Consider the following 435,992-nt stretch of genomic DNA (forward strand, 5'->3'; position numbering starts at 1 on the left):
ACCTCATGGATACGGTACCAGGCGATGCAACCTGTTGTGCTGGTACCGAGGTTTGTACCGCCTGGTGGTGAGATTTAGGTTCTGGAGCTAAAATCGGCATCGAAGTCGATGAGGTGGTAAGAACCGGTACCGACAAAGTGGATGCCGATAAAAGAGGGCGTTCCACCATCGGTACCGGTGGCTCCGACCGGACCGGAACTGGAAGGTTCTGGGGTATAAGAGCAGGAAGTAGCTGTTGGAGTTGCTCTCTCAGCTGTACCTGCAGAACGGTGGCAATACGCTCGTCCAGCGAAGGCACCGGTACCGCTTTTTTCTTCTGCGGTACCTTGGGTGCTGCTCGACACTCCGACGAAGAACCCGATGTCGAGGGGCTAACTTCAATCGGAGCGGAGCACTTCCGTGGGCGCCTCGAGGTCGGCAGGATTGGACTCACTGCAGTGGAGACCGGAGGACGCTCCAGCGGGGAAGGCTTCTTAGCCGGCTTACCTGCTGGATGCGACGCCGGCGCGGTATCGCGCGGTGTCGATGAAGTCGGTGCCGATTGAGATGGAACCGATGTCGGTGCCGGTACGGTGGAATCGGACATCTCGGCACTGAAGAGTAACCGCTGTTGGATTTGGCGGTTTTTAAGTGTTCTCTTTTTCAAAGTTGCACAGCTGGTGCAAGTGGACGTTTGATGGTCGGGACCAAGACACTGCAGACACCAGTTATGCGGGTCTGTCAGTGAGATTGGCCTAGCGCACCGCTGGCACTTTTTAAACCCGGGCTGAGGGGGCATGAAAGTAAAGACAGCCTCTGCCAAATCGAAGGCCGAGGCTTCGATTGTGGCAACAGGCCCCGCCGGGGCGAAACGAAAAATGAAAAGAAAACAACTAAAGTTAGTTTATTTATTTTTTTTTTTTAAAGAAAAACAAAAGAAATAAAGAAACCTTTATTTCAACAAAGGTTTACGCGAGCGGGAAGATTGAAAAAATTTCTTCAACGGCCGTTGAGGAAACGCGTCTTCTTAGCTCCGCGGAAACTAAGAAACTGGGGACCGCGCGCCTCTGTCGGGCGGGAAGGCACTCGCGCGTGTGCGGTGCGGTCTACTAGAACTTTCCAAGTTCTTAGAGTGCAATCACTCTAAAATTGTCCGTACCGGGGCTCCGTCGGTGCCGTCACCCATCAGTCAAGAATATTCTGCCTGCTTGTCCTGGGATAATGTAGAATACATTCAGCTATGAATACATGTTGGTAAATAGAGCCCTAAATCTTGTACTGTAGAAACATTAAGATTAAAGATGTACCTTTTCAATTTCAAGAGGCTTGTCTGCAGGAATAAGAGATGCCTCATCTCCTTGGCTGGTTTCTTTAAAAGCTTTCATGAAGCTGGTGCTGGTTTTTCACTTCATGGTGTGCTTGCTCTTCAACCACAGTATTCTCAATATTCCAAGTTTCAGCAATTATAGAAGTTGGACTTATGTTGGTGGCAAATGTGAAATGCAAAATTAATGAAAGTATTGCTGTAAATTACTCATGCAAACCAACTGAAACTACATTTGCAAGTTAAATTTTCTGCTTTAAAATGCATGAAATTTACGGTAATAAGAAATAATTTCCATGTGTTTATTTTGGCACCTAATTATCACCTTTCAAATTCATCAAAGCGGGGTTACAACTCAAACAAGAGTGAAGAATCAAATGTCAAAATCACAGATAGGGCAGAAGAAACCAGAAAAAAAGAAAGAAAGTCATTGAAGGGAGAGCCAAACAGAAAAATATAAGTGCATGATTCAAATAGAAGGCACAAATCCCACAGTTCCAAACACCTAGCCAAAGGCCTGTAGATACAGGTAGGTCTTCAGTTCAGCTTGAAATTTGAGATAGGAAGATTCAAAGCAGAGAGAGAAAAAGGGAGCAAGTTACAAAAAAAAGGTGCAATACAGGAAAAGACAAACTGTACTTGACTCTAGGGCCCTGATTCTGTATAGGACGCCCAGGAGAGGTGTCCTATACAGAATCGGTCCTACACTAAACCCTGATTCTGTAACCGGCGTCCATGGTACAGCGCCGGTTAGAGAATCGGGTTAAATTAGACGCGGCCGCTATACTTATGGCAGCAAGGGATCTCCATCACCTAAGGTTGCAGGCCCATGACCTCACTCCTTTCCCAAGGAACTTGAATGTTACCTGGCTCCTTAGTGGCTGGAGGAACTTAAATGTCATCTGGCTCATTAGTGGCTGGAGACCAACTTGCCCTCATTACATTTCCAGGTATACTTATTTATACTCACTGTTAAGACGGATATAGACCTTCAAAAACCTATTGGTCAGATGGAAAAAAAATAGTTTCAACTTCTCCACCTGCTTGCTATAGAACAACTCTTACTGCTTTTAGCCATTATGGCTGTCATTTTAGAAGCACAATTTGGGTTTTAAACATGGATATTCTTCCCCATGCATGACCAAACTCCTAAAAGTAGTGCTACCCAATTCAGGAAAAAAAATTTCAATTCTATTCGATTTAGCCTATTGAATTGGTTTCTCGATTCGATTTTCCTGCCCAAATGAATGTTTTTTTCAAACATCCTGGTGGGTTTATTTTATAGCCTCTTCACCCCCTTTGCCTTCTCCTAACTACACTGGCGCTGTGGTGTAAACAAAATAAACAAACAAAAAAGACCTTACCTCTCTCTGTTAAATTCTAGCTCATGTTTGCGGTCTAACACCAGCTCTGGCAGGATACACGTTTCAAATCTGACATATTGTAATCACAAAACAGAAAATAAAATTAGTTTTTCTACCTTTTGCTGTCTGATCATTATTCAAATCTTGTTGGTCCCAGGCTCTGGTTGTCTTCCGATAACTTGCTTGCCAGGGTCTCCTTCTTTTTTCTTTCTCCCTGCTAACCATCCATCTGCCATCTCTGTCCTCCCCCGGAGGTCTGGCATCTTTCTTTTTTTTCGTCTCCATCCACAGACCCACCTTTTCTTAACTACCCTTTCATCCAGGATCTCTCTCTGCTTCCCCACTACCCCAGGGTCCACCATCTCTCCCTTTCTTTTCCCAACTACCCTCCTATCCAGTCTCTCTATCCCCCCTCCACACCATCCCTTGTGTCCAACTTCTCTCCCTTTCTGTTCCTTCCCTCCCTAAATCCCATTGTCCATCATCTCTCTCCCTCTCATTATTTCCCATAAATCCCATTATTTCTTCCCCCCAAATTCTGGCATATGCACGTCTCTTTGAAACCCCCCCCCTTCCCTCCCTCCATGTACTTCTACACCAGGGCCCCCTCCCCTGAAGGTCTGTCCCCCCTAAGGCCTGCACTCCACTCCTGAAGGCCTGTCCCCGCCTTGAAGGCCTGCCCTACTTTGAAGGCTTGTCCCCCCCCTTAAGGCCTATGCCACCATCCCTGGCCTGTCCCCCCTTTGAAGGTCTGTCCCCCCCCTTAAAGGCCTGCCCCCCCTTGAAGGCCTGTCCCCCCCTTAAAGGCCTGCCCCCCCTTGAAGGCCTGTCCCCCCTTGAAGGCCTGTCCCCCCCCCCTTGAAGGCCTATCTCCCTGAAGGCCTGCCCCACCCCGGACAGCGCACCCCCCCTCCCCGGGAAGGACTCCGTATTCCCCCTGGCCTCCCCGCACTGTTTACCTTATAGGTGAAGCCTGCAGAGCAGATCGCGGTACTAGCGTCTTTGCAAACTGCTTTGAGCTGTTTCCTCTGCTGCAGTCCAGCCCCTCCTCTGACGTCAGAGGCAAAATCGCAACGGAGGAAACAGCCTTGAAGCAGTTTGCAAAGACGCTAGTACCGCAATCTGCTCTGCAGGCTTCACCTATAAGGTAAACGGTGGGGGGAGGCCAGGGGAGAAGCGGGAGGCCAGGGGGAAAGCCTGACGCCAGGATGGGAAATTGGATGCCAGGGGAGGAAGCCGACAGAAGCACTTCCCGACTGACCCTCCCTCCTCACCCTCTAAAGCAGGTGCAGCAGCGGTCGGCCAGCAAGAGCGGCGCTGCCGCTCCTGCTTTAGGGGGCGAGGGGGAGGGTCCGAATCAGGAAGCTGATTTTTTGGTATTTTAAATCGATTCGAATCGATTCACCCGAAGTGAATCGGTGAACTGATTCGAATCGTGAATTGGGCAGCACTACCTAAAACCTCTAAACTGCAGTTGTAGAATAGGCCAGAGAAAAATATGTATGTGGCATTAATGTTGAAAACGGCCAAAGGCAGGTTGGGGTGTTTTGGAGGCATGTGTTGGGACAGCGCAATGTTCCCATTAAGGGCAGGATTAATTCGTCGAGGGCCCATAGGAACACAAGTACACTGGGCCCCCTGCCCCGCCCCACGCACAATGCCCCTCCCCCATGTATTTTCTTCTTTATTTCCACTTTATTTATTTTATTTTAAAATTCAAAACAAACAAAGATTACCACACCGGTGCCAGTATACAGTTTTTCTTCTATGCAACCTCCAAACATCACTGAACAAAACTCCCCTTCCTTCCTAGAGGAAGAGATCTTCAGCTGGCAGGACTTTGGGAAGCCCACCAATTTATATTTTGCATTTGGGTAGGAGGTATGGAGTATAGCGGGAAGAAAATTTAGTGCCTATCATTTTATTGGACTAATACATTTCTTTCTTAGCTTTCAGAGGTTAAAACCTCTTTCTTTAGATCAGTAAACTATACTGCTGTTACAGTATCCTTGTCTTGACCTGAGGACAGGAGTTATGGTCTCTGAATTTGTAAAAAATGTATTAAAATTAGTTCAATAAACAGTATCTTATTTCCATTTTCTATTAATAAACGATTATCAACACAGCTACAATAATACCTTATCCTAAAGCAAAAATAAATAAATAAAATAGAAATTTTTTTTCTACCTTTGTTGTCTGGTTTCTGTTTTCCTCATCTTCTCATCATTCTCTTCCTTCCTTCCATCCACTGTCTGCCCCTTCCAGAAAATGTTTGTCTCCCTCTGCCATCTCTGCTCCTACCCCCTCCCCCCTTGGTCTGGCATCCATTACCTTCCCTCTGTTCCTCTCATAGTCTGGCATCTCTCTCCTTCCCCCCCCCCCCCCCCCCCCGTGGTTTTTAGCATCTCTTTTCTCATTTCCTTCACTCAGATGTGATATCTCTGTGTCCTTCCCCGTTCTTTGGCATCTCTCTCCTCTGTCTTCCCTTTTCTTCTCTATTTTCTGCCTCTGTCTAAATTAAATTTTCTTACTATTCAGCCCTCAGTTTCCCTCTTTTCACTGTCTACTCACAGCTTGCCACCCTTTTCTTTCACCCCTCCACTATCTCATTAACTCTATCTTCTTCCCCCCATCCAGCATGTAGGAAAGCATAAGCAGTTGTGAGGAGGTGAGGGGTGGGCACAAGTTCTCCCCACTTCCATCATTTGCCCTGCTCCCTTCTCCCCTCTTCCATCATCTGTCCTGCCCTGCCCCTTTCTTCCCACATCCATCATCTATCCTGCTCCCTTCGGTCTCCCTTCTCCCCACATCCATCATCTGCCCTGCTCTGCCTTGCCCCCTTCTATCTCTCCCTCCACCCCAGGCCCATCTCACCACTCACCTTTCACTCCTATTTTTTATTTTAGAATGGCAACGCCCCCTCCAAGCATAGATCGGCAACACGCCCCCCAACCCCCATCGACAGAAAGTAATACAAATGAGCAACGTGGGTAAGGTAAGAGGAACTGTAATTTTGCAAGCGGTGCTGCTTGCCCAAAGCTTCCCTCTGACGCGCCCAGGAGGAAACAGGAAGCTGCATCAGAGGGAAGCTTTGGGCAAGCAGCACCACTTGCAAACTTAGTTCCCCTTGCCTTTCTTACCTGCGTTGTTCGTTTGTATTACTTTCCGTCGATGGGGGGGGCCGCGTTGCCGATTGGGGAGGACCATGTTGCCGATCAGAGGGGGCCTCCTTCATTGGGCCCCTCTGACCATTTCGGGCCCTAGGCACATGCCTACTGGGCCTATTGGTTAATCCGGCCCTGTTCTCATCTATTAGCAATTCAGGATAGCACATCAATGTGCAAGGAATGCTAGAAAAATATTGTAAATGGGGAATAAGTGCTGCCACAGCATGTCTTTGCTGACTGGAGGAGAGCTGATATGAGAGGCTGTGAGCTTGAATGCAGTCTTTGTCTACCCAGATCTGTCCTTCTTTAACCTGTGGCCCTAGCTCTCTGGATCCCATGTCTCAATCTGCCTTTCCCCACAAACCTCTCAGCTGCCACCTTTTCCTACACACACTTGAAAGCCCTCTCCACACCCATCCCTGACCTGCCCCAATTGAGTCCCTCTGTGTCTGCCCGGCCACCTCACAGTCCCTAGCCCCAAATGAAGTGTGTGTCTCTGCCTGTATATGTATGCAATTGAGGATGTAACTGTGAGTAGTGACCTACTGTCTGTCAGGTTCTCTGTTGCAGCACTGTGTCAGTTTGGATGGTGATGGTAAGTATGGAACACTCTGGATTTTGGTTGTGGGAATTATTAATCGTGAGCAACCAGAACATGTGGGCTGTGTGTGTATGTGTGTAGTGGGGGAACAAGCTACATCCTTACCACAGGATCTGTAGGCTTAAGATAGAACATAAGAATTGCCGCTGCTGGGTCAGACCAGTGGTCCATCATGCCCAGCAGTCCACTCATACGGCGGCCCTCTGGTCCAAGACCAGCACCAGCAAACCTATTGAACTCACCACATCATCATAAGGCATATGGGGACAGACTTAAAGATCTCAATCTGTATACTTTGGAGAAAAGGCAGGAGGGGAGATATGATAGAGACGTTTAAATACCTAAGTAATGAGTCGAGTCTCTCATTTGAAAGGAAGCTCTGCAATGATGGCATAGGATGAAGTTAAGAGGCTCCGGCATAATCAAAGGAAATACTTTTTTTTACAGAAAGGGTGGTAGATGCATGGAACAGTCTCCCAGAAGAGGTGGTGGAGACAGAGACTGTGTCTGAATTAGAGAGCTGCACGGGAACGGGGACAACGGGGATCCCGCGGGTTCCCCCTTCGGATCACGGGGATCTCGTGGGGACACCCCCTAGGGTCGCGGGGATCCCGTGGGGACGCCTCCGAGGGTCGTGGGGTTCCTGCGGGGCTGGATGTATTCAGCCGCGAGGCTCATATCCCTACCTGCCCTGCCGCACATAGCCGAACGGAAGTCTTCCTGATGTCAGCGCTGACGTCAGAGGGAGGGCTTAAGCAAAGCCCTCCCTCCCTCCGACGTCAGCGCTGACATCATGAAGACTTCTGTTCGGCTGTGTGCTGCGGCAGGGCAGGCAGGGAAAAGGCAGTGGTACAAGGCGGGGGGCGATCCGCCCCGGGTGCAGCACAGCCAGCCAGATCCCCTGACCGACCGACAACAGGCCCGGTCCATCAAACCTCCCTGCCCTGTAGCCGCGAATTTAAATTATTTTCTTACATCAGCTTCAATACTGCAGCTGCTGTAAGAAGGTAATTTAGATTCGCGGCTAAAGGGCAGGGAGTTTTGTTGGACCGGGCCTGTTCTGTTGTCAGTCGGGCCTGTTCTGTTGTCAGTCGGGCGCCACAAAGGGGCAGGGAGGGAGAAAGGGAGGAAAGGTGGAGTGGAGAGGAAAAGGCGCTTAAGGTAAAACTGAGGGGGGAGAAGGACACTGAAAGCACTGGGGAAGACAAAGGGGTGGAGAAGAATGCTGAAAGGACATGGGGAAGATGGGGAGGGGGAGAAGGACGCTGAAAGGACATGGGGATGGAAAAGGACGCTGAAAGCACTGGGGAAGACAAAGGGGTGGAGAAGAACGCTGAAAGGACATGGGGAAGATGGGGAGGAGGAGAAGGACGCTGAAAGGACATGGGGAAGACAAAGGGGTGGAGAAGGACACTGAAAGCACATGGGGAAAACAAAGGGGTGGAGAAGGACGCTGAAAGCACATGGGGAAGACAAAGGGGTGGAGAAGGACGCTGAAAGCACATGGGAAAGACGGGGGGGAGAAGGACGCTGAAAGGACATGGGGAAGACGGGGGAGAAGGACGCTGAAAGGACATGGGGAAGACAGAGGGGGGAGAAGGACACTGAAAGCACATGGGGAAGACGATGGGGGAGAAGGACGCTGAAAGGAAATGGGGAAGAGAGAGTGGGGAGAAGACGCTGGCAGGGAAGAAGACAGAGATGCCAGACTATGGGGGGAGCGGAGGGAAGAAGATGGATGCCAGACCAATTTGGAAGGGGGAGAAAGGGAGACACAGTAACAGAGCAAATGGAAGACGCAGAGAGAAGAGAGACAGTGGATGAAAGGAATTGAATGAGAACATGAGGAAAGCAGAAACCAGGCAACAAAGGTAGGAAAAAAAATTATATATATATATTTTTTTGCTTTAGGATAAAGTAGTATATTAGTTGTGTTGATAAAAATTTATAAACATTAGAGGCTCTGGTAGAAACCCGTTTACAAAGTATGTATTCTTCCCAATTAATATTTCCAAATTAATAAAGTTTTTTTGCTTATTTGTAAACGGGCTTCTACCAGAGCCTTTAATTCAGTAGCATAATTAAATGAATTAACTATTTCTGTAGTTTATAGGGACGGGTGGGGACAGAGGGGATTCCTCACGGGGACGGGTGGGGACGGAGGGATTCCTCACGGGGACGGGTGGGGACAGGGGGATTCCTCACGGGGACGGAGGGATTCCTTGCGGGGACGGGTGGGATTCCTCACGGGGACGGGTGGGACTTTGGCGGGGACGGGTGGGATTTCTGTCCCCGCACAACTCTCTAGTCTGAATTCAAAAGGGCCTGGGATAGGCATGTGGGATCTCTCGGAGAAAGAGATAATGGTTACTGCGGATGGGCAGACTACATGGGCCATTTGGCCTTTATCTGCCATCATATTTCTCTGTTTCTATAATCTATGCCCATGTACTTCAAATACATCTCTGCACTAGCCTCTCTCACCACTAGCAGTTTCCAGATTGTTCTGACCTCAGCCAGTCAACTACCTCCCAGATTTGTGTTCATTTTATGCATCTCAACTGAGGAGGGTGCTTTTTTATACTTAACCCCCAATGACAATCTTTATTCTGGAATAGAGTCCCAATAAAGTTCTCTTCCTCAGGAAAAACAATTAAGAGCTGTGACACTCTTAAATCTAGTTCCGCACCAAATCCAGAATCTGAAGTAGTACTGGCTTAAAAAAAAGTAATATAAAAGAAACAGATGAGATGCCCTCTCTTCTGTAACACACCTCCAACATGGTAGATTTCAAGAATGAAGTGGCCTTGGAAGATGGCCAAGGATTTTCACAGGACAACTAGATTGTCCCATATTTAATATGAATACAAAATAGCTGAGGGCAAAACTAATTTCAAGTAGATTTTAATACCAGACCTCAAACACCCAAGGCACTACTCTTAATTATTTTCGTGCCCTTACTGGAGTGATGTTTTCATCATTGGTCTTGGCAAAGTGACGTATGCAAAAAGATTCATTTAAAATCTGCATATAGTGCTGTAGAAACAAGGCACTTAACTTTCTACCCGACGGCTGCCCAACCGTTTCTCTTTTGGTTTCTTCAGGGGCTATGCCTCCTCAAATGTGAACACCAAATTCTAAAAGAGAACCAAAAAACCGCTTGATACAAATTTTATATAAAAGTGACAATCCTAACAAACCTAACCCAATATTATAACTCTCAAGTACTTATTGTACATTATTAAGTATTCTTGGTGATTTTAATAATTTTGAGAGTTTTCATACGATCACCATTTTGCAGCCTTTTGTTAAGAGTGATGTCATTCTATTTTCTGATTGGCTAATGTGGGAGCGTTCTTTTTATAATCTGATGCCATTTTGAAAACTTTAGGGCATCTTACAGGCTGAGTGCCCTGCTGAGAGCAGTGTTGTCTGTGGTCTACAGCTAACAATTTTTCACAGTGAATAAGCTCTTTTTTAGCAGGCAGGAAAATCGTTTGGAGTACTTGAATCTGTCTGGAACTAGTAGTACAGTTTTCTTGAAAAAAGTTCCAATGTAGTTTATTTTGCTTTCAAGCTTAGACTGTTAAGCAAGTTAGTAATTTTAAAGTTTTTTTAATCACCTGAAATGGTGTATTAGTTATATTCACGTGCTCATGATGATTTTTTATTATATGTTCTAAGAGACTGTCTGGTAATTTTGTTGTGTGCTGAAGTCCTTTAATTAGACTAGCTGCTTATACATCAGCTTTTTCGAAGTAGTTTCAGCTGCCCATCAATTGAGAATGCATCTTATTTATAAAAACTTTTTAGGGTTAAATAATGAATTAATCAATTATTAAGTAGAAATTCAGGATCATTTAGTGTTATGGGTTTTAAATGTAGTTATCAAATTAAATAATAATTAATGAAGAACTTTTGGGACCTAATGATTTAGAATAATATTAATTAATTATAAATTAATTATTCATAAGATAATTTAATTTATGGTTAGAACTTTTTAAAAAAACATCTTTATATTTATTATCAATTAAGTACTTGAGAGTTATAATATTGGGTTAGGTTTGTTAGCATTGCCACTTTTTTATAAAAAAATTGTATCAAGTGGTTTTTTCGTTCTCTTTTAGAATTTGGTGTTCACATTTGACGAAGCATAGCCCCTGACGAAACCAAATGTGAAACGGTTGGGCAGCTGTCGGGCAGAAAGTTAAGTGCATTTCCTCTACAGCACTATATAATTTATATAGAGCCTGTTTAAAATACAGATTTTGAATGAATCTTTTTGCACACGTCACTTTGTCAAGACCAATGATGAAAACACCACCCCAGTAAGGGCATGAAAATAGTTAAGAGTAGTGCCTTGGGTTTTTGAGGTCTGGCATTAAAATCTACTTGAAATTAGTTTTGTCCTCAGCTATTTTGTATTCGTTTAAACATATTGGACATTTTTGATTTTTCCTTATCTATTTGATTTGCCTATATTTAATATGGCCACTTGCTCTCTCCTATACAGTATCATTGATTTCATCAGTTAGGGCCTCTTTTATCAAGCTGCACAGCAAAAGCCCTTTAAATCCCTGAGTTTTGATGCATTTACTGCCTAGGCCCGCACTATTCAGCTTGATAAAAAGAGGATCTTAATGAAAGTATCAGTATCTGGACATCCTACTTCTTTAAGCAGTGCTAAAATATTTTGGATTATTAGTTTATCTCACAATAAAAACATACCATTATTCTTCCTGCAGTCTGTGGAACAATAAGCAAAGGACAGTACAAAACATCTTCACATAGTTGCTTTGATTGAGTCCTGTGGATAGGAGTTCAAAGGAATAGCAGAGAGGCCTCCCACCTCGAGCTCAGAAACATTTGTATAAACTTTCCTGATATAACTGGTGGACAAAATCTTCAGTTTGATGAAAGGGAACAGCAACTTGTAGTGTGTGCCTGGACAATTGCCAATAAAGTCATGTAAAACCTTATGTAATGCAAATAGAGGAGTGCAGATTTATTGAGAGGTGAATAGTTTGTATTCCATGTTCATATATATTCTTGTATAATAATTTGCACAGGTAAATCTGTTTAATTAAAAAAAAAAATGCTGCCACTTATTGTAATGTACTTTTGTGTCACTTAAACAGCACAAAAGCTGAAAATTAAGAAATAGGAAACTTAACTATGGAGCTTTTAATGAACTACTGTATTCTTTTAATATACAGTAAATGTTACTAGTTCAATATTTCGGATCTGCCTATGGTACTGCTATCTGAGATGGCTTCTGCTTATTAGGGATTAGAAAGGCTTTTCGGGAGTGATTCCTGAATCTCATGCAATTGCGACACCTACTGGTTGATTCAAAGGCATGCATATACTAAATGGGAACAGTAGGGAAGGGAATGTGAATTTAACTCATGCCTTTTTTAATTTTAGTTTGGAGATAGTTACATCCAGGATAGAGAATGACATGGGGATGGGTACCCTTGTTTTTCCATGGGGCGGGGATGGGGACAGAGCCAAACTCTGTCCCTATGTCATTCTCTAAAAACTTGAGACTAGTATCAATATGTTAAAACTTAATACATCTTTACACAATTGGCAACTGAGTTCAATGATAAAAAAATTAAAAAACTGGGGGTCACGTGATACTGGAGACCTAAACGGACGTGCCTCTTTGCAGCTCCGGGTCACACTGTTTTGAAAAACTTTTTTGAACCCCCAAAATTATAGTCGTGACCGCTTGTTTTTACCTCCTTTGGTGGCTTAAGGTGAGGAGCATCGGCTCATGGGTTTGCCTAAGCAATATTTCCTGCTATGTCTGCAAAACCGCAGCAGGGAGCTAAAGAAAAGCCCAAAGCGCCGGATTACAAAATGGTGGAGCAGCACAAGGTACCTTTGTTCACCTTACAAGAGGTGGCGGTTCAAGAGCTCACACGGTTCTTAACTCTAGTTATGGAGGACAAATTAACAAAAATCCAATCTTTATGGAGGAAATGAGGGAGAGTCTGGATTCTCAAACAAACCGTTTGCAGCGAGTAGATCGCATAGCCCAACAGGAGGAGCATACAGATAATTTTGAGGAGCGCATAAGAACTCTTGAATCCTCCAACAAAATGTTAAAGAAGCGTGCCGAAGATCAAGAAAACAGGGGACAATGGAACAACTTACAATTCATTGGGATCCCTGCTTTTGTCTGGGATGTGGACCTTCGTGTGCGGCTTGAGAGCTGGCTCCCCACTGTTGTCAACATCCAGGTGGTGCATATTTAAAGGGCGCACCAGGTGGGGCATCGGAGGGAGGATGAGCTTCCTCAACCATGCTGTTAAGGAATGGATCTTTTTGTATCGTAAGGGGAAGGAAATTCTGTTTGATGGACATAAAACTTATTTTCCAAGATTTCTCGCTACAGGTTTCCTATCAACAGCATGCCATGGCAGCGTTCTGTAACAAACTTTTCAAAAGAAATATACACATAGCACTGTTATACCTTGCACGTATTCAAGTTTTCTATAACAACAAGGTCTCCTACCTGGATACTCCACTAGCCTTGGAGCAATTCATTAAAAAAAAACTCCCTCCTGTGCTTGAAACTAATCGGGCGGTTGAGTGACCTTTCTGGGTCATTGCTTTTTGGCTCAATTTTTCTCACTGTGGAAAATTGGACTTTCAGCGTTGCTACATTTTGGGGAGCTCTGCTAGTTTGAGCATTGGTTTTGCTTTGATATCTGCAGTGCACAGGATGTCTTGATCTGGCACGCACTGATCCTGTTTATATTGTTTTATTTTCTGCTCTATTATTCTTTGGCACCAGGTTTCTGACTGCTAGCCACTAGATCTTGTGAGTCTTCAATTCTCGATGGTGGCTGCTATGCTTATGGTAGGCATACATGGTTCATGCTTTGTATTGGGGATACCCGTGCAGCTAACATCTCTATTTCTCAGACTGGTTTTGGCTCTCTGCTGGATGTACTTCTGCAGGGCTCTCTGTTCATTTATGTTCAGCTCTGATAATTATTCTGCACTGAAAATCACTATCTCTATACTGTTACTGTATGTTCGCTGTTATGGCGTAGTTCCCAAGGGTTTCTTATATCTAAATACTTACTTGTTTTCCTTTTGGATATGGGGGTGGCCTGGAGATGATGTATCTAAGCTATTGTACTAAGACAGGGTAGAGCAGGGGTGTCCAACCTGTGGCCCAAGGGCCGCATGCAGCCCCGTGAAGTATTTTGTGTGGCTCCAGTCAAGGGCGATGCAGTGTTTTCCTCTGCTGTCCCTGGGTGTTTACCGTCTTGCCAGCTCCCTCCTCTGTCTTGCTACACCATTTGCATGGCCCCAGAAACATTTTTTTTGGCCAATGTGGCCCAGGGAAGCCAAAAGGTTGGACACACCTGGGGTAGACTGTATAGTTTGGGGGGGGGGGGGGTGAGGTGGGGGTAGTAGGGTTGGAAGGGGTGGGTTGGATGATTGTGGGGTCTGCATGAAGGGTTGGATTGAGTGTGCTGTGACTGGGATTGTGCTATTTGGGTGTAGGATGTATGTGTGGATTCGGTGGCTGACAGGTGGGCTGTTTTGCTCTGCAGTCTGCAGGAAGGGGAATCTGGCTGGCACATCCCTTCTTTCTTGGTTTTTCTTGTATTTCCATATACTATAGATTCTAATTTCTCCATCTATCCCCATGGCTAATTTGAATGTACTATCTTTAAATGTTGATGGCATCCACTCCCCTATAAAGAGAACTAAAAATCTAGCTTATTTGAAAAAAAAAAACCCAACAAAAAACAGCAGAGTGATATAGTGTTTCTTCAAGAAACTTACTTGACTGCCACAGAACATCCTAACAATAGGAGGGATTGGATGGGACAGGTGAGTTTTGCAGCTTATTCTCCCAGAAAGAGAAGGGTAGCCATTCTGATCCATAAAAACATTCCTTTTTGTATTTATAAAGAAATAAAAGATCCTGAGGGTAAATATCTTTTTTTGATAGGGGAAATCTCCAAATATTTACTCTCATAATTTCTTCTCCTCTTTGGTGGGGATCTTAGCGCCCTATTCATCACACATGCTGATTCTTGGGGGCGATTTCAATATTGTTGCTAACCCTTTAATGGACAGAAAGCCCGCTAAATCACCAGCTAACGGACACTATGACAGAGGTATTCAGTTCTTACTACAAGAACTGGGGTTGTTAGATAGGTGGCGCACGCTCCATCTGGACGACCTCGATTTTTCTTTCTACTCACACCACACATTTACACCAGAATTGATTACATACTTATTTCTGAGGCTTTGTTCCCAAAACTGACATGCACTACCATGGCGGCCCCTCTCGTGTCTGACAACGCTCTTTTGGGTGCAACTTTGCAATTTACTCAAATTTCAGAGGGTAGAGTTTGGAGGATGTCTCCTCAATTGTACTTGAAGTAATTATGCAATATTTATATCTCCTCAATTGTACTTTGACACCAATTTCTACAGGTATCTGGGGCAGAAATGGGAGGAATTCTCCCAAACCAATAAGTGCTGAGGACAGGGGCCCGGTTGCATATTAGAAAGCGGCAAAGGCAGTCATGAGGGGACATGTGTTAGCGTACTCTGTGGCTGCCAAAAAGATATGCGAAAAGGCATTGACTAAAGAATTGGCATTGACTAAAGAATTACGCCTGTGGACGATTCACATCTCCAACTTAACCCAATCTCTGAAAGATAGGATTAGCGCAGTTAAGCTATAGATCAATACTATCCTGAATCAGCGTGCAGCCCAGAATATCTATTTTTACAAATATAAACTTCATGTCTGGGTGAACAAGACGGGTTGTATGCCGAGGAGTAGTGGCTCGTGGCCAGCAGGGGGTGCTGGTTATGGGACGATAATGGGAATGGATGTCAGGACATGATAAGTGCAGTATTTTTTGTGGACGTTTTTCTACAAAAGCGCCAGTTTTTCGTATGATTCTGGGTAATTCTAGTTAGATAATTCTGTGTTAGTTAAGGACCGCGCCCAAATAGAAACGTATGAAAAACGGGTGAATAAAAATTTAAATATAATGTAGCTAAGGCCAGAGAAAAACACAAGGATTAATATAAGGGAAAGCATAATAATATCTGTTTATGTACTTTGCTGTTGAGCCAAATCATGGTGGAAATCATGATTACATGGAATCCATTTTGGGTTTGTACTATATCTGTCCTGTCTTTGGACACCATCTTGTTCTGTCTTCTTTGTCCTCTCTGAGTTTTCCCGCTCCCAGCCTCGTGGTATTAATTAATACCATATGTGCTGTAGACTGGCTAGGAAGACAACGTGTCCTAAACTAAGAGATAAAATGCATTAAGTATGAATGGACGAGTTATGAATGGAATGCTTGGGCCCAAGCAAGTGCTGGAGTGATTTGTGTGACTGGAGTGATTTATGTATGACTGTGTTGAATAAAAGCATAGGGTTTGAAAAACATATTTATATATTTTTGCAGCCTAAAAAAAAATCCTACAGCAGCATCTGGAAGTAATTAGATTCAGTCTCAAATATAGGAAGGGGGGCATTGGAAGCCCACGCCTAGCACTGTGTCAGTGTAACATGAAGCTGTCCATTCAGGGAGAGGGAGGGGGACCTACCCCCCTCCTCCTCCAGACTAAGGTTTCTGTGTAAGGCCATGCAATTTGAATCTGTCAGCTTAGGAAGAGAGTTTTTCCTTAAGGGCTGAGAATTTCTCAGCACCATGTTAATAATTGTAGATTCTCTTGAATACGTTATGATGTTAATTCAGAAATCAAATGTACTGTTCTAAACTTTTAAACATGGAAACATTTTCCTTTGTCTAAACTTTTAAGACCACCTCTTTGGTGAAATGTTATTGGTTATCAAACTTGATGATGTCAGAATGAGCCAACAGTATATAATAGAAAATCCGGAGCTAGTAAGATCGAGACCAGCATAAGAAGGCCAGCATTTGGCCACTATGACGATCTCCCATTAGCGCAACCGTAAGCAATTATGCTGACGCTTTTGAGCTCATAATGGAAAAATAGAAACAATAATTCAATAAATCTTGGTTATAATTTTAAAAACCTTGCGCTGGTTTCATTGTTCATTGTATTATTATTTTCAAACCTGAAGCTTTCACAAAGGCGTCGATGTCTCTTGCTCAATGCTCGCTAATTTAATACACCGCCCCAAAGGTCAAACATGTTACCACTCACATTAAGCACAGGTGAGGGATTGTTACATACACAACAGGCCATTACAGAACAATTTGTTCAGTTCTATCAGAACCTATATGCTGAGTAACCTTTTGATGACAGGCCTAGAATGATTTTTCAAAACTTAACGCTAGTTGCGGTGTCTGAAACACAGAGGTGGATGCTCAATCAACCGATTAGCGGTGAGGAACTACAGATTGCTATTCGCAAACTTAAGTTAGCCAAAACCCCTGGACCGGTTGGGTTCGGTCCAGAATTCTATACGCTTCTTCCCCCGACTGCACTACATTACTTGCAGGCTTTATTTATGGGTTTGCGGATGGTGACTTTACCTGGGAATAAGCACAAGACCCATGTTATCACCTTACTGAAACCTGGTCAACCCATGGATCATGTGGGTTTACAGACCAATATCCCTCCTGAACCAGGACATTAAGCTTTTAGCGGGGATTTTGGCCCATCTTAATATTCTTCTCCCTGGGTTGATACACGAAGACCAGGTGGGGTTTGTTCCCGGAAGACACGCTTCTATAAATTTACTAAAAGTTCTTACGGTTTTGCAGATGCTGTATACAGCTTCGGATAGAGCATTAATCACCAGCTTAGATGTTGAGAAAGCTTTCGTCATGATATCCTGTAAGCACTTATTTTGGGCCAATATGGCATTTCAGGGGATTTTGTTGCTTGGGAGTCTGCATTGTACCAGAGCCCTGCTTTGCAGCTGCTGGTAAATGGGAGCCTCTCTGAGCCATTTCCCTTGGGTTGAGGCACGCACCAAGGATGTCCTTCTCTCCCTTGGTTATATGTATATGCCAGGATTCACATGTGTAGGGTTTGGGTATTGGTGATCATGAGTTTCGAATTAGCATGTTTGCAGACAATATGCTTTTATATGTGCGGCATGCTGACATACATCTTCCTTACTTGATGTCTATAATTACCTCTTATGGATTGTTCTCTGGGTTAAAAATTGAAGCCCTTTTGTTACATTACTCATCCCTGGATCCTTGGTACGAAAGATTGGGTGTAGGTATTGCTCCTGGGAAATTAAAATATCTAGGCATCATTTTGCATCCCAACCCAGAAAAGCTTTAGGAGGCAAATATATTGGCAGCCATTGGCCGGGTTATATCCCTTTGTCATAGATGGCATTCCCTGATGGGGAGGGTGGCGTTGGTGAAAAGGGTCCCATTTCCAAAACTTTTATATCCTCTCCAGACCTTACCATTGTGGATCAGTAGGGCAGATGAGCGTCATTTTAATTTTATCATTCGCACATTTATTTGTAATGCCAAGAAGGCTCGTATCAGTTTCCAGAAACTAACTAGGGTTAAAGCCCAGGGGGGATTGAGCCTGCCAGACATATGTATCTACAATGCTGCTTCTGTGTTTCGCTGGATTCATGAACATTTGACATCACACAGGTGTTGCTCTCCATCCGGCCTATTGGCTACATGGTGTTCACCTGTCTTTCACATCATTCATACATGGTGTCCAGGGAACTACTACACCATTGAGATACCCCACATTGGTATTTCTGACCTCGTTTAAAAGAGACTGGGGTTGGTGGAGAGGACTTCAACAGAAATTGCTATATACTTCTCCCTTCCTGTCCTTGATCTGTAATCCTTGTTTTGAGCCTGGAATTTTAGGTTTGCCTGGGTTGAAGGGCTGGGATGAACATGATGTCATGCTTGGAGACTTGCTGCAATTTGGGAGCAGACATTTCCTGTCCTTTTCCCAGGTATGTACACAATGGCAGCTTCCTACGACCCCAGTTCTAACTCTACTTACAAATTAAACATTACTATATGTCTTTGATCTACAAACATACTACCAATTGGGAATATAGTCCCCTGGATAAGGAGACTCGTTACTCCCCCCCCCCCAACACTTAAATAACATCTCTACGTGGTATGGAAGGGGCAGGGATTTCCAGGGAGAGAAGTGTCTTCAGAATATTGCGCGAGATTGGTCATAGGAATTGGGTTTAGAAGTTTCCCTTCACGATATGCACCTATTCTTTCAAAATGTTTATCTATTTCTTAAAGCTGTAAAGTTACAGGAAACCCAATTCAAACTGTTACATAGAGCTTATCTAACCAGAGCTAAGGGATGTGTTATGGGACTGTGGCCTGATAAAGCACAGTTACTTACCGTAACAGGTGTTATCCAGGGACAGCAGGCAGATATTCTTGACTGATGGGTGACGGCACCGACGGAGCCCCGGTACGGACAATTTTAGAGTGATTGCACTCTAAGAACTTGGAAAGTTCTGGTAGGCCGCACCGCGCACGCGCGAGTGCCTTCCCGCCCGACAGAGGTGCGCGGTCCCCAGTTAGGATAAGCCAGCTAAGAAGCCAACCCGGGGAGGTGGGAGGGACGCAAGAATATCTGCCTGCTGTCCCTTGATAACACCTGTTACGGTAAGTAACTGTGCTTTATCCCAGGACAAGCAGGCAGCATATTCTTGACTGATGGGTGACCTCCAAGCTAACAAAAAGAGGGATGGAGGGAAGGTTGGCCATTAGGAAAACAAATTTTGCAAAACAGATTGGCCGAAGTGTCCATCCCGTCTGGAGAAAGCATCCAGACAATAATGAGATGTAAAAGTATGAACTGAGGACCAAGTAGCAGCCTTGCAGATTTCCTCAATAGGAGTGGAACGGAGGAAAGCTACAGATGCTGCCATCGCTCGGACTCTATGGGCCGTGACAGAACCTTCCAGTGTCAGTCCGGTCTGAGCATAACAGAAGGAAATGCACGCTGCCAGCCAATTAGACAACATACGTTTAGAAACAGGACGTCCCAAGTTATTCGGATCAAAGGACAGAAGAGTTGGGGAACTGATCTGTGGGGTTTAGTACGCTCTAGATAGTAAGCTAGAGCCCTCTTACAATCCAAAGTATGTAGAGCCTGTTCCCCAGAATGAGAATGAGGTTTCGGAAAGAAGACAGGCAGAACAATGGATTGGTTGAGATGGAATTCAGAGACAACCTTAGGGAGAAACTTTGGATGTGTACGCAGAACCACCTTGTCATGATGAAAGACCGTAAAAGGTGGATCTGCAACTAGTGCATGTAGCTCACTGACCCTCCTGGCAGAGGTAAGGGCAATAAGGAAAAGTACCTTCCAAGTGAGAAACTTGAAAGGAGAGGTAGCCAAAAGTTCAAAAGGAGGCTTCATTAAGGCGGAAAGAACCACATTGAGATCCCAGATAACAGGAGGGGCTTTAAGAGGTGGTTTCACATTGAAAAGACCCCGCATGAACTTGGATACCAGGGGATGAGCTGAGAGGAGTTTTCCATGGACTGGCTCATGAAAAGCCGCAATAGCACTGAGGTGGACTCTGATTGAAGTGGACTTGAGGCCAGAGTCGGACAAAGAAAGAAGATAATCCAACAAGGTCTCCACTGCAAGAGAAGTGGGATTATGATGATGGAGAAGACACCAGGAAGAAAAACGTGTCCACTTCTGACGGTAACATTGCAGAGTGGCCGGTTTTCTGGAGGCATCCAGAATTGAACGAACAGGCTGAGACAAAAACGTATCATGAGAAGTCAGCCCGAGAGATACCAAGCTGTCAGGTGCAGAGACTGGAGGTTGGGATGTAGAAGGGTCTCCTTAGTTATGGGAGATTTCAACTACCCAGGGATAGACTGGAGCCATGGAGTTTCCAATTGTTCAAAGGAATTGGAGTTCCTAGAGGCTGTAGGGGACTGTTACTTGGAACAGCTCGTCAAAGAACCAACGAGAGGGGCAGCTATTCTGGATTTAATCCTTAATGGGCTGAGAGGACCTGCCCAAGAAGTGGAAGTAGCGGGACCTTTAGGGAACAGTGACCACAACACGATCCAATTCAAAGTGGAACTAAGTATGCCAAAGGGGAAGAGAACCACTGTAACAACGTTCAACTTCAAGAAAGGGAACTATGATGCCATGAGACACATGGTAAAGAGAAAACTCAAGAACAGCACCAGAAAGGCACTGACGGTGGACCAAGCCTGGACCCTTTTTAAGGACACAGTGAACGAGGCGCAAAGCCGATATATACCCAGATTTAGAAAAGGGGGCAGAAAGAATCAAGCAAAGGACCCAGCATGGTTAACAAGAGAAGTTAAGAATGTGGTAGGAGATAAGAAAAAATCCTTCAGGACATGGAAAAAGGATAAAACTGAGGAAAATTGGAAAAAAGCACAGGAAGCACCAAAAAGAATGCCACCGCGTAGTCAGAACAGCAAAGAGAGAATATGAAGAGAAACTTGCAAAAGAGGCACGGAACTTTAAACCTTTCTTTCGATATGTGAAAGGGAAACAGCCGGCGAGGGAGGAAGTGGGACCCCTGGATGGGGGATAGGAAAGGAGTGGTAAAGGAGGAAAAGGAAGTGGCGGACAGATTAAACACGTTCTTCTCGTCGGTCTTCACAAAAGAGGACACATCCAATGTTCCGGAACCGGAAAAATTCTTCAAGGGGGACCAAGAGAAAATATTATCGTGCATGGAGGTAAGCCTCGAAGACGTACTCAAACAGATAGATAGGCTAAAAACTGACAAATCGCCAGGCCCGGACGGAATTCACCCAAGAATACTAAGAGAACTTAGAAACGAAATAGCGGAGTTACTGCAACAGATTTGTAACCTATCCTGAAAACAGGGGTAATACCGGAAGACTGGAGGATAGCAAATGTTACACCTATCTTCAAGAAAGGAACCAGAGGCGACCCGGGGAATTATAGACCGGTCAGCTTGACCTCAGTTCTGGGGAAGATGGCCGAATCATTGATCAAGAACAGTATCAGTGAGCACATAGAAAAAAATAAGCTGATGAGAACAAGCCAGCATGGTTTCTGTACTGGAAGATCCTGCCAAACGAACCTACTGCACTTCTTCGAGGGGATAAGCGGACATTTGGACAAAGGTGACCCCATAGATATAGTATACCTAGACTTCCAGAAAGCCTTCGACAAGGTACCTCATGAGCGCCTTCTAAGGAAACTGTGGAACCACGGGGTGGAAGGGGACATACACAGATGGATCAAAAACTGGTTGGCAAACAGGAAACAGAGGGTAGGAGTAAAGGGACACTATTCTGACTGGAAAGGGGTCACAAGTGGCGTCCCACAAGGGTCAGTGCTGGGACCGCTGCTATTCAATATATTTATTAATGACTTGGAAACAGGGACAAAGTGTGAAGTTATAAAATTTGCGGATGACACAAAACTCTCCGGTAAGGTTAGATCTGTAGAGGAATGTAAAAAACTCCAAAGGGATCTGGACAAACTGAGTGAGTGGGCAGATAAATGGCAGATGAGTTTTAATGTGGAGAAATGTAAAGTTATGCACATAGGGAAAGGGAACCTGATGTACAACTACATGATGGGGGGGATGACATTGGGAAAAGGCAACCTAGAAAAGGACTGGGGGTTTTGGTGGATAAAACAATGAAACCGGCAGCACAATGCGCAGCGGCCTCAAAAAAGGCGAACAGAATGTTGGGCATTATCAAAAAGGTATCACTACCAGAACCAAGGAAGTTATCCTCCCACTGTACAGGGCAATGGTGCGACCGCATCTGGAGTACTGCGTCCAGTACTGGTCGCCGTACCTAAAGAAAGATATGGCGATACTCGAGAGGGTCCAGAGAAGAGCGACAAAAATGATAAAGGGCATGGAAAACCTCTCGTATGCTGAGAGGCTGGAGAAGTTGGGGCTCTTTTCCCTAGAAAGAGGAGACTTAGAGGGGATATGATAGAAACTTATAAGATCATGAAGGGTATAGTGAAGGTAGAGAGAGACAGATTTTTCAGACTGGCGGGGGCAACAAGAACTAGAGGACACTCAAAAAAATTGAAGGGAGATAGTTTTAGAACAAATGCTAGGAAGTTCTTCTTTACCCAGAGGGTGGTGGACACCTGGAATGCGCTTCCAGGGGGGTGGTTGAGCAGAGTACGGTTTTGGTTTCAAAAAGGGATTGGACGAATTCCTGAGGGGTAAGGGAATCCAGGGGTACAATTAGAGGGTTACTATACAAGACAAAATGCTCTTGGGTAATAGATCACTACAGGTCATGACCTGGGGGGCCGCCGCGGGAGCGGACTGCTGGGCATGATGGACCTATGGTCTGACTCGGCAGAGGCCATGCTTATGTGCTTATGATGCTGTGTAAGCAGAGAAGGATACAGTGGAAGAAGAAAAGGTTCCCTGGAACTGAGTTGAAGTAGAAGGGAGAACCAATGCTGCCTGGGCCACCTCGGAGCAATCAGAATCATGGTGGCTCGTTCCCTCTTGAGCTTGAACAAGGTTCTCAACATGAGAGGCAGAGGAGGGAAAGCATACAGGAACAGATTTGACCAGTCCGAGGAGAAACGCATCCGCTGCCAGACGGTGAGGAGAGTAGAGTCTGGAGCAGAATAGGGGCAGCTGGTGATTGTGAGGAGCTGCAAAGAGGTCTATCTGAGGAGTGCCCCATTGAGCGAAGATGGATTGTAGAGTGAAAGGATCGATTGTCCACATCGTGAGGCTGGAAAATTCTGCTGAGCTTGTCCGCTAAGGAATTCTTTTTTCTCCCTGAATGTAAATAGCTTTCAGGAATAGATGGTGATTTATGCCCAAGTCCAGATCTTCTGGGCTTCCTGGCACAAGAGGCGAGAGCCGTTCCACCCTGCTTGTTGATGTAGTACATCGCAACTTGATTGTCTGTGCACAGCAGAAGAACTTGAGGGAAGAGAAGATGTTGGAAAGCCTTGAGGGCATAAAACATCGGCTCTGAGTTCCAGGAAATTGATGTGTGATGCTTCTTTTCCTGGGCTGTCCAAAGGCCTTGAGTTTGAACTCGTTCAAATGAGCTCCCATGCATAGGGGAGGCATCGGTGTGATGAGACCTCTGGATAGATTTGAGGATACCAACACCATTGTAGAGACTGACGAAGAGATGATGGCACAGATATGTGTCGTGAGCAAGGATCCGTCGCTTGGGACCACTGAGTAGCAAGGGTCCCTTGAGGAGTGCGCAGGTGAAGACGTGCGAGGGGTGTGACATGGACTGTGGATGCCATGTGACCCCAGAGAATCATCAATTTGCTTGGCAGAGATGGAACACTGTGGAAGCACCTGCTGACATAGAGATTGAAGAGTCTGAAGACGGTTGGATGCAGGAATGCTCTCATGAGGATTGTGTCCAGTATCGCTCCAATGAATTGAAGTCTCTGAGTGGGGATGAGATGAGATTTGGGTAGATTGATCTCGAACCCCAGTATTTGCAGAAACAGGATGGTTTGGTGGTGGCCAGAGTACTGCTTGAGCGGAAGTGGCCTTGATTAACCAGTCGTCCAGGTAAGGAAATACCTGAAGGTGGTGAGAGCGTAGAAATGCAGGCCACCACAATGAGACATTTGGTGAACACCCTTGGAGAGGAAGCAAGACCGAAGGGTAGCACCTTGTATTGTAATGACAATGATTGATCATGAAGCGGAGATACCGACTGGAGGTCATATTGACCGGTATGTGAGTGTATGCCTCTTTGAGATCGAGGGAGCACAGCCAGTCGTCTTGATTGAGAAGAGGATAAAGAGTGGCTAGAGAAAGCATCTGAATTTTCCTTTACCAAACATTTGTTGAGATCGCGAAGATCCAGGATTGGTCTGAGATCTCCCGTTTTTTGGGGGACTAGAAAATAACGGGAGTAGAATCCCTGCCCCTGTTGATCTAGAGGAACTTCCTCTATAGCGTTCAGAAGGAGGAGGGATTGAACTTCTTGAATAAGGAGGGGCAGATTGAGGACTGTGCAAAGCAGACTCTTTTGGCAGGTTTTGGGTCGGAAGGGTCTGAAAGATGAGAGAGTAGCCGTGGCGGATGATGTTGAGGACCCACTGGTCCGAAGTAATAACTTCCCACCGGCTGAGGAACAGAGAAAGACGACCTCCTATAGGTTGAGGCAGGTGAGCAGATATGGGAATACTGGCTATACTTTGGAGAATTAAGTCAAAAGGGCTGTGTCTTCTGCTGTGGAGGTGGCTTCACAGGTTGTTGCTGTTGTTGTTGTCTGGGAGGCTGACGTTGCTGTTGCTGTTGACGCCTGGGTTGCTGAGAAGCTGTTGGTAATGGGCGAGCTGTGAAGCGGCGTTGATAGGGCCGATTGCTGCCTGAAAGGGTCTTGTTGGAGGAGGCTTTTTCTTATTTTTAAGCAGGGTATCCCAGCGTGTCTCATGGGCAGAGAGCTTTTGAGTGGTCGAGATCCATGGATTCCCCAAAGAGCTCATCCCCTAGGCACGGGGCATTGGCTAACCGATCTTGATGGTTAACATCAAGTTCGGATACCCGAAGCCAGGCCAGGCGACGCATTGCCACAGACATTGCTGTCGCTCTGGAGGTAAGTTCGTAAAGTGTCGTAAATGGACCTTACCATGAACTTACGAAGTTGAAACAGAGAAGACATGCAATGATGAAAAGATTGTTGTTTACGCTGAGGAAGGTACTTCTCAAATGAATGCCATGGTGGTAAGGAGATGTTTAAGATAGAATGAAAAATGAAAAGCATATTACCAGCTCTGTTAGCCAACATTTGCATTTTGGTAGAGCCTCTTACCAAATTTATCCATGGCTTTACCCTCTCTGCCAGGAGGTACAGAAGCATATACACTAGCTCCTGAAGATTTTTTAAGCGTAGATTCCACAAGTAGAGACTCGTGTGGAAGCTGAGGCTTGTCGAATCCAGGAATGGGAATTACTTTGTATAAAGAATCTAATTTACGTGGAGCACCTGGAATCGTTAAGGGAGTCTCTAGATTCTTGTAGAAAGTCTCCCTCAAGATGTCATGAAGAGGGAGCTTCAAAAATTCCTTTGGGGGCCTGGTCAAAGTCAAGGGCGTCTAAAAAGGCTTTAGACCTTTTAGACTCAGCCTCCAAAGGAATAGACAGAGAGTCACACATGTCTTTCAAAAAAGAAGAGAAAGATGTAGTGTCATGCCTAGAGGATGGGTCAGGTACAGCAGAGTCATCCTCATCTGAGGAACACTCACCCTCAGAGAGAAAGGGTTCCTCTGAATCTCCCAACAGATCAGGGTCCCTGACATGGGAAGTACGGTCCCGAGACTCAGGGATAGATGGTTCAAAGTGTCGAGATTTGCGCACCGACTTACCCGACCTCATCGATATGGAACCAGGGGATGTAATCGGTGGCACCGGTGCCGAAGTCTGTACCGACTGATGTTGAGCTCTCAGCTCCGGTGCAAGGACTGGCATCGATACCGATGAGGCCGAGTGAAGCGGTACCTAAACAGTGGATGTAGACAGTACAGGCTGTTCCACTGTCGGTACGGCGGCTCAGTGCGGATCCGGCACCGGAAGGTTCGGTGCCAAGATAGCTGGAAGGAGATGTTGTAATTGCTCCTTGAGCTGCACCTGGAGGATGGCCGCAATGCGATCATCCAGGGATGGCACCGGTACCGCCTTTTTCTTTCGCGGTACCTGCGGTGCCGCTCGACGTCCCGGAGATGAGGAGCCCGATGTCGAGGGACTCAACTCAATAGGGGCGGAGCGCTTCCGCTGGCGCCTCACAGTCGGCAGGATTGGGCTCGCTGCACTCGAGACCGGAGGACGCTCCAGCGGGGAAGGCTTCTTAGCCGGCTTACCTGAGTGCTGGGACGCCGGTGCGGTGTCGCGCGGTGTCAAAGAGGAAGGTGCCGACTGAGCAGGTGCCGAAGCCGGTGTCGATGGAATAGGGTCAGACATCTCGGCACCGAACAGTAATCGCTGTTGTATCTGGCGATTTTTTAGAGTACGTTTTTTTAACGTGGCACAGCGGGTGCAGGTGGAAGCCTGATGCTCAGGACCCAAACACTGTAGGCACCAGTTGTGTGGGTCCGTGAGAGATATAGGCCGAGCACACCGTTGGCACTTTTTAAACCCTGGCTGAGGGGGCATGAAAGTAAAAATGGCTTCAGCCAAATCGAAGGCCGAGGCCTCGATGGTGGCAGAAGGCCCCGCCGGGGAAAAACCAAAAATGAAGAAAAAAATACAAGTTGTTTTTTTTTTTTTTTTACAAAAATGAAATAAAAGAAAAAAGGCAATAGAGCCAAAAAGGTTTACGCGAGCGGGAAGGCAAGTAGAAAAAATTTCAACAGCCGTTGAAAAACGAGTCTTCTTAGCTCCGCGGAAACTAAGAAACTGGGGACCGCGCGCCTCTGTCGGGCGGGAAGGCACTCGCGCGTGCGCGGTGCGGCCTACCAGAACTTTCCAAGTTCTTAGAGTGCAATCACTCTAAAATTGTCCGTACCGGGGCTCCTTCGGTGCCGTCACCCATCAGTCAAGAATATGCTGTCTGCTTGTCCTGGGATAATACATGTATCAAACGTCATCTACTTGCAGGGACTTTCCTTCCTTCATTTTTTGAGTGCTTGGTGCTTTCTTTATGGGACCCAGTACGTCGCTGTTTAGACAACACATTACAATGTACTTTAGCCTGGAACCCCTCAGCATTGTTGTTGGTGGATGTGCAAGATCTGTCTCAGCAGGGCCTTCCTGTGTCATCTTAGAAATTTGTACTCCATGCCATCATGTTGGGAAAGAAGCTCATCTTACAACACTGGGTATCTACTAAGACACCATCCTTTCAAATATGGACAGTTTGAGTTTGTATAGGTTTGTGCCACTCGCAAATGGAAGATTAGATTAGTTTGCATGAGACCTTAGGCACAATTTTAGCTACAAACTTACTCCACTAAGCCCAAGGAGTTGTGGAAAGACTTTTGTACACTGTGGGAGAGGTTTTTGTTGTCACATAGTGGGCCATAGCTTGAGCTTTCTGACTCTGTCATGTACAATGTTTCCCATATGCAGTTGCAAGTGCTGTGTGTTTCAGAGGGAAGGGGACTGGGTGGGTATGAGTAGGGTAGTGAGCGTGTGGGGGTGTTTGATGTTTTCAGGGTTGTTTGTAGCAAGGGATGTATTTTCATACCCTTCGTCACAAATTAGGCAATTGTATACTACTCTGTGACCATGTTTCTTGTTTGATCTCTGCTGCATTGTTTCGTGTTCTTGCTGCAGTGTTTTGGTGTCCTGCTTGATATATTTTGTGGTTTTCTTCTTGACTCAAACATGATTACATAAAACAATAAAAAAAAAAAACAACTGCAGAAGCTGTTTTTGGATTTAAATGAGCTACTGTTAAATGACATAATTTGTGTCTTGTCTGCCTTTGATGTGGTAACATGAGTCTTGTCTGCTGATTAGACTCCTACCATCCGCAGTGTCCTTCCATTATGTGCCCAGCTGCTGAAACATCTTACTGTTACTGCAACAGATTCATCTCATTGCAGGCATCAAAGAACATTTTCAACATTTAATAGACACTACACAATTTAGGTTCTCTTCGACCCTCATGTCTGAAAGACAATCCAGTTATAAAAAACATGCACCTGAATATTTGGGTAGATTGTACCAAAACTAGATTGAAATGTAAGGCTCTACTTGCGATTTATAAACAGTTGTATAGAATATTGTCCCTTTTTATACTTTAAATAAAAAAAAAAGATTGAAATATAAAATCATAAGTGAAGCTTGTGCAAATGAGGACAGAGCTCGCAGGGGCAGGATAGAGCCTGCAGGGATGGGACTTAGACTGTAAACCCTGCAAGGACAAGAAAATACCTGCAGTACCTGAATTAGAGAATGCCACTGGGACAAAGTTTGTATTGAGGAAATAGAAGGTTAAGTGTCTAAGATTACAAAGAACTGTATCTCTTAGACTATTAATTAGTCCTGTTATATGTGGGTGAAATGTATAATGGATATAGAGAGATTAAAACAACTGGAAAAATCTCTGGGTAGCTGTGAGGCTAACTAGGGGATATTTTGCTTGGGTCAGAAGCCTAAGATTAAGAACTAGAGTACAGCAGGGAATAGAAAATATAACCTTATGAGCTGGCCGCATTATTCTCAGATATTCAATGCTGAGCCAAGATCTGGCACCAGCACTGGGTTTATGCAGATGGCTATCATGTGAGTAAGTGCAATATCAGCACTTAACTGCATAAGCGACACCACATAAAGATAGGACTGACTTTTATGCAGTCCGATTTGACCACTAAACTTAAGCGGTTAGGGATGGATTCCATAAATGGCACCTAAGTTCACCTACATTGTAGGCGCCACTCTGCATGGTTGTCAATCAACCGCACAGCACCTTTTATAGAATCACACCCAGCAGCGCCTAAGCAGACTTAGGCATCAACAGGCATCCTTGAGGTAGGCACCAGTATATTAGGCCAGGTTTTACCTGACCTAATTTAGCAGCACCTATCTTTGATGCTTAAGTAAACCATGCCTATTCTCTACCCATAGCCATGTCTACTTTTCAGTTAGGTTTAGGTAAGCACCTTGACTTACATGTCTTAAGAGTTCTGTGCAGAACTCTTAATTGATAATTTAACTTTTTTTAATTAACTTGTTTTAATTGGTGTAGTCAATTACCATGCCAATTTTAAAAAATGCTGCGCACAGATTCCAAAGTTAGATGTCACTAGGCATTCTTGATTAGGGAACCTAGCCATGCCAACTGCATAAGGACCAACTGCACTCTCAGGCTGCTCACAAAATAACCAAATTCTGGCCAATTAAATCATTTTGAATATCAACCCCTATATTTTTAATCTTTGAGAATTGCTTCACTGCTAGTGTGGCCTTGAGAGTTACAGAAATTGAGAATCACTTATATATTTAAACCATCTAGAGCACACTCATCATAGATTTAAATATTCATAGACTAACATAGTAAATGGCAAAAGAAATAGATCATACGACATCAAATTTGCCAGCAATTCAGTCACTTGAATTGATATGAACTGAACAGGCTACTTTCCCCATGCTTGTGTCACTGGTGTTGTGTACCTGCTGTACAGTGCTATGTTTCAATTGGAAGGAAAAGGAAATACTACTCATGCACCAGAAGAATTGTAGGAGTCAATATTCAGCTGGCAGTAGTGAGCTTTTGCTGACTGTCACTGGCATTATTACCAGATAGTCAATGTTGGGCCATGTCTTGGATTCAGCATTGAACATCTAATTTGTGGAGTCAGCTAATGCATAGTGTGTTAAGTCGATATTCATAACTTAAGTGCCTATGGGACTGTGATTTATATGGTCCTGTTTATGTGGTTACCTTGGCCAGTTAAGTGCTGAAAATTGGCACGTAACCAGCCAAGTCGACTCCACCCTTGGAATGTCCCTAAAATAGCTGACTTTCACTTAGACACTAATGCCTGAATTCTGCAAAGTGCATCCCAATTTTAGGCAGCTGTAGGCGTCCTACAGTTGTCTAATCAGCCAATCAGGACCACATTTTTAAAAAAAATGCTCCCCAGGCAGGCCACCTCTATTGAAGGCATCTCCAGGAGCCTAGGGAGGCCCACAAGACTGCCTAAGCTCACCTAAGGGCCTTAGGAAAACTTAGGCGGCTCTACGCGTCTCCCTAGTAGAGGGAGAGACGCTTACAATGTAGGCCAGCAAAATGCTGTCCTACATTGTAAGTAGACGCGGCCGCTATGCGTATCGCGGCCAGGGATCTCCCTGCCATGATAAGCATAGTGGCTGCCTGTCTCCCCCCCAGATTGCCAGCAGGAGGGTGCCCAACCCCTCCTACCAGAAGGCCGCCCACCCAACACCCCTGGTTGCTGGCAGGAGGGTGCCCCTGCCTCCAGACCCCCCCACGCTAATGCCCCCCACTCTAACACTGCCCCCCAATTAACCTCTAAATTGTTGGCCGGCCGGGTCTTGCTCCTGTCCAGCCCGCCTCGTCAAAATGAGGCGGGCCCATCCCTTCTATTAACCACCACCCTCTGGCGTCTGTCCGTCAACCAGTTTCTAATCCAGTTCACCACTTTAGGTCCTAACTACAGCCCATCAAGTTTGTTCAAGAGCCTCCTATGAGGAACCGTATCAAAGGCTTTGCTAAAATCTAAGTAAATTTCATCTAGCATATGTCCACAATCCAGTTCTCTGGTTACCCAATCCAAAAATTCAATCAGGTTCGTTTGACACGATTTACCTTTTGATTCTAGGAAGTTCACTACCCTTTCTTTCAGCAACACTTCCCATTATTTTTCCAACAACTGAAGTGAGGCTTACCGGCCTGTAGTTTCCCGCTTCATCTCTGTGACTTTTGTGAATCCGCTTTTCTTCAATCTCCATGAATCACTCCCTTCTTCAGAGATTTGTTGAACAAGTCTTTAATAGGACCCGCCAGAACCTCTCTGAGCTCCCTCAGTATCCTGGGATGGATCCAGTCCAGACCCATCACTTTGCCTACCTTTAGTTTTTCAAGTTGTTCATAAACACTTTTTTCCGTGAAAGGCACAGAATCTACTCCATTTTCCCGTGTAACTTTGCCAGAGAACCTTGGTCCTTCTCCAGGATGTTCTTCCATGAACACAGAGCAGAAATATTTGTTTAGCACATTTGCTTTTTCCTCATCACTCTCCACATATCACTTCCTAGCATCTTTTAGTTTAGCAATTCCATTTTTAGTCTTCCTCCTTTCACTGATATCTGAAAAAATTTGTCTCCCTTTTTTACATTTTTAGCCATTTGCTCTTCCGCCTGCGCTTTCGCCAGATATATCTACCTCTTGGCTTCTTTTAGTTTCACCCGGTAGTCCTTTCTGCACTCCTCTTCTTGGGGTTTTTTTTTTTTATACTTAATGAACTCTTTTGCCTTTATTTTCTTCACCACTAGTTTGGAGAACCATTTATTTATTTTCTTCGCATAAAGTTCCGTAGCCATTTTTATCACTCCTTTCAGCTTAGACCACTGTTTTTCCACTTCTGTTATGTCCTCCCATCCTAACAGCTTTTTCTTCAGGTGCTCTCACATTTTATTAAAGCCTGTATATTTGAAATCTAGCACTTTTAGTATTGTGCATCCGCCCTCCACTTTAGCTGTTATATCAAACCAATCTGTTTGATGATCGCTATTTCCCAAGTGAGCACCCACTCGTACATTAGATATACTCTCCCCATTTGTGATGACCAGATCCAATATTGCTTTTTCCTTTGTGGGTTCCATCACCATTTGTCTGAGCAACTTTCCAGTCCACATCCGGCAGGTTGAAATCTCCCAACAGAAGCATCTCCTTTTTCTTTCCAAACTTTTGCAAATCCACAATCAGATCTTTATCAATTTGCTGCAACTGAGTCGGAGGTCTATAAGGACTACACTCATGTAGACGGAAGTTCCATCTTCTCTTTTCAGAGCAATCGATATCGCTTCTTCCTCTCCTCAGGTCCCTTGCATTTCAGTTGCTTGGATATTGATCTTTACATAGAGAGCTACTCCTCCACCTTTTTGACCATCTCTTTCCTTTCTAAAAAGATTATATCCTGGTATGTTTGCATCCCATCCATGGGATTCACAGAACCATGTCTCTGGGATAGCAACAATATCCAGGTCTGCCTCTAACATCAGGACTTGCAGATCATGAACTTTGTTGCTTATACTGCGAGTATTTGTAGTCATTGCTTTCCAGCTATTTTTCAGTGGTAATCTCCTTTTTTGTAGTTTTTTTGTTTTGTTTCACTTCCCAATGCTAAGAAGTGAGTTGCTAATATTGTTTGTGTTGCAATCTTTACTACCATCACATCCTGTCTTTTCTGGGGGTGGTCTCTATAATTGTCCTTCATACATATGCCACCCCTAACTTCTAGTTTAAATGCCTAGAAACATATTGTCTAAATTTCTCCGCAAGGATTATTTTTCCTGTGTAGTAATATGTAGCCCATCAGTACAATATAGCTTCTTGTCCTTCTATATATTTTGCCATCCTATGTACCTAAAGCCTTCTTGATGACACCAGGCTTTGAGCCACCTATTGAAGTCCTCTGTGTTTTTAACTCTTTGCTATCCCTTTCCATATGCAGGCAATACTTATGAAAAAGCTCATCTTTACAAAAGGTTTCAAGCCCTCACCAAGCTTCCGAAAGGCTTTCTGAGCTGCAAGTGTGGTGTTGTTGACCTGGTAATTTGGTCCCAGATGGATAACACCAGCTTTAGACTTCTTAGTTTCTTCCTTATTTATAGACAGTATTTGTTGGGTCCCCAGCAATCGCTTCTTTGTTGATCGGCCAGCGGTATTTGTTGGGTCCCCAGCAGTCGCTTCTTTCTTGATCATCCAGCCCAGTCGGTGTTCCTGATTTTGGTTAGTGAATCACTTCCTTCCTATTTTACATGCTGTTTCCCCTCATTTGCATGCGCGAATCGGAGATTAGAGAATTGGGTTGGAGGAAAAACAGGTTGGTACACAATCGGTGGGCTTGGTGAATCTAGCCCTTAGTCCCTGGAGGATTCCATATGCTAGGTGTTCAATCCCAGCCTATAGTCCAGGTATTGCAGGAATTCACATTTTTTCAGAACACATGGTGAACTCTCCCTAGTGGTAAAATCAGTTGTCTCAAAGCCAAGCACATACCTGTAAATCTAGGTCAAAGGGGGTACACAGGGGAGAATCCCCATCAACAGAAGTCACCCAAGATGGCTGCTAGATAGGCTAACAGAGTGAAACGCTCTTGTGGGTTTACTCTTACAAATTAGGTAATATCGCAAGCAATGCCAAAAGCTATATGGAAAAAATGCTGAAGAGGTGCTTCGGGCCCGTCGTCTTCGGTAATATAGATGAACTTGTGAGATGTACACAGGGCATATCGGCATCTTCAGCTACTTCCCCGCTGGAGACGCTGCAGAGAAGCAAGATGTAAGTGATCTCCCAGAGGCTGGAAATGTTAAGTCCCGACGTGAAAGCACCTCCCCCACAACCTCAAACCACCATTTACCCGTGAATGGAAGTGCTTCCGGGAGGCAGAATGCATTCTTCTCTGGAGGCTAGAGAGATCGTATTGGAGAACGAGAGTTCCGGCTCCCAGCTCTTACAAGGGAGCCTGAACATGGACAATGCGGACTGGATAACATCGGGAACTAGACCTTCCCAGAGGGGAGACAGGGAGAAATGTCAATTGGTGAGCAAAGAGTTTTGAACTTACAATTTCCTTCATGATGCCTACAAATGCCTTCATGATCTGATTGCTAATTTGGGAAAGACTATAAATCCTCAGTTCCAACAGATAGAAGGGAAATTAAAGGAATATTACATTGGTATTAATAAATTAAAACAAGAGATTGGTGACTAAGTCTTCAATAGGAAAATTGCAACAAGAAACAGAAACATCAAAATAAATACAAGAGATGCTAATCAAGGACAATATAAATCTAAGAATAAAACTTGAATCATTTCAGAATTTCTCTAGAAATAACAATCTGATTGATTAATTTCCCTAGGATTACCACGGTAAGCCCTAGGGAGATGTGGAAACATTACCTTTTGGAAATTTTGGAGATTCCTAAGGCTTCATTACCTCCATTCATACAAGCCTATTATCTTCCAACTAAGACACAGAATAATCAACAAGAAATAAATCAGGAACCTATGAATTTATCAACATTATTAGAAACTTCTGATAGGAAAGTAGCTGTTCCAGGTACTTTACTGTTGACTGTAGTTTTTACTCCTGATAAATCTTGGCAATTAAGAAAGAATGTTCTATAAAAATAAGCAAAAAGAATTTTTAGGCTGTAAGATACAAATGTTCCCAGACTAAGCATGGGATACACAAAAGCGTAGAAGAGAATTTGTGTTATTAAAATCTGGTGTCTTAGCTTTAGGGACTACCTTTTTTGTTCGCCATCCATGTACGTGTAGAATTCATTACAATACACAGAAATTTGTTCTCTTCAAGCCTTTCCAACTGACGACATTTCTGTCCCTATCTTGTCTCGAGAAGGAAGATGCCCGCGCTGGCCAAAAACTACCACCTGCTTAAAAGGAGGCGGTAGCAGCTAGCGCGTCTGGGGGTTTAGCGCGCACTATTACGCGCCTTTGTAAAAGGAACCCTTTGTCTAGAATAACTCCGAGCAATTTTATTTTTGATTCCATTTTTACCAGGCAAGATTTAATAAAGATTTGTCCATTTATCATTTCATTGTTCCTGATCGGGAAGAGTATACCATAGGATTTATTGATGTTGAGGAAAGTTTATTTATGCGGAGCCAGTCACTGATTTTGTCAAGTTTGGTGTTTATTTCTTGTATTTCGCAAATATTTGAAGGATCAACAGGGTAAAGAAGTTGGATGTTGTCTGCGTAAACAAAGATAGTAAAGCCAATGGACTGAGCTAGATTGAGAAGAGGGGCAAGAAAAATATTGAATAGTAAAGGAGAAAGAATAGAGCCTTGAGGAGCGCCGAAAGTTTGAGTAGTAGGAGATGAGATTTTCTCTTTCAAGTGGACTTTGAAATTACAGTCTTTGAAGTAGGAAGTAAACCATGAGAAAGCAGAACCTTTAATACCGCAGTTCTTAAGACGATCAATAAAGGAGGTGATGGTCGATAGTGTCGAAGGCAGCTGACAAGTCTAGAAGATAAGAAGGATGGATTTTTGGTGATTATGGAAGTAGTGTATAGTAGAGGTGAGACCAAGTAGAGATAATTCTGTGGAGTAGTTGGAGCAGAAGCCGGTTTGGTATGGGTGAAGCGCATTGGTTTTGTCGAGGAATGTTAAATGATTTCTTATTGTTTCGTAAAGATTGATGGATATATTTTTATTTTTTATATCCTGAATCTGCTTTCTGTACAAGTTTAATCTTGAATATATCATTGAAAAAAAACTTATAAATAAATAAATAAAAACCCACAAGTCACAAACTGGTATGCTCTGCAAAATATCAACTAATAATAAACAGGTACAAAGGCAACTCAGAAAAACACATTGATGAACAATGTAGAACTAACCTGCTGTGTGCAACGAGCACCCCAAGAGTGAGCCTTTGGCAATGTGTATACTCACAGAAAACTCCCCACAGGATCCAGCAATTGGCTGGACAATCTTTATACAATAAAGGAAATTGAACATCGACTAGTCACCTTTGTTGTTTGTTTTCTGGACAATCTTTACGCCTATAAGAATAACAGAGACAGAAAGAAGCAGGCTATTCTAAACCACTGAGTGTATACAGAGAGGGTGGGTCCGAGGTTCCGCCACATTCACTTGGTAAAACCAGGTAAAAGTATGAAGAGGACCAAGAGCTGACCTGCAAATTTCATCAGGATAAATTGTGCAAGATACCGAGGAGGATCGATTCTGGCGGTTTGGGTTGACCTTGAAAAAGCTAATTGGCGAAACATGTTGGGTCCAATCTTCCTAAACCGAAAGAAATTACTATGCTAAGCATGAAATGAAACAAAGCTAAGTTTTGGAATTTATTTATATATTTATGAAAATTAGGATTGAATGAAAAGAATAATTTATATGGAATGAAAATAAATATTAAGCATTAAGCACTTTAAATAAGGGAGCGGTAGCAATAGCACAATGCACTTTTAAGAATCATAAATGATAGTGAAGAGTCGAAGATGAAGTACCACGTAAAGCTTGCCGCGATGAAAGTTTGTTGATGCGGTGGAGTGGAGGGGCTGAGGCTCGTAAATTCTTTTTCAAAAAATTGTTGTTTCAACAATATAAAAAGTAGAATAAATGCTCAGTTGTTGATGGAATAAGACGTATATACTGTGGTCTGAGCATAAGAGCAATATTTATCATAGTGTATGAGGAAAGTAGGTTTAAAATATGCAATATCATCTCAGTAACAACTATACAAAAATAGACAAATATACCCCCTTCCCTTTTACTAAAACGCAATAGTGGTTTTTAGCACAGGGAGTTGCGCTGAATGCCTCGCGCTGCTCCCATTGCTCATAGGCTCCCTGTGCTAAAAACTGTAATCGCGGTTTAGTAAAAGGGGGCCATAATGCAAAATATAGACAGCAGATACAAATTCAGACACATTTTGATCATTAAATTTAAAAGAAAATCATTTTTCCTACCTTTGCTGTCTGGTGATTTCACGAGTCTCTGGTTGCGCTTCCTTCTTTTAACTATAAATCCAATATTTCTTTCTTTCTGCCTCCTGCATGCTTCCTCTCCTCGACCTTATTCCATTCCCCAACCAACCTCCAGACCTCCATTCCCTAACCAACCTCCAGACCTCATTCCATTCCCCAACCAACATCTCTCTCTGTCCCTCCATGAGTCCAACTTTTTCTTCCTCTCTCCTTTCTGTCTTTCTTTCTCTTCCTGCCCTCTTTCTCTCTCCCTGCCAACCAGAGCCACTATAGACACCAGGCCAGAAAGTGTCTCTTATCCAGCAGATGACCTGACCTATCAGAGGCCACGGGGTGGGGGTGGGGGGAATCATACAGGACCTCGTGAGCCAGCCAGGGCCAAACCAATACATCTGACCCTAGCTTCCACGCTACTTGTCGACTGAAAAGGCACCTGGCCTTCGAGATCTCTGCCGAAGCCAACAAGATGCCCCGGCTCTTGTAAGAGCAGATGAAATGGCTCCTGTGAGAGTAACCAGGCTCTTGAAACCAGGAAATGTCAGCTGAGGAAGACTGCCAAAACCGTGGCAACTCTGGCCCAATGAGCTGCCGAGAAAGGCCAAATAAGTGATTCCTCCCAGTGGAATGCCGCTGATCTATCTTGAGAGAGAGAGAGCACTAGAACTCTCTCACGATGTACATATGACACTGCCTTGGTTTTACTGGATTTTCAAACTAAGTGATTTGTTGTATATTCTCTTTATGAACAGAGCTAATCCCGTCAGCTGTCTTGGTTTTGTATTTTTGCATTTATGTATGTATTTTAGCTTATTGATTTTTAGCTTATCTTTTGCTTAGATTTTGCATATATACATGTTTTAATGCAACCTTGATGATATGAATGAAATTTATAATTAATAAAGTGCATAAGGTATTTATTATTGTTCTGCATTACACTATTTTTGACTTGTTATTCATAAGAATATTTTCCTCTTAGGGGATTCTTTATTATGATTGAAACTTAGTTGCCAAGCCTTTGACCAATGCTCCAGTAGGAGTAGGTCTTGCGTCTTACTGTCGGGCATTGAGCTTTTGTTGGGCACTGTGCTTTTGTCTATAGTGCTTTTGCCTACTATGTTGCATAGTTTGGCGTCATCGGCGAATAATGTAATTTTACCCTGAAGCCCCTTAGCCAAGTCTCCTACGAAGATATTAAATAGGATCGGACCAAGACCAAGCCCTGTGGCACTCCGCTAATCACCTCCATCATATCGGAGAGGGTACCGTTTTTCCACTACCCTCTGAAGTCTACCTCTAAGCCAGTCCTTAACCCATGCAGTTAAATGTTTCGCCTAATCCCATCAAACTCATCTGCAGCAGTTGGGTTTTAGGATAGTAAAAGCCGATTCAAAATAGCCAAGCAATTGTTAGTGAATCAATCACTTGGCTATTTTTTTTTTTTACAAATCTGCATGGGTGGATCGGATCGGAGATTGATCAGGCAGCAGTTTAGTGAATCAGGTCGGGGAACGATCGCAAAACTAGTAAAACTGATTTTACGATCGTTGGTACAGGATCGGAAGGTTTAGTGAATCTAGCCCATAATATCTGAAAAGGAGTTTACGCTCCCATATGCGGAAAAAAAGAAAAACACAACAAAAAATTATAACAAATATAATAAAATGAAAAATTATGAAGAAAAAATGGAATGGAAAGGCAACTGAAGGGGAAAAATTTACCGCAAAAAGGAGTGTTTGAAAAAACACAGCTTCTTCGCTCCACATAAAATGAAGAATTGAAAAAGCTTGTGAGCTGACACCACAGAATGGACAGTGCTAAACTTTTAAAGCGACAGTACTCTTTGGTAAATATCTGTACCGAACTATGGCTTCCATTTGCGAGAATATCTGCCTGCTTGTCCTCTTGGAAATATTTTTCAGTCAACGAATAGTTAAGTTCTGGAACTCATTACCAGAAGATTTGGATAAAGCAGTTAGCTTATCTGGGATGGCTTGGACAAATTCCTGAAACAAAAGGCCACAAATTGTTAGAATGGAATCTTTCTGCATCTTGGGATTCTACCAGGTACTTATGACCTGGCTTGGCCACTGTTGGAAAATAGAATACTGGACATTTTCTACCTTTGGTCTGATCCAGTATGTCAAGTCTTATGTTCTTATGGAAATTTTCCACCATGTAAATAGATAAAAGTATATACACGTGTAATTTTATCCTCCTTATTTTAGGGAAGTGTTTGTCAAAGAAGGGCAAAACAAGAATAGTTTGTATCTTTTTAACCATATGTGTTTTTAACAGAAAAAACAGAGGCACAAGTTTCTGCAGGAACTTTTTCATTCAAAAATATTTGACAGGGAAAATAATAGTTCAATTTGAGAACTGGTGTAAAGTACACAGGTCTTGAGTACCTGAATGTAAACCACTTAGGCTATAAGTGGTATATAAATACTAAAAATAAAATACATATCCACAGACACTGATTTTAGACTTTCCCTCAGAGATAAGGCCATCATAATTCTGTAGCTCATAGTATTCCTGCTTTCCAGAGAACACTAGAAGAATTATGCTGTATAATGATATCATCTGTAGTAAACTGCAGGTTATCTCCATATTGAACCTGCCATAACTTTACTTATAAAATTCTTGGAGAGCAAGGTGCCCTAATGAAAGATTAGTTTTTTTTAACCTCTGCTAATCTTCCTTCTTGTAAATCTCCTCTGGAGGCTGAACTAGAGGGTTCTTGTATGTCTGATAGCTTCTGCTGCAGGGCAACTAAAAGATGATCCCTCCCTTTGGGCTACCTGCCCGGGAGCTTCCTGTCCTGCTCAGTTAGTAGAAAAGCCATGTAGATCTATGACAACAGAAAACAGAAGAAAAGAAACAGGGCGCGGGAACTCCCGCTACCAGTCAATTCTGTTCAAGAAATTATTATACTAAAAACTATGGCCAAAAAAGGCCAACTGGAATCAAACTGATTGAAGGACTTGTGGCTCAATACCTCACCAACTACCTATTTGACCATAATATACTTCACTCCTCTCAATCAGGATTTAGATCTCACCACAGCACGGAAACACTACTAGCAACACTACTAGACATAGCCCGACAACACCTCAGTAAAGGACACAGGATCCTAATTATCCAACTAGATCTTTCCGCCGCCTTCGATCTAGTCGATCACACCATATTACTCCAGATACTTGATGCAATCGGGATCTCAGGGGTGGTTTACAATTGGTTCCAAGGATTCCTTAAAACAAGAACGTACAGAGTTAAGACAAACAACACGAAATCTAACCCATGGTCAAATCCATGCGGAGTCCCGCAGGGGTCACCACTATCGCCCATTCTATTCAATCTCTTCATCTCCTCCCTCGGCACCACTTTAGACAACCTAAATGTAACATCATTCAGCTACGCAGATGACATAACTATTCTCCTCCCCTTTGAAATCCAAGACCACACCTCAACAGGACACCTGGAAATAATTCTGGAAGAAGTAGAAAAATGGATGACAAACCACAAACTGAAACTAAACTCGGACAAAACCAAATTCCTAATGCTTGAAACGGACAAAAACCCATCCATAACAGACCTAGAAATTAAAGCAACCAAATACCCAATCCAGACCTCACTCAGAATCTTGGGAGTGCTGATAGACAGATGCTGCACTATGCAGACCCAAATCAACAAAACTACCCAAAAAGCATTCTTCACAATGCGCAACTTAAGAAAAATAAGGAAATTCTTTGACAAAGAACACTACAGGATAATTGTACAATCCCTGGTACTAGGTCTCGTGGACTACTGCAATATCCTTTATCTACCATGCCCCACAAACATGATCAAAAAACTTCAAACTGTTCAGAACACAGCCCTTAGACTAATTTACTCACTTGGAAAATTTGACCACATCACCAATGCCTACCTAGACTCACACTGGCTACCGATTCGAGCCAGAATTCAATTCAAACTATACTGTCTACTCTTCAAAGTAATTAACGGTACTGCACCCACCTACCTAAATGACCGCCTAAACCGTAACCTTCCAACCAGAACAAGAAGAACACTGACATCATTCACATACCCACCACTCAAGGGTACTCACCGCAAAAAGCTTTATGATAGCCTCCTGGCAACACATGCTGCAAAACTCGAACCTTCCATCACCAGATTGTTAACCACAACATCAGACCTCAAGACATTCCGTAAAGAAATCAAAACACTGCTGTTCAAAAAGCATATACAATCTACCTAACCTCCCTCACCCCATCCCCTAAGAAACCAAAACACTGCCGTCCAAAACATCTTCCGATGTTATTAAGTCTTTACTATCATTCTGTTATTAAGTCTCTATCCTCAAACTGTATTCTCTATTGTCATGTACCATCCTGGAAATGTCCAGTTCTCTTCTTATGTAATCCGCTTTGAACCGCAAGGTACAAGCGGAATAAAAATCACTAATGTAATGTAATGTAAACACATAATGTGAACATTATAAACTGCAAAACCCAGGAAATTCCTGGAATGGAGACACAGCCTGAAGATCAGAAGGGGTATCCCCGGGAACCCCTCCAACCTTTAAACCTTACAAAGGGGAATATGCATGTAATTCTTAGTGAGGCTGGTCAAAGACAGAAATTCAGCTTACCAGTTACTGAAGAGGCAATGTGCGAATCAGAGAAAACAGATGGGTGGGAGTTCAGCCTCTAGAGGAGATTTACAAGAAGGAAGATTAGCAGAGGTAAGAAACCTAATCTTTCATTCTTGTATAATCTCTCTGGAGGCTGAACTAGAGGGACATAACAAAGCAGTCCCAAATCTCAGGGGGGGGCCCGATGAGCCCACCGCGAGAACAAAAACGTCAAAGGCCATATCACCCTTAGCCGTCACATCAAGCCAATAAAACCTAGAAAGGTATGAAGGGAAGCCCACATGGCCGCCCAACAAATCTCAGGCGAGACCGCATGAGATTCAGCCTACGAGGAAGCCATTCCTCTGGTAGAGTGAGCCTTCACCCCAAGGGGAGGCTTCTTCCCTGACGCCACATAGGTCGTGGAAATGGCCATACATATCCAACACGAAATGGTAGTCTTGGAAGCAGGCCGACCCCGATGCGTGAGGCCCGCCATGTCAAGCAGATGGTCCGACAGACGGAAATCATTAGTGGCCTCAAGGTATCGCAAAAGGAGATACCGCACATCCAGAGACCGCAAAACACGGTCCTGAGACTTGGAACCCGAAGGAACAAAGGCTGGCAAATGAACTTCCTGGTTGACGTGGAAAGTGGAAACCACTTTCGAAAGAAAAGAAGGCACAGTCCTCAAAATCACCGCAGACTCTGTGATGCGAAGAAAAGGATCTCTGCATGACAAAGCCTGAAGCTCTGACACTTACCGTGCCAATGTGACTGCCTCCAGGAAGACGGTCTTAATGGTAAGATCTATCAGAGAGATCCCATCCAGGGGTTCATAGGGTGGATGAGTCAGAGAGAATAGGACCAAATTCAGGTTCCAGGATGGGCAAGGCAGGTGCAAGGGAGGTCTCAGCCTCCCAGCCCCCCTCAGGAACCGGACAACATCCGGGTGAGAAGCCAGAGAACCCTGGAACGAAGAGGGACCTAAACAGAAGAAACCCACAATCTGAACACACAGAGAAGAGATCGCCAGACACTTCCCTGAGGCCATCCTGCAGGAAGTCCAGAACATGAGCCACCAATGGTACAAATGGGTCCACATGAATCCCTGCACATCAAGCCTGAAAACACCTCCAGGCTTTCACGTAGGCCGATACCGTCGATTTCCGTTTGCTCTGCAGGAGCGTGGTGATAACCACCATTCAAGCCTGGCCGCTCGCACTCCTGTCGCAGTGGAATCAAAAAGACGCTTCATGATAAAATCCAGTCTTCGGTCCTGGACATCCTTCAAGACAACCCCTCCATCTGAGGGCAAGGAGGTACGTTTAGTGACCTGAGCCACCACCGAATCCACTGTCAACGAGACTAGGTGCTTGGAAAATTCTGAAGCCATGGGATACAATTTAGCCATGGCCCTAGCGCACTTTAAGTGACCCTCCGGGGCCTCCCAAACCTCCAAGAGCATTTCCGTCAAATCTGCGTGATCCGGAAATGCAGCAGAAAGCGGGGGCTTAGAACTCATGATGGACCACTCTGCCTGAACCACCGAGTCTGAATCAAGTTTCAATGTCTGCAGGAATTCAGATATAAGATCAGGAAGGTGACTGGACTTTAGAAGCCTGAGCACCATCTGATCCTCTCCCAGATCATAAGAAGTGCCTCTGCTGGGTCAGACCCGAGGTCCATTGTGCCCAGCAGTCCATTCACGCAGTGGCCCAACAGGTCCAGGACCTGTGCAGTAATCCTCTATCTATACCCTTCTATCCCCTTTTACTTCAGAAAAATGTCCAATCCCTTCTTGAACCCCCAATACCGTACTCTGTCTTATCACGCCCTCTGGAAGTGCATTCCAGGTGTCCACCACACGTTGGGTGAAGAAAAATTTCCTAGCATTTGTTTTGAATATGTCCCCTTTCAACTTTTCCGAATGCCCTTTCGTTCTTGTAGTTTTCGAAAGTTTGAAGAATCTGTCCCTCTCCACTTTCTCTATGCCCTTCATGATCTTGTAAGTCTCTATCATATCCCTTCTGAGTCTCCTCTTCTCCAGGGAAAAGAGACCCAGTTTCTCCAATCTCTCAGCGTATGAAAGGTTTTCCATCCCTTTTATCAGACGTGTCGCTCTCCTCTGAACCTTCTCGAGCATCACCATATCCTTCTTAATGTACGGCGACCAATAGTGGATGCAGTACTCCAGATGTGGAGGCACCATCGCCCGATACAACGGCAGGATAACTTCTTTTGTTCTAGTTGTAATACCCCTCTTGATTATACCTAGCATTCTGTTCGCTCTCTTAGCGGCCGCTGCACACTGTGCCGTCAGCTTCATTGTCTTGTCCACCATTACCCCCCAAGTCAAAGGGACTATGAGAGGCTTCTTGGATAAAGGGACTGAGGGGACACTTTTGGGCAAAGGGACCGAGTGGGAACTCTTGGGCAAAGGGGCTGAGAGGGACTTTTTGTACAAAGGGACTGAGGAGACACTTTTGGACAAAGGGACCGAGTGGGAACTCTTGGACAAAGGGGCTGAGAGGGACTTTTTGGACAAAGGGACTGGGAGGGAACTTTTAAACAAAAGGGCTGAGTGGAAATCTTCAGAAAAAAGGCCCACAGATGCAATGCAGGGGCCCAGTGCACAAACGAGCCTAACAGGCATGGTTGAAAGAGAACAATGGGAGCAAGAGGACCATCCAAAAAAGGAGATACTGGATGGGGGCAAAACGGACACGCCACGGGAGGTGGATGACCGAGTAAAGGCAAGCCAGGTGGGAGCGCCGAGCCATGGAAAGAAAACAGCAGGGCGGGCGACAAATCAGGACCTATATTGCCTCTACACAAATGCGAGGAGCCTCAGGGCCAAAATGGGAGAGCTGGAAATTATAGCCAGTCAAAAAGCCCTAGACATAATTGGAATCACAGAAACGTGGTGGGCTGAGGATAATAAATGGGATGTGGTCATACCAGGGTACAAACTTTACAGGAGAGACAGGACACACAAGAAGGGTGGAGGAATAGCGCTATACATAAAAGACTCCATACCCTCAACCAAAATGGAAACAGCAGTAAGGTCAGAAGGCTTGGAATCAATATGGGTTAAGCTACCAGGAGGATCTGGAGCAGACATCAAATTGGGTCTATACTATCGTCCGCCTGGCCAATCGGAAGAAATCGACCGGGACCTGGAGACGGAACTGCGGCAGGTATGCAAAAATGGAAGTGTGGTGGTGATGGGAGACTTCAACTACCCTGGGATAGACTGGAGTATCGGGCACTCAAGTTGCGAGAGAGAGACCAAATTCCTGGAAGCCACGAGGGACTGCTTCCTGGAACAGCTGGTCATGGAACCTACACGAGGAGAAGCTACTCTTGATCTAATCTTCAGTGGACTGGGGGGACCTGCAAAGGAAGTAGCGGTATTAGACCCACTGGGAAACAGCGATCACAACATGATCCAGTGCAGACTAGAACTGGGATCATCCAGGGTGAAAAGAACCACAACAACAGCGCTCAACTTCAGAAAAGGGAATTATGATGCAATGAGGAAAATGGTGGGGAAGAAACTCAACGGCAGCACAAGGAAGGTAGAGTCCGTAGAAAGCGCCTGGACCCTGCTCAAGCGTACGGTGCACGAAGCACAGAACCTGTACGTCCCCAGGTTCAGAAAAGAGTGCAAGAAAAATCGAATAAAGAACCCAGCATGGATAACGGCAGCTGTAAAAAAGGCGATCAGTAACAAGAAAGCATCGTTCAAAAAATGGAAACAGGATCAAACGCAGGCCAACCAAAAGGAACACAAGGAAAGCCAGAAGGAGTGCCACCGAGTGGTTAGGAGAGCAAAGAGGGAATATGAAGAGAGACTAGCGGGAGAGGCAAAAAATTTCAAATCATTCTTCAGGTACGTAAAGGGGAAGCAACCAGCGAGGGAGGAAGTGGGGCCCTTGGATGATGGGGATAGAAAGGGAGTAATGAGGGAGGAAAAAGAAATAGCTGACAAGTTAAATGACTTCTTTACGTCGGTCTTCACGAGGGAGGACACATCCAACATTCCGGAACCAGAGGAAATAGAAAATGGAGATCAAGATAACAAGCTGGTCAAATTAGAGGTGAGCCAGGAGGATGTCCTCAGGCAGATAGACAAGCTAAAGAGCGACAAGTCGCCAGGTCCGGATAGCATTCACCCAAGGGTGCTCAAGGAATTAAGAAATGAAATAGCAGAGACACTTCAGCAAATATGCAACCTATCCCTAAAAACTGGAGAGATCCCGGAGGACTGGAAAATAGCTAATGTCACGCCCATCTTCAAGAAGGGTTCGAGGGGCGACCCGGGAAACTATAGGCCGGTAAGCCTCACATCGGTCCCGGGAAAGATGATGGAGGCACTGATTAAGGACAGCATCTGTGACCATATCGAAAAAAATGGACAGCTAAGGTCGAGCCAGCATGGGTTCTGCAAGGGTAGGTCGTGCCTCACAAACTTGTTGTACTTCTTTGAGGGGGTAAACAACCAGGTGGACAAAGGAGAACCCATAGACATAATTTACCTAGACTTCCAGAAAGCCTTCGATAAGGTACCACATGAGCGGTTGCTCAGGAAGCTATGGAACCATGGGGTGCACGGGGAGGTCCACCGATGGATCAAAAACTGGCTGGCAGACAGGAAGCAGAGGGTTGGTGTAAAGGGCCATTACTCGGACTGGCAAGGGGTCACGAGCGGGGTTCCTCAAGGATCGGTGCTGGGACCGCTCCTGTTTAACATATTCATTGACGACCTGGAGGAGGGAACAAAATGCGAGGTCATCAAATTTGCAGATGACACCAAACTATTCAGCAAGGTTGAAACCACGGTTGACTGCGAGAATCTCCAAAGGGATCTTACGACATTGGAAGAATGGGCGAAAAAGTGGCAAATGAGCTTCAATGTAGGGAAATGCAAGGTCATGCATATAGGGAGAAGGAACCCGATGTTCACTTACAAAATGGGGGGATCAATGCTAGGGGTCAGTAATCTGGAAAGAGACTTGGGAGTGATGGTAGACACGACATTGAAGGCGTCGGCACAATGCGCCACAGCCTCGAGGAAAGCAAACCAAATGTTAGGTATCATTAAGAAGGGTATCTCGACCAGAACGAAGGAAGTCATCCTGCCACTGTACCGGGCTATGGTGCGCCCGCATCTGGAATACTGTGTACAGTACTGGTCACCGTACCTCAAAAGGGACATGGCAATGCTTGAGGGAGTCCAGAGAAGAGCAACTAAACTGATTAAGGGTATGGAAAACCTTACATACACTGACAGACTGAAGAAGCTGGGGTTGTTCTCCCTGGAAAAGCGGAGACTCAGAGGAGATATGATAGAGACCTTCAAGATCCTGAGGGGCATCGAAAAGGTTGACAAAGACAGATTTTTCAATTTGAAAGAAACCACAAGAACAAGGGGTCACTCGATGAAATTGAAGGGGGACAGGTTTAAAACAAACGCAAGGAAGTACTTTTTCACACAGAGGGTGGTGGACACATGGAACACCCTTCCGGAGGCCGTGATAGGAAATAGCACAGTACAGGGTTTCAAGGAAGACCTGGATAGGTTCCTGGAAGACAAAGGGATTGAGGGGTACAGATAAGACCAGTGGAAGGTTTAGAGATAACTGTAGAGGTAGGCAATAAAATTAGTCAGGGACCGCTGACCAGGCAATATGCCTGATGGGCCGCCGCGTGAGCGGACCGCTGGGCTGGATGGACCTCTGGTCTGCCCCGGCGGAGGCGACTACTTATGTACTTATGTACTTATGTACTTAAGTCCTTTTCTTGGGTACTCTCACTCAATAACATTCCTCCCATAGTATTCGGGTTTCTGCTTCCTACATGCAATACTTTACATTTCTCTACATTGAACGTCATCTGCCATCTCGTCGCCCACTCCCCTAGTTTGTTCAGGTCCCTTTGTAATTCTTATTATCGTGGGAAACCCCGTGATCCGCCAGGCTAGCTATGTCAGTGGAGACCGCCGAAGAGCCGTGCGACAGCAACAGCATAGAAATTGATGCAGGCAATACAGGAAGTTGCTGTTGCCATTCAGGTGGACCAACAAGGGAGCAGACTGACATGCTGGAATCCAAAGGCTGCATAGACTGTCGCACCGGAGTCTGAAGGGGAGACACAGGCACAGCCCACTTTCGTAGCCTGATACATCCTATCCACGTATGCTGGAGGAAAATAGTCCCTGGCGGCCAGGGCCGATCTGCAGGACTCAGATTTGGAATGTTTTGAAGACTTATGAGACTTTTCCCCCAGAACTGCGCTTGTGTTTCACTGAAGCGCCCTTCTTGCTCCCAAATTGGTGTCCCAGATGCTGAAATCGCGTCTCCGGTGGAAACGGACTGAAGCAGAGCCTCCCTGGAGGATAGTACAGCAGCCGTGCATGGTTCATGCCCCTCCCGAGCTTCAGCATATGTGAGACATGGCTGCAAATCCATCCGGTATCCGCCACATTTATGTCATGAATCCATGCCATCCTGTCCTGAGGTGGCCATCTGTGAAGTTTGGAGCAAAAACAAAGCTTCTAAGTCCAAATAATATAGTTTTAAAAAGTTTAAAGAAAATCTAAGATGGCCGCTGCAGGTGCCGATTTTGACTAAAAAATGCCCATTAAAAACACAGGAAAATGTGAAAAATGGCAATTTTAGGATTTTACAGGTGGGGGGACGGGGGACACCAGAGCATGCAGGGAAACTCCCCAAACCCCAATTTGAGTACCCCCTAAAATCGGCAAACTCTGTGACTCACAGACACCACAGAGATATGTGCTGCAATGAAAGTTTATGGCAGCCTGCAATACACAGTACAAGCAAGGAGATCAGTACCTCAAGAGCTGATTAAACTGGATTTTTCAGGTCTTCTGACCGCCTCACCTTCCCTGTCACCTCAGATCATGACCATCAGGACCCCTCAGGGAAATCAGGGAAGACACGCAGCGCAGTTCTGATCCCAGCGTACCTCCTCGGAACCACAGCAGCCTGCGCTCTACCCCTTTGCAGACAAACCAGGGGAAAGATGACTCCCGATCCTAGAGACCTGATCCAATCTGCAGGCTGTCCAGAGGGCTTACTGCAGTTTCAGGCTTATAGAGCACCCTCCAGAAGCAGACAAAAATTAAAATGTTTGCAATCTCCCGCCGAAGGATCACTCACACAGAGTTGATCTGCAGCACGTGGGTAAACCCGTGAAAAAAAAAAATCAAAAAAGACTAGGAATTGAAAACAAATCATGAGCAGAATCAACTAATTTCAACCATACAGAGAAGCTGCAGGATCATACTGAGCAGAACCTGAAGTTCCCAGGCAGGTAGCTCAAAGGGGAGGTATCATCTTTTAGTTGCCCTGTAGCAGAAGCTATCAGACATACAAGAACCCTCTAGTTCAGCCTCCAGAGGGATTGTACAAGAACAAAGGCTGTTGTGTATACAAACTACCTTACACAGGACCTAGGACTATTTTCTTATACATCTGTCATGTAAGTTCAAGATTAGTGCACCAATCTCTACTATCAACCCAATGAGAATAACTAAAAGTATTAAATCCAGCATAAGACCACTCTATTAAAAAATACCACACAAAAAAGCAAAATGTCTAATATGCTTAGAAATGACTGAACAACTGAAATTTTTTTTTAGGTAGCTAATTTTCGATGATGACCAAATGAAAGCTAAAATGGTTTTCATTCCTGGATGTACAGCTTAAGGAACAGTGATGAATAAAAGGTATATTGGAACTGAGTAGTGAAATATATATGCATGAATGGTCATAGGGAGAATGTTTCCATAGTTTGTCTCATCAACCAACAGAATTACCCAACAACGGTTACTACTAGCTGAGGGTAAATATGTATAGAACTGAACAACTATCAAATCAAATTGACTTTCTATATTAAAAAATATTAATGAACGCAAAAATAAAATTGAAACAATAACATAAATTAAAAAATGCTACTCAAAATTATAACACAATTAAGACACAAAAGTTAGTTTTGCTATAATTTTCTTTTAAACCCAACTCATCTCCTAGTAAGACTATGCTCTACATACAGCGTGTAGGTTTACAGAGCAATGGTGACACAAAAGGAAAATGAAGACAATACCAGCCAGCATCAGACATTCATATACATATAGTCAGCATGTACTGCATAAACAACAAACCAAATCCATAATGGAGGGAGACACAAACCCAGCACAGGAGGCAGCACACTCAATGTGGTCTAGTGATGAAACACAAACACCTGGCAGGTTTGGTCCTGTTGGTAGACAATGTACAACTTAAGTCCTTGTACTACAAGGAAGGAATGGAGTCAAACCAAGTGCCAGGGAGGTATTCATTTGTACAACTCAATCTCTGTACTGTTGGGAACAATGGCAAATATAAAAACAAAGAAAACTCTTTAGTTTAAACAGTCAGTAGTCAGACATTTAGAAAAAGTAAAAACAAGTCAGCTTTAAAAAATGATTTACTAAAACACATTTTGTCAAGTGTTGCCATTACCCAAGAATATCAACAGCCTCTCGTTCCTCTCGAGCAAAAGCAGGAATGGTGTTTATAACAATAACCTTCAAACGCTAGCATTGTGTTTCCCAGAGATGAGCACCATTGAAGGCAGTCCTGAAAACTTAAGCTTGGATACAACCATATTCCATTCTTTCACTTAATGTGTACTCCTTCAGTATAAATTCATGAGATGTTAACTGAAACTGCTCCTTTTCCAACCTTCCCTAGAGCATAAAGGCAATAAACCTATAGGAATGATGACTCCTTTCTAATACTTTCTAGTTCCAATAGAAATCCCATAAAACAAAGTCATTACATTTTTTTTCTCATGTCTACTCACACGTAGGGAACATGTGCATTCATGAGAAGATACTGAAGGAAGGCAGAAATGGGATGTCATACTCCAGATGTTCATGCTGGAATAAACATATGTAGGAGGAGATGGAAAGGGAACAAGCTGTCCTGTTCTACAATGTCAGAACCATCATACTTCCTGTCCACCATTTCCTATGCATAGTTCGACATGAACAGCTAAAATGTGGCATCAGTCAGTTTAACCCTGCTTCAATGTCCACGCTTGTACATACTTTAAGGTCACAACTGACCTACAATAGTCCTCTATCACAGCCCTCTCCCAGCTACTCGGAGTATATATAGGAATTCCTATTCCTTTTATCAACTGTTTTCATTCCACAACAAAACTGTAAATTTATCATGAGACCCACATCTAGGAAGTAACTGAATAGCCTCAGTGAAGACAGCCACCATTGACTGTGGCGAGAGCATCCGAGGCTAACTCAATTTTTAAATATGCAAGCATTTTATGAACTAACCTTGCCCTCTCAGGAAACGTGGTGCTACTGCTGCGGCTCTGGTTGTTGCCTTTATCTAACATCAATCCAGAGGCTTTTCAAGCTCCTTTTCTGTCACTGTAAAGCTAAAACTCAAATTTTACACATATTCTGAATAGTGTTAGCTGCCAATCACTAGGTGTAGTTACCAGAGTGACTTAATTGTGCCAAAAATGACCACTTCTGAATTTCCAAGCTGCAACCCATAGCACACAGAGACCATATTTTTCATTTTTCTGCTAGCACACTCCTTTCTGGGTCATTTGTACTGCTACAACCCTAAGTGCCTATTCAAAGAGCCACATTCATGCTCAGTCTCATGTTTGTATACTGCACATCATGTCACATGCTTAAAAAAATACTCCATTTAAAATACTGGCTTCCTATGTTAACAGGACACTTTTGCACATATGAGTTTAGAAACTGCAGCTCTGATGTAATCCAGGGATACTGAAGAAGCTGGTCATTAAAGGGATTTTCTCCACAGAGGTACTCATATGTGGGAATGAAAATTGCTAGAACGGGTGCACTGGCTGAAGAATGCCTTCTCTTTGAAAAGTTCTCAGATGTTCATTTTAAAAGGTCCAACCAAAACAGAGCTACTGCTAGCTGATTTCCTTAAGGTCCTCCAATGGTAGCTGAAAGTTTGATGGAAATGGGAGAGAGGCTTGGCCAGAGAGGTTTGCCGTATGTACTTGTTTCCTGGTACAGTTTATACATATGTAGTCCTCATTTTCCGCCATTTCTGCAGACACCCCAACACAAATTTGATGAAACCATTCGTCACACCCGCCATCACACTGCACCCAGTCCACCTACAACAAACAAAAAGCAAAATCTTTACTGAAGATCTCTGCAAGAGAGAAACAAAGAATAGTAAGAACAAAAGATCATTACAGTACTTCAAAAACAAGCATCACAGTTGGATTACCAGAAAATACAAAGATAAAAGTAACTGGACATATTTCATATTTATTTTGAACAAGTTTGTTGGCATGGTTAAATCTTTAACGTTTTATTCCGAAACGGCCTCAATGCTTTCCTTCGAGTCCCTTAAAGTATTTGGGATTTCACATGTCATTGGTGCTGCTGAAATCTACACAATGAAGATCAAAGTGGAAAAATGTGAGGCATTTGACACATAGACAACTAATTTATCTCCTGGTACTGGTCTAGGAGATCAAGAGTTTACAACTTTTATAACTGTGGCATCAACCAAGCCAATGGGTGAAGTCCTCCTGCTCCTATAGATTGGTACAACCTTGAATGGGTCAAAGGAAACAAGGTATTCATGTATATGGTAAGTCGAGAGATGGGAGAAGCAAGACTGAGGCAGAGGAGGAACAAAAACCCCCCCCAAAAAACTCCATCTCCCTCTCCCAAATGAAATGAATATAAATACAAAATTGCTGAAAAGGAATTTGTTTGCTTGACTCCTGCTGGCTTACACTTAACTTTTCTAAATACTCATCCTGTCTCTTGTGGGGAATCTTCTGAGAAAATCCACTAAAGGAACATATTCTTTCTCAAACAAATAAATTCAAAGTAGCAATAGTGGTTGGCTTGGAACTTCACAAGCCCCTTATAATTCTCTCCCCCTTAAACCCAATGTGATTCATCATAGGGCTTCATACGGAAGGAGAATGGTACACTTGAATTTCAATTATGATATGAGCAAGCAAGGAAGTATGAAACTCCTCTATTGGCTGCCTGAGCTTTAAGAAGCAAATCAATAACTACTTGAATTTTTTTATAGGTTTGTGTAGCCTGACCTTTTAACACTTGAGTTTTCTACTATTACAAAATAAATACAAGAAAACATGATAGCACACAAGAAAACAGATGACATAAAGAGACCCAATGTAAGGATCAGTGCTCCCTCTAAGGATTGGCCAAGTGCATGCAAATTTTTTTTTTCAAATGAGCAACAAATTTTAAAAAATTTTCTTCAAGTGAGCAACAAGTTCTAAAAGCCAACAGTTTTCCAGATTTCATTTGTGTGAGCAATCTTGTAGAAACTGTGAATGACACTCTTAAAATGTATGAGTGTTCACGTGTTCCGCTTCAAGGGAACATAGATAAGGATACGAGCATCCTAGCAGATGCAAAGTTTGAACATTTGTAGGAATCCACTCTTTATCAAGCTATTTTTGTCATCTTCCTCACCAATTCTGTACCACTGTGGGTAGATGAACATACAAGAAGCCTCATCCTGAATAGGAACTCAACATAGGAAATGACCATTTTTGCTAGTAGTTTACAAAAGGATGTGCTGAATGTGGAGCTTGTTGTAAAATAGGTGTAAGAGATGTTGACAAATATATATGTCCTTGCTGGCATGTCCAATGGGTGCAGCTATTTTAGAAAAGCCACATACAGAAAGCATGGCATTACTAAAAGGCTTTGTATAAATGCTGGCATGTATGTGCGTATGTATTGATTTTACAACATAAGTGTGCTTTCATAAGTATTTACACATGTGCTGCATTAAAAAAAAAAAAACAACAACCCTGAACATACAAGGCTAGTTAAGGACAGGAATGAAAAATCCTCTTATGAGTTTCTGAGACAGTGGTAGTCAGATGTTAGTGCAATTATTCCGTGAATTATTGGTGAAGACTTTTGGTCCACTCCAAACAATTACATAGCTGGCATTAGTGCAGGCCTTGCAGAAGGTGCAAAAAATGGCCTGGAAATTTCTTAAAAGTGCACTTGTTCTCATTTTAAAATGGAAAATATATAAGCTGTTCAACCCATCCAAACTTCCCCCACTTGAAATCTTTGGATTTTGGCCATCTACATTTCTAAATGGCATCTTTCTGAAATCACCATTTACTCATGCATGCAATCTGCACACATAAATACCACTATTTATGTTAAAATCTTTTTATTGAGTTTTTCAGCACACCGTCCACTGCTGTTACAGGTGCCACCATGAGCACCTCGAGATGGGTCTTCACCCACTGAAACAACATTTGAGCTTCCAGACAGAGATGCACTCTTGGTGACCCCTTGCCAAATGACAAAGGCCACAGACATTGCACTGTCTGAGAAAACACACACCGCTTTTCCCTGTAGCATGCTTCTGAATGTCTGGGATCCATTTGGTGTCAGAGGTTATGCAGGAGGGTGTGGATATAAGTCGGTCGAGGCTGTGACCTTTTTTGTGTGTTGGACCCAATAGCTTGATAATTATTTGGTTGTCTTCTAGCAGTTTTTTAGGTTATAGGCATTATTGTTACTGGTAGACTCAAGAGGCATGTTGACATCTCTGAGTATGAGAAGTTCATTGTATTGGCAAGGCAAGGCTCGATATAATTTCTATCAGCTTCATTGTAGTGTTTGGTTTGGAGTTTGGGGTCAGTATACCAGTAGAATGCCAATGCTGTTTGTGGTGAATTGGGCTTGTTTTCAAGCTTGCATCTTATGTATTCAAGAACATAAGCAGTGCCTCTACTGGGTCAGACCCGAGGTCCATCGTGCCCAGCAGTCCCCTCACGCGGCGGCCCAACAGGTCCAGGACCTGTGCAGTAGCCCTCTATCTATACCCCTCTATCCCTTTTTCCAGCAGGAAATTGTCCAATCCTTTCTTGAACTCCAGTACCGTGCTCTGTCCTATTACATCTTCTGGAAGCGCATGCCAGGTGTCCACCACACGCTGGGTAAAGAAAAACTTCCTAGCATTCGTTCTGAATCTGTCTCCTTCCAACTTTTCCGAATGCCCTCTTGTTCTTTTATGTTTTGAAAGTTTGAAGAATCTGTCCCTCTCTACTCTCTCTATGCCCTTCATGATCTTGTAGGTCTCTATCATGTCTCCTCTGAGTCTCCGCTTTTCCAGGGAGAAGAGCCCCAGTCTCTCCAATCTTTCAGTGTATGAAAGGTTTTCCATGCCCTTAATCATTCGTGTCGCTCTCCTCTGGACCCTCTCAAGTATTGCCATATCCTTCTTAAGGTACGGTGACCAATACTGAACACAGTACTCCAAATGCGGGCGCACCATTGCCCGATACAACGGCAGTATGACTTCTCTCGTTCTGGTCGTAATACTCTTCTTAATAATACCCAAGATCAGGGAGGGAGGTGGAGTCTGTCAGGGTAATATTGAAGGTGTTCTTGTAGACCAGGGGTGTCAAAGTCTCTCTCGAGGGCCGCAATCCAGTCGGGGTTTCAGGATTTCCCCAATGAATATGCATGAGATCTATTTGCATGCATTGCTTTCATTGTATGTTAACAGATCTCAAGCATATTCATTGAGGAAATTCTGAAAACCCAACTGGACTGTGGCCCTCGAGGAGGGACTTTGACACCCCTGTTGTAGACTATAGCTATGCCACCTTCTCACCTGTCTCTCCTGAAAATTTGAATGTTGTTGTACCCTGTTGGACAGAGGTGGGGTAGTTCCGGATCATTTCGTTCTTTAAGCCAGGTTTGGTGGAGAAGGCTAGCCCCAGGTCATTGGTCGAGATGAATTCATTCAGAAGAAATAATTTATTTACTATAGATCTTGATTTGACATATATGCAGGGAACCAGTGAGAAGGCTTTTCCTTTCTTTAACCAATTTGTGCTTGGTATATATCTTAGATTAGTATGATTCTTTTTAACTGGTTTTTGTTCGTAGTACGTTTGAGCCTGAGAATGGGGTTCGGGCGAGGTGTACAGCTGTCCTCCATAGTGGTGGATGGGTTTTGGGGCCTGGGCCTTTGTTGGGTGGTGTGCCATGGGGTACCGGGTCTGATAGTGGGAGATGTGGACTGAATGTCTATGAGGTTAATGAGGCATAGAAGAGATAGGATTTGAGTAAGGGTTTCATTGTGAATGTTTGGTTCAGGAGGTTACTGAGATTTTGACGGTGGTGGTTGGGTTTAGTGAGGTTTGTATTCCTGGGGTTAGGCTAGAATGTGGTAGCACTTCTAAGGGGGAGGAGGATGAGAATAGTCCGGTTTGTTTTGATGAGTGTGGAGAGGTAAGGTAGGTTTTGGGTAGTTACCTATTCTGTGGCTGCAGTGTTTCAATGAGATCCGCTTTACCTGGCATAGACGGTCAGTTTTTGTTGGTGGAATTCTTTGCTGATGAAGTCGATGGGTTGGCTTTCCTGATGGTGCAGATGAAGTTTCTCTGGGCCCCTTAACCTGACATGGATGGTTACGGTAAGTAACTGTGCTTTATCCCAGGACAAGCAGGCATGATATTCTCACATGTGGGTGACCTCCAAGCCAACCAAAAAAGGGCAGGTGGGAGGATGGCAATTTAGGAAAACAGGTTACGTAACACCGACTGGCCAAACCGGCCGTCGCTTCTGGACAAAGTGTCTAGACAGTAGTGGGAGGTGAACGTATGAACCGAAGACCAAGTGGCAGCTTTACATATGTCCTCCACAGGAGTAGACCGGAGGAAAGCAACAGAAGTTGCCATAGCCCTGACCTTATGCCCTGTGACTCGACCATGGAGCGTGAGACCAGCCTGAGCGTAGCAAAAAGAAATACAAGCAGCTAGCCAATTGGACAAGGTGCGCTTGGAAATAGGATGTCCCAGCCTATTAGGATCAAAGGACAAAAATAATTGAGGAACCTTCCGATAAGACTTGGTACGTTGGAGATAAAAAGCCAACGCCCTCTTACAGTCCAGCGTGTGAAGTGCCGCCTCACCAGGATGGGAGTGGGGCTTCGGAAAGAACACCGGAAGGACAATAGACTGATTGAGGTGGAAATCAGACACAACCTTAGGTAGAAATTTGGGATGGGTGCGAAGAACCACCTTGTCATGATGGAACACAGTAAAGGGCGGGTCCGCAACCAAAGCCTGAAGCTCACTAATTCGACGAGCAGACGTGAGCGCAAGTAAAAATATCACTTTCCAAGTTAGAAACTTAGGAAGAGACTTGTCAATTGGCTCAAAGGGAGGTTTCATCAGCTGAGCCAAGACCACATTCAGATCCCAAACTACAGGAGGAGGTTTCAGAGGAGGATTAACATTAACTAAACCCTTCATGAAACGAACCACCAGAGGATGAAGAGAGAGAGAACGACCCTCTAGATGCCGATGGAAAGCAGCAATAGCACTAAGATGCACCCGGATGGAAGTTGTCTTCAGCCCAGACTTGGACAAATGCAGCAAATATTCCAGAACCGAGGACACCGGAACCAAAGTCGGGTCCAGATGGTGCGAGGCACACCAGGATGAAAATCTGGTCCACTTCTGGGAATAACAAAGCGAGTCGAGGCCTTGCGCGAGGCTTCCAACACCTCCCTGACCGCCGAAGTCAGGGGGAAAGGAACCAAGCCGTCAGATGTAATGACTGAAGATTGGGATGCAACAGCGAACCCCGACTCTGAGACAGCAGAGAGGGAAAAACTGGCAGAAGTAGAGGCTCCCTGGCACCGAGTTGAAGGAGCAGGGAAAACCAGTGCTGACGAGGCCAACGTAGCGCTATGAGAATCATAGTGGCTCTTGATGACTTGAGATGAACCAACGTCCTCAAAATCAGAGGAAAGGGAGGAAACGCATAAAGGAATCTCTCTCCCCAGTCGAGAAGGAAGGCATCTGCCTCGAGACGGTCCTGGGAGTAAATCCGGGAAAAATAGAGGGGCAGTTTGCGAGTCTCCGGGGAAGCAAAGAGATCCACCTGAGGGGTCCCCAAGCGGTCGAAGACCTCGCATAGGACTCGGGAGTTTAGCGACCACTCGTGCGGTTGGAGAAGACGACTGAGTTTGTCTGCGAGACAATTCTCTTCTCCTTGGATGTAAACCGCACGTAGGAAGATGTTCTGGGATACCGCCCATTCCCAAAGGCGCAGGGCTTCCTGGCACAAGGCCCAAGAACCCGTTCCCCCTTGTTTGTTTACATAATACATTGCCACCTGGTTGTCCGTGCGTACGAGGACTACCTGGTCGTGGAGCAGGTGGCAGAACGCTCGAGCCGCCAGAAAAATGGCACGAAGCTCCAACACATTGATGTGACAAAGACGGTCCTCCGCCGACCATAGACCCTGGGTCCGCAGACCGTCGAGATGGGCCCCCCACGCGTACTCCGAGGAATCCGTGGTCAGGACCTTGCGATGCGGCGGAACGAGAAAGAGCAAACCCCCTGAAAGATTGGAAGAGTTTGTCCACCAACGGAGCGAGCGTCTCAAAGAGGGAGTCACCCTTATCGGGCAAGAGAGTGGATCGCACTCCTGACGCCATTGGGAGGCCAAGGTCCACTGAGGAAGCCTCAGGTGCAATCGGGCGAACGGAGTGACATGGACCGTCGACGCCATGTGGCCCAGGAGCACCAACATGCGATGAGCAGAAACTGCGGGCATCAGCGAAACCTGGCGACTCAATCAAAGCAGTGCCTGCATCCGAGGAGGAGGAAGGAAGGAACGGAGGCGAACCGTGTCCAGCACGGCTCCGATAAACTGAAGGGATTGAGTCGGGCTCATCTGAGACTTGGGAAAGTTCACCTCGAACCCCAGACGTTGAAGGAAGATGATAGTCTGTCGGGTCGCTGAGATAACCCCCTCCCTGGTGGGGGCCTTGATCAGCCAATCGTACAGGTAGGGAAAGACCTGCAGCCCCTGAAATCTCAGGGCAGCCGCAACCACCACCATACACTTCATGAAGACTCGAGGGGACGAAGCCAGACCAAATGGGAGGACCCGATATTGAAGGTGCAAATCCCCCACCTGGAACCGTAAATACTTGCGGAAAGCGGGATGCACCGGAACATGAGTGTAGGCTTCCTTCAAGTCTAGGGAGCACATCCAATCCCCTTCCTCCAACAGAGGGTATAAAATCGGAAGTGACAACATCCGGAACTTCTCCCGGACCAGGAATTTGTTGAGCTTCCGGAGGTCCAAAATGGGGCGTAAGTCCCCTGTCTTCTTTGGGACCAAAAAGTAACGGGAGTAAAACCCCGTTCCCCGTTGTTCTGGGGGCACTGGTTCCACCGCCCGTAAGCTCAACAAGGCCCTGGCCTCCAGAAGGAGAAGGGGAAGTTGGCTGCGGTTGCACGGACACATTCCGGGGGGATGGTCCGGCGGCGTGGCTGAGAAATTCAGCGAGTAGCCCTCGGAGATGATCCGGAGCACCCATGCGTCGGATGTTATCTCTGTCCAAGCCACAGAAAAGGACCTGAGACGGCCTCCGATTGGGAGGGGGTCCCTTGATATTGCGGAGGGGGCCCGCCCCCATCCGCATAGCCCGTTAAAAGGACGGGGCCGGCTTGGACGCTCCTTGCGCCGGAGGTTTCGGCTGTCCCCCTCTACCCTGTTGGGGAGGGCGCCGGGCCGGAGGTCTAGAAAATGCAGGAGTAGACTTCTGCGGGTATCTCCTCGGGGGCGTCCGGAAAGATTTTTGCGGCGGGGCACGAGGTTTAGCACGGACCAAGGAGGCTAAGGAGTGCTCCTGTTCCGACAAACGTTTGGTCGCCGCCTCCAAGGATTCATCAAATAATTCTGAACCCACGCATGGTAAATTGGCCAGGCGTTCCTGTAGGTTAGGATCCATATCGAGGGTACGGAGCCAGGCCAGCCGGCGCATAGCCACCGCAAAGGCCGACACCCTCGAAGCAAGCTCAAACGCGTCGTACACAGCGTGGAACAGGTACAGCCGCAATTGAGACAAGTTGGTCATGAATGTGGCAAACCCCTCTCGATGGGAAGCAGGCATGACCTCCCGATACTGAGGTAAGTCCTTCACCATGCTACGCAAATAGGATGAAAACGTAAATGCGTAGTTGAGGACCCTGATGGCCATGAGGGAATTAGAATAGAGGCGACGACCAAACTTGTCCAGGGTCCTCCCCTCCCTTCCAGGCGGGACCGCCGCCGAGACTCTGGAGGGTTGAGTCTTTTTAAGTGCCGACTCCACAATCAACGACTGGTGTGAGAGTTGAGGCTTATCGAACCCTTTAGACGGAATGGTCCGGTATTTGGACTCCATCTTCGACGGCACCGCAGTGATTGTAAGAGGGGAGTCCAAGTTCTTAAGGAAGGTTTGATGCAGGACCTTATTCAGGGGAAGGCGAGGAGTTTCCCTCGGGAGAGTAGGAAGGTCCTGCTCCTCTACGAACTCTTTGGTATATTGCGAACCCGCCATTAAGTCAAGCCCCAAGGCTTGTGCCATATCCTGCACGAACCTGGAGAAGGAGGATGTTCTGGCGGGCGGCGAGGGGGTTCGATATCTCCCCGCCGAACAGAAGGGGGAAGCCTCGCGGGAATACTGCGGTTCCCTGCCAGACCCCGATCCCCAAGAGGCCACATCGAGCGACCTCGAAGGGGTCGGGGAACGCCTGCGCCCCGAAGAGCCCTTGGGGGAAACCCCGGGGGTCCGAGGCACCGAGGCACGCCCCCTCCGTCTCGGGGAGGAGTCTCTCGAACCCCCTCTCGCGGGGGAACGAAGCAGGCTTGGGTTGTCGAGGCGGAGCTCCGAGACACGTAAGGTCTCGCCCTCGAGCGGTGAAGAGTGACCACGTCTCCGAGGAGAACCCCGAGAACGTTTGGGTTTCCTTGGACGACGCCTCGCCCGGGGCCGGCCCGAGGGCGAGGAGCCCCGGGAAGACCTCAAAGAAGAGGACGAGGATATCCTCCTGACCCGACGCACCTTGTCCCGAGGCCTAACGCTCTTCTCAGGCTGGGCCTCTGAGGTCGAAATCGAGGGCAAGGTCGGGGTTGAGGTCGGGGCCGGCCCGGCACCCGAAGTCGAGGGCACCGAGACCGAGGCCGCCGAGGCCTGGGCCATCGAGACCGGCGCAGTCAAAGCCGAAGCCTGCTGCAGCTGCTCGATGGCTCCTGACAGCTCCGAGGTAATCAACGCTCGGAGCAAGTCTTGAAAGGCCGGGATCCCCATCATGGCCGGTAGGTCCGAGGCCGGGGGGTGCTCCCTGGAGGGCGACCTCGGTCTCGAGTATTCCCTCGGGGCACTAGATTTGCCAACCCTGGGCTGGGCCGAGGATGATCCACCCGCTGTCGAGGAGCCCGAGGATGGCTTCTTCGCCGAACCTGGGGCTGAGGAGGGAAGCGGGGACTTACCCGAGGTAGGCTTAGTCAGAGCAGCAGGCTTTGATGAAGTCGAGGGACGCGGCTGGGGCGAGGATCCCGAGGTCGAGGCCGAAGCCGAGGCTGACGTCGAGGCCTTCCCCGCCGCGGAGTCGACCGCGAAAAGCTCCGCCATCCTGGCTCGGCGTCGGCGGAGCGCTCTGGCCTGAAAAGTAGAGCACCTGTCGCAAGAGTCTGTCGGATGCTCAGGGCCTAAACAGAGCAAGCACCACCGGTGAGGATCGGTAATAGAAAGTAACCGATCACACCTGGTGCACTTCTTAAAACCCGTCAAGGGACGGGACATGAAAACCGACAAGGCCGGAACGAGCACGGCCAGCGGCCGCGGCTCACGGGGGCCCCCGGAGCCGAACCGAGAAAAAAAAAAACAAAGTCGGAGAAGATTTTTTTTTTTTTTTTAAAACAAGACGACTAAAAAAGAAAGTAAAGCACAGCGACCGAGCAAAATTCACCCAGACGCGGTGACAGAAGGCAAGCTATCAGAGCTCAATTTCCACAGGGCTTCTGGCTCCGCAGAAAAAACTGAACTGAGGACCACGAGGTGGGGATGCGCCCTCTAGTGGGCAAGAAGGCATGCACATGCGTGGTGCAGTGTAGCAAACTTGAAACTTCAATCAAGTTTGCTTGAAAAGCTGTCCGCGCTGGGGCTCCGTAGATGACGTCACCCACATGTGAGAATATCATGCCTGCTTGTCCTGGGATAATGAAGTATGTATTGGACCATGTACCAGAAGAATTATGGAAGATATATGGAAAAGCGAAAACTGTAGATTCTGTTCAAATTGAAATGTTAAAAGAAGGTATAGGACCGAAAATAGCACAATATCCATTGAAGCCAGCAGCTGTAGCAGGAAGTATTCCTATAATTGAACAATTAGTAAAAGAAGGGATTCTAGAAGAATGTTCATCTGCCTGGAATACTCCTTTGTTTCCCATACAGAAATCAGATGACTCATACAGAATAGTGCATGATTTGAGGGGTTTGAATAAATTAATTCAGTCTGAGTATCCTGTAGTTGCAAATCCTGTAACAATCCTGAATGAGGTCCCTTTAGGATCTTATTTGACTGTCATTGATTTGAAAAATGCATTCTATACTATTCCACTACATCCAAAGTCACGTCCTTATACAGCCTTTACCTTTGATGGTAAGCGCTATTGTTGGGCACGTCTCCCTCAGGGGCTTTCAGAGAGTCCTTCTGTGTTTTCAAGGATATTAATGCATGATTTGCAAATTTTTAAAGAACGGCTTCCACCAGAAATACATTTGATTTCTTATGTAGATGATTTGTTATTGTCTGCGCCTACTGTGGAAGATAATGTGAAATATACTATTGAACTGTTGAATTTTCTGTGTGAATATGGTTATGTGGTTAATAAGGAGAAATTACAAATAGCAGAAGAAGAGGTTACCTTTTTAGGGTATCGTGTAGGCAAGTCAGTACGAGCCTTAACTAAAGATTTAGTGCAGGAAATAGAAAAAACACTCTTGCCACAGACAGTGAAGGAATTACGAGGATTCTTAGGACTCCTTAATTATTGTAGACAATGGATACTGTGTTTAAGTACTAGGACACTTCCTTTGAGGGCTAAATTGAAAGGAAATGTTCAGAGCAGAGACAGAATTCAATTAGATTCAGCACTGGTGGTGCTTATACAGGAGTTAAAACAAGCAATTAGAGATGCTCCACAGTTTGTTTTACCTTTGATTGGGACAGAAGTGCAAGTACATTTACATATTGGAAATCCTGGATGGGGTGCAGTTTTACAACAAAATGACAATTTTTGTGGATATTTATCTGGAAGTTTTACATCTGTGGAAATGGGTTTTTCTCAGTGTGAAAAAGGTATAGTGGCAGCTGCAACATTGGTAGGAAAACTTATGGATTTGTTACCATACAGTCATATCACAGTACATACTTCCCATGATATTTTGAATATTTTAAAATTGCCAGAAGTAGTGTTTACTAGTCAGCGTATAGGGAAGTATTTGGCTCTGCTTACCACTGGTTTAGTGGATGTGCCACCAAAATTAGAGGATAAAGATCCAGCACAAGTGTTTTATGCTTTTTTAGGAATACAAGACAGTACTGAGCACGAGTGTTCAGTTCTAATTCCACAGCAACAAATGTTATTAAAATATGATAAACCCCTAGGTGAGGGATATATTTGTTTTATAGATGGTTCCAGTGCTACAAACAGAGCAGCATTTGCTATCACAACGTATGATAGGGATGCTGACAGCACTGAGTGGAAAACTTACTGTTTACCATCAGATCAATATTCAGCCCAGACTGCAGAATTAGCAGCATTAGTCCAGGTGTTACAGGACAATATAGGAAGGAAAATTACTTTTATTCAGATTCTGCATATGCTTTAGGAGTAGCAAAATTGCATTTAACGACATGGAAAAAGAGAGGATTCATAGACTCTGGAGGTCATCCAGTTCAACATTTACCTTTGATAGAGAGATTGGATAGATTATTGCAGCAATACCCAGACAAAATATTGGCATTATGTAAAATTAAGGCCCATGATAAGAAAGATGAATCGTGGGAGCAATATATGCATAATCAGACAGATCTAGCAGCAAAATGGGCTGTAGAGCAACAGGGCATAATGCTAGTGCAGACTAGAGCTAGGAGCAAGATTACAAAGGAACAAGAAGAGCAAAGACGACTGCTCCTAGATGGCGTAACAGAGGAAGAGATTCAACAATGGACAAATTTACAATGTCAGTGTATAGAAGGTATCTGGTATAATTCGTCAGGTGTACAGGTACCTCTGGTGATAATGATCCAACAAATGCACAATGCCTTACATGAAAGTGCAGCTACTTTGATTAGTCAATTGTCACAGCAAATTTGGCATCCTCATTTAGACAAAATAGTAAGACAGACTGTATTACGTTGTGCTGTATGTGTAAAAACTAATCCTAGAGGTACTTGTATAGCACCAGGCACTCTACCTATCCCGCAGGGACCTTTTCAGAAGTGGCATGTGGATTTTACAGACATGATAACACCTTGTAAAGGTAAGAGGTATCTGTTACTTTGTGTTTGTCCTTTTTCGGGCTGGATTGAAGCCTACCCCTGTAAAAAAGAAACAGCGGGAGAAGTGGCAAAGGTATTCTTAAATGAAATTATTCCAAGACATGGAATTCCTTATGAGATAGCCACAGATAATGCCAGCCACTTTAAAAATGCATTATTACAAGAATTGGCAAATTCACTATTGATTAAGCACAAATTCATAACAGTTTACCATCCTCAATCGAATAGTTTTGTTGAAAAATCGAATGATTTAATAAAAACTGCATTGCGAAAAATTATGCCATTGGAGTCTAAAGACTGGCTAAAATATTTGCCTGCAGCACTCTATGTAGTGCGTAATAGGCATATGCCTAGATTTGCTTTGACTCCTTTCCAAATTGCCACTGGAAGAAAGATGCCCCTTGCTTTTGTGAAACCGGGAAATTGTACTAATGATACTTTATTTTCTGATTATGTTGTAGCATTACAGACAGCTATAGCAGAGATTCAATCGCGACGAACTCCAAGTAGTGGGGATCAAGCACTTCCAGTTTACAGATTCCATCAGGATCAGTGGGTGTATAAGAGGTTACATACAAGAAATATATGGACTCAGCCATACTTTTATGGACCTTTTCAAGTGGAAGTGGTGTTCCCTTATGCAGTGAAATTAAAAGGGTATACACCGTTAGTACACGTGAAAGACATTACACCAGCACCCATTGCTAATACCTGATTACCTGAGCATATCTATTGTTCCTGCAAGGAAATCAAGGACTAGAGACACTATTAGTAGTTCATCTCATTGCTATTATTATATTTACATATTTTCAATATTGTTTATTTTTAGTTATTCTAATTAGGTATTAATTTTAGCTATGTTACTTATTTGGTGTTCTCCATTACTATTCTTTACTTTTTTCCACCACACTTTTGCAGAATGGAATCTTTTCTTACCTATAGTAGGTCAGGGAAATTCCTATGAACAAATGAAATTTCGTGTAGCTAGGTATGCTAATGTAAGCAATTGCTGGGTTTGTGCCCAGCTTCCACAACACTCTAGTGGGTTACCTTTTCGACCTTTTGCATGGAATGTTTCTGATCTTTGTTATTATTCTCTTTATCTTATGCCACGTAATGGCTTAGTTGCACCACAGTTTAGTCATGAGGGAAATTGTTCCTCTATGGTTCAATATTCTCTTCTTCAAACATTTACTCGTTATGCTTTTAGTTTTGACCCAAATAAACCACCAGCCCCAGTTTTAGTTAGACCCATGCGAGGATTTCTTTGTTACCATTCTAAAAGGACAGATAAAACCACCTGGTATGCTGGAAAGAGTTCATGTCAATATTATGTTTCTTCAGATGGTCCAAATATTTCTCTTTCACTGGGAAATATTACTGTTTCTACCTATTTTACTGACAGGCAACAATTTGCCTGGCTTACAGGTGTTAGTAATTATTTGTTACCCTCTTATGCTGACTGCTGGTGGATTTGTGGCCCATATGCATACAGATGGCTTCACGAAGGTTGGTATGGGACCTGCTATATCGGGTTCCTATTACCCCCTGTGAGAATCATATCTGAATTGCCTCCTACCCGACCAAAAAGAAATACTCCTCTCATTTCTGAAGGGGAAAGATTTGCTATGATCCTTTTACCTAGTTATGGAGTAGGTAAATTAATCCAAATTATAAAAAAATTATCCACCCTTATTGAAACTATGGGTAATGAAACAACAGCAGTTACTCAATCTCTATCACTAGAGCTCAGACAAACACGCATTGTAGCTCTTCAAAATAGGATTGCACTCGACTATCTCCTAGCAGCCCAGGGGGGTACATGTGCCATCATTGGACAAGAATGTTGTACTTATATTCCTGACTCCTTCTCTGACCAGCAAGCACATATCACATCTCTAGACAAGGCATTACAGAATTGGGAACAATTTAAGGTAGAGGATAAGGGTTGGTTTGATTGGCTAACTGCATGGATGCCTAATATATCATGGGTTAAAGGCCTATTGGGTGTTTTAATAAGCCTGGCTTTTGTGTTTCTGATTGTGTGTTGTAGTTTATCCTGTATAATTGGCATTGGAAAAACATGTTTGCAGAAAGTGACTCCCAATCTTACGCTGATCCAGAGAACAAGTCATGCCCAAAGCAACCTCAGAACAGAGCAAGGAAAGGCCACTAAAGCTCCAGATGTGGGTCCTGGTGTGGTACCTCACTCCACGACCCAAGGGGGGGCTATGGACCTTGTCCTATGCCTTAAGTAGTTCTGAGTAGGGCCAGCTTAGTTTACCTGGGCAGGTACGAGTGAGCAAACATGAAATAAAAAAATTCAGCTATTACACTTTCTCACATTGCACCAGGATTTACTAGCTAGAAAAGAAAAACTGTTGACAGATAAGGCCTGATCCAAGAGCAAGTGAGAATGTGGATTAGTAGCTATAAATTAATAAATGAAAATTGGATAATCTGGAATAAAATGATCAGAAATACAAAAAGTTTAAAAACAGGGACTTTAAGTTACCATATGGATTTGATATATGTCATGTGCTTGACGGATATAGGGAGGCAAGCTAAGACATTTTTGTGATTGATGACTACCATATCAAATGTACTCCAGATGGGAAGCTTAAGTTTCTTATAGAGTTTCTTTGTGTTAGAGTGACCAGCCTGAACTAGGCCAATCCTCAGGGAAATGTAGGCAGACAGGAGTTGGCTTTTGACCTGGTATCCACATACCAGGGGGCCCTAGGTTTGCCATGACTTGAGTTTGCTAAGGACAAATCTAAACCACATGTGTATCATGGTATGAATTGATCCAAAATTAAGTATCAGAAAGTTAGGAAAAATTACATAATATAAATTTTCTTAGGTAGCTATAGGAATATATGTTAACAACCAATATAGATTAGATTAGGAATATATGTTATTTTGATTTTCATATATCTGAAATCCTGAAGAGATCCTGATAAGGCAACAGATGGTGTTTGACCTCTGACCTTGAGCAACTTTTTTATACTTCGTAGAATCTTGGTGGGAGGGGTACCTGCTCTTTCCATCTTTTCTTTGTGCAGTCTTTGTGAGACAGAGATCTCAGAATAGAAAAGAACACTGACATTTACAGGAAAGAATGTAGAATCTGAGGAGTTTTGTAAGTATATTATAATATTGGTCTATATTCTTTTTATAAAATATGTAAGCTTAATGTGAGAATGTAACTTTTTTAGATATAAGAATGTAATTTGTGGCACGCCTATATGAAGCTAGCCTTATATGGGAATAAATAATGTGAACCAATTAGACTGCAGATGGATTGTAACGAAGGAATGTCGTCATTTAGGATATATATGGACGTGTAACTGGTAAAACGTTGGAATTTTTATGAGCAAGGCCAGCTTTTGGCTTCTGTAATAATTCTCTGATGCAAATGATACTCAATTGATTTGCTAATCAATTAATTGAGTACTCTTATGATCTAATATTGATATCTAATAAAAATTAAGATTTTGGATTTTAGTAAAATATTTTGCATCATTAATTTTTTTTCATTTTCATTTTACAACCCTAGAAGAGCTATAAGTACGCATGTGTGCAATTATCCTGATCAACACAAAGACATAAGAAGCAATCCCTGTTTGACAGAGCTTACAGTCTATTCAAGACAAACAGGACAAATAAGACTATGGAGTTTCATTTATTATAGGAATGTTTAAAACCACATGGGTATTTTGTTAAATTGATAAGTGGATTACTTAATGAACAGGATTTAAGTTCAAAGTTGTGCTATGAAGCACGTCAGCAAGTAAATATTGTTGAACGTTACTTGAGACAATTATAAAACTGTCAGTTTGCTAGAGTAATATGAGTGCCAAGTGTTGCCTTACAAGAACCTACTCAAGTAACTTAGCTTTCTAGGCTGGCTGAGAATAGCAGTATCAAAGAGGCAGCTTTAGCAGCCTCTAGGGGGAGGGAGTCTCAGTCATAATACAACAGTGATATCCACCTATGAGGAAATATAATAAAGAGGGAACAAATCCCCAGCTAGCTGGTCATAAAAGTTTTTACAGCTCTGGATCCCCAGCCTTGTTCCAAATAAGCTGGAAGGAAAACGACCAGGCACACATCTCTCTCCCATCCAAATTTTTAAAAAAGAAGGAAATTCTAAAAAATTTAGAGAGTAATTTCAAATACCAACAACCTAAGAAATGCCGCTGCTGGGTCAGACCAGTGGTCCATCCTGCCCAGCAGTCCGGACCACTGGTCTGACCCAGCAGCGGCATTTCTTAGGTTGTTGGTATTTGAAATTACTCTCTAATGCTTTAAAAGCTCAGTACATTTCTCCTACTTTCCCTGATACAAATTAAGATGGAGTACTGTTTTATGCTCTAATCGAAGTATAACTAGGAAGTATGTAATTTTTGAGTACTGTTGATTATTTTTTTTAGCTGGGAGCCTGGGAAAATTAGTTAAGGAATAATCTCCTGTCTCTTAACTGTTCTTTTGTTGAAATACTGACATTCTTCTCCAGTTTTATTGAAATCTGCTTCTATGGATTTTGATTCATTAAGCGGACAAGCAAATTTAATAAAACAAAAACCTGAATTCTCTTTTTCTAAGAAAAACCAGAACCTGAATTCTCTTTTCCTAAGAATCAAGAGCATAAAAAAAACCCACAACCACAAGCGACTCCAGTTACCAATGATGCGTATTCCTCACGAGAACTGAGGCAGCCATTCAGAAGTGGCGTGTGCCCACGCAGCAGCGCGCTTGAATGTCGCTGACCCCGACATACCAGTAATCAGCAGGCAGCCATCCAGGGAAGCACCAGACCAATTAGGAAGTGTTGCAGGCTTAATGCACTTGTGTGCCACGGACCTCGACATTATCAGCAGGCAGCCGTCCACCACAATTTAAAAGTACAGCCGAGAGTGCGTGGTATATTCGTTTCATAAAATGCACCCTCATTTCCACCCACTTTTTTGGGGGGAAAAAAGTGTGTATTATGGAGCAAAAAATACATTTGTATCCAAAGTGTGAAATGGAAACCAAGCACAAGCCTTTAGCCCTATATGTTTAGGGCGGAGGGGAGGGCAGTATATCAGAGTTGCTCAGGACTCTACAGACTTCTTTAAAATCAATGCCTGAAAGCCAGAAGGATGTCTGGATATTTTTCAGAATTTAAACTTCTACCTGCAGCTTTACAATCATTCCCCTTCAAGAATGAGCCAGCCTTGCCTGCTCCTAGTGGCATAAACTGAGGACTGGATACAGTCAGTGGGGATGGGTGCACAGGAAGGCCTATCTAGTCACAAGAAGGGAGAGGATGAGCTAGGCAAAATTTCTATGCTGTGAAAGTGAAGCTAAAACAGCTTTGCAAAAGGACTGCATGAACATTACCATGATGAAGTGCAGTGCTAGCTGGAGGAAGTGTGGGAATGCTCACTGAGTAATCATAGAAACATGATGGCAGATAAACGCCAAATGGCCCATCCAGTGTGCCCATCTGCAGTAACCATTATCTCTTTTTCTCTCTGAGAGATCTCACGTGCCTATCTCAGGCTCTTTTGAATTCAGACACAGTCTCTTATCTCCACCACCTCTTCCAGGAGACTGTTCCATGCATCTACCACCCTTTCTGTAAAAAAGTATTTCCTTAGATTACTCTGGAGCCTATCACCTCTTAACTTCATCCTATGCTCTATCATTGCAGAGTTTCCTTTCAAATAAGAGACTAGACTCATGCGCATTTACATTACGTAGATATTTAAACATCTCTATCATATCTCCCCTGTCCCGCCTTTCCTCACAAGTATATAGATTGAGATCTTTAAGTCTGTCCCCATGCGCCTTATGATGAAGACCACATACCATTTTAGTAGCCTTCCTCTGGACTGACTCCATCCTTTTTATATCTTTTTGAAGGTGCGGCCTCCAGAATTGTACACAATATTCTAAATGAGGTCTCACCAAAGTCTTATACAGGGGCATCAATACCTCCTTTTTCCTACTAGCCATACTTCTCCCTTTGCAACCTAGCATCCTTCTAGCTTCCGCCGTCACCTTTTCAACCTGTTTGGCCACCTTAAGATCATCACATACAATCACACTCAAGTCCTGCTCATAAGCTATTCACTCCCTAATCTGAACCGTTCCCTCAGGTTTTTGCAGCCCAGATGCATGACCTTGCATTTCTTAGCATTAAATTTTAGCTGCCAAATTTCAGATCATTCTTCAAGCTAAGCCAGGTCTTTCTTCATGTTATTCACACCATCCGGCATGTCTACTTTATTGCAGATTTTGGTATCATCTGCAAAGAGACAAATCTTACCCGACAACCCTTCAGCAATATCGTTTATAAAAATGTTAAAAAGAACAGGCTCAAGAACAGAACCTTGAGGCACACCACTGGTAACTCCCATTTCCTCAGAGCGATCTCCATTGTTCACTACCGTCTGTTCACCTTCCCACCAGTTCTTGACCCAGCATGTCACTTTAGGACCCATCTCGAGGACACTCAGTTTATTTATTAGACATCTGTGTGGAACATTGTCAAAGGCTTTGCTAAAATCTAAATACACCACATCTAGCGAACATCCTCTATCCAATTCTCTGGTCAGCCAGTCAAAGAAATTGATCAGATTTGTCTGACAGATCTACCTCTACTGAATCCCTGTTGCCTCGGGTCCTGTAATCCACAGATTTCCAGAAACTTGACCATTTTCTGTTTTAAAAGTGTTTCTATTAATTTGCTTACCACAGAAGTCAGACCTACCGGCCTGTAATTCCCTACTTCTTCCTTACTTCCACTTTTATGGAAAGGGACCACATTCCACCTTTTGCCAATCTTCCGGTATCACTCCTGACTCTAGAGACTCGGAGCTACCAGAACTTCCCTAAGTTCCTTCAGCACCCTAGGATGTACACCATCTGGCCCCATTGCTTTGTCTACCTTTATTTTAGCTAGCTCCTCACAAACACAACCCTCTGAAAATTGATCAGGCTCTAGTACTCCTCCATACCTATTCACATTTGTCTTCTGCAGTCCCACTCCCGGAGCTTCAGCTGTGACTGTTAAGCAATTTGGCCTTTTCTTTATCAGCTTCTACATATTCCTCCCTTTCACCTTTGAGTCTCATAATGCCACTTTTGCACTTATTCCTATCACTAATATATCTAGAAAATGTCTTGTCTCCTCGTTTTACCATGTCAGCTACTTTTTCTTCCATTTGCATCTTTGCTTTCCTGACTACAAGATCAGCTTCTCTTAACTTTTCCAGATATTTTTGCCTGTCTTCCTCTTTCTGTGATCTTTAGTTTATGAAAGCTAACCTCTTATTCCTTACCTTCTCAGCTACTACTTTTGAGAACCAAAGTGGCCTTTTTTTCCTCTTAGTTTTACTTGCTTGCCTCACAAAAAAGGTTTGTTGCCCTTATAATCACTCCTTTCAGTTTTGCCCACCACATTTTCACTCCTTCCAGACATTCCCATCCAGACAATAATTCCTTGACGTAAACCCCCATCCGAACAAAGTTAGTTTTCTAAAAGTCTAGAACCTTTGCTTTTGAATGAGCCCTCTCTATACCCATCTTAATATTAAACCATACCATGCAATGATCACTGGATGCCAGATGATCATCCACTGTAACATCAGAAACACTTTCTCCATTTGTAAGCACTAAATCCAGTATGACCCCATCGTGTGTGGGTTCCATTACCAACTGCTGGAACAGTTCTCCTTGCAGAGAATCCAGAATCTCCCTATTTCTAGACGACCCCGTAATAGGGATACCCCAATCAACATCCGGCATGTTAAAATCACCTATTAGCAAGACTTCCCTTTTTTTAGATATATTCTGAATGTCTACTATTAAATCTCTATCTACTTCTTCTGTCTGTGAAGGTGGTCTGTATATCACACCAATGTAAATATATTCACCATTCCCTTTTTCCAAATTGATCTACGGTGCCTCTTCCTTGCCCTGCAGATCTTGCAATTGTGTGGTTTTAATATGTTCTTTAACATATAAAGCTGCTACTCCTCCTTTTCTTCTTACCCTGTCTTTCCTGAACAGATTATAGCCCAGTATAACTACATCTTAGCCATGGTTCTCTGTGAACGATGTCTCTGTGATTGCCACTATATCCAACTCCTCTTCTTCCATCACAGCTTCTAGATCCAAAATCTTGTTTCCCATACTTCGTGCATTAGTATATACTGCTTTCCAGACATTGCCCCCTTTTCCCATCCGTGTAGGGCTTATACTCATCCAGGAGCTTTGATCACCCTGCCCCATCATTTCTACATTAGTCAGCCTGCTGGCAAAGACACTTCTTTCCTACTTTGATAGATGCACACCATCCCTGCTCAGCAGCCCTTGGGAGATCATTCCATGGTCTAGGAAGCCAAAACACTCTTGACAACACCATCCACGTAGCCAAGCAATCATCTCCAGGATGCGAGCTTCTCTGCCCTGGCCTTTACCCTCAATAGGGAGGATGGACGAGAATACCACCTGCGCACCTGACTGCTTCACCTTCTCTCCCAAAGCCACAAAGTCACTTTTGACACGTTCGCAGGGGTACCTGGCAGTATCGTTATTGCCAATGTGGATGAGCAGCATCGGACAGTAGTCATCAGGCTTGATGAGTCTCGGCAAGCTCTCCGTAATATCTTGGATTTTGGCTCCAGGCAGACAGCATACCTCTCGTGACATCATGTCTAGTCTGCAGATGGATGCTTCTGTACCCTTCAGAAGGGAATCGCCAACTTACACCTCCTAGTGGTTACGGATCCAGTACTTTTTGGGATTTCAAGCTCTGGTCGTTCCTCTCCTTGGGTTGATCTCATCTCCTCCACTTCTAACACAGCACACTGGTTCTTCAGTTCAAGAGCGGGGGTAGGTACGGTACCAATCTTGCAGTGTTCCATAATCTGAGTCCAGTTGTCTTCCCTAAGCACAGGCTCTTCTTCCCCACTACTGGAAATCTTTGACACCTCATGAACCATTTCATCGATGTACATCTCATTCTCATGGATGCTTCTCAATGTTGCCACCTCCTCTCTCAGTTCTTTTACTTTCTTCATGAGGGATTCAAGCTGAAGACAGCTTGTACATGGAACTACTCCCTCTGCCTGTGTAACATTTTCTGTCTGCACAGAGACAGAAGTTGTAACCTGAGCAGTAGCTTTGGTGATACGATGTTTCCCAGCCATTCTTTGGTGCAGAACTTACACCTAGAAGAAAAAAAAAAAAGAAAAGGGCAGAAAAATCCTACCAAATTAATGCCCTGTTCCAGAGGCAGACAGTAGTTCACAGGTTGCTACAAGTAAAGAAATGAGCTAGGGGTGGGCCTGCCAGAAACTATCTTTAATGCTGATCCTCTACAACCTCTCTCTTAGAACTAGGCTTACTGAGGGTTAGTCACTAGGCCAGCATTCCTCCCCTCAAGGGTCACCTTTGGAGTCTGATCTCTTAAGAAAGTCCTCATGAGCAACAGATAGCAGCACAACTCAGAGGAGGATGTGCTCACATCTAAATAGTAACAATGAACGATGAGCTCTGAAAAGTTCTCAGCCCAACCAACAAAGTTGGGGCAGTCTCCATCGAGGGCTATACACTTAGTCCTGCTTTGTCCAACTTTGTTGGTTGGTATGACACTGATCCCATCCAAGAAAGCTTCCCGTTGAAACTTTGTTCTGGAGAAGTTCACCAGTAAGAATACACACACGTGTACACGTAAGTTTTCAGTTGGGAAAAGCATCTTAATACTACCTCCACTCTGTTTACATGTTTTCAGAATTACCATATCAAGAAAAAAAATATCAATCATTCTGCATTGTTTCTTTCATTTGTGAAGATCTTTAGACACAAACAAGCTCAGGGTTCTCATGCAGGTCCTTGAGACACACCTGGCCCATCAGGTTTTCAGGATATCCACAATGATTATGCATCAAATAAATTTGCATGCAATACCTCCACTGTATGCAAATCTATCTCATGCATATTTACCTTGATTATCCTTAAAACCTGACTGTATATGTCCAAAAGATTGAGTTGAAAACCCTTGTTCTAGATTTATACCACAGAAATCTAAAAGTCTCACCCTCTGGTCTTCAATCTTGCTTTTTGTAGCTGCAACCCTTAGCATCTTTTGATTTGCACTGATTCTCATCCCACTGCTCTAACCATAAATGTCTCTCTACTCAAATGATATGTTTGAGACTGTTCCATGCTTGCTTACAACCTGCTATTTCCGCCATAACCAAAACTAGACCCAGCTGTATACCCCAAGCAGCTTCTGAAGAGATCACAGCGGGGGAGTGAAGGGGCAGCAAAGCATAAACAGGACTACTGGGATTTGGAAGTCCATGGTAGAGACCCACAAATGTGTTTGGCTTGAGTCCAATATAGTATTATCTGAACCTGCCTTTGTATATGATCACCTTAGGAGAGCTCTCCAGAAGTTAGAAATAAATTTTGGGTTGCTAGATTTAAGGAAGCAGGAGAATAGAAAATCATGGTCTGTGTCTGTATATGGCTGTTTGGTTGAGGATGGGCTGGGGAGGGCTTCGATGGCTGGGGTGGTGTAGATGGGCTGGAGTGAGCTTTGATGGAGACTTCAATAGTTGGAACCTAAGCAGAGTACCGGGCAGAGCTTTGGATTCTTGAGGGAGGGCTTCGATGGCTGGGATGGTGCAGATGGGCTGGAGTGAGCTTCGATGGAGACTTCAGTAGTTGGACCCTAAGCACAGTACCGGGCAGAACTTTGGTTTCTTGCCCAGAAATAGCCAAGAAAAAAAAAAAATTAAATTGAATCAGGTTGGGCAGATTGGATGGACCATTCAGGTCTTTATCTGCCATCATCTACTATGTTATTATGTATGTATGAGTTTGATACCATATGACCTATGAAAAAGGTAAAAGAAAATTACAGACCATTTCTGGAGACATGACGAGAAAATACAAAATGTCTAGTTGCTGTCATTCAGAAATTTCAGAATAGGTTCTACCAGTAGCAGTACTCTACAGGAGATTTGGACTCATGTTTGAAGCCTGGCTCCTGCCCAAACAGTGTTTGCAGCCTCTTTGTGAAGGGAATATCTACTTTAGCACAGCAGCAACATCCAATAATCATAGTGGGAAAATGAATTATCACATTCCAGAAGGAGTCATGGTGGCTCACTATTGCATTAGTTGTGCTAGATGGGAGAAGGATAAAGAATGAGGAAATCCAGCATTCAATAAAAGACAGTTCCAAATGAAAAGAGGCAAGATGATCAACTGTTGGTACTATTAATCATTAGTATCCTATTAATCTCTTAGTTTACATAGTTTAGCACACAGAACTACTTAGGGAGTTTAGTCAGTTTTATTCTTTGGACTTACCTTGTCTTTACAAGGTCGCTGACAGTTCTGGGCAGCGCACACTGCATTCTCATCATCAGACTCTTCTGCCCCTGACCAATCATATTTGGACGGGATATCGAGTACTTTCTTCTCTCTCTTCTTCTCGGTGCTCTCTCTTGCCAGTTCTGCTTTTGCAGCTGCAGCCGCTGCCTTCTCCTTCTTCTTCTTCTTTTCCTCCTCTTTGGCTAGTTTCTTGGCAAGTTTGTTGAGCTCTTTTGTTTTGTCCACATTCAGCTTCAGTTTCTTCTTTTTGGGTTTGTCTAGCTTCTTCAGCTCCTTAGATTTTTGCTTTCCTTCTCCAAACAGATGCTCTGCTTTTTCGAGCTTCCGCTTCCGTTTCTTCTCAGAAGAGTCCTTTGTTTTAATTTTCAATGGCTTTTCCTCCAAACTATCATCCTTCATGAACAGAATTAGAACAGTGTTACAAAAAATGCATGTATTTCTACAAACTAATTACACTGGAATGTCCCCTCCATATGTTTGCCTCCCAGCAGCAAATACAAAACTCCCCCACCCTCATGACAACATAACCTCTAGCAAGGTAACAGCTACAGTACGTTTGGACAATTCCTTCTGAAATTGAATTGCCCTATCAAGAGGGAACAGTTGCCTTCAAAGTGGGATAAACAAATTAACTTTTCAAACTAGGAGGAGGGGATTCCTGTAAATAAAAGCTGAGGCTCATTGGCCATTGTGTTAAGAAAAGTTTTGAAGGCATCTACATGGAACCTCAATTCATCAGAAAAGAATAATCACTTACTTATAAGCTTTATTCTTTAAATAAGTTTTAAAAACACTTAGGACTCCTTTTACTAAGGTGCGCTAGGGTTTTTAGCGCACGCGCTAGCTGAAAAATTACCGCCTGCTTAAAAGGAGGTGGTAGTGGCTAGCGTGCTTTTGTAAAAGGAGCCCTTAGTTTACAAATTTTGCATACTGTACAGCAGCTCCATCTAATATGTAGTCATCTAACATAACTCTGTCCTCTAAATTTCCAGAACACGATCTACTACTGATCACCACCACTTCAATGAAGATAATGCAACAACATTCCCTTGCAGGGGTGTCCAACGTTTTGGCTTCCCTGGGCCGCATTGGCCGAAAAAAATGTTTCTGGGGCCCCATAAACGCTGCAGCAAGACAAAGGAGGGAGTTGGCAAGATGGTAAACACCTGGGGACAGCAGAGAAAAACAGCATTGCCCTCAACTGGGGCTGCACAAAATACTTCACAGAGCCGCAGGTTGGACACCCATGCCTTATGGCAAGAACTGTCCATGGGTGTGCACTAGAGCTGCCCAATTCAGGGAAAATTTTTCAATTCGATTTGGCCTATTGAATTGATTTTTCAATTTGATTTCAATGACACAGCTTTTTAAGTTTAAAGCTGAATCAATTTTTATTGTAAATAAGCCAGATTAATACAGATCAATTCTGCACAGTCAATGCTAACCGAAATCCATGTCCTTTTCATATACACAGAACACAGATATACCCTTGCTCAGTATGGAATAAGTAATCACAAACTAAAGAGAGAAATATGTAGACAAAAGTTAAACTAAACAGCCAAGATGCATAAAATGCAACACCACAGAAACAGTAACATATGACCCCTAGTAATGTGCAATATATAAAGACAGCAGTTATAAATTTGAAAAACCTGACAAACAACAATCATCACTTTACAAATTAACAAACAAAAATAAAACAAAAATGTAAAATAAGAGAATACCATTTTATTGGACTAATTCATTTTTAAATTAGCTTTCATAAGCCAAAACCTCATTCTTCAGGTCAGAGTATACTGCTGTTACAGTATCCTGTTCTGACCTGGTTAGTAAAAAATGTATTAAAATAAGTCTAATAAAAAGCCATCGCCGACAAACTGAACACCACACTCCATACACAAATTGGTCTCTCTCTTTCTTTCTTTCAAGGTTTGATAAGTATTTTGTATATAGTTTATTATAGTAATTGCATCCGTAGTAGAACGTAAGCAGAACATTCACAACTGAAGCCACATGCAGATGAGAAAGACTGATGGGAGGAGCTAAGCTAACCTGTGAAGTACACTAGAGGTGCACTGAAAAAGCTGTAATGGATCTCTTCTGCAGGGGTAAAGGGAAATACTATTTTACATTTCTATAGCGCTAAAAGGCATATAAAGCACTGTACATTTAACTCATTTATTTGTACCAGTCTGGAGGGATGCTATAGAAATGTGTGTTCCCAGTTTAAGAGAAATCCTACCTAGCAGTGGCCAGGGCCTATGAATGTTCACTGGTTTACAAGCCCCATGCTGGGATACTATTTGGTAAGGTCAACATGGAAATCCAGAGAGAAGTAAAATGACTTTTCTGTGGTCCTATTTGGAGTCTTGAAACATAACTTAAGAACCACTTCTGCATACATAATAAGTAATGACATACCTCCATAACATGTAAAAATCTATCCTCAGATGGCGGGTGAGTGGCTTGTAAAATCCGCCAGATGTGCTGAGTCTCATCTAAAGAGACCTCTAACAAATCCCCAGCCATCATGAGCTGCTCCAGCTGAGCCTTAGCTCCAGGAGACAGCTCAAGTACAGGAGGCTCCAGACTGCGAGGAACCAATGGTGTCTTTCGGGGTTGCTTCCTGGGGGTTCCCGAACCTTTAGAGCAGAAACAGAACAAAGGCTTTTCAAGAAAACTTATAAGCATACTCACATCAACATTATACAAACTTTCAACCAAATTTACAGTAAAATGAATGAAGAACAAATGCTCTTCAGTACTCAATGATGGAAACAGAAGGAACAACCCACTACAACAGTACCGCACAATGATACATAGATTCATGGTATTCATTGAAAAGTTAACTGAATGAAAATATGGTTTGGTTCTGTCAACATATGTACACTGTATTATATTTTTAGACACATACTTTTTTTTGTTTATTGTTAAGTAGAGAATGACACAGGGACAAATTTGTCCCCGTCTCAACTCATTTTCCCATCCTGTCCCAGTGAGTATTTTCCTGTCCCTGCCCCATTCCTGCAAGCTCTATCCTCATCTGCACAAGCCTCAAACATTTTAAAATCTTAAATGTTCAAGGTTTATGCGGTTAAGATAGAGCTTACAGGAATGGAGCCAGGAAAGGGACAACGACAAAACTTGTGGGGACGGGATGAGGACAAACTTGTCCCCTTGTCATTCTCTAAATGTAACGTATAGATAAATTAATTTTAATCTTCTGCTTTGTGCACAAAAAGCGTTTCTAAGCCATCTTAATGGCTTTTTAACCCGTTTCAACTCTAGTCTAGAAAGTGCTAATGTAGCAGTTAAAGCCTTCCATCCAGAAGCATAATTTGCCTATCACTGAGTAACTGAAATGAAGGTCCAAGCATAGTTCTGCCATCTATTTTGACCATCTGCTAGGTTTATTGGTTAGAATTCACCATGTTATGTATTTTAATCTATAACAAAAACTTAAGAATGATCCTTTCATGAACTGCCATCATTAGACCAAGAATGATTGCAGATAAAGATTATATTGCCTATCAATACTACTCTCTACTATTCCTTTCTCTCCCTTTGAGATCCTTTGAGATCTTAGTATCTGAACAGGACAGTTTATTACATGAAGTTAAACACAGTAACACTGAATGATCGTCACAAGAGATTAAGTTCCATTCCCTATGAGTACTTTTCAGACCTCTACACCGTTTGAGAAAGTGCTTTTAATGTTTTCTCTTTGTCTCTGTGTAGAGGCTCGTTTTATTCTGTTTGAATTGCCCATTTTAAATTACCTTACGATTGCTTTTACACTTATTATTATGATTACTATTTTTATTTTTTACTCGCTTTTACTGTTTATGATTGGAGCAGATCTTGGTTTTGTTTTTTTAGCCACGCCCCCATGCTGTCCTGCTGTTCCATTTTCCCTTCAGCGCATGTGCAGCCTTTTGGCACCTCGCAGGTTTAGAACGCCTCTTTTGATAGACCAGGTGACGTAATCAAGCACCAACTACCCTATGCTTTTGTACTTTCACCCATAGACTATTGCAATACACTACTACTGGGCCTGCCTACCAAAACTCTCTCTTGCCTCCAAAGGGTGCAAAATGCTGTAATCTACCTCCTGAAAAACCTAGACATCCACGACCACGTTACCCCCGCATTAGCTTCCATGCACTGGCTGCCCATTCAAGGCCCTGGTCCTCACTTTCAAAACCTTCCATGAAACAATTCCGCACTACATGAAAACTAAACTACAAATCTACGTCCCAAAACGACCACTGAGGTCCCAAGGAGAAAGACGACTAACCATATCTCCCGGTCACTCCCTCAAAACTGAAACAGCCTGCAAACGCACCTATTCACATTTCATACCCAGACTACGGCACACCATCCAACCCCATCTGTTAGAACACTAGATGGACTTTGGAGCTTCAGGAAGGCCGTGAAAACCTTTCTCTTCACAAACCCAGCATCTTAAGGACATGCACCCAGAAATGCCATTCAGAGTCAACGCACTTAATCTCACCAGATGCTACTTAGTGTATATGTTTTATTGTCATGTCTATATTATAAATTATGTAATCTCTGTCCCGTCTCAATTATATTGTGGATGTACTTTGTAACCCGTTCTGGGCTCCTTTGGGAGGACGGGCTAAATAATTGAATAAATAAATAAATAAAACCTCTAACTCATTGCTTTACCCTCTTGACTCTTTTCATTTTCGGAAATGCCTGCACGGTAGGCACGCATGTTTTTCTTTAGTTTTTCAATCATGCTTTTGCTTTGATTATGATTTTTATGTGGGCTTTTATTGTAAAGGTTTTGCACTGTTTTTACCCTGCAGTGATCGAGAAGGATAGAGAATTTTTTGCGCACGGTGAGACTATTTTTTCCCCTTCTTGATATGCTTAGTTTTTTTATTTCCACCAATTTGGCCATCACTATCTGCGTACTTCTCCTGTTTTGCGGTCAATTTCTTGAAAGTGGTAATTTGGTTTTAGGCTGGTCACTTTGGTTCATGGTCCCCGGTGTATGTCCATCTCTCCATCCGTAGATCTGTGTCTTCCATGCACATCCTCTTCCCTCATCTTGGCGTTGGCTTGCACTGGACTCGTTTTGTTGTGGGTCCTCTCCACTGCTTCCAGATCCTGCTGCTGTGTTGTCCTTCTAGCAGTCCTCACTCTCTGTAGATGTGTCCCGGCTATTCCATTGTTGCTGGTGATTTTCTATTGTCTCCCGGTATGTCTTATAGGATTCAAGACAAAAGTTAGACAAGTTCCTGCTGAACAAGAACGTGCGCTAGTAGGGCTAGTCTCAGTTAGGGTGCTGGTCTTTGACCAGAGGGCCGCCGCATGAGCGGACTGCTGGGCTTGATGGACCACTTTCTGACCCAGCAGTGGCAATTCTTATGTTCTTTTTTTTTTTTTTACTTTATTTATTTATTCAATTTTATCAATACAAACAAGCAATATGTTACTTGTATTTCAGATTAACAGAAGTTATTAAAAAGAAAACTTATAAACCAATTCCACTTAAATCAGTGTTTTGGTTATTCATTTATACTTCCAATATATTTAGTCCACAAACTTTGAAGGGAGATTTTTAGAAAATAAATTAACAATAGAAACAGTCTTTATCCAACCTAGAAAGCGGCAATTATCTGCGGTGCTATAGCCATTCATGGCAGGTTATACATTCTAAGCCATAGGCACTACTTGCTCTTTGGATTCTATAAATCCTACTAGTTGTTTAGGTTCAAAAAACAAGTAATTCTTGTTCTGATAAGACACAAAACATTTTACAGGAAATTTCAACAAAAAATTTGCCCCCAAGGCAAGGACTCTTGGCCTTAATGCCAAGAATTCTTTCCTACGCCTCTGGGATCTTAAAGACATATCAGGAAATACTCGAACATTAGAACCTAAAAACTGATCATTAATATGACGAAAATACAAACGCAATATATATTCTCTATCACTTTCCAAAGCGAGAGTTATTAACAGGGTTTTCCTTTCCGTTATAACCTCCAAGGAGTTTTCCAGAAAAGTTGTTAAGTTCATATTTTCATTGTTAGTCCCTTGAATCTCATTAGGAGTGGAAACTTCCACAGGTCTCTTAATTTGAAAGTAATTAGCTCTAACAATAGGTGGCAAACTTTCAATAGGAATAAGCAAAATTTCCTTAAAATACTTTCTTGCCATCTCCATTGGTGAAATTAAGGGACATTTTGGAAAATTTAGGAGTCTCAAGTTGTTTTTCCTTAATTGGTTCTCGAAACTTTCCATTTTTCTAGCAATAAATGTTCTTTCTTTTACTAATTCCAAGTCCAATGTTTCCATTCCACAAATTCTTGACTCCTGTTTTTCTATTTTCTCACTTAAATCTTTAAGGGCCAAACCCTGTTGCTCCACTTTAGAGTGGATAGTCCCATAGTCAGTATTTAAAGTGGAAAAAGACATTTTGAGGTTAGCGTCCATAACTGAAATGGCCTGCCATAAAGCCTCCATATCTATTACCTTAGGCTTCTCCAACACCCCAAAAGTGATCTTACTTCCTCCCGAAGCTCCTCTCTCCTCTCCTGCAGTGTGGGTAAGCTGTCGGTGTACTACAGCTTCTTCTTCGGCTCCAGATGTACTTGGAGCTACCAGCCCTCCTTCACTGAGGATCAAAGACTCCTCCCGGGTCCATGATGCATCAGGAACTCCCGAAACTGCATTGCTTCCGGGTTGTGGGGGTGGCTGCCTCTGTTCCGGGCTTAACATCGCCGGCTGAGTTCGCCCGACGAATTCGGGCTCGCCCCTGAAGTAGCCACCGCAGATTCGCCCGAGCGGGCCAAGGCTTCCTCGATTGTGGACTGCACCAGACGCGGTGCCGCTACCGCCGCTGGAGGGTTGCCGCAAAGGGTTCCTTTTCTCTTACCCATATTAAGATAAGAGAACTGCTAATTCAAAAGAAAAAGCAACGCCGGACGAGAACAAGAGAGGGAGCCTCGCTCTCAGGCGTCCGCTCTCGTCGCCATCTTTGAATCTCTCCGCAATTCTTATGTTCTTATGCCTCCTCTATGAACCTCTCCAGCTCTCGGACCTCTTCTTCAATGGTTTCCTCAGTCTTGATGTTCTCTGCATCCTTGTCCTCCTCCTCCACTGCTCGAAGTGCCTCCAGTTCCAGTATTCTGCCCTCCAGGATTCTGACTTGTTTCTTCAGGCTCTCTAGTTCTCTGCATCGTATGTATGCGTAAGACCAACTCCCAGAGGGGAGGTAGTCATACATATGGCAGATGGTGCAAAACACTGGGTAGCTCAACTTCCTGCTTCTGTCTGCTGCTTCCATTGTTGTCCTTCGTGCCTTGCTGTGGATGTCCTTTGCGTCTGCTGTGGCTGTCCTCTGTGACTGCTGTGTGTCCTCTGGGCCTGCTGTGTCCTCTGGGCCTGCTGTGTCCTCTGTGTCTGCCCGGCTGTGTGTCCTCTGGGCCTGATGTGTCCGTCCGGCTGTGTGTCCTCTGGGTCTGCTGTGTTTTGTGTCTGCCTGGCTTTGTGTCCTCTGGGCCTGCTGTGTCCTCTGTGTCTGTCCGGCTGTGTGTCCTCAGCGCCTGCTGTGGTCTCCTTCAGCAGTGACTCTTCCCTTCTCAAGGCCCTTCGCAAAGGTGCTCTCGCTTAGGCAAGCGCCTTTAATGCTCACCGAACGGCTGGGCACTACTGATCCCTCCCCTTTTAAGGGGGAGTTCCGGTTCTGCTCTTTGGTGACATCGGAGGGATGGGCGGAGCTATCTCTCGCCACTGCCCCCGTCTCCTGCCTTCTCCCCTCCGCTTCTCTCCGGTTCTGATCTCTGCCTCCCGAGTGATCGCCTCCCGACTCTTCTTCAGCTGCCTTGCTCCTGACTCTCCTTCAGTTGCCCTGCTCTCCTAGGCAGTGATCACCATTGGACCCTCCCCTTTTAAGGGGGAGCTCCAGTTCTGCTCTTTGGTGACGTCGGAGGGGTGGGCGGAGCTATCTCTCGCCGCTGCCCTTCACTGTCTCCTGCCTTCTCCCCTCCACTTTCTCTCCGGTTCTGATCTCGGCCTCCCAACTTTCCTAGGCAGTTATCGCCTCCCGACTCTCCTTCAGCTGCCCTGCTCTCCTAGGTTCTAAAGTATGCATCAATATTCAGTAACATATACTCTGCAGGTTTCATAGTTTATTAAAAATTTGATAAAACGCTTAACATAACATTTCAAAGCGTTGTACAGTTAAAAAAAAAAATAAACAAAGGACAAAAACAGACTTACTGGGGGGGGGGGAGGGTAGAACATAAAGAATAGAAGGGGAAAAATTACAATTCTTAAAAAAATTAAAACGAAAGAAAAAAAACCCCAAAGGGAAAGGATTGGGAAATGTTTAAAAATTTATAAAAGATGAAGATAAATTAAGAGGGTGTGGGATACATCATTCATATGCATCTTTAAAAAGAAAGAAAGCTGCTCTTGAATTTAGCCAAAATTTGTTCTGCTCTTAAATGTAATGGAAGTGAGTTCCAAATAGAAAGTGCTGTTACTGAAAAAATGTAAGCACGGCGAGTGCCAATTATTTTTAGTGAGGGAACATTAAAGGTATATTGGGATGAGGACCTTAAAGTTCTTGGGGGATCATATGGGATAAGAATTCTGTCAATGAATGCTGAAGCATTGGTCTGTCGAGTCTTAAAAGTAAGAAGGGCGATTTTATAAATGATCCGATGTTGAATGGGCAACCAGTGAGCATTCTTCAGAAAAGGGGTGACATGATCAAATTTTTCTGAGTTAGTGATAATTTTTATTGCTGTGTTTTGGATAAGTTGGAGACATCTGATGTCTTTTTGGTATAAACCTTTATATATTACATTACATTAGAGATTTTTTATTCCGCATAGGTGTATACTGTAAATCCAATGGATTGGCAGAACGTTAACAGTGGAGCGAGATAAATGTTGAAAAGCAGAGGGGATAGTATGGAGCCCTGAGGAATTCCATGTTCAGTATGAAACGATTTAGAATTAGAGCCATTGAAGTGAATAGTAGAGAATCTGTTAGAGAAATATGATTTAAACCGTTCAAGAACCTGGTTGGCAATGCCAATAGAAGCTAACTTTGAAGTAGAAGCTGATAGTCAATAGTGTTGAATGCCGCTGCAAGATTCAGAGAAATGCCGCTGCAAGATTCAGAGAAATGAGAAGTACAGATTTGTGATGATCTAAGTAATAGTGGATAGTAGTGGTTAGTCCTGGGAGGGAGTATTCAGTAGAATGATTTCTGCGGAAACCGGTTTGATTAGGATGTAGAACTTAGGTTCTGTGTACAAAGTCAGAAAGTTGATTGAAAACAATTTTTTCTATTAATTTCGCTAAAAATGGCAAATTAGCAATTGAGAGGTAATATGCACAATCTTTGGTATTTTGTTTTGGGTTTTTGATAACTGGATGAAGGATGGAGTGTTTCCAGTGTGTAGGCAAACTGGCTGTAGTGTATAATTTGTAGAATGTAGGAGCCAAAGACAAAGAAGTGCCGTTTTAAGAGGAATGGAGGAATAGGTTCTAAAGCAGATCCTTTAATATTTATGGAATTAATGAGACATTGAATGCCCTTTAAAGATGTAGGAAGAAATTGGAACAAGTAGAAGTTAGAGAGTAACTGTTATCTACTTCAGTAGACCTGAAAATGGATTTACCAGTTGTGAATGAGTTGAGAATTTTTGATTTGATAGTATCCTTGATTAACGTAATTTTCAACTGGAAGAAGTCACATAGACTTTACACAGAGAGAGATTCCATCTTGGAGATGACCGGTTTATGTTTAAACTGAGTTAAACTTTTAAGTATTGTAAAAAGTGCTGATGAATTTTTTGCTTTAGTAATTTGTTTGGTGCAGTATTTTTTCTTTTCGGCATTAATAGTTTGGCGGTAAAACTGCAACTGTCATCTTGAGGCTGGGACATTAGATCATCTTTTATTCTATTGTCCATATATATTATTATGTTGGAAATCAATTTGGCCTCAAATAAATAGAATGATGGACAATCCAGTAGCCTTGACTTATGATACTATTTTATTTGGTACAATAATGAGAGCAAAAAGTCAAATTTCGTCACATAATAATAAACTTTTATTCATATTAACTGGAGTAGCAATTCAACAAATAACATGTAACTGGAAAAATTATGACAGATTAAGTTATAACTTTTGGTGGAATTCGGTATGCCATATATATAAAATGGAGCGCACAATAGCAACACAGAAAGGTTATTTTGGTAAATTTCTGAAGATTTGGAGACCATTAGCAGATTTTTGTAATGATTAATAACATTTTTCCATAATAAGAGATTTGTTAAGTGGGGATGTGGGTGGGTATTATTTTATTTACCTTACAATATGTATGAATTAATTAATGCATTTTGAAGTATTAGGTTAGAGTTTCTGAAATAGGAAGGGAGGGCTTGGGGGGGGTTATTTTATTTATATTTGTCATACATATTAAATGATTTACATATTATCTAAAACATTATAAAAATATGAATATAAATATGATATATTGTACTTAAAGTATTCATGAAGGAAAATCAAGTGTGTGTTTATAAGATTATATGTATTTTTCTGATACACTTGTTGTAATATGAAAAAATGAATAAAGAAATTTAAAAAAACAACCCTGCAAATGTTCTTTAAATTTTATCCAAATTAATTTGAGTAGGGTTTGAGCGCCATCTACGTTCCAATGAGCACATTTGTCGTTTTAGAAGAAGCAATGAGGAATTAAACCAGGGGTTAAGCAGTTTCTTGGGAGATATAGTATGAGTAGTTATAGGGGCTAATTTGTCTAAAAGAGAGAAACAAGCATTGTTCCAAATTTGTAATTGTTCGTTTGGGGTTGCTATAGAGAAATCTTTATTTTCTATAGAAAATAATGTAGAAGTTAAAGATTCGTTAAGATTGCGATAATCTCTAGAGGCAACGGTTAAAGCTACTGGGGGGATTTACTGGGGGAGAGTAATGAACAAGATGTAAATATGAAACTATGGTCAGACAAAGGCACTTGGTACACATCAGGCTTAGAAAAATGTAAATTCTGGTGAACAGGAACAAAAATCATATCTAAAGTATGGCCCTTTGAATGGGTTGGGCTGGAAATTAGTGAAGTGAAATTAAGGTCATGTAGATGGGTCAGAAAATCAGAGATTAAAGTGTCGCTTGTATCATCAAAATGAATACTGAAGTCTCCTAATATCAGTGGGAATTGTGAGGCTGTAGAAAAAGTAGGAGATGGGAAATAACGTGGGTAATCATGGTCTGGTTGACCGGAGGGATATAAAATAACAATAGATCAATATCTGGATTTGTGCTGATTTTGATTTGTATGTATTCAAGGAAACATTTTGCTGAGGCACTATTGACAGTTCCTGAGCGCGCAGATTTATAAAACATTGCTAGGCCACCCCCCCCCCCCTTCTTGCCTGAACGATGATTAAAGCAGTAGTTGTAACCTGGGGGACTGGCATAGGCTAAATAGGCCTCATCTCCCTTAGTCAACCAGATTTCAACTAGGCAGAGAAGGTCAAGAGAGTGAGTGGTCAGGAGATCTTTAACGACATGGTGTTTGGTACGAAGTGACCTGACATTAATGAGACCCAAGTTTAAAGTTTTGCGAATATGATCGGAAGATGAAGTAGCCGATGATTGTGAGGGACTAAGAGGGATTTTAATTAGGTTGGTAATGTTTATAATTGATGGGTTACATGCAGTGTTCCCGCTAAGCTGCGTTGGCCTGCGCTCGCGCACAAAATATTACATCGCAGCGCAAAGTTTCTCTTCACAGCGCACACACGCGTCGGTAAGGTAAGGGGACGCATTGGGGGGATTGCACTTCCCCACAATTGCCATGCTTCGGTTCCTCTTCTTCCTTCCTTCCTCCCCCCCCCCCCCCCGCGGGACCCTGCGGCACCATCAACTCTTACTCCCTCTAATGTCGGCCCTGCAGCTCCAGACTTCCTCGCACCTTCTCCCCTCCCCCTTTGGATCGCTATTATTTTAAATGTTATAGCCGCGGAGCTGTATCCATCAGTGGAGATGTCTAACCTCGGCCTGCCCCGGAACTCTTACTGCAACAGTGACTTCCTGTTCCTGCCTAGACGGGCGGCTGCTGCAGTAAGAGTTCCGGGGCAGGCCGAGGTTAGACATCTCCACTGATGGATACAGCTCCGCGGCTATAACATTTAAAATAATAGCGATCCAAAGGGGGAGGGGAGAAGGTGCGAGGAAGTCTGGAGCTGCAGGGCCGACATTAGAGGGAGTAAGAGTTGATGGTGCCGCAGGGACCCGCGGGGGGGGGGGGGGAGGAAGGAAGGAAGAAGAGGAACCGAAGCATGGCAATAGTGGGGAAGTGCAGAGCTGCAGGGAAGAGTGTTGCGGTACCCAGCTGGAGGGAGAAGGAAGATGAGGGAGGGAATTAAAGGAGATGCCAGGGCTTGGAGCATAGGAGGAAGGTATGCCAGTCTAAGGGAAAAGGAAGGGGGAGATGTGAGAGCATGGAGGGGGAGCGAAAGATGGAAGAAAAGGAAAGGAGAGAGATGCCAGAGAATCAGGGAAGGGGAGATACCAGACTATGAGGAGAGGTGTGGGAGAGGGAAGGCGAGGAGAGAGATGCCAGACCAATGGGGTGAAAGGAGAGATGGAAGGGGGAGGCATACAGTTTCTGGAAGGGGCATAGAAGGAGAGAAGATGCCATATAGGGGAAGAGAGACGGCAGACAGTGGATGGAAGGAAGAGAGTTACAAGAAGATGAGGAAAGGAGAAACCACAGAAGACAAAGGTAGAAAAAAATTTCTATTTATTTATTGCTTTAGGAGACATGTGTCACTGTTTCTGTGAAGCATTGTATGCAGAGTCCAGCTTCTTGCTGGTTCAATTTAACCTTTGTCTATGTATTTTTATTTTATCCCCCCTTTTACAAAACTGTGAAGCGTTTTTAGCACCAGCCTTGGTGGTAGCAGCTTTGATGCTCAGAATTTTATGAGCATCAGAGCTGTTACCTCCGTAGCTAAAATCCACACTACAGTTTTGTAAAAGAGGGAGGGGTTAGTTTGTGATTACATATTCCTTACTAGGCGAAGGTGTTTTCTGTGTTCTGTGTGTTCGAAAGACATGGTTTTCTGTTAGGATTGACGGTGTAGGATTGATCTGTGCTGGTCTGGCTTGTTTAGTTTTACAATGGGTGTATTGATGTACTGCTCACTGCAATATGTAAGATGCTGCCTTTTCCTAGGTACTCATGTGTGACGTGTGGTTTGTTACTAAAAATCATGTTTTTCTTACAGATGGGGGGGGGGTGCCAAAAAATGATGGGCCCCGGATGTTACATATGCTAGGTACGCCACTGTATGTAAAGATACCAGAAAGCTGGCGTAGCAAAAACTTCTAAGTTTTGAGTATTTAACCCTCCCACAATCTCACGGGCACTCGTTTCAAGTTTATTGAGATTTTGATTTAAACGCAATATCAAATATTTTCAATGCGTATAACAAAAATAAATTTGGGGAAATAAATAAAACCATTTGAACCAGTGTTCCCGCTAAGCTGCGCTGGCGTGCGCTGGCGCAAAAAATATTACATCGCAGCGCACACGTTTCTCGTCACAGCGCACGATCGGAAGAGGCGTACGGCAGATGGCAGGGCGGCGAGAGGAGAATCGGGCGAGTTGGCTCATAACTTGCTGGCGCCCGATATTTTTGGCTCACGGTGAAAAAAGTTTGCTCACAACACCCGCCCGCTTAGAGGGAACACTGGTTACATGTAACGGAGGGTCGATGACCCCAATGAACCGGTATCTGTGAGGAACTGTTTTCCATGATATAGTGACTTTGGGTAACGGAGTAAGAGAAGCCAAAAAGTGAAAGGGTAGAGTTGGTGTTTGATGAGATTTTTTGAGGAGAACCTCACATGGGTGGGTGCTCACATGGGAACAGTCTGGGCAGAGTATAGATGGTGCACATTTCTACACACTTCTGTAATCTGTGGGTTTTTTTGGGTTGTTTTTTTTACAATCTAGGCATTAAACATTCACACCAACTCTATGTCTGGTGTTAAGTGCTCATGCCAAAAACACAGGCACAGGACCAGTTACACTGTATGCCATAAAGAAAAGTAGGCATTTACTTTTCTTTAGGCTCCAAACAGGAACCCCATCATAGACTTACTCTCCACATGTTGATTAATGAGCACTCAAATGTTCTTCACTCCTAAAGCCGGTAAAAAACTGATATCACTCACATTATCAAGAGACAGACACACACACACACACTACCTTGAGCACAGCTCTTGGAAGCAGATGAATATGCATGTTCTGCACAGAATGAAGGAGCACTCCACATGTGCGTCACTACCTCCTCAGACTTTATAGGGATCTCCTCATCACAGAACAGATTGGGCTCCAAGCTGCTAGAGGATTTTACACTGGCATTATCCTACATAGTTCAACAAAGAAAAACAAAACAAAACATAGGCCTACCATATGATATTCATAAATACAATACTAGACAGTGCATTAATTCCATACTCGAAGCACAGTTTTTTAGAACTCAAACTGAGTATCAAAAGTATGCTGCTCAAACTATAAGAGGTGCAGGACATTTTAAATCCTACTGCCCAATGCTGTTAACAAATCGTTCAGAATGCCTTTTATGAAAGGGGTAGAGGTAGGGATTGGGACTTGTATACCAAATTTTTTTAGTTTTACAATCACCCTTAAAACGGTTTATATACAGGTGCTTCAAGCATTTTCCCTATCTGTCCCGGTGGGCTCACAGTCTATCTAATGTACCTGGGGCAGTGGAGCTTCCCTCTGATTCGAACTACCTGGATGGAAACAGGAAGCTGCGTCAGAGGGGAAGCTTTGGGCTGAGCACCGCGTTGCCGATCTTATGTGCTGTTGATGCCCTGGGAAGAGGAGGCCCGTTGCCGAACTTGAGTGCCGTCGCAGGAGAGGGGGAGGCCTGTTGCCAATCTTGAATTGAGTTGCTTGGGGAGGGAGGGAAGGCCGATGCTGCCCATCTCCATTGCAGTCCAGACGCTGATGGCCCCAATCTCATCTCGCCGGCCCTGTGCGGACCGGCAGGAATTTTCTGTGGGACTGGCGGTTGAAGAACAGTGGTCTAGAACACAGGTGCCCAAAGGTCAATCGTGACTGACCAGTAGATCGCGAAGGCAACGCAAGTCGATCGTGGAGCCCATCTCGAGCTCCATGATAGACTCGCGTTGCCTTTGTGATCTACCAGGCCGATCAGCCTTCCTCTCCCCAATGTCAATTCTAAAGTCGGAGAGGAAGTTCCGGGCCAGCCAGAGGAATGCTGGTAGGCTCAACGCTTCTGCTTTGGGAAGCAGGGAGATCTTGGGGCGGCGGTGGCTGCGGGGCCTGTTCCCCGATGGCAGCAGCAGTGGCTTGGGGGATAGCAGGGAGGGAGAAAGAAAGGGGTGCAGGGAGAGAGAGAGAAAGAAAGAAAGATAGGGGCAGGGAGAGAGAGAGAGAAAGAAAGAAAGATAGGGGCAGGGAGAGAGAGAGAGAGAGAAAGAAAGGGGCAGGGAGAGAGAGAGAGAAAGAAAGAAAGGGGCAGGGAGAGAGAGAGAGAAAGAAAGAAAGGGGCAGGGAGAGAGAGAGAGAAAGAAAGAAAGGGGCAGGGAGAGAGAAAGAAAGAAAGGGGCAGGGGGAGAGAAAGAAAGAAAGGGGCAGGGAGAGAGAAAGAAGGGAAACAGAAAGGGGGGACAGGGAGACAGAAAAAAAGAAAGGGGAGCAGGGAGACAGAAAGAAAGAAGGGAAACAGAAAGGAAGAAAAGGGGGACAGGGAAACCAAGAAAGGGGGCATGGAGAGAGAAAGAAAGAAAGAAGGCGGGCAGGGAGAAATAAAGAAAGGGGAGGGGGCAGGGAGAGAGGAAAAAGTTGGGGGAGGGAATGAGGTCTGGAGGAGAGGAAGCATACAGTAGGCTGAAAGAAGGGAAGAAATATTGGATGCACAGTCAGAAGAAGAAAGTGCAACCAGAGACTCATGAAATCACAAGACAACAAAGGTAGGAGAAACGATTTTATTTTCAATTTAGTGATCAAAATGTGTCCGTTTTGAGAATTTATACCTGCTGTCTATATTTTGCACTATGGCCCCCTTTTACTAAACCGCAATAGTAGTTTTTAGCGCATGAAGCCTATGAGTGTCGAGACCAGGGCGGGGCATTCAGTGCAGCTCCCTGCGCTAAAAACCACTATTGTGGTTTAGTAAAAAGGTAGGGGGTATATTTGTCTATTTTTGTATAGTTGTTACTGAGGTGACATTACATAGAGTCATCTGCCTTAACCTCTTTGAAAAACTCCCGGAATATAAATAATTAACATTTTCTCTGCGTACAGTGTGCTTTGTGTTTTAAAAATTTTTTTTATTGTTGTTAGATCATTTTGACTTGGTCATTTTAAAAGTCGCTCGCAAGTCCAAAAAGTGTGGGCACCCCTGGTCTAGAATGTCTCACCTATTGCATTGGAAACTGCCTTTCTGTGGTACAAGCAAAGCGGTTTACAATTATTATATGCAGGTACTTTCTCTATCCCTAAGGGGCTCATAGATTAATCTAAGTATTGTAGCTGAGGCAACAGAGTAATAAGTGACTTGCCTAGAGTAGGACCTGAATCCAGTTCCCCAGGTTCTCAGCCCACTCCTCCAACTCCACTTATATTATAGTATATTTAAAGGTAAATATTTATATACAGAACATATTTCTGTTTAAAAATTTTCTCCTTTTAGTGATATAAACAGATTACAGTCTTCCCAGGAATCATTTCAATACAGCCGACACACTTCATTAATTAGAATAGGATAACATTTAGAACCAACAGGATCCTCAAACTCTAAAATACTATGCAAAACTAGCACTCTGCTGCACAGGGAAGATAATTTTCAAAGACAATACAAGGTGAGAGAAAGGTTTTACCCAAGGAAATATCTCATTACAAAATTGCCCACCTAAAAAACAAAGTTTTTAACAGGTGTTATCCGGGGACAGCAAGCAGTTATTCTCACAGATGGTTAATGTCATCCATATAGTAGGTACTTGTACTGTCACTTAAGCTTTAGCAAGCTTTGAGACTACTTGCACCACACATATGCGAGTGCCTTCCCACCTGACACCGGCTCACGAGGTCGTCAGTTCTATACTTATGTGAAAAAGCCAACTAGAGGAAGTGGGTGGGATGTGAGAATACCTGCCTGCTGTCACCAGTAACTGTGCTTTATCCTTGCAAAAGCAGGCAGCATATTCTCACAGATTAGACTCCCTAGCTTAGCTAAAAGGGATGGAGGGAGAGTTGGAAAAACAAATGTTTAGTGCCATGCCTCAAAATCAGATATACTGTCCGATACAAGTTGGCAGAGAGTAAGGGAAGGAAAATAGATAGAGGACTAATTAGAGGTTTACAACTGTCCTTGGCAAGAATGCAAGATAAGGACTCAACAAAACCAATGTGTATGGAGGCTGTGAAATAGAAGTCAACCTCAGAGCGGTAGGTGAATCCCAGGATAGGAGAGGGAGTCGCTTAAAACATCTAGGAAGAAACAATAGATTGGATACTGGAAAGAGGCACTTGTTGAAGTCATTTGTGTCCCAGGTCAACACAGATGGGAAAAGAAAGGGAAAAATGGCAAAGCAATGAAAATGTGGTTCCCGTTGATAGAATAATGTTGTAGGAAGAAATGGGAAATAAAACGTAGGAAGGAGAGAAACTAACTATGGATAGGGATATACAAAGATGGATAGGCAAATGGCTGGAGAACAGAAAACAGAGTGGGCACAAATGGGAAGTTCTCCAACTGGGAGAAAATGACTAGTGGTGTACCCCAGGGCTCGGTACTTGGGCCAATCTTATTTAATTTTTATATCAATGACCTAGAAGGAACATCCAGTGAGATCATCAAGTTTGCAGATGACACAAAGCTATGCCGGGCAATCAGATCGCAGAAGGATAGCGAGGAACTCCAGAGTGACTTGTGTCAGTTAGAGAAATGGGCGGAGAAATGGCAGATGAAGTTTAATGTGGAGAAATGCAAAGTAATGCATTTAGGCAGTAAGAATAAGGAATACGAGTATAGAATGTCAGGTGCAACTCTGGGTAAGAGCGAACAAGAAAAGGACCTGGGTGTACTGATTGATAGGACCCTGAAACCGTCAGTACAATGTGCGGTGGCGGCAAATAAAGCAAATGTTGGGCATGATAAAGAAGGGAATCACGAGTAGATCGGAGAGCTTTATAGAGCAATGGTCAGACCCCACATGGAATACTGCGTCCAACATTGGTCTCCCAACCTAAAGAAGGATATAAAACTGCTGGAGAGGGTGCTTAGACGAGCAATGAAACTAGTAAAAGGGATAGAGAAACTGGAATACGAGGATCGACTTAAGAGACTGGGATTGTTCTCCCTTGAGAAAAGGAGACTGCGAGGGATATGATCGAGACCTTCAAAATACTGAAAGGAATCGACAAAATAGAGCAGAAAAAATTATTTACATTGTCCAATTTGACACGGACAAGAGGACACGGAATGAAGCTAAGGGGGGACAAGTTCAGGACAAATATCAGGAAGTTCTGCTTCACGCAGAGAGTGGTTGACACCTGGAATGTTCTCCCAGAGGAGGTTATTGCAGAATCGACTGTCCTAGGATTCAAAAACAAACTAGATGCACATCTCCTTACGAGAGGCATAGAAGGAGATGGATGACTAAAAATTACGCCAGTTGTACCCCTGGCAGGGCATCCGCGTGTGTTGATTGCCGGACTTGATGGACTGAAGGTCTGATCTGGAGATGGCGCTTCTTATGTTCTTATGAGAATGTGAAATAAGTTGGAAAGGAAGAGTGACTGATTGGGGGTCAGCAGTACTCCCCCTGAGGGCTTTCTGAGAGCTCTGGTATGTCTTGTAAAGTGAACAGAGCCAATGCTCAAGGTTTATCGAGTTTAAGAGTGCAAGGAAAGAAGAGGAGAAGTAGTATTTCTCAAGATATCTGCTGGAAAAAATAGGACCAACAAAAGCTGGAGCAATTGGAAGTTACTAAAGAAATAGTAAACAGGAGATAGAAGTCACTGAATGCTTCCGTTAATGAAGGAAAAAAAAAAAAACTGAAAGAGGAATATGTGAATTTATATGATGTATCCAATCTTAGGCCTTACTGATATACTGAGTACTGAGCTCAGAATCCAGAGGATTGCACAAGAGAAATAGGACCTTTGCCTGGTTTAGCAAAAAAAATGGTAGAAAAGGCACAAAAGAGAGAGCAATCATGAATTTAGATACGATTGGTGTAAAAATAGAGCAAGAGGAAACTGTACATGATGGAAAATAACTCTGGATCTAGAGAGGCTAAGAATTCTCCCGGGGTCACTGCCATTATGACAGATTGAACCGTCTCCATTTGAAAGCACGAAACTTTGATCACTGCATTTACTTGAGTAAGGTCCAGAATGGGCCTCCAATCAATGGAGCCTTTCTTTCACAAGATAAAGTATATGAAGTATCTCCCTGAGCCTGAGTCTGAGTCTTCAGGTGGCACATGCTCTATAGTCTGAACGTCTAGTAATCTTCTTATAGTGGCTTATACTTTGACCGTCTTTCCCGGGAGTCCACAAACCAATCTGTTAGAGACAGGGCAAATTCCAGCTTGTAACCGGAATGAATGATGTCCAGAACCTAGTGGTTGGACAAAATCTGAACCCATGCCTGCACAAATGGTGAGAGTCTGCCCCCTATATGAAGAGGGGCCTCCCTCGGCCTGGCGTCATTGCGACTCCTTGGCAGATAGAGCTGCATGGGAAGCAGAGGCCTGGTTCGACCTGCATCCGGAAAATTTCTGCCTGCAGTCCTAGGAAATTTTCTGCAACATGGACCTGGAATATTGCAGAGAGTACCTGGAGTCACAAAAATTAGAGTGCCCTGAGCCTTTAGAGGTTCTGGGTCTACTATGAGGCAGGGGTCTTGGGGCGACGATCTGCCACACAGTTCATGAAATCATCCAGGTCTTTACCAAATAAAAGCTGCCCCTTAAAAGGGAGTCTGGCAGAAGTAGCTTTAGAGGTGGAATCGCCAGCCCACTGTCTAATTTATAGCATTCTACGAGCAGAAATTGAATAACATGATGTTTTCCCCAGGATTCGAAAGATGTCATGCAAAGCGTCAGTTACAGAATCCACACCAGATAAAAGAAGCAGAGAAGGAGGTTCATCTACCTCACTTTCCAGAGTGAACAGTCTAGACAAATAAGCGCGTGTGACAAAGGACACCACTGAGGCAGCTTCGACTCCCAAAGCTACCGAGAACTACATTCACTTGGCAGTTCTGCATGTTCCTGAGCACCATGCTGCCTTCACTCGGAAGGGAAGTGAGCTTAGTAACCCGTGCAACCAAGAAATCCACTTTTAACTCATGCAGAGACTCCGAAACACGATCTGGTAAGGCAGCAGACTTAAATAAATGCAGAACCATGGAATCATCCCTGGGTTTCACATCTAGACAAAACTAACTAGCTAAATGTCAAAAACTGGTGAATTTAGGATTTCTCAGGAGGGGGAAGGAAGAGGAACATGTAGAAACCCTCAAAAATCTGTTTTTCAGACCTACCACCCCTGATTCACCTCATAGGCTGTAACAGCCTTACTCACTGTGACCTCTGCCGACAATGTGTTTCAGCTTGCCTCAGCTCTTTACAGTAGCTGGAAAGGAGAAGAATCACTGCCTCATGCTGAAAATGCTTCTTCTACGTTGATCTTCTGACTGCCAGTCAGATACGTTGTCTGACGGCACCTCCAACCCTGCAGACTGATGGATGTGCTACCAGAAGGGGGAGGCAAACATTGCAGCCGGCAACCTGTGAGACACCGCTGAGCCTCCTACAGATGCCTAACAGTCTGCACGCAAACCCCTGCTAAGCAGTAGGTGAGGGACAGCAAGTGGGGACGGCCCCAAGCTCCAAAAAGACTTGTGTAGGCTGGCTTTTAGGTAGCACTAGGGATCAGCCTGTAAGCTACAGATTGCTTATACCAAGTTGAACGCTCCAAGCACTGAAAATACCAAATAAAAGTTGAAAAACACCGAATAAAATAAGAAGGGAAAGTAGAACAGCAACTCTCCTTCCAAAAATTACAGGTGGCAGCACAGCTCCCAGTGAGGTAGGAGGATCACTGAAAAATTCCGGAGTGGATTTCTTCTGCATATGGCTCATGGCCATGGGAAGACAACTCCTGACAGCCTCCTTGCGGGGTTCCCCAGGGCTCTCCACTTTCCCCAATTTTGTTCAATCTCTATATGACTACTTTGAGTATAAGTTGTCAGCTTGGGAAACGCTCTTTACCTATGTGGATGATATCTTTATATTGATTGAGATTGATTTAAATATTACCAATTTAGCTTTTAAAATAAACCATTGTATTTCCAAACTTCAAGCTTGGGCTATGTCTGTCCAGATGAAGCTAAATGCAGCCAAAACTAAACTTTTGTGGTTAGGCCCTTTACTGGATTATCTCCCTTCCCACTATACTTTTGGACTCTGGAGCCTCCTTACAAATTGAGTTCTTCTCCAAGATTTTGGGAATACTTTTTGATTCTTCCTTACCTTTAAGGATCAGATAAATTCTCTGGTTAAGAAATGTTTTTTTAACTTCGAATACTGAGGAAGGTTAGATCTCTTTTTCATCAACGTCACTTTTCTGTTCTGGTCCAAACAATTGTACTTTCTCAGCTAGATTATTGTAATGCTATTTTATCTTGGCATCACAAAGATCTGTCTTCAAAGACTACAACTGATTCAGAATACCGCTGCGAAGTTGATTTATGGAAAAAGCAAACTCGAACATGTGACTCCCTTGCTTTTGAGCTTTCACTGGCTCCCAGTTTATCTCAGAATTCAGTTTAAATGTATATGTATTATTTTTAAAATTTTACATGGTTTTTTATTCCTCTTGTTCCTCTTCTATGGAACGTTTATAGATTTTCATATGCGAGAGGTACTCAACAATTTGACCTTTCCCTCCTTTCCAAAAAAGGAATTAAAGGATTCAAGAATTTCAGCCTCCCTTTGGCTTTTAAATTCTCCCAATCATGGAGTGATCTTCTTTTGATTTTGAGGTGTCTTAGTTCCTTCCAATCTTTTTGTAAATCTTTGAAAACTTTTCTATTTGCTAAACACTTTGAAAACTAATTTCCATATATTTTAGTATTTTATTTTATTTTTTTATTAATTTATTGTCAACCGTGTTGAGCTTTCCATGGTTGAAGAGCCGGTATATAAGGCTAAGTTTTATTTTAGTTTAGTAATGATGCACCTATTGCACTGGGAATTAGTTTAATGTGTCATGTAAATTATTGATGTTGGATGATTCACTCATATGATGTTTCAACAAGATATACATCTGAACAGTTCTACAGTTCAAGGACTATGCTATATAGTAAGTCATTTTGGAATAGTCTGAGATGTATAAGGGTACAGGATTCCCTATCATACAGGTGATTGGCTCTTTGGTACTTACATTTCACTCTTCTCCTTAAACAGTAATGTGCAGGAGAATATTTTTCCCAAAAATGGAGGAGAGAGCATGCCACTGGACTTCCTGTCCCCTTAAGCAATTTAAATGAAACATGAAGCCATGTAGGGTGCAGAGATCAGCTACAAAAAGGGGAGTACTGCTGCCTATTAATATTTTCTGATGGACATATGGGATTATACATAGGCATTATTAGCACAGTGCAATTGGTGCAAATCTTAGTCATGTACAATTCTGAGGTCCCACTGTTATAACCTAAGAAAAAAAAAAGGCTGGTATTTATGAGTGATATGAATGATATATAAAAGGAATATTAAATGATTCCATGTTGTTTCTCCTACACAGTGGGTCTCTGAGTGTTCAAATTGAGGCAGCTTACATTTGAGAGCTATAGATTAACACTTTACAAAATTATGTTGGGGTGTGTATAGTAATATTGTAAAATTAAAGTGGTACATACAATATTTAGTTACGTTGGGTCCAAAGGCTGTATTTATATGTTTCCTAGCTGTTTAAATGCACTAGTCTCAAACTTTAACGCTATAAGTGTGATTTATTTCTAAAGCTCAGCGAGTATTAAGCTTCATAGAAAGTTCAAATACCTTTATGTCATAGCCATACGTTTCCCTAATATCTTCATCTGAATCAGTTTCCTCATCATCATAGTCCAAAGGTGGTCTTGGGGATGATGTTAAGCTGCTCATCACACGGCTAAAGGCAGACTGTTGGAAACTAGGTAAGTGACCCTAAGATTAAAAACACCAGAAGAGATGATAAACATTTAACAATTACATCAATGGGATAAACTTGCCCATACAGGAAAAACTAGGACATAAAATCACTAGTTTTACTTAATATCATTCATTTTAGCTGTGTAATTTTTTTATATTATTTTACAATGCTATTGAAGTCTTATTTGTTATATCCTTTTGGGCTCATAATCAAAACAAAACAACTTCTAAAAAGTGGCCTAAATGGGTACTTGGACGATCAAAAAGCCTGATCGTCAAAACAGTCATAAGTGCCAAAAAAGGGGCCTCTGACCTGATCGCTGCAGCTCAGCGGCTCCAGCAACCTGCCTATCATCTACTGCAACTATCACTGCAGGAGAGATGGCTCAATCTCTCCTGCCGCAATGGTGATCGCCCAACCCCCCCGAACCGTGGCACTTCGAGGTGAGCATCGCAGCAGGGCATCTCCCCTGCCGGAGATCCTCACCCCAAAGTGCCACGGTTCGGGGAGGCGGGCGATCGCTATCATGGCAGGAGAGATGAGCCATCTCTCCTGCAGCGATCCACCCCTCCCCCCGTGACTCGATCCGGGCAGGAGGGAGCCCAAGCCCTCCTGGCCCGGCGACGGACGACACCCCCACCCTGACAGCGATCGGGCCAGGAGGGAGCCCAAGACCTCCTGGCCCGGCGAAACCCACTACCCCGCACTAAGATATGAGGTGGGCGATTGCTATCGTGGCAGGAGAGATGAGCCATCCCTCCCCCGTGACTCGACCTGGGCAGGAGGGAGCCCAAGCCCTCCTGGTCCGGCGAAAACGACTACCACCCACCCCCACTAAGAAATGGGCAAGAGGGATCCCAGGTCCTCTAGCCCTCAGCTCCCCCCCCCACGATCACCCCCTCTGAACCCCTGATCGGCCCCCCACCTTCCGATCCCGCAACCCCCTGCCAACCTCTCTACCCCCATTACTTCAAAACCAGTTGGACGGATGGATGGGTTCCAAGCCCGTCCGTCCCACAGGCCCACCTGTCGAATGGTGGGCCTTAGAGCCTGATTGGCCCAGGCATCTCAAACCCCGCCCACAGGTGGGGCCTGAGGTGACTGGGCCAACCGGAACTGGCCCATTAGCCTTAGACCCCCTCCTGTGGGCGGGGCCTTAAGCACATGGGATGGGTTGGGCTGGGCTCCTTCCTGGCCTTGATTGCTGTTGGGGGTGAGGATGCCGGCTGTTGCCAGGTCAGGAGGGCTTGGGCTCCCTCCTGGCCTGATCGCTATTGGGGTGGGGGTGTTGGCCTTCGCTGGGCCAGGAGGGCTTGGGTTGCTCCTGGCCTAATTGCTGTCGGGGTGGCGGTGTCGGCCTTTGCTGGGCCAGGAGGGCTTGGGCTCCTTTCTGGCCCAATCGTTGCTGGGGTGGGAGGGATTCTGTAACCGGTGTTCTTTTTGACAGACACCGGTTACAGAATCCAGCTTTTAGGCGAAGGTCTGGCCCCTCCTTTGCCTAAAAGCCCTTGTTTTGGGCATCTGGGACTTAGGCTTTTTTTAGGTTGATTATATAGTGTAGTGTTTAGATGTAGTGGTGGTCTGGGCATTTAAACAGCTGAACGTAGAGGCAGGCCATTATCAAAAAAAACCTCCTTTTGGACATTTTTTTTTTTTTTGATAATGAACATTTTCCCTGCTTCTACTTTCAACGTTTAGGGCCTTAAGCCAAAAGGGGACTTAGACTTTTTTTTTTATTATGCCCCTTTTTGTGTTTATATTTACTTAAATACGTTTTCATATACAGTGGAACCTCGGTTTGCAAGTAACACCATTTGCGAGTGTTCAGCAAACTTTCGTCTCGCAAACTGAGCACCGCCCCGATAAATGAGCACTTACACTGCAGGAAGCGCCGCTTCAGAGGGATTCCTCTTCCATCTGCCAGCCAGCCTTCCACACCGGGTGCCTTCCGCATGTTGGAGAGCCTCTATCTGAGCCTACGCAACCGAGTGCCGTCCCACCTGCACGTTGCGTATAATCATGCATGTCAATCATTGACGTTGTGCGTGATCATAAGCAACGTGCAGATGGCACGGCACTTGGCTGCGTAGGCTCAGATAGAGGCTCTCCAACATGCGGAAGGCACCCGGTGTGGAAGGCTGGCCGGTAGAGGAATCCCCCTGAAGCGGCACTGGGGTTCTCCAGCGGCTGGCAGACGGAGGAGACGGTGCTGCAGCACCTGGCAGGTAGACACCCCTGGGCCACACTTCGCCACCTTTTAATTGTCAGCATTGCCATTATATCCTATGGGGACATGTGCTTTGATATACGAGTACTTTGGATATGAGCATGCTTCTGGAACGAATTATGCTCGTAAACCAAGGTACCACTGTATACTTAATATCAATTATTTATGCTAATGTTTTTATTATAAGTTAAAGCTTTATTGTACTGTGTTGTATTTGATAGAACTCCAACACAGGCATTGTCAGCTAATAAAGATTCTTGTTTTGAACTTGTGGTCACACCAACCTTTTTGGTCTTTCAACCATCAAATAAGCCATTCAACAATATGAATGAACAGCTTAAGACAGCTGAGAGAGGGGTACAGAGAAATCCAAGTCAAAGTATTTCATCATCTTTAGTTTATTAAACTAAGCATCTTTGCAGGATGTAAAAACTAAAAATTTGCATATCTGCTCTGCAACGACTTCATGGAAAAAAAGATCTTCAGCTTATTCCTTCATCATCATTCAGAAGATCTCCCTTCCCCATATACACATAGAAGCACACTCACAAAGCAAGTAGAACAGATGCAGAATTTCACACACCTGTAAGTCTGGATTAGCTGCTGCTTTCTGTAGTTCAGCACTGATGATTTTCTCAGTTTTCTCTCTAGCTGCCTGCTCAACCATCCGCTGGCTCAATACAGACAGCTTGGCCAAAGCAGAAGACAGTTCATCTGTAGCCAGTGCTTGCCGTGCCCGATCTTGCCAACTCATTGCACGCTCTGTCAGACACTGCAGTGCTTCTCCTTCTGGTAATCTCACAGGCAACTTCTGCAATGACACTAGTAAAGACAAGATGGTCTCCAGTCGGGGTCTTCTAGAACGCATACATAGAGAACACAAGAACTTTACTTCTTTGGATTGCCAAGTGGAACCCTTTTTTTGAGAGCTGGTTTTAGGCAAAGGCACACAAGTGCTGTGGAACCAGTCTTTGCAAAGTTCACATTGTAACATGAATCCACTGGCTGTTTTGCGACATATACAGAATTTGACCTCTTCAATGCGGTCCACAATAGCCATTTTGGCCAGATTGGCAGCTCTAAGAGAATGCATTGCTTCAATTTCCTTGTGCTCTAGGTCCTTAAACATTGCCACCTGCATAAGAATAGAAAAACAGAGAGATTTTAACTTTGCTCTGTGAAGTAGTAAGTTTGCATATATGCAGGAAATTGTCCATCAGAATGAATATCAAAGAAAATTCAATAATTTTCTTCTCTCAGTCAGAAACATAAATTACAAACTCATGTAATTCTTTATGTCTGTACTCTTTTAGGTTCATTGGTGTGTGTTTATATGTATCTATATACATGTGTTTCAGTTTGTGAATGTATAGGTGTGTGTTTTAATATTGCCCTTTGTTGCAGGGAAGGGGGGTGTGGGGTGGTAATTGGTAGTAAAGGATTATGGATATAACATACTGTCTTTCTGTGGGTACAGTCAAAATGGTTAACATATACTGCATAGAATTTTACAGCCATGTGGTATATAAACTGATTATTATTATTATTATATGCAGGTACTTCTTCTGTCCTTAGTGGACTCACAATATAAGTTATGTACCTGGGGCAATGATGGGTTAAGTGACTTGCCCAGGGTAACAAGGAAGTGCAGCTGGAATCAACCCAGTTCCTCAGATTCTCAGCCCACTGCACTCCAGATGAGGTGTCAGTTTGGCAGATTATGGTTGAGAACAGGGGAGATGTAGTTTCAAAAGGAGTGACTACCTAACTGCTATGCTTCTCTGCATGTAAGTTGTGTGCTACAGAAGCTGGAACTGCTTCCACAGAAATGCAGTGGGCAATTTTTTTTTTTGGAGGGGGGGGGAGGAAGGGGGAAATTATTCCTGTGGAACACAATGCCCTCCCTCCCCCAGTCTAATCTGGCCCGTTTTCAAACTCAGGCTAAAATGAGGTGTTATTTTAACCACTAACTCATGCTAACAGTAGTCCATGTTGATTACTGCACCCCATAATGTTTCTTTTCACCTGGTTCCATTTAACTTTCAGAGTGTTATTTTACATTCCTTGACCCATATGTATAATTATATTCTTTTAAACAGAAATTGGAAAAAAACAGTAGGCATGTTATTCAAAAAGGTTTATCAGTTCCTGCCTAGTTAAATACCACTAATCTGGCTAGCTACCGATATTCAGCGGCATTTAACCAGCTGTTTCCAAACTGGCTAAGTTAAGGGCAGTCTGGGGGCTAGTTTGGGCAGATCTATGACTTAGCAAGTTAATAGGAATATTCAGTCTGCTAACTAGCTAAGTATGCAGAAAATGTTAGGACAATAAATAAAGTTGTCCTTACTTTATTCACCAAGTTAAATGGCTACTCAATATCAGCCAGTGCCCAGTTAATTTCCAGGTGATCGCAGATACCTGGATAAATGTTGGAAGCCAGACATGTCCCAGCACCGAGTATCCAGGGTTAGTCCAGCTTGCAGCTCTGAGCAGTTTACAAGCCGCTTACTGTCATGGGCTGAATATCAGGCCCAGTATTTTTGTAGAGTCTCCTGTCATGAGACTTACTGCACTAATCTAATGTTTATATTCTGGGTCATCTCCCAGTGGAGCTCAACTCGGTTCACATATAATTAAGACTAGAGTACAGTGCTCCCCAGGTCATTCGCAGTCGGCGATTTGCGGTCCCAGTCATTTGCGGTATTTTCCGACTATGAATGACTTGGGCAGGAGAGGGCAGCCGGAGAGCCGGGGAGTGAAGGAAATCACTCGCAGTATGCTCTGACCGCCTCTTCCTGCACTAAAGTCAGGCCTCACCAATCAGGAGCTGCGTGTCAAAGCAGCTCCTGATTGGTGAAGCCAGACTTTAGTGCAGGAAGAGGCGGTCGGAGCATACTGTGAGCGATTTCCTTCACCCGCCGGCTGCTCTCTCCTGCCTCTCCAGCTGCCCTCTCCTGTCTCCCCCACTGAAAACCGTATTCGCGGTTTTTCAAGATTTGCAGGGGTTCCTGGAACAGAACCCCCGCGAATATTGGGGGAGTACTGTACATAGCAGAAAACAAAGGAAAAGGAAGAACTAATTAAAAACTAAAGTACATAAGAAAAGCATAAGAAAAATAACTATAATATCATTTCGTTGAGGCTGTAGTTAAACCATTTAAAAATTGCAAGAACAACAAAGTTTTCAAGAATTTACAAAATAATTGCAGCTGTCCTAAAAGCCTAATGGAGTCAGGAAGTTCATTTCAGATATCTACAAACTTGAAAACAAAAGATCGACTGAGCTTCCCAGCAGATTTAATTCCCTTAAAGGAAGGGAAGGCTAATTTATATCTTTGTGTGTTTCTCAAATGGCAAAGTCTAAGGGCATTCCAACATAAGGGGAAAAAAGGATCAAATATTCCATAGAGAAGCTTGAAGATTATGCATGCACATTTAAACTGGATCCTAAAGCTAACTAGGAGCCAGTGAAGCATTATCAACAAAGGGGAAACATGATCATACTTTCGTTTCCCAAAAATGAGCTTAGCTGCAATATTCTGTATTAACTGAAGTCGTTTTAGACTGCTCTGCTTAATGCCTATATAAACTGAGTTACAATAATCTAGCTGAGAAAGCACAGTGGATTGTACCAATACTGAGAAATGTTCTTGATGGAATAGTGATCTGACCTTCATCAACATGCGCAGACTAAATAAAACCTTTTTTGTCAAGGAATTTATCTGTTCATGAAATGTAAGTGATGAGTCCAAGATGACACCCAGGACTCTAGATGAAAAATCTATATGCAATGCGATATCTACTTAAGAACATAAGAATTGCCACTGCTGGGTCAGACCAGTGGTCCATCATGCCCAGCAGTCCGTTCACGCTGCGGCCCTCTGGTCAAAGACCAGCACCCTGAGACTAGCCCTACCAGCGCACGTTCTTGTTCAGCAGGAACTTGTCTAACTTTGTCTTGAATCCTTGGAGGGCGTTTTCCCCTATGACAGACTCCAGAAGAGCGTTACAATTTTCCACCACTCTCTGGGTGAAGAAGAACTTCCTCACGTTTGTACGGAATCTATCCCTTTTCAACTTCAGAGAGTGCCCTCTTGTTCTCCCTACCTTGGAGAGGGTGAACAACCTGTCCTTATCTACTAAGTCTATCCCCTTCAGTACCTTGAATATTTCGATCATGTCCCCTCTCAATCTCCTCTGTTCGAGAGAGAAGAGGCCCAGTTTCTCTAATCTTTTGCTGTACAGCAGCTCCTCCAGCCCCTTAACCATCTTAGTCGCTCTTCTCTGGACCCTTTCGAGTAGCACAGTGTCCTTCTTCATGTACGGCGACCAGTGCTGGATGCAGTACTCCAGGTGAGGGCGTACCATGGCCCGGTACAGCGGCATGATAACTTTCTTTGATCTGTTCGTGATCCCCTTCTTTATCATTCCTAGCATTCTGTTTGCCCTTTTTGCTGCCGCCGCACATTGTGTGGACGGCTTCATCGACTTGTCGATCAGAGCTCCCAAATCCCTTTCCTGGGACCGCCCCGGACATCCTGTATTTGTGCATGAGATTTTTGTTTCCTGCATGCATCACTTTACACTTATCCACGTTGAACCTCATCTGCCATGTCGATGCCCATTCCTCGAGCCTGATTATGTCACGTTGCAGATCTTTGCAATCCCCCTGCGTCTTTACTACTCTGAATAACTTCGTATCGTCTGCAAATTTAATCACCTCGCTCGTCGTACCTATGTCCAGATCGTTTATAAAGATGTTAAAGAGCACAGGTCCAAGCACCAAGCCCTGTTAATGTAACGGAGGAAGGGAGGTTTTCTAATTTTGGCCCAATCTAAAGCAATTTGGTTTTGGCAGCATTCAGCTTCATTTGAATGCACAAAACCCACAGTTGAAGTTTAGAAATGCAGCAGTCTATACTAGGGACCATGTTGTTAAGATCAGGATCAACTTCTAATAAAATGAAAATATCGTCTGCATAGGTATATATAGTCTCTGCTGATGAAAGGCAAAAATTTTTACATTACACATATATACATTAAATAAGATTGGCGACAGCGGAGAGCCCTGTGGCACCCCACAGCTGGATTTCCAAGTGGAGGAAGTCTCACCCTCCAAATATACCTCATAAGATCGCAATGAGAGGAATTTACTAAACCAAATCAGTACAACTAAGGAGCTTTTCAAATAAATAATTCTACAACGTACTTCCATCTAGCTATTGATCATGCCAACCATCATATTCTTACTCTTAGAATATTGCTGGAACACAACCAATACTCAAAGCAGAAAAAAGCAAGGACATCTCACTGAAAAATATATCAAAAACAGATACAGCAAATCTGCAATTCTGCTTTGTATGGATCATCACCCCTGATGCAGCTTTAGGCGAAACGGGAAGCCCCAGTTGAGTATTTATTACAGGAAAATTCTTCAAAGGTAAGTGAAAGTGGGGTGTTTTTTTGTTTTCTTAAAGTCTATTTTTCAGTGGAATGTCTTTGCTTTTTTCTACTCTGAATACTGGCTGTGTGCCAGCAATATTCTAAGAGTAAGTGGAGTTTTTTAATGACCAATGATAGAGGTGTGGTAAACCCCTATATACTGGTGGAATCATTTGTGATTCTCTACTGTATGAACTGTTAGGTAATCTTACACGGTACACTCACTGAAGAATAAATATAGAAGTCATTTGGATTGTATTTTGGTGTTTGAGTGCTTCTAGCTTACAATTATAGGTAGAACCTTAGTCTCTCCCAGACTTTTGACTAGCTTCTCCAACTCCTCACCAAACAGGAGAGAACCCTTAAAAGGAAACTTGCTAAGCTTGACTTTGGAGGCTGCATTCACCAACCATCCTCTGAGCCACAGCGAGCGTCTAGTTCAGTGGTTCCCAAACCTGTCCTGGGGGACCCCCAGCCAGTCAGGTTTTCAAGATATCCCTAATGAATATGCATGAGAGAGATTTGCATACCTGTCACTTCCATTATATACAAATCTCTCTCATGCATATTCATTAGGGATATCTTGAAAACCTGACTGGCTGGGGGTCCCCCAGGACAGGTTTGGGAACCACTGGTCTAGTTGATACCACTAGAACCATGGATTTAGAGGAAGTATGAAGGAGATCATAAAGAGCATCCAATAAGAAAGAGGAACTCATCTCTATCTTGGCTGCCTCCCAATCTACCAAACTCCAATCACCAGAGTCCCTATCCAGAATCCACTGGAAATAGGCCCTAGCCAACAAACCACCAGAAATGGCTGTCTGCATTGCTAGAGCTGCCACATCAAAACTCTGCTTTAGTAACGTCCCTATCCGACAATTCTAGGGAACCCCGAGGACTGAGCCACCATCCACCGGAACTGTGTATTTTGGAGACCGCTGACACCACCGTGTCAGTCATGAGAGGTTTCAACAGTTCCCTGTCATAATCCAGGATAGAGAAGAGCCTTAGACCAAGCTAGATGAAACGGGCATCAAGAGACTTCCATTGAGCCTGAATGATGTCCCAAATGTCTTGATGAATGGGAAAAGAGAACACAAACTTTATAATGCCCTTCAAAAGCAGGTCAGCTGAACGTGGCTTTTCTTTTCTTGTTTTTGGATGCTCTGACTGTCTCAGAAGAATACTGGAGCAGGAGATTCCTGAGGAAGCCAGTTGGCGAAACAGGGATGACCCTGTTGAATCTCTGCTTTACCTCTGTTTGACAAATGCAGTAGCGATTTGAGACGCCGTGGGAAACAACTTGTGAATGATCAACAGAGGATGTTTTGGAGCCAGAGCAAGCTAAGTGCTTTGTTTCATACTTTTTGTGCTTGGCTTTGAGGACGATCAGTGTACATTGTGTTGCTCTGTGCACCTGCATTGTTGGAGATTTTAACAAAGGACATTTTGAATTATTTTCACATTGGAAGATTTTTTGGCCAATGAAGCCTATCTGAGGCCTTTTTACTCTCAACTTTTTAAGTAATGTAATGTAATGTAATGTAATTTATTTCTTATATACCGCTACATCCGTTAGGTTCTAAGCGGTTTACAGAAAATATACATTAAGATTAGAAATAAGAAAGGTACTTGAAAAATTCCCTTACTGTCCCGAAGGCTCACAATCTAACTAAAGTACCTGGAGGGTAATAGAGAAGTGAAAAGTAGAGTTAGAGGAAAAATAAAAATAAAATAAACATTTTAACAAGACAGCATTGATCTAAATACTTTGGAAGGTAGAAGAGAGGAGAGAAAGGAATAGAAGCATGATGAAGTGATGAAGTGGAGCAAGTAAGTTTAGGAGGAGCGATTGATGTTTCCAGAAAGGGCTTCTTCAGGGAAGAGACTTGGCCGACAGTCCCAGGATGCCTATGTCTCCTCCCCTGAGATGTTCTCCCATCCATGCATTCCCTCCCAGACACACTGCCCGTGCCCCAGCCGCTCCAAGGAGGCTGCCCCAGATGAGGCCCACGGTGAATGCAGGATTCTCTCCTCTGCGGGAAAGCCGCCTGGAGCCAACAGTCGATCTTCTTAGCGGATTGCAGGGGGGGAAGAGTTAACACTCTTAGTAGTATCGGGTCTGTGTGCTCTCGGTGGTTGTGGCTGGTCTCGTTGCTGCTTAGGTGTAAAAGCAGTTGATCTCCACTGCTGCTGATATTTAAAAGCAGGCAGATTGATCTCTCCAATGGACTGCAGGGGGAGGAGTTCACACTCCTGGCAGGATCGGGTCTGTGGGCTCTTGGTGGTTGTGGTAGGTCTCGCTGCTGCTTGTATGTAAAAGCAGTTGTTTTTCTACTGCTGCTGATATTTAAAGCAGGTAGATTGATCTCTTAAACGGGATATAGGGGGAGGAGCTCACATGCCTGGCTGGATCGAAGTCTTGAAGAAAGCTGTGTATGGGTTCTGGGTAGGTTTGAAGAAGTATCATAATGTTTGATTAGTCTCCTGAGTTGTATGTGGATAAGCTAGTGGAGTATTTTGATTTCAATTACCCCAACACTGACTGGTTAAATGTTACATCAGGGAGTGCTAGGGAGGCAAAATTCCTAGACCTCATAAATGACTGCTTCTTGGAGCAACTGGTCCAGCAACCGACAAGAGGTAGAGTTATTTTAGATTTGGTCATTAGTGGAATACAAGGCATAGTACAGGAGTTAACAGTGTTGGTTCCGCTGGGAAACAGTGATCATAATGTGATCAAATTTGATCTGATACCAGGAATGACATTGCAAAAGAAATCTACCGTAGAGGCATTTAATTTTCAAAAGGGCAACTGTAAGTAAAATGGTTAAAAAGAAACTAAAAGGATCAGTTGCAAAGGTTAGGACTATAAACTAGGTATGGATGTTATTTAAAAATACTATCATGAGGGTGCTCAATGATAGATAGATGCCCATATCTCCCCTAACCTACCATAGTTTTCTTTCTTTTAACTTTCTTTTTATTATCTTTACTTTATTACATAGTTTTCTTTATTCTCGCTATTATTTACCATATTTTTCGCTCCATAAGACATGGATTGGCCACCGTGAGAACAGGCTACTGGGTTTGATAGACCACTGGTCTTACCCACTAAGGCTATTCTTATGGTTCTTCTTGGTCCCCATGAAGGGCCGTACAAAGGGCCCGATGGCAGAGCTGGCCCACCTATCAGGTAGCCCTTTAAAGGACTGATTGGAGGCCTGAAGCTGGTGGGCGAGGCCTTCCTTGCTGCCACATGGGAAATCAGCTACGGTGGGGAGAGGAGGGACGATTCTCCGGCTCCTTTCCTCCTATTCTTGCTGGGGGCTCGAGTGCGCTGGTGCCCTGGGAGAGTTCTTTCAAATTTTTTTAAAGGGCTAAAGGGAGGGGCAGGGCATTCCTTGCTGTGAAATGGGAGATCAGCTCTGGTGGGGAAAGGAGGGATGTTTCCCCGGCTCCCTTCCTCTCCCCCCTCCCTCCCTTGTTAAAGACTTAGCTTAATGAGAGATTGGGGTGTTTGGTTGTTTGTTTGTTTTTTAATAGTTGTGCTGGGCAGTAGTACATTAAAATTTGGAGTATGTATACACATTCTTCTCGTGGTATGTACATGTGATATCCACTATCACATTTTTAATGATTTTATCCACAAATTGTTTTAACAGTATTTTCTTATCCTTTAAGATTCACATGGAGCGCACTTTTCAGAATGTTTATATTTATCTGTGTATCACATATTGTCTGTTTGAATATTTTTTTAAAGTTTGATTATACAAGATCACTTGTCGAGTCCATAAGATAAATGTCTGTATGCGCTCATTGTACACATTTTTATGTGGATACCATACATTTTATATGAGGCTTGTGAAATGTTTCATATTGTTTGGAACTGTGCACGTTTTTAACTTTAATTATGTTACCTCTAATGCAACCCGTGAAAGGAGGTAGCGTGGTCCACATTGGATATTTTACACAAATGACTTCTTGGATAGTTTTACATTTTGGTTCTATTTTATTGGATTTATATCTGCTACTGTTTGTGTATACTCATCACCTGCCATGCCAACTCTTACCACAGATGCTGTATCCTTAGTCTCTTCTACTCCTTCCTCCATCTCACTCAAGGTATCCAGGTCAAGATCTTTTTCAATCAACTCCTTAACCTTTTTTCGTTTATTTTTACTGCTCCCATAAATGCCTATATCATTCCGAGGGCTCAGCACCTAAAAGCAAAACACAAACATGGTGAAGATGAAAAGTCATAATTTACAAGAGCATGTCATCATTGTTTATATATAACAGGTGCCAAAAAACAAACAACAAGACTGACCAATAATTCTTGAAGTTTAGCATAACATTTTTAAAACTACAGTGTGGGGACAGTAAAAAATTAATAGAGCTTTTCAATTTCTTAAACATGCTTTAAACAGCATTACCAAGAAAAGCAAAATGCTAATATTGCTGGTCCCCAAACACCTAACTGTACACAAAATTTGTGTATCTAGATCTAGCTATCGCTAAGCTTTCTAAGGAGCTGACTAGATATGCACACAGATTGCAACAAGTATAAACATTTAGTATGATCTCATAATCCTCTATTTTCTGTTTAAGAGGCTTAAAACTGCATGTTTTTAAAAAACTTATTTAGCTGATAAAGCAAAAAGAATGGTCATAACAAGAAATAGTAAAATATCCTTTTGTGCTATCAGAAATGCATTGAGGCTACATCAAAGTCATCTAGAATGTCATACTTTCTTTTTCAATACCTAGAACTTGACTTTTACTAGCATTTCTTTTCAACAACTTTTCAACAGCCACACACTGACATATGGACCTTGTAGATTCATAAGAGTGTGGCGCAGTGGTTAGAGCTACAGCCTCAGCACCCTGGGGTTGTGGGTTCAAACACATGGGCAAGTCACTTAATCTTCAACTCCTATAACTATCTCACTTATATTCAAGCAATGATTTACTTGTGCCACAATTTCATTGAAAGTTTCATGCACATCACATTTTCAATACCATTGAACATTCTACCTACAAGCTAAGTAGTTTTGACTTTTCTGACACCATTTTGAAACATTTACTGTGTCTGCTGTAGGTAGGAGGGGGGTCAAGAGCCGAGGAAGATCTTTTCCCTTTCTAGTGCAGTAATTGACATTATTACGCACAGGGTTCTGAGGCTCTCCCCTCATTCAGATGTGATATGCATGAAACTTTCAATGAAATTGTGGCATAAGTAAATCGTTGCTTGAATATAAGTGAGAAAGTTATAGGAGTTGGATTTGATTTTCTTTCTCATTCCTGTATAGAAGATTTTTTTTTTTTTTCAAGTCACTTAATCTCCCCATTGCCAAGGTGCATTAGATAGATTATGAGCCTGCAGGACAGACAGGGAAAAATGCTTGAGTACCTGAATAAATTTATGTAAACCGTTCTGAGCTCTCCTGAGAGAGCGGTATAGAAAATTGAATAAGGAAGTAAAGCTACAAAGTTACACCTTGCAGATCACTGCTATTTAACAACAGAAGAAAGACTAAAAGGAACTGAAAGGAGAGCAAAGCATGGGGGCTAGAGGGAAAATAAACATTTTAAAAAATTTATATCACGTCAAATGACATTACCTGTAGCAGAGTATAGCTTGAGTTCTTCTTTAGGAAGGTCCTTTCTGTGCGTTCTCTCCAGGACCGAGCTGCTGCTACTTGGGATTCTACCTGTGGTAGAGCGTCAAGGCGCACAGGGATAGGACGGCCTTTCACTAATAAGCTTTCCAACTGTTCCAGGTAAGCATAGTTGCTGCCATTCTATTAATGATAGTACAGCATTGGTATCACCATGACAACTTTCTCAAGTCCACCATGTACTTATATACAAGTGGTATATCAAATATAATACAAAATACATTGCCATGTTTACATTTTACAAGACCAGACCTCAACTGTATACACTAATGCAGGGCTGCCCAAGTCCGGTCCTTGAGATCTACTGGCAGGCCAGATTTTCAGAATATCCACAATGAATATGCATGAGAGAGATTTGCCTGCACTGCCTTCTTGGTATGCAAATCTCTCTCTCTTGCATATTCATTGTGGATATCCTGAAAACCCGGGCTGCCAGTAGATCTCAAGGACTGGACTTGGGCAGCCCTGCACTAATGGTAAGTTGAGCCTCAAAGCTCTGTCCTTGGTTTTTATATAACATATATAACATGCCTGTCTGTAGCTAGATCAATCACTTAACAATGCTAATATCAAATCTAATGGGACATATATTCTAAGCAAAGGAGGTATGAAAGTACATAAATAAAACCCTAATTTAGAATGCAGTTTAATATTTCAAAAAATGTAGAAAAGAGGCCCAGGAACTATGGCAGCAAATGCATTCTTGTCTCCATTTTAAATACAGTGAAGGAAAAAGCATAGGGACAGCAGGCAGATATTCTCACGTATGGGTGACGTCATCCACGGAGCCCCAATGCGGACAGCTGCAAAAGCGCTTTTGCTTTAAGAACTTTAGAAAGTTCATTATTGACCGCACCGCACATGAGCGAGTGCCTTCCCACCAGATGCAGGGTGTGAGTCTCCTCAGTTCAGATAGCCAGCTAAGAAGCCAACCAGGGGAGATGAGTGGTAAGAATATCTGCCTGCTGTCCCTGGATAACACCCGTAACTGTGCTTTATCCCAGAACAAGCAGGCAGCATATTCTCACTTATGGGTGACCTCTATGCTAACAAGAATGGGATGGTGGGAGTGTTGGCGTTTAGGAAAATAAATTCTGTAATACTGCTTGGCCAAAGTGGCCATCCCGTCTGGAATAGGATTACAGACTGTAATGAGAAGTGAAGGTATGAACAGAGGACCAAGTAGCAGCTTTGCATATTTCCTCAATGGGAGCAGATCTAAGGAAAGCTACTGAAGCTGCCATAGCTCTAACTTTGTAGGCTGTGACTCGACCCTCCAGTTGCAGCCCAGCCTGAGCATAACAAAACAAGATGCAAGCAGCCAACCAGTTGGAAATTGTCCTCTTGGAAACTGGATGCCCTAACTTGTTTGTGTCAAAGGAGAGAAAAAATTGTGGCGAACAGCCATGTGATTTAGTTCTTTGCAAATAGTAGGCTAATGCTCCTTTGCAGTTCAGAGTATGAAGAGCTGTTTCTCCAGGATAAGAATGAGGCTTGGGAAAAAACATTGGGAACACAATGGATTGATTGAGATGAAATTCTGTAACAACTTTGGGTAAGAATTTTGGATGAGTGTGGCGTACCATCTTATCATGATGTAATACTGTAAATGGTGGGTCCGCTACCAAAGATTGTAGCTCACTGCCTCTGCAAGCAGACGTGAGAGAGATGAGGAAGAATATCTACCAAGTAAGACATTTAAGATGAGCCGTAGACATTGGTTTAAATGGAGGTTTCATTAATTCAGCAAGAATGACATTGAGATCCCAAACCACTGGAGGTGGTTTGACATTGAAAAAGTACTTTCATAACTCTGGAAACCACAGCATGAGCAGAGAGAGATTTTCCATCTAACGGTTGATGAAAAACAGTAATTGCACTGATATGGCCTCAATGGAGGTGGATTTGAGGCCAGATTGAGATAAATGAAATATATAATCCAGAACTGAAGATAAGGAGGTAGACTGAGGCTCCTGGTGATGAAGATCGCACCAAGCAGAAAACCTAGTCCATTTCTGAGTGGCATAGCGGCAGACTTCAGAGAGTGATGGTGAACGGTACTCCCTCAAAATCGTCAAAGGTGACCAGCGGAGTGCCACAGGGTTCGGTCTTGGGCCCGCTGCTATTTAACATCTTTGGGCTTAGGGCAGAATCTTCAATCTCTCCCTTAGTACGCGCTCTTCAATCTCTCCCTTAGTACGGGTAACGTCCCGTTGGACTGGAAGACGGCTAACGTCATTCCACTCCACAAGAAAGGCTCCAAGATGGAGACAGCAAACTACAGACTGGTGAGTCTCACATCACTAGTGTGCAAACTAATGGAAACTCTAATCAAACGCCAATTGGATACAATCCTGAACGAGGAGAATCTACGGGATCCCCGTCAACATGGATTTACTAAGGGGAGGTCCTGCCAATCCAACCTGATCAGCTTCTTTGACTGGATGACAAGGAAGCTGGATGTTGGGGAGTCCCTGGACATCGTATACCTGGACTTCAGTAAAGCATTCGATAGCGTACCACACCGCAGGTTGCTGAGCAAGATGAGTTCTATAGGATTGGGCGACACATTGACGAAATGGGTTGGGAACTGGCTTGGAGGTAGGTTTCAGAGGTTAGTGGTGAACGACACCCCCTCCGAAATGACGGAGGTAATCAGTGGAGTGCCGCAGGGCTCGGTCCTGGGCCCGATCCTATTCAACATCTTTATAAGAGACTTGGCAGAAGGGCTGCGAGGTAAAATAACATTATTCGCCGATAACGCCAAACTAAGCAATGTAGTGGGCAAAAGCCCAACAGACATAAATTCAATGTCCGACAACATGATGCACGACCTACTCCTACTGGAGCGCTGGTCTAGGTCCTGGCAACTCAGCTTCAATGCCAAAAAATGCAAAGTCATGCACCTGGGCAGCCAAAATCCATGCAAGACTTGCACCCTTAATGGCGAGATCCTAACAAGAACTGAAGCAGAACAAGACTTAGGGGTGATCGTCAGTGAGAACATGAAGACTGCCAATCAAGTGGAGCAAGCTTCATCCAAGGCAAGGCAAATCATAAGTTGCATACGCAGGAATTTCGTCAGACATAAGCCTAAAGTCATTATGCCATTGTATAGATCCATGGTGAGGCCCTACCTGGAATACTGTGTGCAATTCTGGAGGCCGCATTACTGTAAGGATGTGCTGAGACTGGAGTCGGTCCAGAGAATGGCCACCCGGATGGTCTCGGGACTCAAGGATCTCCTGTACGAGGAACGGCTGGATAAGTTGCAGCTGTACTCACTCGAGGAACGCAGAGAGAGGGTTGACATGATCGAGACATTCAAGTATTTCACGGGCCGCATCAAGGTGGAAGAAGATATCTTCTTTTTCAAGGGTCCCGCGGCAACAAGGGGACATCCGTGGAAAATCAGGGGCGGGAAACTGCACGGGGACACCAGGAAATTCTTTTTCACTGAAAGGGTGGTTGATCGCTGGAATAGTCTTCCACTTCAGGTTATTGAGGCCAGCAGCGTGCCTGATTTTAAGGCCAAATGGGATAGACACGTGGGATCTATTCACAGAGAAAGGTAGGGGAGGGTCATTGGGGTGGGCAGACTAGATGGGCCATGGCCCTTATCTGCCGTCTATTTCTATGTTTATTTGCTCATGATGCTAAACTGTGCAACATTGTGGGCAGAGCAACAGAACCTAATGGCGCAACCAGGCCCAACACTATGGAGCAGGACCTGCTTTTGTTGGAACAATGGTCCAGTACTTGGCAACTAAACTTTAATGCCAAAAAATGTAAAGTGATGCATCTTGAGAGCGGAAACCCAAGCAGAACATACACCTTAAACGGTGTGAACTTAGCGAGAACCACTACAGAAAGGGACTTGGGAGTACTCATCATGGAAAATATGAAAGCTGCCAATCAGGTGGAGAAAGCTTCAGCAAAGGCAAGACAAATGCTGGGTTGCATCAAAAGGAGCTTTATCAGCCGAAAGCCTGAAGTCATTCTACCGTTGTACAGATCCATGGTGAGACCTCACCTGGAGTACTGTGTCCAGTTTTAGAGGCCACATTATCAAAAGGATGTGAAGAGAATGGAGTCGGTCCAGAGAATGGCCACTAGGATGGTCTCAGGACTTAAAGACATCCCATATGAGGAACGTCTGACCAAACTACGCTTATATTCTCTCGAGGAGCGTAGAAAAAAGGGGGACATGATAGAAACATTCAAATACATCACGGGTCGAATTGAGGTGGAGGAAGAAATATTTTTTCTTGCAGGTCCCACGGTGACAAGAGGGCATCCGCTAAAACTCAAGGGGGGAAGATTCCATAGTGACACCAGGAAATACTTCTTCACCGAATGGGTGATTGATCGATGGAATAAACTTCCACGCCAGGTGGTCGAGGCCTGTAGTGTAGCTGACTTCAAAAGATGATGGGACAAACAGGTGGGAGTGCTGCAAGGTTATGCATGACAGAGGAGTACACCAGGGAGGGAGGGTTCTTGTGTGGGCAGACTTGTTGGCCCTCTTCTGCCGTCATACTCTATGTTTCTATGTTTAACATTGTCTTGTGGTGGGTTTTCTGGAAGCATCCAAAATATCTGACAGATTGTGAAAACTGACGGGTTGAAGTTATGCCAAAAGGAACCAGGCTGTTAAATGTAGAGACTGTAAGTTGGGATGAAGAAGACCGTGACTCTTAAAAAGGTTTGCCGTCTAGCGCAAACAGCGCAGAACAAATAGCAGGGTGCAGTAGGCCATCCTGGGATGGATAATTTTTGTTTGATACATGCAAGTATAAATAAAGACATCTATTTTTCATTTGATTCAGGGTTACTTAGTTAGCAATGCATTTGTGGTAGATAGAGCCAACGCCCAATTAAGAGCATATGAAACGTTAGGTGCAAAGATATAAAAATTTGAATATGGATTGCAGCCAAGGCCAGAAAAACACTAGGGATTAATAGTAAGAATAATATGCTGTTTATGTAAATTGTTGGTTAAACTGGACTTAGGGAAACTAAATATATAAAACATTTGGAGAGGTATTACAATTATAAGTGTACTTTGTTTATCTCCTTTCTTTGTTCAGTCTTCTTTCTTTTGTTCTTCCTTTCTTTGTCTAAGTTTTGCACCTAAAACCCTTGTGGCTTAATTAATAACATATGACTTCTGGTCTGGCTATCTCAGAGGATATTTGATTTCACATTCCTGAACTGACTGGCTTGGTAGAGAGGGAAGCCTAAATCTATTAAATGTACTCTAAGAATTATTGAATATGAATGAAATATGAGAGAGTGTGTTCCCTGGATCCAAGAGTGAATGAAATGTGTGATAGAATGTTTGTAATTAGTTTAAAATTAGAGAATGACATGGTGACTGTTACCCGCTGAAACGGTGGGGGGGAAAGAAAGTGCTCACTGTGGGTATGGGGACAAGGCCATCTACCGCCCCGTGGAACAGTGAATGGCCTTGTCTCCGTAGTTTAAGGAAGGAACACGTGCAGTCACCTACTTCCTCCTTCCTACCTACCTGCTGCATCTATCTAAGTTGTGCAAGCCTGAAGTCGCGTGTCTGTGGGCAGAAGCTTCTCCTCTGATGCAACCGGATCGGGGAGAAGACGCTGAGGGAAATGGGGAAGGGAGAGCGGGGATAAGACGCTGAAGGGAAATTTGGAAGAGAGAGTGGGGAGAAGACGATGAAGGGAAATGTGGAAGAGAGAAAGTGGGGAGAATACGCTGGAAGGGAAGAAGACAGAGATGCCAGACTATGGGGGGAGCGGAGGGAAGAAGATGGATGCCAGACCAATTGGAGGGTGTGAAGGGAGAGATGGAAGGGAGAGGCACAGTAATACAGCAAATGGAAGACGCAGAGAGAAGGCAGATAGTGGATGGAAGGAATTGAATGAGGAGAAGATGAGGAAAGCAGAAACCAGACAACAAAGGTTAAAAAAAAAATTATATTTCTTTTCTTTTTTTGCTTTAGGATAAAGTAGTATATTAGCTGTGTTGATAAAAATTTATAAACAAAGCCCTGCCAGCTGAACATCTTTTCATCAGCCAAAACTCTGATTTATAAGGAAGGAATAAGCTAAATATTGCAGTACTAAGGCTTGTATGAATATTTACATTACATTACATTAGTGATTTCTATTCCGCTTGTGCCTTGCGGATCTAAGCGGATTACAGGTTAGAAGACTGGACATTTCCAGGAGCGTTATAGTACATAGAATCAAGGATGTATCATGTTACAATTGTTAGTCTGGTCATTTCCAGGAGAATTACAAAGCAAAGAGTACTGTGATGAATAGAAATAATACAATCGGGATACAGTAGTGAGTTGTACAATGTTGAGGTGTTGCTGTGGTGGTGGTGGTGTTCATGAGAGTATTTTCTAGTGCTATAGTGAGGTTAAGATGATGGGAAGTGTTTTTTGAAGAGATGAGTTTTGATTTCTTTTCGGAATACTGACAGTAGTTGTGGGGACGGGGCGGGGACAGTGGTCGCAGGGACGGGGACATATTGTTTTCCCCGTGTCATTCTCTATTTAAAATCTTTATATTTATAAGATTCAAAAACTTGGGAAATTCCCAAGGAACTGGATTTTCCAGACATATGGAGTTTGACTTATTTGACCTTTAGGTGTACCATGGAAACTATCTATGGAATGTGAAAGGGAGGGAGTCTCCCTGCCCAAAAGTTTAAGTATTGTAACTTTCCTTAATTTTATAATACTGAATTAGATTTTAGGAAGGATGATCCTTCTTTCCTTTACACAATAATTAAGATTCTAGTAAAATAAAGCAGGGATACAAGAAATGTCTTTAGATTAAAGTATCTGAAATCTTAGGTCATTTTCTAATCTAAACACAGCAAGACAAGAAGGGGGGCTTGCTTTGAGGGCTTGGTGTCTGTTTGAAGCTGTCAGCTTTTCCAGCATGAGTAAAACTTGGTCAAACAGAGCTAATGATTCATTTTTTAAGGTGATAAATGGTTAAAAAGGGTACAATTATTGTTTACCTACAATAAATAAGTTTTGTATTGCTTTAGTAAAATTTAAACTTAAGTGGTGTTAAGGAGTTCTTTAAAAAATATATACATTATAATCTGATTTTATATACATTGCTGTAAACAAATGTATAATTCTGTAAAACTTTTCTTTAAGCTTGTTATCTATAAAAGCCAAAATGAATTCCTTTGTTCAAATAAGTCCAACCTTTTGTAGCGACGTGATGATGATGTATTACTGGTCATTGCGAGAGTACAAAAGCAAGCTCCATCTTTGATGTCGATGGGGGGGAAGGGGGAGGCTTGTGGGCCGTCCAAGTGCAGTTGCTGCACATGCCTGACCCGTCCGTGCATGAAGTTGCAGAGGATGGATGTGTGAAGCGTGTTGTATGGCAGCGGCAGGGTGGGGGAAGGAGCATGTCTGGTGGCAGGGAGGAATCAGCAGCAGTGGCTTCAGTGGGGGAGGGGGACAGGCAGGAACAGATTCCGGGTGGCAGTCAGCCTGCATACGCAACAAGTGGCCCTCGTACCCTCTAGGGTATGCGTACCGCAGGTTGAGAAACACTGCTTTAGTGGGAGATATGATAGAGACGTTTAAATACCTACGTGGCATAAATGCACGAGTCGAGTCTCTTTCAGTTGAAAGGAAGCACTAGAATGAAAGGGCATAGGTTGAAGTTAAGAGGTGATAGGCTCCAGAGTAATCTAAGGAAACACATTTTTACAAAAAGGGTGGCAGATGTGTGGAACAGTCTCCCGGAAGAAGTGGTGGAGACCGAGACTGTGTCTGAATTCAAAAAGGCATGGGACAGGCATGTGGGATCTCTCAGAGAGAGAAAGAGATAATGGTTACAGTGGATGGGCAGACTAGATGGGCCATTTGGCCTTTATCTCCCATCATGTTTCTATATAATAAAGCAAAACACATATTTGTCCCCTTTCATCAAGCATTTTAGTGCGAGCTGGTGCAATAAAAAGAAAAAGATTTGGTTAAATAAATAAAAATAAATGTCCTAAAAGAGAAGTCCATAGACCATTATTGAGATAGCTTGGAGAAATCCACTGCTTAATTCCTAGGATAAGCAGCATAAAATCTGTTTTACTACTTAGGATCTAGCTAGGTCAGTGGTCAGCAACTGTGGCTCGCAAGCCGCATGCGGCTCTTTAGCCACTTGAGTGCAGCTCGCGGCTCTGCTAGCTGGAGCAGGGGTGCCCAACCTGCTTCCCTTCATCGTAAAGAGGATGCTGAAGCGCCAGGCCGACCAACCTTCCCCAATCGCTGCCTGGCTGGCCCGGCACTTCCTCTCCGACATTATAATTGATGTAGGGTGGGGAAGGTTGGTCAGCCCAGCGCTTCAGCGTCCTCTTTACAGGGAAGGGAAGCAGGGAGAGCTCAGAACTTGGCGATGGCCTGTTCCTTATGGCAGCGATGGCTTGCGGGAGGGCAGGGAAAAAGAAAGAAAGAAAGGGGAGGCAGGGAGACAGAAAGAAAGAAGGGAGACAGACAGAAAGGGGGCACGGAGAAAGAGAGAGAAAGATGGACATACAGAAAGGGGGCATGGAGAGAGAAAGAAAGAAGGACTGGAAAAGTGTCACCAGTGGAGTGCCGCAGGGTTCGGTGCTTGGACCTGTGCTCTTCAACATATTTATAAACGATCTGGAAATTGGTACGAGTGAGGTGATTAAATTTGCAGACGATACTAAGTTATTCAGAGTAGTGAAGACGCAGGAGGATTGCGAAGATCTGCAATATGACATAAACACGCTTGAGAAATGAGCCGTGGCATGGCAAATGAGGTTCAACGTGGATAAGTATAAGGTGATGCATGTCGGTAACAAAAATCTTATATACGATTACAGGATGTCCGGAGTGGTACTTGGATAGACCCCCCAGGAAAGAGACTTGGGAGTGCTGATCAACAGGTCAATGAAGCCATCCGCGCTATGTGCGGTGGCGGCAAAAAGGACGAATAGGATGCTAGGAATGATCGGAAAGAAGGGGATCACGAACAGATCGGAGAAGGTTATAATGCCGCTGTACCGGGCCATGGTACACCCTCATCTGGAATACTTTGTCCAGTACTAATCGCTGTACATGAAGAAGGACAAGGCACTACTTGAAAGGGTCCAGAGAAGAGCGACTAAAAAGGTTAAGGGGCTGGAGGAGTTGCCGTACAGCGAGAGATTAGAGAAACTGGGCCTCTTCTCCCTCGAAAAGAGGAGACTGAGAGGGGACATGATCGAAACATTCAAGATACTGAAGCGAATAGACTTAGTAGATACAGACAGGTTGTTCACCCTCTCTGAAGTTAAAAGGGGATACATTCCGTACAAACGTAAGGAAGTTCTTCACCCAGAGAGTGGTGGAAGACTGGAATGCTCTTCCGGAGGCTGTTATAGGGGAAAAACCCCTCCAGGGATTCAAGACAAAGTTAGACAAGTTCCTGCTGAACCGGAACGTATGCAGGTAGGGATGGTCTCAGTTAGGGCACTGGTCTTTGACCTAGGGGCTGCCGTGGGAGTGGACTGCTGGGCACGATGGACCACTGGTCTGACCCAGCAGTGGCAATTCTTATGTAAGGGGGCAGGGAGAAAGAAAGAAAAAATTGGGGGAGGGAATGAGATCTGGAGGAGAGGAAGCATACAGGAGGCTGAAAGAAGGGAAAAAATATTGGATGCATAGTCAGAAGAATAAAGTGCAACCTGAGACTCATGAAATTACCAGACAACAAAGGTAGGAAAAATGATTTTATTTTCAATTTAGTGATCAAAATGTGTCCGTTTTGAGAATTTATATCTGCACTATGTCCCCCTTTTATTAAACTGCAATAGTGGTTTTTAGCACAGGGAGCCTATAAGTGTCGAGAGCAGCGCAGCTCCTTGTGCTAAAAAAATGCTATCACGGTTTAGTAAAAAGGGAGGGGGTATATTTGTCTATTTTTCTATAGTTGTTACTGAGGTGACATTGCATAAAGTCATCTGCCTTGACCTCTTTGAAAACCTGTGGAATATAAATAATAATTAACATTTTCTCTGCGTACAGTGTGCTTTGTGTTTTTAAAAATTTTATTGTTTCTAGATCATTTTGACTTGTGGACACCCCTGAGCTAGAGAATGACATGTCACCGATCGGGCATCTTCCTCCCTCCCCCTTACCTTTGTGGCGATTTTCTTTTCTTTTTCTTGTCTTCCAGCTGCCCGAGCCGGCTTTCATCAAGTCGTGTGTGGCTGCCGAAACTTCTCTGATGCAACCAGAAACAGGAAGTTGCATCAGAGGAGAAGTTTCGGCAGCCACATGCGACTTGATGAAAGCCAGCTCGGGCAGCTGGAAGACAAAAAAATAAAGAAAAGAAAATCGCCACAAAGGTAAGGAGGAGGGAGGGGAGCTGCTGAAAGACATCTAGTAATCCTTGCAGGCTTGACTGTGCAGGGAATTATTTTTGTAAAATCATGTTTTGTTATGTGACTGGCATTATTTAGACTTTAATTTCTATGAATGAATAGAATGAAAATGATATAAAATTGCTTGCTTGATTTTATGCGTGTGCGCTGAAGGAACTGGAGAGAGAGAGAGTGGACGGAGGACGCTGAAGGGAAATGAGCAAGAGAAGTGGAGAATGGGGAGAAGATGCTGAAAGGAAATGGGGAAGAGATTGGAGAGAAGACACTGATTTATAAATTGACAATTGTACAGCATATTGTTTCTTTTTATACTTTAATAAGTTCAGTATATAACTATTCGATGCTTGTGTGGATGGGATCAGATGGTTTATGGGGATGGGGACCGAGCTCACGGGGATGGGATGGCGACAAATTTTTTTTCCTGTGTCATTCTCTAGGCTCTGCCACAAATCGATTTTGACTACTTGCGGGCGAGCGGGGTGTCATTAAATGCATGTTTTGTCATATTTTTATTTTAATGTAAAAAATATTTTTTGTCAATAAATAAGATTATCATCTTGAAAAGAAATTTGGCTCTCAAAAGAAATCTTAATCGTTGTACTGCTGATCTTTGGCTCTTTTGAATAATGAGTTTGCCTACCACTGAGCTAGGTACTTGGAACATGGGTTGGCCACTGTCCCAGTATGGCAATTCTTATGTTTTTATGATGCTCATAGGAACTGAATGAGCATCAGAGAATTTCCTGTGGCAGCAGCACTACCATAGCTTGATAAAAGGAGGGCCAAAATAACTGACATCTACAGTTATTAAAAAAAACCAACAACCCAAAAAACGAAACAAAACTCAGGGGACTATCTAACAAAAGCTGTGCTAAATAAACATTTTTACAGGCTTGCAAAATAAAGAGATATACTGTAAATAAAAATAATCACCTCAAGGCATCTAGAAATCTCTCTCTATGTAATATTAAATATTTAAATGAAAACAAGAAAAAGGTATGTTCATATCGGTGGCATACCAAGGGTAGGGCGGGGGGCGGACTGCCCCGGGTGCACACCCTAGGGGGGTGCACAGCTGGCTAAACATAAGAACATAAGAAGTTGCCTCCGCTGGGGCAGACCAGAGGTCCATCCTGCCCAGTGGTCCGCTCTCGCGGCGGCCCATCAGGCCTAATTGCCTGAACAGTGCCCCTGACTAATTTTGTAACTGCCTCTAATCCTATCCCTAATACCTACCTCTACTTCTATCTGTACCCCTCAATCCCTTTGTCCTCCAGGTACCTGTCCAGACCCTCTTTGAAACCCTGTAGCGTGCTCCTGCTTATCACATCCTCCGGTAGCGCATTCCATGTATCTACAACCCTCTGAGTGAAGAAGAACTTCCTGGCGTTTGTTCTAAACCTTTCCCCTTTCAATTTCTCTGAGTGTCCCCTTGTACTTGTGGTTCCCCGTAATTTGAAAAATCTGTCCCTGTCTACTCTTTCTATGCCCTTCATGATCTTGAAGGTTTCTATCATGTCTCCTCTAAGTCTCCGCTTTTCCAGGGAGAAAAGCCCCAGCTTCTTCAGTCTGTCACTATATGAGAGGTCTTCCATACCCTTTATTAGCTTAGTTGCTCTTCTCTGGACTCTCTCAAGTACCGCCATGTCCTTCTTGAGGTACGGCGACCAGTACTGGACACAGTACTCCAGGTGTGGGCGCACCATTGCAGGATGACTTCCTTCGTCCTGGACGTGATACCCTTCTTAATGATGCCCAACATTTTGTTTGCCTTCCTTGAGGCTGTGGCGCACTGCGCCGACGCCTTCAATGATGTGTCTACCATCACTCCCAGGTCTCTTTCAAGGTTACTCACCCCTAGCGGTGATCCCCCCATTTTGTAAGTGAACATCGGGTTCTTTTTCCCTACATGCATGGCCTTGCATTTCCCTATGTTGAAGTTCATTTGCCACTTTTTGGCCCACTCTTCCAGCGCTGTCAGATCTTTTTGGAGATTTTTGCAGTCCTCCTTGCTTTCAACCCTGCTGTATAATTTGGTGTCATCCGCAAATTTAATAACCTCACATTTTGTTCCTGTTTCCAGGACGTTAATGAATATATTGAACAGGAGCGGTCCAAGCACTGACCCCTGCGGAACTCCGCTCGTGACCCATTGCCAGTCTGAGTAATGGCCCTTTATTCCAACCCTCTGTTTCCTGTCCGCCAGCAAGTTTTTGATCCATCGGTGGACCTCCCCTTGCACCCCGTGGTTCCATAGCTTCCTTAGTAGTCTTTCATGTGGTACTTTGTCGAAGGCTTTTTGGAAGTCAAGGTAAATGATGTCTATAGATTCCCCTTTATCCACCTGGCTGTTTACCCCCTCAAAGAAGTATAATAAGTTAGTGAGGCATGACCTGCCCTTGCAGAAGCCATGCTGGCTCGGCTTTAGCTGCCCAGTGTTTTCGATGTGCTCCCAGATGCAGTCTTTAATCAGCGCTTCCATCATCTTTCCCGGGACCGAGGTAAAACTCACCGGCCTGTAGTTTCCTGGGTCTCCCCTTGAGCCTTTCTTGAAGATGGGCGTGACATTTGCTATTTTCCAGTCTTCCGGAATCTCTCCAGTTTTTAAGGATAGGTTGCATATTTGTCTAAGTGGCTCAGCTATTTCATTCCTTAGTTCCTTGAGTACCCTTGGGTGAATGCCGTCCGGACCTGGCGATTTGTCGCTCTTTAGCCTGTCTATCTGCCTGAGGACATCCACTTTGCTTACCTCTAGTTGGACCAGATTTTCATCCTGATCTCCTTTTACGATCTCCTCGGGTTCCGGAATGTTGGTTGCGTCCTCCCTCGTGAAGACTGAAGTGAAGAACTCATTTAGCCTGTCAGCTATCTCCTTCTCCTCTTTTACCATTCCCTTTCTGTCTCCATCATCCAAGAGTCCCACTTCCTCCCTTGCTGGTTGCTTCCCCTTGACGTACCTGAAGAATGATTTGAAGTTTGTTGCTTCCCCCGCCAGTCTTTCTTCATAATCTCTTTTTGCTTTCCTAACCACTCGGTGACACTCCTTTTGGTGCTTTTTGTGCTCCTTTTGGTTGTCCTCTGATTTGTCCTTTTTCCATTTTTTGAATGAGGCCTTCTTGTCCCTTATCGCCCTTTTCACTGCATTTGTTATCCACACTGGGTTTTTTGTTCTATTTTTTTTGCACCCTTTCCTGAACTTGGGGGTGCACAGGTTTTGTGCTTCGTGCACCGTGCCCTTGAGTAAGGTCCAGGCTTTTTCTACGGACTCCATCTTCCTTGCGGTGTCGTTGAGTTTCTTTCCCACCATTTTTCTCATGGCATCATAATTCCCTTTTTTGAAGTTCAGTGCTGTCGTTGTAGTTCTTTTCACCTTTGATGATCCAATTTCTAGCTTGTACTGGATCGTGTTGTGATCGCTGTTTCCTAGTGGGGCTAGTACCACCACCTCTTTAGCGGGTCCCCCATGTCCGGTGAAGATTAGGTCAAGAGTGGCATCTCCCCGCGTTGGTTCCGTGACGAGTTGTTCCATGAAACAGTCCCTCGTGACCTCCAGAAATTTGGTCTCCATCATGCTGTTTGAGTGCCCTATACTCCAGGCTATTCCTGGGTAGTTGAAGTCCCCCATCACCACCACACTTCCGCTTTTGCATACCTGCCTCAGTTCAGCCTCCAGATCCTGGTCGATTTCTTCCGTTTGTCCCGGTGGGCGATAGTACAGAACCAATTTTATGTCTGCTCCAGTTCCTTCGGATAGCTTAACCCATAGTGATTCCAAGTCATCCGCCCTTGCTATTGTTTCCATCCTGGTTGAATGTATGGAATCCTTTATATATAGCGCTATTCCTCCACCTTTTTTGTGTGGCCTATCTCTCCTGTAGAGTTTGAACTCCAACGTGTCCAAAATGCAGCTATCCGCCTCCTACACAACCTCAACTACCATGATTCCGTCTCCCCAGCACTCCGCGCTGAACACTGGCTCCCAATTAGCCAGCGCTGTGCTTTCAAGGCCCTAGCAGTAGCCCACAAGAGAATTTATGCCACCACCCCCTCTTACATAAAATCCAAGCTTCCCATCTACACCCCCACTCGCACCCTCCGCTCAAAATCGGAAATACGCCTATGCATTCCCCCTGGAAGGTCCCTCCTCTCAGAAACTGCCCGCAAACGATCCTACAGCCACATCTCTGGAATCAACTCCCCCCTCAACTCAGGCAACAGAACTCTTTATTGACATTCCGTAAAATGGTAAAGACCCTCCTCTTCAACTAAAGGTCTCCCTCTGTCTACACTCCCCCTTAAACTCCACCTCTCTCTTCTCTCCCCTGTTTAACTTCTCCCTAAATTTCAGTATAGTCCTCTCTTAGTCTGTACTCTGATAAATTGTCTGTACTCTGAGAAATTGTTTGTACTCTGAGAAATACTGCACAGTCTTGTATGTCCAAGCATTTAAACCTATTGTACATCTTATTTGTCTAATTACTTCCATTGTGTATGTTTACTTGTAGACCGTTCTGAGCTACTGGGAGGACGGGATATAAATCTAAATAAATAAATAAATAAAGCCACATCCCATTTATTGTCCTCAGCCCACCAAGTTTCTGTGACTCCGATTATGTCAAGGCCCTTTTTGTTGGCTAAGACTTCCAACTCTCCCATTTTAGCCCTTAGGCTCCTAGCATTTGTGTATAGGCAATGTAGGTCCAGAACCTCCCGCACTGCTCTACAACAGGACCTTACCTCAGCGCGGCTGTCGTTCTTATTCCGGAGTAGAGTCGGCAGCCACCCTGAAGTGCAGGAAGGTCTTGCGATGACTGCGTCTGCCGGCTTTGCTCAGGAAGACGTAAGCAACGTCGGACGGGGTTGGCCAGCAGCCGCAGTCATCGCGGGACCTTGCCGCAACTCCCTGCGTCTGCCAGTCCACCCTCTCCGACGTCACTTATGTCTTCCAGAGCAGAGGAAGCAGACACAGGCATCGTGGGACCTTGCTGGTTTGGAGGGAGAGAGAAAGGAGCATAGAAGGGTGGTGGAGGGAGAGAAAAGGGGCAAGGTGGTATGGAAGGGTGGTAGAGGGAGAGAAAGGGGGCAGATGCTGATGGAATTGGTGTGCAGGGAAAGGGGAGAGAGACATAAGGGGAAATGATACTGGATGGAATTGGGTTGGAGGGAAAGAAAGGGGACAAAGGCTGATGGAAGTGGGGGGAAGGGAGAGGAGAGAGTGAAATGCCAGACCATATGGGTGTGGGAGAGGGAAGGGAAAAAGAGGAGAAAGATGCCAGACCATTGGAGGAGGGAAGGGAGAGATGGAAGGGGGAGACATACAGTTTCTGGAAGGGGCATAGAAGGAGAGAAGATGCCATATATAAGGGGCAGAAAGAGGGTAGACAGTGCATGAAATGAAGAGAATGACAAGAAGATGAGGAAAGCAGAAACCAGAGAAGACAAGGTAGAAAAAAATTATATTTATTTTTTTTTGCTTTAGGGTAGATGCATTGCTGTTTCTGTGGTGTTGCATTGTATGCAGAGTCCAGCTTCTTGGTGCTTCAGTTTAACCTTTGTCTACATATTTCTATTTTATCCCCCCTTTTACAAAACCGTAGAGTATTTTTTAGTGCTGGCCGTGGTGGTAACAGCTCCAACACTCAGCATTCTATGAGCGTCTGAGCTATTACCACCGTGGCTAAAAAAATCACTGCAGTTTTGTAAAATGGGGAGGGGATAGTTTGTGATTATATATTCCATACTAAGCGAATGTGTGTTCTGTGTGTTCGAAAGACATGGTTCTCTGTTAGGATTGACTGTGCAGGATTGATCTGTACTAATCTGGCTTGTTTAGTTATACAATGGATGTATTGATGTTGTACTGCTCACTGTAAGATGCTGCCTTTTCCTAGGTAACTCTTGTGTGACATGTGGATTGTTACTAAAAATCATGCTTTTCATGCAGATGGGGGTGTCAAAAAATGATGGGCCCTGGGTATACCATATGCTAGGTACGCCACTGGTTCGTATTTACATCCACTATGAGGGCAATTTTATAACAGGGTGCATATAACAGGGTGCCTAGATTAAGAGGCCATGTAGGCACTTCTATCTCTTTATAAAGTACAAACTTAAAGTGGCAGAAATCACAATTTGAATGCAGACACAGTTATTTACACCTATATGTAGATTGGCATATTTTATAAATTAATGCAAATTCTACCCAAACTTTGCCCCCAGAAACACCTACCTGGGGGCGGGTCTAGGGGTCCGGATTTTCCAGAAGGAAAATCTGGTAACCCTACCCTATATCATCCATATGAGACAGCTATTTATATTTTATAAAATAATTGCACTCCAAAAAAACAAAACCCCCAACAACTTGTAATCCTTTTAAGCAGTTTCAACAACAACAAAAAATGTATTACACTTCCCCCTCCTCATTAATGGTTTCTGCACTCGCGATTTCACATAATCGCAATTTTTTTCTGGGGAGGGGGAAAAACCCATATTTTTTTACCTCCCTGCCACCTTCCCGGCCTTACCTGGTGGTCTAGCGGGCTTTCGGGGCAGGAGCGATCTTCCTACGCTACTGCCCCGTGCAGATCGCCGTGAGGAAATGGCTGTAGGGAGTTCCCGTCGTAGTCTCGAGAGACTACGGGAACTCACAGCAGCCATTTCCTCATGGTGATCTGCACAGGGCAGGAGCATAGGAAGATCGCTCCTGCCCTGAAAGCCCTCTAGACCACCAGGTAAGGCCGGGTAGGCGGCAGGGAGGTGGGGGTGGGTCAGAGCCGGATAATCGCGGTTTTTCGCCATTCGCGGTCAGGCTCTGCCCGTATCCCCCGCGAATAACGAGGGAGAAGTGTATATGAAAACAGCACTCATGGATCAAGAGTGCATTCAATGCAGGCCTCATTAAATCCTCCAATGTGAATGTTTCCTCATAGGCTTCCTTAAGATACATGTTCATTATGGCCTTATATTCACAGCAAAAAATATCACGAGAAATCCGGTAAACATGAAAAACCTTTCTATGTTGAAATGCTGAATTGTGCTTAAAGTTGAAAAGAGACCAAACTGGAGTCACGCTCCAACATAAAATCTCTCCTTTTTCAATCATAGTACTTCCCCAAAATTTTTTATCTTAAAAATACCGTGCTTTCTTCAACAAATTTTCACAAAACGCATATCAACTTATCTGTTTAGGTCGTGTCAATCTGTTAATGGGTTCTGAAGCATTTTGTCAGAGCTACTTCAGAAAACCCAAAAAACAGGGACTTCTCAGCATGTTGGTCTCACTCTATGTATTCAGTTAGTTATTTTAAAGTTGAGAGATTTTATGTTGGGGGAGGGGGCGACAACAGTTTGGTTTCAACTTTTTCTGAACACAATTCAGTGTTTCAACATAGAAACGTTTTTATGTTTTACCAGGTTTCTCCTGATATTTTGCTTTGCTTTCCTTTTCCCAGTAATTTATGTAACATTTATTTGTTCCATTTGTGTTTCCTTATATTCACAGCTTCATCAACTATAACTTATTTTGTACAATCCATTTTGTTCCGAACATCCATACATTACTTTCCCCCTCCCCCCCAGCTCCAGCTGTAGGTCCCAAATGAACTCCATTTGGAAGCAAATTCCAAATAAACGGATCAAAGTGAGGCATGGTATGCCTATTGTAAAATTTGCATTACACAATATTATTACAGTGGTACCTTGGATTACGAGCATAATCCGTTCCAGGAGCATGCTCGTAATCCAAAATGCTCGTTTATCAAAGCGTTTTTCTCCATAGGAAATAATGGAAACTCGCTTTGATAGGTTCCCATCCCCCACCCCGAGGCCAGCAGAGCTGCTCCCCCCCCCCCACGAGAACTGGCATTGCTTCCCCCGAAGGCCCCCCCGTGAACCGGCACACTCCCCCCCACGATCCGCACCCCCCCCGCCTCCATCGGGCACCCGCCTGCCACGACCTGAGGTCCCCCCAACCCACCCGAACCCTCTTCTTACTTTGCTGTTGCCTCCGCAGCGGCACCAGCACCAGCATGTCCTGTGCGTGGTGCCGGTGCCTGAAGATCTGCTTCCTGTGCTGGGCCTTGAGAGTTCACGTTTGATGTGAGAGTTCACGTTCGACGTGAACTCTCAGGCCTTGAGCATGCGCACATGCTCAAGGCCCAGCACAGGAAGCAGATCTTCAGGCACCGGCACCACGCACAGGACATGCTGGTGCCGGTGCCGCTGTGGAGGCTACAGCAAAGTAAGAAGAGGGTTCGAGTGGATTGGGGGGACCTCAGGTCGCGGTGGGGGGGTGCCCGATGGCGGCGGGGGGCTGCCGGATCGCGGGGGGGGGGGGGGAGGGTGCCAGTTCGCAAGGGGGAGGGGGGCGCTCATAAATCAAAGCGCGCTCGGTTTCCTAGGCGCCGATTTTGCGAATGTTTTGCTCATCTTGCAAAACACTCGCAAACCGGTGCACTCGTAAACCGAGGTACCACTGTACTACTATTAATTATCTCTAGAGCGCTACCAGATGTACGCAGTGCTATACAGTCAAGAATGAGACAAGTCCCTGCTCAAAAGAGCTTACAATATAAGCAGAGAAGATAAAAAGGATGTCAGGGTGGGAGATACAGTTAGGGGTATGGTTAATTTTCTGGTTAGGGTGGGGAGTAGTGCTGCCTGATTCAGGAAAAAAATTGATTCGATTCAGCCTATTGAATCGATTTCTCGATTCAATTTTCCTGCCAAAGTGAATGTTTTTTTTCAAATATCCTGGTGGGTTTATTTTATAGCCTCTTCACTCCCTTTATAGTCTCTTCACCCACTTTGCCCTCTCCTACCCACACTGGCGCTGTGGTGTAAACAAAATAAACAAACAAAAAAGACTTTTCCTCTCTCTGTTAAATTCTAGCTCATGTTCGCTGTCTAACACCAGCTCTGGCAGGATACATATTTCAAATCTGACATATTGTAATCACAAAACAGAAAATAAAATGATTTTTTCTACCTTTTGTTGACTGGTCATTATTCAAATCATGTTGATCCCAGACTCTAGTTGTCTTCTGATAACTCGCTTGCCAGGGTCGTCTACCCATTTGTCATTTCCTTCTTTCTCTGTGCTAACCATCCATCTTCCATCTCTGTCCTCCCCCTTCCCTCCCCCGGAGGTCTGGCATCTTTCCTTTTTTTCATCTCCATCCCCGCAGCGATGAACCCTACCATCCCCAGATCTACCATCTCTCCTTTACTCAACTACCCTTTCATCCAGCATCTCTCCCTCCTTCCCCACCACCCCAGGGTCTACAAGTTCTCCCTTTCTCTTCCTAACTACCCTCCTATCTAATATCTCTATCCCCCCTCCACACCATCCCTTGTGTCCAACTTCCCTCTCTCCAGCCCATGGTCCACCATATCATTCCCTCTCCTGTGTTTGACAGAGGGGCTGGACCAAGGGGGGGGGGGGTCTTGAAGTTCCAGCAGCCATGCTGACAATGGTGCCAGCAAGGGCAGGAGCAAGTGAGGATCACTCCTGCCTCCACTGCACCACTAATGCTTTAAAGGGGTGAGTGGTCTGGGTAGGGAACCTCAGGCGGGAGCTGCTCCAGAGTTTCAGTTTCAGTCAAAAACAAATATATATTTATAAAAACTGAAGAAGGACTAAATCAAGATGTCAGGTTAGTTTCAGCGCCAAAACCAAAATTCAATTGGCCTTTAATTCTGGGTCACTTAGATGCATGCATTGTACCAGCTGAACAAAAGCCCTGGTTAACCCACCTCCTAAGGTTGGCTCTGCGTGAGAACCTTTTCTCCTAGAAAAAAAAAAAAAAAAAAAAGCACTGCTCATTTAGAACTGGTCCATTCACAAAGGATAATAAAGACAACCACTAGGAGAGGAAGCAAAAATAACCTTGAATGAACTCCTTTATGCTTTACAAAAACAAAACAAAACAAAAAAACACAAGAGATTAAAAAGGAGGTGGGGAGGAAGCCACCACCCAGCCAGGTGCTGCAAACAAACTACAAAATAAAGCGCAGATGAAAGTTCAAGAATAAAAATTCCCAAGATTAATTAGGACCAGGAAAGGCAAAGCCCCCCTTACCCCTCTTCCTACCTGCTCTAGTTTATTTTAGTCATGGATTTTTTTTTTTTGAGCTGGAGAACAGACCATGTCACTCACTGCTACTCTTGCAGCCGCCAAATGTCAATAGGCAGAAAGCAACAAGGGAGATGAGCACGTGCGGCCCTCATAGGGTCAGAAGGGTGTGTGTGTCCGTATTCCCCATAGACAGGCAGGCCCTTCTCCCCTCTGCCCCCTTCAGCTTCATGCCCCTTAGAGGTGATCCGCTTTTGTTTATTTGGTTTTCTTTTGCTGTCACCGAGTTCCCAGGAAAGGTGGGGAAGGGTTAGGTATAGAGCTGCCATCAGGTCTGGTCTCAGCTGGAATACAGGCCAGTGCAGGAGAGAGAAAGAGCTTGGTTAGCTCAGGGGGAAGGGAGGTATAACAGAGCTCGTTAGGCAGCTTCCCGCCTCAGGGGAGTGAGAAAAGCAGAGGCTGCAAGGCACAGGAAGGGTTAACCCCAGGGACGTACGGAGGTGTGTGCAGACACAGAGAGCCATGGACCTCGGAGGAAGGACGAGCAGCAGTAGATTAAAGCATGCCAGGGATCGCCCTCTGAGATGCAGCCATTGTGCTCATACAGGAGGCAGACAGAAAGAAATGTCCACTAATAGCTCTACCTTTAGTTAGTGGTGGGAAAGAATTTATCAAGCGTCCTTGGCCAGTCCGTATATGCACACTTTGTAGAGATGCTGCGTCAATCTAATTTGGAAGTCGAAACGGGCCATAGTTTGCCCAGGCTGAGTTTTTTTTTTTTTTTAAAAAAGCAAATCGATTCACCCAAATTGAATGGGTGAATCAATTCAAATTGAAAATCGGGCAGCACTAGTGGGAAGTATGGTTATCGATTGAAGGCTATATCAAAATATGGGTTTTCAGTCTACTTTTAAATAAGGGAAGGGAAGGGGCATGATGGACAAACTTAGGTAGTTTATTCCAGGCATAAGGGGCAGCTAGATGAAAGGAATGGAATCTAGAACTGGCAGTGGAGGAGAAGGGTACAGATAAAAGCAGCTTATATGGAAATAGCCTGAGTACCAACCTATCAGTGCAAATAACAGTGTAAAACCTAATCTGCATTTACTCATTCATATAAGCATTACTCCTTTGCTATAATATGTATCATTTGACCCTGGATAGTTGAAAGGACCAAAATTCATGAATATTCTAGCTATACCAAAGGGAAAATCCATAAAAACTCCTTACCTGAATCGCCTCCACCTTAGCAGTCCAATCTCTGGCTCGTTGCAGAGCATCCTTCACAGCTAATATATTAGGCAAATAGGCAGGAATGTTCTTGGATTCATTCACTATACTCTCAAGGCTAGCCATACTGTGCCGTGGCCTTAGAAAGTAAAAACACAGTTCATTCACCTTACCTATACATTCAAGGAGATCTTATCAATTAGAACACTCACCTATATCAACCAAAACTGCATAAAGACGACTAATGTTGGCAAAACCTGGTATTTATAGCAAAGAACTGTGAAAACACAAAGTCTAGCTCCTTAAACTCATTCCCTTCCATACATACTGCCTTGGCTGTTTTTCTTAAAATTCTTTCCTAGCCCTTCAATCAACACAAAAGTTCAAAAAAATTCTAACTTCACAGCCAGTTGCACCTTGGTCCTGATCTGTAGTCACTGAGAGCAATGCATTAATTCCAATTCCTCTGTATTCCTGAATGATTACAGTCGACTTCACCTAAGTGCACGTCGATTAAGCGCATGCTTCGGTTATCCGCACCCTACCACCACGGTCCTATTTTTTTTTTACATTAATGTCAATGGATGTAAACTTCGGATATTTGCAAGTCAGATAAGCACACAATCCGCTTATGCGCACTGATGTCATAGGTCCAACCTCTATTCTTACATGTTATGTTCACTCCAGTTAAATGCAATCACGTTCTGACTGGGAGGAAAGTCAGTAGGCATCCGTCCACTGGCAGAACAGATTGGCCACAATGGTTAGTCACACAGTAACTTAAGTGCTGGGACAGCTGGGAAAGTGAGTGCTCCGTTTCCACTAAAGCTGTAGGGCATAGCTTTCCTGTACTTTAGGCTCCAGCAGCCCATGCACCATATTTAAACTGAGCCGGCTTAACTACAGCCTCCCCCTTCCCTACCCCCCACTCCTATTAAGTACATACTCCGTTTAAGCGCACGTGGCGATCTGGTCGGAAGGGCGTGCACTTAAGCGGAGTTTACTGTAAATATCAGCTCTATGCAAAAATCAAAATTGCACTATTTTGCATATATTTGAAATAAGGGCCGAAAGATCTCTAAAAGCAAATCTATTTAACACTTTCTATTAATTCCTCATATTAAAATGAAAACTGAGGAAGTTTGTTATTTATTTATTGGGCTTTATTAACCGCCTTTATGAAGAGATTTACTTAAGGTGATGTTAGACTTGCTCTCCTACTCATCCTAACAGGAAGGTTTCCAGCCTTTCACACACAGAGAACCAAAATTTGCAATGGAGAAATTCAGTCTTACCTGCTAATTTTCATTCCTTCAGTCCTTCCAAACCATCTCAGACTCATGGGTTTGCCTTCTTCCATCAGCATATGGAGACTTGAGAACCACTACACTAATGATATATCTATTCTTCCACACTATGAAATAAGGCTAGATTCTACACAGTAATCTTATTTTTCAGTATTTGCCTCCCACTATGTGAAACAATTTGCCTCTTCTACGCAGGCAAAAATAACCTTTTCAGAAATTTAAATCCAAATGAAAAACTTTTTTTAATAATCATCAGCCCTTCTCCTAACGACCATTAATGTTCTCGTCTTTCACTGGAATAGTTATAATGTAGGTTAAAAAAATGAGAGGCTATGATCAACAAGTGCACAGCACAAACCAAAAGATAAGCAGATCACACAACAAAAGAAAATAGCAAACACTGCCCAACATGGCCATATTTCACCCTTAAGGCTTCATCAAGGGTAGAGGGAAGCAGAAAAAATACCAGTCCCTCCAGAGGTAACAAATACAGATAAATTGCCACCAAAGAAATGGCTTCTAGGGCGGAGCTTAGCTAAAATGGCGGTTTGATGACTGCACAGGGAAGCCGATGTAGCCTTTTTGAAGAAATTCCCTATTTCATCTATGTTGAAAATAAAATCTAAAGTCAGGGTTTTCCCAGAGGAACCTTTACCTCCTTTGTGCAACGTGGCCCACAAGCGCAGCAACTGGAGGAAGCTTCGACGTGGGAGCTCTCCCTAAAGTGTACCAGCTTGTCTCCGGAGGAGCGGAGTCCTCCGGCTCGTCCCACAGCGGTGGGAGCAGCAGGAGTGGTGGAGGTGCTGCTGATCCTTGGCCCGACTCGGGATGCTCTCTTGTCGGCCCAGCAGGATAGGGGATCTGGCCCTGAGAGGAAGCAGGAGAGCGCTTTGTCAGCAGTGCAGCCGGATTGGAGATTAGAGCAAGTACAAGCATTTTTGACGATTTCTACTGCAAATGCAAGTACTATTGCTTTATCAGAGAGTGCCCAAATTGAGTTTTTGCCCTTACGGAAGCCTGAAGTCTTCAACATGAAGTCAATTAGGGAGGCTATATCTAGTCTTCAAATCTCTCTGGGAATCCAGATACAGCAACTTTCCCAACGTTGGACTACTGTACTTTCAGAAAGTTTGGAATCCGCTACTATAATAAAACCCTTAGCGTGCAAGCGCACTTCAAACTCCGTGTTCCGTGCCTCCATGGTACCGTGCTCTTGTTGAAGAACACTGCGCTAGACCGTGCAGCCTTGGAGCTTGTGCTAGGCCAGCCCGCCTCGCATTAGCAAAGTAGGGCGGTCTAGCAAATGCCCCACGGCTGCTTAATGAAACCGCGGCTGCTGCCGCTGTTGGTCCAGCCTCAGGCTGGGGAAACCCTGCTAGTCCCTGTCTGTGCGCCTGGCAGCGGTGCCTAGAGGCCTGGACATTTTCCATTCTTCGAGGCGCAGGCTGGCTGGGGTGTGGGAGGGGAGAAGCCATTGCACATGAGAACCGATAGAGAAACCGCTACACAGCGAGTGGTAGACGTTTGGAATACTCTCCCGGAGGAGGTAGTGACGGAAACCTCCATTATGGGATTCAAGTGCAAGTTGGATGCACACCTCCTTGCAAATCACATTGAGGGATACGGGAAAATAAGGTTTTCATCAGGGAACACCTAGGTCTTAAACAGGGAACACCTGGATTGGCTTCTGCGTGTGCGGGTCACCAGACTAGATGGACCAAAGGTCTGATTCGGTGAAGGCATTTCTTATGTTCTTATTAACTGTGATACGTACAACTAGTCTGTTTCATGTTTAAATTATCTTTTGTATATTTGCATATATATATATATTTGCATATTTATAATAATTATTTGTATACTTTGTATATTTATTTTGAAAAATAAAAATTTGAGAAAAAAAAAAAGTTGTTTGTACAAGGATGCCTTTGAGACCTAATCGTGTCCTCTGTCTTAGGTTCGGAGAATTTTTTATTTTTTTTTAAATCTCTTAATTTTCTTTTTAATTTTTATTAATACTTTTAAAATTTTTACCCTCCCTTTGTACTTACCTTTCATGTTTCCTTTACTATGCTTATTGTAGTTCTCCCTACTTCCCTTATGTATCAGTTCATAATGTTCATGTGTTTGTTGTAGTTAATAACCAAGACCTTGTTTTTAATTGTAAATCGCTTTGAATTCATGATATTGAAACTTGAACTTGATAAACCAATGCCTAGTAGAACATAAGCTGTTCCTGAATCCAATCCCCTCCACGCACACCAATGATACAAAATCACCCTATACAAAGAACCAGATCACATCACCAGGAGTTATTTGTGATGAAAAATTAACACACTGTACATTCATCTGAAAAATAATCAGAAGTTCATTTTACTACCAAAGTAAATCCATTCAATAAAGTGTTTCCTAGACTGAGAAAAAACTATATAACTGACCTCTTCTCCTTCTCAACCAACAAACATAAGAGAAGCTCACACCCGAAGTTCGTCTCCCCACCGGTTAAATGTAAATTTAAAAGACACCATCAACATCTTCTCTCTTATCAAGCACCATTATGGGGCAAAGACCTGGAAAAATTACTTAGGCATAAAACAACTATGGTGAATTTAGGAAACACCTAAAAACATATCTGTTCTTGAATTACCTAGGTAGCTGATCCGTACAATCTCTCCCACAATAACTGCTCTCATATACTGTTAGTCACTAATCTCCAACTATGTAAGTTCTACTCAATTGTAGAATTCTTTTTAATCATTGTAAACCGCATAGAACTTCATGGTCCTGCGGTATATAAACTGCTATTATTATTATTAAAAAAACAATCAACCTGCTTTTGCACTACCTAGAAATAAGTAGAATTGGACACAGCAACTTCTCACCTATGGGTTGCTCCAAACACCAACCAAAGTGCCTACAGATAATTCAAAATATGGCAGACTATTATACAACGCTAAGGGCTCCTTTTACTAAGCTGCGCTAGCGGTTTTAGCGCGCGTTAGACATTAACGCCACCACTGAGCTGGCATTAGTTCTAGCCACGTAGCACGGGGTTAGCGCACGCTAATTTTCTGCGTGCGCTAAAAACACTATCGCAGCTTAGTAAAAGAGGGGGTAAAACTCAAGATCATGCCACACATCTTCTGAGGCAGCAATATTGGCTACCAATTTATTCAGATTAAAATCCCAATGTTGGGTCAATGAGTATTTCACACAGGCATACCAACCTACCCTCACACCTCTCTCCTACCCTATCCACCATCTAGAGAAGTGTTTCTCAACCTGTGGTACGCGTACCCCAGGGGATACACTGGCCTGTTGGGGCTACGCGGACTAGCTGCCGCCCGGGATCTCTCCATGCCCCCCTCTGAAGCCACCGCCGATTCCTCCCTACCACCCCACCCCCACCCCCGTTACCACCCAATATGCTCCATCCAATCATCCCCCACCGCCGCAACTCCGGGAAAGGAAGGGCCAGGCACATGTAGCGATTGCAAGCTGCCAGCCCACAAGCCTTTCCTTGATGTCAATTCTGATGTTGGAGAGAAGGTTCTGAGCCAGCTAAGCAGCGACTGGCTGGCCCAGAACTTTCTCTCCAACATCAGAATTGACATCGGGGGGAAGGCTTGTGGGCTGGCGGCATGCAATGACACAAGGGAGGGAAGAAGGGAGCACCAACTCAGGACATAGGAGGGAGGGAGGGAATAGAAAGGGACAATTGTTCAGCCTGAGTGTGTGAGAGGGAAAGAGATGATGCACATGGGGAAAGGAATAGGAAAATTGAGCATAGTGATGGAGGGAGATATGTTGCATGGTGTTGGAGAAGGGTGATAGGAGAAATAGGCATGGGGCTAGTGGGTAGTGGTGAAAAATGCTGCACATGATCTGGGGGATGAGAGAGGAAGAAAAGTTGGACTCATGGAGGGACAGAGAGATGTTGGTTGGGGAATGGAATGAGGTCTGGAGGAGAGGAAGTATGCAGGAGAATTTTATATAGAGATTGTAGCTACTTGCATTTCCTGCTATCAAGCAGAGACTCAGACTAAACTTTACGTTCTTTTTTCTTTACTTTCAGATTATCTAAGAGCCAGAGAATTCTCCAAATCCAGTCTGATAGAAAGGCAGTGTAGCAGGTCCAAAATCTGCTTGTGAAGCTTTAGTCTGTGTTGCTCTGGAAGATAAACCTGACCCAAGGCAGTGTCTAACAAAACTCCCATGTACTCAAGGCGCTGGATCGGCTTCAGTTGACTTCTTGAAATTGACTATCCATCCCAAGTCCTGGAGGAAATGGATCACTCTCAAAACTACCTGCTCCCCTTCCTCCCTTGATGGGACTCTGATTAACCAATCATCCAAATATGGGTGCACTTGGATCCCTGCCTTGAGGAGATGCGCTGCTACCACCACCCTGACCCTTGGTAAAGGTATGAGGTGCCATTGCTCGGTCGAAGGGGAGTGTACAGAACTGGAAATACAGCTCCTTAACATGAAACCATAAGTACCTCCTGTGGGCCTGAAAAATGGCAATGTGAAGATAGGCTTCCATCAAATCAAGGGAGGCACGAAATTCCCCCAGCGCCACTGCCTGCTATGACCAACCGCAAGGTCCCCATGCGGAAGTGCAGCACTTACAGAACTTTTGGTGCAGCATTGACCAACTTGAGGTCCAGAATTGGCCGCCAGTCATCTGAGCCTTTCTTTGGCACTTTAAAGAATATGGAATATCTGCCCAAGCCTGATTCTTCATTCAGGACTGGCTCTATGGCACGAAGATCCAGCAGCCTTTACACCGCTGCCCGGACTTCTAAGGGCTCTGTCTGACCAGCCAAACAGAGAATCTATAAAAAGGACCAGAAGGGAGGCACATAACTCGATTTTGTAACCTTCCCCAACAGTCTGTACCAATCGGAGCCCAGACCAACCAACAGGCCAACAGCTTGCCCAATATCTGTGGAAGGTGGGGCTTGGCCCCTGTCCTGGCATCATTGTGCTTTCTTAAGAGGCTGGAGAGTGACAAAAGCCAGAGGCTTGTTGTCTTCTGCCCCTGCTGAATCTCTGCTGTGCCCCCTGAAAGGACCTCTGCATTGCTTAGCCTCCCGCAAAAGGACAGAATCTTCAAGATTCCCACATCCCAGATCCTGAGCCGTCCAGGGTCTGTTGTCCTGCAAGGCTTTAGGGTGGCAGTCTGTGACATTGGCCATCATGTCATCCAGATCCTTGACAAATAGCATCTGCCCCTGAAAGGGAAGCCTGCCAAGTATGACTTCACAGCCTGAATCTCTTCCCCACTATCTGATCCAGAGAATCTACAGGGTGGAGATAGCATAGGCTGACACCTTGCTCATTACACGGATATCGTACAGAACATCCCACTATATAATTCACTCCATATAGGAGCATTTGGAGGACCTCATCTTCCTCCTTGGCTGGGTCTCCAGACAGTCGGGTGTTGTCGCCTTAATCTCTAGGACCAAAGCTTCAAATTGTCTCTTAAGGACTACATCCAATTTATGGTCTTGAGTATCCTTTAATATGATACCTCCTTCACTAGGCAAGGAAGTTTGTTTGGTAATCTGTGCCACCAACAAAATCACCTTTGGCTGAACAACTGCTGGAAATCTGCAGTCATAGGGCAAAGCTTGGACATAGTTTTAGCCACTTGCAGGGACACCTCTTGCAACTCCCAATGGTCCGTGACCAGTTTTGTGATGTTCGGACGTAAGAGAAAGAACACAGTTGAAGTAACTGAGCCACTTATAATTGAGTTCTCCAGGTGAGGTAGAAATAATGCCTGAGAGCACAGAGGCTTCAAACAGTTGGCGCACCAGGGGTTCCCCCACCGGCCCAGGGCCACTACCACTTCTGGACCACTGTTCTCGTGCAAAGAACTAGACTCTGACACAGAAACTGCATCCTGGGACAATAATGCCATGGAATCGGACTGTCCATCCTCCCAGTCTGTCAGACTGAACATCCTGGGTTCAGCTCAGTGTCGGAGTGCATATGCTGAAGGGAGATCCCCTGCGCCACCGCCTCTGTCACACTTAACACAGATGCTGTGAATCCTCTGCAGTTCAGAGATTCTGCATAAGGCTCACAAAATCCAGAGTGAAGCCTTGTACTGGAGGTCTCATGGACCCCAGCAGGGAACTCCTGCAGGTCTTCCTGGGCTCTGTAACAACCACGCATATGCGCTTAGCCAATGCACCCTCTGAAGGCTCTGGAAAGGGTATTTTTCCTTGGGATCACAACTCCTATGTGGTCTCAGAAGAGGCTGAGCTCAAGGCTCCCGCCCCTCCCACGCACACTCCACTGTACACGGGACATGGATCTAGCACAAACTTGGCATGATACAGGGGTAGGAAGACCTGAGGGTCCAACCTTATTCATTATAAGTAAAATTGAGGAGTTTTGAGGTAGATGGAAGCTTTAGAAAAAAAAGATTGCTTAAAATCAAAGATGGCCACCACCAGCAAAATCATGGCAAAAATGGTCTATGGGAACTCCCCTGAAGGACAAAAAATGCAGGGAAAGGGTTTTAGAGATTGAAGCCTTGCCTCTGGCTGCAGAAACCTTCAAAATTAACATTTGGATACCCCCTCCTCCCTGATTTTCCCCATAGGTTTTAATAGCCTTACTGTGCCATATGGCTGCCCGCGTCAGCTTAGGAATGCAGGTGGAACATGTGGGGAAGAACTCTGCCTCCCAGATTCACAGGACAAATTTTGTCTTCAGACTGCCAGTTGGACCAATGGCAGACTAAGCCTCAACACCTGGAAAACCTCACACTGCATAGGGGGCGAGGACCATGCAGCAGCCCACTATTAATTGTGGCCAAGCCCGGAAGGAGCCAAATATCCTGTGCTCAAGCTCTTGATAAAACAGGGATGTGAGCAGCTACGCAGGGGACAGCCCCTGAGCTCTAAAAAATGCAAAAGCAGGTTAGAAGCTAGATGTCCCCAAGAGCTGATCCTGCGCTTTCTCCCAGGCAGAGGTCCCAACAAGTGAGAACTCTGAGCACCGAGCCTCCAACCAAACACTGAGAAAAAAATACCCCCAAATAATAAAACAGCAGAGCAGAAATACTTCTAAGCAACTTGCTTGCAGAAAAAAAACTGATGGAGCAGAAGCAGTTGCCTGGGAAGGATGCAGAGTTCAAAGATGATTTGACACTATTCTGCAAGCAATTTGTATTCAAGCATAACTAGATCTAATTGCCCTGCCTTTTCATAGCCTCATATTTAACATCACTGTAAATGTACCACCGCTTTAACATGGAACATCGCTGTATACGTACAGTCTCTTCTTTAGTATATGCCTTTTTATTACTGCTATTTATGTAACATCTTTGTAAATGTAATAACACTGTAATATGTATCATCGCTGTAAATGTACAGTCTCTTCTATTGTTAACCGCATTGAACTTCCATGGTATTGCGGGATACAAGAATAAAGTTATTATTATTATTATTATTATTAGACACATTGCACTAGAATGTACTTTGGCTCACTAAACTCCTTTTTGTGCCGTCTGCTTCCTTCAGCCACAATGCATGGCTCAGCACAGAAAGACCCACTTCTTCCTCCACAGATATGGGTATCCCACCAAAATTGAGTCCTTCATACTTGCAGGCAATTTTCTAGACTGAGGGCAATGTTCTGCTTCTTGAGCTATGACTACCAGCTACTGGTCATGGAGGCCACAGGAGCAACGTCAGGATGCTGCCATACATACCCACAATACCAGACACTGTCGGAAGGCAGCAAACCCAAGCATCTGGTGTGGTCTGAAGGGAAGTTTTATTTCTGTCAACATATCTGTACAAAGCTTAGTTGCAGTCTGGCAACTAGACCACCAGAATAAGAACAAGCCAGGTTTCAAATCCCACTTCATCCACAGACACTTCCTGTGATCTTTGGCAAGTCACTCCACTCTTCACAGCCTCAAGACCTTATTTCTTATACATGTTAATGCAGACATATGTTAATGCAACTTAATGCATGTAATGGGGCCTGTTTCTAAGTACATAACTCACATTTTCAAACTTTAGGAAACCTTCTAGAGACAGTGAAATACCAACTGTACCTGAATGTAATACACCTTCAGTTCAAATTAATATATTCCTAAGTCTCAAATTCTTATACATTTTTCAAAGCCATTTTCCAACCCTGCTGTTAAAAGGCAAGGTATACAAAGGCACTCACCTTGCTTGCAGACAGACTTTGGCTTTCTCTTCCCACCTTTCGGAGACAGTAAGAAGCTCTTGTAGCTCTGCCATGGCCTTCTCTACAGCATGATGTGGTGCCAAACCCACACCAGAATCGATCAGCTTCTTCATCACATCCAGGGTAACCTTCTGTGGATCCGAGAGTGTGAGCCGGACCTCATCCAGCCAACGGGCTTGCAACAACTCTTGTTTAAGCCGAGGCAGCTCAGGAAGCTCTACATAAAGGCCACTTCCCATGTCAATCAGAGCCTGTAATTTGGAAGAGTCTGGTATTTCATCCATCATAGCTTCCTGTGCACGTTCATGAAACTCTTCCACATCATCCAGCAAGTTCTGAAATTCAAATAATTTTGCATGATTATCCAGCAGGTAAAAATAAAATTATAAATTTGATAGCATCACCTTTATACTAAAGTTAAAGGAAAAAGGCTCCAAAATTATCAATGTTACAAGTAGCCAAATTAATTTCCAAAAGTACAGCACAATGATGCTAAAAGGGTTAAATCATTTCTCAACAAGAATTATCATAAAAGGTAATCAAAGTGTACTCCCAGAAGTTGTACTGAGACATAACACTAGAATTCTATAACAAATATTTTCTGCTAGCAATCATCCCCCCATACACACAGTGGAGCCTACTTCTGTGGCACCATTTTTCCCTCTACACACACAGTCTACCATCAAATGTATTCAGCTCTCCCAAGGCAATTTTGTCATGAAGTGCTGTAAAAATGAGTATGGAGACCCACATGTGCACACTCAAAGAGCCCAGAAGTTCTACTCTCCAATACTTTCCACCTTTTCTTATAACTGTACTGTCCCACTGGAGAAGCTGCTGCTAGCCCCTCCAATGTATTTTAACGATCTCACACTGACAACCCAATTGCTGTAGTTTGTTGGATTGTCACACTTGCCATTTTTGTTGATTGGATGGTCTACATACTGGCAATTGAGTCATAACGAAACATGGTGTCACTTGGTGTCAAATATGACTTCTCTATTTTCCCTGACAATGCAATCTTAATACTAAGGTCAATGATCCCTGAGGGTGGGCACCCTCACCCTCCCTCCTAATTTTGCTTGTAGATTGCCAACAGCTTTATTTACAGATCATGTCATTTTGACCATGTCATCTAATGGGCGTGGCTTGGAGCGTGCACAACATGGCAGCTTAACCGCATCGCTCCTCACACCCAGGCAACAAACTCGAGAAAACTAACTGTTTTACTTTGCTCACCCGAGCTAAAAATAATAAAATATAACTAAGGAAATGGCTGCGACGAGACAGGGGAAGCCTGAAAAGCCGTGTACATCGGCGAAGAGGTCAAAGATCACCCCCGTGTCACCGTCGAGTGTGCCGATCCCACTGGAAGCTGAGGAATTAACTGAAACATCGGATATCATGGCTGAACTATTTAAAATTAAACTTATGTTGACAGATAACGCCTGCAAACTTTCAGAGGTCAAGGAAGAACTGCTTAGTCTGAAACAGGAATTTCAAACTGACAGGCAGAGAATATCTGTAATAGAAGAAAAAATCGGGCAGTTGGAAACTTTCACACAAAAGTGTGAAGAAGAAAAAAAAGATGTAACTGCTTTAAAAAATCAACTGATAGATATGGAGAACCGAGGGAAAAGAAAGAACATTAGAATACTAGGTATGGCTGAAAATCTTTAAGGGGGAGACCCTGTACAGTTTCTGGAAAATCTTTTACCTAAACTGCTTCAACTAAATTCTAAATGGCCGTTAGAAATAGAACGTGCCCACAGAATTCCCACAAGAAAATCAGCAAACCAGACTGCTCCTAGACCTTTAATCTTCAAAGTATTAAGATACCAACAAGCCTTGGAAATATTGAAAGTTGCAAAAGCAAATAAAAACCTAAATTATAAAGGATCTAAATTAATCTTGGTTCCAGATTTCGCCAAATACACTGCAAATATAAGGAAACAATTTCTTACATTCAGACAGCAACTAAAAGAAAAAGGCTACATATATGGACTATATTATCCATCTACAATGAGAGTGTCCACTGGGAATAAATCCATTTATTTTCAAGACCCAGCAAAACTAAAAGAATTTTTGACACAAGATGAACCAATGTTAACATAAAAAACTGATTAAAAGACAACTTTCAACTAAAGAAGAAAGAGAAAATACAAGATAACATTAAAAATAAGAAGATGGATAAAAGAAGAAAAAGACAATGATTTTCAAGATCCTGGAAAACTGAAAAATAAAAGAGAAGATTCATCTGAAGATAAGAGATAAAAATACAAGATATAAAAAAAATGGTTAAAAAGAAAGAAGACAACAATGATTATTAACAAAATGAATTATTTTTAAAAATGTTTGAAAATCTTTGATTTAACAATTTTTAAAATATTTTGGATGTTATGAATTAAATTATTTATAAATTTTATTCCATCCAATTTTAAAACATTGATAAATTTTAATTAAGCTATTATTAATATACTGGATATTATTATATATATTATATTAATAATAGACATCAATTTATTTATAGAATTATTGTTTCTATATTTATTACTGCTAATATTAATTGAGGGGAAAAATTGATTAACTAAGTAGGAAATCACTATAATATAGACATTAAGTATAGAATCTTAAAGATATATTTTATATATTATCTATTTATATTACTATGAATGATGATATTTAAAAAAAAAATGTTTAATAATGATTTTATTTTAATTCTGAATTAATAACAAATATATTTAATTATTTATATGAATATTTAATATATATGAATTAGAACTGTAGACAAATATTGTATTATTGAAGGATTAATATAATAGTTATATTTAATGATTTCAAAATATTATATGATTTATTCATAATTGATATGAATTATAATATATAATGGGATTATTAATGAAGGGAAAATGAATAATAGGGTGGGTAAAGAAACATAGAATATATTGAATTAGAACTTAATTTTTAAAATAATTTTTGAATGATTAGTTGCCTGGGGGAGGGTATATAGGTTTTGCATGTCCAATGTGTGTTCCAAGTCAAACATTGATAGTGGGAGGGTGGGGTGGGAAAATAAAGGGAGGGAATGGGGATCAATATACATTAATTGTGCTAAGATCTAATCATGTTTATTATTATAGAATATTGCTTAAAATTTTAATTATAAATAGATGGATATAAAAATTTATTCTATGAACGTCAATGGTTTAAATCATCCTATTAAGAAGAAAAAAATATTATCATTCCTTAAAAATCAAAATGCGGACATCTACTTCATTCAAGAGACCCATCTTTCGGAAATTGAATCTAAAAAATTATCTGGGGGCTGGATTTCTAAATGTTTATTTGCACCGGCTTTAAAGAAAAAAGCTGGAGTGGCTATATTGATAAACAAAAAATGTAATGCAAATTTCAAATTAATAAATTATGACCCCTTAGGTAGATGGGTGCATATCAAAATGGATCTGGGAAATACTACCATGGATTTATTCAATTTATATGCTCCTAATACGAATCAAATGGAGTTTTTCAAACAAATTCAACAATTACTTTTACCACTGGCTACATCTAATTTAATAGTAGCAGGGGATTTCAATGCTGTAATGGATCCAATTTTGGATAAAAAACCAAGTAGAATTATGAAATCATTAGGCTTAGATAATTTGACTCAATCTTGTAATTTAGTAGATATATGGCGTATTCTTCATTTTAATGATCAAGAATTTTCTTTTTGTTCTCAGGTCCACAAATCCTTTTCACGAATTGATTATATATTTGTTTCCAATAACTTAGCGCAGCGTGTATTAAAAGCAGTAATAGATCCTATTATAATTTCGGATCATGCTGGTGTGTGGATTAATCTTCAAAATAATGATATTGAACATTTCAATTCAATTTGGAGATTTGATAATAAATTTTTAGCAGATTCAAATTTTCTGGAAGAATTTAAATTAAAAATACAAGAATTTTTTCAAATTAATGATTCGGATAATATTAATGCTGAAATCTTATGGGATGCTTTTAAAGCAACAATGAGAGGGAATATTATTTCATATTCAGCATATATTAACAAACAACATAAAAAACAGTTTCTTGAATTAGGAAAACAAATTAAAGTATTAGAAAATAAATTAATTGAAAAATGGGAAAATAATACATTACAAGATTTATTAAAACTAAAAGTTAAATATAATGAGATTTCTTCTCAATTTGTGAGGAAAGATTTATTTAATAGACAAGTTCAATTTTACGGAAATTCAAATAAAGCTGGGAAATTATTGGCAAATTTTCTTAAAGCAAAAAAAAGAAAATCCAAGATTATTGCAATAAAAGATATACAAGGTAATACACACACTAATAATAAAGACATTTTAATACAATTTCTTGATTTTTATAAAGATTTATATTCTTCTGAATCTTATGAAAATAAAGAAAGAGATGGACTAAGTTTTTTAAATTCATTTATTGGACCAAATGTTCCAGATCATATAAAAAGAAGTTTAGAAGAACCTATATCTTTAAAAGAAATAGAATCAGCATTGAAGTCTCTTAGAGCTGGATCCGCTCCGGGTGGTGATGGTTATACGGTTGAATTTTATAAATCATTTCAAAACATTATTTTACCATATCTATTAAAGTTATATCAGTATCAAATGAATAATGGGAATATATCAGGTACAATGGCTGATTCACTAATTATTGTCTTACCAAAACCAAACAAAGATCCTACTTTGGTTTCAAACTACAGGCCTATTTCCTTACTAAATGTAGATGGTAAATTAATTTCTAAAGTACTAGCAATAAGATTGGCTAAAGCTCTTCCTTTCATTATTGATGTACATCAAACAGGATTTATTGCAAAAAGACATTCATCACACAACACTAGATTAGCATTTCATTCTTTAAACCTAGCAAAAACTATGAATGATCCAACTTTTATGCTATCTTTAGATGCAGAAAAAGCATTTGATAGAGTAGAATGGAAATTTATGTATCAAGCTCTAGAATGGTTTGGAATAGGACCCGATTTTATTAAAATGATTCAGACTTTGTATAGCTCTCCTGGTGCAAGATTATATATAAATAACAATTTATCAGATAGATTTAACTTGCAAAGGGGAGTTAGACAAGGATGTCCTTTGTCCCCATTACTGTTTGATATTGTTTTAGAACCCTTGTTAATTGCAATTAATCAAACTAAGGAGATAAAAGGAATCCCATTTTCTTACTGGGAATATAAACTTTCTGCATATGCAGATGATATCTTATTATATTTAAGAGAACCGGGGAATACTATTCCAAATTTACTTAATCTTCTAGAGGAATTTGGAAAATTTTCTGGATATAAAATTAATTGGAGTAAATCAGAAATTCTTCCTATTAATGTTCATTGCACCAAAGGATTATTTGATTCATATTCATTTATTTGGAAAGAGGAAGGAATAAAATATTTAGGAATTATGATCAAAAATACAATAGATGATACAGTCAAAGAAAATGAAAAACTTTTATTGAAAAAAATTACAGAAATGTGTGAACAATGGAATCCTTTACATCTTTCATGGTGGGGAAGAGTTCAAACAATTAAAATGATGATATTGCCTGTGGTTTGTTATCAAATGAGTATGATACCAATATTTTTTCAGGGGTCCTTTTATAAAAAATTAAATAATATTATTACAAAATTTGTTTGGTTTGGGAAAAGACCCAGAATAGCTTTAGTATCTTTACAAAGACCAATTGTGGAGGGAGGGGTAAATTTTCCAAATTTTTATAGGTACCATAGACAGATGCTGCACAATGCAACCGCAAATAAATAAAACAATTCAAAAATCATTCGCAATCATGAGAAACCTGAGACAAGTCCGAAAATTCTTTGAAAGAACACAATTCCAACTTATAGTACAATCCCTAATACTAGGTATATTGGACTACTGTAACATACTCTTCCTTCCATGTCCTGCAACTACGATAAGACAACTCCAAACAATCCAAAATACAGCTTTGAGACTCATCTACTCATTGAAAAAACATGACCACATCACTGAAGCCTTCATCAACTCACACTGGCTCCCAATCCAAGAAAGAATCCATTTCAAATTCTACTGCATATTATTTAAAACCCTACACGGAGACAGCCCATCATACCTGAACAATCGCCTCATCCAAGCACCCAGTACCAGACACAGAAAAACGCACTCCCCATTCATACCCCCCCCAATCAAAGAAGTAAAAAGAACAAAACTACACGACGGCCTCCTAGCCACTCAAGCCGCAAGACTGGACAACCAGATCTCCAACCTTCTGATGACCACCCCAGACTATAGGACATTCAGAAAAGAAATAAAAACCACACTTTTCAAGAAATTCCTGAAACAGCAATAACAACACGACCTCTAAATGCTCTTAAGATCTACAACTTACCTCTCTAGCTAATCATTGTAATTCTGTCTTTTTTAAATTAACCTTTTGTAATCCGCCTTGAACCGCAAGGTAATGGCGGAATAGAAATCCCTAATGTAATGTAATGTAATGTACCATCAAGCCTATATTCTAAGACAGGGTATGTATTGGATCCTCCCAGATCTCATGGAGAATGTACCAGATTGGCTATATTTAGAATGGCGGCTCCTGTTCCCATTACATTTAGATCATTTAATTAGTATAACAATGCCTAGAAGATATAAAGATAACAGAATTTTATTAGATACTTGGAAAACATTAAGATATATAAATAACCTATCAACAAATCCAATTTCTAAATCACTAAATCAGTCTATTTGGGTAAACTCCAGGATCAAGATTGGCGGATTTAAAATCGTCTGGAAACAATGGATAAGTGCAGGTATACGAACATTAAATGATGTCATTTCAGAAGGTTCACTGCTTAGTTTTTCACAATTGCAAAATAAATTTGGCTTAAATAAATCACAATATTTTAAATGGATGCAATTGAAGCAGGCCATTCAGGCAGGGTTCCCTGAATGGAAAAATCTTAATACTCAATATAGTCTACAAGTTCTATGTTTCCAGGCGGATTTCTTGGGACACCAAGCCGCAAAATGGTACAAATTAATATATGGATTTTTAAGTAAAAAAAAGAAAAATGGACTTAGGGATATTTGGAGTATTGAGATTGGACAGACAATTTCTGTTTCTCAATGGCCACGATTTTGGTCCTGGAGATTAAGATCTACAAAGTCAGCATCTATGAATCAAACATGGATGTTTTTATTACATAGAGTGTTATGGACCCCTACGCGCCTGCAAAAGATAGATAGCACTAGATCCAATAGATGCTGGCATTGTAAAACAGAAATAGGGACGTTAGATCACTTAATTTTTTTTTGTCCCTGTGTAAATGCCTTTTGGAATTTAATTTGGCCCCAAATTAATAAGTTATTAGAAAATCATGTAGGACTCTCATATGACACCATACTATTTGGCACTGCAATGAGAACTCAGAGTCCGATCTCAGCAAATAATAATAAGCTGCTATTAATATTGACAGGAGTCGCCATGCAACAAATAACTCAAAACTGGAAGGACTACACCAAATTAAATTATACATTCTGGTGGAACTCTGTCTGTCATATCTATAAAATGGAAAAAGTAATAGCATTACAACATGGGAATCTTCATAATTTCATGAAAATTTGGCAACCATTGACAAATTATTCTACTGATTAGATTTCTTAGCACATTTATAATAGGTATATAGGAATGGGGAGGGACTTATATAATTTTTGGATTTACTATTTATGATATGATATATAGAATGTAATTACAAATGTTATGAAATAATTAATTATATTATATGTGAATTAATTGATGTAAGAATATAAAATTAATAAATAAATTATCACAATAATGATTATATTAGAATGGGGAGGGGAAGGGAATGTATATTATATGGTTTTAAGTATTGAAAAAATGGGAGGGATATATGTTATCTGATAATTGAATTATTTGTAATCACAATTTTTCATGCATTATTTGAAGTTTATATGTACAATTAAAATATTGTAAGAATGAAAAATTTATAAATAAAATATTAAAAAAAAAAAAAAAAAAAAAGACCATGTCATCTTGACCTGACATTGTGGCTTTCTTGTGGCTCAAGCATTTCTTGGAATGTCCTAGAATAGAACATCCACCATTTGTCACAGTCAGCAGATGTTTGCCAGTTGTAGTCACAGATTTGCCTTCTGATGGCTTCCCAGTGTCCATGGGCACAGGATTTTCTCAAGGTCTTGGGGTTGACGATGGCCTCCCTGGACGTGGTTCAGTGGACTCAGGCTCACATGCGGCCGTTTCAGTATGCTTTCCTTCAGTGGTTGTTGTCTCAGTTGCGTAATCTGGACTCTCCCGTTCCTCTTTGGGGGTTGGTTTGTCACCTCCTCCGGGTGAGCGAAGTCTGGATCAGCCCCAGTGGACAGTGCTTCTCACAGATGCCAGTCTCCTCGGATGGGGAGCACAGTGTCTCGGTCGCTCGGCTCGGCTCAGGGCATTTGGTCTCCAGAGAAGGTGGAGACTTGTGTCAATCATCGGGGGAAACCAGGAATCATCTGTGGCACAGGAGATGGCTCTGCTCATGGCCTGGGCAGAGACTCATCTGGACATCTCGGCTTCCTACATAGTGGGAGTGGAGAATGTCTAGGCGGACTTCCTCAGCCATCACGTGCTGGATCCTGGCGAGTGGTGTCTCGGTCCTGCAGCCTTTGAGTTGATTGTGCAGGCTTGGGGTTGAACGGTCATGGACCTGATGGTACGAGTGTCAATGCCAAAGTGCCATGGCTCTTCAGTAGGCGCAGGGATGTTCAGGCCGAGGGGATGGATGCCATAGTGCAGCCTTGGCCATTGGAGAGGCCTCCTATATGCGTTTCCTCTGTGGCCGATGGTGGGCAGAGTCCTTCACATTGCTCGGCACCCCAGTCACATGATCCTGGTGGCTTTGTACTGGCCCAGGTGCCCGTGGTATGTAGATCTGTTATCTGAATAACCTTTCTGACCTAGGTGCTCCCTTTCAAGAGCCAAGGCAAAAGACAAAAGGGACCCAGATCGAACATTTGAATGGGACCTTAAGTCAGGTCGGGTGAGAGGGACAGTGAAAGAGGATCTGCCACGAGATGACTATAATACTTTGTCTATGTATCTTAGGGTTACCAGAAAAGGGAGGACAGATTCAGACATCCAGGTTTTACTTCCATTACTTTCAATGGAAATAAAACCCAGATATTTATCAAATCCAGATGTCTCCATCTGTCCTTCTTATTTTCATTGCTTTCAATGGAAGTAAAACCTGGATATCCCAATCCATCCTCTTTTCTCTGGAGCCATATGGTAACCCTAATGTATCTTATAGACTGTAACTAAGTTTATATAATTTTTGATTACGCTTACTGCTTTGAGCATAGATAACTAAAATGGAGATGAATTGGAAGGCTGAAAAAGTATGAGCCCAACAGCTCTAATTGTACAAAGAGAAAAAAATGAAGTAGGACTCACCTTGACCTGTCGAGCCTGACTGATTACACAGGGCAGGCTAAACAGCTGCTGGACAAATGCCTTCAGCTCCTCCATGGTTAGCTTTGTACGTGTCCTCCCACTCTCACTACTCTGCCTGCTGTAAAAAAATTTGAAAAAATACAAAAATTTCATGTTTAAATTTGGGACAGTCAAGTTGCCAGTTACCTATAAATAATTATTTATGTGTATAATATTGCTTATTTCCCCATTCATATAACTATTGCTCATTTGTAAATTAAAGTGACTTTTTCAAGGACCAATTTAAAAAATCTAAAATATCCAGTGATGGAACTAGTTTCATTACTTTCTGTTTAATCTTTCTTCTTGACAATCTCAAGAACTTTTTTCATATTTATATTCTGAGGAAGAATCAGGAATAAGACCTGCATGAAAATGTAGGCAAAGGAAGAAATAGGAATAAGACCTGAATGAAAATGTAGGTGAAGACCCCTGAGACCCCAAAAAATAAAGTTATACTTCTAAGAGAGATATTGTGCTTATGAATTCAAGCCTCTGGACAATCATATTTCTGCCTGTCAGCAGGAGATAATATGCTCTATGAGAGATTTACCTTTGCTCTAGTAACTAGCAGAGATCACTGTGACGTCATTGGATAAACTCAAGCAACAGTACAGGATAAAATGTCCTACCAAAGAATTATCAGAACTATTGACAGAACAACAATCAAGCTCAGGACAGAGAAGGCCTACTCTAAGAAATTATGGACCTTAGTATTAAGAATGCAGTGTCAGGGAAATAGAAAGGTCAGTTTTGACACTAGGTGACGTCATGTTTCAATATGGCTCCATGATAAGTGTATAGACCATATAGCCAATAGAAATAATGCATGTGACAAACCAATGGAAAGTGAGTATGTAATCTGTAACTAGGTGGTACCCTAGGCTACTGAACTAAAGAATATAAGTAGCATACTGGCTGATATAACTTTGGGATGGATTCATAACAGTAGCAGGAAGTTCTATATGTAACCCATTGGCCCAATGTGCTGTACTTTGTTGTTTCATAAAAAGAAAGATGTCTTTTGTTTATTGCTAATAAACCTATTTTATAACAGCAATTGGGTTGTCACGAGATCATTTTGTTTATGATAAGGTCCGCAGACTCCCTTATCAATTCATATCACAGAAAGGAAGTATATCAGTTCCATAACCCTTACATATGAAGAATAAACCCAGATAGATATGTTGCCACTAGTTACTATGTTGCCAACTAACCCCCTCTTCTATTAAACTGCGCTAACAGTTTATAGCGCAGAGGGCCGCGCTGAATAGCCCGCGCTTCTCCTGATGCTCATAGGAACTCAATGAGCATTGGGAGCAGCGCGGGCCATTCAGCGCGACTCACCGAGCTAAAAACTGCTAGTGCAATTTAATAGAAGAAGGCCTAAAAGTAACTAGTGGTTTTTCTAAAGCAATTTATTATACTGTCAAAAGCAGCATCAGGGTGGATATGATTTAAATCACAAGTTGGAGACTTGATTTAAATCATGCCTGTGACATTATGAATGGATTAATGGAATTCATTTACCAAAAAAAATGTAAACATTGCATGAATATATAGCCTCATGCTACATAATTAAAACTAATCCTTATTTCATGATGAATAACTTTTGGACTATAATGTATCTTAAACAGAAAACTATCTATACATAAATTTTTCAATTTAAATTTTAAAAATATGATTTAAATTAAAAAATCAATTTTTTAATCATTGATTTTTATCCACCCTGAGTAGCATATAACATGTCCATCAGCAGAAAACATATGCAAATGAAAATACAGTGTGACAAAGTATAAAACAAAAGCGTCCCTTAAAAAGAAACAAGAGCCTTCTGTGGAATTGTAATCATTGTAATACACTATCAAAACACACCACCACGCTTCAAGCGGACGAAAGAAAAAGCTTCAGTTCACAGTCAGTCTATTTATAATGTGACTCTACTTGAAAATCCATCACAGGCATAACAAATTTTCGTCACTTTGTGCTATGAGGAAAAAAGTATTAGATTCTATGCGTTGTTTAACAGGGTTTAAATTAATTGGGCCAACGATTGTTTCATGGTGTAGCACCACTTCTTCAGGGCCATTTAAACCTGCCACATCGAACCTGCAACAAATGATTTTTTTACAAGCAAGCAGAGGGAGAGTACATTTCTATATAAGTACCATATATACTTGAACATAAGTTGAGACCCCCCTTTTCCCCAAAAAAAGGAGGAAAAATGGTTGACTCGAATTTAAGTCGGGCGGCTCTGCACCCAGCTCCCTTTCTGCCAGGCACTGCACCCAGCATCCTTCCCTCCCTCCCCTGTCAGGCATTGCACCCAGACCCCTTTCCTTCTTTCCCTCCCTTCCCTGTCAGACTCTGCACCAAGCACCCTTCCTTCCCTTCCCCATCAGATTCTGCACCCTCCTTCCCAGGCTCTACACCCTGCCACCCTCATACCTCAACTGCCGATCGCCGGTGGAGGTACAGCGGGCAGGAGCAAACTTTCAAAATTCCTGCCCCGCTGTTAACTGGCTGCTGTGTCTTTGCCCGCTGAGAAGCACAAGCAGATACGTGATTTGGCGCTGCTGCTCAGTGCTGAGTGACTTCCTTAATGGCTCCTGCGAATTCTCGTGAGAATTTGCGGGAACCATTAAGGAAACCGCTCAGCACTGAGCAGCGGTGCCAAATCGCACGCCTCTCGTGCTTCTCAGCGGCCGAAGACTCACGGCAGCCAGCTAACAGTGGGGCAGGAACTTGGAAAGTTTGCTCCTGCCCGCTGTACCTCCACCGGCGATCAGCAGTTGAGGTATGAGGCTAGAACACCCCTGGTCTACAAGGTGGTTTTTTTTAAAAAGTCAACTACCGTATATACTCAAATATAAACCGGGATTTTTGAGCCCAAAAATGGAGGTGCTGGTTTATATTCAGGGCAGCGCCCCCTCCCAGAATTATTGCAGGCCGCTGCCAGGATCTGCATCCTGCCCTCCCTGCCAATCCCTGATGGTCCAGAGGTGTAGCGGGCAGGAGCAAGCTTACCGCTGCTAACCCGGTCGGTGGTGTCTGCCACGAGATCCAGTTTCTTCAGCTGCTGAGCGGTAAAGAGAAGGAGCGCACTTTGGTGCTCCTGCTCAGCGCTGAGTAGCTTCTTGACTGTATGCAAAGTTTGACAAGGGAGGGAGGGCAGGAAGGGGGCTGGGTGAAGAGCCTGACAGGGGTTGGGAGGGAAGAGGACTGGGTGCAGTGCCTGGGAGGGAGGGTAGGAAGGGGGCTGGGTGAAGAACCTGACAGGGGTTGGGAGGGAAGAGGGCTGGGTGCAGTGCCTGACAGGGAGGGAGTGAGGGAAGAGCATATGAATTGCTGCTGCTGGGTCAGATCAGTGGTCCATCGTGCCCAGCAGTCCGCTCACGCGGCAGCCCTTTGGTCAAAGATCAGGGTCCTGAGACTAGCTTTACCTGCCTAAATTCTGGTTCAGCAGGAATTTGTCTAACTTTATCTTGAATCTCTGGAGGGCTAGGTGCCGTGCCTGACAGGGGAGGTAGGGAAGGAAGAGGGCTGGGTGCAGTGCCTAACAAGGTAGGGCACTTGAATATTAAGCCGCCAGACTTATATTTGGATCGACTTATATTCGAGCATACAATATACAGTACATAGTAAAATAAGAAACTAGGTTAGGATAGTGGCTCAGTGAAAGCACTGTGCCACACAGAAAGCCCTGATGTGACTCCCAGGTCCACTTGCTTCTGTGTATTCTGTGACAGGGTGGAAGGGAAGGGTGTAATGGGGAGTGTGTGGCGCAGTGGTTAAAGCTATAGCCTCAGCACCCTGGGGTTGTGGGTTCAAACCCACGCTGCCCCTTGTGACCCTGGGCAAGTCACTTAATCCCCCCATTGCCCCAGGTACATTAGGTAGATTGTGAACCCGCCGGGACAGACAGGGAAAAATGCTTGAGTACCTGAATAAATTCATGTAAACCGTTCTAAACTCCCCTGGGAGAACGGTATAGAAAAATTGAATAAATAAAAAAATTATTACTTAAATGAGGTATCTGCACTGGATTCAAGGACCATAACTGTATGGCCCCAACTGAAGGACTGTCATTGCAATAGAATAGGTATAGGGTGGACTAGAACATAAACCACTGGTCTGGCTACATATTCTTATCTAGTCTAATATGCTATTTCCAATAGTAGCCAATCTAAGTCACAAGTACCTGGCAGAAACCAAAACAGTAGCAACATTCCATGTTACTTATCCTAGGACAAGCAGTGGCTTCCCCTATGTCTGCCTCAATAGCAGACATAGGGGAACATGTTCACATTAACGGCTGTTACCACATCATCTGACAATGCGTTCCAGAACTTAATTACTGAGTGAACAAATATTTCCTGCTGTTGATTTTACAAGTATCTCCATATAACTTCACTGAGGGTTCCCTAGTCTGTCATTTTTGGCAGAGTAAAAAACCCCAAACAAACCAAACAATGATTCACTTGTACCCTTTCTACACCACTCAGCATTTTGTAGACCTCAATCATATCTCCCCTCAGCCATCTCATTTTCAAGCTGAAGAGCACTAACCTCTACGTTTTCCTCATAAGAGAGCAGTTCCATGCCCTTTATCATCTTGGTGACTCTTTTTGAACCTTTTCTAATTCCATACTACACAAACCAAATAAGCATAGAAGCCCAAGACACACACAAAAAAAACCTATTCCAATTACTAAAAGAACTCACAGATAGCAAACCCTACCTAGCCAAAAACGACAACACTCCCCCCTTCAGCCACCCTTTTAGCTGAATACTTAAAAAATAAAATTACAACTGGCAGGACAAAGTTCGCAGGAACCCCAACCCACCTAGAAGAGATCACAATGCTCCCCCACAGAAAAAGAATCAGTTGCAGCAGATAAAACCTGGTCCCACTTCTCCATTATACAATGGTCTGACCTTAACAAACTCTATAAAAAATACAGCCACGCAGCTTGCGACCTCAACCAATGACTTCCATACCTATTAAAAACCTCCAGCCTAAAATTCCGCACTCTCCTCATGCAATGGATACAAACCATGCTCACAGATGGCCTTTTCCCACAAGACCTCTCCGAAATCATAGTCACCCCGATCTTAAAAGACCCAAAAGGAGCAACAGATCAACCATCCAACTACAGACCCATAGCCTTAATTCCACTATATGTCAAGGTAATGAAAGGCCTCGTAGCTAAACTCCTCACCAACTACCTAGAAAACCACAATTTGCTCCACCCTAGAGCCTGGATTCAGAACCAACTTCAGCACTGAGACACTACTAGGCTCCCTTCTGAACACAGCTAGACAACACCTCAGCACAGGCAAAAAAATGCTGATTATTCAACTAGATCTCACCGCAGCATTTGACCTGGTAGACCATGACATCCTGCTACAAATACTAGATACAATAGGAATCACAAGCAAAGTACACACATGGTTTCAAGGATTCCTACAACCCAGGACCTACAGAGTAAAGACAAACAAAGAAAAATCAGAACCATGGTCCAACCCCTGTGGCGTACCCCAAGGATCGCCATTACCCCCAACACTCTTCAATCTCTACATTGCATCCCTCGGCACCTGCCTACACAAAATAGGTTTAACCTTCTATAGCTATGCAGATGACATCACCATTCTCCTTCCTTTTGATCAGCCAATGTCCACCATGACAGACACACTGCACAGAACTCTAGAAACAGTGGCAACTTGGATGAAAGACCACAAACTAAAACTGAACACAGACAATAATTCATACTTCTCAAAAAAACATAAAACCCCAACCATAGCAAACCTAGTAATAAATTCAATCACATACCCAATTCAACCCACTCTAAAACTTCTGGGAATGACGATAGACAGATGCTGCACCATGCAACCACAAATCAACAAAACAATACAGAAATCATTCACAGTCATGAGAAACCTAAGGCAAGTTCGAAAATTCTTCGACAGAAAACAATTCCAGCTCATGGTCCAGTCCCTAGTCCTAGGTCTCCTTGACTACTGCAACATCCTATATCTCCCCTGCCCCACAACAATGATAAAACAACTGCAAACAGTACAAAACACAGCCCTGAGACTAATCTATTCACTAAGAAAACATGACCACATCATCAAGGCATATCTCGACTCACACTGGCTCCCAATTCAAGCAAGAATACTATTTAAATTCTACTGTCTATTATTTAAATCCATAAATAGTGACAACCCAGCCTACTTGAACAACTACCTAATCCAAACTACTACAACCAGACACAGGAGAACCCAGACACCATTCACATACCCTCCAATCAGAGACATCAAACGGAAAAAACGGTACGATGGAATTCTAGCCACACGGACAGCAAAACTAGACCACTTACTGGTGAAGATGCACTACCCACAGGTTCAGGACTCATGTCAGTGTTCTCCCTAGAGCCTTTTAGCCGGGCGCTCCGCCCAGCTGTCATCTAAGTCACAAATCCTGCTACTCCCGCTGAAACATTTAAAAAAAAACAAACAACAAACCTTCTCAACGGTTTGGGGATTTCCCGGGCTGACTCGGCACAGCCTAAAGAGTCGTCAGAAGTTCAATGTTTGACGCCTCAGCCTGACTTTTTTAATATTGCAGAGCAGTGCACAGACGGTGTACTGTGGCTTCGATCCCACAGCTGACTCCGATTCCACAGCTGACTCCTTACACGTGGGCACTTTCAGCGCGCAGGCCACCACACCATTGCACTCATCGGCGGGCCACTGCACGCATCGGAGACCCCAGAGGACAGATAGGCTTACGTGAGCCACTTTCACTTAAGCAACTGGTGTAGAACGTGTGCGGGCGGCGTGAGATTTTGTAGCGTGTGTGCGCCAACGGGGAGCTTTTGTGTGGGGGAAATTCTGAGTATCCTGAATAACTCCGCCTGGTATGAGGAACGTAGAGCCATGGAGTTTCTGGCCTCGGTGGGTCGCTATTTTTGCATGGGCACGCTGCTAAGCCAGCATAGTGTGCAGTCTCGCCTATACAGAGCTCCGAGGGCACGAGCCTAAGGCGGGAGATAGGGATGTGAGGAGGGAAGCTTACAACTTGCTGCTTTTACTTGTTTCTTCGCTGCCGGGTCCTGCCTACTTTCTGTTTCCGCGAAGGCAGGACCCGGCAGCGAAGAAACAAGTAAAAGCAGCAAGTTGTAAGCTTCCCTCCTCACTTCTCTATCTCCCGCCTTAGCCTGTAAAGAATTGTGAATGCTGCGCTGCGGGGGGGGGGGGGGGGAGGAGGAGGAGGAGAAATGCTGCACTCAGTGCACTGTGGCCAATTGGAGGGGGGAGAGAAAGAGAAATGATGCTGCTGGCTCTGCAGGGGGGAAAGAAATGCTGGCACTACGGGGGAGGGGGGAAGAAATGCTGCAGTGTGGCCAAGTGGAGGGGGGAGAGAAATGCTGCTGCAGCAGCACCCAATGGAGGGAAGAGAGGGAAAGAGGGAGGGATGGAGAAGGAAGACCAGGGAAGGGAGAGGAGAAGAAAGAGAGATTCCAAGACCATGGGAGGGAAAGGAAAGGAGGTACCAGACCATGGAGGGAAGGGAGAGATGTCAGGGCATATAAGGGGGAGGGGGGAAGAAACAGATGCCAGACCAGGGAGAAGGATGGAAGGAGAGGAGAGAGATGTCAGGGCATGGAGGGAGGGAAGGGAAACTAAGGAGACAAATGCCAGACCACAGGGAAAGGAAGGAAAGGAGGTGTCAGAGAAAAGAGAGAGATGTCAGGGCATGGGGGGAGGGAAGGGAATGAGATAGAGATGCCAGACCATGGGGTGGAGTGGGAAGTAAGGAAAGGAGAAGAGATACACCAGAGCATAGTGGAGGGGGTGGAGACAGAAAAATGGAGATGGGGTGAAGCTGAAATGAATCATGTACAAAGGAGAAAGGGCACAGGATATACAGTTTATTGAAGGACATAAAAAGAGGGAACATGCCGTATGGAAGAGAGAGAGGGTGGACAATAGATGGAAGGGGTGGGTAGAGAGAGGGCAGAGGCTGGGTGGAAGAGGCAAAGAGAGAGGGCAGATAGATGTTGCATGGAAGGGATAAAGGACAAATGCTGTATAGAAAGAAGATGAAGCAGAAACGACAAAAGGTAAAAAAATTTTTTTGTTGCTTTACGTATTGATAAAAGTTTATAAGTAGGAAATGGAAATAAAGCAATTTTTATGGGGACTAAGCCCCCTTTCCTCAGGTCAGGACAGGACACCATAATAACAGTATACTGTACTGTCTTGAAGAAAGATTTGGCCTCTGAAAGCTAATTGAAAAATGGATTAGTCCAATAAAATGGTATTTTCTTATTTCTCATTATTTGTTTTACTTCTATTTGTTAATTTGTAAAGTGGTGATTATGTATCAGGTTTTTTTTTTCAAATTTACATCTACTGTCTATATTTTGCACAGTATTAGGGGACATGTGTCACTGTTTCTATGGTGTTGCATTGTATGCAGAGTCTGATTTCTTGGCGTTTTCAGTTTAACTTTTGTCTACATATTTCTATTTTTAGTTTGTGATTATTCCATATTGGGCGAGTGTGTTTCTGTGTTCTTTGTGTATGAAAAGGACATGGTTTTCTGTTAGCATTGACTGTATAAAATCAATTGCCTGTGCATGATTAGACTTATTTAGATTTACAATTCGTGTGGTGTTCTAGTGCTCACTGCAGCAAAGATGCTGCCTTTTCCTAGGTGTACCCTTGTTGTGTGACTCATGGATTATTACTAAAAATAACTTTTTTTATATAGAGGAGGGGGCTGTTAAAAAATAATCAGCACTGGCTGTCATATATACTAGGTACGCCACTGGATTTAATGAGCCTATTCTAACCACCAAATTTCCCTGTCCCGCCCCACCCAGCTACTTTATCATGCCACCCATGGAGAGAGATGTGGTGGGGGCAGTTGGGAAGAGAAAGGGAGAGAAGTTGGATCTGGGGATGGAAGGGAGGTAGGGAGAAATTTTAGGCCTGTGGATGGAAGGCAGAGAGATGCAGCATCTCTCTTTTTTTCCCCTCCATTTCATTGTTCAGCATCAAAGGGGGAGGGAAGAAAAACAGAAAAGAGAGGGAGCAAAATGTTGGACCATGGGGATAAAGGAGGAGAGATGGACCCATGGGAGGGCAGGAGGGATGAGATCTGGGATAAGAAAGGGGATGGAAAGAAAGGGACAGGGAGTTATAGCCTGACCAGTGGGGAGAGGGATGGGATTCTGAAAGTGGTGAGCCATGTGGATGAGGTCAAAATGGAGATGACAAGATGAGAGAGAGCAGTGAGTGATAGAAATGTGATAATGGGGAGTAGAAAGAAAGAACATAAGAAATGCCTCCGCTGGGTCAGACCTGAGGTCCATCGCGCCCAGCAGTCCGCTCACGCGGCGGCCCATCAGGTCCAGGACCTGTGCAGTAATCTTTTATCTATACCCCTCTATCCCCTTTTCCAGCAGGAAATTGTCCAATCCTTTCTTAAACCCCAGTACCGTTCGCTGCCCTATAACGTCCTCTGGAAGCGCATTCCAGGTGTCCACCACACGTTGGGTAAAGAAGAACTTCCTAGCATTCGTTTTGAATCTGTCCCCTTTCAACTTTTCCGAATGCCCTCTTGTTTTTTTATGTTCTGAAAGTTTGAAGAATCTGTCCCTCTCTACTCTCTCTATGCCCTTCATGATCTTGTAAGTCTCTATCATATCCCCTCTAAGTCTTCTCTTCTCCAGGGAAAAGAGACCCAGTTTCTCCAATCTCTCAGCGTATGAAAGGCTTTCCATCCCCTTAATCAGTCGTGTCGCTCTCCTCTGAACTCTCTCGAGTAACACCATATCCTTCTTAAGATATGGTGACCAATACTGGATGCAGTACTCAAGATGCGGACGCACCATTGCCCGGTACAGCGGCAGGATAACTTCTTTCGTTCTTGTTGTAATACCCTTCTTGATTATCCCCAGCATTTTATTCGCTCTCTTGGCGGCCGCTGCGCACTGTGCCGTCGGCTTCATTGTCATGTCCACCATTACCCCCAAGTCCCTTTCTTGGGTACTCTCATTCAATAACATCCCTCCCATCGTATAGCTGTGCCTCGGGTTTCTGATTCCCACATGCAATACTTTACATTTCTCAACATTGAACTTCATCTGCCATCTCTCTGCCCATTCTCCCAATTTGTCCAAGTCCCTTTGCAATTTTTCACAGTGCTCCTTTGTCCGAGCTCCACTAAATAGTTTGGTGTCGTCCGCAAAATTTATTATCTCACTCTTTGTTCCTGTTTCTAGATCATTTATGAATATATTAAATAGCAGCGGCCCGAGCACTGAGCCCTGCGGAACACCACTCGTGACCTTCCTCCAGTCTGAGTAGTGTCCCTTCACCCCTACCCTCTGTTTCCTACCCGCTAACCAGTTTCTGATCCATCTATGCACGTCTCCGTCCACCCCATGGTTCTTCAGTTTCCGGAGTAGATGTTCGTGAGGCACCTTGTCAAAGGCTTTCTGGAAATCTAGGTATATGATGTCTATGGGGTCTCCTTTGTCCATCTGTTTGTTAATTCCCTCGAAGAAGTGCAATAAGTTGGTCAGACACGATCTCCCCCTGCAGAAACCATGTTGGCTGGTTATCAGAAGTTCGTGTTTTTCAAAATGTTCATCAATTTTTCCTTTTATTAGTGCTTCCGCCATTTTCCCCGGAACAGAGGTCAGACTCACCGGTCTGTAGTTTCCCGGGTCTCCTCTTGATCCCTTTTTAAAGATGGGCGTAACGTTGGCTATCTTCCAATCCTCTGGAATCACACCTGTTTTCAGAGATAGGTTGCAAATTTGCTGTAGTAGTTCCGCTATTTCCTCCTTTAGTTCCTTCAGCACCCTTGGATGGATTCCATCCGGACCCGGGGATTTGTCAGTTTTTAGTTTTTCTATCTGTCTGCGCACATCATCAAGGCTCACTTCTATGGATGTTAACTTTTGTGCTTGATTTCCATTGAAGAATTGCTCAGGTTCCGGTATGTTGGTTGTGTCTTCGTTTGTGAATACAGATGAAAAGAACATGTTAAGTCTTTCTGCGACCTCTTTCTCTTCCTTCACCGCTCCCTTCCTGTCTCCGTCATCCAGTGGTCCCACCTCCTCCCTAGCCGGCTGTTTCCCTTTAACATATCTAAAGAACGGTTTGAAATTTCGTGCTTCCCTGGCTAGTCTCTCTTCATACTCTCTTTTAGCTTTTCGAACCACACGGTGACATTCTTTTTGATACTTCCTGTGCTCTCTCCAGTTTACCTCAGTTTTGTCCCTTTTCCATTTTCTGAATGAATTTTTCTTATTGCTTATCGCTTCCTTCACTATTTTAGTTATCCACGCCGGGTCTTTTATTCGACTCTTGTTGCACCCTTTTCTGAATCTGGGGATATATAGATTTTGTGCCTCGCTCACCGTGTCCTTGAAAAAGGACCAGGCATGTTCTACCGTCTGCCATTTTTGGGAAGTGTTCCTAAGTTTCTTCTTTACCATTCCCCTCATTGCTTCGTAGTTACCCTTCCTGAAGTTAAAAGTTGTCGCTATGGTTCTCTTTCCTTTCAGTATTCCTACTTCCATCTTGAACTTGATCATATTATGATCGCTGTTTCCCAACGGTCCCACTACTTCCACTTCCTTTGCAGGTCCCCTTAGCCCATTTAGGATTAGATCCAGAGTGGCATTTCCTCTTGTCGGTTCTCTAACAAGCTGTTCCATGAAGCAATCTTGTACAGCCTTCAGAAATTCTGTCTCCCTAGCGCATTTGAGCTTCCGAGACTCCAGTCTATCCCAGGGTAGTTGAAGTCTCCCATAATAACCGTGTTACCGCCTTTGCATTCTCGCTTCATCTCGGCTTCCATTTCTTCATCGAAATAGGAGGCTGGGAAAGGAGTGAGATGGGAAATGGGAGAGCTAGGGACTGAGAGAAGATGGAGAATTGAGAGGTAGCTGATAATTTAAAATGAAGAAAGACGAGAAAGAAGGCAAGATTTGCATGGATAGAGGCAGAAAAGAAAAAGTTAAGAAAGCGGAAAAGAAAAAATCAATACGTTGGAGACAGGCATAAGAAGGAAATGGAACGAGAGAAGAGGAGAAAATAATAGACAGCAGACACTGGAAAGAGAATTAGTTGAAGATAGACAAAAAGCAGAAAGAAAAACTAGGACCAAGAGGATGGAAAAAAAAATATCCAGACAACAAGGTAGAAAAAATTGTTTTATTTTGAATTTATTAACTGGTATATGTTAGCTTTGGGATATGTGCATCACAATTATTTTTATATTCAGTGGAGTAGTCATACTGTACAGCTGATTTGGGGGAAGGACTGGAGCCCAAAATTAGTAGATGGGCACCAAAGTTTCTCCCCGCCTGAGTACAATTTACAAATACTAGAGCTATTGGGGATCCCCAAGCCCTGCCACCTGAAGACATCTTCCTCCAGTCTGACAACCCAAAATCTCCAAGCTTTGCAGCCAATGGCAATATCCTCAAGCTGCCACTGCTTTCAAGCATGCATGAAAGCCAAGGTGGGAGGGGAAGGCAGCAGCTCTGCAATATTGCTGCCACCTGCAGAACTTGGGGGAGGAGGAGGTGGCCGTCAGTTGGTGAGGTTTGAGGATCCCTACTAGCTACAGCAGGGGAGATGTTCATTTTGAGGGAGCCTAAGCTCAAAGTGGGAGGCCCAAAAAAGCAATAATATTTACCCTAACTGAACTATCCTCCACGTGCATCGATGACAGCTGATGCAGCATCCCCGCTCTGATGAGGCTCACCGTAGCTGTAATAGAAGTGAATGGGAAAACCAGGAGTGCGCATCCCTGCTCATCAGAGTGGAGATGCGGAAGCCTGTGGCTGCTTCCACTGTCAGCGGTGTACGTGGAGGATCACTCAGTCAGGGTAAGTATTACTGCTTTTTGGGGTTCCTCTCCACAGTGTTCCTTTAATGAAGGTTTATTATTAGATACGTACATCTTCTATATTAGTGATTGCAAATTTGGGACCTGCTCGGCCTTTATTTGTGCGGCCCCAGAAAATTTTTTTTCGTCCAATGCGGCCCAGGGAAGCCAAAAGGTTGGACACCCCTGCCCTACTCCTTCACTGTGAGCAGGGAGGGGTAATTTGCATAGCACCATATTTGCACCACCAAATTTCCCCCATCCTGCTCCACCCGGCTACTTTTTCATGCCACCCGGCTGGAAAAAATTTCTAGGGAGAACACTGCATGTGCTTTTTGCACTAGAAATCCCCTTACCTATGTTTCTGTTTTTTATTCAGAAGCAGCTGAGCCACTGATGCACAAGTTTCTGCCTCTTTTACTGCATCCCTGAGTCTACGGTACAGATCATTTTCTGGAAACTTTCTGTCTTCTGCATCCTCCAACATCACTTTCAGCTCAATCACATCTGCAACAAAATTGCATGAAAATTAAAAGACGACGGCATAGCCACACACAATTATGAATAAACACATCACTGCACCACTATTCAGACACAAAAGGGATGTATATGTACAAGGATAATGTGAAATGTGTGCTGGAAATTACTTTTTATAACTTCTGTAAAAGTCCTGCTGAGTTTGGACTTTCTGACCAAACACAGCAGATGACCCTTCCTTTTATTTCATTTTGTTCAAGATTTAAAGATTATAACTTTCAAACTTACTAGAATAAAGAAAAGTACAGTAGGCATTGCTTTTTCAAACAAAATCTTAGCAGGTCGTACAGAAAAAGTACAGAATTCCCAGAAAACATGGAGCATTCAATTTTCAAAAGTCATTATATATCTTGGTAAACAGACTGAAAATTTCAAATTCCATCTACTGGCAAGAGTAAGTTGGAACAGAAAGCAATGTTACTTACCGTAACAGTTGTTATCCAGGGACAGCAGGCAGCTATTCTCACTAGTGGGTGATGTCATCAGACAGAGCCCCGGTACGGACGTCTCACAAGCACGTGTTGCTTGTAGAAACTTAAAGTTTCTAGATGCCCGCACCGCGCATGCGCCGGTGCCTTCCTACCCGGAGATCCGGGCGTGTCTCCTCAGTTCAGGTAGCTAGCCTGAGAAGCCAACCCAGGGGAGGTGGGTGGGACGTGAGAATAGCTGCCTGCTGTCCCTGGATAACAACTGTTACGGTAAGTAACATTGCTTTATCCCAGGACAAGCAGGCAGGTATTCTCACTAGTGGGTGACCTCCAAGCTAACCTCAGTGGGATGGAGGGGGAGTTGGCGACTTAAGAGAATAAATTTTTCAATACTGTTTGGCCAAACTGTCCATCCCGTCTGGAGAGAGTATCCAGACAATAATGTGAGGTGAATGTGTGAACCGAGGACCAGGTGGCAGCCTTACAAATTTCCTCGATTGGTGTTGATCTGAGGAATGCTACTGAGGCTGCCATTGCTCTGACCTTATGGGCTGTGACCTTACAAGGAAGTGATAATCCAGCCTGGGCATAGCAGAAAGAGATACAAGCCGCCATCCAATTAGAGATGGTGCGCTTCGATACGGGTCTTCCCAACTTGTTAGGGTCGAAGGAGACAAAAAGTTGAGGGGTGGTTCTGAGTGGCTTGGTGCGATCCAGGTAGAAAGCCAAGGCACGTTTACAGTCTAGAGTGTGAAGGGCCGATTCTCCGTGGTGAGAATGGGGCTTAGGGAAGAATACTGGAAGTACAATGGATTGGTTGAGATGGAATTCGGAAACCACCTTAGGCAGGAATTTCGGGTGAGTGCGTAGGACCACCTTGTCATGATGGAATACTGTGAATGGTGGATCCGCCATCAGTGCCTGGAGTTCGCTGACTCTGCGAGCGGACGTAAGGGCTACAAGAAAAAGCACTTTCCAGGTGAGGTACTTAAGAGGGGCCCTGTTGAGTGGTTCAAACGGGGGCTTCATGAGATGGGAAAGGACTACATTGAGGTCCCAAACTACTGGGGGTGGTTTGAGAGGAGGGTTAACATGGAAGAGTCCTTTCATAAATCTGGCGACCACTGGATGGGCCAAGAGGGGTTTCCCTTGTAGGGGCTGGTGGAACGCCGCAATAGCGCTCAGGTGGACTCGTATGGATGTGGACTTGAGCCCAGATTGAGATAGGTGTAGGAGATAGTCCAGCACGGAGGATAAGGAAGCTCGCTGAGGTTCCTTTGACTTAGAAACACACCATGAGGAGAATCTGGTCCATTTCTGGGAGTAGCATTGTCGAGTGGCGGGCTTCCTGGAAGCTTCCAAGACCTCCCTCACTTCTTGTGAGAATTGGTGAGGGGTTACGTTGAGAGGAACCAAGCTGTCAGGTGGAGAGACTGCAGGTTGGGATTAAGTAGTGATCCTTGATGTTGAGTAAGCAGTGAAGGAAACACTGGAAGTGGTACTGGTTCCCTGCTGCTGAGTTGGAGTAGGAGGGAGAACCAAGGTTGTCTGGGCCACCGAGGAGCTATTAGAATCATGGTGGCCCGTTCGAGTTTCAGCTTGACCAGAGTCTTCTGGATCAGCGGGAATGGTGGGAACGCATATAGAAATCGTTTCCCCCAGTTCAGTAGAAAAGCATCTGCCTCGAGGCGATGAGGAGTGTAGATCCTGGAGCAAAACTGAGGCAGTTTGGAGTTGTGGGGAGCCGCAAAGAGGTCTATCTGAGGCGTCCCCCATTGCTTGAAGATTTGGTGAAGGGGGCTGGAATGGAGAGTCCATTCGTGCGGTTGTAGCAGACGGCTTAGTTTGTCTGCTAAGACGTTGTTCTCCCCCTGGATGTATACTGCTCTGAGTAGGGCGTTGTGGCGCACCGCCCAGTCCCAGACTCGTAGAGCTTCCTGGCAAAGGAGGGCCGAGCCCGTGCCTCCTTGCTTGTTGATATAATACATGGCGGCCTGATTGTCTGTGCGAATGAGGATTACCATGTCGTGAAGTAGATGTTGGAAAGCTTGGAGCGCATTGAAGATGGCTCTGAGTTCCAGTAGATTGATTTGGTGTAGTCTTTCCGCACTGGTCCAGAATCCTTGGGTGCGGAGACCATCCAGGTGGGCCCCCCATGCATAATTCGACGAATCGGTTGTGAGAACTTTCTGATGGGGGGGAGAGTGCATCAGCAAACCTCTGGATAGATTCGAAGAGGTCATCCACCAAAGTAGAGACTGCCGAAGAGCAGGTGTGACTGAGATGTGTTTGGATAGTGGATCGGACGTCTGATTCCACTGTGATGCCAGGGTCCACTGGGGGATCCTGAGGTGGAGTCTGGCAAAGGGTGTCACGTGTACTGTGGAGGCCATATGGCCCAGGAGCACCATCAGTTGTCTCGCCGGTAGAGTTTGGCGAGTAGACACCGCCTGGCAGAGATGAAGAAGGGACTCCATGTGTTGCAGGGGCAGGAATGCTCGGAGTCGGGTGGTGTCCAGGACCGCTCCGATGAAGGGGAGGGACTGGGAGGGTTGTAGATGGGACTTGGAGAAGTTGATCTCGAAGCCCAAATTTTGGAGGAAGTAGGTTGTAGCCAAGGCCGCCGAAGTGACCTCTGGGGCTGACGGGGCCTTGATGAGCCAGTCGTCGAGGTATGGGAACACCTGTAGACTCCTGTCCCGGAGTGCTGCGGCCACTACCACCAGGCACTTTGTGAAGACTCTGGGGGACGAAGATAGGCCGAATGGTAGCACTCGGTACTGTAGGTGCAGATTTCCCACCCGAAATCTGAGGAACTTTCGGGAGGCCGGGTGAATGGGGATGTGAGTGTAGGCCTCCTTGAGATCCAGGGAGCATAACCAGTCGTTCTGCTCGAGGGGGGGGTATAGAGAAGCCAGAGTCAGCATGCGAAACTTCTCTTTGACCAGAAACTTGTTGAGGGCCCGAAGGTCTAAAATGGGTCGCAGGTCGCCCGTTTTCTTCGGGACGAGGAAGTACCGGGAGTAAAACCCTCGGTTCAATTGGTCTAACGGGACCGGCTCGACAGCCCGAAGCTGAAGTAAGGTTTGGACTTCCTGAAGAAGAAGGGCGGTCTGCGTCGAGCTTGAAGGATACTCTCTTGGAGGATGGTCCGGGGGGACCCGGTGGAATTGAAGAGAGTATCCTTCTCTTATGATGGTGAGGACCCATAGGTCCGTGGTTATGGCCTCCCATCGATGGTAAAAAAGATGGAGGCGGCCCCCTATGGGAGAGGCCGAGGTTATGCTCCCGGGAGGGGCGTCAAAAGGGCTGGGGAGCCTTAGGTGCAGCCGGTGGCTGAGGGTTTTGCTGAGACTTTTGGGGAGGTTGTCTCTTTGCAGGCTGTCTCGCAGCAGGCGTTTGTCTGGGCATGTAACGCCGCTGGTAAATCAGGGGTGGCCTGGAAGGTCGAGACTGTTGAGGTTTGGGTTTGGGCCGCAGGATGGATTGAAAAGATTTTTCATGATCCGACAGCTTCTTGGTAACAGTTTCGATAGACTCATCGAACAGGTCAGCTCCAGCACATGGTACGTTGGCGAGTCTGTCCTGGAGGTTGGGGTCCATATCGATTGTACGGAGCCATGCCAGGCGACGCATAGCTACCGCGCTTGCGGCGGCGCGTGCCGAGAGTTCGAATGCATCGAAGGAGGATTGCATCAGCTGGAGGCGTAATTGGGAGAGGGAGGCTACCACTTCCTCGAACTCGAATCGAGCTTGGTTGTCTATGAACGGAGTAAACTTGCGGAGCACCGGCAAGAAGAACTCCAGATAGGAAGAGAAAAAGAAATTGTAGTTTAGCACCCGTGACGCCATCATGGAATTTTGGTAGAATTTTCTACCAAATTTGTCCATCGTTCTCCCCTCTCGGCCCGGCGGTACAGAGGCGTAGACCTGGGAGGGATGAGAGCGTTTAAGAGAGGACTCGACCAGTAGGGATTGGTGGGAGAGTTGAGGGCCCTCAAACCCTTTATGGTGCACGATGCGGTATCGAGCATCGAGTTTGCTGGGGATCGCCGGTATGGAATACGGTGTTTCGAAGCATTGCATGAAGGTCTGGTCCAGTAATTTGTGCAAGGGGAGCCGAAGCGACTCCGTTGGAGGGTTAGGTAAATGCATGGTGTCCAGATACTCTTTGGAGTATCGGGAGCCCGTGTCAAGGGTCACATCCAGATCATCCGCCATTTGTCGGAGGAATGATGAGAAGGACAATTGTTCCGCCAGCGTCGGTCTGTGGGACGGGCTGGAGGAGGAGGAGGCCTCCAGGTCCATGGACATCGGGGAGTGGCAAGGAGAATCGGGCACCAATGTCTCCTCGTACTCCGGGCCCCCCGGAGGGGACACCTCTGATGAGGAGTATCCCCTACGTTGCAGTTTTTTCTGCGGTGACACTTCCGAATGGCGTGAGGAGTGCCAGGATGAGTGTCTCGATCGGTGCCCGTCTCGGTGGCGAGACGGGGATCGGGATCGTCTGTGCATCGCATGGTCTCCCGAGGCCCCCAAGTGGATAGGGCTGGAAGCGGTGGATCGCAACTGGGTTTGCGATGCGGGTTCTTGCGATGCTACCCAAGTCTGGTAAGGAGTACGGAAGAACTCTTCCTGACTATGCCCAGGGCTTCGAGTATCGATCGGAGGTCTGGTCCCATGTTGGCGCGGAGGCGTAATGGGTTCTAATGGCGGCATATCGGTAAGCGAGGCTTGCCGCGTGGGCATCGCCGCCCTCCCCCGTTCGTCCTCGTCGGTTGTCGAGGTCGAACGGTGTGGGGGAGGGGGAGGGGGCGGACCGCCCCTTTGGACCGGTACCGGGAGGTCACCCTGTATGGCAGCGATGAGCCCGGGGCCGATGGTCTGCATGAGCTCAACGAATTGAGCTTCCAGCACGGACCGTAGCGAAGCCGATAAGGAGGGATCCGCCCCGAAAGGGGGTCCTCCTGCACGGACATCGCGCTCCTTCGAGGCCGAGTGCTTCTGCTTAGTAGCTTTCGGCACTTTGATGACCATTGGTGGCACTGTGGAAGGAAGAGGTACCTGAACCGAGGAGACCGGGGCAGGCACCGACGTCGAGCTCGTGGATGGTGTCGGGTTGAGCGATGCCGGTTTCACCACACTCGATGCAGGAGGGGTCGATACCGGTTTCGCCCGAACCGGAGAGGTATCAGATGAAGTGGAGGCTGAGGGATCCTTAGCTGCATCCATCTTGAACATCGATTCCCACAATAGGCAACGCCGCTTGAATGAGCGTGCCATGTGGTCAGGGCCCAAACACTGCAAACAGCGCCAGTGAGGGTCCGTGAGTGAAATCGCGCGTTGGCACTTGCTGCACTTTTTAAACCCGGTGATTGGCCGGGACATAGGCCGGAAAATCTCCGCAGCGAGGTCGAAGCCAGTGGGCCTGAGCCACGTGGCCGGTCCGTTCGACCCGCCGGAGGAAATAATCTTTTTTTTTTTTTTTTTTTTTTAACTGAAAAAGAAAAGTACTGTTAACTGTAATTAAAAGAAAGCGAAAACGCGGACAAGGAAGGCAATTTTAACTGAATTCAGCTAGCGCATGATGAAGTTGAACTTCTCAGCTCCGCGGAAAAGAAAGAACTGAGGAGACACGCCCGGATCTCCGGGTAGGAAGGCACCGGCGCATGCGCGGTGCGGGCATCTAGAAACTTTAAGTTTCTACAAGCAACACGTGCTTGTGAGACGTCCGTACCGGGGCTCTGTCTGATGACATCACCCACTAGTGAGAATACCTGCCTGCTTGTCCTGGGATAATATAAGGTCTCTGCTTATGCAGATGATATACTGCTTCATTCAAGAAACCCTGAATCAATCATTCCATGCTTGCTTGAATTAACATAAGATTAATTGGAATAAATCTGAAGTTCTTCCACTTAATGTACATTGTACAAAAGGTTTGACTCATTTCCCTTTATCTGGAAGGAAGGTGGAATAAAATACTTAGGAATTTGGATAAAAAATACACTGGAAGACACAATGATAGTAAATGAAAAAGCTTTATTACAAAAAGGTAACAGAAATGTGTGAGCAATGGAATCCTTTACATTTGTCTTGGAAGGGGAGAGTCCAAACGATTAAAATGATGATATTGCCTGTGGTTTGTTACCAAATGGGTATGATACCAGTTTTTTTTTTCAGGGGTCCTTTTATAAAAGGTTAAACAGAATTTTTACAAAATTTGTTTGGCTTGGTAAAATTCCTAAAATTGCTTTAGTGTCTTTGCTAAAGTTAATTAGAGAAGGAGGGGTAAATTTACCAATTTTTATAGGTATCATCAAGCCTATATTTTGCGCCAAGGTATGTATTAGGTCCTCCCAGAGCCCACTGAAAATATTCCAGATTGGTTATGGTTGGAATGGCGACTCATTTTTCCTCTGCGATTAAACCATGTTCTTAGTATCAAAATGCCTAGGATATATAAATAAAACTGGAATAGATTAAATTACAGTTTTGGGTGGAATTCACTGTGTTATATGTATAAGATGGAAAGAATGTTAGCATTGCAGAAAGGAAATTTTAATAAATTTCAATTCATTTTTCCCCAGCTGATATAATTGTTCAGGGGTGGGGGGGAGGGAGGAAGTTTAATTATAGATTGATGGATTAGATCAGGGGTGCCCACACTTTTTGGGCTTGCGAGCTACTTTTAAAATGACCAAGTCAAAATGATCTACCAACAATAAAAATGCTAAACATATATATATTTATTTATATATATATATATATATATATATATATATATATATATATATATATATATACACATACACACACCAAGTGTACTTTGTATTTATGTTCAAATATTTTTTTATTATACAGCCCCCCTCCCCCGAAGGCCTGACCCCCCCTGAAGGTCTGCACATTCCCCCTCAAAGGTTGACTCCCCCCCTGAAGGCCTGCACTACCCCTTGAAGGACTGCACTCCCCCCCCCAAGGCCTACCCTCCCCACATCCATTTACCTAATTCCAGCAGGGAGCAGTCTGCAGAGAGGATCGCTGGTACTTTAGCGATCCTTGCAGGTTGCCATAGGCCTCAGGAGCTGTCTTCCCTCTGCCCCAAGCCTGTCTCTGACTTAGAGGAGGGGCAGGACCACGGCAGAGGAAAGACAGCTCCTGAGGCCTATAGCAACCTGTAAGAATTGCTAAAGTACCACCTGCCGTCTCCCATTCGTCCCCTTTGGAGATCCCCACAGGAATAAGGAAGTTAAATTAATAGAATACTTAGGCACAGAAAAACAAAGAACTACTTCCAAGAACTGCCCCATAAGAACTGCCTGTCACAATGCTCATTAGTGGAACTGAATAAAAGACAAGTACAATGGATTTAGAAGGGGTCCGATCCGCCCGGGTGCACGGCTTGGAGGGGTGCACAGCCGGCCAGGTCCGGGTCATCCTGCCTTTCTTTTCCCCCGGTCCGCGCTCGGAACTTGTGCCTGCCTGGTCCCGCGCCGACGCTCGAATGGTGCCGTCAACTCCCGCGATAACCAACAGCACCATTTGGGCGGCGGGTGCGAGCCCCGTGCGCAGACCGGTGGAAAGGAAGGGCAGGAGGACCTGGACGGCTGTGCATCCCTCCAAGCCGTGCACCCGGGGCGGGGGCGGACCGCCCCACCTCGGTACGCCACTGATTGGGAGGCCGATTTTGGGGTTTTTTAAATTGTATATCGGGCAGCATTAGGCCTCGCTCTTACCTCAATCATTACAGGCGCTTCTATTTCTTGTGATGCGCTGAGCTCCGTCCCCCACCGACCTTCACCCCGCCCTTCCAGCACTCTGATTGGCCAGTGTTCTTTAAGAGGCGGGCCAGTCAGGAGGGGAAAAAAAGAGAAGGGAAGAAGGGAACCTGCTGTGCAATCGACTGGGGTCGTCTGAGCGAACGACCTGTCGATCGCGATCGACGCGTTGGGCACCCCTGGATTAGATTAATAAAGAACTATATATATATATATATATATATATATATGTAATTACATGTGTAAGAATAGGGTTGGGAGGGAGGGATTTATTTTTATTTTTAATTGTGATATTGTATAAGTTTTACTGCTAATATCTGTTGCACTTGTTATTAGATAAAAAAATGAATAAAGAATATTAAAAAAAAAAAAGAACTTAGGTCAGGATGACAACATATTTTCAACAGGGAAAAATGCATCAGCACTAAAACTACATGTAAATTTTTGCAGCTAGGGTTTCCCTAGGCAAGGGATCAGCAATCTTTTTAAAGCAAAGAGCTATTTTATCCTAAATGTTTGACCCAAGATTTACAAAGAGCCACAATGGGTAGAGAAGCGGGTTCGAGATACTATTTTTAATGTGATATGGGTATATATAGTCATTTAACACAAAAAACTTCAAGTACTAGGGAATCAAGATGGCGACGGAGCTAGTCGCATAGCTCGAGGCTCTCTCTACACTGGGGATTTAAAGCACTTTGAAATATTGCTTCGTACCTTTTCAGCATGCCCAAACGCAGAGGGAAACAGAGAGGTGTTCTTCCTGCCTCTTCAGTCTCTTCGCTAACGCGCCAGACAGCAATAACTTCGTTTGCTGTCCCGGTTGTTCAGGGCGCTCCGGCTTGTCGAGAGGGATTGATCTCGACTTCGGGAAGCGAGGTTTCGCTTAGCCCAATTGGTCCGGGAGCCCCCCCACGCCCTGGAAGAATGTCGGGTTCACCGGCGGCGTTGCAGGAAGTAGCGGGGACATCTTTTACTCCGCTTGCGCTGCCGGATTTACCTTTGACCCCGGAGGCAGTTTCAGTCTCGCTGGATCCTATACAACAATTGCCAGCGTTTGGGGGACTAGGAGCTCATGGAAGGTCAGCTAATGGAACAACTAAATTTGAACTGGATTCTATTACTTCACCGATGGTTCCTGTTTCTCTTCTGACCCCATTGAAGAAACCAATGGTGATTGATTTGGAGGCACTCTGGGAGGCTATTGAAAGCCTTCATAAGGTATGCTCCTATACTGTTACAACTATGCATACTTCCTCATTGCATTTGAAAGAGATTGAGGGGAAAATTCAACATCAAGACCAGAGACTAGATAAATTTGAGCAACAGGTCTCTGATTTACAAAAAAGTTTTGATTATCAAGTTAAAGACAAAGCAATGTTGTCTAGGAAGATTGAAAATCTGGAAAATGCCAATAGGAATTTAAATTTGAGATTAATTAATTTTCCAGTCACCAGACTACAATCACCTAAGGAACTTTTTCATCAATTCTTAACTTTAGTCTTAAAATTTTCTGAGACTTCACTGCCTCCCTTACAGAAAATATATTATCTAAATACTCCAAAATTAAAGACTCAGGACATAGAAAACCAACAGACTGAATTAGATATTACAAATTTATTGGAGTCTTCATCTCTTGAAATTTCTGAAAGGGCTACTTTGCTTGTGACCTTTGTCTTTTTACAAGACAAAGAAGCAGTTCTTCGTCTATTCTTTAGGGCTGAGAATGTTGAATTTTATGGTTCTAGAATAGCCGTATTTCCAGATGTTTCTAAATGGACGCAGTTGCGTCGGAAAAAATTTCTAATGTTACGTCAATCTGTGTTGGGATTAGGAGCTACCTTTCAGCTACGCTTTCCATGTAAATGTTGTATTACTTATCAAGCAAATAGATATGTTTTTTATGAACCTGATCAATTACAATTTTTCTTGGAGGGTAAAGCGGCTTCTGTATCCCCTCAGATGCCCACTGAAGTCACCAACCAGACCGAGTAATTAGTAACAACCGTTATGCTCTGTACTTATGATATGTATAATTTTTCTTATGTTAAAATCAGCTATCCCTGATTATTGTTTGTTTCTCTCTCCCATAGTAGTGGACTGTTAACATGGTAATATATATGTATACTTAATATTTTATTTCCAATTGGGAATTATTATGTTTCTTTATCAAAGAATTTCTTTTGATGTAAAATAAAGCTGAATAAATAAAAATAAAAAAAAAATAAAAAAACTTCAAGTACTTAGAGAAAATAGAGAAAACCAATTTAAATGAGATGAGCTGTTTCATATCCATATCTCCCTCTCTCCCCGTGCACCATTTCTCTTTCTCCTCCACCCTTATATCCATTTTGCCCCCTCTCACCATTCCCATCCCTCCTGCAATGTATTTCCTTCCCCCCCCATCACAACCCCACTCACAAATATGCTCTTTCTTGCTTCAACAGGTCAGCAGCGATTCCTACAGCTGCCTGCTGCTAACCCAGCAGCCACTCCTCTGTCCCATCCTGTCCAGGCAGAAACAAGAAGTTATGACAGAGGGTGGGACACAGCAGAGGCATTTCCGGGTTAGCAGCAGGCAGCTGTAGGAATCGATGCTACTAACCCATTGAAACAAGAGCCACAGCCACGTGGTGAAAGGGTTGCATGTGGCTTGCGAGCCACAGACTGCTGACCCCTGCCCTAGGCTAGTTTTAAACATGCATGTAGTTTCACTTTGCAAACTAGTACAAAATCTACAAGAAAAGGTAGCTGTAGTGTTTTCACACCAGACATTGCCATTCACCTCCTCAGCCAGCACCAGATCTCTCTCAAGCCTGAAGAGGCATCTTGTATCTATTAACTGTCACACCATATCTTGCCCCTGTAAGTTATTTGGATCTTTGCCACATCTTTTAGATACAGTCAAGTCTAGAATGAACTTATCCCTAACCTTTCTTGTGGTTGAGGTTAGCTGCCAGCGCTTCTGTAACTCGACTGACCCAAGTATCATATGATTGTGCTCGAGCCTTTACCCCATATAGAAGGGAAGGGAGGTCCTCCAATGGGTACCGATATCTTAAACAGAAATCACATTATTAAAAAAAAAAAATGGCATCAGTACAAAACACAAATTGATGAACACACACCTAATAATCAGTAAGTATAAACCCAATTAATACATTTTGACAGTCTCTCTCATACTTCATTTAAACAAGAAACATTCTAAGGAAATCTGGCAAGCAGTTACAGCTTAGTCTAAAGGTGGAGCAACCTCTAGTCACACAGAAAATTAGCAAAATGTGCCATCGAATTCACTGCCAACAAAACTTAATGTAAAGACTGAATGAATGGAAGATTAGATTTATACCTTCGATAATCTTCTTTCTGTTAGTCCCTGGAAGATTCCATACGTTAGGTGCACAGATGGGGAGAGGGACCTTGGGGTGATAGCGTCCGAAGATCTAAAGGCAAAGAAACTGTGACAAGGCAGTGGCTGTTGCCAGAAGGATGCTAGGCTGTATTAAGAGTGGTGTAATCAGTAGAAGAAAGAAGGTGTTGATGCCCCAGTACAGGTCATTGGTGAGGACCCACTTGGAGTATTGTGTTCAGTTTTGGAGACCATATCTGGTAAAGGACATAAGAAAACTTGAAGCAATCCAGAAGAGGGCAACAAAAATGGTATGAGGTTTGCACCAAAAGACGTATGAGAAGAGACTGGAAGCCCTAAATATAGTGTTTCTCAAATTCAAGCCAAGTACCCCCTAAGCAGTAGTCTTCAACCCTGTCCTGGGGAACCCCCAGCCAGTCAGGTTTTCAAGATATCCGTAATGACTATGCATGAGAGATTTTCATATAATGGAAGTCACAGGTATGCAAATCTCTCTCAAGAAGTCATTAGGGATATCTTGAAAACCCAACTGGCTGCGGGGCCCCAGGATGGATTGGAACCACTGCCCTAAGCCTAACAAATACCAACCGAGTACCCCCGCCCAAGCTCTGCCCCAGATCCACCCCTGGCCCCACCCCCATAATAATTGTAACGCAATTTCTATCATCTATTTTTCATATGCACACAATATAATCTTATTAATACATAATGGTAACCACAAAATTAAAAAAACACAAAGCACATTGTATGCACAGAAAATGTTAATCATCATTAATAGTCGGGAGGTTTTTTCAAAGAGGTCAAGGCAGATGACTTTAAAATATGCAATCAGTAACAACCATAGAAAAATAGACAAATATCTTTAAAATGGAATGGGTAATAGCCATACAGCAGGGGTATTTAAAAAATATTTAGGGATGTTTGGGAGCCATTAACAAAATATTGTACAGAATGAATATTATTTTCTCCCTTTGTTCATACACGTCCAGGATGGGGAGGGGGGGAGGGAATATTTTATGATTTATTATGCTTAAGTACAATTGTTGGGTATAAGGGGGGGAGGGGTATTGGATGCGAGTTAAACTTTGATGGTATATTAAGTGATGTTAAAGTATAAAATGATTGTATCTTATATGTTACACTTGTTGAAAGTTTTAAAAATGAATAAAGATTTTAAAAAAATAAAATATGCAATCTAACAATTTTTCAGACAAATATAGAGCAAAATATAGACAGCTGATATAAATTTACAAAATGGACACATTTTGATCACTAAATTGAAAATAAAATTATTTTTCCTATCTTTGTTGTCTGGTGATTTCATGAGTCTCTGGTTGCATATCCAATATTTCTTTCTTTCTGCCTCTTGTACGCTTCCACTCCTCTGGACCCCATTCCCTTTCCCAACCAACATCTCTCTTTCTCTGTCCCTCCACGAGTCCAACTTTTCTTCCTCTCTCATCCACCCCTATTGGTAATGTGTCTCCCCCCTCCCTCTCTCTCTCTCTCACTGTCCATCTGTCTTGAGAGATCCAAGCATCTATCCCACCCCCTCTACTGCCACATCCAACATTTCTCCCCCTCTCATTCCCCGGATCATGTGCAGCATTTTTCAACACTGCCCTTCAGCCCCATGCCTATTTCTCCTTCTATCACCTCTCTCCAGCATAATGCCACATTTCTCCCTCCATCACTATGGCCAACATTCCTTCCACTTGTATCCCCTTCAATCTGCCCTCTCCACCACCATATCCAACATTTCTCCCTCTCATCCTTCTATTCCCCATGTATCTCTACCTCACTCCTCTCTCTATATACCCAATTTTCTTCTTCCTTTCCCCATGTGCACCATCTCTCACTCACATACATGTCCATCAATTTTTCCTTTCTATTCCCTCCCTCCTATATCCCAAGTTAGTGCCTCTATATTCATGCCCCTTCCCTTCCTTTCCTTCTGTGTCGAGTTTGAGCCCCCTCCCCTTCCCCTGAAGCTGACCTGTCCACAGAGGCCGCAAGCGCCGTCGGGGATCCCTGCCTGCCCCCCATTGAAGCCGCTGTCATCAGGGATGCCTCACTGCCTCCATCTGCCAGCATACTGCACCACCCCCCACCCCTGAAGCCGACCTGGAGCCAACATGCTCTCATCTCCTGCCCTCCCTCCCCCCTTAGCAGCAACTCCGTGAAGGGATGGGCCATGGCCGTACGTGGCCGGCTCACAAGCCCCCTCCCCCCAATTCTGACATCAGCACAGTACCGAGCAGAGCTTTGGGTTCTGGCCCAGAAAGAGCTAAGAAGGAAAATGTAAATTAAATCAGTAATTTAAAGAGGGTAAAGTTGGGCAGACTGGATAGATCATTTGGTTCTTTATCTGCCATCATTTACTATGTTACTATGTCTGCTACATAATCCACCCCATCCATGATCAGTGGTGGACAAGAAGTTCCGCAGAGGACACTCTTCATAATCTGGAATGACAGGCACACGCCCAAAATCACAACTTCAAAAATCTTTTTCACATAATGTCCATTCTACGATCCTGAGAAACCCTAAGCATCACACCCCTCTCACTAGGGAGGGCTGTACGCCTGATCACCTGCGTCACTTTAGGATGTTCTAAAGCCTGCTCAAATTCAGATGCAAACAGAAAAAGCTTCAACATAGCTTTAGAAGACTGCAAAGAGCTTTCTGGAGAGCAGTGGCGTACCTAGGGGGGGGCGGGGGGGGCGGGCCGCCCCGGGTACCAGCCCTAAGGGGGTGTTCCCGGCCTTGCCGTTCAGTCCCCCGCCACCCCCGAAGGACCGCTCGCCCCCCTGGCCTCCCCGCACCACCTATGAACAGCCGCAGCAGGATCGCGTAGTCAGCGTCAGCATCCCTGCGCTGCTTCCTACGACGCGATCCCGCCCCTCCTCTGACGTCAGAGGAGGGGCGGGACCGTGGCGCAGGAAGCAGCAGGGATCGCTGACGCTGACTTCGCGAAACTGCTGCGGCTGTTCATAGGTGGTGCGGGGAGGCCAGGGGGGCGAGCGGTCCTTCGGGGGTGGCGGGGGACTGAACGGCAAGGCCGGGAACACCCCCTTAGGGCTGGTACCCGACGCTGACTTCGCGATCCTGCTGCGGCTGTTCATAGGTGGTGCGGGGAGGCCAGGGGGGCGCGCGGTCCTTCGGGGTGGGTCGGGGCATCAGGCCTTCAGGGTGGGGCGGGCGGGCGGGCAGGCAAGCAGGCTTTCAAGGGGGAGGGGGTGACAGGCAGGCAGGCAGGCCTTCAAGGGGGGACAGGCCTTCGGGGGGGGGGTGCAGACATTCAAGGGGTGCAGGCCTTCAAGGGGGGCAGGCAGGCCTTCAGGGGGGTGCAGACCTTCGGGGGGGGGGGTGTAGGCCTTTGGGGGGGTGCAGACCTTCAAGGGGGTGCAGGCCTTCAAGGGGGGAAAGGCAGGCAGGCCTTCAAGGGGGGGACAGGCCTACAAGGGGGGGGGACAGGCCTACAAGGGGGGGGACAGGCCTACAAGGGGGGGGACAGGCCTTCAAGGGGGGGTGCAGGCCTTCAAGGGGGGGTGCAGGCCTTCAAGGGGGGTGCAGGCCTTCAAGGGGGGAAAGGCAGGCAGGCCTTCAAGGGGGGGACAGGCCTACAAGGGGGGGGGGACAGGCCTACAAGGGGGGGGACAGGCCTACAAGGGGGGGACAGGCCTTCAAGGGGGGGTGCAGGCCTTCAAGGGGGGGTGCAGGCCTTCAAGGGGGGTGCAGGCCTTCAAGGGGGAGACAGGCCTTCAAGGGGGGGAAAGGCAGGCAGGCAGGCCTTAAAGGGGGGACAGGCCTACAAGGGGGTGGGACAGGCCTTCAAGGGGGGGACAGGCCTTCGGGGGGGTGCAGACCTTCAAGGGAGTGCAGGCCTTCGGGGGGGGGGGGTGCAGTCCTTCAGGGGTGGGGTTTAGGCCTTCAGAGGGGGACAGACCTTCGGGTGGGAGGTAAAGTCCTTCGGGGGGTGCAGGTCTTCAGGGGTGGGGTGTAGCCCTTCGGAGGGGGGACAGACCTTCGGGGGAGGGGGGTCCTGGTGTAAAAGTACACAGAGGGAGAGAGGGAAGGGGGGGTTCAAAGATACATGCATATGCCAGACTTTGGGGGTTAGAAATAATGGGTCTAAAAACAGAGGAGTGGGAGAGAGATGGTGCATAATGGGATTTAGGGAGGGAAGGAACAGAAAGGGAGAGAACTTGGAAACAGGGGATGGTGTGGAGGGGGGATAGAGATACTGGATAGGAGGATAGTTGGGAACAGAAAGGGAGAGATGGTGGATCCTGGGGTGGTGGGGAGTTGAGAAAAGGTGAATCTGTGGATGGAGACAAAAAAAAAGGAAAGATGCCAGATCTCCGGGAGAGGGAAGGGAAACGGAAGGGGAGAACAGAGATGGCAGACGGATGGTTAGCACGGAGAAAGGAGACCCTGGCAAGCAAGACAACAAGAGCCTGGGACCAACAAGATTTGAATATTGATCAGAGAACAAAAGGTAGAAAAAATAATTTTATTTTCTGTTTTGTGATTACAATATGTTAGATTTGAAAAGTGTACATGAGACAGCTTGAAATGGGAACTTTTCTATTTTTGTGAATGGCAAGGCTGAGTTCAGTTAAAATATATGCTTTATAAGAAAATATAATAATGTGTTTTATAAAGTTTATAAGCATTGCTGGCATACTCGGTGAGGTGTTCCTAGTGTTGGTGGTGGTGGTAGCATGTCAGTGTGTTGAGAGGAAGAGGTAGTCTGGGAAATTCTGCTGAGCAAACTCTGGGCCCATTTCCACCCCCAGTTAGTCCACTCCACTCAACTGGTTCACACACTGAGTGGGTCTTTGGGTGTTATTTCTGGGTAGTTGTTTTAGAATCTCTTCCAGTGGTTTGTCAGTATCTCCTTCTGGTCCAAGGAAGGAAACTTTGTCAACCTTAGCATTGACCTTCAGAATATGTTTGTAACAGCGCTGCTTGTGTGGCATTAGGCTATGTAGTGATCGAAAGAAAAAAACAGACCTTTGCACATTTTTGCACTATATGGTGGGTGTATGAGGAGATTCATTTCCTGCACAGTTAAGTCCATTTTTTCTACTGAATAATAGTATAGGTACAATGAAAGTAAATAGCAAAAATGTTTGAGTAGATAATTAAGGAAATCTTTTTCATATTGCTTGCTTATGGACTGGGAAAAAAGACTGTTCAAGCAAATGTCTCCAGAACTGCTTTAATGGAAAAATGTGATTTTTTTTTTTTTAAGTACTTTGTGAAATTTATTGTTGTTGTGAAATTTATTGTTATACTTTGTTTAAACTTAAAAAGCGGTGTCATTAACAGTGAATCTAATCGAAAAATCGATTCAACAGGGTGAATCGGATCGAATGAAATATTTTTCTCTGAATCGGGCAGCACTATTGGCTACCATGAGAATGGGCTACTGGGCATGATGGACCATTGGTGTGACCCAGTTAGGCTATTCTTATGTTATGTTCTCATCTGTAGGGGCCTTTGTTTTCACTTCTTATTTTAATGTATTTTTTTCCTGGGAACTTATCAGTGTTTTTTTATAATGGGAACAAAAATGGAAGAGAATTAATGTGTGTGGAATGGGGGGGGGTAACTAATTTCTTCAGCTAAATAATTCAATCCACTTCAAACAGACATAGGAGAACTCACGCACCATTCACACACCCTCCAACCAAAAACGTCAAAAGAAAAAAACTGTTCGACAACCTCCTAGCCATTCGAGCTGCAACACTTGACCCCCAACTCTACAACCTATTGACCTCGACCACAAACTACAAAACCTTAAAAAAAGAAATAAAAACCCTTCTATTAAAAAAACACATAAAACCAAACTAACATAATCAGAACTGTCCCAAGCATCACCTGCAACTACTCCATATGTACTTCTGATGTCATGACAATTCAGACATAATTTATGTTATGTTATGTTTGGAATAATGGTTACATAAATGAGGTTCAATAAAAGAAAATTTTCTGTGGGAGCATTTGTTGGAACTTCTGTTATCCTGATTTCTTCTATCTGTGGGCTTTCTTTAGCTAACCTACTTATCTGGGGCTTTCCACTTCTGCAGCTGCCCTTTTCACGGTCCACTTTGCGCTTGCACTCTCTGGGGAGGGGGGGTTGGGTCTGGGCTTGGTGGGGTAGGTGTGTCTGGTAGTTTTGTCTGGGTGGTGGCTGGGTGTTTCTTGGGTGCTTGTTGTGCGGATTGGTGTGTCTGGTGAGCGGTCTGGGTGTTGTTGCTTGTGGGGGTTTTTTTCATTATAAAATATGGCTGAGGGTCTAGTCCGGCTTATTATTCTTGTGGGTTCTGGGGTGGGATTTGTTTGCTTGCCCCAAGTTTTGGCCTTTTGTTGTGTATTGCTATGCCTCTCATTGGCAATTTTCTCTTGGAAGAGGCTTGTTCATGCTTGTTGTTGCTGTTACTCTCATTCTGTGTTCTTTTTGATAATGTATAAGTTTCTGTACAGACCATGGTTGCTTGTCTGGACCTTTTGCCATTCTCAATAAAAATACTTTGGAAAAAAAAAAAAAAAAAAAAAGAAAATTTTCACTGCCTGTTTCTATTCTGACCATTTATTCCATTTCATGGTTATTGCAAAAAAAAAAAAAAAAAAAAATTTTACATGAGGGGGGGGGGGGGGGGGGGGGTGTCAAAAAATGATGGGCCCCGGGTGCCACATACCCTAGGTACGCCACTGCTGGAGAGTTCCACTGTGCTTGAAGCAGCCCATGTAGATTCAGATGAGCCGGAAAAAAGGAAGACAGCACCTTAGAATGGTCCAGGACGGAGGTCTGAGAAGTGGAAGGAGGATCCAGCTTCATCTCTTTGAGATCATCAATGAGAAAGGAAACAGAACTATGCTAAAAGAGCCTGCAAACCATAGGGTCATCTCCCAAATCCAGACTTGCTGGGCATAACAAGCCTAGATGGCTCTGCCGCACCCACCTGCAGCGTTGAATGTGCTGGGTCCATAGAAAAAATTTTCCAGATAAAAGTCACAGCCTGCATCCATGGCAGAGAGCTGTTAAGACACACACGCTCCATTACAAGAGACCCCAGACTCAGAACACTGGCATTTTGCACCAGAAGCCAGTAAAACCACTGGACAAAATTCTTTCCCAAAGTCACACATCCAGGTTGGCTCCCCAGACCATGAGACCGAGGAGGCCAAATCTGAAGTTCCTGACCCTTCCTCCTGTAGGCCACAGCATGCAGTACATGGATACTGATCCTGCGCCAATCTGGTGCAATCTTTGCACAAATTCAAGAGATTAGATGCTGGGGAGTCCATCCAAAACGATTTTTAATAAAACCAAGGCGTTTTGAGGCAGAAATAAAGCTTTGAAAAAAAAAGATCAATAAAAATCCAAGACAGCTGCCACCACCGAATTCATGCCAAAAACGGCAACCACACCCCCAACCCCAATTTCCAAAAATAAAAAAATAGTAATTTGGGGGTCTGGGGAGGTGGGGGACCTGAACCCTACCTACAGAAACTGTGAAAAACGGATTTTAAATCGAGTTCCAAGCTACTCCTGAAGTTACCATAGGAAATAATGGAGATACTCACAATCTCCATAGTGCCCATTGCCTATCAGCATTTTACAGCAGCTGAGTGGAGAAAAAATTTTCTGCCTCAGAAACAGTTCCAAATGCACAGGAATGAAGATCTTTGGACTGCCTGCTGGAGAAAGACCGACCCCAATATCCGCCCCTACGGATCCTCTGCCACGCAGTCGGGGGCAGGTAAGGCAGCCGGCGCCTTGAAACCCAGGTGGGTTTCTGTCCAGATGCACACAGCCTACACTAGAAAACTGTGAGAGAGCCACCGGCCAGAAGACTAGAGGTCTGCACGGGAACGGGGATCGCGGGGATCCCGCGGGTCCCGCGGGGATCCCGCGGGTTCCCCCCCTGGCCCACGGGACTCCCACGGGGACGCCCCCTGGCCCACGGGACTCCCACGGGGATGCCCCCCTGACCCACGGGACTCCCACGGGGACGCCCCCTTGCCCACGGGACTCCCACGGGGATGAAAACAACCTACCTAAATTCTGGCGATGCAAGTCTGGCGATGCAAGTCTGGCGTCGGGTCGGGAAATAGCCATGTTGAGCAGTGAGCTCAGCACGTACACAGATGAAAGCCTTGCTTGCTGATTGGTCCGGCGGCCCCGCCCCACCGTGCCGCCGGACCAATCAGCAAGCAAGGCTTTCATCTGTGTACGTGCTGAGCTCACTGCTCAGCATGGCTATTTCCCGACGCGGGCATTAGGCTGTTTTTTGTCATTTCGGGTGGGGGATAGCAGCGGCAGAGGCAGCAGCAGCCTGAAAAAGAAATCATCCTGGCCGGGTTCGGTGTCATGCTCCGGAGCTTCTACAGCCTTCCTATCTCCCTCTCCCTTCCCCTGCTCCGCGGCTCTCTTCGGCAACTCAGCAGCAGCTTCTGACGTCGGGGCCTACCCTCTGCGAGTCCCGCTTGTTTCAACTTCCTTTTTCCACAAAGGTGGGACTCGTAGAGGGAAGGCCTCGATGTCGGCAGCTTGTCTTGATCACCGCTGCTGACGAGTTGCTTAAGAGAGCCGCGGAGCAGGGGGGTGTTGCCAGGTGCAGGTAGAAGGGAGAGGGCCAGATGCAGGACTCGTGGGTGAGGGAGGAGAAGAGAGAGAGAGAGGGGAGGGAAACAAAAGGAAATATTTCATACTGGGCTGGGCCGGAGTGGAGGGAGGGTGGAAAGATTCTAGCTACAGGGTGTAGTAACAAAGGAAAAGGGGGGGGGGGAAGCTGAAAATGGAGATAGGGACACAAAGAAGAGAAAGGGTAAGCAGGACCTACTGAATAAGGATAGAGATACAGAGGGGACATGAAGAGGAGGTGAAATAGAGACATAGAAGTAATGCTGAAAAAGTGTGTGTGGGGGGGGGGGGAGATAAAGACATTGAAAGGGCAAATGGTGAATATGGGGTAAAGACAAGGACAGAGACAAATGAAGATTCTGAAAAAGTGGTGAGATACGGATATAGGTGAGATGGACACAAAGAAGGGTGATGCTGGAAAATAGGTGGAATGGTAATTCTGACAGACACAGAAGGGAAATGCTGGATCAAGGAGAGATGGGGCTCAGGCTGGATGGAATGAGGAGAAATGCCTTGTTGGCCCGGAACTTCCTCTCCTACGTCAGAATTGACGTCAGGGAGCGGAATGCTGGTCAGCGCGACGCTTCTGCAGGGAAAGCTTGGGACAGCGGTGGCTTGGGGACTATTCCCCGATGGCGGTGGCAGCAAACCGAGTGGCTTGGGGGAGGGCACGGAGAAAGAAAGAAAGGGGGCAGACAGAGAGACAGAAAGAAGGGGGAACAGGGAGACAGAAAGAAAAAGTTGGGGGAGAGAATGAGGTCTGGAGGAGAGGAAACATACAGGAGGCTGAAAGAAAGGAAGAAAGATTGGATGCACAGTCAGAAGAAGAAAGTGCAACCAGAGACTCATGAAATCACCAAACAGCAAAGATAGGAAAAATGATTTTATTTTCAATTTAGTGATCAAAATGTGTCTGTTTTGAGAATTTATATCTGCTGTCTATATTTTGCACTATGGCTCCCTTTTACTAAACCGCAATATTGTTTTTTAGCGCAGGGAGCCTATGAGCATTGAGAGCAGCGCGAGGCATTCAGCGTAACTCCCTGTGCTAAAACCTACTATTGTGGTTTAGTAAAAAGGGAGGGGGTGTATTTGTCTATTTTTGTATTTTGTTACCGAGGTGACATTGCATAGAGTCATCTGCCTTGGGAAATGTATATGGCAGATATCTTTGTTTTGTGTTCAAAAGAAAAGGAAATGCATTTCTGGTTTTATTTCTACAGTGTTGAAGTACTTGTTGGCCCTTGCTGTGACTGGTGGGGATCCCCAAGCACCGCCAGCAGAGGACCTCCTCTAGAGATGGTCAGAACTCCCCTCCACCAAGCGCAGCAGTTGCTGGCAGCATCCATGAGCCACTGAGGTGCCAGCATCTGTGACTCAGGGACGCTACTGCTGCCTGCCAAGCTTGGCAAAAGGGACCCCAGGCCAACTGCAAAGGAAGTCCTCAGCTGACAGTTTGTGGGTTCTCATCAGCTGAGTATTTATATTTTATATTTACATTAGAGGTTCTGGTAGAAACCCATTTACAAAGTATGTATTCTTCCCAATTAATATTTCCAAATTAATAGTCTCTTTGCTTATTTGTAAATGGGTCTCTACCAGAGCCTTTAATTCAGTAGCATAATTAAATAAAATAACTATTTCTGAAGTTTATAGGGAAGGATGGTGACGGAGGGGATTCCTCGCGGGGACGGGTGGGGACGGAGGGGATTCCTCGCGGGGACGGGTGGGGACGGAGGGGATTCCTCGCGGGGACGGGTGGGGACGGAGGGATTCCTCACGGGGACGGGTGGGGACGGAGGGATTCCTCACGGGGACGGGTGGGGATGGGTGGGATTTTGGCGGGGACGGGTGGGGACGGGTGGGATTTCTGTCCCCGCGCAACTCTCTACAGAAGACTTCCACGGGAAACGACCCCGGGCACTGAGGGTGGCACATAGAAGCTGGTTCCACAGATCCACCAGAGTTTCTATGTGAAGCTGCAGTACGGCTCCAGATGACTGTGTCCTTTCACAGTCAGGTGACAACTGGGGAGGGGGGTCTCAAGGCACTGAAGCCACCGAGAAACAAAGTTTAAGCGAAATTTAAGCAAAAAAAAATAAGAACTAGAAGCAGAGCACCAGCAAAAGACTTGTACTCTGACTGCTTGCAGAAATTGAAACTAGGGTTTTTGGGGGTTTTTGTTTACCAATTCTCACACTAGGAGGAATGCAGCATATATTCAGAAAAGATGTAGATTTCTGCAACACCCGGATTGCGGGTTGGGATGGAACATGTGGAGGGGCATAAACAAAAGAAACTTCTAAGTCCGTTTTGGCCTAACTCACACGTCATCCAAAGTTGGACATGGAAAAAGGTCCATTTTCAAAAAAACATATCCAGCATTCTTTTTTTCCCCCCGAAAATTGTCCAACATATGTCCAGCCGTCTGATCGTCTAGACTGCTAAGTCGTCCATCTTTATACCCCATTTTCGTCCAAAAATTTGTCCAAGTCAAAAACGCCTAGAAAAAGACCTTTTGGACGTGGGAAGGGCCAGAAAAGTAAGGGACTGGACACTCAGATATGGCAACAGAGTAATGGGGCACCTTACAGGGCACTGCTGTGAACTTCACAAAAAGGATGCCACATAAACATCTCACAACAGCTCCCTTATAGGTCATGGTGAGCCCCCAAATCACCCACACCCCCAGAATCTACTAGACCCACCTATCTACCATCCGAATAGCCCTTATGGCTGCAGGAGCCACTTATATGGCAGTACAAAAGGATTTGGGGTTTTATTGGGGGGTGCACATGTTTCTCCATGAATACAGTGATTAGAGTGGCTTATGGGCCTGGGTCCTTCTCTCCATGGTTCACTAACCCATCCCTAAGACCACTTAAGCCACCTCTGTGCAATTCTACTAGGCTTTCCTATGCCAGGCTGCCAAGTGCTGATGTTCTGGAGGCAGATATGTAAAGTAGTTATTATGTGTTTTTTAGGGGGGGGGGTCAGTGATCACTGGGGCTGTGTGGGGGGGGATCTGTACTTTGTGACTGCAGTACTTATCTGGTCACTTTGGATACCTTTTGTGGACTTAGACCTGGTTTTAGATGGCCTAAGTCACAACATCCAAGTTACATCTAGGCAGTTTTGTAAAACCTTCAGTTATACATGCAGTATGACTAAGTCTAGGATGGCCCACGGCCCGCCCAAATACTGCCCTCACCCTCCTAAAATGCCCCTTTTAGCTCTGGTCATTCAGCAGCACTGTGAAGGCCTAAGTCGTTTTTAAATGCGTCTACAACCCTGTTCGATTATTGGCACTTGGACGTTTTTTGTTACTGATCGTCCAAGTTCCAATTTAGGCCGGCTTTTAGAAGTTTTTCTGTTTCGATTATGAGCCCCCTAGTGTATGGAATCTGGAAGGGACGTAACAGAACAAATTATTACCAGAATGATCTGTTATCATATACTTCTTTCTTTCCAAATAGTTGCTAACTCTGTCAAATACGTCTTGTTCTCTTTATCAGTTCCACTAACAACAAAATGTTGTTTAAAAACATTTTCTTGGAGCCATTTTCTTCGTATACTTCCCAAGGTCTCAAAGACATCATAAAATTCAATGGTGGGTCACAAGTTGCCCGCCCCTGATCTAGGCAAAAGGCTGTCTAGCCTTGGAGACAATGAGAAACTTCTAGACTTTGAAAGTAATGTTATACATAACTTGGGAAGATGGACTACAGAAACTGTTACTATTGTTATTACATTTACTACCATAAAGCATATACGCAAACAGAGTGTAGCCAAACTGGAGAGAGTTGGTGGAAGGTATAATTCAGAAAGTATTATATAATTGTCTATTAGTTTATTTGGGCAAACAAGAAGTCTAAGTTGCCTATTGCTTGTTTACAGGGGGTTGGGGAACGGGGGGCTTGGGATTGCCCAACCTACAACGGTATAACTGCATGCCTGTTACAGCATTTAGGGGACTGTATGTTGGGGTCTACTAAGTTTACCCCAGTGCAGATGGAACAGGCCTATTATACCCCAGCTCACCTATTTTTATTGTTGCACTTACCACGAGAAATGCTCCCTGCCCGCTTGTGTTTTGAGCTTGTTGGTGAAATCCATGCAGGAGGCGTGGACCTGGCTGATGCACAATTTGGATGGCAACCCATATGTTATAGATAAGATTCTGTTGCGCGGGCATTCCCCTTTTCCCTGGGGAATGATAATGTGGTCTTTGCTACCTGGGAGAGGGAGGGGATCTGGCAGTTGGAGCATGTAATGACTCTGGAGGGGACTTTGATAGGGTACACTGACTTGCAGTGCCGGGAGGGGGATAAATGAGGCAATAAGTTTGCTTATTGTCAGTTGAAACACTTTTGGGTTACTTTGGATTATGGGCAATTGGGAACTCAGACTGCATGCTTTTCTTGGCTTGGATACTGAGGAGGAGCTTTTGGTATCAATGATATACAAAAGTTTGGGGAAGGTGGAGTCAAGTAAAGAGATGGGCATTTATAGAAGGGGATGGGAGAAAGAATTACAAGTGCCCTTGTAGGCCTGGGAAGCTGATTTGTAGAATTTTATCATGCAATAATCAGATCTTTTTAGGGTTTTTTAGTTATTGGCTTTTGCCTTTTTAGTTTTATTCAATTTGTTGTATTTTTAACTATTGTAAACCGTATAGCACAGTTACTTACCGTAACAGGTGTTATCCAGGGACAGCAGGCAGATATTCTTAACACATGGGTGACGTCACCGACGGAGCCCTCGGTACGGACCTTTTTAACTAGAAGTTTCTAGTTGGCCGCACCGCGTGTGCGCGAGTGCCTTCCCGCCCGACGGAGGAGTGCGTGGTCCCCAGTTAGGATAAGCCAGCTAAGAAGTCAACCCGGGGAGGTGGGTGGGACGTAAGAATATCTGCCTGCTGTCCCTGGATAACACCTGTAACGGTAAGTAACTGTGCTTTATCCCAGGACAAGCAGGCAGCATATTCTTAACACATGGGTGACCTCCAAGCTAACAAAGAGGGAGGGGGGATGGTTGGCCATCATGAAAATAAATTCTGTAACACCGATTGGCCGAAGTGACCATCCCGTCTGGAAAAGGCATCCAGACAGTAGTGAACGTGTGAACTGAGGACCAAGTGGCAGCCTTGCAGATTTCCTCGATGGGCGTGGAACGGAGGAAAGCTACAGAAGCAGCCATAGCTCGGACTCTGTGGGCCGTGACAGCACCTTCCAGTGAGAGACCGGCCCGAGCATAGCAGAATGCAATACAGGCAGCAAGCCAATTTGAAAGGGTCCGTTTGGAGACAGGACGACCCAAACGGTTGGGATCGAAAGACAAAAACAGCTGAGGGGATGTACGGTGAGCTCTGGTACGATCAAGGTAGTAAGCAAGGGCACGCTTACAGTCCAGCGTGTGCAATGCCTGTTCCCCAGGGTGCGAGTGAGGCTTAGGGAAGAAGACGGGCAGCACAATGGACTGGTTGAGGTGAAAAGCCGAGACCACCTTGGGAAGGAATTTAGGGTGGGTACGCAGAACAACCTTGTCATGGTGAAAAACAGTGAACGGTGGGTCGGCAACCAGTGCATGCAGTTCGCTAACCCTCCTGGCAGAGGTGATGGCAATTAGGAAAAGCACCTTCCAGGTAAGGAGCCTGAGCGAAGTTGTGGCAAGAGGCTCAAATGGAGGTTTCATGAGTGCTGAGAGAACCACATTCAGGTCCCAGACGACAGGCGGAGGCTTGAGAGGCGGTTTGATATTGAAGAGCCCTCTCATAAATCTGGAAACCAGAGGATGAGCCGTGAGGGGTTTTCCGAGAATAGGCTCATGAAACGCAGTGATGGCACTGAGGTGGACTCTGATGGAGGTAGTTTTGAGGCCAGCATTGGACAGCGAGAGCAAATATTCCAATACAGGTTCCACCGCTAAGGAGGTGGGTTCCTGATGATGCCGGAGACACCACGAGGAGAATCTGGTCCATTTCTGATGGTAACATTGGAGGGTGGCCGGTTTCCTGGAGGCGTCCAAGATGAGGCGGACCGGCTGAGATAGATTCTCTGGAGAGGTCAGCCCGAGAGAAACCAAGCTGTCAGGTGGAGCGAAGACAGATTGGGATGCAGTAGAGACTGATGCCGCTGCGTAAGTAGAGTAGGAAACACAGGAAGAGGAATGGGCTCCCTGGAGCTGAGTTGGAGCAGGAGGGAGAACCAGTGTTGGCGAGGCCACCGAGGGGCGATGAGAATCATGGTGGCGTTGTCTTTGCGGAGTTTGGACAAGGTCCGCAACATCAGAGGAAGTGGAGGGAAGGCATACAGGAACCGATCCCTCCAATCGAGCAGAAATGCATCCGGGGCCAGACGGTGAGGAGAGAAGAGTCTGGAACAGAAGAGGGGCAGTTGATGATTGTGAGGTGCTGCAAAGAGGTCCACCTGCGGAGTGCCCCATCGAGCAAAGATGGAGAGCAGAGTTGGAGGGTCCAACGTCCACTCGTGAGGTTGAAGGATGCGGCTGAGATTGTCGGCCAGGGAGTTCTGTTCGCCCTGGATATAGACCGCCCTGAGAAAGAGATTGCGGTCCGTGGCCCAGGTCCAGATGCGCAGAGCCTCCAAACAAAGGGGGCGAGATCCGGTGCCGCCTTGCTTGTTTATGTAGTACATGGCGACTTGATTGTCTGTGCACAGGAGGAGGACTTGAGGACAGAGGAGATGTTGGAAAGCCTTGAGGGCGTAGAACATGGCTCTGAGTTCCAGGAAATTGATGTGATGACGACGCTCCTGTGGGGTCCAAAGTCCCTGGGTGCGTAGATCTCCTAGGTGAGCTCCCCACGCATAGGGGGACGCATCCGTGGTGATGATCATAGAGTGAGGGGGTAGATGAAAAAGTAGACCCCTGGAAAGATTTGAGGAGTTCAACCACCATTGGAGAGATTGCTGAAGAGATGATGTCACAGAGATGGGATGAGAAAGAAGATCGGTAGTCTGTGACCATTGGTTGGCGAGAGTCCACTGAGGCGTGCGAAGGTGGAGACGTGCCAGAGGAAGGACATGCACCGTCGAGGCCATGTGACCCAGGAGGACCATCATCTGTCGGGCAGGAATGGAGGGATGCATGAGCACCTGACGACAGAGGTGGAGCAGGGTCCGCTGACGATCGGAGGGGAGAAAAGCCCTCATTAGTGTGGTGTCCAGAACTGCTCCAATGAATTGAAGTCGCTGGGTGGGAAGCAGATGCGACTTGGGGTAGTTGATCTCGAACCCCAGGAGGTGGAGGAGAGAGATGGTGTGATGAGTAGCCTGTAGCACAAGTTGAGATGAAGGTGCTTTCACCAACCAATCGTCCAAGTAGGGGAACACCTGGAGGTTGTGAGACCTGAGGAAGGCCGCTACCACTATAAGGCACTTGGTAAAGACCCTGGGTGAGGAAGCGAGGCCGAACGGTAGCACCTTGTATTGATAGTGGTGGTGCAGCAACTGGAACCGCAGGTAGCGGCGAGAATTCTGATTGATGGAGATGTGAGTGTAGGCCTCTTTGAGGTCCAGGGAACATAGCCAGTCGTGTTGAGAGAGAAGAGGGTAGAGCGTGGCAAGGGAGAGCATTCTGAACTTCTCCTTGACCAGACACTTGTTGAGGTCCCTGAGATCGAGAATGGGACGGAGGTCTCCCGTCTTTTTGGGTACCAGGAAGTAGCGGGAGTAGAATCCCTGACCCCTTTGGTCTGGAGGTACTTCTTCGATGGCATTGAGAAGGAGGAGGGATTGAACCTCCCTCAGGAGGAGGGGGGTTTGAGATGAGTGTGAAGCAGACTCTACGGGAGGGTTGTCCGGTGGAAGAGTCTGGAAGTTGAGAGAGTAGCCGTGGCGGATGATGTTGAGGACCCACTGGTCCGATGTGATGACCTCCCAACGGCTGGAGAATATGGTGAGACGACCTCCGATTGGTTGTGGAAGAGGTAGCGAGGGTGGATGACTGGCTATGCCCTGGAGAGAAGAGTCAAAAGGGCTGGGATTGCTTAGCAGGCTGAAGAGGCTTGGAGGGTTGAGTGGCCTGAGAACGAGCCTGAGCATGGTGCTGCTGTTGACGGGGCCGCCGAGGTTGTTGAGGAGGCGGATTAAGTGGCCTGGCTGAGAACCTGCGCTGATAAGATGACTGAGGTCGATAAGGTCGGGCAGGCGGAGCCTTCTTTTTTGGTTTGATCAGGGTGTCCCACCTTGTTTCATGGGCGGAGAGTTTCTGGGTGGTGGAATCCAGTGACTCTCCAAAAAGTTCATCCCCGAGACAGGGGGCATTGGCTAGACGATCCTGGTGGTTGATGTCCAGGTCGGAGACTCTCAGCCAGGCCAAGCGGCGCATGGCTACGGCCATGGCAGAGGCACGGGAGGTGAGCTCGAATGAGTCGTATATCGAGCGGACCATAAACTTGCGCAACTGAAGAAGGCCAGAGATGTGCTGCTGGAACAGTGGGACCTTGCGCTCCGGCAGGTACTTTTGGAGGGCAGACAGCTGTTGGACCAAATGTTTCATATAGAAAGAAAAATGGAAGGAGTAGTTGTTCGCCCTGTTGGCCAGCATGGCATTCTGGTAGAGCCTCTTGCCAAACTTGTCCATGGTCTTACCCTCTCTGCCAGGAGGGGTAGAGGCATAGACACTGGAGCCCTGAGTCTTTTTCAAGGTGGATTCCACAAGAAGGGACTCATGGGGCAATTGAGACTTGTCGAACCCTGGGATAGGGATGACTCGATAGAGGTTGTCCAGTTTACGGGGGGCCCCCGGTACCGTAAGGGGATTCTCCCAGTTTTTGTAAAAAGTCTCCCGTAGGATGTCATGCACGGGAAGCTTGAGGAACTCTTTAGGAGGTTGTTCGAAATCTAAAGCCTCCAGGAAGGCTTGGACTTCTTTGAGTCAGATTCTAAAGGAAGGGACAGGGCTGCAGACATCTCCCTCAGAAATTTAGAAAATGAGGACTGCTCCGGTTTGGAGGTGGCATCGGGTGCCGACGGGTCCTCATCAGATGAGGAGGGATCCTCCTCGGTACCGAGAGGGGATTCCTCCCATAAGTCAGGGTCTCGGACCTCTGGTGCATGTCGAGACACCGGGGTGGAAGGTGCGGTATGGCGGGTCTTGGATAAAGATTTCCCAGAACGCACCGAAACGGTACCAGGAGAGGAAGACCGGCGTCGATCCCGGTCCCGGGAAGAATGACGCACTGCTTGGTGCCGAGGAGGATCCGATGTGGTATGGGAGTGAACCACTGGATGGGTATGAAGCTGCTCAGCCGAAAGAATCGGCATGGAGGTGTTGATCGGTACCGAAGGGGTGGATACCGGGGGTTCGGTACGGGGCTCGGGCCGGTCTGGTACCGGAAGGAGCGGTGCCAGGATAGTGGGCAACAGGTGCTCGAGTTGTTGCTGTAACTGTTCCTGGAGTTGAACCTTTAAGATGGCCGAGATACGGTCATCTAGGGGTGGCATCGGAACCGCTTTCTTTTTCTTCGGTTCCTTAGATGCCGCTCCACGCCCCGGCGATGAGGAGGCCGATGACGAGGCACTCACCGAGATCGGGGCGGAGCGTTTGCGGGACCGGTGCGATGCCGGCAAGGTCGGCGTCACCACCGTAGTTGGAGGGCGCTCGAGGGAAGAGGAAGGCTTCTTAGCCGGCTTACCTGGCGCCAGAGACGCCGATGTGGGGTCGGGTGGTGTCGAAGTAGACGGTGCCGATTTCTGTGGTACCGCTGTCGATGTCGAGGAGTCCATCGCCGACCCGGTGCCGAAGAGAAGAGTTTGTTGAATTCTTCGGTTTTTAAGGGTTCTCTTTTGAAGAGTGGCACAGCGGGTGCAGGCGTCCGCCCGATGCTCCGGACCCAAACACTGCAAACACCAATTGTGTGGGTCAGTGAGGGAGATCGGGCGTGCACACCGCTGGCACTTTTTAAAACCGACCTGCGGGGGCATGAAGGGGAAAACAGCCTCCGCAAAATCGAACCCCGAGGCCTGTATAATGGCAACAGGCCCCGCCGGGGCAAAATCGAAAAAAGGGGAAAAAAACAACGTTTTTTTTTTTTTTTTTTACAAAGCAAAGGAAAAAGAAACCCGAAGGCAAAAGAAGAAAAAATAGGGAAAAAAGCGCGAGCGGGAAGGCAAAAAAGTGGTTTCAACGGCCGTTGAAAAAACACACGCGTCTTCTTCGCTTCGCGGAAACGAAGAAACTGGGGACCACGCACTCCTCCGTCGGGCGGGAAGGCACTCGCGCACGCGCGGTGCGGCCAACTAGAAACTTCTAGTTAAAAAGGTCCGTACCGAGGGCTCCGTCGGTGACGTCACCCATGTGTTAAGAATATGCTGCCTGCTTGTCCTGGGATAAAGAACTTTACAGCCTTGCAGTATATAAACTGTTATTATTTGCCCAACTCAAGGGAGTTCCCTCCTTGATCTGTAGTGCAGCCTTGCAGGAGTGCTACTATAGGGTACTATATCATGCGTATCTAATGCCTAAACAATATTTCTTCTGTGGAGGAGCTCCCACTATGATGTGTCCTAAATGCGGAATGGGGGAAGGTATTTTTGGGCATATGTTTTGGGAGTGCAGTTTCATTCAATCGTATTGGAGGGACATACTGCATTATATGTGTATTGTGCTACTTCTTGCCCTGACTGGTACCTCAGAGCAATTGGTGTTGGATCTTCCTGAGGCCTTTGGTGGGGCACGCCAACTTTTATGTAGGAAACTCAGTTTGGTGGCTAGAAAAGGCATTATGAAATGTTGGATCTCTGGCGAACCACCTGGGTTTTGGCTTTGGCGTGCAGATGTGCATCAATTGGCCTGTTGGGAAGCCAGAGTTGCAAAGGTTCTCGGAAAGGGGTGCAGAGATTATTGCACACTTGGGATCCGTACCTTCGGCAGTTGCATCCCAAGGGCTGCAGTCTTATTCTGAATGAATTGTGGTGAGGGTGTGAGGACAGCCGGGTGTGGTGGGGTTCTAGGGGAGTTTGGGGGTTGGGGGCATGATACGGGTGGGTGACCCGGGGGTGAAGTAGGGTTGCGGGTGTTGGTATTAGTATGATTTCTTTCCCAGTTACAATTTGTTGTATTGTAGGATGGGATATGTTTCAGATTCTTTTGTTCATTGGGTGGGGTTGGGGGGAGGGCTGCTTTTGAGGATGGGTGTGCAGGGTTGTTCTGGTGGTTGAGGGGGCTGATTCTTGATCCTGTTATTATTGTAGGGGTTGGGGATTATCAGAACACAGATTCCCAGTCCGTCTTGGTTTTGTTGGGCTTGTAGGTACTGGGCTATTCCTTCTAGTTCAGAAGTAGATGGTGGAAGGGGGGAAACAGGGGAGGGATTGGGGAATATGTTTGGTGATGTAACTACTGTACTTGTATTCTGTTTTTGATATAACTTCAATAAAATTGTTTCAACACTATATAATTGTCTATTACAGAATCCTTTGATCAGATCTGAACTCTGCTAAGATTTAAACTAGAAAAAACATTGCCCTGGTAATTTGTATAATTGTCATATGTATCTCTGTAATCTAGATCCAAGGAAACAGCCACGGTGTTTTATTGTATTATTATTTTTTGTTTGATTTTTTTTTAAATTAAAGAAGCTGCTTTAGACATACTTTTCCTTGGTCGCACATGGGTACAACAGGATAATAAAGCTTCTATAGCATAACTAGATTAACTACAATTTTTTTTTTTTTTTTTTTAAAGAAACTATGGTATATGGCTTTTTAAGTAAGCTATGTATGAGATGAAGATGATTTTCTGCTGAAGAAGTTAGATTTTTCTCAAGTGTTAGGTATAAGTCTTGAGCTTTGGTACTAATGAGGGGATTATTATGTTAGAATTACTACGACATTAATTTTGATTATCGTATTTTTCAGCCCATAAGACGCTCTTTTTCCCCCAAAAAAAGTGGGTGGAAATGAAGGTACGTCTTATGGAGCGAACTACCCCCCCCCCCCCCAAGTGTCTTGCGTTTCCTATTCTTGGGCTTTGTTATGATAGTAACGGCAGCACGCACCCCTCAGCTTTTACACTAGCAGGTTCTGGGACCGATTCAAGTCACTGAACGTGAAACGCTGCTGCTGTCAGCGCTCTAGAGTGGGAGAATTGGCTTGGAACAGGGGTGTCCAATGTCGGTCCTCGAGGGCCGCAGTCCAGTCGGGTTTTCAGGATTTCCCCAATGAATATGCATGAGATCTATTTGCATGCACTGCTTTCAATGCATATTCATTGGGGAAATCCTGAAAACCCGACTGGACTGCGGCCCTCGAGGACCGACATTGGACACCCCTGGCTTGGAAGGTACATGAGAGCTCACGATTGGGAGAGGGAGAGTTAGAGAAGAACCTAGGGACTGACGAAGATCACTTTTAAAGGAGAGAGCTAGCCCGACACTCTCCCCCCGACAGTTGCTTGACTGGAATTAAGAATTGCTTTCAAACTGTCTTCCCCTCTTGACACATCTAAAAACTTTCCCGCCCCTACGTGCATACATGCACACTCACCAGTGGTAAGCAGCAAAGAGGCGTTTGTGTCTCTCTACATTCCTAAGCACCAATAAGCAGGAAGGAAGCATTTTTCTCTCTGTTCCCGCAGCCTATGGGGGAATTAGGCGGTGGCTTAGGACATGTTTATATGCATAACCCAAATCTGCCACCACCACCACCGCTTGCTTTCTAGTGTACATGCTCTCTCAGTTGCTTCCTTCCTTTGAGAACTTTGCAACTCCCATGCAGCTCAACCAATGAGAGGATGTGAGCGTGAGGGAGCGCCTGTGCTGGCTGCTGGTTTAGCATCGCCTGTTAGTATATCAGACCTTGGGGGTTGGACTCGTTCCTGTTATTATCCCAGTAGGACACTGGTGATGGTCTTTTGGGATGGGGACAGGTTTTTAATCCAGTCAACATTTGTCTTGGCTCTTTTTTTCCCCCCCTCCTTTATTGCTAAAGCTGTGGCAACCAATTTGGGACTCGCAGGGTGAGAGTAGGGACTGCCTTCCACTTAGACCTGCCCTGTACCTTTCCTGGCCTACTACTAGACCACCAGATGAGGTACAGGGTGGGGGGGGGGGGCAGGGAGAGGAGCTGGCTTTATAGCCTGGTAGGGCAGGGAGGGAAGGGGGATGGGTGCAGAGCCTGGTATAATCATACAATTTGGTTCAGAATGTTTTTTTTCTTGTTTTCCTACTCTAATCTAAAGTGCGTCTTATGGTCAGTTGCGTCTTATGGAGCGAAAAATACAGTATGTTGTATGGTTTTATTATGATTTTGTTTCATATGATTAATTATAAATATGTATTGTGATGGATTTGATTAAATATTTCTTCTAACTCATGTAGGTATTTTATTAGTTCCATGTGTATTATAGTCTAAAAGATAAATGTGGGAGACAAGCCCATTCACCTACCTGAGGCACTTATTCTGCATAGGACAGGAGCACAGGTCCACAGGATGGTACAGACAAACAAGCCTGTCTGGATTGCATGAGCAAGTGAGAGCAGACAAAAAGCAGGTGGTTCTACAGGCTGCACATTGCCGTTCATCATCAGGCACTAATTCAAAGACTTCCTCTTCTGATATCAGCACTCCCTGAAATATTGGCAAAAATCACCAACAGAAGATTAGTTTAAGATGCATTGGAAAAGTTAGTGTCAATTCAGCCTATCCTTCACATCCTACTTTTCTTTCATACCTCCCTTCAAATTATCCAGGATAGAACCAGGCTGCTGGCGCTAATGATTAGAAAGGAGTTAAGAGCAGCTTTTAAAGTAAGACTGGGGGGAAAGCTGACTGTGACCCAGGAGCAGATGGTTTGGTGTGGAGTATCCTTGAAAGATACTGTTGAATCAGAACATTTAGGGAGTTCCAATAGAGAGGTATCAATAATGATGAAAGAAAGCCAAGAGTAAAGATGTTGTTATCCCTGTCATCTTCTCAGCACCCTGTAGATACAAAGAAAACCCCCCCACAATTTGAAGTGTCTATACAAATGCTAGAAGTCTAAAAAATAAAGTAAAAGAGTTAGAGTATATAGCACTGAATGATGAGGTAGATATACCGTATTTTCGCATAGATAACGCGCACCCGTGTAAAACGCACACACGGGTATAGCGCGTGGGAAACACACATTTATGTAAATAAATTTTTATATATCGCGCTCACGGGTATACCGCGCATGCCGCCCCGACTCTCCTCTGGCTGCCCCGACTCTCCTTTCACCCGCCCCGACTTTCCGTTCGCTGCCCCGACTTTCCGTTCGCTGCCCCGACTCTCCTCTGGCTGCCCCGACTCTCCTTTCACCCGCCCCGACTTTCCGTTCGCTGCCCCGACTCTCCGTTCGCTGCCCCGACTCTCCTCTGGCTGCCCCCCCCCTTGAAGTCCTGTCCCCCCTTGAAGGTCTGCCTGTCCCCCCTTGAAGTCCTATCCCCATCCTGAAAGCCTGATGTCCCCCCCAACGCCCGATTCATCATCCGGAAGGACCGCTCGCACTCCCACCTGAAGAACCGCTCGCACCCCCACAGCCTCCCCCCCTCCCCCATGGAGAAGCTGTCTACCTTGTTTTCGGATGCCAGTGAGCCCAGCTGCTTCCTCTGCCGGCGGTCCCGCCCCTTCTCTGAGCCCTGCGCTACGCTGCTTCCTCTTCCGGCGGTCCCGCCCTTTCTCTGACGTCCCTCTGATGGGAGGGAAGAATGGAGGGTCAGCAGGGGTTTGGCTGCACAGCTGGGGCAGTAGCTCAAGGGTTCTGCTGCACAAGGGATGGGAGCTAGGGAAGAATGGAAGCTGGGCAAGGGTGTGTGCTGTGTGTCTCTTGTTCTTTCCCCCGAAGATGCTTGTGAGAAAGTAGTGTGTGTTTCTTTGGAGCAGTGTGGTGTGCTGTGTGACTCTTGTTCTTCTCCCCCGAGGACGCTTATGAGCGAAACGGGACACGCCCGTTGGGATTTCAGCATGGGTGAGAGGATTTCTGCTACCACAATGGAGGAAAAACTACCCCTGAGATTAGTGTTTGTGAACTGTGTGAAAAGCAGCATGATCAAGTTGCAGTGGGCGTGTCTGCAGCACTGGAGAAAGGCGTTTAACAGTTACTGGGAGCAGCATCTAGCACAAGGGTGCCCACACTTTTTTGGCTTGCGAGCTACTTTTAAAATGACAAAGTCAAAATGATCTACCAACAATAAAATAAAATAAAACAAAAACCCAAAGCACACTGTTCGCAGAGAAAATGTCAATTATCATTTATATTTGGGGGTTTTCAAAGAGGTCAAAGCAGATGACTTTAAAATATGCAATTTCACCTCAGTAAAAACTATACGAAAATTGACTAATATACCCCTCCCTTTTCACTAAACCGCGATAGCGGTTTTTAGCACAGGGAGCTATGCTGAATGCCCCAAACTGCTCTCGATGCTCATAGGCTCCTGCGCTAAAATCCGCTACTGTGGTTTAGTAAAAGGGGACCATAGTGCAAAATATAGACAGCAGATATAAATTCTCAAAACGGACACATTTTGATCACTAAATTGAAAATAAAATCATTTTTCCTACCTTTGTTGTCTGGTGATTTCATGAGTCTCTGGGTACAGATAGAGGTTTACCTTACAGGACATTGAGCGAATAGGGTATGGACATTTTAGGTTAGGTAGGGAAAACTTTAAGGTCATGGATCTGGAGGGCCGCCGCGGGAGCGGACTGCCGGGCACGATGGACCCCTGGTCTGACCTGACAGAGGCAATGCTTATGTTCTTATGACTGTGCATCCAATATTTCTTCCCTTTTTTCTGCCTCCTGCATGCTTCGTCTCTCCAGACCTCATTCCATTCCCCAACCAACATCTCTGTCCTTCCATGAGTCCAACATTTTCTTCCACTCTCCCTGCCCCTTTCCCTTCTTTCTTTCTTTCATTCATTCATTCTCTGTCTGTCTTTGTCTCCCTGCCCCCTTTCTTATTTTCTTTCTTTCTCTCTGTCTTTCTTTGTGTCTCCCTGCCCTCTTTCTTATTTTTTTTCTCTCTCTGTCTTTCTTTGTGTCTCCCTGCCCTCTTTCGTATTTTCTTTCTCTCTCTCTCTGTCTTTCTTTCTGTCTCCCTGCCCCTCCTTTCTTTCTGTCTCCCTGTTCTGCCTTCCTGTCTTTTCTGTCTCACTGTTCTGCCTCCCTGTCTTTCTGTCTCACTGTTCTGCCTCCCTGTCTTTCTGTCTCACTGTTCTGCCTTCCTGTCTTTCTGTCTCCCCAAGCCACTGCCGGGGCTGTCATCTGGGAACAGGCCCCCAAGCCACCGCCAACTTCTGAGAACACTGCCGACTTCTGGGCCCCCAAGCCACCGCAAACGCCGCCGTTGCCGAGTTCTTCGTTTTCCAACACTGCAACAGGCCAGCAGCCTTCTCCCTAACGTCAATTCTGACGTTGGAGAGGAAGTTCCGGGCCAGCCAGGCAGCAATTGGCTGGCCCAGAACTTCCTCTCCGACGTCAGAATTGATGTCGGGGAGAACGCTTCTGCAGGGAGAGCTTGGGCCGGGGGTGGGGGACGTAGGGGAGAGGAAGGCTGATCGGCCTGGTAGATCACGAAGGCAACGCGAGTCTATCACGGAGCCCGGGATGGGCTCCGATCGACTCACATTGCCTTCGAGATCTACCGGTCAATCGCGATCGACATATTGGGCACCCGTGGTCTAGCAGTTAAGTGGGGGGGGGGGGGGGGGGGTTTCAATCTTTTGCTATGATTTTTGTATTTTGGACTTTTTTTTTTTTTTTAAATTACTGTGTAAGATATTTTGATTTTTTTTTTTGATTTTTTTCTTTAATGAAAGCCTACCGATCGAATTGAATTGCACAGAACTGCCAGTTGTATCTGGGCTGGGGCTGCTGCTTGGGACAGGACACTGTTTTTTGAAACTGTTTAGCTACTGATGATTCTGTGCTTTATGGGAAGATTAACATCAATCGTGGGGGATATATCAGTGACTTCATAGTTCCCATGCATGTTGGATACTAAAGAGATTTGGATTTTGCACCAGAAATATTGCATTCCTTTATCAAGTCCAGGAGTTTGTGAGGATTGACTGTTTACAATATTGATGTATGGAGTTTTTTCTGACCTATAATTAGTGCGCACCCTCTTAACTACATTAGCTTGTCCTTTTTAGGAGGTGCGCTGTGAACACTGAGGTCTTTTTCTCCACATTATTGAGTTTGTGTTGGCAGGATCATTTCCACGTCTCCTGAAGAAAGTAGTATGTGCTTCTTTGATATTGATTTCAACAACCCCAACATTGACAGGATGTTACAGATGGAGTGCTAGGGAGATAAAATTCCTAGACGTCATAAATGACTGCTTCTTGAAGCAACTGATCCAGGAACATACAAGAAGGGGAGCTATTTTGTTCCTTAGTGGTATGCAGGACATAGTACAGGAGGTAGCTGTGTTGGGTCCACTGGGAAACAGTGATCATAACATGATCAAATTTGAGCTGATAAAGTAACGTCGCTAAAGAGATCTACTGTAGTGGCATTTAATTTTCACAAGGGTGACTACAATAAAATGAAGAAAATGGTTAAAAAGAAGCTTTGGGGTGTACATGCAGTGTTTAAATAAAGAATTACAAAAAAAAAAAAAAAAAAAAATTAAAAATACCATTGTGGAAGCCCAGATCAGACGTATTCCACTTATTAAAAAAGGTGGAAACGAGAGCAGGCATGGTTAAAAGGTGAAGTGAAAAAGGCTATTACAGCTAAGAAAATATCCTTTAAAGAATGGAAAAAGGATCCCAATGAAGAAAATAAGAATTGACATAAGCACTGGAAATTTAGATGTAAAGCTAAACAAGAATATGAAGAAAAACTTGGCAAAGAGGCAGAAACTCAAAGTAATAATATTTTAGGTACATAAAAAGCAGAAAACCTGTGCGGGAATCTGTGAGACCACTGGATAATGTCTTTATGGAAGATGATGTAAGAAATCTTCCTGAACTGAAAATGGTTTTCAAGAGTGATGAGGTAGAGAAATTGAAAAAAATCTCAGTGAACCTGAAGACGTACTAAGCCAAATCGACAAGTTAAAGAGTGATAAATCACCTGGTATACATCCCAGGCTCCTTAATGCGCTCCTTTGTGCGCTACTGCAGTGCGTTTGGGAAAATTTTGCCACTTTTTTGTGCAAACTCTTAATAAATCCTTTTTTAGGCAAAACCTTATTTTTTTGCTCATTTTTATTTCTGTTCCCAAATAACCAATTAACTAATATTTTTCTGAAACACACCATAATTCCTACTTTAACTTCTACCTACTACTTTCCTACTATGGATAATTTTTCCTCGCCTATTCCAGTTATTTGGGGACACAGGCCAATTAAATCAGACAATAATCTAGCTTTTTTACATCCTCCTGAACGTTCAAATATTACACTATTCCCCAATCAGATAGTTTCCTCTACACTAATTTCATCATCCCCAGACCAAAAAACAATACAACTTAATATAGGTCTGATTAACATCCGTTCTATTAAAACTAAATATCACTTAATTAAAGACCTTATTACTCAACGCTCTCTTGATATATTATGTCTAACTGAAACATGGCTTTCTGAAGGCGAAGAAGCCTATCTTTCTTTTGCCTGTCCCCAGGGATTCTCGTTCTTTTACAACCATCATCGCCATAAACGAGGAGGGGGATTAGCAACAATTTTTCGAGAACCTCTATTGTTACACAATGACAACTCTCCAGCAAATTCTTCTATTGAAGTTTTACAGTTTTCATTACTAACTAAACCAAAAACTGACGTACTTTTAGTATATATACCACCCCCTAATAACTCTGAAAATTTTACTCAACTTCAATCCCTACTTTTTGACTTTGGTTCCTCCACTTTAAATCCATTAATTCTGGGTGACTTCAACATATATTTTGATGTCCCCAACAACAGCTATACTAAAACTATTCTTTCTTATATAAATCAATTAGATTTATTTCCTTTACTAACAATGCCAACCCATCAAGCAGGCCACATAATCGATATGGCCCTAATAACTTCTTCTGCAATAAACAATTTTTCTGTAAATTGTTGCTTACCGGTTCCATGGTCAGACCACTTTTTAATTTCAATAACACATACTATTTCACCTAATATATCACACATTAAGCCGCAATCGATTAATTTTAGAAACTTCAATGATCTTTCTTCAGATTTAATTAGTTCTACCTTTAAATTCGACTTCTCTGAATCTAAAACTCGTCCTTTGGATGATCTACTCAATCAATGGAACATATCCATAATATCAGTATTAGATAAACTTGCACCACTAAAATCTAAATTTATTTCCGCTCGCAAAATCTTGAACCCATGGTTCACAACTGAACTTGCCCTTATCAAAAAGCAATTAAGATCACTAGAACGTAAATGGAGGAAAGAAAAAACTCAAGTTAACTCTCAAACATTCAAAGAGCATTCCAGATTCTATAAATTAAAAATAAACCAAGCAAAAAAGAAATTCTACTCAGACAAAATTTTGAAAGCTAAAAATTCCTCAGCTCTCTATGCTATACTAAATTCAATAACATCTCTAAATAAACGACAAACTGAAGCTGCTAACCCCTTACCAACTGCTCAGGAACTTGCAGACCACTTTATTGAAAAAATTAACAAAATCAGAAATACTTTTACAGTGAATCAATATGTAACAGCTGTTCATGAACAAATTGTTCCAGAGTCATTAAATTCAAAATGTTCAAAATTTAAAATACCAAGCCTCAAAGAAATTGAATCCATTTTCAAATCCATTAATATTAAGGGCTCTAAAGCTGATTTAATTCCTCCATTTATCCTCAAACATCACTTTGAAATTTTTGGTCCTTTTATCCATACGTTAATTAATGAAAGCCTGTGTCAAAACATCGTGCCAATGGCCTGGAAGAAATCAATCATTCGTCCTATTATTAAAGATAAAAAAATCAGTTCAGAAGATCCATCTAACTTCAGACCAATAGCAAACATTCCTTTCCTAGCAAAGCTGACGGAAAAGGTAGTCTTTAATCAAATTTCAGAATTTGTTGAAAAAAACCAATGTTCTACACCCGAATTAAACCGGTTTCAGACATCACCATAGTACTGAACATTCTTTGATTGGTATGACCACCTCTATACAATATTTTCTAGATCACCATCAATCGGTTCTGTTAATTTCTATTGATCTTTCTTCAGCCTTTGATACGATCGACCACCAACTTCTACTTAATAGACTTCAATCTATTGGTATTACAGACCAAGTTCTCTCCTGGTTTGTATCATACTTTACAGATCTTTAATGACTCAATATCTAAACCCTCACAGACCACATATGGTGTTCCTCAAGAGTCTATTCTTTCCCCTCTGTTATTTAATATCTTTCTTGCCCCACTGATGACCCTATGCCAATCTGTAGGTTTCCATGGCTTTGCCTATGCTGATGATATCCAGCTTTTACATCTATCGGATGCTAATAATCATTCCGACATCATAGCGATCAATGAGAAACTTGATCAAGTTTACCATTGGTTGGACTCTAACAGATTGGCACTTAATATTAATAAAACTAATGTGATGCTTTTTCCATGGAAAGATAGTTCTACTCTCATCGCTCCTATTTCTATAAAAAATGTCCCTCTGCAATTAGTTAGCAATATAAAAATTTTAGGGGTGATCTTTGATCACAAACTGAATTTCCATGATCACATTAGTAACATTATTAAAACTACCTTTTATAGGCTACGTAAAATTTGTTCACCTTCAAAATTTCTATGTGCAAAATCCCTTAATATTCTTATTCACTCCTTGGTGATCTCTAAAATTGATTATTGTAACGTTCTTTTTAAGGGAATCTCTCGGAAAGAAATAAAGCGTCTACAGATCATTCAAAATGCTTCCATTAAACTTATAACAAAAACTAGGAAGTTTGATCATGTAACCCCCCTTCTAAAGAATGCGCACTGGCTTCCTCTTACCTACCGGATAACATACAAATTATGTATACTCACTTTCAAATCCCTCTTTAATAAAACTTCAGCATTCATTTATAAACTATTAATACCTTATTCTCCAAATAGAACACTGAGATCCAATGAACAGAATCTATTAACAATTCCATCTCTTAAGGTAATTAATACAAGACGGCAATTTATTTTTCTGTTACCGCACCTCAAACTTGGAACTCCCTTCCCATTTACGTAAGGGAAGAGCACAATCTGGAGAAATTCAAAAGTAATTTAAAAACTTTTCTCTTTAGAGATGCCTTTGATAATTAACTAAGCAGTTCGCAGGTTGAATTAATTTTTTCTACTGTATCATACTAAGGCTTTTATTTGCTTCCCTTTTTGTATTTTCCTTGATTGTCCTACTTTTCTATAATGATTATGTATTTCACCTCCCTCCTTTCCTTGTGTTTATGAGTTTGTTAAGTTAGTCTATCTATCCCTCAGGACGTTATATATAGTATTGTATTATATTGTCTCCCAAATATTGTAATTTTAATATGTTCATCGCTTAGAAATACGAATAAGTGATTAATCAAAAAAACTATTAAACTTGAAACTTAAACTTGAAACTGCTGATCTGTTGTTCTTGATTTGTAACCTGTTGCTAAAATAATCCGTAGTATCTGAAGTTTAGAGGGTGGCCAATGTTATACTGATTTTTAAACAGGGTTCCAGGGGAGACTGGGTGAGGTTTCAATATGGGTGTCCTTCGATTCATTTGCATAAGGCTGGGCAACCTAGGGCATCCATTTCATGCCTACATTGTAGGCGAATGAAAACCAGGTCTACTTTTGGGCTTCAGATAGACCTAAGTTCTATGGATGGAACTTAGGCACAGTTTGGACATCTTTAATGTGATCTGCTAAATAGCTTTCTGGGTTTTTATTTTTGCTTTATTAAGCTCAAAATACACAGCAGCTTCCACTAATGTCTTTCTTCCTCGCATCTGCTATGATAGTTTAGGGATCTGCTAAGCTATGATCTTATCAGGTATTTTCACTTTTACATGGCTAGGATCACTAAGCTCTCATGGTAGGAACCCCCAAACTAAAAGGAAGTGTCTGTGGCTCAATAGGTAAAAGTCCTGTGCTCATCTTCCAGAGGTCATGGGTTCAAATCCCAGCACATATTGTAATTGTGGCATTCTACCTTGCAGCATTGTGCACACCTCCATTTGTAATGAAGTAGAAGCCATGCTAAGGTCTGTATATGTTTTTTTCCAGTTTTTAAGCTTTTGCAAATGAAGTTATGCATGCAATCTATATATCTTTTCATGTGCTTTCAGTAATGAGCTGATTGGAGCACTGTTTAGTCAGAAAAAGGTAGGTTTTTTTTAGCAAGAAACCTAAAGCTGTGATTTTTTTATATGTTCTGCTTCAGTTAATGGATGTTTTCCTCTAATTAGCAAACATTGCTGTTTGTCCACAAAAATAGAAGGTTTTTCATACAATATATCTGTTTTGATGTGCCCTGTTTATGTGGTGCCTTGTTAAATGTATTTTGAGCTTAATAAAGCAAAAATAAAAAACCAGAGAGCTATTCAACAGATCGCATTAAGGATGTCCAAACTGTGTCTAAGTTCCGTCCATAGAACTCACGTCTATCTGAAGCCCAAACTACGCTCAAAAGTAGACCTCTTAAAATGCCTATAGGACCTAGTTTTACAATTGCTATGCAACTTGCTAGCTCATTAGGTAGCACACTGATTAAACCTACAGCCTAATATTGCTGCTTCGAATCTCAGGCGCTCTCTCTGATGGAAGAGAAATAAATGAAAGCATTAAACAGATCGAACTCCCAGTATCACAATTATAATGAAAAACACAATAAAATTGCTATTCTAATAACATCATAATAATAAAATATTATAACATTAAGGACATTGTTTGGACATCTAACTCTCGCCTAAAACCCGATTCTCTAAAGGACGTCTCAAATTTTTGACGTATAAACACTGCTGAGCGTCACTGAGCACGAGTTTACAAAGAACCTATCTTGGATGTCCAAATTGCGCCTAACTTTAGATGCACTTTGCAGAATCAGGGTCTAATCATAGAATTTGGAGGGGATAAGTGCAAATCCCTACCATGCTTCAGTAAAAGAACCCTTATTGCATTAGATACAAAAAAATAAGCAAATAAATGCCAGCACTAGCATAGGCTTATTCTACAAGTTCTTAACAGGTTAATTAATGATCTAAAGGCTCCCGGAGCAAAAGCTAAAATGCCAAATGTTCTTTTAGGCTTTAAATTTTGTTTCAGTCAAGAACAACTGGTAAACCATTAATACATCAGTTTACTAGTTTATTACTGGAAAGAGGCTTTATCCCCAGTCTTACCTCCCCCCCCCCAACCAATATCTCTATACATAAACAGACACACAAAATGTCTCCTATCACATGACAAAACCAAATAAGCCACCCTTAAAATCACACAAATATTTCTTAATACTGATATAGCATGAGGACACTGGCTTACTTCTCATTGATTTAGCACTCAGCACTACTCTGATGCTGGCCAAAAATTCAAATTTTAAGGACATCAACACACAATACCAGAGCAATCTTGAGCATCAGGCTAGAAGGCAGTAAAGATGCCACCTCAGAATCTTTCTTGGGGTGGTTTCACTAGGGGACTACTCGCATATCTTTTGAACTATAGCAGCTTATGTACTAATTAAACAGCTATGCACTGCATATATGTTATACCTAGTATGAATTTTATATATAGTGTCTCTCTCTTGTTGTTAATTTATAACAACAGCAGTAAATTTAACAACTAAAACTTGTGCTAAAACATGTGCTATAATTTTTAGCACTTTGTTTAATATGCTTTTTTCCACTTAACCCAACCCCCAATGATAGACAGCTCACAAATTAAACCAGTCTGAACTTCAGAAAGTGGACATACTCATACCTTTTGGGATACGCACACAGAACCTACAAGGTAACAAAAACTGCAATACCTCAAAGACTTTAAAGGCTAAGACTAGCACTGAACTAGGTTTTGGAACTTAGACCTTGACTCCTTTCTGCAGGCTGGATTGACCTTAATGGCCTGGGAGAGAGTCTGAAGCTATTAATAAATAGGAGCCAGTTCTTTGGGTGCCAATATTGAGCAAGTGCCTTCATTTGTTCATGGAGGAGTAATTTGTACAGTAGAATCTCAGTTATCTGGCAACCATGGGAATTGGTGTATGCTGGATAACTATAGTTTCTGGTTGCTTGAGAGTTACAGTAAAAATAAGCTTGATCCCCCCCCACCACTTGTAGGTCCAGTATCTGTTCTTCCTTCTTTCTCTTTCCCGACTCCCTCTCCTCCTTTCCTGAAGCAGTAAAGCCAGTCCTGACAACCCTCCCTCCCTCCATTCCTGAAGCAGTAGAGCCGGTCCTGACAACCCCCTTCCTTCCTCCGTTCCCGAATCAGCAGAGCACCCCGACAAACCACCCACCCCCCTCACTTACCATCCGAAGCTGTAGAGACAGCTGGCGAGCAGAGGAAGCACCAGTAAGCAGGCAGCTTCTGGCCAGCCCAGGCAGGATCTTTCCTCTGCCACATCAGAAGTGATACGGCAGAGAAAAGGTCCTTTTGGGGCTGGCCTAAAGCAACCTGTTTACCAGCACTTCCTCTGCTTGCCGGCTGCCGCTACAGCTTCGGGTGAGTGAGGGAAGAAAGGGGAGTTGTCAGGACTGGCTGCTTGCTGCTTCGGAAGCTGGAGGGAGGGAGATTTGTGGCTGCTACTGATGCTTCTGGGGTTGAAGGGAGGGGGTGGGGGGAGTTGTTGGGTCAGGAGCACCACTTTGGATGTTTTCTGAGGAGTGTGGGAGACAATTTTTTTTCTTTTTTGGCCGACAATGTTTTTGCCAGTTATTTGAGAGTGCCGGTTAATTGAATAACAGTTAACAGATTCTACTGTATTGTGTTTGGCATTACTTACATAACAAAAACTTACCCTCCCCTCTCTAGACTTCAAACATTAAATATCTCAGCTTCTAAAAGGAAGAATTCCATTCAAGACATTGCAGTCCCTAATTGCAAAAGGCCCTGAGACTCTGAAATCAGTCCATTTACTATGAGATGACAAGATGTACGGATTATACTTACAAGTCGTGTAACGGATTCTCTGAGTCGTGTCTCGTCTTCTATCATAAGAGCCATTTCCTTACAGACCACAGCTGAAAGACCCACATCAAGAGACTCTGGGTCTGATGCCATCTTGAAGATAAGTTCTTCATGGGAAAAGACACAGTGACGCCGAAGCCGACGATAATGGCTCACACAGTGTCGCCCAATGGGCAGCTAAAACAAGGAAGATAAAAATCATGCGACTAAAAACCTGGAATTACTCCATCACTCTTGGCTTTGGATTTCCTTTCTATCTGTGAAAGCATTCATTCAGGTTTTTAGAGGCAAGGAATACTAGAAAGGAGCCAATCTGACAACATATTCTAAGTGCTATAAGAACTAGCAGCACTATTCTTAAGATACAGGCTTGCAGTCATTTTATTTTTTTATTCATTTTCAACAAACATATCACAAGATTATACTTGTTATAGCAACATGGCAGTATTAATTTTCCAGAGGAAAAGAGGTTTGCAGTGCACAAAACGCTCAAATTCATTTGAAAATACTTGTGTTAAGTTGATGCAATACATACACTAGATCAGCGGTCTCAAACACGCGGCCCGCATGTGGCTCTCCAGATTTTATTTGTGGCCCACGGTCTGGAGGCCATCATTCTCTTCCTTTTGGAGCAGCAGCCGGCTCGTTCGCTCAAAGCCACGGGTTGGCGGCTCCTTGCGCTATCCAATCCTGCATCGGAAGACTCTCTGATGTCACAACATCAGAGAGGCTTCAGACGCAGGCGCGGATCTCGCAAGGAGCCGCCACCCGCGGCTTTGAACGAACGAGCCGGCCAGACACGCTGCTGCTCCAGTGGCGTACCAAGGGGGGGGGGGAGCGGTCCACTGTTCTCTTCCCTGCAGGGCCGACCAACTCTGGCGGCCCGACGTCAATTCTGACGTCGAGAGGACGTTCTGGCTAGCCAATCGCTGCCTGGCTGCCCGGAACGTCCTTTCCGACGTTAGAATTGACATCGGGCAGCGAGAGTTGGTCGGCCCCGTGCAGAAGAGAAGCAGGGAGATGGCCTGTTCCCAATAGCGGCAGCAGCAGCAGCCTATTCCACGGCGGCGGGGGCATAGGGGAGGGCAGGAAGGAAGAAAGAAAGAAAGAAGGTGGGGTGGGGACAGGGAGCCAGAAAAAAATGCAAAAAATGGGGCACGGAGGAAGGAAGAAAGAAGGAGGGGTGACAGGGAACCAGAAACAAAGCAAAAAATGGGGCACGGAATCAGAGAAAGAAAGAAAAAGTTGGGGGGGGGGAATGAGGTCTGGAGGAGAGGAAGCATACAGGAGGCTGAAAGAAGGGAAGAAGTATTGGATGGACAGACAGAAGAATAAAGTGCAACCAGAGACTGATGAAATTACCAAACAAAGGTAGGAAAATGATTTTATTTTCAATTTAGTGATTGAAAATGTGCCAGTTTTGAGAAAGAAAAGATATTGAACTTTAAATGTGAGTGCTGCAGAAAAAAATAGAGTACTTGGAGGGCCGCAGAAAAAATAGTTAATATCTTATTAAAGAAATGACAATTTTGCATGAGGTAAAACTCTTTATAGTTTATATATCTTTCCTTTTAACTGTTAAAGGAAAGTTTTATAAACTATAAAGAGTTTTACCTCATGCAAAATTGTCATTTCTTTAATAAGGCATTAACTATTTTTTTCTGCAGCCCTCCATGTACCTACAAATCCAAAATGTGGCCCCGCAAAGGGTTTGAGTTTGAGACCACTGCACTAGATATTCATGTCAACACTGAGTGCACTTCTGACCCTCATAGTTTTGCACAAAGAGCCTTTCAAATGAACAGAGTGAGAAAAAAATGCAAACTACGCCATTTTCATTAGATTGTGCCAACAAGTACCATATATACTCGAATATAAGTCGAGACCCCCATTTTTCCCACAAAAAAGGAGGAAAAATGGTTGTCTTGAATATAAGGCAGGGGCTTAATATTCAAGTACCTGACAGGATCTGCACCCAGTATCCCCTCCCTCACGCCCTCCCCTGCCAGGCTCTACACCCAGCCATCTTCCCTTCCTTACCAGGCTCTGAACCCAGACTCCCTCACTCCCTGCCAGGCTCTGCACCCAGCCCTATTCCCTTCCTGCCCTACCAGGCTTTGTATCTTATCCCCATTACTCCTTGCCAGGCTCTATACCCAGCCCCCCTCACTCCATGCCAGGCTTTGCACCCTGGCTCACCTTCCTACCTCTGGTGGTCTAGTGGTAGGCCAGGATGCCTCCTGTCTACTGCCCCGGCCGACTAACTTTTTTTTTAACACCCCCCCCCCCCCCCCGCGCATGCACTTACCTGCCATTTTTAATCCCTGGTAGTCCAGCAATATACGGGATATGAGTGATCTTTCCGCACCCTGCCCTGTGCCTCTCCATCCTCATTTCCTTTTGGCGGTCAGCGGTGCACGCGACAGGGCCGAGCTCTTCCTGCTCGGCTCCACATTGCTCTCTGAATGACCACCATGGGATGAGAACTGGCGGCGGCAATTCAGAGAGCAGCGCGGGGCCTAGCAGGAAGAGCTCAGCCCTGTCGGGTGCGCCACTGACCGCCAAAAGGGAACGGGGATGGAGAGGCTCCGCACAGAAAGATCGCTCCGGCTGCGGTGTTCTGAATTAGCTGAAGTCTTTGAAGACTTTTTTTAGTTAGGCTTAGATAGAACAAGGACAGCAAAATGTTGTTGGTGGAAGCAGGATCTCACTTTCCTCAGCATGTGGAGGTTAAAAAAGCATGATTTTACCAAGGAGTTGAGATGGTCATTGAAAGAAAGAGAAGAGTCGATAATGATGCCTAGAGCTTTGCTAGCGAACTCAAGCTGCAGGCAGCTGTTCTAATTTTGGGCCGAGCCAGAGTAGTTTCGTTTTGGACTTGTTCAGTTTCATTTGTACTGAGAGGGACCAGGATTGGAATTTTGTTATGCATGCTGTTATGTTCTCAGAGCGGACCAGGATGTCATCAGCAGAGAGAGAGAGAGAGAGAGAGAGAGAGAGAGAGAAAGAGAAAGAGATTCAAGGGAAGATAGGTGGAAGAGTTTTAGGGAAGACATATAGATGTTGAAGAGAATAGGGGATAGGGGTGATCCTTGCGGGACTCCGCAAGTCGGTTTCCAAGGAGCTGACGTGGTGCCATTTGTGTTGATAGTGTAGGAGCAGGATCGTAAGAAATTTGAGAACCACTCTAAAACTGTGGAGTCAATGCCTATCTCAGAAAGTTGATAAATTAGAATAGAGCCGCAAGATCCAAATGTCTGCAGACCATGATCTGCACCCGAAGCATCACCTCGGGACGACCAGCAGGAGAAACAAAGTATTTGGTGTGAGGACGTGAAAACTCCAAAGTGAGTCCATCGCACAACACTTGCAAGACCCAATGGTCTGATGCGACAAGTCTCCCATTCCACCAAGAAAGTAGATAGTCGCCTCCCCCCAATGCGTGGGGGAGAGCCAAAGACCAGACGCCACAACTGTCATCTGGTGGGAGAGTGAGGGGGAGCTGCTGAACATCCATTTCAGGACTATTGCCAGCCAGACCCCTTGAAACGGGGTCTGTGAAACACAGGGCACCTCTGCCCTGAGGAGGGAGGACCGTCATACTGGTGAAAATGTCCAAATGGACTAAAAGCAGAATGCCCCGAACCCCTGATGGGACAATTCCTGAATCCAGGTCTGGTACACTTGCCAGGAGATCATCCTGAACCTGGCTGAACCGACGTTATCCCCAAAAGGGAAGCGTACTCAGGGTGGCCTCAGAAGAGGAGTCCCCAGACCACTGCCCGAGTCACTGCATCTTCTGGGCAGACATGAGTGCCTGGGAATTGAGTGGGTAAGGTACTGCTTGTAGTCAGAGGGGAGGGAAAGGGAAGGGGGAGGAGCCCTGCTACTCAGAAAGGAGAGGTGCTGCTGAACCTGGGGGGGGGGCGAGTGAGAGGAAGAGGTGCTACTAGACCTAGGGGTTGAAAGGAAATGTGCTGCAGCTAGTCGGTGGGGGAAATGGAAGTAGAAAGGAAGGGAGGGAGAGGTGCTGTTTGAGCTGAGTGGTGGAGGGAGGTGAGAGGGAGAGGTGCTGCTGCATTGGGAACAGAGGAGTTATTCCGCAAACAACTGAAAACCTGGCTTTTCAGCAAATTGTAGCTCTATCCTTCCCCCCTTTCTCTCCCCCCTTTCTCTCCCCCCTTCTACACATAAGTTCATGTAATCCTTTTTCTTCTTCTCTACCCAATATTTTAAGTTCTTGTAAACCGTGTCGAGCTCCATTCTCATGGAGATGATGCGGTATATAAACTTAAGGTTTAGATTAGATTAGATTAGAGTGACGCTGGACTTAAAATGGAACAGGGAAAGCTGCAGCTGGACTGAGGGGAGAGCACTGGAGGAAGAGAGGGGAAGGGGGAAGAGCAGTAGAGGAGCAGAGTGAGAGTGGATGGGGAAGGGGGAAGAGAAATACTGCTGCACCCAATTGGGGAGAGAGAGGGAAGGAGAAAGAAGGAAGACCAGGAATGGAAAGGAGAGGAAAGAGAGATGCCAAGACCATGGGAGGGAGGGAGAGGAAAGAAGGAAAGGAGATACCAGACCATGAAGGGGGAGGGAGAGATGTCAGGGCACGCAGGGGAAGGAGACAGATGCCAGACCAGAGTAAAGAGAGGAAGAAAGGAGGGAGGGAGAGAAAGGAAGGAGAGGAGATACCAGTTAATGGAGGGGGAGATGAGAGAGATGCCAGGGCAAGGAGGAGGGAAGGAAAACTAAGGACACAAATGCCAGACCAGAGGGAAAGGTAGGAGAGGAGGTGCCAGAGCAAGGAGGGGGAGAGAGAGAGAGAGAGGGAGAGGAGAGATATGCCAGGGCATGGGGGGAAGAAAGGAGATAGAGATGCCAGACTATGGGGTGGAGTGGGAAGGAAGGAAAGGAGAAGAGAGATGCCAGAACATAAGGAAGGGAGTGGAGACAGAGAAATAGAGAGGGGATGAAGCTGAAATGAATCATGTACAAAGGAGAGAAAGGACACAGGATGTACAGTTTATTGAAGCGACATAAATAGAGGGAAGATGCCGTATGGAAGAGAGGGTGGACAGTGGATGGAAAGGTCAGAGAGAGAGCAGAGGCTAGGTGGAAGACAGAGGGCAGATGTGGCATGGAAGGGAGAGAGAACAAACGCTGTATAGAAAGAAGAGAGCGAAGAGAAGATGATTAAAGCAGAAACAAAAGATAGGACTTTTTTTGTTGCTTTATAAAGAATCAAGTAGTATTGTAACTGTATTGATAAAAGTTTATAAATTGGAAATGGAAATAAGGCAATTTCTTTTGCACTAAACCCTTTCCTCAGGACAGGATACCATAAAAGTTGTATACTGTACTGTCCTGAAGAAAGATTTGACCTCTGAAAGCTAATTGAAAATAGATAAGTCCAATAAAATGGTATTTTCTTATTTCTCGTTATTTGTTTTATTTCTATTTGTTAATTTGTAAACTGGTGATTGTTATGTATCAGTTTTTTTCAAATTTATATCTACTGTCTTTATATTTTGCACAGTATTATGGGACATGTGTCACTGTTTCTATGGTGTTGCATTAGTTTAACTTTTGGCTACATATTTCTATTTTTAGTTTGTGATTATTCCATATTGGGAGAGGGTGTATCTGTGTTCTGTGTGTATGAAAAGGACATGGTTTTCTGTTAGCATCGACTGTACAGGATCAATTGACTGTGCAGGATCTGGCTTGTTTAGTTTTATAATGCGTGTGTTGGTGTTTTAGTGCTCACTGCAGTGTTTAAGATGCTGACTTTTCCTAGGTGCACCCTTGTTGTGTAACTCATGGATTATTACTAAAAATAACTTTTTTATATAGAGGGGGTTGTTAAAAAATGATCAGCACTAGCTGTCATATATACTAGATACACCACTGGATTTAATGATCCTATTCTAACTCTAAATTTCCGTCACGTCCCACCCGGCTACTTTTTCATGCTACCCAGCTGGAAAAATTTTTTGGGAAAAACACTGAGGGGAGTGGATATCTGTGAACGGAGGGGGAACAGGTTGTTGATCATTGATCTGTATTATTATGTTCTATTTGTAATTTTATAAACAACAGCTGTACATTATAATGTTCCTTTTTATACGTCAATAAAAAGACAAATATAAAATAAACATTCGAGGCTTGTATGGATGGAGTCAGACCTTGCAGGGGCGGGGCCAAACTTTCTCCTCCGTCATTCTCTAACTTAATGTCTTTTGGTGGTTCCTGTTCATAGTCCAATTTCACTGAGGAATCAGGGGGGGAGGGGGTTATTGCTTGGGAGTAAGGTAAGGTACAAGATGTGCTAGAGTCACAAGAGGTATGAGTCAAACCTTTCATCTTGGTCATAGTTTTTGATTTGTTTTCTTACTGGGGGGGGGGGTTGGGTGAGGGAGTGGCACTGAGCAGGAGTGCTATATACATATTTTGGTACCTTGAATGTACAATTTATTCTGATTGAGGGTTCTGGAGTGCAGGGAAGGAGGATGTGGTGGGCTATTATTGTAAATTTTGAACACTGTGAATCCGCAATGGTTGATTGTATCCTTTTTTTTGTATTCAATAAAAATCATTTAAATTTAAAGCTGAAGCACAAAGAAAAGCCAACTAAATTCCGTTACTAGTTTCTACATATAAGCAAGTCTGTCAGCAAGACCCAAAGACTTAAGAAGATAACATTCATTGCTTAAATTTGCTTGCACCTGTTTCAGGCAAGTCTGGGGACTAGCACCTTCATACCTACAAACTCACTTCATCCTACACAACCCCACACGAGCGACCAGAAACAAAAACATATTTGCATACCCAAAGATTATAGGCTGCAGATACAAATCATTCCTGGATAGAACCTTTAAGTTCCAAGCGAACAGACAGCAAGTTTGGCTGAAAAACTACATAAACGAACCCAACCTGTCTTACAGTGCATTCCGCAAATCGATCAAAACCGCCCTATTCGAAAAATTCACTGACTAAAATTGTCCCCTCCCGTACTAGGACTCCCCTCCCTTTAAACGCCTTTCTTTCTTTCTCTCAAGATGCCCCTCATGTATTCAGATATTCGCTATCCATAGTACTCCAATTCAAATGGAAGTTCTAAAGAAATACTCAGTTACTCATTACCCATTGAACTCCAATCTGTAACTTTCCCCTCTACACTATTGTATTATATTTAGACTCATTGTACGATACTGTATTTAGACTTATGTATGGTGTTGTCTTTAGACTTATTGTATTGTATTATATTTAGACTCGTTGTATTATATTGTACTGTGTTGTATACAGACTTATTGTATTGTATTGTTTTTTATTGTATTTTAGGGGTTACTTTTGACACCAAACTTAATTTTCATGATCACATCAGTACTATTACTAAAACTACCTTTTACAGACTACGTAAGATTCGAGCAATTTCAAAATTTCTATGCCCCAAATCTTTAAATATTCTTATATTCTTATTCACTCGTTGGTAATCGCGAAATTGGACTACTGCAATGCACTCTTTAAAGGGATAGCATTAAATGAGATCAAACGTCTCCAAATTATTCAAAACGTCTCTATTAAACTTATAACTAACTCTAGAAAGTTTGATCATGTTACTCCTCTTTTAATAAAAGCACATTGGCTCCCAGTCACTCATCGAATAACTTATAAACTCTGTCTACTCACCTTCAAGGCTTTACTCAATAAAACTCCAGCTTCTATCTATAAATTATTAATCTCATACAATCCGACTAGAACATTAAGGTCCAATGAGCAAAATTTACTAACCATTCCTTCACTCAAGATCATTAATACAAGACGGCAATTCATTTTTTCAGTAACTGCGCCACAGATTTGGAACGTCCTCCCAATCTATCTACGAAATGAGCATGATCTGGGAAAATTTAAAAGTAATTTAAAAACATTTATTTTTAAAGATGCATTTGGCATTTGATTTATTAATTTTTAAACTGTTGTTTTAAATCTTAAATTTTACTGTTACATACCTTCCCAATGTTTTTTTTCCTTTGTTTGTTCTACTTTTCTATCATGAATTGTATTTCACTTCCCCTTTTTACCTTTTGTTACGAATATGTTGAACTATTTCTAATATTATGTTATTATTCAAGTTTGATTTGTATTATATGTTTAATCTTTTTTAAAAAGTTTGTATTGTATTGTTTCCCTCTGAATGTATTTTAAATTGTACATCGCTTTGAATTATGATTAAGCGATTAATCAAAAAATCATTAAACTTGAAACTTGTATGTTGACTTATTGTATTGTATTGAGACCTCTTGTTATTCGCTGAATGTCCAGCCTTCTTACAGTGTAAACCGCCTAGAAGTCACCTGACTATGGCGGTATAGAAAAATAAAGTTATTATTATTATTATTATTATAAAGAGAAGAAAGGTCCCTAGTATGTGAAACCTAGTCATGTTAAACAGGCATAGCTTTTCCTACAACCGCCCCACCCGCACGCCGCGCACAACGCCGATGATTGACCCTGTGCGCATCACATGCAACATGCAGGCGGGATGGCACCCAGCTGCGCAGGCCCAGACAGAGGTCCTCCAACCTGCGGACTATATATATAGTTTGCAAGTAACCCGGTTCACTTCAGGGGATTCCTCTTCCGTCTTCCAGCCAGCTTTCCACATCCGGTGCCTTCCGCAGGTTGGAGGACCTCTGTCTGGGCCTGCGCAGCTGGGTGCCGTCCCGCCTGCATGTTGCGTGTGATGCGCACAGCGTCAATCATCGGCGTTGTGCGCGGCGTGCAGGTGGGGCGGCGCTCGGCTGCATGGGGGCTCTCCAGCATGCGGGGGGCATCCGATGTGGAGGGCTGGCCAGCGGATGGAGGAAGCATCCCTTTGAAGCGGCACTGTGGGGTTCTTCTTCGGATGACGGACGGAGAAGGCAGATGGAGGAGACGGCGCTGCAGCACCTGGCACCCGACAAGTACAAACCCCGGGTTCTGGAACGAATCTTCGGTGTTGCCACTATTTTCTATGGGGAACTTTGCTTTGATAAACAAGCATTTTGGATTACGAGCATACTCCTGGAACGGATTATGCTCGTAATCCAAAGTACCACTGTATTAATCTTTACTTGAAATCATTAAAATACACAGTGCTATTTTGTTATAATAATTAATTGGAGTACCTATACTTTATATGGAAAACATGGTAATAGACACACAAAGAAATTGAATTAGCACCATTCTGAAACATTTGAGCAGCAGTGCCGATCTTCACTTCAACCTTAAGTACAATCCATTTATGTATCTTTCACAAGCCTTTATAATTCAATTGCCATAAACAAAAATAACATATATTTGCTTTTTTGGGTGTTACGGTAGATGAATGTAAAGAATTAGATAAGAACTGAGTTACAAAAAAAAAAAAAAAAATCTTATTAATTCATTCACCTCATCCTGGGATTGATAAAAAGGCTGGGCACAGTCAATGGCTTTCACCAGAAATCTTCAACTAACCTTATCCATAAGCTATTGCTACCAAATTTAAAATGGTGCTAATTCTATTATCCTATATAATAAAACCCTAAGCGCGCATGCGCACTTAGGATTTCGTGATCCCTGTCGCCATGTTTTCTGGTCAGTGGCCAAATTCTATTGTAGAACACGGCGGCAGGGAACACTCCGGAGACTCCCCCCCCCTCACTCACCAACCGCTGCCAACGCCGCTTCTCTTCAAAGGAGCCTGGTGAGGATCATGGCCGTCTGTAGAAAACTTTGCAGGCCGCTCAGCATCTCGGTAGCACGTTTCCTTTGACGTACGCGATCGCGTCAGAAGGAACTTGCTATCGAGGTGCAGAGCTGCCTGTGAGGGTCACTACAGCCGGCTGCGATTCTCATCAGGCCGCTTTAAAGAAGACCATGCTGGACAGGGGGAGCAGGTAAGGAGCACTGCTGGACCGGGGGAGTAGGGAAGAGGGACAGGGGGAGCAATAAGGAGTGCTGCTGGATAGGGGGAGCAGAGAAGAGGGACAGGGGGAGCAGGTTAAAGAGTGCTGCTGGACAGGGGGAGTAGGGAAGGGGTGCTGCTGGACAGGGGAGATGTAAAACAAAGGGAGAAGGGCTGCTACTGGACAGGGGGAGCAGGGAAGGGGTGCTGCTGGACATGGGGAAGGTAAAAGGAAGGGAGAAGGGCTACTGCTGGACAGGGGGAGCAGGCAAAGGGTAGTGGTGGACAGTGGAGGAAAGAGAGACAGAAAGAAAGACAGACAGACACACACATCTATTCTAGCACCCGTTAATGTAACGGGTTTAAAGACTAGTTTTATATAACTCTGCAAGAATGATAGATCCATGCACTCTACAGTTCAATACAAATTTTCCTAAATTATCATTGCAATAGATATAAAACATACCCAGTCTGCAGTGCAGAAGTTCACGGCCTCTGCAAAGTTGTAGCCCTGGTTAAATCCAGAGTGATAAGCCCGAGGAAAAGTGACCACAAACTCACCAGCACATTGATTGGTCCTATACACCTAATAGCAGAGGTTGGTGTTAGAAAAAAAATATTCAAAATGCAACTGGTGCACAATGACAGTCAAGATTTTAAAAAAAATTCTAAAGCCGAATACATACCAGAACAGAATATGCTAATTAAAAATACTCTTCATTAAAAACAATCTTTAAAAGATTAGGAACTATGGGGAAACATGTTAACAGAGGAAGAAAGAGTGAAGAGTTTGTTCACAAAGGGACTTTAAATGCTAAAATAGATTTCCCCACCATAACAGCATAGAACAGAAGAAATGTGTTACTGAAAGCATCACAGTGTGCTTGTCTGATTAGATTCTGTCCATACCAAAAAAGGTCAGTTCGGGAAACCCATATTATGAATATTGAAATAAATGCAATGTCAAACATGTCATGGAAGGGAATGGTAGAGATGGCGGTGGCAGATCACATAAGCCATGCATCAGTTAAAAACAGTTATCTTGAAATGAACTGGGCTGCAACAACTGTTTAGTAGTTTTGAAAATGGCTGGTGACAAATGTTCAGCTTAAGAGGTGCAACAAGAAACCAAACACTTTTAAAACTACTGTAACTACATCACTTGTGAATTATAGATCAGGTTATTTTGCTATTATATATAAATAGAACAACAGAAATCTGTTCTTAAAGTCTCTTATCTAAATACTAAGGAAGGGAAAAGTTGCATTAGTTAAGCAGATATCAAAGAAAAATGAATAAAAATTCTTCCCTAGGTCACATTTTTTTTTTAAAACGGCCTGTTGAAAAATTAATTCTCTACGAAATATACTAGAAGGTGAAGCATTCTTGTTGTCATAATTGTGAGAATTGAATACTTTCTACCATATATGGTGGTCCTGTCCTGTTTAATTCTTTTGGAAGAAACTTATATATCAACTGATTTTATACCTGCTAAATACACTTAAGGGCCGTTTGTTGCTTACTTCATTATAGAGTGGTGGGCATCTCTAAAGACATATACAAGTTAGCAATACATATCTTCACAGTTCCCAAGATCATTGTGACAAAGCATTGGATAAAAGCGGATGTTCCATATCTGAAGTAGAGAGTTGCGCGGGGACAGAAATCCCACCCGTCCCCGCCAAAATCCCACCATCCCCACCCGTCCCCGTGAGGAATCCCTCCGTCCCCACCCCTCCCCGTGAGGAAATCCCTCCGTCCCCACCCGTCCCCGCGAGGAATCCCCTCCGTCCCCACCCGTCCCCGCGAGGAATCCCCTCCGTCCCCACCCGTCCCCGCGAGGAATCCCCTCCGTCACCATCCTTCCCTATAAACTTCAGAAATAGTTATTTTATTTAATTATGCTACTGAATTAAAGGCTCTGGTAGAGACCCATTTACAAATAAGCAAAGAGACTATTAATTTGGAAATATTAATTGGGAAGAATACATACTTTGTAAATGGGTTTCTACCAGAACCTCTAATGTAAATATAAAATATAAATACTCAGCTGATGAGAACCCACAAACTGTCAGCTGAGGACTTCCTTTGCAGTTGGCCTGGGGTCCCTTTTGCCAAGCTTGGCAGGCAGCAGTAGCGTCCCTGAGTCACAGATGCTGGCACCTCAGTGGCTCATGGATGCTGCCAGCGACTGCTGCGCTTGGTGGAGGGGAGTTCTGACCATCTCTAGAAGAGGTCCTCTGCTGGCGGTGCTTGGGGATCCCCACCAGTCACAGCAAGGGCCAACAAGTACTTCAACACTGTAGAAATAAAACCAGAAATGCATTTCCTTTTCTTTTGAACACAAAACAAAGATATCTGCCATATACATTTCCCAAGGCAGATGACTCTATGCAATGTCACCTCGGTAACAAAATACAAAAATAGACAAATACACCCCCTCCCTTTTTACTAAACCACAATAGTAGGTTTTAGCACAGGGAGTTACGCTGAATGCCTCGCGCTGCTCTCAATGCTCATAGGTTCCCTGCGCTAAAAAACAATATTGCGGTTTAGTAAAAGGGAGCCATAGTGCAAAATATAGACAGCAGATATAAATTCTCAAAACAGACACATTTTGATCACTAAATTGAAAATAAAATCATTTTTCCTATCTTTGCTGTTTGGTGATTTCATGAGTCTCTGGTTGCACTTTCTTCTTCTGACTGTGCATCCAATCTTTCTTCCTTTCTTTCAGCCTCCTGTATGTTTCCTCTCCTCCAGACCTCATTCTCTCCCCCAACTTTTTCTTTCTGTCTCCCTGTTCCCCTTCTTTCTGGCTCTCTGTCTGCCCCCTTTCTTTCTTTCTCCGTGCCCTCCCCCAAGCCACTCGGTTTGCTGCCACCGCCATCGGGGAATAGTCCCCAAGCCACCGCTGTCCCAAGCTTTCCTGCAGAAGCGTCGCGCTGACCAGCATTCCGCTCCCTGACGTCAATTCTGACGTAGGAGAGGAAGTTCCGGGCCAACAAGGCATTTCTCCTCATTCCATCCAGCCTGAGCCCCATCTCTCCTTGATCCAGCATTTCCCTTCTGTGTCTGTCAGAATTACCATTCCACCTATTTTCCAGCATTCACCCTTCTTTGTGTCCATCTCACCTATATCCCTATCTCACCACTTTTTCAGAATCTTCATTTGTCTCTGTCCTTGTCTTTACCCCATATTCACCATTTGCCCTTTCAATGTCTTTATCTCCCCCCCCCACACACACTTTTTCAGCATTACTTCTATGTCTCTATTTCACCTCCTCTTCATGTCCCCTCTGTATCTCTATCCTTATTCAGAAGGTCCTGCTTACCCTTTCTCTTCTTTGTGTCACTATCTCCATTTTCAGCTTTCCCCCTTTTCCTTTGTTAATGCACCCTGTAGCCAGAATCTTTCCACCCTCCCTCCACTCCGGCCCAACCCAGTATGAAATATTTCCTTTTGTTTCTCTCCCCTCTCTCTTCTCCTCCCTCACCCACGAGTCCTGCATCTGGCCCTCTCCCTTCTACCTGCACCTAGGCAACACCCCCCTGCTCCGCGGCTCTCTTAAGCAACTCGTCAGCAGCGGTTGATCAAGACAAGCTGCCGACATCGAGGCCTTCCCTCTACGAGTCCCGCCTTTGTTGGAAAAAGGAAGTTGAAACAAGCGGGACTCGCAGAGGGTAGGCCCCGACGTCAGAAGCTGCTGCTGAGTTGCCGAAGAGAGCCGCAGGTAGAAGGGAAGAGGGAGATTAGGAAGGCTGTAAGAAGCTCCGGAGCATGACAACCGAACCCGGCCAGGATGATTTTCTTTTTCAGGCTGCTGCTGCCGCTGCCATCCCCCACCCGAAATGACAAAAAACAGCCCAATGCCGCGTCGGGAAATAGCCATGCTGAGTCAGTGAGCTCAGCACGTACACAGATGAAAGCCTTGCATGCTGATTGGTCCGGCGGCACGGTGGGGCGGGGCCGCCGGACCAATCAGCAAGCAAGGCTTTCATCTGTGTACGTGCTGAGCTCACTGCTCAACATGGCTATTTCCCGACACGACGCCAGACTTGTAATCTGCATGCTTGCATCGCCAGAATTTAGGTAGGTTGTTTTCATCCCCGTGGGAGTCCCGTGGGCAAGGGGGCGTCCCCTTGGGGAGTCCCGTGGGTCAGGGGGGCATCCCCGTGGGAGTCCCGTGGGCCAGGGGGCGTCCCCGTGGGAGTCCCGTGGGCCAGGGGGGGAACCCGCGGGATCCCCGCGGGACCCGCGGGATCCCCGTTCCCGTGCAGACCTCTAATCTGAAGTTGGTCTTTATTGCCTGAAAACATGGTAAGATTATCTCCTACCATAAGGCTTGGGATATATACGAGGTCTGTTCAAAAAGTTCCAGGAGGTCTGTTCAAAAAGTTCAATTGCACACCAACAGGAAGTTCTTTTGAGACATGCATGGCGGCATCGTGTAGCTTGAACCCTCATGAGTAACATCCTTTTTTCCATTTGTTGATATGTTTTTGTCTCCAAGCTACAGCAGATTTTGTGAAAGAGTGTTTTCCTGATTAGCTATTTTTCATCATATGTGACCTCAGTGAGCAGCGCTATAGTGTAAAGTTATCTTTTAAATTAACATAGTAGATGACGGCAGATAAAGACACGAATGGTCCATCTAGCCTGTTCAACCTGATTCAATCTAAAAATTTGTTGGATTTATTTTTTTCTTCTTCTTCTCTTTAGCTATTTATGGGCAAGAATCTAAAGCTCTGCCCGGCGCTGTTCTTAGGTTCCAACTACTGAAGTCTCTGTCAAAGCTCACTCCAGTCCATCTACACTCTCCCAGCCAGCCATTGAAGCCCTCCCCAGAACATCCTCCCCACCAAACGACCAGATACAGACTGTGCAAGTCTGCCCAGTAATGGCCTTAATTCTTCAATATTTACTATTATTTTCTGATTTTAGATCCTCTGTGTTCATCCCACACTTTTTTGAACTCCGTCACCATTTTCTTTTCCACCACCTCTCTCGGGAGCACATTCCAGGCATCTACTACCCTCTCTGTAAAGAAGAATTTCCTTACATTGCTCTTGAGTATCCCACACCTGAAATTATGTCCTCTGGTTTTACAATTTTCCTTTCTCTGGAAAAGATTTTGCTCTACGTTAATACCTTTCAAGTATTTGAACATTTGAATCTATCTTCCCTGTCCCTCCTTTCCTCTAAGGTATACATATTCAGGGCTTCCAGTCTCTCCTCAAACGTCTTTTGTCGTAAACCTCCTTCTTTCTTCTACTGGTTACGCCTATCTTTATACAGCCAAGCATCCTTATGGCAGCAGCCACCACCTGTCGCACTTTATTTCGCTTTTAGATCTTCGGACACTTTCATCCCAAGGTCCCTCTTCCCATCCGTGCATATCAGCCTCTCCCTTCCCAGCATATACGGTTCCTTCCGATTATTAAATCCCCAAATGCATTACTCTGCATTGAATTTTAGTTGCCAGATTTTAGACCATTCCTCTAACTTTTGTAGATCCTTTTTCATGTTTTCCACTCCCTCCTCGGTGTCTACTCTGTTACAAATCTTGGTATCATCTGCAAAAAGGCAAACTTTTCCTTCTAACCCTCCAGCAATGTCACTTGCAAACATATTGAACAGGATCGGCCCCAGCACTGAACCCTGAGGGACTCCACTTTCCTTCCTCCAAGTGACTTCCATTAACCACCACCCTCTGGCGTCTGTCCGTCAACCAGTTTCTAATCCAGTTCTCCTCTTTGGGTCCTAACGTCAGCCCTTCAAGTTTGTTCAAGAGCCTCATATGAGGAAGCGTGTCAATGACTTTGCTGAAATCTAAGTAAATTACATCTAGCATCTTGATCCAGTTCTACGGTCACCAATCAAAAAATTCAATCATGTTCATTTGGCACAATTTACCTTTAGTAAAGCCATGTTGTCTAGGATCCTGTAACCCATTAGATTCTAGGAAGTTCACTATTCTTTCTTTCAGCAACACTTCCATTATTTTTCCAACAACCGAAGTCAGGTTTACCGGCCTGTAGTTTCCTGCTTCATCCCTGTGACCACTTTTGTGAATAGAGACCACATCTGCTCTTCTCCAGTCCCCAGGAACCACTTCCGTCTCCAGAGATTTGTTGAGCAAGTCTTTCTTAGTGGAGAAACTTATGAAATGTTGAAAATGGCATATGGGGAACATGTCATGAGTCATGGAAGGTGTTTTGAATGGTATTCACACTTCAAAAAAAGTGGGTAGCGTAGCTGGTTTTAAGAAAGGTTTCAACAAATTCCTTGATGAAAAGTCCACAGTCTGTTATTAAGACATGGGGGAAAGCCTCTGCTTGCCCTGGATCGGTAGCATGGAATGTTGCTACTCTTTGGGTTTTGGCCAGGTACTAGTGACCTGGATTGGCCACCGTGAAAAAGATTACTGGGCTTGATGGACCATTGATCTGACCCAGTAAGGCTATTCTTATGTTCTTATGTCATGAAATCAGTGAAATACAATTCACAAACTGGAAGATCAATGTCAACTGATGATCATGTTGATTAAATTAGGTTATTGTGCACGCTAATCAGCAATTAACTGTTAGAGAATTGGCAGAGGAATGCAACATGTCCATTGGTTCATGCCACAACATTCTAACAGAGAAGTTGGGGATGTCTCGTGTTGCGGCAAAGTTTGTTACACGGTTGACCTACGATCAGAACAACCACAAAAAACAAGATGTCAGTTCTTCTCCGGCCACCTTACTCTCCTGATTTGGCCCCTGCTGACTACTACTTGTTTCCTAAACTTAAATCCATGCAGAAAAGAAAGTGATTTAACACCATTGAAGACAAAGCAAAATTTGACACAGCAACCTTTTGAAATCCTGAAGATGCATTTAAGGACTGTTTCCAGAAGTGGAACCGACGTTGGGAAAAGTAGAGCCAATGGAATAAGTTATACGATTATTTAATAAATTTTTATAAAATCAGCCCTGGAACTTTTTAAACAGACCTCATACATAGACTAGAGAGCATGACTATCTGGTGCTCAGCCTTCTCTTTAATAATCAGATTATCTAACTAGACAACAGACATATAAGGTCAAGCTAGGAATGGGGTAGTAGTACTCTTCCAAAAATAAGTTTTACAGTCTTACATGGAAATGCTTGTATATTTTCTTTGCGTTGTTTCATAAATAATTTTGTTTTCTAAAGTGAAGCATTGCATAGAAGGATCCAACAGCCACACGTGCGAGGTCAACACCTGACAGAGTCAAGCTGATCTTGTCCCAAAGCTCAGAGCGCTCCTTTGCAAACAGCTCTCCTCGGAGTCTCTCAGTTCAATCAAAAGTATGCTTAACCTTGGGTAGTATGGGCAGAAAAGTATGACTACTGCAACCTGCTGTCTAAACAGAACACCTGTTATAGATGTGCAACTTCATTTTTTCCATGGACAAGCAAAATCACAATACCTACACATGTGGAAGACTCCCACTCTTAATTGCAAGAAAGCAAAGTTACTTACCATAACAGGTATTATCTGGGGACAGCAGTCAGATATTCTCACATATGGGTGACATCATCCACGGAGCCCCAATGCGGACAGCTACACAAGCAATCTTGCTTAAAGAACTTTAGAAAGTTTGCGACTGACCACATTGCGCATGCGTGAGTGCCTTCCCACCGGACATAGGGCGCGCATCTCCTCAGTTCAGATAACCAGCAAAGAAGCCAACCAGGGGGGTGGGTTGGTTGTAAGAATATCTGCCTGCTGTCCCTGGATAATACCTGCTATGGTAAGTAACTCTGCTTTATTCCAGGACAAGCAGGCAGCAAATTTTCACATATGGGTGACCTTCAAGCTAACCAGAATGAGATGGTGGGTGTGATGGCGATTAGGAGAATACATTTTGTAATACTGCTTGGCCAAAACGGCCATCCCATCTGGAAAAGGAATCCAGACAATAATGTGAGGTGAATGTATGAACCGAGGACCAAGTAGTAGCTTTGCAGATTTCCTCAATAGGAGTGGTTCTAAAGGAAGCTACTGAAGTTGCTATAACTCTAACTTTGTGGGCTGTGACTTGACCCTCCAGATGCAGCCCAGCCTGAGCAAAACAAAACGAGATGCAAGCAGCCAACCGGTTGGAAATCGTTCTCTTGGAAACTTGATGCCCCCACTTCTTTCTTTGGATCAAAGGAGACAAAAAACTGTGGAGAAGATCTATGTGATTTAGTCCTTTGCAAATAGTAGGCCAAAGCACGCTTGCAATCCAGAGTGTGAAGAGCTGTTTCTCCAGGATGAGAATGAGGCTTGGGAAAGAACACTGGAAGAACAACAGATTGATTGAGATGTAATTCTAACAACTTTGGGTAAGAATTTTGGATGGGTGCGTAGTACCACCTTATCATGATGGAAAACTGTAAATGGTGGGTCCGCTACCTAAGCTTGAAGTTCGCTAACTCTGCGAGCAGACGTGAGAGCAATGAGGAATTTAGCAAGTACAACATTAAGATTCCAAACTACTGGAGGTGGCTTGAAATTGAAAAGTTCTTTCATAAATCTGGAAACCACAGGATGAGCAGAGAGAAGTTTCCCTCTAGTGGCTGATGAAAAGAGCAATTGTACCGAGATGGACTCTAATGGAGGTGGATTTGAGGCCAGATTGAGATAATTGAAAAAGATAATTCAGAACTGAAGACAAGGATGTAGACTGAGGCTCCTTGTGATGAAGATCACACCAAGCGGAAAACCTAGTCCACTTGTGGTTGTAAAATTGCCTGGTGACAGGATATCTGGAAGCTTCTAAAATGTCTGACAGCTTGAGAAAACTGAAGGTGTGAAGTTATGTCAAATGGAACCAGATGTAGAGACTGCAGGTTGGGATGAAGAAGAGAACCGTGACTCTGTAAGCAGAGAGAAATATTGGTAGAAAAAGAGGTTCTCTTTTGCTGAGTTGAAGTAGAAGGGAGAACCAATGTTGTCTGAGCCACCGAGGAGCTATCAGAATCATCTTTATGCCCCCAATTTTAATAATGCTCCCTTTTATAAAGAGTTGCAGAGTGTGATTGTGGAGCATGATTTATCTAATTTGATTGTGGCGGGCGACTTCAATTCTGTCCTGGATCCAGTTTTAGATAGAAAACCTCTGAGAGCTTCTAGTATATCAGATAAGAATATGCTACAATTGATGAAAACGTGTGGTTTGAAAGACATATGGAGCATTCTGCATCCAAAAGGTATAGAATTCACATTTTGTTCTCATGTTCATCAGTCCTTCTCAAGGATTGATTATTTCTCGATAGCAAATAATACCTATTGAAAACCTCCAGTACACTATTCCGCTCCCTGCTCCTACAATGGATACAAACTTTACTCATAGATGGACTTTTCCCACAAGACCTCAGTGACACCATCATAACTCAGATACTAAAAGACCCCAAAGGAACAACAGACCAACCATCCAACTACAGACCCATAGCCTCAATCCCACTGTACGTCAAGCTAATGGAAGGCCTCGGTAGCTAAAGCCCTAACCTTATACCTAGAAAACCACAACTTACTCCACCCCACACAATCTGGTTTCAGAACCAACTACAGCATTGAGACCCTAATAGGAACACTCATGGACACAGCTAGACAACACATAAGAACATAAGAAGTGCCTCAGTACAGGCAAGAAAATACTAATCTTACAACTAGACCTCTCCGCAGCCTTCGACCTGGTAGACCATGACATCCTCCTACAAACACTAGATTCCACAGGAATCTCAGGCAAGGTACTATCATGGTTTAAAGGCTTCCTACAATCCAGAACCTACAGGATTAAAACAAACAAAGAAAAATCAGAACCATGGTCCAACCCATGCAGAGTACCCCAAGGATCACCTCTCTACCACACTCTTCAACCTATACATAGCTTCCCTCAGCTCCTGCCTAGACAAACATAGCCTAACCTCCTACAGCTATGCAGATGACATCACCATTCTCCTCCCCTTCGACCATCCAGTGCCCACCATGACAAGCACAATACACAGAACACTCAAAACAGTAGCAACATGGATGACAGAACACAAACTAAAACTTAACTCTGACAAAAAAAAAAACCCTTTATCCTCCTAGAAAACAGCAAAACCCCAACCTTAACAAACCTAGTAATAAACTCGATCTCATACCCCATTCAACCCATGCTAAAACTTCTTGGAGTACTGATTGACAGAGGCTGTACCATGCAACCACAAATCAACAATTTAATAAAAACATCATTCGCAACTATGAGAAACCTAAGACAAATTCAAAAATTCTTTGACAGGAAACCATTCCAACTTTTGGTATAATCTCTTATCCTTGGACTAATAGACTACTGCAACATACTATATCTTCCATGCCCAGCAACCATGATAAAGCAACTACAAACAATACAGAATACAGCCCTAAGACTCATCTATTCATTGAAAAAATACGACCACATCACAGAGGCATACCACGACTCACACTGGCTCCCAATACAAGCAAGAGTACACTTCAAATTCTACTGCCTACTATTCAAAGCTATAAACGGAGACAGTCCAACCTACTGAAACAACCGACTAACTCAATCCACCTCAACTAGACACAGGAGAACCCACTCACTATTCACACACCCATCAACCAAAAATGTCAAACTAAGAAAACTATATGACAACCTAATGGCCACCAGAGCAGCAAAACTAGACAGACAACTCACCAATCTGCTGTCTTTGACCAGAGACTACAAAACCTTCAAAAAAGAAACAAAAACCCTACTCTCCAAAAAATACATAAAACCTATTTAACATGACCAGATCCTTCCCAAGTTCCATCTACTATACTATCTACTCCTTATCAAATCTATAATGTTAAATTTACCCATCATGTATTACCTAATCTCACGACAATACTTATGTAATCCGCCTGTATATTTCGTAACTTCAAGACAACTCTTATATAATCCGCTTTGAACCGCAAGGTAATGGCGGAATAGAAATCACTAATGCAATGTAATGTAACCTGGAAAGTCTTACTTTTACAAGCCAACCTGAAGAATTCTCTCGCACACCGGTTGTAACAACCTGTACCTTGCTATCTGTGAGAGGCATGTATCCTTTTGAAATGCTAAACCTGCTGGCCTTTGCATAAAGTTCTTGTCTCCATTCCCTGTTGAGAGGATACTTCTCCAAGGTCCTATGGCCATTGTTTATTTGTGCTGAGACTTTATCAGTGCTGTACGACACATGCAGGACTACTCAACATATGCCAGGCACCCTGAAAGCCATAAAAACCCATTAACAAAAAACAACCCCCAAAGAAAGGAGGAGAAGAGAGGGCTTGTATACCCATGTGAAGACAAGAAAGGACTTTTAAAAACACAGGCTGGACATTTGCTGCCTGTCTTTGATGTGAGTCATAGGAACCAGGCCTGGTCAGGGTGCTAGAATGCCACTCTTGCATCTTTGTTTCAACTTCCTGCACAAGACTGTTTACAAGGACGCCATCCTGAGGATATACAGTGCTGTAAAACCCACAAGTCAGCATCCAAGAGGTGATAAGGACTCCAGACATGAAGATTTATGTGAAGGTGAAAGTCAAGAAGTGCCTCAATGTTCCTGTCTTGGCCACCCCCGGAGAGGGGGGGGGGGGGTGCGTGGACTGAGGGTGGGATAGATAAGTAAGCATTTTTGCACCAATAGGGAACAGGGTAGTACATGACCAGAGCTTAGGGATGTGCCTCTTGGAACTATGAAACTCTCTGTATAAAAATCCATGCAGGCACAGGTAATGTCAGAGAGAGACTTGCTAGCCCCTCTGCACGGCATAACTGGTGTAAGTTCAACTCTCTATTGCATATTCTGAACTGACAATATAATATTTTTCTGATATGTCTTTGCTGCTGTAATTTTGTAAGTTTTTTATACTAACAATAAAACATATTGTCTGTTTTGGAAAATACAATGCCGTCTCATAGTCATTCCAATGAAGTAAACTAAGCGGCTTTACTTCAATACATGGAATCGATAGTCCCCTTAATCCAGCGCACAATGGTAGCCTTAGAAGCGCCATCCCCCTTACGAGGACCCACTAAGAGGACAAAGAGATGATCTGACTTCCGAAAAACCGCGGTCCGCTGAACATAAGAATGAAGGGCCCAACAGACATCCAACTTACACAATTGCCTCTGCTCCAAGGAGCCCTCCCGACTTCCCAAAACTGGAAGGACTAGGGATTGATTGACTACAGATTGATTGACATGAAAAGGCAAAACCACCTTTGGCAGAAAAGAAGGAACAGGCAGCAATACAACATGCTCCCTAGAAAACTTCAGGAAGGGAGGCCTACAAGCGAAAGCCTGCAGCTCAGAAACACGTCTCACAGAACTAATAGCCACCAAAAAGAACACTTCAAGAGTAAACTCCTTCAACGAGAAGGAACCTAAGGGCTCAAAAGGAAGGCGCACAAGCATGGACAGAACCAGATTGAGATCCCAAGACGGAACAGAAGGCCACAATGGAAGAACAGGGGAATCCAAATTGTGCCCCTGGGGTGACCACCTTTGAAGAAGAGGAAACTGAAGCAGACACATCTGAGCCCAAGCCCATCTTACCACATCCAGGGAAGCTGCCATTGACCCCAAGAAAAGGAAAAAATCCTGCGCCCGAGGACACCGGGAAGCCTTCAGGAGACAAATCTGCGACTGCAACTTGCTCACTTGGACCTCTGGGAGGAACACCCCTCCCAAGGAGGCGTCGAAGGGAACCCCAAGGTACTCTCCAGGCGCTCCCCTGGAATATCACTCAGTGCTCAAGCCAGAACTATAGCAAAAACAGGATACAAAAGAAGAGAGAGAGGAGGGGTGCGGGGACTCCCCACTGCATATCAATTCTTCTCATGATAAATAATTTCAAAACCATGATTGGCTTAGGCTAAACATAGCATAAACAGCAAACTTGAACAATAAACAATTTGGAACTGTACAAATTTAGATAAAGGAGACACAGCCTGAGGGTTTAGAAAGGGGCAACCACCCGGGAACTCCTCAAACTCCATGTTAAGGGACAAGTATAGAAATCTCAACAAGGCTGGTCAAAGACAGAAATCCAGCTTGCTGGTCAGGCAACCTACGAATTAGAGAGAAAAATATGGGCGGCTGTTCAGCCTAGAGGAGATTTATAAGAAAGAAGATTAGCAGAGGTAAGAAACCTGATCTTTCGTTCTTGTACAATCCCTCTGTAGGCTGAATGGTAGGGATGTATCAGAACATCAGGGGGGGCCCGAAGAGCCCGCCTCCAGGACTGAAGCCCCAAAAGCCGCATCTTGCTCAGCTGCCACATCAAGCCAATAGAACTTTGTGAAAGTATGGAGAGAGGCCCATGTGGCCACCCTGCAAATCTCCTCAGGAGAAATAGATGTTGAGTCAGCCCAAGAGGAAGCCATTCCTCTGGTACAATGAGCCTTTACCCCAAGAGGAGGCTTCTTCCCCACCGACACACAAGCAGCAGAAATTGCCGCATGGATCCTTCTAGAGATAGTAGCCTTAGAAGCAAGCCTATCACTCCGGGCAGGACCAGCCAGCACAAAAAAAATGGTCCAAAAGCCGGAAGTCATTCATGGCCTCTAGGTATCTCAGAAGGAGACACCTCACAATCCAGTGACCGCAAAATACAGTCCTTGGACTTGCAGCCCGATGGAACAAAGGCAGGTAGCCAAACTTTATGATTTACCTGGAACACCAAAACACCAAAGCCAGAATCCGTGATGCGGAGAAAAGGATCTCTGCACGAAAGAGCCTAAAGCTCTGATACCCTACAGGCAGAAGTGACCGCTACAAGGAAAACAGTCTTGATGGTATATCTTTCAGAGATCTGATCCAGGGGTTCATAGGGTGGCTGAGCCAGCAAGTGGAGAACCAGGTTCACATTCCACGTTGGACAAGACAGCTCCAAAGGAGGCCACAACCTTCCCATCCCCCGCAAGAAGCGGGCAACGTCCGGGTGAGATGCCAGGGAACCCCGAGAGTAGCGGGACCCAAGCACGAAGTCCCACAATACACATAGCGAAGAAACTGCAAGTCCCTTCATGATGCCAGCTTGCAAGAAGTCCAGGATCTGTGCCACAGGAGGGGCCGAGAGATCCACCTGAACCCTCTCACACCAAGCCTGAAAACACCTTCAGACTTTTGCATAGGCCATCACAGTGGATTTTCGCTTACACTGGAGGAGCGCAGTGATGACTGCAGATGACCAGCCCCTGACTGGCAATGCCACGCGCTAAAGAGTTAAGCTGTAAGATTAAGGCGGTCTGAATCTTGGAGCGCTATGGGACCCTGCGTGAGTAGTCGCAGATGGCAGGGAATACGCTGACCCCTCTCTATGCTCAACCGCACCAGGTCTGTGTACCATGGTCTTCATGGCCAATCCGGGGCCACCAGGATCACCCACTCGCCTCTTGAACATGAAGATCCTCTAGAGTAGTGGATGCTGTCAAGGAAACCCGTGACAGCAGTGAAATGGAAAATAAAGCCGAGGCGATGGCGGCAATCACCCACCTGCTCCAGGATCCCAGAGAAGGAGCACAGTGACATGCTGGAATCCAGTGGCTGGGAAGATCCCAATTGTTGTGCTAGATTCTGAGTTGAAGACAGGCATGTCTTTTAAACCAAAAACGCCTGAAACCAATTCAGGGGGCAAAAAAACTCCCCTGGGGTCAGAGCTGCTCTGCGTGCATCTGATCTAGAGTACTTAGATGACTTATGGGACTTAACCCCAGAACTGCGTTTGTGTTTCGATGAAGTGTCAGTCATACCCTTTCCCAGGTCACCGGACATGCCCTTTGTAGCTCCAGTAAAATTAGGAGCGAGGGGGGACTCTCTGGAGTAGGGAAAAGCGGAATCCACACATATCTCGTCCCCTCACATGCCACGGCATGCGTAGAAGCTGGCTGCGAAACCAACAGCCATCCGCTGCAATGAGGCATGAATTCATGCCATCATGTTCTGAGGAGGCCATCTGAGAAATTTGGAGCAAAACAAAGCTCCTAAGTGCAAAAAATATTTGCTCCCTTTCCTTTTTTTCCTGTTATGTTCTTTCCTATTATTATATTGTAGTTCTTCCCTTTATTACTCCATTGTACTAGTACGTCTCTAGTCATTATTTAGTAAGTCCTTAAATGTTGGTCTTTGCAAAAATTAAACCTATTGGTAGTATTTTATTGTTCATCGCCTTGAAACTTTGTTTAGGCGATTAATCAAATTTTTAATAAAACTTGAAACTTTAAAGAAAATCCAAGATGACCACCACGGTACCGATTTTGCCCTAAAACAGCCCTGGAAAAACACAGGGAACCCAGGAAAACAATGATTTTACATTTTTAGAGTTAGGGGGTAGGGCATGCAGGGAAACCACCCAAAACCCCTTTTTTAAGACCCTCCCCCCCAAAAAATTGCCAAACCAGACATGCAAAAAGCAATTCATCCTTGTCTGTGCTGCAAGGAAAAAAATGGCTGGAAGCTGAAACAACAAGTTTGGAGATCTATTACCTCAGGAAGCCGGGAAAACTGGAGTTTTTACTTCTGACTGCCTCACCTGCCCAGTCACCCCACTCAGTAACTATCCAGACCTTTAGGGAAGGTACGCAGTCCAGTCCCGATCTCGGGCACACCTCCATAGGACCGCGCAGATTGCACTCTACACCTTAGCAGACAAAACTGGGATGAGTTAGCTCCCGATCTCGAAGCCCCAATCTGACCTGCAGGCTCTCCAGGGGGTTTACTGCAGCAGCAGGGAACCCCCCCCAGAATCAGACAATTTAATATACAAAGTCTGCTATCTCCTGCCAAAGGATGCCCCCCGCATGGTGAATCCACAGCACTAGGGCAAGACCTGCGTCAAAAATCTAATTAATATACTAGAATTTAGGAAAATAAAATATGAGCAATAGAGCCCCTACAGCAAGGCTGTAGGAAACGAAAACTGATATTCTAGGGGAATGTCACAGGAGATGACCAGGAAAAGGTGGTCAGACTTTGGTTTAGAGTTCCCTACAGTTTAGGGCTGGAAGGGATTGATAACCCTACCTTTCAGCCTACAGAGGGATTGTACAATAAGCCCCATTCACCTATATGTGGATTAGAGAATGACACGGGGAAAAATTCTGTCCCCGTCACTGCCCCGTCCCCAGACCACCATCCTCTGCACTGCCCCGTCCCTGCTGTCCCTTTCACCGCCCCTTCCCCGTCACCACCCCGGCCCTGTTTTCAGCGTCTTCTCCTCTCCATCCCCCCCCCCCCAGCACCCCTTCACGCGGTTCCAGCAGCTCCCCTCCCACCAGCCAGCCGTGCATTTCCCTCCCTCCCTCCTTTTCCCTTACCTTTTCTTCTTAAAACTGGCGATTTCTATAAGGCTACGAGCTGTATTACAGCCGGAGCCTTGAAGTCGCGTCGGGTTGCCTACTAGAAGTCTCCTCCGATGCAACCGGAAACAGGAAGTTGCGCCAGAGGAGACTTTTACCAGCAGGCAACGCGACGCGACTTCAAGTCTCCAGCTGTAATACAGCTCGTAGCCTTATAGAAATCGCCAGTTTTAGAAGAAAAGGTAAGGGAAAAGGAGGGAGGGAGATGCATAGACGGCCGGCGGGAGAGAGAGGGCTGCCGGTTCGAACGCTTGTTCACTGCGCGTTCACCGCCCTGTGGTACCATTCACCGCTCCACGGGGCGGTGAATGGTCTCGTCCCCGAACTCGCGATGACCATTTTTTTTTGGTCACCGTTTTGGCGGGTTACCCACGGCTAAACGCGGCTAGCCACGATTAACCACCACCGTGTCACTCTCTAATGTGGATGCCTCCGGCACACCTAAGTGACACCTAAGCTGCATCCACATACTTCGCGCCCAAATAACGCCCTAGTTTTGCAAAAGAGTTCTCTTTACACCAAAAAATAGAAGGTTTTTTTTTCATGTGCTTTGACTGAGGAACACAGAGACCAAAAGAGGAACTGGACAAGTGTTGAAGGTTTGATATTTATCCTAGAGAAATGACTGCTTATGAATCAAGAGGATATAAGATTGGCTTTTGAACTGACATGTGGTTTACTATCAGAGTGTGTGTGCTGCAGTGGTTAGAGTTACAGCCTCAGTACCCTGAGGTTGTGGGTTCAAATCCTTCACTGTTCCTTATGACCCTGGACAAGAAAGGAAATATGATAAAGTAGCCGAACATAAAATTGGGCTGCATTCTGCATGGCATTGTACTGCATACAATTTTAATGTAAAAAAACAGCATAAAATTGCAGTTCTAATGATGTCATAATGCTAAAACACAACATTATAGACACTGTGAAGATGTTTATGTGATGCCTAAAAGGTGATTCTATAATGCACACCTAACTATAAAGATGTGCTTAAATTCGCTGAGCGCAATTCTCTATTGTGCATCTATGCTTAATAGAATCGCGCTCATAGTTGTGCTGCTGGACATCTAAACGACGCATAACTTTTATACGTCCTTTTCAGAATTTGCTCCTCACAGTCTACTTAGATGGCATATTAGGAGCAAGATACTACAGTCTGATGGTCTGCTGTTTGTTTGTTTTTTGTGTGTGTATGTGTTTTTTTTTTTGGGGGGGGGGTTATTTTCATTCTTGCAGTACAGTAAGTTTTGTAATTATTACTTTATAATGTTACACATTCTTAAAATACATTGTATTTTTTAAAATTTATATTTAGCTCATATCTTATCACTGTTATTCAAAACAAGTTACAGTCAGATTCAACAGCTATTTCCTTGTTTTGGAGAACACATAATCTAAGGTGGTACCTGAGTCAATGGAAGGATACATAAAAGCTTAAGCATTAGCAGGATTTGACACCTTCCTTCAATTACTACACTCCTCCTTCTTCTCCAATGATGGCATTCAATCTGCAGTAATAACCAACAGTACAATGTGTCTGCCACAGCCAGGTCTACCTGTACACATGAAGTGTGCACCACAGTATCCAAGAACATTTTATGTGATCATTATAACTATAAATTTTTCATCTTTCCCCATTCCCTTTCCGCAAAACAAAAATATCTGAACATGAAAGGAAAAATTCTCAATCAACTAGAGTGCCAATAAATACCTGCCAGCTTCAATTCTAGCCCCAGCACAAAAAATAAAGTGTTTCATGTAGTAAATAACAGTAATATACTACAAAATAAGGGAAAATGGAAGATAAAATGAGATGGAGAGAACAGAGAATAAGAGAAAGTGAATAAATGGAAAAAAAAAAAAAAAAAAAAAAAAAAAAGAGTACAAGCGTATGTGCATAAAGTTATAAAAGACAACCATAAAATACTCACAGGTACTCCATGATCCATCAACACATTAGGGTTCATAATGGTGACCAGCTGATGAAGAAGGTCTGGCTGAGACTCAAAAGTTCAGGTGCTAACTCCTTCATCACAGCCTCCAATTGTTCAGCAGCATGAGAAGGCACACCATACCACGTTTTTGGTTCCCCCCTACCAAAAGCAAAGCAAAAGAGAACAAAGCATGAATATGGAAATTTGCACACCTATTTAAAGTAGAAATCTAGATATTTTAACCCGGACTGGCCACCCTTAAGCTGACCTAGTAAGGCAATTCATGTTCTTAGGTTCCTAATTCTAAAAGAAACCACTTTGGGTCCTAAACTCACGTCAATTGCTTGCGCATATTTGAATATACGATCCATCAGCCCAAAGACAGAACTAATCAAAGACTGGCTGATCAAAGATAATTTAGGCTGCCTCTTCCTAGCCGAAACCTGGCTCACTTCAGACTCAGATCCTCGCATTACTTAATTCTGCCCAAACGGATACAAACTAGAGCTAGTTTGCAGAGAAAACAGAAGAGGGGGAGGTCTAGCAATCATTGTAAAAAACAATCTCAACATTAAAGTCCTAACCAAGCACTCCACCCCTCACCTAGACCTTCTTGCCTGCCCAACTCTCAGACAAGTCTCTCACAGGAACTTTGAACTGCCTTCTATGCTATGTCACACCAGGAAAATGGAACACTTCTAAACAAGAACTAGAAGAATTTATCTTCCAGAATTCCTTATCTTCCCCACACAACCTGATCCTAGGAGACATTAATCTCCACCTAGAAGACCACACCTCCAAACAAGTAGCAGACATTCTTTCATTCCTCAACACCCTATCCTACCAGATACTCAATCCTGAATCCACACATGAAAAGGGCCATCAACTTGACATTGCCGCTTACACATCTCCCAACCTCAACACACAAAACATCCACATCACCAACGGCTCTTGGAATCCAACCTTATGGTCCGACCACTACAAGTACACCTTCACCATCAACTGGGTGCATAATAACATCAAACCTATTCCAAGCACAACCAGCTTCAAGTCCAGACAGAAAATCGAACCCACTACCTTCTGGGACACAGTAGACCCAGCACTAGACTTAAACAACCACAAGGAGTTCATAAACACATGGCGTTCTATTAGTGAGACCACTTTGAACAAACTAGCACCACTAAAAACAAAAAACAAAATAAGCAGACCATCAGACAAATGGTTTGACGCCGAACTCCTACACCTAAAGAGGCATTGCAGACAACTAGAAAGAACAATGGAAAAAACAGAAAACAAGACCACAATAAAACAGAATGGAGATCCCAAATCAAACAATCACAAAATCAAACTGAAGGAAAAACGTAAAGACTACTACTCCAAACTCATTGGCACTGAAAAACCAGACACCAAAAAACTTTTCAGCATTGTAAAAAACCTCACAGATACCAAACCCTTCCTCGCCACCCAGGAACCCAGACTCCATCAGCTTCACAACTATCGGACTACTTCAAAAATAAAAATCATCACAATCAGAGCCACATTCAACAATTCTCAAAATATCATAGAAGAGATACTAATAAAACCCACAAAAGACGAAGCCATCTCAGCAGATAGGACCTGGACCAACTTCCCAACGACACAATGGTCAGACCTGGACCGGCTGTACAAAAAATACAGCAAATCCTCCTGTGATTTGAACAACTGTCCTCCTTACCTATTAGCAACAGCATCCACCAAATTCATCGCTTGTCTCACGCTATGGTTGCAAACCACTCTCAAGGAAGGTCAGTTCCCTCCGGAACTTGGCGAAATCATAATCACCCCCATACTAAAAGACCCCAAAGGCCCAATAGACAACCCAACAAATTATAGACAAATCGCTTCTATACCACTATACATCAAACTCATAGAGGGTCTAGTAGCACAATATCTATCCTACTACCTAGAAGACCACCACATTCTGCATCCAACTCAATCTGGTTTCAGAGATAATCACAGCACAGAAACATTACTGGTATCTTTACTTGATATAGCCCGACAGCACCTCAGCAAAGGAAACAAGTTACTAATCATCCAACTCGACCTTTCAGCAGCATTTGACTTAGTAGATCATCCAATACTTCTCCAGACACTAGATGCCATAGGAATAACTGGTAAAGTTCACAACTGGTTCCAAGGATTCCTTCAAACAAGATCATATAGAGTTAAGTCAAAAGATATTTTATCCGAACCCTGGACAAACCCCTGCGGAGTACCACAAGGATCCCCACTATCGCCAATACTATTCTACCTCTTCATAGCTTCCTTAGGCACTGCCCTAGATGCCCTAAATATAACTTCTTTCAGCTACGCAGATGACATAACCATCATTCTCCCATTTGACATCCAAGACCCCAGCTCCAATGGACACCTAAAAACAACACTGGAAACAGTAGAAAAATGGATGTTAAACCATAAGCTGAAACTGAATGCGGAGAAAACCAAATTCCTACTACTAGAGAAGGAACAAAAGCCATGTATAACAGAACTGGAAGTAAACGCAATCAAATATCCCATACAGAGCACTCTCAAAATTCTAGGAATACAATTAGACAGACGCTGCACTATGCAGACACAGATACACAAAGTCATACAGAAGGCATTCTTCACCATGCGAAACCTAAGAAAAATAAGAAAGTTCTTTACCAAAGAACACTACAAGATCATTGTACAATCCCTCACACTCAGTACCTTGGATTACTGCAACAGCCTCTACCTACCATGCCCAACAACATGATAAAACAACTACAGACTGTTCAGAACACAGCCATCAGACTAATCTACTGTCTCAGCAAATTTGACCACATCACTCCCGCCTATGTAGACTCTCACTGGCTTCCGATAAAAGCAAGAACTCAATTCAAGTTCTATTGTCTACTATTTAAAGTAACCCATGGAACTGCCCCCTGTTACCTGAACAACCGCCTATACCGCTACCACTCATCCAGATCAAGAAGAACTCAAAACCTATTCACCTTCCCCCCTCATAATGGAACCCGACGTAAGAAACTATACGACAGCCTTCTAGCGACACAGGCAGCGAAAATTGACCCCACCATCACCAAACTAATGATCAACACAACAGACATCAAAGTGTTTCGAAGAGAAATCAAAACATTTCTATTCAAAAAACACGTCCTTACCAACTAATATCCTCCCCTTTCGCACAAGCTCTCCCTCTATTGAATAACACATTAGTCTTCTCCTAGAACCTGTCCTTCCAAACATATACTGACTCCTATATAAGCATTTACCTCACTATCCAACAAACTTCTTACGTTATTATTAGGTAACTTCTAGTCTGTAACCCGTATATACTGAAATTCTCTACTGTATCCTGTTATCACTTGATTCTCTGCTATGTAATTCTTACAATTGAATCCTCTACCACACCATGTAAAGTACATGAATCACTGTTATGTAATTTCTCTAGATAATCGTTGTTACGCAATTCTCTCGGTAATGTCCAGATCTCTTATAATTTGTAATCCGCCTAGAACCGCAAGGCACAGGCGGAATAGAAATCACTAATGTAATGTAATGTAATGTAATGTAACTTCAGCCCTTCAAAGTTTCTTCAAGAACCTCCTATGAGGAATCGTGTCAAAGGCTTTGCTGAAATCTAAGTACCAGTAAATGACATCTAGTATATGTCCTTGATCAAGTTCTCTGGTCACCCAATCAAAAAATTCAAGCAGGTTCGTTTGGCACGATTTACCTTTAGTAAAGCCATGATGCCTCAGATCCTGTAACCCATTAGATTCTAGGAAGTTCACTATCCTTTTTTTCAGCATAGTCTGACAGCCATATGTTTCCATTGTTTTTCCAACAACCGAAGTGAGGCTTACTGGCCTATAGTTTCCTGCTTCATCTCTGTGACCACTTTTGTGAATAGGGACCACATCTGCTCTTCTCCAATCCGCAGGAACCACTCCCATCTCTAGAGATTTGTTGAACAAGTCTTTAATAGGACCCGCCAGAACCTCTCTGAGCTCCCTCAGTATCCTAGGATGTATCCTGTCTGGTCCCATCGCTTTGTTCACATTCAATTTTTCATAAATACTTTCTTCCATGAACGGCACAGAATCAACTCCATTTTCTCACATAACTTTACCAGACAGACAATCTCGGTCCTTCCCCGGGATTTTCTTCCATGAACACAGAACAGAAGTATTTGTTTAGCATGTTTGCTTTTTCCTCATCACTCTACACATATCGGTTCCCAGCATCTTTTAGTTTAGCAATTCCAGTTTTCTTCTTCCTCCTTTCACTAATCTCTGAAAAATTTTGTCTCCCTTTTTTACATTTTTAGCCATTTGCTCTTCCACCTGCGCTTTTGCCAGACGTATCTCTCTCTTGGCTTCTTCCAATTTCACCTAGCAGTCCTTTCTATACTCCTCTTCTTGGGTTTTTTTTATATTTCAGGAACGCCAACTCTTTTGCCTTTATTTTCTCCACTAGTTTGGAGAACCATATTGGTTTCTTTTTTCTCTTGTTTTTATTTATTTTCTTTACATAAAGGTCCGTAGCCATTTTTTATCGCTCCTTTCAGCTTAGACCACTGTTTTTCCACTTCTCTTATGTCCTCCCATCCTAACAGGTCTTTCCTTCAGGTACTCTCCCATTTTATTTTATTAATCTTTATTGATTTTATTAAATATCTCAAAAGTGCAACACATATACATTCAAAAATTTAAAAAAAGCACTTACATACTAGCAAATTACTGAAATCTCTTTACCCATCCCCTCTCCCTCCCTTCCTGGATGCGCATGGAACTAAAATCAAATCTGGTAGGTGATACTAATCATTAAGGTATTTAACAAATGACTCCAATGGACTCCAAATTTCTTTAAATTTCCTAAATTGCCCAGATTTCTCCACTAACATTCTTTCATAATGGTAATATAAACAAAATGCTTCCTACCAAAAGTAAAATTCAGCCTATCCCAATTTTTCCAATTTCTGGTGATTAGTTGTATGGCTACCCCAGTCATTATAGGAAGAAGTCTATCCTTATTTTTGTCAGTTGGACTTTTACATTGTAACGATGTCCCAAAGAAAATCATATCATATGACAGTGGAATAGCAACACCTAAGACAAAATTAATTTTACCCCAAATTGATTTCCAAAAATTAAATATCAATGGACAATAAAATAAAAGATGATCCAGTGTCCCCATTTCAAGATGACAGTGCCAGCATCTATTTGATTTTGTGTTATCCAATTTTTTGCAATCTGACTGGCGTCCAAAATATTCTATATGATAGAAAAACTAAAGTTTATCTCATAGAAGCTGATGAATTTGCAACACATCCTTCGAGTCCAAACCCGTAGCCACTGAGTAACAGAAATATTTTGTTGTGTTTCCATACACCAAATATCTCTTAAGCTTGTTTTTGGTGTTTCTGAAAGATATTCATCTATTAATTTATACCATTTAGAGGCTTGGTGTCCTTGAACCTCCACTTCAAAACATATGGCTGGCAGACATGCTGACTTACTAAAGCACGCCACTCAGGGAACTCTTTCTGAATGGCCTGTCTTAACTGCAACCATTTATATCCTTGAGATTTCAAAATACCAAACGATTGTAGTTGCAGTAAAGAAGCCTTTTTATCATACAAAATTACATCATTTAGTGTTCGAATGCCTGCCTTTAACCAATGCCTCCATAGGATTTTAGAATTTCCTATCAATACCTTGGAATTCAGCCAAGGGATTGACATTTGGTTTTATGTAGCGGGACTGGAGTTAAATGATCTATAAATTTTAGCATTTTCCAAGTTGAATAAAAAATCACATTATTTTGATAAATTTTGGGAAGCTTAATACTCAACACATGATTAAGATGAAGTGGGGCCAAGAATCAACCAATCCAGCAGGTTCACCATGAGTTCAGGAAGGATCCAATACAAGATAAAAGCTTGATGATATCTGTAAAAATTTGGAAAATTTACCTCTCCATCGATTGAGACTTTTGTAAAGATATTAAGGCTATTCTAGGAGTTTTACCAAGCCAAGAAAATTTGAAACAATTCTATTTAGTTTTTTTTTTTTTTTAAATAAAAAGATAACTGAAAATAGATTGGTAACATACTCATTTGGTAACAAATTACAGGCGAAATCATCATTTTGATAGTTTGGACTCTCCCCCACCAAGAAAGATGTAATGGATTCCATTGTTTGCACATTTCTTTGACCTTCAACAATAAGGATCTTTCATTTACCAACATTGTCTTTTGAATCATTATCCCCAAGTATTTTATCCCCTCTTCCTTCCAAAGAAACATAAAAGAGTCAAATAATCCCTTTACACAGTGAACATTCAATGGAAGAATCTCTGATTTAATTTAATTCAATTTATCTTATATCCAGAAAATTTTCCAAAATGATCAATCAATTCCAATAAATGAGGGATAGTTAGTTCAGGATTCATCAAATGAAGCAATATATCATCTGCATAAGCAAAAACTCTATAGTCTCGACCTGCATATGGAATTCCCTGTATCTCCTCTGCCTGCTGGATAGCTAACAAGGGTTCAAAAACAATATCAAAAAGAAAAGGAGATAAGGGACATCCTTGCCGAACTCCCCTCTTTAAACAAAAACGCTCCAAAAATATATTATTAATATAAATTCTGGCTGAGGGGGAACTATACAAGGCTTGAATCATTTGAATAAATCCAGAGCCTATCCCAAACCAATCCATTGCTTGGTACATGAAAGACCATTCTATTCGATCAAAGGCCTTCTCTGCATCCAAAGATACAGAAAAAGCCGGGTCCATTATTGTTTTTGCTAAATTGAGCATATGAAGTGCCAATCTAGTATTATTTGCAGAATTTCTTCGAGCAACAAAACCCATTTGGTGCATTCCAATAATATAAGGGAGAGCCTTAGCTATGCTCAGAGCCAATATTTTAGCCAAGATTTTTCCATCCACATTAATTAAAGAGATTGGCCTGTAATTCGCTACCAACATAGGATCTTTGTTTGGCTTTGGTAAAACAATTGTAAGAGCCTCAGCCATTGTACCTGTTATTTGACCTTTCGCCAATTATGATTGATATAATTGAAAAGGATGAGGTAACAATATATTTTGAAAAGATTGTAAAAACTACACTGTAAACCCGTCACTACCCGGAGCAGATCTGCTCTAAGAGACTTCAATGCTGATTGGAGCTCTAAAAAAGATATAGGCGAATCAGATTTTTTTATATGCTCTGGAATTTTGGGTCCAAGAATAGGCTGCAAGAAGTCTCCTCCTTCATTCCCATTGTTTGAATTTAACTCAGAAGAGTTATCAAGCTCTATAATAATCCAGAAATTGGGTTAAAACATAAGATATATGGGTATAAATCTTGCCCTTTTCATTTTTAATGGACGCAATCTTTTCTCTTCACTTTTTAGCTTTGAGATAATTTGCCAATACTCTCCCTGCTTTATTCAAGTTTCCATAATAAACTGCTTGCTGAATAAAAAACTCTTTCCTAGCCAATTGTGAGCTTATAGCATTATATTTGTACTTAGCCGTCATCAGGGCATTTAAAGTTACTTGATCCCATTTTAAAGCCAATTTTGATTCTAAATCAGAAATAATCTTTTCTAAATTGGAAAACTCCATTCGAAGCAATTTCCTAACATGAGCCAAATAAGATATAATTTGCTCTCTTAAAGTAGCCTTGAAGGCATCCCATAGAGTTTCCAAAGATACCTCATCCGAAGTATTAAACTGGAAAAACGCATTCCTTTTTATCTGAATTTCCTCAAGAAATTTTGAGTCAGCAAGCAGTGGATTATTGAATCTCCAAATAGATCTCTGAAAATCTTTATGAAATTGATACTCAATCCAAAAACCAGTGTGATCCATAATAATAGGATCTATATTAGCTTTTAAAACCTGATGAATTAACGGCTCCTTTTACTAAGCTGCGATAGCGTTTTTAGCACGCGCAGAATTTTAGCATTCGTTAAACCCACGCTACATGGCTAGAACTAACGCCAGCTCAACGCTGGCGTTAGCGTCTAGAGCATACAGCAATAATGCACGCGCTAAAACCGCTATTGCAGTTAGTAAAAGGAGCCCTAAAAGATTTGATACTAAAAAATAATCAATTCCTGAAAATGATTTATGAACTTGGGAACAAAATGTGAATTCCCTAGCATTAGAATTAAAAATCTGCCATATATCTTTTAAACCACAATTATTCATAAGATTATCTAGACCTAAAGATTTCATTTGTCTACTTGGTTGTTTATCCATAATTGGATCTACTACAGCTACGATTAAGTTAGGCGTAGCGAGTAAAAAAATTACTTGTTGGAATATTTTAAAGAATTCCACCTGATTTGTATTAGGTGCATAAATATTAAAAAGCGTCAGGATATCATTTTAATATAGAGCCACCTACCCATTGGATCAGCATGAAAGTCATCAAAATTAGCAGATATCGTCTCATTAACCAGGATTGCCACACCTGCCTTTTTTCCTATCGCTGGAGCAAAAAACAATGTTTGATCCAACCACCATCTAATTTAGCCGCTTCTATTGCTGATAAATGGGTCTCTTGTATAAAATATATGTCAGCTTGTTGTTTTTTTTCAAAAAGGTATCTTTTTCTTTTTGATGGGATGATCGAGTCCATTTAATGAAAAAAAATTTAAAGCCATTTTATTAGAATCAAAAAAATTAAACTTTCAATATTCCAGTTAATTCCCTCCAGATTCAATAACAATTCCGCAACCCACCTCTACCCATCCCTTTAAAATAACACGTAAACTTGAGTGCACGCATGAAGACTTGTAATCTATATCTTCCCCCAAGCACTAAAAATTTCTCCCTAAAGTAATCTCCCATTTATTAAAGTCCGTACATTTGAAATCTAGGACTTTAAGTATTGTGCAGCTGCTCTCCACTTTAGCTGTTATATCAAACCAAACCGTTTGATGATCGCTACTTCCCAGGTGAGCACCCACTCGAACATTAGAGATACTCTTCCCCATTTGTGAGAACCAGATCCAATATCACTTTTTCCCTCGTGGGTTCCATCCCCAGCCCAAGGACAGATCAAGAGAGGCCGGCACACCGATACAGTTTAAGCCGAGACCGTACCAAGAACACGGATGATATTATAAAGGGCATCTGCCACATAATCCACACCCTCCATCACTAGTGGGACAGGCATCCTCCTCCGCAGAAGGCATCTGACGGAATCTCGTATGACAAGCACACGCCGCAATGGAGGCTCTAAATATGCAAAGAAGCCACTTCAAAAAGCCTTGCAAGACAAAATCCACCCTACGATCTTGGGAGTCTTGAGAAGTATTACACCCCCATTGAAAGAGAAGGACATGCACTTGGTAACTTGCGCCACAACGAAATCCAAAAAAACAACAACAAGGGAACCCGAAAACTAATATGGCCGACAGACTGACAGCGTTTTTGCCTCTCTGTTTCATTGTGGGGTCTTTTTAAATTCCCCACGTTTGCTTACCTTTTCTTTGTTCCAAAAGATGTCGCATACAAAAGAGAAAAGGTTTGGTAAGAGCTGGGGTTCCAACTCTTTCATCAATGCCTCTTCGAGAGGATATCAGCCACCATTGATCCTCAGGATGGAAGTCGAGGAATGAGTTCTGCATTAGGGTCGAGCGGAGGAGTGCTCGACCTGGAAGAACGGGAGATCTCTTTGCCCTCCTGGCATTCAATGCTGTCCAGCTGAGGAGTGCCTGCCGGAGTCAAGCTCTGGGAGTGTGGAGGAGGAAACCCCGGAGCCGGCTCTAGAGATGGTGTCTCCCTCGAAGAGTTTGCAGACAGAAAAGATCATCAGGAAAGCTGAGGATTTAGTCCCGGAGTCATCAATAACTTTGAAGATATTTCTTGAGGCCATAAGGGGACTAGATGTGAAGATTGCAAAAACTGCACAAGACTTAAAGGTACTTGTTTCTAAAGTCAATACCTTCTCGTTAAATATTGATAAAGTTCACAGGGAATATTTAGATAAAATGCAAACTGAGACTTCTTCATTGAAAGACACTTTATTTGAAGTTATAAAAGATCAGAAATCTACACAGAGGAAAATAGAACAAATAGAGAATTTCCGATGCTTAAATCTCAGAGTCCTCAATAGCCCAAAAATTTTGGGCTTATCACCTGTTGAAACCTTCAAGAAATATCTTCTGGAAAATTTAAAAAATCCTCAAGAAGCTATCCCTCTGATTAACAAAGCCTATTATTTGCCTCTTATAAAATCTAAGAAGGTGGAAACAGGAGATGAAGTGAACAAGGTATTCCCTGTGATTGATTCACAGACTGATAAAGATTTGTTAAATATTACAGATATTTTGGAGGATTCCCTCTCTCAAGTGAAGGAATGGGCTACACTTATAGTCAATTTTATCTTTGAGCAAGATCTGAATTCAACTATGAGGGTATACTTTAAAAATCCTGCCTCAAGATAAAATAGTGGACTGATTCCAAGATGGCTGCAACTACCTGACTGCTTTGTAGACATCTCTTTTTTTTTTTTTTTTATTTATTCAAGTTTTATAACATTATTACATATACATAATAATAAGGTAAGGAACATAAATAATATTAATACATCAACCACAAAGCTATCACATAAATTCCTCTAGTCCTCATAACTATGGGAGGGCAAGTACTATATATTCTAGCAAAAGTCACATAAACATGATCATATAGACCAAACATATTAGTGTTTAGAAATTCAAAACTCCAAATAATTAATTATGTGGTAGCAGAAGAAATACTAATGGATTCTTGATGTTGCAAAAATTGTTCTAATTGAGTTGAGTCCCAATAAGCATAATCATTTTCCTTAAATTTAATCAAGCATTTACAAGGAAATTTTAAATAAAATGTGGCTCCTAAAGCCAACACCCTAGATTTCAAAGCTAAAAAGGATTTTCTTCTCAATTGTGTTGCTTGGGCCACATCTGGAAAAATCAATACATTATCTCTGCAAAATTTAATCTGCTTATTCTGAAAATAAGCTTTCATTATCAAGGATTTATCTATCTCTCTAGAACAAGTTATAAGAAGTGTAGATCTAGTTTGGATTATATCCTGTGAGTCTTCTAAAAATCCAGTTAAGTCAAAATCAATTTGTTCCAACTGATCTATACCTGATTCTGTGGGAACTTTTTTCCTCTGAGGGATATAATACAAATTTGTCAGAGACAAATTTTCTACGTCCGTCATCCCCAAAATTTCCTTAAAATATTTTTTAACCAATATTTCTGGAGATAATAAATGTGTTTTGGGGAAATTAACTAGACGCAGATTTTTTGCTCTATATAAGTTCTCCATTTTCTCAAATTTCATATGAGTGATATGAAAATCCTTAACTGCTGTTGTAGAAACTGCTTGTAGTGTAACCACTTGAGACTCAGTTGTTCTAATCGATTTTTCCATAATTTTTAAATTTGAATCAACGTTTGCAAACTTTTCAATCACCTCTTGCGAAAATTTTTCATTTTGTTGAACCACAGATTTTAATAACCCCTCCATACGAGTATTAATTTGCCAAAGATCTTTCAAAGTAACTTCCTGAGGTTCAGTCGGAGGCTCTCTGGCAAACAAAGCCTCACCTTGAAAAGATAAGGCTTTGGGCATCACCCCATAAACTAATGAAGGTGATCCCACCTGCCCAGAGAATTCCCCTGACTGACTACTGGAGCCTGTCTTAGGTTCCAAAACATCAGGATTATTCGGTGGAGGGGGAGGAGTTCTACCTGGGGGGCTAAGGGATGCCCCCGATAGCAAATCCGCTCCTTGCATGTGACCTAAGGTACTGGTTGGAATAAAGTGCCTATCAATGGGACCTAATAATATCGGTGAGCACACCTTTGCTTTGCCTTTCCTTTTCCCCATAGCAGTAAATGTTAATACATACAGTTCCTCCCGTTCCTCCCAGTGTCTCCAAGGGGCTCCCAAGGGGCAAACGTGCCCCTTAGGGCACGCCCCTTTGGCCACGCCCTGCGGCCGCGCGCCGCAGTCGCGGCATCCTTTTAGCCCCGGAGGAAGGACCCGCGTGACGTCAGTGCTTCTGTCTCCGCGGGTGCCCGACCGAAAACTAGCTCCGACTCTCCAGCTTCAAGATGACAAAGAAGCGCTGCAGTCCAGGGCACACTCAAAGTCCACCAAGATGATAACACCCGAAACAACCTGCCTCTCCCGACATCTCTGATCGTCTCTTTTGCCTTTTGCTGCCATGCCGAAAAGAAGGGGGAGAAGCGTCGATGGTGCCTCCCGGTGCTCAGAAACCCCTCTGGTCACTATAGATGACTTCCTCAGACGTCTTCAATGAGAGCAAGTACCGTCGTGGAATCGCCCGCTGGGGATGCCAGCAGAGTAGTTCCGCGGCGAATACCCTTGGGCTGGATGTTACCTTGAGTCCTGACGTAAGGACGCCACCTCTACAGCCGTTGCCATTGGGGGCTTGCTCAACGTGAGATGAGAGTACACCCGAATGAGGAAGTATTATCGTCTCGAGAGGCCAGGGCATTGGAGGGCTCGCCGGTTGAAACTTCTTGGAGTGATTTACTCCTCCTGAATGAACCCACGGCCAGGACAACTCAAGCTATGGAGGAACAAGGCTTCAGGGTGGTAAACCAGTTGAAAGAACATTGTCTAATCACACAAGCAATTCCTTTTTCTGCTGTTAAATCCCCAGAAGTCACCTTAGACGCCCTTTGGGATTTGGTGGCGAATTTGGGGAATTCCCTGAATCTCCAGATAAAATATTTGGGCAAAGAAATGAAAAAATAGAAGGATGATATTAACTCTTTAAAACAGGATATGATTTTTCTAAAATCTGATATTCAGAAGAATGATTACTAGTTAACAACAGTTAAACATAATCAAGATCTTGTTAAAGATAACCCAATTATAAGAAAATTGGAAGCTCTTAAGAATAATAGTCAGGTTAACAATTTACGTTTAATTAATTTTCCCAAGATCTCAATTTCTCCTCAAGATATGATAAAGCGTTGTTTTGTGGAAATTCTAAAAATACCTGAAAACTCTCTACCTCCTCTCATAAGGGTTTATTATCTTCCTACTAAATCTCAAGATCCTCAAAAAAAAAGAAGCAGGAAGGTCTATTGGATGTTTCCACTTTATTGGAACAATCAGATAGAGAAGTGGCTATTCCAGCCACTCTCTTATTGACTGTAGCATTAGCTCCAGACAAGGATTGGATCCTTAAACTTTTCTTCAAAAATAGAACTAAGGACTTCCTGGGGTCCATATTCAGATATTTCCTGATGTCTCGAGGGAGACTCAGAAAAGACAACGAGAATTTTTAATGTTGAAACCTGGGGTAACTCAGCTAGGGGGTCTTTTCTTTCTTAGATATCCTGGCAAATGTGTTATTAGATATCGTTCTTTAAAATATGTGTTTGTAGACCCGTCTCATTTGATTAGTTTTCTTTCCCTTAAGCGCCTTGAGATTGAAGAAACTGCACCTAAGTAATAATTATCTCTCTTTTCAGCAGCAGATATGTGATTCTTTTTCTGAATATGTTAATTTAAACTTCTCTTTTCTTTAAGTCTTGGATTCAAAGTTTGAGGACTGGAGTGAGATTAAGCTAAGTTGATTTTTTTCTTGTTACAAGTCTGATTTATTTTTCAGGATTGAAAGTAAATTTAAATATTATGATGCCTTGATCACACTTTCTGTACAAAATGTTCTGCTTGGAATATAATTTGAAATCTTATAAAAATCCTGCCTCTAATTACTGTGGACAGAGGTTATGGTTATACCCAGACGTCGCAAAATCCACTCAAGAGAGAAGGAAACAATTCCTTACAATGAGAGAGGAAACGAGAAAACTGGGGGCTAATTATTTGTTAGCATATCCATGTAAATGTATAATCAAGTATTTAGGTTTAAAATATGTATTTTTTCAGCCTGAACATCTGAGGTTCTTCTTAGACCTCAAGAAGTTAACTTCAGACACTGTACGAGTAATGTAAAATGGATCCCGAGTTAAGCTGTCTTTGCTATTTGCTTTATTAATGTTATTTCAGTAGCGATTCGCCCAAATCTATTCTTAGTTTTCACTTTATTGCTAATTGGTGGTCTGAGGCAGTGCCTAGGTTTTCTTCACCTTGTGGGGCTTTCTTTTTGTTACTGCATTTGTAATTAGTGGTTCTAAAGAGGCACTGTATTGCATTAACAAGTAGTGTAACTTGTGAATTTTGTTAAATGGAAAAAATAAAGTTAAAAAAAAAAAAGAAACCCCAAACTACAGAAAATCAGGAACCAGTGGAGAAAGCTTAGCCATAGCTTTAGAGAGCTGGAAAGAGCTTTCTGGGATAACCCATTGCTCTGTAACCAGATGGAGAAGCTGCGGATGGGATGGAGTACTTTAGAACAGCCCATGTCCGAGCAGTGCGACAGAGGTGGTGGATTCCCAATTTGAGCTCCTTCATAACACCAGCAAGGAAATGGTGGACAGTAGTGCTGTCCGATTTCCAATTCGAATTGATTCGTTTTTTAAATAAAATTGGCCTCACCGATTCGATGACCAACCCTCCTCCCCATGTCTTCAGGTCTCCTAAAGCAGGAGTGGCAGAGGTAGTGGACGGCCAGTTTTAGGGGGAAAGGGGGGAGGGTCAGCCGGAAGTGCTCAGGCATTCTTTGCAGTGTCTTCAGGCTTACCCCTCTGGCCTCCCGGGCTGTGTATAGCAATTTGACTGATCTTCATTTCGGTAAGTCAGCTGGTTTTACTTGATTTTGTTTTTGCTGGCTTTTAGCTTTGACCTGCTGAGTTTATAGTTTTTTATGGACCATTCCTCCTGGTTGTTTTTTGTTCCTGTGACTTCTATGTGGTACTTACCATCTTTACTTTCACTTTGCAAAGTTTGAGACCGTTGCCTCTTAACACATTGTCAACATTCCTCTTTTCCCTGTTTTTGTGTCCATGGAGACTTTATTGATTCAGCTGCCCCACACCTTTTTTCCTAGCCTCTGAGTAGAGTTTTTATTTTTAGTTGCCTTGTGGTTTAGTTTTAGCATGACTATGTATTTCACTATGTCATGCCACAGCGTTTCTATAATTTACAACGACAGAAGATCAGGCAGTTTTTCTTACAGACTCCCCATTGGTTGATTAAGTATGTGTTACATTTTACTCTTTTCATGCCCTGTTTGTTTCCATGCCCTGTTTGTTTTATTCCAGCCTCTGGGCAGAGATTCTATTTTTAGTTCTCTAGCGGTTCTGTTTTAGCTTGGTTCTATACTCTTTATGCAGTCTTATAACAGCTTGAGAGAAGAAGGGGAGAAGAGGAAGACCTGTGCAAGTATGTACAGGTGAAGATGTGAAGTCCTCTATGGCACTAGAGGTGAAGGCAGACCCCCTGAAATCCCCAGCATAATAGAAAAAGGCCAACATTGTTTAAAGGCCTAAGATAACTAAGAAGCCTGAAATGGCTGAGAATACATTCTGACCAAAGCTGTCAGCCTTTTGCACAATCTAGCTCTGCTTTCCTGAGAAGAGCAAGTCATGCAGAAAGCAATGCTGAAAATAACAATTCAAGTGAAAAACATCCCTCAACCCAAGTCAACAAGGCCATCTGTTAGAAGTTTCATAAGAATAAGGAAATTAAACTTAGAATACTAGGAAAGTCTTGAAATAGATGGACCACAGTTGGACCCAGGTGTTCAGAATTGAGGATCTTGGTATATTAAAAGTACATTTAAGGGGAAGTAGAGTAGTTCTAGTGAAAAGGGCGTAACGCACAGTATCACTCAAAATACTAACCAATCAATAGATTAATAAGTGTAATGACGTATGTGATTAACCAATAAAAATGTAAAATGTAATATGCACCGTGGCCTTGAGCTATCAAAAGCATATAAATAGCTCTTTTGGCTATGAGAGCAGGACAGATCTGAGGTCCTCAGGCCGGCCTGGTGTACCAGAATATGCTCTGTTACTCTATATGCTGTAAGGTTTATTCTTGCAAACTGTTATTGATTTACTAATAAATATATTATTCATACCAGCATATTGAGTGCATGAGGTCAGTTTTTGAGGAGCCCCGGAACAGGGGAAGCTTCCCAAGCTGCTCTATATTTTATTACAATAGAGGATCAGGTAATTTTTTCCACAAACTCCCTTTGGTCTATTGTGCAGATGTATAATATTTTACATGAGACGGTTTATTTAACAAATGTATATGCAGGTCTTTAGATATATTTTTATGACATTCTTTAGAGAGAATTTTTGAGCTAATTCAAGATCCCCCCCTTAGTTTTATTTAGCATACACATATGCAGGTTTTATTTACTTCCGTTTGTCTTACATTTTTACTTAAGAAATTTGTCTGGCTAATTTGAACACCTTTCCTTATTTTAAGGACTCCTCAAGACCACATATCATTTCCGCCATACTATCTGTTAGTTATTGACTAGTATATTTTATTCCTTTACAGCACTTTTTTCACTTCTTAAGATGTCACGGTCTTCTTATCTTATTTTATGATGCTTTTTATTTTTAACTTCTTTTTTAAATTACCAGAGCCTGGGACCAACATGATTTCAATAATGACCAGACAACAAAAGGTATAAAAAATAATTTGATTTTCTGTTTTGTGATTGCAATATGTCAGATTTGAAATATGTATTCTGCCAGATCTGGTGTTAGACCGTGAATGTGAGTTAGGATTTAGCAGAAAGAGGCAAAGTCTTTTTTGTTTACACCACAGCGCCAGTGTGGGTAGGAAAGGGCAAAGGGGGTGAAGAGGCTATAAAAGGGGGTGAAGAGGCTATAAAATAAACCTACCAGGATATTTAAAAAAAAAAAAACCAAACACACCCAATTTGGTAGAAAAATCAAATCGAAAATTCGATTCAATAGGCTGAATAGTATCAAATTTTTTTTACTGATTCAGGCAGCACTAGTGGACAGAGATGGACTTAAAAAGTCTGCGGCTGGTGGAGTCCTCATTCAAATCTGGACCCTCAGAGAAACCGTGCTGACTAGTCCGGGCAATGGTATCAGCAGCATCCAAAATAGAAACAGTGTCAGAAGATAGGATAGGCATAATAGCCGTTGAACAACTGATGCTCCACTCCCTTAGTTTGAGAGCTAGAAAACATATCCAGTTAAATTCCAAAGCCAAGTACCTGTACAAATCCATGACAAGGGGGTAACAGGGGAAGATCCCCAGCAACACAAACAAGTCTTGAACTGGTCTGCTCTGCAAAACATGAAACAAGTAATGAAAAGACATAAAGGCATTCCAGCAAAACACTGAGAAACAATGTAGAACTAACCTGCTGTGTGCAACGAGCACCCACATAAGTCAACCTTCAGGTAAGCATACTCACATAAGTGGAAACTGCCCACAGGATCTGTTAATTGGCTGGAAAGTATTCAAGCCTGTAAGGAAAATAATCAAGGCAGAAAGCAGCAGGCTTTTCCACAAACCACCGAGTGCATACAGAGAGAGTGGATCATATGGAATCCTACAGGGACTAACAGAAAGAAAATTATCAAAGGTAAAAAACTAATTTTCCATTCTGTTACGTCCCTTCCGGATTCCATATGCTAGGTGACGTACCAAAGCAACAGTAGCATCTAGGGAGGGATAGAAGAGCCTGCCCACAAAACCTAAGTCCCAAAAGTGACATTAGACCGAGCCGCCACGTCACTTGAAAAACTGGGTATAAGTATTAAGAGGGGATCAATTAGCCACCCTGCAAATTTCACTGAGATGAATCGCGCACGACCCTGCCCATGATGCAGTAACACTTCTAGTCGAGTGGACTTAAAGAAGAAAAAAAAAGGTCTAACTTGGGCCCCTCTCAAATAATGGCCAGGACCCATGGATCCGATGAAAGTCAAGACCAATCCTGATAAAACTGAGAAGTTGGCCTCTGATATAAGGAAGTCCCGCCTGACCCCTGGCGGCATCAGGGCTTTTTAGATGCAGCCGCTGCACGGAAATCTGAGGCTTGAGGATGCCTGGAATTGGAATTGTTGTAACGGGGGCACAGCCCTGGGAATATCTCTGGGAGGAAGAACCTGCAGGAGGACCAAAAGCACTACAATCCCCTCTCAACGTCTGGCGAAACTTGCTCACAGGGAGAGACTTAGGGTGGCACTCAGCAACACCAGTGATGAGTTTATCTAGATGTTTACCAAAATGAAGTTGGCACTTGAAAGGAAGTTTGCTCATAGAGGCAGCGGTTCCCAGCCCAAAGATGAATCCAAAGAGTCTAGCGCACAGACACTTCATAAGCAGAGACTTTACTAAGAATTAAAGGGCATCCGCCACATAATCCACACCATCCATCACCAGCGGAGGACAGGCATGCACCTCCACAGAGGACACACTGCGCAGTAAGGCATGACAGGCTCACGCTGTAAAGGAAGCAGCCACCACAGCTTTGATACCTAAAGATGCCACTACAAAAAGCTTTTTTTTTTTTCTCAATATAATATCCACCCTGTGATCCTGAGAGTCCTTAAGCATCACTCCCCCATTACTAAGGAGGGCTGTGCGCCAGATAACCTGCACCACAGCAGAATCTACCTGAGGTTATTCAAAAACCTGCTGAAAATCAGAAGCCAGGGGATAAAGCTTAGATGTAGCATTAGAAGGTTGAAGAGAGCTACCTGGGGTATCACATTGTTCTGTAACCAGACCAAGGAGCTGGAGTTGGGATAGAAAAAGGCACATGAGAACGGCCCCTGACTGAAGCCTGAGAAGTGGAAGGTAGAGAATCCAAATAGAGCTCTTTCAAAACAGCAGCAATAAAAAGCTGCACAGAACCTCTGCCTTAATGGATCCTCGCCACATAGTCAAGGGCAGGAAAGGCAGCCTACACTTTGAAACCTGGGTGGGTTTCCCTCCAGGTTCATACAGCCTATACTTGAAACCCATGACAAGGTCAGCGGGCCAGCAAACTCCCAGGGCAATGGACCCTGAGTATAGGAAGGGTGGCACACAGCAGGCTGGCTCCATAGATCACCAGAGTTTCTCTGTAAAGCAGCAGTCTGGCACCACAGGACTGCATACTTTCCTCTGATAGGGGACCACTGGAAAGGGGTCTCAAGGCACTGAAGCCACTGAGAAAGCGAACTTTAAGCAAAAAAACAAGAAAAAGAAGCAAAGCAACCGCAAAAGAGTTCTGAATGGATTGCTTGCAGAAATTGTAACTGGATATGTTTTCTAGCTCTCAGGCTAAGGGAGTGGAGCATGTGCTAAGAAAAGTGTTGAATTTCTGCAACTCCCAGATTGCAGGTTGGGATTGAATACTTAGAACATATGGAATCCAGAAGGAATTCTGAGTGTCAGAGCAGTTACTGCCCTGCCGACACTAAAACCTGTGCTATGCGTTTGTAAAAGGGGTTAGTTTGGTGTGCTCATGACTGCTGTGGTGAGAGTTATCACCATGATGAGATCAAAAGAGCTGTCTGAGACCTTCAGAAAGAAGACTGTAGCAGTTTATAAGTCTGGTAAGAGATTTAAAAATCTTGAAAGGATTTGCCATTTCATGGTCCGGAAAATAGTGCACAAGTGGAGGACTTTCCAAACAACTGCCAATATGCCCAGGTCTGGCCGTCCAAGCAAATTGACCCCCTGAGCAGACCGCAAGATGCTAAAAGAAGTCTCCAAAAACCCTAAAATGTCGTCACGGGACCTACAGCAGACTCTTGCTACTGTTGATATGAAAGTGCATGCCTCTACAATCAGAAAGACTGCTCCAAAGAGCCAAGAGACCAAGCTGAGGAGCTAGAATGCCAGCTAATTTGGGTACCTAGACAATAGTATTGTATAACTGAGGCAGTTGTGTAAAATTTGTATTATTAAAACCTATACCAATTGTTCAGTGAAAAAAAATTAAAAAAAGACAGACTGCACAAATTTAACTTGTATGGGAGGTGTGCAAGGAGGAAACCTTTGCTCTCTAAGAGAATCATCAAGGTCAGTCTGAAGTTTTCCAGAGAACACCTAGACAAACACCAGGACTTCTGGAATAGTGTTCTATGGACAGATGAGTCTAAAATTGAATTATTTGGACACCAGAAAAGAGGACAAGCTTGGCATACACCAAATAAAGCATTCCAGGAAAAGAACCTCATACCAACTGTGAAGCAATGAGGTGGAAGTGTCATGGTTTGGAGATGCTTTGCTGCAGCAGGCCCTGGCCAGCTCACCATTATAGAATCCACCATGAATTCTACAGTGTAACTGAGGGTGCTTGAGGAACATGCGAGATCATCTGTAAGAAAACTAAAACTGAAGCGGAACTGGACCCTGCAACATGACAATGACTCAAAACATATCAATAAATCTACCAAGGACTGGTTGAAAACTAAGAAAATAGAGAGTCCTGGAATGGCTGAGTCAAAGCCCTGATCTTAATCCCATTGAGATGCTGTGGGTTGATTTGAAACGGGCTGTACATGCAAGAAACCCCTCAAACATCTCACAGCTGAAAAAATTCTGCACTGAGGAGTGGGCCAAACTTTCCTCAGAATGATGTCAGAGACTGGTAGATGGCTACAAGAAATGTCTCACTGCAGTTATTTTAGTCAAAGGGGGTAACACCAACTATTACAGTGCAGGGTGTCCTAATTTATTCCTCAGTTAGAATATACATTTCTGAGGATATCTTTTGTTTCGTGAGTAAATCAAGGAAAATTTTTGTTTACCTGCAATTACATCATTTTCTTTTCCAGAGATAAATTTTTAAAAAAGATTTGACATCGATATGTTAACATTTCATAAGAAAGAACTGAATATTTCATGGAGTGTCCTAATTTTTTCACATGACTGTAATATAAAGTCAACATAGGTTACAGGTACACATACACAGAAGAAAGCCACATTTAACAGCTCAGAGTAGACTTAGAAAGGGTCAACTTGCATTGGGATTGGTTTTGTTATAAATAGAAAAGGATAGTGATCAGAATTTTTTTTCTTCTCGTTGGCATCACATTTTTTCCAAATGGGCTTTACTTTGACTCAGATGCATCACTGGGCTCTAGTAGGGAGCTGTAGAGAGATGCCTCTGAGGCAGAATTAAGCCAGAGGATGAGGGTCTGGAAACGCAGCAATGCTCGACTGTCTGGCTCATTGATGAGGCTGGGTCGATATATAAGAGTGCTAGGAGAAAGGCTTAGATTCCTGAAGAAACAGAGACACATGCCTGGATCTGGTGATTCTGTAAGGGCCCCTTCCCCGCATCCTACCTTTCCAACGTACCACTCATTCTTCCCAAAACAAGGTCTAGAATTCTGCCCATCCACCTACAATCTTAACCTCTTGCAAGGCAAAAACCAAACATATCCCATATCGAGTTAGAGTAGATGGTCAATGACATATTTCTTACCAATGAAGATAGTTTATGGAGTAGCTCCAATGATCCTCAATGTGCCAACAGAAGGAGGAAAAGCACATCCCAACGTACAGCCATGGAACCTTCATACCAGAGATATCCACATTAATGTGTGTAAGCACAGACTGTTCCAGCACAGGCATGTTATTTAAGTTCCAGCCAGAATTTGCATAGTCCTGCCAAAAAGAGAAAGAAAGAACATACTGCAATTGCTCTTGTTAAGGAAAGTTTACCATGTGATATAAGAAATCTCTCTAATTATGTGTCTTTTAGGAAAGCTATAAAAGCATGGTTGTTTCAGAAATATTTGTATATTTCACTGTTTTGTGTTCATATTTAGTTTTTAATTGTATTTATGTTTTGTTGTAACCCGATTTGAACTTATTGTTTACGCAAGATATAAATATTAATATTAAAGTAAAGACAACACTACAACAAGACAGAAAACCCCAGCATTTTGTTGGTGGATGTGCGAAACAGAGCAGTTCACTAAGATAAGGCTCAGAAAATTTTGTCAACACTACTTTTTGACTGGATGGAGCATCCACAAAAACTAACACTCACCATGCAGTTCATTAAAGTATCACTTCCTATCATTTGCCCTTTAAACAAGCAAGCAAGAAAGCAAACCCCAGGGAGTGATTTAAAGGACAAATGTTATTTTAAAGCCACATTTTTTATTTATGGGTGTATTCCCACATTTCCTATGAGAAAATCCAGTCATCTGCTTATTTTTCCCTTGATTCCTAACAGACCAGTCCAGGATGGATAGGTTATCATCTTTGACTAGCAGATGAAGGCAGAGAACAAAGGCTTATGCACCGTGTCCAACTTAGGGTACCTTGTAGCTACATGCTCCTCAGTATTTTTTTTTTTCTAACAAAGCACATGGGAGACTGTACAAAAGAATTTCCCTGAAAATTGGGGAGGAAAGATGGTTACAGTGGGCTCACCTGCCCCTCCAGAATTTCCCAAAGAAAGTCAAAGACAGCCTTCTGTGACACTGGCTAGCACCAAAGACAACCAAATATCTCAAAACACAGAAAAAATAAAAACTAGGTGGGTCTCTAGTAAAACTCAAGGAAACAAAGTTTCACTTTTGATTCCACACTATGAGCAGCACATATCGCAGGCAGCGACAGTGGATCGAAATACAGGATTAAGAACTGAAGACTGCGTTCATACTAACATTATCTCGCCATACATTCAGACTCCTGAGGCAGGACTGTTTTGGCCAAAACACGATCATGTTGAGTCCTTTAATTCAATAAATGAGATTAAATACCATTCAGTCACCTTCGTTGTTTTCCTTCTGCAAAATACACAGGAGTCCCACTTCCTGCGAAACTGCAGAAGGGTATCACTTTATGATCTTGGAATGTCTCCACTTCTGCAGTAGCGAGCAGCTCCCTCTTCAGTTGGTACCAAAGCAATCAAACACCACTGAAACATAAGGAGAAGGAGAAGCAAGGGGAGCCTCCATCATTTTGCCAGCCCTGTGAGCAGGTGCATTGTCTTGCAAAAAAAAACTTTCCGCAACTTCCCTCTCCTTTTTACTTTCAATGTCTCCTTTAATTGGAAAAGCAAATTACAGTAGTATTCTGCATTAACTGTTTAGACCCTTGGAAGATGGTCATTGCAATACCTTTCTGATTCCGAACCACTGTGGCTATGACCTTTCCTGCTGACGTTGGGTCTTGAATTTCTTTGGCCTTGGAGAACCTCAGTGCCATCATTGCATGGACTGTTTTGTCTCAGGATCATAGTGGAGTAACCATGTTTCATCAACAATGACTAGTCATTCCAAAAAGTTGACACCAGCTCGCTGAAGATGCTGCAAAATCAATTTGAAAGTGTCCGGTCGATGTTGTTTCTAATTAGCATTCAAACATTTGGCCACCCACTTGGTAGACAGCTTCTACATACCCAGCTGCTCGTGGATTATACACCTAACACATTCCCTGGATATATGTAGTGTCTCAGCAATTGTTTTAGTTGATATTTGCCAATCTGCAAATATCAGGTCATAGGCATGGTTAACAATTTCAAGAGTTGACCGTTTGAGGCCTCCCATCCTTGCCATATCTTCGGTCTTGAAATCTCCATGCTGAAAGTTTGCACACCACTTATTCACTGTAGAGTGTGATGGGTATTTGTCACTCAACGTTTGCATCATACATTCATGGATTTCCTTTGGAGTTTTATTCAGCAGGAATAGGAACTTCATGACGGCTAAGATTTCCACACTTGAAAGTTACACACTTTTCATTGACATGGTTCAATCAATGATCTGAAACAATGTCAAAACATAGCATTACGATTCTGCAAATTGGCACTTTGCAAAATAAAATAACACTCTTCAAATATAGTGACAAAATAATGCTCAGAATTTAAGAAGTTAGTTGGGCTGAGAACTTTTCAGCAACCCCTCTTAATACACTCCGACCTAAAGGTTATACCCTCTCTAGCAAAGACATCCAACCTATAATGCTTTGTGAAAGAGCGCAGTATTGACCATGTCTCCTCCCTAATGATCTCTTTAAGACAAAATGAATGTGCCTCTACCCAGGTGATTGCCAACCTCCTAGTTGTATGGGCTCACAAATTCTCAAAGGCTACATGACTCTTCAGGAAACTGCCAAGGAAACTGCCTCCTTAAGTCTGAAATTACAGTGAAGTTTATAGCAGTCTCTTTCTCTCTTCTTTAATCTCCAGAAAAGTATAAACAGTCAGACTTCCAAAACTCAGTCACCTCAATACTGAATCAGATCTTGTTGCACAATCAAAATAATGAGTACTGAAGTCTTCCTGTCTATGAAAAAAGGAAAGCAAGACCATTTGATTCATGATAGGCTGAAACATCTTTGGGATGAAGAAATCAACCATCTAAATGAAAACCTCTGCTCATTGAAACACAAAAATGACTTATGGCATGACAAGGCTTGGATATCAGATTCTCCTGGCCGAGAAAACAGCATCAGGAATGCTACTTTCAGACTAAGGTTCCTCAGAGACACTTTTTGAATGAGCTCAAAGGAAGGGCTCCTTAGTACCCAAAGAACCAGGTTAAGGTTCCAAACTTTTGTAACTGGACATACCAGGTGTGGGTGCTGAAGCTGCATTATACTCTTCAAAAAAACATCCAGATATATAAGCAATGACGATGCCCTCCAAACTTTCCCAGATGTCGATGCTGTCACCTGGTTCCTCAAAGAGCTGACACCACAGTTCTCCCAGAGAGAAGACAAAATCTACCACAAAGGCACAAAACAGGGTGAGAGCCTACTCTACATTATCAGGCTTCAAAAAAAAAACCCCCAGACTCACACATACATCAAAAAGGCAGACTTCTGCCTTGCCTGCAGAAAGGTGGTACTGACTTCACCTGACCATCCCTTGCCGATGTCTGAAGTGTAAGACAGAAGAAAGATGAATCATCAATCAAAATAAGTCCCTGAGATGGAAGGCACCTCTCTTGCCCCTATAGAAATTTGAACCTGACCAAATCCATATACCACAAATGCCTGGGCCAATCTGGTGCCACCGAGAAGAGAACTTTTTTTTGGGGGGGAGGGGTGGAAAACTAAGAACCTCCGCTGCTGATCACTACTGCAAAGTGGAACATCTACTCCAGCCAATCTTAACTCTTTGAAATGGCTGTAAAATCAAGTGGACTTGGTATTCCACCTTGTCACCATCAGATTTAGAGCTCGCATGCCCTACAGACAGAGACAGACACAGACACATACAGACACAGAGAGAGAGACACACACAGAGAGAGACAGAGACAGACACAGAGAGACAGACACACAGAGAGAAACAGACACAGCGAGACAGACACACAGCGAGACAGATACACAGACAGAGGCAGACACAGACAGAGGCAGACACAGACAGAGGCAGACACAGACAGAGGCAGACACAGAGACAGCGAGACACAGAAATAGAGAGACAGAGAGACACAGTGTCATTCTCTAACTCGTATAAGAACATAAGCACTACCAGCCAAAAGAAGTTCAGGAGGAGGCTGCACGGCCCCATTCTCCAGAGTGTGCAGCCGAGAAACAAGTGCAAGTGACAAAGGACGCTGTTGAAGAAGCCATAATACCTAAAGCAGATGCCACAGAAGCCTCTGGAAGACAACATCCACCCAGCGTTCCTGCATATCCGCAAGCACCACACCACTTGCCCTTCCAGAGAGACATACTGCTCCGAGAAGAAAAAGGTCATAGCAGGGTGCTAGGGAAAGGTGGAAGACTGGGAGCACACTCTACAAAGTCAGGAGGAGAAACTGAAGAGAGCCGGTTGAGAGACCAAATTCAACTCCTGTAGAGACACAGATATAAGATCTAGCAAAGCCGCTCCCAAGGACTCCGAGGAGCCAGAACACAGTCCTTGAATTCCCTTGCCCTGAAACACTGTGCTGGAGCATAAAGGGCCAGCAAGCTGGTCATCATCCGAAAGATCACCCAAAACAGGATCAGGCAGCACTGAAATAGTGGATAGAGGGGTAAACATGTCCCTAGACGATAGATCACAGGTAGAGTGGGACTGTGCAGGGAAGAACACCTGCTGCGAGATGCATTCCACAAATATGCTATAAAGTCTACAAAGGTCTCCGGATCCTGGACCGCAGTCACCCTAAGATGACAGAAGAATGCAGTTCTGAGGCTGCAGAGGTTCCACAACCTTACTGAGCCCCGAAAACAAAATAAACTGCTCCGCCGGTCTAACTGAGCGCTTAGTTACCTGCAGAATCAGAGGAGAGGCTAAGCCTTGCACTTCTGCCACTCCTGGCTGTGGCATGTGATACGTGGCACAAAACGCTCCAAAATTCCTCAATTTACATAATCCTGGCAAGAATCCACATTAAGAGAGCCCAATGACTCCATCCCAACAAATCTGAAGGCAAAAATTGCAGTTTTGGAGAAGCAGGAAACTTTTGAAGAAAAAAAAAATTCACTAAAAATCTAAGATGGTTACTGCTAAGAAATTCATGCCAAAATTACAATATTTTTCACATATAGCAAACATTAAAACTGGCGATTTTAGTATTTCTCAGGTGCAGGAACACAGGGGAACATGTCTGACTACACTGCCACACCTGTGGACCGACGGATGCACTTAGGAATCGGTGGAGGCACAGAATGCAGCTGGCACCCTGCAAGACAACATCAAGTCTCCTAAGTAATCTAATCTAATCTAATCTAAACCTTAAGTTTATATACCGCATCATCTCCATGAGAATGGAGCTTGACACGGTTTACAAGAACTTAAAATAGTGGGTAGAGAAGAAGAAAAAGGATTACATGAACTTATGTGTAGAAGGGGGGAGAGAAAGGGGGGAAGGATAGAGCTACAATTTGCTGAAAAGCCAGGTTTTCAGTTATTTGCGGAATAACTGAAGGGAGCTCAGGTTCCGCAGCGGGGTGGTGAGGTCGTTCCAAAGTATGCCCAACATCCTGCGCTGAACATTGTCCGGCAGTAGGAGAAACAGGAATGGCCCAAATTCCTCAGAAACAGAAGCAGGCGGGCTGACAGGTACCACTGGGATTGGCTTGTCAGCTGTAAACTAGTCCTGTGGGTTCTCCACACAGGCAGAGCTGAATAAGCACTCCGAGCGCAAGAAATCCCCAAAAAAGGATGAAAAACACTGAATAAAATAATAAAAAGGAGGAGAAAAGAACAAACACACTCCTGTAAACACTTGCAGAAGGAAAAAACTGTAGGTGGAGTTAGAGAGCACATTGAAGAAGTAGAGCAGAGTCACAAAGAGAGAAAATCCAGATTAGATTCATTCTGCTTATGGCACACGGCCATTGGGATACTACCCCTTATCCAGAATGTCTCCCCTGTTGCACTGGAAATAGGGATTATGGAGTAGTGGATTACAATAATGTGAATTTTCTCATTGTTTCACACTAGATCTGTGCTACAAAACCTGAGAAAATTCACATTATTGTAATCCACTATTCCATAATCCCTATTTCTCACCTATAAAATTATTCTACACTCTCTCTCCAGAGCCGAATTAAGCACAGGCTAAGGTGAGGCACTGGTTCAAAGCACCAGCAATAAAGGGTGCCGATGTCACCTGGTCTAATGGTTACACCCTCTCTTCCCCTCCTCCTTTGGTCTAGCATTTCTCCCCTTCTCCTTCCTACATCTCTGGCCCAAATCTCTCTACCCCCCTTGCATCCTCCTCCTCACAGAATCAGCATCACTCCTCTCACCCCTCCAAGGAGTTTTGTAAATTGTGCACAATTTGCCAACAGCAGCAGCTTGAAGAAAGGCTGCCTTTAGCAAAGAGTTGCCATGTCTCATTTAAAGCTAGTTACATCAGAAGAGATTGGACTCAAAAAAGGGAAGACCCAGGGCCTGGCTGAAGGCAGTCTGTATTCAGGTTGCTACTGCCAGCAACTCACACACAATTTACAAGATCATAGTGGGGATGCTGGACTGAAGGAGAGAGAGATGCCAGACCTAATGAAGGAGACCGGGGGCACCAATCTAAGGAGGAAGGAGTGGGCTAGTGGTTAGAGGTGCAGCTTCAGCACCCTGAGGTTGTGGGTTCAAGCCCCACGTTGCTCCTTGTGACCCTGGGCACATCACTCAATCCTCCACTGTCCTAGGTATGTTAGATAGATTGTGAACCCACCGAGACAGATAGGGACAAATGACTGAGTACCTGAATGTAAACCGCTTAGACAATTAATAGGCAGTATATAAATAACTAAATAAGCTGGCAGTGTGCCACAATCCTTTCAGCTAACTCTGTCTCTTGCCACACTTAAAAAGAGCAAGATCAGATTGAACCACACCTCCTCATCTGGCATCAGCTTCCTTCGGCCATCCATAACAGGAAAGCCACTCCCAAAATCCTTTGATGAGATATCAGCTCCATACTCCACAATGACATCTTCTTCAATGCTGCTCACAAGCCGCCAGAACTCCTTCTCCACCAACTCTGTAGGTACCATCTGAAATACCAATATTCAGAAGAAAAGGAGGAAAAGATTATGTACTTACCCTGGTAAGCTCTTTTCCAGTAGATAGGGGAGACATTCTAGACAGCTGGGTTATTTCCCCAAACTTGCATGCTGCAGAAGGAAGCCACTTCAGATTTTTCACTTTGCCTCTGGAATTATTCATTGTGCTTTTAGCTCCCTCAACAGTTAGTACCCAAGTACCGAGAGACACCTAATATAAGTGAAGTAGAAGCAGAAGCATCTGTAGCAATAGGCAAAACACTACTTTGTTCTGCTCAAAAGTAATGAAACAGTACCATTAACCGCCAACACAAGCTTCAGAAGAGCCCAGAAACTACTCTCCATTAAATTGAACATATATACAAATTCTTCCCAGCCCTCAAGGGATGACATGAATCCACGAATCAGCTTGGAGAAGTATATATAGTGAAAACTCTAAGCAGGTGCAGAAAGGACAGGAAGAGGAGTCTAGAATGCCTCACCTATCTACTGGAAAAGAGCTTACCTAGGTAAGTACATAATCTCTTTTTCCAGTGCAATATGTGAGACATTCTAGACAGCTGGGATGTACAAAAGCAGTTCCCCAAAGAGCTAGGGTGAGCTTCCTGCGTCGGCCCCAAGACCGAGGATCTGAAAGCCGAGTCCTGTCTTGCAACTACATCTACTCTGTAGAACTTGGCAAATGTGTGAAGAGAAGACCATGTTGCCACCCTGCAAATCTCTTCAGGAGAGACAGATTTAGACTCGGCCCATGAAAAACACACCTGGATGGAAACAGGGGACTGTTTCCCAGAAATAGGTAGGCTGATGAAATGGCCCTACAGATCCATCTGGAAATTGTGGCCTTGGAAGTGGGTGTCCCCGCTTAACTGCATGAGTCAGCACAAACACATGGTCAGAGAGGCAAAACTCATTAGTGACCTCTAAAGAACGTAGAAGAATTCTGCACACTTCCAGTTTCATCAACAGGCCTGGAACCGGTTGGCTGAAAAGCAAGCAAACACTTCCTGGTTAACATGGAAAGCTGAAACAACCTTTAGCAAGAAGGAAGGAAGCATCCGAAGAGAAACCCCTACCTCCAAAATATGGAGAAAGGGGTCTCAGCAAGACAAAGTCTACAGTTCCGATACATGATGCACCGAAGTAATGGCAACCTGAAAAACAGCCTTGATCATCCAGTCCAAGAGCGAAGCATCTTGAAGGGGCTCAAAGGGAGACTTCGTAAAGCTAGACAGCACTAGGTTAAAGTCCCAGAAAGGGAAAGGATGCGGAACCGGTGCTCTGACTTGAAGAGTCCCCTTCAAAAATCGAACGACATCAGGATATCAATGAGGACCGACTGTCCCGGGATCTAAAACAAGACAGCCTGGCCACTGGGACCTGAAGAGAAGCCACAGTAAGGCTTTTATCCACACCAGCCTGAAGAAAGGTGAGAATAATAAGAACGTAAGTATAGCATTACTGGGTCAGACCAATGGTCCATCAAGCCGAGTAGCCTGTTCTCACGGTGGTCACTAGTACATGGCCAAAATCCAAGGTGTAGAAATATTCCATGCTACCGATACAAGGCAAGCAGTGGCTTCCCCCATATCTTTCTCAATAACAGACTATGGACTTTTCATTCAGGAACTTGTCCAAATCTTTCTTAAAACCAGCTACGCTGTCTGCTCTTACCACATCCTCTGGCAACGCGTGCCAGAACTTAATTATTCTCTGAGAGAGAAAAAATTCCTCCAATTGGTTTTAAAAGCATTTCGCTGTAACTTCATTGAGTGACCCCTAGTCTTTGTCATTTTTGACAGAGTGAAAAATCGATCCACTTGTACCCGTTCTACTCCACTCAGGATTTTGTAGACTTCAATCATACCTCCCCTCAGCCATCTCTTTTCCAAGCAGAAGAGCCCTAACCATTTTAGTCTTTCCTCATACGAGAGGAGTTCCATCCCCTTTACCATCTTGGTCGCTCTTCTTTGAACTTCTTCTAGTGCCACTATATTTTTCTTGAGATAAGGAGACCAGAACTGAACGCAATACTCCAGATGAGGTCGCACCATGGAGCGATACAGCGGCATTATAACATTCCTAGTCTTGTTAACCATGCTTTTTTAAATAATTCCTAGCGCCCTATTTGATTTTTTGGCCGCCGCATACTGGGCAGATTTCATCGTATTGTCTACGATGACACCCGACACCCAGATTCTTTTCTTGGGCGCTAATTCCCAAAGTGGACTCTAGCATCCGGTAACTGTGATTCAGGTTATGATTCCCAATGTGCATCACTTTGCAATTGTCCACATTAAATTTCATCTACCACTTGGACACCCAGTCTTCCAATTTCCTAAGGTCCGCCTGCAATTTTTCACAATCCGCATGCATTTTAACAAATTTGAACAGTTTAGTATCATCTGAAAATTTAATCACCACATTTATTGTTCCAATTTCCAGATCATTTAAAAACAAGTTAAATAGCACCGGTCCCAGTACAGACACCTGCGGCACTCCACTGTTTACTCTCCTCCATTGAAAAACATGACCCAATTCCTAATCCACAATTGAACTTTGCCACCTATCCCATGACACTTTAATGTTCTCAGGAGCCTCTCATGAGGAACTTTATCAAAGGCTTTCTGAAAATCTAGATACACTATATCAACCAGCTCACCTTTATCCACATGTTTATTCACTTCATGTTCAACTTCAAAGAAGTCAAGCAAGTTTGTGAGGCAAGATCTCCCTCAGCTGAACCCATGCTGACTCAGTCTCATTAAATCATGCTTGTCTACGTGTTCCACAATTTTATTTTATATAATGTTTCTACTATTTTGTCCAGCACTGAAGTGAGGCTTACTGGTCTGTAATTCCCCAGATTTCCCCTGGAGCCCATTTATAAAATTGGCGTAACATTGGCCACCCTCCAATCTTCAGATACTACAGATGATTTTAGTGACAGATTACAGATCAATATAAGCAGGTCAGCAATTTCATTTTTGAGTTCTTTTAAAAACCTGGGATGTATACCATCCGGTCCTGGCGATTTATCACTTTTTAAATTGTCGATTTGGCTCAGTACATCTTCCAGAGTCACCGAGATTTCTTTCAGTTCCTCCACATCATCACCCTTGAAAACCATTTCTGGTTCAGGTAGATCTCTTACATCTTCTTCCGTAAAAACCGAAGCAAATAATTCATTCAGTCTTTCCACTATAACATTATCCTTTCTGAGTGCCCCTTTCACTCCTTGATCATCCAATGGTCCCCCAGATTCCCTCACAGGTTTTCCGTTTCTGATGTACCTAAAAAAATTGCTATGAGTTTTTGCCTCTTTTGCAAGTTTCTCTTCATGTTCTTTCTTAGATGTCTTTATCAATGCTTTGCATCTAACTCGACAGTTCTCATTTTTCTTCTTATTTTCTTCATTCGGATCCTTTTTCCATTCTTTAAAGGATTTTTTTTTGGCTCCAATAGCCTTTCATGTCACCTTTTAACCACGCCGGCTCTCGTTTCCTCTTCTTTCCACCTTTGTTGATATGTGGAATACATCTGGTCTGAGCTTCCATGATGGTATCTTTAAATAACATCCACGCCTGGTTTACAGTCCTAACCTTTGCAAACTGATCCTTTTAACTTCTTTTTAACCATTTTCCTAATTTTATCATAGTCGCCCTTTTGAAAATTAAATGCAGCGTGTTAGATTTCAAGAGAAAATGGGATATTCATGTGGGATCTCTAGGAGAGTAAGAATCAGGGAGTGGGTCATTGGTATGGGCAGACTCGATGGGCTATAGCCCTTTTCTGCCATCAATTTCTATGTTTCTATGTTTCTATAGTAGATTTCTTTTGCGACGTTACTCCCGGTATCAGCTCAAATTTGATCACGTTATGATCATTGTTTTCCAGCGGACCCTGTACTATGTCTTGCATTCCACTAAGGACCAAATCTAAAATAGCACCTCCTCCTGTCGGTTCCCGGACCAATTGCTCCAAGAAGCAGTCATTTATGACATCTAGGAATTTTACCTCCCTAGCACTCCCTGATGTAACATTTAACCATCACGACTGGAGCTGAATAAGGATCAACCCAGTCCTGGACGTACCAATACTGGAAGGCCTTCCATGCCTTAGCGTAAGCCGACACCATGGACGACTTCTAGAGTATCAACAACAAGGGAAGAATATTCATCATGCTCTAAGGCTGTGCAATCAAGAGCCATAACATAAGAGTAAAGTGGCCCAGATCCTCCATGGCAACTGGGCCCAGCCTGAGAAGGTCCAGATAAGCGCTCAGCCAAAGGCTGCGATCCATACAAAAACGCATCAGGATCCATGCTATAAACCTGCTTGCAGCTCTCTCACAATGCTGGGAATTGTCCTTTAAAGTAGATCTTCAGGCTGCCAGTCAGACTCCTCTGTCTGATTATACCTCCACCCCTGCAGACCAATGGATGCGCTGAGGGATGGACAGAGGCACAAAGACTCAGCCTCCTAAGGGTGCCTAAATAGCTTGCGCTTGACCCCCACTTAACAGTTGGTGAGCCACTTCAGGGATGGCCCTGAATTCCAGATAAAACAATGCAGGCTGGCCAACAAGTACCCAAAAGGGATCTGCCTATCAGCTACAGACCGAAGTCTTTGACTTCTCAAACAGGCAGCTTCAAATTCACATTAAGCAAAATTATCTGGAAAGGGGATGAAATTACATCAAATTTAAAATAATAAAATGGGGAGAGCAGAACACACAACTGCAGTCATGCGTGCAGAAAGAAAAAACTGTAGAGAGAGCTAACAGCACAGTGAAGTACTCCAGAGGCAGAGAAGAAAAAATGTAAAAATTTAAATTGAATCAGGTTGGGCAGACTGGATGGCCATTCGGCTCTTTATCTGCCGTCATCTACTATGTTACTATGAGTAGATTCCTTCTGCAGTACACGAGTATGGGGAAATAGAATGTCTCACCTATTGCACTGGAAAAATCAGTTAATTCAACAAGACAGTGCGTAGTTATCACCAACAGCTCATAACATGTGAATAGTTTCCTGCACACTAGATTTAATCCAAGATGTACGACTACTTTGGACTCCATAATCATAAAGACATCAAAAATTCTCAAAGAAAAATTTTAAAAATACATTTTTCAACAAGTACAATCAGAGGGTGTGATAGGACAGAGTACGGTATCGGGGTTCAAGAGGGGATTAGATGATTTCCTGAAGGAAAAGGGGATAGAAGGGTATAGATAGAGGATTACTATACAGGTCCTGGACCTGATGGGCTGCCGCGTGAGCGGACTGCTGGGCATGATGGACCTCTGGTCTGACCCAGCAGAGGCACTGCTTATGTTCTTATCTCTAATGAGGTGAACCACAAAACACATTTCTGAAATTTGAAAATTTATAAACTACAGCAGCACTGAACATAAAACTACAAATGAATGTAGAAGTGCATGATTTTAAATACTGTTATCTACTCAAATATAAACCCAACTTAAGGGTTTATTTTCAAGTACTGGTAATTATTCCTCTCCTTCCCAAGCATACACATTCCTGTCTTCTCCGAAGTGTCCTGTCCCAGCAAGCCAGCGTTGCCAGTTGGGCGGTTATCTCGCCCAATTGGGCTACTTTTTAAAGCCCTGGCCCAGAAATAAAAGGCTTCGGCGGGTGGCGGGTTTTTGGGATACTTTTTGTGTCAAATGGGCTGTTTTGGGCGGGACAGTGACGGACCTCTGTATTGCTGATTTTTTTTTTTTTTTTTAAATTGGTTCAGCTGCCGATCACAAATGACCTTAGGAACTCTGAGGTCGCTTGTGATTGGTCCATTGTGCTCCAGCTGAGCCAATAAAATTCTGGCGCCAGGACAGGAGCAGTTATGGCTGCTGATTGGTTGGGAAGTGTCATGTGCAGGCTTAGAGCGGGACTCAGCAGAAAAGCAGCAAGCAGGAAGTGAGTGCAGACGCTGTGGTCCCCAAGCAGCTGCAGGATGTAGATGCGGGGCAATGGTGGAAGAAGGTGAGGCGAGTTCATAGTGGGGGCCCCAGTGCAGCCAATGACGTGGACCAGCAGCATGAGCAGCAGCTAAAGCAGTTTGGAGGAAGACTCGGAGGAGCTCTATTTCATTGCTAAAACCTCCTTTTTCAAGAAACCCCTGAGCAAAGCACCCCGCGCCCAGCAAGTGCAGTCTGTGGGCCCTACTGCTCACAAAAGTTCCTGCAGTGATTTACTACCATTTGTTGCAGCCTGTGAGAGGTGGATCTACTTTAGGAGATCTTACTACTGGTCTAGGCTTGGCATGGCTGAACCCTGAATTGCAGTAATTGAGAAATCAAAGGGTATAAATTTAAATGATACCTGAAACGGTGTAATTAGGTACCTTATTACGGACTGACAGGATAGTCATGCGCCATTAAGCTCCAGTGTGTGGTTCCCATAATATTATGTGTATATTGGGTCTAGAAGGGTAGTTTTGAATACAACAGTGAGATTAAGTTTTCTGCTGGTTTATTTTCATGCATTATTTTAAATAAGTTGCTGATTTCCCTAGAATTTTGAAATAACTGTCATTTGTCCTCGCAAATTGAGCTCTACTTGTTGCTTCCCCGACATTAGTTTGTAGAATTAAATAACTTAATATTGCTTTATAGGTTGTAATTAAGCCAAGTTTAGTGTCCTCTGTTATAGTTACTTGTCATCAGTGTTCTGTTATCTCTTCTCTTTTTTGGAAGTGCTCATGTATTCTGTTCATAAAACTTTTGCTGGGCAATATCCTAGAGGTGGTTAATAGTTTTGCTGGACACCAACTTGTAAAGGATCCGTGAATCCTGTGTGAAGTGAAGATATCATTGGTTCAGCTGTAGCACAATGGGCCAATCACAAACAACCTTAGGGACTCTGAGGTCATTTGTGATTGGTTCATTGTGCCCCAGTTGAACCAATGAAAAATAAAAATCAGCAATTACTCCATAGGAGGTCCGGAGAGTTGGGTGCCTACTACCTGCAATTCCACCACTGTGCCCCTCCCCCAGTACTAGCAGCTTTCGGTGGGCAAACTTCTCAGATTCATCCGTCAGCCTCAGAGGAGTGGAGGTGTGAAATGCAAAGGCACTAAGGGCTAGATTAACGTGACCATTTATTTTTTCATTAAAACGGAACATCTATTAATATTCAGCCCCGCCCCCAATCCCACCCTAGCCCCACCCCCAATTTCTTCCATTCATTTTTCATGTATACACAATATCTTATTAATTCATAATGGTAAACATAAAATTAAAAAAAGCACACTGTATGCAGAGAAAATGTTAATTATCATTTACGAGTTTCAGATTTTTTTCAAAGATGTCAAGGCAGATTACTTTAAAATATGCAATGTCACCTCAGTAACTATAGAAAAATAGACAAATATAGTGCAATTTATGGACAGCAGATATAAATTCTCAAAACGGACACATTTTGATCACTAAATTTAAAATAAAATCATTTTTCCTACCTTTGTTGTCTAGTGATTTCATGAGTCTCTGGTTGCATTTCCTTCTGACTATGCATCCAATCTTTCTTTCTTTTACATCCAACATTTCTTTCACAATCCAGCCCCATCCCTTTTGGGTCCAGGTCTCTCTCTCTTTTCCCTCTGTTACCCTCCCCAGATCCAGTGTCAGTTCTCATTTGTACCTTTGTTCCAGGTCTCCCTCTCTCCACCTCCTCTGTTATGATCTTAAATCTCCCTGTTCTTCCCCAGAGTCTCTTCCCTTCTGTCTGAACCTCCCATAATCCTGCATCTGCCTCCTGTCTTTCCCCTTTGGTCCAGGTCTTTCTCTCTCTAGTCTTTCTAATCTGCTTACAATACCTCCCCCCTTTCTCTGCCTCTTTCTCACCTTCCTTCCTCCCTTCCTCCCAGCAGATTTTAGCATATCTCTATCCTCCTTTTCTCCTCTCAGATCTGGTATCTTGTCTCTTTCCTCTTTTCCTCCTCCCCTTCCCCCAATGTTCAGGAATCTCTCTCTTCGCTCCCTTCCTCTTGTTCTTCCCTGCCTGTCTAAATTCTTTCTTACTATTCAGTCCTCAATTTCCCTCTTTCATTGTGTCTACCTATAGCTTACCACCTCTTTCCCTCACCCCTTCCAGTATCTAACTCTATCCTCTTTCCTCAATCCACCATGTGCCCTTTTTTCTTTCTCCTCCCCACTTCCTTCCAGCATCTGCTCCCCCTCTCCCCCATTTCCATTCAGTCTGCTCCCCTCTCCTCCACACTTCCATTCAGTGTCTGTCCTTCCTCCCCCCCACACTTCCATTCAGTGTCTGTCTCTCCTCTCCCCCACACTTCCATTCAGTGTCTATCCCCCCTCTCTCTACCCCTTCCATCTACTGTTTACCTCCTGTCTCGCCCCTTCCATTCTCTGCCTTCTGACAGAACAGGACGCCAGGACGAGGGACCCTCAAAACACCTAAACACGTGCAGATTATAGAGATTGATACGGTGGCTATTACCTGCGGGTAACCCGCCGAGACAGGAAGAAAAAAAAATAAGTGTTCACCACGGGTCCGAGGATGAGGCCATTTAACACCGTGTGGAGCAGTGAATGGCCTTGTCTCCACAGTCAAGTGAAGGATCGCACGGTCCAGCAGCCCCCTCCCTCCCTCCCGATCACCAACGTCCAGGCATCTCCCTCCCTTCCCCTCACCTTCACTGGCAAATTTCATTTTTCTTGCCTCCGAGGCGCTACCCAAGCATTTCAACAAGTCACTCCTCTCCACAGTGCAGTGAGCTGTGCGGAATGGTTGAAATAAACCATGCTGTCCCTCCACCTGTTGCGTGCTTGGCTTCTCCTGCCCCAGAAGCAGAACATCAGTGAGCTTTTGACCAATCGGCTGAGGGTTCTGCCAAGCCTGTCAATAGGCGGCGTCCAAAGGGGCTGGGCTATATACTTGCAATAACGCCGGCGGGCGACACAAGACTCTCCAGGGAACAGGAAAATGAAGGAGCCGGGGCTGGGAGGTAAAAGCAAATACAAGGAAGTGGGGAAGGCGTGGGTCTGTGTTCACAGCGAGGGGGCTTCCTCATGCTTTTCCTCCTAACGGTTAGCATGGCTATGTTGCAAGTCTTCACATGTCGATCTTGTATGGGAATTTGTCTGTCCTTTGGGGGGCGGGGGAAAGGGGGGAGGGCATGGTGGTGAAGTGGTGCTGTGTGCATGGATACCATATGGAAGAGTCAGAGAGAAGGCAGACAGTGGATGGATGGAAGAGAATGACAAGATGAGGAAAGCAGAAACCAGATAACAAAGGTAGAAAAAAAATTCTATTTTTGCTTTAGGATAAAGTAGTATATTAGTTGTGTCGATAAACATTTATAAACAAAGTCCTGCAGCTGAAGATCTCTTCCTCTAGTTCAGCAGCCAGAACATCTATAATAAAACGCTAAGCACGCAGGCGCACTCCTACCTGCGTGATCTGTAGGTCTATGGCCGACAGGAGTGCGCATGCACGATTAGCTGTGCCAGTGGCTGGCAGAGAAATTATAAAGCGCGGGCCTCTCTGCTCTCCAGCTCCTCCAGGCATCGAAGCGGCAGACCTCTCCACAGCAACCAGGGAGCACTGTAAGGCCCGCTGCTGCTCTTCTGTCTGCCCTTCTCTTCAAAACCGCCTGCTGAGGATCACGGCTAGCTGTAGCGAACCTCGCAGGCCACTCTGCACCTCAGTAGTGCGTTCCCTCTGACACATGGGAACGCGTCAGAGGGAACATGCTACCGACGTGGAGAGCAGCCTGCAAGGTTCGATACAGCTGGCCGCAATCCTCACCAGGCTACTTTGAAGAGGAGGGCAGAGACGAACGACCAGGAAGCCAGATGCTGGACAGGGGGAGCAGGTAAGGGGTGCTGCTGGACAGGGGGGGGTAAAAGAAGGGAAAAGGCCTACTGCTGCACAGGGGGAGCAGGGAAGGAGTGCTGCTGGACATGGGGGAGGTAAAAGGAAGGCAGAAGAGCTGCTGCTGTACAGGGGGAGCAGGCAAGGGGTGGTGGTGAAAGAAAGAAAGAAAGAAAGGCCAAGGAGAGAGAAAGAAAGACACACACATCTATTCTAGCACCCATTAATTTAATGGGCTTAAAGACTAGTTGATTTATAAAATGACAATTGTACAAAATATTGCTTTTTAAAACTTTAATAAAATAAGTTCAGTATAAAACTATTAGAGGCTTGTGTGGATGGGATCGGATGGTTTGCGGGGACGGGGATGGGAACTGAGCTGACAGGGACCGAGCTTGCGGGGACGGGATAGGGATCAAGCTCACGGGGACAGGGATGGGACTGAGCTCGCGTGGATGGGGACATATTTTTTCTCCGTGTCATTCTCTACTGCAGATGGTACTCTTACAAAAGGCTGGTCAGAAATCCAGCTTCCCAGTACTGGTAAAGACAATCAGTGATCAGGAACTCCAAAGGCAGGTTCTAGGAATAGTGTATGGATTTACAATAAGATTAGAAAAGGTAAAAGCCTAATCTTTCATTCTTGTACAATCCAACTGTATTCCTGGACAAGTGAGGCGTAACATAGCACTCCTGTAGAGTCAGAGTGGGAATGATGTGCCTGCTGCTAAAACGGAGGAACCAAAAGCCACCACATCGATCCTATAAGACATGGTAAAGGAATGCAAGGAGGACTAGGTAGCAGTTCTCCAATGAGAGTGCGCGAGGGGGGGGGGGGGCGAGAAGGAGAGAGAACGTAGGCAGCAATTCACATGCTGCAACCTTCTCTCCGACGTCAGAGGGAAGGATTGTGGGCCAGCCACTTACAGCATGTGAATGGCTGCACACACCATCCCTGCACGGAGTTACTGCTGGGAGAGGATGGAGCGAGTCCGGCTCCGACAAAGTAACAGGGACAACATCAGGGTTGGGGGGGTGCGGTGGGCGGGCAGACAGACAGGCATTCAGGCAGGGATCCCTGGCGGCTTCTGTGGACGGGTCGGCTTCGGGGGAGGGGGATGGAGGGCAGGTGGTGCAACTTAATTTTGGAACAAAGGCTGGAATGAAGTGAGGGTGCACAAACTCGACACAGAAAGAAAGAGGGTCATGAACATGGGACACAGAATGGGAGAATTATTGGGCATGAGTATGAGATTGTGCATATGGGGGAAAGGAAAATTGGGCATGGAGAGAGAGGGGAGTGAGGTAGAGATGCATGGGGAATAGAAGGATGAGAGAGAGAAATGTTGGAAATGGTGATGGAGAGGGACCAGAGGGACAGATTGAAGGGAATGCAAGGGGGAGGTATGTTGGACATAGTGATGGAGGGAGAGATGTGGCATGGTGTTGGAGAGGGGTTTTAGAAGGAGAAAGGGGCATGGGGCTGGAAGACATTGGTGAAAAATGCTGCACTTCATCTGGGGATGAGAGAGGGAGAAACGTTGAATGTGGCAGTAGAGGGGGTGGGAGAGATGCTTGGATCTCTCAAGACAGATGGATAGTGAGAGAGAGAGAGAGCGGAGACTTGTTGCCAATGGGGCAGGGGAGAGTGGAAGAAAAGATGGAGGGAGAGAGAGATGTTGGTTGGGGAATGGAATGAGGTCTGGAGGAGAGGAAGCGTGCAGGAGGAAGAAAGAAAAAAATATTGGATGACCAGTCAGAAGGAAGTGTAACCAGAGACTCATGAAATCACCAGATAAAGGTAGGAAAAATGATTTTATTTTCAATTTAGTGATCAAAATGTGTCAGTTTTGAGAATTTATATCTGCTGTCTATATTTTGCACTATACTTTTCTATAGTTGTTACTGAGGTGACATTGTATATTTTAAAGTCATCTGCCTTGACCTCTTTAGAAAAAAATCGAATATAAATAACATTTTCTATGTATATAGTGTGTTTTGTGCTTTTTTAATTTTGTGGTTACCATTATGTATTAATAAGATTATATTGTGTGTATATGAAAAATGGATGGAAAAAATTGCATTACAATTAGTACTATTGGGGGGGCGGAGCTTGGGGGGTACTCAATTGGTATTTGCTAGGCTTAGGGGGCACTTGGCTTGAAGAAGTTGAGAAACTCTGGTTTGGGGTCATGGCAGGAGAGATCATCTTGAAGGAATTCTAGGATCTGAAGCACCTACTACTACTATTTATTATTTTTAAAGCGCTGAAAGGTGTACGCAGCACTGTACATTTTAACATACAATAGATGGTCCCTGCTCAGAAGAGCTTACAATCTAATTTAGACAGGACATTAATGGATCTTCATGTTTCTGAACACACCAGGCCTGAGAACATTTCCAAGCTTTCGCATAGACCGACACCGTAAATCCATTCACTTAGTCTTGCTGGATCTTACAACAACCTTTGATACAATCGATCACTCCTTACTACTTCAGAGACTTCAAACTTCAAGTATTCCGGCAGTCTTAAATTGTTTCACCTCGTACTTCGAAAATTGATCTTATCAAGTGAAATTTGAGAAAACTGTGTCTGAAATCTTCTCTCAAAAATACGGAATACCACAGGGCTCTATCTTCTCTCTGATACTCTTTAATCTCTTCCTAGCTCCACTACTACCTCTCACCCAATCCATAGGCTTTACTGCCTTCTCATACGCAGATTATATTCAGCTTTTACATCCTTTGCATCCTAACACTTCAGGTGATGTCCAAGAAATAAACTGCAAACTCAACCAAATCAGCTCATGTCTGAATAAAAACACGATTGCATTAAACATCTAAAAAACTAAAGGTGTTTTGATTCCCAGCACAGATAAGGAAGATTTAATCTTGCCTGTCCGTATTGAATCCACCCCAATACAAATGGACACAAAGATAAAGCTACTGGGGGCTATTCTCGACAAAAAGCTCAGCAGAACATATAAGCTCGGTTGTTCAGAAATGCTTTTACAAATTAAAGTCAATACGTTCAATATCTTCTTTCCTAGACCTACCCTCTCTCAACATTCTTATCCATTCTCTGATTATTTCTCATCCCGGTATGACGGTGTCCCATTGGTTATTTTCCTTCCACCATGTCTCTGATGCCTATTATATTTATCTTTTCATTTAGTGCAATATATTCCAACTCCCATCTTGTATCTTAGGCTTCTGGCATTTGCATACAGACATTTCAAACTATGTTTGTCTTATCTGTTTATAATTTGATCAGCTGTTGGCATGGATAATTTGCAATCTTTAAAATCAGCCTGCTCTGTATTTAAAGAAACCTGTATTGCAACCGCGCTATCAGTTGCTCTATCTTTCCTTTTATAGTGATATCTTTTTAAACATACCTTGTTTTGAACCATGCTCTTTTAGAGACTTCGGCCTTCCTCTAGTTTCTAATTTAAAAGCTGTTCTATCTCCTTTTTAAATGTTGATGCCAGCAGCCTGGTTCTACCCTGATTAAGTTAGAGCCCATCTTTGCGGAATAGGCTCCTCCGCTCCCCCCCTCCCCAGAATGTCGCCCAATTCCTAACAAATCTAAAATCCGCCTCTCTGCACCATCGCCTCATCCACACATTGAGATTCCAGAGCTCTGCCTCTCTCTTGGGTCCTGCACATGGAACAGGGAGCACTTTTGAAAATGCTACCTTGGAGTCTATAAGGAACCAACCTCTGAGTGCGGGCCAACTCAGCTACAATTACAGCGCCTCACCAAACTTACCTGCTATAGGGCACTAATCTGAATGTGAGTTCACTCAAATACATCTACAATACTTCTTTTCTCAATACTTTGAACTTCGCTGATTGACCAGTTTCTCTTCTGTGTAAACCGCCTAGAAGTCATTTGATTGTTGGCGGTATAGAAGAATAAAGTTATTATTATTATCTAGATTTCTGTCATTTCCATTTTTAACATTGCTGTATGACCTTGTACTTTTAATGCCCAGTGCATTATTATTGTCAACCTCCATGAACTGATGGTTTGGCGGTATATAAAAATAAACTATTATTAAATAAACTATTATTGTAACTCCCTATACCAAGGTTTAACACAGAAGGAAAATCAGTTAGCTACAAATTCTCCAGAACACATGATAAAACTCATTAACAAAGCCAAAAATATGACTAAGTAACTCCACTACGCTGATGCTCATTGGCTGCCCATCCCACATCGTATAACTTACAAAATACTTTTTCTCACATTTAAAACTAGACTTGCACTCCAGCTTTTATCGATAAAATAATTACCCCTTATGCTTCATCGAGAACACTCACATCAAATACCCAGAATCTATCGGTAATCTCCTCCATCCGTGAAATTGTCTATACTACTACTCATAAAGCAATCTTTTCAGTCATGGCCCCCTCACTTTGGAATGCAATGCCCCTAGACCTAAGACGAGAATCTTCCTTGATGAAATTCAAATCCAAACTTAAAACGTTTCTATTCAATGATGCTTGTAATACATAACAATGAACATTTTCAACCGAGGATGACAAATCACTCCCAACCTACTGTATTTTCCCCTCTCCTGCCCCTTTCAAATTTTTTTTTTATCTCAATGTAACTAAGGAGCCTGAGACCTTGATCCAGTTGCAGCCGAACCAGATAGGCATACAACGGATGCCTTGGTCAGTCAGGCGCCACGAGAATTACCTGACCCCTGTGGGTCACAATTCCGCTGAACAGATGACCTATCATGGTTCCATGGAGGAAAGATATACGGCAGACTCTCCAGCGGCCAAGCTTAACCAAGGCGAACAGGTACTTCCAGTGAACAGCACCCCAGCCTATGAGACTGGCATCTGTTATCAGAATCACCCCTTCGGTGATCCAGAGGGGAAGGACAGGGAAAGAGGACGCAGCCACCAGGCTAGGCTGCTCTGAGCCACCACAGTCCAGGACAGCTGGGCATGCAAAGGATCCCTTTGCGGACTTCAACAAGAAACTAGAGCATCCTGGAGTGGGTGCAAATGAGCCCTGGCCAAAGGGACCCCAACAATTGTTGCCACCATGGTCCCAGAATCTGTGGCTAGGTGATAAATGTCAGGAAGAGTCACCTTGAGCCGATATAGGACCCTGGAATACCTGGGAGTTTGCCTCCAGACTGGTCAGAACCAAGGTGTTATACCCGTATTGTGTCAGGTTAAGTTATGCCAGCTGGTCCAGGAGTTGCTGGACACTCTGGTTCTGACAGCCTGGCAGTATCTACAGGTTCTGGAGACCAAGAATTTCCCCGAAGCCATCGAGGCAATCACCAACATACAGTCTATGTCATGTCTGTCCGACCAAGTTAGATTGTAAGCTCTTCCAAGCAGGGACTTTCTATAAATGTCAGAATGTGCAGCGCTGTGTACGCCTTTCAGCACTATATAAGTGATAAGAAGTAGTAGTTCTTGGCATGATGAAGCACATTAAGTATCTGCTAGACTCCGAGTCTTGCTCCAGAACAGGCTCTATGGCTGCAATGTCCAGCAGCCTGCGAACAGAAGAGAATAATCTAGTAGGGGATGACACAACTCAAGCTTGTAGCCATCCCAAAGAGTCTCCACGACTCAATGGGCGGAAGTGATGGCCTGCCATACCGCCAGGAAGGCCAAGAGTCACACTCCAATCTGTGGAGCAGCTAAAGGACTGGTGTCAGAATTATTTCTTAGAGGGTGCTGCTGGATGGCTCCCCAGGAACGGCTGGCTTTGGGAACCATCGAACCTCCGCTTGGCAGCTGAGCAGAGCGCTGACCAGAGACAGCCCCAAAGTACTGACAGGAACTTCAGAAGGGATAAAAATTTGGGCGTCCCAATCCCCTGGAGGGCCAGGGCCTATTAACTGGCAACAACTTGGACCTGTGATCCTGCACACTAGCCATGAGGCCATCCAGACCTTTGCCAAACAGGAGTCACCCCATAAAAGGAAACCTGCTCAATGTCGCCTTCAAGGATTAATCCCTGGACCACTACCAAATCCACAACATCCTACATGCTAAGATGAAGTAGGCAAACAACTTGCTGAATTCCTTGAACATATTATAAGACATCTGCCATGTAATCTACCCCTGAAATCAGGAAGGCAAGATCCTGAATCATGAAAGTGTAAAGATCATGGCAAAGATTAGAATGACAATCTTTGGCCACAAAGGAGGTGGCTGCTGCTGCCTACAGACTGCCAGCCGCAGAATCACAGGATAAAATCTACTCTGCAGTCCTGAACATCCTTCAGCACCTCCCCCCCCACCTCCGGGGAGAGAAGTGCATTTAGTAACCTGCGCCACTGAGGAATCAACCCCTGGGGATGCAAAGCCCTGGGAAAGCTGGTAGGTGAATTTCCTAGTTGACATGAAACGCTGAAACCACCTTTGGCAAGAAAGAGGGAACGGTCCTCAAGGAGATGCCAGGGTTCATGATTTGCAGGTAGGGTTCCTGCATGACAAGGCTTGCAGTTCAGAGACACGCCTCACAGCAGGGATGACAACCAGAAACATCGTCTTGATAGTCAGGTCCATGCAAGGACTCAAACGGAGACCTTGAAAGACCTGACACGATATTCAGATTCCAGGGCTAGTGAATCATGGGCTGCAGCCTCAGAGTACTCTTGAAGAATCTGACAACATCGAGTGTGCAGAAAGAGGGAACATCTGGCACCTTGGGACCTGAAACAGGAAACTGCAGCCCCATATCCAAACCCTCTTGAAGAAAAGACAGAACAGCTGGCACTGAAACCGTGAAAGGATCCAGCTGCTCCTTGCGGCACCAACACTGGAAAGTATTCCATGCCTTGGTGTAAGCTGTGAATGGCTTCCTGGCTTTCAAAAGAGTGCATACAACCAGATCCGGGTAGCCCTTCCAGCTCAAAATCAAGTGCTCAAGAGCCATGCTGTGAGACCAAAGCGCTCCGCATCTTGTAGGATGATCAGACCTTGAGAGAGTAGTCCCAAGAATAGCTAACACCTCAGAGGGCGGTCAATCTGAAGATGCACTAGGTCCACATGCCAGGGACGTTGGGACCAGACCAGGGCCACTATGATAACCCATCCCTGAAGCCTGGCCACTCTTCTCAGGACTCTCCCTACCATGGGCTAAGAAAGGAACATATACAGGAATTCATCCACCGGCCAAGGTTGACCCAGTGCATCGATCCCAGTGCTTCTACACTTCTATCTGCAGCTGAAGAATCGCATTGCTTTCTCATTGCTAACAGTCGCCATGCGATCAAATGCAGGGATATTCCAATGGTCAACGATGCTCTCAAATGCCTGATGCAGGAGGGACCAGTCTCCTGGGTCCAGAGTCTGCAGTCTGTTTTGCAATCTGGCGACGTGAGCCGCAGTAATGGCAAGAAAATGAGCCTCCGCCCAGTGGAAGAGAGCTTTCACCTCCTTCTGGAGGCCGATACTCCTAGTGCTTCCTTGCCTTTTGACGTAAGCCACTGTTGTCGCATTGTCAGAAAACACACTGATTGCATTGTTCAACAACCAGGGCTGAAACTGAATCAGTGCCAACCTCAGAGCTCCAGCCCGTTGATAGACCAACAGCACTGCGATGAGGAACATCGTCCCTGCACTGGCCGATCCTCACAATTCGCTCCCCAGCCCAGTAGGCTGGTATCCATTGTCAGGGTGGTCCAGGAGTCGATTCTTAGAGACACAGAGAATGAAGCCACCAAGACATGCTGCAGCGGGCCTCCATCATACAGGACAGCCGAACAAGCAGAGGGTCACTCTGCAGAGACCACCAAGAGAGAAGGGAGTGCTGCAGGGGGTGGATATGCCCTCTCACCCAAGAAAACACTTCTGTTGTGGCCACAATCAAGTCCAGGACCTGAAAATGATCCCAGGCCGACGGAGACTGCTGCGCTAGGACAGCTGAAATTTGGTTCCCAAGTTTCAGTCTGCGTGCCTCTGGAAAAAACATCTGGCCTTGCTCTGTGTCGAATCAGAGACCCAGATACTTCAGGGACTGAACGAGCTGCAGCTACCTCTTCTTCATGTTGACAATCCATGCCAGACCTTGAAGTGTCAAGATGGTCTTAACCCCTCTCTCTACTCCCTCCCGCGAGGATGCCCTAATGAGTTTAGTCATCCAAGTAAGGGTGGACCAGCCAACCCATTTTGTGTAAGTGAGCCACCACTACAACCATCACCTTGGTGAAGGTCCGGGGGCTATAGCCAGACCAAATGTGAGAGCTTAGAGTTGAAAATGCTGTTCCAGGACATGAAACTGAAGGAGGGGCCTATAATCTGGAAATATTGGGATATGGAGATCTGTCTGTCAAGTCCAGTGCCGCTAAAGAACTAACTCGGCTATACTGAAGCAATTGAGGTCCAGGATGGGCCTCCAATCCTCTGAGACTTTCTTGAACAGGCACGACAAAGTATATGGAGTACCTGCCAGAGCCCAAATCTGCGGCTAGAACCCACTAGATCACCTGAATGTCAAGCAACCTTTGCAGGGTCACCTGGGCCAAGGCTGCTTTCTCCAGTTTGCCTGCAGGCAAGTCCATGAACCAGGCAGAGGGGATGGGCGAACTCCACCTTGTAGCCATTCGTGATAACTTCCAAAACCCACTGGTAGGTCGTGATAGCCTTCCATGTTCTCAAGAAGTCCTGCAGCCTGCCTCCGTATCTTGCACAGGGAGGCTGGAGGCCTAGTGTCATTGCGACTTCTTAGGCTGACCACCTAGGATTTTCTACTCCCGAAGAATCTCTGCCATGGACACTGAAATGATCTTTGAGACGAGGACCCAGAGAAGAAAAGGCTTGAACGGTGGGAGATGTGAAAGGACTCATGAGTTTGCCCTGCTGTCTGGGAGAGACTTTAGGCGATGGTCCTGGACACTAGCCATGAGGTCATCCAACCCTTGGTCAAACAGCATATTGCCCCTGAAAGGAAGCCTGATGAGTATGACTTTGGAGGTGGAATCTCCAGCTCAGTGTCTGATCCACAGGATTCTGTGAGCAGACACAGAATAAGTTGACACTTTTCCCATTACCCGCAGCAGATCATACAAAGCATCAGCACATAGTTCACTCCCACCAGCAACAGCTGGGAAGGGTGATCTGAATGCATACTGCTTTGGTCATGAAATTTAGAATGGCACACTTGAGCCACAAAGGAGGCTGCCATAGCAGTCTGCACCACCAGAAACAAGGACTCAAACTGCTTTTTGAGCAACATGTCCAGTTTGCGATCCTGTTGATCCTTAAGCACTATGCCCTCCCTCACTGGGATGTGCGCTTGGTCATCTGAGCCACCAGAAAGTCCACTTGCAGCATAGCAAACATCTGCTTGAACTTCTAGTACATATGATATAGCTTGGACATTGTGTTTGCCACTTTAAGGGAGCCCTTCAGGTTCTCCCAGTGCTCAGAAATCAGGACTTTCATATCCAGATGCCATGGAAAGGCAGTAGGATAAGAGCGGACCCCAATCAACAGAAAACAGTAGGAAGTAGGCTAAAGAGGATCAATTTTGATCTCCTTAAGAGACCTGGACGCAGGGGCGATACATCAGTCCAGAACGATGGCCACGGCACTGAACTTCCAAAAAGGAAATTCTGAAAAGATGGGACTCATGGTGGGGAAGAAGATTAAGAAGAGGATAAGCACTGTAAAAAACGATAGAGCAAGATTGGTCCCTTTTTAAGGACACAGTCACCGAGGCGCAAAATCTATATATACCACGTATCAACAAGGGATCAAAGAGGAAAAAGAACAAGGAACTGGTGTGGGTCACTGTAGAAGTGAAGGAAGCGATCAGAGACAAGAAAACTTTGTTTAAGGAATGGAAAAGGTCAAGAACGGACGAAAACTGGAATAAGCACAACATCATCAACACAGATGCCATAAGGCGGTAAAAGGGCCCAAAATAGACTATGAGGAAAAAATAGCCAAGGAGGCGAAAAACCTCAAGCCGTTCTTTCAATATATTAAGGGGAAACGACCCGCGAAGGAAGCGGTGGGACCGTTGGATGACCATGGAATAAAGGGAGTGCTAAAGGAGGACAAAGCAATCGCCGACAAACTGAACACATTTTTCGCGTCTGTATTTCCCAAAGAGGATATACACAGCATACCGGAACCCATCAGGCTATTTGCTAGAAACGAAGACGGGAAACTGACAGGGTTGACGGTCAGTCTAGAAGAGGTATGCAGGCAGATTGATAGGCTTAAGAGCGATAAATCCCCGGGACCAGATGGGATCCATCCGAGGATCATCAAGGAACTGAAAGGGACTATAGCTGAACTGCTTCAACTAATAGCCAATCTGTCGATCAAATCGGGAAAGATTCCAGAAGACTGGAAGGTGGCAAATGTTACGCCGATCTTCAAAGAAGGTTCGAGGGGAGATCCGGGAAACTACAGAGTCTGACCTCGGTACCGGGAAAGATGGTAGAAGTGCTGATAAAAGAATACGTTCAATATAAAATCATAACTGAGGCTTATGCGGATGGGATCAGATGGTTTGTGGGGACCGAGCTTGCAGAGATGGGGCGGAATTGTGTTTTTTAAATTTCAGTCTTAGAAGTTTGCCGGTCCACAAAATAATTCTTTTATTTCTGCTGGTCCACGGGTGTAAAAAGGTTGAAAAACACTGCTATAGAACCTGTGGCATAAGGGTACTCTTCAGGGGCCGAACCAGCCCAAACTTCACATGATTGGTGATTAGAATAAAAAATTAGGCTTTTTGAAGAAGTTTGAGAACTTAGAATTCAAATTGGGAAAAATCCAAGATGACCACTTCCAGGATTTCACGCTATAAAAATGGCTGTAACTCTACCAGAGGACCACAAAAAAAGAGAAATTTAAGGATTTCTAGGTTGATGGAACAAGGCTGCAACAAAACAGAACCTTAAAAAACAAAATTTCAGACCCCTCCCCCCCCCCCCCCCGAACTGCCCTGTGGGTTGTGATAGCCTTACTCACAGACCAGACGCTAGGAAGATCACAAGCTGCAGCTTGCCACAGCTCCTCTCAGGGTAGCTAGAATAAGGAGAGCACCTCTGCCACCAGAAAAGCTGCCTCTTATGACTCTTCAGCTGCCAGTTGGGCCACTGCCAGACTGAGTCTCAACCCTCAGGACCACAAGCTGCGAAGAGGTAGGAGAAAAGTGCAGCAGACACTGTGTTCCGAAGAAGTGCAATTGGTGCCCAAACAGCCTGTGCTAGCACTCCTGATCAAGTCAAGTTGTGAGCAAACAGCAGAGAAAACCCTTGAGTTCCACAGTTCAAGCAGGCTGGCTGAGCAGGTCCCTGCAGGATCCACCTGTCAGCTGCAGACCAAAGTTTAGGCAGGCTAGGCAATAACTGGATCTGAACAGGAACACAAAACCCCATTTAAAAAATAAAAATAAAAAAATCACAAAAATATATGTAGCTTGCTTGCAGAAGAAATAACTGACTGGGGCAGCAGAGAGGAGGAGGAGTAGGTATCTCCTGCAAGAGACTTAGGGGGGAAGAGTGTGGCGCAGTGGTTAAAGCTACAGCCTCAGCACCCTGGGGTTGTGGCTTCAAACCCACGCTGCTCCTTGTGACCCTGGGCAAGTCACTTAATCCCCCCATTGCCCCAGGTATATTAGCTAGATTGTGAGCCCACCGGAAAAGACAGGGAAAAATGCTTGAGTACCTGAATAAATTCATGTAAACCATTCCAAGCTCTCCTGGGAGAACGGTATAGAAAATTGAATAAATAAATAAACAAACTTATAGGAGCAGGTGGAAGACCATCCCTATTGCCCTACTAGTAGTAGTAGTTTCGCTTCTGATCTGTTTTTGATTATTGTAACACTGTCATATTGGGTCTACCAGTATGTAGCCGTTGGAGTCCACCTATGGGTGCCGCTTGGGGTTGATGATCTGCTGCGGGGCGAAGACGCTTTTGGGGCTCATGGGCATGGAGGATTGTGAGGAGGTCTTCTGGTGCGACACGGCAGGCAATTTGAGACAAGCACCATCCCGATAAACAATCACATACGCATGCATTGCATTTAAACACACATCGATGAGCGAAGCACAGAATGCTTGTCAACATTGTGTGTGCTTACACGTGACACGCGAGTACACGCTCGTTTATCGGGAAGGCGCTTGTTTTGCGAGTTAAGGTTTGCGAAAGTGTTTTGCTCAAAACACTCGCAAACAGAGGTTTGACTGTATCTGGAAATCTAACAAACTAATATGTATGTAAGTGTAAAAGGAAACCCTCAGTTACCAGAAACCGAGCATGAAGTGATCCAAAGCAAGGCTCAAAGAACAGACCTCCCAATCGGGTTTAGCAGTCACCAATATATCAATAGGTTTCTCATTTACTATACATGTGAATGATTTCAAAAGGTGTTGTGTTTTTGGGGGAGTTTTAATTTTGTTTTTGCAAAATTCCATTATTAAGTGAATCCAAAATGTTTTATATGTATGCGTAAATCATATACCATTCCATAAAATCAAATCTTGTTCAATGCAAACATACATTCAAAAGAGTTTTTTTTTAAAAAAAAGCAGTATCTGGCATGAAAATGCTCATCTAATGTATCTACCGCTGGGGTTCAAAAGAGCTCCATTTCAGAAATGCAAAATCCTTTCTCAGGAATCCTCAAATTTCTTTCAAACAGGAGCATATTCACAAAGTTGGTCTTGAAAGATGGTGAGTGTGGAGAGGAACCTTTCCTACAGATTAAATGATGCTAATAGTTGACACCATACAGGAGATGTCAGAAGTGAAACATCAAGCTGAAGAGGTTTATTTACAGATGCAAAAGGATTCTGCAGCTTTCGGTCAATTCAAGGAGGATGTAGCTTCTATTCAACAATCCTTTGAACAATTTTGAATGAAAATTAGATAAATCCAAGAAATTTAACAGATGCAGAAGATTATGCATCCACTTGCAAACATCTCCTTTGGAGTGAACAGGATAATGCAGCAAATGCTCCAAAACAAAAATAATTTTTGGGAGAAGATTCAGGATCAAATAGTGGAAGTGAAGGGGCCAGAACTCAATCAGGGTTTTTAGGGAGGTCGCTGCAGATCACGAGGAAGAAAATGCAGCAATCGGGACATCAACAGAAACCAATTAGGGGGAAACAAGTCAATCCAACACCAGGTCCAGGAGCCCAAATTTGTCACGTGTCACTTTATCTGAGGACCAACTGAGGATACTGGAAAAAGGTTTATCTTTTGTCCCCAGTTCTTGTCATGATCCTTTTACAGCCTGTAGAGATTTGGCATGTTTGATACGATTTCCACAAGTTCAGTTATTTTTTCATGGCCAACCAAAATTTGAAGTTCATCTATTATGCGGGATCCCACAAAGTGGATTCCCCCAGGACCCTTGAGCTTGTATGCACTAAACGCACCAATCGTCTAATGACAGTTGCTAAATCAGTTCGACTGGTTTAGTGACTGATCTAATTTGCCAAGACAATGTATAAAATGGCTCACCATGTGCTTTTCCGAACATTTGTACATTCTCCGACTTTGTCATGCAAACGAGGTCATTAATATTAAAACTAGCACACCGATCAATTCCCTAATCGCTTCACCTTGCACTAAATTTAGCGATTACCTTGAATGACACTTAAAAAACCAATAGGAGCAGACATGTCAGTATCTATGTTACCGACAGGTCTGCCATATTCTTTTTTTAAATTCTTTTTTCTTTTTATGGGGACAGATATTATGCATGGGTAACACATGCACAACATCTATGCCCATTAAAACAAACAAACTTATGCCCCATCCCCCCCAACTGTGTGCCACCAATGGGCAGTGGTACCCCCCCAATGACAGCAACAGCCCCTTAAAAATAAGACAGGAGGGATGTCCACTTCCTTCTGCCTCATCAACCTTAGTGTCCCCCCCCACACACACACACGCAAAGGCACCCCCCCTCTCACCACTCCACCAAGTACCCAAAGGAAAGTTCTGGTGGTCTGTGGATAATCAGCTCAGAAACCCCCCAGCTCAAGCATCCACACCCCTCCCCTCTGTAACTTTTCTTTAAGACAGGCAGGAGGGGGTGCCCACTCTCTTTTGCTGGAAAGTCCGCCTCTTCAAAATGGCATGTCTTCCCCTTCCCGGCGCATCCCAGGATGCGCTGGGAGGGGCCTAAGGCTCTGATTGACCCAGGTGCCTAAGGCCCTTCCCAGAGTGGTTTGCTTACATCCAAACATGGAATCATTTTATAGATTTTTTTTTTTTTTTTTAAATCCGGATGGGTTCTGAAACATTGTTGTTACAATTTGTTAATTGTATAAATACCTTGGATCCTCATTTACATTTTACCATGACCATGAATAAGAACATAAGAATTGCCATACTGGGACAGTCCGAAGGTCTATCAAGCACAGTATCCTGTTTCAACAGTGGGCAACCCAGGTCCCAAATACCTAGCTAGATCCCAAGTTGTAAAACAGAATCTATGCTGCTTATCCTAGGATTAAACAGTTGATTTCTCCAAGCCATCTCAATAATGGCTTATGGACTTCTCTTTTAGGAAATTATCCAAATCTTTTTTAAACCCTGCTAAGCTAACTGATTTGCCCAAATTTTCTGGCAATGAATTCTAAAGTTTAATTACACATTGTGTGAAGAAATATTTTCTCCGGTTTATTTTAAATCTACTACATAGTAGCTTCATCACATGTCCCCTAGTCCTTGTATTTTTGGAAAGAGTGAGCAAGTGATAAACATCTAGCCTGTATACCTCCAAACTACAGTATACAGGAAATCATCTGACATGAACAACTATCTTTTATATAAATCGTCTTCCTTTCAGAATGTGTAGGATTTGTTCAACCGAAGAGCACAAAAGATAAGCCGCCATACTTATGGAAAGATTGTTTAAACGGGGTTACTCCTCTTTGGTCCTACACCAGGTTCTTTTTATTTTTTTTTTAAGGGCACTGTATATTAATCTGGAATTGTTGTTAAACTCATAGCAGAATTCCAAACAAGATAAAAGAGTATGTATTTTAACCTACTCAGACAAACAACTGGTATAGCTGCAAGCATCCGACATCACTGGCACATCCTTCAATTACATGAAGCTTTTCAGACAGAACCATGCATCGAATATTCTTGTCCATGTAATTAAGCAGATCATATTGTTCACTCCAGATTTTTCTTTGAAGAATAAACTAAGGTCACTAAGGCATCATGGTTCAAGTTTTTCTTGTGATATGTTGTTTAACTATTATGGATTCAACAAGGACAAATCCTATCAATGGGAAAATGTGTTAAACATATTACAAACTGCTTATCAGATTGGGTAGTTTATGTTATCATCTGACCATGTCGGAAAATTTATGTGGGTCAACTATCAGACAAGTTAGAAGGCATCTCATAGAACATCGGAGTCATCTTAATACCTAGTCTTTAAATTCTTCAGTGATACCACATTGCATGTCTATGAACCATTCCTTTATGGACTTAAGGTGGCTTATTACAGAGAAGATTCCTGACAATATTTTGGGTGATAAAACAGCCCATTTACAATTAAAAGAATATTGGAATTTTGAATTACAAGCAGTTTAACCACAAGGATTGAATGAATCCATTGAGTAACATAATATTTAATTTTCATACATTTTTATATATATTTTTTTCAAATACAGCAGAATCCCGATTAACTGGTATTCAAGCAACCAGCACTCTCACCCAACCGTTAAAAAAAAAAAATCGTCACCAAAGTAACAGCAGTCCTGAGCTGCAAAACCACCCCTTCCCTCCCTCCAACCCATGACCCCCTCCCCCCATAGGTACTGAAGCAGCACTGAAAACAGGCTGCTTGTGGCCACGAGCAGCACTGCCTCTGCTGCTTCGGTACGGGTGTCCAGGAGGCCAGACCCGCGCACAGAGAGGTAGGGCAGACCTGAAGTATGTGGGGGAGGATCCAGCAGGGTGCAGGGAAGATGGATGGATACCTGGCCCATAAGGAGGGGTGTGTGGGGGGGAAATAAAGTTGGAGAGAAAGTGACCCAGAAACAAGGGAAGAATGGATGCTGGACCTAAAAGTGGGTTGGGGGGGGGGGGAATAAGAGTGTGAGGTAAGAGAAAACAAAACTATTTGTAGAGTAACTCTTAAGCAACCAGAAACTACAGTTATCTAGCATCCACCAATCTCTATGGGAGCCAGATAAAGTTTACTGTATATTTATTTATTTTTAAAAATGTATATACTGTCTAAAACTAAATGGTTTACATGTTTTACATATACAGTGTTAAAATGATAACAAGACAAGAACAAATAAATAGTAAAAATACTCATCTAATAAAAGTAAAATTATATACAATCCTCAAGAAAATAGCAGAGTGGATAGCAGGGCTCTTGGATAATTCATCAATTTTAGCTAAAATAACTAAAAAAAAAAAAAAGGCATCTACGAAAAGCTACGTCTAGTAATTTTCTGAACCTACCTTTTTCACAGCAATTTCATATTTGACCCACTAAGGAGCCCACAACTTAACTCCTGCACAACAAAAAGTCCTTTTACCTGTCTCAACAATTCTTGGATTCACGGGCATCTTCAGTAAGGCCAAACTCTCAGAACGCAGAGATCTCATTGGTGTATAGCTGAGTATATTACTTTTAAGCAATTCTAGGATTTTTCTATACAAGAATTGATGACAAATCATCACTGCTTTATATTGGACTCAGAAGGTGACCGGAAGCCAATGGAGTTTTTTGAGATATGGTGAAATATGGTCATATTTAGACACACCCATTATCAAACGTGCCGCTGCATTTTGTATGACCTGCAGTGCTCTAAATCTTAATTTTGTTAGTCCAAGATATAGACCAATGCAGTAATCAAGCCGAGACAAGACCATGGCCTGAACAACAGTTGAAAATCATTTGCATTTCATTATTTGGGTTTATTTGGGGACAAGTACATTTTCCCTTTCTGATTTTTTATGTGACATGTCAACGTTTTTCAGAATGATGTCACCCAGAGTTCCTTTTTAGCAGGAAGTTAGATTCCAGTGTTCCTCTCCACACCCGCCATCTTGCAAGAACATATTTATGGACATGATCCCATTTGAAATAAGTTTAAGGGCTCCTGAGAAAGGATTTTGCATTTCCAAAACAGAGCTCTGTTGAACCCAGGGGTAGAACGTGCTTTAGAGGAGCATTTTCATGCCAGCTAGGTTCTTAATGTATTTTTGAAAAACTCTTTTGAATGTATGTTTGCATTGCACAAGATTGATTTTGGCAAAAAGTAGCAACATTCAATGCTACCGACCCTAGTAGCCCATCTCACGGTGGCCAATCCAGGTCACTAGTACCTGGCAAAACCCCAAATAGTAGCAATATTCCATGCTACCATTAATAAAATAAAAACATAACATGTTAAAAATACCAAGAAATGAAAGTATAAGGCTTTGGTTCTTATAACCTCCTACCTTAAAAATGTAGAACCAAAAACAAATATTAATCACTTCTCATTCTCACCCCATCCATACCCCATAACCACTCACTAACCCGCCCATCCTAAAAAAGCATATAAGGAATAATTCACAGAATTTTTTTTCAGTGCTTCAATTTGCTGATCTGATTCATAGTGCTGAAATCAAAAGATTTTGGCACAAATACATGTGAATGAAAGGATCAGGTTTTACCAAAACTAAAATGCCAAAAAACAAAACAAAACCCCTAAGAGAAGTGTTAAGGACGCAGCTGCGGTGGCTCAACTGTGATGAAAAAAAATCTGAGCAAATTTAGTCATGGATGATTTAAAAAAAAAACAAAAAAAACTTGAGAGATTTCATATGGCAGCTAGGAGGAAGTCATACACATGTGAGGAAAAAGCCTTTCAAGAATCTCTCAGAACTCTGATGATGTTGTGCTAATGTTGATTCCAATCTCAAAATGGCTGCTGGGACTCTGTGGCAGTCTTACAAGGCTGACCCTGGAAGTCCTAGAAGCAATTTTGATCTGCAGCCAGCCATCACAGGAGTTGGGGGGACACTGGTGTGTCCACTATCCACCAATAACAAGGTAAATCCAAGAAGGAGCTGCCACTGGTGAGGGTAGTTTTTTTTCCAGTTTCAGTTTCTGCCAAAACCAAGCAGCAAATTTCAGTTGCAGATTTGGTTTTGGCAAAAAAAAACCCTGAGGATTCTGATTTTGGTCAGGCTCTAACCCAAACTCTCAATTCCTTACAACAAAAGCTGAAAGTCAAAATTCTAGTTGCATTACCATTCTTAACACATTAGCTATAATTTTAATAAAACACAAGTACAGAAGTGACTACTAAAAACTCACATGCACAGGCATGTTGAAGTAGTCAGATTTGAAGTTATCTGCCATTTCACCAAAGCTCTGGAGGGTATATTCTCGCACAGCCTGCTCAAATCCAAATGCTTCTCGTGGCTTATTACACTCCTATAAAAATCAATACAAAATGTCAATTCTACTAAAAACAAAAAAAAACTAGCTCACTATGTACTCACAAGTATTTAGCTTCTTTTATATAATTTTGCTAACAAATCATATTATAAAATTATTCAAATCAACTTCAAAGGAATGCAATAATAATAAATTTGCATGTTTATGTTCTTTGCCCTTCAGTCTGCATATATCTTATCACTTCATTTACAACGTGCAACAAAGTCACTAAATAAAAAGAGATTAGGTTCTTACCTTGCTAACTTCTTTTCCAGTAAATAAGATGTGTCATGCTGAACACTAGGCTAATCTCCACATGCTTGTAAGCCATACAGAAATAATCAACTCCAGTTTTTCAAGTCCTCCTCCTTCACCAAAGGACTCTGCTGCCTCTTCAGTTTGTACCAAAACAGGAGCTAGCCCTATATACGTAGAAACAAATGAGAAAGGTATTGGGAGACTCCCCAACATACAGTTCTGTTATGCTCTGAAAAAAGTACAACAAAATGTTAACATGGAAATTGAACAATTAAAACATCGGCAAAACATACTAATCAGAAGCCTTTATGGAGCTCGAACAGTCCCCCAATATTTCATAATAAAAGATTACTTTTCATACCCTTGAGGTCTGACTGACATCCAAAATTTCAGTTTGGATCAAAATTTCTGACTGAGACAGTAGGCAGGCGAAGAAATCACCGACAGGGTGGAACTTCACCATGACACACCTTATTTACAGGAAAAGATATTAGCAAGATAAGAACATAATCTATTTTTCCAGTGCAATAGATATATCATGCTGAACATTAGGGATGTAGAAAAGGAGTCCAGGAATTTAGGGCGGGACCTTTGCGCCTGCTCAAAAAACCAAGAACCCGAAGGTGGTGTACTCCCCTTGCCACCACATCCAGTCTGTAAAACTAGGAAAATGTATGAAGAGTGGACCAGATTGCAGTCCTACAAATCTCAGGTGAAACTGCCCGACTTCCACCCACGAAAAAGTGACGCTTCTAGTCCTGTGCACCTTCACTGAGACCAGTGACTGCCTTAGACAATATATGCTGATGAAATGGCCATGTGAATCCATCTGCAAATGATGGCCTTGAAAACTGGTCTGCTGCATTGAACCTGACTGGTGAGCACAAAAAGATGGTCAGATAGTCGGAACTCATTGGTAACTTCTAGATAACATAGAAGAGCTCTTCTCACATCCAACTTTTTCAGAATCCTGCCCATCTTCTTTGATACTGTGTACTGGAACACCGGCAATCTTATTTTTTGATTAATATGGAAGTTTGAAACAACCTTCAGCAAAAAAGGAAAGGGAATGGGATCTGGTATATCACCTTTTTGTCAAAGCTGACATTCAAAGCGGTGGGCACTGGAGGATTAAATGACTTGCCCAAGGTCACAAGAAGCAGTACAGGGATTTGATCTCACAACCTCTGGGTGCAGAGACAGCAACTCAACAAGTGAGCCACAGCCCTTCCATGTGCACAGAAACTCCAGACTCTGTGATCTTAAGGAAGGGCTCTCTGCATGACAGTGCCTGTAGCTCCAAAAATCTTTGCCGACAGGACACCAAAGGAGCTTTACATTCTCATGCCCTGAAGCAAGAAAGTTCTGCCACTGGGACCCAGAGCGATGCCACTGCAAGACCCTTATCAAGGTTTGCTTGAAGGAAAGCTAACACCGCTGAGATCAGAGAATAGCTCCGTCTTCTCCTTAATGCACTATTACAAAAATGTCTCCCAGGCTTTAGTGTACACAGAGACAGTCATAGGCTTCTCGGCTCTGAGGAGAGTAGCAATAACTACCTCTGAGTAGCCTTTGTGCGCTAACTTTGCATGCTCAAGAGCCATTCCATAAGAGCAGAAAGTTCAGCTGTACCTCTGAAGATGCACTAGGTCCGCAAACCATATAGAATACATAGAGTATGACGGCAGAAAAGGGCCGACGGCCCAACAAGTCTGTCCACTCAAAGAACCCTTCCCCTAAAAGAACCCTCCCCGAAGCATTTCCCCGAAGCGAACCCACATGTTTATCCCATCATCTCTTGAAGTCGAGCACGTTGCTGGCTTCGACTACCTGGCGTGGAAGACCATTCCAATGATAAACAACCCTTTCAGTGAAGAAGTACTTCCTGATGTCGCCATGAAGTCTCCCACCCTTGAGTTTGAGCGGATGCCCTCTTGTTGCCGTGGGACCTGTAAGGAAAAAGATATCTTCCTCCACCTCAGCACGGCCTGTAAGATATTTGAATGTCTTTCTCATGTCTCGCCTCTCTCTGCGTTCCTCGAGAGAATAGAACTGCAGCCTGCTTAGACATTCTTCATATGGGAGATCCTTGAGTCCTGAGACCATCTTAGTGGCCATTCACTGAACCGATTCCATTCTCTTCACATCCTTTCGATAATGTGGCCTTCAATATTGAACACAGTACTCCAGATGAGGTCTCACCACGGACCTGTACAACGACATTATAACTTCAGGCTTTCGGCTGACAAAACTTCTTTGGATGCGACCCAGCATTTGTCTAGCCTTGGTTGAAGCTTTCTCCACTTGACTGGTAGTCTTCATATCTTCACTAATGATTACACCCAGGTCCTGTTCTGTGACAGTTCTTGTTAAGGTTTCACCATTCAGGGTGTATGTTTTGCAGGGGTTACTGCTACCAAGGTGCATAACTTTTTGGCGTTAAAATTCAGTTGCCAAGTATTTGACCATTTTTCCAGTAAAAGTAGGTCCTGCCTCATAGTGTTGGGCATGGTTGCGCTGTCCACTGCGTTGCATAGTTTAGCGTCATCAACAAATAATGTAATTTTACCTCGAAGTCCTTGGGGCAGGTCGTGTACAAAGATATTAAATAGTATCAGACCCAAGACCGAGCCCTGCGGCACTCCACTGGTCACTTCCGACGTTTCTGAGGGAGTACCATTTACCACCACCCTCTGAAGTCTACCACTGAGCCAGTCTTTAACCCATGCAGTCAATGTTTCTCCTAGTCCCATTGTATTCATTTTATTCAATAACCTACAGTGTGGGACACTATCAAAGGCTTTACTGAAGTCTAAATACACTATATCCAGGGCCTCTCGCCTATCTAGTTGTTTTGTTACCCAGTCAAAGAAGCTTATCAGATTGGATTGACAAGACCTTCCCTTCGTAAATCCATGCTGGTGGGGATCCCTCAGCCTTTCGTCATCCAGAATCATATCCAAACTGTTTTTAATCAACGTCTCAATAAGTTTACATACTATTGATGTGAGACTCACAGGTCAGTAATTTTCAGCCTCTGACCTGCATCCCTTTTTGTGGAGCGGAATGACGTTAGCAATTTTCCAGTCTAAGGGGACTTTTCCCTTGTTTAGGGAAAGATTGGAAAGCGCAGTTAATGGCTCTGCAAGGACATCTCTCAATTCCCTTAGTACCCTGGGGTGTAGATTATCCGGTACCATGGCTTTGTTCACTTTTAGCCTCAATAACTCATGGTAGACACTGCTCGCAGTAAATTTAAAGTCCCAGAACGGGTCCTCCATGCACTCCCTTGTCTGCATCTTCGGTTCAGATCCCGATGCCTCACAGGTAAAGACTGAGCAGAAGTAGCCATTGAGTAGTTCGGCTTTATCTGAGTCCGAGTCTACATAGTTACCGTCAGGTTTCCTGAGGCGCACAATCCAGTCTGTGCTCTTTTTTCTATCGCTAACATACCTGAAAAATGATTTATCCCCTTTTTTAACATGCCTAGCTATGTTTTCTTCCATCCAGAGTTTGGCATCCCTGACTGCTGTTTTAACAGTTCTAGATTTCATCAGATAGACTTCTTTAGTTTCCGGTTGTTGAGATTGTTTGTAGGATACAAACACTCTTTTCTTCTGCTTTACTAGTTCCGAGATCTCTGCGGAGAACCACTGGGGTCTATTATTTCTCCGTCTTTTACTCACGGTTTGAATGTAGAGGTTGGTTGCTTCCTGCAGGGTAGATTTCAGAGCCGACCACAGTACCTCCATATCGTCCGTCGTGTCCTGGTTTTGCAGCACCTCATAGACAAAGTCTCCCATGTTCTGGAAGTTAATTCCCTTAAATTTAAGGACCTTTGTCGATGTATTTGTCCTTGTGACTCCCTTCCTGAGGTGAAACCACACCATGTTGTTGTCACTGGAGGCTAAAGCATCTCCTACTGAAATCTCTGTGACCACGGTCTGTGAAGCCAATCTGGTGCCACACGGATGACTTTCCTCAGATGGTTTGCAATTCTATGGAGAATCCACCTGCTAATAAGCCATGGAGGAAACATACAAATGTTCATTTTGGCTGCGACTGGAACACAGCATCCAGACCTGTGCTTCTGGACTCGGGTCTTTGACTGAAGAAGTGTTTCACCTTCTTGTTTTTCATTGCAGCCATCAGATAGAACGTTGGGTGGCTAATAATGTCCATTCCCCCGGATCTAGGATCTGCATGCTGAAGTAATCGGCCTGGACATTATACACTCCTGCTACAAGTGCTGCTGAAAGTGCCTGAAGGTGTCGATCTATCCACCAGAACAATAAACGGGCCTCCAGACTCAGCTGGGTACTCTTGGTGCCTCCTTGATGATTGGCACATCATCGCCAAGAAAACTTGGACTACCTGACCATCCAACCTCTTCTTCAGCTTTTGTAATTAATTCCGATTCTCATCTAAATTGTTTCCATTCAACGCTTCTGTGGTTTTTACCATTAAACATTATAAGGAGATTATGTACTTACACTGGTAAGCTCTTTTCCAGTAGATAGGTGAGACATTCTAGACCAGTGTTTCTCAACCTGCGGTATGCATACCCCAGGGGTATGCAGGCCGCCTACTGGGGGTACGCGGGCTGGCCACCGCTTGGTATCCCTCCCTGCCTGTCCCCCTGCTGAAGTCACCCCTTCCTCCCTGCCCCACTGCGGAGGCCGAACCTACTACCCAACACGCTCCTTTCCCAGCCTCCCACCCCTCCTGCTGCAACAGGGACGGGCCAGGTGCGTGCAGCAACTGCACACAGCCAGCCCACAAGCCTTTCCCCTGACGACAATTCTGACGTCATGCCCATTCCTGTTGCGGCAGCAGCAGGGGAATGGGGGGATGGGAACAGCGATGGGGCAGGGAGGAAGCAGCAGCAGCGGTGGCTTCAGTGGGAGGACAAGCAGGGAGAGAGAATGAAAAAGTTGGATTCATGGAGGGACAGAGAGAGATGTTGGTTGGGGAATGGATTGAGGTCTGGAGGAAAGTACCGTATTTTCACATAGATAACGTCCACCCGTGTAAAACGCGCACACGGGTATAGCGCGCGAAAAACACAACTTTATGTACAGAAATTTTTATATACCGCGCGCACACGTATACCGCGCATGCCGCCCCTACTCCCCCGTCGCCGCCCGACTCTCCTTTCACCCGCCCCGACTCTCCTCTGGCCACCCCGACTCTCCTTTCGCCCGCCCCGACTCTCCTCTGGTCCCGACTGCTCGTTTCCAGCCCTGCCCCGATTCTCCTCTGGTCCCGCCTGCTCGTTTCCAGCCCTGCCCCGAATCTCCTCTGGTCCCGACTGCTCGTTTCCAGCCCTGCTCCGAGTCTCCTCTGGTCCCGACTGCTCGTTTCCAGCCCTGCTCCGAGTCTCCTCTGGTCCCGCCTGCTTGTTTCCAGCCCTGCCCCGAGTCTCCTCTGGTCCCGCTTGCTCGTTTCCAGCCCTGCCCCGATTCTCCTCTGGTCCCGCCTGCTCGTTTCCAGCCCTGCCCCGAATCTCCTCTGGTCCCGCCTGCCGTTTCCAGCCCTGCCCCGAATCTCCTCTGGTCCCGCCTGCTCATTTCCAGCCCTGCCCCGAGTCTCCTCTGGTCCCGCCTGCTCGTTTCCAGCCCTGCCCCGAGTCTCCTCTGGTCCCGCCTGCTCGTTTCCAGCCCTGCCCCGAATCTCCTCTGGTCCCGCCTGCCGTTTCCAGCCCTGCCCCGAATCTCCTCTGGTCCCGCCTGCTCGTTTCCAGCCCTGCCCCGAGTCTCCTCTGGTCCCGCTTGCTCGTTTCCAGCCCTGCCCCGAATCTCCTCTGGTCCCGCCTGCCGTTTCCAGCCCTGCCCCGAATCTCCTCTGGTCCCGCCTGCTCGTTTCCAGCCCTGCCCCGAGTCTCCTCTGGTCCCGACTGCTCGTTTCCAGCCCTGCCCCGAGTCTCCTTTGGTCCCGCCTGCTCGTTTCCAGCCCTGCCCTGAGTCTCCTCTGGTCTCGCCTGCTCGTTTCGCCGCCCTGTCCTGCTTGCCGCTCTGTAAGCATGCGCAGACCATCTACAGACAAAGAAGATGGTCTGAGCATGCTTGCTGCTCAGTTTTCTGCACCGGGTTGTCGGGGCGCGCTTTTGATCTGTCACCAAGGCGGGCCTTTGTCACGCTGTGCTTTTGACCATGTGGCTTTGTCCCCCCTCTATCTGGCTTTGTAATTTGCCCAGTAAATACCATTTTGCCTTTACAACAGCATCTCAGCCTTTGGGTAAGCCTATAAAAGATTAATGCTTCATGTAGAGCCCACATTTCAGTAATTTGATCTCTTCAGATTGGTATTCTGCATTTATCTACCCGGTAGTAGAGTTTATCAATTAAATTTAAATTTACCGCCATAATGGAAGGAATGAGACGAAAGTCATATACAGCGGACTTTAAGCTTAAAGTCGTTGCGAAAGCTGAGGAAATAGGCAACCGGGCCGCAGCGAGAGAGTTCAATGTTGGAGAAACATCGGTGCGTGAATGGAGAAAAGATAAGAAGGAACTGGAGAAATGCAATCCGCGAAAACGGGCACGTCGTGGGGCCAAACCAAAATGGCCTCAGCTGGAGGATGACTTGAAGCAGTGGATTCTGGAGAGAAGGGAGCAAAATGAATCAGTCTCTACTGTTGCGATTCAGATGAAGGCAATTTATTGATTTCCGTGACTTTGTCGCCAAAGAAATATCTGAACTTGGCATCACTGCAAAGGACGTCATCAACATGGATGAAATTCCAATGGCATTCGACATTCCACCGACAAGAACCGTAGCCCCCACAGGTACTAAATCTGTTGCCATCACCACAACTGGGCATGAAAGAACGTGTTTTACAGTAGTTCTTGGTTGCTCAGCTAGCGGGGTTAAGTTAAAGCCCATGCTCATTTTCAAAAGGGTCACTATGCCCCGTGAAAAGCTGACCACCAGTGTGGTTGTGCACTGCAACAAGAAGGGATGGATGGACTGCGACGTAATGAGATTGTGGATAGATAAATGCTTTAGGGCAAGACAGGGTGGATTCTTTGCAAAAAAATCCTTGTTAATTTTTGATGCCATGGCTGCCCACAAAGAAAAAAATGTTCAGGCCTACATTAATTCTACTCGTGCCCACATCGCTGTGATACCTGGAGGCCTGACATGTAAGCTGCAGCCACTTGACATCGCAGTGAATCATCCATTCAAGACTTTTGTTAGAAAGGAGTGGGAGCAGTGGATGCAGAGCGGCACGCACGAGTACACACCCGCGGGGCGGCTGAAGCGGGCAACTTTCACAGAAGTCTGCAAGTGGGTGGCTTCAGCATGGGACAAAATAACCCCAAATACTATTGTAAACGGATTTTAAAAAGCGGACATTGTTTATAAAACCAATGACACTACGGCTACTACCAGTGCAGCAGAAGGAGGCAACAACACGGATATCAGTGATGATGACGACGACGATGACGATATCACTTCAGAAATAAACGAGGATCGTCTGCAGGCCGTGCTCACTTTATTTAATGATGATGATGACAATTCAGATTTTGATGGATTCAAGGATTCAGATGACTGTGATGATGACTGAATAAACCTGTAAACTTTGTTTATTTACCGTACAACTTTACCGTAACTATGGTAACTGTATTTAGATTATTTTGTCCTCGATACTTCATTTGATCTACCGGTTAATGTTATAGTTTATAAGAATGAACATGTGATTTCTGTTCTTGTTGCTGAATTCATACTCACTAACTCTAGATTAAAAGTTATACGGTTGTTTATAAGAATGAACAGTTTTTTTCTTTTGACGTTTTTGGGTGGAGGGTGTGTGAATGGTGCGTGAGTTCTCCTATGTCCATTTTTGTTCCCATTATAAAAAACACTGATAAGTTCCCAGAAAAAGATACATTAAAATAAGAAGTGAAAACAAAGGCCCCTACAGATGAGAACATAAGAATAGCCTAACTGGGTCAGTCCAATGGTCCATCATGTGTCTCACTGAAAATAAAGTGAAGGATGACACTTTGTGACAAAGTTGAATGAGAGCAACCCTACGTTGTTGAGGAAAGAATGCTCTGAGTTGCACAGTATCCAGTACAGCTCCGATGAACTGTAGAATCTGAGAGGGCTGTAGTTGGGATTTTGTAAAGTTGATTTCAAACCCCAAACTTTGGACGAACCAAGTAGTCCCTTGGGTCGCTACAATAGCCCCCTGAGATGTTGAATCCTTGATGAGCCAGTCGTCCAGGTATGGGAAAATTTGAAGACCATAGTTTCGCAGAGCTGCTGTTACCACCACCAGGTACTTGGTGAAGACTCTGGGAGATGATGCCAGGCCGAAGGGTAGCACTCTGTACTGAAAATGATGATTTCCCACCCGAAATCTGAGGAACTTGCAAGAGGCTGGATGAATGGAATGTGAGTATAAACCTCTTTGAGATCCAGAGAGCATAACCAATCGTTCTGATCTAGAAGGGGATACAAGAAATTTGTTGAGTGCTCTGAGATCCAAAATAGGTGCAGATCACCCGTTTTCTTCGGAACTAGGAAGTAACAGGGGTTAACGTTAAGGTATGAAACACATAACCATGCCAACCGTCTCATTGCCACTGACATAGTTGTTGCTCTAGATGAGAATTCGAAAGTATTATAAATAGATCTCATCAGGATCACGTGATGCTGTGAGCTGGTTGGCTGTACGTTCGATCGGCTCCGGAGCCCTGCACTTCATCCTGCCTACTACTAGAGCATAAACGCGAGCGGTTTTGACCCCCTTTGCCAGCGGAAACTTTTCTAATTGTATGGACAGGTTTCTGGCTCCTTCGGCGGCTCCAATGGCCTCAAAATCGGCGAAGAAAGACCGGGAGAAGGTGTGGCCTGGTGAAGATAAAATGGCGGCCGCGCCTCGTGCGGAGTTTACCCCCGACATGATAACGGAGCTCCAGCAGGTCATCTTGCAGGCATTGGGGCTGCGTATGGAGCTCATTTCTACTCAGCTGGCTAAGTTAGAATCCCTACTAGAAGATAACTCCATGCGAGTGACTGAGTTAGAGACGCGGGTTTCGTCAGTGGAGGACGGGGCCACAGCGATGGAATCCACAGTGGCAACTCTTACAACCCAGCTACGCTTTTGTCAAGATAAACTTGAAGATCTGGAAAATCGGTCCCGCCGTGGAAACCTGTGTTTCATCGGCTTACCTGAAACTATTTCGGATACAGTGCTTCTTTCGGTGGTGGAGTCCTGGTTGGCGAGTGAGCTCCCTATGCCGTCTTCTTTGGGCCCGGCTCGTTTTGAGAGGGTACACAGGGTGGGCTCTCGAGTGGGACCTGAACAACGTCCTAGAGTGGTAATTGGCAAACTTCACAATTATCGTCATAAAGTGGAGCTGCTGCGTGCCTTCCGTGCCAAAAGAGAGCCCCTGTCCTATGAAACATCACCAGTGCGCATAGGACAAGACTATTCTGCAGCGCTGACCGAACGGCGTAAAGTTTTCCATCCTCTTTGCTCAAAGCTTGTGGAACAGAAGCGATAGTTTATGTTTCTTTATCCTGCAGTTTTAAAAATTCATCAAAATGGGAAGTGGCATGTGTTTGACTCTGCAGATTCAGCAGGAGAGTTCATTAATCGTGCTGAGTCTACTTCTGAAGCTACTTGATTAACATGTTTTGTTATCTCTGCAATGCTGGTATTGGGGGTTTGCTATTACTGATTGCCAGTTGTAAGCTGTTTGTGCATTTTTTGTATTACTCTTTAAGGAAGGCAGGGTTCTGATAGCCTCATTGGCGTGATCTGCTATCCTAGGACCTGGAGGGTTTTAGGTTAGTTCAGTACCTAGTTGGGAGGGGGGATGGAATGAAAGGGAGTAGAGGGGGGTTTGGGGATAGTTTGTGTAGGGGTTGAGGGGGATTTGGGTTTGGGTTTAGGGGTGCGGAATTTGCTGAGTTTCTTTGTGTTTACCATTCCAGTGCAGTTTCTGTGATCCAACTGTGTCAGACTATATTTTGTTTACCCATGGATTGCTTCTTTTTGTTTTCTCCCTGGTCTGGCTGGGAGCCTGGGGGACCTGTTTGTGGAACTGGGTAATTACCTGCTTTCTTCTTTATCCATGAGCTCTCACACTTTTCGTATATTATCATGGAACGTGTGTGGCATTACTTCCCCTGTAAAGAGAAGTAAGATTCTTCAGCATCTTCAGCATCATAAAGCTGACTTGGCCTGTTTACAGGAGACCAGACTCTCGGATGTTGAATATGCTAAGCTCCTAAGAGGTTGGGTGGGACAGGTGTTCTATTCCTCCTCCTCTAACAAGAAAGCAGGTGTGGTGCTGTTGGTACGAAAGGGATTCCCGGGTAAGGTAGAACAGCTTTATTGGGATGCTTTGGGAAGGATTTTAATGTGCAAGGTCACTATGTCGGGATCAATATTTAACATGTTAATGATCTATGCTCCCAACCAATATGATCACTCCTTTTTTTACTTCATTGGCGGGGGTAGGTGTTCGTGAACCCACTAACCCTCTGATATTGTTGGGTGATTTTAACTAGGTGTTAGATCCTACTTTGGACAGAACGGGCCCGGGTCCTTCTCAGTCTTTTGGTCCCTCAAAAGGCATACCCTATTTATGTGATACTTTAGATCTTATTGACCCATGGCGTGTGTTACACTCCACAGAACGGGACTACACACATCAGTCCTGTGCACATCAAACGTTTTCCCGCATAGATTACATTTTGACGTTGACTTATTATTTATCTAAGATACAAGCTTCAGAGGTGGGCCCCCTTTCTGTGTATGATCATTGTCCTATTTGGCTAGATATCTTGAGTGGCACGGACAACATGCCCGGGGGAACCTGGAGGTTTCCGTCCTACTTATTTAAAAATTTGAATTTTCAGAAATATCTCACACAGAAATGGGATGACTATGTGGCTTTCAATTCCCAGCATCGGGACACACCCTTATTATTTTGGGAGGCAGCTAAGTCTGTTCTTCGGGGGGATATTATCTCATATGTCAGCGTGCATAGAGCCCGCATCTCCCAGGGAATTTTACACTTAGAGGGCGAATACAAACATCTGAAGCGTTCCCATCTCGTGCATCCTTCCCCACAATCTCAGGAGGCTATGGTGGCAGCGCAGACTGCCTTGAATACTTTATTACATGAACGCACTCAGCACTATTTTCATTATTGTATGTTTAAATTCTACAGATTTGGGAATAGAGCGGGGCGGCTATTGGGTAATTTGACCAAACTTCAACGCCCTAATCGCCACATTTCCCGTATTCTACTACGTTCGGGTAAGGAACTTACATCTACTCCTGCTATAGCGGACAGTTTTCTTACGTACTACACAGACTTTTATGCCTCCTGGGAAGGGCAGGGGGGCCCGATGTAAAGGATTATTTAACGGATGCTGGGGTCCCACGATTGACTTCGCCCGATCGTCTTCATTTGAACCACCCAATTCAGGGTAAGGAACTTCAGGGAGCAGTTAAACATCTTAAGGGAGGCACATCGCCAGGCCCCGATGGATTTTCTCCTGAGTTCTATAAACTTCTTTTTCCCTCCCTTTGTGGCCCTCTGGAAGCATATTATACAGCGGCCCTTGAGGGTCTTTTCCGTCGGGGGCTAATCAGGCATTTATAACTTTAATACCTAAACCTGGTAAAATTGAGACGGACATTGAATCCTATCGACCCATATCATTAATCAATGTGGATATCAAAATATTGGACAAAATATTAGCTAATAGACTGGCTACTCTGTTGCCCACTTTGATAGTTCAGGAACAAGTGGGTTCTGTGCAACATCGTCATTCGGTACTAAATGTTCGTAGATTACTCACTGCACTACAGCGTTCTAGGGATTCTGAGCTTCCGGGGATATTGGTGGAATTAGATGCAGCTAAGGCCTTTGACCAGGTTAATTGGGAATATCTTTTCCGAGTGCTCACTTATATGGGTTTTGATGGGTGGTTCCTAGACATGCTTCACTTGCTTTATACTGACCCCACAGCTTGTATTTTGGTCAATGGGACACGTTCACCTGCTTTTCAGATAGCTCGTGGGACGTGGCAGGGTAGCCCGCTTTCCCCTCTTCTTTTCTTACTGTATTTGGACCCCTTCCTGCGTACTATAATGCGGGATGATATCTTACAAGGCCTGCCAGAGGGAGATTCCCAATTGAGAGTACTGGCTTATGCGGATGACCTTTTATTAACTTTGGGATCTCCTGAATTATCTCTCACTAGGGCTTTAGAATTGTTGGATGAGTTTAGCATGTACTCGGGCATGGTGTTAAACAAATTAAAGTCAATGGTATTGCCTTTGACCCCGGAGGTACAGACGCAGTGGCAGGGACATCTTACTTACTTGGGTATTGTTATTTCCCCTGACCCTTCAAAACTATATGCTCTCAATATAGACCCTCTAGTTCTTACCACAGTCCATAAATTGGAGAATTGGAGGGTCTATCTGCTTTCTTTAATGGGCAAGATAGCATTGTATAACATGGTACTGGTGCCCCAGTGGCTTTATGTATTTCAAATGATACCTGTTTTATTATCTGCCCGTCATGATAAACTAATTGGGAAATGTTTACAACAGTTCTTGTGGAACGGGAAGAGAGCACATTTGTCCTTGTCCCATCTGGCACGCCCTAGAGATCGCGGTGGCTTTGGTCTCCGTAATCTTCGTTTACTGTCTCAGGCGTGTCAGATGAGACATCTGAATGACTGGTTTCGGGGGACAGGCCATTTTTCGGCTTCCCGTCAGGAACTTTTACTTTGTACTCCATACCATTTTAGTTATTTGCTTCACGTCCCTCACTTGCCACGGAAAACCTCAACTGCACGAGATCTTTTCTTATTACCCTTGCGACATCTCTGGAAACTATTGTGTCAACAGCTCCAGATCCCGTTCCAGGTGCCTCCTTATTTACCACTGCGGGGTAATGGTGCCTTTACAGCGGGCCTGGACCCAGTTTCCTCTCAGGTGTGGACTTTACAATCTAATCAATATGTTTTTCAATTGGTCCATTCCACTGGCTCTCTAAAAACGTTTGAGGAACTTCAAAGAGATCATGGGTGGAGGCCCACTGATTGGCTTTCTTACCTTCAACTTTCTTCATACATTTGTTCTTTGCCACGCGACTCCATTACTGACCGCTGTATGGAATCCCTTTCTGAGGCGTTGAGTCTGTCAGCACAGGTACCGATTCCATTGAGATTTCATCATCGTTATCTACAGGAACAACTGGGCGAGCCTTCCTATGAATCCCATGCTCTGAACTGGTCTCAGGACCTTTCCTGTGAAGTGACTACCTCCATGATCCGGAGGGGAGCCTTTCGGACAGCTCGTGTGTCACATAATGTGACCCTGTTTGAAATGAATTATAAATTTTTGCACCGGCTGTACTGGTCTACTTCATACCAATTTCGGGCGAAGATGTGTTTGTCCGACCGATGCCTCAAATGTTCTCATTCTCCATCTACTCTTGGACATCAGTTTTGGTCTTGCACTCGGATCACTGCATTTTGGCAGCAGCTTTGTGGTCATATTCAAACCATGTGGAATTACAAATTTGCTTTGGATCCGGTGATGTTGTTTACGCTGGACTATATTCCCCTGTCTGCACCAAAGGGGTTTCGGAGCTTTCTTGCTCGATCAGTGTTGTTGGGGAAGAAAGCGATTTTGCTATGCTGGATCTCCTCTGATTCTCCGACGCTCTCCTGTTGGCGTATTCTGATGATACACCAAGCATCCATGGAGAGATTATGTTTTTCCTCGTTGGATTCTGCCTTGGGCCGGTTATTTTGTCTTTGTTGGACACCATTTTGGGACACTTTAACACCTAGAGCTTGTAGCCACTTGTTGAATGTATGAACCTTTTGTTGGGACTGCACTGGAATGGATCTTTGTTTTTAGTTCTTGTTTAGGCTGTGGGATTGGGAGTGGGAGTGGGGTGGGGGGGAGGCTCAGGTATACGGTGAAATTGGGCTGTGTTTTGGTATCCACTTCTTCTGTTGTACACCATGTATATTTGAGTATTTTGATTATTTCTGAAAATTTAATAAAATATATTCTTCAAAAAAAAAAAAAAATAGATCTCATCATGTACTTTCGAATTTGCAGAGAGGTGACCAGAGATTGAAATTTCTTGGCTTTACGTGAAGGCAGATATTGCTGAAGTGATGAAATTTAAGAAGATACTTCATATAACAGGAAAAGAAAAAAGTATAATTGGACGCTCTGTTTGACAAAATTGAGTTTTGGTACAGAAGCCTACCAAACTTGTCCATTGTTCTACCCTCTCTACTAGGAGGAACGGACGTGTACACACTCGCCACAGAGGATTTCTTCAAAGTGGACTCAACCACGAGAGACTCACAGGGCAATTGAGGCTTATCAAAGTCAGGCAAGGGTACCACCTTATAAAGAGATTTCAAACGTTTAGGAGCCACTGACACAGAGAGAGGAGTCTCTAGGTTTTTATAGAAAGTTTCCTTCAGAATGGCATGGAGTGGAAGCTCTTTAGGAGGAAGATCATAATCAAGTATGTCCAAGTACTACTTGCTGTATTTGGAATCAGCCTCCAAGGAAACATCCAGATCACGTGCCATCTGTCGCAAAAATCTGGAAAATGAAAGTTTCTCTGAAGGAGAAGAAACTCAAGGAGGAGAACGTCTAGATGACTCAGAAGCAGAAGAGTCCGTATTGGTAGTAGATGGAATTTCAGGTTCAGTATCTCACAGTAAATCTGAATTTCTGAAAGGATGAGGTCGTGTCGACGGCTTGGTGTCAAAGTCTCCAAATGTTTGGATTTATCTGACCATGCCAGATTAGCTTCTCGAGTTGTGGCCGAGGAGTATCGGTGCCAGAGTGGAATGCTCGAGTCCTGAGTCGAGAATGTCCGCACCGGTGGAGTGGCATTAAGTGGTCGGTGCTGTGAGCAACTCAAACTGGACCGGCTCCTGGAGGGTCGGTGCCATGCTTGCTAAAAAGTGAGCTGGCGCCAAGAGGGTAAAATGCTCTCCTATCTCTTCCCGAAGCAGATTATCAATTTTCTGCTTAAGGGAAAGTGCCGGTATATTTGCTTCTTTTTGGCCAGTACGGATGGCTGATCAACACGGTCCGGGGATGATGAGGTCGAAGAGGAGGCACTTACCAATATCAGAGCCGTGCGTTTATGGGACTTACGTGAGGTCAGCAGGACTTGACTCACTGCAGCTTCGACCTGCGTCTCGGAAGGGGTAGTGGAAGGCTTCTTAGCCGGCTTACCCAGAGTGAGTTGTGACACTGGAGTCCACTCTCGATGTCATCTTGGTCGGTGCGGTCTTGGTCAGCGTGAACGGTGTCGGAGATGAACTGGGCTCCGTGTACATTGCGGCACCGAACAGTTGTTTTTGTTAAAACAACCGATTTTTTAGAGTGCACTTCTGAAGGGACAAGCAGCGGGAGCAGGAGTCTGCATGGTGCTCAAGTCCCAGACACTGCAAGCACCAGCGGTGAGGGTCGGTTACAGAAATGGCTCGAGCACAGTGACAGCACTTTTTGAAACCTGTTGGTGGGTGGTTCATGGACGGGAAGACAGCCGTTGACAAATCGAACTCTATGGCGAAAAGAGTCATAAGGCCCCGCCGGCGACGTCAAAGTAAAAAGAAAAAAAAGAGACTTTTTTTTTTTTAAACAGAAAATAAAATACTAAAAACGAAAACACTGTGACAAAAAAGTCATAATCCGTAAGAGTGGAAAGGCAAGCGAGAGAAAAAATTCAACAGGTGTTGAAAAATGCATCTTTCTAGCTCTGCAGAAACTAGAAAACTGAGGAACCGTGCACCTATGTCGGGTGGGAAGGCACTTGCGCATGCGCGGTGCGGGCTAATTGCGAACTTTCTAAACTTAAAGTTGCAATTCACTTTTCAAGTGTCCATACCGGGGCTCCGTCGGTGACGTCACCCATCAGTGAGAATATGCTGCCTGCTTTTCCTGGGATAAGGAATGCATCTGCCTTGAGATGTGCAGAGTATTGTCTGGAGCAAAACTGAGGCAGCTTGTGATTGAGGGGAGACAAACAGGTCTATCTATCTGTGAAGTTCCCCATAACTGGAAGATGTGACAGAGTACTTTGGAGTTCAGAGTCCATTTGTGTGGCTGGAGAAATCTGTTGAGCTTGTCAGTCAGGATATTCTGTTTCCCTTGAACATATATAGCCTTTAGAAATATGTTGCAAGAAATCACCCAATTCCAGATGTGCTGGGCTTCTTGACAGAGGAGGAGAGAACCAGTACCACCCTGTTTATTGATGTAATGTTAGGAAATTCTACTTTACAGAGAGGGTGATGGATGCCTGGAATGCGCTCCCGAGAGAGGTAGTGGAGAGGAAAACGGTGACTGAGTTCAAAGAAGTGTGGGATGAATACACAAGATCTAGAATCAGAAAATAATATTAAATATTGAACTAAGGCCAGTACTGGGCAGACTTGCACGGTCTGTGTCTTTATATGGCCGTTTGGGGGAGGATGGGCTTCAATGACTGGGAGGATTTAGATGGGCTGGAGTAGGTTTTAACGGAGATTTCGGCAGTAGGAACCCAAGCACAGTACCAGGTAGAGCTCCGAATTCTTGCCCAGAAATAGCTAAGAACAACAAATTTAAAAAAATTTAAATTGAATCAGGTTGGGCAGACTGAATGGACCATTCAGGTCTTTATCTGTCGTCATCTACTATGTTACTATGTCATACATTACTTGGTTGTCTGTTCAAACTAGGACATGGTTGGACAGAGCATTTTCAAAACTGATCAGAGCATTTTGAATGGTTTTTAATTCCAACAGATTGATGTGTAAAGATGTTGCTTGCGAATTCCAAAATTCTTGCATCTTGAGGCCGTCCAGGTGAGCCCCTCAAGCATACATGGACATATCTGTAGTGAGAACTTTTTGATGTGGAAGAACCTGAAAAAGGAGACCCCTGGAAAGATTGACAGGGTTCATCCACCACTGAAGAGATTTTTGAAGTGGTGAGGTGACCTTGAACTTCTTGGATAAGGGATCGGAGGCTTGAGACCACCAAGAGGCTAGAGACCACTGAGGCATCCTGAGATGTAGGCAAGCAAATGGGGTAACATGGACTATGGACGCCATGTGACCAGAAGTCTCATCATCTTTCTGGCTGGCAGTGTTTACAGAATGGAGACTTGCTCGCAAAGATGAATGATATTGTCTTGTCTCTGTTGAGGAAGATAAGCTCATAATTGATTGGTGTCTAGTATGTCTATAGTGTCTATAAAATTGGAGAAGTTGTGAGGGCTGTAGCTGAGACTTTGGAAAGTTGACTTCGAATCTGAGCTTTTGAAGAAAATCTATGGTCAGTTTTGTTGCCAAGCAAACTGCCTGAGAAGATGTGGCTTTTATTAGCCAATCATCTAGATAGGGAAACACTTAAGTCCAGAGAGTTGCTGCTACAACCACCAGACATTTTGTGAAAACTCTTGGAGAGGAAACTAGGCCTTAAGGAGAACTTTGTATTGATAATGATGATGAGCTATTTGGAAGCGGAGAAATTTTCTGTGGTCTGGATAAATGGAGATGTGCATATAAGCCTCTTTGAGGTCTAGAGAGCATAGCCATTCTTTTGATCTAGAAGGGGATATAATGTCACAAGGGATAACATGCAAAACTTTTCCCTGACAAAATATTTGTTGAGATTTTGGAGGTTGACTTCCCATCTTCTTTATAATTAGAAAATACCTGGAGTAAAATCCTTGATATTTCTGGGTAGGAGGAACTTCCTCTATGGCACTAGGTTATAGTAAAGCGTCTATTTCCTGAAGAAGTGACATCCTGCTGAGATGCAATAGAAGACTCTCATGGAGGTAGTTTGAAGGAATGGATTTAAAATGGAGAGTACCCCTCCTTTATGATTTTTAAGACCCACATATCATTGGTAATGAGAGTCTATCATGAGTAAAAAGATTGAAGATGGCCTCCAAAGGGAACAGGAAGAGGCCATGAAGGTGTTATGTGGACTATGCTCTCTAGAAGCAGGTAAAAAAGACTGAGCTGCTTTCTGAGTCGTGGATGTTTGCTGCTTCTGGGATTTTTGCTGCCTCCGTCTCTTCTGAGATGGTGATTTAACCAAAGAAGTAGCAGGAGGATAACGTCTTTTATATACAAGTATAAGACAACTTCTGAGCAGGCTTAGTAAATTGAGACTTCTTGGTTTTGTTAAGAGTATTCAAGCTCTACTCATGCTGAGTAAGCTTTTGTGTGGCAACCACTTTCTCTCCAAAGAGTTCTTCTAAACATGGTATGTTGGCCAAGCAATCTTGAAGATTGATGTCCATACTGGAAACTCACAACCAGGCCAGCCTTCTCATAGCTATGGCCATAGCAGAAGCTCTGGATGTCAGTTTGAACGTGTCAAAAGCATTACGAGCCTTGTACTTCCTGGTTTGCAGCAGGGCATGAGTAATATGTTTGAACTCAAGAACATGAATTGGTGGAATGTACTGCTCAAATACTGATATCTTTTTCAGCAACTGCTTGAAATTTAAAAAAAAAAAACACATGAAAAAATTGTAATGCAATAATCTGTTGGATAGCATTGAATTCTGATATAAACGATGACCAACCTTATCCATAGTTCTGCCTTCATGACCTGAAAGAGCTGAGGCATAGATTCTGGAACTAGACGATTTCTTAAAGGTGGATTCCACCAGCAACGACTAATGTTAGCTGTGGTTTATCAAACCCTGGACATAAAATAATTCTATATAGAGAGTCTAGCTTCCTTGGAGCAACAGTCACTTACAGTGGAGTTTCACAATTTTTCAGAAGACACTCCTTTAAAAGGTTGTGAAGTGGCAATTTCAGTAGCTCCTTGGGAGGCTCATCAAAGTCTAATGCCTCCAGTAATTCAGCCCTACTTCTAATTTTCCAGGAAGCTCTTTACCCAACTGCCTGATGTATTTGGGAAAGAGGTAATATTCTAGGAGGTAGAGGAGATGGTTCTGAAGGTATACTATAAGGCTCAGGTGCTGATAAATTAGACTCCCACTCTGAGTCACTGTGATCTGAAAGTAAATCAGTCTTGATTAAGGTTTGGAGAGTCTCTGCAATGACTGTACAGACATGATGAAAATGGAGATCATCGGTATCGCGATGATCTAGTCCAGTGTTTCTCAACACACAGTACGCATACCCTTGGGGGTACGCAAGTAGTTTGTTGGGGGTACACGCTATTGTGGATATTGACTGCCAGTCCGCCACCAAAAGAACATAAGAATTGCCGCTGCTGGGTCAGACAAGTAATCCATCGGGCCCAACAATCCGCTCATGCAGCGGCCCTCAGGTCAAAGACCAGTGCCCTAAACGAGAATAGCCTAACCTCCCCTATAACATACTCCGAAAGAGCATTCCAGTTCTCCACCACTCTCTGGCTGAAGAACTTCCTTACGTTTGTTTGGAATCTATCCCCTTTTAACTTTAGAGAGTGCCCTCTTGTCCTCTCTACCTTGGAGGGGGGGGGGAACAATCTCTCTTTCTCTAATAAGTCTATTCCCTTCATTATCTTGAATGTTTCGATCAGTCCCCTCTCTGTCTCCTCTTTTCAAGGGAGAAGAGGCTCAGTTTCGCTAATCTCTCACTGTACGGCAACTCCTCCAGCCCCTTAACCATTATAGTTACTCTTCTCTGGACTCTATCGAGTAGTTCAATGCCCTTTTCATGTACAGCAACCAGTGCTGGATGCAGTATTCCAGATGGGGGCGTACTATGGCCCAGTACAGTGGCATAACCTTCTCCGATCCGTTTGTGATCACCTTCTTCATCATTCCTAGCATTCTGTTCGCCTTTTTCACCGGTCTACCAGTACTCCCAAGTCTCTTTCCTGGAGGGTCTCTCCGAGTACTGCACTGGACATCCTGTATTCGTGTAAAAGAAAATGTAGGGCCCATAACAAGTTGGAAACCAACAATAGTGGATAAATATTACTGGCAGGTGGGAGGGCAGTAACTAATGGTAAGATCAGGATGCAACCAGTAGAAGAAATCATGGAAGAAAATAAGTTTTCTTTTATCCAAGTCAAGGTCTAGATGGTAATCACTAAGTAAATCATCTCTGTTCTTAAGTCAGGAGATTTGGCAAAAGACAGAGAAAAGAAAGGAAAAAGATCATATTATCAGTAGCACAACAAAGTTCTTTACAAAAATGAAGTGTACAGTATATCATTACATTAAAAGAAAAAAATATGATTTTAACTAATCTTTCACCAATTACTTGGAAAGTTGTGTTCTTCGTAGGAGAGAAAAACAGCATATTTTACCTCAGCAATGCATTTAGGACACCTCCAGTCTCCTTTGGGTACTTCAGAAAGTGGTGGGATGAGGCAGAAAGTATGATAACTATCATCACACCCATCACACAACAACAATCTGTCCTCACAGTCTCCTCGACCACAGAACAGACAAACATACAGATCAACCTGGAAAGAAAATGGAAGATACATCACTTTTGTATCCAAAAGTATTCAAATTTAGGTCATTTCTCAGCTGATATGCTGCACATTTATCACTTTTGAACTGTCTTATCTCAAATTCAGACATATCTGAGAATCACAAAAGAAGGTGATGCAAATGTCAATACACGGCTTATTAAATTCGAGTACCCAACGTGGTCATGTTTTGCTCCAAGGCTGCATCAGGGGTCAAGGCTAAAAGGAAACTCCAAACTTTCACCTAAAAGAAGATTTCTCACACAAACACAATTAGGTAGTAATTCCACAGAGTGGCAATGTATTGTGTTTGTGTGAGAAATCTGCTTTTAGGGGAAAGCGGGGCAGAGGTGTTTTAGCCTTGACTTCTGAGGCAGCCTTAAGAGTGAAACATGGCCATATCGGGTGCTCGAATATAATAAACTGCATTTTCCCACGTTGTTTGGTCTGCTTCGTTTTCTGCTGTTTATGCTTGCTTACAGATCATTCATTGTCTTGTGTTTTTTTATAATGTCAATATCAGGCTTTTGCAAATAAATGGCAAACAAACAAACAAAAAAAAACCACAGGCCTTGTTTCAACTACATTACAAGAGTATTCATCATGATACCAAATCCTCTCAGGAGAAACATCAGACTCTGTCTTTTACCAAATGCCAAGAGTAGAAAACAGCTACCTAATGCAGTGAATGAACAATTTGACTACAACTCGCATCACACTTAAAACTAAATCAACTGTATAACAAGATTGAAAGACTGAGGAGCAATAAGGGCAAAGCAGCTAAAATAAAATAAAAATAAACAAATTTTAATAGAGCATTTAAAAACCTAAACCAAAGAGGAAAAAACTCCTTCAAAAAAACAAAGAATGAAATTCATAAGAAGTGGTGTGGGGAGATGAGGAAAATGGAATCATAGTGAAGCCGTAGTCGGAAGCAAATTAGAATACAGAAAATCAATGTAAAGCAATGGTAATATTAGCTTGGAGTCTTTAACTGTACTTAAAAACATTACTAGCATGAAAAAAACAAAACTTACAAAGCTGACAGACAGAGTGCCCTTCCGTTGCCTCATTTGCATGCCAAAAGCTTCTAGTTTGGGATTTTTGCGCTTTTTTAACACCTCCTCTGAAAGAAAAGAAGTTGAATTTTCATTAGCAAGTTTATTTCCAAATTAGATAATTAGAAATAAACCAAAGATGATCATTTTTTTATTGAATTAACTTACTACATTTCTTGCAACATCTTCAGTGAACAAACATCACTTCCACACCATCTTACTTCCAAGTCAAATTTTTGCTTTTATTCTTTTCTGATTTGCTTTTGAATTTATATGCATGTATACTACCTTGACTGCTAGATAGGCAGAATATCAAAATAAAAATAAACTTGAAGCTTTCCCTACAAAAAAGTGAAATTTAGTCATATCTATTAATTTCTTCTCCTTTAGTCTGGCTGCACAATCCCAACTACTAGTTTGTATTCGCTTCTACCAGCAGAAGGAGGTAGAGAAACCAATTTTCCTAGTTATATAACTGGTACAAGAGCTGGTGCCCTTTGGAGAACTCCAGTATGTCTCCACCAAAGCAGCAGCAAGTCCCTTAAATTTTACCACAGCAGCTATAATGGATCTCAAAACTACTGTATTTTTCACACTATAAGACGCACCTGACCATAAGATGCACCATTCTGAACAAAATTGTGCACCCAGCCTCCCTCACTCCCTGCCAGGCTCTGCACCCAACCCCACACTCAGGGATTGCACCCTGTCCCCCCTTTCCTTGCAAGGCTAGAACTCCATCAGCCATTCAGAAAGAGGCGCAGGCCCAGGCAGCAGCGCAGAAAGCACACTTCTGCAGGCCCATACACTGCTGGACCACCAGGTTTAAGGGGCTTTTAAAAAGGTACTGCAGGGCGGGGTGTATTTAAAAGGAAGGACGGGAGGGGGGTGTTATAAAAGGAAGGGCATGCAGGCTGGTTGAGGTGTTTTAAAAAGATATGGGGAGAGGGGGGTCATCTTTGCTGCATAAGACGCTGCATAAGATGCACCGACATTTCCACCCATTTTTGGGTGGAAAAAAAGTGTGTCTGATGGAGCAAAAAATATCGCAGTTTGTTTGGGGGTTTTTTTGTTATTTTTTTTAACACTACTATGAGACAGAAAGATTTTCATGAGACCTTCCCAAAAGGATCTCATAATGGTGCAGCTTGAATTGTATCTTGGGAGTGTGATAGCAGGGTTGAAAACCAGAGAGGGGGGGGTTGCATCAATATCTCATCCTTATCACCGATTGTATTTCCTTTCCAAAATATGTTTAACCATATTTTGAATAGTAACTGGTTTTTATGTAAACCACCTTAATAACATAGAAGCATGACGGTAGATAAAAGCCAAATGGCCCATCTAGTCTGCCCATCCGCAGTAACCATTATCTCTTTCTCTCTCTGAGAGATCCCACACGTCTATCCTAAGCCCTGTTGAATTCAAACACGTCTCTGTTTCTACCACCTCTTCCGCGAGACTGTTCCACGCATCTACCACCCTTTCTGTAAAAAAGTATTTCCTCAGATTACTCTGTAGCCTACCTCTTGACTTCATCCTTTGCCCTTTCATTTCAGAGTTTCCTTTTAAATGAAAGAGAATCGACTCATGCACATTTACATTACATAGGTATTTAAACATCTCTATATCTCCCCTCTCCCGCCTTTCCTCCAAAGTATACAGATTGAGATCTTTAAGTATCCCCATATATAACCTGACCATTTATTTTTCTCATCAAAACTGGACATCTATTAATTTTCAGTCCCGCCCCCAATCCCGCCCTAGCCCCGCCCCCAATTTCTTCCATTCATTTTTCATGTATACGCAGAGAAAATGTTAATTATCATTTATATTTAGGGGGGTTTCAAAGATGTCAAGACAGATGACTTTAAAATATGCAATGGCACCTCAGTAACTCTAGAAAAATAGACTAATATAGTGCAAAATATAGACAGCAGATATAAATTCTCAAAACTGACACATTTTGATCACTAAATTTAAAATAAAATCATTTTTCCTACCTTTATTGTCTGGTGATTTCATGAGTCTCTGGGTTGCATTTCCTTCTGACTGTTCATCCAATCTTTCTTTCTTTCGCATTCAACATTTCTTTCACAATCCAGCCCCATCCCCTTTGGGTCCAGGTCTCTCTCTTTCTTTCTCCAGCCCCATCCCCTTTGGGTCCATGTCTCTCTCTTTCTTTCTCCAACCCCATCCCCTTTGGATCAAGGTCTCTCTCTTTCTTTCTCCAGCGCCATCCCCTTTGGATCCAGGTCTCTCTCTTTCTCCAGCCCCCATCCCCTTCGGGTCCAGGTCTCTCTCTCTTTTCCCTTTGTTACCCTCCCCAGATCCAGTGTCAATTCTTCTTTGTACCTTTGTTCCAGGTTTTCCTCTCTCTCCCTCCACTGTTATGATCTTGCATCTCTGCTCTTCCTCAGGGTCTCCCATCCTAGTCTGCACCTCGCATAGTCCTGCAACTACTCCTGTCTTTCCCCCTTGATCCAGGCCTTTCTCCTGCTTACAACCTCCCCCCCTTTTCTCTGCCTCTTTCTCTCCTTCCTTCCACCTTCTCTCCTTCCTATGTCCTCCTCACTGCCTTTCAGCCTTTGACCTACCCCCAAAGCCAGCCAGCCTATCTCCCTCCCCTCCTGCCTCGCTAAAGCCAGCCTGCCTGTCTGCCTCCCTCCCTCCAGCACCAAAGCCTAAACCGATTTAAACACCCCCCCCCCCCCACACCGGACCAGCCCCTACTGATGCTTCCTTCCCGCCGCTGCTGCAACTGAAGAAAAGGAAGGTCCAGGCGCCGGCCCAGAAACCTTCTTCTCAACATCAATTTTGACATCAGAGAGGAAGTTCTGGACCAGCCAATTGCTGCCTGACTGGCCCAGAACTTCCTCTCCAATGTCAAAATTGATGTCAAGAAGGTGGTAGGCCAGCGCCTGGACCTTCCTTTTCTTCAGTTGTAACGCGCAGCAGCGGCGGGGGACCGGAGGGGGAGTGTTGAATCAGTGTAGGCTTCGGTGCTGGAGGGAGGGTGGGACACAGGCAAGCTGGCTCCGGCGCGGCAGGGAGGGAGGGGAAGCAATCACCTGTCCCGTTGTCCCCTCGCAAAGCTTCGGGACACTGTCTCTGAAAACGGAACATTTCAAAGACCGAAGCTGTGCGTGGGGACAACGGGACAGGGGATCTTTAAACAGGACCATCCCGTTCAAAACGGGACATATGGTCACATTATCCATACGCCTTATCACGAAACCACACACCATTTTAGTAGTTCCTCTGGATTGACTCCATCCTTTTTATATTTTTTTGAAGGTGCGGACTCCAGAATTGTACACAATATTCGAAATGAGGTCTCACCAGAGTCTTATACAGAGGCATCAATACCTCCTTTTTCCTACTCGCCATACCTAGCATCCTTCTAGCTTTCGCTGTCACCTTCAACCTGTTTGGCCACCTTAAGATCATCACATACAATCACACCTAAGTCCCGCTCTTCCGTCGTACACACAAGTTCTTCACCCCCCTAAACTGTACTGTTCCCTTGGGTTTTTGCAGTCCAAATGCATGACCTTCCATTTCTTAGCATTAAATTTTAGCTGCCAAATTTCAAACCATTCTTCAAGCTTCGCCAAGTCTTTCTTCATGTTATTCACACCATCCGGCATGACTACTCTATTGCAGATTGTGGTATCATCCGCAAAGAAAGAAATCTTACCCGACAAACCTTCAGCAATATCACTTATAAAAATGTTAAAAAGAACAGGCCCAAGACCAGAACCTTGAAGCACACCACTAGTAACATCCCTTTCCTCACAGTGATCTCCATTGATCACTACCCTCTGTCGCCTTCCACGCAACCAGTTTCTTACCTATCCCGTTACTTTGGGACCCATCCCAAGGGCATTCAGTTTATTTATTTGAAGTCTGCATGGAACACTGTCAAAGGTTTTGCTAAAATCTAAATACACCACATCTAGCCAACTAGCCATTAGGCAGTTTATCAAATAAATTTAGAACCTGAACTTGAAATCAATAGGTATGTCTATGTTTTATCTTCCTTAGGCACCCATGCTCAAAAGTTCCCCATGGAAGTAAGATTGACTGTAGCCAGTCTTACTTTCAAATTAGCTCAGCCTCCAGTGCACAAAAGCAATGCCCACCTCTTACCATGCAAACTTTTCACTCAGGTCTGAAGTTGTCAGTAACTTTCCTGGTAGAAGCAGTTTGCCTCAATCTGAGCAGTTTGCTTGAATTTTTTAGTCTTATGTGCATATTGTATGTTTGTGTATCCTGTGACTAACAGCCCCATCTACCTATAACTAAAAAATAAAAAGTCTAACTTACTGCAGCAAAAAAAGGCTTCAACTATAGCTGGAGGTTTTGTTTTGTTTTTGCCCTTGCTGCTGTTTACTAGAGCTACAAGATCACAATCACGCACTGTACTGCGCCTGTGCGCAAGAGTAGTGTCTACCACTTAGTTCTTGTGTGTTGGCGCCAGGCACTGTTCCTCTCCCTTTCACCATGGTAAGCAGCACAAATAGTGTCTATATAATTTGCATGCTAATTGTGCTGAGCATCACCTGGCAAATGAAAATTGCTCCCAACCCGGAGTTTTCCATTGGGTTGCTGGAGATTTGTGCAGCAGGGGTCAATGTGCAGAGGAAGACAAGCCCTCTTGAATAATGGCCCTGCCAAAGTCCAACCAATCTCTGGCTAGGATATCCAGTTTACAAATGTTTCACAAAAGAATGGAGCAATGACTAAAGTTGCCATCCTGAACTCATCTTTTGCGGAGAACGTGTGGGCCTCCACCCAAAACTCGCCGGCACAAGTGTGCATTCAATCCAGAGAGCACTTAGTTGTTCCCACAAATGTAGGTCGTTTATAAATATGTTGAAGAGCACAGGCCCGAGCACCAAACCCTGCGGAACTCCACTCGTAACACTTTTCCAGTCCGAGTATTGTCCATTCACCCCCACTCTCTCTTTCCTATCCGCCAACCAATTTTAATCCACGTGAATATATCACCCTTGACTCCATGGCTCGCAATTTTCCAAAGTAGGCATTCATGTGGAACCTTGTTGAATGCCTTCTGAAAATCTAGATATACAATGTCGACCGGGTCACCTCTGTCTATCTGCCCATTTACTCCTTCAACAAAGTGCAGTAAGTTTGTCAAGCAAGATCTTCCTTTGCTGGTCCTCATCAGTTTGTGTCCGTCAAGGTGATCGATGATGCGGTCCTTTATCAGTGCCTCTACCACCTTTCCCAGTACCGAAATCAGACTCACCGGTCTGTAGTTTCCCAGATCTCCCTTCAAACCTTTCTTGAAGATTGGCATAACAGTCTTCCGGAATCTTTCCTGATTTGATCGACAGGTTGGCGTAAAACTCTTCTGTTCATTATTGATTTTGTTTACCTTATCCATTCTGGTTTTCTGATACTCTGTGTACCAACACTAGGGACCCCTGAGGCTATTTTTTCCTCGTAGTCCCTTTTGGATCTTACGGCACTTGCTTTGATTTTGTTTGTGCTTTTTCCAGTTTTCATCCTTTTCCATTTCTTAAACAAAGTCTTCTTGTCTCTGTTCGCTTCCTTCACCGCTACAGTGAGCCACGCCGGTTCCTTGTTCTTCCTCCTCTTGGAACCCTTGTTGATACGCGGTATATATAAATTTTGTGCCTCTGTGACTGTGTACTTAAAAAGGGACTGTCTAGTGTATTTACGGTGCTTATCCTCTTCCTAATCTTCTTCCTCACCATGACTCTCATCCCTTCGTAGTTCCCTTTTTTGAAGTTCAGTGCCATGGCCATCGTTCTGGATCAATTTTTTGTTCCAGTGTGGAGGTTGAAGCGGATCATGTTATGATCAGTTTCCCAGCGTCCCTTCTACTTTTATACCTTATGCCGGTCCTCGTAGTCAATTTAGAAATAAATCTACAATTGCATTTCCTCTCGTATTTTCCATGACAAGTTGATCCAGGAAGCAATTGCCTACAGCATCCAGGAACTTGGTCTCTCTACTGCAGCTGGAGTTGCCTAGGTTCCAATCTATCCCCGGATAATTGAAGACACCCATGATAACTGCGTTGCCTCCCTTGCATTCGTGTTTAATCTCGTCTGTCAATTCTTCATCAGTCTCTTTGGACTGCCCTGGGGGTCGGTAGTAGATGCCGATCTTTGTATCCGTTCCATTTGTTCTCGGTATATTAGCCCATAGAGACTCTACCTTATTGTTCATTTCTGGCATGTTCTCTCTGGTAGACTCAATTCCCTCTTACATATAGGGCAATACACCCACCTTTTTGTCCTACTCGGTCTGTGGTATAGCTTGTATCCCGGTAGTACGGTGTCCCAGACGTTGTCCTCGTTCAACCATGTTTCCGAGATGCCGATGATGTCTAGGTTATCTTTTTGTGTCATAGCCCTCATTTTATTCCGTAGGCTCCTTGCATTTGTGTACATAAACTTAAGTTTGCGGCCTGCTACTTTCTTGCACTTTCTTCCTCTGTCTGTCTCCCTTGCTTCCATCCCTTTCGATCCATCGGGATTTCTATCTTGCCTATGATCCGGTGAGTCTTCCCTGCAATCTTCTTGCACGGTATCCTCTGGGTATACCATTTCCCGAACCATCAACTCTTGGTTGACTTGTCGGCTTTCCCCATCTTCTTAGTTTAAAAACTTCTCAAATTCTCTCTTGATGTTCCTTGCAAGTAGCTTTGTTCCATCTCCGCTGAGGTGGAGTCCGTCCTTCCTGTATAGCTTGCTCTTTTCCCAAAACACCGTCCATTTGCGCGTGAAATGGAATCCTTTTTCCTAACACCAGCGTCTCATCCATGCGTTGACTGCTTGAAGTTCCGTCTGCCTCTTCTTGTCTGCCCTGGGTACCGACAAGATCTCCGAGAACAGGGAATCAAGATGGCGGCGGGCTAGCAGCCAATGTTAGCGTTCCATCCCTGCCTGACTATTTCCCCTTAAAGAACTGCTGGATTTTCGGTGTTCTATACTGATAATTCTACAATGCCACTTACCAAAAAGAAGGGCTCTGTTCAGATGAATCCCTCACTGCTGGGACAGATAAGGATAGACCGCTTCATGACAAGCTCACCATCTGCTCTAGGAATCGAGTTGCCCGCTTTTACGTCGGGGGAAGGAGCCTCCGGAGTTTCTGGGCTGGAAACATCTTTCTCCTCCGTTTTCCCTGCCTCCACCGTGGCCGATGTCAGAATTCAGTGGTGCTGTCACGTCTCTAACCTAGGGAGGGTTGGGACAGACTCACGCAAAGAGGGAGCTGACCTGCAGACCGACGCCGATGTTAGAATCGACCAGGGAGCGATAGAATTGAGCTCCCCCGCAGTGGTTACTTTGGATGGAGTTTGGAATGTTCTACAAAGGCTAGAAATGGCAGTAATGAAATAGACTTTGGAATTCTCAATGGTTGTGAGTAAAATAGATGATTTAACTAAATCCGTGGACTCCATAAGAAATGATAGAACAAATAGGCTTGATCAGGTCGGCAAAGGCATCTCTTCAAATTTTGACTGGGAACTTGGTGAAAGACAAACTTTTTATTCATAGAAAAATTGAACAAATTGAAAATTTTAACAGAAGATTAAATCTTAGACTGATAAATTTTCCTAAGGCCACAGGAGTAACATCGGTTGACATGTTTAAAAAATACCGCTTGAAACAATGCCACCCATTAACCGTATCTACTATCTTCCTGAAAAAAGAAATTTGAATCAACCTGAAACTGAGAAATTGCAACCTATTGATATTACTAACCTATCTGATTTATTGGAAAAATCTTTAGAAATTCAATCTCGCCCTACCCTTCTTGTCTCATTTTTTTTTGAACAAGACCTAAATTCTGTGATGCATATGTTTTTTCGTTTTTCTCAAGCTTTGTTTCTTAGACAAAGAATTTGGGTCTATCCAGATGTGACTAAATCTACCCAAGAACGAAGGAAATTATTCCTATACATGTAAATGTTGTGTACAATATGCTGGGACTAAATATACCTTTTTTGCCCCTGACCAGCTTAAAAAGCCTTTATAGATACTAAGAAATTGCTCCATTAAAAGCAGGAATAATTAATTAAATTGCAGATGTTGTTGTAACCCGTTAAGCATATGCCTTATTAAATATATAGCTTTAATTGATCTCCTTATCTTGTGTGTTCCCCCCAAGCTTTATTGTGGTCTGAGGAAGAAATTACATATATTATTCTTTGATTGAAGATTTTTGCTCTTTGTTAATTCTTTATTCTCTGTATTTCTAGAACAAGTGGATGCTTGTAATTATATTGATAAAATGAATTAAAAAAAATAAAAATCTCCGAGAACACTACCATCAGCGTTCTGATCTTCATTTTCTTTCCTAGCACCCGAACTGGTCTTTCAGTGTTTGCTTGCTGTAGTTCCTGCTGCTCACATCGTTTGTCCCAACATGGATCACCACCACCGTATCTCCTCCTTCTGCACTGTCGATGATCCTGTTGCTGCGGCTCACTATATCGTCCACCTTGGCCCCTGGTAGGCAGGTTACCAGTCGATCCTGTCTTCCTCCCACTACATGACTGTTGACTTGTCGGATGATGGAGTCTCCCACGATGATTGCTGTCTTCCCTATCTTCTCTTGTCTCTCTAGCCACAGGTCCTTGTCCTTGGTGTACGTCCATCTCTCTAGCTGCAGGTGATTGTCGTCCAGGTGGTCCTCATGCTTTGTGGATGTATCTTGGCAGTTCCTCTGTTGTTCCACAGCTTCTCTGTATTAACTCCCTGACTTCTTCTTCAATGTTCCTCTCTTCCATGATGTTCTCTGCCTCCCTGACTTCTTCAATATTCCTCTCTTTCATGAAGTTTCCAGCCTCTCTGATCTCCTCATCAACTGCTCGAAGTGCTTCTAGTTCTAGTACTCTTGACCTCCAGTAGCTTGACTTGCTTCATCATGCCCTTCAGTTCCTTGCATTGAGTGCATACACAAGACTGCCTCCCAGAGGGGAGGTAGTCATTGTCAGCCTAGAGGCCTCTGGGAGATTATATCAATCTGACCCTGGCATGGGAAGGCAGATAGACCCTTAGTGCAGGGAAACTGTTTTAAGTAGCCCTGATTGATATATTTTAAGTTTCAAGTAGCCCTGATTGAATCATGGCTAGCTAAAAGGTGTTAATGTCTGATTAAGAGGGTGCTTAGGACAATGGTGCACAGATCAAGCCAGAGACTTAATCCCATCACCATGCTTGCAGATTTTCTCACCCTCCTTTGTCTATTAAATTGACCATTGTCTCAAACAGTTTGCAAGTTCTAAACAGAAAGATACTGGGAGATACAATATTTTCTCTATTCAGAATAAGATTCCAAGGTATAAAAGCCTGCTCTCTGCTCTATCAAGTTATCTCTCTCTTTTTCTATGGAGCTATCAGGAGAGGGGTCTTGGCCCTCTCTCTCTCTTTCTATCTAGCTATCTCTTGGCTCTTGGCTTGGCACTCTGGCTCCCCCTCTCTCTGTCTATCCTTCCCTTTATCTATGGAACACGAAGCTTCCTAGAACTGCAAGCTTCTATGTCCCTCTCTGTCTCTGACCTCTGTAAGGCAGTGAGACTGCTTGCTCTCTGCTTAAGTGTAATGCTCTCTGCTTAATTGTAATGCTTATAAATATTACTTTTCTGTAAGACTATTTCTATAATATATTCTTTATATAATCACCCCTGGCTGTGCTTCTTATTTGATTCTATCCCTAATGAAACTTCTGTGAAGGAACTGAACCTGGGACCTGGCGTCTGTCAGTGCGCATTTCACTTAACCCCTACCACCTAATATTGTGGGGGCCACTTTCAAACTGACAGTCATGTATGATAACACTGCAGAAGACTGGATAGCTCATCATCCTGCTTCTATCTGCTGTTTCCATTGCTGTCCGATTGCTAGTCTGTTTGTCTGAAGTGGCTTCTCCTTGTTTCCAGGGTCTTATGTGCTTCTTGTTCTTCCCTATATGCTTTTTCCCGCTGCGTGTAGCGTCTTTGGTGCTGTTACTGTGTAGTCCTTCTCCTAATTATATACCTACTACCACTGCTTCTGTTGTGTATGTCCTCAGCATCTGCCGTTTTTGTCCTCCGCGACTGCAGTGTTTATGTATTTATCTGCTGCTGTTCATTGAAAGGCCATATGCTATAGCTTCCACTCCCCCTCCTCAGATCCAGTGGCAAGCAGATAAGAAAATCTGCCTTAACAATGTATTTGGCCAACTAAGTAAACTGCCAACAGTGTTGGGTGGTTTGCCTCTGCCTAATGGCAAAGGGCTGCTGCTTCCAGGGCCGCTGCCCGACTCCTGGTATCTCCCTGTTTGATGATATAGGCCACCGCTGTTGCATTCCATCCTCTCACTCTGACTGTTCTCCCTTGGATTAGAGGGAGAAACTCCACCAGAGCCAATCAAATCCACAAGGTCAACAGATGTCTGATGGACAAAAGGCCTCCAGGGAAGCCAAAACCCCTGTGTCACTCTGTCCAAACAATGTACCCCACTCCCCCAGCTAAGACAACTCATATTAGTAGTCCCTACCATCAAATCAAACAGGTCTAGTAGAACCCCACCCCCTCCACTAAGATGTCTGGGACAGTCCTTCCAATCCAGACTGTGTCGAGCCTTGAAAGATAGTGTCAGATGGTAGTCAAAATCCTCAGAGACCAGTGTCCACCTGAAGAGGACAAATAGGGACCTGACCCCAAAGTACCACTTTCAGGGCTACCACTATGGAGCCCAAAAACTTCTAAACTTCTAAACTAGGTTTTCTTCTGGGCCTGCAACTGGGCCATGAGAAAAGATCACTCCCAGGAACATACTGAAGCAGACTCCCAGGTATTCCATGCTCTGAGCAGGTGATGGGCTGGGTGCTGAATTACGGTAGGTGAAGACATTTAAGTACTCTGAGGGTGACTGCTGCAGAGTTCACACACGTGTCAGTCTAAATGATCCAATCATCAAGGTAGGGATGCCCTGGCAGAACAAGTGAGCTGCAAACATTACCATCATCTCAGAGGTGCGAGTGGTAGCCACTAGGTTGAATGGAAGAGCTCAAAACAAAGTGACACAAAAACACAGGTAACACTTGTGGTTCATCTTGATTAGAAAATGGGAATAAGCCTCCGAAAGATCCAGAGAGGTCAGTGACTCACCTGGACAGAAGAGGCAATCATTGAGCGAGGTGTCTCCATCCAAAAGCATGGAATCTTAAGGTAGGAATTTGCCCTTTTGGAGGCTGACAGGAGCCCTTTTTCTTTGGGACCACAAAATAAATACAGTAACAACCCTGTGAGGGCAGTAGTGGCTCCACCATACTCAGATCTAGAAGGTGATAAAAAGTGAATGTGACAGCCTGACATTTTACTGCCGAGCTAATGGGCAAAACAACGATTATGACAGGCACTAAATGAACAAATTCCAGGATATATACTGATTAACCAACTCAAGGATCCACCTGCAGGACCATTTGTGGCTGAAGATTACCAAATCTGTCCCCTATCTAAACTGGCACATGGCCCAGTGCACCTTCACTGTGTATTCCCAAAGCCTCTAGGCAAGTAACAATGCCCTAAGTCTCCTAACCTTTTAAGACTGCAAAAGCGATCCTGCTTTAAGGACTTACTGGAACCTATCCACCCAAAGTACCTACCTTCCCAAGAATAGGGCTTGGCTGAAGGGGTACACTGGGATCCCTTCTGGCGCAACTCTGGAAGCCCAAGAGGAGTCTCCCCCATGTCCTTGACGAGCTTCTCCAGTCCTCTCTAAAGAGTAACCAGCTCCTGAAAGACAGTTTATCCAGAAATTTCTTGGATGCTGTATCCATAGGGCCATCTTCAGGCTACCACCATGGACGCCACAAAATGTGAGTTGATGTACACCATATCATAAAGGTCAGCCAGGAAGGCTACCCCAGACTCAAGTTGCTCACGTCTGGGTAATCCAGAAGCTGTAGCTGGAGTAACATGGCTCTTGTCACGAGCCTGCAAAACATTGTAGCCTTCACCCAGCTGTCGCAGAGGGAAAAAAAACAGCAAAAGCTGCTATTTTACTTTCTTCTTATGCATCCCCTTGAGACCCAAGCCCCCTTCCACTAGAACAATGGTCTTTTTAGTGACTGCTATGACCAGGGCATTCACCCTGAGAAAACACCAATACATCTCCAACTCGGCTGGAACAAAAAGATACATACAGTCTAACATAGTAACATAGTAGATAACGGCAGATAACGACCCGAATGGTCCATCCAGTCTGCCCAACCTGAATCAATTTAAATTTTTAAATTTTTTCTTCTTAGCTATTTCTGGGCAAGAATCCAAAGCTTTCCCCAGTACTGTGCTTGGGTTCCAACTGCCGAAATCTCTGTTAAGACTTACTCCAGCCCATCTACACCCTCACTGCCATTTGAAGCCCTCCCCAGCCCATCCTCTACCAAACGGCCATATACAGACACAGACCGTGCAAGTACTGGCCAGTACTGGCCTTAGTTCAATATTTAATATTATTTTCTGATTCTAAATCCTCTGTGTTCATCCCACGCTTCTTTGAACTCAGTCACAGTTTTACTCTCCATCACCTCTCTCGGGAGCGCATTCCAGGCATCCACTACCCTCTCCGTAAAGTAGAATTTCCTAACATTGCCCCTGAATCTACCACCCCTCAACCTCAAATTATGTCCTCTGGTTTTACCATTTTCCTTTCTCTGGAAAATATTTTGTTCTAAGTTAATACCCTTCAAGTATTTGAACGTCTGAATCATATCTCCCCTGTCTCTCCTTTCCTCTAGGGCAGTGTTTTTCAACCTTTTTTGGGCAAAGGCACACTTGTTTCATGAAAAAAATCACGAGGCACACCACCATTAGAAAATGTTAAAAAATTTAACTCTGTGCCTATATTGACTATATATAAAGTAATTCTCTTGAATAGGAATCAAATAAACACAAAGAAAGTATTTTATAATGCTGCCACCGCCAACAACACCGTTGGCGGCGGTGGCACTCAAGTGGCTAAAGAGCAGCAGTTTGCCGGCCTAGGGACAACACTGGAGGGTGGCCAGCTGTGCACCCCCTTGGGACGTAAACCCGGGGTGGGGCAGACCGCCCCCCCCACCCTGGTATGCCACTATCTGTACCTCACTCCCTCCCTATGACCAAAAATTCTCCTTTCTTCTATTCCCCGTGTACACAACCATCTCTTTCCCTCCCTTCCTCTCTCCAAAGTCCATGCCTTCTGTGTCCAAACACTCATTCCCTCCCCCACCTCAGCATCTCTTTCCCTCCCTTCCTCTCTCCCAAGTCCATTTCTTCTGTGTCCTAAAACGCATTCCCTCCCCCACCTCAGCATCTCTTTCCCTCCCTTCCTCTCTCCCAAGTCCATTTCTTCTGTGTCCAAAAACGCATTCCCTCCCCCACCTCAGCATCTCTTTCCCTCCCTTCCTCTCTCCCAAGTCCATTTCTTCTGTGTCCAAAAACGCATTCCCTCCCCCACCTCAGCATCTCTTTCCCTCCCTTCCTCTCTCCCAAGTTCATGCCTTGTGTCCAAAACGCACTCCCTCCCCCCTTTTGTGTTCCGTGTTTGCCTCCCAGCCCATCTTTGCAACTTTCTCAGCAAAACGAAGCTCAAGCCGCGAGGCTTGTCTTCTGCTTCCTGTCTGCCCTGCCGCGCACAAATAGCCGAACGGAAGTATTCTCCGACGTCAGCGCTGACGTCGGAGGGCAGGCTTTGCTTAAGCCCTCCCTCCGACGTCAGCGCTGACATCGGGGAACGCTTGCGATCGGCTATATGTTAGCTGCAGGGCAGGCAGGAACAGAAGACGAGCCTCGCGGCTCGAGATGTATTGAACTCTGCGGGTCCCCCGTCCAGCTCTCTCCTGTCCACGTGGGGCGGATCGCCCCTCTCCCTAGACTAGTGGTACTGCCTTGATGGCGGCCCTGACCGTACGGCACACCAGGCAACATCTCGCGGCACACTAGTGTGCCGCGGAACAGCGGTTGAAAAACACTGCTCTAGGGTATACATATTCAGGGCTTCCAGTCTCTCCTCATACGTCTTCTGGCGCAAGCCTCCTATCATTTTCGTCGCCCTCCTCTGGACCGCCTCAAGTCTTCTTACGTCCTTTGCCAGATACGGTCTCCAAAACTGAACACAATACTCCAAGTGGGGCCTTATCTGTACAGGGGCATCAACACCTTCTTCCTTCTACTGACTACGCCTCTCTTTATACAGCCCAGCATCCTTCTGGAAGCAGCCACTGCCTTGTCACATTGTTTTTTCGCCTTTAGATCTTCGGACACTATCATCCCAAGGTCCCTCTCCCCGTCCGTGCATATCAGCTTCTCTCCTCCCAACATATATGGTTCCTTCCTATTATTAATCCCCAAATGCGTTACTCTGCATTTCTTTGCAATGAATTTGAATTGCCAGGCATTAGACCATTCCTCTAACTTTTGCAGATCCTTTTTCATATTTTCCACTGCATCTTCGGTGTCTACTTTGTTACAAACTTGGTATCATCTGCAAAAAGGCACACTTTTCCTTCTAACCCTTCAGCAATGTCATTTACAAACATATTGAACAGGATTGGCCCCAGCACCAAACCCTGAGGGACTCCACTACTCACCTTTCCTTCCTTCGAGCAACTTCCATTAACCACCACCCTCTGGCGTCTGTCAGACAGCCAATTTCTGACCCAGTTCACCACTTTGGGTCTTAACTTCAGCCCTTCAAGTTTGTTCAACAGCCTCCTATGAGGAACTGTATCAAAGGTTTTGCTGAAATCCAAGTAAATTACATCTAGCATATGTCCTCGATCCAGCTCTCTGGTCACCCAATCAAAAAATTCAATCAGGTTCGTTTGGCACAATTTACCTTTTGTAAAGCCATGTTGCCTCGGATCCTGTAACCCATTAGATTCAAGGAAGTACACTATCCTTTCTTTCAGCAAAACTTCCATTATTTTTCCAACAACTGAAGTGAGGCTCACCGGCCTGTAGTTTCCTGATTCATCCCTGTGACCACTTTTATGAATAGGGACCACATCCGTTCTCCTCCAATCCCCAGGAATCACTCCCGTCTCCAGAGATTTGTTGAACAAGTCTTTAATAGGACTCGCCAGAACCTCTCTGAGCTCCCTTAGTATCCTGGGATGGATCACGTCTGGTCCCATCGCTTCAGTTTTTCAAGTTGCTCATAAACACCCTCCTCCGTGAACGGCGCAGAATCTACTCCATTTTCTCGTGTAACTTTGCCAGACAATCTCACTCTCTAAAGTTGAAAAGGGATAGATTCCGTACAAATGTAAGGAAGTTCTTCTTCACCCAGAGAGTGGTAGAAAGATGGAACGCTCTTCCGGAGGCTGTTATAGGGGAAAACACCCTCCAGGGATTCAAAACAAAGTTAGACAAGTTCCTGCTGAACAAGAACGGGCGCTGGTAGGGCTAGTCTCGGTTAGGGAGCTGGTCTTTTACCAAAGGGCCGCCGCGTGAGCGGACTGCTGGGCATGATGGACCACTGGTCTGACCCAGCAGCGGCAATTCTTATGTTCTTATATCTGAAAAAATTTTTGTCTCCCTTTTTTACATTTTTAGACATTTGTTCTTCCGCCTGTGCTTTCGCCAGATGTATCTCTCTCTTGGCTTCTTTCAATTTCACACTGCAGTCCTTTCTGCTCTCCTCTTCTTGGGGGTTTTTTTATATTTCACGAACGCCAACTCTTTTGCCTTTATTCTCAGTCACTAGGTTGGAGAACCATATCGGCTTCCTTTTTCTCTTGTTTTTATTGATTTTCTTCACATAAAGGTCTGTAGCCATTTTTATCGCTCCTTTCAGCTTAGACCACTGTCTTTCCACTTCTCTTATGTCCTCCCATCCCAACAACTCTTTCTTCAGGTACTCTCCCATTGCATTAAAGTCCGTACGTTTGAAATCTAGGACTTTAAGTATCGTGCGGCCGCTCTCCACTTTAGCCGTTATATCAAACCAAACCGTTTGATGATCGCTACTACCCAGGTGAGCACCCACTCGAACATTAGAGATACTCTCTCCATTTGTGAGGACCAGATCCAATATCGCTTTTTCCCTTGTGGGTTCCGTCACCATTTGTCTGAGCAGAGCCTCTTGAAAGGCATCCACAATCTCCCTACTTCTTTCCGATTCCGCAGACGGAACATTCCAGTCCGCATCCGGCAGGTTGAAATCTCCCAACAGCAGAACCTCCTCTTTCCTTCCAAACTTTAGGATATCCACAATCAGATCCTTATCAATTTGCTGCGATTGAGTCGGAGATCTGTAGACTACACCCACGTAGATAGAAGTTCAATCTTCTCTTTTCAGAGCAATCCATATCGCTTCTTCCTCTCCCCAGGTCCCTTGCATTTCGGTCGCTTGGATATTGATCTTTACATAGAGAGCTACTCCTCCACCTTTTTGACCATCTCTGTACTTCCTAAAAAGATTATATCCCGGTATGTTTGCATTGCATCCCATCCATGTGATTCACTGAACCATGTCTCTGTGATAGCAACAATATCTAGATCTGCCTCTAGCATCAGGGCTTGCAGATCATGAACTTTGTTGCTTAGACTGCGAGCATTTGTGGTCATCACTTTCCAGCTATTTTTCAGCAATAATCTCCTTTTTCGTATGGATTTTTGTTTCGTTTCACTTTCCGTTACAATACTAAGAAATGAGTTGCTGATATTGTTTATGTTGCAGTCTTTACTACTATCACATCTTTTCTTTTGCCGGGGGTGGTCTCTCTAATTGTCCTTCGTACATACACCACCCCCACCTTCTAGTTTAAATGCCTAGAAAAATATTGTCTAAATTTCTCTGCAAGGTTTCTTTTTCCTGCTGTAGTAATATGTAGCCCATCAGTGCAATATAGCTTCTTGTCCTTCCATGTATTTCCCCATCCTCCTATGTACCTGAAGCCTTCTTGATGACACCAGGCTTTGAGCCATCTATTAAAGTCCTCTGTGTTTTTCACTCTTTGCTCTCCCTTTTCATATGCAGGCAGTATTTCAGAAAAAGCTAAAATCTTTACAAAAGGTTTCAGGCACTCACCAAGCTCCCGAAAAGCTTTCTGTGCTGCAAGTGTGGAGTTGTTGGCCAAGTCATTTGTTCCCAGATGGATAACAACATCAGTGTTAAAATCCTTAGTTTCTTCCTTAATTATAGTCTGTATTTGCCTGGAACACCTCCAACCCCAAGGGCCTCCCACTCTTCTATCATGCAGGAGAGTTAATTATGAAAGAGAAGTGTTTGGATGGCCTTGAAATGCCCTCCAGAATAGGGTCACCCTCCAAGGGCTCAGCTGAGGAGACTGATGAGAGAACCAGAGCCTCCAAAACTGAATCAATAAGATGAGAATTTTTTTCCTGCCACAAAATCCATATGCCTTGAGAGCATTCGTTCTCCTCCTCCTGCAGAGTGAGTTCCACCTCCAAATCCAAGTCAGGAGACAGCTGGTTATCTACCTCCCAATTACTAGCCCAGAGATCAATAAGATGGTCACTTCTGTGTTGTTTGACCCCCCAGAGAGAGGTTCCCTGCATGGTCCCCTTAGTGGCTCAGTGCCAACTTCAGCTGTCAGTGCCTGCTTTAACAGCACTACCACATGTTGGAGCTCTTCTGCAGGAAAGGAAAAGAAGAGCCGGCAGCGTGCAATCAGGCTCACAAGTCTTGCCCCAACGTCAATTCCAACCCTTTCCACGCTCCCCCGAGCGCTGCTCCTTTAAAGCCAATGTTGCCACTATAAATAATACTGTTGCGGTGCCTTAAGAGGTCGCAGTTCCAGAAGAAAAAAAAGGGGAAAGCTCCCTCCATTCTGTGATGTCAGAGGACTGAAATAATATAAAAGTACTGAAAGACTGCCTCTTCAGTCTCTCTTTAGGACCTTCCTTAGGACCTTCCCTCCACAGATGTACACATCTCCAAAACCTGCCCTGCAACTGAAGTATAGTAGACTCAATTATCCAGCACCCATGGGGATTGGTGGAAGCTGGATAACTGATCTTTTTGGTTGCTTGAGAGTTACTGTAAAAAAAAAAATACTGTAGCAGCAGGCAGCCATTCCTGACAACTTCCCTCATTCCCTCCGGGTCCCTAAGCAGTAGAGCTGGTCCTGACAACCCCCCCTCCCCCAAGGTAGCAGCGGCAGCCAATCCAGACAACCCCTCCTCCTTTGGCCCCAAAGCAGCAGCAGCAACTGATCCTAACAACCCCCACCCTCCCTTATCGAGGCAGTAGCAACAGCCAGTGAATAGAAGCAGCACCATAAACAGGCTGCTTCTGGCCAGCCCTGGTAGGGCCTTTCCTCTGCCACATCTCTTCTGATGCAACAGAAGAAAGGCCCTGCCGGAGCTGAGCAGAAGCAACTTGTTTACTGTGCTTCTGTTCACTGGCTGCTGCTACTGCCTTAGTAAGGGAGGGGGAGGGGATGGGATTTGTCAGGATAGGCTCATGCTGCTGCTTCAGGGCCAAGGGAGGGAGGAAAAGTTGGCAGGATTGGCTGCTGTCGCTGCTTTAAGGCCGAGGGAGAACATAAGAACATAAGAATTGCCGCTGCTGGGTCAGACCAGTGGTCCATCATGCCCAGCAGTCCGCTCACGCGGCGGCCCTTTGGTAAAAGACCAGCTCCCTAACCGAGACTAGCCCTACCAGCGCCCGTTCTTGTTCAGCAGGAACTTGTCTAACTTTGTTTTGAATCCCTGGAGGGTGTTTTCCCCTATAACAGCCTCCGGAAGAGCGTTCCATCTTTCTACCACTCTCTGGGTGAAGAAGAACTTCCTTACATTTGTACGGAATCTATCCCTTTTCAACTTTAGAGAGTGCCCTCTCATTCTCCCTACCTTGGAGAGGGTGAACAACCTGTCTTTATCTACTAAGTCTATCCCCTTCAGGGAGGGGGGGGGTCAGGATTGGCTGCTGCTGCTGCTTTGGGAAGGGAGGGGGGTTGTTAGGATGGCTGCCACTGCTGCTTCGGGGGCTGGAGGGAAATTTGTGACTGCCTGCTGCTTCAGGAGCTAGAAGGAGGGAGAGAAGGGGGTTGTTTGGAGGTTGTCTGAGGAACATAGGAGGCTTTTTTTTTTGTCAGGCGAGTTTTGTCAGTTGGTTGAGACTGTTGGTTAATTTGAATGTCGGTTAGCTGAGATTCTAATGTATAAAGGATACAGCCTGCTTTTACCTGTTCTTTCCTTTATCCCAGCAGCCATTCCAAGCATCTTGGGACCTGCTCCAAAGATCTGCAGTTTCTTTAATTCCATATTTTTGCTCATTTCTCCTGCATCCGTCTGTAAACAAAACCAAACATATCAGCATACTGATGACTTCTCTCTATTGGAAATTCTGCTCTACTTCCTTCACCTATGTAACTTTATAGAATGAGCAAATAAACCTTTGAAACCAAGGCCCTTCATTTGGAAACCATTTACTGCATATTTCTTTCATAATATACCATATATACTCGAATATAAGTCGAGACCCTCCTTCCCCCCCCCCCCAAAAGGATGAAAAAAAAAAAAAAAAAAAAGGTTGACTCAAATATAAGTCGGGCAGTTTAATATTCAAGTGACCTACCCCGTCAGGCTCTGCACCCAGCCCCCTTCCTTCCTTCCCCTGTCAGGCTCTGCACCCAGCACCCTTCCTTTATCCTCTCCCCTGTCAGGCTCTGCGTCCAGCACTCTCCATCCTCCCCTCCCCTGTCAGGCTCTGCACTCTCCCTCCCATGCTCTGCCCTCTGCCCCCCCCCCCCCCTGCCCTATCTTCCTATTTCTTCTGATCTGGTGGAGGTGCAGTGGGCAGGAGCAAGCTTTCTGAACTTCTTCTGCCCCACTGCTAATCGGCTGCGCGGATCCACTTAGTCCAAATCAGCGGCGCGATTTGGCGCTGAGCGGCTTCTTTACTGGCTCCCGTGAATTCTCACAAGAATTCACGGGAGCCAGTAAGGAAGCCACTCAGCGCCGAGAAGCAGCACCAAATCTCACTGCTACTCGTGCCGCTGAGATGGACTAAGTGGATCCGCGCAGCCGGTTAGCAGCTCAATACTCCAAATATCCCGAAGGCTCGTTTTTGGTTTCTTATTCAAAAATTCTGATATTAATTTGTACCAATGGGCTGCCTGATGTCCTAGAAAATCTGTCTGGAAGCATAGGACCGGCAAGCTATACTGAGTTTTTAAGTTTCACCATTCAGGGAACCCCTTCTGAATGGCTTGCTTCAACTGCAACCACTTATAAATTTGAGACTTTGAAATACCGAAAGATTGTTGCAGTTGTGAAAAATCAAGCATTTTCCCATTTGATAAATCATCCAGTGTACGTATACCTGCCTGCATCCAGTGTTTCCAGAAGATCATAGACTTGCCAATTTGAATCTTGGAGTTTAGCCATAAGGATTGACACGTGGATTTCGCTACTGGAATCTCCGTTAAGTTGTTAATAAATTTCAAGGTGTCAAATAAAATACTATTGTCCTTAAAATATCTGGGTAACTTGATACTTAAAATATGACACTATCGCATTAGAAACATGAGTTGCCATTCTAAGTAAAGCCAATCAGGGAGATGTTCCATGAGCTCAGGAAATATCCAATACATACCCTGACGCAGTATATAGGCCTGATGGTACCTATAAAAGTTTGGGAAATTTACCCCACCCACTGGAATTGTTTTTTGTAAAGATACTAAAGCAATTCGAGCAGTTTTACCCAGCTAAATAAACTTAGTGAGAATATTATTCAATTTCTTATAAAAGGACCCCTGAAAATAAACTGGCAACATACCCATTTGGTTGCAAACCACAGGCAAAATCATAATTTTAATTGTTTGGACTCTCCCCCACCAAGACAGATGTAATGGATTCCATTGCTCACACATTTCTGAGACCTTCAGCAATAGAGATTTTTCCATTTACTCTTTTATCGTCTCTTCCAGCATTTTTTGAATCCAAATATCTAAATATTATAAACCCTCTTCCTTCCAAAAAAAAAAAGGGAATGAGTCAAATAATCCTTTTGGACCATGTACATTTAGTGGAAGAACCTCTGATTTACTCCAATTTAATTTATATCCAGAAAATTTTCCAAATCGGTCAATCAAATCTAGTAAATGCAGAATAGTAGATGCAGGATTCCTCAAATGAAGCAAAATATCATCTGCATAAGCAGAGACCTTATATTCCCGACCTGCATAAGGAATACCCTGTATCTCCTCTGCCTGTTGAATAGCCAATAGCAAGAGTTCCAGAACAATATCAAACAGTAAAGGAGATAATGGACACCCTTGTCTAACTCCCCTCTCCAGACAAAAACGTTCTGAAAAAGTATTATTGATATACAATCTGGCAGAAGGGGAACTATACAAGGTTTGAATCATTTGTATAAATCTGAATCCAATACCAAACCAATCCATTGGTCCATTCCACTCGATCAAAAGCCTTCTCTGCATCCAAAAATACAGAGAAGGCCAGATCTTCATGACTTTCGTTAAATTTAACATATGAAAAGCCAGTCTGGTGTTGTTTGAAGAATGTCTTTGAGCAATGAAACCCGTTTGGTGCATACCAATAATATAAGGGAGAGCCTTGGCCAAGCGTAACGCCAATAACTTAGCCAGAAGTTTTCCATCTACATTAATCAAAGAAATAGGTTTGTAATATGAAACCAATAAGGGATCTTTATTTGGCTTTGGCAAAACAATAATTAAAGATTCTGCCATAGTACCTAAAATGCAACCTTTAATTAGTTGAGCCTGATATAGATTTAAAAGCTGAGATAATAGGGTAATTTGGAATGATTTGTAAAACTCTACAGTAAAACCGTCACCACCTGGAGCAGATCCAACTCTAAGGGACTTCAACGCTGCTTGAAGTTCTTTCAGTGATATAGGCGCTTCTACATCTTCTCTTGCTCGGGAATTTTTGGTCCCTTTCTTTAAAAACTATAATCCCTCAATTTCTTTATTTGAACAAAACTCAGAAGAGTATAAAGCTTTGTAGAATTTCAGAAATTGATTTAAAATATGTCCAATTTGAGAATAAGTATTCCCCTTCTCATCTGTAAAAGCCACAATCTTTACTTTTTTTTGGCTTTGAGATAGTTAGCCAATAATCTTCCCGCTTTATTCGAGATTCCATAGTACAGAACCTGCTGAGAAAACAAATCCTTCCTAGCCAATTGTGAGGAAATCTCATTATATTTATATGTAGCTTTGAAGAGAGCCTGTAAAGTAGTTTGTTCCCATTTCAAGGCCAACTGTGATTCTAGATTCCTAATAATTTGCTCCAAATTAGAAAATTCCATTTTTAGCATTTTTCTTAATATGTGCCGAATACGAAATGATCTGCCCTCTCATAGTAGCTTTGAAAGCGTCCCATAACGTTTCTAAAGAGATTTCCTCTGAGGCATTGATCTGAAAATATTCATTCATTTTTAATTGAAATTCCTCAAGAAAGTTTGAATCTGCAAGCAATGTATTATTGAATCTCCAAACAGGTCTAGTACAATCTTGTTCAGCAAATTTAAATTCAATCCAAACTCCAGCATGATCTGATAAAATAATTGGGTCTATGCTGGCTCTTGTAACCTGCTGAACTAATTTATCTGAAACAAAAATATTCTTGAAAATGATTTGTGTACATGGGAGCAGAAAGAAAATTCCCGAGCATTAAAATGAAGAATCCGCCTTCTCACGTTGGCTGCCATCTTCGCAAAATCTAGAACAAAAAATATTTTAGATTCCTTATACTGTAGATTCCTGTTAGCCTTTGCCAATTTAAATATTTCCAGCGCCTGTTGGAACCGCAGTACTCTAAATATCATCGGGCTTGGGCCCACTTGACTGCTAACTCTCCTCGTTGGAAATCTATGGGCATGTTCAATTGCCAACGGAAATTATAATGTTAATGACAGTAATTTCAGCAGGAATTCTTCCAAAAATAGAGACAGGATCAGACCCCTCCAAACCCTCTTTAAGTCCCAACACTCTTATATTATTTCTTCTGGCCCTGTTCTCATAATCTTCCATCTGTTCTGTCACCCCATTTAATATTTTATGATCTTTCTGGTATTGTATGAATCCATGTTCAATTTTATCTACCCTATTTTCCAGTTGCATTACCCAAACATTAGCTATTTCCATTTGTTTTGCAACTTCTTCTTTCACTTCTAACAGCATTTGTTTAATGTTTCTAAGTTTGTACAGAAGCTCAGCGTATAATTTTGGTGAGGAATTTGTAGCTTGGATACAAGCATTATATCGGAATCCATGCTCCAGAATTTTAATAAATAATTCTCTCTCAAATCCAATTACCTTAAAAAGGGGAACAAGATAGGGCTGCCCTCTTTCGCCTCTTTTATTTAATTTATCATTAGAACCCTTTTTATCCTCCATTAGACAATCTGAGGACATACAGGGAATCCCTACCTTGCTTAGAGATTTTAAGATAGCGGCATATGCTAATGATATTATGCTTTTTCTTAAAAATCCTCGGCTATCTGTATCTGCCCTCATTCACATAACTAATTTATACTCTTCATTTTCAGGTTATAAAGTTAATTGGGGAAAGTTCGTCATTTTTCCTCTTAATGAACACGCATCACAATCTGATATACAAGATTTCCAATTCTCATGGTCTACCTTACCAATAAAATATCTCGGTACTTTTGTACACAAAGACCCTGAGGTTATTATGGAATATAACATCACCAAATTAAAAGATTCGATTAATCACACTATTACTAATTGGTCACCACTATATATTACATGATGAGGTCGTATTTCTGCTATAAAAATGACTTTATCACCTCAAATTTTATTTAAACTCATCATGCTTCCTGGCTTATGTAAACCACAGTTGTATAAATGGATAGATAAACAATTGAATTCTTTTATTTGGCTACGTAAAAGACCTAAAATAGCACTTAATAAATTAAGGGCTTCTAAATTTCATGGGGGGGGTTAATTTTCCCGATTTTCAAAATTATCATTTGGCTTCTTTAGCTAAGTATGGCTCCTATTGGTTGTCCTATAATGCTTCAGCAGACTCATCTATCGCTCCTTCTTGGTTTAACCTAGAAGCCTCCATATGTCATCCTATACCTTTGCAGGCCCTCCCTACCATGTCCTTACCCAAACATCTGAAACAATTCCCTCTTTTTACAGCAACACTTACTGCACTACGTACGTTGGATAAAATAGCAGTTAATTCCATTTTCTCCCACAAAGATATGGCACTTTGGAATAATACCTCTCTAAAACATAACAAAAGATGTTTCAATTGGAAGACATGGAGAGCTGCTAGTGTTTGGCAGGTTCGATCTTTATTTGCTGGATCCGAATTATTACCTTTTTCTTACTTCAGTGCTCATTTCCCGACGCTAGCTTCTAAAAGACATCAATGGTCAGTTCTTACTTCTCTCCTTTCTACTTTACACTTTTCCGACATCGCATGTCTATCCTCCTGGAGTACTCTGACCATTGCTATGGGTAAGGCTATGGCATTTTATTATAAGATATTAAGAGAATCCTGTTATACCCCCTCCTCGGATATAGCTACTAGATGGTCCAATGACCTCAGTGGGCATCTGTCAGATAAAGATTGGTGTCAATTATGGTCTAAAATTAACAGACCCTTATTATCAGCTAGTATGTCTCAATCTTTACTATTTGTAATGTGGAGAGCAGTTTGGACTCCATATAAAATGAAAAAAGCAAACCTCTCTTCTGATGATAATTGCTGGCATTGTATGACATCTCAAGGAACGCTTAAGCATATGCTCTTTTCCTGTCCTAAGATTCAACCATTTTGGGTTAAAATTTGGTCTTGTATATGCGAGACAAATGCTTGTACTACAGATCTTTCCTTCAACATAATCATAATGCGCTCTCTACATCCATGCTTTAAATTCTGTGTATGTGAAAGCAAATTGATTGAGATTATGATCTCAGTAGGCATCCAACAGGTTCTTCAGAATTGGAAATCGGCGTCCAGGTTGAACTTTACCTTCTGGTGGAATTTCCTATGCTTATATAAATGTTTTGAACAGCATGCAGCAGAAAAATTACAACATCATCAGAAGCTGTCCGTTCAATCCCTTTGGACCCCCATTGACGTTTACTTACTCAATTTATAATTGCTTCATTTTCTAATTTTTTATTTATATATTGTATGAGCTCTACATTGCACTACAAACTTTTGTGAACTGTTGTTGTTATTGAATGTTTCTCTTTCCTATGTTAATTTTCAATAAAAAAGATTGGAACTAAAAAAAAAGAAGCTCAGCGCTATCAAAAATATTCTCTGCAGCTTCTTTGGGTAGCGGGACTTTTGAGGGAGTCAGCGGGTCTGCTTTCTGCCTTTTTTTGCTACCTCCTGACATGAAAGCCGCTTCAATTTTTGATTGCCTGGTAGAAGCCATTCTATATCTCAAAATCCTTTTGCTAGAAATAAGAGGAAAGCCATGATTGTCGAAGAAGAGAGCCTAAAATCACCCAGAGATGAGAAGCGTCACGATTAGCCGTCCATTACAATGTGCTGCCAAGCCATGCCCCCTCTTGGCTGGCAAAAGTTATAAATGAGAATGGAGTGGATACCATGCCATTCACAGAAGTGTTTATGAACAACTTTAAAAACTGAAGTGGACCAGATGGAATCCATCCCAGGATAATAAGGGAGCTCAGAGAGGTTCCAACGGGTTCTCTTAAAAATGTGTTCAATAAATCCTTGGAGACAGGAGAGGTTCCGTAGGATTGGAGAAGAGTGGATGTGGTTCTACTTCACAACAGTGGTCGCAGAGATGAAGGCCAGTAAGCTTCACTTCAGTTATTGAAAAAAATAATAAAAGCGTTTAAGAAGGAAAGGATGGGGAACTTCCCAGAATTTAATGAGTTACAAGATCTGAGGCAGCATGGCATTACTAAAGGTAAATCATGCCAAACGAATCTGACTGAATTCTTGACTGGGCGACCTAAGAATTGGATCGAGGGCATGCACTAGATGTAATTTACTTAGATTTCAGCAGAGCCTTTGACACGGGTCCTCATAGGAGGCTCTTGAATAAACTTGGCAGGCTAAATTTAAGGTGGTGGTAATGGAATTCATTCGGAGGAAGGAAAGGTGAGTAATGGGAGTGCCTCAAAAATCCGTGCTGGGGCCAATTCTGTTCAATGTTTGCGAGCGATATTGTCAAGGGTCAGAAGATTGAGGTTTGCCTTTTTGCGGATGATACCAAGATTTGTAACAGAGTGGACACCCCTGAGGAAGTGGAAAACATGCTCCCCCCAATCCCCTCTCAAGGTGTCCCCAACAGGTTACTTACTTTCTTCCCTCTTCTTGATGCTGAATTTTGCTTCCTGTATGGGGCCACAGTTACAGAGAGGGAGGCACCACACAGCACTACACGCTGATTTAAGCACGATTCACATGAAGAAAGTTGATATGGCATGATTAAGAGTCTGTGCAGAAGTCAAAACCACACAGGCACACACTGCAAACAGTGCCATCTACAACCCTGCACCTCAACCTTCCAGTTCAGAGAACATAGTACTGCAGCAGGAGGTAGCAACCAGAACTATACACAAAGGTCTGCATAAACATCAGTGCAGTGCTCATTTAAAATCCAACAGTAATAAAGGAATTTACCTTTAAACCTGAATACAAAGAACTGCAAACAAAGAATTCCTTTCAGCGTTGGAGAAGCACAGGAGCATTTAGCACCACAGGCCACGGTAGAAACATCTACCACGGTTTAGTAAAAGAGGGCCTAAAATTCTTTGTAAATGAATTCTATTAATCCATTAATAATGTCACAGTCTAACTATCAATTTAAATTGCAATTTAAATCAAATCCACCCAGTGTCAAAGTGAGGTAAACAGGTTAGTCACACTATCATAGGAATACTGCAAAGAAAGCAAGCAGATACCTGCCAATGCTTGAAACAAAAAAAGCTCAAAAAAGCTCTCCGAGAACACAAGAAAAAGGATAAATTATGCCTTATCTGTTAATTTTCTTTCCTTTAGACACAGCAGATGAATCCAGAGATTAGTAAGATACTGCATATCTACCAGCAGGTGGAGATAGAGAACTGAATTGCAGGTGCTCCTCTTGAATGGAACCCCTTCTTGCCATTTAGTATTGCTCCTTGAACAAGCATCAGGAACCACATAACTGCATGTATATAAAAAACTTCTTTCCCAGAACAAAAGTCCAACCATGGACCAACAACAATCAACAATGCCGCAAAAAAAACCCTCAGTGGGAAGCAACTGCAGAAAAATCTCAAATCCTGAATGGGTGGGATTCCAGATTCATCTGCAGTATATAAAGGAAAGAAAATTAACAGGTAATGTATAATTTTTCCTACCTTAGCAACAGCAATAGATGAATCCAAAGACTGGTGGGATGTAGTAAAGCAATCCTCAGCAAGGTGGGAAGCCAACGCAGCCTCTGTGATAACCAAAGCACCAAGTGCAGACTCCCCTTGCAAGGCCACATCCAAACGTTAATGCTTGGAGAACGTATTCGAGGAGGACCATGTCGTGGCCCTACAAATTTCCTCTAAGGAAAAGCCTTTGGACTTCACCCAAGAAGTCGTGACCGCTCTAGTGAAGTGTGCGCACAAATCCAGTGGAACTGACTTACCAGCCAGGAAGACTACTTCAACATTGTATATCTGGATATTCAGAAGGCGTTCAACAAGGTTCCACATGAACTATTTCGGAAAATTGCGAGCCATGGCATCGAGGGTGGAAGAGTGTCACCAGTGGGGTGCCGCAGGGCTTGGTGCTTGGACCTGTGCTCTTTAACATCTTTATAAACGATCTGGACATAGGTACGACGAGTGAGGTGATTAAATTTGCAGACGCTACGAACTTATTCAGAGTAGTGAAGACAGGGGGATTGCGAAGATCAGACTCGAGGAATGGGCATCAACATGGCAAGTTCAAGTTCAAGTTTATTTGTTCTTGATGAATCGCCTATTTAAATTGCTAGGCGATGTACAACATAATAAAATATACAAATAAAATATACAAATAAAATGTTAGCATTAACATATAAAATAACTTTTGTTATGAGTTAAACTTAACATACTAAGCACGTACATTTAAAATAATTTTTTGGGTTAAAACTTACAAGAATTGTGAGGGGAAGAGGGGAAAAAGTTACAATGTTTGGATAGAAGAGAGGAAAAAAACATAAAAGGTAAGAACAAAAAGGAGGGTAATGTTAGCTGCTTTAAAAAAAAAAATCGATATTTAATATACTAGGAGTCATAAGCATCCTTAAAAATAAATGCTTTTAACGTTTTTTTAAATAAAGTTAAATCTTTTAGTTCTCTAATATATTGGGGTAAAAGATTCCATGAATGGGGGGCCATAACTGAGAACATATCGTGCCGTCTGATTCCTATAACTTTCATTGAGGGAACGGAGAGAAGATTATAAGAGGTTGAGCGAAGAGATCGTGTTGTGCTATAAGGGATTAGCCACCTGTTGATGAATTGAGGTTCATTAAAACTTAAGGCTTTAAAAACTAAAAGCAGTAATTTAAAAGTAATACGATGGTTTACCGGAAGCCAGTGTGATTTAATTAACAGTGGGGTAACATGGTCATATTTTTTTGCGTTGTAGATCAATTTCACGGCAGTATTTTGTATTAATTGCAGCCTTCTTTTTTCTTTTTGAGTAACGTTAAGGAGGAGGGAATTACAGTAATCTATTTTAGATATTATTAAAGAGTGAATTAGAATATTAATGGATTCAGGCTATAAGAATTTGGCGAGTGAGCGAATTAATCGTAGTTTATAAAAACATGATTTAACAGTATTGCTAATATAATCGTGATATGTAAGTTTATCATCTATCAAAACGCCTAATATTTTTATAGGCAAATGAGGTTCAACGTGGATAAGTGTAAAGTGATGCATGTGGGAAACAAAAATCTCATGCATGAATACAGGATGTCCGGGGCGGTACTTGGAGAGACCTCCCAGGAAAGAGACTTGGGAGTTCTGATCGACAAGTCAATGAAGCCATCCACGCAATGTGCTGCGGTGGCAAAAAATGCAAACAGAATGCTAGGAATGATAAAGAAGGGGATCACGAACAGATTGGAGAAGGTTATTCATGCCGCTGTACCAGGCCACAGTGTGCCGTCACCTGGAATACTGCGTCCAGCACATGAAGAAGGACATAGAACTACTCAAAAGGGTCCAGAGAAGAGCGACTAAGATGGTTAAGGAGCTGGAGGAGTTGCCGTAGAGCGAAACATTAGAGAAACTGGGCCTCTTCTCCCTCGAGCAGAAGAGATTGAGAGGGGACATGATCGAAACATTCAAGGTACTGAAGGGAATAGACTTAAGCTACCTAGGAGTCTGAAATTTTGCAGTTTGGTACAACACCTTGGGGCAAGTTTCTGTGCCAAGTTTGAAATCTTTTGCGAACGTGCTTCCATTTCTATAGGTCAGCAAAGTAGGCAAAAAAATTCACAAATGAAAATTTTTGGCAAAGTTTGGCACCATACTACTGCTGGTAGGTAAGTCAGCTGAGGGTACAACTTTACCAGCAGACATGTACCACAAGGTACTTCCAAGATTTGCAATACGAGCCTTTACAGTGAAGTGAAGCTGAAGATATGACCATTAAAAAAATATGGCTTTATGCATTTATGCAAATTTTCACTGTTTTTCAGATTCAAATATCTCTAATATGTAGTTTGGTTTTTGTTTTTTAAAATCATTTGAAAGAGCATGTTGTTTGCTACAGAAGCTATCCTGTTTCATCTTGGACCCGATAAGCAATAACTGTATATGCGCACGAATGTTTAATATTGAAAAGAGGCATGTATAACACAAACTATGTTATATGCAAATGAACAAGGTACATGAAGTTTCACAGTTAAGTTCAGATTGTTACTGTTTTATTATCTCCTTCCCTCAATCCATGCATTTTCATATACCCACTGCCACTGGTCGAGAAGATCATGACAAGTGTATTATACATTGAGACCACATATTTATCAGTTATTGATCCATTGTCTGAAAGACATTCCCAATAGTCAGATAATACCATATAAATTTCTAAGCTTTATTAAAGACAAAAAAGAAAAGTGCAAAAACCACACTTATTTAAAGTGCGCATACATACTGACAAAGATCAAGAAATCACATAAATTCAACTTTTAACTCAGTTTCTTGCATATGGTTTTGAAAGTCTGGTCAATGTTTGCCAAAATAGCTTTTGGATAAGTGCCTGATAAAGTGGTCATAGGTGCATTAAGGCCTGCAATAATATGCTGTTCAGGGATCCAGTATGTGTCTCTGCAGGACCTTGTGGATGCAAAAAATTAACCAGGATGTTACATTCTTCCATTGAAATTTCACATACATGACCAATCCACCCAGAATTGTCATATATGCAAGCTAAGTATTGACCAGGTTGAAAGCTGGATGCTTGAAAGGTAGGGAAATGTTTGAGATCAGTATCAGACTCTAAGACACTGGCAATGAATGAGCTGGTGTCACTTGAAATTTTAATAATGCAGAATCTAGCAGTGTCTAAGGGCTTAAATTGGTGATTTTCTCTTGTTCCAGCCGTTGTGTGGCCCATACTAAACTTTTGCTCCTGAGCAGGTCTTATTGCTTCAATATCTTCCTTAGCAATGAAGAAAAATTTGATTCCTAAGACAGATTTATCGCAGAATTCAAACATATCCCTTGGTGTCAAAATTTGGTTATTGAGAGGGCGTTGTTAGCTGGCATGGGCAGCTAAACACTTGGCTGTTCCCCCAATTCCATTACATGGAGATTTGCCATGGCTGGTGCCAAAGAAGTTCCACTCAGCAGTAATTTGAAAGTCAGTATCATGGCTGCAGAGGTTAATGAAATTCTTGAAGTTTTTATATTGCAGAGCAGAATCATCACTAAAGTAGTGAATATGGCTTAAGACAGGCAAGACTTTCTTCAGATGCAGAATAAGCTTCCTCAAAAATGCAAGAACAGCAATAATATTGTGGCGCAAGTATTCACTGATCATGCATATGCATAGGCTTTGGATATCAAGATTGCAGAAGTAGACAACGAAGGGGTATAATGTTGCTTGGCTATTTTTCCCAGTAAAACCCTCTATACTGCATCCTGAACGATGAAGGAATCATTTTCAGTGAAGTCCATCAAAACAATAGCATGCCCCTCCTTTATATTTGCTTTCAGTTCCTTCAGATAAGCACTTTAGTACTTGGAAATAAAATGGTGGCTAGCCAAATTAGAAATTTTTCCAATTAATTTGGAAGTGAAGTCCTCTATGAATAACTGTCAAGTATCCCGATCAGTGTGAATCCACTGCTTAAATTCAATGATATCATCTGGATCATGTTTACCAAAGAACTCAGTAAAATATTCCTCCAGAGGGATCTGCTCAGGACATATTTCACACCACTGCAACATGCAGTTTTTTGAGTTCATATTACAGACAGTTTTATTCAGAAGCACTTTTTATTCATCTGGAACTGCAATTGCTTAAAGCATAAGTTTCACATTCTGGTGGATTGTGCAGACACAGACTGAATGAGTCCCTGAATGAACTGACTGTGACATACTACTCTGGCCGAAGCTCACAGAACTTCGAGAACCCAATTTCAGGCCCATGCTGACTGCGATCGGTGGTACAGAATTCCTTCAGATTGTACAATAGCAATCTTTTCAGCACTGATCCGAACAGAGACAATCTTTTTTGCCTGGGCATATTCTAGAGATTTCATCGCCTTCATAAAAATCCAGGACTTTCTGTGTAATCTGCTGAGCAAGCACTTTTTCTCTCTTTGTTGCTGAAACAGCAAGAATGCCACTCTGCTATTTCAACTTCCTGGCCTTTTTAACCATTCTTGTTGAAACGTCACATTCCAAAGCAGTTTTCTCAATAGTCCAGCTGTGTGGAGCAAGAGTGAGAGTTTGTATTTTCTCCCTATTACTAGATAATTCCAACTTCTGCTTCAGTTCAGTCAATAAAAGGTCATAGTCAGAACACCTTTTACATTGGCCACTTTCTGGTTCTGCTTTGATATCAGATGGAGTTAAGTCACCAATAACTGCAATTTGGTCTGCAATTCCATTATGGGCTTCAGAGAGTTTGCGTTTAGCATAACTTAAAGAATTTTGTTTGCTAATCCGTTGACTCTTTAGAGGAGAGATTCCTAGTGGTGAAAAGCTGGCATTGAGGTTTTCAGATGCATTGGTAGGGTCATCACTGTCAGAATTAGATTAGGGCTACTTAGATCTTGCAGTTTGACATGCAAGTCTTGCCTACATCTTGGGTAAAGCTTTTGGCCTGGTTTAAACTTGTGCTTTATGATAGCTTTTAAATGATCAGCTGCATGAAGATCAATTGGGCGTAGACCTTTGATATTGCTGTGATTCTGTTTTCTAAACAGATTACAGCAGATTTTCTGTAGAAATTCAAACTGCGCCCATGGACAAAGCAGAAAGTCCAGAGCGTCTTTTAATTAATTCTTGGTCAGGCAAAGAGAAATCAGAAATAAGTTTCAAGCAGCTTTCTTCAGAATAGAAGGTAGATGGTTTATGGCACTCAGAACTATCATAGATTCCAATACTGCAGGGCTCTAGCTTATTATTAGTCTCCATAATATAAGAGTCACCTAAAAATACAGAATAAAAGTAAGGTGAAAAATAGTGTAAGAACACAATGAAAAGAGAGCAAAGCAAGTTGTACATGTCAGCAAGTGCAGAGTAAGTTTCCAAAATACACACAGGTATAGCCTAGTTAACTAGGGAAAGAACCAGATGCTGCACAGAAAGAATAGACAGAAAGCAACACACCAAAGGCAAGCTTTGTCAAATAATGAAGTCATATGGTGTTATAAGGTCATGATAAACCTTAAAGCCAGACTTGTTCATACAGCCACTGTGCTGTGATAGCTGCAAGTCAGAACATGTTCAGAAAAGCTGCATGTATTAGACATACTACTACAGCTATGCGTACATTCTTGTGAATCACATGATTATGCATTTGGGCTTGCACGCAGTAAGTAGTTTGCACAAGCCAATGCACGTTTTGACTGTTATCTTGCAAAAGAGCACAGTAAGTTTTTCAAACGCTGAGCATAGTACGAGACAAGTACTTGTGGCTGGCAAAGCTTGGTTATGAGTTTTCGGATCAATATAGTTCCACTGCAAATTCACAATGAAGTGCCAATGACCCTTCAACATAACATGTTTACGCAAGCAATGCTTATCTTAAAACCATCAATTCTCAAAGAAAGATCAGGTCCAAGATGAAATAGGATAACTTCTGTAGCAAAAACAACCATACATGCTCTTTCAAATGATAAAAAAAAAAAAATACAGATATTTGAATCTGAAAAACAGTAAAAATTTGCATAAATGCATAAAGCCATATTTTTTGGATGTCATATCTTCAGCTTCACTTGACTGTAAAAGCTCATATTGCAAATCGTGGAAGTACCTCATGTCTGCTGGTAAAGTTGTACCCTCAGCTGACTTACCTACCAGTAGCAGTATGGCGCCAAACTTTGCCAAAAATTTTCATTTGTGAATTTTTTTGCCTACTTTGCTGACCTGTAGAAATGGAAGCACGTTCGCAAAAGATTTCAAACTTGGCACAGAAACTTGCCCCAAGGTGTTGTACCAAACTGCAAAATTTCAGACTCCTAGGTAGCTTAAGCAAAGTTGGCGTTTTAGGTCACACGAGGCATGGGAGTGGATCGATTGCATTTGTTCAACCACCCTAGCTCCTGACCAAATTGAGATAGATCCAAAAAATTTTGCAGAGTTTCATTTGAGACCCTAGACAATACCCCTGTAAAAATTTGGTTGGATTTCAAGGGGGGGTCGAGCATGGGCGGTTTTCAGTATTGTTCCACTTGACATGGAATAACCCTTATGCATGTTAGATTCAGGGCTGGTATGTGTTGGGGTTGTATGTCTGGCCAGGGTGATGTGAGGGCATGGTTGGTTTTGGCTGCTCTTGGGCAGGCTCAGTGGGTCCGGTTGGATTTGCAGACCTCTATTCTTTTTATTTTACTGTCAAGTTTCAAGTTTATTAGGATTTTATATACCGCCTATCAAGGTTATCTAAGTGGTTTTTACAATCAGGTACTCAAGCATTTTTCCCTCTCTGTCCCGGTGGGCTCACAATCTATCTAACGTACCTGGGGCTATGGAGGATTAAGTGACTTGCCCAGGGTCACAAGGAGCAGCGCGGGGTTTGAACCCACAGCCCAAGGGTGCTGAGGCTGTAGATCCAACCACTGTGCCACACACTCCTCCAATATTCTGGGTAATATTAGATGATTAAGTTAATATCTTGGAATGTTAATGGAGTGATTTCCCCTGTTAAGAGACAAAAGATATTGCAAACTTTAAATAGACATCATGCCGATCTGGTTTTCTTGCAGGAAACACCCCGACCTCTGTTGAACATAAGAAATTCATGAGATGGTGAGTGGGCCGGGTTTTTGGAGCTATGGCGGTTCATTGGAAGGCTGGAGTTTTGATTCTCATTCGGAAATCTTTGGTGCAAGATGTGTGGGCAGATCCCTCGGGTCGGTTTGTGCTTGCTCATGTCATCTTAAATAGGCCACTGTTGCATTGTAATGTTTATGCCTCAAACAGTTATGAAAAAGCTTTCTACTTTGGTTTGTTTCGAGCTTTGCAGCATTTCTCAGGGTTCCCTATTGTCATGGGGGTGACTTCAATGTGGTCCATGACCCTAGTTTGGATAAAACTAATCCCAGGTCCCAAGAGCGTTTGGACTCTTCTAGAGGCATTCCTTATCTCTGTTCTTCTCTTGATCTCCTTGATATATGGTGCACAAGTTGCATCCTGGCGAGAGCGATTATACTCACCTTTCCCAAGCCCACGGCACACAGTCTCGGACTGATTATTGATTACTTTCTAAAAGCCCATTTTCTAATATTTATTCCACTGGGATTGGACCGTATTGTGTTTCTGACCATGCTTTCATTTGGTGTACATTAGAAGTGGGTAAGTCGGGAGATGGCATCCGTCGGTGGAGATTTCCTCCAAAACTATATACAGACCCGGGTTTTTTGGATCATCTGGTTCAGAAATGGCATGATTTTCAATTTCATAATGCTCTTCATTTGGACAATCCGATTCTGTATTGAGCGACGGCGAAGACGGTCCTGCACGGAGAGATTACTGCCTATTTCAGTTTTAGGAAAAAAAGCCCAGGATCGGGAGATATTCCGTTTGGAGAAGTAGATGAGGGATGATAGGATTTGGTACGTTTGTCATTCTACTCCCCGGCGTCAAGCTGCTCTTTTGGCTTCCCAAGTTTCTCTGAATGAGTTAATTCATGCTTGTTCGTCACAGTCCCTTCAATATTTTAAGTACCGCTTTTACTTACATGGCAATAAAAGGAGGGAAATTGTTGGCTAATTTAGTGTGTGCAGCCACGGGGCCCACTAGAATACTGCAAGTAGAACATGAAGATGATACTTTGGTACATATGGATGCCGAGGTTGTGGAAGTGTTTCAGAGGTATTATCAACAGCTATACAATTCCCCTTGATCTGCGGAGATGCCGGGGGAAATTTATTTGGCTAACATCGCTGTCCCCCAAGTGTTGGATGCCCAACAGCAAATGTTGAGCACTCCCATCTTGACGAGGTTTCTTTGGTCATTAATTCTAGCAAATTATGGAAAAGCCCAGATCCAGATGGCTTTCGTTCAGAATTTTATAAGCTGCTTACTACAGAAATAGCACCGGTGTTGGCATCTATTTTTAACACATACGTATTACAGGGGTCTTTTATCGCCATCTTTACAGGAGGCCCATATTGCAATGTTTCTGAAACCTGGTCGGGACCCGACCTGCCGGGCTCTTATCGCTCTATTTCACTTCTGAACACTGAGGCAAAATTCTTTGCAAAAATTTTGGCTAATGGCATAGCGCGTATCCTCCTTGGTCTTATCGCGGTTCCGCAGGTGGGTTTTGTTAGGGACCGTAAAGTGGCGCGTAATCTTCGTTGCATTCTGACTTCTCTGGAACATGTTGTTCAACAACACCTTCCGTCATTATTAGTTAGCTTTGACATGGCAAAGGCGTTTGACCGGGTTTCTAGGTCCTTTTCTCTTTGCCATCCTCCGTCATTATGGTTTTAGCTGATTTTATTTTGATGCTATTCGAGCTTTGTATGATTCCCCTACGGCCTTTATATGGGTTAATGGGGTGCTAACGGCACCGTTTGAGATCCGAAAGGGCACTCGGCAAAGCAGCCCCTTATTGCCTCTTTTATTTGTTCTCTCTTTGGACCCTTTGATTCACAATATTCTCCAAACTCCGGACATCTGAGGAGTTTGTATTGGTGTCTTGGATTTTACCATTTCGGCTTTTCAGATGATCTTTTGGTGCATCTCACTTACCCAGAAAATTCTCTGGCAGCTCTGTTGATGGTAATGAAGGAATATGGAGATTTTTTGGGGTTTTGCTCAATCTTGACAAGTCTTTGGCTCTAGATACTTCTAGTGTAGTCCAGGAGGGCTGGAGGGGGAGCTTTCCTTTAAAATGGGCTGATTTCTCTTTTTGTTATTTAGGGATTTACCTGACTCCGTCTACTGCTTCTCTTAAGGACTATAATATTCAGTTGTTGATGGATTACTCTCGTCAAAGGTTGGAGAGGTGGCGGTTTTTCCCCCTTTCTTTACATGGTAGAATTCAGCTTTCAACATGTTACTTTTTCCAAGCTGGCTCTGTTTTATAGTTGCTCCCCATCCGTCTTCTTCAAAAAGACCTACATGCGTTGTATAAATTATTGTCACTCTTTTTTTTGGGGGGGAGGGGGAGGCAGGAAACCCAGAGAAGCTTTTCATTCATTTCTGGGGTTTTGGTCCCAAGGGGGGATGGGAGTCTCCAATCTGCATAAATACAATTATGTCTGTCTTCTTTGGTATTTGGGTGATTGGATTTTGGAGTAGGGGGTGTATACGTGTTTTGATTATAAATTAGACATCTATCATCCTTGGAATTTGTCCTCTTTATTCCATATTCCTCGGGTGGTCCTTCCTGTTTCTTTGCGTTCTAGCTTTTTATTAGGTTCTCTTCGGGATACTTGAGAAAATTTGGTTCTTTTGTTGGGTGGGCAGCCCGGGACTTCAGACCAATTATCGATTCAGGGAAATCTTCAGTTTGCCCCGGGAAGGGATAACTTCTCTTTTCAGAGGTGGAGGCGAGCGGGGGTGACCTTATTGGAGCATTACTTTGGTCAGATGGTTTAGCAAAAAGCAGGGATTTTGGCCACTGATCACTTTCCTTATTTGCAGTTAAAGCACTATGTACATTCTTTGGGGGTGGAGAGTCTTCACTGTGGTCTAGGTGGTAAGCTTCAGTGGTTTTTCACCCAGTTTCTGGATACAAGCCTCACAGTATTGCTGTTGCATAAAGCCCTGTATCAGATTACTCCTGCTAGATCTTAGGAGTCTTTATGCACAACCTAGGCACCCGTGTTGGGACTACGTTCTCAGGATTTGGATATTAGTAGCTATATCTGCTGTATTCCTACTCATTCAAGCTCCACTGAACTACAGGAGTGTCAGTTTTGATTTTTTTCCAGAACTTATTTTACGCGAGTTCAATTATTTCGGGCGGGTTTGGCGGTTTCTCCCCAATGTGGAAAATGCACTGGATTCCAATACTTTTTTCCATGCTTTTTGGAGTTGCCCGGTGGTTAAGGTTTTTTGGAGATGGGTAATCCGCTATTTGGAATATTTGTTGGGGCAGTCGATACCTGTCTCCCCTGTGGGATTTCTTCTTGATAAATTTGAGGCTTTTCGTTTGACAGTCAAATTGGGGCAATTATTTGTTCATAAAGCTGGTCTCTTGGCTAAAAAGACCATTTAGGGGGAGTGGACCTTGGCACACCCACCATTCTATTGGGCATGGATTCATCGCTTACAAGCCTTTATGATTCTTTAGAAAGGTAGGGTGTGTGGTTCCTTTCACCAATCTAAGTTTTCCCTTCAAACCTGGGAACCATATATTAATTCTTTACCTCATCGAGCTCGTAGTTCGATCCTTAGATCCTTAACACTTTGAAGATCTAACTTCCCTCTGGTTTGGGGATTTTCCTCCTTGGTGAGCTGGGATGGATTCATTGATGGCCTGGTTGCTTCCCCTCTAGTTTCCCCCCTAGTTCACACAAAACTCTTTTCTTTTATATATTTATTAATATATATATATATATATTCATATTCTTTCTCCTCTCTTTTCTTCCTCTTCTAGGGTTTGGGTTTGAGGGGTTGGTTGGGGGGTTGTTCACTGCAGTTTGCTTGCTAGGTTGACAGTAGGAGGATACTAAGTGGTTGTGCTTTATTCCCTTTTCTTTCCAGGCCTATCAGACACAAGGACCTTGGGCTATTGGTTAGTTCCTTTCTGCTAGTACTGTTTGGGGGGGTGTGTGTGTGTGGGGGGGGGCAATAACAAGGAGGAGAGTAATGTAATATTTGACGATGACAATTTTTTTTGCTCACAGCTCTTTGCTCATTTCTTTGTTCAATTGCTGCTTGTTAACTCTTGTTGTATTCATTTTCATCATTAAAAAAATGATTTCCATAGATACTCCATCCTGTAAGAAGTCTAAAATATGAGATAGAGAAGCCTGGAAAGGGGAAAGACCCCACTGACTACACCATGACTCGAAAACTCTCCAAACTTGGGCATAAAACTATGGATGTAGTCCTCTTTGTCTGCAGCAGAGTAGAAATAACCTGTTACAAAAATCCCTTACGCCTCAGCCTTGACCACTCAATAGCCAGGCCTTAAAACCAAAGTGGGAGGGATCATCCATCTGTATCAGACCTTGCGTTAGCACATCCGGCGTTACCGGCAGCAGGAGAGGAATCCCCAATGCCAAACCCAGCAGATCCGCATACCACAGAAGGCATGGCTAATCCGGAGCCACAAAGACTACTTTCCCCCTGAAGCGAGCAACCCAATGCAACACTTGGCCTATCATTGGCCGGGAGGGGGGGGAAAGAAATACAAAAGGCTCCCTGGAGGCCACAGGAAAGCCAACACATCCACCCCCTCGGAAGACAGTTCTCGACATCTGCTGAAGAAACAAGGAAGTTTTGCATTTCAAGCCGAGGCCATGAGGTCCAACTCCGGATGCCCCTACCTTTGAACTATGAGTTGGAATGCCTCTTACGACAGTTCCCATGCTCCTAAATATAGAAGATTTCTACTGAGGAAGTCCGTCTGAACATTGACCGACCCTATAATGTGAGCCACTGACAAAAGTGGAAGACATGACTCAGCCCACAGAAGCACAGTCCAAGCCTCTGAGCTAGTTGAGGGCTTCTCGTGCCCCCTTGCCTGATGATGTGATGACTGCCGTGACACTGTCTGAGAGGACCCTGTTGGCCTGCCCTGAATCAGATTCCGAAACTCCAACTAGGTAAATCTGATCACTCTCAATTTCAGGAGATTGATGGAACACCAAGCCTCCTCCAGGGACCACATGCCATGCACCGATGCCTGCAGGCAGAGCCCCCCCCCAGCCGGTCATATTGGCATCTGTTGTGGCCACCAGCCACTCCAGGGTCACATGGACATCCCTTGGTAAAGACTGGCACTTTGATAAGAAATAAAACATTTTTCTGGAAATTTAAGCAAAAAAGTAGCCCTAAGGGCCAGGGTTCTTGGCCACGAGGCCAAGAACTCCTTTCTACGCCTCTGGGTTTTAAAAGCTAGGTCTGGAAAAATTCTAACATTTGAGTCCAAAAATTTATCATTTCCTTTTCTTTGAGCCCAAATAGTTATTAGATTTTTTTAGGGCCAAAAGAAGGGTTGGTTTCTTAGTCCGTGGATGAATGACCTGTCTATCGGCTATAGGGGGTATATCCATTGCCGTTACTCTATATCTATATAATTTTGTTCAATTAATCAAAATTTATTTTCTTTCTTGATTCCAAATTTTGTGGACTGAATAGCCGATTGTATTTCCTAGTATATATGTTAAATTTTTCTCATTTTGGATATTCTGATCTCTTTTCAAGACTGTATTGCTTGATGTTAAATTGTAAAATGATATAGATATTAATTTTTTTAAAAAAAAGACTGGCACTGTCCAGCCACCAATCCATGCTGCGCTGGGCCTGGGGCATTCAAAGGCGACAATTGTAATCTTGAGACACCGGATACCATTGGGAGAGAAGAGACTCCTGAAGAGGCCTCATGAAAGCGGGCCCACTGAACTACCTCCAGAGCCTCCACCATAGAGCCCCGAACCTGGACAAAATTCCACACCCTTGGGCGTGGCACTTGTATCAGCAAGCCAACTTGCAAATGCAACTTCACGCCCCAGTCCTCTGGCAGAAAGAGCATCCCCCTGGGCCGTGTCTAATCTGTTTCCCAGATGCACCAACAACTGGGAAGGAATGAGGGAACTTTCCTAAAAGTTTATCACCCAGCCCAATGACTGCAGCAGAAAAATCACCCTCTGAAGAACCTGCAAACTTCCTTGATGGGAAGAAGCCCAGATCAACCAATCATCCAAGTATGGGTAAACCCATTGGTGCGGGGGCCAGATGGCGATATGGAAGTATTCCTCCTCAAGGTCCAGAGCTGAAAGAAATTTGCCCAGTTAAACCGCAGCAATCACCAATCTCACTGTCTCCATCCTGAAGTGTCCGACATAGAGAAACTTATTGACTCGCTTGAGATCCAGAACCGGCCAGACAGACCCCCCCTTTCTTCAGCACCACAAAGTAAATGGAGTATCTCCCCTGTCCCCGCTGCTCCTGAGGCACTGGAAACACAGCTTTGCACCGGCGCCACTTTGGCAGTGCCTGAACACGGGAACACTAAGAAAGAATCTACGACGGGAAAGGAAAATTAACTTGTAACCGTCTCAATTAATGTCTAAGACCCACTGATCGGAAGTGATCTTGGCCCATTCCGCCGTCCTCCTATCACATCGATGGAAGGAGCCGAGACCCCATCACTGGGAAACATTGGAGGCCTGAGGACAGGATGACAGAGTTGGAGGCTTTGGCATGACGAAAGGAACCCTTCTGAGTAAATTTCAACTTTGAAGGGAGAGAAGACCCATAAGAGGAAGGGTAAGACAGCTTACAAGGCCTATACCTCTTGGTATCTTTAAAATATGGATGGGTTGGCTGTGCCTTAATGGACCTCTTAGGCTTATCGTCTGGCAAACGCTGGGATTTAGAATCCCCGAAATCCTTAACAAATTCTCCAAATCCTCAAACAATAAACGGCCCTAAAATGGAAGGTGAACCAACCATAACTTAGAACCGTATCCGCCGCCCAATGACGAAGCCACAAGGACCAACTTGACACCACTGAAAGAGCCACCTGTTTAGCTGAAGTGTGAATGGCATCTTACAAGGCATCCGCTAAGTATGCCAACCTTGTCTCCACATCCGGAAACTCTGGAGGCACGACAGCACCAGCCTCCACCAGTCCATCTGTCATGTACTGCACTCACTGCACGCAGGCTCGAACCACATACAAACTACACACCGCTGCCTGCTAAGTCAGGGCTACCATAAATGACGACTTAACGCCTTCAGCTTTCTGTCCTGCATGTCCTTCAAAGCAACCCTCCCCCCTTCCACTAGAAGGGTGATCTTTTTGGTAACTGCTACCACCATGGCTTCATGAACCAGAAAGGACTTGGAGAACTTCTTTGTGCTAGCCATGAGAGGGTAAGGTGGCGCAGATGACTGGCACGTCCTGAGAAATCTGTAGCCCTTGGAACACCTTAGTAATAAACGCGGGCAGCGCCTCTCTATGGAAAAGACGAAGGACTGAAGGTTTTCTGCTTCACTCAACCGAGACTCCCCTATGTCCAAATCATGCAGATCCTGCAAATCCTCATCCATCATGGAGCTTGTGAGAGGAGGAGACCCATCAGGGCTCAGAGCAGGGTCTACCGCTGCCACAGTTTCCATCCTACATCTTTCAGCACTCTGAGCCCTGACCCCAGCTGTCCCCGATAGCTGATCCATTAAAAGGCAATCGTCCAAGGAACACATCCCAGACAGAACCACAGTGGATCTGCACATAAGAAAAGCCTAATGAATCAATAACACAAACTCTGGGGAAAACGGCATTGCTGAAGAACCAACATGTAGAAGCGCTGGATCCAGTGAGCCCAGCCCCAAAGACGCTCCACTATCATCCCTATCTGCTCCTAATTTCTGTCTATGACCCAATGAACCAGAAGCCATGAGGCTCACTTAAGTCGGGACAAATAAAGCCGCCTCAGGTGCACGGGAAATCACACTGTCCCCGCCGCCATATTGGATTCCACGAGGGCACCAACAGAGCAGCCTGCCAAATAGAGGCTCAACGGCAAACGCCGCTTTCCACAGTGCAAACACCGCTTAACACCCCCTGCCATGAGCCACACAAATAAGCAGACATAAAAAACGCACACCTTACTCGCAGAACTCGCATGCCGAACACCCGTGCACAATATAAAACGAATATATACTCACAATTTGCAGAGACAGTAGTTTCAGTGAGAAAGATAGTGCAAAACACTACTCCTTCTAAACGGTCTTTAAAAAAAAAAAAAAAACAACTGGGAAAGAAGAAAAAATACAAAGACCATAGGACCCTCAAACACCGGAGGGAGGGTGCGGTAGGGCCCAGGTGTAACTTCCCAAAGCTGGCACTGTTCAGCCTGACACCCCTGCACTAACTGAAGCCTTAGCAACAGTAGTGAAATCCACTTTTTCAGTGAATTTGATTGATTTTCAGTCAGTAAAACCAGGAGCCCAACGACTGGCATCCATCCTCCTGCTGGAGATAAAGTATACTAAATGGCAAGGAAGGGTTCCATCCAAGAGGAGCACCTGCAATTCAGTTCTCTATCTCCACCTCCTGGTAGATGTGCAGTATCCCACTAGTTTCTGGATTCAACTGCTGCTGTTGCTAAGGAAGCAGTAATACTGTAAAGCTGGAAAGTTCCTAGTTGCATCTAATAACTGGGTCAAGAAACCTCCAAACAGCAGTAACACAATGGTAAAAATTCCAGCTATGGTCTGCTTCACCTGGATGCGCAATGTGCGTACCTCTGACTTGACATGCCTGGTTCTTTTCTGTGGCGCATTCATTCGCATGCCCTGCTCTGGGGAAGCCTGGATGTCAGGGTAAGGCTCCTTCACCTTCACTGTCTCTTCAAGTTTCAATGTTGACTTTTGTACACCCTACAGGATCAGAGCACAACAGTATATAAAGCTCACTGATGAAGAGTTTGCATTATCCAGGCCACAGCTACAGATCATTCCCTTTAATGAGCTACATGATATCTAATTCAGTTTTATCTTCATGTTTACAAGGAACCCCCCTCATACCTTAAAGCTAGTACTAGATGTATGACCATGCACCAGAAATGCTGGATATAGTCAAAAGCACAGAAAGAAAACCGAGCTACACTACTGACATCCAAAACATATACATTAGTCTACCTTGAACATACAAAGACTTTGTGTACATCTCACAAAACAGAAGAATGGACTTTACCACTGAAATTCAAGTTCTGTCAAAGTCAATCAGTTGATATTATAACCCATTCCACAAAAGGAACAGCTGGCCAAAACCATAGATCAGTGTTCTTCAACCTTTTTACACCTATGGACCGGCGGAAATAAAATTATTATTTCGTGGACCGGCAAACTAATAAGACTGAAATTTTTAAAACTCCATTGCCGCACTGTCCCCTCGAGCTCGGTCCCGTTAACCATCTGATCCCATCCGCACAAGCCTCAAATAGTTATACTTTATTACAGTATAAAAAGAAACAATATTCTGTACAATTGTCATTTTATAAATATAAATAATACAGGGCAAGGATCAACAAAACCCCCGTCTCCCCTCCCCTTCACATATATCCCCTCTACTATCAAGAAAACTGAATAAGCCAAATTATTACAGAATGCTACACAAATATCATGCTAACAGAATACCACAGTCACACATGGCAGGAATGATGTTAGGGGGAGTGCAACTAGGGCAACTGCCTCCTGGTCAGAGAGAACCCTAAGACAGCTAGAAGCTAAAGACGCACTGCCTGGGCTTTGCACTCCCCAGTTATGTCTAACATCAGCTCTAGCAGGATACGTATTTTAAATCTGATATATTCTAATCACAAGATAGAAATAAAATTATTTTTTTCTACCTTTTATCGTCTCTGGTTTCTGCTTTCATCGTCTTTTCACTCTCTTCCATCCAGCGTCTGCCCTCTGTCTCTCCAATTCAGCATTTGCCTCTTCCATCCACTGTCTGCCCTCTACCCCTCCCCCTCCCATATGGTATCTGCGTTCTTTCTATGCCCTTCTCTCCTACACCAGATCTAGCATCTTTGTCCCTCTTTACTTATTTTTCATCTGACCCCCCTTCCCAGCATCAATCTCTCTCTACCTTGTCATTCCTCTGTCTCTCCCCTTTCCCTTATCTGATCTCTCCTTTCCATCCTGACTCCTTCCCCTCCTCTAATCTCCCTGCCAGCTGTTTCCTTCCAATGTTCCTCCTCCCCTGTCCAGCAGTACCTTCTCCCTTTCTTCCTCCCCTTATCCAACAGTAACTCTCTTCCCTTCCCCTTCTCCCCTGTCAGCAGTATCCCCTTCCCCTCCCTTCTCCAGGAGTACCCCTTCTCCCTTTCCTCCTCCCCTTATCCAACAGTAATTCTTGTCTCTTCCCTTCTCCCCTGTCAACAGTATCCCCTTCCCTTCCCTTGTCCAGGAATACCCCTTCTCCCTTTCCTCCTCCCCTTATCCAACAGTAATTCTTGTCCCTTCCCTTTCCCTTCTCCCCTGTCAGCAGCAGCCCCTTCTCCTCCTTTGCCCAGGAGTACCCCTTCTCCCTTCCTTCCTTCCCTCTCCAGCAAATGTTTCCTCTATGTAGGCTATCAGCAGATCTGTATGCTTTTAACTTCGGCACACAGCTGCCCCTAAGCAGTATTTTAGCGCGGTTTCATGAGGCAGCCTCGGGGCCTTTGGTAGGCTGGCCCACTTTGATGATGCGATGTAGGCCAGCCTACCAAAGGCCCCGAGGCTGCCTCATGAAACCGCGCTAAAATACTGCCTAGGGGCAGCTGTGTGTCAAAGTTAAAAGCACACAGACCTGCCGCTGCTTTTCTGGGGGTGCGGAGACATACGCGGCAGAAGTCGGTGGTGGCAGGCAGGAGTGCCGGCATAGTGACGGCAACAGGAAGTTGCACGTCAGCTGACGCCGGCACCTTTTGCTGCGGCGGAGTCCTGAATCCTTCGCGGACCAGCACCGGTCCATGGACCGGCGGTTGAAGAACTGTGCCATAGATCAGTGTTCTTCAACCTTTTTACACCCGTGGACCGGCAGAAATAAAAGAATTATTTTGTGGACCGGCAAACTACTAAGACCGAAATTTTAAAAAACACATTTTCGCCCCATCTCCGCAAGCTCGGTCCCCACAAACCATCTGATCCCATCTGCACAAGCCTCAGTTATGATTTTATATTGAACGTATTTTATTAAAGTATAAAAAGAAACAATATTCTGTAATTGTCATTTTATAAATATAAATATTCAGAACAAGGACCAACAAAACCCCTGTCTCCCCTCCCCTTCACATATATCCCCTCTACTATCAAGAAAACTGAACAAGCCAAATTATTACAGAATGCTACACAGAAATATCATGCTAACAGAATACTGCAGTCACACATGACAGGAATAGTGTTAGGCTTTGCAGTCCACAGTTATGTCTCTAGCAGGATATATATTTCAAATCTGATATATTGTAATGACAAAATAGAAATAAAATGATTTTTTTCTACCTTTTGTGGTCTCTGCTTTCATCTTCTTTCCACTCTTCCTTCCAGCATCTGCCCATTCCATCCACTGTCTGGCCTCTCCCCCTTCCATATGTATCTGACTTCTTTCTATGCCCCTCTCCCCTTTCCATCCAGCCTGTGCCTCCTCTCTCCTTTTTACATCATTCATTCCAGCTTCACTGCTTTCTTCATTTTTATCTCTCCTACACCAGATCTAGCATCTTTATCCCTCTCTCATTTCTCTGCTGACCCCATTTCCAGCATCAATCTCTCTCTACTTTCTCATTCCTGTCTCTCCCCTTTCCCTCCTCTAATCTCCCTGCCAGCTGTTTCCTTCCTTTTTACCTTCTCCCTTCCCTCCTCCCCCCTATCCAACAGTAGCTCTCTTCCCAACTCTTTCCCTCTTCCCCTCCCAGCAGCATCTCTCTTTCTACCTCTCTCCAGGTGCAGTAGCAGCTCTCCCTTTATCCATCAGCTTCCCAGCCTCCAACAGTGGCTTCCTCTCCTTCCAGCAGCTCTCAGTACTTGCCTGCAGCAGTGATTTCCTTAGGCAGCCTTGGGTCCGTTGCCGCCTCTGAGGAAAGGGGAAGTTGCCAAAGTGAATCACTGCCCTGGTAAGTACAGAGCTGCTAGGAGAGGAGACAGCCACTGTTGAAGGCTCCCCATGATCTTACTCCTGCTGTGCCCTGCACATTCGCGACCCCCCCCCCAAGCCGGCAAAAACAGCTTTGCACCGCAGGCCCAGCCGCCCAAGACGAGTCGGAGGCCCCTACCCGCCGCATCCTGCACGTGGGCAGACTCAGCACAAACGCTGCTGATGGCCCCAATCGACACGCTGACCATCTTCTCTCTGCCTGCACTTTCCCCGCGGCCCTCTTCGGCGACTCAGCAGGGGCAGCGATCAAGACAGGCTGCAAACGTCGGGACCTTCCCTCTCTGAGTCCCGCCTATTTTGTTTCAACTTCCTGTTTCCGCATAGGCGAGACTCACAGAGGGAATGACCGCCTGTCTTGATCGCCCGAGGCTGGGAGGAACAGAAGATTTCTGCAAACACCATCGGGGCAGAAAATTTAACGGGTCCATCTCGCCGGTCCTGTGCGGACCGGCAGGAATTTTCTGCGGACCGGCATCGGTCCGCGGACCGGCGGTTGAAGAACTGTGCCATAGATTGTCTAATCAATTACTACTTTTTACACAATTTTAATTTGTAACTATATAAAATCTTTTTCCAAAAACCTCACATGCGCAGCTATAGACTAAAAGCACAGTTACTTACCGTAACAGGTGTTATCCAGGGACAGCAGGCAGATATTCTTTACGCATGGGTGACGTCACCGACGGAGCCCTCGGTACGGACCTTTTTACTAGAAAGTTCTAGTTGGCCGCACCGCGCGTGCGCGAGTGCCTTCCCGCCCGACGGAGGAGTGCGTGGTCCCCAGTTAGTATAAGCCAGCTAAGAAGCCAACCCGGGGAGTAGGGTGGGAGGTAAGAATATCTGCCTGCTGTCCCTGGATAACACCTATTACGGTAAGTAACTGTGCTTTATCCCAGGACAAGCAGGCAGCATATTCTTTACGCATGGGTGACCTCCAAGCTAACAAAGAGGGAGGAGGGATGGTTGGCCATTTAGGAAAATAAATTCTGAAGTACAGATTGGCCGAAGTGCCCATCCCGTCTGGAGAAAGCATCCAGACAGTAGTGAGTAGTGAATGTGTGAACTGAGGACCAAGTGGCCGCCTTGCAGATTTCCTCAATGGGTGTGGAACGGAGGAAAGCAACAGAAGCGGCCATAGCTCTCACCCTGTGGGCCGTGACAGCACCGTCCAGTGACAGACCGGCCCGAGCATAACAGAACGCGATGCAAGCTGCAAGCCAGTTGGATAGCGTCCGTTTAGAGACCGGTCGACCCAAACGATTCGGGTCGAAGGTCAGGAAGAGCTGAGGGGACAAGCGGTGAGCCCTTGTACGATCAAGATAGTAAGCCAGGGCACGCTTGCAATCAAGACTGTGCAATGCCTGTTCCCCGGGATGTGAATGAGGTTTCGGGAAGAAAACAGGCAACACAATGGACTGGTTGAGGTGAAAAGCTGAGACCACCTTGGGGAGGAACTTTGGATGGGTGCGCAGAACCACCTTGTCATGGTGAAAAATAGTGAACGGTGGATCGGCAACCAGTGCATGAAGCTCACTAACCCTCCTGGCAGAGGTGATGGCAATGAGGAAAAGCATCTTCCAAGTCAGAAATTTGAGCGAAGTTGTGGCAAGTGGCTCAAAAGGAGGTTTCATGAGGGCAGACAAAACCACATTCAGGTCCCAGACGACCGGAGGAGGCTTCAGAGGTGGTTTGATGTTGAAGAGGCCCCTCATGAATCGGGAAACCAGAGGGTGAGCCGTGAGGGGTTTTCCTAGGACAGGCTCATGAAATGCCGTGATGGCACTGAGATGGACTCTGATTGAGGTAGACTTGAGGCCTGCGTTGGACAGGGAGAGCAAGTAGTCCAGAACAGGTTCCACCGCTAAAAAGGTGGGATTGTGATGATGACGGAGGCACCAAGAGGAGAATCTGGTCCACTTCTGATGGTAACATTGGAGGGTGGCAGGTTTCCTGGAGGCGTCCAAAATGAGACGGACAGGCTGAGATAGATTTCCTGGAGAGGTCAGCCCGAGAGAAACCAAGCTGTCAGGTGGAGCGAAGACAGATTGGGATGTAGTAGAGACTGATGCTGCTGTGTAAGTAGAGTAGGAAACACAGGTAGAGGAATGGGCTCCCTGGAGCTGAGCTGAAGCAGGAGGGAGAACCAGTGTTGACGAGGCCACCGGGGAGCTATGAGGATCATGGTGGCTCCGTCCCTGCGGAGTTTGGATAAAGTCCGCAACATCAGAGGTAGAGGAGGAAAGGCATAGAGGAACCGATCCGTCCAATCGAGAAGGAATGCATCCGGTGCCAGACGGTGAGGAGAGAAGAGTCTGGAGCAGAACTGGGGCAGCTGATGGTTGTGAGGGGCTGCAAATAGGTCCACTTGCGGAGTGCCCCAGCGAGCAAAAATGGAGAGGAGCGTGGGAGGATCCAAAGTCCACTCGTGAGGTTGCAGGATGCGACTGAGATTGTCGGCCAGGGAGTTCTGTTCGCCCTGGATATAGACAGCCTTGAGGAAGAGACTGCGGGCCGTGGCCCAGGTCCAAATGCGAAGAGCCTCCTGACAAAGGAGGCGAGATCCGATGCCGCCCTGTTTGTTTATGTAGTACATGGCGACTTGGTTGTCCGTGCACAGGAGCAGAACCTGAGGACAAAGAAGGTGCTGGAAGGCCTTGAGAGCGTAGAACATGGCTCGTAGTTCTAGGAAATTGATGTGATGTAGACGCTCCTGTGGGGTCCAAAGACCTTGGGTGCGTAGGTCTCCCAGGTGAGCTCCCCATGCATAAGGGGAGGCATCCGTGGTGATGATCATGGAATGTGGGGGCAGATGAAAAAGAAGGCCCCTGGAAAGATTTGAGGAGTTCAACCACCATTGTAGAGATCGCTGAAGAGACGATGTCACAGAGATGGGATGAGAAAGAAGATTCGAGGTCTGTGACCACTGGTTGGCCAGAGTCCATTGAGGTGTCCTGAGGTGGAGTCGCGCCAGGGGAAACACATGCACCGTCGAGGCCATGTGGCCCAGGAGGACCATCATCTGTCTGGCAGAAATGGAGTGATGAAGGAGCACCTGACGACACAGGCGGAGCAGATTCCGCTGACGGTCGGAGGGGAGAAACACCCTCATTAGTGTGGTGTCGAGAACTGCTCCAATGAACTGAAGGCGCTGTGTGGGAAGCAGATGCGACTTGGGGTAGTTGATCTCGAACCCCAGAAGATGGAGGAGAGAGATGGTATGATGAGTGGCTTGTAGCACAAGCGGAGACGTAGGTGCTTTCACCAACCAATCGTCCAAGTAGGGAAACACCTGGAGGTTGTGAGACCTGAGGAAGGCCGCCGCCACAATGAGGCATTTGGTGAACACCCTGGGTGATGAAGCGAGGCCAAAAGGTAGCACTTTGTACTGATAATGGCGATGGTGCACCTGGAATCGTAGGTAGCGACGTGAAGTTGGATTGATTGGGATGTGAGTGTAGGCCTCTTTGAGGTCCAGGGAACATAGCCAGTCGTTCTGAGAGAGATGAGGGTAAAGCGTGGCAAGGGAGAGCATTCTGAATTTCTCCCTGACTAGACACTTGTTGAGGTCCCTGAGATCGAGAATGGGACGTAGGTCTCCTGTCTTCTTTGAAACTAGAAAGTAACGGGAGTAGAATCCCCGGCCTCTTTGTTCCGGAGGTACTTCTTCGATGGCATTGAGAAGAAGGAGGGATTGGACCTCCCTCAGGAGGAGGGGGGTTTGAGTTGAGAGAGAAGCAGACTCTACGGGAGGATTGTCTGGTGGAAGAGTCTGGAAGTTGAGAGAGTAGCCGTGGCGGATGATGTTGAGGACCCACTGGTCCGATGTGATGACCTCCCAACGGCTGATGAAGATGTGGAGCCTGCCTCCGATTGGCTGAGGAAGAGGCAATGAGGGTGGAAGACTGGCTAAGCCCTGGAGAGAGGAGTCAAAAGGGCTGAGAAGGTTTGGCAGGAGGAAAAGGCTTGGCAGGTTGATTAGACTGGGCACGAGCCTGGGTGTGTTGGTGTTGGCGGGCCCGCCTAGGTTGCTGCGAAGGTGGGTTGAGCGGCCTAGCGGAGAACCTGCGCTGATATGAAGTCTGTGGTCTGTAAGGACGAGCAGGAGGAGCCTTTTTCTTTGGTTTAATGAGAGTATCCCATCTGGTCTCATGGGCGGAGAGTTTCTGTGTGGTGGTATCCAGGGACTCTCCGAATAATTCGTCTCCCATACATGGGGCGTTGGCTAGTCGGTCCTGATGGTTGACGTCCAGATCAGAGACCCTGAGCCAGGCCAGGCGGCGCATAGCCACAGCGATGGCAGATGCACGGGAGGTGAGCTCAAAGGAGTCATAGATAGAGCGCACCATAAATTTTCTCAGTTGAAGCAAGCTGGAGATGTGCTGCTGGAATAGTGGAACCTTGTGCTCCGGCATGTACTTTTGCATGGCGGAGAGTTGCATTACCAGATGTTTCAGGTAGAATGAAAAATGGAAAGAGTAGTTGTTTGCCCTGTTGGCAAGCATGGCATTCTGGTAGAGCCGCTTGTCAAACTTGTCCATAGTTTTGCCTTCTCTGCCAGGAGGGGTGGAAGCATAAACACTAGAGCCCTGAGTCTTTTTTAAAGTGGACTCTACCAGGAGAGATTCATGGGGCAGCTGGGGTTTATCAAATCCCGGGATTGGAATAACCCTGTAAAGGCTATCCAGTTTACGGGGTGCCCCAGGGACAGTCAGCGGATTCTCCCAATTTTTATAAAAAGTTTCCCGTAGGATGTCATGCACGGGCAACTTCAGGAACTCCTTAGGGGGTTGATCGAAATCTAATGCCTCCAGGAAAGCTTGTGACTTCTTAGAGTCAGATTCCAGAGGCAAAGATAAGGCCCCCGATAACTCCCTGAGGAATTTAGAAAAGGAAGATTGCTCAGGTTTAGATGTGGTATCGGGGGCCGAAGGCTCTTCGTCCGACGACGATGCATCCTCCTCGGTACCGAGGGGGGATTCTTCCCAGAGGTCCGGGTCTCTGACATCGGTGTGCGCGTGTCGAGAGACTGGAGTGGAAGGCTCGGTATGGTGAGTTTTAGACCGAGACTTGCCTGAGCGTACCGAGACGGTACCGGGGGATGAAGACCTGTGTCTGTCTCGGTCCCGGGAAGAACGGTGCCGGTCAGGTTCGCGGGAAGACCGGTGTTCCGTTCGGTCCCGAGGAGGATCGGTCGTCGTCAAGGCGACAGCCTCGGCATGGGTATGGAGATGTGGCGCCGAGAAAATGGGCATGGAGGAGTCCATAGGTACCGATGGCGTGGATACCGGTTGGACGGTGCGGGGCTCGGGCCGGTCTGGTACCGAAAGCAGCGGTGCCAGGATAGAGGGCAAGAGCTGCTTAAGTTGCTGTTGGAGTTGTTCCTGCAACTTATCCTGGAGGATGGCCGCAATGCGGTCATCCAGGGGTGGCACCGGAACCACTTTTTTCTGCTTTGGTTCCATGGGTGCCGCTCTACGCTCCGGCGATGAGGAGGCCGATGACGAGGCACTCACCGATATCGGAGCGGAGCGCTTTTTGGTTCGGCGTGGAGCCGAAAGAGCTGGTGTCGCCACCGAGGTGGGAGGGCGCTCAAGGGTGGAAGGCTTCTTAGCCGGCTTACCTGGCGCCGGTGGCGCCGATGTAGTTTCAGGCGGTGTCGAAGTGGTCGGTGCCGATTTCGACGGTGCCGCAGTTGAAGAAGTCGAGTCCATAGTCGGGCCGGTGCCGAACAGTAGACTTTGCTGGATTTGACGATTCTTCAAAGTGCGTTTTTTAAGAGTGGCACAGCGGGTGCAGGAGTCCGCCCGATGCTCCGGTCCCAAGCACTGTAAACACCAATTGTGTGGGTCAGTGAGGGAGATCGGGCGTGCACACCGCTGGCACTTCTTAAAACCGGGCTGCGGGGGCATGAATGGAAACACGGCCTCCGCAAAATCAAACCCCGAGGCCTGGATCGTGAAACAGGCCCCGCCGGGGCAGGAACGAAAAACGAAGCAAAAAGAAAATTTTTTTTTTTTTTTTTTTTTTAAATGAAAGAAAAAAGCACCCGAAGGTGAATAAAAACGAAAAAGAACGCGAGCGGGAAGGCAAAAAGAGGATTTCAACGGAGTTGAAAAACGCACGTCTTCTTCGCTCCGCGGAAACGAAGAAACTGGGGACCACGCACTCCTCCGTCGGGCGGGAAGGCACTCGCGCGCACGCGCGGTGCGGCCAACTAGAACTTTCTAGTAAAAAGGTCCGTACCGAGGGCTCCGTCGGTGACGTCACCCATGCGTAAAGAATATGCTGCCTGCTTGTCCTGGGATAAATTATGTTACTTAACTATAATTAGTTCTCTATAAATATTTTTGTGATTTCACACAAGTAGATCATGTACCATCCAGTGGACCTGCCCAAGCTTAAAACAGTAGAATCAAGCATTTTCAAGAAATGAAACTTGTGAGAAGCCAGGCAAACTGCCACCTTTGAAAAACAATTATAGGCATTTAATTACTCCTATTTGAAGGACAATATTTTTGATGTGTTGGAACTAATAGAAGTGGATTAACATAAAAGGAAAACTGGCAGATCTGTATACTGAATCGTGTGCTCCAAGAGTAGAAACTAATATAAACATTTTAATAGGGATATATATCAATTATTTAAAATATTTTACTGCAATTTATCATACTTCACAAGAATACTCTTGCTCAATAAATACAGAAAGAAAATCTAAAGAAAAGCAAACCTTCAATTAAACTCTTCCCCCTTTCCTTTCAATATCTTCTCCCCACTCTCTTTTCCCCCTTTCCCTTGTCTTTTCCCCACTCTCTCATCCCCCTTTCCTTTCAGCGTCTGTTCTTTTTCTTTCCTTCACCACCCTTCCTCTCGCCACCCCCCTTCAGCATCTGTTCCTTTTCATTGCCCTTCAACACTCCTTGCGTAGTCTGAGCATCTCCCTTCCTCTTACCTTCATGGCACATTTTACCTTTACAGAGTAATTTGTTCTAGCCGCTGGAGCCTGCCTGAAGTCGCATGCGTTTACGGGCAGAAGCTTCTCTAACGCAACTTCCAGGTAACAGCCACTGTGTTATTCTCTACACACAAGACTCTCATGCCCCTGTATAAGACTTTGGTAAGATCTCATTTAGAATACTGTGTACAATTCTGGAGCCCGTACCTTCAAAAAGATATAAAAAGGATGAAGTCGGTCCAGAGGGAGGCTACTAAAATGGTATGTGGTCTTAGTCATAAGGAGTATGGGGACATACTTAAAAGATCTCAATCTGTATACTTTGGAGGAAAGGTAGGAGATGGGAGATATGATAGAGATGTTTAAATCAAAAAATGTCACTCACCAGCAGTGGGCTACCTCTCTAAGATCCAACACTGAAATTCAAAAACAGGTTAAGAAAAAGCCTCAAAAACATTTTTAGCATTCAGCAATCACTGATGATTCACAGCTGGCATTCTTTCTCTTATCATAGGCAAAAAAAACTCACACCCACAGCACAATGTAAAAAGATCTAAAAGGGGAAAATCCGGGGGTCACGTGATGGCTGGTTCCTGAGCGGACGTCTGAGCGCCGAGCTCCGCTCCGCTTCCCCTGACTTCCTCCCCTCCCGGCGCACTCCTGACCGGTATCTGCTTTAAAACATGCGGCGCTGCCGTTGCTAGGCGCAGGGAACCGGCGGAGGTCTGAAGAACGCGGCTTGCACGCCTCCGTGGAGGAGTATGCCGCCAGCGATTTCCTGGCCGATACGGGCAGTGGGGAGCCCGGCGCACAAGATGGCGGGGGACCACGTGCTGGCTGGTGAGCTTCAGCATTAAGATCCGCTTTGTCTCCCTTGCACTGCTCCGACTTCCTTCCTTCCCGGGGTGCTTTTGATCGGACCTTGACAGACCCCTAACGGCGCAGTTGTTGCTGGGCGCCGGGAACCAGTTGGGGGTTGAGCACCACCGCGACTTGACTTCTCCAGCGGCGGAGTATGCCGCCTAAGGTTGCGCGGCCGACAAAGTCCTCTGGGAGCCCGGCGAGCAAGATGGCGGAGACCCAAACTGACACCGTTACGGCCCACTCCCCTGACGAGGTGATGCAGGTCTCCATGAGGCACCTTTCGCAGCTGCTTGATGAAAAACTGGCCAAGCTGCATGCCTCTATGGATGACCTTAAAGATACCCTGGTGGGGCAGGCTGCACAACTGCAACAAGTAGAGGAGCGACTATCGGCTCAAGAAGACAGGGCGGGAATATCTGATGGCAGGCTTGCTTCTCTGGAGGCCCGGGTTTCCCAGCTGGAGGAGAAAGTGGAGGACCAGGAGAACCGGGCTCGCAGAAAGAATCTTAGATTTATTGGAATACCAGAGACTGTACAAGATTCTGAGCTTAAGCACTTGATTGAACATTGGCTGCCCAAGGAGCTCGGCTTCCCGGACGTTGAGGGACCCGTGGTAGTGGAGCGTGTTCACCGTGTGGGGCACCGACGTGACTCGGATGGTAATAACAGACCTCGAGCTGTGCTGGCCCGCTTCCACAACTATGCTGTTAAGGCCCGCTTACTTGATCTGTTTAAGAAGGCGCGACATCTGCTATACGAGGGCGCTAAGCTATTGATATTTCAGGATTTCTCTACTAAAGTGGCGGAGCTGAGAAGAACCTTCACGCCTTACTGCTCTCAACTGGTTTCAAGAGGAATTCGATTTGCCTTTCTCTACCCGGCTAAGGTGCGCTTGACCTATGAGAACCGCACCTTTACGGTATCTAAGGCAGAGGAGCTGAAGCGCTTTATTGAGAGTCTCCCCGCTCAGTAATGAGCTTGTTCTTCAGGGGGCATCCCTGCCAGAGGACTAGGAGGATTTCGCTTTGGGGGTGAGCCTCCGGGCCTACCATGTTTTCTCATGGATTCATCTAGGACAAGGACTATTCTTGCCTGTTTGGACTGTTTTGCTGCCCTTTGGATGGAGCCTATTTGTTTGGACATAGTTGCGCTGCCACCGGATGCGTGCTGGGGGGCCTTTGGCGGTTTGCTGGCAAGATACTTGGGGAGGGGATGCGCCTACCCCTTTCAGCCAGCTTTTGAGCAGGATTGGACATCTGATAACTATTTTCTGACTCCCTCTTTGACCTGACCAGGAGAGCTGGCTGACTTGTTTTGTTGTGCGGGGTTGGCTGTCTTGGATCTCTTCTACTATTTTTGTGACCCTCTGTGTTTGGCTTTTATGTCCAGAGGCTGGGATGTTTTCCTGTCCTCTGTTCTCCACTGCTTCATTTTATTTTAGTTTGGGCATGGCTGCTACTGGTACTTGTGGTTGGGGTTGCGTGGGGGGGGGGTTGGGGGAGGGTGCGGGGGGAGTGTGAGCATCTGTGTTTGATTGCGGTGGGTGTTGGTGGCATGGGGGTGTGGTCGCCAGTGTGGATGGGGGAAGAAACGGTGGGGTTGCTGGAGGGGAGGGGGTGGGTCATTCTGATTGCAGGGGGGGGGCTTGTTTGAAGAAGTTGGCAGTTGAGTTGGTGGGTAGTTTGGGGTATGGGTTGGATCCTAGGAATCTGGCTCAGTCTGATTTTTTGTTTGAGTGGACGGAGCGCCGGCTCGGCTGGGAGGCTGGTGCTGCCGTCCCGTATGATCTTTGGTCTTTTTTGTGTATTTTGGTTATATCTGGTTACTATGTCTGGGGTTAAGATTGCTAGCTTTAATGTAGATGGGTTGCACTCTCCTGTTAAGCGTAGTAAGGTACTTCAGTACTGTAGGAAACTACAGGTTGATGTTTTGCTTCTTCAAGAGACACATCTCAACGCGTCTGAGCACGCTAAGCTCCGCAGGGACTGGGTGGGTGAGCTTGTCTTTGCTTCCTTTAATAACAGACAGAGGGGTGTAGCTGTGCTTTTCCATAAGAAACATACTTATACTATGCACAAAATGGTATCGGACTCTGAGGGGCGGTATGTAATTTGGGCAGGGGTGTTTCAGGGAACGAAATATGTTTTTTGCTCTATATATGCCCCTAATGTGTATTCTCATCGTTTTTTCTCTGTTTTGGTTGCTGCCCTTGCTCCCTTTTCCGAGTACCGACTGGTGCTCGGTGGGGATTTCAATATTACTGCTGACCCCCTAATTGACTGTAAGCCTCCCAGGCCTCGTTTACCTCAAGGGGAACACAAGGGGATCAACTTTGTTACATCGCAGTTGGGCCTTGTGGACCTTTGGCGCACGCTCCATCCAGACGAATCTGATTTTACTTTTTATTCCCCAGTGCATAAAGCACACAGTAGATTGGATTATTTGCTAGTTGCCTCACCCCTTTTGTCTGGAGTCCGGAGAGTGATGATTGAGGATGGAGTACTTTCCGATCATCATATGGTCTGGATGGAGCTTCTTGATCGCCAGGCGCCCCAGAGGACCTTGTCGGGCTGGAGAATGAATCCCACTTTGTATGAGGATAAAGATTTCCGCACTTTCTTGGTAACCCAATGGGATTCTTATCTAGCCGATAACTCCTCTTCTGATGTTTCCGAGGTGGTATACTGGGAGGCTAGTAAAGCTGTTCTAAGGGGTAAAATTATAGCTTACACCTCCCATAAGCGGAAGGTACAGGATAAGGCACTGCTGGATCTGTCCCGTCAGTTGGGCCAGGTGCGGGGGGAGCTGCATAGAAAGAGTTCCATAGCCCTTAAGAGTAACTACATGGAGCTGCGACGTCAAATTAATGATTTACTGGCACAGAGGGCCCTAAGGGATATTCAGATGTATAAATACCGTTTGCATAGGTGGGGCAACAAGGCGGGGAAGTTGTTGGCCTCCTTGGTTAACCACAGGGCCCGCAGGCAACATATTCCCAAAATCTGGGCTCCTGATGGCTCTGAGGCAACTTCACCTGAGGCTATTCAACAGAGCTTTGTACAGTTTTATCAGGCTCTATATGATCGGGGGAGCTGTGACACTGAGCAGAGAGCAGAGTTTTTTCGTGGCCTTCCCCTTCCTGAGCTGTCCCAGGACCAGAGAGATACACTTAACGCTCCAGTGCAGGGCATTGAGATCCAGAGAGCTATACGGGCTTTAAAGCTTGCGAAAGCTCCTGGCCCGGATGGACTGGGCCCCGAATACTACAAATTGCTGGGGGAGAGGATTATAGGTCCCTTTCAGGCTTTATGTCAGGCCCTGTGTAAGGGGGGTTTGTCCCCACATCGGCTTACTCATGCTCATATTGTTGTATTACCGAAACCTGGACGGGCGGAAGACCAGCTGGGGTCCTATCGGCCTATATCTCTGTTGAATCAAGATATTAAACTCTTCGCGGCCATTATGGCTGCACGACTTGGCAAGGTCTTGCCCGGTCTGGTTCACCCGGACCAGGCCGGGTTTGTCCCAGGGCGGTATTCTTCTGCTAATGTTTTGCGAGCCCTATCTGTGCTTCAGAACCCGGCGCTGCTACGGAGACACCAGGGTCAGGAGAATGCCCTTATTGTCAGCCTGGATGCGGAAAAGGCATTTGATAAAGTTCTCTGGGATTATCTATTCTGGATTTTACCTCAGATGGGTATCATGGGGAGCTTCCTGGCCGGGGTTCGTTCACTATATGAGCAGCCGACTGCACAGATCTTGGTGAATGGGGCGCTCACCTCCTCCTTTTCCCTAGCTCGAGGCACGCGTCAGGGATGCCCGCTCTCTCCTATGCTGTTCGTATTGGCCCTTGAACCTTTAGCGATTAAGATCAGGCACACTACAAACCTGCGGGGTATACATCTGGGGACGCAAGAATTTAAAATCAATTTGTTTGCTGATGATATGCTTATATTTTTGGGGGATGTTATTACGGGAGTGCCTGCACTAATTCAGATTATCCAACAATTTGGCATGTTTTCCGGTCTGCGTATTAATTTTGAAAAGTCGGAAGCTTTGGCGGTCCACTCGCACTGTGTGGCTCATCATGACCCTTCTTTCCCATTAAAATGGTCTGGGGGCACGCTTAAATACCTGGGAGTGTTTTTGCATGCGGACCCTCGGGTGGTATATAGGAAAAATGTGCTAGACAAACTAGATGCGGTTGGAGCGCTTTGCAAGCGGTGGATGGACTTTCCGATTTCTTTTCTCGGTCGCGTTGCTCTTTTTAAGATGGTCCTCTTGCCAAAGTTGCTTTATCCCTTGCAGATGGTGCCACTGTGGGTCACATGTAGAGATCTTAGGAAATATAAAGGCCTTGTTTCATCTTTCATATGGCGCTCTAAACGGGCGCGAATTGGTTACCCAAAGCTTATTAGAGAGCGGTCTCAGGGAGGGGTAAATCTCCCGGATCTTCGTCTCTATAACGTGGCGGCTTTGCTTCGTTGGGTGCACGAAATCTACACGGGTGAGACTAAGTTTGCCCCGCGGGGTTTCTGGTCCATGTTGGCGGACCCGGTATCAGTGTTCAATCTCTTGAGACCCGGGGCTGGCACTTGTGCTTCCTTGTTGCGACCTTTGCGGACCGCTTGGGGTTGGTGGCGCAGAGAAGTGGGGGGCTCGTCGGGCCCCTCCCCTTTCTTGGAGTTCGTGGCTAATCCTGCTTTCCCTGCGGGTACACATGTCTTCTTTGTGCGAGCTAGCCGATCCGGGTGCCGATTTGTTGGCCAGCTTGTGGAACTGGGTTCGGGGCGACTGCCGGATTTTTTTGCATGTCAGGAGCACTGGGCGTGGACTGCAGGGTCCGTACTGTTCTATCTACAACTACGTAGTTATTGTTCCTCGCTTCGGCTGCCGTCCGGGGAGTTGCCCTCATTTTCCCCGCTGGATAGGGCTTTCCTTTCCCTCTCCCTTGAATTTAACTCGCTATCGGCTTGGTACAAACTGGGGAGAGATTGGAGGCCTGCTGAGGTTTTTCTGTCCCGAATGGCAGATGGCTGGAGCTCTGAGTTGGGTGAAGAGGTTACGGTTGATGAGTTGTCACAATGCTTTGCGGATGGTGCGGGGGCGACTCCTAACGTTGCTCTACATGAAATTCATCTTAAGATCGTGCATAGGGCGTATGTAACCCGCTGCGTTGGATGCACTATGGGCCTGTGGCCTGATGCCTTTTGCACCCGGTGTCCTGCTCTCAAGGGGACGCTAGTACATCATTTTTTGGAATGCTCTTTGGTGGGACCGCTGTGGGTACGTGCACTTCAAGAGGTGGAGGGTGTTTTGGGGTGCTCTCTGGAATGGTCGTACAAGACTCTGCTGCTTGGTGTCACGGATCCCCTAACTGAGGCTGGTATTTCTGCGCCTTTGCAACGCTTTGTGCTGGTGGCCCTAGGACTCGTTAAGAAGCTAATTCTGCAGCACTGGGTGGGTAGTGTGTGCCCTACGTTTCAACAATGGAGAGCTAGTATGTCCCAGATGGCGGTCTGGGAGAGGCAACGCAAGAAGGATGCCACTAGCTGGCAATCAGTGGCCTATGTGGCGTGCTGGGACTCGTTCTAAGTTGGGTCGGTTCCTTGGGATGCAAGGGGAGGGGGGTGGGGGGTATTGGGGCGGGGGGAGGGAGGGAGGTCTGTTTTCCTGTTGTTCTGTTTCAAACATGAAAATTGTGAACTTTCATGAGAAGGCTATGTTTGAATGCCTGATCTTTGGCCTAGCTGTATTGTATACCTGATTAATGTATCTATGCTGTTATTCTTTTTTGGCTTGGTTGCTGATTGTACCTCTCGTGACTGGTTCATTCAATAAAAATATTTTCAAAAAAAAATAAAAGGGGAAAACCCCACTACTGTGCACAGTATTTTTTTTTATATATTTAAATTTTTTAATTCATTTTTATAATACATTTTTCTGTAAAAACTTTTTATATTTCATATATTTATACATAAAAAGTTTAAAGTACAAAATACAAAATCGCTTAAAAAGGAAGCAAAATACTTAGCTCTGGCGGAAGTGAGTGTCCCGGAAGCTTGCTCTGAGCCTGCTATTTCTACTTCCTGGTTATTCTGTGCTGTTGTGCACGTTTGAAAATGGTGTGAAACTTTCCAGCTTTTGGAAGCTGTTTGGAGAATTTCTTAAGGAGAATTTTGTGGCTGTTGGAAGCTTTTTTGAGAATCCCTGAAGAAACCAAATGTGTTGGTGAAACGAGTGCTTGTTGGAGGTTTTGGCTCTGTCGTGGACTTGGCTGTGTACTGAGAGAGGCTTATTAACTCTCCTTTTCCACCTCTTAAATTCAATCAATTTGTACCTCGCTTAATCTATTGTAAACCACATAGAACTTAACGGTATTGCGGTATATAAACTGTTATTATTATGTTTGCCGATGAAAAAATAAGTTTGTACTGATGGGTCCTTTCCAGTTATGTCCTCTGGCGCCAGAGCTAAGTATTTTGCCTTCTTTTTCAGCAATTTTGTATTTTGTACTTTATATTTCATATATTTATACATAAAAGGTTTACAAAAAAATGTATTATAAAAATGAATTTAAAAATTTAAATCTATAAAAAAGAATTAAAAATACTGTGCACAGTAATGGGGTTTTCCCCTTTTAGATCTTTTTACATTGTGTTGCGGGTGTGAGTTTTTTGCCCATGATAAGAAAAAGAATGCCAGTTGTGAATCATCAACGATTGCTGCATGTTAAAATCTTTTTTGAGACTTTTTCTCCACCTGTTTTTGAATTTCAATATTGGATCTTAGAGAGATAGCACCCACTACTGGTGAGTGACTTTTTTTGTAATATTTTAGTTTTACTGTCACTACTTTTTTGATCTTGAGAGACATTTAAATACCTACGTAATGTAATGTAATGTTTAATTAATATAAGATCAATTAAAAGTAAATTCCATATAATAAAGATATAATACAGCAATATAATCTGGATATTCTTTGCTTAACAGAAACATGGCTAACAACGGAAGAGGAAGCTTATCTCTCTTATGCTTGTCCATTAGGATTTTCTTATATTTACAACCATCGTATAGGAAAGAAAGGAGGAGGCCTAGCAGTATTATTTAACCATTCTTTTTTATTTAAAGTAGACCAATCATTAGCCAGTATACCGTTAGAATATATACATTTTAAAATAAATACCTCCCCACAAACTGATTTTTTATTGTTATATGCTCCCCCTCCAATGGGAAGAGATACATTTGATTCATTACAATCGTTATTATTCTATTTTAATTCTCTAGCTACCAATACAATAATATTAGGAGACTTTTAATATTCACCTAGATAATTTAGACAACTCTTTCACAATTGAATTTTCCGAACTAATTTCTAATCTTAATCTTTCTACTCTATTCAATAATCCAACACACACTGCGGGACATACCTTAGATATGATTCTTACCCCCACCTATCACAAAGATAATTTTACAAAACCTACTCTAACTCCAGTTCCTTGGTCAGACCATTATTTAATAACTACTAATTACAACTTTCAAATTAATAAGAACATTACCAAACCAGATCCAAGATGGCCGCGCGCTGATGAGAGTGAGTGAGACGCCGCCAGAGATCCTAACGAAATAACATTTACCTTCTGCCTCAGCGATGCCGAAAAGGAGAGGGAAAGGCGCTTCTGGAGCCTCGAGGCGCCTGGAGACTCCCCTTCAGATGTCCATGGAGGATTTTTTGCGGCGTCTGAACCAAGAGGCAGCAGCTGCATCGGGGAGTCGCCCGCTGGAATTGCCGGGAAGGAGTGAGGTCGCGGAAAGTTTCCCTGGGCTAGAGTCGACTCTGAGCCCCGACGCTAGAACCCCGCCCCCTCAGCCGCAGCGTGCTAGCTCTCCACGGGAGAGCAGTCAGCCCGAAGAGGCAGACTTCGTTTCCCGGGAGGCTGAAGAGAGTGAAGCACTGGAGGAAGACGAGACTGCGGTGAGAACAACAAGGGGACTTGAAATGGAGCAAGGTTCCCAGAGGGAGAAGACTGCCATTGCTGTGGAAGCTGGGACAATGCAAGCAAGTATATTCACTGTTCCTAAACCCATAAATGTTACTCTAGACTCTATTTGGGACTTGGTAATTACTCTGGGACAAACATTGTCACCACAAATTAAAGTACTAGAAGAGAAATACTTACAACAAAGAAATGAAATAAATGGACTTAAACAGGAAAATATATCGATGAAAAATAATGTGGAAAAAATAGATAAAAAGATAAGTGAAGTAACTCAAATTCAAACGACACTGATTAAGGACAATCTTAACCTTAGGAGAAAGGTGGAAATGATGGAAAATAATATGCGGTTGAATAACCTTAGATTTTTGAACTTCCCAAAGATCCCTTCTTTATCAGCAAAAGAAGTTTTGAGAAAGTACTTTTGTGAGGTTCTTAATGTTCCTAATGATGCCTTTCCTCCTTTTTCCAAAATATATTATTTGCCAACATCAAAAAATTTGGAAGAACAACATCCACTAGAACAACAAGGTCAGGGTGAACAAATGGACATAACATTATTATTGGAATCTTCAATGAAGGAGGTAGCTACGCCAGCTACCCTATTGGCTACGGTGGTTTTATCACCAGATAAAAATTGGATATTACAGCTTTATTTTAAGAATAGACATAAAGAATTTCTTGGATATAAAGTTCAAATATTTCCGGATGTGACAAGGGAATCTCAGAAACGAAGGAAGGAATTTTTGCTTCTTAAGCCTGGGGTCGCTGCAATGGGGGCATCATTTCTTTTACGATATCCTTGCAAATGCATTGTAAAGTATAAATCTTGCAATTATATTTTCTTTGAACCCTCTCAGTTGACAGGATTTCTCTCTAGGAGGGGCCTTGAAGGGGATAAAGAAAATCTCAATGTATAATTTACTCTTGGTCCATTCTCATCTGACCGCCTAATTTGTAATTTGAATTTATTCTTTTTCCTTTTAATAGTTTCTCACTCAGGAACATCTTGGATCTCAATATTGGGACTTTAATTTTGATTGAGTAAATAGTAATTTTGTCATATAGATGTTACTTCATTTGTTTTATATTATGTTGACTCAATCATATTCTGTACAAGAAATTTATTCTTGATAATATGTTCAAAATATAAATAAAGAAAAGAAAAAAAACAAAAAACAGAACATTACCAAACCAAAAACAATTTCATATCGAGATTACACTAAAATAGAAACCCCAATGATAGCCACATCCTTTAACATTAAAATTGAAGAATTCAATCTCTTGCCAATAAAGGAAAAATAAAAGCTTGGCACAAATAGAAAATATAGCTCCAATACGCACAAAAACTATCAGTAATAAAAAAATGGAAAATCCCTGGTTTACAGACAAACTCCTATTAATTAAAAAACAACTCAGATCCGAAGAAAGGAAATGGAGACATACTAAATCTAGACAACATCTAATCAAATACAAACAACAAATGCAGTATTATAAAAATAAAATAAATGAAGCAAAAACTACATATTATTCAAATAAAATAACGAATGCAAAAAATTCATCTGCTTTCTATAGTATCCTAAAACAGCTTACAATACCCAAAATTATCGAAGATCCATCCTTACAAGCTAGACCTAGTGCACAAAACCTTGCTGATCACTTTATAAATAAAATAAGAAGCAATATCAAACCAAATACAAATTTTTGCCAAGAAGAAACACAAATACAAACAATACCTACGTCCAAATGCACCAATTTCATTATACCCTCTATTGAAGATCTTAAATCTCTTCTAGGAAAAATTAACGCAAAGGGAACAGATATTCATACTATTTCCCCTTTTATATTAAAACAACATTTTTCTTTTTTTGGCCCTTTTATCCGATGCATGATAGAATCTAGTTTAACTACAGGGTACATTCCTAAAGAATGGAAAGAAGCTATTATTCGACCAAAGATAAAAAATCCCAAAGAAACAACCTCAGAAATATCAAATTATCGCCCAATAGCCAATTTGCCATTCCTCACTAAACTAATAGAAAAAGTCGTTTTTAATCAGATAACTAATTTCATAGAAAAAATTCATATACTACACCCAAATCAAACTGGATTTAGAGCAAATCACTCAACCGAACACACAATGATAGGACTCACAACTAACATACAATACCATTTAGATCACCATAAATCAATAATTCTGATTTCACTTGATTTATCTGCAGCTTTTGATACTATAGATTATCATCTACTTATTAACAGACTTTCTTCAATTGGCATTTCAGGACATGTGCTAAGTTGGCTTAAATCATATTTCCAAGATTGCTCAGCAAAAGTAGTGTTCAATAATTCAACATCTAATAATTTCACCAATTCATTCGGAATTCCACAAGGCTCAATTCTTTCACCGCTTCTATTTAATATTTTTTTGGCACCTCTACTGACGCTCAGTCAATCTATTGGATTTTCTACATTTGCATACGCAGATGATATCCAATTGCTTCATCCTTTAAATCCATTAGATTCAAATGAGATAACATCCATAAATAATAAGTTAATACAAATAAGCCAATGGCTTAAGGACAATATGTTAGCACTGAATCCAACAAAATCCTCAGTGATGTTCTTCCCTTGGAAAAAAGAGCTAAAAGAACAATTTTCATCTCAGATACTACTAAACAATATTCCCCTTCAGCAAGTAAATACAACAAAAATATTGGAAGTAACCTTAGATCAAGAATTTAGCTATCATAATCAAATCAGTACAGTTGTCAAAAACTGTTTCAATAAATTGCGACTTATCAGATCATTAGCAAAGGTTCTTAAACAGAAGCACTTAATATTCTTATTCACTCCCTAATCATCTCTAGGTTGGATTATTGCAACTCTTTATACTGTGGCATAGCTCATAAAGAAATAAGAAGACTACAAATAATACAAAATACAGCAATAAAAATTATAACAAATTCAAAAAAATATGCTCATGTTACACCTCTCCTACAAGATGCACACTGGCTACCTATTATACACAGAATAACATTTAAAATCATACTACTAACATTTAAAATCCAACAATCACATAAGCCATTATTTCTGGACAGACTACTAATACCTTACTCTTCACTTAGGACGCGGAGATCGACGCAACAAAATTTATTAACCATTCCTTCTTTAAAAATAATTGGGACAAGAAGAGCAACCATATTTTCAGTACAAGCACCCCAACTGTGGAACAATTTACCAATCTATCTACGTAACGAACCATCATTAGTCAAATTCAAATGCGGTCTGAAAAGCATTCTTTATAAAGATGCATTCAATACATAGATAGACAATTCCAATAAACACAGTACTTATTCCCCAAAGAATCAAATAAGTAGGACATCAATATGGAAATTATAAGTGCTTTTATAATCTTAATCCTCTTATTTTTCTCTTTTTTCAAAAGGTCATTAATATTAATCTGGGTCTTCTTACATTCTTCATGTTAAAAACCATTTACTTTTAAACTGATTAATCATTCTTAACATTACCTCTTTCCTTGAATCATTTTAAAATAATGAAAGCTTTTTCTATCAATTAATTTTCTTTATATTCTTTCTTAATTGACCCTATCCCTGTGTACAAACCTTAAATGTTCCTTTTTCTTTTTTTTTTTCTTTTCTTTTTTAAATTGTATAAATTGTATTTCTACCCTTTACCTACTTGTTCCAGTTTGTATTAATAGAACATAATGATTAGTCTGTATAATTTTGTCTCATTTGTATTTGTCATCCCTGGCTTTTATTGTATATTACAATTATGTAATACGCATTGAAATATTGGATATTGCGTAAAATCAAAATTTATTAAACTTGAAACTTGAGTCGAGTCTCTTTCATCTGAAAGAAAACTCTGCAATGAGAGGGCATAGGATGAAGTTAAGAGGCGATAGGCTCCAGAGTAATCTAAGGAAATACAGTGGCACCTTGGAATACGAGCATAATCCGTTCCAGGAGCATGCTCGTAATCCAAAATGCTCGTTTATCAAAGCGAGTTTCCCCATAGGAAATAATGGAAACTCGGTTTGATAGGTTCCCACCCTCCACCTCCCCCCCCGAGGCCAGCAGCGCTGCTCCCCCCCCCCCCCCCACGAGAATCGGCATTGCTCCCCCGAAGGCCCCCCCCCACGAACCGGCACCCTCCCCCCCCACGATCCGCCCCCCTCCCCCCCGCAGCCATCAGGCACTCCCCCCCCCCCCCGCCGCAACATGAGGTCCCCCCAACCCACCCGAACCCTCTTCTTACTTTGATGTAGCCTCCGCACCGGCACCAGCATGTCCTGTGCTGTGCCGGTGCCCGAAAATCTGCCTCCGATGCTGGGCCTTGAGCATGTGCGCATGCTCAAGGCCTGAGAGTTCACGTTGGACGTTCGACATGAACTCTCAGGCCTTGAGCATGCGCACATGCTCAAGGCCCAATACCGGAGGCAGATCTTTGGGCACCGGCACAGCACAGCACAGGACATGCTGGTGCCGGTGCGGAGGCTTCATCAAAGTAAGAAGAGGGTTCGGGTGGGTTGGAGGGACCTCAGGTCGCGGCGGGGGGGTGCCCGATGGCGGCGGGGGGGTGCCGGATTGCGGGGGGGAGGGTGCCGGTTCGCAGGGGGGGCGCTCGCAAATCGAGGCGCGCTCGGTTTACGAGGCACCAAGTTTGCAAATGTTTTGCTCGTCTTTCAAAACACTCGCAAACCGGTGCACTCGTAAACCGAGGTACCACTGTACTATTTTACAGAAAGGGTGGTAATGCATGGAACAGTCTCCCAGAAGAGGTGGTGTAGACAGAGACTGTCTTAATTCAAAAGGGCCTGGGATAGGCACGTGAGATCTCTCAGAGAGAAAAAGAGAGGAAGGAAAGCAATTATCTTTTGTGCCCAACGGCTGCCCAACCGTTTCACACTCGGTTTCTTCAGGGGCTATGCCTCCTTCTATTACTGCACCAAACTTATTGCGCAAGCTTTGACGGAGCCACAATGTCCAGCACCCGCACGGCTTAATATGCACCGACGGTCAAGAACTAGTTGAATGGAAGGCAACAGAGGGTAGTGATCAATGGAGATCGCTCTGAGGCACTGGCGTACCAAGAGGGGGGCGGTCCGCCCCGGGTGCACAGCCAGCCAGGTCCGGGTCCTCTTGCCCTACTACCCGGGTCCTCCTGCCCTTCCTTTCCCCCGGTCTGCGCTGCTGCAATCTTACCTCCCCGCTGCTAATCGCCAACAAGAAGTCTTCTTTCCGATTTCAATTCTGATGTCGGAGAGGACGTTCCGAGCCAGCCAGGCAGTGATTGGCTGGCCCGGAACGTCCTCTCCGACGACAGAATTGACGTCGGAAAGAAGACTTCTTGTTGGCGATTGGCAGCAGCAGCGGGGAGGGAAGACTGCAGCGGCGTGGACCGGGGGAAAGAAAGGAGAGTGGTGCTTCCCCCCCCCCCCCCCGCGGCAGGGAGGGAAGGATGTAGGCAGGCAAGCTGGCTGGCTTTAGCACAGCAGGGAGGGAAGGAGATAGGTAGGCAGGCAGACTGGCTTTGGGGGTGGACAAAATCTGGAAGGTAGTGGGGGGACATAAGACTTCAGAAAACAACTCAAAACACACTTATTCCATGGACAGAATCCTTAATTACCCCCCTTTTTTTACTTCTCTCTCCCCAACCACCAATGATCAGGAAAGTCTATCTACTCATTCTCACTGTACTTTCCCAACCTATTAACATCAATGACTTCATTGTTTGTATTTTTGACTAACAAATGTGAACCGCCTAGAACTCCCTGGATATGGCGGTATACAAAATAAAGTTATTATTATTATTATTATAAGAAGGAGGCACTGGGTGCACCATGGTCATGGGACGGGGGCACTGGGGGCACCATGGACACGGGACAGAGGCACTGGGGGCACCATGGACACGGGACGGGGGCACTGGGGGCACCATGGACACGGCACTCAGGACACAGGACGGAGGCACTTGGGGGCACTATGGACACAGGACGGAGGCCCTGGGGGCACTAAGGACATGGGAAGGAAAGAGGGAGGGAATAGAAAGGGACAAATGTTGGGCCTGAGCGCAGAAAGAAAGAAATGAAAGAAAGGATACACAGTCAATTAATAGATGTCCCCTTTTGATGAAAAAAATAAATGGTCATGTTACCTTGACTTACTTTCTCTGCAGCAAAGTCGGCAGCCGCGCTGAGGTGCAGGAAGGTCCCGCGATGACTCGTCTGCTGGCTCTGCTCCCGAAGAAGTAAGTTACGTCGGAGGGGGTGGACCTGGCAGACGTAGTCATTGCGGGACTTTGCCACAACTCCCTGCGTCTGCCGGGTCCACCCCCTCTGACGTAACTTACTTCTTCCGGAGCAGAGCCAGCAGTCGAGTCATCACGGGACCTTCCAACATGCGGCTGCTGAGTCCGCTCCAGAGCAAGTACGTCGGAGTGAAGTGGACTGGCAGCTGGCAGCTACATAGTGGGACCTTTCTGCATGAAGGAAGAGAAAGGAGCAGGATTGCTGGAATGGAAGAGTGGTGGAGGGAAAGAAAGGGGGCAGGGTGGTATGGAAGGGTGGTGCTGATGAAATTGATGTACAGAGAAAGGGGAGAGATATAAGGGGGAAGGATATTGGAGGGAAAGAAAGAGGGCAGATGCTAATTGAAGAGGGGTGGATGGTAAGAGAAAGGGCAGACATTGGATGGTAGTGGGGAGCCTATGCTGGATGGAAGTGCAGATGGGAGAGTTAAGGGAGCAAATGCAGGAAGGAACTGGAGAAGTGAAAGAGGGAAGCAGACGCTGGATAGAAGTGGGCAGAGAGAGGAGAAGGTACATGATGGAAGGAGGGGATAAATAAAAGGAGGGCACATGATGGGGAGAAAAGGATTGAGTTAGGGAAACACTGGAGGGGTGAGGGAAAGAGGTGGCAAGCTTTAGGTAGACAGTAAAAAAGGACATTGATGAGAGAGTAGTAAGAACGTAATCTAGACAGATGCAGAAAATAAATTGAAAAGGAAAATGAGGGAAAAAAAGGAAAGGGATTGCAGAGGAGAGGTGTGGGAGAGGGAAGGAGAGGAGAGAGATTCCAGACCAATGGGGGTGAAAGGAGAGATGGAAGGGGGAGGCATACAGTTTTTGGAAGGGGCATAGAAGGAGAGAAAATGCCATATAGGGGAAGAGAGACGGCAAACAGTGGATGGAAGGAAGAGAGTTACAAGAAGATGAGGAAAGCAGAAACCACAGAAGACAAAGGTAGAAAAAATGTTTCTATTTATTTATTGCTTTAGAAGACATGCGTCACAGTTTCTGTGGTGCACTGTATGCAGAGTCCAGCTTCTTACTGGTTCAATTTAACCTTTGTCTATGTATTTCTATTTTATTCCCCCTTTTACAAAACTGTGGAGCGTTTTTTAGCGCCAGCCGTGGTGGTAGCAGCTCTGATACTCAGAATTCTATGAGCGTCAGAGCTGTTACCACCGTGGCTAAAATCCACACTACAGTTTTGTAAAAGAGGGAGGGGTTAGTTGTGATTACATATTCAAAGGTGTTTTCTGTGTTCTGTGTGTTCGAAAGACATGGTGTTTTGTTAGGATTGAATGCAGGATTGATCCGTACTAGTCTGGCTTGTTTATTTTTACAATGGGTGTATTGATGTTGTACTGCTCACTGCAGTATGTAAGATGCTGCCTTTTCCTAGGTACTCATGTGTGACATGTGGCTTGTTACTAAAAATCATGTTTTTTGTACAGATGGGGGGGGAGTCAAAAAAATGATGGGCCCCGGGTGTCACTGCTCTGAAAAAAGGGATGTTACCAATGGTGAGCCTCAAGGTTCTGATCTTGGGCCTGTTCTTTTAACATTTTTATAAACGATATTGCTGCAGGGCTGTCGGCTAAGTTTTGCCTCTTTGCGGATGATACCAAAATCTGCAACAGAGTAAACACCCAGGATTTTATTGATTTATTTATTCAATTTTCTATAACATTCTCCCAGGAGAACTCAGAATGGTTTACATGAATTTATTCAGGTACTCAAGCATTTTTCCCTGTCTGTCCAGGTGTGCTCACAATCTAGTTAATGTACCTGGGGCAATGGGGGGGATTAAGTGACTTGCCCAGGGTCACAAAGAGCAGTGTGGGTTTGAATCCACAAACCCAGAGTCCTGAGCCTGTAACTTTAACCACTGCACCACACTCTTCCCATGTGAACAACATGAAGAAAGACCCAGTGAAGCTTGAGGAATGGTCTGAAATTTGGCAGCTAAAATTTAATGCTAGGAAATGCAAGGTCATGTGTTTGGGCTGCAAAAACCCGAGGGAACGGTAGTTTAGGGGGTGAAGAGCATATATGCACAACAGAAGAGCAGGACTTGGGTGTGATTGTATGTGATGATCTTAAGGTGACCAAACAGGTTGAAAAGGTGACGGCGATAGCTAGAAGGATGCTAGGGAAATTCAAGATCATGCTTTTGGGCTGCAAAAACCCGAGAGAACGGCACAGTTTAGGGTGTGAAGAGCTTATATGCACAACGGAAGAGCAGGACCTGGGTGTGATTGTATGTGATGATCTTAAGGTGGCCAAACAGGTTGAAAAAGTGATGGCGAAAGCTAGAAGGATGCTAGGTTGAATAGGGAAAGGTACGGCCAGTAGGAAATAAGATATACTGATGCCTCTGTATAAGACTCTGGTGATATCATTTAGAATACTGTGTACAATTCTGGAGGCCGCACCTTCAAAAAGATTTAAAAGGATGGAGTCGGTCCAGAGGAAGGCTACTAAAATGGTGTGTGGTCTTCATGATAAGGTGTATGGGGGACAGACAAAGATCTCAATCTGTATACTTTGGAGGAAAGGTTGGAGAGGGAAAATATGATAGAGACGTTTAAATACCTACATAATATAAATGTGCATGAGTCGAGTCTCTTTCATTTGAAAAGGAGACTCTGCAATGATAGGGCATAGGATGAAGTTAAGAGGTAATAGGCTCCGGAGGAAATACTTTTTTAGGGTGGTAGATGCATGGAACAGTTTCCCAGAAAAGGTGGTGGAAACAGAAACTGTGTCTCAATTCAGGAGGGCCTGGGATAGGCACATGGAATCTCTCGGAGAGGAAAAGAGATAATGGTTAATGCCTTTATCTGCCATCATGTTTCTAAAAGATAGTTCGGTATCCTGTCTTAAGATTCCACTGCTTCAGCCTTGAACCCAACAATTCTGCTTTCTCCTTTGACAGTGACAAGTCTCCAACCAGATCATTAAGATCTTCTTGAGTTAGCAGGTGAGATTGTTTTTCATCCACTTCTCGTTCATACAACTCCTCCACAGCAACAGAGGCACATTCTTCATCTGAACTTTTGGCACATTGTGCTGTAGATGTGGAAGGAGAAATCGGAACTGGATTCTTCGAGTCATGACGTACGGACAATCAGGATACACAATTTTTTATTTATTCCTTTTTGTGAATCCAGCAATTATTGTCATGCAAATTGTCATGCAAAATAAATAGCCAAGCAATGTAAGTGAATCAATCGCTTGGCTATTTTGCATGGGGTTTTACTAATTTGCATAGCCAGATCAGAAAATGGGCAATCGAGGGGAAAAACATGTGGTGGGCCGTTTAGTGAATCAGGTCGGTTAGCAGCAATCATCGCTAAACCTGTGAAAACAGGTTTAGCAATGATCTTTGACTTTACTGAATCTAGCCCTTGGTCAGCAGATTCAGCATCACAATGAACCATTTCTAAATGGCATGCTTTGCATATTCCATTCTTTACCCAATCATCATTACTCCCTTTGTTATCACTCACCATGAGACTCACTCCTGACTGGAAAAGTTCATATGGATAAAGGATTCGGTCATAATGCATTTTCAGCAGAGAACCTGTTCCCTTCCCAGGCAGGTAACCTAGATGACTGCCAACTTTGGACCACTTTTTCTCCTTGGTAACAATCTCAAACCCTCCTTCACTTGAAACAACCTAAAATAGAATAAATATGGTTTGTCAGCATTTCATAAAATTACAAATTTCTTTAAAACATTTATTGTTTTAATTTCTTATATACCACCTGCAAGTTCGAAAGCTAACAGTAGCAATTTTCTGTCCCTAGAAGGCGCTCAAGGAAGAATTGGTACCTACCAAGATAATCTTTTTTCTAGTAGAAAGGCACATCATTTCTGAACCTTCAAGTAGTCAATCTATTCCTGCAAGAAGTTTTGTAGAACCTCATTAGAATTTTTTTTGCTCTGCTTCCCATCTCTCAGGGCTGTGCTCCAATTCCTCACTTTGTATCAAAGGAGAAGATCAGCCCTAGAGAGGAAACATAAGAGGGAAGAGTACGGGAATACTCCCCGAGAGACGTCCGTTCTGCTCATATCTGAAAAAATATATAACAATTGAGCTGAAAAAATGAGCCCATTTATAACACAGAACCAGGTGAATATAAATGTCACCTAACTAAATGGAACACACACTAACCATTTTAAAGTAAAAGGAGCACTCTCTAGATTCATTGCAATAGCAGTGGGGTTCCTCATCTATGTACTTACTGGATTAAGGGGAGAAACAAGATATTCAGTCAATCCAGCATATCTCAAGGCAGAAAGCAGGCTAAAGAACATCTGACAGGGCGGGCTTCAGGAAAGATGTGTCTGTCCACTAGAAAGATTATTGAGGTAGGTACCTAATCTTCCCTTTCTAGTGTAACAGGCACATCATTCCTGAACCTTTGAGACATATCAAAACAGTCCCCTGAATCTAGGGTGGGACAAGTGAGCCTATTTAAACGTATGGATGACCTGAAAGTGGAATCCAATCTGGCTGCTACTTCTACCCTCTATAACTTTGTGAAGGTATGGAGCGAGGACCAAATAGACACTCTACAAGTTTCTTCAGGAGACACCACTCTCGACTCTGCTCATGAGGAAGCCACACCTCTAATGGAATGTGCCTTCAAAGATACCAGCAGATGCTTTCTGTTTCCGATATAGACTGAAGAAATGGCCATATGCTGGAAATGGATCCATCGGCTGGAAATGTTCACCTTTAAAACTGGGCAGTCCCTACGGGCCACTTCTGCTAGCACAAAGAGGGGATTAGACAGGCAAAACTTATTCATCATCTCCAAATAATGCAGTAACACTCTGCAAACATCCAGCAATCTCAGGTTCTAGTCACTATTCTTGACCTCGGATGCATCAAGTCTTGGCAGATTGGACGGGTCTTTTTTCCTGGCTGGGTAGAATAGCGATCTTGAAGATGATGGTGCTACCACACTTTCTATTTTTATTTCAAATCTTGCCTATCTGGGTGGCTAAAAAGGTGTTGGATAGGGTACAGAAGGAATGGTGGGGCTTTATTTGGGGGTCTCTGAAGCCTCGTATTAGGAGGCAGGTTTTATACTTTTGTACATTGGAGGGGTGCTTGAGTATCCCACATTTGCACAAATACTATCAAGCTGCCCAACTGAGGGCTCTGCTGGAGTGGCAAACTCAGGTGCCCAAGTAGTGGGTTGAGATTGAACAGACTGGTCTGTGGCTGGATTCGCTGCTTTATTTTCCCTGGGCTCGTCCAGGCAACCCCAAGTGGGGGGGGGGGGGGATCTTACTTCCAATAGCCATGACTCTTCGGGGATATAGGGACATGAAGGATCTTCTATTAGCCTGGCAGGGTATATTGTTGGTTTACCCCTCTGCTTTTGAACAGGGAATTTACCCCGGGCAGGGAGGGGAATGTGTTTGGGGTGTGGGCTAGAAGGGGCTAGTGTGTGTGATGCCTTCTTGTTTCACATCATGGCCATGAATTCGAGGCGGAACTGCCCCCAGTGCCTCACGAGCGCCCAAAACACGTAATGTTAGGGTCCACTCACCTGGATCTCTAGTCTAATGGCTGAAGTCTGCTTGAATGTTGGCCACTCCGGCCACATGCGCTGCTGTCAGCGTCTGGAGATGACATTCTGCCTAAGGAAAAGAAAATCGAGACTCCTGAGCCAATGGAGAGTTCTTGGCTCCTCCCTGACGATTAACAGAGGCCACATAAGACTTGCCGCTGCTGGGTCAGACCAGTGGTCCATCGTACCCAGCAGTCCATATCCAGATCGTTTATAAAGATGTTGGAGAGCACAGGTCCCAGCACCGAGCCCTGCAGCACCGAACTGGCGATGCTCTTCCAGTCCGAGTATTGTCCATTTACCCCCACTCTCTGTTTCCTATGCTCTAGCCAATTTTTAATCCACGTGAGTATTTCACCATCAAATCCATGGCTCGCAATTTTCTGAAGTAGTCATTCATGTAGAACCTTGTCAAATACCTTCTGAAAATCCAGATATACAATGTCAACCAGGTCGTTCTTGTCTATATGCCAGTTTACTCCCTCAAAGAAGTGCAGCAAGTTCGTCAAACAAGATCTGTCTTTGCTGAAACTGTGCTGGCTGGTCCTCATCAAACCGTGTCCGTCAAGGTGATCAATGATGTGGTCCTTTATCAGCGCCTCTACCATCTTTCTCGGTACCAAGGTCAGACTCACCGACCTGTAGTTTCCCGGATCTCCCCTTAAACCTTTTTTGAAGATCGGCATAACATTCACCTAAATAAAGACACAAAAAAATGTGTTCAGTTTGTCGGCGATTGCTTTGTCCTCCTTTAGCACTCTCTTTATTCTATGGTCATCCAATAGTCCCACCACTTCCTTCGCGAGTCATTTCCCCTTAATATACCGAAAGAACGGCTTGAAGTTCTTTGCCTCCTTGGCTATTTTTTCCTTGTAGTCTCTTTTGGCCCCTTTTACCGCCTTATTGCACCTGCGTTGATGTTGTTTGTGCTTATTCCAATTTTCGTTCGTTCTTGACCTTTTCCATTCCTTAAACAAAGTTTTCTTGTCTCTGATCACTTCCTTCACCTCTACAGTGAGCCACGCAGGTTCCTTGTTCTTTTTCCTCTTGGATCCCTTGTTGATACACGGTATATATAGATTTTGTGCCTCAGTGACTGTGTCCTTAAAAAGGGAACAAGCTTGCTCCAGCGTTTTTACAGTGCTTATTCTCTTCTTAATCTTCTTCCTCACCATGAGTCTCATCTCTTCGTAATTCCCTTTTTGGAAGTTCAGTGCCATGGCAATGCTTAACGGAATGCTCCGGCAGAGTGATTGAGGATGAAGGCCCCAGGTCATACACACACTGGCGAGTCCAAGGCAGACTCAGCTCTAAGACATCTCGGTGGATGCCCAGCAAGAGAGGAAGGCATTCTGATGGGGATGAACAGCAGCTTGGATGTTGCGTACTGTATCTGGGCTCCTGATAGGAGAAAACATGAACCAGTCTGACAGAGGCTGGGCAATTCTATCTTGGATCCCAACTGAATAAATTCCATGACCCACTGAATTTTCATAATATGCATCCGGGTAGGCCGAAACTCTGAAAGCCGACCCCCTATCAGCAGAGGAGCCCTGGCAAGGCCTGACAGCACCACATTAAGGTCCCAGGCCAGGAACAGATGCTTAATGGGCGGACAGACCCGAAGAGCCCCCTTCAAAAAACGAGCAACATCTGGATGCGACACTAACAAGGACCAGCTATCCAGAGATCAGAAACAAGATAAACTGGCCACCTGGACTCTTAAGAGACGCCACAGTGAGGCCTTTGTCCAGACTAGCTTGGAGAAAGGCAAAGACTCATGACACTGGAGCCAAAAAAGGGTCCACCTGATCTTGGTCTAAATCTAATCTAGTCTAATCTTCATTTTATATACTGAATCTACTCCGTAAGGAGCTCGACTCGGTTTACAGTTCGTTAAAAAATGAAACATAAGCAAAAACTGTGGGATAAAAACAGAAATTGGTTAGATTAGATGGATGGAAAAAGTTTAAAAAAAAGTATTTTGAATTGCTTAAAATTACTATTTTTCAGCTAAAACCAAATTAACTATTATGAAAACAATCAGGTTTTTAAACTTTTTCGAAATTGATATAATTGATCTACCAGTCTTAGAGAATCTGGAAATCCATTCCAAATTCTCACCAATTTAAAGGTAAAAGATTTACTAAGCTTTCCAGTGCATTTAATACCTTTCAGAGAAGGAAATGCTAATTTGTGAATTGTTGTAATTCTTGAATAGCAAAAAGGAATTCCAACTAAGGGGAATCAAATGTCAAATATTCCATAAAAGAGTTTGAAAACCACACTTGAACTGTATTCTATGATGGACCGGAAGCCAATGGAGTTTTCTCAGCAATGGGGAAACATGGTCGTACTTTCTCTTTCTAAAAGCCGCTGTATTCTATATTAACTGGAGACAATCTCTTCATGGAGGTAGTTAGGGGGTGGGCCATTAGTGTGGGCAGACTAGATGGGCCGTGGCCCTTTTCTGCCATCATGTTCTATGTTTCTATGATCTAAGTTGCCCTGTTTAATACCCAAATAAATAGAATTAAAGTAGTCCAACTGGGTCAACACAGTGGATTGTACTGGTAATAAAAAATGTTCTTGATAAAATAGTGACCTGACTTTTCTCGGCATGCGCAAACTAAAGAAACATTTTTTTGCTAAGGAATTTATCTGGTCATTAAAAGAGAGAGGAATCCAGAATAATACCCAAAACTCTAGAAGTGAAGTCAAGTTGTAATATAATATTTGATTTCAATGCAATATTAGTAGGGAGATTAATCTAGGTCCGATCCAAAGCAGCTTAGTTTTTGAAGCTTTCAGTTTCATTTGAATGGAATTCGCCCTACTTTGGAGCTTAGAGATACAGCCATCTATGCCTGTAACCAGGTCACTGAAATCACCTACCTTGCTCAGTGCATATATGTCCAAGAGTTTTCTCTCCACCACAGGTATTTTCAAAGTTGATCCCTGAAGTTCCCAAAATTTTGCCAGCTGATCCAAAAAGTCTAATTTTACTCTAGTCATTGCCTACAAGAAAAAAAAAAAAAAAAAAAGATGCATAGTTCCCTACATAGAAATCACATTTGATGATATCCAACAGTACCAGAGGCAAACCACATGCGTATTATTCATCTAAATTAACCCCTGCAAATTCAGTTCCACAAGAACCACAACAAAATAAATGCAAGAAAGGAGATATTTTCTGATACAATTCAATACTGATTGACAATGATTAACAACACTGGAAACTTGCACCTTACATTTAAAAGGTTAAGATCAATATGAAAAACACTCGATATACTACCTAGTAATATGTCTCCCACTCTAAATCTTCAATTACTAATATCACAGCTCTAATTTGATTTTAAACTCTGTTTAAAATATTTTAAAATTGATAGTGAAGCACGTCACTATCAATTTTAAAATATTTTAAACGGAGTTTAAAATCAAATTAGAGTTGTGATATTAGTAATTGAAGATTTTCATCAAAGAATATTGAGAGTAATCTCCCTATTATTTTGTTAAATTCCCACTCTAAATCACCAACTTCCTTCTGTAACTTGCAAGAAGCTTCAACAGATGTCTCAGAATTTAAAAATTATTTATTGTCTCTAGGCTTCTCTCTTCCTGCTGATTCTCCAACCCATGAAAGAGGGCACTCTTTTGATATCATTTTATTTCTAGACTAGTCTTTAAGCCCGTTACATTAATGGGTGCTAAAATAGATGTGTGTGTCTGTCTTTCTCTCTCTCTCCTTGGCCGCTTTCTATCTATCTGTCTTTCTTTCTGTCTCTCTCTTTCCTTGGCTGTGCACCACCACCCCTTGCCTGCTCCTCCTGTCCAGCAGTAGCCCTTCTCCCTTCCTTTTACCTCCCCAGTGTCCAGTAGCACCCCTTCACTGCTCCCCCTGTCCAGCAGCAGCCCTTCTCCCTCCGTTTAATCTCCCCCCTGTCTAGCAGTACCTCTTCTCTGCTCCCCCTGTCCAGCAGTAGGCCTTCTCCCTTCCTTTTACCTCCCCCTATCCAGCAGCATCCCTTCACTGCTCCCCCTGTCCAGCAGCAGCCCTTCATTTTACCTCCCCCCTGTCCAGCATCACCCCTTCACTGCTCCCCCTGTCCAGCAGCAGCCCTTCTCCCTCCGTTTAATCTCCCCCCTGTCTAGCAGTACCTCTTCCCTGCTCCCCCTGTCCAGCAGTAGGCCTTCTTCCTTCCTTTTACCTCCCCCTGTCCAGCAGCACGCTTTCACTGCTCCCCCTGTCCAGCAGCAGCCCTTCTCCCTTAGTTTTACCTCTCCCCTGTCCAGCAGCACCTCTTCCCTGCTCCTCTCATCCAGAAGTAGGCCTTCTCCCTTCTTTTTATCTCCCCCCTGTCTTTTTACCTCCTCCCTGTCCAGCAGCACCTCTTGCCTGATCCCCCTGTCCAGCAGTAGGCCTTCTCCTTTCCCTGCTCCCCCTGTACAGGGCAGCCTCGGGGCTTTTGCTAGGCCGGCCCACCTCGCATTATCGAAGTGGGCCAGCCTAGCAAATGCCCCGCGGCTGCTGCATTAGCTGGTCCAGGAGTGAGTAGAGGCGTAGCGGCAGCGCAGCAGTAAAACTGCTACCGCTGCTCAAATCGCTGCACGGGCCACAAGCCGCCCCATGCGCCTGAAATTAAATTAGGCACAGAGGCACACATCACGCTGTCAGGGAACACGGAGTGTAGGGTTTTATTATAGAGGATATCACTAACTACAAAACTCTAAACTAAACTAAACCTTAAGTTTGTATACCGCATCATCTCCATAAAGATAAAGCTCAGCACGGTTTACAGGTAATTCAATAAATGAGGGAAGGACATAATAAGAAATTGGTTGGCATCAAAACCTTGGTCGGATCACTTCCTAAGTGAATTTTGTCTCCCTATTTTTATGTCTCACTTCTGCGATCAATCTCAACAGAAAAAAAACTATCGCTTTCAGGAAGAAAATTTATTGTGAACAGTTGTGGCCTCAACTCTTAAATCAGTTCCTTTATTTACCCAATATTGACTCTACAGAAAGTAACTGGAATAACTGGGTAAATAATTCGGAGTTTAATTACAATTCTCTAGCTCCTCTATCTTTTAAAACAGGGGTGCCCAATGCGTCGATCGCGATCGACAGGTCATTCGCTCAGGCGACCCCAGTCGATCGCACAGCAGGTTCCCTTCTTCCCTTCTCTTTTTTTCCCCTCCTGACTGGCCCGCCTCTTAAAGAACGCTGGCCAATCAGAGTGCTGGAAGGGCGGGGTGAAGGTCGGTGGGGGACGGAGCTCAGCGCATCACAAGAAATAGAAGCGCCTGTAATGATTGAGGTAAGAGCGAGGCCTAATGCTGCCCGATATACAATTTTAAAACCCCCAAAATCGGCCTCCCAATCAGTGGCGTACCGAGGTGGGGCGGTCCGCCCCCGCCCTGGGTGCACGGCTTGGAGGGATGCACAGCCGTCCGGGTCCTCCTGCTCTTCTTTTCCACCGGTCTGCGCACGGGGCTCGCACCCGCCGCCCAAATGGTGCTGTTGGTTATCGCGAGACTCGCGGGAGTTGACGGCATCATTCGAGCGTCGGCGCGGGACCAGGCAGGCGCAAGCCCCAAGCGCGGACCGGGGGAAAAAAAAGGCAGGATGACCCGGACCTCGCCGGCTGTGCACCCCTCCAAGCCGTGCACCCGGGCGGATCGTCCCCCTTCTAAATCCATTGTACTTGTCTTTTATTCAGTTCCACTAATGAGCATTGTGACAGGCAGTTCTTATGGGGCAGTTCTTGGAAGTATTTCTTTGTTTTTCTGTGCCTAAGTATTCTATTAATTTAACTTCCTTATTCCTGTGGGGATCTCCAAAGGGGACGAATGGGAGACGGCCGGTGGCAGGTGGTACTTTAGCAATTCTTACAGGTTGCCATAGGCCTCAGGAGCTGTCTTCCCTCTGCCGTGATCCTGCCCCTCCTCTAAGTCAGAGACAGGCTTGGGGCAGAGGGAAGACAGCTCCTGAGGCCTATGGCAACCTGCAAGGATCGCTAAAGTACCAGCGATCCTCTCTGCAGACTGCTCAGTGCTGGAATTAGGTAAATGGATGTGGGGAGGGTAGGCCTTCGGGGGGGGAGTGCAGTCTTTCAAGGGGTAGTGCAAGCCTTCAGGGGGGGAGTCAACCTTTGAGGGGGAATGTGCAGACCTTCAGGGGGGGTCAGGCCTTCGGGGGAGGGGGGCTGTATAATAAAAAAATATTTGAACATAAATACAAAGTACACTCGGTGTGTATATATATATATATATATATAAATAAATATATATATGTTTAGCATTTTTATTGTTGGTAGATCATTTTGACTTGGTCATTTTAAAAGTAGCTCGCAAGCCCAAAAAGTGTGGGCACCCCTGTTCTAAAACCATTTCCTACACACGTAAATCACCATGGTATTTCCCATATCGGTGACAGGACAAAGGCGTGCCGACATTACAGAGCAGACAATTGAGTGCAAGATTTCAGCGCGCCACCGTAAAAGTTTATTTTAAAGAGCTACAACAGAGGGTGTGGGGGGGGAACCCCCCACTTTACTTAATAGTGTTTGTGCTATAATGGGGGGTTCCAACCCCCCCCCAACGGCAGCACGAACACTATTAAGTAAATTGGGGGGGGTCCCCCTCACACCCCGTAAGAGTTCTTTAAAATAAAGTTTTATGGCGGCGCACTGGAGTCTTGCGCTCAACTGAAATCTACGTAAAATAAGAAATTTTCGACCCAGCACAATTCAGGCTAATTGTCCAATCCCTAATCTTAGGTCTACTGGACTATTGCAATTCCCTGTATCTACCTTGTCCTGCCAACATGATAAAACAACTTCAGACTATACAAAACACTGCCCTCAGACTGATCTACTCCGAGAAAAAATGATCATATTACAACTGCCTTCCTAGACTCTCACTGGCTACCTATGCAAGCACAAATTCAATTCAAATTCTACTGTCTATTATTCAAAGCATTAAACGGCTCCGCCCCCCCCTATCTAAACAACCACCTAAACCAGATCCTCACCTCAAGACAAAGAAGAACTCCGAACCCTTTTGCCTTCCCTCCACTCAAGGGCACTCAGCGCAAAAAGATGTTTGATAACCTTCTGCCGACGCAAGCAGCAAAACTTAACCACTCCATCTCCAATCTGTTGACGGCAACGGGCGACTTCAAAACTTTTCAAAAAGAAATCAAAACCCTACTTTTCAAAAAATTTATCCAGATATCCTAACCCAACCCTTCCCCCTCCTCCTAGATAAATTCTCCCCCAAAACCTCCACTTAAATAATCTCTTCCTCCCCAAAACACCAACCAAGTATTCAGATCCCTGAAATGTAACGTAATCTTATTTGTACTCTAACTGTAATCTATTTGTTATATCACACAGTAATGTACAGTCAATTTAATATCCAATTTGCAAGTTCTTCCGGAATTAATCCAGGTAGGTACCTCTCCTCTCTTGTAACCAAAAAAAAAACAAAACTGTTGTAACTTCACTGGAAATATCCAGTTAGCTCTTTTGTAATCCGCCTTGAACTGCAAGGTATAGGCGGAATAGAAGTCCGTAATGTAATGTAATGTAACTGTCTGCTTTTATCCAGCGCACTTATGACTGTGACTCACCATATCATCGAGAACAAACAAAAATGTAGAATGCTAGAACGCAAGTGGAAAAAATCCATATCTTTTGCTGATAAACAGATATGGAGAGTTAATATCAGATATTATAATTCTGTATTGAAAAAGGCTAGGAAAAATTTCTATGTAAATAAAATTGTCAGATCAAACAACCAAAGTAGTACTGTGTTTAACATTTGGTGTTCTCTAACTTCTGTTAATGACAAGTCGGCTCATTCTTTTTTCCCCGATGCAGATATTCTGGCTAACTTTTTCAATGAAAACGTTTCTACGATAAGAGATTCATTCTCTGCTCTGGTTTTTTATGGCTTTCCTTCAGTTTCCATCTCCAATGCATCCAGTATCCCCTCAGATCAAATCTGGATCACTTTTGAAACTATAACTGAGGCTCAAATCTTACAACTTAAGATCTTGTAAGTGTATTTTAGATCCTATTCCTTCTTAATTATTATATGAAAGAATTCCTACCCAAGCTATTACACTCTTAACTGAGATTCTAAACTCTGCATTAGAAACTGAATTATTTTCTGCAAACATGGGTCACACATCTCTTCTGTTAAAAAAGGCTTATCTCGATTCATCCATCTCACTTGGTTATCAGCCAATAACGAATATCTCTTTAATTAGCAAAATGATGGAGTCCATAGTTTCTGTCCAACTTTTCTCTTATATAGAGAGATTTTCCAATTCTCCTACCATGCCAGCATGGTTTTAGACCCAATTTCAGTACAGAAACCTTACTGGTCTTAATTCACAGAATTTTGATAAACTCAACTCTGGGCCATTTTTATTGCAATATTCAACAAACATCTTTACCACGCAGGTAAACTGGGAAAATCACTTCTTTTCAAAATCACAGGTCTCTGGAATGACCTTACTATCCCGCTGCGGAACCTGAGCTCCCTCCATTTATTCTGCAAGCAACTAAAAACCTGGCTCTTCTCTAACATGTAATTTCTTTTCCCTTATTTTTCCACTTGATTTATAAACTTATGTAAACCTTTTCCTACCCTTTCTCATTTTTAAGTTCTTGTAAACCGTGCCGAGCTCTACTTCCGTGGAGATGATGCGGTATATAAACTTAAGGTTTAGTTTAGTTTAGATTGCTTAGCAACAACCTCTTTTGCTTTTGAACTTTTTCCCCATCAACTCTGATTGAAATATAGTCCTTTTTTTCCAAGACACAGCCTACTATATTAAGAACATAAGAATATCCTTAATGCACAGGTGTCAAAGTCCTTCCTCGAGGGCCGCAATCCAGTTGGGTTTTCAGGATTTCCCCAATGAATATGCATGAGATCTATTTGCAAGTACTGCTTTCACACTAGACCTCATCAGCTTTCTAGATCTTACTACTCACAAAACCTCAACTGACGACATTCGCTGGGAAATTGTCCCCTGGTCCGACCACTACCTAAGGGCCTTCTGTCTCCCCATTTTCATGTCACATCTCGGGCCCCCATCCCGCACCTCAAATTCTATTACCTTCCGTAAAAAAATCTCGAGCAATCTGTTCTGGATCAATTTTCTCGACAAATTTTCCCCCAACTCTAAACCTGCAGAACCAGAATCTAACTGGCAAAATTGGGTCACCTTCTCCGAGTCCACCTTCCATTCCCTCGCCCCTCTCTCCACTAAAACCATTTCCTACTCCCGTAAGGCCCCTTAGTACCTCCCATACCACAGAGAACTGAAACAGAAATGCCGTGCTCTGGAACGAAAATGGAAAAAATCTAAATCCCCTACAGACAGACTCTCCTGGAGGGTCAACATTAAAATCTATAATACTGTTCTAAAAAAAGCAAGGAAAAACTTCTACGGTGACAAAATCTCCAAATCCAACAATCAGAGTAGCACATTATTTAACATCTGGCATTCCTTAACCTCCAAAAATGACTCCATACTTCCCTCCTCCCCCTCAGCCGATTCTCTAGCAAAGTTCTTCAACGATAAGGTCTCCACCTTGAGGCGCTCCTTCCCACCTGCAATCTCCTACAAATCTCTGATACCAATTGACCCCAATCCTATCCCAACAGACTCCTACCCTATCCCAGCAGACAGATCCTGGTCTTCCTTCGAACTTGTTTCCGAATCTCTGGTCTATAATCTCTGCCTCAAATTGAAATCCTGCAACTGTACCTTGGATCCTTTCCCCTCCTACCTCTATGAGAACACTCCCCCTCAGGCCATCTCATCTCTTACCATTCTCATAAACTCCGCCCTCCATTCGGGTCTCTTCTCTCCAGAAATGGGCCATATTTCCTTAACCCCACTACTGAAAAAACCTGAGCTTGACCCCTCTACACCATCCAGCTACCGTCCAATAGCTAACATCCCCCTTCTTACCAAGATGCTAGAGTCCATCATGTCCACTCAACTATCTTCCTACCTTGAGAAATTCACCATTCTTCAACCCTACCAATACGGCTTCCGTCCCAATTTCAGCACCGAATCCCTTCTGACCTCCTTAATCTCAAAAGTTCAATATCTCCATTCTCGCAACAAGTTTGCCGTCCTTCTTCAATTCGACCTCTCTGCAGCTTTTGATGTCGTCCATCATGATTTTCTAATTTACCAACTCACCGAGATAGGCATAAACTCCACAGTCCTTGACTGGTTCTCGAAGTTCTTACGATCCCGCTCCTACATAGTCAACATGAAGGGCACTTCTTCCTCCCCCTGGAACCCAATCTGTGGAGTCCCGCAAGGCTCACCTCTCTCTCCTATCCTCTTCAACATTTATATGTCCTCCCTTAAACTCTTCCATCTCTCCCCCCTTGAAACACTCTACACTTACGCAGACGACATCTGTGTCCTCCTCAAGACTGACCGGAACCTCACCAACCTCTCGGCGAACATATCCTCATGTATATCGAACCTTCAATCCTGGGCCTACACTGTGCAGATGAAACTGAACGAATCTAAAACAAAACTTCTCTGGCTCGGCCCAAAATTGGACCAACTGCCCACCTCCATCCCACTGTCCTCTGGCCCCACTCTGCATCTAATATAATAAAACGCTAGACACGCATGCGCACTCAGACCTGCGTGATCTGAAATCCCTGAGATGTATGTCCGTGGCTTTGCAGGAGTGCGCATGCGCGAGTCCCCTGCCTTACTGCTTCCCAGCCGCATTGCTTTCCAGCCGCCAGCGTTGGACTCCCTGCTCTCCAGATCACGGTGTACAGACCGGTAGGGCACTGGGAGCTAGGGAGAAAGCAAGGGCTCAGTGCGTCTTCGTTGTCGTCTTCGCCCCTCCCCCCAATCCCCGTTGAGCCTCCCACCTGATTTTCTCTTCTCGCGGTCTGGCCGGCTACCTTAGTCCCTTGCCGCCGCCGCCACCCTCTTCCCTTCCCGCGGTCGACAAACCTCTTGGCTCCAGCAGCGGCCGCAGCACTGTAAACACGCTGCTTCGCCGCCTCTACTGCCTTGATTTGCTCTTCTGTGTCTCTGATGACGTCAGATACACGGAAGAGCAAATCGGGGCAGTAGAGGCCGCGAAGCAGCGTGTTTACAGTGCTGCGGCCGCTGCTGGAGCCAAGAGGTTTGTCGACCGCGGGAAGGGAAGGGGGTGGCGGCGGCAAGGGACTAGGGGAGCTGGCCAGATTGCGAGAAGAGAAAATCGGGTGGGCCACGAAAAGACAGGGAGAAACTGGAGCGGAAGAGGGAAAGGGGCCTGCTTTGGGGAAGGGGTGTGCTTGGAGACAGACAGCTTTGCTTGGGGGGGAGACATAAGGGGGGCCACAGAGAGACAGGGAGGAACTGGAGCGAGAGAGGGAAAGGGGCCTGCTTTGGGGGAGGGGTGTGCTTGGAGGCAGACAGCTTTGCTTGGGAGAGACAGAAGGGGGGCCACGGAGACACAGTCAGGGAGGAACTAGAGGGGCAGAGGGAAAGGGGTCTGCTTTGGGGGAGGGGTGTGCTGGCAGGTAGATAGCTTTGCTTGGGGGGGGAGACAAAATGGGGGGCCACCGAAAAACAGTCAGGGAGGAATTGGAGGGGTAGAGGGAAAGGGGTCTGCTTTGGGAGGAGGGGTGTGCTGGGAGGCAGACAGCTTTGCTTGGGAGGGGAAACAGAAGGGGGGCCACGGAGAGACAGTTAGGGAGGAACTGGAGGGGGAGAGGAAAAGGGGGCTGCTTTCTAGCACCCGTTAATGTAACGGGCTTAAAGACTAGTCTTGAATATTCTAGTAAAGTTCTGGGAGTCATCATTGACTCTACACTTTCCTTCAACGACCACCTCAACTCCCTAGTAAAAAAATGTTTCTTCAGCCTTCACATGCTGAGAAAAGTGAGATCCTGTTTCCATCAAAAACACTTTGCCGTCCTTGTCCAATCCACCATCCTTTCCAGACTGGACTACTGCAACTCTATCTACCTTAGCCTAACAAAGAAAAACCTTCAAAGACTCCAGCGGATTCAGAATACCGCTGCTAAGCTTATCTTCGCATAAAGCAAATTCGACCACGTCTCACCGCTTTTATCCAAGCTCCACTGGCTTCCGATTATCTCCAGAGTCCACTTCAAATGTGCCTGTCTCACTTTCAAGATTCTACACAGTATTCTCCCTCCCTTCATTTCTCTTTCTTGGAACTCCTCTAACCCCAATTCTGCCAGATCCACCCAAAAACTGAAACTGTCCTTTCCCTCTCTAAAAGGCGTTTCACTTGTAGTAAAACTAGGTTCTTCCCTCCCTTTCAGAATCACTCAGCTCTGGAACAACCTTACCTCCCCTCTTAGGAATCTGAGCTCCCTCCAACTCTTCCGTAAACATCTGAAAACCTGGTTATTCTCAAAAATGTAACTCCTCCTCCCTCTCTGGTTATTCTAGTCCTCTAAAATTTCTCTTCATTTTGCCTCTTCCCTCCACTGGAGTTCCTTTCTACCCTAACTCTTGTTAAACGTGTCGAGCTTTACGAATGTAGAGATGAAGCGGTATACAAACCTAAGGTTTAGATTAGATTAGATTAGATTAGATTGTATTCTAATAGATCTCATGCATATTCATTGAGGAAATCCTGAAAACCCGATTGGATAGTGGCCTACGAGGAGGGACTTCAACACCACTGATTACTGAATCAGACCAATGGTCCATCAAGCCCAGTAGCCAATCCAGGTCACTAGTACCTGGCCAAAACCCAAGGTGTAGCAATATTCCATGCTACCGATCCAGGGCAAGCAGTGGCTTCCCCCGTGTCTTTCTCAATAACAGACTATGGACATTTCCTCCAGGAACTTGTCCAAACCTTTCTTAAAACCAGCTATGCTATCCACTCTTACACATCCTCTAGCAACACGTTCCAGATCTTAACTATTCTGAGTGAAAAAAATTTTCCTCCATTTGGTTTTAAAAGTATTTCCCTGTTTCCCCTTGGCACACTTTTCAGCTTCGCGATGGGATTTGCAGCACTGATTTTTTTTGCTTACTTACAATTGGATCATTATGTGCGCTCTTTGGCGGTGGAGGATCTGCAATTGGGTTTGGGTGCTAAGTTTCGGGCCTTTTTTGCTCCCTTTTCAGAGGATGGCTTGTTGGTTTCAGCGTTACATCACGCGTTGAGTGCTTTTAGCCCGCCTCGGATGTGGGATTCCCTATGTGCTCGTTGGGCTCCGGACTTAGGCTTACCACCTACGGATCTGGATGTGGCCTGCCTTATTAAGCGTATTCCCACCCTTTCGATTTCAGCTGAACTCCAGGAGTGTCAGTTTTGGGTGTTACATCGTTAACATGAGTCCAACTTTTTCACTCGGGTTTAGCAGAGTCGTCACAATATGAGAAATGCACTCGTGCACCCAAGTCCTTTTTTCATGCCTTTTAGTCTGGGCTTTTTGGCGACGGGTGATTTGTTACTTGGAGCTTCTGTTGGGCCGCTCTACACCTCTTACTCCAGCGGGGTTTTTGTTGGATAAATATGAGGCTTTTCGTTTTCCCTCGGGGGTGGGTCGGTTATTTTTGCAGAAGGCTGGCTTAGTGGCTAAAAAGACTATTTTGGGAAAATGGGTTTCAGATCGGGCTCCTTCTTATTGGGCTTGGCGTAACCGCTTGCACGCTCTGATGCTGCTAGAGAGGGGTCGAGTACGTCATTCTTTGCATCAATCTAAGTTTTTTCTACAGGTGTGGGATCCTTATATTTACTCCCCGTCTCCTCAAGTCTGCAGTTTGATTCTTAATACTTTGCCTATTTGATTCCTGAGTGGTAAGGGGTTCGCGGCCTTGGGGTGGCCTCCTCCCGGCTTTTCTCCGCCCTTTTTTTTGTACTTTTGGGGTTTTTTCTCTTTTTCCTCTTTCTCTTTCTTCTTAGGGAGGTTCATTCTCAGATTCTTTGGGGCTTATCAGAGTCCAGGGCCCTGAATGTTTTATTTCTATTTAGTTCCTATGAGCAGCCTGAGCGTTGAAGTTGCGTGTGGCTGCCATAAAGATCATCTCCGACGCAACCGGAAGTTGCATCAGAGACGACCTTTCCAGCAGCCATATGCAACTTTAATGCTCCAGCTGCTCTGTAGAAAAGCAATTTAGAAATCACCGGCCGAAGGTAAGGGGCAGGGAGGTGTCGGCACAGTTGTGCGCTGCAAGTAGGAAACACTCCTTCTGCCTGTCGGACCGGGGCCTGTTGTCCGAGGGGGAAGGGGGGGGCGCGGGTGCATGGCGGAAGCAGCTAAGAGGTGTTCTCGCTGCAGGGGGAGAAAGGGAGGAAAGGTGGGGTGGAGAGGAACAGAAGCTGAAAGGAAATGGGAAGACAGAGTGGGGAGAAGACGCTGAAGGGAAATGGGGAACAGAGAGTGGGGAGAAGACACTGAAGGGAAATGGGGAACAGAGTGGGGAGAAAACGCTGAAGGGAAATGGGGAACAGAGAGTGGGGAGAAGACACTGGCAGGGAAGAAAACAGAGATGCCAGACTATGGGGGGAGCGGAGGGAAGAAGATGGGTGCCAGACCAATTTGGAGGGGGGAAGGGAGAGGCACAGTAACAGAGCAAATGGAAGACGCAGCGAGAAGAGAGACAGTGGATGGAAGGAATTGAATGAGAAGATGAGGAAAGTAGAAACCAGACAACAAAGGTAGGAAAAAAAAATTATATTTCTTTTTTTTTTTTTTTTTGCTTTAGGATAAAGTAGTATATTAGTTGTATTGATAAAAATTTATAAACAAAGCCCTGCCAGCTGAACTTCTCTTTTGTATGGATGCTGCGGGGACGGGGCGGTGAAGGGGACGGCGGGAACGGGGCGGTGAAGGGCAGGGCGGGGATGGGGTGATGGACCAGGGACGGGGTAGTGACAGGGACAGATTTTTTTTCCTGCATCATTCTCTAATACAGATCCTGGTTTTCAGATGCAATCCTCTACAGCAACTGTATCTGAAAAACAAATTTGCCATTCTCATACAATTTGACTTGTCGGCAGCCTTTGATGTTGTTCACCATGACATTCTGATTTACCTGTTCTCTGAAGCTGGTCTCAACCTCGCGGCCTTAAACTGGTTCTCCAAGTTTTTAAGATCTCAATCCTATACTGTTTATATGAATGATACTTCTTAAATTAAAGTGAAGTGCTCAGACCTTTTAACCAATGCTTTTAGTGAAGTCACTAAATTGAGGTTAACAAGGGGACCATCATCGCCTTCACTGTCCCCAAGCCACCCAGGACTAATGATTTTATAAGCGACCTAACTAAGAAAAAATTAGGTCGCTTATAAAATCATTAGTCCTGAGATCAGAAGTTTAGTTCTCCCAACGCTTTGGATCAGTCCTGTCCTAGTGAACCAGTAACAGTTATGATAATGTATTGAATTGATTTAAATGGATAGATGAGATATGTTTAAAAGAAATGAGATAGATTATAAGATATCCAGGCTTTTAATGAATTTTTGATTTAATAAATATCTGTTTTTATTTTGTTTTAGTGTTAGTGTCCCTCCCTGATGAAGAGATGAAACTCGGGTCGGGGGGACAAGGACTATAGCAAGAATGGCTTTCTACGCCTTATTTTAATTCACCAGCACCAATTTTAGGCACTTTATCACTATTTTGAGGAACAACGTTATACAATCAACAACCCGGCAAAGATAAGTACATAGTTTGACATTATAACGTCGCACGTAGAGTGCTGTGATACAGGGTGGCTTGGGGACAGTGAAGGCGATGATGGTCCCCTTGTTAACCTCAATTTAGTGACTTCACTAAAAGCATTGGTTAAAAGGTCTGAGCACTTCACTTTAATTTAAGAAATATTTGAGTTAAGTTGATAATTTAACCAGAGCTGTGATAGTAATAGCAGTAGATTCTTTTCATCACAGGTTTCTGTAATTTATTTCCCTATTAATTAGTTTATATGAATGATACAAAATCTTCTCCCTGGAAACCATCATGTGGAGTCCCTCAGGAATCACCTCTCTCCCCTATTCTTTTCAATATTTTCGTAACCACTCTGAAATTTTTTTTGAAACCACTCTTGAAACCTTGTACACTTACGCAGATATTTTTATTCTTTTCGAGATCGACTCAAACCTCTCTAATCCGTCAACAAACATAATCCTTTGTATACAGAAACTTCAAGCCTGGGCTCTTTCTGTGCAAATTAAGTTAAACGAAAGCAAAACTAAGGGCTCTCTGCAGTTTAATAGAAGAGGGGGGCCTAAGCTGGATCATCTTCCATCTTTTATTTCTCAGCCATCAGGGACATCCTTACAAACTGAATTCTCCTCTAGAATCTTAGGGAGCATTTAGAGAGCATATTCATTCCCTAGTTTGTTTGGTTTTTTTAGCATCCACATGCTTAGAAAAGTCAGGTCCTGCTTTCAACAGCAGCATTTTTCTGTCCTCGTTCAATCAATTATTCTCTCTCGTCTAGACTACTGTAATTCTATCTACCTTAGCCTAACCAAGAACAGCTTGCATAGACTTCAACTGATCCAAAATACTGCAGCTAGGCTGATTTTTAGCAAGGGTAAATTTGAGCATGTGTCACCTTCTCCTTGATAAACTACACTGGCTTTCAATATTCCCCAGAATACATTTCAAATGTGCTTGTCACCTTTAAAATCTTATTCGGCATCTGTCCCCTACTAATTCCTGTATCTTGGAGCTCCAAAAATATGGACTGGTTAGAACTATGCAAAAACTTAAATTATCTCTGAAAGGCATAGTTTCTACTGGTAAACTGGGGAAGTCTCTTTTCTTTAAATTAACTGAGCTATGAAGCACAGTTACTTACCGTAACAGGTGTTATCCAGGGACAGCAGGCAGATATTCTTGACTGATGGGTAACAGCACCAACGGAGCCCTGGTACGGACAATTTTAGAGTGATTGCACTCTAAGAACTTGGAAAGTTCTAGCAGGCCGCACCGCGCACGCGCGAGTGCCTTCCCGCCCGACAGAGGCGCGCGGTCCCCAGTTAGGATAAGCCAGCTAAGAAGCCAACCCGGGGAGGTAGGTGGGACGCAAGAATATCTGCCTGCTGTCCCTGGATAACACCTGTTACGGTAAGTAACTGTGCTTTATCCCAGGACAAGCAGGCAGCATATTCTTGACTGATGGGTGACCTCCAAGCTAACAAAAAGAGGGATGGAGGGAAGGTTGGCCATTAGGAAAACAAATTTTGCAAAACAGATTGGCCGAAGTGTCCATCCCGTCTGGAGAATGCATCCAGACAATAGTGAGATGTAAAAGTGTGAACTGAGGACCATGTAGCAGCCTTGCAGATTTCCTCAATAGGCGTGGAACGGAGGAAAGCCACAGATGCTGCCATAGCTCTAACTCTATGGGCCGTGACAGAACCTTCCAGTGTCAGTCCGGACTGAGCATAACAAAATGAAATGCACGCTGCAAGCCAATTTGACAACGTACATTTAGTAACAGGACGTCCTAATTTATTCGGATCAAAGGACAGAAAGAGTTGGGGAGATGATCTGTGGGGCTTAGTACGCTCTAAATAGTAAGCTAGAGCCCGCTTACAGTCCAAAGTATGCAGAGCCTGTTCTCCAGAATGCGAGTGAGGTTTCGGAAAGAAGACAGGCAGAACAATAGATTGGTTGAGATGGAATTCAGAGACAACCTTAGGGAGAAACTTTGGATGTGTACGCAGAACCACCTTGTCATGATGGAAGACTGTAAAAGGTGGATCCGCAACTAGTGCATGTAGCTCTCTGACCCTCCTGGCAGAGGTAAGAGCAATAAGGAAAAGTACCTTCCAAGTGAGAAACTTGAAAGAAGCGGTAGCCAAAGGTTCAAATGGAGGCTTTATTAAGGCGGAAAGAACTACATTGAGATCCCAGATAACAGGAGGGGCTTTAAGAGGTGGTTTCATATTGAAAAGACCCCGCATGAATCTGGACACCAAGGGATGAGCTGAGAGGAGTTTTCCATGGACTGGCTCATGAAAAGCAGCAATAGCACTGAGGTGGACTCTGATGGAAGTAGACTTGAGGCCAGAGTCAGACAAAGAAAGAAGATAGTCCAACAACGTCTCCACTGCGAGGGAAGCGGGATCAAAATAATGAAGAAGACACCAGGAAGAAAATCGAGTCCACTTCTGAAGGTAACATTGCAGAGTGGCCGGTTTCCTGGATGCGTCCAGAATGGAGCGAACGGGCTGAGACAAAAGAGTATCAGTCGAAGTCAGCCCGAGAGATACCAAGCTGTCAGGTGCAGAGACTGGAGGTTGGGATGTAGAAGGGTCTCCTGATGTTGTGTAAGCAGAGAAGGAAACAGTGGAAGAAGAAAGGGTTCCCTGGAACTGAGTTGAAGTAGAAGGGAGAACCAATGTTGCCTGGGCCACAGCGGAGCAATCAGAATCATGGTGGCTCGTTCCCTCTTGAGCTTGAACAAGGTTCTTAACATGAGAGGCAGAGGAGGGAAAGCGTACAGGAACAGATTGGACCAATCGAGGAGAAATGCATCCGCTGCCAGACGGTGAGGAGAGTAGAGTCTGGAGCAGAATAGGGGCAGCTGGTGATTGTGAGGAGCTGCAAAGAGGTCTATCTGAGGAGTGCCCCACTGAGCGAAGATGGACTGCAGAGTTAAAGGATCGAGTGTCCACTCGTGAGGCTGGAGAATTCTGCTGAGCTTGTCCGCCAAGGAATTCTGTTCTCCCTGAATGTAGATAGCTTTCAGGAATAGATGGTGATCTGTGGCCCAAGCCCAAATCTTCTGGGCTTCTTGGCACAAGAGGCGAGAGCCTGTCCCACCCTGCTTGTTGATGTAGTACATCACAACTTGATTGTCTGTGCACAGCAGGAGGACTTGAGGAAAGAGAAGATGCTGGAAGGCCTTGAGGGCATAAAACATTGCTCTGAGTTCCAGGAAATTGATGTGATGCTTCATTTCCTGAGCTGTCCAAAGTCCTTGAGTTTGGAACTCGTTCAAATGAGCTCCCCAGGCATAAGGGGAGGCGTCGGTGGTGATGACAAGTTGATGAGGAGGTAGATGGAACAGAAGACCTCTGGAGAGATTTGAGGATATCAACCACCATTGTAGAAACTGACGAAGAGATGATGTTACAGATATGTGACGTGAGCAAGGATCCATCGCTTGGGACCACTGGGTAGCTAGGGTCCATTGAGGAGTGCGCAGGTGAAGATGTGCAAGTGGTGTGACATGAACTGTGGAGGCCATGTGACCCAAGAGTATCATCATTTGCTTGACAGAGATGGAACGTTGTGGAAGCACCTGCTGACATAGAGATTGAAGCGTTTGAAGACGGTTGGACGGCAGGAACGCTCTCATGAGGACTGTGTCCAAGACTGCTCCAATGAATTGAAGTCTCTGAGTGGGGATGAGATGAGATTTGGGTAGATTGATCTCGAACCCCAGCAAACGTAGAAATAGGATGGTCTGGTTGGTGGCCTGGAGTACTGTCTGAGATGAATTGGCCTTTATCAACCAATCGTCCAGGTAAGGAAACACCTGAAGGTGGTGGGAACATAGAAAAGCAGCCACCACAATCAGACATTTGGTAAACACTCTTGGAGAGGAGGCAAGACCGAAGGGTAGCACCTTGTACTGGTAATGACAACGATTGATCATGAAGCGTAGGTACTGTCTGGAGGCCAGATTGATCGGTATGTGAGTGTATGCTTCTTTGAGATCGAGGGAACATAGCCAGTCGCCTTGATTGAGAAGAGGGTAAAGAGTGGCTAAAGAGAGCATTCTGAATTTCTCTTTGACCAAGCATTTGTTGAGATCGCGAAGATCTAGGATGGGTCTGAGATCTCCTGTTTTTTTGGGAACTAGAAAATAACGGGAGTAGAATCCCTGCCCCTTTTGATCTAGAGGAACTTCCTCTATGGCGTTCAGAAGGAGGAGGGATTGAACCTCCTGAAGAAGGAGTGAAACCTGAGGAGTGTTCAAAGCAGACTCTCTTGGCAGACTTTGGGCAGGAAGTGTCTAAAAGTTGAGAGAGTAGCCGTGGCGGATGATGTTGAGGACCCACTGATCCGAGGTGATGGTTTCCCAACGGCTTATGAAAAGAGTAAGGCGTCCTCCTATGGGCTGCGGAAGGTGGGCAGCAGGATGGAGGCTGGCTATGTCCTGGAGAACCAAGTCAAAAGGGTTGAGTGGATTTTTGTGAAGGGGGAGGCTTCACCTGTTGTTGCTGCTGTGCTGGTCTAGCAGCTTGCCTCTGTTGTTGCCTCTGACGCCTGGGTTGTTGCGGGGCCTGTGGTAAAGGACGAGCCACAAATCTACGCTGGTAGGCCGACTGCTGGCGAAAAGGCCTGGTAGGCGGGGTTTTCTTTTTCGTTTTAAGGAGAGTGTCCCACCGAGTCTCATGAGCTGAGAGCTTTTGGGTAGTGGAGTCCATGGATTCTCCAAACAGCTCATCCCCCAAGCAAGGTGCATTGGCCAGGCGATCTTGGTGATTGACTTCGAGTTCTGAAACTCTAAGCCAGGCCAGTCGCTGCATGGCCACTGACATAGCCGTGGCCCTAGAGGTCAGCTCAAAGGTATCATAAATTGATCTGACCATGAACTTACGAAGTTGTAAGAGCGATGAAGAAGTTTGGTGAAAGGCAGACCTTTTACGGTCAGGAAGGTATTTCTCAAAAGTTGACAAAGTTTGAATGAGATGCTTAAGGTAGAACGAAAAATGGAAAGCATAGTTCCCAGATCTATTAGCTAGCATCGCATTCTGATACAATCTCTTGCCAAACTTATCCATGGCCTTACCTTCTCTGCCAGGAGGGACAGAGGCGTACACACTAGCCCCCGTGGATTTCTTTAAAGTAGATTCCACTAGTAAAGACTCATGGGGGAGTTGCGGTTTGTCAAAGCCAGGAATAGGTATGACCTTATATAAGGAGTCCAGTTTGCGAGGAGCTCCTGGAATGGTCAAAGGTGTCTCTAGATTTTTATAGAAAGTCTCTCGCAAAATATCATGGAGAGGCAATTTTAAGAATTCCCTTGGAGGCTGGTCAAAGTCCAATGCATCGAGAAATGCCTTGGATTTTTTTGATTCAGCCTCCAAGGGAATAGAGAGAGAGTCGCACATCTCTTTAAGAAAAGAGGTGAAAGAAGTTGCATCAGGTTTGGAGGACGGATCTAAACCAGAAGGATCCTCGTCCCCTGACGAACACTCTCCCTCAGAGAGGAAAGGCTCCTCTGAATCACCCCACAGATCAGGGTCCCTCACTTGAAAGCTATGGTCCCGTGACTCCGGTGTGGAGGGTTCTAGGTGTCGAGTTTTGTGAGTCGACTTACCAGACCTCTGAGAAACGGTACCGGGAGATGTTATCGGGTGTGCCGGTGCCGAAGTTTGCACCGCCTGGTGTAAAGACCTCGGTTCCAGCACTAAAATTGGCATGGACACCGAGGAAGCTGTATGTACCGGTACCGACAAAGTGGATACCGATAAAAGAGGCTGCTCCACTGCCGGTACCGGTAGCTCAGACCGGACTGGGACTGGAAGGCTCGGTGTCAGAAGAGCAGGCAGGAGCTGCTGCAATTGCTCTTTGAGCTGTACTTGCAGGACGGCGGCAATTCGCTCGTCCAGCGAAGGCACCGGTACCGCTTTTTTCTTCTGCGGTACCTTTGGTGCCGCTCTACACTCCGAAGAGGAACCCGAGGTCGAAGGGCTAACCTCGAGGTCGGCAGGATTGGGCTCGCTGCCACTGAGACCGGAGGGCGCTCCAGCGGGGAAGGCTTCTTAGCTGGCTTACCTGAGGGATGCGACACCGGCGCGGTATCGCGCGGTGTCGAAGAGGTAGGTGCCGACTGCGTCGGGGCCGAAGTTGGGGTCAGTGCCGCCGAATCTGACATCTCGGTACCAAACAACAACCGCTGTTGAATCTGGCGGTTTTTTAGAGTTTTCTTTTTCAGAGTGGCACAGCTGGTGCAGGTGGACGCCCGATGGTCAGGACCGAGGCAATGTAAGCACCAGTTGTGCGGGTCGGTAAGAGAAATGGGCCTCGCGCACCGCTGGCACTTCTTAAAACCGGGTTGGAGGGGGCATGAACGTAAAAACGGCTTCTGCCAAATCGAAGGCCGAGGCCTCGATGGTGGCAGCAGGCCCCATCGGGGCGAACCCGAAAATATGAGAAAAAAAGAAAGGAAAATTCTTCTCTTTTTTTTTTTTTTTTTAAAAAGAAATAAGAAAAAAAGGGATAAAATACCGAAAAGGTTTACGCGAGCGGGAAGGCGTTTGAGAAAAAATTTCAACAGCCGTTGAAAGTGCGTCTTCTTAGCTCTGCAGAAACTAAGAAACTGGGGACCGCGCGCCTCTGTCGGGCGGGAAGGCACTCGCGCGTGCGCGGTGCGGCCTGCTAGAACTTTCCAAGTTCTTAGAGTGCAATCACTCTAAAATTGTCCATACCGGGGCTCCGTCGGTGCCGTCACCCATCAGTCAAGAATATGCTGCCTGCTTGTCCTGGGATAAAATAATATCCCTTTGTACTTGAGAGAATTAGGCTCTCTCTCTGAAAGGCATAGGGCTCCTTTTACGAAGGCGCCTTAGAGCCTTAATGTGCGGAATAGCACGTGCTAAATTGCCCCCCGCGCTATCCACTACCGCCTCCTCTTGAGCAGGAAGTAGTTTTTCGGCTAGCGCACACTAATTCGGTGCTAAAAACGCTAGCGCACCTTCATAATAGGAGCCCATAGTTTCTACTGGTAAACTGGAGAAGTCTCTTTTCTTTAAATTAACTGAGTTATGGAATAATATCCTTTTGTACTTGAGAGAATTAGGCTCTCTCTCTCTCTCTCTGAAAGGCATAGTTTCTGCTGGTAAACTGGGGAAGTCTCTTTTCTTTAAATTAACTGGGTTATGGAATAATATCGCTTTGTACTTGAGAGAATTAGGATCTCTTCAAATCTTCCGTAAACATTTAAAAACTTTGTTATTCACCAAACTGTAAATTTTTCCTCTTTACTGTCTCTTCCCTAACATTTCTTACTGTAAACCAAGTCGAGCTTTATTTTTATAAGGATGATATGGTCTATAAATTCAGAGGTCCTTTTACTAAGACGCACTAGCGAACCTTAGTAAAAGGTCCCTTTAAGCTTTAATTTAGTTTAGATGGCAGGAAAAATGAAAACTTTTAAGGTGGTATTGTCGTCTATGGGTGAAGACAAAAAAGGTATCTGTTTTGAGTATTTGATAGACAGTAAAAATAATAGCTGGTAAGCTTACAGAAATTGTAGCTAGATTGAAGCACAGAGAAAGTTTATAAAAATACCCCTAAGTGTGGACCAAATGACATCACTGAACAAAAAAATATGAATTCAATTCAAGGAAAAAAGAATTCTGTCCTCACTTCTGCTCCTCATTTCTGTTTTCCCATTCCATTTCAGCTTATCCCTCTCATCTGATCCTGACCTACTTCCATTATAGTGCTTACACTTCTTCAGCTAAGGCAAAAATCAAGAGCATTTCTTTGACAGCAGTTCAGTAAAAGCATTGGTCGCTGCACCATTACTAGTGGTCAATTTATATCTAAGCTATCAATCAGACTGTAGAATACTTATAGCCAGCTTCAGAAAACATTAATAAACAATGCAACACTACTACTAACTTGCTTCATAGCCCTAGAGCAGTGTCCCGCAAACTTTCTTGAGCCACAGCACACTAAAGGTAGTGGCCATGGCTCAAAGCATCAGGAAGTGTGCAGATATTGCAGTGAGGGCATCACACGCAAGCAGGACATCTTCATGTCAATGTCTGCGTGTGTGTGAAGGCCCTCTAGACGGGCCATGAGACGCCAGTGGGGGGTGCCAGAAGAGAAGAGGGCCAGAGAGAAGGATAGGTGCTGGTACCCACTGCCTACAGGACATGCCTCTCGCCATGAGAGGCACATCCTGTAGGCAGTCAGCTTAAGCATTTCCTCCTCCCCAGTGTACCGTGGCACACCTGAAATCTCAGGAGGCACACTAGTGTGCCTTGGCACACAGTTTGAGATACACTGCCCTAGAGGTTTCTGATTACTTTAAGCCTTCATTCTAAAAGCTTCATTTTAAAACCAATAGGAGGAAAAAAAAATTTTCACTCAAAGAATAGTTAAGCTCTGGTACACATTGCCAGAGGATGTGGTAAGAGCAGATAGCAGAGCTGGTTTTAAGAAAGGTTTGGACAAGTTCCAGGAGAAAAAGTCTATAGTCTATTATTGAGAAAGACATGGGGAAAAACATAGTAACATAGTAGATGACGGCAGATAAAGACCTAAATGGTCCATCTAGTCTGCCCAACCTGATTCAATCTAAAAATCTGTTGGGTTTTTTCCTTCTTATTATCTATTTCTGGGCAAGAATTCAAAGGTCTTCCCGGTTCTAGCCACTGCTTGCCCTATATTGGTAGCATGGAATATTGCTACACCTTGGGTTTTAGTCAGGTACTTGTGACCTGGATTAGCCACCATGAGAACAGGCTACAGGGCTTGATGGACCATTGGTCTGACCCAGTAAGGCATTTATATACTGTAAGTGGATACAGCTAACCAGTGTATATAAAAATTGATTTAAATAAAGCGCAAATTTTTTTTTTAATCAGATTTTTTTGAAGAAAAGTCTAGTTTCATTATAGTCCAAAAGTTATTTGTCATAAAATAATAAAGATTAGTTTTTAATTATGTAGCATGAGGCTTTATATTCATGCAATGTTTACATTTTTTGAGGGGGGGGGGAATAATATCCACAATGATCCTGTTGTACATGCTTATATCACAGAAGGAAATGTTTTTCTTGCAGAAACAACTGATACCTCACAAAATGCACATACAGCAGAATACTTAAAGTATGTAGCAACAAAAGCCATAATAAAATGTGAACCAAAATTCAAATGTCTAGTACATAGTTTAGTCACAGACAATACTGCAAATATCCAAGAGGAGAAGAAATTTAGAAGAACACAGAGAGAATACCAAGCTAATAACATATGGTTACTGTGCTCAAATTGCTGTACCTCCTAGCCAAAGACTTCAGTGTCCCAGAAACGAAATCTATGTCTAAATTCAAGAAAGCATGGGACAGACACATGGCATCTCTTAAGGAGAGGAGGAGATAGTGGATGCTACAAAAGGGGAGACTGGATGGGCCATTTCGCCTTTATCTGCTGTCATGTTTCTAGAAATAGCCTAACGTCATTGAATTTTCTAAATATTTATTTAACAATCATTTTGCTGCAGCAGCTCTGAAAAGAATGGGTGGAACCAAGCTAGCACTCCCACAAATGGACTGTTTTGAGCAGTATATCAATAACTGGCCAATTCTGATGACATTTGGTTGTAGGAAGAACAGTGCGGCACAGTGGTTAAAGCTACAGACTTGGCACCCTGAAGTTGTGGGTTCAAACACATGCTGCTCTTGTGACCCTAAACAAGTCACTTAATCCCCCCTTTGCCCCAGGTACATTAGACAGAATGTGAGCCCTACGGGACAGACAGAACAATTTACATGAATTTATTCAGGTACGCAAGTATTTTTCCCTGAGCTCCCCTGGAAGAGCAGTATAGAAAGTTTAATAAATAAATAATATTAAGATTATACCAGTAAAGAATTAATCTGTACAAAACCATGATTTAAATCAAGTCTTTCCAACTAGTGATTTTTCATAAATCAATTCAATTTAAATCAAATCCACCCTGTAGCTAACCAAATCAAGAGCCAAGAATCTGTATGTAAAGTCCACTTAGTAAAGTGCAAATGAAAATTTCTGGGTACCACTAGTAAACTACTGGGTAGTCATTACATCCAGTGAACAGAAATCCGCTGTTTTTCCAGCATACTGTTTAAAAATTGGGAAGTGTAAAAACAAATATTTCTAACAATGAAAGTGAGTTGTGTATTTATTCCAGGGCATTTCTATGCAGAAGGCCACAATCTTAAAAAAGGATACAATAAGAATGGCACCAACAGGGATAAATGCCCCATTCTGCAGCCTCACAGTAAAGCTGCTGCATGAACATGTTACAACATTCATCATCACAGTATTACATCATCCTCCATTTAATCTTATAAAATGTGTTTAAGTAAAGGTTTATACTAATTGTTAGGAGAACTGTGTGCTTTATATTTTGATGTTATTTACTACCTAATCAATTTTTTTGCATTTAATGAAATGTCAAATACAAATTTAAACTGCCCCATTTTCCTTGCAAAGTGAATGATACAATCAAATCAATACCCACTCACCTCCAGTTCATTTAAGCGCTGAATTCGAGGGGTAAACTGAAAACCTTTGACTTCACAGGCAAATGGAGGTTGCCAGTCCTGGAAAGCACGAAAGTAAAAGTCAATAATATCCATTATTTAAGTCACAGTTCAATCTTTCAAAGCCAACACAACCCTCATTTTGGTTCCAGATAATAACCTATCATAAAAAGTTTTTAAAGTTAAAAAAAAAAAAAAAAAAAGACACCAGGCTTCCATTTTTCAAAAATATGCATCAAAGCCTTGTTTGAGCACTCATTGTGGCAAATGGCACTCTTCTTTTGGGAAAGACACCTCAAACAGACAAATGAAATATCCAGTAAAGAGATTATCAAACACTACACACAGGGCTCCTTTTACTAAGCTGCGTTAGGGTATTAACGCATGGAATAACACGCGCTACAATGCATTAAGCTGGCGTTAGTTCTAGCCACGTAGCGCTGGGTTAGCACACGCCAATCTGCTGCGGGCGCTAAAAACGCTAGCGCACCTTAGTAAAAGGAGGCCTCAATCTACTGAATGGAGCAATCATTAAAATCCTGCTGTTAAACCCAGATTAGAAATCAACTGGTACAGCTGGTAAGTATTTTTTAATTATAGCCATCAACTCCTTCAGTCAGTTTAAAAGAATGTTGTGTTGCAGGAAAATGCATCCCACTACTGATATGGTATTACCAAAACTCAGCCAAGTTGACCCATCAGAAATATAACATGGGGCTGTCAGTGCTTTGTGACAGGTAACTAGATTATAGTAAATTACTGAACACATTCATTAATTTTTTGATCACTTTTGTTAATTCTGTTCATGCGACATCTAGATAAAAACATTTTCTCTAAATTAGTTCTTATATTACAAAACAAATATTCTGTCTTTGGAGCTATGATAAAACATCATTCAACAAAATGAAATCCTTGGTTACCTGGATAACCAAATACGAAAATCAAATACATTTGCCTTCATTGACATCTGTTAGGTAACTTCCCCAAAAGTAACAAAAAAGTGATTACCCTGTCAAATCAGAAATAATTACATAAAAACAACAATTTTCCAATTAAAAGCAAGTAGGGAAAATATTTGGAACAAAGCTAATGGAATTCTTAACTCATCTGCATGTGCCTGTGATAAGAGGAGAAAGGAGCAATTCTCTAATCACAATTTATCAATGTGTCTCAACCTTTTTAACTAATGTCTTTCCCTTAAAATTATTTGAAGAGCCAACTATGCAAAAATTAGAAAAAAAATTTTTCAACGTTTTTTTAAATGTTGAGGGCTAATTAAATACTACAGAGCTTCTGCCACTGAAGGCAAAAGTTAAAATTAATCTCAAACTGGATCATTGCTATATCTAAGATATCAATACCTCAAAAAAGGGATATTTTGAAACATAATTGTGATTGATTACTCAATTATCAAAACTGTCAAACAAAATATTGAAAAACATCTTTTGAATGAAAAACATCTTTTGAATAAAAAACATAAGAGTGGTCTTTGGAATACACCAAGCTGGTGCCCTGAAATTTATATACAAACCAACGAAAATTAAAATAGCATATATAGCTACAAAAAATAAATAGCATATACTGTATAGCTACAAAAAAAAAAAGGTAAGGTTTTAATACTTGAAAAAAAATATCACCAGAATTCAATTCTCTTGTCAACAACTGAACATAAGAACATAAGCAGTGCCTCCGCCGGGTCAGACCATAGGTCCATCCTGCCCAGCAGTCCGCTCCCGCGGCGGCCCAACAGGTCACGACCTGTCTGAATCACCAGAAGGGGCCCCCTTGCCACCTTGGTTCCTCATTGAAGTCCTATCTTCCCATCAAAGTCCTAGCCCTCCGGTCTTGCACATGCACGACCTGGTTGGCTCTCTATACTTATTACCTGGTTAGCTTCTATACATGTGTTACATCCCAGCACCTCTCTCAGTATCCCACGATCCCTTTATCCCTCAGGAATCCGTCCAATCCCTGTTTGAATCCCTGTACCGTACTCTGCCTGATCACTTCCTCCGGTAGCGCATTCCAAGTGTCCACGACCCTTTGGGTGAAGAAAAACTTCCTTGCATTTGTTTTGAACCTATCTCCCTTCAGTTTCTCCGAATGTCCCCTCGTACCTGTTGTCCCCCTCAGTCTGAAGAATCTGTCCCTATCCACCCTCTCCATGCCCCTCATGATCTCCTATTTTTATTTTTAAACTGTAACATAGCAGAGGATGGCAAATAAAACCAAGATGGCTATCTTGTCTACCCAATAAGAAGGTTAAGGTTGTAACTAATATTCCATGTAGGCAGGGTAGGCTCCACTTTGAAGCCAGGCCCAACCAGTCAACAGGAAAAAAAGAACTGGATGCAATGTCAACATTTGCACTACCTTGTACCCAATCCATCTTAACCTCAGACCCCACCCAAAAAAACTGTTCTGGCTACACTGCATGTGCATTATCCTCCCCATACTTTGGTTTAGGTTTATCACCAAAGGTTTAAACCAAATTAAGGGCCTCTTTTACAAAGCAGCAAATGCACCAAAGAAAGCCCACAGAACTGAAGGGGCTTCTTAACAAAAGCAACTCTCTAGAAAACACAGATCCTCCATATGTATGCACAGCTCCCAGAAAAATTCACATCTGTCATAATTGATATGGAGGGGGGGAAAATCAAACAAACATCATTAGGTGGGCACAGAAACTAAGCTTGCATCATCTTTCATTTTTGGAAATTAGTTATTACTCCTAGTGGTATCCATTTACAAATGTTCTTGGAGGGGAAGAGAGAGAGAGAGACAGACACTAAATTGCACTACCAAAAACAAACTACCATAATGTCTTTATCTGAAAATACAATAAGCAACAACAAGCAGATACCTTTGTTCTGACAGCTCTGAGAAAAACAAGTGAGTAAATTAATGTATTCAAACTGAAAAGCTAAACATGATACACTCAGGTGTAAAGCATCCTAGCCTAATAAAGGCCTTTCTGCAGGGGAAAGGTAAGCCCAGAGAGGTAGTAGTCACTGGAGGTACAAATCTTGGCACACCCAAAATTCACAAGTCAGTCAGGTCCCACAAGACAACGAATAATTTAGCTCTGTGCCCTTGCAGCAAAAACACAATCTGCTAAACAACGCCTGAAAGCAGCAAGAAAAGCTAGATAGACTAAGTGCTTCAGTGTTTCAGTCTACACTAGTGCACAAATTTCGAAAATTATCTGCAGCAACTGGAAAGTTTACCCAGATCCTAAACTAAGCCTCGTTATTCGGCGCACAAACCTGCACGAAAAGCGCCACACATACAACCACTTATTTATTATAAACAGGCCTCTATTCATCCCATGCAACTGAGCCTGTAGCTAGCAAACTGTCACCGCATTGACACAAGCTGGCAGCAAACTCGCTTCTCTCTCGGGAATTACGGCCGGTACCTTTTTCACTCGATTTCCTAATTAGGACTGAAATTCCACGGATGAAGAGAACAGCTACTCAAATAAATTACTAGCAAAAAAAAAAAAAAAAGTCTGTTCAAAAAGCACCATTACTTGAAATCCCCTTCTTTAGATCCGATTTTCACTTTCTAAGAAGTTGTTACAACTCTGACTAGCCGAAACAACTCAATCAGCAGATATCAAATCGCTTTAGAAATTGGAATCGATTTGTAGAAACGCACGTGACCACAGCATAATATTATGATTAAAAATGATCCCCTGAAATAGTAAAACAAAACAATACAAGAAAAAAAAAAAGATCTAAAGCCAAAAGAGAAAGTAAGAGAACAGAACGAATTCAGGTTTTGGAAAACTAGATGGCACCGCTGATTTAAGTCTAAGTCTTAGACCGGACTAAAAATAAGGTGTACGCATTTTTCACCTCCTACTTTCTTTACCCTTCTCCATCTCTCTTAACCCCACCCAAGTACCATACTAGGCCCTTTGTACTGCTCTTTTTTCACTCTCATCTCTTCCCACCTCCTCTCCTTCCGATCCAAATCTCATCCTTTTCGACCTTTGTGCGATCTACCATTCCCCCCCCCCCCCCGACCGCAACTGCCATCCTTTTAGCACTCGCACAAACCCACTCCTCCGTCTAATACCGCCCCCCTCAACTCTTAACACTGTACCTTGGGGGGCCGGATCTTGCAGATTCCCGTTTTCTCGGCTATGGGGCGGATCCGCCCGATGAATCCCAGCGGATCGGAGAACTCTTCCCAGGTGGGCTCGAAGACCGGGCACTCGGGAGGCGGCACGAACTCCATGTAAGCGGACATATTGGGAGACCTCGGGAGGAGGGGGGGCGGGGGCAGCACAGAAAAGACGACGCCGAGAGAGGCTGTCAGCCCAACGCTAGCCCCCGCACCACCTGACCACACATCCAACAGGGGATGGGGGGGAGAGAGAGAGACAAGCTTCCTCTACCACCAGGACCCGCCACGCCTCTTCTCAGAGTCCTTCCACCCTAGGGGCATCTTCTTCACCTTCGGTCAGACGCAGATCTGCTGCTCCTCTCCCCCCCTCCCCTGCAGGTTCAGAAGATCGTGAACTGGAAGTTTCTAAGCGGCTCCGAAGGTCCCAGCAGCGATTCTATATGGCGAAAAGAAACGGTCGGCTATAGTCCTCGTTCTAGCTTCGGGCTCTCCCGACACGTCGGTCACCGGACGTAGCCTTAGCGACCGCGGCGGCTAAGGTTGTCGTTTCAGTCGCAGCCGAAACTATTTTAGGTTTGTCCACCTTGCTTCGGGCTCTGTCTCCAGGTTCTCACCGGAAGTACACAACGGCGACGCGGAATCCTTCCGCTTGCCTCCGACGTAGCTTACCGCGTTTGGCTCCGCCCCTGGCCGCCGTAGCACTGGGGTGGGGGGCGTGGCCGCACCGTCCTGGGCCCAGTTGTTAACGGGTGGAGCAGACGGTACGGCTGCGACGAAGCTGGATGAGTGTTTTTGGTTTGGCGTAAATTTGAAAGGTTTCCTGCCCATAATACGGATAAATGAAGAAGCTCAGAGCTCAAGCTTTTTACTACTGTGGCTACCTTGTTGGTCCAATTGAGTGCCTCAACTGAAGCAGGCCCATACATTTGGTTGATGGTTATTCCGGTGCAATTCGGTGTTCAAATAGCCCCGGCTGCATGTGGGTCAGTTCAGTCTCTTGCGGCCTTGTTCTTTTCTATCATTCAGCCACCTCTGTAAGTGAGCACTTGCGTTTATGCAGGAATCATTGCACTTCAAGTGGATCATAGAAACCTAGAAGATGTCGGCAGAAATGGGCCAGGCCCAACAAGTCTGCCCACTCTACTAACCCAGTGTTTTTCAACCACTGGTCCACAGAAATTTCCTGCCAGTCCACAGGGCCAGCACATGCATCAGGCCCAAAAGAGTGTTCTTCAACCGCCGGTCCATGGTGTGATCGATGCGGCGTTATCTTCGAGCCAGCTCCCTCTTCCTAACTGATTCAGTGCACAAAGCCAGGGGCAGTGACTCCTACGGGCATCCTGCGCCTGAACCGGAAGCCTTCTCTCTGATGTTGCAACATCTGAGGGAAGGCTTCCAGATGAAGCAAGGGGCGTGCAAGGTGCAATTAGTACTATTATGGGGGCGGGGTCTGAGGTGGACATTGGGTAGAGATGGGTGGGGTCTGGCCCACGACTTAGCCCAGTGTTCTTCAACCGCCGGTCCACGGACCGATGCCAGTCCACAGAATAATTTTTTTATTTCTGTCGGTCCATAGGTGTAAAAAGGTTGAAAAACACTGTACTAACCCACCCCCTAATTTCTTCCAAGAAGCGATCCCATGCCTATCCTATTTTCTCTTAAAATCCACCACGCTGCTGGCCTCAATTACCTGAATTGGAAGGCTATTCCAATTGTCGACCACCCTTTCGGTGAAGAAATACTTCCTGGTGTCACTATGAAATCTCCCACCCCTGAGTTTCAACGGATGTCCTCTTGTCGCTGAAGTTCCTTTAAGAAAGAAGATATCCTCTTCTACCTCAATACGGCCCGTGACATATTTGAACGTCTCGATCATGTCACCTCTCTCTCTACGTTCCTCGAGAGGGATCCATTCTGAAAATTGTCCACACTCGACTTCCTCCAAATTGAATACAAAATGTTGTGTGGATATTCACTAGGGTCTCAAACTAAACCATGCAAAAAAAAATTTCAGCTGGATCTCTATTGGTTCCAGACTTACAGGCAGCTGAATGGAGGTCACTGTCAGAGTACCTGCTCCACATAAAATAGACACTTTGTCTAGGCACTACAGCCTAACAAAACCTGTCAGAGGACTGAATTTTTTTTGGATTAGTACAACCCCTGATACTGAGTTCCTGTGCAAAGTTTAGAACCTAACATGAGCTTGTTCCTTTTTATATAGGCCAACAAACTATCTCCCCTCCCCCTTTTACAAAGCAACGTGGCAAAAGCCGCAAAGCCCTTTAAATATCTATGGGCTTCAGGGGAGTTACTGCAATGACTGCCACTAGCACAGCTTTGTAAAAGGGGGGTATATGAAAAATATTACAATAGTGTGGAGGGAGAGAACGGGGGCAGATGCTGATGGAATAGGTGTGCAGGGAAAGGGGAAAGAGACTTAAGGGGGAAGGATACTGCATGGAATTGGGTTGGAGGGAAAGAAAGGGAGCAGATGCTGATGGAAGTGGGGGGGAAGGGAGAGGTGAGTGTGAAATGCCAAACCATGGGGGTGTGGGGAGGAGAGAGATGCCAGACTATTGGGAGGAAGGAAGGGAAGAAGATGGATACCAGACCAATGGGGGGTGAAGGGAGAGATGGAAGGGGGAGGCATAAAGTTTCTGGAAGGGGAATTTTAACACATAGAGCTACATCAGCTTCCAATTAGGTGCATCTGACTGCCTTATCATATCACAGCTTACTGACCTGCTTATGTATCATCTGCTTAGGAATGATATTACACTTACCACAAAGTAAATATTCAGAAACACAAACACTGCCAGTTATATTTTTAATTTATTTGATTGATATATTGCAAAATATCCATTGGATGGTCATTGCACATTCCTCACCCCCCCCCTTCCAATAGCTGGTAAAAAGCATAGTCCATGCTGCAAATAGATGGCAGAGTAATACCTCCTTCCCTCCCCAAGAACTGAGGCAAATGTCCATGGTACTGCTTGCAATTGGAGTGCTGTATGCAGGTGGCGACATGGCTCCTAAGATGTAATTTCATATATCCCTGGAGAGCTGCGGATCCTTGGTGGGTTCAAATCCCTATCATCCAACTATGATGCCCTCTTTGGGAGATGAAGCTGATGTGGACTGGCACTCAGGCCAGGAGGCTATCTGGATGAAATATCAGCAATGAGAGAACCATGTTAGAGACTGTGGCATGGACATGCAGAGGAGGTCCAGTGGAGCTACAGGGTCCATGCAGCATGAATGCCCTGGGAGTGTGGTAAGAGGATACAGTGGGCCCTAATGGGGTCCCTTTCCCTGACCACAGCTGTAGGGATGGAGGTCTGATAAGTTCTGATCCAGGACGAAGTCCAAACACAGGCCAGGTCAGCACACTGATCTAAGGCCTTGTGTTTGAATCTGAGGCCTTGCGTGAGGATCTGAGGCCCTGTTTCTCATTCTCTCTCCTTTCCTCCTGCCACATACACATTCTAAGCAAGGACAAGGTTTGCACCTCTGACAGAATGCTGAGGCATTCCTCCTCCCTTCCTGTCACATATTTACCCTTATTCCTTATCTTGTTTAACCACTCCTTATATGGGCAGCAATTAGACCTTGCCTGTGCAAAAGCAAGCCCTGAGTTTAAGGCTAATCACATGGGCAGCAATTAGACCTTGCCTGTGCAAAAGCAAGCCCCGAGTTTAAGGCTAATCAAGAGAGCTTAAGGAGCATGCATTATAACCTTTGGACTGTCAACACATGCTATATTAAGATTTTAGACATTAGAAGTGTACACATTGGGAATCACTTTATTAAAACCATTATATGTATTCAGATGTCAAGTGAGATAGTAACTTTGAGAAGCACGTGAAATATGTAAACAATGAGTTACCTTGCTATAATCCTCACTGTAAATGCATGATGAAATTATAACCTTGTAGAGCATTAGCTAAGTAATTAATGGAGCTATGATTCTCAATAAAGGGGAGAGACCATCCATTTAGGTTGCCTCATCCCACTCTAAATCTTGTGTGTGCAGCATCATTCCTACACACAGCCACACCCCAACCCTGGGGCTGGATGGCAAATGTGGCTGGGGGGGAAGGACCCATGGCTGGAGGAGGGCTGCGAAGTGGCCTGAGCTCCAGGATCCCCAGGGGAGTGAGTCTGGGTGATGAGCTGGGGGAGAAGGTCTCTCAGAATGCCACACATGTCCTCCAGAGCACGCTATGCTCCTGCCTGCTCTGCTACCAGGGAGGCCAATAGCTGATTCCTGGTTTGGGCCTCCCTGGCGAGGACATGTGTGGATTCTGCCATGTTGGAGACCTTCTTATTTAATGCTGTCACCTTCCTAATGCAAATGGTGGATACTGTCACCAATCTCAACCATTCGATGGCCTTGCTCATTAGGGGGGCCTCCAGCTCATCACCCTGATAGTAATCATCCTCTTCCTCCCCCAGGGCTCTATCCTCAACCACCTCTTCGTCCTCCTCCAACACTTCCCCCCTCCTCTGCTGCCCTGGTCTCATTTTGGGAAGGAAGGGTGAGTTCTGGTGGTCTTGTTTGAGGAGGAGGGGCGGTACGGGATGGTCCCGCTTGCTCTTGTTTCTCCTCCTCTTTTTCATCTTCCTCCCGTTCCTCCCTGGCAGCAGTAGGATGAGACGCCTCTGCAAAAAGACAGGAAAATATGCATCGGTATCAGTATGTTAGGTAGCATAACTAAAAGGCAGTGGCATACTAATAGGGGGGCGGGGAGGGCGGTCCGCCCCGGGTGCAAGCCCTGAAGGGGTGCTCCCGGTCCAGTTCCCCCCCCCCCCCCGCACCGGGGGTCATGTCTGGAAACAGCCTGCAGCAAGATCACAATGCCAGTGATCTTTGCCTGCTTCGGCTGTTTCCTCCGCCGCGGTCCCATCCCTCCTCTGACATCAGAGGAGGGGCGGGACTGCAGTGGAGGAAACAGCCGAAGCAGGCAAAGATCGCTGGCATCGCGATCTTGCTGCAGGCTGTTTCCCCAGGGAAATGGTGCGGGGAGGCCTGGGGGATGAGCAGTGCTTCCTGGTGGTGGTAGTGGGGGCGAGCAGTCCTTCGAGGTAGTGGGGGGGCAGCAGGCCTTCAAGGTGGGGTGGGCAGGCAGGCAGGCCTTGAGGAGGGGGGGGGAGACAGGCCTTCAGGGGGACAGGCCTTCAAGGGGAACAGGCAGGCAAGCCTTCAAGGGGGGGTGCAGGCCTTCGGGGGGGGACAGGCAGGAAAGCCTTCAAGGGGGGGTGCAGGCCTTTGGGGGGAGGGTGCAGGCCTTCAACGGGAACAGGCAGGCAAGCCTTCAAGGGGGGGACAAGCCTTCTGGGGTGGTGCAGGTCTTCAAGTGGAACAGGCAGGCAAGCCTTCAAGGGAGGAGACAAGCCTTCGGGAGGGGGTGCAGGCCTTCGGGGAGGACAGGCCTTCAAGGGGGACAGGCATGCAGGCCTTCAAGGGGAACAGGCAGCAGGCCTTCGGGGGGGACAGGCAGGCAGGCAGGCCTTCAAGGGGGGACAGGCCTTCGGGGGGGTGCAGGCCTTCAAGGGGTGGGATGCAGAACTTTAAGGGGGACAAGCCTTCAGGGGAGGGGGGCCTTGGTGTAGAAGTGCATGGAGGGAAAGGGGAGGGGTTCAAAGAGACGTGCATATGCCGGACTTTGGGTGGGAAGAAATAATGGGTCTGAAAATAGAGGAGAGGGAGAGAGATGATGGACCATGGGTTTTAGGGAGGAAAGGAACAGAAAGGGAGAGAAGTTGGACACAAGGGATGGTGTGGAGGGGGGATAGAGATATTGGTTAGGAGGGTAGTTGGGAAAAGAAAGGGAAAGATGGTGGACCCTGGGGTGGTGGGGAAGGAGGAGAGCTGCTAGATGAAAGGGTAGTTAAGAAAAGGTGGATCTATGGAGGGAGACGAAAAAAAGGAAAGATGCCAGACATCCGGGGGAGGGAAGGGAAACGGAAGCGGAGGACAGAGATGGCAGATGGATGGTTAGCACGGAGAAAGAAGAAAGAAAGAGACCCTGGCAAGCAAGTTATCAGAAGACAACCAGAGCCTTGGACCAACAAGATTTGAAAAATAACCAGACAACAAAAGGTAGAAAAACTAATTTTATTTCCTGTTTTATGATTACAATATGTCAGATTTGAAATGTGTATCCTGCCAGAGCTGGTGTTAAGACCGCAAACGTAAGCTAGGATTTAACAGAGAGAGGAAAAGTCCTTTTTGTTTCTTTATTTTATTTACACCACAGCGCCAGTGTGGTTAGGAGAAGCCAAAGGGGGGTGAAAAAGCCATAAAATAAACCCACCAGGATGTTTGAAAAAAACACCCAATTGGGCAGGAAAATCGATTCAATAGGCTGAAATCGAATCAAAATTTTTTTTCCTGAATCTGGCAGCACTAGTTTGCGCTACTGTCTTAGACTTTAGGACCTGGGATTTGGGAGAGATGGCATCCTCGGTACTTTATAATGCAAGTGAAACGAGGATTTGGTCAGACTTTTGAAGGGTCTGCAGAAGAAAAATATTGTATAGGCCGGGGACATGAGACAGCAGGAAATGGGAACTTTTCTTCCTTCTATTTTTGTGAATGGAAAGGCTGAGGATGTCAGAGAGTTCAGTTAAAATATGTGCTTTGAAAATATAATAATGTGTTTTATAAAGTTTATAGCATTGCTGGCCTACCCGGTGAGGTGTTCCTAGTGGTGGTGGTGGCAGCGTGTCAATGTGTTAAAAGGAAGAGGTGGTCTGGGAAATTCTGTTGAGCAAACTCTGGGCCCATCTCCACCCCCCAGTTAGTCCACTCCACTCAACTGGTTCACACACTGAGTGGGTCTTTGGGTGTTGTTCCTGGGTAGTTGTTTTGGGATCTCTTCCAGTGGTTTGTCAGTATCTCCTTCTGGTTCAAGGAAGGAAACTTTGTTAACCTTAGCACTGACCTACAGAATATGTTTGTAACAGCGCTGCTTGTGTGGCATTAGGCTATGTAGTGATCGAAAGAAAAAACCAGACCTATGCACATTTTTGCACTATATGGTGGGTGTATGAGGAGATTCACATTTCCTGCACAGCTAAGTCCGTGTGAAGTCCTTGTGCTGTATTTGACATCTAGGAAGGTCTCTGTTTGGAAGGAAAGATCTAAACTTAAAAATGAAGTGGCCAGAAGTTATGGTAAAAGCAGATAGTGTAGCTTGTTTTAAGAAAGATTTGGACAAATTCCTGGAGGAAATGTCCATAGTCTGTTATTAAGACATGGGGGATGTGTCTGTTTGCCCTGGATCGGTAGCATGGAATGTTGCTACTCTTTGGGTTTTGACCAGGTATTAGAGACCTGGATTGTCTACCATGAGAATGGGCTACTGGGCATGATGGACCATTGTTCTGACCCAGTTAGGCTATTCTTATGTTATGTTCTCATCTGTAGGAGCCTTTGTTTTCACTTCTTATTTTAATGTATTTTTTTTCTGGGAACTTATCAGTGTTTTTTATAATGAGAACAAAAATGGAAGAAAATTAATGTGGGGGGGTAACTAATTTCTTCAGCTAAATAATTCAATCCACCTCACCAGACATAGGAGAACTCACACACCATTCACATACCCTCCAACCAAAAACGTCAAAAGAAAAAAAAACTGTTCGACAACCTCCTAGACATTCAAGCTGCAACACTCAACCCCCAACTCTACAACCTATTGACCTCAACCACAGACTACAAAACCTTCAAAAAAGAAATAAAAAGTCCCCTTCTATTCAAAAAACACATAAAACCAAACTAACACAATCAGAACTGTCCCAAGCATCATCTGCAACTACTCCATATGTACTTCTGATGTCATGACAATTCAGACATAATTTATGTTATGTTTGGAATAATGGTTACATATATGAGGTTCAATAAAAGAAAATTTTCACTGCCTGTTTCTATTCTGACCATTTATTCCGTTTCATGGTCATTACAAAAAATATTTTTTTACATGGGAGGGTGTCAAAAAATGATGGGCCCCAGATGCCACATACCCTAGGTACGCCACTGCTAAAAGGTTTAACATAGCTGCATATTCTAACAATCTTTCCTGTTTATTATACCATCTATTTCCATCAAATGCAAGTACTTAACAAGATAAGTCAATAAGGGGTGAATATCATATGTAGAAAGGGGTTAAATATGAGAACATCAGTTTAATTGCATCACAGGTCACAATACATTCTTGTGGCTGCTCATTTACAAGGTATCATGCAGGCTAAGATATGGAACATGGACAAAATATTCCACGTTAGGCTGACAAGAGTGTCAAAACAGGCAATAGCTATATGTAAAGCGTTCGTACCTTGGTGCCCCTGGGCACTATGTCCATGACCTCACTCTCCAGGACACTCAGCTGGAGGTCACTGCAAGGACCCTGTGCTTTAATCAGTTCTTGCTTCCGCCAGATCTGTCTCTGCATGGTACGCTAGCGTTTTTTCAGAGCCTCTATATCACGGTTCTGATGGTGGATCGCATCTATGTCACTGCAGATCCTTCTCCAGATAGCCTGCTGTCCTTCTGTGCCAATCCAGTCGGTTTCCCTCCCAAAGAGGGCATCATAATTGGCCCCTACTTCGGCCACAAGGATCCGCAACTCTCCAGGTAGGAAATTGGATTTACTTTTAAGAGCCATGTTGCAAAGTGCATACAGTTATCTATGCTGCATATATAGAACACTTTAATGTACACTCCCATAGCACGCCCACATGGTACAGAGGAAGGACAGCCAATCGGCTTACAGGTGTTTTGGCGGAAATGGTAATGACACCTAAGATGGCAACACACCACCAACGTCATCCAATGAACTTGGATGCTCGTGTTATCTTTGCATGTTCTAGGCTTCATTACCGCTTGCCGCCAAAAAACCTGTAAGCTGATTGGATGATATCAGACGCCACATAGGCATCCTTAGTATAAGAAGGTCCATCAGAGCAGTTTTTCCTCTTTAGGATTCCCATTCTGTGTTATTGCTTATGGTGATTTCTGAGACCTTACCTTTCCTGATTATCTTTTAACTTTTTCTCTCCTATATCTGCCACAACTCTCCATTCCACAGGGCCATTAGCGGCTATAGTACTGAACAATGTGCAACAGATGTCTTTCTAACATTTTTCCTCTTTCAGGTGACTGTGCTGGCTGCTAGAACTGGCCTCAGAATACTAGCTTGCACCTATGCAAGGAACTCCTTGCTAACAGCTCAGATACCAAATCCAGGTCAGAATGATATATTGCTACCAACTTAGGTGTCCTTATTATAAAAAAGCTCAGGCAGAGCTGATTTTTTTTCTTTAGGACTCCCATTGTGTGTTATTACTTATGGTGATTTTCCTTTAACTTTTTGTCCCCCTGATATCTACCACAACTCTCTCTATTCCACAGGTCTGAGCAGGGCAGGATTAATTTGTCGAGGGCCCCTAGGCACACAAGTACACTGGCTCTATAGTGGCTTTTGTTACCTGCTGAACTAATTGATCTAAAATAAAAATATAATCTGTTCATGAAAATGATTTATGAACGTGGGAGCAAAAGGAAAGCTCCCGAGCATTAAAATGAAGGATACGCCATATATCCTTCAAACTACAGGATTGTACCAAGTTGTCTAATCCTAATGACTTTAGAATTTTGTTGGGTTTTTTGTCCAACATTGGGTTCATAATAGCATTAAAGTCCCCTGCCACAACTACATTAGAAACGGCTAGTGGTAATACCAACTGTTGAAGATTTTTGAAAAAATTTAGCTTGATTTGAATTAGGGGCATAGATGTTGAATAGCACCAATGTAATATTCCCCAAACTCATATCCACATGCACCCATCTGCCTAAGGGATCAGCAGAAATCTGATTGAATACAGCAGAACATTTTCTATGAACCAGGATAGCCATTCCAGGCTTTTACCCAATGCTGGAGCAAAAAAACAATACTTCACCCATCCGTCTTCTAATTTCTTTGATGCTGCAGCAGATAAGTGTGTTTCCTGTATGTAATATATATCCGCCTTTTGCTGTTTTAAAAAGGTAAGTATTTTCTTCCTTTTAATCTGGTGATTAAGTCCATTGACATTCAATGAAAAAAGTTTTAAGTTCATTGTATCATTATAACAAAAAGATGCCATGATAAATAAATCAGTATTACATTTTTCCCTATCAACAACAATGAGCCATTACACATCCAAAACCCCTTTAAAAAAACCCTAACCCCCTTCTCTCACCCAACATATACATCCAAGCTCTAAAATCCAGAAATACCCTATACCCTCCCCAAACCCATCCTCTCTTTTCACCCAAGAACTTGTAAGCAAACATTTAAGCCGATAATTACAAACCTCCCCCAGGCACCTTAACTGCTTCCCCAAGTTGACCCCTAATATATCCCCTAAAATGTTCTAAATAGTTTTAACTCCCAAGACATTCCCCATTGAAAATACAAAAGGAAGACATCACTTTTTCATAGAAAGGATACATGAAATTATTAGACCATTTAAAATTTACCACAAATAAATATCAAATTTGCTTGCGAATAAATTAATACATTTTCCATAAAATTCCCTATTTTACTAATATTAAAACAATTAAGATACAAGAATCATCTCTCACATACTATATGTCCCAAATATAAACTAATTTATTTGACCTAGAAAATTATTTAATATTCCTTTATAAAATATGTAATATATAATCCAAAACCAACAACATTAGACAACAAACATTAAACAAATGTGTGCTTCTAAAAAATCTCCCAATCTTTCCCATATACCCCATAAAATCTCCCCTAATAACTTATATACTAAAAATTCATTAATCAATTCCACAGTGCATTCCTATATGTATAATCAAATATTCTCTTATGCTACATACCCCAAATTTAATCTAAACATTTTTCACAACTATGCCAACCCCAATACCAAACCCATCATATTACTGTGACATAACGTCAGAGGAAACAGGTTTTAGCCCCATGCCGGAAGCAGCTAGGGTGGGATTGGGGGCAGGACTGACAATTAATAGATGTCCCATTTTGATGAAAATAATAAATGGTCACCTTACCTATGCCTGGAATAAATTACCCAAGTTTGTCCGTCAAGCCTCTTCCCTTGTTTAAAAGCAGACTGAAAACCCACTTTTTTAATATAGCTTTCAATCCTTAACCCTACTCCTCTGCCCTCCAACCCAGCCCGCTGATTAACCGTTCCCCTTAACTATATCCATGACATCCTGTCTGTCTGTCTTGCCTGTTTAGATTGTAAGCTCTTTCGAGCAGGGACTGTTTTCTTACTCTTTGTGACTGTGCAAAGCTGCGTGCATCTGGTAGCGCTATAGAAATAATTAATAGTAATAGTAGTAGTACGTTATCTCCCACGGACAGATGGGGATGAAAGAAGGGTGACAAGAAAAGGCAGAGAAGTAAGGGTGATGAAAGAGAAGGGGAGAATGGTGAACTGGAAACCCTACATTATAGCTGATAACTGGACCAAAGTAAATAGTGTATCTCTGGCAAAACTAAAAGAAGACATTGGCATGTTGCACTTGAGGAAGGGAAACTACTGCCAGCACTGTGCATCAAGATCTTAATTTACTAAGCTTTCTTTTCCTTTGCAAACAATAGGAAAGTAGTCTTAGTAAACTAAGCCCCAAAGGAACTGCAGCAAACCTCAGAGGATGCACGTTCTGCTCCTTAGATTGGGTTAAGCACTTAAGTATTGAGGGAAGAATAAGATGCCTCCGATTCTGGTTCCTAGATCAAAAGAAAATTTGTCAAGGCCTGTTAAGGGGGCCCATTCAGTCCTAGCTAAACCGTTGTCAATCTCTATTTGTGATACCTCAGTATCGGATTATTTTAGTGTAAATCGTTTTTTTATTGTTGTACAACAAACAAACAAGCACAGCAAACCAGTAACACAAGTTCGAGAAAACAAACATACAACAGGTAGGTTTTAATTTCTCCCCTAACCCCTCCGCCCCCCTGATGTGCACATCCCATACCCCAACCCCTGCAAGCCATACCCAAGCCTCCAAGCCCCACTCCCACCCCCCCCCCCTTCCCAATACAGATGATACCAGCCGAGCGAGCTGTGTTCTTATGCTGCCCAGCAAGTGCCTAACCAAGACTGACCCACACCATCCCCACCCCCCCACAGAAATCACCCCCACAGCTCTCAAATCACATGCAAACTCACACCACCACAGCCACTCCATCCATCCATACACCATACCAAGCACCCCAGGGAACATCTGAGGAAAGCAAAGCCTAAACCCTACTATTCAAAAAAAACATACTACCCAACAAACCCCTGAAATCAATCTAACATCAAAAGAACCATCTCTACTCTCTAATACAATCTAATGCCACAAGAACCACCTCAACTTTCTGCATCAACCTTCTCTACTCTCTAATTCCTCTGGAAATGGCCAGATCTCTCCTTGTGTAATCTGCCTTGAACCACAAGGTAACGGCGGAATAGAAATCACTAATGTAATGTAATGTAAACTTAAAACAAATTTAAGACCAAGCTTCTGGCCCTAGGGGCAAGCGATTGAATGTAAGAGTCCCAGATCTGCAAAAAAACTTTTTTCCGTTTGAGAGACAAACGAGCATGTCACTGCTCCAAGAGCATCAAATTATGAAAGCGATTCTGCCAAGCCCAGTAAGCAAGTGCAGTTGGTTGTATCCAAACACTAAGTATAATTTTCTTACCAAAAACAGCAGCCTTCCGAACCAACATCCGATGTCCCGAGCAGACATCCGTAAGGATTCATACCGGTCCAAAAGCAAGCCCACAGGGGACATCAGGATTGATTGTCCAAAAAGCGAAGTAAAGCCCTCCAAAAAACTTTCACGCAAGGGCAACTCCAAAAAGCATGTATAAACGAATTACAGCCCTGTTGACATTTAGGGCAAGTTGGAGACAAAATACCCCCTGCTTTGTGCACCTGGTCCTGGGAAAAATATGCGTGATAAATTGCCCTAAATTGGCATTCCCTGAGCGCAACGCTAATAGATATAAAGAAAATACGATTGAGGAGGGAAGAAAAATCTGAGGATTCGACAGGTATACCCAGATCTCTCCATCGATGTTCCCAATGCCTCATAAGATTTACAAGGAGAGAGACCGCGTAAAGCGCCATGCAACACAGAGACCGTCAGGCCACTATCCTGAAACTGAGAAAAAAAACAGACGAAGTTGGTGTCCCAGACGAAACCGCAGGCCAGGTAAAGCTAAGGGGTCTCAAAGTCCCTTCTCAAGGGCCGCAATCCAGTCGGGTTTTCAG

At 44.1% G+C, this 435,992-nt stretch overlaps 1 protein-coding gene across 1 annotated transcript; it reads right to left on the bottom strand.

Moving 5' to 3' along the window:
- Nucleotides 1-49,213: 49,213 nt before the first annotated feature.
- Nucleotides 49,214-423,336, bottom strand: KDM5A (lysine demethylase 5A). The gene is given in 29 exon segments (XM_033952792.1): nt 49,214-51,397; nt 75,053-75,469; nt 77,498-77,718; nt 89,372-89,531; nt 98,233-98,376; nt 101,173-101,724; nt 110,111-110,260; nt 111,662-111,841; nt 133,429-133,567; nt 142,938-143,293; nt 152,466-152,583; nt 165,780-165,930; nt 177,099-177,223; nt 199,606-199,787; nt 211,298-211,492; nt 221,710-221,829; nt 239,583-239,662; nt 239,665-239,744; nt 261,001-261,182; nt 267,828-267,986; nt 296,148-296,267; nt 316,840-316,998; nt 318,045-318,133; nt 337,258-337,363; nt 361,171-361,305; nt 390,198-390,368; nt 395,173-395,295; nt 418,535-418,612; nt 422,663-423,336. Coding segments are annotated over 29 exon segments (5,049 nt in total). The 5' UTR covers nt 422,810-423,336; the 3' UTR covers nt 49,214-51,187.
- Between the last annotated feature and the right edge of the window lie 12,656 nt (nt 423,337-435,992).

The sequence above is a fragment of the Geotrypetes seraphini genome, chromosome 7 (genome assembly GCF_902459505.1).
Source record: "Geotrypetes seraphini chromosome 7, aGeoSer1.1, whole genome shotgun sequence".
NCBI classification, from domain to species: domain Eukaryota; kingdom Metazoa; phylum Chordata; class Amphibia; order Gymnophiona; family Dermophiidae; genus Geotrypetes; species Geotrypetes seraphini.